The sequence below is a fragment of the Sus scrofa genome, chromosome 1 (assembly GCF_054392235.1).
Source record: "Sus scrofa isolate SSC_HxYL_T2T_F1_AM1 chromosome 1, Sscrofa_HxYL_maternal_Yorkshire_Landrace_v2.0, whole genome shotgun sequence".
Classification (NCBI taxonomy): Eukaryota; Metazoa; Chordata; class Mammalia; order Artiodactyla; family Suidae; genus Sus; species Sus scrofa.
The window spans coordinates 225308618-225885333 of NC_139383.1; the positions used below are offsets into that span (position 1 = coordinate 225308618).

The window sequence follows — 576716 nt, forward strand, 5'->3', positions numbered from 1 at the left end:
TTAAAATTATGCTTCACAGATACTGGATTTTTTTTACAAAGTAAAAGTTGTGGCAACCCTATATCACACACATCTATCATCACCACTCACTTTGTTCTCTGTGTCACATTTTGCTAATTCTTCTAGTATTTCAAACTGTTTCATTATCATTATTATATTTGCTATGGTGATCTGTAATTAGTGATCCTGGATGCTACTATTGCAGAAAGATTTTGATTCTAGGAATGCTCAGATGGAATATAGAATTTTTTTAGCAATAAAGTATGTTTTACTTAAGGTATGTACATTTTTTAAGACCTAATGCTATTGCACACTTAATAGACTACAGTATAGTGTAAACATAACTTTTACGTGCATTGGGAAACCAAAAAATTTGTATGTCTCGCTTTTTGCAGTAGTCTGGAATTGAACCCACAATATCTCTGAGGTCCCCCATGTATAATTAGGAAACATCGCTCTTCTACACCTTTCTTTTAATTCATTTTACAGATTACATTATCATAAATTCTACCTATTTGTAGTAGATTACAGTAGCTATAATTTTCCCTTTCTCTACACACTTCCCCACCACTTTCTTCTGGTCCTTTGCTGACCTAGTGGAAATAAAAATTACAGTGCCTCCTAACTCCAACTCCAATGACTAGCACTTACCAACCCCTCATCACTGTCATCTCAGGTAGCTGCATCAATCAAGTTTGCCAGTCAGAATGCTCATCTCCCTAACTATAATGATTGGCTCAAGAATGAGCATGTGATTGGAACTGATGGATGGGTGCTGGGCAGAAAAGATGTCCTTCCTATTCTACTGCTATGCTATAAAGGTGGTGGTGTGGAGATGCTGTTGATCATATTGCTCACCACATGGGAGAAAACTCAGCAAGACAGGAAATGGCAGGATGATATCATTTGAATCCCTGGATCTGGCTATGCTCACACACTCTTCCACATCTGGACAACTGTGTGAATTTTTTAACATTCTCTGTCTTCTTTAAAATAGACTTAATTTATTTCCCTTAAAATCAAAAGATATCCTTTAAATCAAACATCAATTGTATTTAGAGCAGGAAGAATTTATGAAGTTATAGAACACTGAAGAGCGTTTACCATATTGAATTGAATTTACTCAATCTCATTCTTATTTATTTATAACTGCAAAAGAATCATGTAAACTAGATGTGAGATTACACTGTAGAATACCTAAAGTCTATAGTTAATAAAACTTTTTATCAAATAGCTATATAGTTACCTATGAGGGCTACACAGATTCTGATATTTTATTTTATTTTGACAAATTTCACTGCATGTTTTATTTTATATGCACTGTTCTGGGTGTAAAAGGTAGAAACAAGTAAGAAGCAGTGTGTTTCTATGTGTTTAAAATATCTCCTCTGTTCTTTTTTTTTTTTTTTTGCAATTTCCAAAATTTTGAGCAAAGATTATGACAACTTTCAAATTACTTTCAACAAATTAATAATGATAATAATAATTAACATTTAATTAGGGCTCAAAATGTGCTTGATACATGCCAAACTAAGTACTTACATACATTAGCTTAGTTGGTGTGGTAACCAGTCATCAAGATGGCTTGTAGTGACACTTTCCCCTTTGTATTCATACTTATGTAGCTGTCATACTGAATAGGGTTGAACGATGTAACCAATAGGATATTGGAGAAAAGATGACCCATGACTTCTGAAGCTATGTCAAAAAATACATTGTTCTTTCTCAGATTACTCACTCTGTAGGAAGCTAGCTGTCACATTATGAGGACACTTACCCAGCCCTATGCGGAAATCTACATGGCAGAGAACTAAGACCTCCTGCTAAAGCTAGCACCAACTTATTACCCAAGCAAGTGAATAGATCCTCTAGCCTCAGTCTATCCTCAAGAGTATTGAAGGTCTGGCCAACATCTTGGGTGCAACCTCATGAGAGATCCTGAACCAGAGCATCCAGCTAAGTAGTTCCCCAAATTGTGACCCACAGAAACTATGAAATAGTAAATGTTTGTGTGGTTTTTTTTTTTACTCCACTAAGTTAGGGGAGAATTTGTTATTGCTATCCCCATTTTATAAGTGAACAAATTAACGTTTAGAGAAGCTTTAGAGCTGAAGACCATAAAGAAAACAGTGGAAGCACCTGGATTGGACCTGAAGCCCATTAGATAGCAAAGTCCTATGCTACCTTCTACACAACATATTCTGGAAGGAAGTCAATAAAAGTCAACTTAATTGGCTCCTCACGAAGCAGCCTCTTCATATGCTATCTCTTTCCCACTAACTCTGGACAAGTAAAATGAAAATAGTATGATGCTATCATTTTTATAGTTTGAAAAAAGTTGAATATTGGCAAGTCCATATGTTGAAACCTTACAGAAAATACACTGACAGCAAATGTCTCCATTTCCTGTGATGTCGTATGGAGGCTATGACATATTTTGTTGTTTTTACAAGGTTTTGAGGTAGAAGTAAAGTGTCTCCCATATAACAATACTCAATAAGGCTTAAATTGATAAACACCCAATAGATTAATATCAGAAATAAATATGGATTTTTAAAAAGAGGGTAGAAAGAAAAATGAAATAAACAGAGGAGAGAGAAAAGATTATATGTATGTATATATGCTTATAACAGAGGTGACTATCCTCAAGAGGATCTGCTTCCTTGTCTACTCTCAATCCTCTGCTGCCCTTTCTTTCATTTTGTTTTGTTTTTGTTTTTTGTTTCTTCTTCTTACCTCTGCTATACTCTCAGTCACTTCACTTTCTAAACATTTGCCTTAACAGGTATTAAAAACAAATTGGGGGGAGTTCCTGTCATGACTAAGCAGTAATGAATCCGACTATTATCCATGAGGACACAGGTTTGATCCCTGGCCTTACTCAGTGGGTTAAGGATCCAGCATTGTCTTGAGCTGTGGTGTAGGTTGTAGATACAGCTTGGATCCTACATGGCTGTGTCTGTGGCCCCCAATTCGACCCCTAGCCTGGGAACTACCTCCATAAGCCAGGTATGGCCCTAAAAAGACAAAACAAAACAAATTTCGGAACCCAGCTACCATCCTCATAGTCTCCACACTTTTCTGTTCCAGCCACACATACTAACCTGTTTCAGCTGTCCTCTGCACACACAATGCCTGCCACAGGAGAGCCACTACCCCGCACTACAATGAGAATGTGTCTGTGTGCAAGTGTATGTATTTGTGCCATTGTGCACTGTCTGTGACCTAACATTCTCCATCTAGCTGCATTTTCAACAGCTGAAGTTGATTCTGCCATTACAACTCACCCTTGCCCAGCACAATCTCCCTAGGGTAATTCCTACATTTTTCTTATTTGCAGAGTGTTAAAAGAAGAACCCTGCTTGCTAGAGTAGAACCATGTGAAAGGCACAAAACATGATGCTGAAATCAAAATGAACCAGCAGGACAAACAACAAACAGAAAAAGGCACTGGGACACTGCTGTTCATATGGGAAAACTCCAGGGAAACTTGAAGCACCCAATGGTTCTGCCTAGAGAGCAAGGCAATGTGGTGCCTTCAGAAAGCAGAAATTTCATAGAAATAATGGTCTAAAGTAATGTCTCTAGTTTTTTGAACTACCATACTCCTGAAATAAAAGTAGATGAGAAAAGGAGGAGTAACTCTGAATTGTGTATTCAAAAACATGAATTTGGTTTAAGTTTTACCGACAGCTAGCTGTATAATCTAGGCAATCATTTTTTCTTTTCTCTGAGTCTTATCTTTTTTCCTCTATAAAAGATGGTGGTTTTACTATAAGGTTTCTAAAATCACTTCTGCTTTAACATTTTTTGGTATTAATTAAGAAAGAAGCCATAACTTAATAAAGTTGAAGAAAAGTAGCTCAATATGGAAAAGTTAAAATAATAAAATGGGAGAAATGATTAAAAGTGAGCATATAATGGTCTTTATTTTTACTTTTTTATTAAATTATAGTTGATTTACAACGTTGTGCCAATTTCTGCTATACAGTATAGTGCTAATTTCTGCTGTACAGTCATACGCATATATACATTCTTTTTCTTCATACTATTTCCTATCATGTTATATCACAAAGATTGGATCTAGTTCCCTGTGCTGTACAGTAGGACCTCGTTGCTTATCCATTCTAAATGTAGTAGTTTACATCTACCAAGCTCAAACTCCCCATCTATCCCACTCCCTCCCTCATCCCCCTTGTCAAACACAAGTCTATTGTCTATATCTATGAGTCTGTTTCTGTTTTGTGTATAGATTTATTTATGCCATATTTTTAATTCCACATGTAAGTGATATCATATGGTGTTTGTCTTTCTCTTTCTGACTTACTTTACTTAGTATGAGATTCTCTAGTTGCATCCATGTTGGTAAAGTTGCAGGATATGCAACTTTAATATAGAGAAATCACTTGCATTTCTATAAACTAACAATGAAAGATTAGAGAAATTAGGGAAAAAAATCCCATTTACCATCACATCAAAAAGAATAAGATACCCTATATAAAAAGACAAAAGACCTGTACTCAGAAAACCATAAGATGCTAATGAAAGAAGTCAAAGACAACACAGACAGATGGAAAGATATACCATGCTCTTGGATTGGAAGAATCAGTATTGTCAAAATGGCTATACTACCCAAGGCAATCTACAAATTCAATGCAATCCCTATCAAATTACAAAGGACATACTTCACAGAACCATAAAAAAATATTTTAAAATTTGTATGGAAGCACAAAAGATCCTGAATAGCTAAAGCAATACTGAAGAAAAATGCAACTGGAGGAATCAGGATCCCTGACCTCAGACTGTACTACAAAGCTATAGTCATCAAAACAATATGGTAATGGCACAAAACAGAAATATAGATCAATGGAACAGGACAGAAATCCCAGAAATAAACCCAAGCACCCTATGGTCAACTAATCTATGACAAAGGAGGCAAGAACACACAGTGGAGGAAAGACAGTCTCTTCAAGGAGTGGTGCTGAGAAAACTGGACAACTACAAGTATACATGTAAAAAAATGAAATTAGAACATTCTTTAACATAATACACAAAAACAAATCTGAAATGGATTAAAGATGTAAATGTAAGGCCAGATACTATAAAACTCCTAGAGGAAAACATAGTTAGAATACTCTTTGACATAAATCACAGCAACATCTTGTTTGATCCACTTTCTATAATGACAATAACAAATAAACCAATGGTCTTTATTTTTAATAGAGATAATTTTTAGAAAGTGAAGATTAATTGGACTTAACTTTTGTCAGCATGAGAGGAAGTATATTTTATTTTCTGAGGTTAGTTTTAACAGGGATATCCCTGGCTGTCAAAGTCCAACTTGCAATAGGCAATGGGAAAGAATGTACGTCTCTTCTGAAGACAATTGTCCAAGAGCATATGTACTTATTTCTTCAAACTATTTCAAGCAGAATGAACATATAGGTGGCTTTTCACTGATCCTTTGATTTCATACATTTCATGGACAGACTATTTGACCTAAGAGATTAAATTCTCAAATTTTAGCCTGTATTTTCTTTTTCCAGTATCTATATGCTGTCTGCCTTACTCCTGAAGATCACAATGTTTGAAGACAGGAGACAGATGATCAAAAGACAATGGCAAAATAACATGGTAAGTGCCACAGGAAGTGGTTTGTTGGTATATTTTCTGATGTTTCCTATCATTAGTATGATCATCATCCCTTCCTCTACCACATACACACTAAGGACCAGTGTTCCTATTACAATTGGATGTAGAAGTCAAAGTAATTTTCATCATAGTTAACATAGTTCACCATGTGAAGACTTTATATTAAAAATTTAATAAATGATCTCATTTATCTCTCACAATAACACTTGAAAAAATGAAATATTATTATCTCTATTTTATAGGTAAAGAATCCAAAGGTTAAATAGGTTAAGCATCTTGTCCAAGGTCACACTACTAGTCAGTGGTAGAGGCAAGATATGAAACATGGTGGTCCAATTTCAAAGCCCACTGTGGCTGGCCCACCAGAAAGATACCAATTCTGATTCATACAATCCTCAATCTGGGCCTGAGTTTAGACATTTTTTTTTTTCCTTCTGGAAACAGGATTAAGTTAAGGATCAATAAGCAAAGAAAACTGTAGTTCTTACTTGCAAGGGTGAGGATTGGATTCTGCATTGTGGTGAACACACTCATATGCTGCCCCAGCACAGCTTGACTTCTATACTAATGACTTTCAAACATCTTTGACTGTGACCCACCATAAGGAATATATTTTACATTGCATCCAAGGGCACACCCATAAACACACACACACATATATACACAAACATCTAACAAATAGAACTTCATAGGAAAGTCCTTAATCATATAATGTGTGATATTCTCCATTTTTTTCTATTCCATTCTATCTCATTCTATTTCATTATTGTTAGAGACTCTCCAAATTGACTTCCCAATTACAATTTAGAATAATGCTGCTCTATAGAATTCTTCCAATAGTATGCCTTCTGCCCATCTCCCCTTGTTTTCATCCCAATTTACAATATTTGCAATATGATCATTTTATTCTATTAGAGACACATGTACTTTAGAAATAATTTGAAAACATTTTAATAAAATTTTGTCCCTTCTTAAGAAATAGCAACATTAATTTTTGACAATAATAAATACCTCATTCCCTTATGATGCCAGATAAATAAGTTTGTATAGCTATGAACACAAAAATGATGCTACAAAACTAAATAACCATGATTTAAGTTATAATGTTTATCACATCTAATGGTTATTCACACATACACATAAAATTGAGTTTGTCTGCATCCTATCTCTCTCTCTCATACACACATATATATTATGTATATATATAATTAATTTTATATATATATAAAATTATAGATATCCATGTCTGTATCCTATGAAAAGAATTGGATAGACTTTAACCAAGTTGGAGAAGTAAATTTAGGATTGTCTAGCCTAAAATATAGGCTGTGTTGTTCCTATAAAATTCAGTGTGTAGGGCCCTGGGGGAATGTGTTAAATAAATAAATAGTTATCCTCCTAAGAACTGTCCCTTGGTATAGACAGAGCTCCCATGTTGATGTGTCATGAACAATAAGTTTGAATATAAACCCCAAGTTGAAAATTAACATCTAAGGAACAAATGCCGTAATCATGGGAGTTGGTTTCCTCTTGGAGTTGAGTGTCATATTTGCCCCTTAAGTAGATCTGAAAACCTGATCAAAGAAACACTTGTAGGAGTGGTTCACATTTTTTAGGTCACTCTTATTTTCCATTTCATCTACAACCCTTCATGTCTTAGCTTTATCATAAATGTGTGCCATAAGTTTCTAATTTCCTAGTTGTTATGCTGTAGCTATAATATTCTCTATAGATCACATTCTTTCTCTGAGAGTTTACCTAATTACAGGGGAGCAAGTAATGGCAGGAGAGCAGAAAAGAATAAATTAATATTGGTTGAGCCCCTATGTGCCTCTTCTACATGTGCCATTATGAAGATTCTCCCTTCATAAATTATTTCATTAAATGAATTTAGTTCTCATATATTAATATCCCCATTTTATAAGGAAAACTTAAGAAAATCAAGCCTCTTGCCCAAGATCACATAAAAAATAAGTGAGGCCCACTTAGGACCACACAACATTTCCAAAGTACGCTCAGGTGTATCAACTAAGCATGTACCAAAGAAACTAGGAGTTGCTTGATAACACTAGCTTGGCAAATGCTTGTTTAAATAACATCAAGAACAGAGTGACAGTCATAAAGAACAGACTTGTGATTGCCAAGGGGGAGGGGGAAAGGAGTGGCATGGACTGGGAGTTTGGAGTTAGTAGATGCAAACTATTACATAAGCAATTAGGTCCTACCGTACAACACAGCAAACTATATCCAGTCTTTTGGGATAAACTGTGAGGGAAGATAATATAAGAAAGGGAATCTATCTTTTTATCTATCTATCTGTTTATCTATCTCTTCAGCAGAAATTGGCACAACATTGTAAATCAACTATATATTAATACAATTTAAAAAAAATTAAAAAGATTTCTTTATTACAGGACTCCTCTGAGCCATTAACATGATAAGGCTGATTGTTATTCTCTCACTGTAAGGGCAGTGAGTGTAAAATTTCACTATATTTTTTTTAGAGAGCAATTCTTATTCACTTTGGGAAATAAATATTAACACAAAGTATATTGCCTCCAAAAAGAAAGGATTTGATCGATCTAGAACAGGGCAATGACATGATCACAATCTTCCAGAATATGGTTTAGGCCAGGTGGCTGGTAACACATCAAACATGCCCTGCGATTCTGAGCACAAGTAAGGAGCCTTTATTGATTTTTTCTGGTTGCTTGACAGCCTGAGCCCATGGGTGATGTAGGGCTACAAATCCCATCAAATTCACAGGAACTTTTCGACAGACTGTGCCTGCCTCCTATGTTGCAGTGATATGGTTGAACCCTTCTTGGATTTATACATTGATTATAATCTTGGATAACATGCCATGGCAATTTCTAACTTTCTGGCTGAAGAAAGGGCCCTACTGAGAAAAATAAAAAGCAAAAGACCAATGGAATTTTCTTCTTCTCTTATGCATGTTATCTTTTTGTTTGGTAGTTATTTTTACCAAAGTATAATTTTATTGTATTGTAATAATTTGCTTGAAAAAGCAATTTTTATCATTTTTTGTTGAAATTCCAGTAAAAATTCAAACACTATAAAATATATAAAAATAATAACTTATTTTCTCTTCTGATCCATCATATTTGTCTTTTTCTCCAAAGTCAGTATTGAGACCAATTTCTTGAAATTTTTTCAGATGTTTCCTATGTACATACACACATATATACATGAATGTGTTTATGAGCCTTTTTGTAAAGAGGTACATATATTAAGAATTACTACACATAGTGTTTCTGGCCCTAGTTTTCTGGAGATTTCCTGAATTAAAGTCTTTTTCAGGTAACTTAAGATAGAATGGTCTAATATAATCCATTTCAAGTGAAAAACAAAGTTTGAGTAACTGGATTGGTCTCTAAAACACACACACACACACACACACACACATCTGTATTAACTGATGTACCACACAACCCAAACCCAACCATTCTGTCTGACACCATTCTATGATCTGAGTATTAGTTCTCAGGGAAATACCAAGTGAGCAACGGGAAGAGACATGAATTGGGAGGAGGAGAGAAAAGCAGGGAGTGGTTGGCTTTTACTGTAAGGTTAGTATGAAACCATTTCAGGGTTTGACTTGTGACTAGGTGATTGTGCTAGTTGTTTAACCTACACTGTCCGACACAGTAGCCAAGAGCCACATGCGACTACTGAGTATTTGAAATATGGCCAGACTGACTTGAAATGTGCTATAAGTATAAAATATACACTGGATTTTTCAATTTAGAGGATGCAGAATGAAAAAGAAATGGTAAAATATCTAAAAAATATTTAAATTGGTTATATATTGAAATAGTTTCGAAGAACAGCATTAAATAAAATATGGTAATACAATTAATTTTGTCTGTTTCTTTTTACATTTTTAATGTGGCTACTAGAAAATTTTAAAATACATATGAGACTCACATGATATTTCCACTGGACACCGTGATAGAGCCATGAATCATGTGTGAGTAAGTGCACACTGGAGGTCTTGTCTCTTGGATTTCTCTGAAATTCCATTTGAATTTTTTTATAGAATTACTATGAAGCCTAGGATGACCCAACATTTTTAAGTGGTTATTTTAAAAAATAGTATGGCTGTTATAAATGAACTCTTCTTGTTTGCATACAAGGACTACTGCCTAGTCTGGCAAGCAGTGAGAGATCATGGAAAAATTATAATCTGTGTCATGAGGTAGGAAATCGTGTACTGACCATGGACATGTCATTTAACAGCAACTTTCTCATCTGTTAACCAAGAATCATATCATCTGGCCTATAATCTATCTTGAAGGTATTAAAAATATCACCTGAGAAAGTAAATAAGCATTTAATGAATTATCCAGTACTCTTTGACAGTTGATTAAAAAGGTATATTAAAACAAAGAGCTAAGTATGTTATGGAAAGTTTAAATTTAGAAGCTTTTTAAGAAACCATGTAGTCTAACATACATACATCTCTGCTTCATTTTACCGATGAGGAAACTGAGTTTGGGTTCAACCCAGGTAAGTTAAAACCAATAGTAATTTGTTGGCTAATCATGGATTTAAGATCGCAATCCAGATTTCATTTACTCATTTTTTTTAGTGAGCTCCTAAATGGGCTCTACCCTATCCATTCATTTATTCCATAAATATTTGCTTAGTATCTATTATGGGCCAGGGCTATGAAAGAGTCCAAATATAACTAATAGTTAACATTCATTGATTCCATACTAAGCACTGATCACATTATATAATTTATCACATTTAATCCATCAACCAACCATTGAAACAGGCATTATTAGAGCATAAATACACAGCTCTAGGAGGTTAAGTAACCTTCCCCAGGTCATACAGTAAATAAGAGATAGAGCACAGATTTGACCTCTGTTCACTTCAACTTAAAAGGCTATGCTATCAACCCTGTGTTTCTTACAAAAAGTGGTGAAAAAAATCTGGCAGAGAAAGTAGTTGGGTAGACAATAAACCAAAGCATAGTGTGTCTTTGTTTCCATAACAAGGATATGTACAGAGTTCTCCAGGGGGCCCAGACAAAGGATGGATTGTGTTTCTGCTTCTTCTGGAATCTTTCCCAACCCAGTAAATGGGACTACCACACACCCATTCCATTAACCACTTCATGACTTAAGTTATCCTTGATACCCTCTTTGTTGCTTCTCACATCACCCAAATTGCTTCTCTCTCCAGTATGTGTCCCTGTTCTACTTCGACTTCTCCCCACCTGCACTGTCATCACATTCCTGCCTCCCCACCACACCATCTCCCCATGTCTGGAATATTAAAATGCCTACTAGTCGGCTACAAATCTTCTTGTATCCTCTCTACACAAAACTTCCTCCACCAAGCAACCAGAGCGATCTTTTGAAACTAAATCTGATGTCATTCCCCTGCATCAAACCTTTAAATGATTTCATATACACCTTACAATAAAAGCCTCAGTCTGTACATGGCCAACGAGCCCTTGCTTCTGTCTCCAATTTCCCATTCATGCCACAATCCCTTGCTAGCCTTGCTTTAACCACACTGGCTTCCTTTTAGTTTCTAGACAAGCCAAGCCTTTTCCCTCTGCCATGCTTCTGATGGGGTGGCCTGCTCTTGGCACTTTATGTGCCTGGTTCCTCCTTATCTTCTAGATTCTATTTAAATGATTGCTGGCACCTCTAAGCAGATTTCCACTGTTTTCTATCTTCATAGCACTATCATCTGATTGAAAATACATATTCATTTCTTCAGTGATATGTTTATTCATTCCACTAGGCTGCAAGCTCCATGAAGCGCAAGGATTCTGGTAGTCTAGCTGCCCTCTGAATACTTAACCTTGTGCTTCGCACATAGTAGATGTTTAACAAATGTTTGTAGGATACAGGAATGATAACTCTTATTGAAAGGATGATGAAGGCATACTAAAAATGCAAATCAGTCATTCTCACATCTCTTGGTTTGATAACTATATTTCGTTTCCTCTCATGTTCCTGTTAGAAAAATCACAGGTAGCACATCATGCAGCTTTCTAGAATTGGAAAGGCCAATGTCTGGTGCTTGAAATGTTCAGTTTGGGTGATTTGCCTTATATACAGTCCAGCAGCCATGCATTATGGATGGTTCTCTTAAGTAAAAATTGTCAGAGAAATAAATCAGCAAGAGCTAGAAGCTGGCTGTCTCCATCTAGACACAGCTGTTTTTCTGGCTTTATGCAATTCTAACTCCCTGCCCACCTAATTCAACCAATCATTTTCTGGAGAGAATAGCACAGTAGTTGATATTTAATAAGACACTCAGTTCTCTCCCAGAAACAAAGGGATCTGAGTATCTGAGTTGGTTTTTACTTCCCTGTCATTTACTCCTAATCTGGGACTTACTTCCTTACTGCACTGCCCAAACTCTAGCATGGGAAAACTAGGGCCATTGATTGTTAGTGTATCAAAGCACTATTTTTTTTGGGGGGGGGGCAAACTGGAGGCATTTGAAGGTTCCTAGGCTAGGGGTCTAATCAGAGCTACAGCTGCTGGCCTACACCAGAGCCACAGCATCACCAGATTCAAACCATGTCTGCAACCTACACCACAGTTCATGGCAACGCCAAATCCTTAACCCACTGAGCGAGGCCAGGGATTGAACCCGCAACCTCATGGTTCCTAGTCAGAACCACTGTGCCACAATGGGAACTCTGACACACCTTTTTTTTTAATCTGTTGCCCATTTTGTCAGGATAAGGGGGTGGAGATTGGAGAGAATAGAATGGAAGTTGGCCCTTGTTGAATACTTGTTGGCAACATGAAATACTTTAACATCACTTCTTTTATTTTCAGAAAAAAATCTTGTCAGGGATATATGACTATCACCATTGTTTCCCCACTCTATGTTGAAGTGCAAAGAGTTTAATTAACTTACCTAAAGTTACACAACAGGTCAAAGGCAGAGCTGGTATTTGAAATAACATCTTTCTCTAAAGCCTATTCTCTCTGAAGAGAAGAGAGTAAACTTCAAGTTTATTTAGGGTTTTTCTGGCCAGCTAACACAGTTCAGGTTTTGGTCAAGGAGAAATTGAAATTATGGCCCCAAATAGTATTTCTGGACCATCTGAATAGCACCTGTGAAACATCCCTGCCTCTCTACATCTGGAAATGAAGATAAATCAGGTAAATTTTAATGTGGAAGCTAGTTTGAAAGAAATATGACACATTTTGCCCTTATTTACTCAGAACTTCCTCTCCCTTTGGGTTTTTGGAAAGCACTGATTTGGCAGGGAGCAGTATTTGACAGATAACCCCAGAAAGAAGAGAGCCACAGATGGAGAGTATGAGCATAGAGTAGGGGTGTAGTGGGCTGGTGTGCGATGTTCACATCTGGGTCAAGTTCCACAAGCTGTCCTAAAACACTAGCCTATGGTTTACTGTTTACTACAAACACACTTCAGTTCCAGGGAGATCAAGACAGCTGCTTGGCAGGGCACACCTTCCAAAAACTGCATGATTCCTATGGCTGAGCCGACAGATGCCTGACAGCAGGTAAGAGTGATGGGGGTGACCTTTCCCCACAAGAAGATGACGATGTCTACTCCTGTAGACAGTGGGTATTCAGAACAGAGGATGGATGCTCAAGTCAGGCAGGGTGAGGTTCTACTCATGCCCTGTGTATGGGGATCCTACCCTAGTCACACAATTTCTCTGAGCCCCAATTTCTTCACCTATAAAATAGAAATGCTAGGCATTTCCCACCCTTGTGGGATGGCGAAGGAAAACCACCTGGCATAGAAGATGCAGAAAATCACTTTGCTTTCCTTTCCTTCTATTTTCCTTGAAGTGTTTTTCAAATTTCTTTGATTGAGTCACTCTTTGTGTTGGTTATAGCTCGTCTATAACCTCCCTCCCAATTTTCTGAAAACCCACTTTCAGAAAGGATAGTGTAATAAAAGAGAGAATGTCAGCCTCCACAATTCCAGGGGTTGATTGTGAGACACTGAGGCAGATCACTCCCCAGGTCTCTGAATGGTGGCCTCAATGACATGCCCTTATTTTGCTTTTTCCTTCCTTCCCTCTCCCACTTTCCTCATTCCCTGCCTCTTGATTTCTAGAATTTCCTGCAAAGGCCTTTTCTCAGGTTATAGATTTGGGCAAAAACAAATTAAGAATATTTTTCCACATTCTAATTGATACCATGATATAATCCATGCCTACCATTACACTGAACACCTTCCAGGGATTTGTGTAATTCTCATAAATTTATTGTAATATAGATAAAGGATTTCAATACATCAGTTTTCCCATTGACAAATCTGGGATAATAATAATTCCAACCTCACAGGGGTTTCTGAAGGTTTAAGGAGACATGGCACATCAATGTGCTTAGTATGATGTCTACCACATAAAAGCAATTTAAAAATGTTACCAATTACTGCTTATTACATCATTTTTATTATGAGATTAAGAGTAATGAGGCACATGGGCCTCTATTAACCTTGTTGACTGAAATATCCTTTGGTCTTTCAGCCAGACTTTAGCACCTACTGCTCCCCTCCTTCTCCCTCCCCACTAAACACTATAGACTAAACCACATTTAGACTGTTATAGACACAATATATTAAAACACCAAATGTGTGCCATATCATGTTACTGAGTTTAACTTCACTTTCTTTCAATCCTTTATCCAACTTTTAATTTGCATTTATTTTTGAGAAAAAGAGAAAGTAGAGGGCTGAACAATCTTTGTAGTACTGAACATCAAAAGGATTAGCAGGGGGAAAAATTAAGTGTTGAGAAAGGATTTAAAGAAATATCAGGTACTGAGTGGGTAAAAGATCAAGAAGAGAGGGTTCATCTCAGCTTAATGGATGGCAGTGAAAGAAGGAACAAAAGTAAGACCTAGATAAGAAGATTAAGGAAGAGCCAAAATTGGATAAAAGGAAGGAAATTAAATCAGAAATACAGGAAATCAGAGAAGATTTGTAGGTAACTCAAAATGTCAAAGAGTCCTGAAACAGCCTGTGAAGCTGTGTCTTGAAGAGAACTAAGAAGCAGCCATAATAGTATAGAATACTAGGAATGAAAGGGACTTTAAAGATGATCAAGCCCAACCATTCAATTTTATAAGCAAAGAAACTGAGGTTCAGTGTTGAAAGCACACTGTGTTCCCAAGGCTGCACCATTAGTAAGTTTCTAATGTGGGCTGGAGCCCAGGATTTCTTACTTTTAGCTCAGTGATTGGTTCTACTCTATTATTTCTGATAAAAGACCTTAATGAAAAAGAGTGATTTGATCTAACTGACAAATGAGGCATATGATTAGCAAATTAGATCATCTGAGCATTTAGAAGAATAATCTTTAATAAATCTTGTTATAAAAAAGGTTTACTTGGAATTGTTTATAATCACACAAAAATTGGAAACAATTTAATTATCCAGTTGTAGTAGCATGGTTAAATGATTGTGTTGCAACTATGAAAACAGACTTTTAAAAATAAAGTTTCTAAAGGATTTCAATAACTATAAAACTTTATACAATATTGAAGGGAAAAAAAAATTCAAGATATGCAATGAGAGCAGCAGTATGATCTCAATTATGTATAAAATACAAATAGAGAAAAACTTGGAAGGAACACACTAGAACATATGCTAATAGTGGCCATAATTCTCTCTGTTTTGGTCATAGATGAATTTTATTTTCTTATTGATACTTTTTACCCTACACATTTTCCACAATAAACATTCATTTCTTTACTAATTAGAAAAAGCATTTAACTTTTTTTTTCTTAGAAAGCTTGGTTTGAAATTATACTGCATATGATATTACAATTTGAGATCACATCCTGTTTCTACCTGCAGAATGAGGATGGGATTTTAGTGTTCTTTTATTCCTTCCAAATACTGCAGACCTACCTCACTCATTACGCTGTGCAGAAATTTTGGACACCCTAATCATGCAGCAAGTGATGTAGAGTTTATGTTATCAACATGCATCTATTGTTCACACACTCATTTTTTTCAACTAGTATTTACTGAGTGTCAAGTACATATTGTTCTATGACAGATAATGTCTTTACCCTCAAGAGGTACCTTAACCCAAATGGAGAAGGCAGGTAATGAACAAAAGGACACATTAACTATAAAATATATGATATGATTGACTAGAAATGAAGTGAAAAGCCCTGCACTGCCCTTAATACAGGACAATTCTTTTTATTTTTTATTTTTTTGTCTTTTTAGGACTGCACCCATGGCCTTTGGAAGTTCTAGGCTAGGGGTCGAATCAGAGCTCTAACTGCTGGCCTACACCACAGCCACATGGGATCCGAGCTGCGTCTGTGACCTACACCACAGCTTACAGCAATGCTGGATCCTTAACCCACTGAGTGAGGCCAGGGATTGAACCTGCTCCTCATGTATGCTAGTCAGATTTGTTTCCATGAGCCACAATGGGGAAACCTTAATACAAGACAATTCTGAAGGATCATCCCAGCTCCAGAATTCCTAGTAAGATTGATTGAGGTTTCTCTTACAACTACATCACAGCTCAGCTTCTCTCTCTCCAATCCAGCTTCCCTCACCCTTTCACAGGTATTATTCTTCAGGGCCTTCCCAATCAACTTTATGCACACACACCTGCATGTCAGAATCTTCTGCACAAGGAACATGGCCAAAACCAGCCTCTCCTTGGAGAGAATATAGGATTTGAAATCTGAAAGATGAGGAAAAGACAGCCATGAACAGGGCCAAAATACGAACAAAAGCAAAATCCTTGAAGCGGAGGGGGTGCTTTTGAATTTCAAAGAAAAGAAAGGAAGCCAATATAGCTATCTTGCCCAAATTTATACAGCCAGCAAGCAGAGGAATCAGGATTCAAACCTGAGTTTATCTGACACTGAAGTCTATGTTGTTCTTTCTGCCAAGTTATGAGCTTCCCTCAGATAATATGGATCTTTAGTGTATAAAATATGAGTGTTCTATTTTAAGCATGAAGCATTAGCTCTGCCAATATAATCACTGAGTTGTAAGTTCTTTGAATTGGCTTCTCAGATACCTCTGTGACTTTATTCTTAAAGTATCATTACTGTAAGTATCTTAGTAGTTTAATTATATCCAATTAAATGTTCTTTCGTATTATCTGCATGTATCTGTAGGCAGCATTTGCAAACCATGAACACACCGTTAATTCTCCTGCATACTTTTTGAATACATTTATATGTAGATAATAACTATATTTGATCCTTGCCTTAGTCGGGCTATTAATTTAAAAATTAACCTGAGTTTTATTTTTTCATTTATTCTGGAAAATACATTTCATAAATGTTTTTATGGTACACCTGCAATAATGAAGCAAATTTGTCTTTGGTGCTCCTCAAAAGGTCAGTTATCTGAATTTAGCAAAATGATTGGATAGAACACACTGTATTTTGATCTCTAACAGTCCTCCCTCTGCCTCTGGAGGCTTAGTATACTCCATCTGAATTTACTAATTCATTTGTTCACTTATTCATCAAACACTTCATCTACTGCATAGTACTAATATGATGCATTCTATATATTAGGCACTGTGCTGATCACTTGGAATATATGTACTGTGAAATTCCCTCTTCTTGGCAAATTAAAATTGAATCAGTGGAGGAGGTGAGGACTTATCACAAATGCACATCAGTGAATGCAGTTACAAAGTGAGTGCTTAGAGATCTTAAAACAAAGGAAGCTAACCTGGACCAGAAGGGGAGATAAGAGGCAATGGGGGTTATGTGGGTTGGAGTGAGGTGCATCAACAAATAAGCTTTCTTGGGAAACTGCAATATGAGCTGAGTCCTTAGATGATGGAGGCCAAAATAAGAAGACTCCCTTTGGCTGGAGTGGCTAGGGCATAATCAAGGAGATGAAAGAATTCAATATACCTGAGTTTTGTGAAATGAGCAAAGAGGAAGATGAAGCTGGAGAAGCAAGCAGGAGTAAGAGGATGGGGAATTTCGTACCCATGCTGAGAGTTTTAATTTTTTGCAATAGCAATGGAAAACTATCAAATACCTCAAGAGGCAAATCTCATATTAGATTCTAAATTAGCAAAGGCAAGTAGACCCTTTTCTTGCCCATGAGGGCTCATAGTTCAGTGGAGGATAATTGGTGGTTAAGAAGAAATCATGGTACAATATTATAAGGACTATGATGAAGACAAGTAATGGGTGCAGTGAGTGTGCTATGGAAGCCACCTAACACATATTGGGAGGTCAGGGCAGGCTTCCTGGAGGAAGTACTGCCTGAGTTCAGTGTCAAGGGTACACATCTAAAATTGTTCAGACCCCAATTCCAATCCATGTGGGAAGGGGCAACCCACACCAAGAAGCAACTCTTGGCATATCGGATGGGTGTCCTATAATTCAACTCAGTTCTGATACTATCTAACCAGAGAAAGCATCAGATCCCATAGAATTAAGGACTCAGCCCCACAAGGCTGCCCCTTCCCAAAACATACACATTCAGATGCCAGTCTCAAGCCCAGATTGTTGCCTGCGCTTCTGAAGTTTCCAATGACACTTTCCAATTCAGAATGCCAATTCCAAGTCCAATGCAACCCTAAGTATGATTGATTAAGTCATAGGTCCTTGGTGATTGAACTCTATCTCCAGCCTCTCTCCCTTTCCTCGAGGTGAGGGGGTAGGAAGTAAAAGTTCCAACCTTCTAATCACATAGTTGACACAAGGGGCAACTAGCTCCCTTGCTTAGGTGCTTTCTAAAAGTCACCTCATCAATATAACAAAAGACACCTTTATTCACTCTCAACACCTTGGAAATTCCAAGGATTTTAAGAGCTCTGTACCAGAAGTGGAGACTGAACAAAGAACAAATAGGTCAAAGGGTAGGCCTGTGGTTTTGCTAACTGTGTACACAACTGGACTCTATGGAATCAAAATACCAAAGATATTCACATTTCTTTGCAAAGCCTGGTGCCACTAGGAGACCTCTCCTAAAAGGCAAGTCTTCATTGAGCCCCTACTGTTATGTAAGGTGAAATTGAGTTCAGCATTTGGAAAGACTGACAAATACTAGGCCACAAATATACAACTTTGCTTTTTTTTTTTTATGGCCACACCCACAGCATGTAGACATTCCCGGGGTCAAATCACAGCTGCAGCTGAGGCCTGCACCACAGCCATGGCAATGCCAAAATTTAGCCTCATCTGTGACCTATGCTGCAGCTTGCAGCAACACTGGATCCTTAACCTATTGAACAAATCCAGGGATCAAACCCACAGCCTCATGGAGACAACATCAGGTCCTTACTCCTCAAAACCACCATGGGAACTCCAACACATCTTTGCTTTCATATTGAAGTTTTTCAGAATAATAAGGTATTCTATCTGAGCTAGAGCTAAGTATCATAAACATGTACCAAGTGTGAGTTGGGAATACCTCTCTGCCTAAGTACCTATTTGCCAAGGTAAGCTTGTATGAAACTGAGTTGGGAAAAAGGAATTTCTCCCTACTATCCATGCTCTACTATAGACTTCAGTGCAGCCATAGCACCCTAGAGGCTCAGAAAAGCTGGAAGAGAAGTCCTGAGCCCAGCAAACTAGCTGGAGGGAAGGCAGCACCCAGCAGTGGCAGAAAGGCCATGATTCCCTGAAATTCCTGGCAAGCAGTTTAATGAAATCTAACATGGGCATGAATGGAATTGCCCCTGCACACTTGCAAGCTCTCTCATTGGTTCTCTTAGAAATAACCTGCATAGTCTCCTGGGGGATGTCAGCTTAAGTCCTACAATTATTAAGGTAGGGATGTAAGTAATGCAAATTTGGGCATTAATGTTTGTGTGTCAGCATTGGTACTCAGAAAGTACTGATGTCTAGCAGTTCTCATTGTGGCTCAGTGGTTAACAAATCCGACTAGGAACCATGAGTTTCCTAGTTCAATCCCTGGCCTCGCTCAGCGGGTTAAGGATCTGGCGTTGCTGTGAGCTGTGGTGTAGGTTGCAGATGTGGCTTGGATCCCGCATTGCTGTGGCTGTGGCATAGGTTGGTGGCTACAGCTCTTATTTGACTCCTAGCCTGGGAACCTCCATATGCCGGGGGAGTGGCCCTAGAAATAGCAAAAAGACAAAATAAAAAAATAGAAAGTACTGATGTCTGAAATATTTGATTTATTTTAGATTGGCTTGCACAGAGCAAGGCTCTGAGAAGAGGATACACAGGAAACATAAGGCATCATTGGCTGACTGCTAGATAACTATAGGTAATTTGTGTTATTTCTTTGGGCTTTAGAATTCTCAAATATTAAATGGGGTGGAATGCGGAAATATATTAATGATCCTTAACCCAGCAGGCAAAAGGCTCAGAGCAGAGTGGAGTGCACTTTTCTGAAAGATATCTGCGAAGCATCAGCCTGACAAAATCTGAAGCCTATTCAACCCCTCAGATTCTTTTATTGTATGTGTCCCATTTCCCTGGCTGTGTTTTTGTTGGATTTTCTCTTCCCATCCTGATTCTCATCTCTTTAGCAGTTCAGAACCATGCCTCTTGTGGCAGTACACTGAAAAAAAATTCTTTAAATACTGACTTCACCAGGTCAGGATTCTATTCTAAAAGTTTCAGTGGCTTCTATGACATGTGTGATGTTTCCATAGCTTTAAAAGTATGGATTTACAAGGTGTAATGAGGCTGTTGCAGACACAAGAGAGGAAAACCCAATAGATGTTAGTGACTAAAAAGGGAGAGTAAAAATGAGTCTAATTAATTGAGAAAATGGTGGTGTTATTTACAGAGGAATGTTGAGAAGAAGAGCTAGTTTAGAAGTAAATTACCTCACTACCACAGGGGAAAGAAAGACACACAAAAAGTCACATAAAATAATGTAGCAAATAAAATCAGTATTAGAGATATTTAGAAGTTTCTAAAAACAAAACAAAATCACCAAAAGGAACTACTGAAGCATCCTCAGCAAGAGCAGTCAAAAAAGATACCCAAAGGAGATGATACCCAAAGCAGTGAGTCTCTGAGGATGATTTTAAAATAGTGGTAGGGGTTAACCAGACAAAGAGGAAAGAGCATTAAAAGAGACAAATTCAGAAAATGCAAACGAAGGAGAAAGATCAGGGAGGGACTCTGAGCTCAGGAGAACTGGCCACCTGCCAAGGGATGGACAGTGGCTCTCTTGGGGCTGATGTAATTCTGGGCATTTGAGACAAATGGCTACTTGGATAGGAAAGGGGCATCTTCTTCTGTTCCACAATGTAGTTATCGGAGCTCCTTTAGGAGAAAGCCACTGAAAAGTGTTCCTTTTTTCCTGATGCATCTTACCTTGTAAGGTGTCACTTAACTGCCCCCAAAGCCCTTCCCTCTGAGTCTCAGTAGTTGCTGTTCCACCAGCTGAAGCTGTGAAGGCAGCTTGACACAGACCCATCATTATGTTCTGTTAAGAACAGGGTTTCAATCTGCTATGGGCCTTGAAGTATATTTAACACTTAGATTGTAAATTGAATATTTAGATTGTTTGGAGGAATACTGCCATTTTAAAAGAGTATGTCTTTCAATTCATGAACATGGGCTGTCTTTCCATTTAACTAGGACTTACTTAATTTCTTTTAGTAATGTCTTATAGTTCTCATTGTGTAAGTTTTATACTTCCTTAAATTTATTCCTAGGCATTTTATTATTTCGGATGCTACGGTAAATGGAATCATTTTCTTAATTTCCTTTTTGAATTATTCCTTCTGGTGTTTAGAAACACAACTGATTTTCGTGTGTTGAATTTTGACCCTACACGTTTACTAAATTCATTTATTAGTTTAATAGTTTTGTTGTTGTTGTTGTTGTTGTTGTTTTGTGTGTGTGGCTTCTTTGGGTTTTTCATACATAGAGTCATTTCATCTGAAAATAGAGATTTGTTTTACTTTCTCCTTTCTAATTTGAATGTCTTTTATTTCTTTTTCCTGCATAATTGGTCTTGCTAGGACTTCTACTGGATTGATGAATAGCAGTGGTGAAAGCAGACATGCTTGTCTTATTCTTGATCTTAGTGGAAAAGCTTTCAGTCTCTCATCATTGAGTATGATGTCAATTATGGATTTTTCCTAAATACCCTTTGTCATGTTAAGAAAATTGCCATTTATTCTTAGTTTGCTAGGTACTTTTATCATGAAAGGGTGTTGAATTTTTTTCAAACACGTCCACCATGTCTCCTGATACGATCGTGTGTGTTTTTGTTTTTCCCTTCCTAGTGTATTACATTGGTAGATTTTCTTACATGAACTACACTTGAATTCCCCGGATAAATTTTACTTAATCATGGTAAATAATACCCTTATAATGTATTCTGGATTCGATTTCCTAATATTGTGCTGAGGATTTTTGTATCTCTATTCATTAGGAATATCGGCCTACATTTTTCTATTCATATGGCATATTTGCCTGGCTTTGGTATTTGTTCTGTATTTGGGTCATTTGTTTTGCTCTGAAAACGCCAGTTGTTTTGTAGTTTTTGCAGTTCTCACCTCATTCTTGCCTTTACCTTCCTTGACTATTTGTACATCTGCCTTTATGATGTGCACTTCTTCTCTCCCTCTACACTTGCATCTTATGCACATAATTCTTTGTATATCTTTAACATATTAACTCATCAAAGAGCTTCCTATACAGTAATAGAGATACTTCCCATTTTTCCCTCTTTAGGATCAATCATGACTGCTGTCACTACTTCCTATTTTAGAGCTTATCACTTGTCTCTAAGCTCTATGAGGGCAGAAAAAAAAATATGCTCTTCTCAGCACTGTACATAGCCCCTTGTACAGTAAATAGTGTGTGGTCAACACTAAATAAATATTTCTCCAATAAATAATAATGATAATAGCACTAATTGGGCACCTACATGCTAGAGACTGTTCTAAGCACTTTTTAAGAATTAGCTCATTTTTTTTTTTCCTTCTAGTAACCTGGGAAATAGATATTATAATTTTCCCCATTTGACAGGTACAAAAACTGAGGCATAGAAATGTTAAGTAACTTGTGCAGGGTCACAAAACTAGGAATTGGCAGAGATAGCATTCAAACCTAGGGAGTTTGACTTCAGAGTTATTCTCTTAACCACTGTGCCGTCCTGAGTAGACTAAATAAATGAAGGCAACTCAGGATAAGTGCTGATTCATATATTTACTCTGAAGATTTCATGGTCTGAATTCCTAAATATACTTCAAGGCCCATAGCAGGTTATACCTGCTGTACTCTGTCTCATCACTACAAACACCCATTCTTTTTGTATTTCTCACCTCTACTAATTCTACCCCTAGCATCCAGGCACTCAAATTTTCATTAACTCCTTTCCTCTCCCCACCGACTACCCTTTCCCAAACCTTATCCAGGATTCTGGGAAATCAGTGGTTCCAACCAAGTTCTGGGAAATCAGTGGTTCTAACTGAGTTGACATGTTAGACTGTCCCATCAATCAGCTGCAAAAAAATTTACTATTGCTAATAATAAAATACCAAAGTTTATTAGTAATTTACTTTTTAACTAGTATTTAAAACCGGAAAGTCAAAATCAACTCTGTAAGTCATCACTCTCACTCATATGAAGTCTGATTTTTTTTTTTTTTAATGTTAAAGAAATAGATGGAAGTGAGGTTAGCAAGCTTGGAATTCTGTCTATCATGAAATATGCCCATAGGTCTGAGTTGTTCAGCTGAACTTTATTTATCATGTGCAACACCTGGACAGCAAGGGTAGAGAACTGATTCTGTAGAATGAACCTCTACCACGTCTCTCATATTTCTACCCTTTCCCTTCCATACTCTTTATCATTAGGCCTGGTTTAGATTTAGACTGTTTTGCTATCTAGTTGATCTCCCAGCCTCTTACTTCTATCCTCTGTCCTATCTGCAGTCCATTGTCGACCTTACTGTAGATTGATCCTCCTAGAGCACAGCTCAGATGAGCTATCCCTTCCTTGTTCACTGATAATGTCCTCCCCTAGGTATTGGCAGTACCTATGAGTTGTCCTCACCAGCTTTATCTAGAAGGACACCCCTTCCCTGCTCTGTAGGCCAGATAGACAGGACAATAGTTCCTTCCCTAAACCTTGCAGCCCTGGTCCTGCCTTCAGACCATTCCATTGATATAACCTTCCTCTGCTTTTTAAAAGACTCCTATCTTACAAAAGTCAGCTTGAAAACAAACTCTAAAGTTCCATGTGTACTTAAATGCAAAGATCTCCAAGCTATGCTGTTAAGGCAAAAAGCACTATGCAAAAAATTATATATAATCTGCAAGACAGGGAAAAGAATAAGAATACATGTGTCTGCATTTTTTTTTTTTGATTTGCAGGAATAAACTTTGAAATGACATAAGACTACCTTGTTTAAATGAGGGAGCATAGATAGAGACAATGGGGAGAAGAGGTGAGAGGGAGGTTTTTCAATGGATGCTGTATCAGTCATTCTGATCCATGACAGATATTGCCTTATCAGAAATAAGGGCTAATGCACAGTCATCAAAACTAAAGCAACCCTCTAGGAGGTATTTCTCAACATCCTGCTCTGTGTTCCCAAAGCACATCATAGACAACTTTCTCATAGCATATTTCATATCATGCTTTGGGTTTAAGTCATATGAGCTTCTTTCTTGACCTTTGAAATACATTTTAAAAACTGGAGCAGATATCCTCACTCACTTAGTCATTGTTTTACTCTCCCCTTAGGCCTAGAAAGTGTGCCTTACAAATAGCTGGTGTTTAAGATATTTCTGAACTTGTCCCCCAACCTCAAGGGTCTAAAGGAGAGAAGATCCAGAGGAAGCATCTCTTCACTAGTTCTAGAGAAGAGACTGACTGTGTTTCCCTTCTCAGTATTCAGAAAGGAGAGAGCACTTGATGAAAGATACATGAGTCTTATGATTCACTGACACTTCAGGCTCACAGGTTTTATTAAATCACTCATTTATTCATTCACCTATTCATTCATTCAAGAAACATATGCAGTACCTGATTTATGTCAAGCACTGTGCAAGGCATTCATTGATGAGAGAGATGAGCAATAGGTATACATAAAATAAACTTATTGCTCTTATATATTGTGACCAGTGCCAGAAAAGAAAGAGAGGGTAGTGGTATAGACTAAACTTTTGTTTATGGACTTTCCAAATCCCATCAAAGTGCCTCCCCAAATGTCCAGCATTCCCAGGTGGTGATGATGATGATATTTTGCTTAAGCAGAAATTTATTTCTCACACTTCTGGAGGCTGGGAAGTCCAAGTTCTAGGCACCAGTAAATCCATGGTCTGATGAGGACACTCTGCCTGGTTTGCAGACAGCTGCCTTCTCATTGTTTCTCCACATGGCAGAGACAGAGTGAGCCTTATCAGGGCATGAATTCCATTAGTCGAGGCTTTACCTTCATGACCTAATTATCTCCCAAAGGTTCCCACCTCCTAATAATGTCATATTGGGGGTTAGAATTTCACCATATGAATTTTGAGGAGACACATTCAGTCCGCAACATTTTTTTCTCCTAAATCCATGTCCCTCTCAAAAGCAAAATACATTAATTCCATCCCAACAACCCTCAAAGTCTTAACTTGGTCCAATATCAACTCTAAAGTCCAAAGTCTTAGCTAAATACCATCTAAATCAGATTTAGATACTCAAGGTATGATTCATCCTGAGGCAAAAATATCTCTTTATCTCTGAATCTGTGAAACCAAGCAAGTTATATGCTTCTAAAATACAGTGGTGAGACAGGCATAGGATATGCATTCTCATTCTTAAAAGAGAGAAGCAGAAAAGAAGGAAGGTGTGATGGGCCCCAAGTAAGAATGACCTGTTCTAAGGCAAACAATGAAATCTTAAGGCTCAAGATTCATCCTGTTTGACTCAATGCTCTGCCTTCCAGATCCACTGGGGTGGCAAACCCAGTCTCCATAGCAGGGAGCTGGGGGTGCAGGAGGGGTTGTAGCTGAGTACGCCTGAGGCTCTGGGCAGCTTAAAACATAGGGTTAATTTCCCCTTTTTACAGTGAAAAAACTGAGGCTTGCTTGAGAGTTTTATGACTTGGTCACAAGATTACTCAGTGACAATATCAGAATACAGGTCAGGCAGAAGCAGACAGAGGCTTGTCCTTTTGACCTATCTTAAAGAGGTTATGGAAAAACCCAAGGTTTAAATAAAGGAAGGAAGCCAGAGTTAACAGAACATACTAGTAATTGAGACTTATGGTTCTAACTTTGGTCCTTGTGCATAACTTTGAACACCACCTCCCTTTAGTCTCTTCATCCATAAAGCAGAACCAGCAATATATCAGGCCAAACTGCTTCAAGGATTCTGTGATGGTTAAGGAATAAACTGTAAGGGCCTTAGTGAATACAAAGTCCTGGAAGATGCTAAACAATAAAATATTCCGGAAAGCTGTGAAATTGTGTTTGTTTTTAGCAAACTTGAAACCTATAGAACATACTGTGCAATTTCTCTCTTCGGTAAAGGGAGCAAACATGATGACAACACAGAGAAGTGCATGGATGTTACGTGTAAAATAATAGAAACTTGTTAAAAACAGCTTTTTCCCTCTGGGCCCACGCTTTTTTTAAAGGACATTTAGGGATGGAGGGGAGACCATTATTCTCTTGTCACTGTTGGCCTCAAAGAAGGGGTACTACTTTGTGACCTAATAGTATCTCTCTGCTAGGCACATTCCTCAAGACTGAAAATGACAGTTCCTACCCCCTCCCCCCTGACCCAGGAATCACATCCCAGGTCTCCATGTCCCCGCCACTTTGTGCTGTGCTTTGTGAATCTGAGTGACAGGCCCATGGTTACAAGTGCATTAGGGATACCAAGTCACAATTAAGCCAGGGTCAGAGTGAGAGGGAGAAAGGTTTTAGTATTAAAAGAAGTATAGATATTTTGTGGAAGAGGATGCAACTGCACACACATTTTTAAGGTAAAATGTAAGCTTTCAAAAGAAAAACGAGAATTCTTTTGTGGCAGAGCACTTTGACTGTGTATTCTGACTACCCAGGAATGCCCACTGCAGGAACATTTGGGAGCAGACCCTCTGGAGACAAGAGGAAAAGTAAGAGCCAGGATTGCACACCCCTAACTCTGTTTCCCTCCACCTGGGATGTCCATGCCCCTTCCTGCCTCAGTTGTCACCTGCAGAAAATGAGGGTCATGAAAATATATTCCCCAATAACCTGACAGAGACCGCTTTAAAATCAACTGCAGTAATACACACAAAAATGTTTTTAAGGCATGAAATACTGGACAAGTAATGTTTGCTATTTTTAATTATTATAGTAGATAACAGTGTCTTCATGCCTTACTTAGCACTTAAGCATTTAAATTACAAAATATCTCTTTATACATGTTAGTGCTTCTTAGATTATTTCAGGTGATATTGATATTTTGTACTTTGGGCTTCTATTTCTTTGGTATCTCAAAAATAATACTCTGTGTGTTAGCCAGGGTCCTCCAGAGAAAGAGAACCAATAGAATAGATATAAATACAGAGAAAGATTTATTATGAAGGATTGGCTCCTGTGATTATGAAGTCTGCAAGCTGGAGGCCCGGGAAAGCTTGCAGTGTGTAGTTCCAGTACAAACACCAAGGCCTGAGAACGAGAGGCCAATGGTATTAAGTCCTGGTCCAAGCTCAAGGAATCAAGAGCAGAGAGAACAAATGTCCTAAGGCAGGAGAAGTTGGATGTCCCAGGTCAAGCAGAGAGCACGCGCACCCATCTTCTGCCCTTACCATTCTATTCGGACCCTCAACAAGATGGTTATGTCCACCCATGTTGGTGAGGGTGTTGGTTTGCAAACTCGCCCCATACATAGAGGGCAGGGCAAGGCTGAAGATAGAAGTGGACTGCTCCAGGTTGACAGGTGGAAGTTTTTTTTGTTTGTTTCTTTTTGTCTTTTCTAGGGCCGCACCCATGGCATACGGAGGTTCCTATGCTAGGGGTCTAATTGGAGCTGTAGCCACCGGCCTATGCCAGGGCCACAGCAACAAGGGATCCAAGCCTACATCGCAGCTCACAGAAATGCTGGATCCTTAACCCATTGATCTAGGCCAGGGATCAAACCCTCAACCTTATGGTTCCTAGTTGGATTTGTTAACCACTGCACCACGAGGGGAACTCCAATAGGTGGAAGTTTTAATAAGCAAGGGAATTTGTACATGAGGTTATCTTGGGCAGCTTGCAGGATAAGTAGATCTCTGCACTTGCTCACTAGAATTTTAAAAGTTTATATAGAGTCCTTAACTAGGTCAGTCAGATAAATAGCCAGATGGCATCAACAACACATTTCAAGATGGTGTCTGTGGGGCTTCCAGTGTTGGGGAAGGCAATAGGGAATGAACATTCCAAGGACAGGGAGGGGGTGAGGAGCTGCCCATGACTGTGGTCTAGCTCTTGGGTCAACCTGCTATCCAGACCTCTCAAAGGCCTCCTCCAATAAGCAGTGATTTTATTTATTCAATCTCTTGATTCAAATGCTAGTCTTTTCCAGAAACACCCTCATAGACACACCCAGAGACAATGTCTTACCAGCTATCTGGACATTTGTTAGCCTAACCAAGGTGACATAGAAAAACAACCATCATAGATCACAACAGATTCTTTTTAAATGATTTTAATAGACCCACAATTGAAAGTAGGGCTTCCTATGTGCATGGGGGAAGAGATAAGAGCACCATAAGTGCCCTATATTTTAATATCATAGGATTTGTGGTAGATGTTCAGGTTTCTGTCTGACTGAGAGTTTTTCTACCATTCTCTAGTAATCCATCCAAATTTTCCTTATGAAACCATTCCTTCTTTTTCCATTTCATGTGACTAGATTGGAGTTGCCCACCCCAGCTCAGGCTGGGCCTTGGCCTGAGCCCATTAGCTGCAGTGATTGGTTCAGAAACAGGCAGCTGACCCAGTTTTAGTTTTTTTGTTTGTTTGTTTGTTTTGTTTGTCTTTTTGTCCTTTTTTTAGGGTTGCACCCATGGCACATAGATGTTCCCAGGCTAGGGGTCTAATCTGAGCTGTAGCTGTCAGCCCACACCAGAGCCACAGCAATGCCAGATCTGAGCCATGTCTGAGAACTACACCACAGCTCATGGCAACGCCGGACCCTTAACCCACTGAGCGAGGCCAGGGATCGAACCCGCAACCCCATGGTTCCTAATCAGATTCTTTTCTGCTGCACCACAATGGGAACTCCCCCAATTTTGAACAACGCAAATTAGGCCCAAGATTTCTGTGACACTGTAGGGGAAGAGAAATTCTCCTTCTGTGAAGGTAGGAGAATTATATAGGAAGATAAATCCAAGGTTGGCGCTACTGGCAGCCATTTTGTCACCACAAGGAGAAAGTGCCTGAGTCCAGAGCCATTACAGAAGAATAATGGAAAGAATGAGATCAAATCAGAATATATACCCTGAGCTGTCTGCTTTTAGCCATGATCAATGCATTGGGTTGTTTTAATCTATGAGCCAATTATTTCTCTTTGATTTAGTCTATTTGAATTTGGGCTTTGTCTCTTATACCTAAAAGAATTATGACTAAAGCAACACTTACAGAATTTTTTGATATACCTTGTTGGTTATCAGTCTTCTCTATGAGGCTAAAGACTGTAACAATGGAAGAATCACATCAGTCTCTTGACTTTTAAATCCCCAGTAGCTAACAGAGTGTTTTCCATGCAATAGAAGGTCATTAAATATTGGTTGAGTAAATGTGTGGGGAAAATAAAAGACAGTGGACTGCCAGTACTCAAGAACTTTTGGTTTAGAATTTATTTATTCTCTGGAGTGCAACTGGATTGTTTGTTGGCATTGATTTCCAGGGATATTTTAGCCTGAGGAGTGAGAAGGTTTGAAAGGGTACTTGTTTCCAAAAGGGATCTAATTTATCTTCCTCCTTTCCACTCGTGACCTCTTCTCAACTTCTTTCTACCATATACAATCCTTACCAAATTAAAAAAATAGTCTTATCATTTTCTAATAGCTTGGTACTTTTGAATACATCATAAGGAAGATCAGAAAAAAATTAGAGAAACTTCTTCCCTCTTTTTGGAGACTGCCACATTTCTTCTTCTCTTTAAACTACAATATGGATTTCTCAAATGTCTACTGAAGTTCTATTTGGACTGCAGTGTCTGCACAAGTCTCCGCCATACACTTTCCACCTCACCCTCAAACAAGCCCTACCAACTTGACTCATGCCTTGGGCTACTCTTTCTCTCTCTGAGGCAATTAAGGTTTATTCACTAGAGATTATGACCAATAAGCAAGACAAACTTTAAACTATATCCTTCCTTTCAACTACATTTCAAAGTTTGTTGAATTGGGGAATATTCCTTTATTCATTTGCATTTCTACCTGTGCATCTAAATTCAGACACATTTATTTGGTTCCCAGGAAAACTATAGCAAGAGCAAATTTAGTGTGTAATGGATTGACCATACACCATTTAGGTTTTAAAGAGATGCTTCTAAGACTAACCTATCCAAGAATGCAACATCTTGGTTATTAGTTAAAAATTGAAATCCCAAATACCAGATGAGCGTTATCAGTTAGAATAAGCAAGTAACAATGCATGAGGTCACCCATGATAAGGATTATTCTTGAATTTTGCAATAAAATGATCTTTGGTTTTTGTCCATATCCTTAGTTTTCTAGAAACTGCAGAGTAGGTGTTCAGTAGGTACTTTCTTAAAAAGGCTTGGTTACCATATCGATCACTATAACTATTTAGGCTTAGTCCTGAAAGCTATACATTCCTTTCTTTATTAGCTGTAATCAGCATTCATTCTGAGTGCTATTATACTGCCTTGTAAACAATATTGTTTTGCAACCTTAAAGTCAGTAATTCTGTAGAAATTAAATTGGGTTTACAGTAAATCCATGATTACCATATAATCTGTGGAGTCTAAATAATGATGTACTTAGCTGTAGAACTGCATGTAAAACACAGAGCGATGATTACATGGCTATTTGGGGCCTAGGAAAGAAAGGGACGCCAAATGTTTTGATGGTTGAAGAGCTGAGAAATCTTTTTGTTTTTAATGTCTCATTTTAAATTATGATCTTCAGACATCTCAATACTACTCTAGCTGCTTTAAAAATGGCCTTAAAATCTACTGCTAAATCTTATGCCTTACATCATGTGTTAGGAGCCTATTTTAATAAATTAGGACTTGTTAAAAATAGAAAACCCATCTGATTTAAAGTGACAATAGAAAAAAAATCAAGCAGACTTGCTTTTAGCAAATAATTTGTCTCTGTTTTAAGGGGGTCTTACATGAGAGTGTTTAAGCTTTAAGCAATGTTTTCATATCAAAAATCCTGCTAGTCAAATGAACATTTCATCTGAGGGTTCTTATCTTCTGGTTTGCCTTAAAATCTCAACCATGGTTAGACCTGATATTAATTAATTTCAGTTAAATCAATGCATGTTGCTCTCCTAATAGAGTCCAAGCTCATTGATACTTACAGTCAGTGTGACCCACAGAGATATCTACGCAAGTGATTTGATTGATCAAAGCCACACTATTGCTTCATTTCTGAGTCAAGCCTAAAACTCACGTCCTACCTCTAACCCAGAATCTTACCCATTGCATTAAGCACTGAAGATAAACTAGAGGTGAATTAGTTGTAGACTACAACCTCAAAGAACTCAAAATCTAGTGAAGAATTTGAGACAATTAGAAGAGGCATTACAATAACTCAAGAGCAAGGAAGCAATCAGAGAGGTGGTATTATGTGGTGGTGCGGAAACTGGGGCTGGGATTTCAATAGCTCAGAGCTTAAACCAACTCTTAGCTGTGAATCTTTAGCAAGACACTTACTAATGCTAAGTCTTATTCTTTTTTCTATAAAAAATTAACAAGTACAGTTGTAAGGATGAAGTGTGATGATCTGTTTAAGTTAAACTCTTAGCACAGTGGCTTGTACATGGGAAGAATTTGTGTATGTTAATTATTATGAATTCAGGAAAACAAAATATGGGATTGTTGTAGAGGATAGAAATGGATCACCAAGTTACTGCAAGTGGAAAAGACTGGTAAGAGATGGCACTTGTGAAGCATGATGAAAGATAACTATGGACCTCAGAGGGAAAAAGAGGGAGATAGTGGAATCTTTAGCAGGGTTGGAGTATATAAAGATGGAAAAACAACAAAGGGGAAAAGAGAGGCTCATAGGCAGCACATGCTGAAATTTCATTTGTGCTGAATTCAGATTTAAGGGATAAAAATTATTGCAAGTATTTACTGTGGTCTCACCAGGACCAGGATGTTAGAGAAGTGGGAGGCCCCAATGGTGAGTAGGTAAGTTAGAGCCTTCTACTAGGGAGCCTTGGGTCCCAGATGGAGGGTACTGTATGTTGGGGGATCCCTGAAAACTTTGATCAGCAGAGATGGGAGATAATTGGAACTGAACTTCTAAGAAATTATTCTGGCAGCATTGGGCAAGTTACATTGCACAGGGGAAGAATACTTTGTAGCCAGACTAGAGAAAAGCCTACCATAAGAATAGTTCAACTGATGGAGATAAAGGTTTGAGCTAGGAGATGGTCACAATAACAAAACATAGGACATAATGGAAAGAGACAAGAAATGTGGTTTATTAGCCTTCCAGGGCTGCCATAACAAAGTACCACAAACCAGGGAGCTTAAAACAGCAGTAATTTATTCAGAAGTTCAAAATCAAGGAGTCATTAGAGCCACACTTTCTCTGAAGGTTCTAGAGAAGAATCTTCTTACATTTCCCTCCTGGTTTCTAGTTGTTGTCAGCAGTGCTTGCTGTCCCTTAGCTTGTGGTGTCATTGAAGATACCCGTCACTGGGTTTAGTGCCCTTTCTCCTTTAGTATGAACTCATTTGAGTTAATTACATTAGCAAAGATTCTATCTCCAAACAAGGTCACAGTCACAGGTATAGGGGTTGGGAAATGAACAATTCAACCTACTATAAGCAGGATCCACAAACTTGTGGAAAAGTTTAAGTTTTCCACAACTTAAGTGAAAAGTGCTAAGAGGTGGGGAGCCACAAAGGGATCCCCTCCATCCTCCTGCTTCCAGGATTTTTTCGACTCAAAGGAACAAAAGAGGAAGGTGTCTCTTTGGCCCTTGGATTGGATCAGTTGTGCTCATTGACAAGCCAGCCATGAGCAGCCTTGTGCGGGCTGTCCTTCACTGAGGCTAAAATAATGTGGGCACTCCTTCTCTGACAGCCCCCCATCTCAGCTGAGGGAGGAAAGTTCTCCTAGGCAGAGGTTTAACACCAAGGGAAGGAAGAGGATATGGGTCCAATCAAACTGAATACCAGGTTTACTCCTTTACACACTTGTCTGAGCCTCAGTGCCCTAATCTGCAAAATGGGTATATTGAGTTGATGTAACAATTAAATGTTCTTATCTTGGTGTTTTTGCATACTAAGCATACTCGGTGCTTTTCATATTGAATAATATGAATAATAATGAACTGGTGGCATCACAATGACTATTGCCATTCCTTTGTTTAACAATAGCCATCTTTTGATGATGGTTGCTTCCACTAGACTGCCTCCCAGCCTACTGGAGACTGGACTTTACTCTCCTGCAATGATACATGTGGGGAAGCCTGGCACATTTGGCACTGGCATGCATACTATTCTGAATAATTTTGAAGGCCACAGTCCAAGGGTACAGAAAGATGGCATAGGTCTCTTAGCCTCTAGGGTGCATTATAATTCCAACGTAGTCTCTGTATTTCCCTTTGCTCCAGGAAAGTTTTATAAGTAAAATCTTTAAATTACTGGGCATATTTTTAAATTCATAGATCAAACCCCATTATGAAAAATACTAAAGGACATTTGAAACAATTTCTTATACTGAAATTTTATACTAAATGTTGTTTGAAACCTAAGCTGTGGCTGAGAAATACTTTTCTGAATAGCATTTTATAAAAGCTGTTACTGTATTGGATGGCTGTTCCATAGTGTCACATCAGAGGATCTCATTGCTCCCTCCACCCATCTGGTGTATTTCTCAATGCGATTCACATAAGCACTTACTTATATTTATTTATTTTTTGCCACACCCACAGCATGTAGAAGTTCCTGGGACAGGGATCAAGCCTGTGCCACAACAGTGACCTGAGCCCCTCCAGTGATAATTCAGAATCCTTAACCTGCTGTGCCACAAGGGAAACCCAGCATTTACTTTTAAAGGCCTTCCAGAGACAGTGTTCCTGACACTAGGCAAAGCTCCAGGTAGCTCAGCTGGGTGGGTCGAGCTCCTCAAGGACAGGGGATGCCTATCATTTGTTCTTATACCCCCAGGTCTCTGCCTAGTGCTTGGAGGCTAACCAAAAAAATTTGTGATAAATGAATGAATAACTAAATGCCTAAATGCTGAATTCATTAGCATGAAATTAGAAGGATCCTCAGGAGACTGTGCCCTCTATCTGTTTATTTATAAACATTCACCAAAATGTTTTATAGGTACTTAGTATTAAAGCAAAACTGGGGTCTCACAGGAGCAAAATGAGCTCACTGAATCATCTGAGTACCACCTGCAGGCCCATCAAGATATTGTTTCTAATTGGCATTTCTACAAGTGGTTAATTTTCCCCTATGCCTGACTTGCAAGCACTCAGGTACAAAATGTGTTCTTCTCTTGGAGACCATCTCAATAATCACTTTCCGTCTGAATCTTGGAACCAAAATACCCCACTGATGGGTACAAATGAGGAAGAAATATGTCAGCACACATGGGCACTGGCTCATGGCAATGAAGATTTATTTGATCCAGCCAGCCAAGTGATCAAGAGAATGAAATTCCACGGTAGGTTCCACCAGTGCCTCTTTGTTCAAAAACATGCCTCTGCCCTATCCATATAGAGATCAAAGTTCAAAGGACAATGCATTTGTTAACTCAGATCTTGCTTGAAGATGTTGAACCTGAAAATATTGAGACTTTGGAGCTCAATTTTTGTTCCTAAATGACTTGAAACTTTTGTTTGTTGCTCAGTCGATGTTGCTGGGATTTATTTGGCTGCTGGCTCTGGGTTGCTATTTGAAAAGAGCAGTACCATATGCAGCACATGCATATTCAAGGGTGCAGTTCTTTTTCTAGAGGGAGGGGGGAGTGCCAGGACTCATGGCTCACAATATGAATTTGCATCCCACTTTGCATAAATTTGCATGCAGACTTCATAAGCCTCTAATTTCAAGTATGTAAAATGAAACGAATCAATGCAATCTACTGCAATTGTTTTCCAAGGCATTAATCACATGAACTACATACCAGCTTTCCTTAACCAATTAATTTAATCATACCCAAGGTTAGGAGAGAGAGAGAAGTGGTGAAAAATGGTTGCTAAGCATCTGGGTTAGGGCTGGAAGGATATATACTGGTTCAACCATGCCCCAGTATGTCTTCTTTCCAAGCCCTAAGTCTCCTATGGAAGATTACATTATGGTTTTTCCAGTATTTCATTTTCTGTCCCTTCAGTGAATAGCCTTAAGACATAATCTGAATAATGAAATGTGGGTAGAAATGATCTTTGTCCCCTGGAAGCAGAAGCTTTGTGAGTCAACACATGGTTAAATAGTTCTCATTTTCCCTGCTATGATATAAGCAATGTTCCATATAGAGACATCTCTATTTGCTTAAATCCCAGGGCCACTTTCAGGGTGAATATGAGGGTGTTATAAGCTTCTGATATTTTCAGATCATTTGTTGCTGCAGCATATCCTAGCCTATTCTGACTGATGGTACATTTTCTGAATTATTACAATGAACTATAATTTGACTTCAGAGATTTGTGTCAGTTTTGTGTTCATAAGTACATATGTGCAACATTGGGGTAAAGATAAAAAAAAATGGAAAGATATGGTTCATGTCTTTATAACATGTGAAGCAACTGGGGAAATAATCTATATATTCAAGATTAAATATCACCACAATGATAAATAATACAGTATGTATCATACCCTCCCTATTTGAGCAAAATGGGATAAACTATTTAGATCCTTTTTTTTCCTTTTTCTTTTTGGCTGCACCCCTGTCATGTGAAATTTCCAAGGCCAGGGATGGAAACCTGCAACACATCAGTGACAATGCCAGATCTTTAACCTGCTGAGCCACCAGGGAGCTCCCAGATTTCTTAAGATTGGCAAATCCATAAAAATTTGATCTGTATTTGTGTGACTTGCCATCTTTCTCTTTGCAATACCTTGACATTCTTCATGGTCCATTACAGGAAAAGTCTCAATTAAATGCTAATTTTAATATGCCTCTCCATAGTACCTTTCAATCCACTATTAATTTGAGTGAAAGGACTTGAAACCATAGGAGAGTGCAGAGTGAATTTTCAAAGAATGAAACCTTAAATCCTAAATCTGAGAAACCAGAGCTTTCTGTATTTCCAAAGTGCAAAAATGTATGGTAGAACCTTACATTTTTATAGAAACACAGTTTATAGAAATACAGGATACAACTTTCCTTCCAGCCAACCAAATCTAGAGGCTTTGCTTCCGAACAATGCTGTCCGAAAATTCCAGTATTGAGCAGCCTGACCTGAGGAGTACAGAAAGTCATAGGAAGAAGAAACACAGAAGACTGAAGATTATTTTTATCCCCATGAGGCAAAGATTAGAAATATATATAAGAGAACTACCAACCGAGATGAAGGAATTATAGATCACAAACATTTAGTTTCTTATTCTTTCCCCAGGCACACAGAGCCAAGAAATGGCTGTGCATTTTGTAAACTCTTCTGTACTAAGTACATTATTATTTATGCTCTCTAGATTACATGGTAATCATCCTTGAATTGAATCCAGTATAATCTCTACATAATTAGTGGTTTGAAGGTTGCTTAAGAACTTTAATAGACCTGTAGAAGAATGAATTTTCCCTAAAGGAAGAAAAAATATTTACAGAAATTTTACACTGTGTGAAACATACCCAAGAAAAGAAAATAAACACTTAGAATGCCAAAACATAGGGGAAGCAAAATAGAGAAATGGTGGTCTATCAAAGGAGTGGAGGTTTATTTTGCTTCCCCAATTGCTCAGAAGTTTGCTTGCATCTCTGATGTTTTTTGGGCAAAGAGATCATCCAGCAGTGTGAGACTCTCCTGGCTGTTCTTAGATTAAAGATACCACAAGACCGATTTTTCTTAACTAAATCAATTTCTTGCCCATAGCCAGAAACAGTATGATTAGAAGACTGATTTTGAAAATTGTTTTCTGGGCTCTTTCCCACCTCAGAAGTTTCAGAATCAGTCAGAAGTAGAGCTGAACTTTGAAAACTGGCTTGATTCCTAGAGTAATACACACCTGATAACTCAGCTTTTGTATGAAAACTGGTGTTTGAGTTTGAGGTATTTAAGTCAGTAAAGGGGTAAGGTAGGGACATCATAAAGGACAGTCATTCCAAATAAGTGTTACTTTAAATAAAATCATAGGACTTGTGATAAGATTGTGTTCTACGGCAATCAAGTGGACCTCATCTCCACTCCTGAAAGTATTCCAAGGATTCTTCTAAAATATCCCTTTAAGAAGAAAGAGACATTCCTCTAGCTGTTCTTTAGACCTATCAATTGGCTGAGCCTTAGCCATGCAGTGGTATGAGCAGGGCACCAGGGAACTGTCTTACCTTTTATGGGAGGAAAGAAGAGGTTTGTAGGCGAAGGTCCAATTTGTGATTTGTGATTACCCAGCACTTTCTCTTTGGAGAGGATGAAATACACAGTATCCAATCTCATCCTCTCCCAGGGGTCTCTTCAACTGCATATTTCTATTGGGAAGTCTGGAATTCTGATTGGAGCAGGGCTTTACTCAGATTCAGGGAGGAAAGAGTTAGGAAGAAATGTTGCCCATCTTGAGACTGAGAAAATGCACTGAATTACTCTCTGAATAAGATGCTCCCAGCCTCTTGGGTCAACCTAGCCTTCCTTATTCCTCTGGTGTATAGGAATTTCTCACTATTCTTTATGTCTTTCAAAACTTCACTGTAGCTTTGCAGTCCAGTTGGTGGTAATTTTCCATGGGTTTGAAAGAAAGCTTCAGATGTGACCTATGATCTCAATGTCACCATAATTTAGCCATCCCTAATATGCCCATTCTTCGGAACGCCAACTTTTATTGCTATAATAATTTTCACATTATTTATAAATAATATAGTGCCATAAATACTGACCTTCAGGGCCAGCACAAGATCTTTTTAATCAGGCTTTTGCCTGGTTGAAGTAAGATTCCAACTCTTCATAACATTTTATTGCAGATAGCTATGTTAAATTTTCTAAGAATATCTGGGACATTTAGGGACACAGGTATTATGCAGCCATAGAAGCCACATGGTAGGGCCTAGAAACAGGTAGAATGGAACACCACTGTCACCCTGTTGTATGGCAAGGAAAACCCCTGTCAGAGATATTTTGTACTAAGTTAAGAAAGCTGCATACTGTAAGGTCCTATATCTACAATGAAAATTATTTCTAGGGAGGCATTAATTTGACAAGACCCATGCCACTTTTTTTTTTACCTTATTTTTTTCCCAAGGAAGAGGTGAGGTTATTTATCCATTTACAAAGGAAAACAAGCAAAGAAATGAACTTGAGATTTAAAAACATGGCTAGCTCTGATACTGGGACAAAACTGAAAAACTAAATCATCATTTTTGCAGGAAAATTCTCTATTCAGAAGGTTTTGAAAAGGGAATTGTGCCTCAGTTGGGGTGTCAGCAGGAAACAATTTATACGCAGATGGTTGGGTTGAAGAGATTTTAATGAAGGAACTATTTGCATTCGGAGCCTGCAGGTTAAGGTGACCAACCAGGGAGGCTGAGGCACCCAAAGCTTAACAATAGCACAAAGTCACTACTACTCCTGCATATTGAGGGGCAAAAGAAAGAAACTGTTACCGAAGCCCAGTAAGAGATGGATTTATGGAAAAGGGGTCAATATCTATAGCAATAAACTGGTATAGACATCACCTGACTATAATATCTAATAAGAAGGGAGCAGGAAAGAAATGTCCTAAATTTTCTTTTCTCCCACCCTAAAATCTCCTGTTAGTGCCTTTCACGGGCTAAACCTAAGGAGACAATGAAGTCATGGAAGACTGAATGAGGTATAAGTTCGTGCTCAAAGAGCTCAGAGTAGAGCAGAAAATGAATTGGGGGAGGTAAGAAGGCAAACACAGAAGAGCCACTGTACTGAGACAGCCTATTGTCCACCAAATGTTCTTTCTCTTGTCAAAAAGGATTCCATTTTGGTTTTAGGCAACATTGAGGTCTACACCTGCAAAGTGCAATGGAAAAAAGAGAGCCTATGCTTGTCAAGGGACCAACTATTTGCCAGACCTCCAAGAGTGCATAGTCTTGTCTCATTTGCTTAACATGAAATCACAAAGCTTTTCTTTTTCCTACTAAGTCCCCCTTTTATGACTTTTCCTTATTCCACTATTCTGTTTTGATCCCCTATACTTTCTTATCCAAATATATGCTTTGCCCCCTTATATATCAGATAACATTATAAAAGTATCATCTTGGTCAGATATATTTGTGACAGACACCAACATCTGGAACTAATGACAAGAGATGCCACAAAGTACTATCCTGTTTCTCCAGTGGATGAGAATCCATCATATTCTGGGGTGAAGCATGGTGTACATAGACCAGGCTCACCAGGAAAATGTCACATGGGCCTTCTCTGCCATGCATTTCATCTCTATCAAACGTGACCTGTTCACAAGAGGGAAGAATGAATTAATGAACAGGAAAACTTTCCACAAGCTAGAGGACAAGAGGAGGCTTAGAAGTGGAGGGCTGGTTCAGAAAGCAGACATCTTCCAAAAGGGAGGGAAATGGCATGAACAAAAGTAGGACCCTAACCTGCTCATAAGTATCAGGACATTCTCAGAAAGCTACTTGTTGGTAGCCCATGATGATAAGAGACTCTTCATCTTGGAGGCAGCATAGGACAGAACCCTGCTCTTCATGGAGTTTACAGTAATCTGGACTTCAGTAACCACGTGATTTTCCTCTTTCAAGGCTATGAGATCTTGCACAGTTATTTTACTCTTCTTCAAAAAATGCAGGAAATATGTAACATTTACATGGTATGAGAAGTAAATAGGAAAGAACGCACAAAGCATCAAACAGACAGTAGGTATGTAAAAGGTATTAATTTTCTTTCTCTTCTTTTTAAAGTTTAAAACAATTTTCTCTACTGCCTGATTTTGATATCCTCAAATAGGGACCAAACATACTTTCCTCTAAATCAGAGGGGGAATTAATTTAGACCCTGCATTTCTCATGTTTATGTTTGTCATTTCAAAGTTCTCTTTTGTTGCTAACCCAACACATGTTATAAATATAATTAAAAGGGAAAAATATGCTCACTTAAAAAGGAAGAAAAACAAAGCTCAGGATCTATGTCAGTGAAGGGAAACCTGCTAAGGGGCTTACTTTCTTAGCAAAGAGGGTAAAGAAAGATCTGGGAAGAAGGGAGGAAGCAAAGGGAAGCAGAGATTTATACAAATCTGTAAGCAAGTCATTTTATAAGTCAAAGTGAGGACAAGAATAAAGTGTTATTATGGCAATTTTCAGTCTGTTTTGCTATTTTGATGGCTGTGAAGATGTGGGGAATGGCATCCACTTTCTGAAATGGCATGTATTTATGTACTGGTAAAGAAAGCAGCAGGCAAATCTGGGGAGCCTCAACATTGACAGGGCATTTCTCTGTAGATTAAGGCCTGTGATACAGTTACAGTAGGTGTGGAGCCTTGCGTTAGCGTCTTCCTAACATGGGCAGAGGATCGCCACCGCCTAATTCTGACGGTGGCATGTCCGTTTCCCATGGCTGTTGTAACAAATTACTCAAAACAAATATTTGGAATAATGACCACTTAGTGTCTCAAAATAACACAAATTTATGATCTTAGTTCTGGAGGTGAGAAGTCCAAAATGCGTCAGGAGAACTTTGTTTCATCTGGAGACTTTCGGAAAGTCTCTGTGCTGTTTCCAACTTGTACAGGCTGCCTCCATTCCTGGCCTCATGGCCCTACCTCACTCTGACCTCTGCTCCTCTCATGCCATGATGTTGTCTTACTCTGACCCTCCTGTCTTCCTCTTATTAGGACCTTTGTGATTATAGTAAGCCCATATCGAGAATCCAGGATAAGCTCCTCATCTCAAGATCCTTAATTTGATCACCACCATAAAGTCTGTTTTTCCATGTGAGGTAATTCATGCACAGGTTTCAAGCAGAAGGAAGTAGAAATGTTTGGGGGCTATGATTCAACCTACTATAGGCTATATCTCCAAAGGTTCCTTTATCTGCAAACTTCTCATATGGTGCAGTGATGAGAAGCACAGCACTGGGGTCAGAAGACTTCCTTGGCAAAAATCCTTCCTTGATGCATCACCAGCTCAATGCCCTTGAGGAAGTATCTTTCTGAGGATAATTACAGTAACTACTTCTCAGATTGCCATGAGTATTAAACTAACAAAAGATTTTCACAGGGTCTGGGTCTTAGTGCCCAATTAATGTTGGTATTGTTATTATTATCTTCATAATAAGTATTATTATTAAAATAAAGAGGAATAAAAAAAATCTATGACTCAGAGTCAAGATCAGGGGAAGCCATTTACTTATATACTTTTTAATTGCATGGTTACTTTTGGGACCCAATGAAAGTTTATGATGACTTAGAAATTGAGATGTTAGTTTTGCAAGCCACCAAACTATCCCATTTTCACTGAAATTTCTATAGAAAAATTTATCCATCCATTAAATGGGTTTTTATTGAGGCAATGCAGTTTCTGAGCCTTCAACATAACTTCCTGTTTCATATAAAGATTGTTTATTCTTCCTTTGTTAATAACATTACGGATTTTGGAGAATTTTCTGAGAAAAACATGCAAATCAATCTTCCATGTGTTGATCCACACAGCAAACCTTACGAATCTCTTCTGTTCCAAGGCTTCTCAAAAGACAAACTTATTAATTAGGTAAAGATGGAGAGAGCACAGCCCTTTACCTAAAGGTCCACAGTTTGGCAAAGGCATGTCATATACACACATATGCAATGGACCAGAAGATGCAGAAACAGTTGTCCCTTCAAATTGTCTCTGCCCTCCTGTCTACTTGCCATAAGCTTTACATAGTCTCTAAGACTATGGGGTGAAATCAAAAGCGTCCCGACTTTCTTCTGTGAACTTCATATGCCTACAGCCAAGAAGAGGCAGGCCTGTTAGTTAACTAGAACACTTCCTAGGAAAGCCCCCAGAGTTTCGACTGAAAAGATGGAGGTGGTACTATTCCTTTAATTGAGGAACTTTGATGCTGAAAAAATGCTGAGAACACAGTTGTGAAAGGGTGTAAAATAGTATCAGGCAGCTTGAGATCATTAGTAATTCCCTGAGAGCTCCATCAGATAGGAAAGTTTATACCCTGCTAATCAGATTAATTTCACCTGGGACACATATTCTTGAATAGTTTGAAATTCCCCTTAGCTGTTCTCTTCACTCTCTCAGTCATGGTTGGCCAAACCACAGCTATGGCTTCTGAGGCAGATACTGTGCCCTGTCCTGCTAGATTTCTTGGCTCAAGATGTCCATGCAGGTCATGGGCCTGGTGCACTCTTTGGATATCTGGTTAGGATCAGATTCAGGAAAGAGCAGGGCTACAAGGGCCCTAAGCAACCAGCAGTCCACAATCTTTGTCTATCAGTGAAACTTACAGAGACAGTGGTGGGCCAAAGTGGTATAGACAGTGCACACTAAGAATAGTACTCAGGTTTACGGGTCTGCTGGTCTTGAGTTCAGACTCTTCCTCCTCTCTATGTCATACACCAACAATTAACATTAGCTGAAAGTCCTAGAATGATTGCAGTACACTGATTTTTAATGGTTTGTCATTTGGATCATTCATAGCAATATTTTCACTGGATCAAGATAATGGAAGGTCAAGTAGGCTGCCTCCTGAGCTGACCATCTTCTCTGACCTGAAGGTACTTGGCCTAGAGTTCTGGTTCTCAAATTATTCACCCCAGACTGGCAACATACGCTGGCAACATCAGCATCACTCGGGAACTTGTTAGAAATGCCAATTCTTGGGTTCATTCATACCTAGTAAATTATAAACTCTGGTATGGAATCCAGCCATCTGTATTTTAACAAGCACCCCACCACCTGCCATACACCCCATGTGATTCTGATGAGCATTAAAATCTGACAGCCACTGGCCTTGAGAAAGCAGTGTTTTCTTTTTTTTCTTTTTAGGGCTGTACCCTTGGCATATGGAGGTTCCCAGGCTAGGGGTTGAACTGAGCTATAGCTGCCAGCCTACTCCACAGCCACAGCAACTCAGAATCTGAGCTGCATCTTCGACCTATATCACAGCTCATGGCAACACCGGATCCTTAACCCACTGAGTGAGGCCAGGGAGCGAACCTGCAGCCTCATGGTTCCTAGTCAGAATCATTTCACCTGCACCACAATGGGAATTCCAAGAAAGCAGTGTTTTCATAGGCAGAATTGGAATTAGCCTTGGAAATGGTCAATGAGCATATAGATAGTTACAATATAACCATGTAAAAAAAAGTTATTCCTTTACAATGTGAGCAATTCTTTATCAAGGAACAATTAGAGACAAAAACACAAGTGTATGTGCAAAATATATCTGCGTAAAATGTAGCATTTAGCAAAAGCCTAACTAGATTTCTTTCCTATGACAGGCTTGCTGAGCCACTAGCAGCAGTGGCAAACCACTATGTGGTTTGGAACTTTAAAAAATATATAAAACATTTGGTTTATTAATTTTGAAACTAATTAAGGTACAAAAATATAGTATCCCAAATTGTATAAGACATAGGGATAAAGCAGCCTATAAACACCAGATTGGGGACAAAAGCTGTAAAAATACCAGATATCACATTTTCACACCACCCCCTCTCACTATCAAATCCCCAGCAGGGTACTACAGAAAAATTGCCTGTCAACAGACTGAAATGAATAGTATATGATCGCTGGTACAATTCCCTCGGAATTCAACTTCCACTAAATGCAGAAAAAAAAATCAAGGAAGGAGGTAGAATGGGAACAGAAATGGTTATGTATATTAGAAAAGTCAAAATCTGCAGTTTCCAAAAGGAAGTCATTCAGGGTCCTGTCCTCCATGACAGAAATGCCCTTGATTACAATTCTTAATGTGCAATTTTAGCGACTTCTTAGGTGTGAGGATACAAAGTTGCTGTCCCATCCCCATGACAGGCTCAGGATTAGACTCAGGGAGAATCACCAGGCTTTCTTGGCCTCAACCAGTATCTCCTGGTTTATAATTTACCTCCAAAATGCTCCCTGTAGAGCAGTGTGAAAGCCTCACTGCAAATTACGATGTGTTTATGTCCCTCCTAATTCGCAGCAATGTTATTGTGGCAGACACTGTTGGTTGTCTATCCAATAGCCATTTCCCTTACATTCCTTGCTAAGAAAATGATTTTGCATATATTGTAAGAAAAAATTGAAAAGCTTTTAAGTGGAGCAAAAGACTATAAGATGTCTCCAATTGAAAACTGGGTATTGATTGGAGCTCACTCTCTCAAGGAATCTGTTATTATGTTATTTGTGCTTTTCATTGTCTTCAAGCTATTTTACAATCCTGTAGAGATAGAAATTAACTTATAGAACACTGGTGGTAAAACAAGTATTTCTTGTCTATGGGATGCAAATAAGTTCTGTTCCTTGGAGATTCAGTTGACTTACCCCCTCTACAGTAGAAGAGTCCAGTTTTGCCCTAATTAAATAAATTAAATTCAGAAACTGTGATAATCTTACATATTTGTTTTGGTCTTTGGATTCTCTTTGGAACTGTTTGTAATACATTTTCAGGTTCTGCCCTTAGTTAATGTGTTAAATAAAATCTTTGATACCTGTTCATTTCATATTTTTATGGGAGTCAAGATTAAACCTTTAAGAAGCAATTGTCCTTGAACAATGTATATATCCAAGGAATATGGGCCCCTTCCTAGTTTTAGGAGATAAACCATGATGTATCTGATCTAACCATGATAACAATAATCTTACTCTCCTTTTCTTCTGATCATGTGTTCACATTTTAGTCAATGAGAAATAAGGAAGGAGGTTCTGAGAGAAGGTTATCTTTCTGACAATAAACAAAAGGAGAGGGAAGGCCGGAAGTGGGGAGTGGGAAAAGACCCTTCTCTCTTTTCTTTAGATGTTTTTTTGTGAGAGCAGAATGCTTGGAAGATATAATGGCCATCTTGCAATAGCAGTGAGGGAAAACCAAAGAGGATCTCAGAGAAGCAATCTCTTAGCACTGACATTGTTTATTCAGTCTTTGAAACAATCAATCAACTCATAACTGCTTCCTACAACAGAGCTGCTATATGAGGTCATAATTCCTCAGTGTTTAAGACACTTCAGTTGGTAATTCAGTTACAAGAAACTTAAACATTCTAATAACATAGTTACAGATTCGGAGAAAAAAGTACCCAGGAAAACCGACATGGAGTGAGAGGTTCTATAGAAGGTCATGTATGCAGTGGCAGAGGTGGTGGACAGAAAAAAGTGGTTGCAGTGAGCTGGGCATGTAATGTGGAACAGTATAGTGGGGTGGGATATGAGATGAAGGTAGAAGTGGTGGTGGAAGAATTATAGTGAAGTAGCAATTAATAAAGAAATACCATTTGTCTGTCCATTGTGCCTAAACTACTCATAGTCCCTCTGGTCCCAGTACTCTACTTCAGATCATACAATAGCAAAGCTAGACTAGAATCCAGATCTCCTCTCCCCCATGAGACATTTTCCTCAACTGTAAATGACTATTATATATGCCACATTAGCAATGATCTATGCATAATCATCTTCATCATTCCCATTTACTGAATGTTTATTACATCTGTGCATTTGATAAACATAGAGTCCTGTACATAATATTATTTAAACTGTATACCAACGTCATGATTAGATGTGGTAGATTGTTCAGTTCCAATTTGCTTTTATCTCCCTGTGTCCATGGCCTTGGTTAGTCAACTCTCACCTAATTCTGAGCTTTGCCATTGGGACAATGTGGCTTATATTGGTCAGTGAGATAACTCGGAGTCTTGGAAAGCACTTGAGCATTGAAGTTTACCCTGTCTTGAAGCTTCTGGGAATCTTAAGATTGCCACTATATGAATAATCCCAAATTAGTCTGCTAGGTACATGTGTACATTTTTCTCTGTAACTGTGACCAAAAACCAACACCGACTGAAAGCCAGAACAAATCACCAGTCGTGGGCAATTGTAGACCAACTCGCCCTCAGCCACTCCTCCTGCAGAGTACAGCCACATGCATGAGTTCACTTGAGGCCAAATGAAGAAAAAAAAAAAAAAAAAAAAAACGGGGTTTGGTTGAGCCCAATCCAAATTGTCAAATCTCCGAATTGTGCAATAAAAATCATTTTTAAGCTACTGAGTTGTGGGCCATAAAATTGAATTGGTACACTGAAGTATATAATATTAGCATCCCAGTTTTACAGACAAGGAAAACTAAGACTGAGAAAAATCACCCAAGGCCACACAGCTATCAAGGGTTACATCTAGGATCCAAACTAAAGCCTACATGACTTCACTCCAAGTAATATTTTCTGAGCAAACCATTAATTGCAAGGGATCAGAGATGTACCCCTAAAACTTCCCTATATGTAAAATCTCAACCTTGAATTTATCTTTTTAACCAGTGGTAAGTGTGTATATCACTAGCTTGTCCCACTTATTAAGGAAAAAAGCTTTGTAAATATATTATTCACTGTGAAATGTAGCATTTCCTGTTTTGGTTTTTTTTCCCTTTTCGTCCTGAATATACTTTTTCAGATTTGCAGGGTTGGCCAGGTTTCTAATAAACTAGAATTCTATGAGAAATTCCATATTCCCTATGACTCTGTGATTTCACCATGCTCTTCCAGGTACCTGTGCTCTTGTCTATGATGTTTCCTCTATCTGGAATACTCCCTTCATATCCTCCATGCCCACCCTCCTCACAGAAAAAAAAAGAGAAAATAAAAATGTAAACTCTCATTCTGATTCAGCTCCAGTCCCAGATTCCCTAGCCATGTTACAGCCTATCTTTTGTGTTTTTTATGGCATTTTGTGCAAACTTCTATTACAGTGCTTATATTTACTCTCGCAACTGTCTTCTCTACTCGACACATTTCTTAATAAACCCTTAACATCTAGTATAGAATCTGGAATATAGTAGGTGCTAAATAAATTTTGCTGAATGAATGAAAGAATCAATCAATAAAAAATAAAAATGTTCTCCACCTATTTCTTTAGTTTCGTATGAAATAATTTCTCATCCCCCATCCTCTATTTCAATCAAATTGAATTACTTCTCCCTTTAGACTACCCTGCCTGTGGAAAAAATAGACTAGTTATTCATTCATCAAATACATTCTCTCCTGTTTATTCTCACTATAATACATTTTCCAGCATCTCTTGTAGTCATTTGTGGCCATGTGACTAAATTCCAGTTAAAAGAATATAGGCAGAAGTGATATTCCTCTTCAAGACCTGGCCCACATAACTATCCCAAGCATTTCCTTTTCATTCTCTTTCTCCTTTTATCAGCTCAATGAAGTTGAGCATAGTGACTTTGGAGGTATTAAAGTTGATGGCACCAAAAGATGGAAAGAACCTGGTCAATTAATCACCACTTAGCAGATAATCACCCACTGAACAGCAATGACCCTTTTGGACTTTATGAAAATAAGAATTAAGCTTCTACTCTGTTAAGCCACTGAGATTTTGAGACTTACTTGCTATACCGGCAAATTTTATCTTAATACACTGATGTATATTTGCTCCCTGTAGTCTTTCTATATCAAATATATGTCTGATTATAGTCATCCATTGAGATACTTTATCAATTATTTCTTTCCTGACCCTTCCAGTTGGCATTGTTCTTCCTCAGAAATACTCTGTTTTATCTACACCCTCTCAGACATGTGCCATGGTCTGCTTGTACTACCAATATTTAAGTTACTTTTCTAAGCTTAAAAACACTAAAAGGCATACAACTCCATGGCATGAAGCTTGTCTTATCCGTATGTTTCTCCTACAGCATTCAACATAGAGCTTCACACTGAGCAGACACACAAGATGTTTTATCAGATAAGGAACTGCATTCTCTACACTCACCATGTTTTAGCTATCAAGTACATTCAACTTTATTTTTCTTGGCAAAAAGATTGAATTGCTTTCGTTTTACTTGATTGCCAGGCTTCCCTCTTTTTCTTGCTTTTACTTCTTCCTAGTTCTTTTTCCTAGCCATCCTTTAAATTGCTTCCAGTGCCATGTGAGCTCTCCTGTAGGCTCATGCCCAGAAGGATCCCCACATCCAATAGGCCCCCTGTGGCTCCCTATAATTTTTTGGGTAACACTAACCACAGGGATTTTGATGAGTCTTATAGGAGATAACACAATGATTACATCTTTCTCCCCCAAGCCCCAAATGGTCTGTCATTTTAGAAAAAGTTAAATCATCTATTTCTGGCTGATGAAGTCTAAATTAAGAGTTTTATAAAATAGAAATTCTGAAGGTTAGCTTCATCCACCTCATTTGTGCCACAGAGCCCTAATGGGAGTCATTTGAGGTTGGAAAAGCTAAATGTAATAGGTCCAGGATTTCCTGAATTACACCAAAGACTGTAACATTTAGAAACAGAACTCAGAGCATTAAATCTGCTAGGAGGAGGAAGATTCAAATTCCTTTAAAGGATTTCATTTTTCTTTCTTGCCTTTTTACTCCCTTAAACAGAAATGAATTTAAGAGAATCTATGCCCAGTAGAAATTGGGCTTTGGTTTTCAACAATTTATATATCTAAGGCTTGCAAAAGCTTTCTGATTTTAGGTCATGTTAAAAACAATGAGCAAAAAGAATGAACACTTTTTTTCCATAGAAAATTCCAATTTTGATGTGAAAACTGTTTATCATTTATGTGCCTGCCTCTCTTTAAATCCCCAGTCATACTCTACCAGGGCCTGGGATACCCTGGCATGGGAAACGCTGAGATTAGACAACTGTCCACAGGCCATAAGAAACAAAGGAAGAGTGTAGTCAGACATGGTAAAAAGTGGGTGGCAAGCAAGGCTGAATGCTGATAAAGAGTTCAATAAGTCTCAAGGCAGAAAATATACAGTGGAACTATTTGATAAATGAAAAAAGGAATTCAGAATAGTGATTAGGAAATAGTTCCACGCTTATAGTGGAAAAGTCCCAGAGCCTTCAGCTGAACCATATGCAGCTAAGAAAGGAAAAGAGAAACTAAAATACTGCTGGAGGAATACATTATCTATATCAAAGCGAGAGCAACCTCTGAAGGTTTTTTTTTCAGGGAAAACCAAATTCAGAAATCTTATCCTTTTTCTCTCTCTTGCTTTGTTTCTCTATCAACCCTGCTTTCTTAAATAGCAATCGGTGAAGAAGACACTGCATCAAAAGTGCTGTCACCAGGCTGGATTATAACTCTGCCTTGGCTACTTAATTACCCTCTCGATGATCTTAGCCAATATTTACATCTTCTCTGGGCCTCAGTTCCCCAAGGGGTTAGGTTGGCTGATTTCTAGAGTCTTTCCTGGTTCTCAGGTTCTCTTATTCTTGACTTCAAAGTCTTTTTTCTACCCTGATTTACATTTCTTAGTGTCTCTTTGTCACAGGTGCAGCCCAGATGGATTTCTCAGATTTGCCAGCCCCCAGAATTCATTACCTTAATGGAGGAGGCTTGCTTAAGAGGCAGGAATCAATGAAGACCTACTGCTTGAAGTGGTCTAAATTGGGATGACAGGGATGAGAATTTTAGCTGGTCTGACTGCCCCTTGGTGAAATGAAGCCTCAGAAAGTTTTAGGGTTGCCTTGGTACTGAAAATTTAAGAAGGTTAATACTTTTGTGTGAGACTCAGAGGTGAAGAAATATTTATTGTTTTCAGTAGGCTTATCTCAGAACCAGCTAGATTTGGTGTTTCTATTTGTAAGAAAAGTGCATTTTTGGTCAGGGTGGCACAGGAAGATGTTGGATGCAATCTCTTTAGAGCAGGTTTCACCAGATGGAATTTTCCTGGTTCATTTACCACAGTCCACAGTGAGACTTGAAGCCTTATAGACTCAAAAATGTGATTTGACAATAAACCTAGAGTATAGGTCTCTAAATGGATATTAACCAGATTCCCAGAGATTACTATAAAACCCTGGATGTCAATTTTATTAATTTATAGGAATGCATATATTCTGCCATGTATGTAGCATGACTGGTATATAATTTCCTACCAACTCTTTGGTTGAGATTGCTCGGTAAACAAATAACTATAATAAAGGAGTAAACTTAAGAGGAGTTCAACTAAAAAACTCTTGAGATGCTCTTATCTGGCACAGGAATAGCCTGTCAAAGGGAATATATTAAGTGTTTCTTAAGAGTTTTAATACTTCTGACCTTTCCTAATTGTAAGGGACCCTAGAGACCTATAAATGACTACAGGCTTGGTGAACAAGAGCACAGAAACAAGGCACTTCATACTATTTGTAGTATTTGTAGAAGATCAAATTTTAATTATAGGAGATAAAATCAGTAGTTGTGGTGGTGTACACGTAAGTGGCCAAGTTTAGGATTTATATAACCCTGTATTTAAATTATAAATTAAATATCTCTTACAAAGCAAAAGACTAAAGATACGCAAGAGTGCAAGGGTTAGGGAGGCAGAAGTGGGGGTAAAATTCAGAAGGGGAAGTTCCTAGGAGCCTTATTGGAAGAGTACTCACAAATAACCTAAGGATCTTATTAATATCATCAGTCAGAAGATCTAGGGTGGAGCTGGGTTGCATTTTTCTAACAAGCTGCTGGGTGTTTTTTTTCCTTCCGGTTTTATTGAGATATAATTGATGTACATCACTGTATAAGTTTAAGATATACACCGCAATGATCTGACTTATCATGGAAAGATTACAACAGTAAGTTTAGTGAACACTCATTTATACACACATACACACATAAAAGAAAAAAAATTTCTTTGTGATGAGAACTCCTAGGATTTAACCTCTTAATAACTTATATATATAACATTCAGTGGTGTTGATTATATTTATCATCTTGATATGTTATGTCCCTAGTACTAACTTACCTTATAACTGAATGTTTGTACATTTGGCTGCTTTCATCCAGTTCCCCCTTCCTTTACTTCCAGCCTCTGGTAACCGCAAATCTGATCTTTCTTTCTATGAGTTTGTTAGTTTGGTTGACTGTTTTTTGAAATATAATTGACCTACAACACTATGTTAGTTCCTGGTGCCCAAAAAAGTGATTTGATATTTCTATACACTACAGTAAAATCACCATGATAAAGTCTAGTTACCCTCTGTTGCTGCACAAAGATATTACATTATTATTGACTATATTCCCCATGCTGTACATTTCATACCTATGTTTCATTTATTTTGTAACTGGAAGATTGTACCTTTTAATCTCCCACACCTATTTCTCTCACCCCAGGACCCCACTCCCCTCTGGCAACCACCTGTTTGTTCCCTTTATCTATGATTCTGTTTCTGTTTCATTCATTTTTTTTAGATTCCATGTAAAACTAAAATTATATAGCATTTGTTTTTCTTTGACTTATTTTCACTTAATCTCTAAGTCCACAAATGGCAAAATTTCGTTATTATTATGGCAGAACAATATTTCATTGCATACATATATACCACATTTTTTTGGATGTCTATTTTACCAACGTGGTACCTACATGCTCATATGTGTAGTGGAATCTGTGAAAACTCTAAGAGTTCATTTCTCACAGAAATGTAAAATACATTTCAATCTAGGTTTCTTTTGTTGTCACTGCTGCTTTTTTAAACCATTTTTTAAATTGAAGTATAGTCAGTTTACCATGTTGTGTTAGCTGCTTCAGGTGTACTGCAAAGTAATTTAGTTTATATATATATATATATATATATATATATATATATATATAAAATGTCTATATTTACATATATTATATAATATAAATATATGTATTATATTTATATAATTTATATGATACATTATACAATAATATAATGTATATTATATATGTAAATATATGTAAAGAATATATATATTTACATATATATATTATTTTCCATTATATGTTATTGAAAAACACTGAATATAGTTTCCTGTGCTATGCAGTAGGTCTTTGTTAATTATCTATTTTACACACAGCTGTGTGTACATGTTAATCCCAAACTACTAATTTATCCCTCCCTACTTCTGCTACTCCCTCTGGCAACCATTAGTTTGTTTTCTATGTCTATTAGTCTGTTTTTGTTTTGTGAATAATTTCATTTGAATTACATTTTTAGATTCTATATATACATGATATACTTTGATATTTGTCTTTCGCTGTCTGACTTACTTCACTTAGTATGATAACTCCAGGTCTATCTGTGTCGCTGCAAATGATATTATTTCATTCTTTTTTATGGATGAGTAATATTCCATTGTGTATATATTTGAGAATTTTTTGTTTGTTTCCTGAGGCAAGTTGGTATCACTATAAATTTCCCTTTAGAACTTCTTTTTCTGTAACCCATAGGTTTTGGATTGCTATCTTTTCATTTTCATTTGTCTCTAGGTATTTCATATCATGAGTCTGCCCCTCAAACCAGTCTCATTCTTGTAGAAGATCTTTTCTGGTAGATTTCAGACTTTTTCAACAATGGTTGTTCTGCAGATGTGCTCATATGAGAGGAGGTGAGCTTAGATTCCTTCTACTCTTTGGTTCCTTCTGCTCTCCTCTATCACATCTTCTTTGTTCATTCATCTATTATGGACACTTAGCTTGTTACTATACCTTGGCTATTGTAAATAACACTGCAATTAACATAGGGGTTCAAATATCTTTTCAAATTTGTGTTTTTGTTTCTTTTGGAAAAATATCCAGAGGAGGAATTGCTAGATTATATGGCAGTTCTAGTTTTAACTTTTAAAGAAACCATCATACTGTTTTCCACAGTGGCTACATTACCACCAACAGCGCTCAGGTTCCTTTCTCCACATCCTCAACAGCACTTGATATTTGTTGGCTTTTGAATAACAGAAATTCATACAGATGTATGTGAGATGATAGCTCATTGTGTTTTGATTTTCATTTACATGATGATTAGAAATGTTGATCATCTTTTCACGTGTCTGTTGGTCATCTATTTGTCTTCTTTGTAATGTCTACTGAGGTCCTCTGTCCATTTTAAAATCAAGTTGTTTTTCTGATATGGAATTATATATGTATTTGTATATTTTGGATATTAACCCTTTACCAGCTATATCATTTACATATATCTTCTCTAATTCAGTAGGCAGCCTTTTTGTTTTGTTGATAGCTTGCTTCACTTTGTAAAAGCTTTCTAGTTTGATATAATTCCATATATTTATTTTTGCTTTTGTTTCCATTCCCTAAGGAGGAAACATATCCAAAAAATATTTCTAAGATAACATCAAAAGCATATTTCTTTTGTTTTCTTCCAGGAGTTTTATGGTTTCAAGTCTTTCATATAAGTGAAATCCCTTTTGAGTTTCTTTTTGTAAATGATGTAAACAAAAATAGTCTATTTTGATTCTTTTTCATGTAGCTGTCCAGGTTTCCCAATACCATTAAAGAAGAATCTATTTTCCCCATTGTATATTACTAACTCTTTTGTTGTAAATTAATTGACAATGTAAATGTGGGTTCACTTCTGGGCTCCTATTTTGTTTCATTAATCTTTGTGTTTGCTTTTGTGCTAGTACTATACTATTTTGATTACTGCAGCTTTGTAGCATACTTTGAAATCAAGGAGCATAATACCTCCGGATTTGTTCTTTCATAAGAATACTTTGACTGCTCAAGATCTTTTGTGTTTCCATACAAATTGTTGACTTATTTGTTCTAATTCTGTGAAAAATTTCTTTGGGATTTTGATAGAGATGCATTGAATCTGTAGAGTGCCTTGGGTAGTATGGTCATTTTAACAATATTAATTATTCTAGTCTAGGAGCCTGGTATATCTTTCCATTTGCTCATGTCATCTTTAAATTATCTCATCAGAATACTCATTTTTGGAGTACAGATCTTTTACTCCTTAATTAGATTTATTCCTAGATATTTCATTCTTTTTGATGCAATTGTATATGGGGTTGTTTTCTTATTTTCTATTTCTGATAGTCTGTTGTTAGTGTATACAAAAGCAGATTTATGTATGCTAATTTCTATCTTGTAATTTTAACAAATTCATTAATGAGCTCTAATTGTTTTTTGTTGGAATTTTAAAGATTTTCTATGTAGAATATCATATCATCTTCAAGTAGCAACAGTTTTACTTCTTTACAAATGGGATTCCATTTTTTTCTTATTCTTGTATGATTGCTGTGTCCAGAACTGCCAATACAATGTTAAATAAAAGTGGTGAAAGTGAGCATCCTTGTCTTGTTCCTGATCTTGAAGAAAATCCTTTCAGCTTTCATCAAATAAGTATGATACTGACTGTAGGTTTGTTATAAATGCCTTTTTTCATATTATGTTCCCTTTATACCCACTTTGTACGTAGTTTTTTTAATCATACGTCAAAAGCTTTTTCTGTGTCTGTTTAGATGATCATATGATTTTTAGTCTTATTATGGACAAATATGGAATATTACCCTAGTTGATTTGTTGGTACTGGATCATCTTTGCATCCTAGTGACAGGTATCACTTTATAATGGCATATAGTCTTTTTAATGTATTGCTGAATTCAGTTTGCTAATATTTTTGGGGAGAATTCTGCATCTATGTTCATCAGGGATGTTGCCCTAGAATTTTCTTTTTTTTTGTGATGTCTTTGGTTTTGATATCAGAGTGATGCTGACCTCATAAAATAAGTTCATAAGTGTTACTTCCTCTTCAAATCTCTGGAATAGTTTGAGAAAAAGAGGCATTAAATTTCCTTTACTGTTTGGAGAATTCACTTGTGAAGCCATCTGGTCTTGGACTTGTTGTTGCAAGTTTTTAAAGTACTGATTCAATTTTAGTACTAGTAATTAGTCTGTTCATATTTTATATTTCCTCCTGTTTCAGTCTTAGGAGACTGTACATTTTTAAGAATTTTGTCCATTTCATTGGCATATAATTGTTCATATTAAATTCATGATTGTTTATAATTTTGTGGTGGTGCCATAACACTTTTAATTCCTTTTTTAGGTTTTTTTTTTTTGAGCTATCTCTATTTTCTTCCTTCATGAGTCTAGCTAAAGGCTTTTACATTTTATCTTTTCAAAAAATCAACTCTTACTTTATTTGATCTCATTATTCTTTTAGTCTCTATTTGATTTAATTCTGCTCTGATATCTATTATTCCTTTCCTTTTCTAACTCTAGATTTTATGTGTTCTTTTTCTAATTCTGTTAGGTGTAAAGTTATGTTGTTTAACTGAGGTTTTTCTTGTTTGATTTCCTGAGGTAGGAAACTTCTCTCTTAGAATTGCTTTTTCTGCTTCCCATAGATTTTTGATAATTGTGTTTTCATTTTCATTTATCTTTGTTTTTACATTAACCCACTTGTTGTTTAATAGCACATGGTTTGGCTCCACTTATTTTTGGTTTCTGCATTTTTCCCCTTATAGTTGATTTCTAGTCTCAAAATGTAGTCAGAGAAGATATTTGTTATTTCAGTCTTAAATTTATTGGGTTTTTTTTTTTTTTTTTTTTTTTTTTTTTGTGATCTAGCATGTAATCTGTCCTAAACAATGTACGATGTATACTTGGAAAGACTATATATTCTGCTGCTTTTGGATGAAATAGTTTAAATATATCTGTTAAGCCCATCTAAACTAAAATGCCATTTAAAGCCAGTGTTTCCTTATTAATCTAGATAATTAGTCTGGATAATTCATCTCTTGATATAAATAGGATGTTAAAGCCCCCTACTATTATTGTGCTACTGTCAATTTCTCCTTTTGTGTCTTGTTAATATTTGCTTTACATTTTTAGGTGCTCTTATGTTAGGTGCATACATATTTATAATTTTTTTTTTTTGGTCTTTTTGTCTTTTTTTAGGGCCACACCCATGGCATGTGGAGGTTTCCCAGGCTAGGGGTCTAATCAGAGCTGTAGCTGCTGGCCTATGCCGCAGCCACAGCAATGCCAGATCCAAGCCATGTCTGTGACCTACACCACAGCTCATGGCAATGCCAGATCCTTGACCCGCTGAGCAAAGCCAAGGATCGAACCCGTAACCTCATGGTTCCTAGTTGGATTTGTTTCTGCTACACCATGCTGGGAACTCCACATATTTATAATTCTTATATATTCTTGTTGGATTGATCCCTTGATCATTATGTAATGTCCTTATTTGTCTCTTGTTACAGTCTTTGTTTTAAAGTTCATTTTGTCCAGTATAAGTATTGTTACTCTTGCTTTCTTTTCATTTCTATTTGCATGGAATACGTTTTCTATGTATTCTATCCTCTCACTTTCAGTCTGTTTATGTCTTCAGATGAAAGCAGGAGTCGCCTGTAGACAGAATAGATAACTCTGTTATTTAACCATTTCATCATTCTTTATGTTTTGAATTAAAGTGTTTATTTACAGTTTCAATAAGTCTTGAAAGGAATGTTCTTATTGCCTTTCTTTTTTTTTTTTTTTGCTTTTTAAGGCCACACCCACAGCATATGGATGTTCCAGGCTAGGGGTCAAATCAGAACTATAGCTGCTGACCTACACCACAGTCATAGCAACACAGGATCCGACTCATGTCTGTGGCCTACACCACAGCTCACAGCAGTGCCGGATCCTTGACCCACTGAGCGAGACCATGGGTTGAACCTGCATCCTCATAGATACTAGTTAGATTCATTTCTACTATACCACAAAGGGAACTCTTCTTATTGCCATTTTGTTAATTGCTTGGGGGTTGTTTTTATAATTTTCTTCCTTTCTTCTTTTGCTGTCTTCTCTTGTTATTTGATGACTATATTTAGTGTTATGTTTGTATTCCTTTATATTTTGTGGTGTATCTATTACAGATTTTTGGTTTGTAGTTATCATGAGGTTTAAATATATATATTAACATATATTATAGATATTAATATATGATTGTGAATATATGTATGATTATTTTCACTTTATGAGCTCTTAATTTTGAAAGCATTCTAGCAACTCTGCATTTTGATTCTCCCCCATTTTTAATGTTTTTGATATCATATTTTATATTTTTTTGTTTTGTATATCCCTTAACTACTAAAGTAGATGTAGATTATTTTACTCCTATTGTCTTTTAACATTCATACTAGCTTTATAAGTGGTTGATCTACTACATTTACTGTATATTTGCCTTACCAATGAGATTTTTCCTTTTGTCATTTACATATTATATTTTAAATTGTGGCCTTTTACCCCACTTACAGAAATCACTTTAACATTTCTTATAAAGCCTGGTTAGTAGTGCTGAACTTTTTTAGTTTTTACTTGCTTATAAAAATGTTGATCTATCCTTCATATCTGAATTATAGCTTTGCTGGGTAAAGTAGCCTTGGTTATAGATTTTTTTTCCTTTCAGTAATTTAAATATATCATGCTGCACCCTTCTGACCTGCAACGTTTCTTCCGAAAAGTCAATTGTCAGTCTCATGGGAATGCCCTCATATGTAACTAGTTGCTTTTTTCTTGCTGCTCTGAAGATTCTTTATCTTTAATTTTTGCCATTTCAATTGCAATATGTCTTTGTGTGAATATCTTTGGACCAAAATGTTTACCAGGACCTAGATGTCTATGTTCTTTCCCAGTTTAAGGAAGTTTCAGTGATCATCACTTCAAATAAGTTCTCTGACCATATCTCTCTCTTCTTCTTCTTCTGGGACTCCTCTAATACAAATGGTGGTATACTTAATGTTATCCCAGAGGTCTCTTAAACAGTCCTTATTTTGTTTTTAAATATTTTTTTCCTCTTTTCTGTTCACCTTGGGTTATTTCCCTTACTCTGGTTTCCTGCTTTCTGATCTGTCCATTCCTCTGTATCATCTAATCTACTATTGATTATTCTAGTGAGTTTTTTACTTCAGTTATTGTATTTTTAGCTCTGTTTGGTTCTTCTTTATGTTTTCTTACTCATTTTTAAACTTCTCAGTCTGTTCATCCATCCTTTTCCCTAGTTCATTGAGCATCTTTCTGATCATTACCTTGAACTCTTTACTTGGTTGACTGCTTTTCTCCACTTCACTTTATTCTCTTTCTGGGGCTTTATCTTTTTCCATTTAAAATGTATTCCTTTGTCACATCATTTTGCCTAATTCTCTGTGATTTATGTATATGTAGAAGGTAGGTTGGTTATGTTCCCGATCTTGTAGAAATGGCTTTATGTTGAAAATGTCCTATTGGACATAGCAGCACACTCTCCTCTGGTCATCAGAGGTGTGACCATGTCTTGGGTAGCAAGGAATGTTTTAGAATGATTTCAATTCATCAGAATAGAAATGTCCTCTAGGTGAACTAATTAATTTAACTAATTAAATTAACTAATTCAATGATTCAATGATATTTTAATTCATTTAATAATTAATTTACTGTAATATTTTAATTATAAAAGTGACAGCATATCCATACCTGTGGTATGATGTGATGTTACATTTATATATAAACCATTTAAATTTTAAAAAGTGAGCTGTGGTGCAGTCACCTTAAGAAAAAAAGTATGGAGATTCCTTAAAAAAAAAAAAAGAGCTACTATATGATCCAGGAATCCCAGTTTTGGGCATACATCCAGAGAAAATAAATCTGAAAAGATACATGTACCCCAATGTTCACTGGAGCACTGTTTCCAATAGCCAAGACAAAGAAGTAAGCTAAATGTCCATCAATAGATAAATAGATGAAGAAGCGAGATATATATAGTATACATATGCATATATATACACGTAATATATATAAATGAATACTACTCAGCCATAAAAAAGGATGAAATGAGTCTTTTGCAGCAGCATGGATGGATCTAGAGATTATCATATTAAGTAAGTTAGAAAGAGAAGACAAATACCACATAATATCACTTATGTGTGGAATCTAAAATATGGTAAATGAACTTATTTACAAAACAGAAATAGACTAAAAAACATAGAAAACAAATTTGTGGTTACCAAAGGGGAAAGGAGGTGGGGGGGATAAATTAAGAGTTTGGAAATAGCAGATACACACTACTGTATATAAAATAGCTAAATAGCTAGGCCCTACTGTAGAGCATAGGGAACTATATTCAATATCCTATAATAAACTATAATGGAAGTAATATAAAATATATATATATATGTAAAACTGAGTCACTTAGATATACACCAGAAGCTAACACACCACTGAATTTCAACGTTATGTCAATAGGAAATCCATTAAAAAAATGTAAATGAGCTGTTTTCAAGATAATACAGTAAATAATAGGAGAGGAAAATATAATACAATAGCAAAAATCACAACAGAGTTGCTCAACTGACTTATGGAACATGCAAACTTGGAGATTGAACATATACCCATTATCCAAATCATTCTCATTTTAACACAAAATTTCATATGAACTTCATTATAATGTTGTGAAGTTGATACTCCTGTTGAGAGGAGAAAATTTTCCCCTCTACCCATCTAGAATTCTTGTGGCTAGACTAACAATAAAATTAAAACAAGACAGATTATCAAGAGAAGAAGAAACACAATTTAATTCATGTACACAGAGGTCTCATAGAAACAGACCAAAGCAGGCAGCTTCTATATTTTTAAAACAAACAATAAATTTGTGAGGAATTGACAAGACAAAGAAACCTATGCTTTGCGGACTTAATAAATGAAGAATCTAAACAGGATTTGAGCTTGGGGTAGTAAATTAAAGAAGTAACAAGTTTTGTTTATATAGGCTTCTAGGCCCCACATCTCTCCTCTCAGGATTCTCAGATAAGGGTGTTCTACACCCAGATGCAGGGAGTGCACCTTTCCTACTTTCAGGGAGACAGAAAGAAATGTCCAAGTGTCCTTCTTGCATTGGCAGTTTCATAAGTTAACTCTAATTCAAAATAATCGATATGCTATTAAAGCATATTTTGAGGTGGACTGCCCTGGGCCACAACCCTCTTAATCTCCATTTTAGAGATGGAAACTTTGGTAGAATTCTATGCCAGGGGGATTTGGGAAAATCTCAGGATATAGTCCACCAAATATAATGTATATTCACTGAGACACACATACCCTGCCTCTCTGGACACAGCTGGCTTTGAATACTCCCTTCCCTGTATTTTTATCGTTAATCCCCTTTGCTTTAACTCAGTCATGGTTCAGATGTATTAATACTATCAATAAGAATATTCTCTCTACCCTGGAAATCACTGTACATCTTCAAGATGATTTTCTGTAACTTTGTCCTTATTGACTAAGCATTGGTTTTACCACAGAAAACTCAAGCCATGTTCATATTTTCAGTTTCTTATGAGGCAACTCACTGTAGCATCTATATACTGGATACTTTGGTCCCATTTAAATTGATTGCTTATTTCTACCAGCTTACTGATGGCAGAAATCCAAGCAAACTTTCACAATTGCAATTCTCTCAGTGGATTATAATAATTTATCACAACAATATCCATTATAATGACCACTTTATGTTTTCCCTTTGTAAAAAGTCCTTGTTACCGGGCTAAGACTTTGTACACAATAAGAGAAGATTAGCTCTTAAAAATTGAAGTCATCAATAAGTTTGATCTTATGGGCTTGGAAACCTTGGGGTGACTTAGTTTAATTGGGAAAGAGATTCTGCTGACATAAATCTGAACAAACTTATGAGAGGCAAATCATTAAAATAACCCAAGTGCTTATATCCACAAACAAAAGAATCTGGAGAAAAATAATTTTGCACTAAAGGGTAATAAACATTTGAGAGAACTTAAAAAAATAGAGATGGCAGAAACAACTTGTCCAAAAGATATAATTGGCAAGTGAGCTTAATAAAAAAAAAAAAAGTGGGTAAATCAACTACAAAATAGGAACTATGATAAAAATAAAGATAAAAATAAAAGAGATGATTTTCTTTTTCTCAAGTGCCTATTAATCTTTCTTGTTTGGTGTATAGAATTTGTACTGCAGCTGACTTTCAGCTTACATTACTAAGAGTAAGAAAATGGCACATACATCTCTGGGCAAATATATTTACCCAATGGATTTAATAAGCATGAATATATGGTAATAATAGTATGGTCGAGAGAATAAAAAATGTATTTAACCAGATGACCAGAGAACTTGATTGTAATACCAGTTTTTTCACTAATTGTACTACTGTGTGTGTCATTCAGTATATATGTGTCAATTTTATATATATATATCTTATATGTATGTATTAGTAAATGTGTATGTACATATATACTATATATATCATATTGTGCCTATACACATATATTATATATATAATAGTCTTCTTACCCTGACTATATCAGGTCCCTTTCAGATGCTTAAATAAGACTGACTCTTTTTTAAGTTACTATTATGGACATATTATCACTATCAATACACATACATATTATAGATTATAATATAGAAAATTGGATCCAAAACTGCCTTGGGGTATGTCAAAAGGATTAATTCAGGTAAAGTTTGAAGGAATGATGTTAAAGAGACAGACCAGCCATGGTCTCATGATTCAGACAGGATCATTCCCTTTGGGGTTTAGAAGCCCAGTTTTATAAGTCAGATTTTTTCAGGCTCTTGTGCCTGATTCATGCTAATCAAATAACAAGTTACTTTGTTACAGAGAAATTATGACTTCAGCAGTTTGAAATTTCAAGATCTCAAGAAACCCAGACTACCTGGACTAACACCTTGGTGTACTCCCTTCTACATGAATGCCCAAATCCTCTTGGACTGTTGTGTGTTGAGCTCAGAGCCAGAGTTAAGGGAGCTCAGTGATTTTTAAATCTTTAAGATTTGAAGGCCAGGCATACCCAGTTCTAGGCTGGGTAGATCAAGGTTAAGTGGATGCTTCCACCAGCTGGACAAAACGCTCTTTGGACAGGATTGGCAACAGAGACTTACTCTTTCTCTCTATTGTCCCATTTTCCAGTTTCTATATAGACCATCACCCTTTACTTACCATAGCATCGCCACTGCCAGCTGGCAGAGAGCAATGCTATTACTTAGGTTAACTCTTCCTGAAATTCCAACTTAGTCCACGTGTTCCACAGATGGGGAAACCATGTTAGTCATCCTAGTCTATGAGTCTTCTGAGTAAAATAGTTAGAAGACATCTGAGAAAGAGACTCTTTTGTGTGTGAAACATTACCCCATCATGCATGCTCCTCTCTCTTTACGGGCTCACCTTTTCCTGATCCTTCTCCTAAATTCTGAGAGTAGTTTGAGAAGCTGCCTACGTACTACCCACAGTAAATGGGGACTGAAATAATCTGTTCATCTTTGGTCTCAACCTGTAGTAACTTGAGGAAGTGCACTTTGCAACATTCTTCAGAAATATGCAGTGATGACAGCTCCCAAGGATCTAGGGGGAAACGGGTGGAAATCTGAAGCATCTGCTCACTGTTGCTACTCCCCAGGAGATGCCATAGGGAGCACTTATCTTATATTTGGAGGGTCCTGGCTTATGGAAGATGATGACTGGGTGTGCATAGGCTCCAGGTTTGCCATGAGGCGGGAGGAGCATCCCACAGGATCTATTTGTGAACTGCTCTGTTGATGTCATTCACTGCTGTGCAGAAAACTGGAGGATTCTTAGCACTGTGTAGAACCAAATGGCATTTAAAACACCCTCAGAATCTGTGGTTGGGTAATGAACTTCATCTTTGATTCTAGAGGGTGGTTCTTCATTGGTACTGCTGAGCTAATTCTCTCTTGCTGCCTGGAAAAGCAGAGATGAGACTATGGGGTGCAGAATTCCACATGGGAGGATTCCTACTTCCCCAATAAGGGCAGATTGTGTTGTTATTTTAGAGCTACCCCAACAGTTGGAGGAAAAAAAATGTTAGACCATCCTCATTTTCTCCCAGAAGCATTTTTTGTAGCCACCTATTTGGAAGTTGTCCATGAATCTTCCAACTTTTTCTATCAGAGTATCCTCTCTAGATTCATCTTCTATCATTTTACCCAGTCTTGCTCATCTTCATCATTAACTACACTGTTAATACCGTCTGAAGATCCCACACTATGTTTTTCTAGGTAGAATTTGTCATTGCTTGGTGAAATGTATATACTCTTTTTTTTTTTTTTCCATTATCTAGCTCTTCCAACTACAGACTAAGTTTCATAAGTTCTGGGTCTTAATCTGCTTTATTTCCTGCTGTATTTCAAGCGTTAGAACAGAAACTAGTAAATATCTTGCATTCAACAAATATTTGTTGAACAAACACTGAATGAATCTCACTTTGAGTCTCTAGTATGGTACACAGATCAAGATCAGAAGTCCCTGAACCTGGTATCCATCAGAATCACTAGGAGGAACCTACAAATATATCAGATTCCAGGGGTCTACCTCAGATCTACTAAATCAAATATCAGAGAGAAGCCTCTTCAAGAATTTGTATTTTTAGTAAGCTTGCCAGTATTTCTGATGTGCAGTCAGGCCCGGGAACTAGTGGTCTAGACCACAGTTAAGGGAACACAGGAGGAAACATAAGATAGTGTGGTTAGCATGTAGATGGTAAAGCCAGCCTAGCTGTGACTCTCAACTTTGCCATTTACTTGCTACTATAGAATGCTAAGTTTTCTGAGCCTCTCGACTTCCTCATACTTAAAATGGGTAAATACTAGTAACATAAAATGCCAAAAACTTCAGTTTCCTGGTCATGGAATAATTGGAAAAAAAACAGCTAAGCTTTCCCATGGGGACACTACTTGGGGGTGTAGGTGCAGGAATAGGACTTCAGAATATTAGGACCAGCACCGCTGGGATGTCCTGATACATCAGCCAAGAGCTGGGGTATAAGTTATTCCCAAATCCCTCTGTGTAACAACATGAGAACTATAATGTAATTTCCAAATGGCTTTTCACTGATACCAAAGAGTGAGGCAGCCTATGGATGGCTAGATCTGGGTCTGATTCAGGGACTGACAGCCACAGTTGAGCTATGTGGATGACCCTTCTTATTCCAATACTCATGCTACAGAATAAGATTCCAGCTTCTGCTTTCCCACAGTTGTGTTATTCAAGTTGGAACATAATGCAGGAAAGGAACATTGCTACAAGCTTAATGCACAGTCCCAATATCATTATCTTTCTCTCTAGTTGGACCCTCAGGAAGCATTTCACTTCTATTCTTACTTGATGGAATGTATCTATGGAACCTGCTCAGCAGATTATTGTACGTGTGACACCCTTGTTTAGCCAGTAACAGAAACAGTATTAACTGTAACTAATGCATTTGGTCTTAGTGGATATAACACCAGCATAATTCCATAGCAATCCTCACATTCTCTTCTATTAAAATTCCATTAGATTTCCATGTGTCAAGCGTTAGTACTGTCTTGCAGGTACATATGTTGTAGATAATATTTATTTATTTATTTATATGAATATACTGGGTAAAAAAATAGTTTGCACTGCTTCCTGTTTTTTCCTCATTATTAAACCTGTATGCTAATGTAACAATTTACATTTGTGCAGTAGAATCTGATCTGTGTCTAGTTCACTGACTTTCCTTAGGAACTGTGGTGGGAGAAAAGCCTTTTGAGGAAGGGTAAGTATGTCCTGTCACTCAAATTAGACTCCAGTGGTGCATCAGTTACAGCACAGTCCCGTACTAGCAAATGTATTAACTATATCCTGTGTAGTTTGTCTTGTCTCTCACTGCAGTACAGCTCAACCGCACAGGGGCACCTAAAGATATAATCTGTTTTTTAAAAGTATGTCTAGATGAGAAATTACTAGAGATCAGAAGAATACATTTCCAGTGACCCAATCTGAGTCTAGCAATTAATTAACTATGCATAGAAATGTCACTTAAAGAAAAGTCTTTGTCAATATGCTGAAATTTCTTTTATAGATTTGTGATTAACTTCTAATTATAGACTAATTACCCTCTTAGTTATCATCGAGGATCTGGAGTGTTGACGCAGAATCTATATATGATGCCAAGGAGACAAGTGTGGATGGAATATACTCCTGTGTTGCCTAATGTGCTTCCTTCAACATGTGAACAAAGATAAAAGAAGGAATATGGTCTCCTTGCTACTTCAGGAGCAAAGCTGGCAGCTTGAGAATCCTGATGTGAAAATACAGTGATGGGATTTCTGACAACTAGGAAAATGACTCTGGTGAACTTTCTGATTTTACTTCAAAGGGAAGTCTAGGGTGATTAAGAGAGAGCAAAATGGGCTTTGTTTCTAGATGGAAGTTTTGAGATGACTCACTGAGGCAACTGGCTTGAAAGAGAGTGACTCTAGGTGTGTGCATGTATGTGCAACAGAGACAGAGAAATAGGAACAGAAGAGATCATGTCCATGTGTGTTTGAGAGTTTGTCTGCCAGTCAAAGAGAGAAAAGAATACTTGTTTCCTCAGAAAATGAAATGGATGTTTCAAGAGAACAGAAGACAATGTTATCACTACTGAGGGAAGGATTCAATCATATTTGGTGGCTGCTTTCTAGTTACTTACATGCTACCTTGATAGATCTAATCTCACTGCTCCAGAGATATGCTTCCTTTTCTATTGTAAATAATAGCATCATCTCCTCTGCTCATTGGCCACAAGTTTTATTACCACTATAAACCTGAAAGTCACTTCTTGTTGCATTTAAATCAACTAAAAAGACAAAGTACCCAGCCAGATTGTATTTGACCCCCAAAAGCAAAAACCCTTCAATTCCCTTGGGAGTCACAGTAAAGAACTGAAAATTTCTGGAAAAGGTATTGAGGTAGACAGTCAGTTGCCATCCACGGTAATATAAGTTTCCACAGCCACAGGGTTTTCCAAGGTCTGTTTTGTGTAATACCCAGTGCAGTAATGGTTTGTATTAGATGCTCAATAAATATTTTTGGAACAAATACACTGTCCTGTTTTTGTATATGATATTTCTGCTGAGTTCAGCTTTGCCAGGAACACTTTAACAACAAATTTTTAAAAATTTCTTCCTTCTATCTTCCTCCTGCCACACACACACACACACACACACTCTCTCTCTCTGCTGCTAAAAGAATTATACTCCAGCTTTCTTGTCTAGAACCTACAATCATTTTTCAGCATTTTTGACAGGAAAATATATGAAGTCTTAGAAGGAATGATTATCATAATGATTTATTGAGAAATATCAGAAGGGAGTATCAAAAGAGTCTGATTGAAGAAAGAAACCTGTAGTCTCTTTCTCTGGATGGCCTTTATTTACTCTGTTGAAAATATTGTAAGGTAACATTTTCCTGAATGTAAACCAAAATCTTCTTGATGATGGGAGCAGAGCAATGACTAGTGCTGGGCTACCCAGGGATTTATAACCTTAGGTTAAATATTCTGATATACACCAAATCTTTCATCCTCCCTTTATTTTTATAGAAATTATGAACACACTGGTTGGACATTTTGTAAATCTTCAAGGGAAATGTAGCTGCATAATATATCAGATAACAACATGAAGTCCCCTTAAGTCTTAGGTTAATCTCAGAGCTTCCTTATTTCTCCCTGTTGTTTGTTTACCTGTGTTATTTCTACAGGAAATGAACAGCAGAAAATTTTCCATTATAAAATAAAGGGTGGGAGTACTTAGGGGTATAAAATGATGTTTCTATGAAACAATTAATGATGATAAGCAATGATTCTCTACCTTCATTGTTTAAGAGAGAGAAAGCACAGTCTATTGCAAGCCTGGATGAATGAGCCTTATTACTTATCTCTCTAATGCAGGTAAATTATATAATCCCTAGTGAAGTTTAATAGAAAGATGCTGAATAATTCAAGCCTTTTCCAAGGAGAACCAAATAAAAAGTTGACAAAGTTGTCACACTTCAGATTGCACCTCTGATCTGGACTTCCCTATATCCCTGAGTTGACCACGTCAGCTCACATAGACAAAACTCACAAGAGACATTTATGGGAGGAATTCTAACATCCTCTGGGCTGACACTGGAGCCTCTGCTCTGCACATCTTTTCTCTGATGGCAAGTCACATGGGAAGCCCAGTTACAACCAGAAGGCTGCTTAGTAAGCATAAAGTCAGCTAAAGGGAAGCTAGTTATCTAATTCAAATGAGACAAGAATTTCATGTCTTCTCCTCTTTCCTCAAACCTCCAACTAACACTGGCTGATGACTTTTCCTAATTCATTGAATATGAGCCAGGAAGTGGGAACAACATCATCTTTCTGTCACTGACGCTTACAACCCTTCCCCGCCTATTTACTATCCTTGCTCGGAAGGTCAAGCTCATATGCCTTCATGTTTTCTCAAGAACTTTCCTTCTCTGTTACCCACTCTCTCTAGTGCATCAACACTTAACTTATTCTCACCACGCAGATGTGTTTTAGCATTTTGGATCTTTTACACACAAAAACACTCCATTGTCCACATATCCCCTGCCAGCTTCTGTCCCACTTATTTCCCCCCCATCATGACCGAATTTCTTGAAAAAGTCTCCACACAAATGCTGTCTGCACTTCCCCACATTACACTCACTCCTTAACATATTATAATCTACCTTGTGACCTAGATAAACCTTCATCTGGTCAACATTATCTGTGATTTCCATGTTGGCCAATCCAAAAGACACTCTGTCTTTGTTACACTCAAACCCTCAGCATCATTTGACAGAGATGCTTTTCCCTCCTGCTCTGGCATTCTGGCCTCTTTACTGCAGCCTGCACCATGCACCTGGTTGCCTTTCTCTTTCACTGACTGCTCTTCTATTCCCACAGCTCCCCTTCCTCCTGTACCTGACATTTCAATGTGGCAATTCTCCAGGGCTACAACTCAGATGTTTTCTTGCTCTATTCTTATCTCCAACTGCATAACAAATCATTTGGCTTTAGGTCCATAAGTATTCTAATATTTTTCACATTTATCTCTTTGCCCCAGACCCTTGAACTCCAACTCCAACTGACAGCCCCACTTGGATAATTCCAAGACATCTGAAACTTTAATGCACAAAACATAACTCCAAGTCCCTTTGTCATAAGTATTTCCTCTTCACCTCTATCTTATCCATCTCAATAGGCATAGCACTTCATCCATCCAGATACTCAAGCCAGGAGCTCTCCACCATATTCAATCTACTTATATTCTTTCTATTATATGTCTGAATACATTTGACTTCTACCACCTTCATTCAAGCCTTTATTATCTGGGATATTACAAAGCTTATAACCCAGTCTCCCCATTACAAGTCTCACTCTTCTAAAATCCATTCTCCGAATAACCACAAGCATAGCAGATTTAAACATACATCAGCTTACGTAACTGGCTATCTAAAATTTCTATTTTCTTTCCACTACACACAAAATTCAAATCAAATTCCCTATTGCCTACAAAATACTCTATGAGCTAAACCTTCACTGGCTGCAAACATACCTTACCACATGCTATCACTCAGTACATTCTAACCACACCATCTTCTTTCAATTCCTGGAAATTCTAAGCTTCTATCTTCCTCAAGACTTTGAACACTCTTCCCTTTTCCTGGAATGCCCTCCAGTCATTCTCATTCTTCACAATGCTCCTCCTACTCATTCTTTCAGGTAGTGTCAACTAACATGTCTGGGACCTTCCCTTAACTAACCTACCTAAAGCAACATTCTCCCTTCACCTCACTCACTACACACCCTATTAGTCATCTCAGCCTTTGGTTCACTTCTTTGGTAATGTTTAGCACAATTTGCAATTCTTTTGACATGTTTTTTAAGAGTGTTTACCTATGTTGGTCTGTCTCCCACTGGAATCTAAGTGCACAAGGGAAAGAAATTTCTCTGACCTGTTAACCTCACTGTTACCTCATTTCCTCAGAAAAAAATGTAGAGCACATGCAAAGTTCTCCAAATATATCTCCTGAAGTAATACATATATGTGAATGGCTATCTTTAAATAAAGATTAGTGACATCTCCACATATTCATGACAATAACCATCTTTAGGGAAGGCATTTTCTAAAGAACACAATGGAAAAACCCATGCAGGGAATATAGAGTTCGGACCTCAGGTTCCATTAGAGGAGTCATCCAGGTTTTACAAAAGTGCTTTGAGTTTGTGCCTGGGGGAGACAGGAAGAAGGCATGGAGAGGCATGTTTGGGAAAGTACAGAGAAAATCACAACCCTCTCAAGGGCAGCCCGTAATCTTTTAGCTTAGAAAGACAACCCACAGTTATAGAACATCTGCCTTTTCTCTAAAATCCCTTATTTCTGCCACTGGTTCCTTTATTTCTCCCCTCTCCCTTTTCTCTTTTTTCCATGTAACTCCCAAATTTGTGGCCACAGGAGAAGCAATCACACAGAGGAAACAGAACTGCCAAATTGTTTAGCCACAAGAGATGTAAGAGGCAAGCAGGTTAAGAGAACAAGAATTCAAAAGAAAACCAATCCTAGGCTGCCAAACATTAGATTTCTTTCTTATTTAATTCTGTATTTGCAGAAGGCAGCAAGGCAGAGAGCTGAAGGCATGTGCTGATGTATCCAATCCCTGTGGCTGCTGTAACAAATTACCTCACACTTAAAGCCATGCAGATTAATTTTGAAGGTCAGAAGCCCAAAATGGGTCTCACTGAGTTAAAAATGAGGTTCTGGCAGGGTTGCCTTCCTTCTGGTTATGTCAGGGAAAGATGATTTTTGCCTTTTCCAGGTTCTGTGCACTGCCTGAATTTCTTTTCTTACGGTTGCATCCCTTTGACCTTTGCTTCTACTGTCATCTCCTTCCCTGACTCTGACCCTCTTATCTCCCTCTTACAATGACCCATGTCCTTGCTTGGGTCCACCCAGATAATCCAAGATGAACTCTCTATCTGGAGATCCTTAAGCTAATCACACCTGCAGAGTCCCTTTTGCCATTCACAGGTTGCGGGGACTAGGATATGGACATCTTTGGGGGAATATTATTCATGCCACCACAGCTAGGTTACAACTTTAGTTTTGTCACTCAGATACTACCGTATGCCAAGTAATTACATATTTTTCATTTAATCCTTACAAAATCCCTGAAATAGAGGTACCTTCATCTGTATTTTATATATGAAGCAACAGTAGTTTCCAGTGTGAAGCCACTTGGCCTTATGGTCCTATGTTGGTAATACTGGTATAGCAAAAATACAAACCCCTGTGAGCTTAACTCCAAAGCCCACACATCTGGCTGCTATGTTGAACCAATTTCTGCAGTAACAGGTTTGGGCAAACAGGAAATGCTCAGTAAATGGTGAGCCACTAGTGTTTTTATACCAGTAAGTTCTACCTAACCTCAAACAACTATGGAACTCCTCTGAATTTTTAACTCCTCATAGGATTATATATTCATTCTTTCATTTGGCAAATATTTCAAGGTCTAATTCTCTGCTAGGCACTGTCCTAGAAGTTGAACATTGTTATAAATGCTACTGTGCAGTTAAAATTAAGCAATGCATTGGCTTAAGGTCTAACACATAGAAGATACCACTAAATTCTCATTCCCATCTTTCTTTTTTCCTTTGGGTTATACACTTCCTGAGGTTTCATCTGATTCCCTGATTTTTCTGATTTGTCTGTGTTTCTTTCATTAACATTCTTACAATATAGCACATGGCGCTGATTCTATATAACATTTTCCAGGTAGAATTGGTTTCTATGTGGATTATAATATGAATTACAGTAAGGCAAAGATTGATAGCTCTGTCCTTCTAGTGGGCTGTTGCTGGTTTAATTATAATCTGTAGAAGTCCAAAAACCATGATTTTCAAGAAAAAATTGGACTCTAAAACTGGGATTATATCTTTCCAAAGTGACTTAATCCTGTTTTCTAACATGTGGAAAGAATGTGTATGTATGAATGTGTAGGGGTGGGTGATGGGGTGGAGAATGGGGAGGTGAAGGAATTCCAGAGTCTGGTGAAAAAATACCAAAGTAGGACAAGCTATTCACTAAAGCTTGGCCAAGAGGAAGCTTTGAGAATCACTCATCAATGGACCCATATATACAAAGAAGAGGCAGTCATTGTGTAGACAGACCCACGTGTGGCTTCAAATGTTCTCTGTGGTTTAAGGCAAAGGGCTTTTCATCAGTTTCCTATGATTTATTCTTTGACATATTTTCACTCCCTACTCTTCTTCTGTATCACCATTTTTTTATCTTGCCATATCAAAGTATCCATTCTAAACACTATCATTATAAAAAATAAAATATAAACATTAACATTATAAAAAATAAAATGTAATACAGATATATTGGACCTTTTCTTTTTCCTCAAAAGGAATATCTATGAAACAAAATTTCTCAGGTCAAATTTCTGAAATAAATCCTGGCACTAGGGCCCTGAAGAAGTAACAATCCAGCCTCTGTTTAAGTACCATGCTGCCACTAATGGACCACTGATAACTTGGCACCACTTGTCAGGAACTTGTGGAGTTCCTGCAAATTTAATCTAAAAATCTTCATAATTTAAAGAACTGCTGGGGAAAAAAAAGTTATGAGACAAGCAGAGAAAGTCTTACAGCAGATCAGAGCAGGAGGTTATACTGGGAAGTAGAAACTGAAATTTCTAGTGTTAATAAATACCTTCTCTAAAGATGAAATTTAATGGCAGTGTTTTCAGTTTTAACATTATAGTCATCATTAAATGACTAAGTCTGAATATATGTTACATGACTAAGTCACAAATAAATGCCTTCATGGAAGGGAAGAGAAGCTAGAATATCTAAATAAAATTCCTAACTACCTGGCATTCCTCTTCCTACTCTGTTATACATCTAAATTTTACGTAAATCTCAGTATAATGAAGTAATATAAGGACATGGAGGGATCACTGGACTAGACATTAGAAGAGCTCATTTTTAGTCTGTTTTCTGGCAATAACTAATTGTATGATCTTAGAAAGAATACTTAATCACTGTGGCTCGTTCTTCTCTACTAAATGAGTGGTTTGAACTAGATAAATTTTAAGACTCCTTCATTGTCTAAGGAGTCTTAAAATTTAGAATTTTAATTCTAAAACATTAAAAATGTGTGGCTATTGTGCATTAAGAGTTTTTAACGTGTTTTTTAGACACCTATTCCATAGAATGTTAATAAAGTTACATGGAGAAAAAAACGTTCTGTGGCCCAAACAAAAGTGTGAAATCTAGAGTTCTAGAGTTAAGCAAAGTTAATCAGATTTCTTCACTGCAAGATATTTCTGAGCCATTGATATATACACACACATACACACACATACATATGTACAGTCATTCATTTCATCAACAACAGTTTATTATGGGCCTTCCTTGTATCAGATACTAAAGATACTCTATTGGGTCTTGCCCTCATGGAGCTTATAATCTAGCGGGAAAGATAGACATTTATCACATCATTATACAAATTAAGTATAGAACAATAGTTGTAGTACTGCTCTTGAGAGGTACATAATGCTATAAGTGTACACAGGGGAGCATTCAATCTGGTCAGGGAAGATCAGGAGAGATAATGGTGCTGAGAATTAAAAGATGAGTTTAGGTGAAGAGGAAAAGAGAAGAGATTTCTAGGCAGAAAAGAAGAACATCTTTCAAGGCCCTGTGGTTGCTGGGAACAGGAAAAATCTCTTAAAAATGAAATGTACAGGGCAATGTTTCTTTCATTATTTGCTCTTAAAACACTTTTTCTTTCTTTTTCCCCAAAAAGTGCCTAGTTAAAATCATGTCCCCTGTAACAAACTTTGTATAACACCACTTTAGAGTAATTTAATGCGGCTGGCACAATCTTGGGCTCTGCTTAAGGGATCTTGTTTCTGGAATGCCAGTGGATCCTACTGCACGTGCCCTTGGCATGGGCCTGAAGTATACAGTTTTCCCACATCATTTGTAGGATTCCTTAGTTTTATGATGCAGAGGATAGATGATGAATATACATGTGGATATGTGAAAAGCTTTTTTTGTTTGTTAGTAATTTTAAAGTAAAAATTATATTTAAGGTATACAGCATAATGATCTGATGTACAATATACTTAGTAATATGATAATTACAGTCAATCCAATTAACATATCACATACTTAATGTTTTTTGTGTGTTATGAGAGCACCTGAAACCTACTCTCTTAGCAAATAATCAGTATTATACGAAGTATTATTAACTATAGTAATCATGTTGAATGGCAGATCTCTAGACTTAGTCCTTCTACATAATTGCAACTTTGTATCCTCTGACTAACATCTCTCAATTTCTCACAGCCATCCACGTTTTCCCTTAGCTGGTAACCACTATCCTATTCTCTGTTTCTCTGTAATTGACTTTTTAAAGTTCCATATGTAAGTGAGATCACAGAGATTTTTTTCTTTCTGTCTGACTTATTTTCTTCACTTAATGACTGACAGCTTTATCCATGTTGTTGCAAAAGGCAGGATCTCCTTTTTTAAAGGCTGAATAATATTTATATGTTATATTTTCTTTATCCATCCATCTATCAATAGATATTTAGACTGTCCTCATATCTTGGCTATTGTGAATAATACTGCAGTGAACACAGGAGTACCAATATTCCTTTGAAGTGATGATTTTATCTCCTTTAAGTATATACCCAGAATAGGGATTGCTGGATCATATTGTAGTTGTATTTTTAGATTTTTGAGAAACCTCCATACTGTTTCCCACAGTGGCTGTGCAATTCTCACCAACAGTGTATGAGTGTTCCCTTTTCCCTACGTTCTTGCCAATAGAATTACTATTTCTGCTATTTCTTGCCTTTTTGATAACAGCCATTCTGACAGGTGTGAGGTGCTGTCTCACCATGGTTTTGATTTGCCTTTTCCTGGTGATCAGTGATACTGAACACCTTTTTAATACCTGTTGGCCATTTGTATGTCTTCTTTGAAGAAAAAAATGTCTGTTCAGTTTTTCTTCTCATTTTTAAATCAGGTCATTTGGTGTTTTGCTGCTAATGAATTATATGAATTACTTATATGTTTTGGATACTAATGCCTTATTTGATACATAGCTTACAAATATTTCCTCAGATAAAGGAACAGTCCTTAGGAGGCTGGCTAATGCAAGTGAAGATTTTTACATACTATATGTTTGTGATATAACTAGTGCTTAATTTCTGAAACTATATACAAAAGAGTATACGTGAAGGACGGAGGGATAAGAGACAGTATAGAGAAAAGTCTTATTTCAAAGCCCTTTTTTCTTAAGTACAGGGCAAACAACTTTCATAGAAAGGGAAAAAATGAGATTTTTGACAAAGCCAAGGTTCTCTTTTGAAATGGAGATATTTGCGACAATGAGAAGCCAAATAGTTCCCATGGTACAAGGTTATCATTATTGTGGTGAGCATGGAAATCATATTTCTTTTGTGGGGAGGATAAACTGACACTGGGAATGCTTTTAGTAACCCCCCCCCAAAAAAAAACCTGAAAAAATTACAAACAACCAAAAACCAACTAAGAAACAGCTATAGTGACCTAAAAAGAAGGCTTCATTTCTCTCCTATAAAAAGAAGACCAGGGGTAGGGCAGAGGCTGATTTTGGTCTAGGAACTGACAATGTTTCTGTAACTTTCCTTTCCTTCATGGCCAAAAGTTGATTGACACAGAGCCAATTATTCAATTATCACATCTACATTCAAGATAGAAAAGTGAAAGTTCTCCCAGAGATTATTCCCCTCAAAGTTTCTTGTTAGACTTTATTGTCCAGAACTGGATCTTATCCCCTTCCCCCTAGACTACCCCCTAACTGTTAAGGAAGGCTTTAAAAGTGGGGATAGGACAGTCAAAATTGACTTGGAAAAATCTTAATTCATGATCAGAAGTTAGGCATGTCATTGTTCAACCAGATAGGGTTCCATTAGCAAGGAAAAATAAGAGAGATGGTTGCAGAACATGCAACAGAGTTTAATAGGGAATTCTATTCATTTGATATATGTTCTTTTTTTATATTTAGTAAATATGACTATAACGCAGGTATCCAGATATCTATGGTCCTCAAGTGTCATATTTTCCTTTAATGACCAGTTAGCAATGACTTAAACTTCTATCCTAACCTAATCAAAGAAATCTAGTATTTTCCTTCATTCCATTCCTAAGATTTTCTGAGAATCTCTGGGGGATATGTATGTATTTTACAAATGCATTGTGGCTTATCCCTTAGCCAGCTATCCAGCATTAGACTCCTGCTTTGATTATATACAAGTCCCCCCGATTTTCTCAAAATTTGACCCAGGTCTTTCTTTTTATTGCCTTAGCAGAGTGAAGACCAGGGGGTGACAAGGTTATCCTGAAGGCTCAGGGACAATCAAAAAAGATTTCAATTTGGGGGGAGGGTGGGAGTGGGGAGTCAGTATTTACATGCCCATTATGTCCTTAAAATCTCTAGACCCATTGCTTTCCGAATGGTCATCTCCTGATCTTCACTCTGCTAAGGCAATAAAAAGAAAGACCTGGGTCAAATTTTGAGAAAAAAATCAGGATAAGGATGAAGACCTAGAGCTGAAAGATACGGTTACACAATAGCAGGGGACACCTGCAGATAATCAGAGAAGGAGTCTAATGCTGGATAGCTGGCTAAGGTGATAAGAACAGCCATGATGCATTTATAAAATATGTACACATCCCCCAGAGATTCTCATAAAATCTTAGGAATGGAATGAGGTCAAGGTCAGCGATATAAGCTATTATACATGGAAGAGATAACCAATAAGACCCTAATATATAGTACAGGGAATATAGTTCCCTGTACTAGATTTCTTTGATTAGGTTAGGATTGAAGTTTAGGTCATTGCTAACTGGAGAGTAAAGGAAATATGACACTTGAGGGGTAGATATCTGGATATCTGCATTATAGTCATATTTACTAGATATGAAAAAAAACGAACACGAAGGGAGAGGGTCGGGAGCTTGGGCTTATCAGACACAACCTAGAATATATTTACAAGGAGATCCTGCTGAATAGCATTGAGAACTATGTCTAGATATTCATGTCGCAACAGAAGAAAGGGTGGGGGAAAAAACTGTTACTGCAATGTATACATCTAAGGATAACCTGACCCCCTTGCTGTACAGTGGGAAAAAAAAAAAAAAAGAATGAGAAGGGAGCATTGAATGAAAGCCCATTTGTGAAATACATCTTCAGGGTTACCATGGAGGGCAGGTGTCACTGAATCTTTGGTTTTGGTAAAGAATGTGGGCTTACATTCATAGCAATATGGATGCAACTAGAGGTTATCATACTAAGGGAGGTCAAGGTTAGCAGATATGAGCTCTTATACATGGAAGAGGTAATTGATAAGACCCTACTGTATAGTACAGGGAACTATATTCAATGTCCTAAAATAAACCATAATGAAAAAGAATATAGAATGTGTGTGTGTGTGTGTGTGTGTGTAGCTGAATCACTTTGCTATGCATCAGAAATTATCACAATGTTTTAAATAATTAATACTTCAATAAAAAATTTAATAAAGAATGTGGGCTTAGATTAAGCAGATATTTACAGCTATAATGCTACTAAATGGTAGAGACTATGTTTGAGACAAGATCATTTATTCCAAATCCTTTGTTCTTCTCATGACAGCATTTGCCTCTCTTCCTATATATCATCTTATGTCAAATTAAAAAGTGACAATGGTGAATTGTTGTAAGAATTAGCTCTTCATCACCTGTGCCTGTCACTTATTGAGATCTGTTCAATTTGTGGCTGCTAATGGCAAAAGTACTTTCCCCAACCTCTTTCCCACTGTAGTCAAGCCTGTGATGGATACACTTTAAAGGATCCTGAGAGACTCTTCTCTTTGTGGGGAAAAGTGAGGGAGGAGGAAGATAATGCATGAGGAAGAGGCTCTGGGATTTCATGACCCAAGACCTGCACAGATTATTAAACAGTTTCAAGTGTCTTAACTATGACATGGAGCCTCTAGAGAATAATGGGATCATTGTCACTACTCTCCCAGCAGAGGAAGCTGAATGACTTGAATACTCTCCAGCTTTCAGAGAAAATAAAAGGGGAAGGGAAGCAAATAGTGTTTATTTGCCTGGGCCATTGGTCCTGCCCAGCCATTGTGAATTCTCTAAGGCTTCATTGCTATAGATATGTTTGCACACACATATTTGCTTTGTGGAATAGTCAAGAATTCCTGAACAACTGGCTGAGATGCTCCTGCGAGGAACAGGTCTGCTATGAAGAGCAAGGCACTACTAATTTCTCCTTTTACATTATACTACCTATTGACTGGCTCATTAATTTATTTAAATAAAAGTCATATAAATTTACTAGCTATCAATAGCAGGCATAACAGGCTAGGTTGTGCTGCTATAACAACCATAAATTTCAGTGTTTTATAACAACTAAGGTGTTTTTCTTGCTTTGGCTATGCATCCATTGAAGGTTAGTAAAAGCTTCTGGTCCATGTCATCCTCACTCAGGGACCAAAGATGATGGAGGCACCACCCTCTGGAATTCCATAAGTCAATGAGGTAGGTGGAAGGGGAGGTAGAGAATCATTTGTGTTAAGTTTCATTCCACTTACATCTCCCTGGCCAAAGAAGATCACATGGCCTCAATTAATTTCAAGGTGAAAATGCAATTTTCTTTTGTGCTCAGAAGGAAAGGAAAACAGTTTATCAACAAAAATTAGTAATATCTGTTACAAAATTTATATGCTATTGCCAAAAAGCAGATGATCCATTAATTTGATGCAGTGCACCACAAACTGGAAATGGCCTGAGTTTGCCTATTTACAAATTAAGCTTTTCTGTGGTACCAGTTCAAGTCCTGAGCCTAAAGGCAAACTTTGAAAAGGCCACACTCCGTAAGCCATTGATTCCAGGAAAATTCTTGGAGGCATCCACCACCATTTCTCTGATGCCTAACTTGAGCTAAGACATAGCAGCCATGTAAAAATGTAAAATAACTTTTGAAAACATAATGTGTTTAAGGACACCCCCCAAGTTTTCATCTCAAGCTTATCTCTGAAATGCACTCTATCCTTATCCATTTTCCCCAAATGGAGCTCAGTGATTCAGTGAAGTTCAGGGACAGAATGAGAGTGTTACGTTATTTGGTGATTAAAAAAAAAAAGAAAAAAAAAAACCTTGAAGTTTTATTACTTGTGTGTAATTCAAAAATTTGCAAACCAGAAGAGGTATTTCAGGTTGTTTCATTAAGAAGACTGAATGACTACCATCCACTGGAAATACGCCCCCTTCCTTTCCCTTCAGTCAGTGAGGGGTTTTGGTAGGACTAGAGTTACAGTGAATTAGGAGATAGGATGACCTGGGAAGTGATGGATTCACTCATACTCACACTTTATACTCATGGGTTGAGGAGCATAAATAAATATCTGTGAAGCCAACTGTGCAGAATGGTGGGTGCCAAGTTATTCTTAACCCTAGAAGGTCTCAGGGTTGGCGTCAAGAAGTTCATGAAGTCTTGGCATGAAATGCAAGATTATTGGCATTTGTGTGTGTGTGTGTGTGTGTGTGTGTGTGTGTGTGTATTCTTCTCAGAAGAAGCTTCATAGCTTTCACCAAAATCTCAAAGGAACCGTGAGCCATAAAGCATCAAGAAACCCAGTATGAAGATAAATAAGAAAGAACGTCTATGCTCTCCAGAAACTTAAATGGACCTGTAGGTTTCACATTTCAAAAGGACAAGTGCAGGTTACTTTACATGATGGGTGTATCTCTAAAAGTCAGATATAAATCACAAAAAATTTAAACTGTGATGGTACTTATGTAAACTAAATCCTTCAGTAAAATGACATGGTCGGTCTCTTTTATAAATTGTATGTAAGTTCAAATTTCGTTACGCAGAAATATCTAAGATATTTCAGATAAATTGTACTTCATAGGTAGTATCAAATTACATGTTAAAATTCAAAGGACATAGACACACGCACGTATGTACAGATTGTACACACACACAGATACACACTTCTTTTACATTCCCAAACTAACAATCACAGAAGTCAAGTCAACATGTTCCTTGTATCATATGTCCCTTCTTTTATGACCATGCCATTCCCTTATACCCCTTTTCCCATGGTCCAGGATACTCTGACAATTTTCTCACTACTTCTTTCAATGACAGGAACCTCTTGTCCGACATTATGACATATATAATATCATGCATAAATACAGTTTACTTTCTACATAATAGAGCATAACATAATAAGCATAATTCAAAAATAAATATCCCATCCCTGTTTTCACAGGCATCTTATCCTAGATATAATTTCTCATTTTCCTTTAGAAGTTTAAACATAAAAATCACGGAAGAGCAGGAAAGACATAAGACTTACAGTTAAGAGACCTGTGTCCAATGTCTGGCTGCCGTGCTTGGCTCCACCCTTTAGCTATTCCTTGAGACCAAGTCACTTATCATCTCTGAACTTGTTTCCCCATCTGCAGAATGAGAAAATAGTACCTAAGTAAGTATAAGATTACATAAAGAGTTGATGTTAAAGAAAATGCTGTATGAAAAATAATGCATGAACTTAGCACAGGGGATGGTAAATAGAAAATCCTTAGGTACTTAATAAATATTACTTGAATCTGATAACAGCAAGTGCATTCAACCAAGAGATGGAATATTTACCATTAAGCTGTTTTCCTAGTATTTCCAGTTGGGGTCTAGAAATGAAATGCCTAAAGAGTCTATTTTCAGAATTTTCTAAAACTTCTCTGGGAAAGTTTTAAATAGCTAGGTGGGATATAGAACCAAAATAAGACACAAGTCTTGATCATTTACACCCCATTTGTTGTGAAAAGTAATAGCCTTGTGTGAAAAAAATGTTTCTCATATTGCATTAGAAAAAAAATTGAGCTTGTCAGTTATCTAAAATAACTGAACGACATGCTGAAATATATATAAAAGATTCCCAAAGTCTTTTTTTTCCTAGTGGTTGAGAAATTGAGAGAGCTCTGAAAGTTCCATTATAATTACCATATGATACTGGCATTTCACATGGCCAACCTAATACACAATCATACCAAGTGTATGGTTTCAGAATAGGCATTTATGATTCTGAAGACTATCAAATTAATTGTGATATTGAAAAGACACTACTCCCAGCACTTTCCACAAAATTAGATGAATGTAATTTGCTTCTTCTCCCATGCCTACTGATTCAGTCCTTGATCTCTGCTTTCTTCCTTTCCTTTAACCACTAGAACAATGTGACTCCTATTCTCCAGCATGAGACTATGTGCCTTATTATTCTTCTGAATCAAAAGAGTGTACTGGACCCAATCAACATGGACTCAATGGATATTCTCAGCTGGCTGAAAGTGGGATGTGGAAAAGCTGATGGTGGAAATGCCTGGGTATTGTTAATGGGAATAGCAGAAGATCAAGATGGTAGAGAATTCTTGCAAGTTGGCGATTAATCATGGTTCACTTTTGACTCATTCCTTGGTCTAGACCATTCCTTCTATGTAAGTGCTCTTCCTACCCTCACAACACAGCAATCCTGTTTATTTTTTTTTTTATTTTTTTATTTTTTGTCTTTTGTAGGCTGCACCTGCAGCATATGGAAGTTCCCAGGCTAGGGTTCTAATCAGAGCTACAGCTGCCGGCCTATGCCAGAGCCACAGCAATGCCAGATCCAAGCTGCGTCTGTGACCTACCCCACAGCTCATGGCAAGGCCGGATCCTTAACCCGCTGAGCGAGGCCAGGGATCGAACCTGCAACCTCATGGTTCCTAGATGGATTCGTTTCCACTGCACTACAATGGGAACTCCAATCCTGTTCATTTTTTTAAGGCCCTTAATCTTCCATAACACTCATTAAATGTATATAAGTGTATATATATAATATATATAGTGTGCGTGTATATACACACTCAATCCTTTCTTGTGTTTTTTATATATAATATATATATTATATATACATAAAATCAATATACATATTACCAATTCTTTCCTTTTGTTCCAGTGTCATTTTGTTTACTGTCAATAGTTTACCATTTAGTACTTTGCATTAAACTGGGAACTTCTAGGAGGGCAAAGCCTGCAGCTTCTTCATTTTTGGGTATACAGTACTTGGCACATAGAATCAGTCCGTAAATGTTTATGGAACTGAATTGTATTATCCATCATCTTCAGTCTCACAAGTATAACAGCCTGACAAATATTAGTGACCTCAGATTTAGAAGAATGGTATAATTAATCTATACCCACTGAATAGTGTCTCTGGCAGTCCTACAGTATATAAAAACTAAATGAAAGGAGTGAAAATTTATGAGCAGGAGTTCCCTTTTTGGCTCAGCAGAAACTAATCTGACTAGTATTCATGAGGAGGCAGGTTTGATCCCTGGCCTTACTCAGTGGGTTAAGGATCTGGTGAGGCCGTGAGCTGTGGTGTATGTAGCAGATGTGGCCTGGATCTGGCATTGCTGTGGCTGTGGCACAGGCCTGCAGCTACAGCTCTGATTTGACCCCTAGCCCAGGGAACTTCCATATGCCGCAAGTGAGACCATAAAAAGGAAAAAAAAAAAAAAGACTTTGTGAACAATAAGCAAAACAAACATGAGAGCAAGGTGTAATTACTATCAGAATCACCCTAAACCCATGACAGATATTTTTTAAAGAGTTAAACAGCAGAAGGAGCTATCAACTGACAGAGTCTGGAAAATGATAATCACCCTGTTTAACCTTTAAAGAATACATCTCTTCTCTCAATAAATACCTGGAGGGGATACAAAGAAAGAAGGGAAGAAAATAAAGGAGAATGAAGAAAACTGGTTGAGAAGAAAGGATGCAAAAGAGCTAGAAAAAAAAGGGGGGAAAACTAAGACAAGAAGCAACAGAGGGATGGATAAAGAGAGAAACATATACTCGTGGTGGGTATGGGCTCTGTGTTTGTAAGGCAACATATTTCTTGAACTAACTAAAGAATTTTCAAAATATGAGGGAGACAAAAAGCCATGGCAGGTCATACTGAGGTGAGAATCCTCTGGATTCATTTAGGGTGTGCTTTTACCCGGCTCCCTGTTGAGGTGCGTCTCCTAGAGGGGGACGTTTGGTGACACCATATATTACACCCCCTTTAGGAGATTTCACACTGCCTGCTTAAAGAGAGGGAATTTAGAATGAAGGAGGAAGGATTTATTAGTAATGTTGTAAATAATATACGTTTCCTTTGGCTTGAACAATCCCAGCAGTTTTGTCTCTTGCTCTCCTGTCAGACAGGACTTTCCAAAGTGGGTCTCCAGAGAGCACTTTCAGATGGGATCAGCCATACATCTTTCCCTGAGCACCATTAACTTAGACACAACCACAATGTGGACTGGGAAAAAGTTAAACCTTTTAAAAAATATGCTCTTTTTGGTCAGGCCCAAGAAGGGAAAATATATACATACGTACATATATATTTTAAATCTAATAGCATACTTTCTCTAAGAACTTGAGCTTTACAAACTGAACCTTTGCCCCATCATATTCGTTCACACAGCAGGGCTGGTTTTGTCACCCACACCTGGACCCGCCTGCCTGGGAATCACTCAGCTAATGACACTCTGCTTTGCAGATTTGCTCTGGGAAGGTTCTACTTTCACAGATGAACTTTTTTTACCCCCCTTTGAGATGTTTTTCCTCCACTTCAAGGTCTTGATGGTTGAAAACTTGACATATTTTGAACAGAAATGAAGGGTTAGGAGTGGGGAGTACAGGAGAGAAAAAGAAGGACAAATGGCCAGAGAGCTACAGATGTAAATAAGCACCATGAGTTCACAGGATTTCACAAACATATCACACTCTTGACTGTGCATTGGCTCCATGAAAAGGGAAATCATAGCAGGTAGCATGTACTCAGCGTGGCAGGGGCATCTGTAAGGGGCAAGTGGCAGGTATCTAGGTGAGAGGTGGGAGCTTCCTAAAATAAGGAATAGAAGGAATTAAATGAGTTTGTAAGAGACTCATGAGTTAGGAATGACAAGACTTGGTTAACTACAAATATAGAGGGCAAGGAGATACTCATGGAAATGAATGTCCATGGTTTTGGCAAAATAGGAAGAGTAAATGGCTCCTTCTTTATGTGCTTTACATAATTTTGCCTATTTCCATGTTGTGGCATCATCTTCTATACCTAAATTGCCCTTTTGCAAGTCCATCTCCCCTACTAGACTATAATGTTCTTGCAGGTGAGGAGCATGTTTAACTTACTGCCATATGCCCTAATGCTAAATCTTTGTGAAAAGATGGTATGAATAAGAGAATAAATTAGACATGAGTCACCCTTGGGCTGGATGGACATCATTTCCTTCCTTGGTTTTTTGTTCCCTAGGTCACTTTCCCTGCACTAACTTAGACTTTTGCAGGAATGGAATCCCTAAGGTTAGATTCTGCTTGAAGGGAATTCCTATAATAGGCCACACAAATGAATACAGGCCCAGATGCCTGAGGCCTAAATGAAAAATCAGCCCTCTGGATGAATGGTAACCTTAACTTGAGTGAAGAATACAAGGTCCAAACACGTTCTGCACCTCTCTGAGCCCCTGAGGCCTCTCACCTTCCAGTGTATCGCCAGGAATGAATAAGGCCGGGTATCACAGAGAGCTGCAGGCAAGAAAGAATGATAGAGGTCTAAAGATATGTTTCTATTCTTTCTGTAAAGTAAATCCAATGAGCCTCCTTTCATTATCCTGTGAAAGGACAAAAGCTGTAAGTTTGTGTGTGCATATATTGCCCAAGATGGAATAAAGTAGAAAATTAGTTTCTTTAATTTTCCAGTTCCCTAATTTCCTCCTAATTGTATGACATATATACATTTTTTTTCATATCTCCTTAAAGAGAAAAAAAAAATAGAATGTGAATTTTCTTTGAAAGTTTAAAGCTTGAAATTGTCATACTCAGGGTATATATTTTGTACAGTCTTTATTTTTCACAAGGTAGGAAGGTGCAGCTCAACAGAACCAAAAAATTGCTTCTGTTATATGGGGACTTCAATTTCTAATAACAGTGTAGTAGGAAATAATCATTTCTCCTTGTCCATTGAACAAATTTACTGAGCAGGCAGGATACCAGCCAGTGCTTAAAGTACTTATTCAGTACCAGGACTAGCCAGACAACAAGAGGAAGGCCACAGAAAAGATAAATAGCTAATTACTCTTCTTTTCTCCCACTACCTTCTCCTGCCCCTCACCTCTTTCTTTTATTCCGTTTTATTGCAAACTAACATTTGTTCATGTAATTCTTCTGTACCAGTGCTCTTGACACAAACAGCAAGAGTTACTTTATGAGGATACTTTTTTGGCAAAAGCCCCTCACTCAGAAATGGGGAGCAAACTCTAGATAGTTCTGCAGATTGACACTAACTGCCCACTTCTAAGCATGCTGATTTCCAGGCATCCAGAGACAATTTTAATAAAGTAAAAGAGAGATCACTAAGTGTAACAGGCTCAACATCAACTATGATATTGCTAAGCAGGCACAGAGTCACTGAGTAGTATTTAATATTACCAGACAAGGGTCAATGTAGAGACACCGGGTCAGATAGATACAGGCTCAAATTCACTAGGTCTGTGACCTAGGGCAACAACTTAACCTCCAAGAGGCCCAGGATTATCATTTATAAAAAAGTGGATAACAATAAATAGCTTTAATATATATGGATTATGTGACACAATTATTTGATCCATATTAGGTCTACCATTGGTAATATTAATACTATTATTATCATTGTTATTATTAAATAAAAATTGTCCATTCACAAAAGAGGATTTGCTATCTTCTGCTACTGGCCCATTTTCTCCCATCAGCAGGGATCGATTATTCATCTTGAAATCTTCTTTAAACAGCACTCTCTCCCCAGCCACCTACAGCACTCAAAGCTCTCCTTTGCATACATGGAATTGACAAGAAGACTCAATGTCCTTGTTCACAGATTCCAGAGACTGTATCTTTCTTAGGGAACCTTAAGAAAATTCCCTTTGCACACAGCTCTGTCACCTCTAAATGGCAAAACTCTCTCCCAACAGGGTCACAAACCTGGGCATGGAGTTCGATATGCGGTAGGTACTGAATAAAGGTTAAATTAATTGACTGACTGATTGATTAACTGATTAAATGCCTTTCCTAGAGAATCATTCTCCTACATTAGGGAATTAGGGAATAATTCAGAAAGAAAAGATGTGAGCCCTGGTTAGAGAGTCCCCTGGTATCTACTATATCATTTTACCCACGGTCTCCTTAAAGATCCACTTCATTCCTTATTCTTCTATGTCTATTGCAATTTCAGCCATTCCTATCAGGTGCTATAATGAACAGGATTTTTTTTTAATTATATATTTTTTTAAATTATACTCAATTTACAATGCTGTGCCAATTTCTGCTGTACAGCAAAGTGACCCAGATATATATATAGATGTATATATATATAGATGTATATATATATAGCTACAGATATATATTTTTTCTCATATTATCTTCCATCATGTTCTACCCCAAGAGACTGGATATAGTTCCCTATGCTGTACAGTAGGAACTCACTGATTATCCATTCTAAATGTAATAGTCTGCATCTATTAACCCCCAAATTTCAGTCCATTCCATTCCCTCTCCTACTCCCCTTGTCAACTACAGGTCTCTTCTCCACGTATGTGAGTCTGTTTCTATTTTGCAGATTGGTTCATTCATGCCATATTTTAGACTCTACATAGAAGTGATATCACATGATATTTGTCTTTTTCTTTCTGACCTATTTCACCTAGAATGAGAATATCTAGCTGCATCCATGTTGCTTCAAATAGCATTATTTTGTTTATTTTTTATGGATGAATAGTATTCCATCATACATATGTACCACATCTTCTTAATCCATTCATCTGTTGATGGACATTTAGGTTGTTTCCTTGTCTTGACTACTGCAAATAATGCTGCAATAAACATAGGGAGTGAATGTATCTTTTTGAATTATAGTTTTGTCAAGATATATGCCCAACAAGCTTTTAAGGTTGGCATACTGGAATTATTTTTTTCCATCCAGAGGCTATACTGGAAATTTGTTTAAGCTAACATGTGGTGTCCCATGATTTATGGCCTTATGATGTGAAAAGTCTAGCTCCGCACAAGCTTGATTAACTGAATCACAAAGAATAGAACACATTTGCAACAAACATTTGAACTAACTTAGGCTAGTTCTTTAAAAATTAAGGCAACCGAAATAGTAACATCCATTATTTATATAATTTAACAATCATATTAAGCACTTATCATTTAAGGTGCACTCATGATAAATGGTCCCAAAACGTTGTTGAAGCCACCTGAATAAGAATTTTGGAGTCCTTCACTGACAATTCCTTTCTGTTAAGTTTGGAAACTATTACCTGCCTTGCCTACCTCACAGACTACTTATGAAGATTCCATGAAATAATGATGTGAAAGTCTTTATAAGATGTGAAGTGATACACAAATAGGAGTGGTTCATATGATTCTTACAGTCCTCTCCAAAGCAAGGCTGAGAGGCTTCCAGAGATACATCTCTTTAGCTAGAAGACTTCCTGTGTCAGGTCCTATGTTCTAAGAGCACATGTGGAGACATGCAGTTGACACAATACTGGGCATAAAATATTAAATAAGCAGCACATACTCTTGGCCAGGAAAGGGGAGAGTGTCCAATATTTATCCACAGCAGGTCAGAGTATCATAATATCCATATTTTTTCCCAAAGTAGGGAAGCAGTTTTCAATTTGGAATTTAATTATGAAGTGATTCTTTCCCCCAAAGGGAGTTTAAGTTACAGCATCCTTTGCCATAGTGTGTTGAGAAGGATGTGCTCATACCCAGGGAGAGCAGAAAATTAAGCAGAATATTGAGCAACACGTACTTATTTCTGGTTCAAAGAGGATGGTGGAGCTTTTTCATCTATATCATTGAGTTACTACACTGGACTTGACCCTCTATCACACCAAAATAACTGTAAAACTGAGAAAATTAAAGGAAACAATAGTTTTCAGACACTAGACAACATGCAGGGTAGGACTGCGATCCCTAAGAGAGAGAGGACCATGAGCCTACAAAGCCTTGGGTTTCCTGCCTGGAGGCACTTTGTAAGTGAGGAACAGGGAGGGCTAACTGAGCAGAATACAACCATCTCAATGAGTTGAGGAGAGATCAGAGGCGGTCGAGGCTGAGAGGGCTAGCATTTGAGAGGCAAAATACCAGAGAGAAATGAGATGCAGAGAAAGAGCTCCAGAAACCTGCGTGAAGGTCCCTTTGTTCTGTTGCCCACAACAAAGCCATGTATGTGTAGGCTGACCCCATGCAAGTCAAAAAAATGCTTCCATCAGGAGCTGAAAGCTGAATAATTCCAAGAGTTCACATGAGATGGAAGGTGAGAGAGAGTGTGTGTGTTTGACAGTCAGAGAGAGTGAGAGGGGAGAACAAGCATATGATATCCTGGAGCACATTGATGTATAACAGAAATGGAATCAGAAAAATATCAATAGAATCCAAACCCAAAGAGAGAAAATTGACACCAGAAGATAGACTATTTTCTTGATAAAACATCTACATTAAGCTATAGCTTTAATATATTTATAGTATTTCATTTTTTATTGTTAAAACATAGATTTTTAACTATTGTTAAAATGTAGATTTTTTAATATATTTTACTTAATTTTTTAAATCATTATTTCCCCCAACACAATTTTTTTTTTCCCCACTGGGTACAGCATGGGAACCCAGTTACACATACATGTATATGTGATTTTTTCTCCCATTGTCATGCTCCGTTTTAAGTATCTAGACCTAGTTCTCAGTGCTACACAGCAGGATCTCATTGTTAATCCATTCCAAAAGCAATAGTTTGCATCCATTAACCCCAAGCTCCCAATCCATCCTACACCCCCTCCCTCCCCGCCGGGCAACCACAAGTCTATTCTTCAAGTCCATGATTTTATTTTCTGTGGAAAGGTTCATTTGTGCTATATATTAGATACCAGATATGAGTGATAGCATATGGTATTTGTCTCTTTCTGACTTAATTCACTCAGAATGAGAGTCTCTAGTTCCATTCATGTTGCTGCAAATGGCAGCCTTCCCACTAAAATCACAAGACAGGGATGCCCGCTCTTACCGCTGCTATTCAACATAGAATTGGAAGTCCTAGCCACAGCAATCAGACAAACAAAAGGTATAAAATGCTTCCAAATAGGAAGAGAAGAGATAAAACTGTCACTACAGTATTTCAAAGTGTAGGGTCAGTGATTCTCAAAAAAAAATCTTTGGATGGCTTTATAAAGTTCTAATTTATAAAATCATTGGGTTACTGTTATAAATATAGACTTTATGAAATGGTTCTGACAGCAGCCAGAATTGAGCATCTGGAGTAGGGAAAAGCAAATGAGCATGGAGTTAGTTGATACTGAGTGGCTGTGCATTCGTTCATCTGTATCAGTACTAATACTAACCCTCTACCATTATGAGTCCCTGGCTCTTCCCCAGAACCAACTTAAATATTCGACCAATTCTTCCTCAGGACCTCTTAAATCTTCTTGGAGTTCAAAATGTAATGGATTAAAACAAGACAAAGCAGGGGACTTCTAGGACTTCACACACCTGTTTTTTTGTTTTGTTTTGTTTTTTTCTAAATGAATGTAAGAAGCTGTATTTAGAGACAATCTCTTTTCTTTTGTATAACATTGACAAAACATGTTGCTTTTCAGTGTACAAGTCCTTTTGTAGTGACAGTTTTGTTTTGATCATCATAGCTATCTATTTATTTATTTAGTTAGTTATTATTTTTTGTCTTTTTTAGGGCCGCACCTTCGGCACATGGAGGTTCCCACCTTTTTTGAATATTGCTGCTCATGTCGTAGTTTTTCTATAGATTTTCAACATAATCCCTGGTAAACAGTCATCTTACCAGAGCATTACTTAGTGTATTTTATTTCAGATGGACTATACAGTAAATACATATAATGTATTTAAAAAATGTGGCTAAGTCAATGTCATACTCTAAAGAGATGACAATTCAGTAAGCCCAAGACCACAAACCAGTTGATGCCAGAGAAATAGCCTATTTGCAAAAAGATTATATCAACAAAAAAGATCCAGACCCTTAACTACAGTTTCCTATTTTAGTCAGAATATTATTTGTGGAAAGGATTAAGAAAGGGAAGAGTAAACCTGGTCAGTGTGGCTAGCCTTATGTTTATTAGCAGCCAATATCTCCTAAAGAAATACATGTCTGGTCTCTTTTGGTGTCTGTGAGAACTGCACCTGCCCTAGGTTTCCTTCATTCATTAAACAATTACTGAATTTATACTGTCACCGGATATGATGCCAAGGTATAGGAAAAGAAAAGGAAGGTGTGGATATTTCATTTGCCTTCTTCGCCGTAGCCTCAACATTATCTCTATGCCATATAGTCTTTAAATAATTATCGTCAGATATCCAGGCAAGCAATCAACAAAGATAAATAAAGCCAAATAACTGCAATTGCCATGAATACGAGGACCTAATCAAACTTTTACACAACAGTATCATTTGTACATAGCATAGTTTCTGACATATAATAGGTGCTTATTAAATTTAAATTCCTCACTTTCTCTATCCTCATCCAAGCCAGTAAGTCTGCGTTTTCCATCCATCCATCCATTACTGCATGCTTTCCATAATCCTGGCATTTCACATTTTATATATCCTATCCATGTCAGCTAATGTTCTATCACTTAAATCACTAGAAGATATAACTCTTAGTGTGTTTATTTAAAAATGATTTGTTATAGAAATTTGAGTTACATAACTCAAAGACTGGTTAAGCAGTCCATGTAAGGCTGCTATCTTCAGATCTGATGTTGAATTGAAGCCCACAGGGAATACACTGGGCACATGAAGACAGATATAAGGTGAAGGAGAGCTAGAAGGCACAAGCACAAGCTAAAGCCCATGATAAGGGACTGAAACTTGCTAGTTGCTCTCTCTGATCTTGGTAATATGGGTGTCCTTAAGTAGCTTGAGCCATTCAACACAGATTTAAATATATAACCTGTATCAAGAATTTGGGAAACTGAAGGAGGACAGAGGGGAGGGGGAGCAGTTACAGTCCTGCCGAGATAAGCAATAGTATTTTTGAACTATAAAACAGTATCAATTATAACACTACTTCCCTTCCACCTCTAAAATTTACTCAAGAATCTCTCTTGTGGACCACCCTAAACATACTAGGAAGAGAATTCTACAAGTCGACATTTTATAGAGCTACCATAGCATCCTACTTAATCTCATAATCCTAATAGGTTGGTGTTATTATTTCCATTGTACAGACAGAGACATCGAGATTGGAGAGTTTCTAATCTCATAGTAATGGGCACAGCTGGGATTTAATTGCAAAGTGCCTTTCTCACTTCAGCATTATGTGGGGGTGGGGGAGGGAACAGATGTTAATAGGAAGCAGAGTGGGCGAACCACTCTGTTTCAGGAGACAAAAAAAAATGGGGGAAAGAGCCAATCACTGCTGGGGCAGAGTTAAAGCTAAAAAAAACCCTAGCTAGTGAGGTAGACATGGAAGGCATTTCTAGTAAGACACAGAAGGCTTTAAACAGGGTACTCTATATGAACGTCTACTTTTGAAAAGTAGCATCAAATTGGATGCAGGAATCAAGACAGCCAGAGTCACAATCCAACTGCAGGAGGCACAATTCATTCAAAATACAATGTAACAGTGGTCTCTAGAATTGTGGAATCGATGGTTTTGAGGTCAGCAGGCCTTCTGATAGAAGGTTTAGCTATACATACACTACGGAGAACAGTACAACTTCAAACAAGTTGAGAAAATTTAATGAGTAGCTAGCTAAATGAGGGACTGTCTTTATTTACAGAGTACTTAATCAGTTTTTCCCACCCAAAAGTATATACACACACAGACACTCCATATGCTACTTGAATGTGGGAGAGAAAGTTGAGAATTGAGATGAATGTGCACTTGTTCATACTCTTTGGCTACTGTTACTGCCACTGCTGTCATGCCTGTATTTGGCAAGCTGTCCTGAAGTGAAGTTCTTGATGGTAACTGAACCTTTGTAATAAATCTTATCGCATCTAATTTTGATAGTTGAGACTCTTAATGGCCTATTACCACACCACATACCTGCAGTTATTAGAACTGCCCATTTCATATTCTAAGTAAGAACAGGAAGGAAATATCTGCTGTAAGAGGAAGAGTTGTTCCATTTATAGAAATGATGAATAGCATTAGGAAATGCAGGGTCATTTGTAACAACAGGTGTCAGAAGGTTTGGTGCATGAACAATAGCCTGAGCCTGATAATATCCAGAAGGAAAGGCCAGCATTGTGTCAGTGGTATAGTCAGTCCCAGGAATGCTGCATTATTAAACATTTCTTGCTTCAGGCAAGCGGGCTGTTTATAGTTGTGAGCTCTGGAAGGATCCCTTTTCCACTTTGTTATAGTGAGGCTGGAGGAGCAAAGTGGGAGGGACAAGGTGGATGCCTCATTTCCATCAATACACACCTGCCATACCTGAAATGGATAACCCATTCCACTCAGCTCTCATGAACTTCCATTTGGGATAACCTATTCCACTTAAAAAAATAAATTGCTTTGTAAGAATTTGACCTATCCTTACTTGGAATCTTCCTGAGCTTTATCCTTTTCCTTGAAACTGTTGAGTATAGGAATGCTAAAAAATTTGTCTGAGATCTCAGGGTGAAACATATTTTTGATGCCCCTCCCCCCAAAAAAAGGAACCAAGAGTCTCTCTCTGAAAACCATTCTTCAGATTTACTACCTTATCCTGCAATTTGGTATATCCCTAAACCAGTGCTATTAATGCTTCTGGGAATGTCCTTTGTTTTACTGAGGGAAAAAAAAAAAAAAAAGCTCAGATGTCCAAAGGGGACCAGAATAATCTGTTCTCTCTCAAAACGGATGAACAACTCCACCAACATGAGAATCATTTTAATTTTGTCCTATTGTAACTTATAATGATTAGAGGGGAGAAGGCTCATTAAATACGCTGGATATAAAACGAATTCAATTTCATTGTTCTTAAAGTTGGCCAGCATTTGAACATGTAAATAACTGGAGGAGAGTGCAGTATAAGCAATATCAGGAAACTGGGATGAAGTGTGCAGGAGAGCAGGGCTGGGTTGAACGTTTGCTAATAAAGCTTTCCAACACCAGGTGTGTGCTTGTTACAACACCTCCAAGTTCCTAATTCATTCCACGGCTGGGTTAATGATAATTAAAACAGATAATTGCAGAAAAAATCATCTAGTCCAACCACCTTCTATATGCAGAAACTAATAATTTAGGCCAAGTGACTTAGTCAAAGACAATGAGAGATGTGGGAATCCCAGGCCAGGCCCTTCCCACTCAGTTTGTTTCATCCCCCTGCACTGGGAAACTTAAAAAGCTGGCCATACTTAAGATAAGTATAATTTACTCTTTTCCTTAGGAGTGTTAATTAAGAAATGGAACTTGAGGTAGGCCATTGAACCTATTTTTCTAAAGTCATTTTTCTCCATTTCTGTAATGTTTTTCAGATGCTTAGTATCCTTTTCTACCAGTTTCTGCTTTAAGGGTCTCAAGAGTACACTAGTGATTCAAAGCTGCATTGTCTCTTTTCTCCATTAAATAAATGTCTAACCACTGGCTTTGAGTTTAAAGGACCAGAAGACAATAGCTCAGGCTGCTCAGTGAGATCTCAATATAAATTGCGACATCTGGTTGTACAACAACTGCATTTCACGCAGATAATGTGCTTCTAATCTGTTTGCTGTGCCTAGTCTACATCCTGTTCCTGATTTCCAACCTACAGTTGCTCAGTGTCTCTAGGAGTCATCTAACCTCAAAACAGGATTTTTAAAGAATTTAAATATATAAAAAATGTTATTTCTATTTATATAGAGAGAATAGCAGCTTTATAAAGGTTCAATTGATATTATATAAACTGAATGTATTTTAAAATATAAAATTTGGTAAGTTTTCACAGACTTATGAGCTTATTAAAGCATCAGCATAGTCATGGTAATTATCTTTGAGATTACCACACTAAGTGAAGTAAGTCAGAAAGAAAAGGACAAATTACCTACTAATTATCTAATCTACCTAATCACCTCCCAAAGTCTCCAGCACCATCACAATGGAGGTTAGGGCTTCTACATGAATTTTGGGGAGACACAAACATTCAGTCCATAGCAATACTGAATAGATCCATTTCTCCCAAAAGTTTTTTTGTGCCCTTTTGTTATTCCTTCATCCTGCTCCTCCCCACAATCACAAATTACCCATGGCCCCAAACACCCACTAATCAAGGTTTCTTTCACTACAGATTTCTTTCTATTCCCTCAGGTGACACAAATGAAACCATATAATATGCATTCACTTTTTTTTTGTTTTTTTTTTTTAGGGCTGCACCCATAGCAAGTGGAGGTTCCCAGCCTAGGGGTCAAATCAGAGCTATAGCCACTGGCCCATGCCACAGCCACAGCAACACCAGATCCAAGCTGCATCGGCGACCTATGGCACAGCTCACAGCAGTGCTGGATCCTTAACCCACAGAGCGAGGCCAGGGAATGAACCTGCTTCCTCAAGGACACTAGTCAGGTTTCTACTGAGACATGATGGGAACTCCAACATTCACATTTTTTAAGTCTGGTTTCTTTTATTCAGCATAGTTATATTGAGAATTTTCCAGGTGGTTCTATTTCACTTTTTCACTTTGTTTTGCTGAGTAGTATTCCATTGTATGAGTATCTCCCAATTGTTTATACATGCATTGCTGATGGGCATTTGTCTTTTCTCTAGTTTGATACCATTATAAAAAACCTATTTTGAACAAACATTGTACAAATATTTGTATAGATATATGTGTTTGTTTCTCTTGACTAAATACTTAGGAGTGAGATGGCAGGATAAGAGGGTTAAATGAATGTTTCACTTTTTATAAGACTCTGGATCTCTTTTCCAAAGTAATTGGACTATTTTACAGTCCTGCTGTCAGTGTAGGTGAGTTATAGTTCCTGTCCATCTTGACAGCTCTTGGTATGGTCAGTTTTTTATCTTTTAATGTTACCAATTTTTTTATAGCTTTATTGAGATATCATTGATGTATAAGATAGTTATTTACAACATGTTGATTTGATACACATGCATATTATAAAATGATCACCATAATAAGATTAGTTAACACCTCCATCCTCTCTCACATTTTTTTTTTTTTTTGTGCGGGTGATGATTTTAAAAAGATTCTTTATTTGAAGCTGGTCATTTAACAACTTTCAATGGTATAACACAGAATCGTTAATTATAATCACCATGTTATACATGAGATCCCAGAACTTATTCATCTTATAACTGGAAGTTTATACTTTTTGACCAACATTGTTCCATTACCCCTATTCCCTCTCCCCTGACAACCACCATTTTACAGTTCAGCTTTTTAGATTCCACATAGAAAGAACAGCACACAGTATTTGTCATTCTCTGCCTCACTTATTTCACTTAGCATAATTCCTTCCAGGTTTATCCATGTTGTTACAGAAGGCAAGTTGTTCTTCTTTATATGGCTCAGCAGTATTCCATTGTGTATATATATGTGTGTATATATATATATATATATATATATATATATATATATATATATATATATCACATTTTCTTTTTCCATTTATTTATCCATTGACAAACACTTAGTGTGTTTCCAAGTCTTGACAAGTGTGAATAATGCTGTAATGAACATGGGGAGTAGAGATATTTCTTCAAGACAGTTATTTCATCTTTTTCAGATATATAGTCAGAAGTGAATCTGGATCAGAGGTTAGTTCTATTTTTTATTTTTGAGGAAATTCCACATTGTTTTCCATTGTGAATGTACCCAATTTACACTCCCAACTACAGTGCACAAGGGATCTTCTTTCTCCATATCCTTGCCAATACTTGTTACCTCTTGTCTTTTTGGTGACAACCATTCTAACAGATGTGAAGTGATAACTCATTGTGATTTGTATTCATATACACTTGAAGAGCCGTGATGTTGAGCATTTTTTATGTACCTTTTGTCATTTGTATGTACTTATTGAATAAATGTATATTCAAGTCTTTGTCCATTTTAAAAACCAGATTTTTTCCCTTTTTTTGCTTTTGAATAGTATGAGTTCCTTATATACTTTGGATATTAACCTTTTTAAAAATTTTTAAAAATTTTTTATAATGATTTTTATTTTTTCTGTTATACTGGGTTTACAGTGTTCTGTCAATTTTCTACTGTACAGCAAGGTGACCCAGTTACACATACCTTTTATTAAATAGATGGTTTGCAAATTTTTTCTCCCATTTCATAGATTATTATTATTTGGGGGGCTACATCCATGGCATGTGGGGGTTCCAGGCAAGGGATCGAATCCATGCCACAGTAGTGGCCTGAACCATAGCAATGATAACACAGGATCCTTAACTCACTAAGCCACAAGGAATTCCCATAGACTGCTTATTCATTTATGCTAATTATTTATTTTTCTGTGCAGAAGCTTTTCAGTTTGATGTAGTCTAATTTATTTATTGTTGCTTTTGTTGCTTGTACTTTTGGTGTCATATCCAGAAAATCATTGTCAAAACCAACATCAAGGAGATTTTTCCTCTATGTTTTCTTCTAGGACTTTTACAGTATCAGGTCTCACAATTAAATCTTCAATCCATTTTGAGTTCATTTTTGTGAATGGTGTAAGATAGGGGTCCAACTTCACAATTCTGCATGTGAATATCCAATTTTCCCAACATTATTGATAGAAGAGATTAGCTTCCCCCACTGAGTATTCTTGGCACTCTTTTCAAGTATCAGTTGACCACTTATGTGTGAATTTTTTTCTGGGTTCTTGATTCTGCTCCATTGGTCTATAAGTATGTTTTTTTTTTTTTTTAAATGTCAGAACCATACTGTTTTGATTACTATAGCTTTGTGATAGAGTTTGAAGCCAGGAACTGTGACACCTCCAGGTTTGTTCTTTGTTTTCAGGATTATTCTAGCTATTCAGATTTTTTTGTGATTGCATATGAATCTTATGATTTTTTTTCCTAGTACTATGAAAAATGACAATGAATTATCTATAAGGGTTGCAATGAACCTATAGATAGCTTTGGATACTATGGAAATTTTATAATATTAGTACTTTCTATCCATGAATGCTGGATATCTTTCCATTTATTTACATGTTTTCCAATTACTCATATCCAAGGAATGAATCCCACTTGATCATGGTATATGATATTTCTAATTTGCTGTTTAATTTAGTGTACTAGTATTTTATTGGTAAATTTGCATTTATATTCATCAGGGATATTTGCTGGTAGTTGCTAGTTAGTATTGCAACATAGTAATTTTGAGTTAAGGATCTTAAGTGGGGGGGTTATTTTAGATTATCCAAGTGGTCCCACTATAATCCTAAGTGTCATTATAAGAAGGATGCAGGAAACTTAAGGGTCAGGAGAAGGCCATATGGGGACACCAAAGATTCAAGTGATATGGCCCCAAGCCTAGGAATGCCAGACTCTAGACATTGAAAGATGTAAGAAATAGAAATTTTTTTCCTGGAACTTTGAGAAGAAAGTTACTCTATTGACATCATTGTTGTAGGCCCTTAAGACTTATCTTGAAATTTTGGCCTTTGTAAATATAAGAGAATAAATCTGTACTGTCTTAACCACAAAGTTTGCGGCAATTTATTATAGCAGTAATCAGAATCTAATAGACTGGAGTAGCCACAGATGACAAAACCAAATGTGTTTTCCTTTTCTCTTGGTCGTCAACTTCTGATCTAGTTTGTTAAGTGTAGTTTACAAAGTAGTACCTGCAGGCCTCAAAATACTTTTTTGACAGGTGATTCAATCCCCAAATCTCCATACTAATAATCTCTTGAGATATTTTGCTTTTTTTAAGCACTGTCTGCCACTCCAGACAGTGGCATTGCCATGCCTTTTCTCTCTATCCCCTGTTATAGTCATCCCCACCAAGAAGGGTTTTTTGCCTCTTATTCCCTCCTTTGCCCCAATGTGAGGGCCTATAAGGTGGTGACATCTATTTTTTAGGCCTCTCAGAAATCAAACACTCAAGAAGTGGGCCATGACATCCCTACCTGGCTTTATCACTAATCCACCTCTCCACAGTACTGGCAGCATTGGGACACATCAGCCACACTGGTGTCTTATTGGTCAGCCAATGGAGAGGTGAGTGACAGTCTCCTCTTAAAGCAGATGCCCACTGTAGGAATACTTTTCCTTGCTCATCAACCCCAAATTCCATTTTATTGAGTGAAATGGACCAGCTGTGTGCTTTCTTCCCCTTCCCTTTCCTCATGAACACCATCCCCCTGACTCTCTCAGGCCCCACTTATTGCTCCCATTGTCAAAGATCATCAAACAAGTTTAATTCTGCTCACACCAGGAACTGAGTGGGACTCTCACAGAAGAACCAGGCATTTTTTTTAAACTCAGTCTTGGGGAATTAAACAGCTTTGTTCTCTACAGGGTACCACTTCTAATATAATCTTTTCACTTTTCAGTGTTCTATAAGGAAAGAAAAGATCTCAATCAGTATCTCACATTATCATATTATACTCATATTACTCTAATTTGAGATGCCTTTTAGATGTTTTTTTGGTGTCCCAATTGACTATATGGCTGAGTCAATTAGAGAATGACATGTATGAAATCTGGTCCTTGAGTCTAACAACCTTCATTCCAATGCCCTTTCTGTTACCAAAATATCTCAAAAGCAGCTCTTCTTTGCCATGAGAGGGCCCATGTCAAATAACCTGAAGGCAAACACAATTGTTGTGACTATGTGAAAAAATCCAAATAAAACACAAGGACGTGGCTGATAGGTGATGACGAGTAAGTGGCTACATAGCCTCTATGGTGAACAAAGATTTATCTTTTTTACCTCTCTGTTCACAGGCAATTCTGAAATAGGTGTTTTTATTTGACCTTTCTCAATCCCCTCAGTCACATCATCACATGCTTGCAAACACTTGACAGAACAGAAAGGTCTTATGTGTATCCAATAAGTTAGAAAAGGCATTTGAAATATACACTTCACAACTGCAACTAGCCAGTTCCTATACCCAACAGATGCCCAGTAAATGTTGTTGATCATCTGACTAAGAGTTTAAAGAATCTCTGGAGACTCCTTAGGAAAATAAAACCTGGCCCATGAATCTTCACTTTTATACTGACTAGACTTCTTAGCACAAAGGTTGGCACAAAATAGGCACTTGGGAAATGTTAGTTGTGTTAAATGGAATTGAATCAGGTTATTTATACATCTATGCCTGACCCTATGCCAAAACCCTGATAGGGTGAATTAATGGATTTAAAAAAAAAGGGATGGATGATGTATCTCTAAGTACTGGCTGGAGGAGGAAATAGTGACTTATGCTAAGTGAAGGGTAAAGTGATGAGTTAGGAGAATTATTGACTTTGGAGGCCTTAATGCCTTAAGTGTAACATTGGCTATTTAATCTGAGGTAGAAGATAAGCTTCTATTTGGAAATGAGTCAAGAAACTCTCCCTTTCTGAAGAAACTTGGTACCTTCTTAACCACCAGTAGTGTGTGTGTGTGTGTGTGTGTGTGTGTGTGTGTGTGTGTGTGAATATACATAAATGTACAGCACTGAGGTGATGATGAGTGTCACAATGACTGAGGATTCTAACTTAACACATCCCATAATTTAGACAGATAGCATTGTTTTGACAAGACAAGCTATCCTATGAGCACAGCCAAGTGTAAATGCCAAAGGATAAAGTCGTAGAGTTAACAAGGCATGACTTTCGAGATGACTGTTCTATCAAGACATATGTATGGTCAATATACACACATATGTGTGTAACACATCCAAATATGCACCAAAAACAGAAGAGAAGAAAGAAATGGGCCATAGAGAACAACCTCAGTGCTTGTACTCTTCTGAAGAAATGGACTGTATTCTACTGTAGACAAAATCATTCAGCTATGGTGACAGAAAACTTCCCAGTGGTTTTTTATGCTATACCTTGCCCAAAGCTCCCTGTAAACACTCCTTTGTCTTAAAATGTCTCTAGTGCAAACAGACAACATCCTGGTCTGAAGCCATGCACATCCATTTTGTTCCCATGAAACCCATTGAAGGCTAATAGCTTAATACAGCTCTTGGAATGAGCTAAGCACATTTTTAATCTTTGGCCAGGATTTGACCCTGGGATGACTTTCCTTATATTTCTCAGGCCCTTGTTGCCTTATGCAGCTATCGAACTCCACCTTAACATCTGTTGCAGGTGCATTCTGGGAGCTATTAAAATAGTATTCTTTTTTAATTTTTTTAATTTTTTAAATTTAATTTTATTGGAGTATAGTTGACTTACAATGTTGTATTAGTTTCAGGTGTACAGCAAAATCAGGCATACATACAAATATATTAGTTCCTTTTTCTTATAAAGGTTATTACATACCCTAGAGTAGATTTTTCTATGCTATACAGTATGTTCTCGTTAATCATTCATTCTATACAGTAGTGTGTAAGTTTCATTACTACCCTCCCAATTCTTCCTTCCATCCATGGCAACCGTAAGTTCAGTTTTGAAAACTGCAAGTTTGTATCTGCCCTTCAAACAAGTTCTTTTGTATCATTTTCTTTTTTTTTTCATCTTTTAAAATTATAGTTGATTTATAATGTTGTGCTAATTTCTACTGCACAGCATAGTGACCCAGTCATACATATATATACATTCTTCTCATACTATCTTCCATTATGTTCTATCCCAATAAATTGGATATAGTTTCCTGTGATGTACAGTAGGACCCTGTTGTCCATTTATTCTAAATGTAATAGTTTGCATCTACTAACCCCAGACTCCCAGTCCTTCCCATTCCCTCCCACCTCTCCCTTGGCAGCCACAAGTCTGTTCTCCATGTCTGTGAGTCTATTTCTGTTTTGTAGCTAAGTTCATTTGCACCATATTTTAGATTCTACATGTAAGTGATATCATCTCATATTTGTCTTTCTCTTTCTGACCTCACTTAGATAATGAGTGGATAGAAGAAGGTATTACATGCAAATGGAAATCAAAGGAAAGCTGGACTAACATATCAGACAAAATAGACTTTAAAATAAAAAGGTCAGAAGAGACAAAGAAGGACACTAAATAATGATCAAAGGATCAATCCAAGGAGATATAACAATTGTAAATACAGATGCATCCAGCATAGGGGCACCACAATATATAAGGAAAATTGCTAACAACCATAAAAGGAGAAACTGACAGTAATACAATAATAATGGGGGACTTTAACATCCCACTTACATCAATGGACAGATCATCCAGTCAGAATATCAACAAGGAAACACAGGTCTTAAATGATACCCTAGGCTAGACAGATTTTACTGATATTTATAGAACTTTCCATCTCAAAGCAGCAGAATATACATTCTTCTCAAGTGCACACTGAACATTCTCTAAGACAGATCATGTCTTAGGTTACAGATCAAGCCTTGGTAAGTTTTTAAAAATTGAAATTATTTTAAGCATTCTCTCTACTCACAATGCTATGAAACTAGAAATCAACTACAAGAAAAAAAAAAAACAGCAAAAACACAAACTCCTGGAAGCTAAACAATGTGATACTAAACAACCAATGGATCACTGAAGAAATGAAAGAGGAAATCAAAAGATACTTAGAGACAAATGGCAATGAAGATATGACAATTCAAAACCTATGGGACACAGCAAAAGCAATGCTGAGAAGGAAGTTTATAGCAACACAATCTTATCTCAAGAAACAAGAAATATCTCAAATAAACAAACTAACCTTTCAGAAGGAATGAGACAAAGCCCAAAATTAGTAGAAGGAAAGAAATCATGAAAATCAGGGCAAAAATAAATGAAATAGAGACAAGGAAAACAATAAAAAAAGATCAATAAAACCAAAGGTTTCAACAAAATTGATAAATCTTTAGCCAGACTCATCAAGAATTATTTACATGTTTATAGGTGAAGACAATTTAAGAAATGTTGTTATACAGTCAACTGATATCATCAAAATGTATCAGAAAGTAGGGCAGGGAATTAATGAAGGGGGAGTATATAATAAGTAGAGCCATTTCATAGGTGAATTTTGACTCTCCATTTATTTTAGGTGGATGAGTTTCTGTAAACCAGTAGTAAAAGTCATAATATAGAGAAAGCTTTTTAGCCTAATGAAATTCATTTCCTGATCCTGCAACTTGTCTTTCTTGTGTGATAAATGTACTCTGTTGTACATTATATTATTTATTTCATGACACATAAAAGCAATAACATTATGCAGCATAAGTAAGGAAAGTCTCAATGTTGGACCAGAAAGGGAGTTGTTTTTTGTTTGTTTGTTTTGTCTTTTTGCCATTTCTTGGGCCACTCCTGTGGCATATGGAGGCTCCCAGGTAGGGGTCCAATCAGAGCTGTAGCCACTGGCCTATGCCACAGCAACGCGGGATCTGAGCAGCATCTGCAACCTATGCCACAGCTCACGGCAACACCAGATACTTAACCCACTGAGCAAGGCCAGGGATTGAACCCACAACCTCATGGTTCCTAGTCGGATTCATTAACCACTGAGCCATGACGGGAACTCTAAGAAAGGGAGCTTTGAATGAATGCTTCTTGAGGGAGTCTGGCTAAGCTCTAATATAGCTCTCTTTCTTCTCAATTCAGTGGACTTTCCCCAGCAAAGAAGAAAGGAGGCTACATCTTGGACAAAAATGAAATGGAGCATACTTAAAGTGAGGACTTAAAGACTCCATACCTTTTGACTATTGTGACTTTTATCCCCCAAGATAACTCCTGGTTACCACTGGCCTTAGAAGAGTAAACCAAAACTACAACCTCCTCAAGCTAGCCAAATGAAATTGTGTTCAAAATCTTTACTCATCCAGATGGTCTGCTTGTGAGCTATCAGTCAACCATTTACACAGGGTCTAACTTAACACTTCATGCTTCACCTTCTCAAACCAACCTCTCCCCTGGTAGCAAGTACACTTTTTACTTTCACTAGGTCCAGCTGTGTGGTGAGAGCTTAAATGTATGTTCCATATTTATAGTTATATGTAATACATTAAACAGGGGAATGTGAAAATCTTAAGTGTGTATAATTAACACTAAGCATTTTAAATACTTTAATTATAGTTTTAGTTAAACTGAGCAGTTAATACATCTAGAGTGCATATACAATGAACCTACACATCTAAAATTCAACACCAAATGAATTCCAATTGAAGATGGGAAATAAAAAGTAAAAACCTCAGACAACACAATGATATGAGTTTGTCCACTATCTAATGCCTCTATATTTGTAGCCTGTTTATTAGAGCAAAGAGAAAGAAAACATAATCTTCTGAAGACTTAAGTCCATGTCTATAAAGTGGGTGTTTTGGAAAGCTGTGTTTCTTCTAAAGCTTTCTTCTTTCTCAATACTCTCAACTAGACTCTACTTTTTCTTAGAGTTTGTAGCAACAGAGCCCTGACTGGCCTGCAGTTAGGATAAGAGGGTGTGTGGAGATAGGATAATCGACAATGGTGTTTATCACATAGCACAGATTATTAAGGCTCCTTCAACATACCTAGCAGTCTGCATAAGTGCAACTCATTTAAGTACTATGATGCCTTGCCTCCCCCATGTTCTCCACCATCCTGATACTTGTCATAAAGTGTCCTTCCCTGTAGAGTTGCTTCTTTGCCTAAGGTTACTGAACATAGCTGCCCATCAGATTTACCTGGGAGGCTTGCTAAGAAACAGATTCCCAAACACTGTCTTGGACCCACTGACTCAGGATCTTGAGGCAAGACATACGGAATCTATATTTTTAACCAGTTTTCCAGATGTGATACAATTAGTTCATCTGATCTAGTAGTTGAACACTACTGGTTTAGAAAGCAAACAGGAAATAGAGAGAAAAAAGAAGTAACAGTGCTGAAACACATAGAATAGAGAAGGTCCTAAACCTCATTATACTAATAGAAATAAGTTCATCAGATGCGCTAGTTGTCACCTTGAAAGGTGCGCAGAACACTTCTGTTGAAGGAATTACAGATTCGGATGCCTTCTGGGCAGGCACATAACGTAAAGGAACAAGGCCAGCTGAGTGGAACGCACACGGCTTCCCCAGTCTGTGTTTGATTTCTCACTTTTGATAGAAACATAGGAACAATAAATATCCCAGATGTCTTTTAACTCTTGTATGAGAAAGGCAATGGTGCAAGAATGGTAATAAAGCAATGGTGCCCATGGTCATGGGCACTCAGTTGTAGTGTTCAGAATAACAGGGAGGAGTGGGGACTTAGGCATCTGAAGAGTCCCTGCCACATCTAAAGTGGATAGCATGTATTATATCTAATTCCTTTCAATTTTTATGGAGGTAAAGCTTGTGTAAAAGGAGCCGGAATTAACAAAGGGAAGTTTAAAGTGAGGCTAGGACACATCTTTATCGATTCCTCTGTGGATGGGCATTTAGGTTGCTCCCATGTCTTGTCTACTGTAAATAGTGCAGAAATGAACAAGGCAGTGCATGTATCTTTTCAAGTTATGGTTCTCTCTGGATAGGGGTGCAGGACTGGGATTGCTGGATCATATTGTAGTCCTATTTTGTAGTTTTTTGAGGAAACTTCTTACTGTTTTCCATAGTATTTGTCCAATTTACATTCCCACCAACAGTGTAAGAAGGTTCCCTTTTCTCTGTACCCTCTCCAGCATTTATTATTTGTAGACTTTTTGATGATGTCTACTTTGGCTGGTATGAGGTGGTACCTCAGAATAGTTTTGATTTTCATTTCTCTAGTAATTAGCTATGTTAAGTATCTTTTCATATATTTTTCATTGACAGAGGAATGGATAAAGAAGATGTGGTATATATACACGATGGAATATTAGCCATAAAAATGGAATAATGTCATTCGCAGCAGCATGGATGGACCTAAAGATTATCATGTTAAGTGAAGTTATTCAGACAGTAAAAGATAAGTATCATATGCTATCACTTATATGTGGAATCTAAAAAAATGATGCAACAGTTCCCATTGTGGCTCAGCAGTACCCAACCTGACTAGTATCCATGAGGGATATGGATTTGATTCCTGGCCTCACTAGGTGGGTTAAGGATCAGGCATTGCCATGAGCTGTGGGGTAGGTTGCGGACGTGGTTTGGATCCTGCATTGCTGTGGCTGTGGTTTAGGCTAGTAGCTCTGATTCAACCCCTATTCCTGGGAACTTCCATATGCCACAGGTGCAGCCTTATAAAGACTAATAATAATAATAATAAAATTTTAAAATGATGCAAATTAACTCATTTGCAGAACAGAAACAGATTCATAGACATTGAAAACAAACTTATGGTTATCAAAGGGGACAAGTGGAGGGGTTTTGGATTGTCATGTACACACTGTGCTATGTGGAATGACTGGCCAATGCAAACCTTTTATATAGCACAATGAACTCTACTCAATAGTCTGTGATAATCTATATAGGAAAATACTCTGAAAAAAGAATGGATGTGTGTACATGTATAACTGAATCACACTGTTGTACAGAATAATCACAACATTGTAAATCAACTATATGTCAATAAAACTTTTAAAGATGAAAGAAAGAGGGGAGGAGACAAGATGGCAGAAGAGTAGGGGGATACGCTTGCCCTCTCCCACAAACACAACAAAAAAAGCACATCTACAGGATAAATGACTCACAGAAACAGCAACCAGTTGCTGGCAGAAGAACCTAAACTCCAATAACAGCAAGAAGTTTGTGACATTACTAGGTAAAACAAGAGAAAAGAGGAGAGTGAGAGAAGGTGAATCCGAACTGGATGGGCACTCCTGAAAGGGAACTGAGGAGGAGAAAGAGATCCTGCACCCTGGAAAGTCACCTACTGGGGGAAAGATCAAACGAACCAGAGGAATCTCCAGATGCAAAGAGTGTAGCAGTAAGTTGGAGTACTGAAAAGCAGATCGAGAAACAAACGGACCATCTGAACTATGGCACAGTCACCAAAAATTGAGACGCCTGGGTGGGGGCTGGGCACCGAGCCCTCAGCTCCGGAGGTTAGTCCCCAGGAAAGGGCTGGGGGGGCGGGGCAGAGCGGAGACTGCTTGGGAGGTCTAGAAACCCGTCTGTCAAGTATGATGGGGCAGAGACTGCCTGGGAGATTAGAAAACAAAGCTGTCGCAGAGAAAGGGAACAATACTTTAGGGGCAGGGAAGTGGAAAGCCACATCAGAGGGAACCTGGGAGAAGAGCCTGGTCTGCGCCCGTGCTGGGGAGGGGAGAGAAGAAGGGTGGGTCGCCATAGAATACTTTCCATGCCACAGCAAGCTTACAGGCCTGATAGCTAGCAGAAAGCTGTGCTACCCAGTGCATCCCCTTCCCCCACCCCCACAACCCCGTACACACTCGCCACACCTGGGGCTGCCTGCCATCCAGGAGGGCTGGCCTCAACAATTGCCTGAAGCCTACCACCGCAGGGGCTGTAACTGCACAGGCCTGCTTGCCCTTTGGAGGGGCTACACTTCCGCAGAGCAGCACTAAACACCACCAGCACCCGAGAAAAGGCCTGCAGCCCAGAAAAGCTAGAATAAGCCTAGCCAGGGCGTGAAAAGATCTGCCTAATTCTCGGACGGTCTTTCTGAGTCAGGCTGCCCTGGGGAGGTGCCTCTTGGGTTGGCAGCGGCCCAGCTAGCTTCCAAAGCCCTCAGGGGGTGCTGCACTCTTGCAGAACAGCTGCAAAGGACTGCCAGATCTCTGCAGGACCCCCTGCAGCCCAGAAAAGCTGCAACAAGCTTGGCCAGACTGTGAAAAGATCTGCCTACATTCGCAGGCCGTCCTTCTGAGTTGGGCTGCCCTAGGGAAGAGCCTCTCAGGTTCTCAGTGACCCAAATAGCTGCTCCAGCCCTCGGGGGGTGCTGCATTCCTGAGGAACAGCTGGCCTACACCGCCAACCCTCTGCAAGAACCCCACAGCCTAAAAACACCAGAGCAAGCTCTGTGTGACCAAGTGAAATCTTCTACCATTGTGGTGTGGACCTCCCAGTCCTGTCTGCCCTCAGGAAGTCCTCCTTTGCTTCAAAGAGACCCTGTTAGCCCCATCAACACTCCAGAAAAGCCACACTGTCTCAAAAAAGATTGACCAATAATGCCAGCCCTCAGGAAATATTCCACAGCAGTGACAAGGCAAACACTGCCCGGTCACGAAGAGTACAACTCCCTCAGGAAAAAGAAAACAACAAGCAAGATGAAGAAGCTGAGAAACCACCCCCAGTCAAACCAACAGGAGAACTCACCTAAAACAGTCTACAATGAAACAGATCTCTGCAGTCAGACAGACCTGGAGTTCAAAAGAGAAATACTGAAAATACTGAAGGAATTAAGAGAAGATATGAACAGTAATGCAGATACCCTCAGAAAGGAACTAGAAAATATAAGGAGGAGCCAAGAAAAACCAGAAGATTCATTTGCAGAGATACAAACTGAATTAAGGACAGTAAAAACCAGAATGAATAATGCAGAAGAACGAATCAGTGATATGGAAGATAGAATAATGGAAATCACTCAATCTGGTCAACAGACAGAAAACCAAATCAAAAAACAGGAAAGCAATATAAGAGACCTATGGGATAATATAAAGTGGGCCAATCTATGCATAATAGGAATTCCAGAAGGAGTAGAAAAATATAAGGGAATGGAAAATATATTTGAAGAAATTATCACTGGAAAACTCCCCAAATCTAAAGGATACTGGGTTCAAGATACAGGAAGCACAGAGGGCCCCAAGCAAATTGAACCCAAATAGACCCACAGCAAGACACATCATAATAAAAATGGCAAAAGTTAGTGATAAAGAGAGGATCCTAAAGGCAGCAAGAGAAAAACAGAATGTTACCTACAAGGGAACCGCCATAAGATTATCAGCTGATTTCTCTACAGAAACACTACAGGCCAGGAGGAACAGCAAGAGATATTTAAAGTGCTCAAAGGAAAAAATATGCAACCTAGAATACTCTATCCAGCAAGAATATCATTTAAAATAGAAGGGGAAATAAAAATTTTTTCCAATAAACAAAAACTTAAAGAATACAGCAACACAAAACCCAGGTTAAAGGAAATATTGAAAGGGCTTCTCTAAACCAAAAAGAAAGGAAGGAAAGGGAAGAAAAAAGAAAAAAAAATAAAAAGAGGAAGAACTAGAACTGAGGAAACCACAATCAGAGAGCAGTCACTCAAATAAGCCAGCATACAGATTTAATCATGAACATTCTTCAAACAAAATAAAATTAAAAAGAAAAAAATAAAAAAGAGTCATCAAAACCATAAAATGTGGGCAAGGGATGTTAGGAAGGAAATAACCCTTTTTGTTTGTTTGTATGTGTCTCTTCTTAATTTTAATATAGTAATGAAGTGTTTGTACTTACAGGACCATCAGGCTAAAACACACATTTATGGGAAGGGGTTAGCATACGTAAAAAAACAGGGCAACCACAAGCCAAAACCAAATACTGCATTCGCAAAAAATGAAAAAAAAAAACAAAAAAAAAAACCACTCAAGCAGATAATAACAGGAGACCATCCAAACAAAAAAAAAAAAAAAAAGAAAGGAAGAATGGAGAACCATAGAATCAACTGGAACACGAGGTTCAAAATGGCAGTAAATAATCATCTATCAATTATCAACTTAAATGTCAATGGACTGAATGCCCCAATCAAAAGACACAGAGTGACTGAGTGGATAAAAAGGCAAAAACCTTCAATATGCTGCCTACAAGAAAGTCACCTTAGGACAAAGGATACATATAGATTGAAAGTGAAAGGGTGGGGAAAAATATTTCACACCAATAGACATGACAGTAAAGCAGGAGTTGCAACACTCATATCAGACAAAATAGACTTTAAAACAAAAGACATAAAGAAAGACAAAGAAGGACACTATTTAATGATTAAGGGATCCATCCAAGGAGAGGATGTTACTATCATCAACATATATGCCCCAAATATAGGAGCACCCAGATACATATAACAAATATTAACAGACATAAGGGGAGATATTGATGGGAATACAATCATAGTAGGAGAGCTTAATACCCCCCTCACATCAATGGACAGATCCTCTAGACAGAAAACCAATAAAGCAACAGAGATCCTAAAGGAAACAATAGAAAAGTTAGACTTAATTGATATCTTCAGGACACTACATCCAAAAAAATCATTCTACACATTCTTCTCAAATGCTCATGGAACATTCTCAAGAATCGACCACATATTGGGACACAAAACTAACCTCAATAAATTTAGGAGCATAGAAATTATCTCAAGTATCTTCTCTGATCACAATGCCATGAAATTAGAAATCAACCATGGGAAAAGGAAAGAGAAAAAACCTACTACATGGAGACTAAACAACATGCTACCAAAAAACCAACGGGTCAATGAGGAAATCAAGAAGGAAATTAAAAAATACCTTGAAACAAATGATAATGAAGACACCACCTCTCAAAATCTATGGGATGCTGCGAAAGCAGTGCTCAGAGGGAAATTTATAGCAATACAGGCCTTTCTCAAAAAAGAAGAAAGACCCCAAATTGACAACTTAACCCTCCACCTAAACGAATTAGAAAAAGAAGAACAAAAAAGACCTAAAGTCAGCAGAAGGAAGGAAATTATAAAAATCAAAGAAGAAATCAATAAAATAGAGACTCAAAAAACAATAGAGAAAATTAATAAAACCAAGAGCTGGTTCTTTGAAAAGGTAAACAAAATTGACAAACCCCTGGCCAGACTCACTAAAAAGAGGAAAGAACCCAAATAACCAAAATTAGAAGTGAAAAAGGAGAAATCACAACAGATACTGCAGAAATACAAAAAACCATAAGAGAATACTATGAACAACTATACGGCAACAAGTTTGACAATCTGGAAGAAATGGACAATTTTCTAGAATCTTACAGCCTGCCAAAACTGAATCAAGAAGAAACAGATCAACTGAACAGACCGATCACTAGAAATGAAATTGAAAAGGTCATAAAATCACTCCCTACAAATAAAAGTCCAGGACCAGATGGCTTCACAGGTGAATTCTATCAAACATATAAAGAGGAATTGGTGCCCATCCTCCTTAAACTCTTTCAAAAGGTTGAAGAAGAAGGAATACTCCCAAAGATATTCTATGATGCCACCATCACCCTCATTCCAAAACCAGACAGAGATACCACCAAAAAAGAAAACTATTGGCCAATATCATTGATGAATATAGATGTAAAAATTCTCAACAAAATCTTAGCCAACCGAATCCAACAACATATCAAAAAAATTATACACCATAACCAAGTTGGGTTCATCCCAGGTTCACAAGGATGGTTCAACATACGCAAATCAATCAACGTCATACAATACATTAACAAAAAAAAAAGTCAAAAACCATATGATCATCTCAACAGATGCAGAAAAAGCATTTGACAAAGTCCAACATCCATTCATGATCAAGACCCTCGCCAAAGTGGGTATAGAGGGAACATTCCATTTATGATAAACCACCGCAAATATAATCCTCAATGGGGAAAAACTGAAAGCCTTCTCACTCAAATCTGGAACAAGACAGGGATGCCCACTCTCACCACTGCTCTTCAACATAGTTTTGGAAGTCCTAGCACAGAAATTAGACAAACAAAAGAAATAAAAGGCATCCATATAGGAAGAGAAGAGATCAAACTGTCACTGTATGCAGATGACATGATACTATACATAGAAAACCCTAAGGACTCAACCCCAAAACTACTTGAATTGATTAATAAATTCAGCAAAGTAGCAGGATATAAGATTAACATCTGAAGTCAGTTGCATTTCTGTATACCAGCAATGAAATATTAGAAAAGGAATACAAAAACACGATACCTTTTTAAATTGTACCTCACAAAATCAAATACCTCGGAATACACCTGACCAAGGAGGTAAAGGACCTATATGACGAGAACTATAAAACTTTAATCAAAGAAATCAAAGAAGATGTAAAGAAATGGAAAGATATTCCATGTTCCTGGATTGGGAAAATCAATATTGTAAAAATGGCCATACTACCCAAAGCAATCTACAGATTCAATGCAATCCCTATCCAATTACTCAGGACATTTTTCACAGAACTAGAACAAACAATCCAAACATTTATATGGAACAACAAAAGACCCAGAATCGCCAAAGCAATCCTGAGAAACAAAAACCAAGCAGGAGGCATCACTCTCCCAGACTTCAAGCAATATTACAAAGCCACAGTCATCAAAACAATGTGGTACTGGTATCAAAACAGACAGATGGACCAATGGAACAGAATAGAGAATCCGGAAATAAACCCTGACACCTAGGGTCAATTAATCTTTGACAAGGGAGGCAAGAACATAAAATGGGAAAAAGAAAGTCTATTCAGCAAGCATTGCTGGGAAACCTGGACAGCTGTATGCAAAGCAATGAAACTAGAACACACCCTCACACCATGCACAAAAATAAACTCCAAATGGCTGAAAGACTTAAATGTAAGGCAAGATACCATCAAACTCCTAGAGGAAAACATAGGCAAAACACTCTCTGACACCAACATCATGAATATTTTCTCAGGTCAGTCTCCCAAAGCAATAGAAATTAGAGCAAAAATAAACCCATGGGACCTCATCAAACTGAAAAGCTTTTGCACAGCAAAGGAAACCAAAAAGAAAACAAAAAGACAACTTACAGAATGGGAGAAAATAGTTTCAAATGATGCAACTGACAAGGGCTTAATCTCTAGAATATATAAACAACTTATACAACCCAACAGCAAAAAATCCAACCAATCAATGGAAAAATGGGCAAAAGACCTGAATAGACTGTTCTCCAAGGTAGATGTACAGATGGCCAGCAAACACATGAAAAAATGTTCAACATCCCTGATTATAAGAGAAATGCAAATCAAAACTACCATGAGATACCACCTCACACCAGTCAGAATGGCCACCATTCATAAATCCACAAATAACAAGTGCTGGAGGGGGTGTCAAGAAAAGGGAACCCTCCTGCACTGTTGGTGGGAATGTAAACTGGTACAGCCACTATGGAGAACAGTCTGGAGATACCTTAGAAATCTATACATAGAACTTCCATATGACCCCGCAATCCCACTCTTGGGCATATACATCTGGACAAAACTCTACTTAAAAGAGACACATGCACCCGCATGTTCATTGCAGCCCTCTTCACAATAGCCAGGACATGGAAACAACCCAAATGTCCATCGACAGAGGATTGGATTGGGAAGAGGTGGTATATATACACAATGGAATACTACTCAGCCATAAAAAAGAATGACATCATGCCATTTGCAGCAACATGGATGGAGCTAGAGAATCTCATACTGAGTGAAATGAGCCAGAAAGACAAAGACAAATACCATATGATATCACTTATAACTGGAATCTAATATCCAGCACAAATGAACATCTCCTCAGGAAAGAAAATCATGGACTTGGAGAAGAGACTTGTGGCTGCCTGATGGGAGGGGGAGGGAGTGGGAGGGATCGGGAGCTTGGGCTTATTAGACACAACTTAGAATAGATTTACAAGGAGATCCTGCTGAATAGCATTGAGAACTTTGTCTAGATACTCATGTTGCAACAGAACAAAGGGTGGGGAAAAAATGTAAATGTAATGTATACATGTAAAGATAACTTGATCCCCTTGCTGTACAGTGGGAAAAAAAAATAAAGATGAAAGAAAGAGAGAAAGAAAGAAAGAAAGAAAGAAAGAAAGAAAGAAAGAAAGAAAGAAAGAAAGAAAGAAAGAAAAGAAAGGAAGGAAGGAAGGAAAGAAGGAAAGAAAGAGAGAAAAGGAGGGAGGAAGGGAGGGAGGGGCAGAATGGGGAAGCATTCAGTTTAAGTTGGATCTACCCTAACAGTAAGGAAAGGCTTTCCCTAATGTTTTCTCCATGGCAAAGTAGAGACAAATAACTTAGTGTTTTTACCACATTGAGATTTTGATGAAAGAAACTGGAATTTGGAATCAGGCAAATCCTAAATAGAATCCAGCAATCAAATTATTAAACCCTGTCTGAGCCTTAATGTTTTCATTTTTCGATTGGAGGTAATATCTAATGCGTATGGGTTTTGAGGTTTCTATATGAAAATGCGTAGGAAGGCAGTGAGGACATGTCCTGTTACACAGGGAACACTGGATAAATAACAATTTTTTCTTGAACTTCCCATATTTGGGTCATAGCACACTCCCGTATTATTTTCTTTACATCATTGGCTTATGAATATTTTAGGAAAATGCTTGCTTTATCTCAACCATTTATGCCATTTATAAAACTGAGCCAACTCAGACAGTGTTTCCTTAGGTTTCTTCAGTCTAATATTTCTCCGAGGTATTTTACTTAAGATTTGAATATCAGCCAGGCATTAGGAGATATTCTGCGGTCGTTGGTTTTTTTAAAAGTATTTTTCATTTCAAAGTTGATGATACAGTTTTGCAACAACAAGAATTTATGCTCTTACATTTTCCTTAATATAACCTGGTGGCTATCCGGACTTTCTCGTTTGGCCATTACACACATACTCAGAAGATACACGACATCACTGATATTACAAGGTCTCTAAGATTTATTTTGCCTTTGTATTTCTTTCATGGTATTTTAGAGTTTTTCATAACTTTGTTTTATCCTCTAACAATCAAAAGTAGTAAAACAGAAACTAAATTCTCATATAGAAATAATTTTCCAGTTTGCTAATGTGGGTAAAAACCAGAATACTAGTAGCAAATCCTTGTTTGATTCATTCATTCACAAGCACTAACTGAAGGACTACCATAGCTTAGAAATAGAGCTTGCTGCATTCAAATATGCAGGAAAATGGTAATATAAGGCCCTCAACAAATAAGTAATCTATGACAGCTTCTATTCAGGAATCAATTATATACCTGATGGCTGCATAACCCTCTGTCTGACAATTCTTATGAAGGCACCAATGACCACATCTTGATAATCATTTACACTACTCATGTCTGCTCTGCATGACATACATTCCTTATATTTGGCATCTAAAAAGAAAAGCAAAACAGTATGACATTACCTATAGATTCAATGGTTAATTTTGTATTCCATCATTCTTATCTTCATGAGGTTATCTTCCCTGGTAGCAGTGCTACTAGAATTATATTGGCACGTGTCCAGTGACAACTTTTGCATTTGTTTGTTTGTTTGTTTTTTAGGGCCACACCCCCGGCATATGGAAGTTCCCAGCCTGGGGGTCGAATTGGAGCTGAAGCTGCTGGCCTATGCCACAGCCACAGCATAGCTAGATCCAAGCTTCATCTGGTTACCACTGAGCCACAACAGGAACCCTGCATTTGTTGACATAGTTTTTTATTTGTCATTTACATCTCGTTTCCATTTATATCAGTCCATTTACTTAAATTACATACCCTCTATACTGTGACAGAGATCATTATCTCCTAAAAAAAAATGTACTTTCGATTCATCCTGGGCATATGGCTATACTATATATCCCAGCCTCCACTGGGGCTGAGTATGACCCATGTACCTGAGGTCTAGGCCTGACCTGTAAAAACATCTACAACTGGCCTCTTAAAAGCCTTGCATATACACCACCTCTTTACATCCATGTCTTAGTTATATGCCACAAGATGTCCACAGGGATGCTCAGGATGGTCTTAAAAACCACGTAACTAAAAACACATCAGTGCCACCATATGCCTGGGCCGCTTAATTTCTTCATGGAGGAGAGATGCCCTACTAAATGTATTTCCCTGGACAAAAAAGAGTTTTCTTGCCATTTAAGCCACTTTACTTAGCAATTACTTGTTCCTACAATCTAACCTACCCTAGTTAATATGCCTAATTACACAAATGTCTACATTACCTTGGCCATTTGAAAATCAATTGGTCATCTAAGTGTGCATCTATTTTTCAACTCTATACTATTCATTGATCTATATGAATTCTTACCAGTACCACAATATTGTGTTTACTGTAGCTCTATAGTAAGTTTTGAAATCCATTTGTGCAACTTCTCTAATTTTACTCCTTTTCAGAAAATGTTAAGCTATTTTTTTAATGCCTTCTGAGAATGTACAGAATATCTAGGACAATTTGGGTAAGTCACTATCTTGAAATGAGCCTTTAAATCCATGAAATAGTTATATGTGTGTGTGTGTGTGTAGGTATGTATGCATGAAGCAGGGAGACCAACGTGAGTATGAAGGGAAGATGAGGTTGGACATGTGGACATAGTGAAAAATGTTTTGTGGAGGAGAGTCTTGTATATGAGGTCATAGAGTTCAGATTCCATTCAGTAGGTAATAGGGAGATTTCTGCTTCTTCCTGAGCAGGGGCACAATGTGATAAATATGCTTGGTGGAAAGAGATAACATTAGAGTAGCATGCAGTGTAAATGGAGAAAAGAAGATGCTTGCAGCTTTTTCACTGATTCTTATAGGAGATGACAGGACCAGGCCTGGCATGCTGGCTGGGTGGAGTGTAGAGAGAAACCACAAGGGTTGAGACCTATGGGTAGAATGCTAGCATGATTCCTTTCCTCAGAGCTTCTAAAGGTCAACCCTGCACATCATTCAGGATATATCCCAGAAAATAGCATCATCCCAGTGCTTAAGGCAAGTGGAAGCCAGGATAATTTCAAGAACATTTCTGTGCTTTCTTATAATCATTCTTTTTCTTTTTCTCATGCCAAAGATGCCTCACTTTTCATATGGTGCTTGTTTTTCAGCATAGAGGCCAGAAAATAATTAGGGGGTATGCAGTCTCTGCCATGTGTTTGTCTAATGCTCTTAAAAGGGAACACATTTCAAAGATCCCAGCATTCTTTGTCTCTGCCATACTTCTAGCTCCTGTCTCTCTGGTACTTCAGTTCAAGTTGTATCGGTTCTGCCTTCTTGTAGGAATTTTCAAAGAAAGACACTTCTATCAACACCCTTTTCTCCTGCTAAATGAATATCTAAGATGTTATTTTCTGGCAGCTTATCTGATGGTGCTGAGATCAGAGGCACTGTGATTTTCAGCAATAGGAAGTCTGATCCCAAGATGACATACAGTAGGGCTCCGACTTCAATAGAATCCCCCTGGTGGCACACTGCCAGCTAAGCCAGCCTCATCTGAATCCCTCTCAGCACACTGCCTATACTCCCTCAGCAGTTGTTAACATCAGCAATATTCTCTCTCTCTCTCTCTCTCACACACACACACACACACACAGACTTATATGGATGGGTAGGCTAGAGGGCAAAATGATCTCTTGGAATCCATGGATGGATAATATATACTAATTAACATGGACTGAGTCATTTAGTTTTGCCCTCAATGGGCCATCATTTTTGAAATGCTCACCAATCAAGAGCATAGACACTTCTTCTGGTGAGAGAGAGCTGTGGACCTGGCTAACCTGAGTATTGGCCTTGGTCTGTCACCGCCCTACATTGCCATCATCATCATCATCTTTGCAACAGTTATTTTGCTGCATACACAGGGGTAACCTCAATTTTATCGAGGACTGTTTTTCAATACTACATCATAAGGGAGCCTGCCTATTTAATATGAACCTTCAGGTAGGTCGGTAATGGAGCCACCACTGAAGCAGGGAACCACCATGTATATGAAGGGATGGTGAGGCTGGATAGGCATATATTGATCTATGAAAGAATGTCCTGAACACTGGGCCCTAAATAAAGAGATACAAGAAGGCTATCTGTGATTTGTTAAAGATAATCAACAAAGTAAGGTGGTATCAGAGATAATTTCCATTTCACTTCTGCTCACATTCTCTGATCTACTCATACATCAGAATGGGGAATCTGAATATCAAGTAACCCAAACCACATTACACCTATTGGGCCTGATCAGTAATATTCTCTCTTATGGGAATTTGGAATAGAGATACAGAGATTAAGGAGCTATAAGCTGAAAAGTCCTGTACTCAAAGGAACCACTTCTAATTGACCCTAAAAGCGCCATGGGAAAGCACAAGAAAAGGGGAAAATCCAGGCCACAGAGAAAGCAGTAAACAGATGTGCAGAGAAGGACAAGAGTTAAAAAATCACACAGTAAAACAAGAAGCAGAGATTCTGTGAAGCTTTACCATTCCTCCAAGGACTAGTAATGCCTGGTACAATTGGGTACCACTGGTAACTGTTGGAATAAAGCCCTCTTCACCTGAGCTTCTTCACAAAGAAAAATTCTGCCCCTTAAGAAATAAAATTCCTTAACGAAAGGGGTGGCCTTGAATTTTATTAGTGGACTCTGTGGAAAAAGAGAAAACCATGAGAAACTAGTCCTCCCTTGGTATTATAAACTCCTGAAGAAAAGAATCATATTTAATTACCTATTATATTTTTCCAAATGTTTAACACAATGCATGATGCAGAGTAGTTGCATGATCGATATTTGTGGTTGAGATTAGTTGTTTCTTAGCCACTGAGGTGGGTATAGGGAGGAATGAGGACCAATCAGTTTTAAGTGGCTTACTTCCAGGTTGAAGAAGCTGAGGGAGGTTTTGAAGCCTGGTGAAAACATCCAGCAGGGCAGGATCTGTACCTCTTTTTTCTTTATTCTTCTTCTTTTTTTAAAAAAAAATTAAAGTATAGTTGATTTACAATGTTGTGCCAATTTCTGCTGTACAGCAAAGTGACTCAGTCATACACACACACACACATATATATACATATAATTTTTAATATTATCTTCCATCATCATCTATCCAGGAGACTGGATGTAGTTCCCTGTGCTCTACATAGGATCTCATTGCTTATCCATTCTCAATGTGACCTCTTTCTTTCTTGAAAGAACACCTCCTTTTACATGTTGCTGAGCACAGGGAAGCACTCAGGGAGTAAGTTTGATCTGTGACTGACTTTAGGATGCACACCAGGGGTCAGTTTCTCTCTGGGTGGATTATTTCCTGAAACACTTCAGAAATGGGCCACTGCTCACCACCTCTACTGCTCTACCCTCATCCAAGCCACCATCATACTTGCCCTCCTAGGTATTCACAAGGCTTCTCTCTCCATTTACTCCACTTTCCACTCAATGCCTTCCTCTCTAGAAAGCACTCCCTATTCACACAATCAAACTTATCACCCCATTATTTTATCTCCTTTTACCGTTTTATTTTTCTGCAGTGTACTTATTGCTACCTCATATTCCATATGTTTATCAGTTAAAATAATTGTTTTTCCTAGTAGGATGTATGTTTAATAAGAGCAGAGAGCACTCAGTTTTATTCATTATTATAACCCCAAAACCTAGAATAATGACTGGGACATTATAGGTGCCCAATAAATATTTGCTAAATAAATAAATGGATGAATGAGAGATTTTAAGGAACCAAAAGGTCCCTGAGGAAAGAATCCACATCTAATTTATCTTTGTCATTCTTCCTGCATTGATACAGGACTTTGTACATAGTAGGTGCTCAATAATGTTTATTATTACATGAATTTTAGGCATGCATACTTCATACTATGCATTGCAAATTCAATTGCAAATGAATTGCAAATTCAATGAGCAGAGACCTTGTCACAGTAATGCTTAAGTGCTGGGTCATGTGTATGGCTTTTAAGTTCCATGGAGAACAGTGAATTCTTTATTCCGCTTGAGAATAACAGCTTATATACATCTCCTGGACGCTTCAACAGAAAAGTATTAAATAATTGTAACTGAGAATGGCTCAAAGTACATGCTTCTCTTTTCCATCACCAGATCCAGTTATTCCTTTCCTTTCTAGAACAACATGTATGTGGGAAGCTCCTGACAAACACGGTCACATCATTGTAATCTCATCTTTCTTTCTTGGCATGTGTTGTCCCCAAGGTTTGATGGCTTATAGGCTATTTCACCCACCACCTCCAAACTCCCACCTGAGAGGTGGGAACTTTGTTACTCTCACACCAGAAAAATAAAGGAAGTAATAATTCTTAAAGCATTGCTAGGGCAGAAATTCTCACCTTGACTGCCCATGAGAGTTCCCTGGGAAACTTCTAAAAGTTCCAGTACCTGGGCTGCACCCAGTCCAATTAAACCAAAACCTCGGTGGGCAGAGCCCAGCCTTTGGTATTTTTTAAAGTCCTCTAGGCAATTTCAGTGAGCAGTTGGAGTTGAAAGCCATTGGAGAAACTCCTTCCTCTGGAGGGCTTTTCTAGGATTCAGCAAAACATAGGGCCATTTAATTCAACTTTCACACAGTCTGATGAGGAAACAGAGATTAACTTTCCTGAACAACGATGTGACTGTACCTCTTTTGACTTCCAAGCACAGGCTGCAGTTTTCCCTTGCATTTAATAGGTTTATATTTTTCCATCAAACACATAGGCCCTGTAAACCACAATTATGGCTACAAATAATATACATGCATTATGAGAACTGTACCCTATGGATAATCTCTGTTTTCTTCTCCTTATCTCACACTCCAACTATACCTTTCCTCTCTTTCTTTGAAGCACAGTTTCTAGCTCTCTCTCTGTAAAAATCTGTATCCACATCAAAGACAGGATTATTGGTCTAGCTGGAGATAACAATGGGAAATTCATGAAATTTCTCCTCAGGGTCTTAGAGTAGATACTGTTGAGACCCCACCCCTATTCCTTCAACCCACCTCTGAGAAGGTGGGTTGTAGGTACCATCTGGCATTGATGGTGATATACCCCTGATGCATGCATCCTTCTACTTCTGGCCTCATAAGGTTTTCTGCAGCACCACAAGAGTTTAGGGTATGTTGGCAGTATCAAGGATCCAATGTCTCCAAAGGCAACTTGAACCAATAAATGGTGAATAAACCTTAGTTTCTCAAGCCCTCATTCTGAACCATATTCAACATGATTTCTCAGAATCTCCCCAGTAGGACTGAGTTTCAGTTGCCATAGCAATAGCCCCAATAACCAATGCATTCTTTATTATCTTCTCTCCCTTCCCTGTGTCACTATCCTCACTCTTTCTCTTAGACCTCCAAGGATGACTTACCAATAAACTACCTGGACCCAAGGTCTTACAAGCTTTCTTTGCATTTACTAGCCATGCTGGAATAAAGAAGGTGGAGAGAACTGTGGTCTTTAAATTAGAACATTTTAGGGCCAGATTATATAGATGATCAGCTCCTGAAAGCAGTTAGAACCTCCTCGTGCTTGGAGCTTAGTATGAATTCCATACTCACCATGGACACAGTTCTTCAGAAGTGAGTATCTATTTCTGAGTCAATAGGAATGACAGCGCAGGGCCAATTGCCTACTGTTCTTTGTGACAAAGACCATTTCTTAAGCTATAAAAAATGGTAAATTGGAGTTCCCGTCGTGGCGCAGTGGTTAACGAATCTGACTAGAAACCATGAGGTTGCGGGTTCAATCCCTGTCCTTGCTCAGTGGTTAAGGATCCATTGTTGCTGTGAGCTGTGGTGTAGGTTGCAGACACGGCTCAGATCCCACATTGCTATGGCTCTGGCGTAGGCCAGCGGCTACAGCTCTGATTTGACCCCTAGCCTGGGAATCTCCATATGCTGTGGGAGCGGCCCTAGAAAAGGCAAAAAAACAAAAAAACAAACAAAAACGAACAAACAAACAAAAAAATGGTAAATTGCTAAGCCTTCTCAGTGACAAGGCCGAGGTCCTGCTGTTTACTGAGAGCCTCAGTTAAACAGTACTTTGCAGCTCAGTCTGGTACCTAGAAGCCAGCTCCAGAACAGTCAGTTGTGTAAAAGTCCATGGTGTTTATTTATAATAATTATAAGTTCAAACACAGATGTTTGACATTTATCATATTGAATATCTGAGATATCATCTTATTCCCACATTTTACCCTAATAAAAATCTTTATAATCACATCCTCATTCTAAAAAAAATAATAATTTGGAAAATCTATCTGGTACTGATGAAGATGTGGAGAGATAGGAACTTTCCTACTCTGGTAGGAATATATTCCACTGGAGTAATTTCTGGAGAGCAATTTGGTAATGGCTATAAAAACTGTGCAATCGTTCCTGGATTGAGGGAAGCAATGATACAAAAATTAAATAGAGGGAAGGTAGTGCATTGGAAGGAATGTAGATCTGAGTTAAATATGACTTCATTGTGTGACCCTGAATACATCATTTAGATAATCTCTCTGATCTTCACCTCCTTCATCTCTAAAACAGGAAATGTAATCCCTAGATTCCTCATTAGTTTTGAAGTTTAGAGATAACCCACACAAAGCACTCATGGTAGAGTCTGTCACTTTTAGCAGGACAAGTCAAAGGGGAGGGAATTTTTGTCCTTAAAGAAAAAAAATGTGTGGTGAAACCAAGGCTGGGTAGAATTTAAGAAAATTCTAAAGTTATTACCATTGTTGTTGGAACTTAAAAATCCTGTGGGGAAAGATTTGTGCAGGAGGATGGATATTTTGTATCTGTTTGTGACAGCCCTTATAAATATTTTTATTTTCTGAAATAAAATGATGAAAAAAATCCTACTAATTAGACATAATATACATAAGAATCTATATATCCTAAATTAATATATTATTAATATCTTATATCTTGCTCACCAGAACTTTATGAGTATCCTCATCTGTAGTTTCAATAAAAATGTTTTAAAATTCATTTTGGCCTGTGGCAGAAAAAATACACATCCTAAGACTAGGAATTTTGTTTCTAATGTCTTCTGATTTTTGGTTACTTTGATTATTGTTGCTATTACTTTGTCTAATCCATCATTCAAATATCCAATACCTTTCTGATTTTATGTCATGAATCTCTGACTTCTATATTCTAGAGTTAACAAAATCCTAAAAGTCAAGAGTAACTTGGATGCTTGATATGGGAAAATGTTTGCGCAAACAATATTTATCTACCCTCCCCCAGTACCAACATAGGTCCAGGAATTATTCCAAACTCCCTCTCTCAACATCTAGAGTTATAAATTCTCAATTCAACCCATGTTAATTGCATATCAGAGAAAATTAGAATAGCATTTACTTATAATATGGATTTACAAGCAACTTACCTACCCCCATCATAAATACACACACAGACACACACATACACCAACTTGCTTAACATTGATGGAATGTCACATGTTCTGGTAGACTCTGTACCAGTTAGGGTTCAGACAGGGAGGCAGAAGCATTGTGCTTGCTATGTTTTAAGCAATTTATGAAACCTTTATACAATTATGGGAGTTGCTGGGAAAGGAAAGGTCTAGAAGGGGACGCTGCTGATTTAGAGAAAGTAACTAACCAGCACACCCCCACCCCTCAAAGTTCTAGTGCAGGTAGACAAGATGGGACACTACAGGAAATATGAGAAGCTAAGTATGACTAGTAGCAGAAGTTTTTAAGAGCTGTGATCTTTATGTAGCTATTATTTCTGTAGGTCCACAGCCAAGCATCTGGTGATGTTTGGCTAACAGGCTTAGCAGTTGGAAAGAAGAGTTGGATGCAGAGCAAGAGAGAATGAAGACAAGCTGGGCATCTCCATGCATGTTTGTTCACCCTCCAAATCTTGCACAAACTCCTGCTTTGGCTAACTATAACCTGTAATCATTCAGGAAAGGAGATTCTTGGAAATTCATTGACCAGATTAACCAATCCAAATAAGTCCATATCTTGTCAACTTGTTGGCCATATAAGCCTACTTTAACCACATTTAATTTCCAGATAGAGCCAATAGCAAAATGATGTTTTGCCACACATGATGAAACTATCCTTAATATAAACAATAATGTAAATATAGGCCTTCTCAAAAGAGGATGCACTAAGTTTACTGTCTCCATATCCACCTTTGGATGATCACTCCTCTTCTGAGTCCTTTGATATCTAAACATTAAACACTATGAATACATATTATACTGGAGAATGAGTATTTACACATCAAAGCAAGATCACTTTTAAAATGACTACTAGAGGTCTTTATTTCTGTAACCTGTCAGGCCATCATAACTGGCATTATAACTTCTTTCTTTCATTACCCATCTGTATTCTCTTTGTCCTCTGCAAGTACCTTAGCTGGTCACAGTCCCTTGCCTGATGGCATGTGGCCCAGACATTTGTTCCTTAAAGGTACATGCCATTAGCAGTCTTGCATCTAACAGATTGTTGTAGTATTCCATTGATTTTAACATAAGACATGGAGGAGCACTAAGTAGCATTCAGAGAACCTCTTGCTTTCCAGACATACTCTCCCTTTCTCACATCATGCTGGAGCAGCCCAGTTTCCCCACTGACTGTCAGTATCAATCACCCCCTCCAATACAATTATTCTCTTCTCTGCCTGTAGGTTCACTGGGATGAGGAATTTCAAATGATCAGTAATGGTCTCAACTTCCAGTTTAGCAAATCTTCATGTGCCCTTTGATAAAAATAGTCTTCTATTGTTCATTAAGAATGCTAAATCAGCAGAGCCCAAAGTTGTGGGGACAAGTCTTTTCAGTGGATCATGAGAATTAGAAGGAAAGAGTCATTCCCATTGGTCAGTGATTTAGGGCATATATTCATCCTAAAGAATTTTACACTAGCCCTGAAAAGCAGTGCTACGCATTTGGTGCCATAACTCAGTCTTCAAAAGTATAGTTTATCATCCTTCCAGATGAACTTCTTCAGGATAATGAGGATCATAACAACAATAGTGAATGTGATGGTGAATAATTTCCATGATAAAAAGTAAAACTGTGTGGAAAACTATGACACTGAATAAGACATTTTGGAAATCTATGGGTGGTGGCTTTGGCAGAATCAACAAAGGCAGGAAATACAGATTCATATTCAGAAAATGTGTCTATTTCACTGAGAATAAAATGCTATTCCTTCCATGATGGAAGTGGTCCAAAGTAATAAACCTTTCCACCAAGTGTTTGGCTGATGTCCCTTGGGAGTGGTGACACATTGTGGACTCAGGGGTTGGCCTCTAATGTTGGTAGGTTGGGCACTCAGTAAAGGCTGAAGCCAAACTGGTGTTTGTGAGTAAAAGTCCATGTTGCTGAGCCCATGAATAACTCCCATTTCTGCCACCATAGCTTCTTTCATCATGAACCCACTAGGCAAAAGTGGGGATGTCTGGGAAAAAAGACTGACCAACATCCACAGCATGAGTCACCTTATCCACCTGGTTATTAAGATTAACATCTGTTGGAGATGCTCTTTAGTAAACAACCACATAGGACACAAATATCTTTATACTTCATGCCCATTTTGAAGAGTTTAATCCACATACCAATTCTGGACTTCTTGACACAGTTTTTCAATTGCGTTCTTTCCAAGCTTCTGACTATCAAGTCAAACCATCAGCCACCACCCATGAATCAGTACAGGGCCACAGAATTTGCCACTTTCCCTAGGCAAAATGAATAACCAGATGCACTGCTTTAGAAATGGAAGAGAGGCCATATGCAGCAAATTTACCCTTTCTTTGGGAGGGATATTGATGAGAGACGAATCCAGATGGCCTTGGGGGCTCATCTCCTTCCCTTTTGGGAAGCTTAACATAGAGTTTAGATTCACTCAGGTAGACTACAGGAAATAAGGCTTTTGGCTAATTTCATCATCCCATTCAGCAAGCAAGGTTTTTTCCTGAACCCTGAGTAGGTAGACCCTAGTCTCCAGTATGCATCTTCTTTAGCAAATTCCTAGATCCAGAGATCTCCTGTTTTACTTCTTTTTACTGCAAGAAACCAGACACTCTCTCCCTCCTTAGGCTAAATTACATAATGGAGTGAGTAAGAAGGACTTCCTTTTTTGCACATCTAGCAGCTTTTTGGCTAAAACAAATTTCTGCTGGGCTTTTGGTCAAGGTGCATATGAGGCATCTATGTCCAGCCTGTGATAAGGAGTAATGAGAACTTGAGGGACTGTGTGCACTCTACTACTTCTCTGATTTAAATTTTTCACCAAATAAGTCCTATGTTATATCTGTAACCCATAGTATGGTGATTAATATCCATGACCCCTCACATAGCTGGTATTTTGACATATCCCAGACTACCAGATGCCTAAAAGCTTGACCAAATTGGTAGGCACCTGCACTTTAGTGAGCAATATTTTCTACACTCTGGCACACAGATGTATAGGGAAGTATCTACTTCCTACTTAACAAGTCCAAGAAACATAATGTCGTCAACTTGTCATACCATCTTGATGTCTTTTGGAATGGGAAATCAGAGAAGTTCCTGAGGAAAAAAGTTATAAGAAGGGGATGAATAGTTGTTACAGTTGACATGGAGCAGTGTGTTGCTAACTACCAGCTGAAAGCAAATTTCCTTTGATGTCTCCACTCAGAGTTATTTATCAGGTTACTATACACAAATGCCAGGGGATGTATTGATTAGCCCACTAAAAAAAATCACATCTGTAACAGGTTACAAATGGAGTTCCCTTTCATCTGATTAAGTTTATGACAATCCACTGTCATTCTCTAAGATCTGTCATCTGCACAGTCCACAGAGGCATATTGGATGAGCATGTGGTAGGAATCATCACTTCTGCATCTTTTAAGTCCTCGATAGTGGGAAAAAACTCTTTAATTCATCCAAAAATTCAGTATTGATTTTGGATTACTGATTTAGTAGGAAGAGGAAGCTATAGAGGTTTTCATTTTGCCTTTCCTATCATAAAGGTTCTCAGCCCATAGACTAGGGAACCACTATGGGGATCCTGCTAGGTGCTTAGCTATCTACTTCAACTATGCATTTAATAACCAGAACAATAACTACTGCTTGACATAGTCTACAAGTGTCCCATTTGCCACTCACAACATTTAAATCTGCTCAGATAAGAGTCCAATGCCATATTGCTAACCTTCATGTTATATTTCCCTAGAACTACTTCTAGCAGTACCAATATTTGTCTCAGTTTTCAAAAAGGAGTGATATAGGATAAGAAATTTATTGTAGAAATTAGATTTTACACAATTGGAGGAACTGGAGCTGGAAGTGGAGGACTTAAAGAAGTTACTAACCAGTCTTCTCATTACACGGGCAAGGTAGACAGAGCTTTCAGGGAAATCTGATAAACTAGGCTCATCCAATAACTAAACTGGAACCCCAAGTAGGGGCCACATATGAGGAACATGTAGCTACCACCTCTGTGCATCTATAGCCAAACATATGGTGGTGTGCCTGGGATACTTCTGGTCAACAGAATTGCAAGTTGGGAGGCAGAACTTGACTTGGAGTGAAAGAAAACAAATATAAGCTGGAATTTGCCTGACATTTCTTTGTCTTTTCATCACTATATCTGGCTCTGAATTTCTTCATAAAGTAATGGCTCTGCTGTAGCTCCACTTCTCAAATACCTGCAAGTGCCTCTTTTGACAGCTAGAGCCATAGAAGAGAGAACCTGGAGCCATAGAAGAGAGCCATAGAAAAGAGAACCTGGAAAATGTGGTTCTTGCCTTAACCAAGATGACAATAGAACAACCCAGCATAATAATATTGATACAGAATGAATGAAACATAGTAGAGAAAAGAAGGGGGAGCCAGCAGAGGAGGCTAAGACAGAACAGTCAGGAAGAAGATAGGAGAACCATGACAATGTGGTTTACTAGACACCACATGCAGAAGGTGCCTTAAGAGAAAGGTGTCATCAGTTCTGCCAAGTGTGGATGAAAAGTCAAAATGAATTTTCAAACTGGCCATATGACTTGAGCACATGAAGATTATTGTGGATCTTCAATGGAGTAGAACGTTGATGGTGATGATGAAAGCATGACTGATGTAAAGAGAAAAAAATGAAAATAGGAGAGTGAAAAATTTTTGCAAGGATTTTTGCTATAAAACGTTGTACATAAAAGAGTTATAGTGAAGGAGGTACTCTACATCAAATAAGATTTTAATGTATGTACTTATTAAGATAAGAACTCATAATATCTTGGATGCTGATTAAGTGTATAGAGGAAAAAAATAATGATGCAAGAGAAGGAAAGGATGGGGAATAATTGAAGAAGCAAAGTCATGGAATAGGCAAAAAAAAAATGGAACAAATTACAGATGAAGAAGGGCTGGTTTCTTTGGCATATGGGCAGCTGATCCATTTTGTAAGAGGGAAGGCAGTGTATAAGAGCACAAATACAAGTAGAAAGGTTTATTTGTTGTCTGTGGGAAGATAAAGCCATGCCTTTCTCATTGCTTCTGTTTGCTTAGTGAAATAAAAACCTAGGTCATTAGATAGGAGTGACAAGGGGAGAGAGTATTGAAAGTTTGAGGCAAGAGGTGAAATTGTGAAATGGTTGTCTAGGAGAATGAAATACAAATTGATTCAGGGAAACGGTTGCATGTTTGGCAGCACTGGAGTCTCACTGAAGACTTGTGGGGATAACTGTAAAATTGAGACCAATCACATTGTTTTCCTGTTCTTCTGCAGCCATGTCTGCTATTTGGGTACAGGAAGGGAACTGCCCTTGGGTACAGGAGGAGAAGTCAACTGAGTTGACTTTGTTTTTCCTAGGAATGGAATGCTGCTCACACTAAATTTAGTCCCAATAGGGATTTATGAGTAAGTACCTTACATGGTTATTGAACCAGAAGTAGAAGTTCAGAACTCCAAGTTACTATCTCCATCTCTTTGGGACCATGTGATTCTGCTCTCTGCCTTTTTAAGTACAATTGACTTTATGATTTCTCTTTCTGCCAACAAGATTGTTCTTTCTTTTTCTACATGGGATAGAAAGTGGTCATCCCAGCCCAAGCTAGGTTAACCTACCTCCAAAGCCCAGAAGAGGGTAACTAGAGCCTCTATGTTCCAATTCCAGATTGCTAAGGGGAAAAATCAGATTAGCCTATCTTGGGTCAGCTTTTGGGAGAAAAAGCTTTATGGAGGAAAAGTGGTACAAATTAACTGCCAGTTCCTACTGATCAAGAGAAGTATCTGGTTTGAGTCTGGGAATTTATGGACAATCCAAAATTTTAGTGTTGCCGAAATGGGATACTGAAGTAAGTTTACATTTCCCAGAATTTCTTAGTAATAATTAGAGAACTGATTAGAGGTGGAAGAGACATTGGAAAAGGAAGTTCTGTTTCTTGTGTGTCCTAGTGAATTTTGACCTCATCTAAGTTCAGTTTCAAAAGGTATGTCATAATTGTGGATTGCGAAGCAGAGATGAGGCTTCTTTTAAGAATAGAGCTTGGATTTCCTACTATGGTGCAGTGGGTTAAAGATCTGGTGTTGCTGCAACTGTGGTAGAGGTTGCAGCTGCAGCTCAGATTTGATCCCTGGCCTGGGAACTCTGATATGCCGTGGGTGCAACCAGAAAAAAAAGTAGAGGTGCTTTATTTTAGCAAAGGTTCTAAGACAAACTTAAGGGTCAAAACAGGCTTAAGAATCAACACTACATATTTTAGCTACACACCAATGACCACCTTTTGACATACACAGTGACAAAAGAATATTAGTCTTGAATTTATCTTTTCAGATATAAATGACATAGGAATACTGCCATATTCTGACCTGGAAGAACATATAAGAGGTCACATGGAGCAGTGGAAACCCTAGGATAAAATGAAAGTGTTTGATCTGTCAAGTCCTATCTTTGCCACTAATCAACTGTATGATCTTTCTTAACCCACCTGAGCCTTCTGGAACACTGTATCCTCAGGGTTTCCTCTAGTTTCAAAACTTGTGAGTTGAGTAACTCCCAGAGAGAATGGTCCTGAGAGCATGAGCAATCTCAGTAAGATATGCCCTAAGGACATTCAGTAGGGCTCATGCCTAATTCAGAAGTCTGTTGCATATAGCCATGTACAACAAGCAGAACAACCCAGAGGCTTGGTTGAGGCAGTGAGTGCTTACAGTGTGATTTCTGAATGAACAGTAAATTTAAACTCGGAGAACCCCTGCTGTTAATTTAGATTAATAATAATGGGGCAACCTTGCAAGTTTAGGTTGCAGAAGCTCCTTAAAAATGTAAAGTTCCTTTCTGTTTGCTCACTATCCTACTTTTTATTGAAATATTATGATGAAAATAATAAAAGACTTTCTCCCACCACCTTGAGAATTTTTAGAAACTATGATACTGATGCAAAGCAAGTTGCTGCACTGCTTCACTCAGGCATACAAGATGTGGAATGGGAATGGTAATTGGATCCCAGTACACTAAGAGGATCCCAATACACTAAATGAAGTATCTGCTTACACGACCACTCAGAAATGCTGATGTAAAAACACACCTGGTTGGTTTTCTTTTCAATTTCTTTTTAAAGGTGGTTCCTCAAGATACATGTGAAAATCAGACCATGTGTGCTCTGAAAATATTAATTTACCCTCTAGGCTATAATCATATCCAAAACTATATCTGCCCAGTATCTCTGCTATTATTGAGAATAACCAGGGTAAACAGCTCCATGGGCCTCAAGAATATAACTTCAATTTAAAAAACACTCATTCTTCAGCCCATTCCCTGTCTTAAGTCAAAGCTGGTAAAACTGTTAGGTATCAGAGTTCTCATAGAAAGCTCTAAAACATGTAAAGCACTATTCAAAAGTAATCTCCAACTTATTTAGACATGTGTGGGCAGTAAACCACATCTGGGTTAGAGTCAGAAGGAATTAGACATGCAAGGTGGTAGATATAAGAAAGTCCTATTCCAGGACTGATAAGGACTCTCCCCAAAGGTACATTCCTTGGAAAGTAGCCAAGGTCCTGAGAAGCAAAGAACTGTTAAGTCTTCCAAGAACACTCCATCACAGTGGTAACTCAGGAATGTGCTGAAACTTTGGATGGATGTCCCAATCTGCTCCAGGATCAGGAGAAAGTGAAGCAATAATATAAATATTTGTTACAATGACTTGAGTGAACTGAAAGATGATATATGAATACAGACAGGCCTCATGAAAATCTCAACTGCATATAGAAATAGAGCCACAGAGGATTTCAACATTGCAAGACTGAACCAATAACCACAAACCAAGGTATTGTTTTTCCTGTGTGTTGGTTCAACCATGTACTTGGCCACTTCCATGCATGTGAAGATAATTACCATCTGCTGCCAAGTAGAGGAAGTTCTTTTGTAGCGTTAGGTCAAAGGCAAGAATTTTTGAGATACTGAAAGTGGTTTCAATAAATATTACACTCTGGACAGATAGGAAATCTATTATAATGATGATAATGATAAAACTCAGCAATGTAAACACATAATAATGGGCCTCTTCCATCTCTTCCTTGATGAAAGAACAAGTTTTCACACACATGGAGATGAATATCTAACTCTATGATTGGCTTATTTTCCAGCACAGGGGAAGTATTTAAAGGATTTCTAGACATAAGAGAGTTGGACAGGAAAAGGGAAATGGAGATATATTTTTTTCTCAGTGCAGAGGTTTTTTTTTTTTTGGTGGGGGAGGGGGGTTATTTGTTTGTTTTCATTTTGGCAAAGTTCTGTCCATATAAATATTCCATTGCAGTTCCAATCTCTTTCTGACTGGATGGCCACTCTGCCTGACTACCCACTCTTTAAGGAGGAAGTCATGAGCCCAGAATGATCTAAGACTGCACCCTGAAAAAGGCAGCAGGCAGTTGGATGAGTTACTGTGTCCTATCCCCACCCTGGAATTATCTGAGAATTTCACAGCCAGAACTATGAATCATTTCCTACAGTTCCAAGTCTGCAGTACTTAATCCAGGATAAATCTCTGTTCATTGTATTCTGTTTGTGGTTATTTCACAGCCTCCTGATGAGAGGTTGGTTAAGCTGATCTAATTCTCCAGTTTCCAATGAAAAGAGGTTAGGAAAGGATGACAGCCTGCATCATCCACCACTGGATTCCAAAATTAATAAAATGTGAAGCCAAGTTAGTGGTAACAAGTGTTCATGTCCAACCAGAAACTACTTCATTTCTGCATCCACCAAGCATGTGCTACCATGATGTAAACACTATTATTTGAAACCACATTAATTCCCTCTGGAAAGTTATATTTCATCACCATTTTTGGGTATGGGTGTGCTTCCTTTCCTACATATTAGGAGAACATCTTTACTAAAAATATTTGGGTAAAGCCCACCTCACAGACCTGTGGCATCTCTGATCAACTGTTTTCTTCCAAGATACAGCATTAAATTTCCCAACTCAGATTCTGATGTGACTGCGAGGGCTCTGTCACTGTTCAATAGAGTTCCCACCCATCTTTGCCTCCTTGTTTTTTCTATTTGTGAAACACATAGGCAGGTGTACACACCCACAATGCATCACACTTGACTGTATTCTCCAATTTATTCCTCTTCACAGTCTGTGAGATAGGTGTTATGTTTATCTTTCTATAGATGAAATTCAGTGAGTCGACATGCCACAACCACACAAAGAGCAAGCAGCAGAGCTGCCTTTGAGTTATACTGGTGGTTTTAACCTCTACACTCTCCTAATTGCCTTTTTGAAATATTTTGTGCAGGCTCTTTTTATAGTTGAGAAATTGGGCCACGGTGATAAAACCCTCTTTCTCAAGAGCCCAAAGTTTCTTGAATCCTTGGCTGGAGCTTTCTCTCAATTCAATATTGGTTTCCTCATGCTGTTTAGCTATTGAGGTTCTTGGAAAATAAGTGTGCTATTACCACAAAGTTACAACATATATTACTGAATGCAGTAAAGAGTAATTATGTAAGAGCAGCCATCTGTCTTTATGCTTTATCTACCTCACTTGCACTACCAAAAACGAAAAGGTTCTACTGCAAGAGAAAAAATATGTAACTGTGGACCCATGTCAAGGAGGCCCTGACCAGGTGCTCTGACAGATTTTGTGGAAGAAAGCTGTTCCATTTGTTTCTCCCAACAACCACTGAAATAGAAGTGTTACTTTCTTGAAATAAGACAAAGCATGTTTGTTTGAGGCAGTGGCTAGGGTCTGAATGATGTAGAAGTATTTTTAGAATAAGACACTAGAAATCACTTATGTGGTGAGTCAGCCAAATGGCTGAATAGCACAATGTTTCCTGAGAGGTGAAGTGAGAGACATCGGTCATCTCCCTGCCATCAGAAAGGAACTTTCAGACTTAGGATTCTCCAGTGCCCTATGTGTGTATGTGTGTGTCTGTATCTGTGAGTGTCTGTGTGTTTAAGTTCCAAGAGACAATGGGGTACAGAGAAACAGAGATCAAATATCAACTGAGATGAAGAAAGTGATCTAACATGTGTTTGCCTTCAGGGAATCAAGAGTTTGTGATTCTTTGGGTATTTTTGTTTCACATTTTGGTGCAAAATTCCATAAAAATGGGCAGAGTAGGGTACATGGGGGCATAAGACAAAAATTAACTTTTAGAAATAAGAATGTCTATATTATGGAAGCAATGACTTGTTTCACAATTTGGATAATTTTAATTTTGTTTTAAAGTACATTTAGGAGATGGGATTAAGATGGCAGAATAGAAGGAATGGAGCTAAACTTCTCTCCTAAAAACAACAAAATTCACAACTAAAGGCTGAGAATCTTCACCCAAATGGACTGGAATCTTTCAAAAAGATACCCTACTCCAGAAGACAAAGAAGAGGCCACATCAAGAGGTAGGAGGGGCAACCTACTATATATACAACAATCCCATACCTCCTGGGTGGGAAGCCCCACAGACTGGAAACTAACTGGTTCACAGAGACTCACCTACAGCAGTAAGAGTTCTGAGCTCCACATCAAACCCCCATACATGGGGATCTGGCACTGGGAGAAAGAGCTCCTAGAGCATCTGGCATTGAAGGCCAGTGGGGCTTATGTTCAGGAGCTCCAAGGGGAGTAGGGGAAACAGATACCCAATTCTTAAAAGGTGCACACAGGCTTTCACGTGCACTAGGTCCCAGGGCAAAGCAAAGGCTCCATAGGAATCTGGGTCAAACCTGACTGCAGTTCTTGGAGGACATCCTGGGAAAACAAGGGTGAATGTGGATTGTTGTGGGGGAAGGACATTGGAAGCAAAACACTTGGGAATATTCCACAGCATGCCTTTCTCTGGAGGTGGCCATTTTGGGAAAATCTGGCCCCAACCATCAGCACTCAGAAGCCTCAGGCCAAACAGCAACCCAGGTGGGATCATAGCCCCACCAATGAGTAAATAGGCTGTCTAAAAACCTCCCAGGCATGCAGCCACCTCTAACTTCACCCAGAGACAAACCCCCACCCACCAGAGGGATAGGAATCAGTTCCACCTACCTCCACCTACCTCCACCTACCAGAAGGAAATCAGTCCCTCCCATCAGGAAGCCTACAGCAAGCCCCCACACCAAATTCAGCCACAAGGGGGGCAGACACCAGAAGTAAGAGAGGCTATAACTCTATTATCTGAAAAAAGGTCACCACACCAAAAACCTATAATAATGAAAAGACAGAGAACTATAACTCAGATGACTGAGAAAGAAGACAACCCCAGGAAAACAGCTAAGTGATGAGGAGATTCTCAGCCTCCAGGAAAAAGACTTTAGACAGTTGGTACTGAAGATGATGCAAGACATTGGAAATAAACTGGAGGCTAAGATGGTAATTTACAGGAAACATTGAGCAAAGAGATACAAGATATAAAACTTAAGAAGAGATGCAAAATACAATAACTGAAATAAAAATTTCACTAGAAGCAGCTAACAGCAGAATATAGGACGCAGAATAATGAATAAGCGAGGTGGAGGACAGATTAGTGGAAATCACAGATGCAGAACAGAAAAGAGAAAAAAGATTGAAAACAAATGAAGAGAGCCTCACAGAACCCTGGGACAATGTTAAATGCACCAACATCCATATTATAGGGGTGCCAGAAGGAGAAGAGAGAGAGAAGGGGGCAGAAAAAAATATTCCAAGAGATAATATCTGAAAAATTCCCTAACATGGGAAAGGAACAACTCACTCAAATCCAGGAAGCACAACGAGTACCATATAAAATAAACCCAAGGAGGAATATCCTGAGACGCATATTAATCGAACTGACCAAAATTTAAGACAGAGAAAATATGGAAAGCAGCTTGGGAAAAGAAACAAATAACATACAAGGGAACCCCAATAAGGTTATTGGCAGAGTTTTCAGCAGAAACTCTGCAGGCCAGAAGGGAGTGGCATGATATACTTACTGTGAGGAAAGGAAAAAACCTCCAACCAAGATTACTTTGCCCAGCAAGGCTCTCATTCAGATCTGAAGGAGAAATCAAAACTTTCACAGATAAGCAAAAGCTAAGAGAATTCAGCAACACTAAATCAGCTTTACATGAAATACTACAGGAACTTCTCTAGGCAGAAAAGAAAAGACAGCAACAGGAAACAAAAATTCTACAAATGACAAGGCTCACCAATAAAGGTATTTATACAGTGAAAATATGAAATCATCCATGCACAATTATGCCAACAAAATCAGAAATTGTGAGAAGAGAGGGTACAAATGCAGGACACTGGAGATGAACTTGCAATTAAGAGACCAACAACTTAAAACAATCTCATATAGAGAGTCTTATATAAAATATTCAGAATAACTGCAAACCAAAAGTCTACAACTGATACAAAAACAAATAAAACAAAATAACTCAAATACAACACTAAAGATAGTCATCAAAAAATAAGAGAACAAGAGAAGATGGGAAGAAAAAAGAGCAACAAAAACACATCCAAAGCAATTAATAAAATGGCAATAAGAACATACACATCAATAATTACCTTAAAGGTTAACGAACTAAATGCCCCAACCAAAAGACTTTTGTATCCATTGGCTCAATGGATACAAAAGTAAGACCCATATATATGCTGCCTTCAAGAGACCCATTTCACTTATAGGGAAATATACAAAAAAAGTGAGAGGATGGAAGAAAATATTCCATGCAAACGGGAATCAAAGGAAAGCTGGAGTAGAAATACTCATATTGGACAAAGTAAACTTTAAAATGAAGAATATTTTAAGGGACAAGGAAGGTCACTACCTAATGATCAAAGGATCAACCCAAGAAGAAGATATGACAACTTGAAATATCTATGCACCCAACCTAGGTTCACCACAACTGCTACCAACCTTAAAAGGAGAAATCGACAATAACACAATAATAGTGGGGGACTTTAACACTTCACTTTCATCAATGGACATATCATTCAGACAGAAAGTCAATAATGAAACACAGGCCCTGAATGAAGCATTAGACCAGATGGAGTTCATAGATATTTATAGGACATTACATCCAAGAGCAACAGAATACATATTCTTCTCAAGTGCACATGGAACAATCTCTAAGATTGATCACATCCTGGGCTAAAAATAAAACCTCAGTCACTTTAAGGAAACTGAAATTCTATCAAGCATCTTTTCTGACCACAATGACATACAAATGGAATTTAACAACAAGAAAAAAACTGCAAAAAAAACACAAACACGTGGAGACTAAACAACATGCTACTAGTCAATCAATGGAGCACTGAAGAAATCAAAGAGGAAATTAAAAAATACCTAGAAGCAAATGACAACAAAGATATGACACTCCAAAACCTATGGGATGCAGCAAAAGCTGTTCTAAGAGGAAAGTTTATAACAATACAAGCCCATCTCAGGAAACAAGAAAAGACTCAAATAAATAAGCTAACATTACATCTAAAGCAGGTAGAAAGAGAAGAACAGACAAGAGCTAAATTTAGCATAAGGAAAGAAATCATAAAGATCAGAGCAGAAATCATTGAAATAGAAATGAAGAAAACCATAGAAAAGATCAATGAAATGGAAAGCTGGTTCTTTGAAAAGATCAACAAAATTGATAAACCTTTAGCCAGACTTATAGAGAAAAAAAGAGAGAAGACTCAAATCAACAAAATAAGAAATAAAAAAGGAGAAGTAACAACAGACATCAAGGAAATACAAAGGATCAGAAGAGACTACTATATGCAACTATATACCAATAACACAGAAAACCTAGAAGAAATGAACAAATTCTTAGAAAGGTACAAACAACAAAGACTAAACCAAGATGAAATAGAAAAGATGAACAAACCAATCACAAGTATTAAAATTGAAACTGTGATTTAAAAACTTCCAACAAACAAAAATCCAGGACCAGATTTCACAGGTAAATTCTATCAAATGTTTAGAGAATAGCTAATACATATCCTTCTGAAAATATTCCAAAAAATCACAGAGGAAGGGACACTCCGATTCTATGAGGCCACCATCACCCTGATACCAAAACCAGAAAAAGGTACCACAAAAAAACAAAACTACAGGCCAATTTCACTGGTGAACATTGATGCAAAAAACCTCAACAAAATACTAGCAAACTGCATCCAACAATACATTAAAAGGATTGTACATCATGATAAAGTGGGATTTATCCCAGGGATGCAAGGGTTCTTCAATATCCACAAATCAATCCGTGTGATACACCACATTAACAAACTGAAGAATAAAAACCATATGATCCTCTCAATAGACACAGAAAAAGCCTGTGACAAAATCTAACCCATTTCTGATAAAAACCCTTCCGAAAGTGGGCATAGAGGAAACCTATCTCAATATCACAAAGGCCATATATGACAAACCCAGAGCGAACATCATTCTCAATGGTGAAAAGCTGAAAGAATTCCCACTGAGATGAGGAATAAGACAAAGATGTCTGCTCTTGCCTACTATTCAACATAGTTCTGCAAGTCCTAGCCACAGCAATCAGAGAAGTAAAAGAAATAAAAGGAATCCAAATTGGAAAGGAAGAAGTAAAACTATCGCTATTTGCAGATGACATGACACTATACCTAGAGAATCCTGAAGAATCGACCAGAAAATTGTTACACCTCTCAATGAATTTGGCAAAGTCACAGGATACAAAATTAATGCACAGAAATCGACAGCATTTCTATATACTAACAATGAAAGATCAGAAAGAGAAATTAGGGAAGCACTCCTGTTTACCATCACATCCAAAAGAATAAAATACCCAGGAGTAAACCTCCCTAAAGAGACAAAAGACCCGTACTCTGAAAACTATAAGACCCTGATGAAAGAAATCAAAGATGACACAAATAGATTTAAAGACATACCATGATCGTGGATAGGAAGAGTCAATATTATCAAAATGACTATACTACCTAAGGCAATATACAGATTCAATGCAATCCCTATCAAATTACCAAGGACATTTTTCACAGAACTCAAACAAAATATTTTAAAGTTTGTTTGGAAGCACAAAAGACCCAGAATAGCCAAGGACATCCGGAAAAAGAAAAATGGAGCTGGAGAATTCAGACTTCTGGGCTTCAGACTATACTACCAAGTAACAATCCTGAAAACCATATGGTACTTGCACAAAGACAGAAATACAGATCAGTGGAACAGGATAGAAAGCCCAGAATGAAACACACGCACCTACAGCCAACTAATCTACGACAAAGGAGGCAATAAAATACAGTGGGGAAAAGACGGTCTTTTCAACAAGTGTTGCTAGGAAAACTGGACCGCCACAGGGAAAAGAATGAAATTGGAACATGCCCTAACACCATACGCAAAACTAAACTCAAAATGGATTAAAGATCTAGATATGAGACCAGACACTATAAAACTCTTAGAGGAAAACATAGGCCAAACACTCTCTGATGTAAAAGACAGCAACATCTTCTCAGATCCACCTATCAGAGTACTGACAACAAAAACAAAAATAAACAAATGGGACCTAATCAAATTTCAAAGTTTCTGCACAACAAAGGAAACCCTAAAGAAAACGAAAAGACAACCCACAGAATGGGAGAAAATCTTTGCAAGTGAATCGACTGACAAGGGATTCATCTCCAAAATTTACAAACACCTTCTGCAGCTCCATACCAAAAAAACAAACAACCCCATCCAAAAATGGGCAGAAGATCTAAACAGACAGTTCTCCAAAGAAGACATACAGATGGCTGAGAAACACATGAAAAGATGTTCAACATCACTCATCATTAGAGAAATGCAAATCAAAACCACTCTGAGGTACCACCTGACACCAGCCAGAATGGCCATCATCCAAAAGTCTACAAACAATAAGTGTTGGAGAGGGTGTGGAGGAAAAGGAACACTAGTACACTGTTGGTGGGATTGCAAATTGGTGTAACCACTGTGGAAAGCAGTATGGAGATGCCTCAGAAAACTAAACATAGAACTCCCATTTGATCCAGCAATCCCACTCCTGGGCATCTATCCAGAGACAACCATGACTTGAAAAGACACATGTACTCCGATGTTCATTGCAGCACTATTTACAATAGCCAAGACATGGAAACAACCTAAATGCCCATTGACAGAGGAGTGGATCCAGAAGAGGTGGTACATATACACAATGGAATATTACTCAGCCAGTAAAAGGAATGAAATACCAGCATTTTTAGCAACACGGATGGACCTAGAAATTTTCATGTTAAGTGAAGCCAGCCATACAATGAGACACCAACATCCAATGCTTTCACTGACATGTAGAATCTGAAAAAAGGACAGACTGAACTTTGCAGAACAGATACTGACTCACAGACTTTGAAAAACTTATGGTAACCAAAGGAGACAGTTTGGGGAGTGGGGGGATACACTGGGGGAGTATGATGGAAATATTATAAAACTGGATTGTAATGATCATTGTACAACTATAAATGTAATAAATTCATTGAATAAACAAATTAAAAATGTACTAAAAATAAGTAGAAAATAAAGTGCATTTATAATAAATGTATTATTTCTACAGACCTTATCAACTATTCTCATGTTTTTATGAAGTCTATACTAAAACTACAGACACACAACTAAAGTTCGACCCACCTACCCTCAAGTCCCCACCTCACAATACCACACGTCCCAAGTGTGCTCTATTCTGGCAAGATGGAATTTCTTGCTGATCCTTGAATGCCAAGCCTTTGGCTTCTCTTCTCATGCCATTTCCTCTGCTTTGGGAGCCCTGTATCATTTTTCAGACTACAAAAGTTCTACATGTATTTCAAAGCCCAGCTTAAGTACCACCTTCTCTCAAAGTATACCCTCCCCACCTCCACTGCCCTTGATCTCTACCCCATGCCCTCTCCCATGCTTAAACACATGCATACAGCCCTTGTGCATTAATTATGGATGGCTGTGATGTCTGCCTCTCCAGCTTGTCTCAACCTCTACTCAACATATTTTAAATTCCTCCAGTACAAAGGCTGTGTCTTCTGTCTTCCCAGCCCCACCCCCACTTGTTCCTTGTGCCAGGGAAGAGCAAGTCTTTCAAGTAGATTTGTTGAATGATAACTGACTTAATTGTTTGATTGATTGGATTGAATGAAACAAATTCACATATCTGTTCTGTACAGATGAAATATATTGAGCTAATATAACCCCCTGTCTGAAAGCAGGTCATTGGCAATGCTTCTTGCCAGGTCCTCCACTCTACAGTAATGAGTGAAATCAAGTCAATCACACAAACCTCCACCCTAAAGTTTAACCTCTATGCTGGTTCTTCTCTATTTGCCCCTGTAGGTCCATTCTCTACCCTGTACTGCCCTGTGCTCTAGAGGACTAAACACTAGGAATCACATCACCCAGGCTGTTTCACTCTGCAGCTTTCAGCTAACTGTTCACTAATGGGAAGCACTGGAGGAAACCTAGAGGGCAGGAGAAAAGAGAAGTCAGGGTATTCATTTCCCTCTATAACTCTGCTGGAATACAGTTAAGAAGTAGCTATGATCAATCCTCTGTCTAGGCCCAATGCTGCTGTCAAATACCCTCTTTTTCATGGTATATTAGTGTCCTGTGGCTGCTACAACAAATGACTACAAACTTGGTGGCTTAAACCACAGAAATGTATCATCCTACTGTTCTGTAGGTCAGACATCCAACAAGGTCTCCATGGGCTAAATCAAGATGCTGGCAAGACTAGGTTCCAAACTGGAGGTACAATGGAGAGTCCATTTCCCTACCATCCTCCCTGTCTTTTTTTTTTTTTTTTTTTTTCCTTTGAATAATGCCTCCTTTCCTCTACCTTCAAAGCCAGCAATGTGGCATTTCTCAGACACTGCTTCCTTCATCATATCTCTTTCTGACCTTAGCAGGGAGAGGTTCTCTTCCTTCAAGGACTCATGTGATTAGGTTGAACCTATTAGAATCATTCAGAATAATGTTCCCATCTCAAGGTCTTCAAACTTAATGACATCTGCTAAATCCTTTCTGCCACAAAGGCAGCATATTCATAGGCTCCAGGGATTAGGCACAGCATCTTTGAGGTGCCATTATTTTTTCTACTCTACATCAAGTTAGCTCTACTGTTCCAGTAACCCTCTTCCCTCTATCTTCCTCTTCAAGCCTAGAGGTGGCAATGGCTTTTTGATGTTGCTAATCTCTGAAGCCTCATCATTTGATGCTGGTTCCTCTACCCTACTCTCAGCTCTCCAAACAGTTCATTTTTGTTATTCTTTTCCTTTTTTTTTAGGGCTGCACCCATGACATATGGAAGTTCCCAGGCTAGGGACTAAAACAGAGCTATAGCTACTGGCCCATGCCATAGCCACAGCAATGCAGGATCCAAGCCACATCTTTGACCTACACCACAGCTCAAAGCAATACCAGATCCCCAACCCACTGAGCAAGCCCAGGGATTGAACCCGCATCCTCACGAACACTAGTCACATTTGTTTCTACTGCACCTCCAAACAGTTGATTTATTAAATTTTCTCCACTTAACCCTATGAGCATGACATATGATTCTTGCCAGGACCCTAATACCCTAATGCTCACTCATTCACCATAGAAAACTCTGTGGCTGGAGTCTCACTGCAATTAAAAGGCCACTGATGATCCCATTAACCTGTGATAATCTTTAGCAGAGTCCAAGTTATCAGCTGTCTGGATGAATTAGGACTAGGTTTACCTACCACTTGCTTTCCTTACACATCTCTGTGAGTGAAAATGATGATGAGATGGATTTTCATACTTGGGAGATATGAAGATGTGGTTTTCTCAGCAAAGCTGATACCCAGGTAGCTCCATTACTTAAGGCACTATTTAAACATGAATTCACCTAGGTCCTCCTCCACAACCAAAAGGATGAGGCACCTGAGTTTCTGTTGAAAAATGAATAACATCAAGGCCCTGCTGGGTTGAGAGCAAGACAAGTGAGGTTCATTCCAATATGTTCTTCCTTTCAAAAGATGTGTTTCTCATCCTTTCACCTCTACATTATTGCCTCATGATAAGGAACATCTGCTTTGGCAAGGAAAAAAACTTGCCATAGGTCTTGAACCTAAATTATTTGACATCTCCATGACTCATTGGAGATACCATCCACATGGTGAATGCAATGAGCTATACGAATTTTCACATTCTGTCTAGTGCCCAGTAAGCTCAATAAGTTCCTAGGGGATGTATTAAATCCTGCCTATTTTTCAAGGTCAAGGCCAAATTCTCACCTCAGGAACATTTCCTCAATTTCCCCAGACTTCAAAGATTTCATTTTCCTTTAAGTTTTTGCAAATCTTGAATCTAATATAGTAAATATTTATAACTTATTAACAGTAAAGGACATAGTTTCCTCCAGAGAGGTACCTTCTTCTGCTCCTTTAGCATTTCTCTTTGTGACAAACCTAGTGGTGAGTATAGCATAGATGCTCAGAAAACATTTTTCAATTTATGTTTTTCTAAATAGATTGCTGTCTTGAAGGGTACATCTCTTCTATCTTTCCTCCAGCTGTCCCTGGCTCCATTTGACATTCTGAGCTCAGAGAGAAGGTAGTACAGAACCCATCTATACAAGGAAACAGTCTCTCCTCATTAAACAAAGTCACAAAAATGTCTGTTTTCTAAACAATGGAAAACTGTCCTATTTCTAAATGATATGCCCAATACACTAATAGTGATCTATCAGAAAGAGAAATGATGAAAACAATCTCATTTAAAATTACATCAATTGGAGTTCCTGTCATGGTGCAGCAGAAAAAAATCTGACTAGGAACCATGAAGTTGCAGGTTCAATCCCTGGCCTCACTCAGTGGGTTAAGGATCCAGTGTTACCTTGAGCTGTGGTATAGGTCGCAGAAGCGGCTTCAATCCTTCATTGCTGTGGCTGTGGCATAAGCCAGCAGCTATAGCTCTAATTTGACCCCTAGCCGGGGAAACTCCATGTGCCACAGCTGTGCCCCTAAAAAGCAAAACAAAACAAAACAAAAAAAGAAACAAACAAATAAATAAAATTACAGCAAAAAGAATAAAATACCTAGGAACAAATTTAACAAAGGAGATGAAAGACTTGTACTCTGAAAGCTATAGGACAATGATGAAAGAAATTAAAGACAGCAAGAACAAATGGAAATATATCCTGTGCTCATGGATTGGAAGAATTAATAACATCAAAATGTCCATACTACCTAAAGACATCTACAGATTCAATGCACTTCATATCAAAACACCAACACAACTACTCACAGAACTAAAACAAATAATCCTAAAATCTGTATGGAATCACAAAAGACCCTGAACAGCCAAAGCAATCTTGAGAAAGAACAAAGCTGGAAGTATCACACTCCCTGATTTCAAACAATATTACAAAGCTATAGTATTCAAAACAGACACATAGATCAATGGAACAAAATAGCCCATAAGTAAACTTACACTTATATGGTCAATTCATCTACAACAAAGGAAGGAAAACATACAATGAGAAAAATAAAGCATATTTAATAAACAGTGTTGGGAAAACTGGACACCTTCATGCAAAAGAAACATACTGAACCATTTTCTTATACTACACACAACAGTAAACTCAAAATGTATTATAGACTTAAGTGTAAAACCCCAAACCATAAAACTCTTAGGATAAAAACAGAGGGAGTATGCTATTTAACATTGGTCTTATCAGTATTTTTTTGGATCTGTTTCCTCAGGCAAGGACAACAAAAGCAAAAATAAACAAATGGGAAAAGCTGAAAAGCTTTTGCAATCAAGGAAACTATCAATAAAACAAAAACCTACAGAATGGGAGAACATATGTACCATGATATATCCAATAAGCAGTTACTATCCAAATTATATAAAGAAAGTACACAGATGAATACCAAAAAATAATTTGATTTAAAAATGAGCAGAGGACCTGAATAGATATTTCTCCATATAAGATATACAGTCAAAAGACACATGAAAAGAAGACATTCAAAATCATTAATCATCAGGGAAATGCAAATCAAAATCACAATGTCATCACTTCACACTTGTCAGAATGGCTATTATCAAAAAGACAGAAGATAACAAATGCCAATGAGTATGTGAGAAAAAGGTAACTCTTATGCACTGTTGGTTGGGATTTAAATCAGTACAGCCACTAAGGATACAACATGGGGTTTCCTCAAAAGATTAAAAGTTGAACTACCACAAAATCCAGCATTTCCACTTATGGATATTTACCTGAAGAAAACAAAAACATTAATTTAAAAAGATATGTGCACCCCTATGTAAATTGCATTGCAGCACCATTTACAAGAGCCAAGATATGGATGCAATCTAAATTTCCACTGATATATACATACACACACATATATGTATAGTGGAATAGTAGCCATTAAAAAAAAGAGAACTGTCTTGTCATTTGTGACAATATGGATGAATAATCTAAAGGGTATTATGCTAAGTGAAGTAAGTCAGGAAGAGAAAGTCAAATATTGTATGATCTTATTTACAGGTGGAATCTAAAAAAAATGGAGAAACAAAACAGAAACAGACTTATAGAGAGAGCAAATTGATTGTCAGAGGGGAGGGGCTAAGAAGGTTCGTCAAAATAGGTAAAGATTAAAAAGTACAGACTTATAGGTAGAAAATAAATTGCAGGGATATAATACCCAGCATGAGGGATACAATTAATAATGTTATAATAATTTTGTATGGTGACAATTACTGATCTAACGGTGATCATGTCATAATGTATTTGATTGTCAAATCACTATTTTGTACATCTGAAACTATACTCAGGTAGATGGATGGATGGATAGATGAGTAGATGCATAGGTAGGTAAGTAAGTAGGTAGGTAGATAGAAAGAAAGATAGATGGAGAAAAATAAATGATTTGCCCTAATATCAGACCATATGTCAGGCTATGTACTATAATTTTGACTTTAGGAAAAATGCTAATTTCTATATTCCTTATAGAAATAAGGATAGTGTAGGTTATGCTGCAAGAACAAGTAAGTCCATGATTTCAGGTGCTTAATACAACAAAGGTTAATGTTTCTCTTACATGAAATCTGCTGCAATTTAGGTGACTCTATAGGGCACACATCCTCCATGCAGACCCTTATCAATCCAGGCTGATGCACGATTCTCCACCCTCAAGTTGCACTGTCTGGAACACACCAAAAGAGAATGGTAGAGAGCCTCATGCTAACTATTAGATCTTTAGGTGATACACATCACTTCTGGTTACAAATCAATGATCAAAACAAGGTCACATTGCCCTGTCTAATGGCAAATAGTAGGAGAGATTGTGATTCTATTCATTCGGAAGGAGAGAAGTGAATAAGACAGAGGTGAGCATGGGAAGTTCTACTACATTCCTTAGGATACTTGTCTTTGTCTGACTGCACAATGAATGATGAGTTTACCTCCTCCTAAACTACATATCCCTTGAAGGCAGAGATTCCATCTGATCTATCCCCAATTCAACCTCCCAGTGCTCTCTCTCTAGCACAATCCCTGAAACACTATCCAAACATATTTATCAGTTCATTTTTTTTTTTAATTTACCCAATAGTTACTGAATGCTTACCATGTGCCTGGTATTGTTCTAGGTGATGGTGATATGACCCGGAACAAAATAGATAATGTATCTCCAACCTCATGAAACTTAGATTTTAGTGTTAAAGGAAGAAAAAAATAGACAAAATATATAGTAAGGTGGTTGTTGATGAGTACTCCAAAGAAAAGTAAAGCAATGGAAGAGGTTGTTAAATGCAAAGGTGGCAGGGGTGGGAGGAGTACTGACCAGAGAGTCTTTGGCAGCCTGTGGTAACAGAGATAAACAAGGATAAAGATTTAATGAGATTAGTCTTGATGGTCTCAAGGAGGTAGTAGTGGTGATGCCATGAGTTTTGAGAGCAGGAGGAAGAAGTGGGGCCCTTGCCAGAATAATGAAAAGTTTGGAGGTTCCCTTTTCAACTTCTATACATATAGATGCCAAGTCCAGAAAAGAGCTAGAGTTTCTGACTGTCCTTTTGACTTGCAACCAGAAGCATGGAGACAAACCAGACGGCATTTTAACTGAATCCCAGGCATAAATTTAATTGGTTTTCTCCATCATACTCTTCAGGTATTTTTGGTTTGTTTGTTTTTCTCCTTTTTTTGACTCAAGTAGAAATTCCCAATAGCATCTGTAGTCCATTAAGATGTCCTTTCTTAAGGCTATTACTGCTTCTCTATACTCTCTTCACCCTCAGGTGAAATTTCTGCCTTATGATTTGTTGGACTGAAGACTTTAAAAATCTGTGAATTAAAGACCTCTTTGAAGAATGTTCCTTCTGTGTTGATTTTCTTTTTCACTTTCCTTCATGCTTTTATCCTCTTAACCCCACCCAGATAACCATCTGGACTATGGTATGAATGCAACATAAGATATATCTTTTGTTCAGCTATCTATGGTAAGTGGGTGATCTTTGTTCAGGTGACAGCTAAGAATTTTTCTTTAACAGAATAGATTTTAGAAATTTCCATTATTTTATTAACACCTATAATACCTAAATCCTCCTTGCAATGAGAAAAGGAAAGTAGAGAAGTGGGTGGCCCCAGTTCTGTCTCTGAGCTCTAGGTATTAAAGTTCTATGTATGTTTTTGAGACCAGAACAAGTTTTAGTTAGTGAGTTTTCCAATTATTAGTAAATCATTATCATCAGTTTTATAGTAATTGTCATTTTTATTACTTTATGTAGGCATAGTAATAAGTGCTATGTGTGTATTACATTTACACATACTACATTTTATTATGTAAGAGTGGAGTAGGCACATATTATCCTCATTTTATATATAAGAAGGCTCCTAGAAGCTTATAATTTGTCTAAGTTTATATTGTTAAGAAGCAGTTGTTTTGCTCACTAATGTATCCCAAAGACATGCAGTACAAGCTACTCAGACATTAAATAAGTATATGCATATAAATGTGTGTATAAATAAATAAATAAATAAAATAAACAGAGTATTTGTGTTTAAAATTGATGCTCCTACATCCTAAATCCTCAGAAAATTGGTAGTTCCTACACAAACATGATTATTTTAAACTCTAAACTTCCTATACTTAACACATTTGCCAACAGTGTTCATTCACAATTTAGTCGTAATTGTCCACTTAGTTAACAGTGGATAATACACACAAGGTTCTTGCCATTACTGACTTTACTGCTTAGCAGACAGTAACTTGAGAGCCCACTACAGATTTTTAAAAGGATTTTAAAAATTGATTGCCTTCCATCACCGTGGGCTTGTCTTAGACCAATGGGTTCTCAATCAGGCAGTTTTGTCCCCCAGGAGATATTATACAATGTCTGAAGATATTTTAGGTTGTTAAAACAAGGGAGGAGGTTCTATTAGCATCTAATGGATACAGCCAAGGATGCTGCTAAACATCCATCAAAGAACAAGTCAGCCTCACACAACACGGAATCATCTACCCCAAAGTGTCAGAGTACAGAGGCTGCAGATGCTGCCCTAGACAAACTAGAAATGATGCAGAGGTGGCTCATTTTCCTGATCTATCTTTCAGTATCAACCTCTTCACCCCACCATAACTTCTATGTAGACAGACATATATATATTTCCAGGGCCCTTATGTTCAGCTCTCCTCTGGGAAGCCTTTGTTTAACAAGAACTCATTCTCCAGACCCCTTCAAAAACTCATTTCTCTTTTGATCCTACTGAAAGAGGCTTGCAAGATGATTGACTAACCAATCTCATATATTAAGTACTTTCAACTTAGCTTTGAGCTTAAAATGAATCATACAGGCCAATTACCCACTGAATGGAGGAGGTCTAAAAAAAGTTTAGAATAATATTTTTCTCTCATTTCCCCCCCAGAGTATAATATCTTATTTTCATTGGCCAAACAAAGCGCATCCTCCAACCTTGTCATCTAAAATGAAAGTATCCCAAGGGGCCCACCAGGATAGCAGGTGGATGGTATAATTCAGTCAGAAGATAAGGAAAGAAGTTTAATCTCCCCAAATTGCCAAGAATTTTCCCCTGATTAGGAAATAGAATTCTGAAACTCTGCATAATTTAAAAATATTTCATGTGCTAATGGAAAAGGACTGAGAATAGAAATAAATCTCTGCTATAAATAATCAATGCTATCAAAATGTCATGGTAAAACACTCCTCTGATAGGGACAAAGACAAATCATTTTCTAGGGTTTTATCTGGAGAGCATCAGGCTGTGTGTGCACCAGAATGACTTCTTATTCATTTTGCTTATTTATTAGTTTGAATATCTGTCTCCAACAACTTCTGTTAATGACTATCCAGATTTAAAATGAAATGCTGTATTTGTATATATATGCATATAATATATACCCCATTCATGTGTGCATGCACACACACACACATATAAACTGCAGCAAAATTGCACCAAAGAGACATGGAAAAAATAGTAGCTGTTGATGGGCAATTGAGAGGGTGGTACCACTCTCAAAGTTCTAGTTGATGCTACAATTATTTAATATGTTCATCTTACTAAAAGATTCACTATTATTTAAAAACAACGTTTGTCTTATTCATCTTTCTACTTCATTTGCTCAGCACAGTGGCCAGCATATAGTAAGGGCTCAATCAATACTTATTGCTACCATGAATGACTACATGAGTTCATTCATTTTGATTTATAAATACCAAGTCTCCACATTTCCTGACAGTGTGAGATTAGAAACAGAAAGAAACACACACACACACACACAAAGGAAAAGAATGATGTATGCTAGGAATGTAACATTCCAATAAGAATAATTCGGTAAACTATAATACAACTTAGATTAAATCAGAGGGAAGAACAAGCTGATATAAAATGGAATTATTAGAATAAATTAATGAAAGAAGGAAGGAAGAAATAAATGAATGAGTAAGTGAGTGCATGGCCATTTGTGCTCTTCCAAGTAATCCAAATTTGAGTGCCCATGCTGAGATGCTCCCTTTGGTCCTGGGGTTGTAAAGATGAGTAAAACAAAACCACAGCCTTTACAAGAGGTTGGAGTTGGAGAGTGCTCCTCAGCCTTTGGCTGCACATTTGAATCACCTGGAGAGAATTTTAGGTACTAATACTCAAGTACTTGTCTGCTCCCAGAGCAATTAAACCAGAACCTCTGGGAAGGAGGCCCACTCAAGCATCAATAGTTTCTAAAGCTCCCAAGGTGATCTCAATTACAGTCAAGGCTGAGAACCATGGGTTTCCAGCCTAGCGGAGAAAAGTAATAAAATCAAGTTCATTGAAGAAAGGTCTGTAGAACATACCTTCAGAAAAGGACTGAATGGGAACTAGTATTTATGCAGCATCTACTCTATCCTAAGCAAGGTGCCCTGTGTTTTATTTCTGTCTCATTTCACTCTCATGGCATCCCTAGGAGGTATTATTATTCACAATTTAAACACCAGAAAATTAAGGTATAGATGGTAGAGACAAAATCCTTGCTATAAATGAATTCTCAAGAAACCACAAAAAAGACAGATCCTAAGAAAGAGATATTGTGGGGAAAAGAGGAAGTTCAAATGGAACTCAGGAGACTTGAGTTCATATCTAATTGCTGTCACCGATTGGATGACAGTCGCTTGACTTGTTAAGGTCACTAGAAATGGGAGTAACAAGGTTAAAATCTAGAATCCTATAATTTTAGTGAAAGTACCCTGGAAACAAATTTAATAGCAATGTGGTAGCTGCAATCAAAGAGGGTTAAGAGATGTCACAGATAGAGGTCTGGCCACCAGTCTAGGCTTCAAGAGGTATTAGAATCTGGCTGAGGTTGCCACAGTTTACAGTTAGTCCTTGACTTTCTAAATTCAAAAATATACCTGTGAGGATACTGATTTGGCTCTGATGGTTTGATACATAATGATTCAAGATTAAAGAGTCTGATGTATACACCAGTCTGCCAAAGTATTTCTATATAAAATGAGAAGTGTTTCAATTAATTTTATTCAGGCCAAGGTCACTTGGTATATAAATCAAATCAAAGCAGGTGGTGTGAAAGAATTTTCTTTTTGGTCCCTACAGCATTATTTACTTCTTTTGCCCTGCAAGGACTATGTACCCTTCCCAGAATAGAACAGATAAACACTCTTTTTTTTTTTTGAGATTTCTTATACTACATTCCATCAATTCCATATCTTTCTATTAATATTGTCTTTTTATACTACACTTGCTATTTCAGCTTTCCATTAATCAGCTTCAGCTGTTTCACTATAAAAGCTTTAGTTTATATCTGATTGTGTTACACCTTTAATCATATAATTACAAAGCATCAAGTTACAGGCTCAGCTGTGTTCATAGATTCAAGTTCATTCCACATCAAGTTCTTGAAGGAAACAAAAATAGAACTGAGAGGAGACAAAGGATCCTTGTCCAGGCTCTTCCTCCAATGTCTGTACCACTTTGGGCAAATTATTTAATATTTCTGAGCATGAAGACTCTCTTTGTGAAAAAGGGAGAAAAAGATTACCACTATCTCTTTTTGCCTGTAAAATTTTTAAATAATACATTAATTTAACCGCACCGTAGACACAGAGGAATTTAGTAATATGTTTTTCCCAATTTTCCACCTGATCATCTTGACTGGGTTTGATATACTCAGACAATCTCTAAAACTGAATTACTGCAACAAATCACCAATCTCATTTGCTTTACTTAAATTTTCCTTAATTGCACTTTCAACTTTCTCTTAACATTTTGAAGGTATTTTTCTCTCTCCCTCAGCTTCCAACAACCCTCTGTACAGAGCTCTATAATTTCCCATGATCTTTTAGAACCTCATGTAAACTTGGTGATGTCTCTAAGAAAGAGGCAGACTATGTGGTAGTGTTATTTCCACTTCCCAAATGACAGATAAGTAACACAGTGGGTAGGTGATGGACTCAAGTAGCTTTCTCTTGATTCCAAGTGTTCTCTCCACTGAGCTGTGAGTTTCTTGACTCTCTCCACTTTCACCAATTTGTATGAGGCTCTAGGCAGTCATTCCATCCCCTGGGTTCTACTTTTCCCTTTAAAGCGAAAGCTTAGAAGTTGCTTCTCCGTGACCCTTAGCTTTGGTGAGATGTTTTAGGGCCTAAGAGGGCATAAAAATGGAGAAAGACTGAAAAGCATAAAACAGATCAACTAAAATTAATTAAAGAGTCTCTGAATCAGTCCCACAGGCATAAAGTTTAAGGGGTTAGGGGTCTTTTAATCTAGAAAGAAAGAAGACCAAGCAGCAAACTCATTAACTCTCTTTCTCCACATGCAGGGTTAGGACAAGGGACAGTGAACAGCTGTTCTCAGAACTAAATGTTAGAGACTATGTAACCACAGGGATTTAGATCAGAGCTTTCTTACTGCAAGGATAATTAAGCATGAGAACAGAACTCAAAAAGCAAGTTTCCTGTGTAGTCACTACTCCTGATAAAAGCCTTCATTCTCATAGGCAGGAGAAGGGGCGGGGGGAACACAGGTGATAGAAAGATTTATCTTACCCCCACCTTGGGTGATATAACAGCTTCTTGGGGTAGCAGAGATGAGGGGAGAATAGTTTTGAATGCATACTCAATACTACAGTATTATGTATTTGGAAAAATCAGATGGCTTTATTATTTTCATAGTGTAAACTATAACAGTCAAGTGTATCATGAGCAAGGAGGAATCTTAATGGAGTGGTGATAAGAATCACAGTAATAGTTTGTGTTTATAAAATGAGTGCAGAAGTAGGGAGATTGTTGGAAGAAAAAGGAAGGAAGGAAGGAAAGAGTGAAAGAAAGTGAAAGAAAGGGGGAAGAAGGGAGGAAGAGAATGGAAGCATCTTGGTGGGGTTTGTATTTTGGTTTTGTTTTGTTTTGTTTTGTCTTTTTAGGTCTGCACCCACAGCATATGGAGAGTCCCAGGCTAGGGGTCAAATTGGAGCTACAGCCCCTGGCCTATGCCACAGCCACAGCCACACCAGATCTGAGCCACATCTGCAAACTATACCACAGCTCACAGCATCACCGGATCCTTAACTCACTGAGCAAGGCCAGGGATCGAACCTGCAACCTTATGGTTCCTAGTTAGATTCGTTAACCACTGAGCCATGACGGGAACTCCAAGAATGGAAGCATCTTGATGCCTGCTTACATCCTGTTTCCAATGACAGGTAGAATCAGCTTGGAGGCAGAACACCAGACTAGAAGTCCAGACCTCTTCCCTATTGTGATACATGTAACAAGAGGGGATTGAATAATGGGCCCCCATAGAATAAAGAACAAGTAACAAAGAGGTATCAGGGCTGAGGTTTACTCAGTAAAAGTAAAGCTTAAGTTTCCTTGAGCACAAGAAATAAAGAACACGAGTGTAGAAAGAATTAAAAAGGATAGGAAAAAAAAAACCCTCAGCTTCCTGTCAACACAGGATGTGGTATACCTAACCTCATACAATTTTTTAATCAATATACAAAAGACCACACACTAAGTATTAAATAGAGCTATAATGTATTTATCAATAATAGAACCATGGAAACTGTTCCTTAAAATCTAGTCTTTGCACATATGAAGTACATTTTTGGTCACTTGAAACTGCTATGGACATGCAATTAAGAAATGTTTTTTTCCCAAAATGACCCTGTTTCCACCCCTGTGTGAAGCAGATGCATGGAAAGTTTCAAATTTTAAATTTACTCTGTGTTGAGGTTATCCATGTGCAAAAATAATCTTAAATGATTTTTTCAGCATAAAGCTGAGGGTCAGCTTCTTTTACTTCTTCTTCAGCTGCCCAAGTGTCAGAAACAGCTGAACAGATGTTTCTCTCAACATTCAACAACCAGAAAAACTCACCTTTGGGATGAAATCAAGCATGAACATTTAAAGCCCAAAGGATAATTTTTCAGCAAGTTGCAAGCAAGTGGAACATGTTAGGGAGGCCACTGACTATGAAATCTCAGGAGTGGATCCCTCTTGGCAAAGAAACTGATGGCCAAGCCAGGTTAAGTCACTGTACTTACTCAGAATGTACAACATGTATATGATAAGAAGACATGGCATCTGCTTTCAAGTGGATTGGATCCTAATGAGCAATCAAACAACAATATGAATCAGCAAAGGCCAATTAAATTCTATCTTTTTATCATTTTTTTTTAATTTGGCTGCAAATGAGTGACTTACCTGCCTGGTAGATCCTATTTGGGAAGAAATGCAAGATGCTATCTCTGTGTTGTGTCCAAATTGAAGAATGCTCAAGATACTATAGATTAAGCATGAGTTGAATGCTACTCAAGGTGCTACCTGTGTGTTACATGCAAGTTGAAGGATGCTCAAGGGACCACTTGTACACATGTTGAAGGATGTTGCAATGATTCATTTTACATGTCAACTTGATTGAGACATGGGGTGCTCAGATTTTGGTCACACATTGTTCTGGATATTCTTGTGAGGGCATTTCTGGATGAAATTAACATTTGTATTGGTAAGGTAAAGACTTTTATCCTCTATAATATGGGTGGGCCTCATCTAATTAGTTGAAGGCCTACACAGAAAAAGACTGTCACCCACCCCACCCTCCTCCCAAGTAAGAGAGAATTTGCTAGAAAACTGCCATCAGACTTCATCAGCAACATTGGCTTTTCATGCCTGGTGATCCTTGAACTTGCAAATTGGCTCTCTTCCTGGGTTTCCAGCCTGCTGGCCCACCTGCAGATTGGATCTGAAAGCCTTCATAACCACATGAGCCAAGCTTTTATTATCTATCTATCTATCTACCTATCTCTCTATCTACCTACCTTCCTACTGGTCTATATATATCCTATTGGTTCTGTTTCTCTGAAGAACCCTAATACAGATGCTATGATACTGTGTGTTAAATGTGAGTTGAAGGATGCCTTTCTTGTCTCCCTCTTTTTTTTCTACTGACACCCCACCCCCACTGCTACATGCTGCCTCACAAACTAAGACTTGCCCTGATGCCCAGCCTAGCATGACATCCCCAAAGTCAGCCAATCCTTGGGTTACAAAACAAGGTCAGGACACATCTAACACAGTCTCGAGTATAATACTCATAGATAAAAGAAATAGACAAGTAGTTAAGAGGGCCAGGTTCTAATGCTGCTCTGTGATAATTCAAAATGGATTAAACTTGAGAAAGTTCTACAGTAACCACTGTGGGTTTTAGCTTTGATTAGTAAAATAATGAGGGTGTTTGAAGAAACCATGTATAATTTCTCAGGCAGAATATAAAAAGGGAATTTTAGGGAATGAGAAGCCCTGATTTCCCCCCACTCCACTTTCCCTTCAGGCCTTGTGGTCCTCTAAGACCTCTGTGCTGAATCTGGGGCCTGACAGTATGAAAACCACTATTTTAAATACTCACAAAGAGTAGGTTCTTTTCCAAGTTCTGTGGCTGACTTGCTAGATAACAGACCAAGCCTTACTTGACCAACCTGTGCATTGGTGTCTTCAACAAGGAAACTCAGATGCAGATAGGCTCATGCTGGCCTGCATCCCAGCAATCTTGGAGCAGCCTTGGGAGGCTACATTAGGCTCTACCTACTAAGTGCCTTGAGCTTCCAAGAAAAGAAGGACAAGTTATGGGTAGAGGTGATGGAAGGCTACCTGAGGCCTGACAACCTCACTGATTGAAACACACTGCCCTAATTACTGCAGACAATAGTGCTCCTCTGAAAAGAGTCTGTTTAGACATTACAGTCCAAGGAAGGGCATTTTCAGATAAGAAGGATGATTTAAGAGTCAAGAATATAGTAATTTATTTGAGGGTAGAGAAAAAGAGGTGGAAAAAAATGCCTTTCAAATGATCAGCTCTTCCCCAGGGGATGTTTACTTAATCTTCCCAAACTGAGGAAGGCAGTTTAACTGTTCATGATTTTATTCACTTGACAAGGCAAAACATTGTTGCTTCTTCCCTCTCCCTAACCCTCAATACAATGGACTGCTCAATCTTGACCAAAGCATTCCCCACCCTGAGGCTAGAATGATCTTTCCAAAACACAAATATGGCTACATCACTTCCCCACTTAAAGTACTATAATGGATTTCCATTCTTATGGGCCGTAGAGACTTTTAAGTGTTTGCAACCTGGTTTACTGAAAAGGTGAGCCTAAGGTGGCTCTTGCCTTTGTCTCCAAGTCTCCTTTATTGCCAGCCTTCCTAGCTACTGTCACACAGGAACAGGCTCTCCCACCTCTGGCACTTCTAATTTGTCATATTCTTACTTAGAACAACGTGCCCTTTGCAGACACTCTCTGTATCAGTCTTCAGTGTCCAGCTGAAAACACATTTTTTCAAAGGATACATTTTCTCACACCTGGACTGTGCGATTGCCCTGCCTGTGACTCCATGTGTCCCCTGCTATAACGTTCATCTACTTAGGGTTAACACCTGTTAACTGTCTTTTCAGCCACACTCTTAAGTCCCCTGAGAGAAGGTGTATTATCTGTCTTGTTTTTCATCATAGTAGTTAGAAAGTTCTGAGCACTGGAGAGTTCAATGAATGAGTGAACCCATTTCACTCCAGGAAAGAGAAGCTCGAAAGGGGAAGGGAACACAGAGAAACAATTCCAGAGGAAACTCAAGAGAGTTTTGTCTTCCCTCCCATGGCTTTTTGGGAGAGTAGATTGTACAAAGCTGAGGTTGTTGTGAAGATGTGTAAGCACAGGGAAGGAAGGGCATTATAGGAGTGTTATCCTGAGGGTGAGAAAGAGAAAGACAGAGAGAGGTAAGAAGAGATAAGATGTAAAGGTCATAGGTACTACATTGTCTAGGGCCCTGAGCACAATTTCCAGTAACAGACAGCACTATTATTAATGTTATCTTTCACATATTTAAGACTTGATCTTATTGTAAAAGTTTAGAGAGGTTTTTGCAATGTATATTTTGTTTTAGCTAGTCTCTTGCTCAGCTAAGTCAAGTCAAAAGCAAAGCTATATGCCCAGTTGAACTTACAGGATGGAAAAGTCCTCTACTAAATATACTTGTAGGTCCTATGATGCTTTTGAAGATTCATGGCTCTTATAGGACTGTTCTGCCAGAGGCATGCTTAGGAATCAATAGGAGCAATTCTGACCTTTTTAAGTGAGTGTCTCAAAGACATTCTAATTTACATTTATAGCTGAAAAGATCACTCACTTAAGTTGTCCCGTTTGAGAAAACAGAGAGACTAAATAGAAAAATAGGATTTAGTCCAGGGGTATGAAGGCTGCTGCACTTGAACACAACAGAAAAGAAAAGACACTCAAAGAGAAGGCAGCAGCATCTGAGAGTAAAGGAAAGGCTTCACTCACCAAAGTGCTCAGGAAGCCCTTCTTCCATGTGTTCAAGATGAGTTCCTTTCAAGCTGAGAGTTTCAATTTATTAGTGGGTCATGAATCCAATTTGGAGGGTGGAGAACCACATTATTCTTGTTCTTGTTGATGGTGTTTTATACTTTTAAGGACTTTTCTACATTAAAAAATGTTTAGAAATTAATTCTGTTGCATTTTTACTTTTTCATAGATGCTAAAGGTAATTATTATTTTATAAGTTTTTCAGTTATATCTACTGAGTGTGTCTGTCTAGAGTAGTGATCTAAAATATACTTATTTGGGGGATCAGGATGTGAAGCACTGCGCTTATATGGTTGTGATACAGCATCCTCTACTCTCTGGGATCAGGCTACAAAAGGACTTGGGCTGAAACACAGATGATCTCTTGTATCACATTCCCAGTCAATTTGGATGAAAGCTGATTGTTATTAAAATTTTAGTGCCATGGTCAGAGAGATTAAGAAAAAGGCACCAACTAAGAAAAGATGGTGAAATATCTCAATATCAAGAAACGGAGAGAAGTTAAGTCAAAGAGGCAGAGCAGGGGCAAGTAAGCACTACCAAATTAGCCATCTTGGGTTTAGTCAGCTCTAGTGGAGGTGAGACATTCATGGAAGAATCCTGGAGTGCATGTAGGAATGAGCATGTGGATAGACCTACAAGGTCCTCAGGCTTCTGAGGCAAGCGGATTTCTTTTTTTTTTTTTTTTTTTTACTTAATTTTTTTTTTTTTTTTTTTTTTGGTCTTTTTAGGGCCACACCTGCACCATGGGGAGATTCCCAAGCTAAGGGTTGAATCAGAGCTGCGGCCGCCAGCCTACACCACAGCCATAGCAATGCCAGATTCAAGCTGCGTCTGTGACTTAGACCACAGCTTGTGGCAATGCCAGATCCCTAACCCACTGAGCAAGGCTAGGGATGGAACCTGCATCCTCATGGATGCAAGTCAGATTTGTTTCCACTGAGCCACAGTGGGAACTCCTGGAGCAAGAGGATTTCTTACTGTGCAAAAGAGCTCTGCAGAAATGATGAGACTACCTTTTTTTTTTTTCTTTTTTGTCTTTTTGCCTTTTCTAGGGCCGCTCCTGTGGCATATAGAGGTTCCCAGGCTAGGGGTCGAATTGGAGCTGTAGCCACCAGCCTATGCCAGGGCCACAGCAATGTGGGAGCCAAGACACTTCTGTGACCTACACCACAGCTCACCACAACACCGGATCCTTAACCCACTGAGCAAGGCCAGGGACCGAACCCACAACCTCATGGTTCCTAGTCGGATTCATTAACCACTGTGCCACGACAGGAACTTCGGGACTACCATTTCTATTTAATTACCCTATTCTACAAATTGGATCTAAGCAGAGAAAAAGGCACCCCAGAACATTAAGGTACATGAGCCAGGAGAGTCAAACTGAGTGTAAACATGTCATGGATTAGGCTACAGTATAGAGCAAAAAATTCTTATCTAAGTAAGAACTGGGGAAATGTGGGCCCATTCCTTCCCTATGCTATGGGACTTGTCCAAGCTATGCATTGTAGAAAATGAGTGTTTGGGGATTTGAAAGTAAAAGAGGCTGTCTTCTGGGAGTCCCATGGATATCCTTTCCCAGAAAGTTTATTATAAGGCTTCACAGGAGGTTTTGCATACTCATAAATGTTATTTTTCTCCACAAACTATGACTGTCCCCTCTATCCAGGATAATCTGGCCCACAAGTGGTAAATGGAGAAAATGGAATGCCTGAGAAATGGCTCACAGTGGCAACTATAGGTGGTAAGAAAGGCAGACACACAAGTTATCCAGGCCATGCAATGTCCACCTATGCCATGATCTCACTGGTAAGCTAGATCACCATCAGAAGCTATTTGGATGAGCTTGTTCTCGGAGCAGAGGATTGAGTTGTTGAACTTGATAGATTTTTTTTTTTTTTTTTTTTGCTCAAATTTGGGTGGCCTTAAGTATCTGTCAACAAGAAATAAACCAAACAGAGGTACTAGATAAAAGTTTAAAGACCAGCACCATGGTCTTCTCTGTCCATTTCTCCATCATTTGCTAGTCTCTGCCTTTGCTGTCACTCATTCTCCGTCTTTCTCCCTTTTTCCAATCCCTTCTTCTCTAGAAATTATTTATAAGGACTTCCAAAAACATAAACAACTCGTACACAATTTAAAGAGAACTTTAACAGATGTCTGTGAGTTCATTCCTAAGTACCCAGTGGGTCTGCAACAGTGTATAGAACCATGCTAACATCACATTATCACTGCATATTCATCCTCCTGGAAAAAGCATATCTATTTTCCAGTCAAAAGCATTTCATGTTTTATGTTTTTTGTCTCTTTAAATAACAATTTTATAAAGTTGTTGGGTTTATTTTGTTTTTGTTTGTTTTGTTTTTGTTTTCTATGGCTGCACTCATGGCATATGGAAGTTCCCAGGCTAGGGGTCGAATCAGAGCTACAGCCACTGGCCTACTCTACAGCCACAGCAATGTGGGATCCAAGCTTCATCTGTGACCCTACACCACAGCTCATAGCAATGCAGGATACTTAATCCACTGAGCGAGGCCAGGGATCAAACCTACATCCTCACAGATACTAGTCAGAGTCATTTCTGTTATGCCACAACAGAAACTCCCCTTTATAAAGTTTTTCAAAAAGTTGTCTCTGTGTAATCTGCTTAGATAAAATTACTGTTTATTCTAAGTTGTCACAGACTATTCAATATATTACTGTACACATATATTTGTTACTTTGATAAAGTAATTCTCAGTTTATCTTAATTCAACTAAATTAACTCCCATTTAGCTATATTTTTCCATCTCAATAACAAAAATATACATGATAATAAACAAGCTATTCATTAAAAGTTTTAGCGTAACTAAAGTTCAGATCATAGAAAGCAACTTACAATTTCTACTTCTATTATTCAATTACCATATGTGCAATGTTTTTTTTTAATTTTACATTGAAAAAATTTTTAATTTTGCATTTATTATTCTAAGGAAATTTAAGAGTTTATTATATTTTGGTGATTTCCTTTTCTGAATATCTTTTTTTGTTTTTTCTTTTTACAGCAGCACCTGTGGCATATGGAAGTTTCCAGGCTAGGTGTTGAATTAGTGCTGCAGCTGCCAGCCTATGCTGCAGCCATGGCAACATTAGACCCAAGCCGCATCTATGACCTGTGCTGTACCTTGCACCAATGTGGGATCCTTAACCCACAGAGAGAGGCCAGGGATCGAACCCACATTCTCACAGATATTATGTTGGGCTGTTTACCTGCTGAGCCACAATGGGAACTCTCTCTCTATTTTTAAATTAACTTACACTTCATCAGCCCTTGACTTATATACACTCATTTCAAGATTTTTCCCATTGACTCCTCCACAAGTTCAGAGCAAAAGTCAGCCAGCATTTTGCCTAACCATCTGACATGTGCCACCTTGTGGTCAAAGCAATACCATCAGGCATAAAGGTCACAGGCATAGGCATAAAGATGGTGCCGAAAGAAACCACTGACACTACCATCTCAGTAACCTGTCAGTGTCTAGGAATCCAAAGCTGATTGACTATGCAGGTTTCCTGTGCCTTTCCATAAAATAAGGATAAAACATGAATTTCAGATTGAAAGTATTGGAGATGAAACTCAGGGAAGAAAAAAAAAGCAATGCGCTCTAAGCAATCATCTGATTGACCGATACCAGCAAAACCAACATCTAGTTACTCATTTTAACAAAATGCTCTCTAGGGAAAAAAATCAAATGCTAAAGGTTACAATCATGCAAATTATACAATCCATCATGAAATTGTACTTCTCAAAAACAGTCACTTGATTGATTAAGCTCCAAGGTAAAACTGCGGGCAAAACTCTCTATAGTATAGATGCATAGGGCAGAAAAAGCAAAAAAACAGTCACAGGATTAAAATGCTTCTGAATGGTTTTCAAGACCTATTTTTGTTGTTTTTTTTTAGTCCTTACCCAGCACGAATCTATTCCCTTTTTGGGTTTTTTTTTTTTTTTTTGGTTTTTTGGCTTTTTGGATTTTTAGGGCCTCACCTATTGCATATGGAGGTTCCCAGGCTAGGGGTCAAATTGGAACTGTAGCTGCCAGTCTACACCACAGCCACAGCAATGCTGGATCCTTAACCCACTAATTGAGGCCAGGGATCTAATCCAACTCCTCATGGATGCTAGTCAGGTTCATTAACCGCTGAGCCACGACTGGAACTCCAGCACCAATTCTGGATTCATTCTTCAGTGAATCTCCATTTATTCATTCAGCAACTGTATTTTGAATAACTACCATGTGACAGGCATTCTTCTAGGAACAAAGATAAAACAGGAAACAAGGCAACCGAGAGTTTTTCTCTCTTGAACATTAAATGTCAGTGAAGGTAGACAGCAAAAAAGAACAGTAGATTACAAATTCATAAGTTAATTTTAGATGGTGAAAAATGGTATCAAGTAAACAAAGCTGGTGAAGTTCCCACCATGGTACAGAAGGTTAAAGGATCCAACATTGCTGCAGCTGTGGCTTAGGTTGCACCTGGCCTGGGAACTCCCATATGCCATGGGTGCAGCCATAAAAAAAAGGAGAGAAAAGAAAGCAAATCTGGCTATAATAAGATAGAGAATGATGGTGGAGGTAGAGGAGACAATTTCAGATTAGATGGCCAGGCAAGGCTCTTGGAAGGCATGGTTTTTGAGCTCTGGCCTGAATGTTTCTGTCTCTGATATGAGACAGAAAATAGAATTCCAGGCAAAGTGGACAGCAAACGTGAATGTCCTTAAGTAAAACAGAATATTGTGTGGTTGAAGGATCACAAGGAGGCCATCACTCTGGCTGGAAATTATCATGAGAGGGGAGGGGAGTAGTAAGAGATGAGAGTAAAGTTGTAGGCAAGAAGCAATGGTAAAGAATAGTATTTTATATTAAGGGTAAAATCAAGCCAAGAAACCAAAGGAAAGCTTGACTAAGGGCCTGAAATGGTCTAATACATGTTTTAAGAAAAATTACTTTGGCCATTCGATGACGATCAGATCAAGGTTCCAGGATCAGAAACAGGGACACCAGTACAAAGCTTATTAAATTTGTACAGGTGAAAGGTATTTATGAATGGAAATGGGAGAATAGCAGAGGAGGTGAAAAGAGTCAGGTTCCAGAAGTATTTTTAAGATAGAACCAATAGACTTTGCTCATCAATTGGATTTGGTTGAGGAGAGAAGGAAAGGAGCCAAGGCTAATGTTTTCCATGGGAGAATGGGGGAGGGTAACAACAGTTATATCTAGCCACACAAAGTTTGAAGGACCTGTTAGAAAAGTCCTTCTAATCAAGAACTTCTAAAAACCTGGGGTAGTTCTCACCAACTAACTCCTGAATTTGTACCATGAGCAAAGACTGAATATTAAGAACAATGTTTTGGAGTTCCCACTGTGGCTCAGCAGGTTGAGAATCTGATTAGTATTCATGAGAACGTGGGTTCACTCCCTGGCGTTGCTCAGTGGGTTAAAGGATCTGGCATTGCCTTGAATTGAAGCATAGGTCACAGATGTGGCTTAGATCTGATATTGTTGTGGTTATGGCTGTGGCTGGCAGCTGCAGCTCCAAATCAACCCCTAGCCTGGGAAATTCCATATGTCACAGATGTGCCCTGGGAAAAAAAAAAAAAAAAGGTTGTTTTAACTTCTTTTAATTGCTTCTACTCTACTGCTTTACTAAGGAATCCTGGATTGCATGGAATTATAGGAGTATCCATCTATTCCATGAGTGTTTATTGAGATTGGTACTGAGCTGGGGCTCCTGGAACAAGAGTGAGCCAAGTTTACTCTCTAGTGCAGGAGAGAAAAACAAGTCAAATGATCACACAACTGTACAACTACATTCTGTGATATGAAGGGAGAATACAGCAGCTTCTGATCTCACCTGGAAGGCTGGAAGAGGTGTCTGTGAATAAGGAATGTTTGAGCTGAGATCAAAGTATAAGTCACAGTATAAAAACGCTAAAGGGAGAAAAGCAGAATAGCTTTTCAGGAAGAGGAATAAATTACTGCACAAGTCCTTTGGAGAAACTGGCAAGGACCCATATGAACTGACCCCAAAAGAAAAAAGGAAAATGTGGTGGGACATCAGGAAGGAGAAACAAGCAGGGACCAGAGTATACGTGGCCATAATAAGGAGTTTAAGCTTTATCCTAAGGATAGTGGGCAACAGGAAATAACAAAATCAAATCATGCTTTTAAAAAATTATTCTAGTGGTTTATATGTTTAAGTATACACTTACCTTATAGATAATAATATAGATAGGAGTTCCCATCACGGTGTAGCAGAAATGAATCTGACTAGGAACCACAAGGTTGCAGGTTTGATCCCTGGCCTCACTCAGTGGGTTAAGGGTCCAGTGTTGCCATGAGCTGTGGTGTTTCGCAGATATGGTTCGGATCTGGCATTGCTGTGGCATAAGCCTGGGAACCTCCATATGCCATGGGTGTGGCCCTAAAAAGCAAAGAAGATAGATAGATAATCCGAATGTAATTTTACTCTCAGTTTATGAATCATGATGGTTAATGCAGTTTGAACCACTGAGATTTCACTGTGTTCTCAAAAAAAAAAAAAAAAGATTATTCTGCTACACTATGGATTAGAGGCAAGGCGAGAATCAGGACTTTAGAAACACTATTCCTTAAAACAATATTCCACAACCAATCCCACCCCTCAAAACATACACATACACACAAATCCTGTTCTGTAATTCAAAATAAAAGCAATCATGTAACATGATATAAAATTTAATTTCGTGTTTAAATCACCCAAATGAACATGGGTAGTGATATTAAAATAGCTCTTACCCCTTTTCCCCCCTTTTATATATTTATGTGGATGGAGGAGGAAATGTGTCCTCAACTTGCTGGTACTGTAAGCACATGCTTAGATTACCTGTTGATTAATCCACTTTTAAGTAGAGGGAGGCAGTGGTTCAGGTGAGAGATCCTGGTCCCGTGGATGAGGGTGTTGAGAATGAACAAATTGAGGAGGTAAATAGACATATTTTGGTGATGAATTGCTAATAGAAAGATGAGGGAAGGGAGCAAGGATGACCGCCAGGCTGCTGGTTGAGCAACTAGATGAATAATGCTATTCAATGGACAGGGGACAGTGGAGCAGGACATATTTAAGGAAGATTCTTAGTGATCATCTGGCCCAAGTTGAGGAAATGAATGGCATTGAGTGCTTCTCTGACCCATGGTAGACATAGGTTAACCAGAGGAAGCATTCTTTCCTGCTGAGCCTTAGAGTCAGTACTTCAGACAGTCCTATTTACCGCCACAGATTAAGTACAACCCCCTCATTTAGAAGGTAACTAGGAGACCCAATTTAAAAAATACAGTCCTATAGAAAAGGCATTTTATTGTTGTTGTTTTGTTTTGGTCATGTCTGTGGTCTATGGAAGTTCCTAGGCCAGGGATCAAACTCACACCACAGCAATGACCCAAGCCACTGCAGTGACAATGCCAGATCCTTAACCTGATGTGCCAGAAGGGAACTCCCAGAAAAGACATTCTGAATAAAAGTAGCCTCTTAAATTATTTTTTTACTTAACATTTTAATGAAAACATTTAATATAAATTCTGCCTATCTGCTCTATGCTTAACTATTTTCTTGCTTCTGTATTCACAACCTGGAAAGCAATGGCAAACCATCAGAAAAATAAAGATAAATCCACATTAAATAGAAAGTTATTGCTTGAGCATAAATACCAATTAAAAGATGTTAATAAACAGTTGTATGCTCCCATCTGATGTCCTTAGATCTCCTAGTACTGTGTGCAGTGCTGGAAAGAAAATGAGAAATCATATAGTTCATGATTTTGAAGATGAGGACTGAGCTTCACAGAGGTGACACTCCAGACTCAGGGTCACAAAGCCCGTTAGTGATGAAGGCCAAGCAGAAACCAGTGCTTCCGGATTCCCAGATGGGCGACCTCTCCTGTACCTCACTGTCTCCACAAGAACAGAAACACACTCACAAACCCTAATTGGAAGACAAATAGGAAAACTCAGGAGCACTCAACCAGCCGAACTGGGAGTAAGTATTATCCACCACTGTTCGCAATTCCCTACTACACTATTTTTGCATAAGATATGCCTCTTCCTACTATGCTGCCAGTACTCTAGCCAACACTTCATGTCTAATAACCAACCTAACCAGAAGGTAATAGAATTTGTACTCGTACCTCCTTACCATTTTGTAAAAGGGATCGAAAGTCGTGATAGAATGATGATTAAGGATAAAATTCCATCTAATAAAGTTAAATGTTCATATATCCAGACTTACAAAGAGATAAATTAAGAGAGATTACTCAACACCAGACTTTCTTATAGGTTTGCTTTTAAAAGCGTGCTCCATTAGAACTTTCTAAATATTTATAGATCATTAAGTATTTGACATGAAGATTGGGGGTGGAGAGAACAGAGCCTTAAATTAGAGTGTTAAAATATTCAAATCAGTGATGGAAAGGGATTTTTAAAAATAAAAACTATGGAAATTAAATGGTAAAATAATAGAAAAGACAATCTTGGGCATCAAAATAATTTTATATGAATTGAAAGTGCTGGTTCCTTAGGAGGGAGATAGTATTTGCTTGTCTGATCCTTGCATTTTGTTCATCATAATTCAGTGATTTTAAATATAACAACGTTTCGAAGGAGCTCTGGGATATGTGTCCTAGGAACTTGCTGAAATGGCCATGTTTTTCACTTTGGGAATTTTTTTTTTCATTTTAAAGCTGCACCTGCAGCAATGGAACTTCCCAGGTTAAGTGTTGAATCAGAGCTGCACCTGAGGCCTATGTGACAGCCACGACAACACCAGATTCTAGCCACATATGTGACCTATACTTCAGTTTGTGGTAGGTCCTTAACACCCTGAGTGAGGCCAGGAATCGAACCTGCACCCTCAAGGAGATGATGTCGGGTTCTTAACCCATTGAGCTATAGTGGGAACTCCACACTTAGGAATATTTTTACTTTTGTCCTAACCACTGCAAAATTAGAAGATAATGTTTCAAATACAATTATATTTGACACAGAGATGTGCCAGTTTGATGGTTCCTTTTATTAAGATTTCCTCTCAGGAGTTCCCATTGTGGCTCAGTGGTTAAGGAATCTGACTAGGAACCATGAGGTTGAGGGTTCAGTCCCTGGCCTTGCTCAGTGGGTTAAGGATCTGGCGTTGCCATGAGCTGTGGTGTAGGTTGCAGACGCGCTCGGATCCCACATTGCTGTGGCTCTGGTGTAGGCTGGTGGCTACAGCTCCAATTCGACCCCTAGCCTGGGAACCTCCATATGCCACGGGAGTGGTCCCAGAAATGGCAAAAAGACCAAAAAAAAAAAAAAAAAAAAAAAGATTTCCCCTCAAGTGTTTCATATAGTCACTCTCAGAAACTCACACCCAAAACACTCCTACTCAATAGTGTACTTGGTCTTCAAATTACACTCTGCTTTTGGCTTTGTTGAACTTATACAGGTTTTGGGCAAAAGCAATCAAATTTGAGCTATAATAGAGCTTAGAAAGCTTTCCAATGAAAAGGACAAACAACTAAGCTTGACTTTTTGATGCATGTTGTCTATGATCATTTCTAAACATTTGGAACTAATAGAATGCAGCCCCTTTAAGAAATGAGCAAGAAAAAGTGGATCCTTCTCTAGGTTGGAAGTTCATATTTTGTTGCTTAAGAACAGTGGTTTAGGAATAGTGGCAGTTCATGTTTTGTTGTGAAATAGTTAAAAAACACTTGGAGGAAAGGAAGGGAAAAGAGGTTTGGAAATCCAAATTCGGGGGAAATTGGCTTAGATGGGAGAAAAAGTGAATGTTTGAGGTCATTTAATGCTCAAAGCACATAACAAAACATGGCAACTAAATGCAAAACATGATCTGGGCTATACCCTGATACAAGACAGAGAGAGATAGAGAGAGGAAACTGGAGGAAGCTGGAGAGGAAACAAGAAAAGAAGAGAGTAAAAAAATGTAGGGGGAAATAAAAAAAGGAAGAAAGAGAGACAAATACTACAAAGTACACCTGGGGTAGATAGTTGAAATTTAAATAGCATTATATCAATGTCAGATTCCCTGAACCAATATACTATAATATATCTTTGTTCTTCAAAGATACATGTTGACATTTAATGGTGAAGGGCCAAGATGTCTATAATGTAATTTAAAATGGTTCAGAAAATAATAATGAGGAAATAATAATAAAGACACAATTAAATTGATAAAGCAAATACATACAGCAAAAATCTAAACAATTGATGAGTATAGGTGAAAAGCATCCAAAAGTGCATTGTATTTTTCTTACAATTCTTCTGCAAGCTTGAATTTGTTCAAGATAAAAAAAGTTCACTGAAAAATTCATATAGCAAAGAGATATTAAGGAATTAAATAGCCCTTGTAGTTTAAATATAAATTAAGAGAAGAAAAATCTGAATAAATTCATAGATGTTATTTCTTTCCTCAAATTGTCTGAAATGTTTCTCTAAAGACATAGGAAAAATAATGGTTAGTTAATGCATTCAAACAAAGGTCATATAGATGCTGTTTAAAGATATTGACTTAGGGAGTTCCCGTTGTGGCTCAGTGGTTAACAAATCTGACTAGGAACCATGAGGTGGTGGGTTCAGTCCCTGGCCTTGCTCAATGGGTTAAGGATCTGGTGTTGCCGTGAGCTGTGGTGTAGGTTGCAGATGCGGCTTGGATCCCGCATTGCTGTGGCTCTGGCGCACGCCGGCGGCTACAGCTCTGATTAGACCCCTAGCCTGGGAACCTCCATGTGCCACAGGTGAGGCCCTGGAAAAGGCAAAAAGATAAAAAAAGTAAAAAGAAAAAAAAAGATATTGACTTAGGAGTAAGGGTGTCTAAGTTCAAAATGTGGATCTGCCATTACTTGAGCTTTGGCAAATTATAGAAATACTCCAGGCCTCAGTTTCTTCATTTATAAAACAGGGGTAATAAGTTGGTAAGATTGTTTTAAGAGTCAAATGAAATAATCTCTAGTAAGTGCTTAGAACATACCTGTCACATGGTAAGCATTCACTAAGTGTAAAATATTCTTATTTTAAAATACAAATTAGACAATTGTAGCTAAAAATATGAATAAAATTAGAAAATCAATTTTAAGATAAAGAAGACAAAAAAGAAGACTACCATGACTAAATGTTTATTCCCCCACCCCCACCAAATTCATATGTTGAAACCATACCCTTCAAAGTGATAGCACTAGGATATAGGGCTTAGGGATGTGATTAGGTCACAAGGATGGAGCCCTCATGAAAGGGATTAGTGCCCTTTTAAAAGAGGTCCCAAGAGCTCTCTTTCCCCTTCTGCCATGCAGAACTACAGTGAAAAGACAACTGTCTAGGAAGCTAGTTCTCTCCAGATAGTCATCTGCTGGTGCCTTTGGCTTTGAGTTCCCAGACCTCCAGAACTGTTAGAAATAAATGTTTCTGGTCTATAAGCCATGCAGTTTATGGTATGTTTGCTATAGAAGCTAAAAAGGACTAAAACATAGACTAGAGTTAACATAGATGTTAGAGATATGCTTCAAATTTAGATCTGAGCACCTGAACACCAAATTTGGATCTGAGCACCTGAACACCAAAGCACCTGAACACCAAAGAGGATGCAGACAACAGGATCTAGATAGATAGATAGATAGATAGATAGATAGATAGATAGATAGATAGATAGATAGATAGAGATTTATTATAAAGAATTGGCTCATGTGATTATGGAGACTGAGCAGTGCCAAGATCTGTAGTTCACCAGCCTGAGAACCAGGAGAACCAATGGTGTGAGTTGCTGTCAGAGAACAAATGCAGGAGAAGAATGACCCCAGCCTAAAGACCACCAGGCAGAGAGTGAATTCTCCCTTGCTCAGCCTTTTGTTTTTTTTTCAGCCTTCAATAAACTCAGTGAGGTCCACCCACATAGAGGAGGCCAATCTGTTTTACCATCAAATCAATTCAAAGGTTAATCCCATCCAGAAACATCCTCACAGACACACCTAGAACAATGTTTAACCAAATATTTGGGCACCCCATTGCCCAGTCAAGTTGACACATACAATTAACCATCACAGGATGATTCATAACTATGCCTCAAGGGAGGTAACACTTGTCCTAGCATTAAATTCTAAAAGAATTAATTTAGGAAGCACTGCATATTCTAGAGAAAATGTTCTGAGCTAGATTTCTTCCATAGATAGAATCATGGGTTTGATTTGGCTTTGAAAAAAAGAGTTTTCTGATAAAAGCTAAGGGAATATCATTACAAGAAAATTCAGTAAGATATAATTCTGGAAGCAGCTAAGGTAAAAAGAGTTCCACTGTGTATTATGATGAGAATAACCTGATCCAAGAATAGAACCTGTAGTATCTAGAGGAGGAGGAGAACAGCAGATTCTTTGAATGATGCTTCATTAATCTCTCTTCTTTTAACAGGGCTTTGTGAAAGAGAAAATGGCAGATAATTACAGATTTTACTCTGTGCAAGGCCAGAGGGGAGTGTTTTGTGTTGCTCCGAAAGGTGGATCCTTTTGTTTAAGAGCAGGGTTGTGACTTGCATGACCCTATGAGTATCTCCTTAAATGTTGTGCCCTAGGTGCCTCTCTTGCCTCACCCTAGTCTGGATTCTGTTTAGGAAAAGCAGAAAGTTCAAGAACAAAAACTAATCACATATGTTATTGCCACCATATTTCATATCTGTGACAGCTGTTAGTAGGGGACAAACCATATCCCCCTGACCAATAAAACAAAACAAATTCCATTCAGAGAGTAGATGGGGCAGACAGTGGATCAAGAATACCACCTTCTGTTTAATGATTACATTACAGTAATGATTCATTTCCCAAAGATAGAAGTGCTTTCAAACTACAGATCATTGTTACTTCTTCTTTTTTTTTTTTTTTTTAAATGCTCCAGGCAGGGATTAAACCTGCAGCTCTGCAGCAACCAGAGCCACTGCAGTTGGATTCTTAACCCACTGTGCCATAGCAGAAATTCCCACTGTTATTCCTCTTAACAAGAGCTCAGAAGGCCTAGCACTGTGCTTGCAAAGAGGTGGCATCTCCGTAAACTAAATGGTTGTCAATGTACATACTGTACTTAGAATAACACATTTTAAGCTTCAATGCTTTTAACCCCAAAATCACAAACTGGCAGGGTGATTCTCAAAAGCAACCTTCAAGTGCCAAAAACAGAAAAGGAATCCTACCACCCTTCAACCATGCTATTCCCCATCCAAAGCCCTGGGACAGAGAGGCACTTTGTGGCCACCCTAACTACCATCGTGGCTCACATATTTCATTCAGGGACAACACAGACACAGAGAAAGACGAGCTGAACTATCTGAAAGAGTGATGTCTAGTTGGGGAGGTGCAGGCTACCTGGCACGGTCTCTCTCTCACAAAGGTTTGCATCCAAGACCCACAGGTCCCCCAGATAAGCTGAAGCAGCACTCAGTGGGAAGCAAATTTAAGTCCATGGTTTTGTGGTCCTAATGGAAAAAAAGAACTGTTACAGAAAGGAACTGGGTTTTCACAACTTTGGAAGACAAAGAACTTTTGTCAAAATAGAGCAGCTCAGCCCTCAGTGTGCTCTGGACTGGACTGTAATAAAGATGATCTCTCTAATATCTTATATTTATTCCAGATTGCATTAGGAGAAATTTTCATGGTACCAAGAAATGTGGAATGATCTACTGTCCTCATGTATGTCCTGAGTGGCAGTGAGGAGCTACCAATGTAGAGTTACATTTTCCATAGATTAGCTTTTTAGCTAGAAATTATATGAGAGTGTGTGTGTGTGTGTGTGTCTTTATGTGCTTGTTTGCTTTCATTTATTCAGATCATTTCTAAATATTGCCATATGGTAATTGAGTTGTAATGTTGCAGCCTCTCAGAAAGGAAGATGGAGTATGAAACAGGTCTCTAAACAATTCAACTCAGCCAGCGGTGGCCATAAAGGGGAGGGAAGAGGAGGGAAACATTCTATTTACCATCTCTCCCCTTGGAAAAATGTCGTTTCCGGGGAGGTCAGAATCCCACACTTGAGTGCCAGTCAGAATTAGAACAATCTATTCAAATGTCCTTTATGAGCCTGGAACAACTGTGGAGCTCTGTAGAAATTGTGTGGATCAGCAAGTATTTGGAATAAAACAGCTGTGCCTGGTGGTTGCTTTATTCAGTTAACACCGTTAATGGCCCAAAACAGAAAACAGGAGCCTAGGAAACACCTTCCCTTCCTCCCTGGAAAGCCTCCTCCATCCCTCAACCTTGAAGTGGCCCTTTCTGGCACAGGTTCAGAGAGGGTGAATATGCTGGAGGCACAGGTTTTACTGGGGGGTGAGAAGGCATGGGGGGTTGTTCATGTTTTCCTATCCTTTTGCACTCTCCATACCCTTCTCCTATCCCCTCCCCACTCCAGAAAAATTGGAGAATCCTGTGCTACCATTTGTTTAGGAAAAAGGATGGGCAAAGGAAGAGAAGACACATTATAAAATCCTGCTTGTTTTCTTTCTGGTACTTTCCTTATATCTCACAGTGGGGCCAGTGAGTTCCCCAAAGGCTGATTGGCTTTGTGAATTCCAGTCAGCTTCAAACAAAACAAGCCAAAACCAAACCCAGAGCATTCTACCAGGCAGTGAAATTAACAATCCAAAAACAACAGCTGGGGGGCAAAGGAGGGGCAAGGGGGCTGGGGGAGGCCACTTCTGCTCTGGGAGGATAGTGAAGAGCCTCTTTGTATATATACCAATTATTCTGGATGATAAAATGCTACCTGCAATAAAAGGCATGCTCCAATGGCTTCTGCATGCTAATGAGCTCCTGATCCACATTGCCTGGCCTGGAAGGGGGAAGGCACTTAGAAACATCTTGCCTCACCCAAGCTGATTCCCCTCAGTAGCTGCTAACAAATATTTCAGCTAGAAGACTAAGTAATAATTGCTAACTGGCACCAAAAGACTTAATGAGTCTTCTAGAAACAAACGGGTGCAGTAGACTGTCCTTTGTTTAACAAAGTAGCCAACCCAACCTACTTACCTTCCTTAAGCCAGCAAGTTCCCCTAGGAGGACCCTGCTGGCCTGATTACTGTCTTTAACCACTCCTTCTCACGGCATTTGCAACAAGTCTCACTGAACTGATAGGAGAGTGTGGTGAACATACCTCTAGTTATGTCATTCCTACCAAAAAACAAACAAAAAAAACAAACAAAAAAAACACCACCAAAAGCACTAATTCCCTAGGGGAAGTCAGTCATCTAGACAGGGGTCTGTCAATTCATACAGGAAAACTCCACCCAAGTAAATATAATGGCTATGAAAAGAAAGAGAGCAATAGAATCAGGGATCATCTTTTCTTCTCAGCAAATGTACTTTCAGCAAAAATCAACATCTACCCACTCTTATGCAAACACATGAACCTTGAAACCTGTGGCCTCATCATTTCTCTTGGAAATTAACAGGAAGCATGTTTGGAAAAGCATCCTTGTGCCCTTTCATCTTCTTTCCACAGGACTGTTTCTCTTCTGCCTGTGTGCCTCTCCAACTCTTTCTTTCTTGGACAATGTACTTAGAAGGGAAGAGCACAGACTTTGAAGTATTCTCCTGTCAAGAACTATTTGTTTGCAGGGATCTAAGACCACTTATGTGAAGTAGATCTAAATGATTTAGTGGATTTTTTTAACTGAATAAAGATACATAAAATGAGTATAGCTTTAAAGAGGTGCTAAAATCCATCTGAGAAGATGAGCACATGTTCTACTCAGCATAAATCTCACTCAACTGATCAGTTACCCCAAATCATGCCCCTCCTCCTCCTAAGTTTCCCTTCTTTGCAAGTGAAACTATCACCAACCCAGTTTCCCAAGTTGTAGACCTATTAAACATCCTAGTTTCATACTCCTCACCTTCTACATTGAGTTATTTAGTAGAATACATTCATATATGCATAGCAGGCAGTGCCAACAGCTGATATTCATAGCTCCATTCAAGTTGCTGAGAACCGACTTTAGGTGCTCAGTGTTCTTTGGGGATCTTAGTTTGATCTGCTATAACAGAATACCATGGAGTGATGAGCTTAACACAAACCTTTCTTTTGCACAGTTCTAGAGACTAGAAGTTCAAGATCAGGGTGTCTGCATAGTTGGAACCTTGGTGAAGCCTCTCTTCCTGGTTTACCTCTTTCTGGCTCCCATCACTTTGTATCCTCAGGTGTTGGAAGAGAGATTGCAAGAGAGACTGAGGGAGGAGAAAGGAGGAGAGAGAGATGGAGGGAAGGAAAGAGGGAGAAAGAGAATGCATGTGCGCAACCTCGCTCTTCTAGTAAGGATGCTAATCTTATCATGGAGGCTCCATTTTCATGGCCTAATTACCTCCTAAAGTCCCCACCTCTACTTTGGAGCCAGATAGATGAATTCTGGAGGGACACATATATTTATTCCATAGCAGTGGGAAACTACAAAATAAGAGTAGTCAGTGTTTTACCTTGTCAAAGCCTGTATTCCAGAGCTGCCATACAAAGTACCGCAGACAATGGCTTCAACAACAGAAATTTATCTTCTCACATTTCTGGAGGCTACTGGTCTGAATGCAAAGTGTTGTGGGGGGTTTCTTTCGAAGCCTTATCTCCTTGCCTTGTTGATGGCCATCTTTTCCCTGTATCTCTACATGGTCTTCCCTAAGTGAGTGTGTGTGTCCTGATGTCCTCTTCTTATAAGGATATTAGTCATACTGGATTAGACTCCACCCCAATGACCTCATTTTTAACTTAAGTATCTCTTTTGAGGCTCTTTCTCCAAATATAGTCACAGTCTGAGGTATTGGGGGTTAAGACTTCAACATATGAATTTGAAAGGCATATAATTCAGCCCCAAAAAGCCTTTTCATTTATATCTTTCTTGTTGTTGTTCTCACGGGTCTTCAGGACAATTCTTAGGGATCAGAGCAGGTATTAGTATTGGATTGATGAGAAAACTGGAAGCCAGAGATACTGAATGATGCCCAAATTCATCAGGCTATTGCTAGTCAGAGACCAGACTTGACTCTTCTCTTCCCTCAAACATTATTATAATTTCCACTGTAGAGTAAAATTCTGTGTCCATGATTATATCAACTTTACACAATGGCCTACTTTTCCTTTCAAATGTTTTCTAAGCACCCTCATCATTTTTCTTATCAAAGCTAATTCTGCAGTGTTTTTCAGTCCTTTCCATTAGATGTACATGCACTCTTTCCATCCTCACTCATATCCAATTTTAAATGAAATATAAAGTCAGTATCTTTTTATCTGTTGTTCTGCTTCTGCAGCATAATTGTTGGGACAGCAACTTGTCATCATGATGTGTTACCCACTGAGGAAGCCTACATCCTATATGCCTAATAAACTTATGATGTAGTCCCCCATTAATCCTCCTAGCTCCAGAGGAAGAGGAGGTGACATGCATCGATTTCCATTCCCTAAATGGAAAACATAGAAATTTTAGCAAATTTATCTTAAACTATGTTCTCCAACCAAGGTTTAGGTCTCTTTGGGGGTAAAGTAATTTTATTATGCCTACTTTATAATGGCTTAGGTTTCTTTATTTGGTGTCCCATTTTATACAGGACTGAGGAGGTGACACCGACTATGACTTGGAACAAGAGAAGCTGGATAGTATTCGTTTACCTGGGAAAGACAGATAGTTGGAAAATAGCTGTGAAAAATTCAAATAATAACTGTAACTAACAATAAGCATTATGAATTATTGTGAACTCACTTGAGTTAGGCATTGAAGTGAACTCTTTTATTTCCTTTCTCACTAACCCTAGTTAATACTCTGATAAGGTAGTTTACTGACAATGATGACAGAACATAAGCTTCCTGAAGGCAAGGACTATCTGGTTTTCTTCACCACTTTAGGGACGCTTCTCCTATTGAACACTGTCAGTTTCACTTCTAGCCTCCTGTACAAAATGGGAAATAGTCTGAATAAATCTAGGCCATTGTAAAATACCAAAAATAAAATTACAGTACTTCCAAACATATTGACATTTTGGCTTGGGAACAGAGACTTAGATAAATCCCCTACACCTATCAGTGCCTAACACGTTGTAGGTGCTTGATAATCATTTGTTCATGGTATGAGTAAATGAATGAACACCTACTTTGTACAGGTGAAAAAAGTAAGGCATCACCTATTTCCCTCCCAAAAAGATTTGTCTTAATATGTCAAAATTTCTAGCTTAATTAGTTATCTTATTTCTAATAGCCACATTAAAAACATACTATACGGGTAGCTTGTGTCCCATGAGTATACCGGTGCCATATTTCCCAACAGCATTTGTTCACTTCTGGTCTCTGTATCACATTTTGGTAACTTGCAATATTTCAAACTTCTTTGTTATTTTTGTGTTTGTTATGGTGATTTGTGATCAGTGATTTTTGATGTTCCTATTGTGAAAATGTTACAACTCAAGGAAGGCTGAAATGATGCTTAGTATTTTTTAGCAATAAAATATTTTTAAGTTAAAAAAATACCATACGGGTATATAGCAAGCTTATAAAAAAATTTAAAAACATTCAGGATCCTAATTCTTAAAGAAAGGTGGTTATGGCTGAACTCCACACTGGAAAGAGGCAGCCTACTCATTAAATCTGCTTTCTGTTCAGCCAAGAAGTGTTCTTTTCCAAAGTAAGAACTAATCACTGATCCCTGCACAATTAGTCATGTTTCAGGAATCCTGGGGACAACTTGAGAGTCTCAAAAACATTTGCAAAACTTTCTAGTTTAGCCTAGAACACCTCTGAAAGAAAAAATATCATGGCTGAGTCAAAAGCTACAGCAAGTGAGGTTGTCCTTTTGAGACACCATAGCAAGTGGATTACTGTTTAGCAATTAAATGTAATGAGAAAGAGTTTTAAATTCCCTGAGCACACTGAGGAATAAACATCTCAAGATGGAATAACCTTGCTAAGAAGAGTTAACTGCCAAGCCAGTATCTCTCCATTCACTTCTGTTCTTCAAGATTCTCTAATTCAAGAGTTAATATACAAAATATTTTAACAATTATTACAGCATGAATAATGAGCACTCAGGATGGACTCTGCCCATATACACGACAAACCAAAACAACAGTGTGGCCATTTAGGTGTACGTTAACTGACTATCGGACATCTGGCAGATCTGCTTTCAGCTCCTTGTCTTCTGAAGTCCATTTCTAGGACTATCTCCTGGATCCCCTGATCAGAGAGCTTCTCCTATGGTGATGAGGGAAGACTTCTTACCTGGGAGTCAGAGAGACTGGATTTCAGTCTTAGTTCTATGACCTTAGGAAAATCATTTCATTGTCCTGGGTTCCACTCGCTTCTTTGGTAAAGCAAGGAGATTGAAGTGGTATTTTCCAACAAGAATGCTAGGATCACTGGCAAAGAAAAAGCAGTTGTTTAGGGTGTATGTCTGTCCCATACACGTTAGGAATTTAAACATTCATAGCCTCTGGGCACTAAATGCCAATAGCACTTCCCAGTCATTGTGACACACCAAAATTTCCCACAAATTTCCACTTTGTTTCGGAATAACTGGACTAGATGGTCTCTATGGTCTTTTCCAGTGTTAACCTTTCAATATTTCTTACATGCACAGTAACAATTCTATACAGTGAAGCCTGTTTTACACCAAACTATGGCCTTTGCTTATTCTCCACAAAGACAAGCTTACTTGTGCATCAGGTAAAACATTTTCTAACAGTTTCCTGATGTATATACTAAGGAGACCACAGCATGTAGGTAAATGACTACACTTCAGTGTAAAAATAATCAACAGCCCATCAGAGCAAAAGTGCAACAAATTCATGGTTCTAAACTTTTTGGAAGTGTATCAATAGGGTTCAATTGGAAGAAACAGATACCTGTCTCAATATTTCAAGTAAAATCAGATTCAGTACAGGGAATTAGGTGCTTTAAATATTTTCAATGATATAGAGGAACAAGTTCTACGCTGAGCCTTCAGAAATGATTCCTAGAAAAATATACAGGAAAAAATGGTTCATCAAAGGAGTTGCTATTTTTGCCTCTATCAGAAAGTTGGGAATAAGAAGGCATTTTCAGAAACTATGGGCTTCAAGAACATATTCTCATAACAGTAACAGTGATCCTGTATCAGAAAATCACTGTGTTCACTGCCACTGTCACCATCCTGCCTCTTATCACTCATGAAGCTCTTGGATGATCCATAGAAAGAAAATGCAGAAAACAACATGACTACCAATACACCTGGTACCAGAAAACAACCAAAGCAGCAGGAACATGACTCCTGCCTCACTTCAGCCTTCTGAACAGCTAGAAGAACTGAACTTACTCAATAATATAACCACAGATAAGTTTGTAAGTTTGGAGAATATAGATTTAAGCCACCCAGCCTCTGTGATGCAGGAATATGGGATAGAAAAAGTTTGATATTAACTGCCAATCTGCCATATCCACCACAGATAACATGGGTCTCTTGTCACAAACTTATGAAAACTATGGACTCTCTCTGGGAGAAAAAAAAAAGTACATAATGTACATATAAAATTTTGCATATATTTTCTAAAACTTATTTTTATTTTTTCCACTATGGTTGGTTTACAGTGTTCTTTCAATTTTCTACTGTACAGCAAAGTGACCCAGTCATACATATATATATACATACATACATACACACACATTTATCTTTTTCTCACATTATCCTCCATCATGTTCCCTCACAAGTGACTGTAGCACACAGAAGGATCTCATTGCTTATCCACTCCAAATGCAGTAATTTGCATCTATTAACCCCAGATTCCCAGTCCATCCTACTCCCTCTCCCTCCCCTTGGCAACCACAAGTCTCTTCTCCAAGTCCATGAGTTTCTTTTCTGTGGAAAGGTTCATTTGTGCCATATATTAGATTCCATATATAAGTGATATCATATGGTATTTGTCTTTCTCTTTCTTACTTATTTCACTTGGTATGAGAGTTTCCAGTTCTAGCCATGTTCCTTCAAATAGCATTATTTTGTTCTTTTTATGGCTGAGTAGTATTCCATTGTGTATATATACATCAAATCTTCTTAATCCAGTCATCTGTCAATGGACATTTAGGGTGTTTCCATGTCTTGGCTATTGTGAATAGTGTTGCAATGAACATACAGGTGCATGTATCTTTTTCAGGGAAAGTCTTGTCTGGATATGTGCCTAAGAGTGGGGTTGCTGGGTCATATGGTAGTTCTATATTTAGTTTTCTGAGGTGGTTGTACCAATTTACATTCCTACCAACAGTGCAGGAGGGTCCGCTTTTCTCCACACCCTCTCCAGCATTTGCTATTTGTAGACATAGTAATGATAGCCATCCTGACCTGTGTGAAGTGGTACCCCATTGTAGTTTTGATTTGCCTTTCTCTAATAATCAGTGATGTTGAACATTTTTTCATGTGCCTGTTGGCCATCAAAATTTTGCATATATTTTCATGGTATGTATGGATCTCCCCCAAACCCACCTTGGACCCTAAGGACACTTAAACATTAAAACATTTCCTGATCCTTCACACAATTAACATTTTAGACATTTGGATTCTTTATTGTTGGGAGCTGTCCTGTGCCTTGAAAGAGCTTTAGTAGCATCTCTAGCATCTCTGCCATAAGTCTGCCCCCTTCACTCACCTCCCCTACTGCAGTTGTCACAGCCAAAATGTTTCACATGGCCATGTGTCCTGTTCAAGGCAAAAATTTCCCCCAACTGAGCCCCTATTTAGCTCTAAAGGATCATTATAAATTAAAAATATTTTGAGAGGGCATATTAAATAATAGGTAAAATTCTTATAGTAATATAAATAAGAGCATGAATGACAGCTTCGAAAACAGATCTGGAAAGGGGCTTAATGTTATTATGATGCAAGCAAGGCATAGGACTTACACCCATGATTCCTGTGTGATGGTTAATTTTATGCCTGCCTGATTGGGCAATGCAGTGGCCAGATATTGATGTGTCTGTACGGGTGTTTCTGGATGAGATTAATGTTTGAAGCCATAGAATGAGTAAGAATATCGCCCTCCCTAATTTGGGTGAGCCTCATCCTGTCCAGTGAAGACCTGAATAGAAAGAGCCAAAAGGCTGAATGGATCCTTTTTAATTAATTCCTGTCCTTCTGTATCTATCTTTATGGCTTTTGTTTTAACGTCTATTTGGTCTGATATGAGATTTGTACCTCCTGCCTTCCTGTATTTTACATAAACACATTAATGTATATGCCCAAAATATAGAAGTACTTAGATAATACAACAAATACTAACAGACATAAAAGGAGAAATTGACGGGAATACAATAATAGTAGCAAACTTTAACATCTAGACAGAAAATCAATAAGGCAACAGAGACCCTAAATGACACAATAGAAAAGTTAGACTTAATTGACATTTTCAGGGCATTACATCCAAAAAAAAAAATCAGAATATACATTATTTTCAAATGCAAATGGAACATTCTCAAGGGCTGACCACATACTGAGGCACAAAAACTAACCTCAACAAATTTAACTACACAGAAATTATTGTCAGGGATCTACTCTGACCACAATGGCATAAAACTATAAATCAACCACAGGAAAAGAAATGAGAAAAAAAACTGACTACACAGAGACTAAACAACAATGGATCAAAAGGAAATCAAAAGGGAAATTTAAAAATGCCTCTAGACAAATGATAATGAAACCACAAACATTTAAAATCTATGGGATGCCACAAAAGCAATTCTTAGAGTGAAGTTCATAGCAATACTGGCCTCCCTCAGAAAGAAGAAACATCTCAAATGAACCACTTACACTTTCCACCTAAAGAGTTAGAAAAAAAAAAAAGAACAAATGAAACCTTAAGTCAGCAGAAGGAAGGAAATCATAAAGATCAGAGAGGAAATCAATAAAATAGAGATTTAAAAAGTAAGAGGAAAAAAATCAATAAAACCAAGAGCTGTTTCTTTGAAAAGGTAAACAAAATTGACAAACTTCTGGCCAGACTCACCAAGAAGAAGAGAGAAAGAATTAACATAAAGAAAATGAGAAATGAAAAATGATCAATAGATACTGCAGAAATATAAAAAGCCATAAAAGAACACTATGAACAGTTACATGCCAGCAAATCTGACAACCTTGAAGAAATGGACAACTTTGCAGAGACTTAACAGCATGCCAAAACTTAATCACCAAAAAACAGATCAACTGAACAGGCAGATCGCCAGAAATGAAATTGAATATTTAATACAAACATTCTCTACAAGCAAAAGTCTAGGACCAGATGGCTTCACAGGTGAATTCTACCAAACATATGAAGATGAACTTATGTCCATCCTTCCTAAACTTTTCCAAAAGGTTGAAGAATGAGGAACACTCCCAAAGACATTCTATGATGTCGTCATTACCCTAGTACCAAAATCAGACTACCAAAAAAGAAAATTATAGGCCAGTATCATGATGAATTCATTTTTTTTTGCCTTTTTCTAGGGCCACTCCCATGGCATATGGAGGTTCCCAGGCTAGAGTTCTAATCTGAGCTATAGCTGCCAGCCACAGCCACAGCCACAGCAGTGCGGGATCCAAGTCACGTCTGCGACCTACACCACAGCCCATGGCAATGCCGGATCCTTAACCCACTGAGCAAGGCCAGGGATTGAACCCACAACCTCATGGTTCCTAGGCGGATTCGTTAACCACTGCGCCACAATGGGAACTCCTCTTGATGAATTTAGATGCAAAAATTGTCAATAAAATTTTAGGAAACCAAATCTAACAACATATATAAAAGATCATGTACCATGACCAAGTGGAATTCATTCCAATTTCACAAGGATGGTTCAACATACACAAATCAATTAATGTCATAAACCACATTAACAAAACACAAGTCAAAAACCACATCATCTCAACAGAGAAAGCAGAGAAAGATATGACAAACTCCAAAATCCATTCGTGATAAAAACTCTTAACAAATTGGGTATAGAGAGAACACAACTTAACATAATCAAAGCCAATTATGACAGACCCACAGCTATTATAATACTCAATGGAGAAAAGCTGAAAGCCTTCCACTAAAATCTGGAACAAGACAAGGATGCCCAGTCTCACCACCTTTATTTAAAATAGTATCAGGGGTTCCTCTTGTGGCTCAGCGGTTAGCAAACCCAAATAGCATCCATGAGGATGCAGGTTCAATCCCTGGCCTCGCTCAGTGGGTTAAGGATCCAAAGTTGCCACGAGCTGTGGTACAGGTTGCAGATGCAGCGCCAATCCCACATTGCTGTGGCTCTGGCGTGGACTGGCAGTTACAGCTCCAATTGGACCCCTAGCCTGGGAACCTCCATACACCATGGGTGTGGCCCTAAAAGACCAAAAAAAAAAAAAATAGTGTCAGAATTCCTAGCAACAGCAATCAAACAAAAGAAATAAAATGTATGTAAGTTGGAAGAGAAAAAGTAAAATTGTCACTGTATGCAGATGACATGATACTATATATAGAACACCCTAAAGACTCCACACAAAAACTACTCCAACTGATCAATGAACTCAGCAAAGTATAAGGATACAAGAGTAACATCAAGAAATCAGGTGTGATTCTGTTTACTAACAATGAAATATTAGAAAAGGAATGTAAAAATACAATACTTTTTAAAATCACACACCCCAAAATTAAATACCTAGGAATAAACCTGACCAGGGAAGTGAACAACTTATATGCTGGGAACTATAAAACATTAATCAAGGAAATTAAAGAGAATTCTAAGAAATGGAAAGATATTCCTTGCTCCTAGACTGGAATAACTAATATTGTTTAAATGGCCATACTATCCAAAGCAATCTACAGATTCAGTGCAATCCCTATCAAATTACCTATGACATTTTGCACAGAACTAGAATAAACAATCCAAAAATTTATATGTAACCACGAAAGACCCAGAATTGCCAAAGCAATCCTGAGGAACAAAAACTGAGCAGGAGGCATAACCCTCCCAGACTTTAGGAAATATTACAAATCAAGACAGTGTGGTACTGGTGCCAAAAGAAACATACAGACCAATGGAAGAGAATAGAGAATCCAAAAATAAATCCGGACATCTATGGTCAATTAATCTTCAACAAAGGAGGCAAGATTATAAAGTGGTAAGAAGTCTTTTCAGCAAGTGGTGCTGGGAAAACAGGACAGCTACATGCAAATCAATGAAACTAGAACACACCATCACACCATGCACAAAAATAAACCCAAAATGGCTTAAAGACTTAAATGTAAGGCAAGACACCATCACCATCTTAGAAGAGAACATAGGCAAAACATTCTCTGATATCAATCGTAAAAATAGTCTTCTTACATCAGTATTCCAAGGCAAAAGAAATAAAAACAAAAATAAATCAATGGGACCTAATCAAATTTACCAGCTTTTGCACTGCAAAGGAAACCATACAAAAACCAAGAAGACAACCCGTAGAATGGAAGAAAATAGTTTTTAATAATGCAACCAACAAGGGCTTAATCTCTAAAATATACAAACAACTTAATACAACTCAAGAGCATAAAACCAAAGATCCAATTGAAAAATGGGCAGAAGACCTGAATAGACATTTCTCCAAAGAAGATATATAGATGCCAACAGGCACATGAAAAAATGTTCAATATCACTGATTATTAGAGAAAGGCAAACCAAAACTACAATGGGGTACCACTTCACACAGGTCAGGATGGCTATCACTACTATGTCTACAAATAGCAAATGCTGGAGAGGGTGTGGAGAAAAGCGGACCCTCCTGCACTGTTGGTAGGAATGTAAATTGGTACAACCACCTCAGAAAACTAAATATAGAACTACCATATGACCCAGCAACCCCACTCTTAGGCACATATCCAGACAAGACTTTCCCTGAAAAAGATACATGCACCTGTATGTTCATTGCAACACTATTCACAATAGCCAAGACATGGAAACACCCTAAATGTCCATTGACAGATGACTGGATTAAGAAGATTTGATGTATATATACACAATGGAATACTACTCAGCCATAAAAAGAACAAAATAATGCTATTTGAAGGAACATGGCTAGAACTGGAAACTCTCATACCAAGTGAAATAAGTAAGAAAGAGAAAGACAAATACCATATGATATCACTTATATATGGAATCTAATATATGGCACAAATGAACCTTTCCACAGAAAAGAAACTCATGGACTTGGAGAAGAGACTTGTGGTTGCCAAGGGGAGGGAGAGGGAGTAGGATGGACTGGGAATCTGGGGTTAATAGATGCAAATTACTGCATTTGGAGTGGATAAGCAATGAGATCCTTCTGTGTGCTACAGTCACTTGTGAGGGAACATGATGGAGGATAATGTGAGAAAAAGATAAATGTGTGTGTATGTATGTATGTATATATATATGTATGACTGGGTCACTTTGCTGTACAGTAGAAAATTGAAAGAACACTGTAAACCAACCATAGTGGAAAAAATAAAAGTCATAAAATAAAAATAATAATAAAAATCTTTTTAAAAAGAAAGAACCAAAAGTCTGAGTAAAAGGGAACTTCTCCTGAAGCACTGAGCTGAGGTCTTGGTCTTTTCCAGCCCTCAGATTAACACTGAAACATCAACTTTTCTTGGGTGTACCAAACCTGCTAGCTTTCAGATTGGAACTTTCACCTTCAGCTCTCCCTGTTTTCAGGTCATCATACTCACATTGGTTCTCCTGGATTAACAGTTTTAATGGAAGACCTTGCAACTTGTCAGCCTCCACATTTACATAAGCCAACCAATCCAGAGTATGTGTGTCTACATGTGTGTATACACATATATATACATCTTAATTCATTTTAAATTTGGGACACACATGTGTCTGTGTGTGTATGTGTTTTCTTTCTCTGGAGAACCCTGACTAATACAGCCTAGTTTAACTATTAGCTCTACATTCAATTTGTAACAAATCAGTTAATCTCGCTGAGCTTCAATTTCCCCACCTATAAAATGGGGATGATGGCAACACTTATGTCACAAGATTACTGTTCAACTGAGGCAATGCAAACTAAATAGTACCCTTTTCATATAATTTATAAGAACTATATGTTCTTCAAAGATTTCCCCTCACTTCCTCTTTTTTTTTACCGAACCCACTTGAGTCACTGAGAACAAATATCTACGGCCATGTTTGTTCCCCTACCTCAAAGAGTGGAACCAACTTTACTCTGTTCCACTTTACTGAAGGTTAAGTCTTCTGATGTAATTTTACGAGAATTATTTCTATTTGGTATCATTCTTAAAGATTAATTTATTTCAGTTTGACTCTTCAAACCGTAGCAAGTTTTCATCTTCTGGGATAAGTTTTGTTTTTGAATTGGAGACTATTAAAGAAAACAATTATTGGGAACCAAAATAAAAGTCATTTCTCTGCCAAACCATAAGCACTGAAATTGTTTCTATCAGTGGAAATAGTCCAAGAATTTGAAAAACAAATCTGAGTGAAAACCAACAAAATCAAGTTAGCAATTTCCTTTTTTAGTTTTTTTTAGAGATACCATAAACTAGAAGATGTCTTTTTTTTAGGGAAATTCTCATCTTCCAGAAGGAGCCATTATTTTCACATATCAATGCTTACTGCTAAAAAGAGAAAGCTTAATGGGTGAACATTGTGATAAAAGCAAATGCCCTTCCAAACAGATTTTAAAAGAAAATTACAATTCAGTAAACTCCCTTTCCTCTCTTGTTCTGTTTGCATTTCCATTTTCTACTGTTACTAACTCCAAAAGCCATATTTTTCACTCTGCTTCTCATTCTGTTCATTTTTGCAATATGGATAAGTCTTTTTGGTTCAAGGGACTTTATACTGCAGGAAAGAGGTTCCAGCTTCTAGATTTAAAGTCTAATTTGGAACCCTCCTGTGCCAAATTCATCTACCTCTACAAATACATTATAATGAAACACTGAAGGTATTATTAAGTATCAGTATAATCCACAGCTGTTCAAATGTATCTGGAGGGGCAAGGGTTTTCTCTTAGGTTTGAATTGCCCCAAGACAATAATAAAGATAATTTCCTATTAAAGCAAATGAGTTAATAAAAAAATAATCCCTGAATCTCAAAGAAAGCAACCCACCAGGGAATATTTATCAAAAGCTCTGCATAGAATTATAATAATTACCATAATTGATTCTATCATTGCAAAATCATAAAAATCATAGATTGTTATGACAGCATTCTATAACCTATGTTATATATGGTGTTACTTAATATTCAAGGAATAGATAATAGGTAATGGTACAAATCAGCTTTGAAAAATACTAATCCTCTTTTCATTTTATTGACTATAGTTTTAATTTTTTTTTCATTTTATTAGACTATAGTTGATTTACAGTGTTGTGTCAATTTCTACTGTATAGCATAGGGACCCAGTCATACATATATATAAAGTGTGAGGAAAAGAATGTGTATGTACTTATCCCTTCTTGAAGGGTCATATTGTATGTATCATACTAAATGACTGAGAAATCCTGGAATAGAGAAATTTGACTTTGTTTCCCATTGTTTCATTAGCTAATTTGATTGCAGAACTCCTCTTTCAAAAGACATCCCTTAACATAAGTCAGAACAGAATACTTTGCAGAGCATTGTTTAGAAAATTCTGAAATAAAATCTACCTCCTATATCACCCACCTCCCTTGCAGGACATTTGGTCCATGCCAAAAAGTCCCTGATATCTGGTCCTGTCCAGAATACCCTATGCCAAAAGTTTCTTGAAATGTGGTCCTCTCCAAAACATCCGTGAGCATACTTGGTCCATGCCAAATATCAAGGACCTTTTGGTGTGAACAAAATGGGCAGTTTGAACAGGATAAAATGGTTTTGCAAATATCAAGGACATTTTAGTGCTGACTTCATCCTAGTGAACACATGTGCATGAACACACACATACACAAATGTATAGTTGGTTCTTCAGATTTCTAAAGAGTGAGGGCTTGGGAATAAGAATACCTAGATTTATATTCTGGCTTCATAATTTATGAGCTATGTAATCTGGAGCAAATTATTTGACCTCACTAATCCTTAATCTTCTGTACCATAAATTGAGCATGATAATTGTGACTATTTCATTGAATTAGTGTGATGTTTAGGTGAGGTGGTGACTACATGTCTGACACATAATGAGTTTTCAAAAAATAAATATATACATGAATTATACCAATAAATCTGATGCATTTATTGAAGCATTTCTCCTTCTGCTTTATAAGCTTTCCCTTTAGATAAGGCTGATGTATAAATCCTTTTGGGGAAGACTCTGTGAGTTTTGATGGCAAAACTGAGACAGACAGTTGAATTGGTCCATCTTCAGTTTTAATTATTGCTGCTGTTATAATGTTGCAACTGTGAGCTGGTCCCGTACTCTTTATGAACCTCAGCATTTATGAACTTAATTTTTCAACTGTCTGGCACCTCCCAGTGTTCCATCCCCATCTCAGGTCATCCTTCTTTCTTCTTGTCTACACCAGAATTAATGAAAATCCTGCCCCCAACCAGACTAGCTTAGTTATCCAAATTTTCTTCCCCTATAATAATATTCATCACACTATATTCTAATGTTACTTTTATTCTCAGCCTTACTGGAATGACCGAGTCTGTTTTTCATTCTCTCCCTGATGTTTGTCATAGAATAGAACATACTGGCTGTTTTATGAATAAATGGCTGATTTGGAGATCTTCACTTCAATCTCATCTCCTATTTTGCACATACCACATATGTCTCTCATACATACATCTTGCACAATTATAGCAGGAGAGCTCCTATGCTGTTTGAGAACAAAATTTCCATGAGCTAATGGAAGGAAGCTTAGAATCAAATTTATACTGACTTAAAGAAAATAAGGAAGTATAAAATTTGTTATTACAAAGTTAATACCACCACAAAGGTATGAAGATTTCCATTTTATGAGTGCAATTTAGGGAATTAAAGTAACTTCACCCATCATCACACGAGTAGTAAAAGGCAGAGGTAGGATTCAAATTCTAGGTGTTATAACCTTTATCAATCCCCCTTCAATTTTCACAGCACCATCCTGTCTAACTTAGATATTATTCCAATAAAAAATAAGATACTCAGAAAAATATTCTGAGTCTAAAAACTTCAAAACATATGGAGTGCAGTAGTACCAGTAGATCAATGCCAGACATCATCTTCAGAAAAGTGGGGCCAGTGCTATGTCAAAGAAGCATCCTCACCAGCAGGAGGTCTTACCAGGCATAGGAATTCTGTTCCATGGGTCCCTTTTGGAAGAACCCTTTGAAGGAGTGGGAAAAGCTCAAAATTTGAATCAATTTTAATCATTTCTGTCACTTTAATGTTGTGTGATTGTGGGCTAGTTACCTACCCCTTCTGAACCTAAATGTTTTATCTAAAGTAGGGACAATTCTACCTATTTATCAAAGCTCATGTGAGGATCCAGTGACTTCACAGCTCTGAAGCCCAGTGAATATCCCCTTTCCCCCCTTCTCTTTGACCTGAGGTTCTGATAAGAAAACAGACTTCTTCAAGAATACCTACTTTTCCCTTTGGATAATCTTCCTGGTGATCGATGCTGTCATAGGGACTACCTCTGGTTGTTAGCATCTCGACCCTGGGAAGAGGTGTAAGGTTGATAGAGGAAAGTAGTAAATTCTTCTTCCAGTTTAGCTTTGAACCAATGAATCAGAAATGGCATGGAGCTTTGTGCACAGAGGTCACACTGGAATCCCATGTGCCCTGATGTGGGCTAAAGCCAGGCTATGCTGTCTAAAGGGTCCCCTAGATTGTGAAACTCAACCCTCTTCATCCTCCCCACAAACATGCTGGCATCTGTGGCCTTAGGCAACTACCATTACAGCATTCATCCATCTTTGTGTTGAGAGCTTCCAAGGCCAGCCGAAAACCAAACTCCCTGGCAAGGCTCAACTGAAAGGGAATTAAGTTTAGATCCATAAGTTGGAATTGTGAGGTTTGCTAGAGACTCAAAAAGAGAACAGTTGGGAGCCGCTTTCATTTGATGCTCTTTGCACTGAAGAGATATCTTTGCCATGCAGTACTCCTAAGCAACCTAACAAAGCCTCTGTAAAGGAATCTGGCTCCACACATTGAATGTCTATTGATTTCATCAGTAATCCTTTATAAGGATCAATTAATGGTGAGAAGGAAAGCAAAACTGTCTAAAGAGTGGGGCAACTAAAAAAAGGAATGTTCAGCCCTCCTAAAGTGTGATAAGGATAAGGATGCAAGAGATCCAACCAAGTATGTCACTAAGACAACTAAGGGGTAAAGAGAGGAAAAGAAACACAGGACATTATTGACAAAAAAAAAAAAAAAAAAAAAGATGGTCCATAATAAAAGGGGTGTTTCCTCAGTCCTTCAGGAAAATATATCATACCATTCTCTTCCAATGTCCATGTCTACTTCACTTTTTTAAAAGTTATGGATAACTAATTCCAGGAACTGGCTTTCTTTACACTTTTATTTATTCAAAATGTGTGCTTATATATTTAATTTAATACTCTGTATGAGAGCTGCAGGAAAAAAATTGTGAGCAAAAATAGACACAGTCTGGCTCTCAGAAAGTTCAAATTCTAATTTGGAAGGCAGACATAAATCAAATACTCAACTTCATGAATGTTTGGTTACCAATATGTAAGTGTTCTGAATAAAGAAAACTGGTGGTATGAAGGGAAACTGACCTACACAGGGAAGGGGTGCCAAGAAAGGCTCCCCTATGGAAGTGACTCATGGGCTGATAGCGCAAGTATAAGTAATGAAGCAAAAGTGCATCAGAAGAGGGACATATGAAAAGGATGTCAGGTAACTCACTGAACTGACAGGAAGACTGAAGGAACAAGCTGAGAACATCAGGAATCAAGGGAAGCTGGAGGCAGAAACACCTCTGGATTTATAGCCATGCCTGCTCAGTGATACAGCTACTGAGGACAATAGTTGAATCTCATTGTCCTTTGTCTTCTTGTCACTAAGTCAAGACTCAAATGTGGAATGGGATTACCCTCTTGTCAAAGCTCAGATATACAAGAAGAAAGAGGCTTCTCTTCTACCAACCCACATCATGAAAGTTCCTCAAACTAGAAAAGCAAGTGAAATGCTAGAGAGCTAAAGAGAAAAAGAGTCCAACATCAAGTCAGAATGGAGTAGAGTTATTTCTGAGAATAAGAAAAAGATGCATAGTGGCCCTGTGCATCCCTAATCTCTGAAGATTAGAGAAACTGTGAGGGATAGAGGGGACTAGAAATCTAGGCAGAGTGGTTGTGATTCAGGTCTTTGTAGGCCATATAAGGAAGAGGTCTTTTGCCTTGATGCAATAAGCCATTGATGAATTTACAAGGAGGGCAGAGGTGTATTCGATTGCAATTTGGAAAGAGAATTTGGAGAAGTGTATAAAGAACAGAGGGTGGGGGCACAGGAGTGGATGGAGGTCAGTGTAGTGGATGCTGTTATGTATATCTCAGGTACCCCATCAGGACTGAGGTGGACCCCTTCAACTACAGGAGTGTTAGTTGCTGACAACCCACAGTTAAAACACTCACTGGGAATAACCCTTGATTAAAGGAAGTTGCAATTGGGAGGCTATATTCCTCCCTGGGGAGAGTTGGCATCAGATGCCTGATCAGCACTACCACAAAGGCTTCCATTGGGGGCAGCTCTGATGTGCTATCTGTGCTCTGAAGCTTCCGATGGCATCAGCTGAGACCTTGTTCCAACGACATCACAGATGAACTTCTCCCCCTACCCACTCCTGCAACCCTCACTCAGCACAGCTGGTGACTTCCAGAGCACTTTTCAATAATCCTCTTGCATGCAAATCTTCATCTCAAAGTTTACTTCCTAGGCAACCCAACCCAACTCAGCAGAGCAATCAGACAAATATTGGAAACTGGCAATGAAAAACAGTAGCCTCAACAGTGAATCCTGGGGAGAGAAGTGTAATGATTAAACTGTTCAAGTCCTAAGGGCCCCAGAATAATAATGAGAGAACAGGCCATTTGCAGGGTCAATGAAAGAAATACACTAATCTCTTCTAAGCTTAGATGTTTCCAAATTCCCTAGAGCTTGAATGGAAGAGAGGAACAGTCATTCTTCAGCACACTGGCCCACAACACCATTTCAAACTCTGTCCCCATTCTAATAATCACTAACACTTCTGCTACTATGGGCATCTGTCACAATGTGTGATGTGTTGGGAGCCGGCTGCCTCTGGAGCTCAGATTCTTAAGGCTGGAGCAGCTGTTTCAGCTCAGGGTATCCTGTCTGATTCTTTGTAGCCATGTCACTAAATTTCCAAAAGTCAGCTCACTTTATGGCTTTTTTTCCTTTCTCTCTCTGTTTTTAAAGCTGCTGCCGCCCAAGAACAGGCTGCCAAGAGGCTTGATTCCAAACATAGGGCTTTTAAAAGGTGACAGAGGAGATGATGTCATGTCATCTAAGGTAAAAAGCTCTTTCTTCCCCCAGAGTGGTTTAACTAATAAAATTAATTTGCCTGTTTAAAATTTAAAATAAAGACAAGATGTTTCGATTTTTCAATAAAGAAGTTTGGCAGGAACAAAGGAGTTATTTGCATGCTGATGGGGCTGGTGTGAAGCCAACATGCAGACAGATCTTCCTGATGCCACATGGAAGAGCCGTTGGTTGCATAGGAAGCTGCAGAGTTGCAGCCCTCTGAAAGGGAGAAATGAGGTGGGAGCTTGTGGGAGCTTCGGGCATAGAGCACTCCACCCTCTTGGGCCATTAAGAGAAGTGATTAATTCATAACCATTCTAAAGGGTGTCACATGGGCCTGGCAGTTCCAGTCTCCCAGTAGCTCTCTCCCCATAGCTGAAGCCCAGCTCTCTCTGACATTTGTGGCAACCATCAAACAGATGAACTTTGCAAAGCTTCATGGATTCCTGGCAGCAACCCTATAATGCCCCCATCCATCTCTTGCCTTCTCTTCCCAGCTGACCAGAGATGGACCCAGAATTTTCTCCACAGCCATGATGGCCAGAGCTCAGTCTCAAAATGGCAATTCCATCTTCCCAACTTCTGTTTATACCTTCCAGCCTCCCCACAATCTATTGTTCAAAAGGATGGCTATAACTTTCTGCTAGGTGACATTGACACTGAATTTTAATTCAAAGTCAAAGAATCTTGGAAAACCTCAGAAACTTGTAAGGATTTTCCAAAGGATCTGCCCACCCAACAGCCCATTTTTTACCAGAATGTAATTAATCATTGCAAGTTTATAACATATTCTGCTTTAAAAAGTACTCTCGCATACACTACTGTATTTGACATATATGTTATCAGCCCATTTTGTAGGCAAGTAAACTAATGAATATGAGGAGGATGAAAATATTTTTTTGCAACTCTCCCATTAGAAACCTGGAAACTTTTCTACCCAACCCAATTGAATCTTTACAATAGCCCTGCGAACTAAAACTTTATCAAACAGTATCCCATTTACACATGAGAAAAGGGAGACTTGGCATTTATATAACCACTCCAACTCACAAAAGTGATCTTGGGTTTGTGCTTATACCAGGTGGACTTCATATTTTTTCCCAACACTGGCTTTGAGGAGAGTTTATTTCATTTTCAAGGCAGATGGCTATGTCCATTTGATCCTTTCATTCCTCAGCTGCCCTCCCAAGCTAGAACGTCTAACAAACTCTGCTCTGCAAGCATCTTCCTTTGTGCCCCTGTTTAACATACATACACACAGACACACACAATCCCTTTAATACACCTGGAAAGAAAAGTCACTCATACCACAGTTCTCATCTTCAGTTGGCATTAAAATAGGGAATAGATCCAATACTGTCATCACCATCAGTGCCATCTCCATTACCTTACCATTATCATCATCATCATTATCTTCATCAAGCCCTGTCTTTGGAGCTCCCTCAAGCATTTCTTCTTCCTTATGGGCATTTTTGGAACATGAAGCAGACACGGTCCTTGCTTTTAAGCTGCACTTTGTGGTAATGTTCAGTAGGAATTTAGTCTCTAAGGCTGGTGGAAATTAATGAACATTTAGGATAAGTGACTTAGGGAAATTCAATGGTTGAACCAAAGTAATAGGAATTTGTTTACTAGACAACCCTCATAAATAGCATAAAATGAATATGCTACTTTAAAAAGGAATTAATTAACATTTAACTGCTGTGCATTTTTCTATCCATTAACTAAACATCTCTACAAATGATTTGTGGAATGGATAATTTATTCCTACCCTTTTGGTTTTCATCACTAATGGTGGAAGTGAGAGCAGGAAAATGCTTGATGCATCAGTAAAATAACGATTCAGTCAAGGTTCAGAAGAGTCCTCTAAGAATGTGAACAGTGCAGAACTGGAGATAACCCTTTATTCTCAGACTCTTTCCCCCTGAAGTTCACTTTTCAGGACAGGAGCACTCCCTAGAAATGCTGAGAATCAACTGGTATTCCCAAAAGGGCCAGCCATATCCTCACTACCTGGCAGAGTTCCTTCCATATCATGAACATGTAAAAAATATATGCTGAGTTAATTAGCTAATGATCTAATGTACCTTGATAGAAGGTCTCTTTGCCAACATTATTTCTCATTCCACATTCCAATTACCAGTTTTTTACTCCAAAATCGACCCTGAAATACACTATGGGGCAACAGTATATCACTTCTCCATTTTCAATCTTTTTTTTTATCCCACTAGCATTCTGAAAACCAGACAATTACCCAACATTTCTTCCACCTCCTCAAACCCCCAAAACACTTTTTTCTTTCTCTCCAGTGCTGCTTGCTGTTGGCTTTCTTGTCCTACTGGTTGTGACCTGGCAGACAGGGACACTGCACAGTGGCATCCTTAGCCATTTGCTCAGGAATGCATCCACAGTGGGTGCCCAATGCAGCCATTCCTTTTTTGAACATAATCAAACCTTACCTGGCCTCTGGAAACCTAAGGTGTACCTTAATTTGAGGCATTTGAGAGGCAGTCCTTTCTAGAGGCAGAGAGATGGACTCAGTGAATATGAGATGAACCTCCCCATCAGCTGTGTCCAAGACCCCACATATTCCATCATTAGTGAGGCCAGGGTGAGGGAGAGACAACTCTGCAATTCAGGATCTCAGGCTTCAAGGATGTAAGTGATAACTCTGTGAGCTGAGTTAATGGATCCTATATCTTAGTATGACTTCTATGCATTGTGTGGGCAAATACCAAAATAGGGCCATCCAAGAGGCACTGTGGTTTGGTGGGGAGAAGAGAGGTCTGGAAAGCAGGGCAGGTGAGATAATCAGCACCATTTTCATTACCTTACAAAAAACCATTATTCTGCTTAAAGACAGAAAAATCTGTATTTGGGATGGAAATGTAAAATGGCGTTGTGATGATGGTTGTACAACTATAAATATAATAAAATTCATTGAGTTTAAAAAAAGAAAAGAAAAGAAAGTTCTCTCTGGCCATATTAATTCATTTTCCAGGTTAGGCTTTGCACTGTGTGTCTGTGTGCATGCACGTGTGCAGATTTATGTGGGAAACTTTCTTCTTTTTGCTATACAGTTGATGTGTGCATTTGTCTGGGACTTATTATGTGGCTGAAAATTGAAAGCAGCTGGAAATTCATGGGGCAAAAATGCAGATCTCATTACCAGAAACATTAGAGACATGGCCCATTGGGAGGTAAATTGTACAATGATAAAGTCATAGACTCATGTGGCCTTTAACCCACCACCCCGACCACCCTGTCAGATTTATAATTCTGTCTACTTTTGGCTTCTACCACCACAATATCTCTAGGTTCTTCTCTTGTCATTAAGTCCTCTCTTTGCTCAAATCATAGTCCTCAACCTGCCTAAGAATATAAATGTACCCCCATGTTTCTACAGTGCTCTTCTATCCTAACTACAGAATTTTGTTGTGTAAATGCATCCATTCCTAATACTTACCAGGGTGCACTTTCCAACTTCCATCCCAGACCTTCTCCCAGACTCCAAAATCATTGTGAAAGATGCCAAAACTGTTGCACCTCCTGTGTTTATTGGTCAGTTGGTGGCATCAGCATGCACTCAGTTTCCCAAGATATGGCCTTAGTTTCATCTTCCGTTCCGCCTGTATTCTCACTCTCTGGCTTTTTTATGAATGATGTTCTTGTCTAAAAATGTTTATCGTGTGCCAGGAAACTGCATTAAGCTTTGCAGCCCTGTGAGGAAGGCACTAAAACTACCTTCATTATAAAAAAAATAAGGAATAGATGTCAAGAGTTTCTAGATCTTTCATTAGACACCACAGTTCATAAATGGCAAATCCAAAATTTAAACTCAGGATGCTTGGTTTCAGCATCTCTGTACTTGGACCATTTACTCTGCTATATCTACATACTGATTCTACTGCCCTATCAAGTCAGGCCTCTCAATTAACAGCCATCTCATATGCAAATCAATCAACATCATACACCACGTTAACAAAAGAAAGGTCAAAAACCACATGATCATCTCAATAGATGCAGAAAAAGCATTTGACAAAGTCCAACATCCATTCATGATCAAAACTCTTACCAAAATGTGTATAGAGGGAATATACCTTCACATAATAAAAGCCATTTACAACAAACCCACAGCAAATATGATACTCAATGGAGAAAAGCTGAAAGCCTTCCCACTAAATTCTGGAACAAGACAAGAATGGCCACTCTCAATGCTTTTATTCAACATAGTATTGGAAGTCCTAGCCACAGCAATCAGACAAACAAAAGAAATAAAAGGTATCCAAATTGGAAGAGAAGAGGTAATTGTCACTGTATACAGATGACATGATACTATATATAAAACACCCTAAAGTTTTTTATACTATATAAAAACTAATGATCAACAAATTCATCAAAGTAGCAGGATGTAAGATTAACATTCAGAAATCAGTCACATTTCTGTATACTAACAATGAAATATTAGAAAAGGAATATAAAAATATATCTTTTAAAATTGCACCCCCCCAAAAAATCAAATACCTGGGAATAAACCTGACCAAGGAGGTGAAAGACTTATATGCTGAGAACTATAAAATATTAATCAAGGAAATTAAAGAGGATTCAAAGAAATAGAAAGATATTCCATGCCCCTGGGTTGGAAAAATGGCCATACTACCCAAAGCAATCCATAGATTCAATTCAATCCCTATCCAATTACTCAGGACATTTTTCACAGAACTAGAACAAACAATCCAAAAATTTATATGGAACCACAAAAGACCCAGAATCGCCAAAGCAGTCTGAGGAACAAAAACCAAGCAGGAGGCATAACTCTCCCAGACTTCAGGCAATATTACAAAGCCACAGTCATCAAGACAGTGTGGTACTGGTACAAAAACAGACAGACCAATGGAACAGAATAGAGAACCCAGAAATAAACCCAGACACCTACGGTCAATTAATCTTCAACAAAGGAGGGAAGAATATAAAATGGGAAAAAGATAGTCTTTTCAGCAAGTAGTGCTGGGAAACCTGGACAGCTGCATGCAAATCAATGAAATTAGAACACACCCTCACACTATGCACAAAAATAAACTCAAAATGGCTGAAAGACTTAAACATAAGATAACATCAAACTCTTAGAAGAGAACATAGGCAAAACATCCTCTGACATCAATCGTACAAATATTTTTCTTACTTCGGTATTCCAAGGCAACAGAAATAAAAACAAAAATAAACCAATGGGACCTAATTAAACTGACAAGTTTTTGCACAACAAAGGAAACCATTAAAAAAAAAACGGAGTGGGAGAAAATAGTTTCAAGTGATGCAACTGACAAGGGCTTAATCTCTAAAATATAAAAACAATTTATGCAACTCAGCAGCAAAAAAAGGCAACAGCACAATTGAAAAATGGGAAAAATCCTGAATAGACATTTCTCCAAAGAAGATATATGGATGGTCAACAAGCACATGAAAAAATGCTCAATATCATTGATTATCAGAGAAATGCAAATGAAAACTACAATGAGGTACCACCTCACACTGGTCAGAATGTCCAGTCATTAATAAGCCCACAAATAACAAATGCTGGAGTGGGTATGGAGAAAAGGGAACCCTCCTGCACTGTTGGTGGGAATGTAAATTGGTACAACCACTGTGGAAAGCAGTATGGATGAACCTCAGAAAACTATATCTAGAACTACCACTCTTGGGCATATATTTGGACAAAACTTTCCTTAAAATAGACACATGTACCTGCATGCTCATTGCAGTTCTATTCACAATAGTCAAGACATGGAAACAACCTAAATGTCCATTGATAGATGAATGGATTAAGAAGATGTGGTATATATACACAATGGAATACTAATCCACCATAAAAAAGAATAATGCCATTTGCAGCAACATGGATGGAGCTAGAGACTCTCATACTAAGTGAAGTAAGTCAGAAAGAGAAAGACAAATACCATATGATATCACTTATATCTGGGATCTAATATATGGCACAAATGAACCTTTCCACAGAAAAGAAAATCTTGGACATGGAGATAGACTTATGGTTGCCAAGGGGGAGGGGGAGGGAGTTGGATGGACTCAGAATTTGGGGTTAAGAGATGTAAACTATTGCCTTTGGAATGGATAAACAAGATTCTGCTGTATAGCACTGGGAACTATATCTAGTCACTTATGATGGAGCATGATAATGTGAGGAAAAAAGAATGTATATAGTATGTGTGACTGGATCAGCTTGCTGTACAGGAAAAACTGACAGAATACTGTAAACCAGTTATAATGGAAAATAATAACAACCATGAAAAAAAATTATCTCTATCTTATACCTTCGCATCAGATTTTACTTTCCAAATTACAAACCTCTAATATCTATGATCTAATCTGATCAAAGATCTATCTGGTATCCACTAAAATTCAAATTTCCACACCCTCTAAGGCCTTTGAAAATATACCCCCCCCAGGCCTATCCCCAGTCTTAACCTCCTTCTACTCTTCCCTGCCTCTGTCCCCACCCTCACGTTTTGCTTTTCCTTGATCCCAAAATAATTATTCTTCTAAACAGTGTATATTGAGTATCTAGGGTGAACAATCTTTTTTTTAAATCTTTTAATGATTTTTATTTTTTTCCCATTGTAGCTGGTTTACAGTGTTCTGTCAATTTTCTACTGTAGAGCAAGGTGGGATGGATAGGGTGACCAATCTTTAAAAAAGGCTTTATACACACACACACACACACACACACACATATATATTCACTAATTACCATAGCAGTCTAACAGTGTAAATATTATTCTTACCTACTTCTTGCTAATGAGAACATCTGGGCTCTGGAAAATTAAAACTTGCCTAAGGCTCCTTTGGGCATGAATGGTGAGTCAAAATGTGAACATAGAAATCAAAATTCACATGCTTCTTCCTATTCAACCAATAAACACATTTATGTAAGTGTCCAGATAATTCCTGGAGGTATTCTCTGGATGGCAAACCTACTCTTTGTCATAAATTGTGTTGTACAGTGTCTTCTGGGTACTCAATAATATGTTTTCTGTTCAAAATGAATCACTGATCTGACGGTGAACAAACTGTGGCTCGTCTCCCTTTTTCTTCAGGTGTATCTGCATTCTGACTACCTCTAACAAGGTCTTCAGGGCTGGATCAGTGACTAGGAGAGCTTCATTTCCTCAACCCTACTATTTCTATCTGACTATGACTCTTTTAGTTCTTGGGTCCTTTGTCATTTTTTTAGAAGGATAAGAGGGAGGATTACAAAATAACATAACAAAGTTCAGCTGTCTTATATTTACACCTGAGGGAAAGAAATATATTACTGAATATCGGGCATCAGTAGCTGCCCTTTAGGTGAGAGCTAGACTCAGGATGATCAGATGATATTAACAGTCTGTCTTCTCTTTCAAATAGTTCCATAGCTATGGGAACAGTATTTTGGGTGATGTAGATGATGTGATGTGACAAACTTTTTTTTTTTGTCTTTTTGTCTTTTCTAGGGCCACACCCACGGCTTTTGGAGGTTCCCAGGCTAGGGGTCTAATCGGAGCTGTAGCCGCAATCTATGCCAAAGGTGCAGCAACGCTGAATCCCAGCCATGTCTGTGACCTACACCACAGCTCACAGCAATGCCGGATCCTTAACCTGCTGAGAGAGGCCAGGGGTCAAACCCACAACCTCATGGTTCCTAGACAGATTCGTTCACCACTGAGCCATGACAGGAACTCCGAAAACATTTGTTAATTGTCTGCCATATATCCTAGATTGTATTAGCCTTTACATAGGGTCTCTTAATCTTCTACAATGCTACAGATATCTCTACGTTCCTTTAACAAGAGGACACTGAGGTTGATTTGACCAACAGCTCAGAAGTAGCTGAGACAGAATTTGAATTCACTTCTGAGACTAAAATACTTGATCTTTCCTCTTTGCAACATAACTTCTCTTAGGTATAGGGCTCCCATATCTTACTTCCCCTTTCATTCGCTCTCCCTTCTTTCCAGAGTTCTCCACTCTCATTTCTTTCCTCAGAAAGGATGATAAGATTTTTTTCTAAATCTCCTTGTTCCTCTTCTCCATTTCCCTTTCCTCCTAAGAACACATTTGAGAAATCATTTTTAACAACATCAAATCATTTTTTATTGGTGCTCTGCAAAAATGATAGTGGTGCTATACCAGGCACTCTGAGAGGCTGGTATATTATAGAGGGAAACTGCTCAAATGGCAGCCTCATGCTGTGGTACTGCTCACAACTGCTTCTTAATCTGCAACCCTGGGGCTATGAATGACAACCCATAAAAGTTCTTAGAAAGTTAAAGCTAGGGGGAAAAAAGGTCCAAATCCACATCCATTTATTTAACCAAAATATATTAAATTTATACTGTGTTTCAGACTCAGGACTAGGCACTGGAGTTAAAATGATAATCAAGCCATCACATCTGTTCTCATGGAGCATGTAATCTAGTGTGGAGTGGTAGGGAGAGTAAATTGGTAATTAAAATACAGTGTGTTGAATGCCATGATAGATTAGTACAGATTGTCAGGGGAGAAGAAAGAAAACATCTTAGTCACCAGAGGTTAGTTACCTTGGTCAGGGGCACAATCTCTTAGGATATGGGATCTGAGCTAAAACATGAAAGATACACTCACATTAGCCTGTTATTCTGGATATTTTCCACTTGCCCCTTGTTCTGGGAAACAGACTATCCTAAAACTTAGGGACTTCAAAAAATGAGTTATTTATTATAATCACAAGCCTGCAATTTGGACAAAGTTTAATAGGAAAGACTTCTCTCAGCTCTATGAGGGATGAACCAGGGTAGTTCAACCAAGGGCTAGAGGATTTTCCACCAAGATGGCTCACTAACAAAGGCTGACTATTGATTCCAACAGTCAAATGGGAGCTCCACCAGAGTTCAGAACCAGAAGCCTCAATTCATCTTCCATGGATCTCCCCATGTGCCCTGGGCCTCCATGAAGCATAGAGGTCAGTTTCCCAAGGTAAGCATCCAAGCAGAGAGGCTCAGATAGAAGCTGTATTTCCTATTATGACTTGACCTCAAAAGTCACATAATCTCACTTCCTTTAGTTCATCTCAGTGACACCCAGCTAAAGGCCCACCTAAGGAGATATGACCAGACTCTAGCTCTTGATAAGGGTATGACAGTGTTCTTGAAGAACATGTAAGATAGGATATAGTATTGCAGTCATTTCTGAATAACTTTATAAACCACACTCATCTAAATATACTTACTGCCCATACTTCGCTCTTCTCTCTTACATGGAGAAGCTAAATATACAGACTGCACCAACAATGGTCTCTTTTGTTCTCTGGTTTTCATTTGAGTTTTAAAGGGAGCATCAGCAAGAGACTTCCTCTTGCTGAGAAGGGAAAGAGTGAATTCAGTACACTCATTTTCCCAGCCTTCTGTGAACAAGTTCACCTTGGTTGGCTGTGCCCTTCAACTGAAAGCCTCAGATCCTACCAGGCAAACACTTCCACTTAGCTTTCTTTCCCTGGGTTTTGATACTCCCCCCCAGCTTTTTCTGATTCAGAAATGGTAATTACTCCTGTCTGTTACTAGTGCCGAGGTACTGTACCACTTCCCGTACTTCTCTATACTCTGTGCTATTCCTTGATGTTCCCAATATTTCAAATACATCCATATAAATAATCCCTTCATTACTATGTCTTAAAATTATCTAATTTGAGTATACAATCTGTTTTTGTAGTTTGTTTGTTTTGTAGTTTGTAGTCAGGATCCTGACTAATACACCAAGTAAAGAGCTATCAGGTGAAGGTAATGCAGCAAATTCATAGTTTGACACACATCCTCACACACATTTAGGAATATTAGATAAATTTATAACAAGCCTAAGAGAAGCAAGAAATTTATTTCCATGGACCAATAATAGGAGGAAAATGTAAAGTGGTGATTATAGCAGAAGCCATGGGAGTCCTAAGCTTGAGATGCAAAAAGAGATACTCGGGCACTGGGGTTAAAAATTGTCTAAAATGCAGTGTGGGATTGGGGCCAGACTCCATGAAATCAGGAGATGAAATAAAGTTTTCCTACTCATGAAAAGAAGCTGATAAAATACCACAAATCACCATAGACTCGTGCTATGGATTGTAGGAATCCATGGGTTCAACGAAGTTGGGGAACACTGACAATGCCTCCATTCTGGGTACTAAACCAAGCTACCCGCCACCTCAATACTAGGACCTGCAGTTCCAATACCACCATGGGCTGGCGCCAGGGAACTATTATAAATACTGGTTTTGGTATGGTCATAAGAGGTCAACACAAAAATACTACATAGACAAGAGTGGTGATATAGAGAAATAGACAACAAAACCCAAGTAACATGCAGTTCAAAATGAACCTGAAAAAAACAGAATTTAAAAAGTTATGAATTCAGATAATGAAAAATATAGCAGTTTCCTCTACAACCTGCCCCAAAATTATCTACACAAACACAAAATGACTTTATAAAAAATGTATTTTGAAGGATACCTTGACAAAAAAATTATAATAAATATGCTTAAGATGCTAGATGCTTAAGATTTTTAGATGAAGACTAAAAATCATTAAAATTTTGTAAATGTAAAAGATATAGGTAGATATAAAAGAAATAAGAAACCTTAGAACTAAAAAAATATAGTTATTAACATAAGAATTTCACAGAATAAACTACAGATTGATATAATCAAAGAATTAGTAAGATAGAAAATAGTGGGGACTTCACTCAGACACAGTTCAGTCACAAGGAAATAAAATATGAAAGAGCAACTTATTAATTAGAAGACATGGAAGGGAGTTTTGGAAGCTCTACCATGTACCTATCAGAGTTCCAGAAAGAAAAAATAAAAGAATTGATAAATATACACATATATTTATATATGTATATATGACAATTGCTGAGAATTTTTCAAAACTATAAAACATCTAAGTTCTCAGATGAAAAGGGCTCTTCAAGTGCCCTGAAGCATAAATAAAATAATCTATGTCTTGACCAGAGTGAAATATAGATCATCAAAAGTCAATTTAAGTAACTTTTGAATGACCCTAACTTAAAGGCAGTTTCCTACACATCCTCCTAAAAATTCCTTAAACTCAACAAGGAGCTCAAACAAAATCAAATATAAACCACATCATCAGAATTACTTGGAGAAAAATAATAGCACACATTTCAAATTATCTATAAGTAGAAAAACAATGTCAAATTTCAAAAGTGCTTCCACTATGTGAGCTTATAGGTTCAGAGAGTGAGGCACTGCCTTGGGAATCTCAAGGGAAAGAAGAAGAGGAGTATATAAGACCTACATAAAAGCCAGATAAAAATATAACTCCCATGAATAGAGTGTATACTGAATGCTCAAATACCCAATACAGGTCTGGGGCTTACTAGTTTATAATACCAACAGAAAAGAGGCTTGGAAGTGTGTGAAACCACGGGTTCCATTGATGCCTTTGCAAAACATTTTGGGGGAAGATGGTAAATGGAGAAGAAGGGGTGGACACTTGATGATATGGCATTAAAGGAACATAAAGAAGAAATAAGGAAAAACTTAATGAACCTGCATAAAAGAGAGAAGAAGGAGAGAAAGAAACAAATTATACCAATTCCTCCCCCAACACCTTCATCAACAAAGTTTATCTGCTAAAGAAACTGCACTTCACTCTTCTGGCAGGAATTGTACTCTTCAATGATGAACTCCGTCTCTGAAATATCTTAAAATAGAATAAAAATAGGAACAAAACAAACAAACAACAGCAACTTTCTCAGGCTAACTCTATGTAAAGCCATGGTAAAAAGGAAGTAAAAAGTGAGAATTAAGGCATTTCAGCCTATGCTAAACTCCCATAAGAAAAATAATTAAGAGATAAAAACTTAAATTTTCTCAAATAATCCTCTGGATATATAAAAATATCCAACATCAGGAATTCAAAATTTTAAGAGTAAAAGTGAAAAATAGTAGAAAGAAATTCAATGAACCTCAGAAGAAAATAGTGAAAAAACTCTCAAAAAATATTACAAGGTATCTAAGGAAGAATAGAATCAAATAATTACAAGGGACAATGAACAAAGGCAGGGAAACCAATAAAAGAATAAAAATTATTAAAAAGCAGAAAAAATGGTCAACAAGAAAATTGTTGAGAAAGGAAGAAAATCAATACATGTACAATTGGAGTCACTAAAAGAAATACATGTACCATATATATAGTATACTAGTATATACTAGTATGTATAATATATATATATATATATATATATATATATAACCTGATAAAAATTTCCAGAAATAAGAGAAAAAGGAAATCTACACACTGAAAGCATCTACCATTAACTTGATAAATTGATCTGGAAAGATCAATTTTGAGATGGAATCTAATAAAGTAGAAGACTAAAAACAAAGAAAAATTTCTCAGGACATTCAAGCAAAACTATCAGGTGAAGGTAATGCAGCAAATTCATGGTTTGACACACATCCTCACGCACATTTATCAATATTAGATAAATTTATAACAAGTCTAAGAGAAGCAAGAAATTTGCTCTTTTGTCCTCTGGATTCCATTTGAGTTTGATTAAAAGGAGTATCAGCAGGAGACTTCCTCTTGCTGGGAAGGGAAACAGTGAATTCAGTACATTCATTCTTCCAGCCTTCTGGGAACAAGTTCAGCTTGGTTGGCTGTGCCCTTCAACTGATTGCCTCAGATCCTATAAGGCAACCCCTTCCACTTAGCTTTATATAGTATAAAAGAATTACTATTATTACTAGTTTATAATACCAACAGAAAATAGGCTTGGAAGTGTGTGAAACCACAGCTTCCATTGATGCCTTTGCAAAGCATTTTGGGGGAAGATGATAAATGGAGAAGAAGGGGTGGACACTTGATTAAAGGAACATAAAGAAGTAAGAAGGAAAAACTTAAATTAATGAACAAGTCTAAGAGAAGCAAGAAATTTATTTATTAATGGATGAGGGAATAGGTAAATATTCCGTATTCTGACAAAGTAGAAATGCAACTTAACATGATAGAAAATTAAAATCAATTCATTGATCATTACATAGAAAATAGGTGGAAAAGGATATCATTTAAAACTAGCAAATGAGATAGTAAAAAGTTAAGTAGAAAATAAGAGGAACACAACCACCATAAAAGGTATAAAAATAAAGCTAACATTAAAACAAAAACACAAACCTTTCCAAATATCGAAAGATATTTTTAAAAAGAATGAAGAATGATACACACAGACTGTGTTACAGAAAATAATATGACAGTGTCGAGACCAAACATATCAGTCCTATCAACAAATGTAATTAGGTTTAACTTGGCAATTAAAGAAAATAATTTTAAAATCAGTTCCAAAACAAAGTTCAGCTCTGCATCACACAGTTGATATATCTAAAATAATGTGACTCAAAAAGACTTAAACAGATGGATAGGAAGAAACAGACAAGGCCATTGGAAACTAAAAGAGGGCAGGGCTGCAATCCTAATATCAGACAAAATATAATTCAAGCCAAAACCATAGGAGATACAAAAGAAGTGGACAAAAAGCACAGTAATAATAGGAGACTTTAACATAATTTTTAGTACAAAAACAATTTAAGTTGATAATGTTTATGCCCTGTTTTAAAAGACCCAAAGAATATAACCAATATTGTAGATAGTATAGATCTCCTCAATATAAACCTAACAACTCACTCTGGTAGTAGAAAATATAATTTCTCAATAATACAAGGAACATTTACAATATTTGATCATGTTTCAGTTCATAAAGATAATGCTGGTAAATTTCATAAAGTAGAAATACTGCAAAACTTCTTTCAGACCATAATACAATAAAACTAAAATTTTAGAATGACACCAAAACACCCTTCCACCTGAAAAAAAGAATCCTCAATCAATTTTTGAGTGAAAAAGGAAATACAAATAGAAATTATAAAACTTCAACAAAAATAATAAAAGCATTGCAAATTAGAATTGATGGGATATGTTTGAAGCCATGATAAAAATTCATAGTTTTAAAAATCTTTATCAATGAAATTTTAGAATAAAAGAAATTAAATTTCCAATCCAAAAAGCAAGCAAAATGACAAAGAAAACTAAAAGCACAGGGAAGAAATGATAAAAAGTCAAAGTTAATGAGGTAGAAAACAAACAATAAATTAATAAATAAAACTTCTAGTTCTTTAAAATAAATTGATAAAATAGACAAACTAACAGATAATTCAATTAATTTGAATGGGAAGAATATACAAAAATACAAAATGAGAAACAGCAAGGAATACATATTAGTACAGTGGAAATGTTTTAAATCATGAGCTCAATTTCCAGTCCATGTGCTAAAAAACATTAGAAAACTAAATGAAAAAGATAATTTTCAACTAATATTTAATTTACCAAAGTTTACTCCAATGGTAGCATTAGAAAGTTTAAATGATCATTCTCCTTAGAAGAAATGGTAAAAGTTACAAAAGAGCTTCTAATCAAAAAGCACAATCCAGTTGGTTTCAGGAGAAATTTACTAAACCTTCAGAGCTACCAGATAATCCAAATGATAATCTGTTTAAGAAAATTAAAAATGAAAGAGAACTTCCAAATTCCTTTTATAAAGAAAATTGTTAATTGGTACAACCAATATGGAAAAGAGTATGGAGGTCCCTCAGAAAACTAAATACAGAACTACCACATGAGCCAGCAATCCCACTCCTGGGCATATATACAGACAAAACTTTCATTCAAAAATATGCATGCACCCCTATGTTCATTGCCGCACTATTCACAATAGCCAAGACATGGAAACAACTTAAATGTCCATCAACAGATGAATGGATTAAGAAGAGTTGCATATATACAATGGAACACTACTCAGCCATTAAAAAAGAGCAAAATAATGCCACTTGCAGCAATATGGATGCAACTAGAGAGTCTCATACTAAGTAAATCAGAAAGACAAATACTGTATGATTTCACTTATATATGGAATCTAAGATATGGCACAAATGAACCTATCTAAAATACAGAAACACGCTCACAGACATAGAGAACAGATTTGTGGTTGCCAAGGGGGAGGAGGGAGGAAGTGGGATGGACAGGGAGTTTGGGACTGATAGATGCAAACTATTACATTTAGAATGGATAAGCAATGAGGTCCTATGTACAGCAAAGGAAACCTATATTCAACCTCTTGGGATAGACCTTAGTGGAAGATAGTATGAGAAAAACGAATTATATACACACACACACACACATGACTGGGCTACTATGCTGTACAGCAGAAAGTGACACAACACTGTAACTCAACTATACACTAATAAAAATTTTAAAAATAAAGCAAATGTAATACTTATAATGAAATATGATTTAAAAAATCCACCACCACCAAGAAAGAGAAAATAGACTAATATATCTAATGACTATTGATACAAAAATTTTTAAAAATATGTATTTTCAAGTAAACTCCAATAACACATTGAAAATAGTACACCATGACTAAGCAGAAGATGTGGTATATATACACATGATGGAATACTACTCAGACATAAAAAGAACAAAATAATGCCATTTGCAGCAACGGGGATGGAACTAGAGACTCTCATACTGAGTGAAGTTAAGTCAGAAAGAGAAAGACAAGTACCATATGATATCGCTTATATCTGGAATCTAATATATGGCACAAATGAACCCTTCCACAGAAAAGAAACTCATAGACTTGGAGAATAGACTTGTGGTTGCCAAGGGGGAGGGGGAGGGAGTGGGGTGGATTGGGAGCTTGGGGTTAATAGATCAGACTATTGCCTTTGGAATGGATTAGCAATGAGATCCTGCTGTGTAGCACTGGGAACTATGTCTAGTCACTTATGATGGAGCATGATAATGTGAGAAAAAAGAATGTATGCATGTGTGTGTAACTGGGCCGCCATGCTGTAGAGTAGAAAAAAAAATAATGTATTGGGGAAATTTAAAAAAAAAAAGATTTTTTAAAGGGCCTCCCAAAAAATTTGAACACTCATCACTCCTGCCTAGGAAAAATACTTGAGATTATAAAAAGTGTATATATAGTTTCTTACCACGATAATGGAATATATATACCTCCATCTTAAATCTAGTATCTCATCTAGTAGAGAAACTTTAGAGGTGCAGACAAGGGTTAAGAACAAGGCAAGGAGGACCACTATCTCTGTTACACTTAGCAATGCCTTGGCGATATTAGCCAATACAACTAGGGAATAGAAAACAGTTCAAGGTATATGAGTTGGAAAGTTAGTAAAACTACCTCTATTTGCAGACGACATGAAAAAAAACATTTTCATATATCTGAAAAACCCTAGAGAATGAAAACCAATTCAAACATTTAAAATTATATAGCGAGGTGGTAATTTTTAAATTAATATGCAAAAATCAATAGTCTTCATATGGTAGTTACATACTTAGTTTTATGAGGTATCTCCATACTGTTTTCCGTGGTGGCTGTACCAATTTACATCCCCACCAACAGTGTAAGAGGGGCATTCTCCACACCCTCTCCAGCATTTGTTATTTGAAGACTTGTTAATGATGACCATTCTGACCTGTGTGAGTTAGTACCTAATTATAGTTTTGATTTGTGTTTCTCTAATAATTAATGATATTGAGCATTTTTTTTATATGTATGACTGGGTCACTATGCTGTAGAGCAGTAACTGGCACAACATTATAAACCAGCTAGACTCTAATAAAAATAAAATTTAAAAAATCAATAGCCTTCATATGTACAGATAACAATTTAGTAAAAGATATAATGGAAAAGAAGATTCTATTTATAACAGAAAAAGTAAATAAAGATAAGATAAAGACAAATGTTCAAAACCTATATGAAGAGGACTATTGAAAAAGAAAAAACACTGACAAAAAGTAGATTGGAATAAATAAAAAGATTAGTCAATTTCAAGATGTGACATCTATTGATTGATGACATCCATCCCAGTTGATGGCACATGGAATAGTAATAAACTTTTCCCACAAATCCCTGCCCAAACTGTAGCTTTGTACCCAGATTTTGGTTTCTAAATACCACTCTCTACTAAAAGGAACCATAGCTTGGAGACATAACTGATTCTAAGTCTGGGGCAAGAAAGTACTAGATGGGAATAAATCATATTATTGAACCCTAAAGTAAAGAGCAACTGAAAAAAAGAAGAAAAAAGAAGGAGAAAGAGAAGAAGTTGGAATGTGTCACAAAAACACAAGAATTAGCTTGAAGGAATGCTAACTGACCAAAATTCAAGAAATTTGACCATTGTAATAAAGGACAGTAATAAGTTTTGCCCTACTAAATAAAATACAATCCATCAATACACACTATAGATAAAGAGAATAATAAAAGGGAAAACTCTACCTTGTAATAGCATACTGACATAAAAATAGATAAAAAAAAGGAACAAATTAAGAAAATCATCCTTTTGAAACCACCACTGTAAAAAAAACAACAACAAAAAAAAAAACTGATGCAGGAAAGACTCATCATTAGATGCCAAATTTGGAGAATAGGAGAGTTTGATGGAGAAAGAGTCACTACATCTCAAATTACCCCTCCAGAATTCTTAACTACCAAAGGAAAAATTAGCAACTGTATAGTGAAAAATTAGGCAATACTTAACCAACTGATCAAAATTAACATCTATAAGGTGCAAACAGACAGGATGTCACTTCAGGTGTAATATCCTGAGGATAATATCATGTTTATACAGTATTTCCAAAAATGTAAAACATTGTTTTTATCTATCTTAAGGAAATATCAGAGAAATAAAATTCACAGATGTATAGTCAATATATTTTTTTCAAATAAACCAATGGTATGAAAGACAAAGAAAGACTGAGAAAGTAAGAACAAAAGGCCATGATAACTAAAAGCTATACATGATTCTGAAGTGCATCTTCTAAGAGAGAAACAAAATTTCTAATAAAAACCCCACATGATTAGGAAAATTGACAAAATGAAGTATGACTATAGATTAAAGGTAATATGCAAAAGTTCCTGGATTTGATGGTGTTCAGGATAATGGCAAAAGTCATATCTGATGAGCAGAATATAAGACAGGGTCCCAGTTCTCAAAAATTTCATATTCTAATTAAGATTTTTTTAAAAAGTACATGAAAAAAATTGTAATATCAAAAAAATAGCAATTATCAGAACAGAAAGTAATTACGTGAGTTGTAGTGGCCTGAAATATCTTCACAGGGAAATGAAATATATATATATATACAGCCCCTTCAAGAAAGGATGAATTTGAGGTAAGCAGAAAAGAGAAGGTAAGGCTTTTCTATGTAGAAGTACCATCAATGTGAGCAAGAAAGTGGGAATAAACATAGCTCATAGGATAGATTGTGCAGAAGACTTGGGCAGAAGGTCAGTGATGCAGAAAAGCAGAAAATGATTTGATATGTGGGAGGAAAGCACCAAAAACTTTGAACAAAATGTTAATATATATTAATATAATTAAAAGAAGCTAAATCATACAAATGTGGGTTTTTTAATTATTTTTTTTTTAATTTGGAACTTTCAAATATTTAACCCAAAACTTTTTCTCCTGGGAGTATGTCCTCTCTTATAGGGGAAAAGTCTATCTACTGCTGTCCAAAAGAACTTTCTGTGACAATGAAAACTTTCTGTATCTTCAATGTCCAATACAGTGGCCACACGTGACTAGTGAAAGCTGGTTAGCATGACTAAGGAATTGAATGCTTAATTACATTCACTTCTTTCTTTTTTTAATTGAAGTACAGTTGATTCACAATATTACTTTTAAGTGTATAGCATAATGACTCAATATTTTTCTACATCACACTACATTTAAAGATATCACAAAATATTGGTTATCTTCTCTGTGCTATACGATATACTCTTACACTTTATTTTACACATAATACTTTACCTCTGAATCCCCTACCTCTATCTTTCTCCTCCCCCCTTCCTTCTCCACCCCTGTAACCACTAGCTTGTACTGTATATCTAAGAGTCAGTTTCTGTTTTGTTATATTCATCTGTTTGTTTCATTTTTTAGATTCCATGTGTAAGTGGTAACATACAGTGTTTGTCCTTTGACTTATTTCACTAAGAATTATACCCATGATTTTGCAAATGGCATATCTTCTTTATCTATCTATTCATGTGTTGATGGACACATGTTACTTCCTTATCTTGGCTATTATAAATAATGCTGTTATGAGCATTGAAGTGCATGTATCTTTTTGAATTAGTGTTTTCATTTTCTTCTTATATATTCTGGGGAGTTGAATTGCTGGATCATACAGTAGGGTTTTTTTTAATGATTTTTATTTTTTCCATCATAGCTGGTTTACAGTGTTCTGTCAATTTTCTACTGTACAGCAAGGTGACCCAGTCACACATACATATATACATTCTTTTTCTCACATTATCATGCTCCATCATAAGTGACTAGATATAATTCTCAGTGCTATACAGCAGGATCTCATTGCTTATCCATTCCAAAGGCAACAGTTTGCAACAATTAACTCCATTTATAAATAATTACTTAAATGTCAATGAACTGAAAGCTCCAATAATATGGTATTTTTTTTTTTTTTTGAGGAACCATGCTTTCCATCGTGGCTGTACCAACTTATATCCCCACCAACAGAATATTAGGGTTCCTTCTCCTCCATATATTCACCAACGTTTGTTATAGATTTTTTTGATAATAGCCATTCTGACAGGCGTGGGGTGATATCTCATTGTGGTTTTGATCTGCATTTCTCTGATGACTAGCAATGTTGAGATATTTTCATGTGCTTATAGGCCATTTGTATATCTTTGGGAAAGTTTCTATGCAGGTCTTCTGACCATTTCTTAATCAGGCTGTTTGTTTTTGGATATTGAGTTGCATGAGCTGTTTATGTATTTTTGGATATTAACCTCTATCAGTCGTTCATTGCAAATATTTTCTCCTATTCAATAGGTCATGTATTCGTTTTATCAACAGTTTCCTTTGCTGTGCAAAAGCTTTTAAGTTTAATTAGGTCCTATTTATTTTTACTTCTGTTTCCTTTGCCTTAGGAGACAGGTCCAAAAAAATATTACTATAATTTATGTCCAAGAGTTCTGCCTATGTTTTCTTTTAGGAATTTTATTTTTTCCAGTCTTATATTTAGGTTTATATATTTTATTATATTTATATTTTACAATTTACTTAAGTAGTCTTACATGGCTACTGGTGATCTTACTGAACATCACAGGTATGTACCAAAGCTGTCTCACAGCTGGCATGAATGGTACAGAAGTGTGCCCTCACTCCCCTTTTAACCTCTCACATGTAGATAATGCAGCTGCTTTCTCCTCTAACTCTTATTGTTGTAAAGGCATCAGAGTATTACATAAGGTATGACAGTTCCAGTGAGCTTAGAAAGTAATTAGGTCAGGGTTTCTCATTTCTGAAATGTAAATTTCACCATGAAACATCATGAGGATTGAAGCTTCCTTGAAAACTAGGCAAATATTTGGAATTCCAGTTTCTTTCCTTCAGCTCATCCTTCTGCTTGCTGTAATCAAGTCTGCAGCTATTATGATCAAAAGCTGGAAGCAGCTTTCACAATGGCCTCCCACTAAGGTTTCTACAGGCAGGACATGGAGGGGTCATGATGTTGCAAGCTCTTTCACTGTGATTCAGCCCTTCAACCTCATGGAAGCACAGCAAATTAAGCTGCCTTTCTAAAAATTCAACTTCCAAAATTTTGGCACATTTAGGCTTTTCCTTGGGTATAAAAATCATTCAGGCCCTTATGCTCAAGAATGTACATTTTTGTCTCCTAAAAATAAGTGAGCAGCAGGTGCCATACCAAACAAGTCTTAAATGATTTAAGCTGCAGTTGGGAAGGCTCCATAATGTAATTCATTCCAGTTACTGCTCATTTGGAGCTGGGGGAGCCTTTTGATCTAGCTGCATGAATTTCAGATCATTTCTATTGGACAGTTATAATTTTGTTATCAGTCTTTGCAAGTTGAACTTATTGAACTATAGTCCATTTGGAGTAATGAGCACTCACAAGCACACACACATCCCTATCAAAGGTCAACATCACTCAATGCTGCTAAGAATAGGTAGTATGCAATATTTAAGGGTTACTTCTCATTCCTTTGCAGCATTCCTTATGACATTTTATGCCCTGGCTCTATTTTATCACTGCTAGGAAAATGCCATAAATAATTGGCTAGGGATGGGCAATGGAATATGCACAGCCTCTCTTCTGATTACAAAATAATGTCAAGGATTTTGTACAAAAGGCACAGCAATCTTCTTCCTGGGTTTTAGATAAAGTCAAAATTCCAAATGTTTTGTTCAGTTGTTCCCATGAAAACATATCATAAATTCCCATGCTGTTTACAAATCAACGTAACTACATCTGAAATATATTTATATCTCCAAAAAAAGTGGAGGGAGGAGGTAAACAAGACAGACAATACAGGCCAAACAAAATTTATAATTATTCTTGAAAATGCCCATGTTAGTTCAGATCATGTATGTATATAACTCTCTATATAATATCAACATACAAATGACAAATAAAAGGGCATGGAAACAGGAAGAGGACATTAAGTAGGAAAGGTCAGTTGTCACCACCTAGGGAAGGCTGAAGATCTAGACCTTTGGTCTTTGAGAACCCCTCCAGTCCTCATGGGATGGGGACAAGTAACACTAGCAAAAGGGACCCAGAAGGGACATTTTGTTAATGAGCAAAAATCCCATGTGAACTTGCCATGAATGAGAAAGGCAGGGTATGGAGACCAGAAGAATGTCATGGGGTTAAGACAACATGGAATAATGCCTTTCTTTCTTTGTAAAACCGATCCTATGTAGGCGATATTAAACCAGTTTATTTCCAGTTTCAAGTTTATCTCCTCTCAAAATTCCTTTCTCTCTGCCCCACATCTGAAGTGACCAGCTCTCTCAAGAGTTTATGTGAATATTTCAATTCCAAAATGATTTAAAATAATTTCATGATTTATTATAATATAATCATTTTAAATCTCACTAGGTATATAAACAAAAAATACGTAGTTTCATCATTGTCCTCCTCCAAAATAAGAATGCCCAGTGTTGGAAAACAGTTGTTTTTCAAAGATTGCACATGTGAAGATTAATGATGGCCTTGCTGGGGTGGCTCAGTTGTGCCTTTTCCAGTGTGCCATTCCCCAATTGCAAAGTTGACCACTCGGACCATTCCTGTTGTCTTCAAGTCCATGGAAAATTAATGCCATAGAAAACTGGACAAAGGATATACAAACCAGTCAAAATCTAGTCAACATCATTTGAGGTTAAGGAACTGAAAATCACTGTTCAGCTGTAGTGGATTGCCCTGCTTGCCCAATTCTTCACTATTCCCAGGACCCTCATCCTTTGACACTTGACTTTCCAGTTTCTACCACTAAAGAGGCAGAGGATATTTCTCCAACTCCCTGACCTCGGGTTGAGACAATGAACTGCTTTGGCCAAGAGAAGAAGGAGGCAGTGACAGTGTGTCTGTTTCAAGCCTACACATTAAGAAGATTGTATGTTTCTATTTGTCCTCTTATGCCTCCAGTTATTGCCATGAGGAGAACATCCTCCAGTTTGAATGAAGGTCCTAAGCTTGTGAAGAGCCATTTGGGACAGAACTTCATCAGCCACTGAAGACTAGATACTTACAGACAGTAGGGTACCAAGGTAATCCCAAGCTAGATCTGTCAGAACCAAGTAAAATTGCTGATATATGGGCAGTTCTTGGTGATTTCTGTTTTAAGCCACTCTGTTTCTTTGTTTTACCATTAGAGTGTGTGTGTGTGTGTGTGTGTGTGTGTGTGTGTGTGTGTGTGTGTGTGTGTGGAAGACACCTAAGATCTACTCTCGAAGCAAAACTCAAGTATACCCTAAAGTATTATTACAATATTATGCATTATAGTAGGAGGTGGGGGAAAAGAGGAGATGTTGGTCAAAGGGTACAAACTTTCAAAAACAAGCCACCATGTTTTGAAGTACTCTGTTACACAGGATTATTGTTGTAATAGAAACTAATATAAGCCTTCATAGGACTCTCACAATCAGAACTATTTTAGGCACTGCATGTAAGTGGGAAACAAGTCTCTACCACCCTTGGAAATCTCCTCTCCTTTACCCTGCACCATCTTCCCACCAAGATGATTCCATTCCCTCTCCTCTCGATCAAGTGTTAGAATCTTATTTTCCCCTACCTATGCTTCAACTCAAGTGCCATTCCCCAATATAAATCTGATCTTCCTCTACCTGTATTTGATACCTTACCTACTTTCCCTAAGCTTTAGCTATCATTTCATAAGTGGGGCTAATTATAACAAGATTTACTATTAAGTCAGATAGTGCATGAAAAGTGCCTAGATAGTAGTAGGAACTCAAGAAAAAAAAAAAGAGTAACTACTACTATTATCCTAACTCTTTAGAAATCACTCTCCTTATAATGATCTGCCCTGAAACCCAGAGATAAGAAAATCTCTTTTGATAAGATCATCCAAAAGTCATTAAGATAAAATAATTGCTAACTCTTCTCAACATTTTAATATACAGGACTTAATGTAAGACTTGAAAAAAATCTTTTCAACATATATTTGCTTGTTGTAAGCAGTTTTGAAGATTGGAGAATTTTAAAATCACCTTTAAAATGTTCTAATATCTTCTGAGATATTCCACTCTTTTTCATTGCTATTCAATTTATTCAAATTAAAAAAATATAAATAAAAACAGTTCACCCACCCATCCCCCCTATTGTCTCCTCTCTTCTGGCAATAACCAATCTTCTCTCTATATCTATGAGCCTAAGTTTTTTTTGTTTGATTTAGATTCCATATATAAGAAAGATCATATGATATTTGTCTTTCTCTGATTTATTTCACTCAGTCTAATGCCCCTGAGGTCCATTTCTGTTATCACAAAAGCAAGATTTCAATCAGCTGAATAATATTCTGTTTTACGTTTATACACTACAATTTCTTCATCCATTCATACAAACTATTCTGCTCTTGACTAGCCTGAAATTTTGAGACTCACAATGGTCAATTAACGTGTTAGTTATTCATTGACCCAATATTTAAGGAGTACCTACAGTACACCAAGCTCCATGCTAGTTTTTATGTGAGATTAAAATACATAATATACTTTCTCCTCACGAAATTATAAAATGTTGTAAGTTGGTGCATTGACACAGTAAGAACTGAGTTGGCAACTGTTAAGTAAATTGTGAGTGAAACTGATTTTAACTAGAGTAGAAACTAAGATGGAAAAGAGATGAAATACTTGAATTGGCAAAAATGTAAGGAGAGGTCAACGAAGAACCATTCATAGAGATAAGGGAAGGGTACCTAGAAACCACAAGGACAGTAACATTAACAGTGGGGCATAATCACTTCCACAGGTCTGACAGGGTGAAAGCACCAAGCATTTACCTAGGCCAGGTGACACATAGAGAGCTGTCTGACAGGAGCTGAGGTTTGATGAAGGAATCTAGCCAGAGACAGGGCAAAGGAAACTGTTGGCATTATCTATGTTTGTTAACCTCCCAAAAACAGAAAGCCAAGTACAGAGTAGGTCTGAAAGAGTAGACATCATATATATCCAGCATACCAGGTCCCAGCAACCAACAGCCAAAAAAATTCTCTTAGCTTACTGACAGAAACAAGCTGGTGAATATAATGGCAGCACTTATTAGTAAAAATTTACTTCTCCCAAGTTCCCCTGTGCATTTGGAATATGAATTATGTCAAAATAGCCCCTGGAAATACTCTGCTACAAACTCAGAGGACATTGGAAAAGATGAACCTTGGATCAGATTGTAGGAGGCCGAAAAGTGAACTATGAATAAGCAATTCTGGGCGCTTTCCATACCTTTTGTCCCAGGGAAGGACATAGATAATGGTTCTCAAATGATCTCCTCACTAGCCCCCTGTTTGTTTATGGTCAAAAGATTCTTCCAAAAACACCCCATAAAAGAAAGAAAATGGAGATGATGAGAGATTATTTTCTTATTAAACCACTATGTGAATTTTTAAACATTGTCAGACTGTGCTATTTTCATGCTAGTAAAAATAGTTGGCAGAAGATATTTTTCATGACCCTATTGTACTAAAACTGGTGGAAGGTGAAGTTCACTGCTTCCAGCAGGACCTTACACTTCCTGTCAACTGTGGGCAGTAGTGCCATTTGGAAATAACAATCACCTTCTTCGGGTTCAACATAGCTCTGAAGAGGTAGCGATATTTTGGCATTTTCAGTTCCTTGCTTCGAAAATGCACTAACCTATATGCATACATAGTTGCTTTCCAATTCAAAATGATGCTTTTGTTTTGAATTCAAATAAGTTTTCCATCCTTGTCTGCAACCTCCAAATGATTTCATTGCCATTATTCTTTTAGCATCATCTGTGGTTGAGAATGCAAACTAAATTTCATAGCATCTCTGATTCTCTGAAGGCTTTATTTATACTAGCATAATAGGGATTGATTGTACCATAGGATAAACAACCTTCAGTTTATGTAGGAATGTTTTTAGCATCCCATTTTCCATTCGCATATGTTCTCAATAAGTAACTCATCAAACAAGTCTTATTTTCTGTGCTTTTCAATGCTCGCCTTAGGGCCTATTCTTTTTCCTGATATTGCAAGGTAGTAGCAAATAATGTCATAGCTAAGATTTCAAAGGCACAACATTATAACCCCCTCATCTCTATTCACATAATGAAAATCTATATTGCAGCCTTAGTTTTCCAAGGGACTATCTTGTAATCAAGTGATATGCTTCTTAGAAATTCATTTTCTGCTTTTCCTCTGTTTATATCTGAGTCATCATCTTGAAAAATTTTGATGGCATCTAGTCCTTTATAGCATAAATATCAACCTCCCTCATATGTATGCACAACACAAATATTTACTGAGCACCATCTCTGTGACAAGTACTGTTACAGGCTCAGAGGATATGTTCAGTACTATTAACGCTGGACTTCTTGCCTTTCTCCAACATTTAACCGCTTTTCAATCCCTTGACTTTCCCTGTGTTGCATATCAGAGCACACTTCCAATCACTTCTCCCCTGTTTTCCTGAAAATTCCTTCTCCTCCTTTAGGACCCTCCTCAGTAACACTTTCTGTGGGCATCCTCCTCAATGCCCTCTGGCTGAGTTCATCACTGCTCTCTCTGATCCCCCAGAGTAGAGTTCTCCCATCTTTGCTACAGCCCTTGTTAAATTGTCTGGGATTGTAGGTCCGTCTCTCTCCTCCCTTAATCTAGGAGCTCCAGGAGAAAAAAGTTGAAATTTTGTTTATCCTATGCACCTAGCATAGTGTTCATACTCAAAGACTTGCTGAATAAATGAATAAATAAATGGACTCGACAAGTAGAGAACAAAGTACTGGTTGAAACTCAGAAGAAATTCTCTTAGGCACAACTAAGAAATTATTCAGCTGAGGATCTAATGTGCAACATGATGAATACAATTGATAACAACGTATTGCATAATTGAAATTTATGAATAGACCAGAACTGAAATGCTCTCACCAAAAACAAAACAAAATAAAAAACAGTTGTTAGTATGTGAGGTGATGGATCTGTTCATTAACTTGATGGAGAGAATCCTTTCACAGTGTATACATATATTAAATCACAATGTACATTTTAAATATCTTATAATTTTGTCAATTATACATCAATTAAGAAATTCATTTATTTCCTTGGAAAGGTTCCTTGATGGAACACTTAACGTGGGAAAAAAGAATGTATATGTATATGTGTAACTGGGTCACCATGCTGTACAGCAGAAAAAAATATGTATATAAATAAGTGATTAAAAATTTTTTTTTAAATTCATTCATTCATTCAAAAAATAAAAGAATTATTCAGTTGGAACTAAAAGCCATCACTGCAGCCACTAGATATCTGGAGACTTTTCAGCACCAGGTGGCAGGATGACTGGCTATGTCTGGAGGGAATTACAAACCCTGGCATGCACATTATTTGTTCCATATCCATTCTGTCCTGAGAACAGTCAATCAAAGTAGCTATGTCTCTAGGAAACTGCTCTGCAGAGCAGGTAAACCTTAAAGACTGGAACAAGTTGTAGGCACTCAGTGAGTCTTAACTTGTATACCTATGTGCCCTGGATCATTGTCTCCCCAACCAAACTATAGACTTCTCTAAGAAAAATTATTATGTCTTGAATATCTCTATTTCCCTTCCCATAACACTGTGTCTCACACAGGACTGAACCCTCAGCTAATACATAATAGAACTCTTTTAAGGAAGTAAATATTTCTGGAAAAAAGAGGAGGAGGAGATTGCGTTAGGGAATATCATCTACTATAACAAATACATTCCAAAACACCAGTATCTTATCACAGAATTTTATTTCTTACTGTGTAATAGTCCAATAGGGTTTGCTACTCAGCACACATTTTTCCTCAAGGTGATGGCCCAAAGACACTGGCTTGATTTCGTGCTACAGAGCCTATAGCATCTTCTTCATCCATCTGGTAGAAAAGGAAAGAAAAACTGGAGGCACACCCACTGCCTTAAAAGCCTTGGCCCAGAATGGCACACAATACTACCATTCTCACCCCATGGTAAAACTGGTCACATGGCCACACACAGAAGCAGGTAGCTGGGAGAGGGAGTTCTGGCTAGGCAGCCTCTTCCTTATAACAGTGCTGGACACTAGGGGAGGGAACCCCAATTTTGGTGTGTAATCAAGCTTTCCTGACTCAGAATTTTTTACTGAAGAAAAGGAAATAAAGAGATATACTTCTATGAAATTAATCCCATTTCTCCAAAAATGAAGCTTATTTTGACCATAAAATACAACCACCTGATGGAGTTCCCATGGTAGTGCAGTGGTAATAAACCTAGCTAGTATCCATGAGGATGCGGGTTCGATCCCTGACTCACTCAGTGGGTTAAGGATCCGGCATTGCTATGAGCTATGCTGTAGGTCACAGACACGGCTTGGATCCTGCATTGCTGTGGTTGTGGCATAGGCCAGCAGCTATAGCTCCAATTAGTCCCCTAACCTGGGAATTCCATATGCCATGGGTACGCCCCCCCAAAAAAAACAAAATACAACCACCTGACTCATCCAGCATTTCTATACAAGCCAGTTTGTCTTCTACAGCTGCTGCTTAACTTCTGAGAATCTCTATAAAGTGTCAGAGTTTTGATTTGAGAGTTCAGAGATCATCCTCTTTTCTTAAGGGTTATTCCAGAGAAAGTACTGCATTTCCCATACTGTGTTCTGCAAAACACTGGCATACTCATATGCAAATATTTCCTAGCAATTGAGTTTGGGAAACCCAGCATACTCTACTTCCTTTCCTCTGGAAGTTTCATAATGTATATTAACACAATGATTCTGAGAAATCCTAGAGTTCAAATCCTTTGAACAATCCTTTGTTCAAACTTTCCCCCAACTTATTTAATATTACTATAATTATAAAAGGTTTATATTTTGAAGAACATCTATTTACTCCAGTTGTTGTATAAGAGGACAAAATAATAAAAATAAGAATTAGCATTTATTAAAACCTCTCATATATCAGATATTGCTCTATCTGGTTAAATGGGAGCCCTCTATGAAAAGAACCATTTCTCCATTTAAAGATAAAGAATATTAGGCTTAAAGAGGTTAATTATCAAAATTCCATGATTAAATAAAATCAATCTGTGTCACTGAAACAAATGATCAAGAGATCATGTACTTCTGTCCTTTTAGAGATGCATCTATGAAAATAACACAAATCAGGTACAAGTCAGGGGCATAGTGGGGATTAAACCAAAGATTTTCAAGGTCAGCCCAGCAAAACTCCAAAAGAAATTCCTTATAAATTTTCTAACCAGGTGTTACTATTACATTTCTAACTCAGCTTTAGTGACATGTAGATTCAGTAGTAAGAGTGGGGCAGCGGTGGGTGGGTGGTGGGGGGGGGGGACGAGGAAGATCCAGGGCCTTGAATATAGAATTTACCACAGAAAAAAAATTGTTCTTCTGGAAACATTAAGTTCCAGTTCCCAAGAAGTGCTGGGACTATATGAGACCTAAGTTTCTACCAACAGCCTTGCTAGGTAATGGTAACACCTCATTAAGTTGTACAGCCCACTCTTAAAATACTTAGCCATTCACTTGGGAAACCCAAAGAGTAGACATTTTGTTCCCATTTACCACCCCTGTCTCCTAGAAATGCCTGGATTTCCTGAAATTATGACTGTGTCAATTCCATAATTGCACTCCTTTTGGGAATGAAATGGTTTAGAGGATCAGAAAAGGTCCTTTGATCAGGAATTAAGAGATCTCGATTCCAGCCTCCATTCTACCAGTACATCTACATAACTGAACAAGTCTTATGTCAACCACAACTATTATTAGCTTTTATGTCTGTTCTTACATACATCTGCCAGATGCTATGGTAAGTAAGGATTCTTCAATTAGGATCTCATTCAACTGTGATTTCCCTTTAAAGTGGGCATTTATCATCATCATTTTAAAAGTAGGAAAACAAGTTTGCAGAGATCAAATAACTTGCATAAAGTCACACAGACAGTGGGTGAAATTTGGCTCTATGATTCTATGAGCCACATGTATGGATTCCAATATGCATGGTTTTAATCAGTTGCCCCACACCTCTTTCTCTTGAGGCTTCTCTATTTATTAGTTGATGGATCTTTACTAGTTCTCTATTTATTAGTTGAGGGATCTTTACTAGTCATTTATTCCCATTTAAAACTTCTGTGATCTAAAACAAAGTAAAACAAAACAAACAAGAAAACCACTTTGAAAATGTTTACTTCCTTCTAGGAACAAGAGAAAATTTCTTTCTTTTTTTTTTTTTTTTTTTTTTTTTTTGTCTTTTTGCTATTTCTTTGGGCTGCTTCTGCGGCATATGGAGGTTCCCAGGCTAGGGGTCTAATCGGAGCTGTAGCCACCGGCCTACGTCAGAGCCACAGCAACGCAGGATCCGAGCCGCGTCTGCAACCTACACCACAGCTCACAGCAACGCCGGATCGTTAACCCACTGAGCAAGGGCAGGGACCGAGCAAGGGCAGGGACCGAACCCGCAACCTCATGGTTCCTAGTCGGGTTCGTTAACCACTGCGCCACAACGGGAACTCCAAGAACAAGAGAAAATTTCTGACAGCTGCTACTAACTGGTTATTAGTAGCTTTCTGAATTTTGACAGGAAATACTAGATATTAACTATTATTACATAGAATATCAGTTATTAACTATCTATATGAAGAAAAGTTTGTGGATCAATAAAGTAAATAATATCATATTGTCATTTTTCCAAAACTTTTAACTCAATAACAGCGGTACATACCATAGTGTCTAATGAATCTAATGAAGTTTAATTTTTCAAGGCCCTGAGGGACCTTAGGAATTTTGTACCAATAATTTTTGTATTTTTTTTTCTTAAAGAGGTTCCTCCAATTGTGTAAGTTTTAGGACTAACAAAACCCAGATACATCACCATTTATAACTCTATGGGTGATCTACTTTGGGTGTAAATCCAGGCTCTATCTCTTAATAACTGTGTAACAATGAATGTGTTACTTAACTTCTTTGTCTCCATTTTCTCTTTTGAAACATGAGAGTTATAAAAGAGTTTGGATTATTAGATTATTGTGTGTATTAAATAACTGATTGCAATGAAGCACCTAGAACAGAGCATAAGAAATGATCAAAAAAGTAAGTTATTATGTACTTATGTATTACTTTAATAGCATATGTGGATACTGAGAGTATAAATTATATTGCAGTAAAATTTGATGAGCCGCAATACCTGTCCCGAAACACTACTTTGCCTAACTTGGGTGCCAGCATTACCAATCATCATTTAAAGACTGGTTTCACTCATACTCTGAGTCAAACTACCTAGTAGGTACTCAGCATTGATAGAGATTGAACTGTATCAAATAATTTGAATCTAGCTCCTGATCTTTGACAAGGGCTACTTTGGGTTCTTCATTTTCCTAATTAATTCTTGAACTACTTTTCCTCAATGCTGAGTTCTTCATCATTTGAATTATAAATCCACCTATCTTTATTGCCCCAAAGTGCATTAGACATGTTTTATTTTTGTTTCTTTTTCTGTTTAACTGGCAGCATGATAAGTTACTTGCTCAAAACTTTCTAACTGGAAATGATATTTTATGATAATTTCATCTAATTTTTACCGTATTTCTGGGATACAGTCCAGGTAAGCATTGCTACTCCATTTTACACTCAAAGAACTGAATTTCAAAGTAGTGAAACAGTTTGTCCAAGATAAAGGGTGTATGAATAGGAAAGAGGAAAAACCAGAATTTCCCTTAACAAGACTTGAGGTTTACATTGAGTAAACATTTCAAAGCTCCAGTTCCTTAGTAAGATAATGATTTTTATTTTATTTTTCAAACCTGGGTTCTCATTAGAGACTTCTATATTAAAGGGGATTAGACACTTTCTTTTCTCTACAAAATATATCCAACATTTGAGAATAGAAAAGATGTCAATGAATGTATATAGCACTCATCCCATGATTGTTATTAACAATCTCAGGCATCAAAACCTCTGGGAAATTTCACACTTAATAAGCACCACTGCCAGAGCCAGCCTTATGTTTGTGTAGATATAATGGAAATTGTCTTGTCAACATCATTTGTGGAATTGAGGAAAAGCGACCAAGAGAGCTTCTCTCCATAATTGTGCCATGCTAGAGAGTCTGCCATTATTTCTTTTGGATTAAGACATTGCTGACCCAAGTAAACTTAGTTTTTAGATGCAAAAATGCCTGAAATTATCAACTGTTTAAATGCTACCAAAAATAGTCACAGAAGTTTGCAAATTGGAACTATAAGAAGGAGACATACCAACAAAGAAAGGTTGTGGGATTTGAGTTAACAGATCTAAATTTTAATCCTAATTAGTGTATTTTTCTACTCTAGCAAGCTGCTTCTCAGCTTAACACACTAATTTCTTAAAAGGCACTACTTAGTGCTATTTCATTCAGACTAGTATTCCTGGATCTTTTAACCTTCATAGTTCTTATGTTTTTTGTTTTTTTTTTAACTCCTTAATCAATTTCATTAGTGGTCTTAAAGAAGAAGTAAATAGAAGATTGAAGAAATATTTAGATGCTATCTTTAGGAGGTGGAAGAAACACCACTTAGGACAAATAAATAAGGCAGATTATTTGCCAAAGATATATTGAGATAATTTAGGAGGGAAATGCAAAATATTTTCCTAGGAAGTAATAATCAGTGACTAGAAGAAGCAAAAAAACTTGGTCATAAAATCAAGGTGCACAGGCTAGGAAAATAAAAGGCTATTTGCCATCACCACTAACTAAAGAAGCCACAAAACTCTTCTATGTCTGGAAGAATTTAGTATTATATAATGTTATCCCAGGAATTAGTGGTTTGAGAAAAGCTACTATTAATAGGAAGAGTGCCTTTCAGCCTAAGAGCCAAGAACACATCGTCACAGAGTTTGAGGTAGTAGAAGTAGTATTGACACTTGTAATTGTCATAGTGATATAACAGCTGCTAATAATAATGACAACAACTGTAATAATAACAGTAATAAAACCGGTTTGATTAGCACTTTATCATTTTAAATTCATGTTCACATACACGGGTTCATTTGATCCTCAAAAGGACTTGGTGAGGTAAACAAAGACAATTTAAAATTCCCACTTTGAGAGAAAAATAGAAGTTAAGGTGCGGAAGTAATATTTACAAGGTTATTTAATTCATAAATCCAGGACCACTATAGACTTTTAGAACTTGACTGCCCCTTGAAAGTATCTAGTTTCATTTTACATATTAAGAAACTAAGGCTTGGAGAAGAAAAGTGATTTTCTCTAGGAACATACACTTCATTAGCTGCAAAGCAAGTACTTGAACCCAAAGCTTAGTGCATAGATCTTTTCACCAAAATCTGTTACTTCCTGGATGGTCTTAAAAGGAAAAAGAAAAAAAAAAAGATTAAATGAATTGCAGGAAGAATTCAAGGGTGGCTTTGATGTTAGATGAGAAAGAAAGATTTTCACTAAGATATTTACTGTAATAGTGACACTTGCGATGTAATAAATGAATGCAGATTTGAACACCTCTGAATCAAAAAGATATAGATCAAATAAGTAGAGGAGCGAAAATGACGCCAGCAATGTGGGCATTGATTTATGAAGAGTCCAGAAGATTAAATGTGCTAAATATGCATGACTTGGCTAATGACTGAGGAAAGACAAAGAAGTCTATAAATATTTGAAGGGCATAAATGCTATAGAGGAAGCAAAAATATTTTAAAAGCAAAGGGAAAAAAGCCAGCACTCTTAGATTAATGGAATTCAATGAAGAAAAGAAAACGTGAAACATATGGAAATATTTTAGTATAAAATTTATTATCTTCTAGATTTGTCTCCTAAGATCAGAGGTGGAATTTGTCCCTTGGGATATTTAAAATCTGACTGGACCCAAAGTACCTAAACCTAAGACTCAAGAAGCTATGTTCCACAGATACATAAGGGCTGGTGCACACGCCCTCGCAGATCTTTTCCATCTCTCATTTTGTCATCCTGGAACCATACAACGTGGCCTTGAATTTCATTCATTTTGAAGTTAAGGCTTTTGGAAACTGGTGTAGTAAGAAGAGAGGACTTTCTGAGCGCTTATAAGTCTTATCTTCAATGCAAGGCCCTAGAGATGAGTTTGCCAGCTCAGTCAAATAAGAATAGATACAAACTGACATTATAAAATTGCTTCCCAAATAATTGAGCTTCATGAGGGAAGTTCACTCAATACTACTCACCTACCTGCTCCTGCATGAAGAATCCAGAAGGACTAGCTCTTACATCAGCAAAGAGCATCTAAGAGGCTGAGGCCAAGTCATATCACTATCATTATCTCCTCATAGCTGGTATTTTACGATGTTGCCTGGATTGCTAGGCTGGGTTCCAAGTTCATAGCATTGCCATTCCCACCAGTATCTGAGATGCCTGCCTGGCCAGAACCTACCTTATCTTATTCTCAAGGCCTATACCCTTCTGGATCCCAATCCTGTGAACGGCTATCACCCTACCTTGCCTCCTGGTGCCTATGTGCTTTGATACTGAAATGCAACTGGGTAATATTGTGGTAATAAAAATAATACAACTGATAACTGACAATATTGCTAATGGAAGAGAAAAAAAATTTAAGTGTACTGAAGTCCCCACTTGTGCTAAGGTTCAAAGACTTCCATTGCCTTGACTAGAGCTTTGGCTCTGGCTGCCTGCTTGTGCTTCCCTTCCCTGGGATAGTGTCTATAATGCTCGCCGTCTATACCTATGAAGCACCATATCTGTCACAGAGTGATTGTTCAATAAATATTTGTTGCATGAATAAATGAATGCATGAACTCTAGGCTGCTTGGTTGTCTTTGTATTTCCAGATCTTAGGGGTCTATTTCATGGCCCCAAATCCCTACTCACTGGAGGGATCCTGACTGGGCCACATGGAATATTGACACACAACTGCCTTTATATAGCATGGTTTCCCAGAAATCCTCCGTGGTTAAGGCCTACTTACTATATTGGAATTATGTAGATAATGGTACTAGCTTTCATTAAACCCTAGACTGTCTCATTATTTTAGACAACATGCTTTGGGTGTGTGGTCACCTCAAAGGTACTCTGTGGGTTAATGCTCCAGAGCTGGTTTCTCCAAGTTCTTCTCCTCCCCTCAGTACTGCTGGAATGTCCCCTTTCTCCCAGCTGAACCCATGTCACTTATGAAAATTAACACTTTGTCTTTTTAAATCCTTTTTTCGAAACCCATTCATTCTTCCCCAAACAAAAAGGATTACTTAGATTTTGAGTCAGAATTCTGGCTGCCATCACATCTTAGACTATTCATTAACTACGTGCCTTACGGAAAACCACCGAAAATCATTACGGCTGTAGTCGGAAGCCAATGTGCCAAGATAATGAAAAACAACTCTGCAGTTCCCCATGCTCTGTTAGTTGTGTTTGTCATAAATGAGTTGTGAAGATTCAGAGTGAATGATCCATATCATATTGAACTATCCTTTTTTTATCACTGACAATTGAAGGTGACTGAGAAGCAGGGCCAGTGTCAGACTGAATCTAATTGGAAACCTCTCATTAATGTCTGATGTTGACTTGTATTACTTGATGAAATTAGGACCACATTGGGATGGATTTTATTATACAGAATGAGCTGGTGGAGCTCTCTTCCATTTCAACCCAGTCTGAATTTTGTGGCAGAAGGGGCCTAGCAGAGCAGGAATTGTGAGTAAGGTAGATCTGGACACAAACAAAGCAAAAACAGTAATGTAGTAAAGGAAATTGAAACCATATGGACTTTCATGTCACATATGTTTGAGAAGTTCATAGATACTGCTGCAGAACCAGAGGATGAGGGAAGCTCTGAGAAATCACCCTGGCCCCAGGATTCCAGGCACAACTGCCCCTAACCCAGCCCAGGTAAATGAGCACTCACCTTGCATGTAAAGGTCATGAAATGGAGAAGAATCGCCACATCCCCTCTTTACTCTTTGCCAGCCTTTGGTAGCCTTGGAATGCACCCTTGGAAGCTCTTTTTAAAGTTTTGAGTTTTCAGCTGAAGTTTTATTTCCAAGAGAAAAAGTATTTGGATCAAGGAATGGGGATTGTACTCTAGCTATATTCCCACTTCCCTGACCCTTACTATTTCTGGAGGAGCTAAGACAAGTCAGGGATGGATGAGGAGAGATGAAAAATCTGAGTAAAATACTGAGTAGAATGCTCCAGACACAGGGAAGAAAAATTTGAGACACTCCAACAAAAAAACAAGCAACCAAACTTGCTTTGAATAAACAAAAACATGGCCAATACTCACAGCATGCTTTTTATTAAGTATATGTTGAAGCCATAGAGGGTAGTTTTGTAATCTGATTTTTGGAAACCCACAGGCAAAGCCAATTTAGGTTTGTTTTTCTGTTCTGTTTCTTTTTTTACATAGTTCTGTCAGCTATTAGTAAACTAATAGTGATTATAGTGACCTACATTCTGAATGGACTAGTTGAGCACTTGACAAATTTCAAAATGCCTTCAAAACTCTTAATAACAACCAGGAAGTTTAGAAATTTCATCTAGAAACATCACAAACTAGTACCTCTAGATGTATTTATTTTATCTAAAAGCCCATTGTCTTAGAAATATGGCTTTTTAGAATACACATTTACTCAGAAATACACACAGCTCTCTTCAGTTTCAGAAAATGAAGCAATGGCTAATTTAAGCTATTTTGATGTCTAGTTGGTGCCCAGATTTTTTATGATCTTTGATTTTTCTGACACTGAGATACTATGATCCAACTGGATTTAAGAGAGAGAGGGGGCTTATTCTTGACAAAATTGTGATCTCCTAAAGTTAGTACTCTGGGCCTCCCCCATCCTCTTTCCATATTTTCTTCCTGTCCTTTTCATCCCTCCTCACTCAGTGTCAGTCACCAGTCCCTCCCCCAGACTACAGCAGGGCATAAGAACATTTTTCCATCTGAAGTCTTTTGGATGTTTCCTGCGTCCATCCTCAAACCACATTTATCTTGTATTCTGGGGGAAGAATTAAACATTTAAAAAATTGTCTCCAAGATATTAATGACTCTATCACATTTAACACACTGCCCATCCTAGGAACATTTTGGAAGTAAACAGAACCGCTAATTCATAGTTCTAGGTCTTTTCTTACCTGTATGGAACTTTTTTCTTCAAGTGGCAATCAACTCAGTGTCATGACATTTATTATATCTCATCCATCACCTCCTGGGTTTCAGCAAATCACACTGTTAAAGCCCTGCAAGCCTCAGTTGTATGTCACCATTTTTCAGGTCAGGAAATGGAACCCTAGAGAGTTGAACTGATTCTCAGGTCACTTAGAGAGTCAACAAATGAACTGGCCCTACTGTTCAAATCCTGGCTCCTAATCCAGTGCTCTTTCCACCCCAGGACATTGCTAACTACACTCTATATTCTTTCAGATCACTAATATTTCACTTAATACTACCAGGAGACTTTCTCTCAGACATAGGAAGGTCTCCTGGCTAAAAATAATGGGAAAAAGGATACTGTCATGTTAACACAAAATAAATTCTATTATGTCTATATTCCAGAATGTCTAAGTTATAAGTGATAGGTGTTCCTTGTATTGCTCTAAGGAAAATTCAATGCTAGGATAATTTATGAAATATTCTATTCCATAAAAATATACCTAAACATTGTGCTCATGCTAATATACTTTTGCAATTCTAAAACTACCACTAGCCTCTCTGCAAAAGATGTCTTTATAGCAGAAGGAAGAAAAGCTGGAAAGTTATTGATGGGTAGTTGATATAAAATGCAAAGAAATTACAGAGTAAGCAAAGCAAGCAAGATCCCATCTCAGAATCAAAAATTATATGAGAAAAATTTCCTGTAAAATAGAAGTGATGAGGGGACCCTCAGGAGAATGCTCTTTTAAAGGGTTTACTCACACACTGTGCTTAGTTGATACCAAACATCTGGCCTGAGAGACAACCATTCAGTCAATCAACCAGATGTTTAGTCTACCTTCTGCCAAACATCTGGGAGATTGATGGGATCATTTCCTTTTCATTAGGGAGCTTGGCCACAGTGACCTGGAGGTGTAATTACAGCATGAGAACACAGCATGAGGATGACAGAGATCTTGACCCACCAGGATACCCAGCATGGGACATTTTTCAGGTCTGTGCAGGTCACTTCAACATCACTTTAGTTTGAGATTTGTTAGCTGTTTGTTGTTCTGAAGAACTTTGATGCCAGGACATTTTTTTTTATTCCCTACGTTATAAAAAGAAAAGGCTCTGAATTGAGAAAGAACACCTTATTGACATTCAAGGACAGGAGGTCATTGGCTGAAAGCTACACTGGTTTCCTCCCAAATTATCATTAAGTGACCTTCCTCAGCTGTTTCAGCTGCTATGGGGGGAAATGTGCCGACATTTTTTTGGCTTTGGCCTGGGGATTCATAATGAGTATAGAAGTTGGCTCCATTATAAGACATAATCCATCTGACAAAGGGAAATCATTTAATAGGCACTCTCTTAATTATAATAATTTGGAAAAGGAAAAAGTTAAGGAAAACAGCAGAACGCAAAATAAGGTCATTTAATGAGGATTTTTGTCTTTGGACTCCCTTATGGTAGACCGCCACCCCCAAGGGTTGGAGAGGAAAATAAACATTTACTAATATTTTCCTCATCAATTCTAATCAAAGGCAAAGAGAGAAAATAAGGAAGAGGAGGATGGAGACAAATAAAAAAAGGAAGAGGTAAAGACTTTGTTGTCTTGTATATTGAGGAATGGCAAGACATTTGTAATTTATTACATTATTCTCTAGAATTTCTTCTATGGGTGGGGGAAGGAAGGAGTCACAAGGAACACTGCAGGGTCTGATCTAGGAATCTTCATAAATCTAGAGTCACAATTCTGCTGATAAGACGGGCAGTCTCCTTGTGAGGCTAAGGGTGGAATACTACATCAGTTTGTCTTCCTTGCTTACAATAATACAAGGGTAATGCTTTACAGGTGTCCAGAACATGGTACTTTTCAAAGTGCTTTCATACATATGACTTCTTTTGATCCCTTCAGTTTAAAGTGCAAGATTCAATTTGAAGGAAACAGAAGAATGATAATAATAAAATATATACTCTCTGCCCATTACTTTTCAAACACTTTGCTAAGTGCTTTCACATGGCATCATATTCAGCCTATACAAAATAGGGCATATGTATTTTTACTTCTAATTTAATTGAAGAGAACATTGGGTTCAGAGAGGCCAAGTAATTTGCCCAAAGTCACCCAGTCAGTGAAAGGCAGAGTTGAAATTGAAACAAACCCTCTTCCCAAAGCTCATGCTTTATTACACTATGTTATGACTATAATTAGTACTTTAAATTTGCCAAGACAAAATAAAGCATAAAACCTTCACCATAGCACTCATAAGCCAGGATGTAATTCAATATATTTGATAACATGAAATAATTATATATATAGCATCTACATTTGAAACCTTCTTGGAAGCAACCTACTCAACATTAGATCATCTCTGGAGAGTATGAGTAAAACTGAAAAGGGCCAATTTACTAACATTTATTGAGTCCGTCATTGAAAATCTACAGAACAATCACTTCTTACTTAGTAATGTATACTGTGCTAAGAATGAAAAAGAAATGCAAGACATGATCCTTGCCTTTAAGAAATATGTGGTTTGATTTAAAAGACTAATAACCTGTATACAATAACAGTAGTATTTAAGTTAATGTTTGAACTTTACAAATTGATATAAGAAACCACTATAAGCAAAATAAGTTGGAATATAATTTCTAAATTGTATGTCAATAGATCAAGTAGTGCATGAGTGAGACTTAAGGAGGAGGAATTTTTTTTTTCTTTTTAGTTCCAGCTAATTTGCCAATGTCCTGGCAAATTGAAGGATAAAATTGAAGATACTCAGTTACAGGTCATATTCTAGGGCCCATAGCTAATCATTTCAAAGCAATTCTATAAGGTTAGTGTTATTACCCTCATTTTACATATGAGGAAGCTGAGGTAAAGACAAAATTCAAAACAAGGTCTTTTGGATTCCAAAGATTGGACTTTCTCATAAACCCAGAAAGATATAGAACTTTAAAAGATAAATGAATAAAACGAAGTGTACTTTGGGTGAAGATTTCAGAAAGTCTGAGAAGTGAGACATGTTTGTTACACAGCAGATTTAGCTGGCTTAGAATAAAAGCCTATACGTTGGGAAACTAGTATGGGCTACTTAGGCTGGAGCCAAATACTGGAGGACCTTGAAAGAAAAACAAAGTAGTATGCTCTAGGAAATATGGAAACTAGTCTCAGTTTTTGAGCAGGTTTTTATTTGACTAGATGGGTGATAGTCTACAAAATGGATTGCACTGTGGAAATACATGAGCAAAAGAAAACAGTTTTTGTTTCAAGGCTACTGTAATTATAATCTCTCCTTAATAATGAGGGTGATCTACTCAAAACAGACCTCTGCCCATATGTAATGCATAGCTCAGCCCAGCTGTACAATGGCCAAACCTGAGGAGGGAGGTTTGGAGGAGCCTAACCACTTGGAGCAATTGATTGATATTTTTAAGTCAGCTTTACGAGGCATAGCTTATATACAGGATAAGATATCCCTTTTAGGTATAGAGTTTTATTAGTTTAAATGTACTCACTTATGAAAATGTAAACAGTCTGGGTTTATTTTTTGATTTTTCTAAATCTAAATCTTAAGTGAGGATTTGAATCTCTACATCCAGGCAGTCACTTTCTAAGCACCAATGAGCATGTCCAATGACCTCATGATTTTGATTACTGAATCAAAATCTCCCCCTGAAGTTTTAATTTTCATTCTATTCTTTTCTGAACTACTCGAAGACCCATTACAGTTGTCTCTCAGGGGTAATTCCACTTCCCTTAAATGTTCTTTAATCTCAGTCTTGCTCTGAAGCCAATCATGAATGTCTCCAATGCTCAATTACAGGAATATCCTGAAACCCAGCACTTCCTTTCATTGGAAACTTACATGACCCAGACTAAAACCATTCACATCCCATTCATAACACCTCTCCCCATGCATTTAACATAACCACTCACTCCTTTCAAAATACTTTCTTTACCTGTCCCTGGGTACAACACTGTTTTCAGATTCCTTGGCTGGTTTCTCTTCATCTTCCTGATCTTTATAGGTTGAAATACTCCAGGATTTAGGTCTCAACTTCCTTCTCTTTTTATCTATAATCATTTCTGAGGTCATCTCATTCAGTTCTGTGGCTCAAAATACTATCTACACATGGAATACTCCCAAATGTGTAGTTCCAGAACTTATCCCTACCTTGAACTGCAGACAAATATATACAACTGCGCTGCTCAACATTTTCACTTGGATGTCTAAAAATTATCACAAACAACATGCCTGAGATCATACTTTTAATACCACCCTCCCATATGCTCTTTGCCCTTCATAAGAGATAGCAGTTCCATGTTACAAGATGTTCTGGCTCAACCCCTAGAAATCATATATGACTCTACTTTTCTACATGCCACATCCAATCCATCAACAAATCCTATTAAATCTACTTTCACAATAGACCCAAGACCCTTGTTGCTTTAATATTTTTGCATTCACTTTTCCCTTTGCCTGGAATGGTCTTCCCCAAGATACATGTATGGCTCATTCCCTCAATTCTTTCAGGTCTTTATTCCAATATCACCTCTTCAGAGAGGTCTTTCCTGACTAACTTATGTTCAGTAGTTCCATCTCCAAACTGTGACTCTGTATCCTTCTTTATTCTTCTTTCTAGTGCTTATGCCCACCTAATACAGAGGGGCTAATGATGTCCTTTCTATATCCTTGATCATATTTTTGGCCATCCCCAGAGGTCATCACAGATACTTCCTTTATAGATTATAGCTTTCTTTGTCTCTCGGACTAATGGTCATATTGCTTTCCTCTAGCAATGAAAACATGTTTAGCCTATGTGCAAGGCAAACCATAAATGTTGAGAAGTTAACAACTTAGTAGCCAAGAAGGGAAAAATGTTTGTGGATAAATATCCCAAGATTTTATCCCTCATGAGAAAAACTCTGAATAGCTTTCTGCACAGACTTTCAGAGGATCTTCAGTGGGATCCAGCCCATTACCCACAATGGTAACCCACTCATCAGTGCACTTTTTACTGACTTTCCTTCCTTCTCTATCTTACTTCACTATGCCCTCTTTATGCTTCCTGAGGATACCTCTTAAATAAAATACTTACACCCAAATGCTTGTCTAAGGGTCTGATTTTGAGGGAACCAGCACAGAAATGTATTTTACACACTGATTTGTTTAGCATCTCTATGCCCCACTCAGTGTAATTTCATGAGAACAGTAAAGTTGTTTTGTTCAAAATTGTATCCCCAGCATCTATGGGCCTGTCATATAAGAAGTACTCAATCATTCTTTGTTAATGAACATGGATGAATGAACACTATCTCTATTTGCATTGCTTCCCCTGTTTTTTGTTGATTTGTTTGTTTTGCCAGTGGGATACAGCATCATGGGTTGGAAGATCTGTGTTGTCATCCTGGTAGGTAACACACAACAGAAGATAAGCAATGTTTGGGGAGAAAAAAAAAGAGGAGGAGGAGAAGTATACATTCTTTCTCACATGCCTTTCAGGGATCCCTAGGGCAGCCTCAGATAATCAATATCCAAATCTGGAGTAAACTTATTGAAAGGAGGGTCACTAATTTTGAACTCATCAAAGGGCTCCGAGACCAGGGTCTCAATAGGCTTTGTAACTGGGACACAGTAGCAGGACCACCTGGGGAGGGAGAGTTTGACAAATGTCTTTTCCTCTTCAAATGCTTTCCCTCTTTAGTCACTGGTTTTCACCTGCATCTGAAGCACAAGGGTTGCTTTTGAATGACAGGCATAATCTGTTGGTCACTAGACTGAGAAGAAAGGTAGGAAGCCAGTGGATGTGGTTTTGTTTGTTTGTTTGTTTTAGCACAATGGATGTCTATTTATTTGGGATGAATTCATCACTCCAAGAACATAAGAAGGGCCCTATCAAAGTAACGAAAATTCAAAGATTCACTGGTACATTCCAGAGGCAGAAGTCCTTACTGAGAAAACAATAGGTAACCATATTAGGACAGCCTCTATGGGGTCTCTATAGATCCCATTAGTATATGTTTAGCATTAAGTGCATGGTTGGCATTCCTATTCAAAAGAGTATGGAAAGTCCTAAGCAGAGCAATTTGGTAAGAAAAAGAAACAAAAGTAATTTATCCTGCTTGCAGATGACACAATATTATATGTAGAAAACCCTGAAGATTCAACCAAAAAACTTTTAGAATAGATGAACTCAGAGAAGTTTCAGGACAAAAAAAATCAACATTTAAAAAGGTTTATCTTTATATACTGCAATGAACCATCTGAAAGAGAAATAAAGAAGACAATCCCATTGTCAATAGCATTGGAAATAATAACATACTTAACCAATTAGATGAAAGATATCTACTTTGAAAATTCTACGACATTGATGAAAGAAACTGAGAGAGATCAAGAGGGTGATCTCACCTTCCATTATGAAAACATCAAAAAAGCATCTATACGTGGAGAAATTCTCACTGAGAGCAAACCGGAGACTGAAAAAAAAGACACTTCTACAAACAAGATTATACAAAAGATCAGAGTCAGGTGAAAGGGAGAAGAAGTGATCAGGTTGGTACCCATACCCCTAGGAGGGCATACAAATGAGGAGGGGAATATAATGGGCTCAGAGTTTCCGGCTAGGAAGTAAAGGGTTCAAATCACATACTAGGCACCCCAGCCCTGGGGTCTGACAACAGGAAGATGAGTCCCCTTAGCTGGTTTGAAAACTAGTGGGACTCACAAGGGGGTTATAAAAAGCCTAAACTCTACTTATATAATATGTACATGCTTGCTTACTTTCAGGAATAAGACAGAGGAAGCAGACTGAAATTGCCCAGGGCTCTGGTTGGCGTCCTATAACCATCACAGCACATGTCCCAGCCCTTTTCCTCCAGCATAGCTCCCTACTAGGGTGAAGGCTGCCTTTGCTGACACTCATAGAAGCAGCATATGAGGAGCTGTCTTGAGTATGACTGGTATACTGGGACCATCTAGAATATGTGCCCCGTCTGGCCCCTCTTGCTTTAGCACTGCTCTCTTCCCAAATAAAAGTGCCATTGTCAGGAGCAGGGAGAACACACACTGAACAAAGTACGGAACCAATATAGACCCAGCCCCCCATTCTATCCAAAAATAACAGAATACACATTATTTTCAAGTATACTTCAGACATTCTATCCTAGCACAGGATAGATCATGTTCTGGGCTACAGAAGGTCTCAACAAATTTAAGAGGACAGAAATTATATCAAACATTTTTTTAACATAATGGTGTAAAACTAGAAATCAATTTCAGGAACTTAAACAGCAAAAACAAAAACACATGGAGACTAAACAACATATTAAAAACAATGGGTTAATGAAGAGATCAAAGAGGAAATCAAAAATATGTCAAGATAAATGAAAATAAAATTTCAACTTTCCAAAATCTATAGGATTCAGCAAAAGTAGTACTAAGAGGGAAATATATAGCAATAAAAAAAAAATAAGAAAAATCTCGAACAACCTAAAACAACCTAACCTACTATCTAAAGAAATTAGAAAAAGTACATACAGGGCCCAAAGACAGCAAAACGGAGGAAATAATAAAGATTAGAGAGTAAATAAATAATAAAAAATTTAAAAAGGAAATTAAAAAATCAAGAAAATCAAGTGTTGGTTTTTTGAAAAGATACACAAAATTAATATGTCTTTAGCCAGGCTCATTAAGGACCCAAATAACAAAATGAGAAATGAAAGAGGACCAACTACTGGGATATGACAGAGACAAAAAGAGAGCGAGAGGGAGCAAGAGGAGGGAATACTATGAAAAGTTATATGCCAGCAAATTGGACAATCTAGAAGAAGTGGATAAATTTCTAAAAACATAAAATATTCTAAGCTTAAATCAGGAAGAAATAGACAACATGAACAGACAAACCACTAGCAAAAAAAAAAAAAAAAAAAAAAAAAAACCTTCCCAGAAAACACAAGTACAGGACTAAATGGCCTCACAGGAGAATTCTACCAGTTGTTTAAAGATAGTTAACAGTTCCTCCCAAACTATTCCAAAAAGCTGAAGCGGAGGGAATACTCTCAATTTATTCTACAAAACCATCATTATCCTGATACAGAAACAAGACAAAGACACTATGAAAAGAAAATCAGAGGCCAATATATCTGATAAATATAGATGCAAAAATCCTTGCAAAATGTCAGCAAACTGAATTAAACAATATATGTAAAGGATCATGCACCATGATCAAGTGTGATTTATTCTAGTAATACAAGGATAGTTCAATATCTGCAAATCAATCAATATGATATACCACATTAGCAAAAGGAAGGAAAAAAATCCCATGATAATGTCAATAGATGTAGAAAAAGCACTTGACCAAATTTAACATCTACTCATGATAAAAACCCTCAACAACGTTAATAAACATAACATAGTAAAGGCCATTTATGACAAATCCACAGGTAATATCATACTTAATGGTGAAAAGATGAAAGGTTTTCTTCTCAAATCAGGAAAAAGGACAAGGATGCCTACTCTCCTAATTTCTACTTAACATACTATTCAAAGTCCTAGTCACAGGAATAAGGCAATAAAAAGAAGTAAAAGGCATCCAAATTGGAAGAGAAGAAGTAAAATAGCACTACTTGCAGATGACATTACACAATCCAGGTAAAGTCCTCAAGTCTTCATTAAAAACAAAACAAAACAAAACAAAAAAAACTGTTAGGGAGTGGCTCAGTGAGTTACAAACCTGACTAGTACCCATGATGATGTGCGTTCATTCCCTGGCCTTGTTCAGTGGGTAAAGGATCTGGCATTGTTGTGAGCTGTGGTATAGGTCACAGACATGGCTCTGATCCCACACTGTGGTACAGGCTAGCAGCTGCAGCTCAGATTTGGCCTCTAGCCTGGGAACTTCCATATACCACAGGTATATTCCTAAAAAACAAAAGACAAAAAGTTAAATTAAAATTTAAAAAAAACTATTAGAATAAGTGAATTCAGTAAAGTTGCAGAGATATAAGATTAATAAAAGAAATTTATTGCTTTTCTATATATTAATAATGAACTGCTATGAATGAAAAGAAAACAATCCAATTTAAAATCACATGAAAAAAAACAGAAAAAAAAAAACCCTAGAAATAAACTTAACCAAGGAGGTGAAATACATATACTATGAAAACTATAACGCAAGGAAAGAAATGGAAAGATATCTGTGTTCACAAATCAGAAGAATTAATATTAAAATGGCTATACTACCAAAAGCAATCTAGAGATTTATGAACACAATCCCTATCAAAATACACATGGCATTATTCACAAGACTAGAAAAAAATAATCCTAAAATTTATATGGAACTGAAAAAGACTCAATTTTCAAAATAATATTCAGAAAACAAAAGCAAACTGGAGGTATCAAGCTTCCAGACTTCAGACTATACTTAAAAGCTACAGTAATCAAAACAGTATGGTATGGACACTTAGGGCAATAGATCAAAAGTGAAAGCCTATAAATAAACCCATGCACTTATGGTCAATCAATCTATGACAAAGGAGGGTAGAATACACAATAAGGAAAGCACAATATCATTAATAAATGGTGCTGAGAAAGCTGGGCAGCTACATGTAAAATAATGAAATTAGAACATTTCCTCATACCATGTACAAAAATAAATTCAAAATGGATTAAAGACCAAAATATAAGACTAGAAGCCATAAAACTCCTAGATAAAAACATAGGCATAACACTCTTGACATAAATCATACCATTTTTTTTTGGATTTACCTCCTAGGCAAAGACAACATAAGAAAAAATAAATAAATAGGACATAAACTTAAGAGCTCTTGCATCACAAAGGAAACCATTGACTAAACAAAAATACAACCTACTGAATGGGAGAAAATATTTGCAAATGATATGACTGACTGAGGGTTAATATATAAAATATACAATCAGCTCATATAATTCAATATCAAGTATACAATTAAAATTGGCAAAAGACTTGAATACACATTTTTCTGAAGAAGACATATAGATGGCCAACAGGTACATGAAAAGATCTCCACATTGCTAATAACATTAATGCAAATCAAAACTGCAGCAATTTATCACCTCACATCTATCGGAATAACTATCATCAAAAAGACCACACATAACAATTATTGGCAAGGATGTGGTGAAAAGGAAACTCTCTGCATATCATTGGTGGGAATATAAATTGGTACAAGCACTATGGAAAACAGTAACAAAGTTCCTTAACTAAAATTGCAACTGCCAAATGATTCCACAATTCCACTTCTTGGAATGTATCTGAAGAAGATAAAAATAGTAGTTAAAAAAGATATGCACATCAATGTTCATAACAGCATTATTTACATAGTCAAGATATGGAAGAAACCTAAATGTCCATCAAGAGATGAATGAATAAAGAAGATGTGAGATATATAAGGGGGTATTACTCAGCCATAAAAAAGAATGAAATTTTGCCATTTGTAATAATGTGGCTGGACCTAGAAGGTATTACACTCAATGAAATAAGTCATACAGAGGAAGACAAATACCATGTGTTATCACTTACATGTGCAATCTATAAAATGAAATAAACAAATGAATATAACAAAAGAGACTTAGGGATACAGAGAACAAACTAGTGGTTACCATTGGGAAAAGAAGGGGGAGGGAGATAGGGTAGGGGATAAAAGGTACAAACTACTATGTGTAAAATAAATAAGCTACAAGGATATATTGTACAGCACAGATAATATAGCCAATATTTTATAATAACTTTAAATGGATTATAATATATAAAATATTGGATCATTATGTTGTACACTTGAAACTAATACTGTAAGTCAATTATTCTTTAATTTAAAAACAAATTCAAGATTATACAAATAAATGGAAAAACGTCTCATCTTCATGGGTTGGAAGAATTAATACAATTAAAATGTCCATACTACCCAAAGTAACCTACAGATTCAATGCAGTCCCTATCAAGATTCCAATGGCATTTTTCAGAGAAATAAGGAAAACAATCCTGAAATTCATAGGAACTTCAAAAGACCTTCAATAGCCAGAGCAATACTGGTACAGAACAAAGCTGGAGGTTTCACACTTTCTGATTTAAAATTTATCACAGAACTATAGTAATCCAAAGAGTATGGTATTGGCATAAAAACAGACATACAGACCAATGGAAAATAAATGAGAACCCAGAAATGAAACCACATGTATTCAGTAAACTAGTATTTCATACGGAGCCAAGACTATCCAATGTGGAAAGAATAGTATCTTTAATAAATAGCATTGGAAAAAACCTAAATAATCATATGCAAAAGAATGGAGTTGGATCCCTATATTACACCATTCACAAGCATTCACTCAAAATAGATTAAAATACTTAAATATGTAAAACCTATCATCACAAAACTCCTTGAAGAAAATATAGGAGAAAATCTCCTTGACACTGGTGTTAAGAATGATTTTTGGGATAAGAAACCAAAAGCACAAGTAACAAAAGAAAAATTAGCAAGCAGCACTACATGGAACTAAAAAAGCTTCTGCACAGCAAAGGAAACAACAAAATGAAAAAGGACCTACAGAATGAGAGAAAATATTTGCAAGCCACTTATCTGATAAGGGACCGATATCCAAAATTTATAAAGAAGTCATAAACACAATTGCAAAAATAAACATGCAATCCAATTTAAAAATGGGCAAAGGACTTAGGCATTTTTCTAAAGACAAAACACAGATAGTAAGGACATGAAAAGGTACTTGACACCAGCAACCATAAGGCAAATCCAAGTCAAAACCACAGAAACATCACCTCACTTTTGTTAGAATGGCTATTATCAAAAAAGACAAGAGATAAAAAGTGTTGTTGGCAAGGATGCAGAGAAAAGGAACACTTATACACTGTTGGTGGGAACATAAGTTGGCATAATCCCTACTGAGAATAACATGGAGGTCCTCAAAACATGGAAATAGAACTACCAAATATTTAGCAAGTCCACTTCTGAGTATACATATAAAAGAAATGAAATTATTATTTCTAAGAGATATCTGCACCTCCGTGTTTATTGCAGCATTATTACAATAGTCAAAGTATGGAAACAAATAAGTGCACATGCATACATGCACACGCACACACACACACACGCACACACACACACACACGCACACACACACACACACAGAGCAATATTATTCAGCCATGAGAAAGAGGAATTCCTGCCATTCACAACAACACTGATGAATGTCTTGAGTTCATTACACTAAGTAAAATACAACAGAGACAAATACTGAGTGAAATCGCTTATAGGTGGAAACTTAAAAAACTAAACTCATAGAAACAAAGTAGATTTGTGATTACTAGCATTTGGGGCAGGGTGGGGAATAGGGAGATGTTATTCAAAAGATATAAACTTTGAGTAATTTGGTACCTAGTATGTATCAAGCTGACAAGTACCAGCTCTACATGTATTGCTTTTTTAGACCTTCTAATAGTAATTCGAAATTAGTTATAAGTGTTATTCATATGTTATTTGAGAATTACAGGGATTAAGATACTTGTTCAAAGTCACACAGTAACTGCAGTATTTTCACTTCACCCACACTGGTCAAGAAATTCAGGTCGCCAAACACCCTTTCTAATGATATGAGGCATGTGCCACTCAAAGCAGATCATATTGCTTTTTGATGCAGCTATTTTGGCTAAACCATTTTTGTATGCCACTGCTCAATAATCAAGTGCATCAAACTGGCATCGTGGATGGATGTGCATGTACAAAAGCTGGAGAATTGTCTTAGCTTGTACTGGGGATATGATCACGGAAAACGAGATGGAGAAGAGCTCATGCCTGGGCAAGGGGAAAATTGATGGTGTGAAAAAGACCACTACAAAGATACCACCAAAATATGAACAAAGATTGCCCTCCTGGGAAAATAAACATTAATAGTGGGCAGCTAACCCTGTTGACTGTAACAGACGACAAAGCCATGCCTGCAATAGTCTGAGCTTACAGATCCTGGAGGAAGTTGCCTCACCTGTACAAAATATTACTAGGATATACTAAAAAAGGAAGCCAGAAATCTTTGATGGGGGCGAATCCAGTCTGAATGAGAGTGACATTCTAAAGCTTTCTTCCTCCTTCCCTCAATTCCACAGCCTTATTCCAGTTTCTCACCTCACATACCCTTCGCCTTAGGTAAATCCTTATTGGCACCTGGCAGTTCAGTGCCACAGAATTAACTGGGCCATGCACTACCCTTCGCAGTGGCAAGAAAACAGAGCTTGGAGCAGATCTTCAGTTCAAATCAAAACAGTTACCCTCACAAGGAAGGAAGCTTTTATCCCTCTGAATTTCAGTTTCCTCACCTAAGAAAAGAGGAGATTTCTAAGGGAATTACATGAGATAACATCAGAAAGTCAACCAGCACACATGCTGAATGAATAGTATCAGTTTTTGCATTTATAATAGTGAATGTTGCTTTACTTCTGATTCTGAAGTTTCATAAAAGTTTAATTGCTGAGCTGAGCTGTCTGAATGAGATGAAGAGGGCTAATAAAGACGGCAAGGCCTCTCCCAGTCTTTCCTTCTTCTCATCATTTCTGAATCCAGAGAATCCAAAGCTAGAGAAAAGCAACAAGGACAGCAACGGGAGCAGACATGCAATCATGTAGCAACACCTTAGAGGCCAGCGTAGGAGGCTCAGGCTTTGGCTAGGTCTACTACGCAACTCCTTGTTCTGCCACATCACAGCCTTGATGTCAGATGAAGGCCAAGGCACATCCATAAAGGGGATGTTGCCTTACCACTGACCTGGATTTTATTCAAATATCTTGGCTTCTCTAGGGCACCTAACCAGGAAAGAGCCTTGAGAAGCCACAGGCCCTTGAGGACTTTAAGCCTGCCATGTGGATGAGGTGGAGGTGGTAGGACAGGGAAGTTGATGGCAGTAAAGATGGTTCCTGACCCCAGAAAGATTAAGGTAGGAGAAAGTACTGCAAAAAAAATTCACAAAATGGATTAAATCACCAGCCCTCTAATTTACAAGCTGGCTTAAATCTCAGGAGCCGTGATATTTCTATCTATAAAATGGGATGACTATGCTGCATGTCTACAGTTCCTTGTAATTCTATAATTCTGTGAGTTTTAAGCAGAAGGCATGATGAAACTTTTAAAAAATGAAAGAATATACCAGTTTATAAATAGTTATGTGGGCCCCACAGGGTTCCCTATGATGTATTAGAATATACATACTTGAAGAAAGAAATTGCCTTCATCTTCATTTTATAATAGATGATTGAATAGTCTACAATATCCAAAGATAGCATGAAGCCTGGACAAGGACTCAGAAGACCTGACTCAGAAACCTGGATCCCATTTCTCCAACTCTGCATCTTCCGGCAAGTCACCTAGCCTCTTTTTATATCACCATCCCTTTTTGCCGACTCCTCAGTGTTTGGGTAGTTATAAAATATCAATCATGAAAGTGAACATTCTTGTAATCTTTCTCTTTTTTTTTTTTTTGGTCCTTTTTTGCCTTTTCTAGGGCCGCTCCCTCAGCATATGGAGGTTCCCAGGCTAGGGGTCTAATTGGAGCTGTAGCCACAGACCTATGCCACAGCCACAGCCACGCGGGATCTGAGCCGCGTCTGTGACCTTACACCACAGCTCATGGCAATGCCAGATCCTTAACCCACTGAGCGAGGCCAGGGATCAAACCTGCAACCTCATGGTTCCTAGTCAGATTCGTTTCTGCTGCACCATGACGGGAACTCCCTATTTTGTAATCTCTATAGCCCTATACAAGTGCAAGATGTCACTATGATCATTATCATTCTTTCACTGTTGTAGGTTATTCACCAAAGTACCCTACATTTTTTCTACCAAACCTAAATTATAAAATGTGCTTGATACCATTTCATTTTATTTATTTATTTTTTAAATAACATAGTGGTCAAAATTCAGTTTCTCTCAGGCTTGGATGATTTCCTGGGTCCTGAAGCTGCTTGTCTAAACACGGCAGATAAACAAGGCATAATTCTGGGGAGAGAGTGGCAGTCAGTCACTAGCCAGGGACTAGAAGGCTGTTGAGATAGCAAAGGAATCAGCAGAATTCCCATTTGATTTGGGCCTTGTTTAGAGGTGCTCTGTGGCTCAAGTCTCCTAAAAGGATCTTGTCTCAGTAAGATTCAAACAAAAGGAATCTCATGGTTTTGTCAATGAACAATAGATATTCTTCCAAAGGTGGTAAAGTCCCCAGGCAACACCATCAAAAACTCAGCCATATCACCTTCTATTCCCAGTGAAGAAGCCAAGATGGAGCTCAGAAGCTGAAGAAGTCTTCTTAAGGGAATGTTGAGCATCAATAGCCTTAAAGTACTGACCTATGTATATTGCTCTGAGGCTGCCTAGTGTCTTTTTATTATGGCGATCCACTCTCCCTGACCACAGGGTCCCATTAACTAAACTACTTTCACACAGGCTAGAAGGTAGGCCTGACCAGTCAAGCAATCAGGTTATGGCTGTGGTGCAGGCTAGTTCACCCAGGTCAAAAGCATGATCCTGAACCTAAACCAAGTCTATACATACACTAAATCCACAAGCCAGTGACTAGAAGCCAGATTCCTAAAGCCATAAAGGAAATTCAACAACTAGCCAAGTAAAACACACAAGCCAAATTCAAGAGCCGAGAAGATAAATCCAGGAGCTGAAGTGCCAAACTAATAAGGTATTCAAAGCCAGCTGAGGCCAGTAGCTGGCTGGAAAGTTTAGATCATAGGCAATGAAGTTTTATCAGAAAGAGCAGCCAAGACAGCAGGAGGAGTCATTTTGAAGCTGCCATGGGTTTAGCTGCCCCAGGCTTTCTTTCATTCAGTCCCTACATTCATGAATGAAGATGACGTTAAAGAAACTAGCAGGGAGTGTTACATGACCAGCTCCACTTTCTTCTCTTCTTCCCCCAGCCAAAACCAACTATTTCGACACTGGAAGGAAATGCATGGGAAGTGTTGCCAGAGGGGGTTGAAAGGATTTTGTCTCTTCTATCTACTTCTCAAAATGTTCTCTCACAGATATATATTATTTTTCATAATGAGTGACATATATAGTGCATTTTATAAACATAGAAAGAAACACTGACAATTAAAGCCTCTTTCTGCTATTAGGTAGATCACAGTAGATAGTGCTATAAAGTCTTTTAGGAAGAAATGATGTGCTCAATTCCAGTGTCCCATGTCTCTTTTGACAAAAACACACAATGACCTGTTTCCCAATACCAGTGATTCAAGCTCCTATAGGAGGCTGCAGGACCACTAGCCTTAAGTAAGTGGAATTTGGGTTAATTTCAAATTATAGCCCAAGGGTAGGTTCATCACCAGCTACATATACTCCTTTTCTCTTGGGTCCATGGAGTATCCTTGATGCTTGAGATTGAGGAAGAAAGGGAGAAAAGAGAGTCAAGGATGTGGTATCATTGCATGTCCAACCCAACTAAGCATCCATGAGATTCTTGTTTCTCTTGACTGAGAGAAGGCATCTTTTCCTAACCAACCCAAAGTGTAGCTTAAGAACAAATGGAGAAGAGCCTGGAGAGCCATTCCTTCATTTAATATCTTCTGTCAACTCAATGTATATGATCAATTCTGTTTTATAATGCTTGTTTGGAACAAATTTGTTCCAGTGTGATTTATATAACTGGTAACAATTTGCACATAACACAAATTTCACATTTGCTTATGTGTGAATTTATGTGTGAGTAACATGAGGTGAAGCAGAAAATGGTACCTAGCTGAACCAAGCATAGAAATACACAAACACATGCATGTCTCAAACATCTGCTCACTCCCTCCGTTCACCATGTGTGCTATGACCCTCATCCATACCCATCTGATGCTACAACTTTCAGATCACACTCCACTGCCACTTTGAAGTAACTCACAAGCTCCAACTCCTCTAAAGCCTGATTCCATAAGCAAACTCTTTTCAAGGTAAAGTGTCATAGTTGTTGTAGTATTTATATACATCTTTATTATTTAACTGTGTATAAAACTGTGCTACCATTTGAATTTGGCTCTTCTCTTTTTTTTTTATGTGTTGCTGTTGAAGTTTTTGATCATATCCCTAGTCCCATTTCTCTACGAAGTCCCTGTGGTTTTCCTTGCATGATTTTGCATTGCACAGTGATTTTTTTAGGAATGCATATGTCATGTTATAGAACTGACTATATAAGGCTTTCCTAGGCACCATGGTGAAAGCAGATATAATCCAGGCAGGGAGACTATGCAGAACTCCTCAGGAGTTACTTAGGAAATGCATGCTTTTCTGAACCTCAAATCCCAGGAAAAATCTGTTGAGAGATTGAAGAAATGGAAGGATTTTAATTTTCCTGTGAGAATTAAAACTTATCAGTCAACTTGAAGACATTACTGGCTTCAAGGAATCCATTAACACATGGAATCAAAAGTCAAGACTGGCATTTCCAGAAACCGGAAGAGGTATACATGGGAGAGAAATGGTTGAGATCTAATCTGTTGGTCTTGCTTGTAGCTGTTGACCATGTTGTCAGCATGTGTGTATGTCGCTCTCTAGCTGCTTGCATAAAAATCAATGCTAGTATGTTTAATATTTCTTAAGCATGAGTTATGCTTACATGAAAATAAATATTCTTAAGTTTACATAAGTCCTATATATATGAGTGGTGTTCAAAGAAATAACAAGCTCTGAAAGAAAAATAAGTTCTTAATTGGCAATTCATTCTTCGTCCTTGTTAGGAAACACCCATACTGTTATTAAAACACTATATGGGGTGAACATTACAAGTTAATTATGTTACCAGTGTTTTCTAGTATTTGAGTATTTATTGTAGGGTATATTTTTTGCTAAGTGCTACTAAAACACCTCTTATTTTCTTAATTATCTATTAGATACTCTTAATAACAAGTAAATAGTATTAGGAATATTGGATATACTTTAAGACTAACTTATGATTTCAGGCATACCTGAAAATACCTATGAATCCTGAGGATTAACATTTATCTAGAATTTAGAAATGTTAAGCACAGTCATGACCTTGCCAAAATAAGGTTCAAGTTCTAGGAAGCCTAAATTGCATGTTCCTTGGAGATACAGTGCCTTGAAAACTGAGGCCTAATGATCCCCAGAACCATATGCCATATCCTGCAACTATTCTCATGATTTTCTTGGCCAGTTAAAAGACATTTGGAGTTATAATTCAGGATCAGTTTATTAAAAATTTATTTTATATATATATGCATGAGTGGTAATAGGGTATCGATAGGAAATTTCTGTGCTTTCTCTTCAATTTTGCTGTGAATCTCAAAGTCAAGTCTATTAAAAAAACCCCACAATATCAGGATTGAGATTTAACACACACATATATATATAATATGCACACATACACACACATGTGCATGTGCTCACACACATGCACACAAAAGACCAATATCATACAAGCTCCCTTGGTCTTTTTTTAAAAAGTAGCTTCCCTTGGCCCATAAGTCCTAGCCCCAGTGCCAATGATGGATGGAGGTTCCCATTTCTCACTCACAAACACACACCCAGCTCTTTGTCCATACCCCTTAATTTCTGAGGAAGAAAGCATTCCTCAGCAAGGCCCTTTCGAGGTTCGCAAAGGCTCAGCTGCCATAAATCAAACATTGGTGGCATTAGTGGAGTCAAGGAATAGTGCTGCAGGTAACATTTCCCTGACCTTGCTGAGAGAAAGTCAAGTTTAGAGTTTAATGGAATGAAATCTCTTCACGGTGAACACGGGTAAGGCAGATGGAGCAGTTCTGCTTTGAAGTGAATTTTAACTGGCCTGCGAGAAGATTTAAGCTCTATTCACCAAATCCAGAGGCAGAAGGAGCCTTCATTCTTCACCTGGAGGGATAGCCAAGGGAAAGCTGTTTTCTAAGCCTAGAGCTCTGTGCAAAGCTGACTAAAGCTGGGACATCTTAAAGGCATTGAAAGAAAATGAAGCAACAAATGAACAGTGAATTCAAGAAGAATCAAAATCACTGTCTAGTGGGTAGTGTTTTCCCTCCACAGTGAAAGTGAAACCCATTGCTGGCAATGGACTGAGAACAGGGTTATGTGTCTGTCTTTGGCACTCTGCATTCAAAACTGACTTCTCTCAAACCTTCGGATGAATTAAGTTGCGGGTGGATGGAACGACGGTATAGCCATTCATACCATGCCATTTTTTGGAGAGACCTTTCAAAATACTCCAGTAGATTCAATAAGCCCGTAGAGTTGAATTTGAATGTCACAATTCCTATCAGATATCTTTCCTTCTTTTTTGTTTTTTAACCAACAATTTTGGTCCTGGATTATTAAGAATTAGTGAGGTATAAGGGAAGAGGTGTCTTCTAGAAAAGGAATTTTATTTTTTCACCCTTTCTTCTGACTATCAGGAAAACAGTAAAAAGAACTTGGAGGAGGACAAAGAACTTATCTAAAGCCTTGGACACTATCATCGGTGAAGAAAGGAGGCCCAGTCTTCTCGATGGTCTATCCTTCTCACATTTACTGGGCAGGTACTAAGGGTTTACAGGGCTTATAAAATAAAGATTAGTAAAGTTAAAATCTTTACCTAGGGAAGACTTGCTCCAAATTTTGATTCCATCCTTTAGTTATGCTCCTGATCTATGAACCCTATACAGATTGGGTTCCACTATTGAACTCTGTGTGTGGGTAGGCGGTCCTATCTGCCTCTACCCCCCCTTTTTTTTTGTCTTTTTTGTCTTTATAAAGCTGCACCTGTGGCATATGGAGGCTCCCAGGCTAGGGGTCTAATCGGAGCTGCTGCTGCTGGCCTACGCCAGTGCCACAGCAACGCCAGATCCGAGCTGCATCTATGACCTACACCACAGCTCACGGCAACGCCAGATCCTTAACCCACTGAGCGAGGCCAGGGAGCGAACCTGCAACCCCATGGTTCCTAATCAGATTTGTTTGTGCTGCGCCATGATGGGAACTCCCTGCCTTTATCTTTTAAGAAAGAGTCCCTGCCCTTGTGGTTGCCAAGGGGCAGGCAAGGGAGTGGGATGGACTGGGAGTGGGGTTAGTAGATCCAAACTATTACACTGAGAATGGATAAGCAATGAGATCCTACCATATAGCATAGGGAACTGTATTCAGTCTCTTGTGACAGAACATGATGAAAGATAATAGAGAAAAAGAATGTGTGTGTGTATACATGTGACTGGTTTACTTTTTTATACAACAGAAACTGGCACAACATTGTAAATCAACTATAATTTTTAAAAATTAAAAAAAAAGAATCCCTGCCCTGACTAATGATTCTCAGTGACTTTTGCAGATTAATTTCCTCTTGGAATTCTCTTGACTAACTACATGTTATTTCTTTGTTATCATATATCCCTACAGAAAAAGTTTCTATCAATCCTGAAGAAGTCACCAGCCCTTCTTGGAATTCCCTCTAAATTTTTTCATACTAAAATATTATTGACAGTATTGATTTTACTAAAGATCTCCTAAGGGAAACAGAGAAGGACTATCATATCACTCATTCTATACTCTGCTCTACACAACAATAAAATTCCAACTGAATAACTTCTTCTCTCCCTCTTTCTTGGGTCTTTCTCTTCTGCTGATTTTGCCTGACTCCTCTCACCTCTCCTACCTGTATTTTAAAAGTCCCTTCCCAGCTGTTCTCTTTGTGACTCAGTAGTAATGAATCCGACTAGTACCCATGAGGCCTTGCTCAGGGGGTTAAGGATGCAGCATTGCCATGAGCTGTGGTGTAGGTGGCAAATGTGGCTCGGATCTGGCATTGCTGTGGCTGTGGCATAGGCCAGCAGCTACAGCTCCACTTTGACTCCTAGCCTGGGAACTCCCATATGCCATAAGTGTGGCCCTAAAAAGCAATAAAATAAATAAAGTAATAAAATAACATAAACTGAAATAAAACAGTCCTCTCTTCCTTCTGTGTGTGGGGAACATGTTTACCACTAGGACTTGCCTCTACCCTAGAGCACACTTCCCAACACTTCTTTTTGACATTAATGATCTTTCCCCAGAAAGGTATTATCATATTGCTGCTAAAAAGATAAAAATGTCTTCATGTTACTACTGATTTATTCCCTGCCCTATACAAATTGGTGATTCTTACTGTAAAAAGAAAAAAGATGAAAACCCAAGTCAGCAATTTGAGGCCCAGAGCTGTGTCTAGAAACTTGTAATTCTCTACTCATGGAACTTATCTCAGTTTCTCAAATCATAAAATTGTGAACTACAGCAAGAGAAAATACACCTAGACTAAAGGAAAAAATGGCACATCCGATGTCTACCATAATAAAAAATAATATTTAACAATAAAAAGCTCAACCGTGTGATTTATGAAATGGAGGCCTCACTAGGACTTTTTAACTCTAGACCCTAGGGCTTGACCATATATTTTGCTTTAGGTTTGGATTTAGTTCACAACAAATGTATATGGCTACTAAATCTTTTGGAAAGTTTTTGTTTATTTTTTCTCTTAAATGAAGCCTATAGGGCTGGATATATAGAGTGAAAACTGACTGGCCAGCAGTAGTATTTTCTTCCTGCAGCAGTATTACTTTAATTTCCCTTTGTGTAGTTCACCTCTTTTCCCACTTTCTGACACTGCTGTATTGAAAGGGTTTGACAAATGTAAACCCTGACTGATCAGAGACAATTTGCATAGCCCAACCCCTTAACCACAGGGATTGGTTCAGAGATTATCATATAATCTACCAGATCCAGTGAGACATTTGCTGGGGTTTCTGGAAAAAAAGAAACACTCTTTTTCTTCCTCTGGCCTTCGCAGAATGAGAGTGTTTACTCCAGGCACTTCAGTACTATAAGGGGAGCCAAAGGTCTGGATGAAGGCAATACCTAGAAGAAGCAGAGTTGCCAAATGTCTGCTGGCCACATGATTTGAACCCTGAATTGAGCCACTCCTGAAGCCAGAATTCCCCAGATTTTTAAGCTACATGAACCAAAACATTCATTTTTTTTCTCTTAAACTGCTTTGAGTTTCTCTTGCTTACAACATAAAACAATCCCTATAAATACAGTGTAGGTCTGCAGCACCTAAGAATCTATTTAGTATTCATATTCTCATTCACTTATTTTCTAAGCATTTACAGAGTGCCTATTAAGTACCAGGCACTGGAAATTTAAAAATTAGTATTATCTAGACCACAACCCTCAAGAAGGACAAGGTAGAGATATGAGCATACACAGTAGAATGCAATATGGGTGACAGGAGTGTGCTATGGAGTCCAGAGGATGAAGACACTAAATAAGCAAAAGAGGGCTGTTAAAGAAGTTTGTCAGGCAAGGAATGGGCATTCTAGGAGAAGCAAATTGCATGTGTGAAGGCCCACTGGTATGTAGCAGGACAGCTTTTCTGAGAAATCACCAGGAGTCTGTTGTGGCTTGCATATGGTTATCAAGCTAAATTGGAGAGAGATACGGCTTGAAAGGAGGGTGAGGATCCAATCAGGAAGAGCTTTGTACATCTACTCATCAGGGAATGTATGGTCAGACAGGGATTTTAGAAAGATACGGACAGCATCCACAAGTGGCAGCACGAGTGGGCTTCCTTTGTCTAATCCCTCAAAGCTGCCTGACTCCTGGGGCTCCTCACGTGAGCCAGACTTCCCCTGGTAAGTAGGCCTCTCCTGCTTTCCCCATCTGTTGCCAAGAGGGATTATAAGGCTGATGCTGACAGTCTCCTGTGCTATTGTGCACTTCAGATATTCATCTGTGCTCTGGGAAAATGTCTTGAAATTCTCCATGAAGAGTGAAGACAGAAAGGTCAACAATTATGCAAGATGAATAATGGGCTTGGAGCAATCAGGCCACACAGCTGCTGCAGTGCATTCTCTGAAACCCGCCTGCCAGGTGTCCACATCCCTGCCCAGTGGCCCAGGCCAGGCATCTGCATCCAAGCTAACTAGTATTCCTAGACAGCTGGGGGGGATCCCGAATGAGAGCAGACAAACTGAAAAGGCTACAGCACTGAGTGTGGAGGACAGTCTTCTTGAGGCTTATTCTGTAGCTCAGTGAATGACCTTCTTTCAGAGGCAAGGGGTTAAAAAAGGGGGCAAGAATCAAAAATTCCAGTCAGGGGCCAGTGAAGCTTCAGTGCACAGTCACATGTGCCAGTGGTGTCCAGGGGGACACCACTTAGCAAGGCTTTCTCTGGAAATACCAGCCAATGGGAAAGCAGTGTTAAGATCCTACTATGTGTAACATGATGGAGGAATATAAGAGTGATTACACTAGGTGCCCAGAAAATAGCCAATCAGTTTCTGTGTGCCAAGTGGAGGCTGACAAACCTGAATGCTTTAGTAACAGAGGAAGGAGATGGAGCATGTGTAAAACACTCCAGCTGATGAGGAAACTGAGGACCAGAAGTCAACAATCCAACGTAGGAAGAGAAAGGAATGGAACCCAGATCAGCCCAGTTCTAACACTTCACCTCTTTCCACTTAGTCACAGAAAGCAGGGAGGCACAGAGACTCTTGAGAAGGTCAACCTCAGCTCTCTGACCAGAATTTCTGGACTTGTGCCAAAGCCTACATACAAGAAAGGGTCCAAATTACTGTATAATTTTTACTAAAAAAAAAAAATGGGGGCTGGGGGAATAGGATTTTTTTTTCTTATCAAAAACAATAACAACAACAACAAAAAACCACTTGGAGTTCCCACTGTAGCTCAGTGGAAATGAACCCGACTAGTATCCATGAGGATGCAGGTGTGATTCCTGGCCTTACTTGGTGGTTTAGAGATCCTGTGTGGCCATTAGCTGCAGTGTAGGTCACAGACACTACTTAGATAATGTGTTGCTGTGGCTCTGGAGTAAGCCAGTAGCTGCAGCTCCAATTCAACCCCTAGACTAGGAATTTCCATATGCTCCTGGTGCAGCCCCAGAAAGGAAAAAAAAAATCATTTTCTACAATTGGTGATGTAAATTCCACACGAATTTTTGTGAGAAAAAGTGGGTCTTTTTGTTATGCCATAAGGATTCTAAGGGCCTTTCTTTAGAGCTACTGTGATGGCAATTTTTGAGAGTGTACATATGGCAACTAGAGGGAGAAACCCCTAGAAAAGTAGGTAGCTCTTTCTGTACAGCTACTCTCGCTGGGTTCTGGTTGGTTTTTATTTTTTTTTGTCCCATCAGTCACAGAAGGAGTAATGGGTTCCACTGCTCCCAACCCCAGGGAACTTCCACCCCCAGGGAACTGCATCATTTCAGTTTCCCTGAATCCTGTCCACACTTTTCAAACAGTCCCTTTCATGACTGACTTCATAGGGGTGTGACCTGTTCAGTCACAAAGGGCCCTGTGCTTCAAAGGACTCTATATGTGATTTAATACTCTTGAAATTCTTAATACTTTTTAATACTTTTTAAACAAAGGACCCACATTTTCATTTTTCCCTGAGCACCACAAACTATGTAGCTGTTACTGGTCTTTTTATCAACCTCTTTTCAAGTGTGCCATCTGTACTCTGCTAGGAACCTGACCTGTATATCTTCCCACTCAGAGAGAAGGATGTCCCCAGCATTACTGATGTTCTCAGATGGAGGCAAGGCTTTTTCCTAATGGTCCCCAAGGGAAAGATAGAGGTGTTCTTATGGGGTGAATTTGCTCCTGAGGCAGGAACTGGCAGCAAGCTGAGGCCTGAGCCAAGGACTCAGGAGACAGAGTCCTGGAACCACAACACATTAGCTCTGTGACCCTCAGCATTCAGTCACCCTCTCTGATATCCTCATCTGGGTAACACGCTGCCTAACTCAAAGTTGAAAGGCTTGGAGTTCTATTGTGACACAGTGGAAATGAATCAAACTAGTATCCATGACAAGGCAGGTTCAGTCCCTGGCCTTGCTCAGTGGGTTGGGGATCCAGCATTGCCATGAGCTGTGGTATGAAGTCACAGACTCAGCTTGGATCCCGCATTGCTTTGGTTGTGACATAGGCCAGCAGCTATAGCTCCAATTCAACTCCTACCCCTAGCCTGGGAACTTCCACGTGCCATGGGTATGGCCCTAAAAGGCCAAAAAAAAAAAAAAAGGTTTGACATGTGTTTATCTTTAGTAATTGACAGAATGGGTCATAAATATTTGTTAACTAAAAATGAATTTTACTTGTGAGTAAACATCTGCATTTAGTTTCAAAATAGATCATGGACTTGGAGGGATATGAGATAAAGGCAGTAACCCATCCATTGGTCTTTTGGTCCCAGTGATTCTGGAAATCAAGGTCACTCCCTGTAGTAAGTGAGAGTCAGGTGGAAGAGAAGGTTTAGGGGGTAGCAGGTGTTCCAGTTCCAAAGCTCACGCCTCTGAAAGAACCCCAGGCTAGAAGGATCATTGAATGGAAAACAGGATGAACATCCTAAGAGCAAGAGCTTCCTTCCTTCTTTTCCCCTTTGGTAAGAAATGGTAAGCACCACAACAAAATGATTCAGGCTGAACCTGAATCATAACTAAGGAAAAATTAGTTCATTGTAATCCAGTTCTGCACTGATCTGGCCCACCCTTGGTCATGGAGTAGGACCACTTTGGGCCTTGGTGAATCACCGGGTTTTGTTTCCCAAGCATTTGATAATAATAGCATTTTATTGTGTGCTTCCTATGTACTGGCACAGTGCTAGGGGCTTTTATTATATTGTCTAGACCAGGAATCTGCAGATAACTTCTTAAAGGGCTAAAAGTGAATAGTTTAGGATTTGCAGACCAGATGGTCTTTGCCCCAACCACGCAACTCTGGAATTGTTGCACAAAAGCAATACATAATGAACAATACATAAATGAATGAGTCTATCTATGTTCCAGTAAAAACCTTATTGACAAAAACAGAGGGCTACTGTAGTTTGCTAAGCCTTTGTTCAGTGTTGTGGTTTTCAAACTAGAGCCTCTATCAGAATCCTCAGGAAGGTTCCTAAAGCAAAGTGCTGGGTGCCAACCTGAGAGTTTCTAATCCAGGAGGTCTGGGGTTGGGCAGATAATTTGCATTTCTCACAAGTTCCCAGGCAATGTTGATGATGCTGGTCCAGGAGCCATACTTTCAGAACCACCAGTCTAGACAGTCAAGTATACATTTAATAGCCCAGCTCAGAAGCCAAGCAGCCTGTTTGAATCCTGCTTCATCCATAATAACCTTAGGTAACTTGGGTTTCTTTATATTTCCAGACCTGATCTGTAAGATTAGGGCACTAATAGCACCTATTCCACAGGGTTGTCCTGAGTTAAATGAATTAATGCACGTGAAGGGCTTTCAACAGTGCCTGATACATGGTCAGCTCTCAAAAAATCTTAGCTAATATTACCACACTTTATTCTCCCAACAACCCGATCAGGTAGATCTGCTGGCTGATGTATAGGTGATGTAGCTGGGGGCATGAGGGGTTGAACACATCACCCACTGTACACAACTGGGAAATGGCAAACTGGGAATCAAACCCAGAGCCCAGGATGAGAAGTGATGGCTTTACCTTTTACACTGTTCTCTCCAGAGAGCAATTGGAGCAAGGCATTGCCACATGAGGCTAACAGGAATATAAGCCCTGCAGAGGTGGGACCTTGTTAGCCTGGATCCCCGCTGTATCCACAAGTCTTCATCTGGAACTCAAATGGGAAGAAAGCTCTCTGACACTCCCTCCTGTGCTTCCTCAGGCCACACTGGTATCAAAGACCAGGGCAGTCCTCTGTCTCCATCTAGCTTTGATCAGTCTTTTTTATGAGAACCCCCTGAGCTCCAAGTGACCACCCAGAGCCAAGTCAGGAGGTCTTATGACAACATTTACTGGCAATGGGCTAGAGGTTTTATGTACGTTTTCTTATTTAATCTTCAGTATAACTTCATATGGTAAATACGATTATTATTCCAATTTAACAAATGAGGAAACCAGGGCTTAACAGCACTTTACCTAAGCACACAGTAGTGAGGATGCCAAGGAGCAAATAGATTTGAGTGCTTCCAAAGTTATCGTTCTTTCCACTCACATGATCTTGCCTCCTTGGAAGGTATGAAATGTAAAAAAAAAAAAAAAAAAAAAAAAAAAAAGGGTTAAAGAAAGGAAGCACTAATGGTTAGTATTTAGGGCAAAGGACTTGAAATGTCCAAAATGTAGTTTTATCTCTTTGGCAATTTTGGTCAATTTGTCTGAAAAATATGAATAAGCATAAATGAATCTACCCCATTCAGGTGAAGTATTCTTACCAATTTGAAACAGAGAAAGAAAAAAAAACTAAGCAAGAATTGCTTTCATGTGGGTAGCTTTTAAGAGAAGGAGACTTTTATGAAGAAAGGCAGAGCTGAAGTAGCTTTGACCCCTTCTCCTTAAAAGTGAAAAGGAAGAATAATCAAATGCACAGTGAAAATTTAACAGCAAACAAGCTTCAAGATGACATTTGGGCTGTGTGGTTTTCTTCCGGCTGTGCAACAATAAACGCCTGTTCAGCTTGCTTTTCCCAAAGCCAGAGAAAGGTCTCTTAGCTAAAATGTCACAATGCATCTTATTTTCCATTTTCAGTATGTGTTCCAAGGGGAGACTGACACTCATCCTGCCCTTGTGCACCACTTTGAAAATAACAAAAGCAAAGCACAAAGAAAAAAAAAAAGGTAGGAAGGAAGAGGACAGTTTGGAGCTGGCTCAAGCTCTCTGACTTCTGTTCTGCAGAGGGTGCAGGATTTGGGTAGGGAAGACGTGGAGGAGACCGAAGGATGGCTATGACATCATCTCCAAATGAACATTCCTGAGAAATCATAGCAAAGACTTTTCACATACTTTACACAGCCAAGTGATGCTCTGGAAAATGACTGTTGGAATTACATTTAGAAATTAGAATATTTTTATCAGCCAGTTCAGTGGTTATTTTCAAAGGTCTTTGGTCCAATGAACAGCCATCATTTGGTGACCTGGAGGTTTGAGCTCTGCCTCAAAGAAAGACATGACCTTCATCCTTTCTAAAACTGACAGTTCTATGTGAACTTTTAAGGACACACATACTCTGACCCTTGCTGACATCTCCAGGCTTCTTTATCACTACTCATGCCCTGTTCTGTGTTCTACTGTTGATTTTGTGGTTTCATTATCACCAACAGAGGATCCACTCATGTGGTGCCTTATTCCTAGAAACCCTTTAAACACCCCCAATACTTTAACTCCTATTCATGTATAATTTTTGTGAATCTGAGCTATGTTGTCTAATCTCAGATGTATTTGGGGTCAGAGGAACATAATCCAGAACCAAAACATATTTTCAAAACTACCCAAGTCTTCACTGATAACAACAAACCCTAATACTATTATCTGCTTCCAATCAAATTATTACCATCAGCAGTCAGCTGGTCAACTCTTGCACTAACTTCCATTGTTTTAATCCATTCACCACACTGCCACTGGAGTCATCTTTCTAAGCACAATCTCCTCTTCCATCCATCTCCACTTTGAGTATTATTGCCTGCCTACACTAAACAAATTTCAGTCTCCAAACATATCATCAATGTCCATATGCCAATGCTTTTGCCTTTGTCATTTTCTTGAGTTGGATTTCTGTCATCCTATATCAGCCTGTCCAAAACAAACCCTATATCATATTTCAGTAAAAATACCACCTCCTATACTCCAAAAAAAATTTAAAAACGCTCCTCCTTTGTAAGTATTTCAACATCAGGCATTGTTTCTTTTTCCTCTCTTCTCTCTGCTATACCCTCTTAGAGGAATTGCAGTATAATTTATATTACTGTTACATATTTATCTGTCCCCTCTTCCACTAGAGGAAGAATTCCTTGAAGTCAAGGGTTTTTCTTACTCATCTTTGAGTTCAGAGCAAAATTGTTTGGATCATAGGAGTTCATTATGTATTTGCTGAATTTAAATTCATATAACATTTTAGTATTTACATAGTATTCTCATATTTACTCATCACTCACTCCAACAGATTTACAAGGTATATAATATTATCCCAAACTTAAGATGTGAAAAACTGAGGCTCACAAAGTGGCTGCTACAGAGTGGCACAGCTTATAGATGGGTGATCTAGACTTGAAGCCAAATCTCTAAATCCTTTTGCAGTTCTGAACTTCTATGATTCTATAATTCTATTCAAAATTGTATACCAGAAAGGAGAGGAGAATGATTATTTCATTACAATTCCACAGAGAAAAAATGGCTGGCAAATGCTCTTCCCTTATTTGCAAGGCTGTATTATGCCCCATTGAAAATGAATGTTATAAACATTAGCTTCAGCAGTGTAACATAACAGCAGCTTCTTTTATTATCCTTGTTTAAACATTTGGGTAGTAAACAGGTACACCTCCAACATATGTTCTCAGTCAAACATACATCCTCTATGCAAATTTTATGGAATTATCTCTAACGGTGTTATTTATTCTAAAAGCAGAAGATGCTAACACGCAGAAAATAATAAACAATTTTGGACTATGGAAAAAAACTTAATTATGTAGGTCAAAAGAATTCTTACCAGATAACCACAAAGGCTTAGTAGCATTTAAAAATCATTTTATAAAAATGGAGAAGAACTGATTACCGTAAAACTATTTTATACAAAGTACCCCAAAGAGCAGAGATCTTTTCCTATGGCTTCATAGTGCTAGAATTAACACAATAAAGGACATATCCAAGAGAAGAACATGTGCTTCTTTTATAATCTTCAAGTTTTCATTTGAAATGCATCTCTGCCACTCACCTTCTGGGTAACCTAGGACAAGTTATTTCAGCTTTCTAAGTCTCTCAGTCTCACCTGTGAAATGGGCATAATAATATTAACCCCACTTGAATGTTCATTAGAAGATCAACTGATAAAACCTAGACAAGAAAACTTGGACTATCATATCTACTAACTCATTAATATAGTAAGAATACATATTATTCTTACACTAGTTGCACAAAGATATAAATCTCTCCTGAACATGAGTTTCCAGAGGAAACTATAGAGAAGATAGAGAAAATTCAGAGGATATATTCATCCTTTATTTCTATTCTAGCCTAATTCCCTCCCTGAAATATCCTTCTACTTTTAACTTTTTCACCTCATAACAATAGTCCTAGTATATCCATGCAGCCCCCACCTGATATATGAAGAACAGAGATTCAAGTTAAGCAGAAAGAGGGGGAGCAGGAGGTGGATTCCAAAGGACAAAAATCACATATAAATATCAAGAGATAGTCTTTCTTCCCTTTCCCTCTTTTCAATTCTTCCTATTCAACTTAATTTGGATCCCACTGAATCAACGTTTTCAACTGGAGGTGATTTTGTCTTCCAAAGGCACGTGGCAATGCTTGGAGACATAACTGGTTGTCCCACTGCAGGGATGCAACTGGTATCTGGTAGATTGAGGTCAGAGATGGTGTTTATCATCCAATGTGTGTAGGCAGTCCCCCACAACAAAGAATCATCTGATCCAACATGTCAGAAGTGCCAAGGCTGAAAGACTTTGAACTGAACAATGATAAAACCAGACATGGATAAAAGTAAAAGGCCCTATCAATCTGAACAATATATAGTGAGTTTTGTTCTAGGTGTAAAACCCTTTACTAGGTCTTGGAAAAGGTGAGCCAAGAGATTTAGAAACAATTCAAAAACACTTAAAAGAAAGCATAATTTGACAGTTTGGGGTTGACATTTATGTGGAAAATTCTTTCATTGTTGGAACACTTCATTTCCCTAGAATTCGATGCACAGGAATCCTTTTGCAATAGGATACTTTCACAGTTTATGTCAGAAGTAGATTGTAAAAACTGAGAGTTTGGGGGAGTAATTAAAAGAAGTCTTTATATGCAAATTACCAGCTTCACTTAGCTAGAAGCTATCTCTGGGTAGAGTTGCCTAGAAGGGGAAATTTTAACTGTTTCAAACATTAATTGGAAAGTTAGCTACTTCTCTAACTGACAAATAAAAGGCCAAGTTTAGTTTGAGATTGTTGTTTTTGTGGATGGATTTGTGGGATTTCTTTCTCTATACCCAAAATGCAATGCTGCAATATGATGCTTTCTCTCCCTTTTTTTGACTTCTATCACATTAAAAAAAAAAAAAAAGAGTTAGTGGAAGTGCTAGAGAGGGGCCTTGCTAAAAAGCAGGTGGTGAATCTTTATTTCCCTTGGAAAGTTCTTTCTGCAGGAAGAGGTTAGGAAATATTTCAATCCCATGCCATGTCTCTTATATTCTCCAATCTCTCCTGGCTTCACAACACAGCATCAAGGTGACAAATATGGAACCAGCACGACTAATATCTAATAATCTTGGTTGGAGGGGAATTTTGGATTTAAGGGATAGAGTATTAGGATTTGGTTAGAACTCAGAACCAACCAAGAGTGAAGGTTCATGTTTTTAAAATGCCCATGGTTATTTTCAGAAATCTGTTATCAAACGAGTTGGGTATAGCTGGTCATAAAGCATACTCCAGATTCATGTTAGGATAGTTTTGGACATGAGCATCCAATGACCTACATTATTTATAATGGACACAAAGAGGCAAGCATCAGTGCCTACTGGACCTTCTTAGCCAAGCACAGCCCATTAATGAGGAAGGACTAATGGGATCCAGTTATAGGGGCTGCAAAAGTATGGCAGATGGATACATAGGTCTGAGCAAATATTAGTAGAATGAATTTGAAGTTGAAATGGTGTATAAGTAAGAGGCAATCAATGTTCAACAATGGGACAGGAAACTTGTACTATATGAAGAGAGAACCTTGGGAGGGCAGTGAAGATCTCTCCTGTTGCAGTAACGTCGGCCAGACCAACTCGTTCTCTGGACACTAAGAACTAGCGGAGGAGGAAAGGGACTATGAGGCCGTGATAGAACCCTGTGATATTAAAGGGTGAGTGAGACCATATCTAGAAGACAAGAATTAGATACTTGGACCCAGAGGCCAGAAAAACAGGGTTAGTGGGCCAGGTATTTTATTCAGTGATTTAACAAATATATATTCTTAGTACTGAAGAATACAGTCAGACTCATAGAGGATTTTACAGAGCTCTATATCTTAGAGCCTTCCTCATTAATAGGAAGAGGTACAATAGACAAATAGTATAAAGGAGCCTAGCAGTGAAGCACTGTCTATTCATGACAGGCAGAAGCTCTCTCACATTCCCTGCACAACTATAATGTAAAACCCATGTCATAATCTTATGTCACTTATAATTACTACATTATACTAATTTAAAACACTAAGGCTCAGAGACATGAAACACATGTTTTTGTAGATAAAGACAGACCCTCAAAGTCTATTCTGCCTTCCCTCTGTATTGACCTGGCCCCAGAAAGTTCCCTGCATGCAAAAGCACCAGGGAAGCCTGGTGGCAGATGGTAGGGATTTACCCAAGGGACTTTATTTGGGCACAGGATTCTAGTACTTATGCATGCATAGGGAAGGGCCAACTCCTGCCTTTCAAAGAACTATGACATTAAGAAAAGAATCAAGAGCCATTCAAGAAAGAGGGAACAAGGCAGTGAGTCTGGGGAGGGGGAAGCCTACAGAAAAACAAGAATGAAGCTAACACATTGGCCTCCCATTCTGCATCTCATGTCCCACATGAGAATGTGATTTGTCTTTGGTTGCCGGATAATTCATAGGACACACAGTTTGTGTGAATTTCAGACCAACAATGAAAAATTTTTTAATATTAGTAATTTTTAAATATATATATTCTTTGCAATATTATAATACTAAATACTGAAAAATAGAAAACACTAAATAATCACATGCATTTTCCTTAAAGTTTCCACCATTACAATTTAATAATTACAGAAAAGACACTTGATAAAACTCCATATGTATTCTTAATGATTAAAAAATAAAAAAATAGCAGAAAATAACCTACTATTGGTAGAATAGCAATGGGAGTCCTTAGCATAATAAGCATGATGAATAAGAATCTGAAAAAGTTAGCTTCTGTTTGGAATTACCATGGAGGGGTCTTTTCTGGAACTTGTGATAGAGCAAAAGAGTGGGTCTCCTCCTTGATTAAATTGAATGACACCCTTTCCTACTGAAACCATAAACTTTGATGGTTTGGCTGCAGTATATTACAAATTGTGTAGATTTTTGTAGGCTGCCCAGCTGACAATCATATGTAATGTTCTTTCTAGGAGTAAATGTTTTCCAAAATCCATGCAATGAACTTACAGATGAAGTTTGACAATGCGATTTGTTCTTAATTGGGGTGTTCTACACAGAGCAGCACAACTGGGCACGTGTGCCGCTGTCCATCATCCTCTCAGGCCCACCTCCCCTCACTCAGCCCACTCTGGTCTTGCTCTTCTTTCAGTCCCAAATCACAAGCTCCCTCCTGCCTTTGAGCATTTATCCAGGCTTTCCTTCTCTGGCTCCTGGCATGGCTACTTCTTCTTTAAACCCCTTCAAACAGGCCTTTCTTAATAATTGAATTGTCTAAATATTACCTCCTTAAGGACCCTGAAAATCAATTTCACTTTTATGAATTTATATTGATTCTTTGTTCCCCACTAGAATAAAATTCTCAAGGGCAAGGATTATCTTTTTTTTGCTCTTCCACTTTACATTTGGAAGATACCACAGTGCTTGACACAAAATAGGTTTTTAAAGAACAAATCATATGTGTAAAATAAATACATGAATGAATAATCTGAATGAGTTAGTAAGTGAATGAATAAATGCTTATGTCATTACCCTACAAACCATGCTTTATTCCTCCATTACAATTAAGGCAAGATCTTTTGCCTACTCATGTTAGCATATCATAATTTCATTCAGGCATGCATCGATTTACCTATTCCTTTAGTCTTTCATTCAATTGAGAGCCCCTCATGTATCAGGCACTGTGTAGATTCTGTTCTTTTGAATTGTGACAAACCAAGTTCAACTCCAAGTCAAGTCAGGGAACATGTAACATGATGGCAAACATCACAGGCTATCATAGGTCAACAATGTATTTTATATAAATCAATTCTCTTCCCACATGCACTTCACAAGGCCCAAGTTTGTTAATAGGAACTTTTGCCTCCAGCACCTTGCGCTTCCTGCTTCTAATTTGAAATCCTTTTAGAAGACAGGAAATTGCAATAAAAGACAAGGTAGAAATGTACAAACCAGAGGAGGAGACGTCTGATGAGAGATGGAGAGTGAACAGGAGGCAAAGTTGATATTAGCTGTGCAGACATTTCCTGGGGCAAGTATCAAATTGGCCACCTTCCTCAAACACTTCTCTGCCGTCACAGAGCCTGGCTTTACTTGTTCTTCCTTCATGTGTTAGGTTCATGGTGACCACTGAATGTATTGCCTCTAGCCTAATTTGAAGATGTAATTTGTGCTTCTGTTTTCCCCAGCTTTTACAAACCTGCTAGAGCACAAGTGCCCCTTCTTGGAAAGATTGTTAATGACTTAACTTTAACCCATTATCTACTGCTTTCACCACCTGAAAATAGAGCTTACTTCTTTCCCAGTAGTCTACCTCTTGGAAAAATCTTTTAGAATAAGCAAGACTGTCTTTTTACTCTGCCTGGGTCCTTATAGCTTCTAGTAGATGATTCAGAGCAGAAGTGAAAAAAAAGGAAATTATGGAAAAGCAAGAGAGAGGGAAAAAAATAAAGAATTGCTGTCAAGGTTGCCAGTATATTTTTGGTGCAGGACTGCCCTAGGTGAAATTATTATAATTTACCAATTTGCAGAGATAAAAAATACCCCACTGTGAAAACCACAGTATTCACAGTAGTGTGTGGCACCAATGTGCTGCACCATATGATAAAGCAAATTGAGATCAGGCATTTGCAAGACCATTTCATGGTGGGGGAAAAATCATGTGAAGAGTTATAATATGGTTAATGGCATTGCAAGGCTGATCTCACTAATTTTACAATTCTCTTTTACGCATAGGTTATCATACTAATTAGCTACATCTGGAGTATTTGTCATTTTAATAGAGTGATTTCACATTTCCCTTTGCTCTAGTTCTGCAGCCTCCAACCTGATGTTCAGAGGTTCCAATACATCTTTGCACATTGAATGCTCTGGGTGATTTGAAACAAATCACCTTGGGAGGGGAAACCTTTGAGGATGGCATGGTGGAAAGAACGGAGGTGTGGAAATCACATGTCAATAATAATGGTTCCCCCTTCAAACCCCAAGCCCGCATGCCTTGCGATGACACCGCAGCTTTGATACAAAGAACCCTTTGGCCCACGTGGTCTCCTGGCAATGCACACCAGTAGGGGTGGGGTGGAGCCTGCAACTGGTGCCGAACAGCACTAGGAGCAGCAAGTCGGGTGGGAATGCTCTTGCGCCCTTCGACCTGCGCCCACCGGCTCCTCACCCAACCAGCCAGGATTGGGGATGCGCACCGAGCCCAGCTTCCGGGAGCCAGCTACATGACATACAGCTCTGGGCAAACAAGAAAATGCTTTTGCCATTTTAAATGCCTCTGGCTGAACTGCACACAGACACTTCTTTAAAATGAAACTAGAGGGGATGGGATTAAGATGGTGGAATAGAAGGACTGGAGCTAAACTTCTCTCCTAAAAACAACAAAATTCACAACTAAAGGCTGAGCAGTCTTCACACAAATGGACCTGAAACCTTAAAAAAAGATATCCTACTCCAGAAGAAAAAGCGGAGGCCACATCAAGAGGTAGGAGGGGTGATTTCAAGATATAAACAACCCCATACCTCTGGGTGGGAAGCCCCACAGACTGGAAACTAACTGGTTCACAGAGACTCACCTACGGCAGTGGGAGTTCTGAGCCCCATATCAAACACCCATGCATGGGTATCTGGCACTGGGAGAAAGAGCCCCTGGAGCATCTGGCATGGGGCTTGTGTGCAGGAGCTCCACCAGGAGTAGGGGAAATGGAGACACCATTCTTAAAAGGTGCACACAGACTTTCACGTGCACTAGGTCCCAGGGCAAAACAAAGGCTCCACAGGAATCTGGGTCAAACCTGACTGCAGTTCTTGGAGGACATACTGGGAAAACAGGGATGAATGTGGCTTGTTGTGGGGGAAAGACATTGGAAGCAAAACACTTGGGAATATTCAGCAGCCATGCCTTTCTCTGGAGGTGGCCATTTTGGAAAAATCTGGCCCCACCCATCAGCACTCAGAAGCCTCAGGCCAAACAATAATCCAGGCCCAACCATCAGTAAAAATGCTGTCTAAAAACCTCCCAGGCACACAGCCACCTCTAACTTCACCCAGAGACAAAGCCCCACCCACCAGAGAGATAGGAATCAGCTCCACCTACCTCCACCTACCTCCACCTACCAGAAGGAAATCAGTCCCTCCCATCAGGAAGCCTACAGCAAGCTCCCATACCAACTTCAGCCACAAGGGCAGCAGACACCAGAAGTAGAGAGGCTATAACTCTATTATCTGCAAAAAGGTCATCACACCAAAAACCTATAATAATGAAAAGACAGAAAACTATAACTCAGATGACCGAGAAAGAAGACAACCCCAGGAAAACTGCTAAGTGATGAGGAGATTCTCAGCCTCCAGGAAAAAGATTTTAGACTGTCTGGGATGCTGAAGATGATGCAAGACATTGGAAATAAACTGGAGGCTAAGATGGTAATTTACAGGAAACACTGAGCAAAGAGATACAAGATATAAAACTTAAGAAGAGATGCAAAATACAATAACTGAAATAAAAATTTCACTAGAAGCAGCTAACAGCAGAATATAGGAGGCAGAAGAATGAATAAGCAAGGTGGAGGACAGATTAGTGGAAATCACAGATGCAGAAGAGAAAAGAGAAAAAAGATTGAAAACAAATGAAGACAGCCTCAGAGAACCCTGGGACAATGTTAAATGCACCAACATCCATATTATAGGAGTGCCAGAAGGAGAAGAGAGAGAGAAAGGGGCAGAAAAAATATTCCAAGAGATAATAGCCAAAAGCTTCCCTCACATGGGGAAGGAATCACTCACTCAAATCCAGGAAGCACAACGAGTACCATATAAAATAAACCCAAGGAGGAATACACTGAGACACATAGTAATCAAACTGACCAATATTGAAGACAAAGAGAAAATATGGAAAGCAGCTCGGGAAAAGAAACAAATAACATACAAGGGAATCCCAATAAGGTTATTGGCAGATTTTTCAGCAGAAACTCTGCAGGCCAGAAGGGAGTGGCATGATATACTTACTGTGAGGAAAGGAAAAAACCTCCAACCAAGATTACTTTGCCCAGCAAGGCTCTCATTCAGATCTGAAGGAGAAATCAAAACCTTCACAGATAAGCAAAAGCTAAGAGAATTCAGCAACACTAAACCAGCCTTACAACAAATACTACAGGAACTTCACTTCACTAGGCAGAAAAGAAAAGACAGCAACAGGAAACAAAAATGCCACAAATGACAAGGCTCACCAATAAAGGTATATATACAGTAAACATACGAAATCATCCATGCACAATTATACCACCATAATCAGAAATCATGACAAGAGGTGGGTACAAATGCAGGACCCTGGAGACAAACTTGCAATTAAGACACCAATAACTTAAAACAATCTCATATACATATAGACTCTTACATCAAGACTTCAGAATAGCTGCAAACCAAAAACCTACAATTGATACACAAAGAAAAATCAACTCAAATACAACACTAAAGATAGTCATCAAACCACAAAAGGAGACAACAAGAAAAGAAGGGAAGAAAAAAGAGCAACCGAAACAAATCCAAAGCAATCAATAAAATGGCAATAAGACCAGAGATATCAATAGTTACCTTAAATGTTAATGGACTAAACGCCCCAACCAAAAGACATAGACTGGCTGAATGGATACAAAAACAAGATCCATATATGTGCTGTCTTCAAGAGACCCACTTCACTTCTAGGAACACATACAATTGAAAGTGAGAGGATAGAAGAAAATATTCCATGCAAATGGGGATCAAAAGAAAGCTGGAGTACCAATACTCATATCAGACAAAATAGACTTTAAAATGAAGAATATTTTAAGGGACAAAGAAGGACATTACATAATGATCAAAGGATCAGTCCAAGAAGAAGATATAACAATTTCAAATATCTACACACCCAACATAGGTTCACCACAATATATAAGGCAATTGCTAACAACCTTAAAAGGAGAAATCGAAAATAACACAATCATAGTCAGGGCCTTTAGAATCCCACTTACAGCAATGGACAGATCAACCAGACAGGAAATCAATAAGGAAACACAGGCCCTGAATGATGCATTAATCCAGATGGACTTCATAGATATTTATAGGACATTCCATCCAAAAGCAACAGAATACACATTCTTCTCAAGTGCACATGGAGCATTCTCTAAGATTGATCACATCCTGGGCTACAAGTCCAACCTTGGTAACTTTAAGAAAATTGAAATCATATCAAGCATCTTTTTCCAAAAACAACCCTATACGACTGGAAATCAACAACAAGAAAAAAAACTGCAAAAAACACAAACACGTGGAGACGAAATAACATGCCTCTAAACAACCAATGAAGCAGTGAAGAAATCAAGAGGAAATTTAAAAATACCTTGAAGAAAATGACAATGAATATACAACACTCCAAAACCTATGGGATGCAGCAAAAGCCATTCTAAGAGGAAAGTTTATAGCAATACAAGCCCACCTCAGGAAACAAGAAAAAGCTCAAATAAACAAGCTAACTTTACATCTAAAGCAGCTCAAGTGAGAAAAACAAAGAAGACCTAAAGTTCTTTCCTAGAAGGAAAGAAATCATAAAGATCAGAGTAGAAATCAATGAACTTGAAACAAAGAAAACCATAGTAAAGATCAATGCAACGAAAAGATTGTTCTTTAAAAAGATCAACAAAATTGATAAACCCTTAGCCAGGCTTATCAAGAAAAAAAGAGAGAGGACTCAAATCAATTAAATTAGAAATGAAAAAGGAGACGTAACATCAGATATAAGAGAAATACAAAGGATCATAAGAGACTACTATATGCAACTATATGCCAACAAAATGGAAAACCCAGAAGAAATGGACAAATTCTTAGAAAAGTACAATCTTCCAAGACTAAACCAAGATGAAATAGAAAAGATGAATGGACCCGTCACAAGAACTGAAATTGAAACTGTCATTAAAGTACTTCTAACAAACAAAAGTCCAGGATGAGATGGTTTTACAGGTAAATATTATCAAACATTTAGAGAAGAGATAACACCTCTCCTCCTGTAAAAATTCAAAAAAACTGCAGAGGAAAGGATTCTCCCAAAGTCATTCTGAGGCCGCCATCACCCTGATACCAAAACCAGACAAAGGTACCACAAAAAAACAAAACTACAGGCCAATTTCACTGGTGAATATTGATGCAAATATCTTAAACAAAACACTAGCAAACCGCATCCAACAATACATTAAAAGGATTGTACATCATGATCAAGTGGGATTTATCTCAAGGATACAAGGATTATTCAATATCCCCAAATAAAACATTGTGATACACCACATTAACAAACTGAAGAATAAAAACCATATGATCCTCTCAATAGACACGGAAAAAGCCTGTGACAAAATCCAACACCCATTTCTGATAAAAACCCTTCAGAAAGTGGGCATAATGGGAACCTACCTCAACATCATAAAGGCCATATATGACAAACCCACAGCGAACATCATTCTCAATGGTGAAAAGCTGAAAGAATTCCCGCTGAGATCCTTGATATAGAAGTATGTCTATAGAAGTATGTCAAGACAAGTATGTCCACTCTCGCCACTACTCTTCAACATAGTTCTGCAAGTCCTAGCCACAGCAATCAGAGAAGTAAAAGAAATAAAAGGAATCCAAATTGGAAAGGAAGAAGCAAAACTATCACTATTTGCAGATGACAGGATACTATACCTAGAGAATCCTAAAGACTCTACCAGAAAACTTTTAGAGCTCATCCACAAATTTGGCAAAGTCGCAGGATACAAAATCAATACACAGAAGTCAACAGCATTTCTGTACACTAACAATGAAAGAGCAGCAAAGGAAATTAGGGAAGCAATCCTGTTTACCATCACATCCAAAAGAATAAAATACCTGGGAGTAAACCTACCTAATGAGACAAAAGACCTATACTCTGAAAACTACAAGCCACTGATGAAAGAAGTCAAAGATGACACAAATAGATGGAAAGATATACCATGCTCGTGGATTGGAAGAGTCAATATTATCAAAATGACTATACTACCTAAGGCAATCTACAGATTCAATGCAATCCCTATCAAATTACCAAGGACATTTTTCAAAGAACTCGAACAAAATATTGTAAAGTTTGTTTGGAAGCACAACAGACCCAGACTAGCCAAAGACATCCTGAACAAGAAAAATGGAGCTGGAGGCATCAGGCTCCCGGACTTCAGGCTATACTACAAAGCAACAATCATCAAAACTGCATGGTACTGGCACAAAGACAGAAATAGAGATCAGTGGAACAGGAGAGAAAGCCCAGAATGAAACCCACGCACCTACAGCCAACTCATCTATGACAAAGGAGGCAAGAGTATACAATGGAGAGAGGACCGCTTGTTCAACAAGTGTTGCTGGGAAAACTGGACAGCCACATGGAAAAGAATGAAATGAGAACACGCCCTAACACCATACACAAAAATAAACTCCAAATGGATTCAATACCTAGATAGAAGCCCAGACACTATCAAACTCCTAGAGGAAAACATAGGCCAAACACTCTCTGACATAAACAACAGCAACATCTTCTCAGATCCACCTCTTAGAGTATTGACGACAAAAACAAAAATAAACAAATGGGGCCTAATCAAATGTCAAAGTCTCTGCACAGCAAAGGAAACCCTAAACAACACAAAAAGACAACCCACAGAATGGGAGAAAATCTTTGCAAGTGAATCAACTGACAAGGGATTCATCTCCAAAATTTATGAACACTTTCTGCAGCTCCACACCAAAAACACAAACAAGCCTATCCAAAAATGGGCAGAAGATCTAAACAGACAGTTCTCCAAAGAAGACATGCAGATGGCCGAGAAACACGTGAAAAGATGTTCAACATCACTCACCATTAGGGAAATGCACATCAAAACCACTCTGAGGTACCACCTGACACCAGCCAGAATGGCCATCATCCAAAAGTCTACAAACAATAAGTGTTGGAGAGGGTATGGAGGAAAAGGAACACTAGTACACTGTTGGTGGGATTGTAAATTGGTGCAACCACTGTGGAAAGCAGTATGGAGATGCCTCTGAAAACTAAACATAGAACTCCCATTTGATCCAGCAATCCCACTCCTGGGCATCTATCCAGAGAAAACCACGACTCGCAAAGCCACATGTACTCCGATGTTCATTCCAGCACTATTTACAATAGCCAAGACATGGAAACAACCTAAATGCCCATTGACAGAGGAGTGGATCCAGAAGAGGTGGTACATATACACAATGGCATATTACTCAGCCATTAAAAAGAACGAAATACTAGCATTTTTTGCAACATGGACGGACCTAGAAACTATCATGCTAAGTGAAGCCAGCCGTACAATGAGACACCAACAACCAATGCTTTCACTGACATGTGGAATCTGAAAAAAGGACAGACTGAACTTCTTTGCAGAACAGGTGCTGACTCATAGACATTGAAAAACTTATGGTCTCTGGAGGAGACAGTTTGTGTGGTAGGGGATGTGCTGGCTTATGGAATGGAAATCCTGTGAAATCAGGTTATTATGATCATTATACAACTACAGATGTGATAAATTCATTGAGTAATAAAAAATAAAATAAAAAATAACACTAACTAAATAAATAAAATCAAACTAGATTTAAAAAATTACAATGGCATTGTAGATGTTGGAAATTTACATCATCTCTCTGTACATGTTTCATTAAAAGTGGATAGAAGCTACCATTGCAGGATTGAAATAATCTCCCACATGCCTAACACGTAATTCAATAAATGGTCAATTTTTAGTAGTAATAAAGCACAATTCATTTTTTCCTATTCTTTTAATGGTTGCAAGGTTCATGAAAGTAGACCTAGTAGGAAACAGTAGACAATTCAAAGATGAGGGTAAGAGATGTTGCTAATAATAACTTCATATCCCAGAAGTTTTAAAACATTCTTTTCCTTTCTACTCCTCTTGCGTAAATCAGACGTTGTGGAAATAATGTCAATGCAGTGGAAAATGATGCTTCTCAAGTTATAACAGAGGAGATCAAAAATTAACATACTCAGATATAGAAACTTAGGTGGGAAAGTAATAACCACTGAACTTGGTTTAAAATCCAAGACATGTTTCAATATTTTAGCATGGCCTGAATCCTTGATGAGGAACTAGATCCAGGACTTGCCTGTAATCACAGGTACATGTAGTTGATGTCCATTATGGAAGTGGGAGAGGTTAGAATGCCAGCGTGTGGAAGTGTATTGTAATCTGTCCAGAGTTCTAATCATGTCAAGAATTATTGTTATTATGTTGTTGCCATTGTTGTTATTGTTAAACTATAGGTGGAATCTGGGAAATCTGCCAATAGTAACAATGATTATTATTCCTCAAGTACTAACAAAGGCAGAAAAGAACCCTGCAAAAATGTGTTTCACTTACATAAAACTCATGGCAATTACAGTTACAACCATCTGGAAAGCTTATTATTTATTCTTAATATTTTTCTCCAGAAATTAATACCAGCATGTAATCTGAAAATATGACATAATAAAATATGAGCTGAACTAAATTCTTAGCAATGTTTGCTTAGGAGAAGTTTGAAACTTTCTGGTATCTCATCCTAAGAAACTCCAACTGTATCAGCACAGGGAGAATAACCAAAAGTTGTCATTCCCATTTTGGTTTTTGGTGTTTCCATCAGATCCTTATTTTCCTTTCTGGGAAAAGTGGTTAGTTGAGGGCCCTTTCCTCAAACCATTCAATACCTACCTCCTTGCACCAAGACAATGAACAAAGTTTTAGAAACATGATGTAGAAACATGCAGTGAACCCCAAATGGGGTATTCTAGGCTACAAGAGTAGCCTACATTCTAAATACAATGACAGTAACCGCTAGACGCACAAATCCCTCTTGCTTCTGCCTCCCATATTTGAATGCTTCACACGTCCTGGAAGGAATCTTATTCTACTCAGACATTTGAATAGACTCCTAATACTAGAACATTCTTTCTCCCCTTTCTTCAATCAAATAATTCTTCTAACCCTGCATGTTTGAGCGGATTAGCAATTCCTTAAAAAAACAAAACAAACCAAAACAAAAAACCCACTTCCCTAACCACTCCCTCCCACCATTGACTCCACAACCAAGGCTGGTTTTGGTGTTTCTCCTGTGTGCTTCCTTAACAACTATGGGAAAGAATTTTGATGACCCACCTCTCCTTCTAGAACACAAATTGCTGACAGCAAGGCCTGAGTCTGCTTCCCTGTTTTGTTCTCAGCACCTTGCCTATAGCAGACACTCAATAAATACTGGCTGAATTAATGAGTTCTAGGAATCCCATCTTGATTCCTCAAGAGTACAAAGTAAATTGTTCATCATGCAGCTAATTTCAAAGGGGTAGGCTACATAAATGGATAATTTTCCCTTACGTTATATAAAACTTATCCATCATCATGTTATCATGATGTTTCTTTGCTGTGTAGACATTGCTCTGACATTATCTTTTTATGATTTACTTTCTGGTCAAAGCAGGAACAACCAAGATATGAGGGCAGGACTGTGCTGGCTCTTCCATTAACCTTGGTGGCTCAGAAGACACTCCCTAAGCCTCAGCCTGCTCTGTCACTGTCAACCTTCCAGGAAGGAAGATAAATGAAGAAATGCAAAGGCCCAAAGTGAGTCTGTGGGGCCATGCATACATAGGATTGCTGTGGGGATGGACATGAAGTATTTTTGCAGCTAAATGTTGTTGGCCTTCAACATCACAACCTCTACACATCTCTTCATCAATTCCCCTGAAGCATTCACATGTTTCCATTGTTCCCCTATATATCTGAGGGACAGTACAGTTCTCTGTTTAGGTTTTACAACCTTGTTCACAAACTCCTACTAACCAAACCCATTAGGTCAGTATCTTTTGAACCCAAATTCTGCTACTCCCCAAGTGAGCCAATTAAAGAGCCCACCTGCTGTAGATTGTGTTGCCTCCCAGAATATGATCACATAAGGCTTCTTTAAAGAGTGGGAAAAATGATGAATGGCAAAAACACATGTTTATACTTAAACCTGTTAGGCGCAAGAGCTTTCAACTCTTGGGTAAGAGAGTTTCAGAGGGGTAATATGTGCGTCTGCTGCCTGTAAGAATGATTGTCTGTCAAGTGGTTTTGCAGACTTCACAGATTCCCCCAAGGGGAGTAGGGAAAAGCAGAGGGATTGTAACTTGGAAACCAGAACAAGTTGAGGATTCATTCTCACCTTATGACATCTGCAGTTTGGGAAATAAGGCTGAAGAATGATCTCATTCACTTGAAGCTTGAGACTCACACCTCCTCCCCTACCCCTCTGCCTATTATTTGTCTATTTTTAAAGGCAAAACGTACTTCAAAAAACTCAGGTGATGCTCACAAAAGCCTAAGTCCTTGGTTCAATGACTAGATCTCCAGACAGGAGAGTCGGAGCTTTAGTGTTGCTTTTCTGTGTCATCCAGAGTATGCAAGAACAAAGTTAATAGCCATTTGATAATTTCATCTGGGGTTTATCTCAGCTACTTTGGGCCTTGCCTCAGGTCTCAGAGAGTAGGCACTTTACTTTGGTCGGGCACCAAGGCAGAGGGCACTCAGTCTCTTTTAACCAAGCCCCATAATCCTAAGTGGGTGATCACTTAACAGGTGCTTCTTACAGGAAATTCATCTCAGTATTTTACGTAAAATTTGTATTTTGTATAAGCACTCAAGAATTACAACTGAGACAAATCTTTATGAGAAAAAAACACAATAGCTTTACTAATGAAAAATACCAGCATGAGGAACATTATAAGATTTAACAAACCTTCAGTTAGATCTACTCCCCCCCCCAATACTTACTTTTGAAGGAAGCTTGGAGTCTCTCCTTATAAAGAGACAAGTATAGATTACGGGGAAAAAAAAAAGCATTAGAAAATTCTAAATAGGAGGTTAAATAAAAGAGGACAGAGAGAGAGAGACAATGCTTTCTAGTCCCTAACTCTTGCATTTTCCCAGATCTTCAGCTCAAAGTCCCGTTCAGACCGCCAAATGAGGTCTGAGATAGGTCTCATTTGTTTGTTTGCTTGTTTGTTTTTCAATCAAGAAAGCAGAGGGAGTGAGGATGGGATCGACTAGTTCATCTTTAAGGCGGAGGTTCCCAACCACTATGCCATGGCACCCTGGTATGTCTCAAACAAATTACAAGCATGCCATGAAACCCAGACATGTTCCTTGAATAACAAAGGCCTCTAAACTAAGCATTTATAGCAATGAACACCCTTCTGTTTATTCCAAGGTACTATAAAAGTATTTTGATTTTATATATTTGCCATGATGTGAAAACTGTTAGAAACACTGGTCTAAAGTCTTTGCCAACTCTGTTAATCAATTATTTCCTTGAGAGACTTATTTTGGTAAAACGTTAACATATCTCTTATGAGAAACAGACAGGGGAGCTCAATACAATAGAAGGAGAAATAAGGTCTCCCATGTAACTCTCAGAAAAGGTCCCTGTTGGGTAGGTGTCATGCCCTTAGAGCCCAAATGAACTAAGAAGCCCATGTTCAGCAGAGGGAGATGTTGGATTACAGAGGGAAGAGATCATTTGGATAGAGAACCATGTGGGTACTTATATTTTCCTCTGACCCAAGCATCAGGGAATTCGGTTTCCTTGAAAAAAATAAGAGCTGTAGGAAATGAAGGAATGAGTCCAAATTAAAAGAGTTGAAAATGCTAGAAACACTGCAGGAAACTGAGAATTAGAGAGCACCTTATTCCTAGTAGAAGAACTATAACATGGGTGGGGAAAAGGCTCTTCCTACCATAAACCAAGGGAATTCCTGGAGCAAAGTTGTGAAGATGGGAGAAGTGACATCAAGATGACAAAAGCAGGTGTAAAGAGTTGGGAGGCTCACATATGCACCAGAGAGAAGAGGTAAATTCAACAATTTTGGAGGTGTTCAGATCAGCATTGGCCATAACAACACAAATAAAAAATCCAAAAGCAAAGAAAATATTGACTGCAATTACTATATGGAATTTTTTCAACCTCCTTTTGTTAATTATTTGTAATCTTATCTAATTTGTACTCATTTTGAGAAACCTGAGGAAAATAGAAATGTGTAAACAACAAAAAAAAATGTATCCTTAATACTACACACAGAGATAATCACTCATATTTCACAGATCAACTAAAATCTATTTAGCCATTTCCCTATGGTTAGACATTTAGGCTCTTTCAATTTTTTAATTATATAAGTTATAGAACTTCAACAAACATATGTTCCTTTATCTATGATCACTAGGAATTAAACCTTTGTTCCTAACCCCATTTATTTCTTTAGGATGGATTATTTTCTGAGATTATCTGGTTAAAAAGAGTATGAATATTTCAAGATCTTTAATGCATACAAACAAATAAAATGCTTTCTAGAAATGTACCAATTCCTACTAACACAAAACTCTTTTTAAGGTCCCTGATTAGTACTGATTATAACCTCTCCTATACTTCGCCAAACTTGTGTGATATCACCTTGTAGTTTTAATTTTTATTTCAGGTTGAATATTTTATTCCATGTTAATTGCAAGCCAAAGAATCTTTTTTTTTTCTTTTTCTTCTTCTTTTTTTTTTTTTTTTCTTTTTAAGGCCTCACCTACAGCATATAGAAGTTCCCTGGGCTAGGGGTCAAATCAGAGCTGTAGCTGCAGGCCTATGCCACAGCAACACCAGATCCAAGCCACATCTGTGAGTTACACCACAGCTTTCAGTAATGCCAGATTCTTAATCCACTGAGCAAGGCCAGGGATTGAACCCTCATCCTTGCATCCTCACGGATGCTAATGGGTTCTTAATCCACTGAGCCACAAGGGGAATTCCAGCCAGCAATAGAATCTTAATGACAGAAAATAAATGAACACTGACCTGTATACTCTACTCCAGGAAGAGGGTGTAGGAGAGAGGTTGGGGAAGGGAGAGCTTGGATTTAGTGGTCAGCAAACTATAGCCCAAGGCCCAAATTCAGTCTGCTGCCCACTGCTGTACAAGCTTAGGGTGTCTCTTATATTTTTAAATGCTTAAAAAAATGCTAAAAGAAGAATATTGTTAGGTGACATGGGACTATATGAAATTCAAATTTCAGTGTCCATAAATAAAGTTTTATTGGAGCATATCCATGCTCATTATTTATGTATTGTCTATAACCGCTTTCACACAGCAACAGCCGAGTTGAGTAGCTGTGACAGATACAGTCTGGCCTACAAAGCCTAAAATATTTACCATCTGGCCCTTTACAGAAAAAGTTTGCTGACCCCTGCTTTAGGCAATCACCACCACCACCACCCCCTCCCCCGCCTGCTGGGAGGTATAGCAATGTTCAGTTTAGGAAGAAGTGGTTGGGTTGCTCAGGGTTCTTTAGTATCAATATCAGTTCCTCTAAGGTATCCATACTCTTCCCCTTTTAGGAGCATGGGATTCCAAGGGGATGGCAGGGAGCAGAGGTGAGCAGAGTTCAACTATTTAGGGAGGGAAATAAAAGAGCAGGACTATGTTGTTCTTTCTAGGTAGTTTCAAAGCACAGAATTTGAAACTCATTATGAGTCAATGTATTACTTGCTTGCCTTGTTAACAGAATGTGCTCAAATTGAATTCAAATCATGTCTTGCTAGAAACTCACACACACACATATACACTATACATAATTCACACACATATATATATATATTGCTCACTCTCTTCTAAATAATAATAATTTTAGAAGAGAGCAAAACAAATCCAAAATTCACTTAGGAGAAGAGAGAAGGATGTAGAAAAGTCCTCGTCTAAGCATAAGCAAATTTAGAATTTGAGGTACAGTCTGCCATTAGCTTGCCGCAGAACCCTGGGCAAATCATTTGACGTATCTAAGAAATGGGTTGGAGAAAAGTACATGCTTCCTCCAGCTCTGACATTCGCTGGTTTGGGTTAGTCTAATTCAGTGCTTCCTGAAGCAGCAGCATAATCATTACATGATGTTAGAAATGCAAATGCTTGGGGCTGCCATAGGCCTACACAATCAGGAAATCCAGGGTGACCCAGCATTCTGTCTTAAGAAGGCTTCCAGATGATTCCAATGCATGCTAAAGTTTGAGAATCATTGATGTAAAAGTGCGTTTCACTCTTAAAGAAAATTTTCCAATTCTAAAAAGAGCCTTTATGTTGGATTTTAAAATTTCACGTTTACATTTGAAAACACTGTCCTCACAAAAAATTCCTCCCTGTAACTCATATTTCTCCTCCTATGACAAGTATTGGTTTACTTGAAAACCGCACTAATATTGCGTCAAGTAAGATCATCAAAGTACCTGCATAGAGACCAGGAGCTAGAGTAAGGGAAAAGGGAAGAAAGGATCCATAGACCAATTCACACACTTGGTGCAGGTACCACCATAAGAACTAGAGCCTGCAATCAGCCCACCCAAGCAGAGGCAAGCCCTCTTGGTAATGGTAGAGTGGAAGGAATCTGTTATTCTGGGTGGTAATTTATATTCAGCTATAAAAAGTCATTCTTAACAGTCATAAGAACCTTGTACCTTGCTATGGGTTTGAACTTGAGAGTTGGTGAAAGCATTTGTGTAAACTTAACTTCAAATATACATACTTAACTTCTGCTTAACTTCAAATATACATACAATCCTATCAGTTGACATTGAGAAAATGCACTGTATATATCAGAAACCTAGATACTTGGGTTTAAATGCTACCTGGCCAAAGACCGGCAATGTGACCCGAAGAAAAATCAATTAATGTATCAAAACCTCAGTGATCTCATTTTGAAAATGAGAACAATACTAGCTATTGTACTCACCTCATAGTGTTCTGGAGAAGATCAAGTTTACAATGGGATGCAAAAGTCCTTGTGCTCTATCAAAATGCCAATTATTTTTATTCATTAATGCATAATAGCACTCAGAAAATACTGCTTAATCAGTTAAGATTATGTTCAACTGAATGTAAGAGAAACTCAACCAGGATGACTTAAACTAGATAGGAATTTTATTTTTTCATTAAACAAGTCCAGAGGCAGGCAGCTCAAGGCTATTATCATTGCTTGAGGAATTCAGAAGGAGCCTGGCTCCTTCTAGCTTCCTTTTCCACTATCTTTAACATTTGACTTTCATCCTCGTAGTTGCAAAATGGTTACTCCACTTACATACAGGTATCTGGGTTCCAAACAGGAAGCAGTTTTTGCTTGCTAAATCTGTACCTTTACATCATAAAAGCAGTAGCTTTCTTGGAAGCTCCATCTATTAGAAAGCATATGCAATTAGAATATTAATGAAGACAGTAAGCAAAATGAGAAAGTAGTACAGATAAAAATAGATATTAAATTTCTAGTAGTAAAGTGATACAATTAACACAGACCTTTTAAATGAGGAGAGGAAGGAAGGTGGTTTCATAATGTCAGAATGGATGAGGCTCCTGAATGATCTCGGCAAGAGTTAAATACACAAAAGCCAGAAGACCTGCACAGGTCTGTGCTGGTTTATGGACACCTGAAAAACTTGTATTTCATCCCCTAGAGTGAGATAAAGGCTGTGCCCTCAAGAAAAGGGGCTAAGAAGGGCATCTAGAATGACTGCTGAATGGGCAATCAAGAGCCTTTGCCATCTCTTGTAGATCTTCATACCCTTCTGTTTTATTCTCTCAGTGTCATTAGCTTGGCTCTTGGTGACTATTTTACTACTGATTTGGTTTCCATTTTTTGTCCAATTATTGAACAATCTAAGAAATTTTCTTTTAACATAGGAATCCATACCATTTGTGTTGTTGAATCCAAAACAATGTATGTTGGGTTTCCTCCACCTTATTTTGTGCTTCCTATTTACTTCTTTTATCTTTACATCCCTCATATTGGAATGATAAAGGGTTATATATTCCTCTTCTTCCTCTCTCAATTGTTATCAAAGTAGACATTCTATCTTTATTTTTATGAGCTATCCTTCATTTTTTACCCTGTAAATTTGACTCAGTAATAATTAAAACTAACCATTCTCTTGTTTCCTCATTTTGAGTACCTAAAATGCTTTAAATAACTAAAATGCTTTCATTCAAATAACCCTTTTTTCTATCTTATTATTATTGGGTATTTTGCTTTCATCTCTTTTTTTTTTTTTTAACAAACCCACACACTAAATGAGTATCTCCTACAAGGTTTGCATCTTTAGGAGTTCCAGTTGTGGCTCAGTGGTTAACGAATCCGACTAGGAACCATGAGGTTGCGGGTTTGATCCCTGGGTTAAGGATCTGGCGTTACTGCAAGCTGCGGTGTAGGTCCCAGACGTGGCTTGGATCCCGAGTTGCTGTGGCTGTGGTGTAGGCCAGCAGCTACAGCTCCAATTAGATCCCTAGCCTGGGAACCCCAGCCCGAGAATCTCCATATGCCGCGCCTCTACAGTGAATACTTAGATTTATTCATATATTTCTAGTTGTCTTGTTTACTCTTGCTTCCCATTCCTTCCTTTTGGGTTCATTGCTGTGGTTTTTTTTTTTTTTTTTTTTTTTTTTTTTTTTTTTTTTTTTTTTTGCCAAAGAGCATTTTTTAATAATTCCCTATGAAAGTCTATGATTAGTAAAGTTAATTCTTTCTCCAAAAATGTCTTTATTTTACCTTCACTTTTAAATGAGACATAGAGTTTTCCTTAGAACCTGGAAGATATTATCCAGTTGTGTTCTGCCATCCATCACCACTGTTAGGAAGTATACCAATCTAGCTGTTATTCCTGTTAGAGAAAATTCCATTTTCCTTTGATTGAGTGTAAGATTTTTCTCCTTGAGGTTCCCTAGTTGCGCAAAATTTGTCTAGGTTTTTATTTATCCTGTTCAGAACTTACGATGCTCTGTCAGTGAGAGGATTCAATTCTTTTTTCCAAATACGGAAAATGTCTGATATTTTAGTTTTTAAATTTTTTTATTGCTCAAATGAATTTATCACATCTGTAGTTGTATAATGATCATAATAACCTGATTTCACAGGATTTCCATTCCATAAGCCAGCACATCCCCCCACCACCCAAACTGTCTCCTCCAGAGACCATAAGTTTTTCAATGTCTATGAGTCAGCACCTGTTCTGCAAAGAAGTTCAGTCTGTCCTTTTTTCAGATTCCACATGTCAGTGAAAGCATTGGTTGTTGGTGTCTCATTGTACGGCTGGCTTCACTTAGCATGATAGTTTCTAGGTCCGTCCATGTTGCAAAAAATGCTAGTATTTCGTTCTTTTTAATGGCTGAGTAATATGCCATTGTGTATATGTACCACCTCTTCTGGATCCACTCCTCTGTCAATGGGCATTTAGGTTGTTTCCATGTCTTGGCTATTGTAAATAGTGCTGGAATGAACATCGGAGTACATGTGGCTTTGCGAGTCGTGGTTTTCTCTGGATAGATGCCCAGGAGTGGGATTGCTGGATCAAATGGGAGTTCTATGTTTAGTTTTCAGAGGCATCTCCATACTGCTTTCCACAGTGGTTGCACCAATTTACAATCCCACCAACAGTGTACTAGTGTTCCTTTTCCTCCATACCCTCTCCAACACTTATTGTTTGTAGACTTTTGGATGATGGCCATTCTGGCTGGTGTCAGGTGGTACCTCAGAGTGGTTTTGATGTGCATTTCCCTAATGGTGAGTGATGTTGAACATCTTTTCACGTGTTTCTCGGCCATCTGCATGTCTTCTTTGGAGAACTGTCTGTTTAGATCTTCTGCCCATTTTTGGATAGGCTTGTTTGTGTTTTTGGTGTGGAGCTGCAGAAAGTGTTCATAAATTTTGGAGATGAATCCCTTGTCAGTTGATTCACTTGCAAAGATTTTCTCCCATTCTGTGGGTTGTCTTTTTGTGTTGTTTAGGGTTTCCTTTGCTGTGCAGAGACTTTGACGTTTGATTAGGCCCCATTTGTTTATTTTTGTTTTTGTCGTCAATACTCTAAGAGGTGGATCTGAGAAGATGTTGCTGTTGTTTATGTCAGAGAGTGTTTGGCCTATGTTTTCCTCTAGGAGTTTGATAGTGTCTGGGCTTCTATCTAGGTATTGAATCCATTTGGAGTTTATTTTTGTGTATGGTGTTAGGGCGTGTTCTCATTTCATTCTTTTCCATGTGGCTGTCCAGTTTTCCCAGCAACACTTGTTGAACAAGCGGTCCTCTCTCCATTGTATACTCTTGCCTCCTTTGTCATAGATGAGTTGGCTGTAGGTGCGTGGGTTTCATTCTGGGCTTTCTCTCCTGTTCCACTGATCTCTATTTCTGTCTTTGTGCCAGTACCATGCAGTTTTGATGATTGTTGCTTTGTAGTATAGCCTGAAGTCCGGGAGCCTGATGCCTCCAGCTCCATTTTTCTTGTTCAGGATGTCTTTGGCTAGTCTGGGTCTGTTGTGCTTCCAAACAAACTTTACAATATTTTGTTCGAGTTCTTTGAAAAATGTCCTTGGTAATTTGATAGGGATTGCATTGAATCTGTAGATTGCCTTAGGTAGTATAGTCATTTTGATAATATTGACTCTTCCAATCCACGAGCATGGTATATCTTTCCATCTATTTGTGTCATCTTTGACTTCTTTCATCAGTGGCTTGTAGTTTTCAGAGTATAGGTCTTTTGTCTCATTAGGTAGGTTTACTCCCAGGTATTTTATTCTTTTGGATGTGATGGTAAACAGGATTGCTTCCCTAATTTCCTTTGCTGCTCTTTCATTGTTAGTGTACAGAAATGCTGTTGACTTCTGTGTATTGATTTTGTATCCTGCGACTTTGCCAAATTTGTGGATGAGCTCTAAAAGTTTTCTGGTAGAGTCTTTAGGATTCTCTAGGTATAGTATCCTGTCATCTGCAAATAGTGATAGTTTTGCTTCTTCCTTTCCAATTTGGATTCCTTTTATTTCTTTTACTTCTCTGATTGCTGTGGCTAGGACTTGCAGAACTATGTTGAAGAGTAGTGGCGAGAGTGGACATACTTGTCTTGACATACTTCTATAGACATACTTCTATATCAAGGATCTCAGCGGGAATTCTTTCAGCTTTTCACCATTGAGAATGATGTTCGCTGTGGGTTTGTCATATATGGCCTTTATGATGTTGAGGTAGGTTCCCATTATGCCCACTTTCTGAAGGGTTTTTATCAGAAATGGGTGTTGGATTTTGTCACAGGCTTTTTCCGTGTCTATTGAGAGGATCATATGGTTTTTATTCTTCAGTTTGTTACTGTGTATCACACTGATGGATGGTAAAATGTCTTTTAGACTCTTGTCTTTTAGAATGTTTCTTCTTTATTCTCTCTATTCCATCCTATTAGAACTCACATTAGGAGCACTTAAGACTTTCTTCCACTCTTCTCCCTATCTTTCAGCTGCTTTTTCATATTTTCTGTTTCTGAGATTTCTATCATGGGCAATTTCCTCATGTTGATCTTCCAGTCCCCTCAATCTTTCTTCAGTTTTAAGCCACTATTTAACTCACCAACTTAATTTTTAATTTTAAATACTATTTTTTATTACTACAATTTATCCTCTTTTTTTTTTAGGTCCACACCTCCAGCATACAGAAGTTTCCAGGCCAATTTGGTGTTGAAATGGAGCTGCAGCTACTGGCCTATGTCACAGCCACAGGCCTACCCATTTACTAAATATTCTGTTATTTTGCAGACCCTTTTTTATTATGGTTTCTAAATTTCCTTTTATTTAATCTGTTCTAAATGAAGACTAACATAAGTCTTTTTTATTTTTTTATTTTATTTTTATTTTTTGCTTTATAGGGCCTCACCCAAGGCATATGGAAGTTCCCAGGCTAGGGGTCCAATCAGAGCTACAGCTTCTAGCCCACACCACAGCCACAGCCACAGCAACACAGGACCTGAGCCCTGTCTGTGACCCACACTGCAGCTCATGGCAACACCAGATCCCCAACTTACTGAGTGAGGCCAGGGATCAAACCCACATCATTGTGGATACTAGTCAGATTCATTTCTTCTGCATCACAACAGAAACTCCCATATAGTCTTTTTAAATATGTTTTTATTATTTTCCTTTTGTTAGAATATTGAATTTCCTATTTCTTGCTATTTTTGAGTTCACAGATTTGTAATTCTTTATTGTAAACTCAATTTTACTAAGGAGTGTTGATTTTTGGGAGTCCTATGTACCCTGTACTTTTAGTGTGTTTCACGGAACCATTCTCCTTTCTTTCTACCAGGATCCCTACATAATCTGGATATATAAACATCCAGATATTTTGGTTACTCAGGCTAGAAGCCTGGAATTTTAATTTTCCCTGGATGATGGTTTTGATAAAATAAAGTCCCTGGAAAGAATCAGCCCAGCAAATACCCTCTTCTCCAGACTTTTGTTAGATAGTTTTTGATGCTCTGGTCCTTATATAGAGGATACAAATTTATGTTTTTGTCTAGACCAAAATCATCTTTCTCAAGCGGATATTCCCCATCATTAGAACCTCTATTTATACCTGCTTTACTTGCCATTCCAGTTTTAACTTCCCCCTTACATTTTTTTTTTTTTTTTGCCTTTATGTCTTTTTAGGGCCACACCCACAGCATATGGATGTTCCCAGGCTAGGGGTCTAATCAGAGCTACAGGTGCTGGCCTACACCATAGCCACAGCAAAGCCAGATCCGAGCCACATCTATGACCTACATCACACCTCACGGCAATGCTGGAGCCTTAACCCACTGAGCAAGGTCAGGGATCGAACCTGCAACCTCACGGTTCCTAGTTGGATTTGTTTCTGCTGTACCATGACGGGAACTCCTCTCTTCCTTTCTTAATGGGAAAAATAATTACAAATGATACAACTACCCAGGGCTTAATCTCCAAAATATACAAAAAAACTCATACAACTCAACAACAAAACAACAAACAACCCACTGAAAATTGGCAGAAGACCTAAAGAGACATTTCTCCAAAGAAGACATATGGATGGCCAATAGGCACATGAAAAAAATGCTCAACATCACTAATTATTAGAGAAATCCAAACCAAAACTACAACAAGGTACTACCTCAAACAGGTCAAACAACCATCATTAACAAGTTTACAAATAACAAATGCTGGAGAAGGTGTGGAAAAAAGCAGATCCGCCTTTACTGTTGGTGGGAATAGTAAGTTGGTACAACCACTATAGAAAACAGTATGGAGGTACCGCAGAAAATTAAATATAGAACTACCATATGATCCAGTGATCCCAGTCCTGGGCATGTATCTGGAAAAAACTCTAATTCAAAAAGAAACATGCACCCCTATGTTTATTGCAGCACTATTCTAAACATCTAAGACATGGAAACAACCTAAATGTCCACAAAAGAATATATTAAGATATATGCACAATGGAATGCTACTCAGACATAAAAAAAGAACAAAATAATGCCATCTACAGCAACATGGATAGAACTAGAGACTCACATAATAAGTGAAGTAAGTCAGAAAGAGAAAAATACCATATGACATCACTTATATGTCATATGGCATAAATGAACCTATTTACAGAAACAAAATAAACTTAGGGATAGGGAGAACACACTAGTGGTTGCCAAGGGAGAGGGGGAGGGAGTGGGATGGACTGGGAGTTTGGGGTTAGTAGATGCAAACTCTTGCATTTGGACTGGATAAGCAATGAGGTCCTGCTGTATAGCACAGGAAAGCATATCCAATCACTTGTGATGAAACATGACGGAAATTAATATGAGAAAAAGAATGTGTCACTTTTTGCTGTACACTTTGATGTACAGCAGAAATTGATAGCAGGGTAAATCAACAGTAAAAAAAAGAAAAGAAAAAAGTTACATTTGAAAAAGTAGAATTTCAATTCAGGATTCTAAGTAAAAGAGCAAAACTTTTTTTTTCTTAAGACTTGTTGTGGAGTTACTGCTGTGACTAGTGGTAATGAACCTGACTAGTGTCCATGAGGATCTGGGTTTAATTCCTGGCTCTGCTCACTGGAATAAAGGATCCAGTGTTGTCATGAGCTGTGGTATATAGGTCACAGATGTGGCTTGGGTCTGGTGTTGCTGTGGCTGTGGCAAAGGTGAGCAGCCACAGCTTCTATTCAACCCCTAGCCTGGGAACTTCTGTATGCCCTGGGTGTGGCACTTAAAAGAAAAAGACTTGCATCATACTCACACAGCATGCAGAAGTTGCCAGCAATGACAATGCCTTAACCTGCCAAGCCACCGGGGAACTCCCAGCATTGTTTGTTGAACTAATTTTAAAATCAAGTCTGTTTTTAGCACATGCTTCTCTTCTTCAGCCTAATTTGCAGTCAGTGAGATGTTCAGCTCTTCTCAATTTGTTCCTGGGTTTCCAAATTAATCACCAGCAAACTTCCCTCAATCCAATCTTGCTCCAATCCCTCAGTTTTTCATTTTTGCTTTTGTAGCATATCAAAGTTCCTGGACGAGGGATCAAATCCAAGCCACGGCTACAGCAATGCTGCATCCTTAACCCACTGAGCCACAGTGAGAACTCTTTCACTGTTGTTCTTGATCTCACTTTCAAACTCCCTTGCATGTGCCCGCACGTGCGTACACACAGACACACACACACACACACACACACACACACCAGGCACACTAGCTATAGTTCTCATCTTAAGTAGTAATTAAGGCTGTAAGTAGTCTCAAGGAAGAGATTTTTCCGCTCTCTCTCATCACATTATATCCCTCATGGCTTAAGCCATTTCTGATGCTGCTTTCAGATACTAAATGCCACTACCTCTATCTCAGCCACCTCTCAACACCATCCTATTCCCTTGTGTTGATGATACTATAAATGGTGCTGTAACTCCTAATCAGCTGCTGGATCCAAATTCTCATATCTCCATCAAAGTCAGAGCTCTTATGTTCCAAGTGGAAAGAGACTTAACCTCTGATATGATACAGATAATTTGGTTTGGCTGCTCAGTGACTCCAGTCCTTTAGGTGCATTCAACAGTATCTTTGATCCTGCAGGTTGGGTATTTCCTCTGTCATGCAATTTCTGCCATATTCTCCAGTAATTGGCCTATTGGCCTGGGGAAAACTAATTGACAACATCATTAGCTTCCCTCTTTTGATTCTAGTGTATTTAGAGGTAAGGTGACCATATTACTTAACTTCCAAACTGAGATACTTCTAACATGAAAGGGAGCACTGTTGTAATTATACCAGGATGACAAGCCTAAGTCAGAATTGTAGAATGTACTGAGCAGACTTTCAGGTCGTTTGCACATAGAAACCCTAGTCGCTTGTCTTGACCTCCTAAAATTCTACATATGCGTGCGTGTGCGCGCACACACACACACACAAAAATTAATTCTCAGCATGACCATAACTCTGTAAGAGAAGTGAGGTTTCTACTTGTATTTTAGGGCAGGTTGTTTAGTGAGCCTAAGTGCTATACAAACAAATGAGACACAAGTTAATAGGGGGAAAATAGAAACAGGAAGGGATAAGAACAAAGAGAAACCACAGGCCCTCCAGTTACAGAGCAGCAGTTTAGTCCTCCTCTAGTACAACAGCTTTGGCTGAATTGTGCTGTGCCAATTTGCCACTGACCTAGACTGAGATGTTATGAAAAAGAGCCATATGAGATACTTTACTGCACTTACTGTCATTACGTTTTTAAGATCATAGCTCATTACTTTACCCAGTTGCCTCTTTATAAGAGCTCAGAGGAGAAATTTGTCAATATTTTGTCTCAGTACCAAAACTTATGTCTATCCCACACGATTCCTTATATTGTATGTATTTTATGGGCCTAGAATCATGTGTTAATTTATCTTCTTTTTTTAGGAAACTAAGAAGTTCAGAATGAAATTTTTGACCTCTAGAAATTAGCATACAGTATGCAAATAGTGCATATCAATTTTTCTTTATATATTTTTCTGCTTTTGTTTTCCCTCTAACCTGCTTTCCTCGTGGTTTATATTTGACTTCACCTTTAAAGTCACTTCAAATGGAATGGGAATCTCATCCAGATCTTTGCCAATAAATATACCTCTCTTTTCTTTTTAAACTGTTTTTATTTTGATGACTAAAGGGATATAAACTCTATTAAAGCAGTACTGTGTTTAAAGATGCACATGTAAGCACAGATTTGAAAAGAACTTCTCACTTTGTGAGTGAGAACATGGAAGAAAAAAATTCAGGTGTATGTGTCAGCAGGCTTAACTCAAATAGCTCTTCGTATCAAAGATTCTTCATTAAAAAATCTCACTTGACTAATTTTACTTTCAAATGCCATGAACACTGTCACAAATCATTTCGAGTTTCTAGAAGTAAGAATCTGTTATGAGGAACATGCTATAATGATTTGGACACCATCCTGACATTTTATTCCCTTGGTATAGGATTTCTGACAAGCTATGCTTAATGGGGGGAAAAAAGTTTGTAATAAAGCTGAACATTGCAATAATTGACTACAGTGTAAATAGAATTTCCCAATGCATTCTATTTCCACCATCTTTATTTTTCTTTTTCTAAAAATTGTTTATTGGCCATTAGATCCAAATGTAGAGCATGGCCTTTATTACCTTACAGGAAGATATTTCAAGATGTGCTATATAAATCCCCTGCTGTCCCTCTGCTTCCCCTCGCCAGCAGCTCAGTCATCTGGATGATAAATAAGCTCATGCTGGTGTTAGAGTTTAACTGGCAATGAATTTCACTTTATTGCAATATTTATGAAAGCTTTTTAAAATGTGGTTAAGTGAAAGCCTTCTTGTGGGCTGCAATCAATATTTCTTAACATGAGGCAGAGAATCCCAATCTTCAGGGTTTCACTCCATTCATGAGATCTGCACTGCATTCTTGACAAAGGATCCCCATTAGTAGTCAGAAAGCCTTTTCAGATTAAGAATACTTTTTACAGCTTTTGTATTATTATAATTAAGCTGAGATCTTTGGGTTGTTTTTTTTTTTTTTTTCTTATTTTTCGTCTAAAAAAATTTTCTCTTTGGCTAGAAAGGAATATGTAGCCAGGGAATTTAGGCCACAAAACCTAAGTCACAATAATTGCTATTTCCAGGCTACAGCACTGTGTTTTCTATTAAGCCTGTAGAGCAATTAGCAATGTTTTGTAACAGCTGTGAGAATTGTTGCTTGACCTCCTCTGATTACCATTCTGACACTTTTAAGAACAAATTGGTAAACAAGTGTTGGCTTCACAGGCCCTTTCAGAATTTCTAAGAGAGGAGGTGGTCTATGGGGAAGGAGTCTTTGAAAGAACTGGGCTCAGAGGTGGCCCAGGTTGGAAAACAAATGATCCAAGAAAAATGTTGTCCTGTTAGTAGGAGAGGACAGCTGATTTCCTTGGGCTGAGACTTAAAGGCAGAGCACATGTCAACATTTGACAGACCTGAAAGGATACCAGCCAGGCAGGTCAAAGTTGGGGAAAAGAAAGCCTTCTTATTCCTAGAAATAAACTGAGAGAGTAATTTCTAAACAGAGGAAGAGGGAACATGAGCCAGCTCTAACGAGTTTCAATCATCTAACTGAAATTTCAGTCTCTGTAAGGAGCCTTTTAGGTGACCCTTCTGCATCACCCAAGTGGACTTCCGGCTCCAACACGGGCCTGCAAGGAAGGTTCCAAGTACAGTATAGTGGCAATGTGCTAGGGATGACTACAGCTGGGTGAGCCAGCCAGAACTGGGGCTGAGTCCCAGCCTACCAGTGACCTGCCCTAACATGTCAACTTCTCTAAGCTTTAAATTCTTATTTATAAAATGTGATCATTTCTTTTTTCAAATACCAGCTGGAGAATCTTACCTGGAAAAGAAAAAATTTAGTGTATTAGACAAGAGGTCTGCAAACTAAAGCCCAAGGGTCAAAATCAACCTACAATCTACTTTTGTAAATAAAGTTTTATTGGAACACAGTCATGTCCATTAGTTACAGACTATGCTGCTTTCACATTGCAAAGGCAGAGTTCAATGTGTGGGGCAAATAACTGCATGGTCTGTAAAGGCAAAACTAATTACAGATAAAGTTTGGACTAGACCATGTAGGATCTCCATCTACAAGGCAAATTTGACAAGCAAAATCTATGGGGTGATTATATCAGAAGTATCCAACACAATTTATAGTGCTTATCACTCAGCTATAAGATGTACCACATATCATTTGTACTTGTAAATGTATTTAAAATTATAAATTCTGCAAACTACCTCATTTACTAAATTAGAGCAAGTTCAAAAAGACTGATACAAAAGTGTTATACGCAGTCTTATTCTAACATTTTTTTTGAGAGAACAAGAAAAGGAGGGAACTCAGAACTAGTGCCCTACATTCAGCCACACCCTAGCTATGTAGCTTCTCACTCCACAGATAGCTTAAATATCAGAATTCTTTCTACTGCAAGTAGGAGAATGCCCAGATAAAAGTGAATTAAGTGATAAAGATATATATCATCCCACTTGACAGGAATTTCCTAAGTGGATGATTCTAGGATTGGATCAAACACACCAAAGGGGTAGATGCAATTTATGTGACTCTCTGAAACATCTCAACCTGTCTGATGACACCTGCGCATCTTTATCTACACATGTTCAAAGAAGGAAGGAGGCATCTGGCAGAAATTGTTTTGCTACTCATGAGTTTTTAATGAAAAAATATTTTTTCAGAAATCTGTAAAGATTTTTCTTGGCCTTATTGGTCAAAACAGCATCACATGCCCAATCCCTAGACCAACACTAACACAAGGAAAGATGACCGCTAAAACTTGATTAAACCCTCCATGGTTCATTCCCGGATAAAGAGTATACTGATGACATAACAAGGGAGAGAGAGCCAGAAATGACTGCTGCATAAACAATTAATAGTGTGTCCCATATATAGCAGCTGAATAAATGATGTAAATCCTGTTAGGATTATGAAAGAAATCTCACAAACATTTGGAAAGTACGTTTTTCTAGGAACACAGCAAATTCTTTTCAAAGGTCTCAAAACCCAAGTCACTCTGGATCACCAGTCACTGAAATGCATTAGAGCTATGTTGCCCAAAGTGTATTCCCTGGAACAATAGTCCCTATAGTAAAATATTCTATGGTCAAATGGGTTTGGGAAATATCACACACCATATCATCACAACACAAATTTCTATAATACAAATTAGCATAGTCCAGCCTCTGTATAACCATGTGCAATGCTGTGATAGGAAAAATATACCCTTGTTCCTCAGTATCCACAGAGGACTGGTTCCAGGAGCCTTCAGGAAACCAAAACCACAAATGCTCAAGTTAATAAAATGGTGAAGTACAATGAATACAGTCATCCCCCTGTAATCATAGATGTGAAACCCAAGAATATGGAGGGCCAACTGTACATTTATTGTTAAAAAATCTGCATATAAGTGGGCCGACACAATTCAAACTAGTGTTGTTCAAGGAACGACTTTATATTTGGTCTTTCAGATGACCAAATATATATTCCTTACATATGTTTAATCTTTTTTTTCCTTAAATTTTTTGACTTGTTTATTTTTAATTTTTTAATTTCCTCAATACATTATTTTTTTTCTACTGTATAGCATGGTGACCCAGTTATACATACATATATACATTCTTTATTCTCACATTATCATGCTCCATCATAAGTGACTACACATAGTTCCCAATGCTACACAGTAGGATCTCATTGTTAATCCATTCCAAAGGCAATAGTCTGAATCTATTAACCTCAATACATCCCACTCCCTCCCCCTCCCCTATGGAGAACAGTATGGAGGTACCTTAGAAAACTATACATAGAACTACCACATGACCCAGAAATCCCACTCTTGGGCATATATCCAGAAAAAACTTTTCTTAAAAAAGACACATGCACCTGCATGTTCATTGCAGCACAACTCACAATAGCCAAGACATGGATACAACCCAAATATCCATCGACAGATGATTGTATTAGGAAGATATGTTTAATCTTGATCTATCATTCCTGGCTTACAGCTCCCAAAATCTTCAGAATTTCCTGATCAATAAGAACAATGGGCTATTACTAGGTCTCTTGTCCTCAGTTTCCAAAAACACTCCAGGGAAGGTGACTTTAAAACCCCACCTAAGAATGGGGGCTGGAACCAAGCATATGATTAGAGGGTTGGAACTTTCAGTTCCACCCCTCCATTTGAGAAGAAGGGGAGAGAGACTTTAGATGTTGAATCAGTCACCACTGGCCAATCATGAATATATAATTAAGCCTCCATAAAAACCCCAAAGGACAGGTTTTCTGCCCTTTCCTGAAGACCTTCCACAATAGGATTACCTCATTTAATCCTTAAAGAAACCTGTGAGGTAGGTGCTTTTATCTCCATTTTAGATATAAATTAACTGAGGTTTGTAGAGCACCTATGTAGCTTATCAGTATCACTGGGTATGGATTCTAAAATAGATCTGTTGGACCCTATGGCTATTCTCTGAGCCATTATGGCAGAAACCATAAGTTTTCATGATAAAACTATCCTCCTCTTCCTCCATAATGCCTTGACTTTATCTGAGACCTTGCCTAGACTATAATCCCCTTTCTCCTTTACAAATGTACACTAGATAGCTGGGTTGTCTCAAGTAGAATGTGAGCAGAACTCATGTGTGGCCCTTCTGGGCTTGGGATTCTAAGTGAGCAGGTGGTTCACCATTCTCTTCCTCCCTTTCCATCATGTGGGTGCAGACAATGACTAAGTCCCAGGAGATGGAAGAGTCACAGGATGGATGGAGTCTGGGTCTCTAAGTGGCCAAAAGAAGAACTCTTTGCTTCCCCAAGCACCCACTTTTGAATGTTCCATAAGCAAGAAATTAGTTTCTCCTCTGTCAATTCATGATTGGGTCTTATGTGTTATAGCCATAAAGACTTTAATCTACTGTGCACTCATTTTGCTTTCTTGTAGTAATTGCTATTGGCCAAATAACCAACCTTTGTAACTGAACTTAAACCCCTTTGTTAAAGAATCAGAAATACCAAAGCAATCCTGAGGAACAGAAACCAAGCAGGAGGCATAACTTTCCTGGACTTCAGGCAACATAACAAAGCCACAGTAATCAAGACAGTCAGTGTGGTACTGGTACCAAAACAGACAGACAGACCAATGGAACAGAATGGAGAACCCAGAAATAACCTCAGACAACTATGGTCAATTAATCTTCCACAAAGGAGGCAAGAACATAAAATGGGGAAAAGACAGTCTTTTCAGCAAGCATTGCTGGGAAACCTGGACAGCCGCATGTAAATCAGTGAAACTGGAACACACCCTCACACCATGCACAAAAATAAACTCAAATTGGCTTAAAGACTTAAATATAAGACAAGACACCATCAAATTCCTAGAAGAGAACATAGGCAAAACATTCTCTGATATCAAACTTACAAATATTTTCTCAGGTCAGTCTCCCAAAGCAACAGAAATAAAAACAAAAATAAACTAATGGGACCTAATCAAACTGACAAGTTTTTGCACAGCAAAAGAAACCATAAAAAAAAGACAACTTACAGAATGGAAGAAAATAGTTCTAAATGATGCAACTGACAAGGGCTTAATCTCTAAAATATACAAATGATTTATACAACTCAATAGCAAAAAAGCCAACAACCCAATTGAAAAAATGGGCAAAAGACCTAAATAGACATTTCTCCCAAGAAGATAAACAGATGGCCAACAAGCACATGAAAAAACTGCTCAACATCCCCGATTATTAGATAAATGCAAATCAAAACTACCACGAGATACCACCTCACACCAGTCAGAATGGCCATCATTAATGAGTCCACAAATAACAAATGCTGGAGGGGCTGTGCAGAAAAGGGAACCCTCTTGAACTCTTGGTACAACCACTATGGAAAACAGTACGGAGGTATCTTATAAATCTATACATAGAACTATCATATGACCCAGCAACCCCACTCTTGGGCATACATCCAGACAAAACTTTCCTTGAAAAAGACACATGCACCCGCATGTTCACTGCAGCCCTAGTCACAATAATCAAGACATGGAAACAACCTAAAGGTCCATCGACAGGTGAATGGATTAAGAACATATGGTGTATTTACACAATGGAATACACTCAGCCATAAAAAAGAACAAAATAATGCCATCTGCAGCAACATGGATGGAACTAGAGACTCTCATACTAAGTGAAGTAAGTCAGAAAAAGAAAGACAAATGCCATATGATATTACTTATATCTGGAATCTAATATATGGCACAAATGAAACGTTCCACAGAAAAGAAAATCATGGACATGAAGAACAGAATTGTTGTTGCCAAGGGAGAGGGGGAGGGAGTGGGGTGGATTAGGAGCTTGGGGTTAATAGATGAAAACTATTGCCTTTGGAATGGATAAGCAATGAGATCCTGCTGTATAGCATGGAGAACTATATCCAGTCACTTATGATGGAGCATGATAATATGAGAAAAAAAGGAACATATACATACATGTGTGACCAGGTCAACTTGCTGTACAGTAGAAAACTGACAGAACAATGTAAACCAGCTATAATGGAAAAAATGAAAATCATTATTAAAAAAAAAAAACAACCTTTGTTACATTTTCATCTAGGAAGGCTGTTAAGTTCCTAGTGCTTCTCTTTTGCCTTTTCCACATTTCCTTCCAAGTTTTTGCAGTCTATTTTCTTTTCCTTTTCTTGAGTCCAGTATTTTATACCATCATTCTCCTCTTTCCTTCTACTTATTTCTACTTAGCTTCTACTTGGCTTCAACACATTCCCAAGAATCATCCTTTCCTTAGTAGAGTCTGCTTGATGTCTTTATGGCATGAGACTCAAATATCCACAGAATATATGACAACTGTGTGACAATGGTATCTTTATGTTGTTCCCCAATGCCCAATGACAACATTTAAAAGCCTTACAATAGCAGTAATCAGGGAAGAATATATGTGGGAGAAAAACGAGCAAGAGGTGAAAAAAAATATAGTCAAAATATAATCTCTCCCCATGAGTAACTTTATAGTCTGGAAAGAATGTAGTAAAGACTGCCAGATTATGTGCTTAGGGCTTCCACAAAAAGGTAGAGGAACTACTAAAAGACATACAGAGAGCAAAGAAGTTCAGAAAGGAGGAAATAAGGCTTGAAACCTCATTTCTGGTTCCACTGAATTAGGATAAATTTATGGTGTATATATGGAGTACCTTCAACATTAAAAAAGAAAGATGCATGCTTTAGAAAATCCATTGCGTGTTTACAGAAACCAGTCTATCATCATGGCCTTGGTCCTTCTCCTATGACAGAGGAGGACAATTCATGGAAAGGTCATCATTATTGGAAGGCTCTGTGCCTTCAGAACTCAGAAGTTCTATATGGAAGCTCAACTCAGAGCAGCACGTAAGGGCACTATATGGTACATCCACTCTGGGTGAGAATAAATGCAGTCTTTCCATGCATTTTAGATGGAAGAAATTCAGCATAATTTAATTTTCTTTTAAAACAGTGGTGATTGCCCTATGGTTTAATATTGTGAAGACTTCTGGGACTATACTTAGATACAAACAACTTTGCTCTTAGGCTTAATGTTTCCACCTTACTGTGTCTTTTGAGTTCTGGTGTCTGTTTGGATCCCTTTTTCTGCTGGGCCAGCAGTTGTCATTCCTATCTATCAGTTTTTGATAAGGCTAATTCTATTAAGTCCATGGCTCAAGTTAAAATTTGTTTCTCCTATAATTACGTCAACTGTGAAGAGACATAGAGCATGGCTCCAGGGGCCTGTCCTAGGAAAATAGACATGCGAAGTTGAGAGGAGGAAGGGCCAGTTGGGCCGGGAAACCCTTATAAGTGCCTCCCATAAATAAACCAACCAAACTGAAGGGAGGAGAGAGCATTTGCAATGGCCCTAAAACCATCATCATCATCATCATCATCATCTCTACTTCCTTACCTATCTACTGTTACTAATGATAAGTAACATGATATAGTGAGCTCCCAATATGTGTAGACATTCACCTTAGGTTTCAATCCTGGCTCTGTTCTGGTCATCATTGGCAACTCTCTTACTTATCAGGGCATTGGCGTCTTTGTTTGGAAACCAATGATAATAATACACACTCCATAAGGTATGAGCTAGGGATGAGGGTTAAATGAGGTAACATACGTAAAAGTGCTCATACATAGTTGGTGCTCAGTTTCAGCTGGGAGGATCCCTTCTCCTGCTGGATGTAATCATGGTGAAACTGGCTCATGTGCCTGGCTGAAGAGTGGCTATACACACCGTTCAAGATCAAGCACACTCCCCTCGTGACAGTCTGAGACCTCTGTGAGAAACTAAAAATGAAAAATAGTAGAAGCCAAGACTTTCTAATAAGAATTCCTGGAAGAAGAGGATGTCTGTCCTTTACTTACTCATACCTGGCTCCAGAGTGCTCTTCTGGTGTCTGCCCTTGACAAAATCGAGTTGCTCAACTCTGCCTTATAGTTTGGATTTACCCAGCCTTCTTGGCACAAATATCCCCTTTCTTCCTGCATTAACCATGGAGGTGTGTATAAGAGGCAGTTATGCTTGCAAACAGAAGGTAACGACAGAGACACTATGCTGTTCTTCATGAAGGAATGCTAATCCTAATATAGAGGCACAGACTATGAATTTATCTTCTTTACCCACTCCTCCTGGCCAAGAAAGAAGAACTAGTTTCTACCATCATGTTAAGGACTGTGGACCCAGAGAAAATACTAAACAATCACAAATGATGCACAAATCTTCCAGAGAACCACTCAGAGAACCTCCCAGAAATGCTAAGGACTTACTTACTTACTTACTTACTTATTTATTTATTTATTTATTTATTTATTGCAGAAACAAACTAGAAGTGCCACCCAGGAATAGAGCTTCAGTTAGAAGGGTCACACTGCAAGGGTGACAAGTAATAAAGACCCAGGATATAGGTCCCAGCACAGCCAGGCCAGGGTAAGGTTCTTCTCACTTTCATCCACTAAAACCTGCCCATGAAGCTTGTTTTTAACAAGCAGGCCCCATGAGTCAAAATGCCAGTAGATACTGTGGCCTGCACTCCCTGGAAATCCAAACCAGGAAAACACAAGATCAAGCTACAAGAGGAAATCTGAGGTTCAAGGGTGCAAACTAGGAATCCAATGAAGCCAAATGAAATGTAAAAAGAGACTTGAAATTAAAATATCCCTTGCTTTAAGCAAGAGATATGCAAAAGGAATGGAGTCACAAAGAAACTGGTTGAAACAAAATCATTTCTAATGCATGAAAGCAGCTAGTTCTTTGTAGTAAGCCCAGGGTGACTCCTCCTTTCAAATCAAGGTGTTTTTGCAAAGAGCAAATAATACCTAGCTAAACTTTTCAATTTTCTTCTGTCCACTAATTTTAAGCCTTATTCACTTTTAGGCAGCTAGAATAAAGAAATATATATATAGTCCAATAAAAGAAAAACAAAACAAACAAACAAAAAAACCCACAAAGTAGGTGGGGAGACTGTTCTCTGGAGTGGCTACTCTGCTCAAACAATAAAATAGGCTGAAAAGAAATAAAAGATATACACCCAAGCCACTTTTATAAACATTTTTATTTTCATCCATTTTCATTCCTTCCCATTTTTCTATGAAAAAGCATCCTCATCTCTTTGCCAGTTGTAAACCTTTTCCCCATGCTCTTGACCAATCTCCCTTTTTTTCTCCTTTACAACTTTGCACCAGAGTTGAACCCTCTCTCTCTGCCTCTCTCTCACACATTCTATTTTTCTCTATATTGTCACCCCCCACCTCCCCAAACACACAGTGCATGGATAAAATGAAAGAAAATGTTATATTCCTATTCTTTCTGGTAACAGAGTATGTCTTATTATCAGGTAACTCAAATCTGGAGAGGAGATAGTCCTTTAGCATACTAAGGCACAGATCCTTACAAGCAAGGGATTAGTCTCTCCATTGCTAAAAGTCTGATTTTGTTGTAGGTGCTTTGCCTAGAGGCAGGGCCAGCTACATAATGTGTAGGATCCAGTGAAAAATGAAAATGTCGCACACAGTTGTGCACCATTAAAAGCAGTAAAATGTAAAAAATTTTACTTTCTTCAGTTTTTATTCTGATCTATCACAGTAGGATTTATTTGTTATATAATGTTATCACATTTACTTGCTGGGAGTATGGACCCTCATAGATTCCTAGCCAGGATCCCTGTCCTATGAATCAGTGCACAACTCACCAAGTGTTGGGTTCCCCTCCTACCAGCCAGTGAACTGACCTTCTTACACTGCAGGCAAAGATGCCAATATCCCCTTCCCCCAGGTCTACTTCTCCAACCCATGCCATATGGGCTACCCCAAATAGACTGCATCCTCCATGCCAAGGGACACTCGGTACCCAGTCAAGGGGTGTCCAGGAGGCTCACCCTACTAAGTTACATGCCATACTGCCATGGCATTGCATACACCAGAGTCCCATGTTCCCTGAGCCCATGCCCCCTGACTAGGTGAGTATGGGAAGCAGCAATGGCAGCCAGGCAGTTATGGGTAAGCAAAGAATGGGTAGATCTGGAGTACTAGGAGGCAGCAAGAGCAGTCAGCCAAACACCCGTCCCCCCCCAAAAAAAAAAAAGCCGAAACAAAACAAGGAGACCTAGCATGAGCTGAGTATAGTATGCTCCACTGTCTCTTAGACGTCACTTATAAAACACATATTCAAAAATAAAAAATTATTAAGAATTTCAAGACAGTGAAAACAGAACATTCAACTCCAAGCTTTAGGACCTTCTATGCACATAGTCTTATGTGAAAAGTCATTGAAACTGGCCCTTCCTGGAGGCCAACTACTGTCACAATTTTGCCCCATCCCTTCAACCACCCTTATAATAGGCAAACACCTCTTAATAACTCCAGATCATTTTTGCTCCTATTCAATCCACACTCCCCTTTTTCAATAGATTGAGCTTTCTGAAATACAAGTCTGGCTATGTCATTCCTCTCCAAAATTCTTCAATGATTTGCCCTCATCCTCAGGATAAAACTGTAGGAGGGTTGCAGGAAAAAAAAAATCCCCTATTTTAGGCAGAAAGAGTTTTAATTAATGGAATTAGGAATTTAGAATGGCTGAAAGAGTGGGTTCTAGGCCAGGTCTCCAGGAAAGGTTCCCAGAGATACAACAGAATTTGGCCACCAAAGGTACTGCTGCCATAGCCACAGATAAGAATAAGGGTAGTCGAGAGGCTACCACTCAAACTGCTGATTTCAATATATATTGCATTTGTGCTCTCAGGATGAGGAAATTTCTGCCACAATAGCAGCCTCTCAATATCCACTAAGGGCTAGAGATTAGACACTTGGAAAATGCAATATCTTTACCACCATGCTTGCAAACAGATAGGGGCACTACCTCACTTCTGCTTTCCAAATCTTATGGGAGGACATCTGCCTGATGGAGTCTGTCTACTGCTAGGGATTTGGGGAAGCTATATTTTTATGTTTTCAAATTGTGGAGTAGAGAAAGGCTCACTAGGAGGAGGATAGAATTAAATAAAGCTACTCCTCTTATGTACCAAAAATGTCAACCTAATTTTCTAGTCTTCTCTTTCATTCTCCCCATTGTTCATTCCATGAATCCTTTAGATTAGCCATCTTATGACTTTCATTTCTCCTAGAAGCCTAAACACTTTAGAACCTCTGTATATTTGCTTACAACAGCCACGGAATGCCCTTTCCTTCATTTTCAGACTCTGCAAATACCACTCATTCTTCAAGATCCATTTTAAATACTACATCCTCTGAAATGTTCAAAGTAATTTCTTCCTTTTCTCTGAATCCTTTAACCATTTATTGTGTACCACTGTCACTAAGTCTATTCCCTTTGTGTTTTAGTGTTGGTGTGATAACACTAGACTTAGAGGTCCAAAATGACAAAAACTACCTTGTTCTTTAATATCTGTCCCACCTAGCCCAGGGGCTAAAACATACAGAACAAACCTGTTGAGCAGAACTAGAATTCTTTCAAATCAGACATGCTCATAAGGTGAAGTAGACCCATCTATACTAATAAATTTACAAACAGGTTATGAATGCCGAATCCGTTAGAGCAGAATGAAGTAATTACAGAGCTGAAAAGATAGTTGGTATCTCATAATAAGGGGATAATATAAAGCATAAAACCTCTCTCTTGCTCTCTTTTCTCAGAGGACTCTAGAATGTGGAACTCATCAAGCTTAAGTACCAAACAGGAGCAAGTCAAGTGCCTAGCCTGTTATTTATATATCTCCCTCTTGTGGTAATTAGAGAGACTTCGTTGTCTCTTACAGTAGTTATAATTAGAATTTAATAAAAACAAGACACACTTCATTAAAAAAAAAACTGCAACATTCATGTGGTTTGAAGTATATTCATCCAACAAGTTTCAGTTTTATGTGTCTCCTTAAGGTCTAAGTCTTGAACAATGTGGACAAGAAGAGTATGTATAAAACATTCCAAAGGGTCCTTTCCCCTCAGTGGGAAATGACTACAAGGATAATGTTGTTTTGGTAAGGTCAAGTCCACCATACTCCATGAAGCCATACCCAATCACCTCTGTCAGTTCAGAGGCCAAATTTTTTAATTTTTCTAAGGTTCTCATTCAAAAAATATTTATTGAGTGTCTGTTCATTACACTTTCCAGGATAGAAATGCAATAAACCAAGATCCTAATCCATAGGGGTTTACTGTCTAGCAGAGGTGATAAGCCATGTACCTGATAACTGTAATATAAGGAAGAGAAGAGATAAAGGGCCCAATTCAGTGATTCTTAAAATAGGTAAGAGATTTATAAGTGAAAGATTTTTCAGGGACTTCCTGTTGTGGCTTAGTAGTAACAAACCTAATGAAGATGCGTGAGGATGCATATTTGAATCCCTGGCCTCACTCAGAAGGTTCCAGGGTGGCTTTGTGGAGGAAGTTACAAGTTTAGTACTTCATAGTTCAGAGATAAAGGGGTGTGACCTCTAAGAGTTATAGAGACCAGGCAGGTGATGCAAATAAATGAAGCATTCTGTGTCAAGTTGATTTCCAGGAGCAATGGAAACTGGGGCTAGCTGGAAAGCTCTTGTTCCTTTCCACATGGAACAGCCATCTCCTAGCTCTAGCCAGTTGTTCCACACAAGAGAACAAGACTGGTGCTGCTGTACCTTCCATTTTTTCAGGAGCTATAACAAATGTGGAGCTTTGTGTCTAATTGACAGTTAATTCAGAGCAGTTTAAAGCCCTGTGTACCTCCACACTGCTTAGGCAAAACCAAACAGGCACGTGGGTTACATTAGGCTTCTAGGCTGTGGGCCATTACTTGAGCCCACACTCCTCCAGATTCCATGCTAGTAGCTGGAGCACAGACAACAGTTTTCCTGCCTGCAGAGTGTGTACAGTCCAGAGGATAATGATAAGAAAATAGTCAATAACTGTCTCATATAACAGCACTGTAAGAGCAAAAAGCAGAGGACAATCACTTCTGAGGGGATCACGGAATGCTTCAGAGAGGAAGGGAGGTGCAGGTTAAGTCTGGAAGAATAAGGGAGCATTTTCCAGATGGGCAGCTGGGAAGAAACAAACAAAAGGAACAGCATTTGCAAAGGCTAAGAAATATGAATGTGTCTTTTGTCATAAAGATGATAAACGCCCTTAGGGCAATATACATCTTTTTACCCCTTTAGTGCATTTTTTTTTTAATTATCCCACTGTACAGCAAGGGGGTCAGGTTATCCTTACATGTATACATTACAATTATATTTTTCCCCCACCCTTTCTTCTGTTGCAACATGAGTATCTAGACAAAGTTCTCAATGCTATTCAGCAGGATCTCCTTGTAAAACTATTCTAAGTTGTGTCTGATAAGCCCAAACTCCCGATCCCTCCCACTCCCTCCCCCTCCCATCAGGCAGCCACAAGTCTCTTCTCCAAGTCCATGATTTTCTTTTCTGAGGAGATGTTCATTTGTGCTGGATATTAGATTCAAGTTATAAGTGACATCATATGGTATTTGTCTTTGTCTTTCTGACTCATTTCACTCAGGATGAGATTCTCTAGTTCCATCCATGTTGCTGCAAATGGCATGATGTCATTCTTTTCAATGGCTGAGTAGTATTCCATTGTGTATATATACCACCTCTTCCCAATCCAATCATCTGTCGATGGACATTTGGGTTGTTTCCATGTCCTGGCTATTGTGAATAGGGCTGCAATGAACATGCAGGTGTATGTGTTTCTTTTAAGTAGAGTTTTGTCCGGATAGATGCCCAAGAGTGGGATTGCGGGGTCATATGGAAGTTCTATGTATACATAGAACTGTTGGTATCTCCCAACTGTTCTCCATAGTGGCTGTACCAGTTTACATTCCCACCAGCAGTGCAGGAGGGTTCCCTTTTCTCCACAGCCCCTCCAGCACTTGTTATTTGTGGATTTATGAATGGTGGCCATTCTGACTGGTGTGAGGTGATATCTCATGGAAGTTTTGATTTGCATTTCTCTTATAATCAGCGATGTTGAGCATTTTTTCATGTGTTTGTTGGCCATCTGTATATCTTCTTTGGAGAAATGTCTATTCAGGTCTTTTGCCCATTTTTCCATTGATTGATTGGTTTTTTTGCTGTTGGGTTGTATAAGTTGTTTATATATTCTAGAGATTAAGCCCTTGTCAGTTGCATCATTTGAAACTATTTTCTCCCATTCTGTAAGTTGTCTTTTTGTTTTCTTTTGGGTTTCCTTTGCTGTGCAAAAGCTTTTCAGTTTGACTAGGTCCCATGGGTTTATTTTTGCTCTAATTTCTATTGCTTTGGGAGACTGACCTGAGAAAATATTCATGATGTTGATGTCAGAGAGTGTTTTGCCTATGTTTTCTTCTAGGCGTTTGATGGTGTCCTGTCGTATATTTAAGTCTTTCAGCCATTTGGAGTTTATGTTTGTGCATGGTGTGAGGGTGTGTTCTAGTTTCATTGCTTTGCATGCAGCTGTCCAGGTTTCCCAGCAATGCTTGCTGAATAGACTTTCCTTTTCCCATTTGATGTTCTTGCCTCCCTTGTCAAAGATTAATTGACCATAGGTGTCAGGGTTAATTTCCAGATTCTCTATTCTGTTCCATTGGTCTGTCACACTGTTTTGATGACTGTGGCTTTGTAGTATTTCTTGAAGTCTGGGAGAGTTATATGCCTCCTGCTTGGTTTTTGTTTCTCAGGATTTCTTTGGCGATTCTGGGTCTTTTGTGGTTCCATATAAATGTTTGGATTGTTTGTTCTAGTTCTGTGAAAAATGTCATGGGTAATTTGATAGGGATTGCATGGAATCTGTAGATTGCTTTGGGTAGTATGGCCATTTTTACAATATTGATTTTCCCAATCCAGGAACATGGAATATCTTTCCATTTCTTTACATCTTCTTTGATTTCTTTGATTAACGTTTTATAGTTCTCGGCATATAGGTCCTTTACCTCCTTCGTCAGGTGTATTCCGAGGTATTTGATTTTGTGAGGTGCAATTTTAAAAGGTATCATATTTTTGTATTCTTTTTCTAATATTTCATTGCTGGTGTACAGAAATGCAACTGACTTCTGAATGTTAATCTTATATCCTGCCACTTTGCTGAATTTATTAATCAGTTCAAGGAGTTTTGGGGTTGAGTCCTTAGGGTCATCTGCATACAGTGACATTTTTATCTCTTCTCTTCCTATATGGATGCTTTTATTTCTTTTGTTTGTCTAATTGCTGTGGCTAGGACTTCCAAAACTATGTTGAAGAGCAGTGGTGAGAGTGGGCATCCCTGTCTTGTTCCAGATTTGAGTGAGAAGGCTTTCAGTTTTTCCCCATTGAGGATTATATTTGCTGTGGGTTTATCATAAGTGGCTTTGATTATATTCGGGAATGTTCCCTCTATACCCACTTTGGCGAGGGTCTTGATCATGAATGGATGTTGGACTTTGTCAAATGCTTTTTCTGCGTCTATTGAGATGATCATATGATTTTTGACTTTTTTTTTGTTAATGTGGTGTATGATGCTGATTGATTTGCGTATGTTGAACCATCCTTGTGAACCTGGGATGAACCCAACCTGGTCATGGTGTATAATTTTTTTGGTATGTTGTTGGATTCGGTTGGCTAAGATTTTGTTGAGAATTTGTGCACTTATATTCATCAATGATATTGGGCGATAGTTTTCGTTTTTGGTGGTATCTCTGTCTGGTTTTGGAATTAGGGTGATGGTGGTATCATAGAATGTCTTTGGGAGTATTCCTTCTTCTTCAACCTTTTGAAGGTCTTTATATGTTTTATAAAATTCACCTGTGAAGCCATCTGGTCCTGGACTTTTATTTGTAGGGAGTGATTTTATGACCTCTTCAACTTCATTTCTAGTGATCGGTCTGTTCAGTTGGTCTGTTTCTGCTTGATTCAGTTTTGGCAGGCTGTAAGATTCTAGAAAATTGTCCATTTCTTCCAGATTGTCAAACTTGTTGCCATACAGTTGTTCATAGTATTCTCTTGTGGTTTTTTGTATTTCTGCTGTATCCGTTGTGATTTCTCCTTTTTCATTTATAATTTTGGTTATTTGGGTTCTTTCTGTCCTCTTCTTAGTGAGTCTGGCCAGGAGTTTGTCAATTTTGTTGACCTTTCCAAAGAACCAGCTCTTGGTTTTATTAATTTTCTCTATTGTTTTTTGAGTCTCTACTTTATTGATTTCTTCTTTGATCTTTATAATTTCCTTCTTTCTGCTGACTTTAGGACTTTTTTGTTTTTTTTCTAATTCGTTTAGGTGGAGGGTTAGGTTGTCAATTTGGGATCTTTCTTCTTTTTTGAGAAAGGCCTGGATTGCTATAAATTTCCCTCTGAGCACTGCTTTTGGAGCATCCCATAGATTTTGAGAGGTTGTGTCTTCATTATCATTTGTTTCAAGGTAGTTTTTAATTTCCTTCTTGATTTCCTCATTGACCCATTGGTTTTTTAGTAGCATGTTGTTTAGTCTCCATGGAGTAGGTTTTTTCTCTTTGCTTTTCCCATGGTTGGTTTCTAATTTCATGGCATTGTGGTCAGAGAAGATACTTGAGATAATTTCTATGCTCCTAAATTTATTGAGATTAGCTTTGTGTCCCAATATGTGGTCGATTCTTGAGAATGTTCCATGAGCATTTGAGAAGAATGTGTATTCTGCTTTTTTTGGATGTAGTGTCCTGAAGATATCAATTAAGTCTAACTTTTCCATTGTTTCCCTTAGGATCTCTGTTGCTTTATTGGTTTTCTGTCTAGAGGATCTCTCCATTGATGTGAGGGGGGTATTTAGGTATCCTACTATGATTGTATTCCCATCAATATCTCCCTTTATGTCTGTTAATATTTGTTGTATGTATCTGGGTGCTCCTGTATGTGGGGCATATATGTTGATGATAGTAACATCCTCTCCTTGGATGGATCCCTTAATCATTAAGGAGTGTCCTTCTTTGTCTTTCTTTATGTCTTTTGTTTTAAAGTCTATTTTGTCTGATATGAGTGTTGCGACTCCTGCTTTTCTGTCATGTCTATTGGCGTGAAGTATTTTTCCCCACCCTTTCACTTTCAATCTATATGTATCCTTTGTCCTAAGGTGAGTTTCTTGTAGGCAGCATATTGAAGGTTTTTGCCTTTTTATCCACTCAGCCACTCTGTCTTTTGATTGGGGCATTCAGCCCATTGACATTTAAGGTGATAATTGATAGATGATTATTTATTGCCATTTGAACCACGTGTTACAGTTGATTCTATGGTTCTCCATTCTTCCTTTCTTTTTTTTTTTTTTTTGGTTGGATGGTCTCCTGTTATTATCTGCTTGAGTGGTTTGGTTTTTTTTTTTTCATTTTTTGCGAATGCAATAATTGGTTTTGGCTTGTGGTTTCCCTGTTTTTTAAGTATGCTAACCCCTTCCCATAATTGTGTGTTTTAGCCTGATGGTCCTTAAGTTCAAACACTTCATTACTATATAAAATTATGAAGAGAAACATACAAACAAACAAACAAAAAGGGTTATTTCCTTCCTAACATCCTTGCCCACATTTTATGGTTTTGATGACTCTTTTTTATTTTTTTCTTTTTAATTTTATTTTGTTTGAAGCATGTTCATGATTAAATCTGTATGCTGGCTTCTTTGAGTGACTGCTCTCTGATTGCGGTTTCCTCAGTCCTAGTTCTTCCTCTTCTTCTTTTTTTTTTTTTTCTTTTCTTTTTTCTTCCCTTTCCTTCCTTTCTTTTTCGTTTAGAGAAGCCCTTTCAATATTTCCTTTAACCTGGGTTTTGTGTTGCTGTATTCTTTAAGTTTTTGTTTGTTGGGAAAAATTTTTATTTCCCCTTCTATTTTAAATGATATTCTTGCTGGATAGAGTATTCTAGGTTGCATATTTTTTCCTTTGAGCACTTTAAATATCTCTTTCCATTCCCTCCTGGCCTGTAGTGTTTCTGTAGAGAAATCAGCTGATAATCTTATGGGGGTTCCTTTGTAGATAACAATCTGTTTTTCTCTTGCTGCCTTTAGGATCCTCTCTTTATCACTAACTTTTGCCATTTTTATTATGATGTGTCTTGCTGTGGGTCTGTTTGGGTTCAGTTTGTTTGGGGCCCTCTGTGCTTCTTGTATCTTGAATCCAGTATCCTTTAGATTTGGGAAGTTTCCATCGATAAATTCTTCAAATATATTTTCCATCCCCTTATCTTTTTCTACTCCTTCTGGTATTCCTATTATGCGTAGATTGGCCTGCTTTATATTATCCCATAGGTCTCTTATATTGCTTTCCTGTTTTTTGATTCGGTTTTCTGTCTGTTGACCAGATTGAGTGATTTCCATTATTCTATCTTCCATATCACTGATTCGTTCTTCTGCATTATTCATTCTGGTTTTTACTGCCCCTAGTTCAGTTTGCATCTCTGCAAATGAATGTTCTAGTTTTTCTTGGCTCCTCCTTATATTTTCTAGTTCCTTTCTGAGGGTATCTGCATTACTGTTCATATCTTCTCTTAATTCCTCCAGTATTTTCACTATTTCTCTTTTGAACTCTAGGTCTGTCTGACTGCAGAGATCTGTTTCATTGTTGACTGTTTTAGGTGAGTTCTCCTGTTGGTTTGACTGGGGGTGGTTTCTCAGCTTCTTCATCTTGCTTGTTGTTTTCTTTTTCCTGAGGGAGTTGTACTCTCCATTATCGGGCAGTGTTTGCCTTGTCACTGCCGTGGAATATTTCCTGAGGGCTGGCGTTGTTGGTCAATCTTTTTTGAGGCAGTGTGGCTTTTATGGAGTGTTGATGGAGCTAACGGTGTTTCTTTGAAGCAAAGGAGGACGTCCTGAGGGCAGACAGGACTGGGAGGTCCACACCACGATGCTAGCAGATTTCACTTGGTCATGCAGAGCTTGCTCTGGTGTTTTTAGGCTGTGGGGTTCTTGCAGGGGGTTGGCGGTGTTGGGCAGCTGTTCCTCAGGAATGCAGCACCCCCTGGGGGCTGGAGCAGCTATCCGGGTCACTGAGAACCTAAGAGGCTCTTCCCTAGGGCAGCCCAACTCAGAGGGCCAGCCTGCGAATGTAGGCGGACCTTGTCACAGTTTGGCCAAGCTTGTTGCAGCTTTTCTGGGCTGCAGGGGGTCCTCCAGGGCGCTGGTGGTGCTGAGCAGCTATTCCACGGGAGTGGGGCACCCCCTGGGGGCTTGGGCGGGTAGCAGGGCCATTGGAAACCCAAGAGGCTCCTCCCTGGGGCAGCCTGACTCAGAAAAACCATCCGAGAATTAGGCAGATGTATTCACGGCCTGGCTAGGCTTGTTCTAGCTTTTCTGGGCTGCAGGCCTTTTCTAGGGGGCTGGTGGTGTTTGGTGCTGCTCTGCGGAAGTGTAGCCCCTCCAAAGGGCAAGCAGGCCTGTGCAGGGACAGCCCCTGCGGTGGTAGGCTTCAGGCAATGTTGAGGCCAGCCCTCCTGGATGGCAGGCAGCCCCAGCTTCCGCGAGAGCGTAGGGGGTGGGGGGGGAGGGGATGCACTGGGAAGCACAGCTTTCAGCTAGCTAGCGGGCCTGTAAGCTTGCTGTGGCATGGGGGGTATTCTATGGGGACCCACCCCTTCTTCTCTCCCCTCCCCAGCACAGGCACGGACCAGGCTCTTCTCCCAGGTTCCCTCTGATGTGGCTTTCCACTTCCCCGTCCCTGGAGTATTGCTCCCTTTCTCTGCGACAGCTTTGTTTTCTAGTCTCCCAGGCAGTCTCTGCCCCGTCAAATGGTTTCTAGACCTCCCAAGCAGTTTCTTCTCCACCCCGCCCCCCCAGCCCGTTCTCCCGGACTAACTTCTGGAGCCGAGGTCTCGGTGCCCAGCCCCCACCCAGGTGTCCCCCGGCCCTTTCTTGGGGACTAACCTTCGGAGGCGAGGTCTCAGTGCCCAGCCCCCACCCAGGCGTCCCCCGGCCCTTTCTCAGGGACTAACCTCTGGAGCGGAGGTCTCGGTGCCCAGACCCCACCCAGGAGTCTCAATTTTTGGTGACTGTGCCCGTAGTTCAGATGGTCCATTGGGTTCTTGATCGGCTTTTCCGTACTCCAACTTACTGCTACACTCTTCTCTGCATCTGGAGATTCCTCCGGTTCGTTTGATCTTTCCCCCGGTAGGTGACTTTCCAGGGTGCGGGATCCCTTTCTCCTCCACAGTTCCCTTTCGGGAGCGCCGGTCCCACTCGGATTCACCTTCTCTCACTCTCCTCTTTTCTCCCGTTCTGCCCAGTAATGTCACGAACTTCTTGCCATTATTGGAGTTTAGGTTCCTCTGCCAGCGATTGGTTGCTGTTCTGTGCGAGTCATTTATTCTGTAGATGTGCTTTTTTTGTTGTGTTTGTGTGAGAGGGTAAGCGTGTCCCCCTACTCCTCTGCCATCTTGTCCTCTCCCTTTAGTGCATTTTATCGAAAGCCACACATAGAAGATTCTCCATAAAGAGTTCTTGACAAATTTCAAGGCTTGCAAATATGAGTTACATTAATGTTAAATAGGTCTCCCTGGTGAGAGAGTGATCTATAGCAATTATCAAAATCTCAACCCCCCCAAGCCTTTGATTCATGCCAATGTATCATCATGTAACAAGGTCCTTAGACTAGGAAGAAGAGGAAATTTAAAAATCATGAAATTCTCTTTCCAAACTACACATAACTAATTTTCAATAGCTCACAGGTTGATGATCTAGTAATGACAAATTCATATTCTTGGCAATTCTCTCTTGTGCTCCTCTTTTATTTCTTTCATCTTATTCTCTGATCCTATTGCTTCTACCAGACAGTTAGGAGCCAGACATTTAGCTCATCCACTTTGTTGCACATTCATAACTTTCAGGTAAGAGCTAAAAGAGGACTTATCAAACCCATTGGAGATTTCTGCACTTTCTGAGAATTTTGTCCATTATATTCTTCCAGTTCCCCATTACTGTGGATGAACTGAGTCAGGTCAACATTTCAGAGTCCAAGAGGATGGATGCTTCAGACTGCCCTGTCAATAATGATATGTAGTCATAACTCCCTTCACCACAGAAGCCAGGACTCCTAAGCCAAAACCCAATTTCTGCACTTAGGCTATGGACATCTCTACTAGTCCCCATGAGGACCGATACAGCTGAACACTTTCTAAGAGGAATGGATGTGATTTCAAACTATGTTTGTCTGCAAGAAACAGAGTTCAGAAATTCATATTATTTTGTGTGATGGGAAAGAAATGGAAACAGAAAAATACATTGTCGTACAATGTGCTATAGAGAAATGGTGAGGAAGAATGTAAAAGCAGAAGAGGTGAAAAAAAATTTCTACCTTACTTTTCCAAAAGCTGTTAGTCTATCAGGGTTAAGGGAACAAAAGAAAAAAATTTTCTTTCCCAAACTATCTATTTTTTTTTTTTTTGGCTCATAAATCTTACCCAGGGAAAATATTTTTCTCTCTTTCTATTCCCTCTCCAACCCCCAATTTATATAGTCCTCTGCAATTTCCCTCAACATCATTTACTAAATATATCATAATATGCTCTTTCCCTGAGGCCACCATTTCAAGAGACACCTTCCCAATTCCAGTGTGGGAATTTCTCAAATAAATCACCCCATTTAGACTTCCTTCCCTCAATATATACAGTGCTAGGAACACATTGGTGAAGGTTATAAAAGCCAAATTTCTACTTTGAAATGTCAACATATTTGGAGTATAGGCTTTAGTGCAGAATGACTCCTCAGGGTAAAGTCAATCACCTCTTTGGTTGGTTGAAATTCCAGAACTATTCTACAAATATTTTTGTTAAAATAATAACCCCGCCCTTCCCCCCCGCCCCCCGAGTCAAAGCTGTGCCAAGCACTCTTTCTCTTCATGTGGTTCGGGGAGAAAATTCAACCCACACATTTTTGTCTTACTTAACCCAGATCTTTACAAGTTTTAGGGACTGCTTGTCCCACAAATAAAACCTTTGGCTATCTGTGTAAATATAAATCAATACAAAAGAATGAGAACTTCTTTGCAACTCAAATCCTCACAGTTGAGCCAAGGTTATGTTGTGAAACTCGCATCTCCTTATTTCTACTTGTTTCTGTCTAGGCCAGGAGTTTGCAGACTATAGCCTGTGGGACAAATCTTACCAATGGTCTGCTTTATAGAACCTATGAACTGAGAGAATGAATTTTATATTTTTAGAGAACTATAAAAAAATTTTTAATTAAAAAGCACACAAAGAAGTATATGTAACTTTGACATGTACCTGGCCCACAAGCTTGAAATATATACCATCTGGACCTTTACAGAATAAAACACACCAACCCGCAATCTAGACAGATAAACATCTCTCAGTTGCTTGGTTCCTTGTCAAATATCCTTGTCAAATAAAGTTAACATGAATCTTTTTCTTTTTTTCTTTTTAACAGCTTCACCTGCAGTAATATGGAAGTTCCTGGGCTATGGGCTTTATTGGAACCGCAGGTGCCAGCCTATTGCACAGCCACAGCAACACGAGATCTGAGCCACATCTGCAACCTACACTGCAGTTTGTGGTAACACAATAAACTTAACCCACTGAGTGAGGCCAGGGGGATTGAACCTGCATCCTCATAGGTACTATGTCATGTTCTTAACCAACTGAGACAAAATGGGAAGTCCATGTGTCTTTATTTAAATAAACTATAGTCAAAATAGATGGTAATATGGAGGAAAGCTGCTTTATATTTGGTTCCATGCTATATTTCAGATATTCTCTTAATTTGGGTTCATCCATAAGCATATCACAAGACAAAGATTCATGTGCAAGAGGGTTATTTGAGATGATCCCAGGAAACAATGAGGGGTGAGGACAGGACAAGGAAGTAGCCAATACAGGTTGCGTTATCATGCAAGTTTCCTATGGTGGGTAAATGAAGTTCCAACCTGCAACCAGGCGAGCTCCAGCTAGTGTGGGACAGGCATCTCAGAGTTATTACACATGTGAGGTGAGGGCACAGACACATAAGTTCTCACCAGCCTTAACTGAGAGCTACTTCTAGAAAGTGGTAATTCTCCAGAAATTCCAGCTTTGAACATAGCAGCAGAGTGGCCTCCACTCATCAGAGGAAGCCTTTAAGGCAAAGTCATATATAGATGATAGTGCTTTGAAAAGATGAGTGGCTGCTGACAACATCTGCTACATTCCATCCCTTGCACGCCCCACATTTTAAATCAACTCCTTACTGTCACTGTATCTCCAAGGTAGCCACAATTTCTTTTTCTTTCCATTTTTATTAAGATATAATTGATACACACTATGTACATTTAGGATGAACAACATATTGATTGGGTATATCTATATACTGTAAAATGATGACTACCATAGGATTAGCTAATATTTGCATCCAGTTTCTGAAATAAAACTTACAATAGGAGGGTTACAGGGAGAAACAAAAGTGTTTACTTCCACAAGTGATGTCTTCATCTGTCTCCTCTACCACCTGTGAAACTCCTCCTCACCCTAAGGTAGCACTTTTGTTGGATTGGATTGCTTTCGTGCCCAAGAATCTAGGCTGCTGGTAAAAAAAAAAAAAAAAAAAAAAAAAAAAAAAAACCTGGCAGGATGAGATTACTAGAATTGCTTGCCAATTCACAATAAACACTGGGCTTGAATACACCTACAGGTAATCCAATGAATCACTTGAGTTCCAGACTCACTCCCTTCTGTCCTTACTACATGGCAGGAATTTTTTCTTTGCATGATAATCAAGGCCATCCATTACTGATAGTGTATTGTGGCATGGTATGGGGTAGTGTAACGTACTATAGTGGGTTAAAGAGCTTTCATGAATAGAATTAATGCTTTTATAGCAGAGAGCCCATAGAGCTCACTAGCTTATCCACCATGTGAGGACAAAGCAAGTAGTCACCAGCTATGAATTAGAAAGAGGGACCTTTCTTGACCACACTAGTGCCATGATCTCAGACTTTGAGCCTCCAGAATTGTGAGCAATAAATTCTTTTGTAAGATACCCAATTTGTGATAGCTTGAAATAGCAACCCAAAGAGCTAAGACAGAGGGAAAAACCCACACCTCGAATATGTACCAATACAAGGAAAATTAATTTCTGTCCTCTCCAGGTAGAAGGGGTCGAGGATAATCTACTTGCCAACAAGTGCTTAACAAATTTACTCAAAAAATTGTACCATAAAGAGGGCTCAGCATTGATCTCCACGACTGATATTTTGGAAAATCTGCAGCAGTAGATGGATCAGCTTTGGTGAAAGGGAGCTTGTGTTTTTGGGCCTATGCACAGCCTCCATCCCTGCCACCATGGACACTTTAGTCACGAGTCTATTGTGAAAGTACTGGTAGGCCACAAGGATAAAACTTCCCTGACCTCTGTTAGATGAGTCATCTATTCCACCTGGTTGTTAAGTGCAACCTCTGTGATGGGTGCTTTCTGGTGGGCATCCGTGTGAGACAAAAACCTGCCTGCTTTGTGCTCACTCCCATGGGACTAACTACATGCCTCTTTTCTACAGCTCTTTGCTTTCAATCTCCCAACCTTTCTCTTTCCAGGCTCCTGATTAACTGGCAAACCCACTATTTCCCAGGAACTTATATATACCTTTTATCAGGCTACTTTTTGCTGTCCACCAGGTTGATGGTCAAGTATACAGCTCAAATGTCTCCTGAGAAAATTTTCCCTCACCCCTGTCTTCTAGGGCCATTCCTGAATGTGGCAGTAGTGCAACTATAGTCCATACTGAACCAACCTATTTTTGGTCCAGTTGTGGATACTTTCTTCCTCTATAAATTAGTTATTGTGAATTTCCTGAGGCTATAAGCATGAATTAAAAAAGAGACATTAGTACAACAGAAGTAGGTGACATGGGCCACCTGTTCACTCAGCTGTGTCCTCTGGACATGCTCAGGCCTGATCCTGAATGTATAATCTCCATCATATAATAGATTACCGCTGTGTTCTCCTGACTTTATTACTTAATAGGTCTGACAATATCCAACCTATCATGAGTAGCTCCAATCACATAATTAGGAGATGATCCATGAGGCTGAGGAGCATGCCAGGAACTGCCTCTCGAACAATGAATACTTTTCTGCTGCAGATGGCATGGCTTTTTTCCAGGGGTCTGTGCTATGACTCGCCTACTGGGGCTTGCCAGAGGCCTTGTCACAGATACCTCTAATAATTGAGGATCTGCTGGGTCTTGGGGCTTAGTCAGCTGTACTGGACGTGGACTGAAAACTGATACCACTGTTGAGACCTCATTCTCTTTGCATTCCATTCAAAACCAGTAGCCACTTGGAGAAAAGACTTGTGGCTGCCTGATGGGAAGGGGAGGGAGTGGGAGGGATCGGGAGCTTGGGCTTATCAGACACAACTTAGAATAGATTTACAAGGAGATCCTGCTGAATAGCATTGAGAACTTTGTCTAGATAATCATGTTGCAACAGAACAAAGGGTGGGGAAAAAAATGTAATTGTAATGTTTACATGTAAGGATAACTTGATCCCCTTGCTGTACAGTGGGAAAATAAAAAATAAATAAATAAATAAAAATAAAAGTAAAAAAACCAGTAGCCTCATAAGTCACATGAGAAATGAGTTGTAACAACTTTTCCAAATGTGGTCTGCACTGTCTCTAAAATCTGACTAAGTCCATGATTATCTCTCAGAGGTAGGAGATACATCTGACAGGTTGAGGTTATCTCCCACCCGACTATCTGCATGAGTCTTACCAGAGCAACCAGAATACTCACTACCTTTTGATTCCCAAATCCAATTAATGTGGTATTCTAGTAATAAAACAAATGATACTATAATATTAAAATATCAACAATGATATGCCCCCAATTTAACATAAATTTGCCTTACCCAATTCTTAAGGAGTAATTTTAGAGTCCAAAAATGAAAATTCCATATAAGTTATAGCTTCAAATAATTAAAGTTTCAAGTTATTATCCTTCCCTTATGAGTTAAAAGTTCTAAGAAAGTAAAGTCCAAATTCATTCTCTCCAGTTTCCTTTTTTGGTCAGTTGAGTCTTGGAGTTCTTGAGATCTGGGTGGAGTTAGCTGTCCTCCAATGGCAATAGCTCAATAGTCTCTCACCAGGATGGACATAGTTTCTCCAGGACCTCCAAAGTTAAATTAGACCAGTGCTAAATCTCTCCTGTGCCTTAATCCTTAAAGTTCAATTAGGCCATGCACTGGCCTTGTCTGACCACATTTAGAAAACAAGCCAGTGCCCAAAGTCATAGAGCCTGCTGGACAGGAGCAGCACCAAGATGCAAATCCTAGGCATGCTGCCCCCCAGAGCCTGTCATCCTACCTACTGTGACCTCCTCGCTGGTTTCACTCTTGCCAAGATAAGGGTTACTCTATGCCAGGGCTCAAGAATGTGTGATCTATGAGCTCAAGCTCATTTGGACTTTAAATTCATCAGGAGGTTAATTCTGGTGCTATTTATTTGGCACTATATATTTAGCCATGTCTTAAGGGAAAATACATTGTATTTTCCCTCAGACGATAAGGCACTTTTCTTTGAACAGCAGCAACTACTGTCACCAGATGTTATTTGAGGAAGCTTTTCTCTCCCATCTGGTATATTTAAAGCATTCTCATTTCCATTTCTTCTTTGAAGCCCGACCCTGGCACCCCAGGATTTGATGGAGTGTAGACTATATCAAGTGACATAGCATCTACCTTCTCATGTGAACAATCATTTTTAGCATTTAACTACACTGACTTTTTAATCTGACCCATAATAAATGATATCTGAGACCTAAGAAAAAAACTCCTGGGTAATGTTTTTCCCTTCATTTGTAATTAATTTACCCAGGGTCAACATGGAACAAAATGGTGTTTGATGAATTTTGAGCCTGAATACAAACCACATCAACCCAAGTAGCTTACTCTCATTACTCTCCTCAGGCCTAAATTCAGAATGGAAGCAGGGCAGACAGTCTAGTGCTATTTCTCTAAACAAAGACCCTGACAGTTTGAAGCCAAATTCCTTGGTATTCAAAAGCATATACAGAATTCAGCTGACTTTCCTTTACAAATAGCAAATATTATTCTGCTTTCAGTGCCCAAAAGGTCTGTATTTGGAAACATGCTTCTCTATATATTCTAACATCAGTTTCAGTTATACCTGTACAGCTCATATTTAAGCAATACCAGTACTCTAAGGCTACCCAAGCCTGTGAAAAACATCCCCCCACATAGGCAGCTGCATAGAGGAAGTATGACATTCCTCGTAGGGGAAGTTTGCTGCAAAAAAGAAAAGGCTGGGATATGCATGTCCAGTTTCTCTACCTAAAATGGCCAGTCAATATAAATTCATCCCACTAAGTGAGAAGTCAGTGAGGGGGTTGGAGAGAGTCCAGTAGGGCTGCCAAGAGTGGAGATTCCTCCACATGGAAAGAAAGTCTATGATTAGGAAATAAACATTTCCTCCCGAAAAGGACTAGAAAAATTCCTGGAAAGAAAAGTTGAAAATACAGTTTTGCTGTTGCTTGAAGATTTAAAGACCATGACATGAAAAAAAAAAGTCCCTGTGCTCAAGAGAAAACATGAAGAAGAAACACATGGATTAGGTTAGGTTAGTATCTATGGGAAGTAATAGCATATCTTGTCTCTAAATCACATACACACATAAACCCTACCCCAATAGCTGTTATAAATTCAACCATAACTTCAGGGTAGTCAAGGGAATGAAAAGAAATAAAAGAACAACAATTGGGTCTCCCTCCTTTGTTCAAAATAGGTGAGTTCTAGAAACCAGAACTAATGAAGAATAGCTTCTATCAATGAATCCTAAGATGACATTCATGACCAAACATATTTCATCAATGTGTGAGAATTACCAAGTTCCCTATCTTCTCATAGCCCCTTTGTCACATGGCAAAGGGAAGGTACTAATGCCCTCTCTATCTGCCTTACAAGACCAAGTGAAACTCAAAAGGAAATAAGGAAGGGCTTTGTAAAGTGTAGAATGAGCCACACGTGTGCATAGACATTCCTTTTCCTGCACAAGGGAATCTTATGGTTTCTTCTTTGGCTGCTTGGTGATTAGATGGCTGCTTGGTTTCAGTCTGTGCTTGCCCATCTATCTGACTAGAATCCCCAATTCATTTCTAAATACAAAGCCTTTTGACCATCCCAATTCCCCGCAGGGGATCCTAAACTAGACTTTTCAAATAGTCTGTCTCTTTTTCTCTTTTCTTAAGGCAGGTGAAAATTAGTTTATCTGTCTAGGTGGCTTTTTAACATAGTACTGGCTCTTGCCTTCCAACTATCGTTTGGAGCCATTTCCATCTTCCCATTTGTCCCCTTACTTCAAGTGTGAAGGCAATAAAAATAACAAAGGTAACCACAATTTACTCATCCAGACATTGTTTTAAACACTCCATATAAATTACCTCATCTAGGAGTTCCTGTTGTGGAGCAGCGGAAACAAATCCAATTAGGAACCATGAGGTTGCAGGTTCGATCCCTGGCCTCGCTCAGTGGGTTAAGGATCCAGCGTTGCCGTGAGCTGTGATGTAGTGGCTTGGATCTGGCATTCTGTGGCTCTGGTGTAGGCCGGCAGCTATAGCTTCAATTAGATCCCTAGCCTGGGAGCCTCCATATGCCGCAGGTGTGGCCCCAAAAAGACCAAAAAAAAAAAAAAAGTTACCTCATCTAATCCTCATGAGAGTTCTAAGGGGGGGTAAAATCTCTATCTTGTGGAAGAGGAAAGTGTTGCAAGTTATCCACAATGAGTAACTTGCCTACTCCACTACCCCACCATACACAAATTTACCAAGATTTATGGTAGGTCTGCAGAGACCTGGCAAAGAGTCACCAGTACTTCTCTTGTAGAATACTTTCTTAAACCCAGATCTTATGAGCTAAATCTACATGGCCATCTGACCTGCTTCCTTATTTGGACATTAAGCCTTATAGTGAGCCCACATTGTAAGAATTATCTTCCTCGCGTTATACAGGGCAAATGCTATTTTAACACCTGGCTGCTGTTTGAGCCAATAGCTCTTAGATGACAGCAGAATTCCTCTTGAAGACAAAATTATGCTCTTGGAGGGGAGGCTGTGTTTATGAAATGTATAGCTACAGTGTTGTCTAGAAGAAAAATGAGAGAAAGGAATAAACGCCCTTGTTCTTTCTGGTCTTTGCTCACAAATTTTCATTAAATGAGAAAATCTTGGACCTTGGAGATCATTTAGTATAATCCTTTAATTTCGTATACAAGGAAACTGGGACCTAGAGATATTAGGGTGACTCTCCCAAGGTCAGAGCCAGTGAATGACAGGGATTGTTTTATTACACCAAAATCTCCCCCATTCAACAACCTTCGCTGTGTACTGTGGTACGTACTGTGGGGACCCAAGAATAAGGGAAACACATTCCATAATTTCCAGGAATAAATTAAGAATTTATGTAGCTATAATCAAAAGTATGGTAAAATATGTGCCAACTCACCAAAAAAAAAAAAAAAAAAAAAAGGTAAATACTACTATGAGTCTCAAAAGTTAAGACCTCAGTTTAATTGTATACAGAGATATTCCATGGACAAAGAGGCATTTAAGACTAGAAAATTAGGTGCATTATTATATTATTTTTACATCTAAGCAATGGAAAACTGGAAAACCGTACTCAAACAGGCTTTTAATTAGGAATATATATGTTCATCAACAAAATTCATAAGCAGGCTGCTCAGTAAGTTGGCTCAGTGACTCCATGATATCTTCTGTTCAATAATATTTCTATTCCACTTCCCTCACAGTGATTTTCTAAGTCTGGTTCCCCTTATGACTAAAAGATGATTTTAGTAACAATTGAGGCTATAAGCTTCCTTGTTCAGAGAGGAAAATAAGTACCTTTGCCCTCATCATGGGTCAAAATTATTTCTTTTCTTTCTTATTGAGCTAATGGGGGTCACACCACATCCACTCTGGTCACTTCCACCTCAGTCCCTGAACCAATTACCATCTATTTTATGCCTCCTCTATTACAGATACTTTCCCACTGCTGTACAATAGGATAAACAGGTGTTAGAGAGTCAGTGATATTGTTACCTCTTAAATAGGATTTCACAAGACAAAGTAGGAAGTGGGACAATCCCAGTAGAGGGGAGAACAAGAACAAAGGCATAGAGGGATGGAGGCTCAAAGCATGAGTATGTGAGTCTGCCTGGAGCCTAGAATATACACAGGGAGACACACAGGGAGAGTGGAAGAAAAAACTGTAATGATAGGTTTGGTCCACATGATCAAGGGATTTAAGCATCAAGGTAAATTAATTTATTCATTAGTCAACTGGGAGTTATTGAAAGTTTTTTTAACAAGGGAAAATAATCAGAAAATTACTTTTAAAAGGTATATCTAAAAATTATTCTCAGAGTGGTTTGGAGTGAAAAGAGATCAGTTAGGCGATGATGTATTATACCAGATTAAATGCACTGAAGCCCTAAATTTGTCAGGGTTATAAGAGGAGGATATAACTCAATAATAGAAACCTTGAGAAAGTAGAGTCTTGGGGACTTTTTGAGCAATTGGATATAAGGAGAACATAAAGGCAAAGTTGAAAATAACTCAGAATCTGAGAAGAGTGGGAGTTGGTCAGAAGGTGTTGAGGAGCAAGATAATGAGTTCCATTTCAAAATGCTAAGGCATTATATGGAAGCTTCTGTAAGAGGTTAGGATTCAGGTCTGAGAGTTGGGAGAGAGGAAAGAATTGCCTCTATGGGAGCTTGCCAGGGAGAGAGCAAGAGGGGAGAGGGAGATGAGCAGAGGCCAAAGGCAAACCTCAGGTGGTATCTGCATCCTATGAACAAACATGGATTTGAAGCTAAAAAAGATGACTGAGAGGATGGAGGAGTAGGACAACCAGAATAACAGGAGCTATTGGCAAGCATTCCAAGGCACGGCTGGAGGTGTGCTGCACGAAGGTTAAGGATGAGAGGGAGAAAAAGTCTATTCCATGGGGTGATTTGAGGGCATATGGTGACATTTCAGGGAGATTTTTTGTTGTTGTTTTTTAGCAAAAAGAAAATGATAGAAAAGGTAAATTAACTTGGTAATTAGAAAAGTTGACGTTACTTCCTATGAATTGTTACAATTTCTAGCACTCTTGTCTCTGTCTTTACATATCTCATATTTGTCCTTGAATACCTCAAGAGATGTGACCATACTTTAAGACCCTTTGGTCCCCCCTTTGTAACTCAGAGACGGTGTTCCAGGCTTGCAAGGGAATGGGAAACAAAAGAAGACATTTGATTAGACAGAGCAAACAAAAAGAGGGCCAGTTGAGAGGAAATTTGGAAATGCAGATGACTGTAAAAATAGCATACAGGTGAAGGTGTCAACTTTTGTAAGAAGGAGGAACACTCAAAGGAGAAGAGAAAGAAAATTTTAGAGATAGGAAAGGGATATCAGGGGGCTTCCTCTGGGCAGCCTTATTTTCTAAGGTTGTAAGGGAAGACATGGGGCTGGAAGGAAGCAAAGGGAATGAGGTGGTGGTATCCAGAAGATGTCAGAATTCAGGTCAGAGTGGGCCTTTTCTGCTCTCCCACCATTGGCTAGACCCACTGTACACATCTCTGTCTTTTCATCTTTCCTCTCTTTGTTATATTTTTATTGCTCTCCACAGAGTCACCTTCACATCCCTTCAATGCTCCTAACACCCAACCTCTTGTTACCCTCCACAGGTGAAGTCCGTGGGTTGGAGAGGCAGGCCTCTCTCAGGTACGTTAGCCTGTAGATTTCCATTTTGACAAAAACAGTGGCCTTTCACCATGGTTATGGATGGGATTTTGTGCCACCCCATTCTGTGATGAAGCCCTCACCCCCAATACGATAGAATTGAGAAATGGAGCCTTTAAGTGGTAAGTAGGGTTAATTAAGGTCTTAAGTATGATGCCCTAGTCCAATGAGAAGGAAGAGGTGTGAGTGAGTGTGCTCTCTCTCCACACACATATTTAGGAAAAGGCCATGTGGGAGCACACAAAGGAGGTGGCCATCTGCAAGCCTGGAAAGAGCTCTCACCAGAAACTGAATTTCTCAGCACTGTGACATTGGCCTTCTTGCCTTCAGAACCATGAGAAAATAAGTTTAATTGTTTAATACCAGTCTGTGGTATTTGTTCTGGCAGCCTAAGCTGACTAATACAATCACCAGTAAAGTGACAAGGTTTATTTACCAGTCTCAGAAAATGCCCCAGATCTGCCCCTGGGCCTTAACAAACTCAGAGGTATTGGATCCATAACTTAACTTCTCTGAGCTTCAGGTACAGCATCCAGAGAATGAAAACAATGAATTAAACCATCTCAGAGGTTCTTTCTATGATTATGAGACACAGTTTCAGGGTTGGAAGGTTGATTAGCATTGCCAAGCCTCCAAATGGAGACCACATCACCTCCATTACCAGAGGGAGAAGATGCTCAGGGAATTGGCCTGGAGAACATTTTAAATACTTTTCTAGTGCAGAGTATTTTGCACTGATAGATGTTTATAAGGTTGGAGGCAGTGCAAAGGCATGAAAAGGCATGGCAGGAAAAAAGTGTCATTCAAGGGAAACACCATTGATTTTTAAAAAGTGAATTGCAGCCTGCTCCTCCCCTTTCCTTTGTAAGCTGTGATTAGGCTATACTCTGCTTGAGTTGACAGTAATGACACCTTAACTCAAAACTATGAACTCTGAAGAGTGTGTTTCAAAGTACTTCACCAGCTTGTAGAAGACAGTCCTTTCCTAGCAGGGTGTTCTGTCAGCCCCCTCTGCCAGGCCACTCCTCCACAGTTCCTTTACCAGTAGGAATTCTTTTTAGGACAGAGAAACAAGTGAGAGAGCTCTCAAGAAGCTTAGCGCCACTGACACGAAAGCAAGCGTGATCCTAGAAAAGGAGAAAAAAGAAGAGAATTCCCCTGTACTGAAGGTCTAAGGTGTGCCAGATTTATATTCTTTTATTTTTCCTATTTATTTCCCCAATAAAATTTTTTTCTACTGTACATCATGGTGACCCAGTTACACTTATATGAACACATTCTATTTTCTCACATTATCATGCTCCATCATAAGTGACTAGACAGAGTTCCCAGTGCTACCACAGCAGGATCTCATTGCTAATCCATTCCAAAGGCAATAGTTTGCATCTATTAACCCCAAGCTCCCCAACCACCCCACTCCTTCCCCTCCCCCTTGACAACCACAAGTCTATTCTCCAAGTCCATGATTTTATTTTCTGTGGAAAGATTCATTTGTGCCGTATATTAGATTCCATATAAGCGATATCATATAGTATTTGTCTTTCTCTTTCTGACTTACTTCACTCAGGATGAGAGTCTCTAGTTCCATCCACATTGCTGCAAATGGCATTATTTTGTTCTTTTTTATGCCTGAGTAGTATTCCATTGTGTATATATACCACCTCTTCCTAATCCAGTCATCTGTCAATGGACCTTTGGGTTGTTTCCAAGTCTTGGCTATTGTGAATAGTGCTGCAGTGAACATGCAGGTGCATGTGTCTTTTTTAAGGAGAGTTTTGTCCAGATAGATGCCCAAGAGTGGTATTGCTGGGTCATATGATAGTTCTATGTATAGATTTCTAAGATACCTCCATACTGTTCTACATTGTGGTTGTACCAGCTTACATTCCCACCAACAGTGCAGGAGGGTTCCCTTTTCTGCACAGCCCCTCCAGCATTTGTTATTTGTGGACTTATGAATGATGGTGATTCTGACTGGTGTGACATGGTATCTCATGGTAGTTTTGATGTGCATTTCTCTAATAATCAAGGATGGTGAGCATTTTTTCATGTGCTTGTTGGCTATAGGTATATCTTCCTTGGAGAAATGTCTATTCAAGTCTTTTGCCCATTTTTCAATTGGGTTATTGGCTTTTTTGCTGTTGAGTTGTATAAGTTGCTTCTATATTCTAGAGATTAAGCCCTTGTCAGTTGCATCATTTGAAACTATTTTTTTCCCATTCTGGAAGTTGTCTTTTCATTTTCTTTTTGGTTTCCTTTGCTATGCAAAAGCTTGTCAGTTCAATTACGTCCCATTGGTTTATTTCTGCTTTTATTTCTGTTGTTTTGGGAGACAACCTGAGAAAATATTCATAAGGTTGATGTCAGAGAATGTTTTGCCTATGTTCTCTTCCAGGAGTTTGATGGTACCTTGTCTTATATTTAAGTCTTTAAGCCATTTTGAGTTTATATTCATGCCTGGTGTGAGGCTGTGTTCGAACTTCATTGATTTGCATGTGACTTTCCACATTTCCCAGCAATACTTGCTGAACAGACTGTCTTTTCCCCATTTTATGTTCTTGCCTCCTTTGTGGAAGATTAATTGACCATAGGTGTCTGGATTTATTTCTGGGTTCTCCATTCTGTTGCATTGGTCTGTCTGTCTGTTTTGATACCAGTGCCACACTGTCTTGATTACTATGGATTTGAAATATTACCTGAAGTCTGGGAGAGAGATTCCTCCTGCTTAGGTTTTAGCAATTCTTAATCTTTTGTGGTTCCATAAAAATTTTTGGATTGTTTGTTCTAGTTCTGTGAAAAATGTGATGGGTAATTTGATAGGGATTGCATTGAATCTATAGATTGCTTTGGGTAGTATGGCCATTTTTACAATATTAATTTTTCCAATCCATGAACATGAAATATCTTTCCATTTCTTTACATCTTCTTTAATTTCCTTGATTCATGTTTTATAGTTCTCGGCATATAAGTCCTTTACCTCCTTGGTCAGGTGTACTCCCAGGTATTTGATTTTTTGGGGTGTAATTTTAAAAGGTATTGTGTTTTTTTATTCCTTTTCTAATATTTCATTGTTAGTATTCAGAAATGCAACTGATTTCTGAATGTTAATCTTATATCCTGCTACTTTGCTGAATTTGTTAATCAGTTCAAGTAGTTTTTGGGTTGAATCCTTAGGGTTCTCTTAGGGTTCTCTATATATAGTATCATGTCATCTGCATACAGTGACAGTTTTACCTCTTCTCTTCCTATTTGGATGTCTTTTATTTCTTTTGTTTGTCTGATTGCTAGGCTAGGACTTCCAGTACTATGTTTAATAACAGTGGTGGTAGTGGGCAAACTTGCCTTGTTCCAGAATTTAGTGGGAAGGCTTTGAGCTTTTCTCCATTGAGTATTATATTTGCTGGGGTTTGTCATAAATGTCTTTAATTATGCTAAGGTATGTTCCCTCTATACCCACTTTGGTAAGAATTTTGATCATGAATGGCTGATTTATTTTCACTTGAGTTGACCCACTGTAATCTCATCTCTTACAAATGACCACTAAAACATCTTACAAGTTAACCTATTCCTAGGTTTCCCCCTTTACCAGGCTTTTGCTGTTTAGATTCATTTTAACCCAATAACCAATGTGAAAGAGGAAAGTTGAAGCTGCCATTTTGTAAGGAGCAAACGAACTCATGATGAACAAAATAGTGACACAATCAGGAGTCAGAGCAGCCACTGCCCCTGGCCAATCCCTCTCTCCTAGAGATTAAGAGCAGTAAGGCATGGGAGGAGTAGTGACAGAGTTACTAGGATAGAGAAATAAAAAATGCAAATTTTTTGGATTTCCCTTCATGGTGCAGCAGAAACGAATCTGACTAGGAACCATGAGGTTGCAGGTTTGGTCCCTGGCCTCGCTCAGTGGGTTATGGATCTGGTGTTGCCATGAGCTGTGGTGTGGGTTGCAGACACGGCTCAGATCTGGCACTGCTATGGCTGTGTAGGCCGGAGGCTGCAGCTCCAATTGGCCCCCTAGCCTGGGAACATACATGTGCTGTGGGTGTGGCCCTAAAAAGAGAAAAGACAGAAAAAAAATGCAAATTTTAAAGGCTGCAATACTGTACTAAGCATCAATGGTCTTCTATTTAATTATGGATTTTCCCAAAACTCATATAATACCACCCTCTCTGTACACTCATCCTTTCTTAGATGTTCCAGGTTACCCAGGATTGAATGTGAATCAAATTTATGTACAGTTAAAAATATTTCCTACATTTTCATATAACTTCCAAGTTGCCAAAGTAGGTTCAAGTGCTTTGTCTCATTTCAATCACATGACTGTATGATAAAGTTTAGTGTCCTATTTTAAAGATGAGGGAAATGAAACAGTGAAAAGTTCAGTGGTTTAGTCTAAATTATCAACCCATAAAATATTAATAAAAACTTTTCAGAAGGAGCACAACTGTATATAAATTTTCAACTTGATAATATTTTAAGTAAATTTTTACTGGTTTAACTCACAAAAAGAAAAAACCATAAACATATACTTCAAGGAATTTTCACAGAATAAACACACTAGTGTAGCCAGCATACTTTTTAAGAAACAAAATATTACCAGCATTTCAGAAGTCCCCCTCATTCCCCTTTCAGTCACCACTTATAGGAATCAAACTAAGAAAATACTCAAGAAAAGGGACTATTGCTTATGAACTGAAATGTTCATTGCAAAGTTATTTAATATAGCGAAAAATTAAAACAATTCCAAATGTTCAGTTCTTGAATGATGATTAAATAAATCAAAATATAGCCTCCAACTAAAATATATAAAGTACAAAGAACGTAGTTTTCACCCTAACAAGAATGAACCAGATAAGCTATAAATGCATGGCTTTTTAAAATCCATCGAGTGGGAGTTCCCATCATTGCGCAGTGGTTAACAAATCTGACTAGAAACTATAAGGTTGCAGGTTCAATCCCTGGCCTTGCTCAGTGGGTTGAGGATCCGGCGTTGCCGTGAGCTGTGGTGTAGGTTGCAGACGTGGCTTGGATCCCGAGTTGCTGAGGCTCTGGCATAGGCTGGTGGCTACGGCTCTGATTAGACCTCTAGCCTGGGAATCTCCATGTGCCACGGAAGCAGCCCCAGAAAAGGCAAAAAACAAAAAAAAATAAATAAATAAAAATAAAAAATAAAATAAATAAAAAATAAAACCCATCGAGTGCCAAAAATTGGGAGGAAAAGTTAAATTAATTAAATTCCAGGAAGTGATAGTCTTTTTTAGAAATCTTTTCTGCTTTCACCTTTGGCAGAGAGTCAGAAGGAAGAGGAAGCCATCTTAGATAGGAATGAGGAAACACGAGTTGTACTTTTGACAAACTTAATGGCTATATGTGAGCTACCATGAGAAATTAAAATCCTGAGGACAAAGGCCCACAGAGTAAGTCTATACCCACTTACCAACTCTTTCTCAAAGTCAAAGGCTTGACCGATGGCTGAGGGCAGGAAAGTAGAGATGAGATAAATCCTCTATGAGGCATGTGGGACATTTCTTAAGTCCAAGGTAATGGCTTACTGAAGTCTACAGACAGGCAGGAAAGCTAAGAGAAATCCTTCAAGATGTTCCAGAAAGCAATACAGGACTTTACCTGGTACAGTGAAGCTGTCTTCCTAAAGTTAGGGACAGGAAAGGAAAAAGAGAAAGATTACCCAGAGTCTGGAATGCCAGGAATGGGACTGAAGAGCAAAGAGAATTCTCTAACGACCCCTAAATCTGCCATCTAGGTACTAATGTATGGAAATCAATCACAGTTCAGTAACTGAGTGACTGTCTTCTAAAGCAGAGAGAATTCTCTAGATTCTCACAGAAATTCATACCAAGATCTAATCATGGGAAAGTCATAACCCTGCTATCGAAACATTTGATGTCAATAGGAATTGAGTTTCAAATTGCCATAAAACCCAGATCCTGCTCCTAAGAGCAACCCTGTCCCTTTCTGCCATGTGAGGACACAATGAGACGTCTGAAATCTGGAAGAGGGCCCTCACTCAAGACCAGGCTAGCACCTTGATCTTGAACATCCAACCTCCAGAAGTGTAAGAAATAAGTTTGAGTTATTTATAAACTACCCAGACTATAATACTTTGTTTTAGCAGCCTGAACAGGCTAAGACAAGCCCTGGTTCTTATACCAGGGACATAGCACCTAGTGGTGGTAGTTGTGGGTGTTACTACTTTTGGATAAAGTCATAGATGTGAGGAAATGCGTAGGTGCAGAGAAGGGATCATAAATAATGACAAATAGTAGAGGAAAAGGGGAAAGTTCCAAATCATAGCGCCCATTGAAGGCCTGGGGAAATAGAGTTTGGGGCCTTATTTGGTAGGTAATGAAGATACTTGGAGGGTTTTCATAAGGATCAGAGCAGTGCTTCAGAAGAAGTAATCTATAACTTTTATATTATTGTGCAAATCAGTTTGGCTGCTTCTTATATAAGATCTAGAATCCAAAGCCAACATAGGTAATACAAACCTGTGAAGCAAGCTGGGTGATGCCTGTGCAAACTTAAAATGAAACATCCCACCCAAGAGAGGATGGCCCCCACCTAACTCCAAGGTCATTGTTTTCACGTGAGACACTGGGATATGTGGTCAGAGTGCTTTGATTTTCAAGAAAAATGTGACATCTCCTACTTGTACACATATCTTTAAGTATCATTAGTGGACCAAACATACTGATGGGAGTGGTCTATGTTTGAGATCTCTGGACTGCCTCCTCTTACCTTTTATTTACTTTTGCATAACCAAGGTCCAGGAAAAGGATGTTTTGTTGTTTTGGCTGTTGGTGTTTTCCCAAAATGATAAAGACATCTGCTGTCAAAGGTGAATTCAAATCTATACCTCTAGAGAAGCAGAAAAAAATGCTGAAACCTTTGAAGAGCAGTTTTTCCTACTTCTAGCCATCATTTAAAGATAATATTGGACTTTAGGCTCAACCACAAAACCCTGTTATAAATTTCAACATTTCACCCTCTGTAACATCATTTTGTGCTCAGAATATGGAGTCTTTTATTATTTAACTCTATAGGATCATTTTCTTGAGGTTTTTAGGAAAGATTAATTCTCAACTGACTTTCAAAATTCTCAAGAATTTCAGAAAATAGTCATGTGTATCAAGTTTTTGTCTCCCTCATGCCCAAGATGTAATAGAACAGAGCTAGCATTCACTGAGTGCCAAACAGAAGAAAGTAAAAAAAATAAAGATGAGAACAGAAATAACTGGGGAATCAGAAAACAATAGAAATCTTAACAAAACCAAGAGTTAGTTCTTAAAAAAAAGAAAAAAAAATGACAAACCATTAGCTAGATTAAACAAACAAAACAAAACAGAGGCCAAATAAATAAAATTTTAAATGAAAAGGGGAATTTTACAACTTTAACACAGAAATTTTACAACTTTAATACAAAGAATTATAAGAGACTACTAAAAGCAACTATATGTCAACAAATTAGATAACAGAGAAGAAATGAATAACTCCTGGGAGTTCCTGTTGTGGCTCAATGGGTTAAGAACCCAACTAGTATCCATTAGGATGGACCCTCTCAGTGGGTTAAGGGTCTGGCATTGCTGCAAGCTTTAGCATATGTCACAGATTTGGCTCATATCTGTCATTGCTCATTGCTGTGGCACAGGCAGGCAGCTGTAGCTCTGATTTGACCCCTAGTTGGCACCCACAGGTGTGGCCCTAAAAAAAAAGTAAGTAAGAAAAAGAAAAGAAAAGAAAAAAATGAGTAATTCCTAGAAACATACAACCTAAAATAATTAAAATGAAAGAAATAGAAAATAAGAACAGACCAATAACATGTAAGAAATTAAATCACTTGTCAACCCCCCCCCCAAAAAAAAGTAAAGCTAGGACCCGATGCTTTCACTGGTGAATTCTACCAAACATCTATAGAAGAATTAATCCCAATCCTTTTCAAAATCTTTCAAAAAGTTGAAGATGAAGAAATACTCCCAAATTCATCTTATGAAACTATCACAACCCATACCAATGTCAGATAATTGCACTACAAGAAAACTACAAGCCAATACTCCTAATGAATATAGACGCAGAAGTTCTCATCAAAAATATTAGTAAATCAAATTCAATAGCACATTAAAAGGGTCATATGCCATGAACAGTGGGATTCATCCCTGTGAAGCAAGAGTGGTACAATACATGCAAATCAATAAATATGACATGTAACATTAATAGAATAAAAGATAAAGATCATATGATCATCTTAATAGATGAAGAAAAAGCATTTTGACAAAATTCAACTGCCATTCATGATTAGAACTTTCAACAGGAGTTCCTGTCGTGGCGCAGTGGTTAACGAATCCGACTAGGAACCATGAGGTTGCGGGTTCGGTCCCTGCCCTTGCTCAGTGGGTTAACGATCTGGCGTTGCCCTGAGCTGTGGTGTAGGTTGCAGACGCGGCTCGGATCCCGCGTTGCTGTGGCTCTGGCGTAGGCCAGTGGCTACAGCTCTGATTCAACCCCTGGCCTGGGAACCTCCATATGCCGCGGGAGCGGCCCAAGAAATAGCAACAACAACAACAAAAGACAAAAGACAAAAAGACAAAAAAAAAACAAAAAAACAAAAAAAAGAACTTTCAACAAATTAGGTATGGGAGGAATATATTTCAACATAGTAAAGCTTATATATGACACACCCTCAGCCAATATCATACTCAATGATGAAATGTTGAAAGCATTTCCTCTAAGATCAGGAACAAGACAAGGATGCTCACTCTCACTATTACTATTCAACATAGTACTGGAAATCTAACCAGAATAATCATGCAAGAAAAAAAAATAAACATCATTTGAATAAAAAAGGAAAAGTAAAATTATCTATGTTTGTAGATGACATGATATTATATATAGAAAATCCTAAAAAACACCAAAAAACCTGTTAGAACTTATAAACAAATTTGAAGTTAGAGTACAGAATCAACATACAAAATTGTTTGCATTTGTATATGCCAACATAAAATCATCTGAAAAAGAAATAAAGAAAACAATCCATCTATGGTAGACTCAAAAACAATAAAAAATTAATAAATTTAACTAAAGTAGTAATAGAGCTGTGGACTAAAAACTATGAGACATTAATGAAAGAAACTGAAGGAGACATAAGTATTTGGAAATCTATCTCATGTTCACAGATTGGAAGAATAAACATTTTTAAAATGTCCATACTACCCAAAGCATACAATGCAATTTCTATCAAGATTTCAATAGCATTTTTTATAGAAATAGGGAAAAAAAAAGATGCTAAATTTCATATGGAGCCAGAAAAGACCCTAAACAGCCAAAGCAATATTTAGGAAGAAGAACAAAGCTGGAGGCATTACACATTCTAATTTCAAACAATATTACAAAGCTATAGTAATCAAAACAGTATGGTACTGGCATTAAAAACTGGCAGATCAATGGAAATAAAAAGAGAGCCCAGAAAAAAATTCATGGATGTATAATCAATTAATTTATAACAAAAGATCCAAGAATATACAATGGGGAAAGGACTCTTCCATAAATTATTTTAGAAAAACTGGACAGCCACATGCCAAAGGATAAAACTAAACCACTACCTTATATCATACATACAATTAAATGAAAATGAATTATAGACTTAAATGTAAGACCTGAAATCATAAAATTCCCAGAAGGAAACTTAGACAGTAAGCTGACATCAGGCTTGGCATTTTTTTTGGATTTGACAACGAAAGCAAAAACAAACAAGTGGGGCTACATCAAACTAAAAAGCTTCTGCACAGCAAAAGAAATTGTCAACAAAATGAAAAAGCAACATACCAAATGGGCGAAAATATTTGCAAATCACATATTTGCTAAGAGGTTGATATCCTAAATATATAAAGAACTCATACAATTCCATGGCAAAAACAAACCAAAAAAATAAATAAATAAATAAATAAATAATTCAATTAAAAAGAGGGCAGAGGACCTAAATAGACATTTTTTCCAAAGAATATATTCAAATGGCCAAAAAGTACATGAAAAAGTGCCCAACATCACTAGACATAAGGGAAATGTAAATAAAACCACAGTGAGATCACTTCACACCTGTTAGAATGGCTATATCCAAAAGACAAAGAATAACAATGGCTGGCAAGGATGTAGATGAAAGGGAATCCTTGTACTCCTTAATGGAAATGTATATTGATACAAATGCTCTTAAAAAATGGTACAGAGACCCTCAAAAATGAAAACTGGAACCACCATATGATTGAGTAATTCCATTCTGGGTAAATATCCAAAGAAAATAAAATCACAACCTCAAAAAGATATATGCACCCCCATGTACACTATGGTATTAGTTACAATAGCCAAGACATGGAAACAACCTCAGTGCTCAACCACAGATAAATGAATAAAGAAAATGTGGCACATGAAATGATACCCATTAAAAGATGATATTTTGCTATTTGCAACAACATAATGAACCTAGAGTGCTATGCTTATTGAAATAAGTTAAAGACAAATACACTATGTAATCACTTACATGTGGAGTTTCAAAAATAAGACTAATGAAGAGTTCCTGTTGTTGCTCAACAGGTTAAGAACCTAATTTTCATATTATCCATGAGAATGTAGGTTTGATTCCTGGCCTTTCTCAGTGGATTAAGGATCCAGTGTTGCCACAAGTTGCAACATAGATTGCAGACGTACCTTGGATCTGGCGTTGCTGTGGCTGTGGCATAGGACTTCAGCTGCAGCTCTGATTCAACCCCTAGCCCAAGAACTTCCATGTTCTGCAGGTGTAGACTTAAAAAGAAAGGAAAAAAAGATAAATGAATGTGTTTAACAAAACAGAAACAGACTCACAGATATAGAGAACAAATAAATGGTTACCAGTGGAGAAAGAGTGGGGAATGAGAAGGGGAAGTGATAGGGATATGAGATTAAGGGACATGAACTACTATGTATAAAATAAGTGAGCAACAAGGATATATTGTACAGTACAGGGTAATATAACCATTATTTTTTAATAACTTTAAATGGATTCTAATCCATAAAAATAATGAATCACTATATTGTACTCAAGAAAACAATATAACATTGTAAATCAACTATATTTCAATTTAAAAAGAAAATATTATATTATATTATACACACACACATATACTCATATAATGAATTATTATTCAGCTATGAAAAAGAAGGAAATCATGCCATTTATAACAGCATGGATGAAACTTGAAGGTATTATGCTATGTGAAGTAAATCAGAGACAAATACTGTTTAGGGGAAATCTAAAAAAGCCAAACTCATAGAAACAAAGAGTAGAATGGCAGAACTAGGGAGATGTTGGTTAAGGGTACAAAATTACAAAATAAGTTAGTTATAGGAATGTAATATATAACATGATGATTATAGTTATAACACTGTATTATACCCCAATGTTTACAGCAGCACTATTTATAATAGCCAAGACATGGAAGCAACCTAAATACATAATATGTACTCACATATATACATATACATAATGGAATATTACACAGCCACAAAAAAGAATGAAATAATGCCATCTGCAACATGAATGGACCAAGAGATTATCATGCTAAAGTAGTCAAAGAAAGAAAGATATCATATGATATCACCTACAAGCATAATCTTAAAAAATAATACAAATGGAGTTGCTGTTGTGGCTTAGCTGTAATGAACCTGACTAGCACACATAAGGACATGGGTTCAAACCTGGCCTCGTTCAGTGGGTTGAGGATTTGGCATTGCCACAAGCTGCAGTGTAAGTTGCAGATGCAACTTGGATCCCACACTGCTGTGGCTGTTGTGTAGGCCAGCAGCTGCAACAGCTCCAATTTGACCCCTAGCCTGGGAATTTCCATATGTCACAGTTGAGGCCCTAATAAAAAACAAAAAACAAAAAAACAAATGAACTTAGCTATAAAACAAAAAAAAGTAAATTCACAGGCATAGGAAACAATTTTACGGTTATGGTTACCAAAGGGGAAAGGAGGGAGAGATAAATTGGGAATTTGGGATTATCAGATACACACTACTATATATAAAATAGATGACCAACACAGGCAACTGTATTTAACATATTATAACAGTATATAATGGGAAAGAATCTGAAAAAGTATGTATGTACATACAGATAACTGAGTTACTTTGCTGTACACTTAAATCATTTTAAATAAATTATACCTTGATAAAACTTGCTAAGAAAATATATTTACGTTTTTAACCACAAACAAAAAATGTTTAACTACATGAGGTAATTAATGTGTTAGTTAACCTTATAGTGGGGTAATTGTTTCATACTGTATACATATATCAAGTCATCACATTATAAACTTACACAATATTATACGTTAGCTATATCTCAATAAATCTAGGGGTAAAAGGACACAGGCTGCATAGACTACAATCCAGTAACTGGATCTTATGAATTAAAGCATAAATATTCGAAGAATAGGAAACAGACCCATAATTCTGAAACAAAGGCTACCTTACTTCATATGATCCAAGTCTAGATGGAAGAAAGAAACAGAACTCCTACTCCTGTTGAGAATTAATTGTTCACTTCCCAAGAAGCATAAAGATGTGAGTAAGAGTGAAAAATTTTCAAATAATAATAATAATCAAGGGGGAAAAAAAGCTCTGCCTCTTTTTGTTTCTATTATGTAGATCTGTAGGAAAAATTCTCTACTGAGATCATTTTAATTCTCTTGAGGAAATTTAGAGCTATAATTCTATTATATCTCAAGAGGCTTTAGGATATCATACCATCTTAAATACACACATAATCACGCACTGTTACATCATGTATATGGAAGACAACAAAAGCAGGAGACAGGATGTCAAGGGTAAAAATTCACCTCCCGCTCCCAGTGTGAAGGATCTAGGACCCTATAAAAAGTAATGTGCTGTGTTCTGACTGTTCACTCCATGAGTCTGAACTCCAGCCATCCACTTTCAATGATGTAGTCGAAAATGAAAGGCAGGGACTCAGATAAAGCACTAATTCCAGCAAGAGATGGCTACTCTGATGTTGTAGCCCAGTATTCCTGGTACCAGTCCTTATGCCATCTCAGTGGTCCAAGATCTCAATGGAGGACAGTACGTGTGATGACTGACCCCTTGGGGTCATGCAGAGATCAGAAACATTCCATCAGCCCTTTCTACCTAACTGCATTTAGTTTTCCCTCTGCAATACCCATAGTAATCATTCTGGTTAACTACCAATGGTTAAAAAGAGAATTGTAGTTGAATGATGAGGTTGTATAATGTGCTCTTAGATCACTAAAAATACATTTTCTAACAGGTCAGCTCCAGCTATAACACAAAGGGCTACAGGGAAGTATAGCAATTACTTGGTTCCAAGACTGAAAAAATAATCAAGACCCTGCAGCACTGCCTTTGGAATTGCAGAGCAGGGGCAGTCAGTTAATGCTTGAAAACCTTTAACTCATTGAACAGGAATCAGATCTTGATCCACCAGGGTCTTGGGCATTAGAAATTCTCTAGCTCATACAACAGAAATACAAAGGATCATAAGAGACTACTATAAGCAACTATATGCCAATAAAATGCACAATCTAGAAGAAATGGACAAATTCTTACAAAGATACAACCTTCCAGGATTGAAACAGGAAGAAATAGAAAATATGAATAAACCAACCAGAAGGACAGAAACTGAAACTGTGACTTTAAAACTACCCCCCCCCAAAAAAAAAAACTGTCCAGGACCAGATGGCTTCACAGGAGAATTTTATTAAACATTCAGAGCATAGTTAACACCTTTTCTTCTAAAACTATTCCAAAAAGTTGCAGAGGACAGAATACCCACAAACTCATCCAATGATGTCATCATCACCCTAATACCAAAACTAGACAAAGATTTCACAAAAAAAGAAAATTACATGCTAATATAACCTATGAACATATATGCATAAATCCTAACAAAATATTAGCAAACTGAATTCAGAAATATATTAAAAAGATCATACACCATGATCAAGTGAGATTTATCCCAGGGATGCAATAATCTTTCAATATCTGAAAATCAGTGGTGTTAACAATATACCACATTAACAAACTGAAGTATAAAACCATTTGATCATCTCAACACCCATTTCTGATTAAAACTCTGCAGAAAATGGGCATGGAGGGAAGCTACCTCAACATAATAAAGACCGCATATGACAAACCCACAACTAACATCATTTCAATGGTGAAAGGCTGAAACAATTTCCATTAAGATCAGGGAGAAGACAAGTACGTCCACTCTCACTACTGTTATTCAACTTAGTTTTGGCAGTACTAGCCATGGCAATCAGAGAAGAAATAAAAGGAATCCAAATTGGAAAAAAGTAAGTAAAACTATCAATGCTTGCTATTGACATGATACTACCATACACAGAAAATCCTAAAGATACTACCAGAAAATTGTTAGAGCTTACTAATGAATTTGGGGAAATTGCAGGATACAAAATTAATACAGAGAAATCAATTTCATTTCTATAAACTAATAATGAAAGACCATAGAGAAATTAGAGAGATAATCCCATTTATCATTTCATCAAAAAGAATAAAATACCTAGGAATAAACCTACCTAAAAAGACAAAAGAGGAGTTCCTGTCATGGCTCAGAGTAACGAATCTGACTAGCATCCATGAGGATGCAGGTTCAATCCCTGGCCTTGCTCAATGGGTTAAGGATCTGGCATTGCCATGAGCTGTGGAGTAGATTGCAGATGCAGCTCGGATATGGGGTTGCTGTGGCCCTGGTGTAGGCCAGCAGCTACAGTTCCAATTCAATCCCTAGCCTGAGAACCTCCATATGCCATGGGTGTGGCCCTAAAAAAGACAAAAAAAAAAAAAAAAAAAGAAGAGAGAGAGAGAGACAAAGACCTGTACTCTGAAAACTGTAAGATGCTAATGAAAGAAAGCAAAGATGATAAAAATGGATGGAAAGATATACCATGCTCTTTTGTTGGAAGAAGCAATATTTTTAAAATGACTAAGCCAACCAAGGCAATCTATAGATTTAATGCAATCCCTATCAAATTACCAAGGACATTCTTCAGACCTAGAACAAAATATTTAAAAATTTGTATGGAAACACAAAAGACCTGAATAACCAAAGCAATCTTGGGGAAAAATAAACGGAACTAGAGGAATCAGGCCCCCTGGTTTCAGATTATACTACAAATGTACAGTTATCAACATAGTATGGTACTGACACAAAAACAGAAATCTAGATCAGTGGAACAGGAGAGAAATCCCAGAAATAAACCCAACCACATGTTGGGTTCCTATGACAAAGGAACCAAGAACATACAATGAAGGAAAGACAGTCTCTTCAATAAGCGGTGCTGGGAAAACTGGACAGCTACATGTAAAAGAATAAAATTAGAATATTCTCTAACAACACACACAAAAATAAACTCAAAATATATTAAAGACCTAAATATAAGGCTAGGTATGATAAAACTCTTAGAGGAAAACATAGGCAAAACACTCTCTGACATAAACTACAGCAATATATTTTCAGATCTACTTCTTAGAATTAAAAAATAAACAAAAATAAATGAATGGAACCTAAGCAAACTTAAGAGATTTTGCACAGCAAAGGAAACCATAAACAAAATGAAAAGATAACCCAGAGAATGGAAGAAAATTTTTGCAAACAAAGCAACTGACAAGGGACTAATCTCCAAAATATGCAAACATCTCATAAGCTTTACAGTAAAAAAAAAAAAAAAAAAAAAAAGACCCAATCAAAACATTGCAGAAAATCTAAATACACATTTCTCCAAAGAAGAAAGACAGATAGCCAAAAAAAAATCACATGAACAGAAGATCATTCTCTCTAATTATTAGAGAAATGCAAATCAAAACTGTAATGAGGTATCACCTCACATCTGTCAGAATGGCCATCATCAAAATGTCTACTAACGATAAATGCTGGAGAGGGTATGAAGAAAATGGAACCCTCCTACAGTGTTAGTGGGAATGTAAACTGGTGCCACCACTATGGAGGACAATACCGAGGCACTTTAAAAAACTAAATATAGAACTACCATGCAATCCAGCAATCCCACTCCTGGGCATATATCCAGAGAAAACCACAATTCCAAAAGATACTTGCACCCCAGTGTTCACTGCTGGATTATTTACAACACCCAAGATGTGGAAGAAACCTAGATGTCCATCAACAGAGGACTGGATAAATAAGATGTGGTACATATATACACATATTATTTAGCCATAACAATGAACAAAATAATGCCATTTGCAGCAATGGATGGACCTAGAGAATATTATACTGAATGAAGTCAGTCAGACAAATATCATATGCTATCACCTATATGAAAAATCTATTAAAAATGATACAAAATAACTTATTTATAGAACAGAAGGAAACAGATTTCAAAACCAATCTTATGATCACCACAGGGGAAACTATAGGAGGGAGGGAGGAATTAGGAAAATGGGAATAACATATACACACTACTGTAAATAATAGATAATTAACAAGAACCTCACATCTGTCAGAATGGCCATCATCAAAATGGAAAATCTACTTAATAGTTTTTAAAAACCTATATAGGAAAGAATATATATATGTATATACTGATTCACTTTGCTGTGCATGTGAAACTAATACAACATTGTAAGCCAACTGTAATCCGATAATTTTTTTTAAAAGTGCTCTAGCTCTAGTGTGTCAGGCAGCAAAGGACCAGACATGTGGAGGGAGGCTGAAAGACTTTCACCCCTGTCCACCCACTTAAGGATTAGTCAACATACATTTACTGAATACCCACTAGTGTCAGGCACTATGATGGATCTAAAAATAAAGACAACATATTTTCAATGAGCTGATAGTATAATAGAGGAAATAAAGCAAATTTACGAGGATTATCATGTAAAGGAGGACATATTTTACATCTTAGGAGAAGTACAAATTGAGAGGTCTTAAACAGAATTTTCATCCACAGAAAGGAAAGGAAGGTGTTCCAGGCAGAGGGCATAACTGAGGCATAGGTGGGAAAGCACAGGACCTGTTCAGACAAGTTTGGAGCCCAGTGGGTGGGGCTAAAGGTGTTTAGTAAAGCTTGAATTCCCCTAAATGCAGACCTGAGACAATAATTTGGGTTCATATAGCTTATGTGGGAGTGATTCCAAGAAACTGAAGATACTCAGTATGAAATCAGCAGGGCAAGGAGGTGAATTAAAGGTGCCACTACGGCCAAATGAAACATGATCCCCCTAGACACCAACTGAAAGACGGGTGCAGAACACAGTTCAGAATTGCCCTCCCAAGGGACAAGGGAACTGGGGTTGTTACCCACCAACTCCCATCCATCAATGATCAAAGGCTACTGCTTCAGGGAAGCTAACTCCACAGCATTTCCCACTGAGCAGGCTCCAGCAGCTAATGAAAGCCCTCAGGCAAGGAGACTCAGGGACTTGAGGCAAGAAGGCTTTCTAGTGTTCAGAGAAGGGTCTACTAGAGCTGCTGGTGACTTCTGGGGTGAACAACTGATGGCATCTGCTACAGGAATAAAACTAGACCACCAAATTACGAGGCAACTTCAAAGACCTTGTATTCCACTCATTTGAATTCAAATGTTAAGTATTTGGGGGTCCTAAGCACTATGAAAGAAAAAAATACAAATTAAGTACGGTTCCTCCCTCAATGGGTATAGTCCTTAAGTAATGAGTCTGGAGTTTATCAAACAGTGAGTAGCCCCTAAAGATTTATGGGGAGCTGAGTAATCTGATCAGACCATCAGCCTCATTCAGGGCCATAGATTGGCAAAAAAGAGATATTTGAAGTGAGAAAGCCATTTAATTAAGGCCTGAGCTAGAATGGTGGTACTAGAGAATGAAAAGATGGAGGGAGGGAGGGAGAGAGAGAGAGAGTGTGTGTGTGTGTTTGTGTGTGTGTGTGTAAGAAGCGCAGACTTAAGTAAAATTTACAGGACCAAGACAAGGCTGCTGATTGGATATAAAAGATGAAACTGGATATAAAAGGTGAAGAAGGAATCAGAAAATTCCAGATTTTTAGCCTTGGGGAAATACTAGCAGCATACACAGGAACAAAGAAATTAGAAGAGTGGAAGGCATGGAGAAAAAAATGTTCATTTTTTTCTATATTTAACTCTCTCTCACTACCCCCTGTCTCACTAAGCATTCCAGTCACTTCCTCCAGATCTGGGCTGTGACTACTGGCAGTTTATAAACTGTTACAGCCATTTCCAGGCCTTCTGGGCCCACAGAAGCAGAGCTGGGGGTCTAAGCCACATGCACTGTTATCAGCTCCCAATAAACAGCAGGCTTGAAAAGAAAAGAAAAGGAAAAAAAAACTGGATAATCTTTCTTCCCACCAAAGCAAAAGCCCATCCTCACCAGTGTTGGTCTGGGCAGAACTAGTAAGCTTTCTCCCCAAAGGTTAAGACTTAAGCAAGAAAGAACACCTGGCTTTAATGACCTGGCCAATGGGAGCCTTCCTTCAAAGTGGTACCACAGCCAGCTCCCCCCACGCGTATCTATCAACATGAAAATACATCAATCCCTGCTTCTATCTGAACCACAAATGCAGCTTAGGAATTGAGGAGATCCCCCACTCCTGTCTGAGGTCTCTTTCTGCTGTTTGCTTGTTTGTTTGTTTGTTTGGTGTAAAAGGGGAGGTAGTGAGCTACCATGCCCCAGGGTTTGGTCAGAAACTCCACCAAGTCGCCAGTGGTGTAGGGGCATGGATTCACAGTGACTGTGCTCAGTCAAGGAGGGGGTGAGCCCAGGGGATTGTGTGCCAGCTACAGGATCTCCTTGGGAAACCAGAGTCACCATGCAGGGCACTGGACACCTGGGATTCCCACCAGAGAGGAGCCGAGGAGGGGAGGCTCTAAGGCCCAACCCCAATAACGCAATAACTGTCAACATGATTTAGAAGTTGGGAGTGAAGAGAACACACTGGTAAATGAGATTGGGTGAGAGGGCTTTAGATTGAGGGAATAGGATAGGTTGATGGGACTCCCTCTTTGGGTGCCAGGGGATGAGTCCCCTACTTAGGGCTCCCTGTCATAGAGCAAACTGGCCAAACTCAATTTCCATCTGTACTTTCTCCATAGCCTGCTTAAATTCCTGTTGGGACAGTTGTGATCAGAGCTAAGAGTGCCACCTACAGACATTTTAGTGCCAAATATTTATTAGAAAATCTGAAAAAATCATTCACAATCAGTTGTGCAAGAACCTAAGTATATCTGGAAGTATCACTGGTAAATAAGGGGGGGTGTCTGTGTGTATGAGAGAAAGAGAGAGTAAGAGAGAGAGAGAGAGAGAGAGAGAGAGAGAGAGAGAGTGTGTTGGGGCAACAGATTAGGAAAAAAAACTTTAAAAATTACTGTGATTCTGGGCCTGAGTTGACTGGAAGGAAGCTCACAACATCAACAGCCATGGGGAGATTTGGAAGAGGGCTTTAGGAGAGAGCCCTAAACTCATCCCTTCCCCTCTCCCACCCTCACCCCCTAGTGAATTCAAGTCCCTAGTGGGACTCATTCTCACCTCTTTCTGCCTGCATTTCAGACACTTCCTTGAGGTCTGGACTCTGAGCTCCTTAAAATTTGTGATAGGTATTTATACAACTGCTGCCTCCACGTTTCTTACTGATTTACTGAGACTTCCAGGAGTTAAGTGACATGGTGACTGGTCCCCTTCCCCACTTATCACTAGTGGCACTGTCCTCACCACTGCTGTCCCATCTCCACCACTAATTTCCTCAAAATGTGGGATACATGAAATTTGGCTTTTTTTTTTTTAAAGAATACTGCAAGCAAATCTTAAAACATCAAGGTCTTAGTATGTGGCTTTTTTCCTCCAGATATTTTAAAGAGTTAGCTTTTAACACAGAGGAATAAATCTCTAATGTCAGGACTTTGAAGTGGCAGAGAAGCTCTTTTGGAGCATGAATTCTCCTATAAATCCTCAAATTACAACATATAAAACATGCCTATGTATGTTTCACTTTATCACAAATAGTAAAATTAACACTTTCCCTTTTATGAAGTATAATTAGAACACTAGGCAGAATTGAGTGCAAAAGTCAGCTCTGCCCCCTCCAAGCTGTGTGACCTTGGGCCAGGCATTGAGCTGATGGAAGCCTCAGTATCCTCATCCATAAAATGAGAAGGAAAAAAAAAAAAAACTCCCTCACAGTGAGTTTCGGATTTAAATGTTATAAAACCCTTAACATAAATCCTGTGACTTACACATAGTAAGTGTTCAATAAACAGGAGTTTTCCTCTCTTGTTTCTGCTCCTTCCAGTTCCAACCAGAATGATGATCACCTTGGATTAAGGTCAATTTCTAAGTCATCTTATTTAGTGGATTTCACTGTATTCCAGGTAGCCTCTTCTAACATACCTCAGGTCATATTTCCCCTTATTAACAGAAGGTCATTACATTAATTAAACACCATTTCATGCTTGTCAGTGATATCTTAATTTAAAGCCAAGCTCTCCCCATTTCATGGCTTCTTGTAAAACAAACCAGAGGAATCATCCTCCTCGGATCATAGAGCCTCAGTTCAGCAGTACCACTTTTTCTTAATGAAAAGTACCAAGACAGGGTATAGGAGCAGAAATGTTTGCCAGAAACTCTAAAACGCACAAGAGGGGCTAAAGGGGAAGTGAGTTATCATCATGCTGATTCTTTTTCTCTTTTATTTCTCCTGGGAAGAGAGTTCATTTTCCTGGCTCCCAATACAATGACACCCTGGTGGACACATGTATATTTTTAGAAGCGCTGTATTATTGTTGCTCTAGTGCATGCGCTGCTTTTAATCATCCAAGTCATGCCTGGGTGATGGGTCTAACACAATAGGGAGGCAACGACTAGACAAATAAGCCATTTCCTGAAATGTGCTGGAACATAATCAAACAGGGGGATTATCCCAAATTCCATCACTGTGTGCAATACTTATCTTCTTGAGTCAGGAATGAGGGGACATTCCTCAGTTTATTTCCCACTGAACTGATCCTTTGTTTCCCTCCCACCCCTTTCAAAATCTAAATTAGAGTGATTTCCTCCCTCAATGAAATCAGAGCCACTCATCTTGGTTTATCTAGATTTGAGGGATGACGTGGGAGACGAGAGAAAGGGTGAGAACATTCATGTTCTATCCTCGGAAGCTGACTCACAGACCAAGCAGGTAAAACCAAGGTAGGGGTGAGAGGAGGAATTGTCTAAATCACCCTCTCCTGACTCAAAGCTGAAGCTCATTTTTCTGATCACACAAGGGTAACTGCAAATCACAAAGTGTAACCCTCATGGCTCTCAGTAAAGGCCCTTACCTTCTGCCTTTTGTGGGTGGATGTGGGCAAAGGAAATTAGGGTAGAAGCACCAAAGCTGATGTAAAGGAGCAGAAGAAGAGGTCCGATTAGAGAATCACGGCCCAGAATGGAGGCACACTGCTTTTATAGCCATGAGCCTGTGGCGTTGCTGCAGCCAACACAAGGCACCAGTAACATATTCTTGCTATCTCTAGATATGGCCAGTGGGGGACAGGAAGGAAAAGGAGGAATTTTATAGCTTTCTCATGCAATCTGGGGCTCACAAAAAGTTTGAGACTAAAACTAAACCACTCTGAGATCAACAACAACCTCATAGGTCAACCACAAACTGGTAGTTAGTTTCCAGCCTGGGTTCTAAATACTCATTTGTTGAGTACTAAGCATGTATTACCCTGTGGAAATAGTATTCCTCGCTATGGTTAGTACCAGGCTCAGGCTTGAGAAGCAGGATCAGCAGCAAGACTACCCTGCTCTCTAAGTGGGATGCTCCCTGCACCCACAGGACCAACCCACAACACACAAGGGATTCCACAGTCCCGATACACAAAGGAGTCTTCCTGGAAGCAGGTGTACTTGACCATGAGTCATTTTAAACATAACTCATAGTATATGTAGTGGAAGGCCGAATTCACATGAACCTTTAAAATAAAACCCAGATGTGCACAAAAACTGTAAATGGCTGTTAACTCGGTGATTATATCAATTTGCATTGTTTTAGTTGCTTTTTTTCAACAAGCATGTGCACAATTCTTTGGGAAAAAATACTTTTTTTCAAATCAAAAAAGCATAGGCTCTTTAAGAAATATCTCACTGGGCAAATCCAGGCTATGTCCTCAGACACAGCTGATTGACTGATGCTCCTCCAACACTGAGGTCTTTCCATGGGCAAGCCAGAGAAAGAATGAATTGCAGAGATTCCCTCGGCTGAACCTGAAACTCAGAAGACCTCTGTCTAAGGCTCAGTTTCATCACAATACCATGTGATACTGAGAATTCTATTTCTACTAATTTCTTATTCATCTAATAAGTATTTATAGAGCACTGAGTATGTGCTAAAGTATAAACTAAGGATGTTCCTCATCTGTAAAATAGGGTTGGATATCAGCATACAGTATTATTAAAGTCAGTATTAATAAAGTACTCTATGCAAAAGTGTTCTGTAACTATAGTTCTATACAAATAGATACTGTGTGCCTCCAGGCTCATTATGGATTAAGGATTTCCTGGATTAAACTTTGAGTTTAGGCATTATTTGTAGCATTGTTTCCACGCAGGACACAATATGTTGGAGTCTCACGGAGGCATCTCCCTCTCCCAACTCTTCTTCCTCCTCTGACAACTCTGCCTCCTCTCCCAGATGACCTGTGGGGTTGGCCAGCCACAGACAGAGGAAGCCACATTACGAATAATTTTCTCTTCCCCATTTCAGGCTCAACAGCCACTGATCAACTTTTAGGATCAAAAAGAGAAAATATTGGTTCAAAGGACCCTTCTGATCCTCTAGGGCCCTGTGATGAATCTATTAGTCCTCCCACTGATCCCAGACCAAGTCTTCACTTGTGAAGGACATTTAAAAGGCACTACACAAGCAGTTCTGGAGAAAAGAGAGGAAGCTAAATCAGAGGGTAATGGCAATTTTTTTCCACTAAAGTGTGTCAGTGCCCGGAGTCCTCCACACAGGTCTACCCCACAGGCTAGATGAAGAGAGTACAGGCTTCCTCCAAGAGCTCAGCTTTGGGGTCTGAATTTTCCAAGTGCACAAGAAAGGCCACCCTGCAAGGAACATGAAAGGGGGAAAAGAAGTGATCAAAGTAAACAACCCTCAGACTAAGGAAAACTGCATCCCAAGGAAAATTTTTTCAGAAACTGGAGACTAGAACCTCTGAAAGGGTCTGTTATAAAGGATGGCAATGTCACCCATGTATCTGGTTCAACCTCACCACCAGGAAGCGCTGACTGCAGACAATCTCCCCTTAGGTCAGAGAGAATCACAGAACCTTTGGATTATTTTGGCTTTAGACAAGTTGTGGGCTAATTGAAAAACGCTTTGATGAAAGCATCTAGAAGCAAAGGAATCAACATCATGGCTGCTAGGTTCATTCGAAAGAGAGTTAAGAGACTACTTCCTGACCATACCTGCCCATGACCACAGACACAGACATTTTTCAAATGAACATTCATGGATTAAGCACCAGCTCTGTATGAAGCATGGGGAAGATGCTCTGGGAACTGAAATGAGGCTAGATAACCCCAAGCTCTGATTGCTCACTATCTATTGGGAAAGCAAATACCTATACAAAGAGCTTTGCATTTAGGTTGTTTCCATGTCTTGGCTATTGTGAATAGGGCTGCAACGAACATGCGGGTGTATATGTCTTTTTTAAGGAAAGTTTTGTCCGGATACATGCCCAAGAGTGGGATTGCTGGGTCATATGGAAGTTCTAGATATAGTTTTCTAAGGTACCTCCATACTGTTTTCCATAGCGGTTGTACCAATTTACGTTCCCACCAACAGTGCAGGAGGGTTCCCTTTTCTCCACACCTCCTCCAGCATTTGTTATTTGTGGACTTATTAATGATAGCCATTCTGACTGGTGTGAGGTGGTACCTCATAGTAGTTTTGATTTGCTTGTCTGGTCACTTGTGATGGAGCATGATGATATGAGAAAAAAGAATGTATACATGTATGTGTGGCTAGGTCACCTTGCTTTGCAGTGGAAAACTGACAACACTGTAAACCAGCTATAGTGGAAAAAATAAAAATCAAAACAAACAAAAAAAGAGCTTTGCAGAAGGGAGTGTATGCTAAGTGTTATCAAATCATGCTATGGCCATGTAGAGGAGACATTCATTCTGAAAAATGTTCTGAGAGAGCAACTTGAAAGAGAGATATGTCAAGATGATAAAATGAAAAAAGTAACATATGTACATGGAATTGCTGAGGTTAGTCATTTGGTAACTAAAACAGTAATAATTGGTCAGAACCGAGCCATAAAGAAAAAACAAGAAAGAGGGAAGGAGAGAAGGAGGGAAGAAAATAAATGAAAGAAACATGTACTAATTATTTGCACCATCCTTATATTTTAAGAACTGCCACAGTTTCCTTTACGTTACCAGCTAATTTAGACAGGGAGTTTATTTGATGCTGTTGGTTGCCTCTCTAACATTAATCCTTCAAGTAGCCTTTAGCTTTAAGACAGGCTGGCCCCATCCTGATCCAAAGGGCTGGGTTGTGATTAGTCCAGCCTTTTGTGGCAGCCTCACCCTCTCTCTCCCTGCCAATAGTTTGCTCAGGAATGAGTGTGTGAAACAATTCTGGCCAATGACACAGCAGGGCTTGAAGTTTCTCTTTTCTTCAAAAGGCACCCAAAAAAAGGCTCTTTTTCTTCTATATCTGGATACTGTTTTGTCTGGATGTGGTGCCTGTGGCTGTGGGCAGGGTGGGAGATGGAAGGAGGCTGACTGCTAATGATTGCATCACTGAACTAACCAGCTCTGAAATTCCTGTCACCTTACTTCATGCTGAGTGAGAAAACCAATGTCCTCACCACTTCAGCCAGCTGCCCCCCCCCCTTTCTATTACTTGGAGGCACAAGGGAACCCTGATAATAGGGAGGTGCCACATTTTTGTTCTGCTGTGGCTGGGAAATAGGCACAGACATGGACTCTAAGAGATGGATCATTGCCATTGGGTTTCCCGCAGGATAAATGTAGTAAAGCCTTCCTATAAAACTCACAGAAGCCAGAGTCCCCTATGCCCCTCTCTCTGCAGGCTCTTCACATAGTTTGTCTCCCGGGTCAGGGCTCTAGTGGGCTCTCAAACTGCATTCAGCTGGTTCTGAGATTAGACAAGAAGGAGCCACCATATGGGAGAATTTAGAGGAAAAGGGGGGTTTTGAGGTGTGACCAGTATTATCATAAAGGTTAATAAAACACTGTGCCCAAAACACTAATCTTTGCCAGCCATGGCTCCTCCCTGCACATGACATAAAAACACCTGGAATATCTTACACTCACCCAGCACTTCCTATTTCAGAAGCACTTGGAAACATGATTTCACATATATTTAATCCTGAAAAAAACATCATGAGGTACATAGAGCAGGTATTTCTACCTCCATTTAATAGATAAGCAACCTAATAAATAAGCTTTGAAAAGCTACACAGTTGATACTGATGGGCCTCAGACTTTGACTTTCAATCCCTAAAGAGACCAGAAACCTAAGAATATTAATATTGCAGTTCCCGTCATGGCATGACTAGGAACCATGAGGTTGCAGGTTCGATCCCTGGCCTTGCTCAGTGGGTTAAGGATCTGGTGTTGCCATGAGCTGTGGTGTAGGTTGCAGACGCAGCTCAGATCCCGTGTTGCTGTGGCTCTGGTGTAGGCCAGTGGCTACAGCTCCGATTAGACCCCTAGCCTGGAAACCTCCATATGCCACGGGAGTGGCCATAGAAAAGACAAAAAGACAAAAAAAAAAAAAAGAATATTAATATGAATATATTTACATATGTATATTTATATGACTAAATAAAAACATTATTTTACAATTATAGTTATTATTAAATTATATATAATTGAAAATAAATATAAATCACAAAGGATTCAAGCCACAGGGAGCTTTTATATGTTAGGAGAGAGAGGGTAGATGCATGCAAACAAAACATGAGAGATACAGAAAAAAAAATCTTTGAGGTCAATTTTGAGGGAAAAGATTTACTCTCAGATCTTCTGATTTGCAATGCAAGGAATTTTTACCACACTGTTCTCAGTAAGCTTTATGTGTGTGTGTGTGCGCGCGCGCGCACGCACGTGTATGTGTGTATATATTCAGCATCTGGGATGTAGGAGGTGCCCCTTGGCCTAAGTCTAAAAGGATAAGCAAAAGTGAGAAAGGGAAGCTGGGAGGCAGAGAGAAAAGCCAGAGCAGAAAGAACAGTCTATGCTGCTAGGACTAAAGTGCATGACTCAGTTTAGTGGAGGGGAATTTCAAGTGGTTTCATATCATTGGAGTACTGGACACAGCCAGTGCCAAAGACAAAGCACAGAAGAAAAGCACAAAAAAAAACCCCACTGTCTGTCATATCTTCCTGACCTCCAAGGCCTTTGAAAGCCAGACTGAGAAGCATGGGTTCTCTTTCATAAATCGAAGGTCTTCAAATTGTTTCTACCTATATAACCACTGAAATAATGACATGCATAATATTTACAACTTACTTTGAATTGCATTGCAAAGAGAAGATGGATTGATGAATGCATAGATGGATGGCCAGATATGTGATGAAGCAAATATATTTAAAGTTTTATAAAATATAAGTGGTGTACATATGGGCATTCACAGTATCATTCTTTACCTTCTCTTTACATATTTAATTTTTTTTCATAATAAGAATGTTAGGAGAGAAAAAACTATGAAACTATGTAATCCCTTACAAATCTTTAAGTTTTTCTATTTTAGGTTTACTTTTTTATATAAAAAGATACAGAACACATTAAACATTTTATAAACTGAAATAAGTTGAGTATTGGTCATTTATGAAACATTATATGATTTGATAGATTTTTTTGGCTGCAACCACAGCATGCAGAAGTTCCTGGGCCAAGGATCAAATCTGCTCCACAGTAGCCAGAGCCACAGCAGTGTCGATGCTGGGTCCTTAACCCACTGAGCCACCAGGGAACCCCTTGCTAAATTTTTAAAAACACTGTTGATTAAACACACTGAATCTGAAAGAAGTCATATAAAATATTTATCCTTGGTGTTTTAAAATTATCTTGAAAAATGTGACAGTCCTTGGAGCATTCCAGTTACATTCAAAAGAATTGGCATCATTAACCTTTTACTGTTTCAGCTGTTCTAAATTTAGACCAAATCCAACACCAGGCAAATTCAATCTACACTTTTAATGGAAAGATGGGATAAACAGGAAGCTCAGTGGAATCGAGGTATAGTGGTGAACCATTAAACAAGTTCTAAAAACCACTATTTCTATTTCTCCCATCTTTGATATTCAGAAGTTTTTACATTTGAGGGCAATGCACCAAATGAGGATTTAGGTTGGGTGAAAAGCCAACCTTTCTTTTGTAAGAGGTAGGTGAATCTTGTGATTGCAGGCTCATTTGGACAGCAAAGACCTGGAAATTAATTTCTTAAAATTCATCCATGTACATGTAGCCCTTGGAGAGTTTTAGTGTAGCCCAGTTTGAGAATATTCTCTAAGTGAGACATCATTTCCTGTAAGATATTCTGTGAAAAGACAGGATCAGCTGGCCCAGGGATGAGTGTGGAAGACAGACCAACAGGGCTCCCAAGCGGGAAGCTCAGGGATACCAGTTAGGAAACCATTGCAGTCATTTGGATCTGATGCAGGAGAGAAGTAGGGAAAGAATTTGAGAAAGACTTTTAAAAGGCAATGTTCAGCTGGACTGATGACTGCCCAGATGCAGGGAGAAAAGGAAAGAGAAAGTCAAGAGTGAATATTTGCCCCATAATGGTAAGGAATAAATATAGTCTAGAGAAATTTGATGTGTGTAGCCTTCTGAGGATAACACATGTTATAACATTATAAACTTTTCTGCAACATTTTATTATTTCAGCTTTTTTTCAGTTAGGCTAAAATGTGACGTAGATACTGTCCCTCAGGGTTGTGGCCTCAGCAGTTCCATCTCAAGGGACTTCACATCCAAGAGCTGACTGAGTCATGGGGGTGCTGGCCTGGCCCCAAGCCACAGTCAGGGCAACTGAAAGAATATGGACTAAGAATTAGGGAGAGCAGAGTCGAGGTCTGCCTCTGCCTCTCTTCCTTCCTGTGTGACTTCAAACAAATCACTTAGCCTCTCTGACCTTCACTTACATCATCCGGAAAGCAGAAGATGTCAACAAGGTGATATGCAAAGTCCCTTGCCTCCCTAACCTTATTATCAGGCTCAAATATCTATTGACTTTGGACAGGCCAACTCCATAAGAGAAGTGAGAGAGTAAAGAAGTTGAGTGAAGAATTTGACAGATCATGAAGATGAATTAGCTGCAGGGAGAGTCAATAGGTGTAAACTGCTATAGGCTTGGGGGCTTTCTGCAGCCCCTAGTCAGCACCTGGAGGAAGAAGGTGCTAATGATACTATGGGGACCAAACTGCTGATAGTTATTAAGCAGCAGGCAATGGAAAATCCAAATTTACACTAATGTAATCTGAACCAGTGCCAGTATCAGCCCAATGAAGGTCCTTGGGGGTGGTTGACAGCACTCTGAGAAGCTGAAAATGATGGCTAATAATAAAGCATGAATTCAAACTAATATATGTATTCTCATTTATTTCTTTTTTAAAAAAAGACCCCATTCTATGAGCAAATGCTTCTTTCCAACTAAAAAAAAAAAAAAATGTGTTATTTCCAATAGTGCACAAAGAGATGGGCCTATCTTCTTTTTAAGCAAGGAAAGAATGACAGAGCATTGGTAAAGGTCTTTCGCATTCTCTACCCGAGCTCATATTGTGACCCAAGAGGAGTTACTGAGACAAAGTAAAAGGAAGGCTAGGTTAGGAAATGGAAGGAAACAGAGGCACAGAGCCAGCAAACTGAGGCTAGGATCCCAGATATCTGAAGAATGGTTCAATAAGGATTGTCCCTCTTGATAAAGAATCCGTGAATCCAGGGTAAAAGCCAAGCAAACCAATCTCCTGACTTCCCAGGGGTAGGCAAAGCACTCTTATTTTTCAAGATCTGTGATCTCACTTTAACAAGTCCTGTGACTTTCTGCCAATTACATTTCCAACCAGATACCGCACATGAATTTGCTTGGGAAACAGACAAGTACGAGATTATTCTAAGTGCATTTTGTTACTGTTATTCCCTTTTGCCCCACATGGAATACTTTGGGCCAGTATGGACACCATTCCTCACACCCCACATTCCACTGTCCACTTGAAATGTTTCCTCCTCCCTACCCAAAACCACCTGCCTAAACCAAATTCATCCTTCTACTCTCACTGTGTCTTTGACATCATCAGGACTGGCTCCATTTTTATGTACCTATTACTCTTAAAAACCATGATTATAATTTTGAATGACTTTCCTTTTTATTTTTATTCTTAACAAAAGAAAATTGTTTACATTCTTATAGCTGAGGGACATCTCCTACCCTTTGTTTCAAAACCCTCTCTAATTCAAAGGACAGCTGGAGACACTTGCAGACACTCTTAACACCTTGGTTAAGGATGACTTGGTAAATTGTTTCCCAGGATTCAGAAATGCAGAATGTCCCTCTCATCCTTCTCCCAGCTGTGGCAGTCCAGGAGACAGAAGGGATTTTCTTGCCCTGCTGCCATGCCTAGTGTGGCCCTCGCCTCCTAGCTTTTCCTGACTCTCAGAGAAAGTCTTTCAGGGGCTCCTCCTGTAATGGCCATGGGAGGCAGAGCTAGACTCCAGTGTGTTGGCGGCGGGAGGTGAAATAACATGAAGAAGAGGAAAGAGATGGTGCCTGAGAGTGAGGAGACTAAGACCCGTGCCCACTGTGGGATGAGAGTGCGTGAGTCCTGTAGGATGGTGACAGCCTGCAAGGCAGCTAGAAATGTTCCTGTGAATTAAGGCACACATTGATAAGAGGAGAGATCATAGTTTGAAAACCACAAAAATGGAAAAGTACAAGAGATCAAAACTCAAGCATCAGGAAATGAAGCATAGCCACCAGAAAAACCAGGAACTAGAACACGCCTAATCCTCAGCCATCTCTAATGAAGTCACCTTCAAAGCACCACAGTTTGATGGAGTGGGGGTTATTGAGGGCAGATTTCCCAGAATTTTAGATCTCTCAATGAGTTCATCTAAAGACATGTGTCCTTTTCATTGATTTAAATGTATAAACATAATCCTATGTCAGCAATGTCTCCAAAGTATGTGTGGGGGAAAAAACACAGCCCATCTATTGTAACAGATACTCTCCTGGATATGACTCATGTAAAGCCAGATACTTACATAATTTGTAACAACTTAGTAGCTAACACATATATGAAGCCACCTTCAACAACCCATGAAGTTACTCTGTGCAGGGCACTGTTGTAAGTCACTTACAAATATTAACTCCTTTAACACTCATACTCTTTATTATCCCCATTTTACAAATAAAGAATCTAAGACAAAAGCAACTAAGTATTTTTCCTAAGGTCACCCAGCTTCTAAATGGTGGGGCTGAGATTTGAACTCAGCATGTCTGGCACCTCAGTCAATGACCTTAGCTGTTTATTTATTCCCCCACCCCACCTGCCTTTTAAGCTAGAGAGATGACAGCAACAACAGAAGTTTATCCACTTCACCCCCAACCATATCTTTCTGTCTAGAGCCTAGGCCCCTTGCTCTTCCCAGACTGGAACTCCTTCAGCAGCCCTATTGTCCACCCTCAGAAAGCAAAATCTGAACAAAGATATATTTAAAGGTTTGTTGGTATAGTACAGATAAATGATCTAGAACATTCTTTCTAGAACTCTCTTCTTCTGTGTCTTTTTCCAACCCTATTGTTACTGCTGATAGAAGTTGTCTTACTAATGATGAAAGAACACATGGCTCCTTCCTTCCCTTTGGCCACCAGCTGGAGCAGCTTCCCTCCCCATCCCCATCCACCCAAGGATACAGCCTATGAGCAGTGCCTCCACCCCATGGACCTGATGCCTGGACCAACACAATCTTTTAGCATCTCGGAAAAGTAAAGATCCCCTTCCCAGTTGACACCCTGAAAACTCAGCATCTGTTGTTGATCTGCTGACCAGGCAAAAGTAAAAATGTCCAAGTTTTCCAAAACTCCCTCAATTTCAAATGCTTTGTTGCATATATACCTTGGGAGATGAGGGAATCTACGAACTTGTTTCTAAATTTGGACTTAATTTTCCTAAATAGAAATTAGGAAAATGCCATTTTTCCTAATGTTTTATAATCAACAGAACAACCCTTCCAGACTCCAGGAGGGTAATGCCTCCCCTTCACCACTGTGAATTTTCTGGATTTCCACACACTGACAGCTTCTTTCACTGTCACTTTGTCAGCTTTTCCTCCTCATATTTACAAGTTTTCTTCCTTTCTTCTTTCCTTCCTCCCTCCCTCCTTCCCAACTAGAGGCAGCCAGAGCTGACCAGTGTCCTCTTGGGTAACTCCCCCTTGCCTTAGTATATAATGCCTCACTTCAGGTGTGTGAGAATAGCCACCGAGTCTGTCATTTACTCTGTTTAAACATGAAATAGACTGTATTGAATGGGGGGGTAAAAATATGCTTTTGAAAAAGGAGTCAGTGGAGGCCCATATTTACAGGACATTTATTGCTGCCACTTTATGGGGAAAATTAGTCTTTTATGCTTTCAGTAATGATTCCCCAGGCCCTCTTTTCAAATGGCATGCTCATAAATTCCTTGTTTTTACAGCAGGGCAAAAATGTGCTAAAGTATGCTCTTCCTCACTTACCAGCATCAGCTGGTAGAGGATGGAGAGGCATCCTGGCAAGATGGTAACATGCTGGTCAGGGCCAAAGTCCAGCAGGCCGCTCAACCCTCTCTGGCCACTTCTTCTAGGGGTGGGGGCGGTGCTATGTAACTGAGGGAGCCCATCTGGAGGGCGCATATTTCTTAGCAACACAGCTGGCTCTTTAAAGAAAAGAAAGCCCAGGCACTGGGCAGGGAAAACCTGCTCTGACTCTCTGGGGCTTTGCTAGGATTGAATGATGCTAACCAGATGCTGTTTGGAGAGGGTCCCCTCATGCAGGGCATCTGGCCTCAGTTACATCCTGTCTCCAAATGTGCCAGAAAGAACTGCTTCAAAATCTGGAGAAGGTTCTATGGATTGTGTTGTCCTCCTAAGATGGGTTGTGCAGGACCAGAGGACTTCTTGGTCCATATTCAGTGGCCTGCGGCTCTTTTTCCACCTGGTTCATCACCACTGTCTAAGAAATTGCTACCACTTCACCCTGACTTAGTCATTTTAGAGTCCCTAAAACCTGACTCAAAGATATCAGCAAGGGAAAATAAAAACAAGATCACTTTATGCTTAAAAAGAAATCAATTCCATTTACTTAAAAGCGGAGGGGGGGGCAATGTTCAGTGGGAAGCTACTTAATTCTTACTTATGTCAACCCATGCTTTCAAGCTAATGTACTTCATACTAATGCTACAGATGTGGCAGGTGGTATTGCCTAAGAACCAGCTCATTTCAGAGAATATTCAAGTCACAGGACAGTCTTGCTAAACTGTAGATGTGGATTCAGCAAGTACGGGATGAGATGAAAAATTCTGCATTTCTGGAGTTCCCGTCGTGGCGCAGTGGTTGATGAATCCGACCAGGAACCATGAGGTTGCGGGTTCGGTCCCTGCCCTTGCTCAGTGGGTTAACGATCCGGCGTTGCCATGAGCTGTGGTGTAGGTTGCAGACGCGGCTCGGATCCCGTGTTGCTGTGGCTCTGGTGTAGGCCAGTGGCTACAGCTCCGATTCGACCCCTAGCCTGGGAACCTCCATATGCCGTGGGAGCGGCCCAAGAAATAGCAAAAAAAAGACAAAAAAAAAAATTCTGCATTTCTGGGAGTTGCCATTGTGACACAGCAGAAATGAATCTAACTAGTATCCACGAGGATGCAGGTTCAATCCCTGGCCTTGCTCAGTAGGTTGGGGATCCGCCATGCCATGAACTCTGGTGTAGGTGGAAGATGTGGCTCGGATCCCTTGTTGCTGTGGCTGTGGTGTAGGCTGGCAGCTGTAGCTCCACTTCAACCCCTAGTCTGGGAACTTCCTTATGCCACTGGTGCAGCCCTAAACAGTAAAAAAAAAAAAAAAAAAAAAAAAAAAAAAAAAAAATCTGCATTCTTTATGAGGTCCCAGAAGCAGCCCAGACTCCTAGATCAGGAATCCCACTTTGAATAGTGAGATCTTAGGTCAAGTGGTTCGGCTTTGGAATTAGACATATTCAATTATTCAAACTGGAATTCAGTTACTTATAAACTACCCTCCAAACACGAGGCAAATTCTTCAAGTTCTGAGCCTCTGTTCTTTCATGTAAAAAATATTAATATTTGTCCATCCTTCTTCCCATAGTTGAGGCAAGTTTCAAGTGAAAATATACATGAAGGGGCTCTGGCAGCTCTGAAATGTTTATACAAATGTTAGTTATTATTATTGACTCCTTTCAACAGTACAGTTTTATATACTGAGTTACTCCCAGATTTTTGCCCTATGATGGAAAGGAATGTCTTTTGCAACATTTTTCAGAGACAGAATATTTGAGGAAGAAATTCCAAAAATCTGTTTTTCTTCTTTGCCTCCTCAAAGGCCTCTAAGAAAACAGCCTGAGACAAATCACCTGTTCTGTTTTTAGAGAATTCTGGGGAGGGAGGTTCTACTACATTTCTTGGTAGACTGTTTAACCACAAGTAGAAGGGAGCATTTCTTGGTTAATTGCTGGGTCTACATGATCCCTAGTACTGGTTGTTAATTATCAGTTATATCTTGGATTTGGTACTGAGTAAACTTCATGGTAGGTAGACAGTTTGCATTTTTTTCTAATCTCATTCAATACACGCTGTTCAATTAGGTAGAAAAAGCATGAGCTTTGGGGCCATGTATATCAAGTTTAAATCTAGAGTCTACTGCTTATAACTGCAATACCTTAAACAAATTGGTTGACTTGAGTCTCAACTTGCTCATCTATAAAATGGGACTTACGTGTTCATACCACATAATATTCTGGGGAGTATCTGAATAAATAATATGTAAAGTTCCTGCAATGTAAAAGATGGCCAGTATATATTAGATTTCCCCCCTTTGTTCTGATTATATACCAGAAGACAAAGAAAAAATTATTGTCTTATAAACATATGAAAAATTAGCCAATGTATAAAATACTTTATATGTAACCAGAACATCAATAAGCATTTTACAAAGATTATCTCACATAGGCTTTTTACTGGTATTATTCCTTTGTTAGAGATGAGAAATATGGGTTACAGAAAAGTATCTTGGTCCATCCCTTCAGCTGGTGGCAACATCAGGATACAGGGTCCAAAGGAAGCTAACTCTAAGACACTTACCCTGATTTATACACCCCCGACTCCCATCCTTTCCCTGAAACTAACCCTTCACAAGGAGGCTGATCACAATTCACTGTCAGCCTTCTCTTCCTCCCACTCTTAGGACAGCTCTTATGTTACTGTCTGGCATGCAAGCTGTCACAAAGACCTTACATTTTGGAGTTGATCCGAGTGCTGTCTGCCATTAGTACAGCTTTGTGGAAGAGCCACAGGCCAAGAGACACTGCAGCAGGGCAAACAAAACAACAGCTCTGGCAAGCTGTGAAATGACCACTATATCAATGTCACCTTGCATCCATCTATAAATATTGCATTAAATATACATATAGTGATATATGTACTGCATGTGTGCTTTTTAAGTGAATAGATGGAGGATCACATGGAAAGAAAACTTTTAACTACAGTAGTCCTTCAGTATCTGTGAGGAATTTGTTCCATCCAAATTCATGGATGCTCAAGTCTCATATATAAAATGGTAAAGTACAATGAATTCAGTTGGCCCTCTGTGTCCCCAGGTTCCACATCTATGGTTTCAACTAATCACGGATCAAATATCAGCATGAACTTCCAATCTGCCCATTAATTGAATCTGTGGATGCAAAACCCGCAGATACGCAAGGCAGAACGTGTGGTCCTTAAAAATACAACGACCAGGCTCAGGCCATTTTAAGGTTATGAGATTTGTGCTTAAATAATGAATCTCAGAAGTCCTTAGATCTTCCTCTCTCCTGAAAGGATGACTTCACTCTAACTTTTCTCAAGTGACAACTAAGAAGAAGAAAAGTGAAATTCAGTTTGGAACAAAGGTAAATTGTTACCCATTACATGGATGGAGAAACTGCTGGAAATATAGATTGATTTGACATCATACATGTCTCAAAACTATGTGAGGTGAAACACAGGGACTAGTGGAAAGGTGCACAGACACAGAACTCCAATTCCTGACTGTTAATGAATTGGTGATTGATTGCTTGATTGAGGACACTAACATTTATTGAGAGTTGACCATGCATCATGTACCGGATTAGGTACTTAACATATTTTGATTATATCCTTCATAAAATGTTATGAACAGGAGTTCCTATTGACTCAAAGATAACGGACCTCATGAGTATCCATTAGGATGCGGGTTTGATCTCTGGACTCCCTCAGTGGGTTAAAGGATCCAACATTGGTGTGAGCTGTGGTGTAGGTTGCAGACTTGGCTCAGATCCCATGTTGCTGTGGCTATGGCACAGACCAGCAGCTGCAGCTCTGATTAAACCCCTAACCTTGGAACTTTCATATGCCATGAGTGCAGCCCTAAAAAGACAAAAAGTTATGAGCTAAATTTTATTATTATCCCAATTTACAGATTAAGAAACCAAGTGTCAGAGCAATTAGCATACTTGCTCAAGATGTAGCTAATAAGGTCATCTATCTCTGACTGATTCTAAAGGCTGAGCTGTAAGTCATTCTGTGACAACTGCCCTTAGACTTTCTATTTATTTTTCTCTTTTCTTAAGCTTATGTAATACTATAACACTAACGTATGCATGTATGCATGTACATAGACATACACAACCCAGATAATCTTCAGTCATTGACTCAGGCTCAAAATAATACATTGTCTTTTTAGCTTTCTCTCACTCCTGTCCTGTCCTAGAGGTGGTATGTGATTACTTTTTACTACCCCATCAACTCCCAAACTCAAGAAATGCACAAGTAGGGAAGCACAAATTGAATGAAGGAATTGCTTGAACCAGTTCTGAGATTGCTACTTTTATGACCTTGACACATTAAAGCTAAATCCAATATATCCCATTCACAGTCAACCTAGAGAACCTCCGCACCTCACTCATCTTTATGTTAATTCTCCACTTTTTGTCATTTACCCCACTCCTCAATAATATGACTCCTTCTATACTGTGACTCACTGTGGAATAAACAATGCTGGTCTGGGACTTAAGAATACCTGAAATAAAGACTTTGCCCTACCATAATGATGCCACCTGTGTGAATATGAGCAGTTCACTCACACTTTCCGGATCTCAGTGTCTTCATCTCTAAAATGGGGAGATAAATTCCACACTAGCTAATGGCAAAGGATGATACCTAAAATCTAGAGAAATAGAAGCTATGGAAAGGCTCTGAAAACTCTAAGGGCCATACAGTAATAAGAGTACCTTGGATTTATTAAAACTTTATTATGTGCCAGGTACTACACTAAGACAAAGGAATGAAATTTCTTATTTAATCTTCCCAAAGTTCCTGTGAGGCAGAAATAACTATAGCCAAGGCAGTTGAAGGCCAGAGAACTCAAGTAACCTGTCCAGAACCACACAGCTAGAAAACTGGAATGCAAGTCCACATTCCTTATACTGCACAATACATTTTTTGGGAATAACTACTTCAATCCTGAAAAAAAAAAGGAGAGAAGGGAAAGGTAGGGAAGGGAAGGCAAGATATTGTGGGGGTGTGTCTCCATTTTTACTGCCTAGCGTTTGTCCTGAAGTAAGTCCAGTTCATATAGAGCTTAGGGGCTTGCACTATGCAGTGGTTTCTCAATCTTCCACGCCCCTTGGAGCCATGTGGGGAGCTATAAATAATAGTGACCAATGAGTTCCTCCCCGGAGATTCTCATTTAGTTGATTTAGGGGGACTCCTGGGCATCCAGCTTTTTAAAAGCTCCCAGGTGATTCCAAAGTGCAACCAGCATGGTAAACTACTGCCCAACACCATCAGAGCCCTACCAAGAAAGAAGATCCCCTCATGATCAGATCTGGCCTCTGAGTATGCCTTTCCCAAGTGGGGAGCAAGGAGGAGGGTGTGGTGAGGGAAGGAATAAGGCTGAGAATTGATGGAATTCAATATTCATTGCTGCATTCTGAATGGCAACTTTGCTGGCAGATACATTACTAGCCATGTCCCAGCCATAAAACATAGAGCTCTCATTTCCTCAGCAGCCTTATATACTCTGAGTGCTTTTCAGCATTATTAACCTCCATGATCAAAATAGATAGGGAGGCTGAAAGCCAGGGAAAACCTCTTTACATCTTGTGAATTGCAAAGCCACGCAGTGAGAAAGAAGTTGGCCTGCGTGCAAGCATTCTTGCTTGAATCAGATGAACCCAGAGCCTGGACAACTTCACTTGGTGTACATAATAGGTTCAGAAGAGCTGTGGATTTAGAAAAATAAATGTACCATAATTAGAGTCATGGCCATTAGTATAACAGCATGCCTATTTGAACAGTGTTCCATATAAATGAGACTGTCTCAGATACTCTTAGGCTCACATCTATGCAAAAGCCAGGATGTGTAGAAGAAACATGGCTCATTCAGGGCTGCCCAGCATCTAAACTCCCCTCCTATTTGGGCGGATGACAGATAAGACAGGAAACAGAGCTCACTTCCTGCTGGGAAAGTTGAGGAAAGGCAGCACCTCTCTCCTCCCAGGAGGCCAAGGTGTAGCCATGGGACTTGGCATAGCCAATCAGATGCACCCACCCCATGCTGTCAGACTCCATGAAAAGAAATGTATGTAATCAGTCAGAGATATTTTCATGTTGGCAATATTATATTAGAGGATCCAGAATCAGGGAAGCAATCCAGCAGCATGATGAATGTCCACTGATTATGGCATCAGCAGCAATGGAGAGTCCCTAGCTGTGCCCCATAGCCACACCTTGCGTCCCTTTATTATTATCTGACCTGTTGTCTAAACTTCCTGGATTCCATGAGATACCCAGTTCCTTCCCAAGAAATTCCTTTTTTCCTTAATTTAACAAGAGTGAGCTTTCATTGTTTCTAACCAAAATCTGTATTGGTACAGGGTAATACAAGGATCTAATTACTAATCCTATAACTACAGAGTTATCCACTTAAAGAAGTTGCCCTAAACCCTACAGATGTTTATAACATGGCAATGTCTAGATGCAAACCCTTCTCCAGCTCCTATTCCCTCACCTGAAAAATTCAGCTCTGTGCAGGTTTACTCCTGTATCCTTTTCCCCCATTGTAAGACTTGTAGATACAATACACATGAATGATGAGTCACGTTAAGTGACGACTAACAGTTAATTTCCTTATCTGAAGAACGGGAATAAAAAGTGTGTACAGCTCACTCAGAGGTTGTAAGAGCAGCTAAGCAGCATGAAGCAAGCTGTTGAAGTTCCAAAATTTACTATTCTGCTTTTGACTAATTGATGATCATAAACTCTTTATCATTTTTTGTCTTTGGATGCAGTATTTAAGTGTACCACATCCAAAATTATCTCTAAACATTTTTGTCTGACATCTTTTCTGCGGGTGGGGAGATAAAGTGTTTTGATCTGAAAGATCTTTTCTTGGTAACTGAATTGAGGGTGGGATAGGAAAAGAAAGGCAAACCACATTCTTCAGCCTTCTGCTGTACTATATAAGTGTGTCAAGCTGCATTTCAGATTAGGAGTCCATGGAAAAGGTTATGATAGATCAGCCAAGGTGTTCATGTAAATGTCAGCAGAAGGGTCAAATAGGGAATATGCATTACCACCTAAACCAGTAGTTTTCAAGTTAGGGACCATCTATTCTGTGCCTGATGATCTCTCACTCCCAGAGGACTTATGGTCTCTACTCATCCTCCACATGGAACAAATGGCTCCTGACTTAAAAGGAAAAGTGGGACAGTTGAAAAAAAATGGAGGGTTTGGAATCAGACCTAGATGTGAAGACTGTGTTTACTGCTGTGAGCTCTATTATGATCTTGGGCCAGTTCCTTAGCCCTCCCAAGTCTTAGTTTCTTCTTCTGTAAAATGCATACATAAAATGATATAGAATGCCTAGCACAGTGCTTGACATATAGTTACTGAAAAGCGTTGACCCCCATCTAGATAGGGTAATTGAGGAGGCTTCAGGAATACCAACATGTATTCATTAATACAAGACACATTTATTGTCTGTTCATCATGCACTAGATTTTACAGTTAGATATAGAGATATACACACATATAGATACACATACACACACACACACACAGGTAAATAAAATCTAGAACTTCACCTCAGAAAACACCTGATGGTTGACACATTGGCTAGAGTTTATAATCATTAGAAATATATCTGATACATGGAGCTCCTGTCGTGGTGCAGCGGAACTGAATCCAACTAGAAACAATGAGGTTGCAGGTTCTATTGCCATGAGCTGTGGTGTAGGTCATAGACATGGCTCGGATGTGGCGTTGCTGTGGCTCTGGTGTAGGCTGGCAGCTACAGCTCCTATTAAACATCTAGCCTGGGAACCTCCCATATGCCATGAATGCAGCCCTAAAAAAAAAAAAAGAAAGAAAGAAAGGAAGAAAAGAAATATATCTGATACAAATCCTGCTTTTCCCTATCTCCTCATGGGAAAAAAAAAAAAATCTTTATACATGCCCCCCACCCCCCAAAAAAATCCCCACTCAAATTTCTCTCCTAAAAATACAATAATGGCTATTTTTCTATTTGCTCTTCAAGATTCAGCCCAATGATCCTTTTCTCTGTAACACCTCTCCTTATACACTCTTACCCTCAGCTAGGAGTATTCTACTAAGTGTTTAACAACTGGTTCTCTGCAGGGGGAAAAGCCCTAATTTTTTTAAATATATATTTTTTGTCTTTTTAGGGACGCACCAGCGGGATATAATGTTCCCAGGCTAGGGGTCTAATCGGAGCTGTTGCTTCCAGCCTACACCAGAGCCACAGCAACGCGGGATCCAAGCCACATCTGCAACATACACCACAGCTCACGGCAATGCCGGATCCTTAACCCACTGAGGGAGGCCAGGGATCAAACCCGCACCCTCATGGTTCCTAGTCAGATTCGTTTCCACTGCGCCACGATGGGAACTCCAGAAAAACCCTGATTTGTAGTATTGGCTAATTCATGGAGTGTAAATACTCCCACCATGGCTGATTTTAAGCTACCAACACAACATCACTGAATATAGTTGGGAAGAGATAAGCATAGTCATCAAAACTTAAGAGCTGGTGACAACATACGACAGTGGTCTCATGTAAAATCAACCATTCTTTCAGTTGTTCTCTGCTATTCTTGGCACCATCCTACCTAATGCAGTCATTTGGTTTCTATGTCTGTCCCACCTAATTCCAATAAACTGTAAGCTTCTTGATGGCAGGAAATTTATTAGTACTTTATTGTTATAGCTCCAGCCCTTGACACACTTGAGTGAGTGATGTCACAGGAAGTTTTCTGTCCTCTTTGGCACTCCTGTGCTCTTGGAGATATAACGAACTGGTCTTATTAAGTTCATGAGGTTTGTCCTCAACTTCCCTAACTCCTCTTTAGATTCTCAGTGTCCTTTCTCTCTCTACCACTTTCCATTTCGAAGCACACAACCAGGAAAAATTCTAGTAGCAGTCATTTACACCTCAAAATGAATTCACTGTCTGGTTTTCACAAGCATGCAATGCCTCAGCTCTCTCTGGGTGATGATTCATTGACCTTAATTAAGGTAATTTCAATGAGAGTAAGCACAAGTAAAAATTTGATGGCAGCTACTTACTTTGTATATATGCTATAGAACTTTCTCTCATGAAAATGATATTTCAATATTTTCAAATAGTCTCAGGTATGAAAATCTTGTGACTTTTTAAAATCCATTGTGTTTTAACCTAAACTAAGATACACTGACCATTCATTAAATTCACCTGTGTGTCCATATAAGTCCAGCAAGTCACCAATTCAACCACTCTTTTTTTTTTTTTTTAAAGGTTTGGTATCTACCAACTACACAAGGGTCCTAAAACTCTTATTTTTAACCATCTCATCCAAAAACCAAAATTGTTCTCAAGCATATACCATTTCATGTAAGAACTGTGTTGCTAACAATGATAAAAGCCAAATCAGACATTAAGTGCTAAGAGATATCATTTTTAAAGGAACATTGGTAATAATAAAAACAAAGCTGTTTAATATTCCAACTTCTTACTATAAGCCTGTCACTAAACAAACTGGGAAATGTACTCCTTTACAACTTTCTATTGAGCAAGGAAACCACTGATGATATAAAAAATTGCTACTTAAATTTCTCTATAACTTTGAGGGTTTTTTTGTTTTTTTGTTTTTTTGCTTTGTATTTTTTTGGGGGTTGGGGGGGATGTCCCTGAAGTAATGCTAAATTTCAGAGGTCTGGTGCAAGTAGACTGAGAGCACATAAGCTTTTGGGTATTTATGGAGGCTGTATTTGCACACTCTACTCCACCTAGCAAGAGCCAGGCCAAGCCTTAGGAAGCATTCATTTAAGGCATGACATGAAATAATATCCACATGAATGGATTATCTCATCTTCAATCACATTTGTTTCAGTATTTATTTAATTAAAAACACGACTATATTTATAATGGCAGCCTGTGCCTTCCAAGATCCATAGCTTTATTTCCTTCTGGAAGCACTCATTGAAGAGGAACTTTAAGTACTTCTCTTCATAGCCAAATATATCCTATTTTCATTAGAGTTTACTGAGCACATAGACATTTACCATAACCTTATTGATAATTGCACTTGATTAACCACAAACTGAAATAGAAGGAGGATTGAATGCTTTTTATTAATTAACATAGTCAAGTCAAGGAAAACAGCCTACATGAGGGATAGCTTGTATAAAAATAATTGACTCATTAATCTTAACCATATGAACATGTTCGCATTAGCAAGGTCAGTTGCTAGAAAGGATTCAAACCGGAATAGCACATTCACGCAAGTATGATTTTGCAGTTATTTCATTTGGACTAGCATGGAATTCCGTAGAACAGTGAAGGTTTTTGGAAGGACACAGTCACAGAAAAGGCAAAAGTTTCATAATGACGATCTTGGCTTCACCTTTTCAAGTCGTTGGAGCTTTCTGGGGGAAAGCCACATTCCATTTTTTATTCTAACACATAGGTAGCCTTTGCACCCCAAAAGCAACCCCCTTGGTGCACGCTTCTTCATGCTGCCATGCTCTAGATATAACCACCAAGCTCACCTCAACAGCAACAGAATAGTGTGTGCCAGGGGCTGTGAGCCAGGCAGACATTGCATCCTGGGGACTATAACTAGTCAGGAAGGGGATTTGGGGGGGTATGGGAGCACTTAAGCCTGGAAAGCACTCGTTTAAAATAATAACCAAAGGAAGTACTTCTTCACACAGCAGGTGGTAAACATGTGGAACTTGTTACTCACAAAGAGTTGAACCAGCCAAGAAATGTAAATAGATTCAAGAAGGGTTTGGAAAAATTGCAGATGCCCGATCTCTTACCAGTTGTGGAAGGGAGGTCAAGGTGTCTGGATGCATTCCTGACTTTTGAAGTTGCAGAGGCAGCTGCCACAGTCCTTTACAAAACACCACTGGTTCCAACCTGTTCAAAAGAAATATTTAGTAGAGGGAGCCATTAGATTGACCCAATATGGCACGTCTTTTGCTCTTATGTTCTTAAGGGTAGGAGCCCTTTGACAGAGGTATCAGGCAATCTGGCCTCTTGCATTTAGCCTGGCTTCTTAGAAGCTGTGTGATTCCAGAAAAGTATCAAAAACCACAAACTCATCTATGAAGTGAACTTGATTATATCCCTCCCCACCCCACATCATAACAACACAACAATAGTGTTATTGTGAGAATCAAGTGAGAAAATGTTTTCTAAACTGTCAAGTGCTGTGCCAGTGTAAAGGCAGCACTTTTTTATAATCCAAATAATCCTGGATGTTTCATGGGAAAATCCTAGGAGTGACACCCAAAAGAAACAAAAATTAATCTGAAAAATTTTAGAGGATTGCGACATAGAGGATTGTGGCATAACTTACGTCTAAAGGATTCTCTTTACCCTTTCACCACCCCACAATCTACTCATTACCAGAGCTGCTCCAAATCTGCTCTCACCACTTACACGAAGCTCCAGACTTCCTCTCCTTGTGCCTGTTCAAACTCTCCTTTCAAGCTTGATTTAGAAAACCAGTTTAGTTTCTCTTCCCATCACTCATTATCTCCATCCACCCAACAAAATCCAGGATCAGAACAACAGAAGGCTGTCTATATGTATAATGGAATCATTTTGTTGTATAGCAGACATGATCACAATGTTGTGAATCAACTATCTTTAATAGAACTTTAAAATTAAAAAACAATTTAAAAAAATAAGGATGTTATACCTGGGAATAGGTATATGTTCACTTTTTTGCCCTTTAAAATTACACCCAGCCTTAGAATGCAGTGATAGGGCATATTATAAATTTTCAGTGCTTCATGTGAGAGGCGTGTCCTATTGGATTGTATTTAGAATGCAAATATCCCAAATCCACAAACGTTCTCTCAAGTGCCTGCTGGCCTGCAGACCCTGAGGTAGTGGCAGGGTCAGGAAAATCCATGTTGCCTTAGAAAGACTGCAGTCTTCGGGGATCACCAAAGCTGACACTCCTCAATCTCGCTATCATGTTTGTGCCCCCACAGTAACTTGCTCCCATAGAGTTGCTTATCCAGCAACTCTGACCTTCCTCTGATCACAGTAAAGTGAGTATTCTAATTCAGTGGTCTGGGACTAAAAAGAATCAGTACTTGAGTCTTAGTCTTGACCTTGGACAATCACTTCTCCTCCATGGACTACTATTTTCTTAACTATAAAACAGAGATTTAAAATGAACCTACCACCCATTAGGACCAAATGACAAAATGCATGTAAAGTGCATGAGGGCTGGGCCTGGCACAGAGGAAGTACACAATGAATGACAAATGGGACTCTCACAGATCCTCTGTTCTTCCACATAGATCTGTAGGTGCCACAGAAACTGGGAGTATGCCTGGTGGCATGAAAACACCAGCTGCTGTAATTGCACAGTATCAGCTCCGGAGATATGGGAGCTAACTAACTACCCAGCGAACAACCAAATAGTTGACTCATTCTCCCAGCGTTCCACCTCAGCTGGCTGTTCAAGACACTGGAAAACTGCTTTTGCTCCAGAGGAGAGCATGCCTGGCTTCTCCCCTGGAGGCACTGTGGCAGGTGGCATTTGTCTTGTCTTCCACAAACTGTTGTTCCCTTCAAGGATCATTGCTTATCTCCGCCACATATTATTTTCTTAATATTCTGGCATGGTCTCCCTCTGATTGTTACAGGCTCCCATGTAAGCAGATCGCTATGGGCCTATTAAATACTGTATTTGCTTAACTGCCAAAGAGTCGCTGTGTAAACATGCTGTGAAAAGGGATATTTTCAATGAGCAGCGTTAGTGGCAAGTGCTTAGAGAGTCTCAGTACTTTGTGAGAAGCAAAGCCCATGACTCTCTTGCTCATTTCCCCCACATTGCAGGGAGGGTGGAAAAATGTCACCACAGATACCCACCAGGGGACCCTTTTACCCAAACTACAAAAGGCATAGGTCTTCCAGAAACTAAGTTTTCATCTTCATTATCTGAATAACTCAGGAATTATCATTTACTTTTCTTCAAGAGAAAAATAATTATTCCCATTGTAGTCAGTATTGCAAAATATTTCATGAAACCAAAGCCCATTTTTCTTTTCAGGAGCAATCAGATGGCATGGAAGGAAACAGCAGGGGTGAGTGGGGATTAATTTCAGTATCTCACAGCCATTTATATTGATTTTTCCTAAGTTTGTACAAAAGAAAAGATTTCCCAGCTGAGCTGAGATCAAAAGTGGCGCATTTAACAGGATCTTAAGGATCCAGAAGGCCATCTTGTTTAAATACCTTTAAGAATCTACAATATGAGTCTTTAAACCTTGGGTCTACAAGAGGGCAAACAGTTTATCCAGAGAGGTGGGGTAGAAGGGAAAGCTTTCTTAAAAGCAGCACTAGGGAGCCCCATAAGACATTTCAGGGAATCAATGTACAATTCCTAGAACAAACAAGACATGACCTACCAGTCTCTCCCACCCACTTTGCTGCAAAACTTCACAGCCACTGAGAAATGGAGCACTGTGAACATGGAGCGCTAGGCATCATGGGGGAGCCCAGTCACCTAAACTCATGGAGAGCTGTTCCATTTTTAGAGGTTGGATTGTCAGATAAGACAATTTGTGAGTGCCAGGAAAACAATGAGAACAATTTTAATTTTATTTATCTTAACACCTGCTGCCACATCATGGGAAAACCCCATGATTCCTGGATCAAGAAATTGCACCAACATCAAAGGATCATAGAGGAAACAGAGAAGAGGATGTGACCTGTGAGAAGAGGTCTAAGTCATTACATTTCCACAAGCATTCACTGACTTCATACTATGTATGATACAGTGTATTTATTAGGTACTTAGAGGCAGAAGAATACAAAGAAGAAATGGCATTAAGACTGGCAGGAAAAGAGCACAATTAGGGAGGAAGAAACTGAGACCTATGGAAGATATTGTTAACGAATTTGTTAAAAGAGGTATTTAAAAAGTCTTGGTGTACCGCTAGAAAAGTTCATGGAGGGGGACAAAATTCAAGTTGGGTTTTAAAGGAAAATTTAGAAGAAGGAGAAAATGGCAGAGGTGATTTTGCAGTTTTTATACTGGTTGGCTGAGTAGACAGTGATACCATTGACCAGGATAAAGCAACACAGGGGAGCAAGTTTGGGAGGAAAATAATTTCAATCTGAGACGAATACAAGCCACCTTTCTTCATCCACATGATTATATTCAAGGGCTATTTGGACATTCAGTTCTGGATCTTGACAACCCTGGTCTGCACCTTCTCAGATGTTGTGTGTGTGTGAAGACCAAAACTATGGTGTACAGAATTGTTGCCTGGGCCCACCTGATGTAGGTGACTTGGACACTTCTGTTTCGTGTACACCAAGCATTACATGGCCATAGCCTTTAGTCACTGTCCTCTGATGTCATGATTTAACCTGGGACAATTTCACATGAAAGACCATGTCTCACATTCCAGAATTGTGGTAGGAACAACGATCAACATAATTTTTACATTGTATTGGCTTCTCTAATAAGGCCTGAAAACAACTGAGAAGGTAATTGCAGCACCACTTTCTAAAAGGCCAGTCTGCTCCGAGTCTGTCTGCTGAGTCTTGAGAGAGCAGGGAGTCTTTGCCATGGTTTCAGTGAACAGGGCACCGTAAAGTCTTCTTAGTGCCCTGTATTACAAAGAAGAAACACCCAACAGATGGGCCAGAGCTCAAGTTTTACAACAGCTTTGTGGGATTAAAAACTACAAAGGTCCCTTCCAGGACTGAGGATCCTCCAGGAACCACAGCAATTCCTGGAGGCTTTGATGAATCCAGCCAAAGATGGGAAGAGCCTCCAAAAAGATCGGGTCTCAGCAAGTGAGGATAAGTGAGAAACATGAACATGTTCTTTACATTATAAAATACTATTCAATGGAAGGCATTATTGCTCTTCAAATGCCCAAAGTAGTCTCCCCATTAGAAACTGCTCTCAGGTTCACACCTTCACAAGGTGGATAGGAGCTAATGCATACCTGCCTCAGGTTTTATGTCTTTTTAAAGAAATTTCTGGCATGCATGAGCAGGTGGAATCGTGCCTGGGTAAGGAGACAGTGTGTGTGCATGCAGGCATGTGGTAACATGTAAAGGACAGTTGATGAATCCACCTTGATTGAGAGCATCATGTGGCTACTAGTGAAGCTAGTCATGGAGGAGACACAGGCAGAAAAATAGGCAGGACCTGTTGTGCCCAGGTGCACATCACAATGCAGTCTCCCTTTTGTATTTATTTTTTAATGATGCAACACACACATACAGACCTAGAACAAGAGCTACTATAGATGTAAAATAATTGTGAATATATTTATATGATAATTATATAATAATTTTTCTATTCTGCTTCTAGTCTTTTGATCAGAGTCTTAAAATTCTTATCCTCGATTCATTTGCCATGTGATTTTAAGGGTGCAGGGGATGGTGTGTGGGGATGAATACCCCTATATGCTTATGTAAGACAGAAATTTGTGTCTACATTTTCCTAATGACTCAGATTTCACACTCTTCATTTTGCCTTTAGGATACTAGGTGCTTTGTAAGTAGTACTTCCCTTTTTGAAGTCCTTTTCCTGCTGGTCATACTTTCACAGGGAAATTGATGGAGAAGGTCCGTGGATAGTTATGTGCTTCCTATCAACACAAGGACCCTAAAGGCAAAATGAGGAATGTGAAACTTACAGCCATTAGGGAAGTAAAGGATACAACTCTATCTCTCTTACACACACACTATATATACATTCACCCCCCACCCCTGCCCACTCGCAATCAAAGTAGTTTAGGATGAGAATTCCAGGACCCTTATCAGAAGACCTGAAACAGAATGAAAAAACTAGGTCGCCCTGCTGCTTCCAGCACTCCCCGGAGAGCTTCGTGCCTTCTGACAGCAAGTGTGTCTGCTTCTATTTCTGTTCTTCCTCCAGGAGGCCCCTCAGGGCTTGGCTGCTCTGTTCCAAGAGTACACAACCCAGGGCGCTCTGGCAACTTGCTCCAGTTTCTATATTAGACTCAGCATTTGTGTATTGAGGTGCTTTCTCCCAAATCCATTTGCCATCATTAAGAGGCCTGATCTTTGCAGCCAGAAGGATCTGCCACCCTGCCTTCCTGCCAAGACCCATCCATTCAATATTTACACTGAAAAAAAAATGAGAATTACAAAATTTGCAAGCTTTAGAATGAATTACATATCCATAAAAGGAAAAGGGCATTGACCTTTCTTTTCATACAGCCTCTTGAGTTTGAGAAGTTTTCTCCAAGCTTAGGGCGTTGCAATAAAGCCAAACAGTTTTTCCCGTCCCTCTGAAGAAAAACAGACCTTCTGCCTTAAAATAAGAGACACCCCTTGGCTAAAGAGGGGTCATTTACCTTCATGGAGGGAACATCTGATCTCATGTGTTATTCTGCACTTAGGCTTTGTTCCAATCTAATTTCATACCAGTCAGCCTTCCTGTCCATCAACAAACAGTGTATCAGGGTGGGAAGGCAAGGGGCATTGCTGCTTATCTCAGAGTTGCTAGGCTGGACAGGCACAGGGAAAGGATGGCAGCAAAATAGCTGATAGAGCAGGAGCAAAGGGGAAACCCTGTAAGGCCTGGCAGTCCCGCTTCCAACAAACTGTCCATGGAAACAGTCATACATGGAGTAAAAGCAGCATTCAAGGGGCCCAGCAGATGATTTCAAGTTTAAATATTCACTAAACAAACATTCACGGAAAAAGACGTCAGAACCACAGTGAGTCAAAAAGATCAAATCCATCTACCTACCCATCCATTCAATCTTCCTTCCTTCCTTCTTGTCACAAATGAGTAAAAAGGAAGAGTCGAGCTGATGTCAGGGAAGAATTTGTGTTCCACCCATAAGCTCAACATATCAGAGAAACAACTTTGGAGCTGCACTTTACTTTTGTTGCTGTCGTTTAATCCTACATCTGAGATCAGAATCTATGAGACCAAAGCAGAAAGCAAAGTCTGTGAATTCTCTGGGTTCCTGTCCTAAAGTTTGCCTCTCAGAAGGCTAAGGGGCAATCGTCCAGTTTCCATGTCATATGCCAGGCTCCTTGGGACTTCCCAATAAAAGCAAAACAATGATTTCTTAAGCCTCTGAAGGTGGTGAGAGTGGGATCTGGATGGATCTGACCAGTCTGGCACATCTGCTGTTTTGCTGCCACATGTCTCTTTCACGGGAAAATTCCTTTGATCCTTATGGCAAACCTGGGAAACATGTAATATGATGGTTTTCAATCCCATCTTGTGTAACAGGAAAGGGAGGCCATGAGAAATTAAGATTTTTTTTTTCCCATGAATCGGCAGAAATGACAAAACCTGGATCCCTTGGAACTGAAACCTGTGCTTCGTGCCCAACACCCATTCCCAGTAGGGAACGCCCTCTTGGAGGATGAAGGACAGCACTGAATACTGTGCAGAAAATCCAATTTAAATTGATTACGTGTCTGAAGAGCTATACGCCTGCCTGATAGTAATTTGCCTTCTCTTCTGTATTCTCTAAGCAATAATTTATGGGCCTCAGAAAGCTGACTTACACAACTGAGCAACTAAAAATCCTGCAATTAATTTTACACTTGTGCCATGCTTCCTGCACTTACACTCTTGTCTGGTTCTGATTTTCTCCATCCTGTTCCAAAACTGGGACTTGTTCAAAACCAGGCAGCTTCTTTGTAGGTTCTACACAGCTTCCCATTTTCAACCACCTTCAGAGGCATAAGAAATGATTGTTCCATTATTGCGGCAAGTCCCAGGGAGGCTGGCACATAGTCTGACAAGATTGAAACTTGACAGCTGCCCCCCACCCCTCCAAAAAGCAAAATTTAGGGCAGAATCCCAGAGAGTTTACAGACTTTGCTTCCTGCCCTTGCTTCACAGATTCTGCTCCCGGATATAAAGATTAAGAAATGGCAGAAATTCCAGCGTTCTGAAAATATACTGTCAACCGGGATGACAGAAAACAGATGCGTGGAGCTCGGTTTTTTACGGTGTCTGGTGGAGGAGTTGAAGATTTTAACAGGGATGGGAGAGAGAAGTAGGGGTGGAAGAAATAGAGGTAAAGGCCAGGAACCAGCTGCCTTGAAATCTTGGTTTGGAAGCAAGATTTCAAGAATTGTGGTGATGTCATATGCCTTTGTCCCTGTGAAAAAGCAGTAAAATTTAACAGTCGAAGAAAAAGAGTATACATGATATTATTTTTCACTGACACCAGACAGACTGTACTGGTGTGCTTATAACTGACTTGGATTTGAGAAAACCTGAATTTTTACCTTGTTATTATTGCTCGAGACAGATATGAGGAAATCAGAGTTCAAATGCTAAAGTTTTCTGTCTAAAAGGATAAAGGAAGAAGTGCTTTTTTTTTTTTTTTTTTTTTGGTCGCAGCATGTCAAAGTTCCTAGGCCAGGGTTGAACCCATGCCACAGCACTGACAACACCAGATCCTTAACTGCTATGGCACCAGGGAACTCCTGTCATTTTTGTGTGTTTGTTTTGGCCACACCTGCAGCACGTACAGGTTTTTGGAGCAGGGATCAAACTTGTGCCACAGCAATGACCAGGGCCACAGCAGTGACAATGCTAGTAACCTACTGGACCACAAGGAAAGTATTTATTTTTAAAACACAAATCCACCTAGGCCTTAACTGTCTGAGTTTAATGTAACAGTTATAGTGACAATGCCAACTCAAGTGTCATAGAATCCTGACCCCACTTGTCACTATAGGACCACAGTTCTTCATAAAATAATTCCTCATTATTTCTTGTATTTTGGGGAGTCTCCAAAGAAGGTCTTGCATGTGCTCACAAACTGGTCCATGCTTCCCAGGCACCTCTATTGCCCCCACATCCACCACCAGTGCCCTCGAGGCGCCAACCTTGGTCTGAGGAGACTGAGGGAAAAGATAACGCTCACCCCTTGACCTTGTGAAACCCACTCAGAAGAGCCTAAACACTTCTGCTCCTCTGCTTTTGGTGTTTTCAGGGGAATAACGTTGCCATATTTTACCCGCATCCCTTTATCTTCATTGAAGCAGAAATGCATTCCTGGGATTGGGCCAGAAAGAGATAGATTTGAGTGGCAACCTTCAGTGTGTACCCAGAGCATCCCCTTCCTCTGACAACCAAGGCTTCATTATACCAAAGTCAAGCTCGCCATTACCAGTGCCCCTTTCTCAAGAAGTTCCTCAGTACCTTAAAAAGACAGACTCCTAGCAAATGCACCCCACATTTACTAGGCATTCATTCCTTCAATAAAACTTACTGAATGCCAACTATGTACCAAAAACAATTGAATCCCAACTTCCTAAGGCGCTGGTTCTCTTTAGACTCCATAGAAATCCTAGGTATATTCTCTTCTTCCAAAATGTAAGAATCTGCCAACAGTCACCGGCAACTACAGGGATATATTTCCAATGGTATCACCATCTGAATGCATGTGCTATTAATCATCCCACACTCACACACCTCTTTTCTAAAGAAGTACTCACAAATCCACAGGCATAGCTATACTTAGAAAGCTGCTATAGGCTTTTGGGGAAGTAAAACTATTATGCCAACAAAAGACTCCTCCATATCAATAAAGAAGAGAGAGCAGGCATTATTATTAAAGAATAGGCATTATCAGATTTACACACATGTAAGACAGCATAAAAGTGACTACAAAGTCTGGATAGAATTTCACACAAATTTATACAGTGAAGTGGAACAAAAGAACAATCCCAATTTCTCTTATCTCCTTGAGAGATAAATGGTTATACCTTGTAACTGTCTCCTGTACACCTCGGGTGGGAATGCTTTCTGAGGTATGTATTTACAGTTCCGAAGGCAGAAGGCCCATGATTTTGCACCATAAAATCAAAAGGTCCAGTTTCTTACTGAACCCATTATGTTTTCAAGGAGCCACTCTAAAAAAGGGGGAGTGGGGAGATAGGCACCTGTCTCCTTCAAGAAAATTCATCTTTTTATCCTTAGGAGGCTTGAGGGTACCTATTATAAAAAGGACTCACATTTCTAAGTGGGAAATCATGGGACTTATACAGGAATTGGTGTGGTTCTATGTAGGATATTTTACAGAAGATATTTGTAAAATAGCATCCTCTCATATTTTTAAGTTTCCTAAAGAAGAGCACATTTGCATTCAAAACTCATTTCAGGAGTTCCCATCATGGCTCGAATCTGACTAGGAACCATGAGGTTGCAGGTTCGATCCCTGGCCTTCCTCAGTGGGTTAGGATCCGGCATTGTCATGAGCTGTGGTGTAGATCACAGACATGCCTCGGATCCCATGTTGCTGTGGCTCTGACGTAGGCCGGCAGCTACAGCTCCGATTAGACACCTAGCCTGGGAACCTCCGTGTGCCGCGGGAGTGGCCCTAGAAAATGGCAAGAAGTCCAAAAAAAAAAAAAAAAAAAACACTCATTTCATCTGCAGGTTACTCCCTGTCACCAAACAAAAAGCAAATCTCAATGGGAAATGATGGTTGGAAACAGAAATAGGGACTATGAGCCTTAACAAGCCAAGAAAGACAAGGAATGATCAAAAGAGACTGGATAACTATACTGTACAGCAGAAATTGACACAACACTGTAAATCAGCTATACTCTAATAAAAATAAAATAAAAAATTTAAAAAGATGGTTTATCAAATACTGAATACAAAATCACCAGTTTCCTAAGCTTATCAAGACTCAAATCCATTCAGTGTGTTCCTATGTCTATCTGTGTCCCCACATACTCGGGCACAGGACACATGTATTTATCTCAAACAAATACATTTTTATCCCTTGAAACTAACATTTTAAGGGAGCATAATTTATTAAGGTGGTAATGTTTTTGCTTTTCATTTTTGTCTACATTTTTCTGTTCTCCAAGAATGAGAAGAAATAAGCATTCTATGTAAATCTGGTCTCAGTATTTTCCTTTAGTCACCTCTCTCCTCACATTATTCCATTGGTAGGGATCAAGGCAGAGTTGGCCTGAAAACAACTTATTTTTCAGGATTTTGTATAAATCTCTACCTACCTAGCTGCCTGAATCAACCATAAAGTGCACAGTGTAATTATGGGCGTGGTGGGGTTGAGGGGAATAGAAGCTTCTTAACTCCAAACAAGAGGTTGGATGCTGCCTTTTGAGGGGGAAACAGACCCCTACTAAAGCCAAGTTTTCCACGATGCACCCCAAATTAGCACTGGAGCCAGAAGCAAGGCCAACTTCACGGCATCCACAAAATTGCATCAGTGCAAGGTATTTGGTTCTGTTTTAATTTGTGGTCTTGGCTATCACCGGAAATAACACTTTAGTGGATTTCAACCCTCATTTTGACTCCTCCATTACAACTGAGCTTAACAGGAAGTCTGCCCTGGTTTCCAGAGGAATGAGTAGGCATCTCAGCCCAGCACCCCACAGACTGGACTATCTCAAACCTTCTGACTTGTGTTTTATTCTATTTTCAAAAGACAAGCCCTCCAGTTCCAGCTGTAAGAATTATCAGCTAAAGGCAAGCTGTGCTGGCTGATGAGCATGGCTCTGCGAGGTTCCCTCTAACCTCGGGTAACACTGGCTGAGCAGAAAACGGTCACCTGGAGACATTTTCCCCCTGTGTTGAAGTGGAAGCCAGAGGGAAGGTTTCTATATCAATAACATTTATTGGAATATTTTTTTAAATGCAAAACTTTCAGGCATTGAATTCGTATTAGGAAATGAATTCTAATATCTGGCGAAGCATTCCCTTCACTTTCCGTTAGTAAAATTCCTTTCTGGAAATCAGAGCAGAAGGATCTGCAGCAGGCAGTATGCACCAGGGTCATTTCTAGACATCAACTTTTGCTTACTGAGGCATACTGTACGTGGTAGCTTGAAAGAGAGGACGCATTCTTTAATAAAAATTGTGCAAACCCAAACTCATCGCTAAAAATAATTCTCTAAAATCATCTAAATCAGCCAATGATCATTTAAATTTTTCTAACATTTGATATTCTGTTTGAAGAGGACATGATTATCTGTTATATCTGGGTGTTACAATAGAAGGCAATTTTTTTCAACATTTTGTGTATTTTCATTAAAACAAAACAATGCATGTATTTGTGAGGAGTGTTTTGCTTTGTTTTTTACATTGTAGATGCCTGGGGTGTTTTATTTTTTTTTAATCTTACTCTGGCTAGCTTTCCCAAAGCTCACTGCCTCAAGCTGTCTTTCAGGTCTTAGGAGTCACCTGACACCAGCCAGATTTTTGATGCACCCAGTTGTGGCACATACAGCAGCTTTATTGCCTCTTCTGGCTGTAATTTAAGAGAGACCTCAAATCTGTTGAATCAGATACCCAGGGGCAACTTGGAAAGGAAGAGGCTCACTGGGTTTATTACACTCGCTGGAAAGAGGGGAGAATGACTGAGCACAGTCAGGATGCACCAAGGGCGACACTTTTATATGGGGATCGGCAATTTAATTTGTCTTTGTGTTTTATGAATTGCAGGCAGAGATGTATTTGCAGGGAAATACATGGGCATTTTTGAAAGCGATTAATTAAGCATGCAATTTATATGAAAACAATTTACTGCAGGACATTATCAGGGCACCCAAAATGCACATGCAATTTCTTTGCCTTCTAATTTGTGGACATAATTTATTTTGATTGTGCAATTAGGAAGGGAGACCTTTATTAATTTCTGTGCAAGTCTAAAGAACCAAGACAAATTTAGCAGTGAAAGAGTCAGCCTTAATGGAAAAGAGGAAGGTGTGGCCTTGGGCTCTGGCTTTGTGGATAAGTTTTCTGAATCCAAAGCCATGGAATTACATTTATTTCTGCTCTAGACTTCCTTCAACAGGCCATTTCACCACTCTGAGCTTCAGCTTTTCCTTTTGCAAAATAGAACTGAAAAAAATCCTCCTCCTGGATTGGCATTTAATGACAAGTTGGAGGAGCCTGTCATAGTTCAGTTTGCCCCCATAATGGCAGCCTGCCCCATGCCTGGCCTTCTCGCTGTACAGCCTCATCCCTCCCCAGGGCTTGCCTTCAAAGTAAATGCAGTTTCACTGCCTGCAGCAGGTTAACCACAGTGTCCTCACCACTGACTCTAAGCCCACAGAACCAAGGAGTGAAGGCAGACAATAGCCTGTAACAGAGTTTTGTATTTTTGAGAAGCAAACTGCCAGTGTGGCAAGGGATCCCATGACCCCACTGGCTCAGTCCTAAAACACATCAATAAATTTGTCCAAATTATCAAAATTCCACTAACCATTTTTATTTTTTTAATTTTTTTTTGTTTGTTTTTTAGGGCCACACTTGCAGCATTTGCAGATTCCCAGGCAAGGGGTCAACTCAGAGCTACAGCCTCAAGCCTACCCCACAGCTGAAGCAATGCAGGATCCAAGCCACATCCGTGAACTACACCATAGCTCACGACAACGCTGGATTGTTAACCTGCTGATTGAAGCCAGGGATCGAACCCACAACCTCATGGTTCCTAGTCAGATTATTTCCCACTGCACCACAATGGAACTCCTCCACTAGCTATTTTTAAATCATAAAGCCCCTAAAGAAGTAGGTGTTTTGTAGGAAATTAGGAAGATCTATCAAATCATCAACAGAAAGGTTTTTGGAGACCTGCCAGCAGCATGAAGAAAGTGCTCATTGGACCCTGGTCCCAACACTTTTCTCACCCACTGAACAGAAAAAAAAGAGGAAGTGGATGAAAGAAATCAAATGCTCTACATAGAATGCTAGACTTTCTTCCTATGTTATGTCATAGCCGGGGCCATAGCAGCCCCCTAAAATATGTATATTTATTCCCATTTGGCAGATGGGACTCAGAAATGTTAAGTAGAGCTCAGAAAGGTTAAGTGGAACCCAGTCCCAATTGCCTAGAGAGTCCATGCTTTTTCCACTGGAGGTGTGGGCTCCCCTAAGAATGCAGAGAGGTGGAGCCACCTGATCCTTTCCCTCCTGGGAGACTTCCCTTTGGCTTCTAAGCCTTAAAAAGACATTTTAGCCATGTTATGAATTCCAAATGGCACTTAGCCTGTGTGTGCTGAAAATCGCCACTTTCACCCTTTACTGTCAATCTTCAACCTTTCCTTAGTTTCTGATAAACCACTACCTTCAATTTCAATAGCACTTGATTGTTTTCTAAGCACATTCACAATAGTTATTTATCTATGTAACCTGAACTTTACCAGAGTTGGGCTCAGAAGATAACATTACATTTTTTTCTTTCACAGACAAATTAACTGCCACTGAATTAGCAAATTAGCAGAAAATCTAAGCTTTCTACACTCACATCAAGAAGTTCTCTCCTAGGTAGTGATTAGAATACTACCTAAGTATGCTTACTAGGTCCACAGATACATACCTAAGTATGCTTACTAGGTCCACAGATTCAGTCTGGATTTTCTTGCTTTAAGAGTGAGGTTGATGGTACTAGAAAGGGAAAGAAATGTTTCATTCACTACCAGTGTTGATGCTATTACCAAATATAGAAGCGCCAAAATTTAGAGGGAAACAAAAGTTTTGTTCATGGGAATAGACACTAGAAAAACCTGGGAATTTAAAGCAAAGCCTGTTTGCTTATACTGTTGCTAGTGAGCCACTGCATCATCACTCAAACCAAGGGAGTTCCCATAGCTGATGATGCATCCCCTACAATAGTTCCTCAAATCCCACTGCCAGGTTCAACTGAAGATGTCTCCACCCAACCCCAACCTAGAGTTCCAACTGTTAGGTTCCTAGATCTTTGACCTCACCTATTTTTCCCCCAGTGCAGACCACATCCTGGAGCAGAGTTTCTAGCATCAATCAAGGACTATACTGAGAAGTTCACTCACCAACAGTATTGGCCCTGGTGCTGACTTTTTGGGTCACTTATTCACACACCTCCCTCAGAGCTCCTGCTGATCTTTCTGGAGCTCTGTTCTAGATGGGCTTTACTCTAGTCCATCAGAACTTCAAAGTCTCCTTGGGAACTTTGTAAACTTGAAGAAAGATACTGAGTAGAATAGGATTTTTCCAATTATCTAAATACCTTAAAGGGCTCACTGGTGGCGTCTTCCCAGAACTAGGTGAGTTTGCCCAAAAATGAGGAAATTTCTATCCTAGAGAGAGAAAACCACTTAGAACTCTAAAATTATGGTTATACAAGTGCTGGAGGGGCTGTGGAGAAAAGGGAACCCTCCTGCACTGCTGGTGGGAATGTAAACTGGTACAGCCACTATGGAGAACAGTTTGCAGATACCTTAGAAATCTATACATAGAACTACCATATCACCCCACAATCCCACTCTTGGGCATCTATCCGGACAAAACTCTACTTAAAAGAGACACATGCACCCGCATGTTCATTGCAGCCCTATTCACAATAGCCAAGACATGGAAACAACCAAAATGTCCATCGACAGAGGATTGGATTAGGAAGATGTGGTATATATACACAATGGAATACTACTCAGCCATAAAAAAGAATGACATCATGCCATTTGCAGCAACATGGATGGAACTAGAGAATCTCATACTGAGTGAAATGAGTCAGAAAGACAAAGACAAATGCCATATGCTATCACTTATAACTGGAATCTAATATCCAGCACAAATGAACATCTCCTCAGAAAAGAAAATCATAGACTTGGAGAAAAGACTTGTGGCTGCCTGATGGGAGGGGGAGGGAGAGGGGGGGATCGGGAGCTTGGGCTTATCAGACACAATTTAGAATAGATTTACAAGGAGATCCTGCAGAATAGCATTGATAACTTTGTACTTAATACTTTGTAACAACCCATAAGAGCAAAGAATCTGAAAAAGAAATATATATATATATGAATCGTTGTGCTGTACACTTGAAACATGACATTATAAATCAACTATATTTCATTTTTTTCAAAAAGACCAGAAAAAAAAAAGAAAGAAAAAGAAAACAGAGTTGTATTTTAGTTCCCACGAGTCAAACCCACCCATGCAAGACTGACTGAAGAGACCTATGACAGGACAGGTGGAGGATGGCAGGTCTATTTTGCTGGTGAATTTCTGGAGTTTTTGTTGATGCTGTCAGCATTTTGGTCATGGTGGAAACAAGTTGGTTCTGGAGTGATGAAAGTGACCAAAGTATCCTGACTGTAGCAGAAAAGCCTGGCTCTGACTTTGGTGGTGGCAGCAGCCCCCTCTCCAGGCCAGTTCTGCAGTGTGGCTCTGAAGAGCAAGTTCAGCCAAGATGCTATTCTCTCAGCCTCCAATGATCCTCTAACACCCCTGCAAAACTGCATTTCTGCTGAAGCTTGCTAAAGAAGAATGTGTTGTCTAAAAACTCTGACTAAAGCAGCACTTACACCTTCTCATCCAGGAATTATGCAAGGGAAGAGTGATTGTTTGGTAAAGACCAACCTGTAGAACTCATGTAGGACAGTCCTACACAGCTGCTGCCTGAGGGAGCTCTCCAGGAGGTGATTAAACTGCCAGCAATGACGATGACAGTAAGAGAAATTTCCTAAGGGCACACCAATGCATGGGTCAGCAACCCAGGTTGGCATGTTGCACACTTTTCCACAGCTGAGAAACTGAAGCTGGTCAACTGAACTGAAGAAAGGTCAAGTGAATTGTGTAAGAAAAGACAGCTAAGTCAGCACAGAAACCAGTCTTCATTTTAAAAAGTCATTAACCTTCCAAAACCCACTATTTTCCCCCTGTAACACTCTAGAATAGAGTGTGGACTGGGACCCAAGACTTTCCAGGCTCCTAAGGATCTCTCTTTCCACAAAGAGAAAAATCATCTACTTTAAAAGATACCCACTATTATTTAATGACCTCTCCCCAAAACAGCTCTAGATATGTTTTGGTATCCATCCAAGATATTTTTTATGAGCAGGTTTATTTAATCTAAAAGAATAAAGATTGATTTTCCTATTATTCATTCTAGTGGTTTTATGTGTTTCAATTGTAAACAATTCTAAGAGGCAGTTCTAAGTAATGAAAAGGTAAGTGTCATCTACTTAAGGACTGAAGCATTCAGATGTCAAAGAATTATTGTTGCTGTTGTTAAGCAATACAGTACTTGAGGTTTTCTTTAGCATTTGTTTCAAGGAAAATGACACTGAAAAGGAGTCACTAATTAGGAAACTGAAAAGAGGTCCAGGAATCAACCAGAACTTGCCCAGAAGCACCTGCTCCCATGATGGGTGCAGATTCCCAAGCTGGGTGTCTCCACTTTTATTGCCTTCACTTTGTGAGAAGGAAATAAGGAAATAATACAAAAGAAAACCTGGCCCAGGTCAAATAAGATATCTCAGGGAAATAAAACCAACCATTCTATGAGCACAATCATTTTGACAGGAGTCCTCAAAGTAGGTCAGCTATTTCTTACAGTCTAAGAATCTGGAAATCCAGGAATATAAGTACAAAAAAAAGAGAGGGACATAAAATTTGTTGCATTAGTATACTCCCTTGATTCTGAAGGATCATTGATTATCAGATGCTTCTTTGGTTTATTAACCCCTTCTCAGACAAAAATGAAGAAACATTATTTCAAATGACACATTGTTTTAAAAAACTTAAAAAAAAACCTCTCATAACGGAAAAAATAAAAATCATTATAGAGATTAAAAAAAAAAAACTCTCTTAGATGCAAGCCAAATAACAGTGACTGAGAAAGGATAAATTCTTTTCTATTAATTAAGCCTCAATAGATCACAAGTAACTAATTCAAGCATTAAACCGAAGGAGGATTTTATTCTAAGGATATACAGAGGTGTTTCACTGAATCAAAAGCAAGAACACAATCAGATCTTAATAAGAGACAGAAGCCATCAACTGGAAAGTTGGAGAATTTTCAAAAGCACCCTTTCTGCATTTCTTGTCTCTGCCCCCTTCTACACAGCTTCTTTACTCACATCTCAAAAAACAGGCTTCTTTCTTTCTCATCTGTGTAGTAGTATTTGGACATCACTCTAGAGTTGACTTCCCTAAATTCAAATTCCCCCATTCCCAGGAAGATATTCTGAATGTTCACCTTGAGTCCAGTGTCCTCCATGTCTTGAAGGGAGAGCAGTAGGGGGAAGTTGGGTCATACAAGAAGCTATGATGCCAGGAAGCCACCCACATGAATGTGAGGAGGCCAAGCAGCAAAATTCTCGGGAAGGGGAGAGTGGCTTGCATGCTGGGCAGTCTGTCCCTCAAGCCCATCTCTGGAAATACCAACTCTAAGTTCAGAGCTTCTTTCTGAACTCGGCAGCTCACACACCCCAGATGGACAGCTTGGGACACAAACAAATGACTGTAACTTTAGGGCACTTACTGAGGGAGGGGTGCTGCTCACAGTGGCATTAAGTCTCCAACATAATGCTTGGATGTTATCCATCCCTCTAAGCACATATCCTGTGAATGAATGCTGCCATTTCTAAGACCAACCTCCATACAGTTTTACTCTTTCAAATACGTATAAACCATGACACAGAAGCTTTTGCTTTATTACTAAAAGATTTTGAGATTTTGCCAGTAAAGACTCAGGTGCCTGAATATAATGCAAATTAAAATCATAGCCTCGGAGTTCCCGTCGTGGCGCAGTGGTTAACGAATCCGACTAGGAACCATGAGGTTGCGGGTTCGATCCCTGCCCTTGCTCAGTGGGTTAACGATCCGGCGTTGCCGTGCGCTGTGGTGTAGGTTGCAGACGCGGCTCGGATCCTGCGTTGCTGTGCCTCTGGCGTAGGCCGGTGGCTACAGCTCCGATTGGACCCCTAGCCTGGGAACCTCCATATGCCGCGGGAGCGGCCCAAGAAATAGCAACAACAACAACAAAAGACAAAAAAAAAAAAAAAAAAAAAAAAAAAAAAAAAAAAAAATAAAATCATAGCCTCCAAAGCCCAGTGGTTAGTACTTTGCCCCAGAACACTGCATGCATTTCAAAATCATCACCTGGCCCGATCCCTGTGTCATGTGATCAGGCACCCAGATTGGAGTTTTTACATTTGTGACCTTACCCATAAAGACCAAAAAACAAAACAAACAAAAATCTGTGACTATCTGAAAAAAGGACACAGTGAACTTCTTTGCAGAACAGATACTGACTCACAGAATTTGAAAAACTTATGGATTCCAAATGAGACAAGTTGCGGGGTAGAGGGATGCACTAAGGGTTTGGAATAGAAATGCTATAAAATTTGGTTCTGATGATCATTGTATGACTATTAATGTAATAAAATTGATTAATTAATAAAGAATAACTAAAATATAGAAAAAGTAAAAAAAAAAGGGGTAGTTGTTGATTGGTATGTACTTATTGCCATTTTAAACCTTGTTTTCCAATTGATTTTGTAGTTCTTTGTTCATTCTTCTTTTTGTTTTTCCTTTGGTGGTTTGATGGTTTTCTTTTGTTTTATGCTTAAGTTCCTTTCTTATTAAATGTTAAATAAAAACATCTGTCCTCAAAATTGATTACCTTCACTTCATGCACATTTTATTTACTTATTTTTTTCTCTTTAATTAATTTCTTTAATTTATTTTGCCAAATACTAGTCAATATTCATTTAAAATTTTTTCTTCACAGGCTACCAACAATAAAGCTTTTATTTAAAATTTTTTTTTAAAAATCTGTGATTAACACAGGGCCTGTGAAGATTAGTCATTTTCAACAGAGTAAAAACCACTTAACTTTAAAATCCCTGGCAGATTTTTGACATGTAATGTGTTTTTATTATTAGGAGGAGATTGAGTTTTCTGATAGGCTTGATTATCTTTATCATCCTAGAAACTTTTTTCTTTCTTTCCTTAAGATATTAAGATAACTGGAGGGATACTGATAATGTTGGAATCAGGTTAGGAGTAAATCAGGAGGTATGCATTCATCTTGAAAGAATCTTTCTCACTGACCTGACCCCACATGCCTGGCCTTCTCCAAAAGCCATTTTGAGAAAGGAGCAGTGGTTGCATTAGGCTGCCCAGAAGTTCTCACTGCCTCTAACCTTTGTCAGAGAAGTCCTTCAACTGAAAGCCTTTACCCCATACTTGGATCTTTATGCTCTGCCTTAGAAAAGGAATCAGTACATGTACTCAGCCATTAAAAAAGAGCAAATTAATGTCAACTGCAGCAACATGGATCCAACTAGAGATTCTCATACTAAGTGAAGTCAGAAAGAGTAAAACAGGGAATTCCCATCATGGCTCAGCAGAAACAAATCTGACTAGTATCCTTAAGCACACGGGTTCAATCCCTGACCTCACTCAGTGGGTTAAGGATCTGGCATTGCTGCGAGCTGCAATGTAGGCTGCAGACATGGCTCGGGTCTGGCATTGCTGTGGCTATGCTGTAGGCTGGCAGCTGCAGCTCCAATTCAACCCCTAGCTTGAGAACCGCCATATGCTGTGGGTACAGCCCTAAAAAAACAAGAAAGAAAGAAAAGAGAAAGACAAACACTGTACGATATCACTTATATGTAAAATCTAAAATATGGCATAAATGAACCTATCCACAAAACAAACAGATTCACAGACTTAGAGAACAGACTCATGGTTACCAAGGGAGAGGGAAGAGGGAGTGGGATGGACTGGGAGTTCGGGGTGAGCAGATATAAACTATTACATTTAGAGTGGATTACCAATGAGACTCTACTGTATAGCATAGGGAACTATATCCAGTATCTTGGAATAGAATATGATGGAAGATAATATGAGGAAAAGAATGTATATATAAATGTGTGTGTACGTGTGTGTATGTATGTGACTGGGTCACATTGCTGTATGGCAGAAATTGGCACAACGTCGTAGCACTGTACATCAACTATACTTCCATAAGAAGTAAGTGTTTTAAAAGGAAATAAAAGGGAAAGGAATTAGAGTTTCCTTGAGTCACCCACAGTCCTAATTTCTACAATAGGAAAGATAAAAATCCATGATGTTGATATTTGCCCTTTGAACAGAGGCCTTTCTATAGAAATTGGTGGTGGCAATAACTACTGCTGTTGGAGAGGAAAAGATGGGATGGAGAGAGTCTGTAATATGGACACTCTCTGTAACTAAAGCGATCAAAATGAGAGTAGGGAAAACGAAGAAGGGTGAATAGTAGAGGTCTAGAAATGAAACTGTGTATATAGTACATCTTGGTTTGTGAAGAAAGAACCAGATTTCTGTAATATCTCAACGACAGTTGGTTTCCCTTGTGGTATTTTCCTCCTTCAAGGTTAAAATTCCATGGTCAAGAGGTACACTTTCTCAGCTAATACCAGGATTGGAAGGGTGTGTGTCACCAGCTACCGTTTCAAAAGTGGCCCCACAGAGTGGCATCTTAGTGAGTTTTCTAGAATCCATTGCTCAGAGCTGGACTCAGATTGACTGAATTCTATGTCTCATGTCTGAAACAAGAATACTGGTTTATTTACAGTGAAATAAATCACCAAGAGACCAATACATTCAACCCACTGATTTTGGCATTCTCTTCCTGTAAGTACACTACCTAGACTACCAAGCCATAAATAACAAAGTAATTTGGTGAACATAAAAACAAAAAAAGGTGAGTTAGCTTTATAAGGTGGATGTCTAATAGCATCAGGCTGAAATTATATAATGTATTTATCTCTACAGTAGGAAGATCATTAGACCAGATTCATCAACTCCTTGGGTAGGAGCTCACTCTCTCAGGTACTCTCTCTCTATCTCCCCCAAAATGATTTAATGTTTAACTCTCAGATTTTTGAAGGATTTCTTTCCTAACTACAGAAACTTAAAACAATATCCATTCAGTCTACTTTGGGCATTTAAGACACTTGGTGTCTTCCTTTTCAGGCTTCTAATGCTTGGTGCTCTGTAGCTAAGGGCCAAAGAAAATTAACATCACCATCCTTTCCCAAACCTTTGGGATGAAATATGTTCTGATGATCTCACATACTTATTTGTGAATCCTTTAGTTTCTCTTGAAGTTCACAGGGAGTTGGTGCAATGACCAAAGTGGGATAATTGAAAGGACTTATATGTAAAAGGCATTTGCAACAGTAGAGACATGGACAAATTTTGTCCTGGAAATGTAATGCATGAGGGTGGTATAACAATGATTGGAAAGGGACAGATTCAGGGTTTAAGAAGATCAAGAGGAAAGAAAAGGATGATAGAGGCAGGATTCTAGATAGCTCAACATTCATGCATTCTGTTTTCAAACTCACATTGTATAGATGGATGGACATACGGATGGATGGATGAATGATAGAAAATAAGTAGACATATATACATAATGCTAATATATTTCCATGCCAAACTAGAATATTCATAATTTTTTTCCAAATTATCTCTCAGACAGTAGTTCCATTTCAGCAGCCTTACTGTATTTGTATGAACAGCACCATTTTAGTAATTTTTACATCTTTGTATGTTTCCATATGAATTTATAAATAAGGGCAAACAAATATGATAGAGCTGACACTAGCAATAAAATCATAGGTCTCATACATTTAATTCAGTTGAAACAAAGAGGGAATTCATCAAGTATGCCAATAGCAGAAAATCATTAACCTCAACTGAATTCTTACCAGCCCTAAGCCAGCTGATTGTTCAGACACAAAGGAAAATAACCCAAAAAGTACATTGAAATAATACTGGAAATGTAATACTGAAGATTATATACAAAAGAAAAGATGCAAGCAGGAAGTTTAAAGTTATTTTGCTCTTTAAGACTGAAATTTTTTTAAAAGATCTGTCTAGTGTTCAACTTTCATATATTTCCACTTCTTGCACATTTTCAAGTATATATTAAATCTTAAATATAAATTTTAAGCATTGTCATTGTTCGGAAAAAACAAATTAGTGAAATACCTAGAGGCCTTGAGAATGGCTTTCTGTTAAAGGAAAAGGCTGGAGTACAGGTAAACCATGTCAAAACTTTCTGTTACATACTGCTGGCAGAGCCCTGCCTGCAATGAGGAAAGTGAAGGGAAATCTCTGTGAGAGAAGATATTTCCCCCTTAGCAACGGTGAGCTGATTGCATTAATAAAGGTTATACACAGACTCTGCTATCACAGTAGCCAGATTGTGCTGTCTCTCTGGAGATGCGCTCACACCAGGAAACTCAAGTCAAACTGCAAGCCTCTTCTTAAGAGCTAGTGTTCTAGCCATGTCTCGCTGATTAATGAGTACCTTGGCATCAGAATCTGAAAGTTGAAAGATAATGAGAGTAGAACTCCTAGAACCAGCATCACCATCTGTCTGAAGACTACTTTTACACTTCCCTTATACTATATATCCAAATCCCAAAATTACCACATCTCAAACTTTGTTCACTTAAGAAAAAGCATAGCATCATGATGAATAGTAGCAGTCACGGACAAAAGAGAATTGTAGGACATTAAGGTACACAGAAATGAGACCAAATAGAAATCAGGTGTCCCCAGATTCCATGTAACCTTCTGCTTCAGTCTGCATGACTTTTGAAAAGAGGCGTAATTCAAATGTTATGTTTTATGTCACTTAGTGCATGGGTATCACAACCCATGTTATAGCCACCTAACATCTGAAGATGATGTTACCAAGTGTTGGAGAACATATGGAGAAATGGGAGATCTTTTATACAGCAAATGGGAGTATAAATTAACAGAAACACAGGACAGTAGTTTGACAGTATTTATGAAATATCCTTAAGTAGTAAAAATGAATAAACTAGACCTAAATCTCTAACTCTGCATATTTCTCAGATATTTAATGTTGAGTGGAGAAAGAAAATTTCACAAAGCTATATGTAACACCACCTATCTGAAGTTAAAGACAGGTGGAACACAGTATGCACAAATAACACAAGTAGATGACTAAGGAAGAAAAGAATATTGGCTGCCTTCAGTATGGTATTTATCTAGTGGCAGAAAAGGAGAGAAATGAGACTGTAGAAGGGTCAAAGTTGCCACTGATCATGTGATGTTTTGCTGCTTAAAAAACACTCTTATGCAAATATGGAAAATGTTAAGATTTGTTAAACTGAGTTATGGCAGATTGAGAACACACATTTACTTTCATTCCTTCCCTAACCCCACTAAAATGATAATAAATATAGTTTTAAAGCATAAAGCTAAAAGGAGAAAGAGAATGGGAAGGAGACAACAGAAACAAATTGTGGAAGCTGGGAAGCAGATGGGATTTCTTACTTCAAAGAACTGAGAAAAGGGAATCCTACGCTGACAGTGGGGAAGCAAAAAAACAACTCAATTTTCTCTGCAGGCTCCCTAAAAAGTGCAGAAACCGGCAATATGAAGTACTGGGAGTACAGGTGAAAGTGGAGCTAAAATAGGATGATGGGTTTGAAGTCTGTTTCAGTTAGAGCCTCTCATTCCTGACCTTCTCTGAGTAGCTTCTCTGACTGTTCTTCTTACCCGAGAACACTAAGTTGATTCCTTAAGGAAGACCCTTCAGCTGGGAGAATCTAGCATAGGAGAATTCATACAGAGAACACGGCAAAGAGAATTTTGATTTGTTGAATCTTGAAACCCACACTCTTCCCTCACTTGGTTCCTAGAACAAAAGTAGTAAGTCTATTACTCTCCAGGCAAGATATTGACTATCCCAAGAGATGACTGACTGGTTAGTTGGTTTTTACTACACTTTATAAATGTTAAACCTGTTCTTACTTCATGGACTGTACAAAAAGAGACCACAGGGATATAGTTTGCTGACTTTAGTCTACTCAACAGCAAAAGTGGCAGCCAAGTGAAAGAGGAACAATACATTCAAAAGTTTGGGGAAATTATTTCCAAATCACAACTCAATACTCAGCCAAACTATGAAGCTATCAGGAGAAAGACATATTTTGTCATGCAGGGTCTCTAAAAATTGTCCTTTTATGTACTATTTTTCAGGATACCACAAGGGCATGGGTGCCACCAAAAAAAAAAAATTTAAAAAGAGGAAATGCCATTACAAAATCTGGAATCAATAGGAGAAATATGAAGGAAATCCATAGTATGGTAATGAAGATAGATGCCAGAAAAGAATCCACTCCAGATTAAGAGAACATTCAGGTCTCCTAAAGAAATTTCTTGCACACCTCACACCATTCTGAATGGCCATGATTAATAAGTCTACAAATAGTAAATGCTGGAGGGGGTGTGGAGAAAAGGGAACCCTCCTGCACTGTTGGTGAGAATGTAAGCTGGTACAACCACTATGGAGAACAGTACGGAGATACCTTGTGATCCAGCAATCCCACTCTTGGGTGTATATCTGGACAACACTTTCCTTGAAAAAGACACATGCACCCGCATGTTCATTGCAGCCCTATTCACAATAGCCAAGACATGGAAACAACCCAAATATTCATCAACAGACAATTGGATTAGGAAGATGTGGTACATATACACAATGGAATACTACTCAGCCATAAAAAAAAGAATGAAATAATGCCATTTGCAGCAACATGGATGGAACTAGAGACTCTCATCTTGAGTGAAGTAAGTCAGAAAGAAAAATACCATATGATATCACTTATATCTGGAATCTAATATATGGCACAAATGAACCTCTCCACAGAAAAGAAACCCATGGACTTGGAGAATAAACTTGTGGTTGCCAAGGGGGAGGGAGTGGGATGGATGTGGGGCTTTGGGTTAATAGATGCGGACTATTTCCTTTGGAATGGATTAGCAATGAGATCCTGCTGTGTAGCACTGGGACTATGTCTAGTCACTGACAATGGAACATGATAACGTGAGAAAAAAGAATGTATACGTGTGTGTAACTGGGTCACCATGCTGCACAGTAAAAAATTGACAGAACACTGTAAACGAGCATTAATGGGAAAAAAATAAAAATTATAAAAAAAGAAATTTCTTGCAAAAGATAGAAGTAATAGAATGCCTATACAACCCAATATATTGATTTTAAAGTGACCTTGCTTTGTAGTCTACACACTTTCTTTGTGACTGAGGAGAAAGTATATGTACAATTGGGTATTTAACAATCTCACTTTAGACCAAGAGAATATTCATAGTGATAAGTTGAGACCCCATCCACTGGAGACTCTAGGCAGCCTTTCTAGTTCACTTTATAGAAAAAGTGCCTCACACTACACGCCATGGACAGGAAATCACAATCCTTATGAGTGAAATGTTTCTTCCTGTCTCATGTACTGGTTAAAACTCTCTGCTGTTCAAAAATGAAAGACACTTTGCGAATGATCACCTTTACCTCTACACAAGTCCTCTTTCACACTTCTTAGATGGAAAGCTAAACTTGTACACTACATTTATTAGAACAATAATCAGGCTAATAATCAGATTATCTCCTACATCTACTCTCCATTCTTAAAAAGAAAAACTTACTGTTAAATTTTCCTAGAAAGAATATACAGTGTTTAGGGCTTTAGCCCAAGTAATATTTTCATAATAACCCCCGCAAGAGTCAAGACTTCTCATGAGCTACTCTAAAAATAAACCGTTTCTCTGCTAAACTGAAGTTCACCCTAAACTCCTGATTTCTTCTTCACCCTAAATTCCTGTTTCATGCATTTATATTCCTTGAGTTTCCTACAGTCTCTTCTTGAAAAACTGTAAAGCAACTTCTCTGTTTCAACAAATTTCTCAATTTCTCCTCCAGCTCCCTCTTCTGGACCCCAAAAGTCACAGAATTTTTTTAGCTCCTCTTTTTTCTCCTTTCACCTGTTTTCATTGTTCTCTCCCTTTTTCTCCTCACTTTGTCCTTCCTTTCTCCCATTTTAATTGTCTTTCAGCCTATCCTTCCCATTCCTCTCCTTCAAAGCCTTCTTCCCATGAGCTGGCCAAGGGTGTACAATCTATTCTTCCTGAGCTGTCCATATTATTTTTCTTTCTTTGGTAAATTCTGTAAGGTTTGATAATTTCTTCACTGTCTTTCTCTGTTTTTCATACCCTCATCCCTTTCTTCTCTTTCCCCCTTCTTCACCATCTACTCAGTCAGCTATAATTGACCCTGTGGCAATTAATTCTCCTCCTCCATGAATCAGTCTGGAAGGAATTACTCATTCATGGGTAAAGTCTCTCGGCCATCATGACAAACCAATGTTATTACTATCATCACCCAATTTTAGAGATGAGGAAATTAAAGCACAGAGAGGCTAAATAACTTTTCCAAGCTCATAAAGCTAGTAAGAGCCAGGATGCAAGCCGAAGTTTATCTAACTCCAAAACCTATGTTCATTCACCTGCATCATGCTGCTCTTGGCATGAAACAGGGCCTTGGCCTCATTGTGGTTTAATAGTATCACTTATAACTAATCCTCAAGGATTTCAGTTTAAGATGCATCTAAATTCAAAACACCTGTGTTTCCCTAGAATAATAAGCACAGAGGTTTCTGCAGGATATTAAACATATGTTGGGGGAGATCATGTTGTGTTCCTCAAGGTAAAGAGCATAATTATAATTATACACATATCCAAGGAGAGAACCAGATCTTTACTCGTTGACTTTTTCATGCCCATACAGAAACCTATTAAAGTTCCTATAAATTACTATATGGAAATAAACAAAATATTTGTCTTAAGAAAGGGACATTTTTAAAAAGATTCAATTCAGGAAATAATAAGAATGCATCACTAATGAAGATAACATGGAGACACTTATGCAGCAAGGGTGAATGAAGGAGTAAATCTAAGAAACTCCACCACAAAGTGGCCATTGACATTGAGGCCAAGAGGCACAGAGGAAGTGAACAGAGTAGTAATATGGCTCCAGGGGAGGGGCCCTAGTATAACCAGAGCATATGAAAGGCTGTTCTTCCTGACCAAATTGAGTCAGCTCAAGAAAGAAAAGGACCCCCTATAAACATGGCCAGTCAGGGACCTAGAAGCACAGCGAGGACAAAAACATGTGAAGATGATAAAATGCTCACTTGCCCAAGAAGTAGACTCTACCAATGACACTTTATCCAGGATTTGGGGGAAATCATGACAGAAATTATTGAAAGTCTCTGGTTTGAAATTAATTCTATATGAACAGTTATAATAAAATAAGTTTTAAATAAAAAAAAGAATTTAAGAGATTATCTCAGTCAATCCTCTATGTTTATGATATCACACATGCAATATTATAAAGAAAATAAAAGAAAAACAGATTTGGCATCAGAAGACCTAGATAAAATAAAAACTTAAATAAGTGAATAAAGAGTGAATTACTATATATTAAAGTATTTTCATCATCATTGTTATCTTGTAATCTTCATTGGACCATGAAGTACAAAGGGAAAATATTAGTGTCCTAATTTTGCTGGTAGCAGAAATAAAGCTTAAAGAGATTAAGTAAACTATATACACAAGCAAGTGTTAGAGAAATGAAACTGTGACTCAGAAGTTTTCGTATTTCAGTTGTGATATATTTTGCTATTTTTTTTTTCCTTTCAGATGTATTAGTACAATAAGAAAGAGCTTGAGAAAAAGTTAAAACTGAAAGAGTTCACCTAAAACACAGAAACCAAGACCATTGTCCTTTTTAAAAGTGAAGCTAATAGAATAATCAGATACTATCTTTAAGTTTATAAGCCTAATTTTAAAAGGATTAAACTACTTTCCTGGGAAATTATTTTCCCTGAGAAGCTTCTACTCTCCAACTGCTTTTTATTTATTTATTGCCTGAAGAGTTTAAATAAAGATAATAAATTGCATGATCAATAGAAACAACAAAGTTGCTTTGCTTAAAGCTGATAACAGAGCATATAGATTTTCCATGAATAATTGAAAAGGTCTGACAAAGAGGTTTAAACTCTTCAGTCTCTGCCCCTCTCTTGCTCTGCTTTGCTTACAGAGCTAATTCCTAAGTCTTCACATGGAAACGAATTAAATCCATCCAACTCAACCACTACCATATCCAGGAGGGCTTATTTATTGCCTGCAGATGGGGAGCCACGGGACAGTTAAGTGCACTCAGGAAGGAGGCAGCAGCTCACAACTTCCTCAAGTAATCCATAAGCCAAGGGGATGGGAGCCTGGAAGTTGCTCCTTAACCAAGACCCAGGGCTAAAGACAAAAGTACGTACAGATAGGCAATTTTTTGTTGCAAATTACAGTAATTTCATCATCATCAAACCTGCTGTTCTCAGGGAGGATCAGATAGCTTCCCGTAAGATAAGTTTTGAGGCTTATTTTGTTGTTTGGTGTTATTTGTTCCGTACATTTTTTTTTTACTATTGTGGTAAAATGCTTAACATGAGTTCTACCCTCTTAACAAACTGTTATGTGCATAATCCAGCATTATTAACTATAGACACAGTACTGTGCACAGATCTCTAAAATTTATTCATTTTGAATAACTGAAACTTTATACCTGTTGAAAAGCCACTCCCCAGATCTCCCTCCCTCCAGGCCCTGGCAATCACCATTCAATTCTCTGTTTCTATGAGTGTAACCATTTTAGACGCCTGGTATAAATGGAATCATGTGGTATTTATCCTTCTGTGACTAGCTTATTTCATGTAGCTTATATCTATCAACAGATGAACAGAAGAAGAAAATGTGCTATATTCCCACAATGGAATATTATTCAGCTTTGAAAAAGAAGGAAATCCTAACACATGCAAAAACATGGATCAACCTGGAGGATATTGTGCTAAGTGAAAGATGCACTTCCAGTACAAGGACACATCTCACATGCTCATTCCATTAACAATGAGCCTAGAGAAAGCTTCTCTATGTATATGGCTTGAGTCCTCAAGATTTTAACAGAAAAATTTGTGTCAACTCAAGGCTGCCAAAGCTCAGTATCCTGTTTAAGAAGCCAAAATATGGTCATTTTGGTAACCACATTCTAGGCCCTAGGGGCATCTTCTCTTCCCCTCTTCTCATTTTCCCCAACAGTAGAAGAAAAAGCAATGAAAAGACATGTGTCATAGTTCCATTTCTGTTAAGGGCTGGACTTAGGGAAGTTGTCTCTATTGTTCCAGCACCCAGCCCAGGGTATGGCACATAGTAATGCTCAAAAAGTGTTTCTTGAGCAAAGGAATAAATGAATTTAGTCTCAAGGGATCTTCATATCCTTATTAGTAAATAAAAATGTTATAAAACATCCCTTCAAAAATCTCCCAGATGCTAAGGTGTCAGTAGCACTGTATTTTTAGGCCAGCTTTTGGGATAATATAACTATGTTAAATAAGAGTTCCTCTTCTGAAATGATCGAATAAACTCACAGACTGACCTTTACACAGTAAGGATTATGTAAAGCCTTGGCAGAGTGAATAAAAGAAGGAAGATTTTTGAGATGAGTCAAATTTGAAAGAAGGGACCAAGACAGGGTGAGTTTTCCACTTTTTAGTTTTATACTAAATGTAGATCACAGTATGGCACATAGAGAAAAAAACCCCAACAGGAAACCCTCCATCCTTCTGTACTGAAGAACCAGAAGGCAGAGTGTGAGGGATCAGAGCCACCAGAAAGTGAAAGGTACATAGTGAAGGAGAATCTCAGAAAGAAAAGACACATAATGAAAATTGGGATACCATAAATTTTGAGTATCAACTCTGGCCATATCTCTAGGTGACCCCTCAACCATCCATACTTGTGAAGCTTGCAGTTAAGTCTAAGAGAACTGAATTGATATTTAAGTTGCTACAAATGCAGGACCGAAAGAGTTTGCCATCTGAGTCAAGCAAAATTAATTTCCTACTAACACAGAAACATCAATTATTTGGAGGAATGTAATAGAATCTAGAATTTCCAGGAGTTCTCATCATGGCTCAGTGGTTAATGAATCTGACTAGGAACGATTAGGTTGCGTGTTCGATCCTTGGCCTTGCTCAGTGGGTTGGGGATCCGGCATTGCTGTGAGCTGTGGTGTGGGTCACAGATGCGGCTGGGATCCCAAGTTGCTATGGCTCTGGCGTAGGCCGGCGGCTACAGCTCTGACTCGACCCCTAGCCTGGAATCTCCATATGCTGTGGGAGCAGCCCTAGAAAATGGCAAAGGCCAAAAAAAACAAAAACACTAGAATTTCCACAATACAATATTCCAAAAATAACCAGGGAAAAATGACACAGTACATATGGGGAACAATCATTCAAATGACTGCCAATGTCTCATCAGAAACTAGGAAGCCATAAAACAAGTAAAACCTATTAATTATTGAAACACTAAAACCTGTTAACTCAGAATTATATACAGAGTGAAAATAGCCTTCAAGAACTAAGGTTAAATAATGACATTTTTAGAAAAAAAGCTAAGAGGATTAGTCATTGCCAAATCTACATTGCAAGAAATAAAACAAAAAATATTTCTTAAAGTTGAATGAAAATGATACCAGAAGGATAACTGGATCTTTAAGAAAGAATAGAAAGCAAAAATAAAGTGAATACATGGAAATATAAGAAAAAAAATTCTATTGATTTTTTTTAAATATATATGATTGAAGCAAAAATTACAATATGGTTTTTTGATGCTTAAAATATATATTCAGATATACTAGGTGTGGCAACTAAAGCATAAAGAATAGTGGGAAATGAATAAACGGATTTATAGTGTCCACAATTTCTGCATTTTATGTAAAACAGTACAATATTAATTCTAAATGTACTATGAAATTTTAAGACTATGTATACTGTACCATAGAACAATCACTAAAAATAATGCAAGGAATCACATTTAAAAATCTAGTGAATAAATTTAAGTCTAAAATATTCAAATAATTTAAAAGAAGGACTTAATATTAAATAATTTAAAAGAAGGAATTAAATTTAAGATGATTTGCAGAATTATCTTAAACAACATAACCAACATAAGGGATGAAAATAACACCAGACATAAAATGGTAGAACTAATCCAACAATATTATTCATTATATCAAATGCTAAAAGAGTTAAAAGGCCTCTTTTAACTCTTTTATTCATTATATCAAATGCTAAAAGAGTTAAAAGGCCTCTATGGTTAAATACTATACTTAAAAAGATTTTTTGAACTGATTAAAAAAAACAGCTAAATGCTCTCTGTAAGATAAATGCTATAACATACATACAATTTAATATTAATTGACTATAAAAAAACAATGAAATTTTGTCATATGAAGCAACATGGATGGACTTGGAGGGCATTATGCTCAGTGAAATAAGCCAAACAGAGGAAGACACTATATGATATCATTTCTATATAGAATCTACAAAGCAAACCAATCTGGTGAATATGACAAAAAAGAAGCAGACTCACAGATACATAGAAAACAAACTAGTGGTTACCAGTAAAAAAAGGGAAGGAGTGGACAAGATAGGGGTGGGGGATTAAGGGATACAAACATTTTATACAAAGATATTTTATATAAAAGTATAAAATAAGATACAATGATATAGTGTACAACATGGGGAATATAGAAAATATTTTACAATAACTGTAATTGGAGTATAACTTTAAAAATTGTTAATCACTATACCGTACACCTATAACATAATATTGTATATCAACTATACTTCAGGTTTCTTAAAATGAAAAAGATAAGCACTAGAAATAGACAAAGATAGGTGAAAATAAATTAAATAATTATGCCATACAAACAATAATAGAAAGTTAAAATAAATTTCAAAATAGAGAATGGCAGGAAAAAAAATGGGACATTTCATAATAATAAAAGACTAAATTTATTCAAAAGGGCATAATAATTAGTAACATGTACATACTTCATAACAGTGACTCTATATACATGAAGTAAAAATTAATAGAATTAAAGAAATAGATGATTCCATAATAATTTTTAAAATCCCTTTTTATAAATCTAAAATGCATGGACAAAGATATCAGTAAAAATACACAAAATCTGAAAAATATTACTAAACAATCTTACCTAATTGATACTATAGATCTATATACCCACTTAAGAATCCACATTATTTTCAAATACATATGTTATGTTCACCAATAGAGCCTATGCTAGATTGTGCAACAGATCTCATTAAATTTTTTTTTTTTTTTTCCCACTGTACAGCAAGGGGGTCAGGTTATCCTTAGATGTATACATTGCAGTTACAGTTCAGATCTCACTAAATTTAAGATGATTTGAAGAATTATCTCAACACAATGGAGTTAAATTATAAATCAATAAAAATGAATATCTGGGAAAAACCCAAATATTTAGAAATTTAAAATGCACTTTTAGGTAATCTATGGATCAAAGGGGAAAAAACATCCCATAGTGAGAATTGCTTCCAAATCTGTAATAATGAAAATATAATATTAAGATGTGAAATGCAGTTGATGTAGGGTGAGAAGAAAAATTAAACTTAGGAGTTCCCGTCGTGGCTCAGTGGTTAACAAATCTGACCAGGAAACATGAGGTTGTGGGTTTGATCCCTGGCCTCAATTAGTGGGTTGAGGATCCAGCATTGCCGTGAGCTGTGGTATGGGTTGCAGATGTGGCTTGGATCCCCAGTTGCCGAAGCTCTGGCGTAGGCCAGTGGCTATGGCTCCAACTGAACCCCTAGCCTGGGAACCTCCATATGCCATGGGAGCAAACCAAGAAATAGCAAAAAAAAAAAAAAAAAAAAAGGAAAAAAAGAAAAATTAAACTTAAACACATATTAGAAAATATGTAAGACCTAAGATCCTAAGTCTCCAGCTCAAGAAACTAGAAAAACAGTAAAATAAAACCAATACAACCAAAACTATAGAAATAAATTATATAGATATCATGCAAAAAATAGCAAAATCGACAAAGTCCAAAAGTTGTTTTTTAAAAGATCAATAAAATTAATAAAGACATCACTAAATTAATTAAGAAAACAAGACAAAACCCAAATCATGAAAATTAAGATGGAAACAAGGTTATCAGTACAGACCCTATAGTTAAGTTATTAAAATACTATGATCAACTTTATGCCAATAAGTTTAACAATTTAGTTAAAGTGGACAAAATCCTTGAAAAATAACATGATACAAAATGAGACAAAGTCATCTTAATCACCCTATTAAAGAAATTTAATTCTTCATGGAAAACTCTCCTACCAAGAAAACACAGATTATTTCACTGGTAAATTCTGTCCAACATTTAAAGGAAAAATAACTCCACTATTACTATGACCCTTTACAACAAAGCAAAGGAGGAAGCACTTCCAAACTCTTATTTTTTTTTTTTGTCTTTTTGTCTTTTTCTAGGGCTAGACCTGTGGCATATGGAGGTTCCCAAGCTAGGGGTCCAATCAGAGCTGTAGCTGCAGTCCTACACCAGAGCCACAGCAACACGGGATCTGAGCCACGTCTGCAATCTACACCACAGCTCACGGCAATGCTGTATCCTTAAGCCACTCAGCAAGGCCAAGAATCGAACCTGCAACCTCATGGTTCCTAGTCAGATTCGTTAACCACTGAGCCACGACAGGAACTCCCCAAGTTCATTTTTGATGTTAATTAAAAATGTATTAGTTTATTAATTAGCATAACCTTAATATCACCGTCTGAAAAAGATATTATAAAATATTATGGTACAGTATCCCTTATGCATAAAATCCTATAAACAATTAGCATGACTATATATTTCATATGTATATAATTTCATGTAGTGTTTGTCCCAGGAATGCAAAGATAAAATATTTGAAAAGCAATCAATTTAATTTACCGTACTAGCAGGATAAAGGAGAAAAACCATGTAACCCATTTCAAAATATGCAGCAAAAGGATATGACAATATTCAATATCCAATAACAATTTTTTTTAACTCTCACAACTTGGGAATATAAGAGAACTTCCTCAATTTGACAAAGGATACCTATAAAAAGCACAGCTAATGTACACTTAGTACAAAAAAAGTTGAATAGTTTCCCCTTAATACTGGAAAAAAGGAAGGATACATATTCTTAACCACTTTCATTCAAAATTTTAAAGTCCTAGGAAGGAGTAAGACAAGAAAAATAAATAAGAGCAATAGAGATTATAATGGAGAACAACTGTCTCCATTCACAGATGACATAATTGCTAATGCATAAAATCTTAAGGAATCTGTATAAACAACTTACTTTAATAAGTAAATTGGTACTATTAAAAAATAAATTGTATTTTAAATGTGGCAGCAAAAAAAAAAAAAAAAAAAAAGAGTTCCTATCATGGCACAGTGAAAACGAATCCAACTAGGAACCATGAGGTTGAGGGTTCGATCCCTGGCCTCACTCAGAGGGTTAAGGATCCAGCGTTGCCATAAGCTGTGGTGTAGGTCACAGACACAGGCTCAGGTCCTGCGTTACCCTGGCTGTGGTGTAAGCTCCCATTGGACATCTAGCCTGGGAACCTCCATATGTCACAGGTGCAGCCCTAAAAAGCAAAAAAAAAAAAAACGGCAGCAAATGATTTTTAAACAATTACATTTAAAATACCAGACAAGGAGTTCCTGTTGTGGCACAGTGGTTAACGAATCCGACTAGGAACTATGAGGTTGCGGGTTCGGTCCCTGCCCTTGCTCAGTGGGTTAACGATCTGGCGTTGCCCTGAGCTGTGGTGTAGGTTGCAGACGCGGCTCGGATCCCGCGTTGCTGTGGCTCTGGCGTAGGCCGGTGGCTACAGCTCCGACTCGACCCCTAGCCTGGGAACCTCCATATGCCGCGGGAGTGGCCCAAGAAATAGCAACAACAATAACAACAAAGACAAAAAGACCAAAAAAAATAAAATAAAATAAAATAAAATAAAATACCAGACAAAACAGGATACATACTTAGGAATAAATTTAATGAAAATTGTACAAGGATCTTCTTTGAAAATTGCAGAATGTTGCTGAGAAATTAAAGAAGGCCTACATAATTAAAGATATATACAACATATATAGATTTAAAGACTCAATATTGTTAGGTGTCAGCTCTTCCAAATATGATCCATGGACTGTAGTCCCAATCAAAACTCCCTAAATTTTTTAGTGAAATTGAAAAGCTGATATTAAAGTTAAACAATTTGTTTTGTCTTTTCAGGGCTGCACCCATAGCACAGCCCAGGCTAGAGCTAATCACAGCCGGCCTACACCACAGCCACAGCAATGCCAGATCAGAGCCAATCTGAGTCCTACACCAGAGCTCACGACATCACAGGATGCTTAGCCCACTGAGCGAGGCCAGGGGTCAAACCTGTGTCAGATTCGTTTCCACTGAGCCAATACAGGAACTCCTAAAATTAAGCAATTTTAAAAGAGAAGAGTAAATATAGGGAATTCAGTAGCAGATTTTAACTAACAGAAATTCAGACTGGGTGATATTGTATAAGGATGGACATACAGATCATAGAAGGGAATAAATACCAACACTTATATGGCCAATTGATTTTTTTACAAAGATTTCAGGGCAATACAATGAAGAAAAGAAAGTATATTCAAAAAATAATCCTGGAGCAATAGATATCCATTTAGGAAAAAATAAATACCAACACTCACTCTATTACATACATAAAAATTAAGCTGAAGTGGATCTTAGGCTTAAATGTAAAAGCTAACACTATAATACTTCCAAAAGAAAACATTGAAAAAAAACCTTTGTAATCTCAGGGTGAGCACAAAGATTTCTTAAATATAATGTAAAACACATGAATAATAAAATATTGATAACTTGGACTTCATCATAAATAAAAAATGTTTGCTTCCTGAAAGACAGACACAGTTTAAAAAAAAAGAAAAAGCAAGTAACACAATGAAAGAAATTATTCACAAAACATTTCTGACAAAAGATTTCTATCCAGACTATAAATAATTCGTGTATCTAAATAATAAGAAGACAACCCAATAAGAGATGAGGCAAAAGATAAGAAAAGAAGCTTCACCACAGAAGATATATGAAGAACAATAAACCCATAAAAATATGCTAATCATCATTATTCATCAAGGAAATGCAAATTAAAACTACAAAGAGAAAGAGAACAGACTTGTGGTTGCCATCGGGGAAGGAAGGAGGGAAAAGGAAGGACCAGGAATTTGGAGTTAGTAGATGCAAATTATTACATATAGAATGGATAAACAACATCTGTGTTGCACAGGGAACTATATCCAATCTCCTGGGATAAACCATGGTGGAAAAGAATATAAAAAAGAATATATATGCACACACACACACACATATATATCTGAGTTTCTTTACTATAAGCAGAAACAGACACATTGTAAATCAGTCACACTTCGATTTTAATTTTTTTTTGGCCTTTTTAGGGCCACACCTGCAGCATATGGAGGTTCCCAGGCCAGGGGTCTAATTGGAGCTGTAGCTGCCAGGCACAGCCACAGCCACAGCCGCAGGAATGCTGGATCCCAGCTGCATCTGCAACCTACACCATAGCTCATGGCAATGCCGGATCCTTAACCACCTGAGCAAGGCCAGTGATTGAACCCATGTACTCACGGATGCTAGTCAGGTTTACTAACTATTGAGCCATGACGGGAACTCCTGATTTTAAATTTAAAAAAAAAATAAAGGGAATATTGCAGATTTAAAAAAATAAACTACTAAGAGAGATCACTGCATGCTCATTTGAGTGACTAATAATAAAGACCCAACAATTCCAAGTGCTGGAGAGGATACAACTATAAGCATACTCATTGTTCAAAACTCATCAAATGAATAAAATAAAAACTTTTGGATGACAATATCCCTAAACTTTGTGTTGGACATCAATGTCTCTTCAAGGAGATAAAACCCAAAGTCTCTGGCAAAAACAAGAATTACCAGACCCTTATCATCGCTCTACCCATCACCTTGCAATGCCCCCTCCTCCACCTGCATCAACCTGGCCTAGGTTCTACCCACTACTAGGAAAGGTAAGTGGCCCACTCCTCAGCCCACCACTATAGAGGCATTATACACACCCAACCAACGAGCAAGTGTATCAGCAGGTTAGCAGGTGTATCCTGAGACCAATCCTCTCCCTGAGCTATAAAAACAGACATGACCACATGCCCTGGGTCAACTCTTTCTGATTGTCAGGAAGTTGTCCCCACTGTGCTAGCAGTGTCTCTTATTTCAATAAATTCTTCTTTCTCTTCACCTCGCTATGCAGGAAAATTATCTTTTCCAACCTGCATGCACAGACCACGACATTTTGGTGGCCTGTGTGGGGACTTACTGGGGGTCTCTCACCTTTTCCATTCTCTTTCTTTTCTGGAACCCTCTGTGAACAAGCAAGTAGCTGTGGAAGCAACTAAGGAACTCTGGCCAAGGGTACACTCTGGTGTGTTCCTAAGTCCCCACTGCTCACTATTCTTTAGTAATTGCCATCTGAACAGGTGAAGGTTCCTCTTTTCTTTTTCCTCCCATCTAGGGACAAAGCCAACTTATATGGGCATGAGACAGGAGACCTAAGAGCAATTGGCATACTCCTAAAGCTTGAAAAATCCCATGAGAGGGTAACAGTATCACAGAATGGACCAGGCTATTAGAGTATCTGCCCCATCAAGACAACTTCTGTGCAATGTGATACACTTAGTAGTTAAACCAAAACATGACAGTTTGGAGTATCCCCCTTTACACCCTCTTCAAGAGGTAAAGCCATCTTGGAACAACCCTTACATTTTTTTTCCAACACTAAATAGTCCCCTGATGTAGTAAAAGCCTTATGTCCTAAATAGAACATTAGATACTTGACATCTCATTCTGAAATTAACTCCATTTGAAATGCCAGAGTTTGAAAATATATACCAAAAGACTCTCAAATGATTAGTACATTACTTGTATCTGAACAGTTCATCTTCTGGATCATCTAAGGCAATCAGACAATCTCCCGAAAAACTTACTACTAATGTGTGGCAGATACGCATGGAGAGTGCACTACTCGAATCTCCCTTCAGGAGAGAACCTGCTGTTAGATTGGTAGTAGGCTGACAGCATGCAATGTAAGGTTCATGCCAATCTCATGCTCTCCCTAAGTTGCTCTGCATCAATAATTGTATACAATGAGATTACAAAAACCAGCCATTCTGGGCCAACTTAGGACTCCTCTGATGGGAAGTCTTTGATTTTGGACTCCTTATTGATCACGCAGAGAATTTCTCAGAAACACAGGGAAGTCTGGCTCTTCCTGGACAATTCTCCTTCCTTTTACAGGTGTCAGGCCTGCATCATGACCTGAGATTCTCCTCACCTATGCTTACCTCCTCTCCACATCACACTTCACAGGCATTTTGCCCAATAAATTTCATGTACTTCTAATTCGTTCTTGCCACCTTCTTCTTGGAAGACCCCAAGTAAGACACTTCAGCAACTGCTAAGATTCATCAATACCAATGATCTTCCTCCCTTCCTACAGAAGGAAAAATCCAGTTTCCTCGAAGCCCCATGGGACATTAATATTACTCCATTCCTTCTTTAATGTTAGCATATCCCACATCCTGTCTAGAGAGGTAAAAGCAATTAACTGAAATCACTATCTTTCTAAGACATTTACCCTTACTTTGCCTCTGGTTGTCAAAGGATAATGTCATTAAAGCTCCTTGAGTTTATTTACACCCTGTGAATCTGTCTCTTTCCAGTTTATATATCAGCCAAGATTCTTAGTTGCAAACCACAAACCCTACCTACTATATATAGAAATTTGTTTGAACAATTTATATAGTTCAAGTAATTGCCAACAGGCTGAAAACTTTCAAGGCTCTATAGCCAGGAATAACACCTCAAAGTATGGACCACGGTAACTCTTATAAATGACAAAAAGCAAAACACTATTGGGAACAGATATCACAGTTTGGACTGATCTTTTCAGTGATTTGGCACTGGGATTTGCTGCAAGAATAGATAACACTAGTGGCTCTAGATATGTATGTAATGGACCTCCAGTTCTGGCACCAGTACCCAATTGAACAACCACTCAAAATCTATGGGATGCCACAAAAGCAGTGTTTAGGGGGAAGTTCATAACAATACAGGCCTTCCCCCCAAAAAGAAGAAAAACCTCAAATCAACAACTTAACCTACCACCTCAAAGAATTAGAACAAAACCTAAGCAGAAGGAAGAAAATCATAAAGATCAGAGAGGAAGTCAGTAAAAGAAATTCAAAAAACAATAGAAAAAGTCAATAAAACCAAGAGATGGTTCTTTGAAAGGGTAAACAAAATTGACAAACCTCTGGCCAGACTCACCAAGAAGAGGACAGAAAGAAGTCAAATAATCAAAATAAGAAATGAAAAAGGAGAAATCTCAATGGATTCTGCAGAAATACAAAAAAACACAAGAAAATATTATGAACAATTATATGTCAACAAATTTGACAACCTAGAAGAAATGGACAACTTTCTAGAGACCTACAGCCCACTAAAAATGAATCAGGAAGAAAGAGATCAATAGAACAGACCAATCACTAGAAATGAAATTGAATATGTAATTAAAAAACACTCCGTACCCTACAAGCAAAGCTCCAGGAACAGAGGGCTTCACAGGTGAATTCTACCAAACATACAAAGAACTTGTACCTATCCTTCTTAAGCTTTTCCAAAAGTCTGAAGAAGGAATGATCCCAAAGACACTCTATGAGGCCACCATCACCCTAATACCAAAACCAGACAAAGATACTACCAAAAAAGAAAATTATAGGCCAATATATTTCATGAATACAAACAAAAATTATCAAAAAAAATTTTGGCTAACTGAATGCAGCAACATAAAAAAATAGGCAAAACATTCTATGACATCAACCATACAAGTTTTTCTTAGGTCAGTCTCCCAATGCAATAAAAATAAACAAGTGGGACATAACCAAACTTACAAACTTTTTCCCAGCAAAGGAAACTATACCAAAAAAAAGACAACATAGAATGGGAGAAAATAGTTGCGAACAATGCAACCAACAAGGGCTTAATCTCCAAAATATAAATACAACTTGTACAACTCAACAGCAAAAAAACTAACAACCCAATTGAAAAATGGGCAGAATGCCTGAGTATACATTTCTCCAAAGAAGACATACAGATGGCCAACAGACACGTGAAAAAATGCTCAACATCACTAATTATTAGAGAAATGCAAACCAAAACTGCAATAAGGTACCACTTCAGAATAGCCATCATTAGTAAGTCTACAAATAACAAATGCTGAAGAGGGTGTAGAGAAAAGGGAACCCTCCTGCACTGTTGGTGGGAATGTAAATTGGTACAACCACTATGGAAAACAGTATGGAGGTACCTCAGAAAACTAAATATAGAGCTACCATATGATCCAGCAATCACACTTCTGGGCATCTATCTGGACAAAACTTCCATTGAAAAAGATACATACATCCTTATGTTCACTGAAGCACGATCGACAATAGCTAAGACATGGAAACAACTTCAATGTCCATTGACAGATGAATAGATTAAGAAGATGTGGTACATTACACAATGGAATACTACTCAGCTATAAAAAAGAACATAATAATGCCACTAGCATAAACATGGATGGAACTAGAGACTCTCATTCTAAGTTAAATAAGTCGGAAAGAGAAAGACAAATACCATATGATATTGCTTCCATCTGGAATCTAATATATCACACAAATGAACCTATCTACAGAAAAGAAAAAAACTCATGGACTTGGAGAACAGACTTGTGGTTGCTGAGGGGGAGAGAGTGGGATTGCTGGGAGTTCTGGGAGTTAGAAGATGCAAACTATGGCATTTGGAATGGATAAAAATGGGATCTTTCTGTATAGCACAGGTGCCTATATCTAATCACTTGTGATGGAACATGATGGTGGATAATGTGAGAAAAAGAATGTATATATATGTATAACTGGGTCACTTTGCTGTACAGAAGAAAATGACAGAACATTGTAATCAAATATAATAAAAACATTTTTTTGGTCTTTTTAGGGCCATACCTGTGGCATATGGCATTGGAGCTGTAGCTGCTGGCCTATGCCACAGCAACATGGGATCTGAGCTGTGTGTGCAACCTACATCACAGCTCACAGCCATGCTGGATGTGAAACCCACTGAGTGAAGCCAGGGGTCAAACCCACATCCTTATGGATAATAATCAGGTTCATTACCACTGAGCCACAACGGCAACTCCAAAAATTTTTTTAAATAGGAAAAAGTCAATAAACCAAGAGCTGTTTCTTTGAAAGGGTAAACAAAATCACAATCCTTTGACTGAGCTTACAAAGAAGACAGAGAGGATACAAATAATCAAAATAAAAAATGAAAGGAGAGAAATAACAACTGATACCATAGAAATACAAAAAATCTTAAGAGGATACTAAGAACAATTATATGCCAAAAAATTGGACAACCTAGAAGGAATGGCAAGTTTCTAGAAACATAGAGCCCACCAAAAATGAATCAAGAATAGATAACCTGAACAGATAACTACTAAAAGTGAAGAGAATCTATAATTAAAGAAAAAAAAAACTCTCTGCAAACAAAATTCCAGGACCAGATAACTTCCATGGGATTATACCAAACATATAAAGAATTTATACAAATCCTTCTCAAACTCTTCCACAAGACTGAAGAGGAAGGAACATCCCAAAGGCATTCTATGAAGCCACCATCACCCTGATACCAAAACCAGAAAAAGAGACTATCAAAATAGAAATTTATAGGCCAATATCTTTTATGAATAAAGATGCAGAAATTCTCCATGAAATATTGTGAGCCAAATACAACATAAAACAGATCACAAAACACTCAAGTTGGATTTATCCCAGGATCACAAGGATGGTTCAATATATGCAAATCAATCAATGTGATATATTACATCAAAAAAAAAAACAAAAACCACATGATCAGTCACCAGATGCACAAAAGAATTTGATAAAATTCAATACATATTACTAATAAAAACTCTTGCCACAATGGGTACAAAAGGGAACATAATAAGAGCTATTTATGAAAAACTCACAGACAACATAATACAGAACAGTGAAAACTTGAAAGTCTTCTTGCAAGTATCTGGAACAAGACAAGGATGCCCACTCTCACTATTTTGATCCAACATAGTATTACAAGGCAAAGCCACAGCAATCAGACATGAAGAAGAAAAGTATCCAAACTGGAATGAAAGAAGTAAAATTATCAGAAGCTGGGGTTAAGATGGCAGAATAGAAGGACTGGCGCTAAACTTCTCTCCTAAAAACAACAAAATTCACAACTAAAGACTGAGCAATCTTCAACAAAATGGACCGGAAACCTTAAAAAAAGATATCCTACTCAAGAAGAAAAAGAGGAGGACACATCAAGAGGTAGGAGGGGTGATTTTGAGATACAAACAACCCCATACCTCCCGGGTGGGAAGCTCTGCAGACTGGAAACTAACTGGTTCACAGAGACTCACCTACAGGAGTGAGTTCTGAGCCCCACATCAAACTCTCACATGAGGGGATCTAGCAATAGGGGAAAGACCCCCTAGAGCATCTGGTATTGAAGGCCAGTGGAACTTGTGTGCAGGAACTCCATGGGACTGGGGCAAAAGGAGACCCCATGCTTAAAAGGCACACACAGATTTTCACGTGCACTGGGTCCCAGGGCAAAGCAAAGTCTCAATAGGAATCTGGGTCAAACCTGACTACAGTTCTTGGAGGAAATCCTGGGAAAACAGGGGTGAATGTGGCTTGTTGTGAGGGAAGGACTTTGAAAGCAGAGCTCTTGGGAATATTCAGCAGCCATGCCTTTCTCTGGAGGTGGCCATTTTGGGAAAATCTGGCCCCACCTATCAGTCAGCCCTGAGAAGCCCCAGAGCAAACAACAATCCAGGTGGGATCACAGACCCACCCCACAGTAAACAGGCTAACTGAAGACCCCTCAGGCACACAGCTGCCTCTAATCTCATCCAGAGACTAAGCCCCACCCACCAGAGGGATTAGAATCGGCTCCACCTACCAGTGGGCAGGCATCAGTCCCTCCCATCAGGAAGCCTAAAGCAAGCCCCCATACTGACTTCAGCCACATGGGGGGCAGACACCAGAAGTAAAAGAGGCTACAATTCTATTATCTAGAAAAAGGTCACCACATCAAAAACCTATAAAAATGAAAAGACAGAGAACTATAACTCAGATGAGGGAGAAAGGAAAAACCCCAGAGAATCAGCTAAGTGAGGAGGAGATTCTCAGCCTCCAGGAAAAAGACTTTAGACTGTTGATGCTGAAGATAATGCAAGACATTGGAAATAAACTGCAGGCAAAGATGGATAACTTACAGGAAACACTGACCAAAGAGATACAAGATATAAAACTTAAACAAGAAGAGATGCAAAATACAATAACTGAAATAAAAAATTCGCTAGAAGCAGCCAACAGCAGAATATAGGAAGCAGAAGAACGAATGAGCAAGGTGGAGGACGGATTAGTGGAAATTATGGATGCAGAACAGAAAAGAGAAAAAAGACGGAAAAGGAATGAAGAGAGTCTCAGAGAACTCTGGGACAACGTTAAACGCACCAACATCCATATTATAAGGGTGCCAGAAGGAGAAGAGAGAGAGAGAAGGAGACAGAAAAAATATTCCAAGAGACAATAGCCAAAAGCTTCCCTCACATGGGGAAGGAATCACTCACTCAAATCCAGGAAGCACAACGAGTACCATATAAAATAAACCCAAGGAGGAACACCCCAAGACACATATTAATCAAATGGAGCAAAATTAAAGGCAAGGAGAAAATCTTTAAAGCAGCTAGGGAAATGAAACAAATAACATACAAAGGAACCCCAGTAAGGTTATCGGCAGATTTTTCAACAGAAACTCTGCAGGCCAGAAGGGAGCGGCATGATATACTTACTGTGAGGAAAGGAGAAAACCTCCATCCAAGATTACTCTACCCCAGCAAGGCTCTCATTCAGATCTGAAGGAGAAATCAAAACCTTCTCAGATAAGCAAAAACTGAGAGAATTCAGCAACACTAAACCAGCCTTACAACAAATACTAAAGGAACTTCTCTAGGCAGAAAAGAACAAGAGAAGAAGGAAAGAAAAAAGAGCAGCAAAAACAAATCCAAAGCAATTAATATAATGGCAATAAGAACAGACATATCAATAGTTACCTTAAGTGTTAATGGACTAAACGCCCCAACCAAAAGACATAGACTGGCTGAATGGATACAAAACCAAGATCCATATATATGCTGTCTTCAAGAGACCCACTTCACTTCTAGGGACACATACAAATTGAAAGTGAAAGGATGGAAGAAAATATTTCATGCAAACGGGGATCAAAAGAAAGCTGGAGTAGCAATACTCATATCAGACAAAATAGACTTTAAAATGAAGAATATTTTAAGGGACAAAGAAGGACATTACATAATGATCAAAGAATCAATCCAAGAAGAGGATATAAAAATTTAAAATATCTACACACCCAACATAGGTTCACCACAATTTATAAGGCAACTGCTAACAACCTTAAAAGGGAAATTGACAATAACACAATCATAGTGGGGGACTTTAACACCTCACTTACAGCAATGGACAGATCAACCACACAGAAAATCATCAAAGAAACACAGGCCCTGAATGCTGCATTAAATCAGATGGACTTCATAGATATTTATAGGACATTTCATCCAAAAGCAACAGAATACACATTCTCCTCAAGTGCACATGGAACATTCTCTAAGATTGATCATTTCCTGGGCTACAAATCCAAACTCAGTAACTTTAAGAAAATTGAAATCATATCAAGCATCTTTTTCGACCACAAAGCTATATGCCTGAAAATCAACAAGAAAAAAACTGCAAAAAACACAAACACGTGGAGACTAAACAACATGCTACTAAAATATCAAAGAGGAAATTAAAAAATACCTAGCAGCAAATGACAACGAAGATATGACACTCCAAAATCTATGGGATGCAGCAAAAGCCATTCTAAGAGGAAAGTTTATAGCAATACAAGCCCACCTCAGGAAACAAGAAAAAGCTCAAATAAACAAGCTAACTTCACATCTAAAGCAGCTCAAGAGAGAAGAACAGACAAGACCTAAAGTTAGTAGAAGAAAAGAAATCATAAAGATCAGAGCAGAAATCAATGAAATAGAAACAAGGAAAAAGATAGAAAAGATCAATGAAATGAAAAGCTGGTTCTTTGGAAAGATCAACAAAATTGATAAACCTTAGCCAGGCTTATCAAGAAAAAAAGAGAGAGGACTCAAATCAATAAAATTCAAAGTGAAAAAGGAGAGGTAACAATGGACATCACAGAAATACAAAGGATCATAAGAGACTACTATATGCAACTATATGCCAATAAAATGGAAAACCCAGAAGAAAAGGACAAATTCTTAGAAAAGTACAATCTTCTAAGACTAAACCAAGATGACATACAAAAGATGAATGGACCTATCACAAGAAATGGAATTGAAACTGTGATTTAAAAACTTCCAACAGGAGTTCCCGTCGTGGCGCAGTGGTTAACGAATCCGACTAGGAACCATGAGGTTGCGGGTTCAGTCCCTGCCCTTGCTCAGTGGGTTAATGATCCGGCGTTGCCGTGAGCTGTGGTGTAGGTTGCAGATGCGGCTCGGATCCCACGTTGCTGTGGCTCTGGCGTAGGCCGGTGGCTACAGCTCCAATTCAACCCCTAGCCTGGGAACCTCCATATGCCGCGGGAGCGGCCCAAGAAATAGCAACAACAACAAAAGACAAAAGACAAAAAAAAAATAAAAATAAAAAAATAAAAACTTCCAACAAAAGTCCAGAACCAGATGGCTTCACAGGCGAATTCTTCCAAACATTTAGAGAGGAGCTAACATCTCTCCTCCTGAAACTATTTCAAAAAATTGCAGAGGAAGGGATTCTCCTAAACTCATTCTATGAGGGCACCATCACCCTGATACCAAAACCAGACAAAGACACCATAAAAAAAAGAAAACTACAGGCCTATTTCACTGATGAACATCGATGCAAAAATCCTCAACAAAATACTAGCAAACCACATCCAACAATACATTAAAAAGACTGTACATCTCAATCAAGTGGGATTTATCCCAGGGATGCAAGCATTCTTCAATATCTACAAATCCATCAGTGTGATACACATTAACAAACTGAAGAATAAAAACCATATGATCCTCTCAATAGAGGCAGAAAAAGCCTGTGACAAAATCCAACACCCGTTTCTGAAAAAAACCCTTCAGAAAGTGGGCATAGTGGGAACCTCCCTCAACGTCATAAAGGCCATATATCGCAAACCCACAGCTAAAATCATTCTCAATGGTGAAAAGCTGAAAGAATTCACGCTCTCGCCACTACTCTTCAACATAGTTTTGGAAGTACTAGCCACGGCAATCAGAGAAGTAAAAGAAATAAAAGGAATCCAAATTGGAAAGGAAGAAGTAAAACTATCACTACTTGTAGATGACAGGATACTATACTTAGAGAATCCTAAAGACTCTACCAGGAAACTTTTAGAGCTAATCCACAAATTTGGCAAAGTCATAGGATACAAAATTAATACACAGAAATTGACAGCATTTCTGTACACTAACAATGAAAAAGCAGAAAAAGAAATTAGGGAAGGAATCCCATTTACCATTGCATCCAGAAGAATAAAATACCAAGGAGTAAACCTCCCTAAAGAGACAAAAGACCTGTACTCTGAAAACTATAAGACACTGATGAAAGAAATCAAAGATGACACAAATAGATGCAAAGATATACCATGCTTATGGATTGGAAGAGTTAATATCAAAATGACTATACTACCTAAGGCAATCTACAGATTCAATGCAATCCCTATCAAATTACCAAGGACATTTTTCAAAGAACTCGAGCAAAATATTTTAAAGTTTGTTTGGAAGCACAAAAGACCCAGAATAGCCAGAGAGCCTGAAAAAGAAAAATGGAGCTGGAGGCATCAGGCTTCCGGACTTAAGACTATACTACAAAGCAACAATCATCAAAACTGCATGGTACTGGCACAAAGACAGAAGTATAGATCAGTGGAACAGGATAGAAAGCCCAGAATGAAACCCACGCACCTACAGCCAACTCATCTATGACAAAGGAGGCAAGAGTATACAATGGAGAAAGGACCGCTTGTTCAATAAGTGGTGCTGGGAAAACTGGACAGCCACATGGAAAAGAATGAAATGAGAACACTCCCTAACACCATACACAAAAATAAACTCCAAATGGATTCAAGACCTAGATAGAAGCCCAGACACTATCAAACTCCTAGAGGAAAACATAGGCCAAACACTCTCTGACATAAACAACAGCAACATCTTCTCAGATCCACCTCTTAGAGTATTGACGACAAAAACAAAAATAAACAAATGGGACTCAATCTGTAAGAAGACTTACAGATTGCCAAAAAACACATGGAAAGATGTTCAACATCACTCACCATTAGGGAAATGCAAATCAAAAAGACTATGAGGTACCACCTTACATCAGCCAGAATGGCCATCATCCAAAAGTCTACAAACAATTCCTGGAGAGGGTGTGGAGATAAAGGAACCCTAGTACACTGTTGGTGGGATTGTAAATTGGTGCAACCACTGTGGAAAGCAGTATGGAGATGCCTCAGAAAACTAAACATAGAACTCCCATTTGATCCAGCAATCCCGCTCCTGGGCATCTACCCAGAGAAAACCATGACTTGCAAAGACACATGTACTCCAATGTTCATTGCAGCACTATTTGCAGTAGCCAAGACATGAAACAACCTAAATGCCCATTGACAGAGGAGTGGATCCAGAAGAGGTGGTACATATACACAATGGAATATTACTCAGCCATTAAAATGAATGATTTACCAGCATTTTATGCAACATGGATGGACCTAGAAATTATCATATTAAGTGAAGTCAGCCATACAAAAAGACACCAACATCCAATACTTTCACTGACATGTGGAATCTGAAAAAAAAGACAGACTGAATGTCTTTGCAGAACAGATGCTGACTCACAGACATTGAAAAATTTATGGTCTCTGGAGGAGACAGATTGTGGAGTGAGGGGATGTGCTTGGGTTATAGGATGGAAATCCTGTGAAATTGGATTGTTATGATCATTATACAACTACAGATGTGATAAATTCATTTGAGTAATAAAAAAGGTAAAATTTTCATTATATGCAGGTGGCGTGATACTCTATATATAAAACTCTAAAGATTCCACACAAAAATTGATAGATTTGATAAATGAATTCAGCAAGGTGGCAGGAAATAAGATTAACATACAGAAATCAGTTGCATTTCTTTACATAAATAATGAAATATTAGAAAGAGAAAGTTACAAAAAATTCCTTTTTAAAATCACATCTAAAAATAAAATACTTAGCAATAAACTCAACCTATAAAGTTAAAGTCATATATGCTAACAAGTATAAAACATAAAGAAATTTAAGAGGATTCAAAGAAATGCAAAGATATCCCCTGCTCTTGGATTAGAAGAAAAAATATTGTTAAAATGACTACACTAACCAAATTAGTTAATGTAATCCCTATCAAATTATCCATGACATTTTTCACAGAACTAAAATACATAATCCTAAAATTATTATGGAACTACAAATGGCCTTTAATTGCCAAAGCAATGCTGAGGAATAAGAATTAAGCTGGAGGCATAACCCTCTGAAGCACTGTCCATATTACAAAAGTAAAGTAATCACAACAGCATGGTCTTGAAACAAAAACAGGCATATGGGATCAGTGGAACATAACAGAACAGAGAGTCCAGAAATAGACCTACACCCCCATGTTCAATTAATCTTTGACAGAGGAGGCATGAATACATGATGGAGAAAACACAGTCTCTTCAGCAAGTTGTGTTGGAAAAGTTGGAAAACCACATATAGGTCAATGAAGTTACAATACACCCTCACACCATATACAAAAATAAACTCAAAATGGCTTAAAGACAAGGCCATAAAACTCCTAGAATATAGACAAAACATTCTCTGACATATATTGTAGCAATGTTTTCTTAGGTTAGTCTCTCAGACAATATAAATAAAAGCAAAAATAAACAAATGGAAGCTAATCAAACTTATAATCTTTTGCAGAACAAAGGAAACCATAAATTAAATGAAAAAAACAATCTAGGGACTGGGAGAAAATATTTGCAAATGATGCAACCGACAAGGGCTTAATTTCCAATATACACAAACATCTTGTACAACTCAGTAACAACAACAACAAATAAAACCCAGTCGAAAAATGGGCAGAAGATCTAAAGAGACATTTCTCCTAAGAAGATATATAGATGGCCAATAAGCACATGAAAAGATACTCAACATTGCTAATTATTAGAGAAATGCAAATCAAAACCACAATGAGTTATCACTTCACACTAGTTAGAATGACCATCATCAAAAATTCTACAGATAAGAAATGCTGGAGAGGGCGTGGAGAAAAGAGAACCCTCCTGTACCATTGGTGGAAGTGTAACCAGATGCAACCACTGTGGAGGACAGTATAGAGGTTCGTTTAAAAACTAACAATAGTGTTACCATACAATCCAGCAGTCTCATTCTTGGGAATCTATCCAGAGTAAATTATAATTAAAAAAGATGTATGCACCCCAATATTCTCATGTTCATAGTGGCACAAATTTCAACAGCTTAAGACAGGGAAGCAACCTAAATGTCCATCAACAGATGAATGGGTAAAGACAACCTGAGATACGTATATATCATACAATGGAATATTATTTATCCATAAAAGAGAATGAAATATGCCATTTGCAGCAACATGGATGGACCTAGATATTATCATACTAAGCAAGCCAGACAGGGAAACAAAAATACTATATGATAGCACTTACATATGGAATCTAAAATATGCTACAAATAAACTCATTTATAAAACAGAAATGTATAAAACACAAATTTATGGTTACATGGAACTTATTCAATATCTTATAATTGTACATGGAAAAAATATGAAAAAGAATATAAATAACTTAATCATTTTGCTGTACACCAAAAACAAACACAACACTGCAAATCAACTATGCTTCAATAAAATACATAAATTCACGCATACATATAAAGTTTTTGGTATTTCAATTGATGGATTCTAAGCTCATATGCCAAAATTTTACCTTCAAAAGAGATGAACACTTTTATACAAGATAGAGCCTAAAGCTAAGAAAGCACTCTCATATCAGATATTCAAAAGTATAACAAACTACTTATACAGAAGGAAAAACTTGCTCCTCACTCCATCCCTGGAAGTGGATAATTAGTCTATAATAAACAAATAGCTTGCTGCACATCACCACACTCTCTGTGAACAACTAGAAAATCTGGTGGCAGAGGGATAAACACTTTCTTTTAAGTCACCATAAAACTACAAAATCAATTCAGACAAAGGGAATTAAAGAGACAAAGGTTTGGCAGAGGAGTGAGTCCAACATTTGATACCAGTTTTCCCTTTAAGGTATTTGTCAATTTGAAAGCTACATTTGAGAGGCTGTGGAGTTGAGCCACTTCATGGAGCTAAGGACATAGAAAATTGGAGTTCAGGATGTACCAAAAAGGGTGGGGTAGTAAAACTTAAGTTTTTATTTGGTATCCCTGGGTGTATACCCTTGAACTAAAAATAAACCAAAAATAAAATAACACTCATAAGACCAAAGCCCAGATTTGGATCAGCTCATTCCCTGATTATATGAAGGTGATTTGCCCCTATTTTAATTGCTATTGGAAGCAAAAGTAATTATTCTTTTTTCCAGAAATATAGCATTATTGAGCTTCAAATTATCTCTACAATTTTTATTCATAATGACTAACATTAATCAAAAATAGGCATTCTTCCTACTTCAAAGTAAGTTTGGATGACTAGCAAAGAGCTGCAAAAACAGCTAATGTTTATCAAGCATTTACCCTATACCAGATGCCATGCTATATGCTTTATGTGAGTAATCTCATTTATTCTTTAGTATATTTCCACATTATAGATCCTATTCTAATCCTGATTAGAGAAACCTGAGGCTTAGGACATGGCACATAGCAAGTGGAGGAGCCTGAGTCCAAACATAGGTCTGACTGACTCTGAAGTATGTGACCTTGACTACTGCATTCTAACAATTAGAACTGTCCAGTAATGAAAAGGGCCACCCTGACAGGTAATGAGTGAGTTCCTGTTTTGAGTAGGTGTTTAATCAGGCACTGGACAAAGGGTAATCTTAAAAATCTGCTCTACAGCTCAACTTTGACATCAGTGACAATTTTCTACTTGTCTAAATAACTTATTAGTCATCGATATCATCATCACCTCTAATTAGCACATACTATGTGTCAGAGTTTTACTGAGGAGTTTTACTTACATTAACTCATTTATTCACAACAACCCTATGAAATAGGTATCATCTTCCCCATTTTAGAGGGGAGGAAACAGGAAAAGTGACTTGTGACAACATCATCCAGCTAATAAACTGAGATTACAACTCAGGTATCTAGCTCTAGTTCATTTTCTTAGCATCACATTCTATGGTCTCAGTATTTGACAGGTGGTACTCTTTTAAAAATTATTTTATTTTCAGAGGTATAATAAATATTTGCTGTAAAAAAAAGTCAAACATATAACACAAGTTGAAAGTCCCCCAAATTCCATATCCCAGAGTTTACTGTTACCCTCATTAATTACATATTTACATATGTTTATGTGTTATACTATGTATAATGCTTACGTGTTTAGTGTGTGTTTTTACCTCTAACAATGTATGACTCTTCAAAGCTCTACTTCATGCTTTTGAATGACTATACTCTATGATTATAAGCATGGACTATACTATATGGCACATTTTTAAAAACATGTACAAGTTTTCTTCTGCTGGATGTTTAAATTTTTCCTACAATAAACAAATCTACAAAGAAAAAATAATATATATAAAACTCTAGCTGGATATACATGGGTATATATAGCAACTAATAGTTCCATCAGTGGTATACTGGGAGAGCTAATCTCCCCATAGTTTTGACCCAAATGGGTTTACATGGCCTGTATTTTTCATTTCCACAAACACAGGAGGTTGAAAATGCTAATTCATTTTTTGAATTTGTTAATTCTGTATGAGATTAGGAATCATAAGGAGTTCTTTCTGTGGCTCAGCAGAAACGAACCCCACTAGTATCCATGAGGATGGGGGTTCAATCCCCTCGCTCAGTGGGTTAAGGATCTGATGTTGCTGTGGCTGTGGTATAGGCCAGCAGCTGCAGCTCCATTTTGACCCATAGCCTGGGAACTTCCATATGCCATGGGTATAGCCCTTTAAAAAAAAAAATCCTGTTTTGTGTTTATTGGACATTTGCATTTCTCTTCTTTGAACTGTCCCTTCATGTTTTTTTAGGGCTGCAACCGTGTCTTTTGTAACAGTGATCATGACCGCTCCCTTCTCTGAAACTTTCTCCTTCCATGAGCTCCTACCTATTTTTGCCAGACTCTAATTTTCTAAAGACTCTTTGCGAGTCTTCCTAGTTTCTCCCTCTGCATGACCCTTAGATGAAGCAATAATAATAATTACAATAATTAACATTTCACAGACACTTACTATGTGCCATACATTAAATAAAGTCTTTAAAATAGAAAAAAAAAAAAAAACTAAGCATAGCAGTAGACATTATATCAACACAGCAAAAAAAGAAAGAAAACTAAAAAAAAAAAAAAAAAAAAAAAAAGAGTTCCCGTCGTGGTGCAGTGGTTAACGAATCCGACTAGGAACCATGACGTTGCCGGTTCCATCCCTGCCCTTGCTCAGTGAGTTAACGATCTGGTGTTGCCATGAGCTGTGGTGTAGGTTGCTGACGCGGCTCGGATCCTGCGATGCTGTGGCTCTGGCGTAGGCTGGCGGCTACAGCTCCGATTCAACCCCTAGCCTGGGAACCTCCATATGCCACAGGAGCGGCCCAAGAAATGGCAAAAAGACAAAAAAAAAAAAAAAAAGAAAAAGAAAACTGACAACAGGAAAGCCACAAAACAGAGCCAGTGGGATGAATGGAAAACAGTTATAGGATAGATTTACACCCAAATGTATTAGTAATTACATTAAGTGGAAACAAACCCTTAGATTAAGGGTTAAAGATTGAAGAGGATTAAAAAAAAAAAAGAGAGAGAGCAAACTATATGCTACTTATAGGAGCCACTTTTAAGCCAATTTATTGAGGTATGAATGACATGTAAAAAGCTGTAAATACTTAATGTATTCAACTCAGTAAGACTGGAGGTAAGTATACAGCCATGAAACCATCATGACCATCAAGGCATAGACTTACTCATCTCCCATAAAAGACTTAACTAGCAGGATATAGAAAAGTTCAAAGCAAAAAGAAGCAATAATAAGACCTGGTGTTGCTATGCTAACATCAGACAAAGTGATCTTTAAAATAAAGTACTAATAGGCAAATAACATTTCAAGTTATAATATGCACACTTCACTAGAAAGGTGTAAAACTTGATCCAAATATTAAACATATATATACATTTTTTTCCAATGAAACAATTACAGATAATTCAAAAAAATCACTTATAGATCCTTTTCTACCTAAGAAAGCTGGATATTCTCCCAAGTTCCATTCTGCTTACAGTACAATCTAGAGCCTGTACTGAGTTCACCCAAGCTCCCTATAAGAGCCCATTATCTTGAATATGCCTGAAGACATAGAAAATGCAATGAAGACTTGAATTTTACCTAGTAGGACTATTCTCGGTAGTCAATGATACTATAATTCGGAAACCATTTTGTATTTTATAGGATAGAGAAAATTAGAAAATATACTGATGTCTTAGGATCCAGGGTATTTACTTGAAGGAGAAGAGATGAAAAGAAATACAAAATAGGGGCTAGAAAAGTTCTATTTGATTTTGAATTTGAGCTATCAACAAAAAGTTTCCTAACTGTATGTCCCAAAGGCCTTAGAACAAATGAATCTCAAAAGAAATGAGGCACAATTAGTGCTTGGTTCCTACACTATTCTCTAATAAAATCACCAGGACTTCTAAGAGAAATGGCTGTTTCAAGGTCTGAGACGGGAAAAACACAAGATGATCCTGGAACACTTTGTACCAAAAAGCAAGCCCATGCTTAAAATTGATGAACCCAGAAGCCACAGAAACAGCCACTTGTTATATTTGATCATCAAAGAAAAAAAAAGGAAAAACAAACATCACAATGATGGTAATAAAACACATCAAAGAAATGTAATCCCATCATGCTATTGAAAACAAACTGGAGAGAGAAGAGGGGAAAAAATTCTCTCTGCAGAAAAATGCCAGCTAACAATTGTAGAAGAAATAATAGAACATGATATTTCCAGAAACCCAATATTAAAGTTGATTTGGGTAAAATTATCAATAAATGCTAAAGCAAATGGAATGTAAGTTTACTGGAGAACAAAGTATTAACAAAATACTACTCAAGGTAATTTCCTATCTCATAGATCACATACTCATTATGAAAAAAAAATGAATCTCTACAATGGAAAGCTATGAATGCCACAACCTTAATTAAGTGGACAAGTTTGGCATCTGCAGGAGTGGAACACACCCTGACATCGCAGGTCTGCTGATGCAGTGGGAACTATACATCACCATTGTGATGCTGCTTCCAGAAATACTAACCTGAATCTAATTGTGAAGAACTAGCTAAAGAAACCAAAATATTGGATCCCCTACAGGACCACAACCATGACTCTTTAGAAGGAATCAATGTCATTTAAAAACAAAGAGAACAGGAGTTCCTCTAGTAGCTCAGTGGTTAAAGAACCCAACTAGTATCCATAAGGATGTGGGTTCAATCTCTAGCCTCACTCAGTGGGTTAAGGATCCAGCATTGCTCTAGCTATGGTGTCGGGGGAAGATGCGGCTTGGATCCTGTGTTGCTGTGGCGTAGGCTGGCAGCTGTAGCTCTGATTCCACCCCTAGCCTGGGAACCTCCATATGCCATGGGTGTGGCCCTAAAAAGACAAAAAAGAAAAAAAGAGAGAGAGAACACAACACCTGGAACTCAAACGTTGGTCACAGAAATGCAAACTTGCACAACTTCTCTGGGAAAACAGTTTGGCAGTTCCTTATAAAGATAAATGTATACTTAACCACACCATGCAGAAATCCTACCCCTAGGTATTTACTCAAGAGAAATGAAAACCTATGCTCATATGAAAACTTACCCTAGATATTTATTGTGGCTTTATCGTTAATCATCCATAAAGGAAAACAACCCCAAGTTTCTTTCCAGTGGCTAATGGATAAACAAATCATAGTACATCCATACAGTGAAATAACACTCAGCCATAAAAGTGAGCAAGTGACTCCATTAGTCATGCAACACCATGAGTGAATCTCAGATGCCTTACGCTACATACAAGAAGCCAGACTCTAAAAACTCCATACTTTATGATTCCATTTGTATAATATTCTGGAAAAAAAACATTAATCTATTTTTGTCCCTATAATTTGGCCATCAGGGACTAGGAGTAGGAAAAGGGTTGACAGCAAAGAGAAATGATGGAATTTTGGAGAATGATGAAACTATGCTCTGCCTAGAACGTGGTGGTAGTAACACAATGTATGGCTTTGTCAAAACTCATAGAACTGTACACTATAGAGAGTGAAATTTTAAAGTATTTGTATAGTTATTGAGTTAGATCTCAATAACCTTGATTTTAAAAAAAGGAAAAAGAAACCCACCAGAGGAAGGTAATGAGACTCTCCTAAACTAAAAAGATTAAAAAGACTTAAATGCCAAATGCTATGCATGAACTTTGATTAGATCGTGAAGTGGACACGGGATCAGATACAAAAAGCATTTTAGGGACAACTGGGGAAACTTGAGCTTGGAGTCTGTTAATAATATTATCAAATTCATTGTTTCTCGGCTGTAGCAATAGGCCTAAAGTTGCATAGAAACTAGTTCTGTTCTTGGGAGGTACATGCTGACATATTTAGGGGTAACTTGTAATGACTGCAATTTTCTTTTGGATACTTTGTCAAGAAAGAAATGAGAGTGTATATCCAGAAAAGAAGGTGGAGTGGGGAGGTCTTTCCTGCAGACTTGAAGGATTTCAAAATAAAAATAAATTATTTTTGCTCAACCCCAACAGTGCTCCACTACAACCCCCATCTCCAGACTCTGTGCTGGATGCACTGGCTTTGCTGACCTGTCCCCATTCCCCTCCAGGTCTTCCCTTTCAGAAGTTCTACCCTTGGCAGCTCTTTATTTCTTTTTCTCTGATCATGCCTTTTGGCTGCCTGGAAAGCATTTGTTTCCGAGGCTGTTGATCTCTGCCATTGCCCTCCTCTTACCTCTCCCTTGAGCTGAAGCCTGACCTGTACAGCTTTACTATTTTTAACTATAATCTATATTCTCCAAGTATCTTTAACAGAGTCAAATGGTATCTAGGGCTCTCTGAGACCATTCCCCTCCTCTTTAAAAAGCTTCCCACTCAGCCCTCAGCCCTCCACCCTCCGCCCTCCCTTGTGAACTGCAAGTCCAAGCACCATCTTTTCTTCCTTTAACTCACAGCCCGACTGCTTAGCCAGCTGAGTCAGGGAGGATTTTGCATCTAACACCTCATAAATTTCCCATCCTTAGATTGCCCTCCCCCTTACTCCTTCTCACCTACAATTTAGCTGTGAATTCCTCTCCTCATCTCTTCTCATTCCCAGGCTCACAGATACACCAAATGTGACCCTTTCTCACTGGGGCATCTCGGCAGACATGGTGTAAATTAACAGGTGACTCTTCGATAGATCAAATAGGGCCAGAGGAATGTTTACATAGCCTGGGCACATATAGCCTGGACTGGCCTAATACAGGGATGGGCAAATCTTTTCTACAGAGGAGCTTCCGTAGCACTCAGAAAATACCATCTCAATTTTTCTTTAAAGAGTGAAAGCAAGGAGCATAACCTTCTCTTTTCAGTAAATTCTTCCCTCCTGTCACCCCAAAATACATCAATTACAATTGTTAAGCCAATTTTCTTAATGAAATGATTTGCTGAGAAGTGCCCATTAGGAGTGAGTATGAGCTGTTTTCCATGATTTCCAAGCAACACAGCGCAATGAACTTGGCCAGATTGTCTGGCAGGTTGGGTACCTAGCACCTCCTGTGCCTTGCTCATCACTATTATGAAGCTGATGACTCTCAGTTATTCTAAATCACTCCCTAATAAGATCCTAATATGAACCTCCTGGCAACTGGCAGCTCACTGGTTTTCTTCTTTTCTTCTCATAAATATTCCTCTACCAGATTTTTATTTAGATTTTCATCTGGATACTTTCAAATGGGTTTGATCCCACTTAGTAAATAACTTTGGGAGAGCTGCTGTTAAAGAAGTAGGAATATAATTTGTGTGATCTTGCAGATAGACCAACAACACTTCACTGCAGCCTCTCTGCTTTCTCTACAATAACGCCCAACATCTTTGTCAACAGAGCAATTGGACACATTGCCAGTCAAATAAATTAACATTTCCATCCTGAAATTTTGATCTGAGAAGGATAAATTGGTAAAATACTAATACCAGGTGAGATGGGGTTCAACACATTCATTATCAAAGAAACATAAATTTAGAACAATTACTATTTTTAGCCGTTGCAACTGCAAATCCTTTTATAAGGGGAAATATCCTGTCAGCACAAAGGTGGGGGTGTGAGAATCCCTGCCCAAGCATGACAGCAGTGATAGGAAGGCAGAGCAGCTAGCTGCAGAGTCTAAGTACTTACATCACCTTACCCTCTATTCTTTAAGACAAAATTTAAATACATCATAACATAAGATGGACAATTAAAATTCAAGTTCTCGCAGAAGAGTAATATGGGAAATTTGTATGGCATCGCATTAAGCGAAGAAGTCATACACAAAACTGGGTATGCACTATGATCCCAATTTATTTTGAAATGTGAGTACAGAGATACAGGGGCATTTCGTGTGTGTTGAACTGCATGGCATGGGAAGATTCCCTGTTTTTACACACTGAGCTAAATTGGCTTCAACTGCGAACTTCCTGCCCTGTGAAAAAGTAAAACCCTTTCTAAATTTTCTAAAGGGTGGTAGATATTCAGTCACCTCAATTCCAGGATCCTCCTTTATTCCATCCTGCATCAACCCAGAGTTGAGGTTGTTAGCCCAGTTCCTTCCTTCTTCAATATTCACCAAGAAAAAGAAAAGCACAAAGAGCCTTCAAGAGTACAACAGAATCCAGTATTTGGAAGGAAGATGGAGAGTTTCATTTAGCAATATCTAAACCACTTCAAACTGAACATTAGCCATTCCTAATTTTTAAAATATCTCACCGCAGGGAAACTGCCGCTAGCCATTTACCTATTAGATCACCCAGCTTCACATAAATGGGCATTCCTTTCCTCACCCTCCCATTTCTCTCCACAGCTCCTCCTTTAAAAGTAGTAAATTCCATCATTTTCCCATGCCAGCCACTTAACTCTCTTTTGCAGCTGAAGTCCTAGACAACCGTGCTCTCTGAGTCCTGCCTCTTATCCCAGGCTGCTTATTAAGGTATTTTCACAAATAAAGGTGGTTCCCACTCTTATGAGTAACCCTGATGTATCAGCTATTAAAATAGTGGTTCTCAATCCTGGCTACTCATTAGAATTTCTGAGAAGTGTTGCTTTTTGCTTCTTTAAAATAAGTATTACACCCTGGACCTCTCTGAAAGGTCTGATGGTATGATTTTGAGATAAGATTTGTTTTTTAATATCCCAGTGATTCTAATGTGCAGATTTTAAATATATGGTGCCAAAATAGAGACATTCACACTGTTACACATTGAACATGTACATTTGATTCTACAGTGTGTGTTTTTTCACAACCTGATTTTTTTGTCTTTTTTTGTCTTTTTTTTTTTTTTTTTTTTAGGGGCACACCCACAGCATATGCAAGTTCCCAGGCTAGGAGTTGAATTGGAGCTGTAGCTGCAGGCCAATGCCACAGCAACGCAGGATCTGAGCCACCATCTGTGACCTACACCACAGCTCATGGCAACACCAGATCCTTAACCAACAGAGCAAGGCCAGGGATAAAACCCAATTCCTCATGGATACTAGTCGGGTTTGTCACCGCTGAGCCACAATGTGAACTCCCACACAACCTAATTTGTTTTAAATTAGGATGCATTTAGGACTTCCTGATGTGGCTCAATGGAAATGAATATGACTAGCATCCATGAGGGTGCAGATTTGATCCCTGGCCTCGATCAGTAGGCTAAGGATCTGGCATTGCTGTGAGCTATGGTGTAGGTGGCAGACACGGCTCGGATCCTGTGTTGCTGAGGCTACGGCATAGGCCAGTGGCTATAGTTCCAGTTTGATCCCTATCCTGGGAACCTCCATATGCCGTGGTTGCGGACCTAAAAAGACAATAAATAAATAAATAAGGATGCATTTAATATTTTATATCAAAAAGAACTTACACACTGCCAAATAGATTAAGTTGTGACGTACTTGTCATTTCTAGCAATGCATATGGGAACAGTGCCCAGTCTCTCCAAATGTATCATGCAATCTTTAAAGCTGGCAGAGTTTGGTGTGACTGATTCATGCATTATGAAGGACTACTATTTGAGCACCAAAAATTCATGAGTAAAAGCATCTGGCTGAATTTCAAGAGAAACTTGTGATGTATAATTTAATAAAAAAAATAAGTAGAAGTTTAATCAAATAGGAAATGCAGATAAATTCTATTATTTTTAGACATACTTCGACATAACACTAGATTAGAGAATGTTCCAGGGTCAAGCAAGATTAGAAGCGCCCATGATGGGAACCAGCACATAATAGGGATGACCTGGACAGCTACAGTTGGCCAAAAGCAATTTTGAATTAACTTTAGAGTTGATATAAGGAAACATAGCCTCAAATTTTGTAAGGAAAAAAAAAGGCAACTAACTGCCATTTTTTTTTAGTAAAAAAAGAAATGTATCTTTACCTTTGATTTTCTCAAAATACAATAACTAAACCAATATTGCATTTCATAATAGATAGTATCTTGGAATTGAAGAACTACACCACGCAGAGATATTCATAAACCCCCCCAAAAATACAACAAAACACATCAAAACGTTAGTAGTCATTGTTAAGGAATAGACTTACAGATAATATTTACTTTCTTCTACTTACTTTCCAAATTTTCTAATGAATATAGATACATCTCATAACCAGGAAAAGCAAAGAATGTTATTAAAACAAATCTATTAGCATAGGCATATAATTTTCTATCTGTGACATCCACAAAAACATTCAAAGATCAAAAATATAAATATCAAAATAAAAGAGATCAGAAAGCCAAAAATTAGATTTTGGAGGACTTAAATTATAGGCCTTTTAACCACAACATTTTTTTCCATTTTTCAATTTAAGTCTAAAATGTAAAAGACTGTTAAGACTTTCTCCATACCATTTTTTCCCACCTCAAACAATCTTTAATTAAACCCAGAGCCCAGTTTACTGGAATGATGTTAAATGTGCCAGAAAAAAGAAGCTAAGAAGCTGTCCACCTTCTCCCTTTCCAGCATTTCTCATCTGAATGGCATGCTGTGAAACACACACTTAAATTGATTGGTATTAATGCATGCACACAGGTTCCAAAATGTCAGCAAGATGCATTTGCTTTCAAGTTATATTAATTCTGCTGATTACAAAGAGCTGGGTAAATAAATCTTAGTTACATGCGAAATATGTTTTAAGGTCCTTTCATATATATGCTTAGATTTTCCTTCTCTATAGCCTCATTTGCCTTTATTTATGCTTCTTTGAGCAAAACTGTACACCAGGCACTGTTCTAGGCCCTGGGAAAACACTAATGAACAAGACAGGAGATCCCAGCCCTTGATCAGTTTACATGCTAGTAGGGTTAGAAGACTAGCAAGAAGAGGGTGCTTTAGCTTAGATGATCAGGACTTCTCCAAAGAAGTCATATTTCCAGAGACTAGAATGCTGATAAGGGGATAACTCTGCAAAGATCTGAAGAGCATTCAGACCAAGGAAAGAGCAGGAGCATCTATCACAGGTGTAATGAACTTGGTGTAGGCACCAAACACAGGGACAATCAGCTTGAATAGAACAGGGCAGGGGAGGGGCGAGTGGTAGGAGGTGAAATCAGAGAAACGAATGGGAGCCAGATCATGGAGGACTGCGCAGGCCACAGGTTAGAGCTGAATTTTATTCTATTTGTTACATGAATGATTTGGAATGCTATAATGTGATTTATGATTCTTTTAAAAATGTCTAACGTAGAACACAGAGATATACACCAAACCTCCCCAGATCTGTTCATGCCTTCAGAAATAAAGAGGAAACAAGAACATTTTAGAACAGAATGAGATTACCTGGGATCCAGGTCTATCTCCTCCATCTAGCAGCCCCATTATCTCCATCAAGATACTTAATCCTCTGGCCTCAGTTTCCTCATCTGTAAAATGGAACTGAAGTATACATTGAAAGGGGATATAAATGAGATGAAAGATTTGAAGATACCCTTAGAGTTGATGGTGAGGATATCAAGTCCCCTCTCTCTCTCCTTCTTATAAGATACAGAGAAGAGGGATTCTGGGCAATGGGCACACACAAGGCACATTATAATTGCCAATGGAGGAAGTGAAGCAGTGTGAATGGGGTTTTGTTTTAGGTTGGGTTTCTCCAAGACAAGCTCTGAGAGAAGAATGTGAGTGTGTCTGGGAGATGACCCTAAGAAGCATTGTTTAGGGAGGAGAGAAATGAGAGGAGAGAAGGAAGCAGATAGAGTGTTATCACAGCCACTCTGGGCACATGGGGGTTCAGTCACACTGGGGAACTCTGGAAGACAACATAGAAGACACCCTGGAAGGTTCCGCCCACTGAGGAGGAAGGGATCTTGGCAATTAATCTTCAAGTCCCTCAGTCCCCAGGGCTAACTCCCTCACACTTCCAACCTGTCCCTGACTTGGGCTGAGAAGACTCCCATGGCCAGAGAAGGCCCTAAGCAAAGATGTACAGACCCTTCCAGCAGAAGCCAAAGCGAGGCATGCACAGGAGCGGCGGGCGAGAAGTGAATGTGGCTGGAGCACTGACATCTTCCAGACCCTCGTCTCTTCCCCAAGACATTGTGAGGCACCTGGGATGTGAAAGTCCTGCTCTCATAGCCAGAGCTCAGATGATTTTCTCTGCCTGATAAGCCCTAGGCATACTGTGTGTCATGATGCCCACTGCCTATACACACTACATGCTCCCTGAAAATGTCTTACGAAAAGGAAGGCTTTGGGAACTGCATTCCCATGCACACCTGCAGGATAACTCAAGTCCTGGCCTCCTCTTGGATCAAGTGTGTGGTTTTTAGACATAAAACAGGCTGAACCCATTAGGACTTCCAGCCTCTATGGGAATTTTCCTTCAACAGCCTTCCTGTATTAGAAAAAGTTTAAAAACAATATGCTTTGAGAATAACCAGGATTCACTAAGTTTAGTCATTGAGCAGGATTTATTATTTTCCCAGTATCAAAATGACAAGATCAAGAGCCAGCATTTATTGAGAGAATTTGCCATGTGTGAGGAAAGGGAAGCACACACCTAATTTTGTATAAATGGACCTCTGTACAAATGATAAGTATGAACTGACCTAATGTAATCAAATAAAGTATGATAGCACCAGATACCATCTAACAGGACTGTGCTAGATTTGAAATGACATAACATAACCCATGGAGGAGCATTTCTAATATCTTTGGATTAATAATACTAGCCTTCATTTATTAAGCATTTATTATAAATAAAGCACAATACTCAACTTTTTGGCATTTTTGCCATCTTTAAACCTCACAACAGCATGAGAGATTTGTATTACAGGACACATTTAAGATATATAAAGACATTAAGACAAATTGGTAAAAGCTGGCATTGACTCTACACTCTTAAATTCCCAAAATTATAACTTGCCGCAAATGCCTTTAAAAAAAGATCTTTCTGAATGTCTGCCTCACCACCTATGGAAGTACGTATTTGGGAACAAATAAAGCATCCCTAAGCCATGTCTTATCAATGGATCCCAGCTCAGGGGAGCCTGGAGTAATGTCTTCTGTTGATCATCTGAGGTCCTCTTTCTTTTATGTGCAAGCAGAAACTCATTCTCACTCTTGGAAATTGTGTTTTGTTTCTAAAAATGACTTCATAAAGAATATCATTTAAGGAGTTCCCGTCGTGGCGCAGTGGTTAATGAATCTGACTAGGAACCACAAGGGTTCGGTCCCTGGCCTTGCTCAGTGGGTTAAGGAACCAGCGATGCCGTGAGCTGTGGTGTAGCTTGCAGACGTGGCTCGGATCCTGTGTTGCCGTGGCTCTGGTGTAGGCCGGTGGCTACAGCTCCGATTAGACCCCTAGCCTGGGAACATCCATATGCTTCGGGAGTGGCCCTAAAAAAAGCAAAAAGACAAAAAAAAAAAAAGTGTATCATTTAATATTCCTATAACTTTATATTCTTAAAACTGAATAAAACATAAGGCCAAATCTCATTTCAAATTAAAATCAGTCTCAATTCTTCCTCCCCTCAATTGATTTCATAAGAATATAAGATATTGCCTAATGGCAGAAAACCCAAGATAGCATTGATTTGCTCCCTCATTTTCACAGAATAAAACAAATAAACAAAAAGAATCTTTTAAGTACTTTCTTTCATGTACCTTTCAAAGAGAATTCTCTAAATTTGGTTCTCTATGGATTGGTTCAAAATTAACTGCCTCTCATTTTCCTTCCCTGGGGGAAATTGTGTGAAAAAATAACCACAATTGACACCCCCACATTTTTCAGTTTGCTAGTGAAGACGAAAAAAGGACTTTTTTTTTAAAAAGTGGAGCAAGATGCTGAGTAATGAATTCTCTTCTTTTACAAATCTAACTATTCTCTAAGTGAAACATTTGTTTCTAGAGAAAGCTAAGCATGTCAGATCAGTTCTACCTGTTGGCCCCTTCCCAACATCTCTCTTACCTCTTCTTTCTCTTCATCACCCTCCAAAACCAGAGGACTTCCTTGTACCATCACCTATTACCAAAGCCAAAAACTCCCACACTCATTCTGTCAATACACACAACTCTACCACACATGCCATCAGTCCAGTGGCTCTGACAGGTGAGTGACAGATAGATATCCCATGGCATTAATTATCTACCACTTCAGGTAAAAGTATTCCAAAACTCTGCAGCTACTGGTAGACAAGTTCCCACTAGATCCTTTGTGTTTCTTACGAGCAGAGGCACTGACAGTTTGGGGTCCAGATTATTTTTTCCAGGATATTTTAGAGTAATTAACTGTGCAAGATGGAGACAGTATCCCTCTGGGGAAGAGGCCAGAATTGCTTGCCCTCCAGTGTAATAAAGATAATGTCTCCTCCAAGGTAAAGTTTGAGTAGATCTTCTTGAAATATGCTTATAAAAGACTGAGGTTTCCTGTGCTGATGTTTCCTCAGCTATGAAGCAAATCCGCTGTGTATGTAGCATCCACCCACACCCATCCCTGCAACAGCTTCATAGAACTTGGAGGGCAAGAGGAAACTATGCAGATGTGATCTCCCACTGACTGCAGTGCTAGAAATAATGCAAGTCTTTTTAATCTCTGACTCAGCAGTCCTATGACTTCTACTATTGTCAAAAGATAGCCTAATTTAGCTCACAGGTAGGGTAAGATCTTATATCCTCGATTTTTAACTACACTTTCAAACAACAAGCATTTAGTTCCTCAGTTCTTGAGAGTTAGGAATCTGGAATTGGCTTACCTTGGTAACTCTCATTCATGGTCTATCTCAGATTGTTATGAAGATATTGGCTGAAGCCACAATCATGCGAAGGGGTGATTGGAACTGGGAAATACAATGTCAAGAAGGCTTACTCATATGGCTGTTGGCCAGAGGCCTCAGTTCCTCACCACAGTGGCTTATCCAAAGAGCTTTTGGAGGATCCTTAGAACATGGCAGCTGGTTTCCCCAGAGAGAAAATGATCCAAGAGAGAATAAATGTGATCAAATGGAAGATGAAGACTCTTTATAATCTAATCTCAGAAGAAACACACCACCACTTCTGCTATATCCTGCTGGCAACACAGCTCTACCCCAGCACATTTCAGGAGAGAACTGCATAAGGGTGTGGCTATCATAAGCCAGGGCCACTAGGGCCATCTTGAAGGCTGTCTACTATACACATGCTGTCAAGTGAGCAACTCATTCTCGCACAAAGAATCTGGCTGGCATTACCAGGTGCTTTCAGGCCAGGGGAAGGTAGAACTGATGAACGAATGGCTCAGTAATAAGACAGGGTAAGATCTTGAAATTTGGAACTGGCTCCAGAACAGATTATTTCAGCAATGAGATAAACTTCTGGAGAGAGCCTCGCAAAAACTAAGGCAATCAAGTACCCTTTCCCTATGAAGGGCAGTGGAACACATAGGGTGGTATTTTCATCATCTTTCTGAAATAATTGATTCACTCAATTCAACCTCTAGGAAAATAAGGACTCACCATTGCTAACTATCTGCCTTCTTTCCTTCTGGAGAAAGCAGTAATATTTTTTTCCTTTGTCACTCTTCTCCCAGCAACCCTGCCATTTTCCCATTTGGCTAGCCCATGAGGTTAAGGGGAAATTTTTCTTTTTTTCTTCATGAGGGTTTGACAGTTACCCAACATAAGCACTAGCGTACTACTTCAGAGAGGAACATTCGCTATTTCTGATTCCGGCCAAAAAAAAAAAAATCCAACCATGAAAAATCTGTGCAATGAGGACATTTGAAAAGGAAAAAGGAAGAGCACAAGATGTAAAGGGTGGGGGTGGGGAGTGTGCATGTGTATGTGTACATGCAACAAAGTTCTAATTAGGAGCCAGGGAAAAAAGTAAGCAATATGCCATGCAATTTTAATTCATATTTCTCTTGTTCTAAACTGTGGAGGAGGACAGTGCATGAGAAGAAAAGTGAGGAAGTTTTTAACTTATTAATGCTGATGGAAACTAGAAAGTACTACCACATAGTATTAAAATGTTTGCCTGGAAAACATGTTGTGTGTAGGTATGGTGTGTAGGAATGACACAAAAAGGCTCTAGGGACTTTTATAAATAAAAAGCAATGGTATTCATTCAGTAAAAGAAAACAAACACTTTTGAGCATCCTCTGTATGCCAGACTCTGCTAATTTCATTCACATTTAATCTTAATTCAGAACAGCCCTCTAAGGCAGACATAATCACCCCATTTCACAGGTGAGGAAAAAATGTGATTTGGAAAGAATGTGACTTGCCTTATGTGACACAGTTAGTGACAGACGGAGATTCAGTAGTACATGCTCTTGTATATCTCACTAGCTCTCTGACAAAATAGGGACATCTGCTACTTAAAACAGTGAAAAGGAAAGATGCCCAAGTCTGAAATCTTTATTGAAAGCCTTAGTATTTCCATAATTTAGGCAAGACAGAATACGTGAAATAAGAGTCAAGATAATTTACAGCTCATCCTAAAAAGCAGCAAAGTGCACATCAGTTTACATGACCTCTTTGTCATCAATGAAGGATCCCATGGTGTTTCTCCTTTAACAGCAGCTCTAGTACCTTTGAGTTCTTCAAATATGCATCATGGAAAGGAAGCTCCAAATCTCCAAGAAGACCCAAGACACATTGGCCAGGACTCTGCTTCCTGGATTCTTCTCTGGAGGATTGATGCCAATCAAGCACATCCATCCTTGATGGGGCTTGCTGTCACAAGATATTGACATCAAAACAATCCACAGAGCATTAGCCAGCATTCTTACCTCTGTGGGCATGCCAGATGATTGCCCAGAGAAACACTAATGAGACTTCAATTTCACTATTAGTCACAGAGATAATACTGGGGAAGAAAATCAGCAACAATGAACTAGATAAGGACATATAGTACCCAGGGCCATCCCTTGCAAAACATCTATGATCAGCTAAGAGTCAAGCCATCAATGATCAGCTGAGTCTGTGGCTTTTACTAAGTCTTCCCAGAGTCCTGATAAAATGTTCAAAGACCACTTGCTTTCAGAGGCACATTAAACATGGTTCACTTGGCAAACTCATGGCCGTGGGTAGAAAAGTATCTTTTACTCAAGTAACAATATTTCAGTTGTTACCAAAAAGAAAAGACTTGGTTCAGAAACATCAGAGCACACATGCAGCTGAAAATGAGAAAGAAGAGGCACCATGCATGACGCTGTTTTAATGGAAATCATTTGAAAATGCTAAAATTCTTTTCTCTAAGACTTTTCTGAAAGAGAAAATAAAATGATAAACTCCAGTTCTTCAAATACAATGCAAAGTGTGCAATGCACAGCACATAGGTAGAGTGAATTATTTTTCCTTGGGAGAACATGTTACAATAGAAAAAAGCATGGAATATGGAGTCAGACAAACCTGGGTTTGTGTTTTAGTGCAATACTATTAAGTTGTGCTACCTAGGAAATTTACATAAAGCCTTTAAGTCTCCTTCTTCATTAGTACAATAAGAATGATAATGCATACTTCTAGGCTTTGGTAACAGTTACCTATGAGATAACATAGGTAAACTATCCAACAGAGAGTCAGGTGTATGCTGGGTCCTCTGTAAATTACGACAATGAATTCCTTCATTTTCCAAGTCATTATGCGTAACACTTTGGACTACATTTTCAAGAAAGAACCTTTAGGATTCTGAAACCACAAGCAAACTAAGTTTCCAAAGAACCACATCTTTCAAATTGAATTGGGTAAGCCATCGAGTATTTAACAGGGTGCTGGTCTTGAAAAGAATAGAATATTTAATTTGGTTTAGTTCCCCTGGCATTTGCAGGTAAAAACCACCACAAATTAATTAGCATGTCTTCATTTGCTTGAGGATGATTAATAATACTCAGGGAAAACAGGTTTTACATAATTCATCAGTCTGACACAGCCCAACACCTCTGGAGTTCCAAGAACTTCCAATCCCAGCTGGTCTGTGACACTTCAAAACTAGCTACAAACTGGGGCTGTTCTCACAGACTGTATTAGCTGTTGTTCTGAAGTGAGGAGAGAGAAATCTAATCGCAACTTCAAGGCTACTTTCTTTACAAGTTGCGGGGCAAGGGTATAAAAAAATTCTCTCTATGTGGAACAGTTTTGACTTGGTCTCCCGTCTGTCACTTGGTTCACCAAATAGACTGAGCATCTATTACATTCAGGCACTATTATAAGTCCCTCCTTTTTTCCTTCACAGCATTAGTTTAATGTGAGCCCGCAGATAGTGAAACTGTTTTAATGTAAGTAGAATCTGTAAGTGTTGAGTCTTTTTCATACCATCAAAAATGTCCTTACCCGAAGTACACTGAGTTTTCTATGAATGCACACATGGGAAAAGATGTGATGTGAGGCACTAGGAGCATGAATCATCAACATACAACCAGGAGGCAAAAGGCAAGTTTGCTCAGTGTTTCTGAATCCAAAACTGGGATGCCTATGGATACAGTTTGTCCATTATCTACCAATGACTTTAGAAGTAAATGAGAAGAGGAATCCCAAGAGAGTTTTAAAAATAATAACTGTCTTAAATTATTTGGAAGAGGGTCTGGGGGAAGAAATGTGAATTTTAAAAAAGAAAATTATGTGTATGTGTGTATATACATACGAACAATTATTCATATTTCTAGGTGTATATATTTATTTGTTTGTTCATTTCTAGGTCTGAGTAGAATTTGAATGGAACCAAATGATGTAATATAATTAGGGGTCAGATGTCTGTCTGCCAAATTCATGACAGAGGCCTTCTGTTCTGTGTGAAAGGTGGAACAATATGAACTATATAACCTCTAAGATCCATTCAAAGCTAAGATTCTATAAATATAACTAATTTGAATTAGACAAGTAATTACATTTCTTCATGAACACCTACCTTCAAATTGCCTGTGTTCTCTCTCAGTTCCAGGTATTAATCTGGCATTATCAAGCTGAGCATTTGTGTCACTACGAGTTAGAATTCTTTGCAGGATGACAAGTCATATAGAAGGGTTTCCTAGCTAGGATCATCTAATGCCACCTCAGATGAGACCCTCTTGATTGCAATGTTAGAAGCCACTCAAGCTATTTTTAATCTAAGAGAATCAATGGATGCATATTGAAGTGTTTCATAGTTTTTCAATGTGGAAGGACCTAGAGAAGCAGCAGAAACTGAGACCAGGACAAACAGGAATCTAAGCAGTGCCCTTTCTCTGTCTTTAATCTTGGACTTTCCAAGAAACAGCTTCATTTTTATTTGTTTTTGTAGAATGGGTTTCTCTAACTTCAAGTCCAATGGCAAGAAATGCCATGCCCCCAGAATTGACGACATGCCAGGTTTAGCATTGGTCTGGTCAAGGGTCTGGTTGGTCCAAGATGAGTCAGGTAACTACCTTTGATCCTATCAGTTCTGGTCAAGGAGGTGGGTGGGGTTAGGTACTACAAGCACAGTTGCTGAGGCCTCATGCCTGAGGAAGGTGAGAAATGACTTGAGAAAGAAGGTAGATCTCAAAAATGGAAATACTGGGAAGCTGGAGAAAATCCTAAAAGAAGTCCATTACAAGTATATTCCACCAAAACAATAAACTATTTCAAGGTCTTGATCATTTTTAATTCAATCAGGTAAGTAGTACAGATTGCTCTTGCTTCAATTTGTATCTTACATCTAAAAGAACTATATCAGAGCTTACAGATGCATCAACTTTCTTTTTTTAAAGTGACATCCAGAGCATGTTGTCTTTCTTGATTTAAGACTTCAAATCACAAATAATCAATAGCTGCCCTGAGGAAATCATAGGGCTATTTTAAAAACCAGAATACTATACAGAACACTATAATTCTCCTGTGTCTTATAGCTCTAGGAAAAAACAAGTTATCGTCTTAAAAGAACCATCTAGAGTTGTTTCTTCTTCTACAAGGGGAACTTGGTTTAATAACTTCATTTCACGAGATGGGGTAGGCTCCTCTGGAAAGAATGGAAGTAGTTATTTTTTATTTTCAAAACTCACCCAGAAAAAATGTTGCATATATAGTTTTCCACTGTCTGGCTTTGAGAAAATGTGACTTTATCTACACTAAGTGTTACCTTGATGTCTTTCCAGTGGCTGAAGCCTGAAGTGGATGGGTTGGGGGGTGCACAGGAGACAGTTTAGTCAGGCTAACAGACAATTAAAATTTTCAACCCAAACAAAAATAAGAGATAATAATTAAAAATTAAGTGAGGAGTTCCCATCGTGGTGCAGTGGTTAACGAATCCGACTGGGAACCACGAGGTTGCGGGTTCGATCCCTGCCCTTGCTCAGTGGGTTAACGATCCAGCGTTGCCGTGAGCTGTGGTGTAGGTTGCAGATGTGGCTTGGATCCAGCGTTGCTGTGGCTCTGGCGTAGGCCGGCAGCTACAGCTCCAATTCAACCCCTAGCCTGGGAACTTCCATATGCCGCGGGAGTGGCCCAATAAATAGCAAAAAGATCAAAAAAAATTAAATGAGATACGATTCTTTTCTATTGAATTAACAATCTGCTTTCAAATAGGTGAACAGACACCTATTTCCAAAGAGGTGAAAAGATCAACAGACACTCCATTAAAGAACAAATAGAGATGGCAAATAAAAATGTGAAAAGATACTCAACATCATTAGTCATTACATAAATGCATTTAAAACTACGATAAAATACCACTCAATGCCTATTAGAATGGTTAAGTTTTTAAGCAAAATTGATAATATTAAGTTCTCTCAAGGATGTAGAGTGCTAGAAATCTCATTCTTTTTTGGTGGAAATGCAAAATATGTACCCGTTTTGGAAAAATGTTTTGAAGTTTCTTATAGAGTGAATAAACACTTAGCATACAACTCAGTCATCCCATGGTTAGGTATTGATCTCAGTGAAATAAATTTTATGTTTATCTGAAAACCTGTACACAGGTAGCTTTATTCATAATTGCCCAAAACTAGAAACAATGCAAATATCCCCTTAGTAGGAAGTGGATAAACAAACTTTTTTTGAAGGTAGAACAGAATACTTAGCAATAAAAAATAAATTACTAAGACATACAACAACACAGATGAATCTCATATTTAATATTAAGTGAAAGAACGTTCCAAAGTTAACTGAAAGAAGCCGTATGACAAAGACTTTGGTGTCTTTGACTGCTTCCATGCATTTGTAGGATCAAAAGTGAAACTCTTCCTCTGGCTCAACTGTGCTCACCTCCAGAGCCCTCCCTAGGAAATGAGAGCCCTTTTGGGCTTGATGGATTTGCCACAGAAATGGAAAGAGCATCCCTTGGGCACTGCCAAGACTGAAGGCTCACTCGGTGATGCTAAACTTACCACTTAAATGAGAGGGAAAACCTGCCTCTTATTTTCTCTGCCAAGTAACTTTTCCCCCAGTCTATACTTGAAGTCAAGTATCCCTAAAGTCCAAACAGCTGGATAGGATGCAGGACTGTGACGACTCATATTGCTCTTCATGGTCCCAGAGGGAACCATTCCCCAGCGCCTGGAGAGGGGAAGGCCAGCCCATCAGTCATCCTCGAGGTGACATATATGGGCTCTATTAATATCACAAGAAGCTTCCCTTCAGCATTCACCTCTTAAGAGTCCATTTCAATCCCAATAAATATTCACACCTGACACCTTCCATATGCCACCTTGGCTAAAACGGAACTAATGAGCGCTTAGGAGATGATGTTTTTAAATGATGCACTGCATAGGCGCCTATACAAATCTCTGCTTTACTGCAGCAACCAGAGGTTAGTATGAAAGGGACTGCCATTTGCTTCTCCAATTTGTAACACCATTCATTACTCTTGTCAAGTTTTTTCAATCTGCCTTGACACTTACACAGAAGCAGCACAAAGCTACAGTGCAGGGATGTGGCAAATGAGGACTTGGGGTAAACCCACATGCTCCAGAATTATTGGTTCCTATTTCATCAAGAAAGGGGTAGCTCAGAAACCAGACTCTACACCTCCATGGTCCTTGTTTAAATCATTGCCAGGTGTGCAGGCACCGGATGGAGGAAACAAAGCCAGAAGCCTTTTTGAAAATTTCATTGAAGAGTGTGGGAGTTCCTGTTGTGGCGCAGTGGTTAACGAATCCGACTAGGAACCATGAGGTTGCGGGTTCGGTCCCTGCCCTTGCTCAGTGGGTTAACGATCCGGCATTGCCGTGAGCTGTGGTGTAGGTTTGCAGACGCGGCTCGGATCCCGCATTGCTGTGGCTCTGGCGTAGGCTGGCAGCTACAGCTCCGATTCAACCCCTAGCCTGGGAACTTCCATATGCCACGGGAGCAGCCCAAAGGAATAGCAAAAAGACAAAAAAAAAAAAAAAAAAAAAGAAGAAGAAGAAGAGTGTAACCATGAACTATCCCTCTGAAAGTCAGACAAGTCCCAGCCTTTCCATCTGGGTCCCTCTGGCTGTGCTAAACTAGCCTCACTGTAATCAAATGTACGTTCCAGCCCGCAGCCAGCCACAGTGTGTCAGTCCTGACATCAGAATCCTCTCGCCTTCTGACCTACAAGGATGCTGTGAGCAGTAATTAACATCCATTAAGCAGCTAGTCATCCTTACTCAGCTGCTTTCTGTCAAGTTCTAAGCAGACAGTGGCCTACCCCATGACCCAGGGCACCTCATCAGACCATTTCCCCCTCTGAGGAAGGAGGTGACCTCAGCTCCAGTTGTCCACAATGCAAAGGCTATGGGCACTGAAGGGCCCCTTGCCACCAGAAACAGTGTCCTCAAGACAGAGCTGAGCCCCTCTCAGAGGTGTAGGGGGCTGGGAAGGCCAGGAGGAAATGACTGTTGTTTGGTGGAAGGTTTCAGGGTTCAGAACAGTTAGACCAATGCAGACAGCTCTGATGGATGCAAACAGTGCCGGAACATTCTTAATGTAAGCCTAGCCAGAGCACGAACAATGCTCTATAGTGACTTTCTCCCACTTTCCAAATAGCCAGCCCTATACTGAAGCTATAAATTCATGAGGCCCTGACTGGGACTACTGAATACCAAAACAGCTGATATAATCTGAGGAGAAACTAACATTTCTTAACTTCTATGTGGCGCCAAGTTCTTTAATTACATCCATACCATAATACCTGACATGGGATAGGTGCCAGAAAATCTGGAATTTAAGACTTGTCAAATGAATGGGGTGAATGAATTCTCATTTCACTTTCACAATACTTCCAATTAACAAGTGACACATGGGGAAACTAAGGCCCATAGAAGCTATAAACTGTCTCATAATCACAAAGCTATTTAAGACAGGAAGAGCTGAAATAAAAATAGGTTTTTCTGACCCTTTAGGATCCATGCTCATTCCTGACTCTGGTAGTTTCTCTTGTTAATACTGATGTTAGCTGGTTGATATCATCCGCGATTAAGAAACCAAGGGTTGGTCTCTGCACCCAGACTGTTTGGGTCAAAATCCACACAGAATCCTCTTCCCAGCTCTTTTCTACCAAACATAGTATTCCCTGAACATGTAATTAATTGTCGATGGGAGAGGAAAAATACCCCAAAGTCCTTGCTGGGGACACTTTCATCCATCACCTCTAGGTCTCCAGAGGGACCAATTCATATGACCCTCCCCGCACCAGAGAATAACATTCACAAACTTTTATGGATCCTCTTCCTTCCCTTCATTCACACCTTCCCAGAGGAGAATGTATTTGTCCACTGCAGGACCCAATCCATCAAGTTACATCCAAGTGGAGAAGAAGCCAAAATGGAAAAGCACCTTTACCTTCTCTTTTACATGGCCTCCTGCATGCAGCAGGAAGAATGTTCAGCACTCTTCAAGGTTTCCTAGAAGTGGTAAGCCCCCAAAAGTCCTCCACGGCCTCCTTGCCCTCCCTGAAGCTCTTCCCTGTGTGAGCACCAGGTTTGGGAGGTGGGCAGTGGCCTCCCTATGGTGACCATCCAGAGCTGTCACAGCCTGCTCAGCAGATCAACTCCAGAGAAGCAGCTTCCATCTCTGCCTTGGCCAGGGGTTGCCTCTGCATTCTCCAGCCCAGCTTTACAACAAAGGGGCCCTCATTAATAAAGCTAAGGCTCTGATCTGGCTTCTCTATCAATTCTCTAGGACTTACTTAAGGCCTAGGGTCAAGGTTAGGGGTTGGATACAAGGACTTATCTCCCCTCCCCCATCTGGGATTCTGGTCAACAGATATTGCAGAGGAAGCCTTGACCATTAGATCTACAGGCTGAGTATCAGCCCAAAATATTTAACCCTATCTCTCTCCCTGTATTGTCTCTTTTTCTTGGCAGGGGCAGGTTCTAGGTTCCTTGTTTTGGTTTATTATAGATTGAAAGACACCATCAAATACCTTGCAATCCTTGCTTGGCCATTCAGACTTAGAAATGGATTACTAAAAGATGATTGGAAATATGGTCTATGTGCATGAGACTTGTCAACTTATGACTCGTACCACAGGATGAACATCTTATAAACTGGGTCCTGTATTTGGTGGGACCTCAAGCCTCACCTTATCTCCCTGCCTGTAATTATAACTATAGGTGGGATTTCTGGAATCTCTTTTGGAAATAGAGGGGTGAGCATGTTTTTATGATTCAGTGTGTGTGTTTTCCTTAATTCCCTCCTATTTTCAGCTCTGTTTCATCATGACCACCCTGACACTCTGTACCTTCTACTCAGAAAAGTGACACCCTGGCTGTATCAGGAGAAAAGGTATCAGGGGGTCAGACCACTCTGTACTCAGGCTTTCCGCCAATGCCCCTGGCTTCAGCTTTATACCTCACCCCTCCACCCAGGTCCTGGGACTTTCCAAAGTCCTGAAAGGCCAATGATCTCCTCTCCCATCTGATACTAAATAAGTGCCATCTCCACTTTGTTCAGTCAGGTACCATGTTCTCTCCACATTCTGGCTTCCTAAAACACATGGAAAATTTTCTTATCCAGTTGTCCCTTCGGGTCTTCTATGTGGGTCTGGAACTCTTATGCATCTAGAAGGGTTTCTGTGGGGCTTGGTGAGCAGCAGGAAAGTAGTTACTCAGTCACCCTTCCAGGCTTCTCTTTCATGGGTACCACTTCCAGTGTGGAGAGAACGAGAACAAATATTGAAGGCAACAGGGAGCTCTGGAATGTGGCTCCTCTCTGTTATGATTACCCACATCCAGAACTCTCAGAGCAGGAGAAGACTGCCCCAGTGATTCTCCTTCAGTGCCTGGTGAGAACCTTGGCTTTCCTGTAGGATGGACACACCATCACTCACACCCCTTCATGAAGCACCCCCAACATGGTTAAACCAACCTTAGACTCTTTCAAGTCGTCCCCAAAGACTCTGCCAAGGGGACTGGGACTCCTCAGGCTAGAGGAACCCAACATTCCAGAATTCCTGCAGTGGGTAATTCACACAGGGATACCTGGCTGTGGCCTTGTTTCCCTTTGAGATTCCTTGCCTGTGTCTTGCCTTTAATTCTGAGCCCACTCAGTAACCTCCAGGAAGGAAACCAAAGATCCTTTTAAGGAGCCAATACAGGACCCAAATTTGAAAGAGGCCACAGATCTTTGATGGGAAAGGAATATGGTTAACATGTTGGCAGGAATGAGGGGCAGGCAACCAACTACAAGTTCAGCTTGTGGGAAGAGGGAACATTCCTGAGTGACAGACAGGCAGCAGGAAGCTCTGTGGTGCAGCTCTTTCTAATTAATCATAACAGCACAGGACTGGACAGGGAGGTTGAAAAAGGGACTCAGAAGAGCTATTTTAAAGTGTATGTTTTAGAAACTTTGAAAAGAATTTTTTTCTCTTTCCTTCCTCTCACTTTTCTACCTCTTCGTTCTCCTCTTTTCTCACTTTTGCTGTCTTCCGCTTTCATTCTCCCTTTCCAACATTTTTTTCCCTTTCTTCTCCTCGTTTAAAACTTGACATGATTATTTGGCACCTGATAAAGATCTTCCACACCAAGCTCAAGCCCTCAGAGAATATTCTCCACACAGCCATTTCTAGACCCTGGAAATTAGAATCTACAAAAGAAATGCTGACAAAAGGCTTAAGTAGGGCAGCCCTGCACAGCCCCAGCTTCATTTAATCAGCTTTCCCAAAGCTGAGCCCAGAAAACAGGATAAACTCTGTCACAAAGCTTTTCACTCATCTTTAACACACCTATTCTCATCAACCTATTCATAATGAGCAGTAAAGCCCACCACAAAACCCCAGACCGGGGGAGGGGGGGGCAGCATTTTATTTCACCAAAAAAAAAGCTCTCCGCATTAATGCCTTTTGCTTTCTGTCATAGGCTCCTTGGAAAAGTCATTCTTCTCTCCTTGGGAGAGAAACAAGCCAAATGATTTGTGAGAGCTAAGATTTAGTGGGTCCTTCGTGGGGCCCAGCAGTTTACATGCATTATCTCATTTAATCCTCAGGGCAACTAAAGGGGGCTATCAGATTATTAACCTCTTTCACATATAAGGAATGGAAAATGGAAAGGGCTTCTCACCGAGCTTTTGCCAGAGCACACAGTGAGTATGTGGTGGAGTCAGGGTTGAATCTGAACGTTCCGACTCCCAGGTACACGGGAACCACTATCCTGAACTTGTTTTCTAAGTAGAGAATTCCAAGATAGCTTCTATTCCAAGTTCTCACTGGGTTCTATCTTTTTTTAATTGGGTCAAACCAAATCAAGCATATTCAGGGTACAGAGGACATAGAACGTTGAAAAAACTCCAGTGTATTCTTTTTACAGAGCTCGGCACCCTGCCCCACACAGACCCGGCTATGTGATTGAAAGAACAAGCTATGCTCTGTCTTGGCTCCCCTTTAGCTCACCCAGGGCTGAACTGCAAAATCCATTCCTGCTTGAGAAAGAACAGAGCTTGGGATATGCATTTGGAAGTCATCAACAGAGAGATGACATTAGAAACCAAGCGAAGAGATGCAGTTGCCCAATAGCAGCGGCAGGAAGGGCAGCCTTGGGGGGATAACTTAGGAGGATGGCATAAAATTGGAACTATGCAAAAAAAGATGAGGAAGTAGCAGCAGGAGACGGGAGAAATTAAATCAACTTTTGAAAGCGGTATCTGACATTGTGGGACAGAGAATGAGAGCATCACTTGTTAAGGCAGTTGGCCCCAAATAAATTGCCTTTTCAGAACCCCACGAGTGTATATATTCATGTGTATGGGTTTGTGTATCTGTGTGTGTTCAAACCCTTCATCCACCCACCCCCTATTTCTCACCTTCCTCTACACACTTGTAATCCACCAGCAGGATAGACTGATCAAAGAAGAAAACTGGTCATACTCGTCTGTTCCTCAACACCACTTCTGTTTGTCTGACTTCCTTTTCCGAACAGCCACACCCCAGAGAATTCCAAGCATGAGAGTTGTGACATGACAGCATCACAAAAATGACACCTCATCACATCCCCCCACCCCCATGCATTGCAGCACCTAACCACCTCCCTCTCCTTCCTGACCACCCATCTCGACCACCCATCCCTACAACTCCACCCAGAAATACTCATATTTTAAAGAGTTGGGGGGGAGGGGGGACGGTAAGGGTTGGATTTTTTGTCTTCAAAGAAGGACAAAACAAAAGCTCTAGCAGAGTAGGTGGGGGGAAGCCCCAAAGAAAGTGATTAATATCACTGCTGCTAATTTTCCACAAGCACTTGTCGGCACAGCAGTGAGCCCACTCAGACAGTGCCAAAAGTAATCTTGAAATTCTCCAGCATCTCACTCCAGCCATAAAACACAGATTTATGTGGTGCAGCCCATAATAGAAGATGGAATAAAATCATTCTAGATGACTAAATCGCAATGTTTCTAGTCGGGGAGCTTAATAACTGAAGTCTTTATCCCTCCAGGGACTGTTCAGCCATTTGTTTTCATTTCTCTGACATTCTGTCAGAGTCACATAATCAGAAGTGCTGCCCTGCTTCGTGGTCTGGGCCTTAGAGATCAGTATGCTTCACAATGGGGTCAGGAGACCTCTCCTGCTCTGTCACCCCTCACTCCGAGACCTGAAGCAAGTTGCCCCATAAAACACACCATGACCTCCTTACAACTCAGCCAGGGATCTCCTCCAGACTTATCACATCCCACCTTCTCTTTCTTCCTAGTTTCTCTGCTCCATCTGGTCTTTGTCTAGGTCCCTGAACTTCCATTAGCCCAGTTGGTGCCCTATATTGGCTACTACTACAACAGGAAACCTAAATTACTTTTTAAATTGTATTTTGAATAGGTTTCATCAATGATTATCACCTGAAGTAGCTTTGGTTTATTTTGAGGGTTTGAGGTTTTTTGGTTTTTTTGTTTGTTTTTTGGTTGGTTGGTTTGTTTTTGGTCCTCTCTCTGCTACATGTGGACTAGCTTCTTTTTCCCCCCTTTTGTTCTATACCTTCTTCCATTTTTTCCTTCCCATGTCTTTTTCCTCTCCCTTCTTCTTCTCCTTTCTAGCCCTGGACCTGGATCTCTCTGACATCCTTTAACAGGCACTGCTTACTTGCCTGATAACACTCAAGGATAAAAAGGATACTCATCCTTCTGCACACAGTGTCAGTTCAAGGGTGTGTCAAGTCACCCAGGAACAGTTGCAAAACAGTTTGAAGCAGTTTACATCTATAGCACAAGTATATAGGGAAATAAAATGGTGACACATACAGCTGCACCAAGTGATACATTTGAGAGTGCAATATGGACATATGTGGGGAAAAAAATGGTGAAAACTTTTGGAAGCATTTTTTCTGCATGAAGATTAGTCTTCTTGTTCTCAAAGCAAAAAATAGATTGTAAAACCCCACTAAAATAACCATGAGGAAAAAAAAAACAAACAAAACAGTTCTTATTAAGAATCAGGCAACATCTGAGGGCAATGTGCCCAAGTTTCAACACCAACTAGGAACACGGTTATAAAAATGAACAGAAAAAAACCACACCTGGGGACACCCAGCTACTGAGGATGCCTCCACAAAGCTTAAACCTAATACAAATACATCCAGCACATTTCTCCAGAGGTCTTGTATCAGTAATGGAACTCAAATAAAACCTCCAATCTAACATCTATCTGTGTCAGAGGTGAACTGGTATGAGATCAGGAATAACCCAAATGTATTATGTTAAAAAAAATTTAAGAAGTTTTTAATTTCACCACCATAAACATTATTCTCTGACTGCTCACATATAGTATAACATATTTACTCCACTATGGAGTACTACTCAGCCATAAAAAGAATGAAATAATGCCATTTGCAGGCAACATGGATGCAACTAGAGATTCTTACACTAAGTGAAGTCAGAAAGTGAAAAACAAATACCATATACTATCACTTATATGTGGAATCTGAAATATGGCACAAATGAACCTATCTACAAAATATAAAGAGACTCATGGACATAGAGAACAGACTTGTGGTTACCAAGGGGGAAGGGGAAAGAAGTGGGATGGATGGGAAGTTTGGAATTGGTTGATGCAAGCTATTACATTTAGAGTGGATAAACAATGAGGTCCTACTCTGCAGCACAGGGAACTATATCCAATCTCTTGTGATAGAATATGATGGAAGATAATCTAAGAATGTGTATGTGTGTGTTTATGTATATGTATGATATAAATAACTGGGTCATTTTGCTATACAGCAGAAATTGACACAACATTGTTAAGTCAACTATAATTTTTTTAAATACCCTAAAAAAATTTACTTCACTAATAAGACATACTATTGCAAAGGGAACTTAAACCCCACCCCCAGAGATAAGACTTCCTTAGCCAGAGCAGCTGGGGGTGGGGTGAGGGGGGCAGGGGTGCTTCTGAATTACTGTGCTAGATTCCTCAAGATATTTCCTGGGGGCTGAAACAGATAAAGTCTCGAGGAGCCACACTCTATGCTTCTGATTCTGAAACAGCCCCAAGTAGAGGGCTGTGGAGACAGTGGATAGGGCATCCTCCATCAGCCAGGTCCTAGAGGGAGCAGATGGTAGTTAGGGGTGGGGCTGGAGGGGGCGTTGTGCCAAGAAACAAGCAGAGGCTAGGGAGACCGCTGAGATCTGGAGTCCCAGCAAATAAGGAAAAAGGTGTCACTTTAGTAACATTGATTAACTATTTCCTTTGGTGGAGAAATGATAATTAACACAAAATCATAGGTATTCAATGTGTATGTGTATATACATATGTGTAGTATATATAGTAGCTTAGTGTTGAGCATATTTTAATGAATACATATTCATTAAAAACTATTCATATATGTTTACATAGCTTTTTCAAGTATTGCTAAGAAGTACCTGAACTGGTTGGGCCAAACTGACACTTTGTCAAGATTCTGGTACACCAAGTTGGTAACACCCTCTTTGGTATATGGTTTCTGACCTAAGGCTCCTAAAACCCTTGAGATTTCCTGAGTGATAGGTGTGTCGTTCATTATTCATAAGAGGCTTCCTTGACCCTACCTTTATGCTAGTGTGAATACTCACAGAGAAGGGGCTTAGATAGCCTCAAGATGGGGTTGGAACCTGCAAGCCTACTCCAAGGAAGTTCCCAGACTAGAGATTGGGTTCACTCATAGGACCAATAATTTAATCCTGCTCAGGCTACCAAAACAACCTACCATAGACTGGCTGGTGTAAAAAATAGTTTATTTCTCACAGTTCTAGAGGCTAGAAACCCAAGGTCAAGGTACTAACTGATTTGGTTACTCCTGAAGGACCTTCTTCTGCTTACAGAGGTTCCCCCTTTTACATCATGACAAGGCCATTCCTTAGTGCATGCACATACTGGAAATCTCTCTCTCTCCCTCTTCTTTCAAGGCCACTAATCCCATCAGGAGGGCCCCATCCTCATGATATAATCTAACCCTAATTATGCCCCATCTCCAAGTATCATAACATTAGGGCCTAGGGTTTCCATATATGAGTTTGGAGGTATTCACACTTTCATTCTATACACCTACAGAATGAAACTTTATATAAAAGCTCTGACACAGTAAGGTTCAGGAAGTTTTCAGGTTGTTGAACACAACCATGTGCAGGGAGAGTGGTGTACCTGGAGAGAGACTGGAACACTATGCCCTGAATTCCCCAGACCTTGCCAAACTATTTTTCTCTTCTCCTGACTATTCATCTGACTCTTTTATAATAAATTCGTATTTTATAATAAACAAGTAGTCATCCATGCAGTGCTTTCCTGAATTCTGTGAGTCATTCTAGTCAATTATTGAACCTGAGGGATAGTCATGAGAACCCCCACATTTGTAGTTCTCCAGGCCAGAAGTGCAGGTGGACTTGCAGCTGTCATCCAAGGTGAGAGCAGTCTGACGAGACTGAACCCTTAACCTGTGAGATCTAATGCTAACTCCAGCTAGTGTCAGAACTGAATGAAATTGTAGAACACCCAGTTGGTGTGGGATAATTGATGTTAAACAATAAGAGAATAATGTCTTTGCTTTCCAACTGCCCAATAAAGTAGGCAAAATTCTAAGATGATTCCCGTCGCTGGTATGCATGCCTTATATACTCTCCTCCCCTTAGTGTGAGCAGGACCTGTGAATGTGACAGGACTTGACTTCTGTGATTAGGTTAGTTTACAGGGCTAGAGTGAAAGGAGTTTTGAAATCCAGTTAAGGTCCTCACCAGTGGACTAAGAGTTAATCAAAAGGAAGATTATCCTGGATAGGCCTGGTGTATAAAGTAAATCCTTTGAAAAATTGTTTCTTTGTGTTTTTTTGTTTTTTTTTTTTTTTTTTTTTGCTTTTTGGGGCCACACCTACAGCATATGGAAGCTCCTAGGCTAGGGGTTGAATCAGAGCTACAGCTGCTGACCTATGCACTGCCACAGCAACTCGGGATCCAAGCTGCGTCTGTGACCTACACCGCAGCTCACGGTAACACCAGATCCTTAAACCACTGAGCAAGACCAAGGATTGAACCTGCATCCTCCTGGATACTAGTCAGTTTCCTTACCACTGAGCCACAACAGTAACTCCAAAAAAGGGTCTTTAAATTACAGAGGAAATCAGAGGTTCTCCTACTGACTTGAAGCCATAAGTTGCCACATTGTGAGAAGGACTTTGAGAAGATTTTGTGGCAAGGAACGAAGTGGCCCCTGGGAGCTGAGAGAAGACCTCAGGGGATAGTCAGCAATTGAATGGGGATGTCATTTCTACAACCACAAGGAAGTGAACTCTGTCAACAACCTGACACAGTTCCAAAGAGGCCTCTGAGCTCTAGAAAGCAGCACAATCCAACTAATACTTTGCTTGCAGCCTTGCCAAACGGGGTAACCAAATAAGATTTGCCCAAACTCCTGACTAATGGAAACTGTGAGGTAATAAATACATGTTGTTTTAACCTGATACATTGGTGATAATGTGTTATACAGTAATAGAAAACAAAGACAATCACATATATACACACTGATCCTTGTATTACTCTCCTACTTTGTGCTTACAATGCTGCCCAAGCTTTCCACCACAGCCTCTTCAAGAGGAAGCATAACCAAAGTTTGACAGGTATTCAGCAAGATGTTTTGCACATATGATTGGTAACTTTGTTTCTGAATTGATATCATACTGTCATGGTTTACAGGAGAGCATTAACAAAATACTACATGGTTTATTTCAGCCCTTCAACACATTCTACTTTTAAAACAAATGTTCTTTGTTATATGATTTAGTATGGTAAAAAAATCACTTCTGAGACAGGAAATAAATTCCGTATATGTATATCCGCTGAAGACACAGAGGAATTTGGAATTTTCTAATTTTCTGAGATTTTTAGACTCTACCAATAGATAATAAAATAGCAATTGAGTCAGCTGAAAATGTTTTTCCCAAATGTAATTCTAACTTCTCTGTTCAAGAGTGAAATTAGCAGATTTTACATATAACTGCAATTTAATAGGTAGTTCAAAACTAGTGGTTGCCAATAGGAAGAGGGGAGGGGCAAGATGGGGTGGAGGAACAAACTACTATGTACAAAATGAATACGCTACAAAGATATAATATACAAGACAGGGAATATAGCCAATGCTTTATAGTAACTATAAATGCAGTATACTGTTTAAAAACTATGAGTTACTATTATAAACCTAAAACTTGTATAATATTGTAAATCAAGTACAGCTCAATACTTTTTTAAAAAATAGGTAGATCAACAGACTCAAACATGAAAGGGGAGGTCAGAACTATACCAGAAGCAACAGTTTAACTATAAATTATGTTGCCCCTTACTCTTTCTGACCCCTCTCCCAGCCCCCTCCCCGCCACTAGCTGGTTTAAGAACCAACTGGCTGGTTATGTTTGTGTCCCTCTCCCCTCATTCACAACCCTGTTATGTTTCCATCATTCTTTTCAAGTATGACATTTAAATAACAGGGAAGGTTCACACCTCTCACAAGTTTGCTAAAATAAAATGAAGGTAAAGAGTATGAAATTATTTTCCAATGAGAAAAGACTTCTATAAATGCAACAAATACTTGTTTCTTCAGGAATAAGCATTTTATAGAGTAATAGAAGCTCAGCATTAGAGACCTCATAGAATTCTGAAAAATACCCAAATGGATATTTCAATCTCTTCTCCAACACCCTCCATTTACTCATTCATCGAAAAGGTATGAAACACCAACCACCATCTAGGTACTAAGGAAGGTCCTTGCCAGTGGTCTCCAGTGACAAGGAATTCACTATGTTCTGAGGAACTTACTCCATTTGGTGTAGTCCTAATTGTCAGAAACAGCTCTCTTGTGGTAGCAGCTCAGTGTCCTTATCAGTAGCTACTTTGGAGAGTGAAAAGTGCCAAGGGGTAGTTGCCCACTAGCCGGGAGATACAATTTACATATCTGAAGCGGTGGTGAACAACGCAGGGCAGTGTGTTCATGGCCTGGGGACTACTTAAATGTACTCAGGAAGGCTGAAAGAAACAATGAAGTCTTCTCAGAGGAGGTAGAACCTAAACAAAGCCTAAATGTCAGCCAGAACTTGAGGAGTGGGAAGGCAATCCTAGACAAGAAGAACAAAAGGAATAAAGGCATGGAAGACAATCATGAGAAAGGCTATGTGTTTGACAATAGCAGAGTGTCCCCAAGCTTGACAAAGGAGTTTGAAATTGGTATGGTTGGAACCAGGAAGCCTCTGAAGGTCACTGAAGATTGTAAGTTTCAGCCTCACAAGAGGATGTTTTAACTGAACAGAAAATGAGTGTTCCTCATCCAAAAGAAGAAAATAGAGACAGAACAGTATAGAGCTAAAGAGGACTTTAGGCAAAAGGCCATTTCCAGAGAATAAAGAAGTAAAACAAGAACAAAGCCTCCGGTTGTTGAGTCAACTGTTACTTGTTTTACAAACTTGTCTGAGAAAACTGCCAGAAGCAAGTGGCCTTCCGGTCACCTGTACCTTTGTGCAATGTGGCTTTCTAAGGTTTCTGTAAAATTATTTGTTCTCTGCATTTTGCCAAGAGGAGCAGAGTCTTTTTAAGAGCCTTGTAACTCAAGAAGCAGAATCCCTCTGCTACAGATAACGCAAATCAATGAAATCTTTCCAGTAATATTTAAGGTTTATCTGAACTTGACTTTCTGAATATGCCTTATAGTGAGGTTTCTTTTTTTTTTTTTTTTTTGGTCTTTTTTGCCTTTGCTAGGGCCGCTCTCACGGCATATGAAGGTTCCCAGGCAAGGGGTCTAATCGGAGCTGTCGCCGCCGGCCTATGCCGGAGCCACAGCAATGCAGGATCTGAGCCCTACACCACAGCTCACGGCAATGCCAGATCCTTAACCCACTGAGCAAGGCCAGGGATCGAACCCGCAACCTCATGGTTCCTAGTTGGATTCATTAACCACTGCGCCACGACGGGAACTTTGTGAGGTTTCTTTAAGTTGGGTTTAGGGCCATTTTCATGCTCCACCAATACCCCATTCAGGGGGGTACATGTATGTTAGGTCTGGGTGAAATCAATGAAGATAGTTCTCTTGTATCCCACAATAGCAGATGAAAAACATTTCACAGAAGGTTCTGGTGTCCAGTTTTAAAAGCTGCCAAGTCAGGGAAGCCACCTCAACCCAGGCCAGCACTTACCTCCAATTTGTTTAATCTTAGTGAGATGGGTGTTGTGATAAGAGACTGATCAGAGGTTGGGAGTTCCCCTTGTGGCTCAGAAGGTTAAGAATCCAACTAATATACATGAGGATACAGGTTCAGTCCCTTGGCTCACTCAGTGGGTTAAGGATTTGGCCTTGCTGCAAGCTGCAGTGTAGGTTAAAGATGCAGCTTGGACCTGGCATTGCTGTGGCTGTGGTGTAGGCCAGCAGCTCTGCAGCTCTAATTCAACCCCTAGCATGGGAACTTCCCTATGTTGCATGTGCAGCCCTTAAAAAAAAAAAAAAAAAATTTGATCGGAGGGTTTTACTGCTCTTTTATTCCCTAGAGAATACAGAGCCAAACAATAGCACAGCCCCTGCTCTGCTTTGTCCCTGAAGTTTGTGCTCTTCATTTATCCAGACGGGCCTGGACCCCAAGTCGTGAGCAGCTCATTTGACTTTGGGCAGAGCTGAAGGAGGGGCACACAGTCATTACAGCGAAGCCTCCCCCTTTGGGAACACACACAGAGGAAGGTGTGTGTTGCCCCTTCTGACTGCTTCCTCAATGACTAAGAGTCAGTAGGTCACCTCATCCTAACTCCTTTTCTCCAGGAGGTAGGTTTAAAGGTGACATCCTATCACCACTGTCTTAGCTCATCTGAGGCATGAGGGGCATGTTTATACTTTAAATAGAAATAGAAAAGCAAGCAGGCAAACACAATTTTGAAACAACAAATGAGCTCTAACAAAGATTTTCAGACCTTATACATTCTCTTCATTTTAAAAAAAAAAATCCATGGCTTTCCTCCCGGGAGGGAATCCTTGCTGGATATTGCTTTAAAGCAGAAATCAATAGTCAGTCTGCTAATCCTGTAGGTTGCCATGAGAAACGAAAGGCATTATGTGGCAAAGCACAGCACCTCAGCATGTTTCCTAGGGTCATCCTTAGACTTGTTACAGTCACCATATCTGTATTTCCTACATAAGTTACTTTCTCTCTCTTTTTCCACAATTTAAGTAATTATTGTGTGTGTGTGTGTGTTCTATTATGTAGAATAATGTGTGTGAAACAAAGAAATGGAATATGCAATCCCCATCCTCAAATGTACAAGAGGCATATAATTGTGCAGATGAAGGCAGGTATGGGTGAGTAGAGGATGGAAAAGATGCATTAGGAAGACTGGTGGCTACACCTCCTTTCAACAGAGTCCAAGGTTCCTGGCAAGAGGAGAGGGTAACTCTGGGGGAGAGCAGTGGAGCAGGAGTATCAGTCAAAAGTAAATAATGATCTTTAGAACCTGCTTTGGATCATCCACCATCTCAGGTGATGTCATAACTACCCAATGCAGCAGCAATTCTTCAATTTCACATTCAAGGAATCCAGCCATGGATCTCATACCATTGATCTCAAGATATCTCAAATTAGACATATCATAAGTATTTCCCAGTGCAGACCTTCCCAATAGAAATAGAAGTCATAAGAGCACTTAATAGTAGCTTTAGGTGTTCTAACGGCTCTATTTAAATGTTTGAAAAGGACAGATGAAATTAATATTGTTTTATTTAATCCAATATATCCAAAATATTTTCATTTCTACATGCAATCAACATTTTAAAGAAAGTACTAATTAGACTATTTTATATTCTTTTCTCTATACTTAGTCTTCCCCATCTGGTGTTTATTTAATAGTCACATCTCAGTTTGGACCATCCACATGCCAAGTGCTCAACAAACGCATGGGACAGTGAGCAGGACAACTCTTAGTGTATATTGTGAGAGAAGTGAGCATAACTGATTTGAGAGAGAAATAGTAATACCAACCACAACAGGAAGTATCACAGTGGTTTAATGTTTTTGTTTGTTTTTTGTCTTTTTAGGGCTGCACCCAAAGTATATGGAGGTTCCCAGGCTAGGGATCAAATTGGAGCTTTAGCCACTGGCCTATGCCACAGCCACAACCATTCTAGATCTGAGCCACGTCTGTGACCTACACCACAGTGCATGGCAACACCGGATCCTTAACCCCCTAAGCAAGGCCAGGGATCGAACCTGCATCTTCATGGTTACTAGACAGATTTGTTTCCACAGAGCCATGACAAGAACTCCTATTTTCTAATACTTGTTTTCGTCCTTGTAACAATAAAAGGACAACTTCTATATACAGAGCTTAATTGTAGGCCATCCACAGACACCAAGTACTATGAAGAATCATGACCTTCAGAGTCCTAGTTACTCCTTTTAACACAATGTCCCTTGGCAACACTGGCCACATTAATTAGCTGATGGCCTAAGCGCTTCCTGCCCTTCTTTCAAATTTTCCAGATTAAAAATGTCAATTAAATTAAATGTCTCCTTCTCCTCTCAGACTCATTCAACATCCATGCCCAGGCTGAAAGCTTCCTTTCTGACCAAAAATTGTCTTCAACCCTTGGCTAACACTTTGAACTTCTTAAACAAAGATGAAAAGGAGAGAAAGACAGACTTCCTGATCAATTTCCATTCTTGTATCCTTTAAAAAAATAAATCTCATAGCCTGTGACCTGGCAGGTTCAGTCACTAACACCCAGGAAACTTGGAACTTAGAACTATGCTTAAATAACATCTCTCCCAGCTTGGGTGATGCTCCTAAGAGAGTTTAATCTTCGCTTAAGTCATTCTATTTAAATATCGCTTTCAAGGAAACACAATCTGAAACCAGGGTTGGGTTGGGGTTTTCTATTAATTCTCACCCAGAATAAAGCTATTCTGCATCCCATCAAACTCATCCCCAGATCGTTCACTCACACTACACAGTAATAATTCTACCTCAGTGCTATCTTCCAACTTGATCAAGTATCAGAGCTCTTGAAAATCATGCTGTTTTTGGAATATCATTTAAAAATTAACATGTAGGAGTTCCTGTCGTGGCTCAGTGGTTAACAAATCCGACTAGGAACCATGAGGTTGCCGGTTCTATCCCTGGCCTCTCTCAGTGGGTTAAGGATTAGGCATTTTCATGAGTTGTGGTGTAGGTTGAAGATGCAGCTCAGATACCACGTTGCTGTGGCTCTGGCGAAGGCCAGCGGCTACAGCTCTGATTAGACCCCTAGCCTGGGAAACTCCATATGCCCTGGCTGTGGCCCTAGAAAATACAAAAACAAAAAAAAAATACAAAATAAAAATTAACATATAAAAGCTAAAAAAAATTTTTTTTTGGTCCTTTTAGGGCTGCACCCACAACATATGGCGGTTTCAAGGCTAGGGGTGTAATCAGAACTGTTGCTGCCAGTCTATGCCAGAACCAAAGCAACACAAGATCTGAGCCGCATCTTCAACCTACACCACAGCTCACGGCAATGCCAGATCCTTAACCCATTGAGTGAGGCCAGGTATCGAACCCACAACCTAGTCAGATTCATTTCTACTGCACCATGACGGGAACTCTAAAAGCAAAAATTTTAAAAATAAAATAAAATTATACAATCTATATTAAATCAGATACCATCTTAGATTCTAGTATATACCATCCAGAGTATATGCCGAGTATGAAAAGAGTTGAAACAAGAAAATTTTACAATTGATAATATCCTATCCTTTAATTTAACATTTTACTAGAGTCAATGAAAATGGCCAAATCCAGAGCAGCAGAACCATCTGAGAATAAGATTTTTCTTGGAACTTTAACTTGCAAACTAATAAGTTATAGAGTCAGCCATTTTTTATGGGCTTTACCATTTAACAGGGTCTAAGACTTTATGTACTTCGGTATAGAAGGGATGCCAAATCTTAGTCACTAGCAGAGGACAGTTTTTGGACTTGTAGTCTGTGGTAACTCCCAGAACCCCAGCATAATAAATTAGAGGTACACTGATCAAAAGTCAATGCCACAGTTCCTAGAACAAATCCTTCATTTTATATCAAGTTTGTTCCACTGATCATGGTTGAGAATATGGCAGGAGTGGGAGGAGGGGAGGTGGAGAACATGTAAGATCAATACACCAGTGTGGTTGAGACTTGAGAAACAATGGTTCCATGTATTTAAATAGGTCCTGGGAATGCAGTCCTTGTTCTCAAGACAACCTCAACAAAACCACTGCCTGCTTCTGCCAGAAGCCTTTACATCATATTCCCTGCCTACAGCCAGAAGTGCAGATGGGAAGGTGGTTGACCACAGCTGATTCTTTCAACATTTTATTATAAAAAATGTCAAACACTTACCAAATAGAATACTAGAATGAACTCCATGTACTCATAGCCTATCTTTAGCAATTGTTGATATATGGCCAAGCTTGTCAATCTATATCCTCACTCACTTCCCCCACACATGCACAGTATTATTTTGAAAAAAATCCCAGATATTATTTCAAATGTATTTCATCATATATCTAAAAAATATGGGGCTTAAAAAAATAGAAACATAGGAATTCCCCTCGTGGCACAGTGGAAATGAATCTGATTAGTAACCAGGAGGATGCGGGTTTGATCCCTAGCCTCACTCAGTGGGTTAAGGATCCAGCATTGCGCTGGGCTGTGGTGTAGGTTTCAGACAGACACACTTAGATCCCAAGCTGCTGTGGCTTTGTTGTAGGTTGGCAGTTGTAGTCTGGGAACTTCCATATGCCACAGTTATGGTCATAAAAAGCAAAACACACAAATGAAAAAAACCCTAATACCATTATCATATTTGGAAAATACTGATTACTTTGTATCAAATAATTAACGTTGAAATGTTTCCTACTATATCATAACATTTAGTAGAGGGGTTGTTTAAATCAGAAGCTTAAAAAGTTCATATATTTTGTTCCTCTGACCCAATATTTCTTATAAACTGGAATGCTTGATTATATTTAGATTCAACTGGGTGGGGGGGGGCAAGAAGACTTCAGAGGTGGTACAGTGTACTTCCCACTGCATCACTTCAGGAGGTACACAATGCCTGGTGTTAATATCGATCAATGTGTTCAGGTGTTCTCAGCCTGATTCATCCATTACAAAGTTCCCTATCAGCTTTTCAACTAATGGTCTTAGCAGGCATTGATGTTAATTACTTAGATCAATTATCTCATTAAGGACTGAAACGCTGTTATTTTAAATCTATCATTCTTCATTCATTAACTGGAATTTTTGTATAAAGAAAATCTTTCATCAAATGTTTGCTTGCTCCAAGGTACAGATTATAAGGGAAAACCCTAGTTAAAGAGTGAATTATTTGTTCTTATTTACCTATTTTTTGTAATAATAGATTGGTTCCCTAGCATTTCTCAAAGGTGACTGATCATTTTTATATTATTATAAATGATGCCTATCAATATATTTCATGTATCTCAATCCATTCACAGATATGTTCTTGTTAATTCTCAAAAATGTTCCATCTTTGGCCAGTGGGAGTCCTTTAAATTGGCTCCTGAATCTTTTTAACACAATCCTCAAAGTCTTTGATGGTTTTCTTGTTTTCAAAGAATTTCCAAGCTCACCTTGTACATTTATTCTCCCAAACATGGAATTTATTATTTCACCACAAATCCTAGGGTTTTTGTTGTTGTTTCTTTCTTGTCAAAAAGGTTATGTTTTACCTCTCCCTACCTCTCACTACTTCTTATTCCACCAGGGAACCCTGGCTAAGAAACAAAGAAGTTTTACAAAGAAGAGACCTCAAGGGGGAAGGAGGGAAGGATTGGGAGTCTGGGATTAGCAGGGGCAAACTATTATAAAAAAGCTGGATAAAGACCAAAGTCCTACTGTATGGCACAAGGAACTATATTTAATAGCCTGTGATAAAGTGTAATGAAGAAGAATATAAAAAAGAATATATTCATTTATAACTGAGTCACTTTGCTGTACAGCACAAATGAATACAACATTGTGAATCAACTATACTTCTATCAGATTGAAAAAGAGAGAGCAAGAGACATCAAGTGCCAGTCAGCAGCTCTTTAGTGATAGCAGGTAGGTAGGTTGGACACTAAAGAGTTTATGTCCAGAAAAATACAATTCCATAGAAATCCTAGCTCCAAAGCTAGGAGGCAGCTACCTTGTACCACCCCAAGGATGCTGTCAACCCTGAAGCTAGCAGAGGAGAATGAAAGGCATTACATCCTTGATGACAAAGTTGAGTGAATGAATCAACCAACTGGAAAGTCACCTTACCTCCAGGCCTTCTAATGTGAGGATAAAAAAACTTCCTTCTTGTTTGGTTCCATCTGAGACAACATTTTCAGTTACTTAAGACCAAGTCCCACATCCTTTGGGGCGGGGGGGTCCTTCCACCTGTTTCCAAGTGAGTCTAACTTCAGTTTGATTCTCGGCTGCCACCTGACTCAGACTCACTCCTGGCTCTGGCCAAATGTCTCACTTCTTTCACTGATGGTCACTGCCTAGAAAGCCTCTCTCCCCACAGCTCTAAAGCAGTAGCATTACAGAGAGTAAGTAGCAAACTTACAATGAAAGTTTGGGCTCAAGAGAGAACAGTTATAACATATGCAGAAGCAACATTAATTAAACGTCAGCCATCATGGTTCCAAGGAATTTCTTGGCCTTTCTCTGCACAGGCAATTTGTCCATAATTACTTTCCTTCAAGAATCCTACCCTCCCACCATATTACTGAACCCCTCACCCTCTCCTAGCCCTACTTTTTCTTCCAAGCCCTTTTACTATTTCAAGGTACCAGAGGAAAAAACTCCCAATTTCCTGTTATTTTACTCTGCAAAGCAGTTTCCTCATCTCTGCTCTAACTGCAATTCCAGGGATGTCCAAAGGTTTTCAACAACAAACAGGCTCCTCAAGGCATTTTCCTAAACAAAAGAGTAATTCTATCTCTGAAAGAGGAAAGAATTCCACCTCCCTCTAGAGTCAAGCTGCTCAAATTCAGTGAACTTTTGAAATATCATTTATTTTCTTACTATTGATATTTAAAATAGGAATAAAGTTACCTAGCTTGTAGCTTTGCTAGAAAGTTTTATCAGTGGGTGAGGTTAGAAAAGTTAGTTAACCTCTTTGCCTTACTCTTATCTGTGAAACGAAGATAAATAATAATACCTTCCTCATAGCTCACAAGGTCATTGCCGAGCGATTAAATGAATTAACATATGCAAAGCACCAGGTACACTGTAAGAATTCAACAACTGGTAGTAGCTGCTGCTGCTTCTGTTGCTAATTTACCAGCCGTCTTTGATGTAAAATGGTTGTTGGGACAGGAAGCCACGAGAAACATAAGAGCCCTACAAATAGGGTTATGGTGAGGACTGAATGATCTGCATAACCTAAAACAGCATCTGGGGTACAGTGACTGGTAAAGGCAGGCTCTTCATGCTGAGAAGATAGTACTTCTCCATGTAAAGTATCCACATACACGGTCGATCCATAATGTGAGATCCTATCCTTTCACCTCTCAGGGAGGTCATGAATGATGTTAGAGATGGGAGATTGGGGCAGCTGGTGTTTATAAAATAATCCTAGCAAGAGGCTGATTTTGATTCCCACAGAAGATATCATTTGTTATTGTTGTAACCCTTATTACTAGTAGAAGGTGGCAGTAATGCAGAGTGACAGCAGAGCAGCTACATATGCCAAGTACTGGGTTCCTCTTCTGTGGGGAAGCAGAGATGGACCTGGTCCAGCCTCTACTCACTGCAGCAAGCAAGGATGAAAAGCCCCTCATCTCAGAGCCCACTCTCATCCCCCAAAGTCCCTACCTCGCTTGTCAGTGGGGCTCAGGCCAGCCTCTGGGAGAGTGTGCTGGGGATAAGCTCTCTCCCCATTGCTTCCAGCCACTGCAGTGAGAGAGTCAGCAGGAAGTCTACAACACAGGGCCCCTGGGCAGGACCGCCTTCCACTGCTAAGGGTGAGGGAATCAGCCAACAGACCACCAGCCTTTCCCTCAGCTCCTTCCCCAGAGAGACTCCCCAGCAGCCGGAGGAATTAAGAATCAACGTGGAAGAAAACCAGAAAACATAACTGAGCCCTGAGCCCAGACATCAAACTTTACCAAAGATGTGGGTCCAGGTGACCAAAGGTGTTAGAATCTCTCAGGAGCAGTGACTGGGCCACAGGGGAACGGAAGCAGAGAAAGACGTCATCATCTTCCCTTCCCACAGACGCACTGCGAGAGAGCTCACGGCCTTTCCACCAAGACTGGAAAATTCAAACCCGTTAAGAGCAAGCAGACAGCAGCATCACGTGCACGCTGGCGTGACCCTGGGCAGCAATGGAAATCAGCTGGGTACTCACATTAGGCTACCTATCTCACCTGGTGAGTCAGGGCCAAGCCAGGCCCCAGGCCCAAGGTGCACGGGGCAGGGTATCCCAGTAACAGCTGGAGGATTCGAGCTTACCTATAATAGTAGAAAATAAGCCATCAGGAACCTGGGGCAACTAAAACACTGAGAATAGAAGAAAACCTCTGGAGCACCTGCTCAGAAACCCAGAGGCTCATTTCTTAGAAACAAAAACCTTATCAAGTTAGTTTGCTTCAGGAGTTTCTCAGGTGTTCTGCCAAAAATAGACCTGGGGCAGGGGAGAGGAAAGCCTGATGCAAGGATCCTGGCTACTCCAAGGACTGACCATTATTTGATAATAGAAGCCTCTTAAGAAAGAAGATAATTAAATGCGCCTGCACTAAAATGATTACATGGCTATTATCTGCCCACTCAGAGAAAGTGAGAACCGCAAAGTCAGAAACATGGCAAGCAGCAGGCTTCATTGTCTTCTGTAAGAAATGGCTTTTGTTTGGCTCAGTGCTCCATCAAAACTGCTAAGTGTTAATGTACCCTGTATAATCTATCTGGCTAGCTAACTAGTTTAATCCATCACACACCATGTGAAAGAATAAAAGCAGGTTGGTCATGACAAGTTAATAGTAGAGGCAAGAAATAAAATGGAGAAACATACTTTGATTGATGATACAGAACTATTAGGTGCTACTATAGAGGGATTCTGTCTGGTTTTATATAGTGACCAATCAAAGAAAAATAGATCTAGTAATTGAAAACTCTAAATATGTCTCCTCAATTAAAAACTTAAAAGGCCAGGGGATGTATTGCATTCCGATTAAACAATAAAAAGTAAATTACAACCAACTCTCAAATATATACAAGTGGATCCACCATAGCAAATCAATTTCAGCTCCTTAATGGCTTGATTATATGTTCTGCTGGCTCAATCCCCCTTGTTATCAAAATCTCTATCTACACTTTTTTGGAGGGCACACCCACAGTATGCAGAAGTTCCTGGGACAGGATAGAACCCACACCACAGCCGTGACAATGCCAGATCCTTAACCTGCTGAGCCACCAGGGAACTCCAATCTATGCTTTCTTAGACCTGAATGAAGGAGATGCCTTTGCAGTAGGAGCATTTAAAATCAAACATCTCCTTTACCTGCAGAGACTATGGGAGAGTGAGAGTCACCAATCTTAGAAGATCTAGAGGCATCTACATAGTCTGCTATCTTGCTATAGTCAGATATATATTATATTATTACAGGAAAAAATAATGTCATCCATCTCCAAGACGGTAAGGGAAAATTAGGAAGTCTCACAGAGGCAAGATAGGAAACCAACATGGCTGTTCAGAACTTCTCATTAACCACTACAGTGGAGATTTTTAGGGTCAACTAAACCTAATAACTAAAACTGGAGCCTTCTTGGTCTGTTTAGTAGCTGTAGAGCACAAACAATCAGGATCCTTATAAATAAATCTTCACATTAAAACACCTGGTTTTCTAGGAAATTATTCCAGCAAGACTCACACAATACTTGCATTATATATCTCTCAAGAAGTATGAAAAGACCTCAAACCTTGGTAGCTTCTAAGACAAGGAATTAAGTGGATGAGACAGGAATGGACTTTATTATACACTTTTCAACCATTTGAATTTTGAACATGTGACCATATCACCTACTCAAACACAAATAAATTACATATTTAGCCCCATTAATCTTTGCTCCCAGCTTCCACCCCTTGTTTCCTATCAATTTAGTCATTCTGCCTTCGCTGTGTGTATACACACTCTGACCCCCCGATTTTTCTACCATAATCTTCATTTCTGTCTTGTCAGTCAGCATCAGGAGTAACTTTTCATTTTTTTATTTTTTAAATTTTATTGGAATATAAATGTTGTATTAGTTTCAGGTGAGGAATCATGTCTCATTAAAGAATGTCTTCATTAACATTCTCCTCTACCTCTAGGTCCCAGACCCAATGATTTAATACCAAATTATCTACCTGTGCCTTTAGTTACCTCCACCTGAAGGTCTAGAACTATATGCATTCCTCAGCCAAGCACCAGCTTAGCAGTATCTTTATATTACTGACCTTCATGGTATAACCTATGTACTCTCTGTAAAATACAGATGCTCTCGTCTCATGGCTTTAGACCCTACATTAACCCTTTGGAGCTGCAAACTGGGGTTTATCCCTTGGATTCTCACAGTCCACCCCAAAGTTCCTGGGATCATCCAGTCCATAGGGAAGTTATTTTGATCAAACCCCAAGCAAGCAGCAAACTGTGGAGTGTGAGAGTTCACTCCTGCTGTGCCTCCCACAGCTACAGGATGTCACAGAGGAAGACCAGTCCTGCCAAGTCTATTAGTTCTTTGTGTACTACTTGGGGAGGCCCGGTGCTCCCAAGCTCTACTCATTTATTCACTCCCAGATTAGGACACCTTACTAGAGGCCTCCCAAATCTGTCACGTGCTACATTGGCTCTTCTCATGCCTCAGGCTTCCCTCGGAGAAGTCCTCTTTGAGCCCCAGGCCTCTTCTGCCATTGGACCAACCATTCAGTTTCCTTAACACGTATCTCAGGAAGCAGGAGTTGAAGACTCCTCCCCCAAAGGCTCTGGACTCATACACACTCTCCCCAGTGGTCAGCTCTGTATACCTGGAAGTCCAAATGAAGCCACAAAAGGTCTTCTGCCCTCCTTGAACAAGCACTATGTACTCACCCTCAGTTTGCAATAACTAACAGGCCTCATGCAAACAACCCTTCCCTGAACAAAGTCAAATCCAAGGTGAATGTGCTATCTCTGTCCCTAGACATATCAAAGGCTGGCATAAGCCACACCTCTCACTCAACCCCAACTTACCCTCTGCTTAAACAGGCATCCCTTTTCAAAAACAAATGCAGTTTACAACATCTAACTAATGATGTCTCAGCCTATGACTTGATCACAGAGTGTCACTGACAGTACTGAATCAGACTCTCCTTTTCACAAATTATGAGGAATATCAAGAATGTGCCAGTATACCTGGATGATCTTCATATAAAAGTGATTTCAATCATTCACTAGTGAGGGTAGTAGACTAGAAATAGCTTGGGTTTTGGCATCAGATAGATCTATGTTTGGAAAGCCGTCTTTGTAATTCATAGCTACAACCTCAAGCTTCTTAATCCATGTGAGCTCCAGTTTTCTCATCTGTAAAATAGGGATTGTTCTGAGAATTAAATGATTCAAAGCATGTGGACAGCCTACTAGGACATCACATTACTTCTTTTCCCTGAAAACCTACAGTGACAAGGCCTTTGTAATAATTCCTAAATTGGATTATATTAAAGTGATTTCACCCATTTGAAATAACTATATACTTCAAGGCACAATGTGAGGGCTATAGGAGATTCAGAGACATGACCGAGGACTCAGCAGCAAACCTACTGGCTGGCTGACCCACCTCCTGACCACCTTCCCCCATTAGAACCAAAAGAGTTAGATACTCATTTTACCTACTCACTTCACCAGCCTTTGTTGCAATTGAGAGTGGCCAGATAGATCATGGCTCTGGCCAAGGAAATAGTAAATGAAAAGCCCACTGACAGGTTTCTGAGAAACAAAAGGGAAAGAAACAGCTGCTGCTTCCTTCCTCTTCTTTCTGCCCTTAACTAAGTCTTAATGACTGGTGGGACTGCAGGCCTCTTGCAACCATGAGTTAACAAGCATGAAGAAAAAGACCAAGAAAACTGCAACAAGAATCACCCTGATATAATTAACATAAAATGAAACCCAGCAGCTGCTTTCCTCTGGCTTTATTATTTTCTGAAATAATTCAACCCCTATTTGTTTCAGCCCCTTAGTAAACTTCTGCTACTAGTAGTAAACACCATTCTGAATGTTACAGATGTTGCCCTCAAGAAATCCAAATTCTAGTGATAGAAATAAGATATGTTTTCAAATTTCTAAAATACAAAATGTGAGTTATGAGTGCGATTTGACAGAACACAATAAATTCTATAAATGTCACAACCGTGATTATCCAAATAGTTTAGGGAATGTTGGTAGAGGTATTGTATATTTAAATGTAGTACTTTATTTCATAGTCAGCATTCTAAAACATAAATACATTACTACATATAGCTGAGCTCTTCAAGAACTACAAATGAAAGACACATTGCCTGGAAAATATCCAATTTTATATACACTTATCTTTTACAGATATATGAAAACCATAAAGCAAAAGGATTTAGAAGCATTGTAGAGAATCTGACAATGCCTAAGGTTATAAAAAGGCAAATTCCAAATACTGCACAACATGCATTTGGTTTGCTATTTTCCCAAGGATTTCATTGTTAAACACTGCATACATATGACAAGGTTTCATACTTGCCTAATACTATAGATAGAGCAAATATAAAAACTGGAGAGGCTGCAGATATCTTCACTTTCTCAATTTTTTCATTACTTTTATGTTAGGTTTAAGTGAAAAATTGAATGTATGGCATATTTTGCATACACTGTACCAGCAGAGAGCTAAGAGTATTTTAGTTACTTTGTTTCTGCAATATGTGTACCATTAACATAGTGTCTGAAATATAGACATGTCCTGTTCAGTGATTTACTATATAATTCTTAGAACAATGAAAAATACTAACACTAGTCTCATGTTTTAAAACATTTCAATTCAATTTGCATGCAAAATTGGCACTGCATTATCATCAGAGACCTCACTAGGCCCCTAGGTGACTAATTGGGGAAGGATATGTATTATAATAAAAAGAGTTTTCTTGAGTTTTCTTCAAAAGACTGAAGTTCAAGATCTGGCTCAGGAAACAGCTAGCTGTACAACTTCTGGATTGTCATTAACCTCTCTGAGGACCAGTTTTTTCATTGATAAAGTACTGGGAGTAACACCCATATGACAGTCATTAGAAGGTCAAATTAGAAGAGTCCACCCATGGCAAAGGAGGTTAAGGATCTGGGATTGTCACTGCAGCAGCTTGGGTCACTGCTGTGGCATGGGTTCAGTCACTGGCCCAGGAACTTCAGCATGCTGCAGGCACAGCCAAAAAAACAAAGATAAAATAAGAAAAATGATGGTGACTACACCTTCTCCACTATAAAGTGCTTTGCAGATGGAGGGTATGAAATCTTCCAGCTCCACTGAATAAGGGCAGTCCTGAGAAGTATGCTAAGTAGTATGTACTTTTACTTAGTCTAAAAATTATTAGATCTTAGTCTTTTCCAGGAAAATTTGTGCTCCTCTTTTAAAGGAAATTTCAAAAACATAGTAGGAGGTAGGAAATTGTATATTTTTATTTATGCATTTATTCAACTAACATTTATTGAGTGCTGATGATGACAATAGCACAATAGAAAGTCCAAGAAAACCCATGGCTCTTTACTGATGTCAGGAAGCCCAAAGGCCTCATAGCATCTGTAACCATACAAACATGTGATTGTAATACACTATGATGCATATTAATGATTTTTTTTCTATTACAGTTGGCGTACAGTGTTCTGTCAATTTCTACTGTACAGCAAAATGACCCAGTCACAAACAAATATAATTCTTTTTTGCACATTATCCTCCATCAAGTTCCATCATAAGTGACTAGATATAATTCCCTGTGCTATACAGTAGGATCTCATTGCTTATCCACTCCTGATGCAATAATTTGCATCTGTTAACCCCAGACTCCTAGTCCATCCCACTCCCTCCCCCTCCCCTCGGCAAACACAAGTCTGTTCTCCAAGTCCATGAGTTCCTTTTCTATGGAAAAGTTCATTTGTACAGTATATTAGATTCCAGATATGAGTGATACCATATGGTATTTGTCTTTCACTATGAGGCATATTAATAATCAAAGGTGTCTTATGCATGGCGTAGGGGGTTGGGGCAGGAGAAATTGGGTCTACACTCAGATCTGCAATATAAAAACAGTTGTAAGGAAGATGGCCTGGTAAGAAACCCACTTGTAAAGAAGAAAGTGAAAGCGCCTTCCATGAGTCTTCCGGAATGTTGTAGAGCAAGCATTGAGTCATAAATCACCCCAAATTCATCAACTCTGGTGTATCATCAAAGAAGAAAGACTTCTAATGGGGCTGATATTTTACAAGCACAGAGAGGGTCATGAATTCCAATTTCTCTTTGACCTTCATAGAGACAATCTGAATATTTTCTTTGTGGATGATTGAAGAAACCAAATTAGCCCCATTCTTGTCAGAGTCCTTCCTCTTATGTGCTGCAGATGAAAGTATAAGAAGTGAAGATGGGATTAGGATGGCAGAATAGAAGGACTGGAGCTAAACTTCTCTCCTAAAAACAACAAAATTCACAACTAAAGACTGAGCATTCTTCACCCAAATGGACCAGAAACCTTAAAAAAAGATATCCTACTCCAGAAGAGAGAGAGGAGGACACATCAAGAGGTAGGAGGGGTGAAATCACGATATAACCAACCCCACACCTCCTGGGTAGGAAGCTCCACAGACTGGAAACTAACTGGTTCACAGAGACTCACCTACAGGAGTGAAAGTTCTGAGCCCGACATCTAACTCTCACATGAGGGGATCTGGAACAGGGAGAAAGAGCCCCTGGAGCATCTGACTTGAAGGCCTGTGGGGCTTGTGTGCAGGAACTCCACAGGACTGGGGCAAAAGGAGACCCCATGCTTAAAAGGCACACACAGACTTTCACGTGCACTGGGTCCCAGGGCAAAGCAAAGTCTCAATAGGAATCTGGGTCAAACCTGACTGCAGTTCTTGGAGGAAATCCTGGGAATACAGGGGTGATTGTGGCTTCTTCTGAGGGAAGGACTTTGAAAGCAGAGCTCTTGGGAATATTCAGCAGCCATGCCTTTCTCTGGAGGTGGCCATTTTGGGAAAATCTGGCCCCACCTATCAGTCAGCCCTGAGAAGCCCCAGAGCAAACAACAATCCAGGTGGGATCACAGCTCCACCCCACAGTCAACAGGCTATCTAAAGACCCCTCAGGCACACAGCTGCCTCTAATCTCATCCAGAGACTAAGCCCCACCCACCAGAGGGATTAGAATCTGCTCCACCTACCAGTGTGAGGCATCAGCCCCTCCCATCAGGAAGCCTAAAGCAAGCCCCCAAAATGACTTCAGCCACATGGGGGGCAGACACCAGAAGTAAGAGAGGCTACAATTCTATTATCTAGAAAAAGGTCACCACATCAAAAACCTATAAAAAAGAAAAGACAGGAGTTCCTGTCGTGGCGCAGTGGTTAACAAATCCGACTAGGAACCATGAGGTTGCAGGTTCGGTCCCTGCCCTTGCTCAGTGGGTTAACGATCCGGCGTTGCCGTGAGCTGTGGTGTAGGTTGCAGACGCGGCTCGGATCCTGCGTTGCTGTGCCTCTGGTGTAGGCCAGTGGCTACAGCTCCGATTCGACCCCTAGCCTGGGAACCTCCATATGCCGTGGGAGTGGCCCAAAGAAATAGCAAAAAAAAAGACAAAAAGAAAAAAGGAAAGGCAGAGAACTATAACTCAGATGAGGGAGAAAGGAAAAACCCCAGAGAATCAGCTAAGTGAGGAGGAGATTCTCAGCCTCCAGGAAAAAGACTTTAGACTGTTGATGCTGAAGATGATGCAAGACATTGGAAATAAACTGCAGGCAAAGATGGATAACTTACAGGAAACACTGACCAAAGAGATACAAGATATAAAACTTAAACAAGAAGAGATGCAAAATACAATAACTGAAATAAAAAATTCGCTAGAAGCAGCCAACAGCAGAATATAGGAAGCAGAAGAACGAATGAGCAAGGTGGAGGACAGATTAGTGGAAATTATGGATGCAGAACAGAAAAGAGAAAAAAGACGGAAAAGGAATGAAGAGAGTCTCAGAGAACTCTGGGACAACGTTAAACGCACCAACATCCATGTTATAAGGGTGCCAGAAGAAGAGAGAGAGAGGAGGCAGAAAAAATATTCCAAGAGACAATAGCCAAAAGCTTCCCTCACATGGGGAAGGAATCACTCACTCAAATCCAGGAAGCACAACGAGTACCATATAAAATAAACCCAAGGAGGAACACCCCAAGACACATATTAATCAAATGGACCAAAATTAAAGGCAAAGAGAAAATCTTTAAAGCAGCTAGGGAAATGAAACAAATAACATACAAAGGAACCCCAGTAAGGTTATCGGCAGATTTTTCAACAGAAACTCTGCAGGCCAGAAGGGAGTGGCATGATATACTTACTGTGAGGAAAGGAGAAAACCTCCATCCAAGATTACTCTACCCCAGCAAGGCTCTCATTCAGATCTGAAGGAGAAATCAAAACCTTCTCAGATAAGCAAAAACTGAGAGAATTCAGCAACACTAAACCAGCCTTACAACAAATACTAAAGGAACTTCTCTAGGCAGAAAAGAACAAGAGAAGAAGGAAAGAAAAAAGAGCAGCAAAAACAAATCCAAAGCAGTTAATAAAATGGCAATAAGAACAGACATATCAATAGTTACCTTAAGTGTTAATGGACTAAACGCCCCAACGAAAAGACATAGACTGGCTGAATGGATACAAAACCAAGATCCATATATATGCTGTCTTCAAGAGACCCACTTCACTTCTAGGGACACATACAAATTGAAAGTGAAAGGATGGAAGAAAATATTTCATGCAAACGGGGATCAAAAGAAAGCTGGAGTAGCAATACTCATATCAGACAAAATAGACTTTAAAAAGAAGAATATTTTAAGGGACAAAGAAGAGCATTACATAATGATCAAAGAATCAATCCAAGAAGAGGATATAAAAATTTAAAATATCTACACACCCAACATAGGTTCTCCACAATTTATAAGGCAACTGCTAACAACCTTAAAAGGGAAATTGACAATAACACAATCATAGTGGGGGACTTTAACACCTCACTTACAGCAATGGACAGATCAACCACACAGAAAATCATCAAAGAAACACAGGCCCTGAATGCTGCATTAAATCAGATGGACTTCATAGATATTTATAGGACATTTCATCCAAAAGCAACAGAATACACATTCTCCTCAAGTGCACATGGAACATTCTCTAAGACTGATCACATCCTGGGCTACAAATCCAAACTCAGTAACTTTAAGAAAACTGAAATCATATCAACCATCATTTCCGACCACAACACTATATGACTGGAAATCAACAACAAGAAAAAAACTGCAAAAAACACAAACACGTGGAGACTAAACAACATGCTACTAAGAAATCAAAGAGGAAATTTAAAAATACCTAGCAGCAAATGACAACGAAGATATGACACTCCAAAACCTATGGGATGCAGCAAAAGCCATTCTAAGAGGAAAGTTTATAGCAATACAAGCCCACCTCAGGAAACAAGAAAAAGCTCAAATAAACAAGCTAACTTCACATCTAAAGCAGCTTGAGAAAGAACAGACAAGACATAAAGTTAGGAGAAGGAAAGAAATCATCAAGATCAGAACAGAAATCAATGAAATACAAGCAAAGAAATCCATAGAAAAGATCAATGAAAAGCTGGTTCTTTGGAAAGATCAACAAAATTGATAAACCCCTAGCCAGACTTATCAAGCAAAAAAGAGAGAAGACTCAAATCAATAAAATTAGAAAAGAAAAAGGAGGAGAAACAATGGACATCACAGAAATACAAAGGATCATAAGAGACTACTATATGCAACTCTATGTCAATAAAATGGAAAACCTAGAAGAAATGGACAAATTCTTAGAAAAGTACAATCTTCTAAGACTAAACCAAGATGACATAGACAAGATGAATGGACCCATCACAAGAACTGAAATTGAAACTGTGATTTAAAAACTTCCAACAAACAAAAATCCAGGACCAGAAGGCTTCACAGGCGAATTCTACCAAACATTTGGAGAAGAGATAACACCATCATCCTGAAACAATTTCAAAAACTTGCAGAGGTAGGGATACTCCCAAACTCATTCTATGAGGCCACCATCACCTTGATACCAAAACCATACAAAGACACCACAGAAAAAGAAAACTACAGGCCAATTTCACTGATGAACATCAATGCAAAAATCCTCAACAAAATACTAGCAAACCGCATCCAACAATACATTAAAAGGATTATACATCATGATCAAGTGGGATTTATCCCAGGGATGCAAGCATTCTTCAATATCCACAAATCCATCAGTGTGATACACCACATTAACAAACTGAAGAATAAAAACCATATGATCCTCTCAATAGACACAGAAAAAGCCTGTGACAAAATCTAACCCATTTCTGATAAAAACCCTTCAGAAAGTGGGCATAGAGGGAACCTACATCAATATCATAAAGGCCATATGTGACAAACCCACAGCAAACATCATTCTAAATGGTGAAAAGCTGAAAGAATTCCCGCTGAGATCAGGAACACGACAAGGATGTCCGCTCTCGCCAATAATATTCAACATAGTTCTGGAAGTCCTAGCCACAGCAATCAGAGAAGTAAAAGAAATAAAAGGAATCCAAATTGGAAAGGAAGAAGTAAAACTATAGCTATTTGCAGATGACATGATACTATACATAGAGAATCCTAAAGATTCTACCAGAAAACTCTTAGAGCTCATCCACGAATTTGGCAAAGTCGCAGGATACAAAATCAATACACAGAAATTGACAGCATTTCTATACACTAACAATGAAAGTGCAGAAAAGGAAATTAGGGAAGCAATCCTGTTTACCACTGCATCCAAAAGAATAAAATACCTAGGAGTAAACCTACCTAAAGAGAAAAAAGACCTGTACTCTAAAAATATAAGACACTGAGGAAAGAAGTCAAAGATGACACAAATAGATGGAAAGATATACCATGCTCGTGGATTGGAAGAGTCGATATTATCAAAATGACTATACTACCTAAGGCAATCTACAGATTCAATGCAATCCCTATCAAATTACCAAGGATATTTTTCATTTTGAACAAAATATTTTAAAGTTTGTTTGGAAGCACAAAAGACCCAGACTAGCCAAAGACATCCTGAACAAGAAAAATGGAGCTGGAGGAATCAGGCTCCCTGTCTTCAGACTATACTACAAAGCAACAATCATCAAAACTGCATGGTACTGGCACAAAGACAGAAATAGAGATCAGTGGAACAGGAGAGAAAGCCCAGAATGAAACCCACGCACCTACAGCCAACTCATCTATGACAAAGGAGGCAAGAGTATACAATGGAAAAAAGACAGCCCCTTTTGTAAGTGGTGCTTGGAAAACTGGACAGACCCATTGAAAAAGAATGAAATTAGAATACTCTCTAATATCATATACAAAAATAAACTCCAAATGGATTCAAGACCTAGATAGAAGACCAGACACTATCAAACTCTTAGAGGAAAACATAGGCCAAACACTCTCTGACATAAACAACAGCAACATCTTCTCAGATCCACCTCTTAGAGTATTGACAATAAAAACAAAAATAAAAAAATGGGACCTAATCAAACTTAAAAGTTTCTGCACAGCAAGGGAAACCCTAAACAAAAAGAAAAGACAACCCACAGAATGGGAGAAAATCTTTGCAAGTCAATCGACTGACAAGGGATTCATCTCCAAAATTTATAAACACCTTTTGCAGCTCCATACCAAAAAAAAAACAATCAACCCCATCCAAAAATGGGCAGAAGATCTAAACAGACAGTTCTCCAAAGAAGACATACAGATGGCCAAGAAACACGTGAAAAGATGTTCAACATCACTCATTATTAGAGAAATGCACATCAAAACCACTCAAGTACCACCCTACACCAGCCAGAATGGCCATCATCCAAAAGTCTACAAACAATAAGTGTTGGGGAGGGTGTGGAGAAAAAGGAACCCTAGTACATTGTTGGTGGGCTTATAAATTGGTGCGACCACTGTGGAAAGTAGTATGGAGATTCCTCAGAAAACCAAATATAGAACTCCCATTTGATCCAGCAATCCCGCTCCTGGGCATCTATCCAGATAAAACCATGCTTTGCAGACACATGTACTCCGATGTTCACTGCAGCACTATTTGCAGTAGCCAAGACATGAAACAACCTAAATGTCCATCCACAGAGGAGTGGATCCAGAAGAGGTGGTACATATACACAACAGAATATTACTCAGCCATTAAAAAGAATGAAATACTGGCATTCTTAGCAACATGGATGGACCTAGAAACTGTCATACTAAGTGAAGTCAGCCATACAAAGAGACACTGACATCAAATGCGTTCACTGACATGTGGAATTTGAAAAAAGGACAGACTGAACATCTTTGCAGAACAGATGCTGACTCACAGACATTGAAAAATTTATGGTCTCTGGAGGAGACAGTTGGGGGCGTGGGGGGATGTGCTTCGGCTGTGGGGTGGAAATCCTATGAAATCAGGTTGTTATGATCATTATACAACTACAGATGTGATAAATTCATTTGAGTAATTAAAAAATAAATTTAAAAAATAATAATAATCAAAGGTGATCTTCAAATGAGGTTTCCACTGAGGCTCAGCAATAACGAACATGACCAGTATCCATGAGGATACAGGTTCAATCCCTGCCCTTGCTCAGTGGGTTAAAGGATCAGGTGTTGTCGTGAGCTTCAGTGTAGGTCACAGACGTGGCTTGGATCTGGCCCTGCTGTGGCTGTGGCAAAGACCAGCAGCTGCAGCTCTGATTCAACCACTAGCCTGGGAACTTTCGTATACCACACCTGTGGCCCTAAAAAGAAATTTTTAAAAAGGTGATCTTCAAAAAAAAGTGAAAGGGCCACCTTGAATGTCTTAATTACAAACAGAGAGATTAGAGCGGGAAGCAGAGAAGAAGAAATCTTTTGGGTGAAGGCAAATTTCCTGTGTCACAGTTTGCTTGGAATCTGCCCTTCAAGCAAGTCTCCAGAAGTTAATTTCAAGAGCTCCTTTGGAGCTTCTCAGATAGGGCGTGCTCTTGGTTGGCTGACTCCCTAATGGAGATGAAATCTCTTTAAAAGAGAACCCACATGGTGTATTGCAATAAAATCCTTACCCTGTTTTGGGGATTGTGATAATTCAGTGGTTCCTTTGACCTGAACTCAGGATTGAATAGCACCATGGTCTTCCCAATCCAGAGTTGAAATCCTTCTCCTCAACACAGCTACATCTTGCTAACTGGAAAAGAGCTACCCAGCAATTATAAACTAGCAGTACCATAAGATTTTTTCAGAAATCCAAGCAGATTGCATTTACTCAATATACACTTTCTGAGGGCCTGTTAGACACCAGGCATTAGGAACACAGATCTAGCTGGGTGGTAGTCCTGGCCTTCAAAGTCCTTACAACCTAGAAGTGGTGACAGCCACATGATTAAATCACCCCAATAAAGCATTTAAGGTGCCATAAAACAATGTGCAGCAGAGGCATGAATGATATACAGTTGGGATATCTTAGACGTTCGGGGAAGGATTGAGGGGGGGGGTCAGTGTTGAAATACAAGTGGATGTTTCCCAGATGGGACAAAGGGGAAGGTTATTCTGGGTACCAGTATAAACAAAAGCACCAAGGTGTGAAAAAACCTGGCATGTTCCATGAATGACACTCATTTTTTCCATAGCTGGAGTATCAGGCTATGAGGGGATACAAGGTGAGAGCTGACATCAAGGTAAACTTAAACTAAGAAAGCCCTAACCTGCCAGGCTAAGGAGTTTGGAGTCAGTGGGAATCTACTGAAATATTGAAATCTGGTTTTAAGATGAGATGACCACTAAGAAGGGTAGCAGGCCTTTGGTCTGCTAAAGGATGGATACTGACTGCTGGCTTCAGAAGAACAGGAGAAAACCTCCAAGCTACTCATCACTCTCATTGCATCTAACACCTAAGACTCAGAGACCCTATCTAAAAAGCAAAATTGAGATGCCCAATTGATTAGGTTCCCAAGTCCTGAAGAGATGGCTTTTAAAGTGCTTACCTATCCAAGAAACAGGCAAAGGTAAAGCATCTTCCCAGCTATTCTCTAATCTGGGAACTTCTCATGGGAACTGACAAGAATTCAATGCAATCAATCAGGAGTCCAATGAAAAAGTCTCTGCCACTGAGTTTCTACTGAGAATTCAGTCATCTCTTATTTCTTTGAGGACACCAGAGACTGTGACAAGCGGTTTTTAAGTTATCAGCCTCACCATAAAGAAAGAACCATTTGCAAAAACAGCTCTCAGCAAGGAAGCAGTCCTTGTTTTCAAGGATAATCTTTCACCAAATCTCTCTAAGAGTAAAGCCCCTCCTAACCATGCACCAAAAGTTCCAGGGCAAATAGATGAGAGGGTGCAACTTTAGGCTAGGACTCAGTATGATACATTCTTCTGCCAAGTGGCTTGCAGAAATGCTATGGAAGTGGCCAACATTGAATCAGACAGCAGAATCTGCTGCTTTGTGGTGTCTGGTGGCCCCTAGTGGAGACTCAAGTCTCCTCCCTCATCCGACCCCCCCCCCAACTCAGCCCACCTCCAAAGGGAACTAACAGCTGGTCAGGTATAAGGGCATTTTATTAGCAGTTGTACTAATAGGTGGGGCTCTTTACTTCACCAATAAATGAGATACTCACCACACTCAAGTGTATGCAATACTTTCTATAAAGACATGAATTGTTTTAGGCCACAAACTGCAATAAACAAATAAAGGTACCTTTCCTTAGTTATATTTTTCAGTCTCAAATCCCCCCTTCTTCACAAGAGAAACTTCATCTTAGGGTAAGCTCAGACAAAAAGAAGGATTTTCTTTATATGGCTTTGTCCAAATATTTTGGTCCACATCCCACTGAGTTATGTGGGGCTCCTTTGATGAGAAGGGGGGAATCTTATTCTCAATCACCATCACCTCTCCAGAGGGCCCTCCCCTAGGATGAATGTGCATTAGCCCCTGTCCTGGTCACCTGCATCTCTCTGCCCTGGCATTCCTGGAGGTGTCACAGCTCCCTACATGATCACCACACCCAAGTCCTTATTGGTCCATTGGTCCTCTCAGATATGCAAGAGGCCTTCTCTAAGGTAGCATGCAGTCAGAGGAGTGCTTTGGGGCATTCTCTCACACCACACTGGGGCCATCTCAGTTCCTCGTTGCTGAGAGGCATGGCATGTGCCAAGCTGGATGGGACAAGAGAATTAAGAAGTCAGCATTTTCCTGGGATTCACCTGAGAAGCAAGACATAGATCCAGTCTATCCAAGGACCCCCCACTGAAATGTGATGCCTCATTTCCCAGAATCCAAATACCCAGCTCTAGACAACTCTGCTGCCTCATGCCCAGGAGTTTTTCCCGCAATCTAAACATGAGGATGAAGTTGGCTTGCCTCCCCAGTCTCTTCCTTTTGACAAAAACACTAAAGCTTCCCCTCACCTCCACCTCTCATGCCCCTTATTTCTGTCACAAGTTTCAAAAAGCCAAACACTGCTTCTTTGGTCTTTAAGGGTCACACCTGTCGGTGTTCTAAAGTTGGGTCAGCCACTGCCTGAACAAAAAAGGACCAAAGGTCATATGGATTAGCTGAGGAAAAAACACAGGAGTTAATATATTCCAATAATAAGCCATCCCACACTGGTTTCCAACATGGAACTGGAGAAATGGGATGGTTTGGACCTGCTCCCTCCCAGGACAGGGTCCATCGCAGCTTCTTTCCTTCTTCCTGTGTGTGTGTGCGTGTGTCCTCTTTTCCTCAGAAGTCCCAGGATTCTTCGGAGGAGATGCACATATACCACCTCTTATTTATCCTACCAAACAGGGCAAGTATGACAGTGCGAACAACTGGCCTGAAGATGCCTGTGGTGAAGGGTCAATTGAGTCAGTTCAGCTCTAGATCCTACAGGGGAAAAGAAAACCTTCTGTCATTTTTCTTTTTCTAACCCAGACAAAATGTAGTCTCCATGTGGCCCACACAGATCACTAGAATTCTGCAAGTAGGTCTCAGCCTCAGAAGTTACTTTGTACTGAGGACATCAGGGAAGTCTCTACGCAGAAATTGACATTTGACCTTGGTCTTAAGGGAGGAAGGGCCAGATGGAGGGAATTTCTGGGGGGAAAAATCAGTGTTAATAAAGGCCCAGTGTTGGGGACACACATAGGGAACAAAGGAAATGGAGAAGTTAAGATGACCCCAAGTTTCTATTCCTGGATTTACAGACAGATGGTGAAGCTCTGAACACAACTGAGGCTTCTCAATTAGCATTTATCTTTGGCAGCCATGTGTTATATTTTTCTGTATGCATTCTGCCTTCTTGAAAACAGAGATCACTTTTTACTCATTCATTTATTCATGTAGCTTCCTTGCAATCTTAAAGAAAATAACCAACATACACTGTAATACCTGAAAATGTGCCATGGAAGATAGCCTCTATCCTATTCACTGGCTTTCCTCCATTTAGGAGAATGTTGCTCAAATTGCATATTGCTATGTTTTTCTCAAACAATTTCTTAAGCTTTGTAGATCATAGAAAATCTATGCTGTTTCTTCACTACATATTTTAAACTATCATCTGGGTGAAATTAAAACATTTTAACATCATGAGCATTTTACAATTTAACCTTCAAGATATGATGGTAAACCTTCAAAATATTCTTCTTCAGAATCCTTGGACTCATTTGGTATTTACCTTGTCAACAAGGTAGTTTTTCCTACCATGAAAAAAATGGGACTCCACCTGTTGTACATAGATCCTAATAGGTTATTTGCCTCCACCTGGAAACAGAGGGCTCTCTAACTGCCAAAGCGTGTCCTGATTCTATTTTTTGATAGTCACAAGACACACAAGAGAGAAGCAAATAAAAATGCCCTTTACTTTTGTCTGAAACCCTACACTACCCTCAGTTTTTATCATCATATCAGAAAATTCCCTCTGGCTGAGCCAACTATAGTTCAGCACAGCAAGTTGCATTGACACACATCCCCTTCAGAAGCCCTCTCTTCCCATCTTCCCTCCATGATAGGATAAATGTCCATTACCCAAAAGGCTAGTTTCCTGCAGGAAATACAGCCCTGGGTTTTATCCTCCTGCTCCTGACTCCCAATTGCACGTACCATCAATCAAATCCAACACAAGAGTATCAAGAACCAGCGCAAATGATGTGCAGAGTAATTACCAAGAATAGAGTGAAAGAGCACATTAATTTCTGGAGAGTTTTGAAATCCTAGCCTATGGACAGCTGAAGAAACCATTTGGAAGCATGCACCTGACTGTGTGCTTACTTGAGAGAATCTGAAAAATTCTTGTTATCCTCAGGAGGTATAAAAAACCATCTATCAGTTTCAACACTGACTATGTGCCTGCATGAAATTTTAAAATCCAGTCCTTAATTTTTTTCTACAAGGTTTCTTTGCCTTTGCTCATTCTCTCTCAATCTTCTCTTTCCCAAAAACCAGAGAGAAACACCATGTGAGGCTCATCCTCTTAAAAGCCAGATGAGCCCAATTCCATTCAAAATCTCCACAGTCTTTTGGCTTGGACTAAACCATTCATTTCCACCTGACAAAGAAGTTTTTTCTCTTTGAATAGCCTTAAACCATTCATGCCCAGGCCTATTCAAGTCAGTGAAACCCAAGATTAAGAAGGACTAGAGAGGTAAAAGGTAGCAAACAGGTCAGCTTTTGTTTCCTAAGGATTTTTAGCACCTCTTCACTCAACTTAGAATTGCAGAAGTTTTAAAGCTGTAAGAGATTGGAGCACTGTGTAGCCCCATCCTGAGAAGTTTCATCCCCTTCAGGGACCGCTCCCAGACCCAGAAAGCTCAGACACAAGAAGGTTGCTGGGCAGATGAGCCACCTGCATTGAATTAGTTCTTAGGCAGCTCATTTGATCCCTGGGTACTTTGATTTCTGGCTACCTCAATTCCAAACATATTTCTCCCATTTCCTCTGCAGCCTACCATCTCTAGCTCCACATGCTATTAGTACTAACTTGCTGGCTCTCAGTTTTTCAGCTCCATTTCCTAGATACTAATGAGCATTTTGCTATGGATGCATCCTCTCGGTGGACTCCTAACCTGCCAGGAAGCCCATGTTCATTCATCCTGAAACCTTCCACATCCTTGACTCAAGGGAGCCCAGCATCATGCTCTGGCTTCTAGAAAATCCAACCCTTTGTTGCATAAATGAAGACATTGAAGCTAAAGGTCACATTGATGACCAAGTAAGGTGTGAACCCAGAAATCTGGCTCCAAATGTGGGCTCGTTCTTCTACATACATTTTAGAATTAATAAAATTACCGCTTCATCTTCATTTGACTTCATCTACTGGTCATCACCCTCATCTTCTTGGCCTCCAAACTCTGGGCTCTTTTTTCCTAGCATTAACAAGCTCAGAGCATCCTCCTTATCCCATCCCCCCTGCATCACCTGGAACTCAGATCTGATGCCTGAGACAGCCATCCTAGATCCTGAGGATAAGAGACCCACCTGAGAGACCACAGAGTGATCATCTAGAAGGAGCCTGATCCCTGATAACATCAAGGAATCACCAAACTGGACTTCCTATTCCCAAACTTCTTTCCTGGAAGAGATAAATTTAAAATATATATTTTCATTTTTTTATTCTAAATGCAACAACATAGTCCCAGTTCAAACAGGGCCCATACATCAAAGAATAAAAGAGCAAAAAGCTCAAAGGTGCTTAGGTCTCGGATGCTATCATGAAGCTGCCATATCTGCCCTCATCTTACTTTACTTAGAAAAATAAAGCTTTGAATTATTTAGGGCTTCATGGAAGAGGTGAGGATGGAGCTGAAGTTTCCATAGGAGGAGAAGCTTGTCTCCTTGGGCTGCTCCTTGAGCAAGTGGGAAATCTCTTTTCTTCCTAAGGGGTTGGGCCACCAAGGTCAAGGCCGTGTAATTCACTGGCCTTCCTCCTCCCACAGACAGGACAATTGCCTGAGCTGTCATCCAACACCAGCTTCTTCAAAGAGCCTCTGAAAATGTCCCCAAGTCTCAAGCCCAAAGCCCAAGTATGATGCAATGGTTTCTTCTATGTGCTCTCTGCAAGAAGGGACAGGGGATGACCTAGGGCAGAAGTAGAACTCCCTGGGCCTAACCCAGTGATTTACTGGAACCAACCTGGAACTGTTAAAGCAAAACACAAACACAATTCAGGCTCCATTCTCCCAACTTCTCACATAGCGCTGGGCCTTTTCACTGTTTACAGTTCAGTCATCTGTGAGTATCTTTGTGAAACTAGTTAAAGCCTTTTATGAGACCCTAAACTTCTAGTTACACTAATTTCCCCCTCACATGAATTAGGACTTGAGTCAACAAAACGCAGACTCCTGGAGGAGGGAGGGAGATTGTGCCTGGTTAAATGGTGCGTGTAACAAGGTCTGCCCACAAATTTTTCCCTTCCCATCCCTGGGCGTGCAGGCAGCACCGAAGCCCATATAATGGACTCTTTATGTGGTACTTGGTTAGAAAAACGTATTGACAAAGAATCACAGACAAATCATAGCCGTGACCTTTAGCGCTCAAACAAGATTTTCCTTGGGAGTGATTTAATTACCCATGCAGCTCACTGGCTGTACACATGAGTGGCCTTTCTGCCTTTCCAAAGGCCATGGCTGGGCCAGTCTGGTTTGCCTTTTCTGTGAATGTTTGGGCAAGCACTGCTCCTATAACGAGGCTCCATTGTGCCATACAAGGATAAACAGCGCATGGTATCCAGCTGGACTCAGTGAGCTTGAAAGATTGCTTCCCAAGCACCTGCTGCCCAAGCCGACTTTGGATCTGACAGTGCCCCTGGCCTGGACTCATCATTCTGATGCAGTGGCACAGACATCCGTGCCAAGACTTGTGTGCCCACAGCAACAGGGCTGGGCATAAAAATGGGGCCCTGGGGCTAGAATATGAGGCCATATATGTTGGTCTTTGCCCTTCTCAATCCCTTCATGCCTCTCCTGCCCTTCTTTTACTCTGAGCTCTGAAGGAGGTCCCTTCAGTGCTCTGAGTGCCAGGAAAACAGAAGCCAGAAACAAAAGACCACATATATTAGGATTACATTTATAAGGGAGACCCAGAATAAGTGAGGGATAGAAAGCCAATTCCTGGTTGCCAGGAGCTGGAGGAAAGGGAGAATTGGGAGTGATTGCTTAACCAGTACAGGGTTTCCATTTGGGGTGATGAAAAAGTTCTAGAACTAGATAATGGTAATTGTTGCACATCACTATGAGGTTACTAAATGATACAGAATTATGAACTTCAACATAGTTAGAATTTTATGTTATGCATATTTTACCACTATATTTTTTAATGCAACTGAAGGACTGTACTAGAGGAAGAAAAAAGATGGTTATATGAACTATTGAGGCCCCAGAGGACAGAACTAATACCAGCTTCCTGGAGGCAGATTTCAGCTCATCATGTAAGTAGAGAGGTCAGTACTGCTGAGAGCATACCAACAGTGAGCCAGGCATGCCTCAATCCTCATTTCCTCAAAGGCCACAACTCAGCGTGTGTGTGTTGGGGGGGGGGGCATTATCCATATTTTACATTTGAGGAAAGGATGGCCTCCAGTAGCTACAACTATTTTTCCAAGGACACAGAGCTAATAAGAGTTAGAGGTAGGTTTTGAATTCAGGTTTTTCTACTGTAAAATCCACACCCATTTTGATACACTGATAACCTTGCCACTTTTCCAGCAAATACCCCTAATGTCCCCCAGGATGAGTGAAATTGTGCATTAGGATGAATGAGCACAACCCAAAAGGTCTGCTGAGTGTAAGCTTTGTGTTTTAACTTACAAATTCACGGAAATTGGACATGCTTGCTCTATTATCATATATGAGATTTGTTCTTAAATATTAAAATAAGTTATTGTCTAAATCTTCTAGCAAAAGTATCATTCTGGAAAGATGGTTCTTGTTTATCCTAGAGCCTTCCAACCCCCTTCACATATCTCAGGGGTCTGCTTACTGCAATTTGAGAAGGTAACACTAAACTGTCTGCTTTCCAAAACGGAAAGTGGGAGCAGAAGGAGGGAGGGAGGGGTTCTCCACACTGGAATGTTCGTGCCCTGGGAAGGATGCTGTAAGAAATCACACTGGGAGAGGATGAGTTTGGATCTCAGTGACTTCCTCTACTTAGTCATAGATCCATTTTAAGAAGCTATTAACAACTTTCTGTATAAACAATTGCCAGGAGTTCCCATTGTGGCTCAGTGGGTTAAGAACACAACATAATGTCTGTGAGTATGAGGGTTCCATTCCGGGCCTCACTCAGTGGGTTAAGGATCTGACATTGCTGTAAGTTGTGGCATAGTTCGAAGATATGGCTCAGATCTGGCATTGCTGTGGCTGTGAAATGGGCCCCAGTGGCAGCCCTGACTTGACCCCTAGAACCAGGAACTTCCAAAACTGCATGTACAGCCCTAAAAAGAAAATTTTTTAAAAAATAAATTTCATTTAAAAAATAAAAAATTGCCAACTGTAAAGTTGGCGTATTACTTTAGGGGGTTTGTAAATCCCCTAAAGTCTAGACCTTAAATAAGGCATCCCTGGAATACATGGTCTTAAAAAAGAAACAAACCTGTGATTCCTTTAATCCTAACAGTCTATGATCTTGTTCTGAACTGTATTTAATTCAATCATCAGCATTATCAAAATGAACCCAGTCTGTGGCCCACTCCCTTACCACTTTGAGTGACAAAATTTATCAGCTAATGTTATAAACAAATTCAAGCTGATGTGATAATGAGTTGCTATGTATCTGTCCTTCCTCTCTTCTCCCAGATAACACTTGGATTTGGCTTTTTGGGATGTTGCAACTTCAGCTGCTTATGGAAAGATGGAAAGCAAGAGGATCTTGTAATTTATTCTTGAATCCCTCCAGTTGGGTAGCTATTTACCTGATATGTGCATAAAGGCAGAACTGGTATCCAGCTAAAAGGCATTTTTGGTTGAGAGACTCAACAAAGCATGGCAGTAGCATTACTGTTATATACAAGAGTGGACTTTGTCATTGCCTGCTTCTCTCAGGAGAGCCTGGGGAAATTAACTTGAATGATTTTAAATAATGAGTGGGACTGGGATAGGAAAAGAAATTTCGGAGACTTCAAGAGCGTGAAAAGACTACCAAACTGACAGCCAAGAAAACTCTGTTCAGCACTGTCCCTGACTCGGCTAATAAAATAGGACAAGGCAGTCTTCCTTTTTAAGCCTTACTTATCTATACTTATCTTCCTCTTCTCATCTAGAGTACAATCTATACAGGGTAGGTATATTTAGTCATAAACATTGGTAACAAGTGACAGAAATCAAACTCAGACAAACTTCAGTAAGAAATGACTATATTGGCTCTGTTATGACAGCAGCGAAACAGCTCAAGGATAGAAGTCGCATTTTTGACTTTGAAAAGGAGCCCAGAACTGCTGTCTGGGGGGGGGGGGTCTCTAAGAAACAACCCTCTTCCAGCTGAATGGAGGATGAACAATGTGGTAGAAGAGGTCAGCTGCAGCAGTGAAGACAGCAGGATAAAGCACAGAGTTTTATGATGAAGTTGCACAGCCAGAACTTTGGCCAAAGGCATCCAGAGCAAAGACAATCAGAAGAAGATAATGTCAGCTGATTTCAGAAGAAGAGGAACTGTTATACACTACCCTATACAAATGAAGAATGACACATTGATGAGCAGATGAAAATGACAAAGAGGATGAGGGAATGGACCAGGAGAGTGATAATCTGGATTTTTCTCATAGCAGCCTCAGAAGGATCAACCCACCATCAGCAACAATGTCCCCTGGACTAGCCAGTCACCATCTTTGTCCCCATTAGACCCAAAGACAACAAAAGAGAGCCCACTAGTCAAGAAGAGTTGGTAAATCACATGCTCAGGAAAATCTACTGTGAATTACAGTGCCTAGTCATTTTCAAAGTTCAACCCAGTCGGTGACAAAAATATTAGGATACATCATTACACAAGGCCTCTCCTGTCAAACATAGTTTAACATCCCCAAAGATGGGAAGGGGGAGTTAAAGGTTTTTCAAAGTTATCTAGATTATTCAGAGTAATTTTTCAGAGTAACCAAACCAATCATGGGAGACACTATTGGTTGCCTCACTTCTTTCTTGTTGGTAAATCTTGATTTTGTTCAGACGTTTGCCTTTGTGTGTGCTCATAGAAAGGAGAGAACCACATTGGACTTAATTCAACTATGGTAAGTCCAGTTCCCTGGCCATGTGTCTCAGTGCTGGTCTCTAAGGTGGGAAGGGGCTTGGAAAAGGGTTTTCCCTTCTAATAAAGAGAATCACTAGAGGACAGTCCCTCCATCATTCAGATTCTGTGTCTACCTGAGATGCCTAGAACTGAGGTAGCTGCCTGGTAAACAAGAGAATAGAGGCCTAAGGATGAGGTTAATGGGCTAAGAATAACATACTAAAAGATATGAGGAGCCTGGGTTCTAAATGACATTTGTGAGACTAGAGAATCATTCTGGAACTGTTTGTGTAGTAATAATAAAGTCATATTTTTATTAGCCTTGTTATAATCATTCTAATTAATAAAAGCAAAATACTGAACCAGATTTCTAGCTTTCTCCCTTTCCTCCCTATAATTATTCTCTGTATGGTGGCCGAAAGAGTCCTTTTTAAATTCAAATTTAATATTGTCACCCTCTTATTTAAAACTCTCCAAAGCCTTCCCTCAGCTTCTGCAACAAAATCTCATCTCCTGGCCAAGGACTGTAAGCATTACACAGTCTCCAATCTCATCTTATTTCATTTTCTCCTTCTTTTATTTTTTTCTACCATCACTTACATATTTTTTTACTTTTAACACACTAAGCTTTTCCTCATGGGGGGTTTTGTTCAACTGTATCCTCTCTTGAGACTTCTTGTTCTCCAAATATCCATGTGGTCAGTTCTTTCCTGTCCTTCAGACATCAGCTCAAGCATCACCTCCTCTGTGAAGCTTTCCCTGAGCACTCAAGCAACAGTAGTTATCCTTCCCACCTGGAGTCAGGCGTTATCACATCACCTTCTCATTTTCCTTAGAGCACTTATCGCCATTTGCAGTTCTTGTAATTATTTATTTGCTTGCCAATCTGTTGTCTATTTTCTCTCCCTAGTATGAAAAGATCAAGAAAACAAGGACTTACCTGTCGTGTTCACAATAATCTCCTCCAACCTTAGAAATGTATATGAAACATCATAAATTCTCAAACATCATCATAATAATTGGAAAGAAGGAAGGAAGGAAGGAAAAAAACACTGTAACAACCAGAGACTCAGGGACTGAAATTAGGGATTCAACTGTGCTGAAATTACTCGTCTCACTCTTCTCAGCTTGATGTCTCTCCAGACTACAAAAAGGATGGGAGCAGCAGCCCCAGAGTCACTTCCTCTCAACTTGTCTTCTCCAACAGACAGATGTCCCCTCTCCTAATGCCTATTCACTACTCCCAAGAAAGAATTTTGATGGGCCCTGTTTGGATCATTAATCTAATTATTAACCAATCACTATATCCAAAAAATATGGTATTTTGATTGGTCAGAACCTGAATTACAGTCCATAGCCAGAGTTACTGTATCATGATTTGACAGCTCACATGATTTACAGGGAATGGTAGGTGGGTGGTACAGGAAAAGATGCAGAGGGGATGATACAGAAGAAAAGAAGAAGAAAAGGAGTTCTCATAAAAAGGGTGGCGAGGAGATTCCTAGACAAACCAACTCAATAGATGTTCCTTATAGAAAATAAACAATTACTTCATATTAAGGCATTCCCAAAATGTTTTCCTAGTTTTCCAGATTTAAAACACACTGATCTCAGAGTTCCCATGGTGGCTCAGAAGTAATGAATCTAACTAGTATCCATGAGGACGTGGGTTCCATCCCTAGCCTCACTCAATGGGTTAAGGATCCGTCATTGCCATGAGCTGTGGTATAAGTTGCAGACATGGCTCAGATCTGGTGTTGCTGTGGCACAGGCCAGCAGCTACAGCTCTGTATTGACCCTTAGCCTGGGAACCTCCATATGCCATGGGTGTGGCCCTAAAAAGACAAAACAAAAAAAACAAAACAACAAAAAAAAACACTGATCTCTAATTTACTATATCAGGATGATGCCTTGCATAAACAAACAGAGTAGCAAAAGAGGAAACTGGAGTCTATATGTTCATATGTGGCTTCATGCCAGGGAGGTGAGGAAGAGTAGAATTTATCTGTCCACTTTGTTTTGAAAGCCTCTCTTACTAACTATTGCACCAAAGTAATGATTTTCTACCACTCCACGCTCTGCTCTACTGTTTCTCCAAAGTTCTTTTACCCTCAGGAAAAAATTGCTGCCTTCTTGCATAAACGCAGCTGCTATCGGCTCTGTTCAGATGAAGATCCAACCACAGGAGCAGCCACCGCGGTCCACACACAAGTACACAGTCAGACTGGCACTATAAAGGCACAACAGAGGAAGACCTGCCCTGGTAGGGAGAGGCCCATTATCTATGTTGCCATATAAAGGGAAAGTAACCTTACAAGGGGAAAAACATGTTCTTGGCTCTTTGTTGGTATATTTTTGAGGGATAATTATATTCATGGGGTTTCTTTCCCCATGAACCTATTAAGGTTTGTTTACAAAAATATTGAGCATGCATTTCACATCAACATAAATAATTCCCCCCTATCTTTGTCCTCCAAATTTTGCAGTTAATTAAACTAATTTGTCTGTTTTTCTGAGTTGGAAACTCTAACTGTCATCCTTTCCAATCACTACTTATTTAAATTTCATCCTTGGCCAGTTTCATGATAATGTTTATCTGCTCCAGAGGATTTGAAATGAGAGTAACACACAGGGATTCCATTTAAATTCTTTCTTGAAGCTGAAAAAAGCCAAGAATCAACTGGCCAGTTAGATAACACAATTTCCCTTGTAGGATATTTGCTTAAGATAGCTGGGAGCTAATTTAATTCCAGAGTTGCTTATTTACAGGTTTCTGTGAGGGATTCCCTGCAGTTAACAGTGAATTGGGTAGAAAGATTCTAAAGAAGCATTCTTTGACACTGTTCTTAAAATAAATTAAGCATGTTGTTTTTAAGGAAAATGAAAATCTGGACAATTTGCTGTCAACATTCCACTCTGGCCAGCTGCCAACTAGGAAGACATTCTAAGACCATTTAGACCCATGGTTTGGTATTTCATTAATTTAGAAAGAAATGACTCCTTGACTTGACTCCTTTAAACTGTTAGCTTCAAGCCCTCAAACAGCTTTATGTTTATCCTACACAGGCTTGGATTGCCATGGAGGGCAGAAAAGAACCATCCATAAGACTTAAGGGAAGTAGGACTGTTCTTCTGTATTGTTTTGCCCTGTCAAGTCCCTGAATATGCCTCCACGGTAGGACTGAATTGATGCAGATCTCTTGTCTTCAGCTGTCTCAAGTTTCCCCTCTCAATAGACTCCAACCTCCCAAACCCCAACTCACCCAATTCCCTCAACCCTCCCCACCATTCCCACTCCAGTCCAGATACACTGATGCTTTTCAGTTTCTCCAACAGGTTTCCCCTTCTCTTCCACTCTTCACCAGATCTACTCCAGCTGATCTTTCAGGTCGCAACCCAAAGCCACTTTTCTGGAGCCACCCTTCCCTGCAATGGCGCTCCAGTCTATACCAGCTTCTACATCAGCTTCCACTGTACTTCCTTCAGACATCTTACTTCTTTATACTGCTTGGCATGGTTCTGATCAGTCCATTATCTGCACAGTATTTGCTTAAAAAAAGCCTCTTTCCCCACCAAGTTATAAGCTCCACAAATGGCAAGAACTGGGTTGACACTGTTCAATGCTATATAACAACTCTGAGCACAGTTACTGGCACATAGGGGGTATTAAATACTTGTGATTTGATAACAAGTTGAAAGATGCTGGGTAATTTTCTCAAACTCTGTGAACGGTCACTTCCACACCAAGGATTACATGAACCTGTAATTCTGTGTGACACAGAAGTGTTAGAACTGTAACAATAAACCAAATTAATACTGGAATTAGGAGTAAAAGAAGTTGACCCAGTGAGAAGGAGAAAAGGGTAAGAGGGGAATAGACTAATCAGCATTAGCAGCTGCCATTGCCTGGCACTGAATTAGGTACTTTTGAAAAGCTTATCTCAATCTACTATCACAACAGTCCTTCAGCTTCACTCATCAGTCTTCCCATTATTCAGATTAGAAAACTGAGGTAACACAGATAGAAAGCAAGAGGGTCTGCTTGAATCAAAAACTTGACTTTTTGCCATATACTATAAATTATGTCTGCACTTTTAGTTTTTTTTTTAAAAAAAAAAAAAGGTAAAAAGACTGAAAAGAAAAAGGAGTAGGAAGATGTCTGGTTCATTTGCTTTCTCCCCCATCTCTGAACTCAGCCTGTTTTTTTCATATTACAGAGATCCCACACCCACTGCCCCTAAACTCTTACACATACACATGCACAAAAAACATCACAGACCTGCCTGGGAGTGGCTTGTTTCTCAAATTCTTGGTGATAACCTTCATGGTTGATTAGGAGTGGCTTTAATCAGAAATTTTGGCCCTCTCTCTGCACCATTACCCCTTCTCCATTTTTATCTTGGGTCCCCTTCTCAGCTCTGCATGATTTGACACTCATCTCCATGTCTGTTAAGCCATTATCCCCATTTCATGTTCTTAACAGAACTGCATTTTTAATAAATTGTAACAATCGGCTTCAGTTAAATTAGAGGATAGGCCTCATATTTTATTTCCTATAAAGCCATTTCTGTCCCCACCTCCTGGAGGAGAGGTGGACATGATGTTCTCTCCCAGGCAAAAATAATTCAACCCCAAACAAGATATCCCAGAAAAGCAGACAGCATTCAGTGCCACTGAAACAAGCTGAGTGCAGCCAGCAGCTACAGCAAGGCAGAGGTAAATGCCCTTTGATGGAGAAGCCAGAGGTCAGGCCTTCTCCAATTGCCCATAGTCCCTCCAGCCTGTGGCTTTAGGATCTCATGCTAGGAGTTCCCTGGTGGCTTAGCAGGTTAAGAATCTGGCATTGTCATTGCTGTGGTTCAGGTCACTGCTGTGGCACAGGTTATAGCCCTAGCCCAGGAATTTCCACTTGTCATAGGCATAGCCAAAAAAAAAAAAAAAAAAAAAAAAAAAAAATCTCATGCTAGAGATTTTTCACGTTTACTTGTTTTTTGGGTTGTTTGGGTATATCTATTCTCTGAAAATTCTACCCAAGGAGCAAGGTGATTTTGCTGAAGTTTCCAAGGCCAGTCATTTAGGATGAGGCATGTGGACCCCCATCGTGGACTCAGGAGTAAGAGCAGCTCAAGTTGAGTCTCACTTCTCCTCTGGCTGCTCTCTGGGAGCTGATGGAGAACCGGGCTCAGAATGACCACAGGCTTTCCAAAAGGGAGATCTCCAACATGTCCAACACTGAAAAAAATCTCTCACCAAGTTTACCAAAATTGTGACAAACACTAAGTATTTCTATGAAACTCTGTTAATATCGCAGGTAATACAATGTCATGGATTCAAAAAATAGATGCTGAGTTTCCAACTCTGGTAAAAAATGGCTGAGGGGCTTCTATCAGACCTAAAAGCATTAGCATCTCCAGAAGCAGGGAGAAATTAGAGGAGCATTGACACTTGGAAGAAAGGGCTGGCCCTGGATATGTACTGTCTTTCACATTGTCTGCTGCTGGCACAGCTCAATAAGGACCACTTAGGGTGCTGAATCTGGGCTATTACAGCTTCTGAAAGTAAAAGGCTTCAAGTGGGAATATGAGAAGGCTGGGGAGGACTCTGTGGCTAGATCCCAAATCATCTTAATACTTATTCACTCACTTGTCTGGCTCCTGGGCTGGGAGAACTTGAAAGAACCATGCAAATACCTACACATGGCTCGGTTTTCTCACAGCATTAAGACCTCAGGGTAATTGGCCTTCTTACATGAAGACTTGGGTTCTAAGCATAAAACCCACACCTTTAATAAGATGGAAGCTGCATCACTTTTTTATAACTTAACTCGAAATGCACACAAGTGTCTCTTTCACGGCATTGTATTGCATTGTATTGCTTACAAGGGAATCACAAGCCTCTGTGAATTCAAGGGAAGGGGAATTCAACTTCACTCTTAATAGGGTGTTAAAAATTTCCAGAAGAGCAGGTGAGATAAGAGATTCTGTTATGACCATCTTTGGAAAATGCAATATGTCACAAAAATCAATGACCTAAGATTTTACCTTAAAAGACTGAAAAGGAAAAGAAATAAACCCAAAGTAAGTAGAAGGAAGAAAATAACAAAGATAGGAATAGAAGTAAATAAAAAGAAACAAGAAAATAAAGCCAAAATACGATTGTTTAGAAAACAATAACAAAATTGATAAATCCCTAACTTGACAAATTAAGAGAAAAAGAGAGAAAACACAAATTATTTGTATCAGGAATGAAGATAAAGGAGTGTATATCATCACTGATCCTACATACATTCAAAAGACATAAGGGAATATTATGAACAACATAAAGGAAAATTTTTTATGACTTAGATGAAAGTACAAATTCCTCAAGAAATATAACTTACCAAACTAATACAAATTGAAATAAGAATATGAATAGTCCCATATCTATCTGTTAAAGAAATTGAGTCTATTATCAAAAACCCTCCCACAAAGAAATCTCCAGGCCCATATTACTTTACTGATGAATTCTATCAAAGATCTATAATTAACTAATATGAATAGTAACACAAACCCATTCAGACAATAATAAGAGATTGCTTCCAAACTCATTTTCTGAGGCTTTGACAACCTTCATACAAAGTTTGATGAGGAAATTACAAGAAAGGAGGGAAAATTACAAAATAATAGCCCTTATGAACATAAACAAAAAAAAAAAACCCTCAGCGACACATTAGTAAATCAAATACAGCAATAAATAAAATGGAATATAACGTGATCAACTGGAGCTTATTCCAGATATGTAAGTTTGGTAATACTGGAAAATCAATGTGATTTATCATATTGACTTATGAAGGGAAAAAAATTATCATTTCAATTGACACACAAAAGCATGTGACAAAATTCAAGACCCATTAAGCTACAATCTCTCAGCAAGTCAGAAATAGAAGAGAACTACCTCAGCATGTAAAGAGTATCTAAGAAAAAAATTACCATTACAACCAATGATAGAATATTAACACTTTCCCCATAAAAATCAAGGAAAAGGCATTTTTATTATTTCTCCTCATTATTGTACTGAAGGTCCTAACTAGTACAGTAAGGCAAGAAAACAGAAAGACATAAAGATCAGAAAGGATTAAGTAAAAATGTCTCTAATCACAGGAGACATTTTACTTGGAAAATCCTAAGGAATCTACAAGGCAAGAACTACTAAGAGAATTAGTAGTTAGAACTATTAAGAGAATTTTGCAAAGTCAACATACAAAAACCAATTGTGTTTTTATATATTGGTAGCCAAAAAACTGGAAAATAAAATTACTTTAAATTCTATCTACAATATCTTCAAAAGACATAAAATACTTAGGAATAAATGTATCAAAATATGTACAAGACAAATATGTACAAATTCTGAAAAAACTATGGAGGAAGACTTTACTATAATAGAAAATTTGGAAGTATTTAGAAATAATGTCGAAAAACATATCGGGTGCATGAATTGGAAGACAATATTTTATGATGCCGTTTTTTTCCCAAATCCCAGTAAATATGCCATAGCCTCTTTTTTTGTTGTTGTTGTTGTTTTCTTTTCTTTTTCTTTTTGCGATTTCTTGGGCCGATCCCACGCATATGGAGGTTCCCAGGCTAGAGGTCGAAGAGGAGCTGTAGCCACCGGCCTACACCAGAGCCACAGCAATGCGGGATCCAAGATGCGTCTGCAACCTACACCACAGCTCATGGCAACGCAGGATCCTTAACCCACTGAGCAAGGCCAGGGATAGAACCTGCAACCTCATGGTTCCTAGTCGGATTCATTAACCTCTGAGCCATGATGGGAACTCCTAGCCTCTTTTTTTTTGTAGAAATTAGTAAGCTGATTACAAAATTTATATGGAAATGCCACATACCAAAAATAGTCAAGACAATCTTGAAAAAGGGGAACAACTTTAGAGGATTTACATTAACCAACTTCAAGATTTACTGTAACGCTATAGTAATCAAGACAGTGAGAGAGAGGACAAGATGGCGGAGGAGTAGGGGGACACGCTCGCCCTCTCCCACAAACACAACAAAAAAAGCACATCTACAGAAGAAATGACTCGCACAGAACAACAACCAATCGCTGGCAGAGGAACCTAAACTCCAATAACGGCAAGAAATTCGTGACATTATTGGGCAGAACGGGAGAAAAGAGGAGAGTGAGAGAAGGTGAATCCGAGCGGGACGGGCGCTCCCGAAAGGGAACTGCGGAGGAGAAAGGGATCCCGCACCCTGGAAAGTCTCCTACCGGGGGAAAGATCAAACGAACCGGAGGAATCTCCAGATGCAGAGAAGAGTGTAGCAGTAAGTCGGAGTACGGAAAAACGATCAAGAACCCAACGGACCATCTGAACTACGGGCACAGTCACCAAAAATTGAGACGCCTGGGTGGGGGCTGGGCACCGAATCCTCAGCTCCAGAGGTTAGTCCCCGGGAAAGGGCCGGGGGACGCCTGGGTGGGGGCTGGGCACCGAGACCTCAGCTCTGAAGGTTGGTCCCCGAGAGGGGGCCGGGGGACGCCTGGGTTGGGGCTGGGCACCGAGACCTCGCCTCCGAAGGTTAGTCCCCAAGAAAGGGCCGGGGGACGCCTGGGGGGGGGGGGGCTGGGCACCGAGACCTCGGCTCCAGAGATTAGTCCCCGGGCTAGGGGGGCGGGGAAGAGCGGAAACTGCTTGGGAGGTCTCTAAACCATTTGACGGGGCAGAGACTGCCTGGGAGACTAGAAAACAAAGCTGTCGCAGAGGAAGGGAGCAATACTCTAGGGGCGGGGAAGTGGAAAGCCGCCTCAGAGGGAACCTGGGAGAAGAGCCTGGTCTGCGCCCGTGCTGGGGAGGGGAGAGAAGAAGGGGTGGGTCCCCATAGAATACCCCCCACGCCACAACAAGCTTACAGGCCCGCTAGCTAGCAGAAAGCTGTGCTTCCCAGTGCATTCCCTCCCCCCACCCCCGCCACCCCCTACGCTCTCGCCAAACCTGGGGCTGCCTGCCATCCAGGAGGGCTGGCCTCAACAATTGCCTGAAGCCTACCACCGCAGGGGCTCTCCCTGCACAGGCCTGCTTGCCCTTTGGAGGGGCTACACTTCCACAGAGCAGCACCAAACACCACCAGCCCCCTAGAAAAGGCCTGCAGCCCAGAAAAGCTAGAACAAGCCTAGCCAGGCCGTGAATAGATCGACCTAATTCTCCGACGGTTTTTCTGAGACGGGCTCCCCCGGGGAGGAGCCTCTTGAGTCTCCAAGGGCCTTGCTACACGCCCAAGACCCCAGGGGGTGCTAAGACCTAGTGGACCAGCTCCATAGGACTGCCAGCTCCAGGCAGGACCCCCTGCAGCCCAGAAAAGCTGCAACAAGCCTGGCCGAATTGGGAAAAGATCTCAGACGGTCTTTCGGAGTCGGGCTGTCCTGGGGAGGAGCCTCTTGAGTCTCCAAGGGCCCTGCTACCCGCCCAAGACCCCAGGGGGTGCTGAGACCTAGTGGACCAGCTGCATAGGACTGCCAGCTCCAGGCAGGACCCCCTGCAGCCCAGAAAAGCTGCAACAAGCCTGGCCGAATCGGGAAAAGATCTCAGACGGTCTTTCTGAGTCGGGCTGTCCTGGGGAGGAGCCTCTTGAGCCTCCAAGGGCCCTGCTACCCGCCCAAGACCCCAGGGGGTGCTGAGACCTAGTGGACCAGCTGCATAGGACTGCCAGCTCCAGGCAGGACCCCCTGCAGCCCAGAAAAGCTGCAACAAGCCTGGCCGAATCGGGAAAAGATCTCAAACGGTCTTTCTGAATCGGGCTGCCCTGGGGAGGAGCCTCTTGAGCCTCCAAGGGCCCTGCTACCCTCCCAAGACCCCAAGGGGTGCTGAGACCTAGTGGACCAGCTGCATAGGACTGCCAGCTCCAGGCAGGACCCCCTGCAGCCCAGAAAAGCTGCAACAAGCCTGGCCGAATTGGGAAAAGATCTCAGACGGTCTTTCTGAGTCAGGCTGTCCTGGGGAGGAGCCTCTTGAGCCTCCAAGGGCCCTGCTACCCGCCCAAGACCCCAGGGGGTGCTGAGACCTAGTGGACCAGCTGCATAGGACTGCCAGCTCCAGGCAGGACCCCCTGCAGCCCAGAAAAGCTGCAACAAGCCTGGCCGACTTGGGAAAAGATCTCAGACGGTCTTTCTGAGTCGGGCTGTTCTGGGGAGGAGCCTAGTGAGTCTCCAAAGGCCCTGCTACCCGCCCAAGACCCCAAGGGGTGCTGAGACCTAGTGGACCAGCTGCATAGGACTGCCAGCTCCAGGCAGGACCCCCTGCAGCCCAGAAAAGCTGCAACAAGCCTGGCCGACTTGGGAAAAGATCTCAGACGGTCTTTCTGAGTCGGGCTGCCCTGGGGAGGAACCTCTTGAGTCTCCAAGGGCCCTGCTACCCGCCCAAGACCCCAGGGGGTGCTGAGAACCAAGTGAAATCTGCTACCATCGTGGGGTGGACCTCCCAGTCCTGTCTGCCCTCAGGAAGTCCTCCTTTGCTTCAAAGAAACACTGTTAGTCCCATCAACACTCCAGAAAAGCCACACTGCCTCAAAAAAAGATTGACCAACAACGACAGCCCTCAGGAAATATTCCAGGGCAGTGACAAGGCAAACACTACCCGATAACGGAGAGTACAACTCCATCAGGAGAAAGAAGACAACAAGCAAGATGAAGAAGCTGAGAAACCACCCCCAGTCAAACCAACAGGAGAACTCACCTAAAACAGTCAACAATGAAACTGATCTCTGCAGTCTGACAGACCTGGAGTTCAAAAGAGAAATAGTGAAAATACTGAAGGAATTAAGAGAAGATATGAACAGCAATGCAGATACCCTCAGAAAGGAGCTAGAAAATATAAGGAGGAGCCAAGAAAAACTAGAACATTCATTTGCAGAGATGCAAACTGAACTAGGGGCAGTAAAAACCAGAATGAATAATGCAGAAGAACGAATCAGTGATATGGAAGATAAAATAATGGAAATCACTCAATCTGGTCAACAGACAGAAAACCGAATCAAAAAACTGGAAAGCAATATAAGAGACCTATGGGATAATATAAAACGGGCCAATCTACGCATAATAGGAATTCCAGAAGGAGTAGAAAAAGATAAAGGAATGGAAAATATATTTGAAGAAATTATCGCTGGAAACTTCCCAAATCTAAAGGATACTGGATTCAAGATACAAGAAGCACAGAGGGCCCCAAACAAACTGAACCCAAACAGACCCACACCAAGACACATCATAATAAAAATGGCAAAAGTTAGTGATAAAGAGAGGATCCTAAAGGCAGCAAGAGAAAAACAGAATGTTACCTACAAGGGAACCCCCATAAGAATATCAGCTGATTTCTCTACAGAAACACTACAGGCCAGGAGGGAATGGCAAGAGATATTTAAAGTGCTCAAAGGAAAAAATATGCAACCTAGAATACTTTATCCAGCAAGAATATCATTTAATATAGAAGGGGAAATAAAAATTTTTCCCAACAAACAAAAACTTAAAGAATACAGCAACACAAAACCCAGGTTAAAGGAAATATTGAAAGGGCTTCTCTAAACCAAAAAGAAAGGAAGGAAAGGGAAGAAAAAAGAAAAGAAAAAAAAAAAAGAAGAAGAAGAAGAAGAGGAAGAACTAGGACTGAGGAAGATACAATCAGAGAGCAGTCACTCAAATAAGCCAGCATACAGATTTAATCATGAACATGCTTCAAACAAAATAAAATTAAAAGGAAAAAAATAAAAGAGTCATCAAAACCATAAAATGTGGGCAAGGGATGTTAGGAGGTAAATAATCCTTTTTGTTTGTATGTATGTCTCTCTTCTTAATTTTAATATAATAATGAAGTGTTTGAACTTACAGGACCATCAGGCTAAAACACACAATTATGGGAAGGGGTTAGCATACTTAAAAAACAGGGCAACCACAAGCCAAAACCAAATATTGCATTTGCAAAAAATGAAAAAAAAAAAATACACTCAAGCAGATAATAACAGGAGACCATCCAACCAAAAAAAAAAAAAAAAAAAAAAGAAGAATGGAGAACCATAGAATCAACTGGAACACGAGGATCATCAAATGGCAATAAATAATCATCTATCAATTATCACCTTAAATGTCAATGGACTGAATGCCCCAATCAAAAGACACAGAATGGCTGAGTGGATAAAACGGCAAAAACCTTCAATATGCTGCCTACAAGAAACTCACCTTAGGACAAAAGATACATATAGATTGAAAGTGAAAGGCTGGGGAAAAGTATTTCACGCCAATAGACATGACAGAAAAGCAGGAGTCGCAACGCTCACATCAGACAAAATAGACTTTAAAACAAAAGACATAAAGAAAGACAAAGAAGGACACTCCTTAATGATTAAGGGATCCATCCAAGGAGAGGATGTTACTATCATCAACATATATGCCCCACATACAGGAGCACCCAGATACATACAACAAATATTAACAGACATAAAGGGAGATATTGATGAGAATACAATCATAGTAGGAGACCTAAATACCCCCCTCACATCGATGGACAGATCCTCTAGACAGAAAACCAATAAAGCAACAGAGATCCTAAAGGAAACAATAGAAAAGTTAGACTTCATTGATATCTTCAGGACACTACATCCAAAAAAATCAGAATACACATTCTTCTCAAATGCTCATGGAACATTCTCAAGAATCGACCACATATTGGGACATAAAGCGAATCTCAATAAATTTAGGAGCATAGAAATTATCTCAAGTATCTTCTCTGACCACAATGCCATGAAATTAGAAATCAACCATGGGAAAAGCAAAGAGAAAAAACCTACTCCATGGAGACTAAACAACATGCTACTAAAAAACCAATGGGTCAATGAGGAAATCAAGAAGGAAATTAAAAACTATCTTGAAACAAATGATAATGAAGACACAACCTCTCAAAATCTATGGGATGCTGCGAAAGCAGTGCTCAGAGGGAAATTTATAGCAATCCAGGCCTTTCTCAAAAAAGAAGAAAGATCCCAAATTGACAACTTAACCCTCCACCTAAATGAATTAGAAAAAGAAGAACAAAGAAGTCCTAAAGTCAGCAGAAGGAAGGAAATTGTAAAGATCAAAGAAGAAATCAATAAAATAGAGACTCAAAAAACAATAGAGAAAATTAATAAAACCAAGAGCTGGTTCTTTGAAAAGGTGAACAAAATTGATAAACCCCTGGCCAGACTCACTAAAAAGAGGAGAGAAAGAACCCAAATCACCAAAATTATAAATGAAAAAGGAGAAATCACAACGGATACAGCAGAAATACAAAAAACCATAAGAGAATACTATGAACAACTATATGGCAATAAGTTTGACAATCTGGAAGAAATGGACAATTTTCTAGAATCTTACAGCCTGCCAAAACTGAATCAAGCAGAAACAGACCAACTGAACAGACCAATCACTAGAAATGAAATTGAAGAGGTCATAAAATCACTCCCTACAAATAAAAGCCCAGGACCAGATGGCTTCACAGGTGAATTCTATCAAACATATAAAGAGGAATTGGTGCCCATCCTCCTTAAACTCTTTCAAAAGGTTGAAGAAGAAGGAATACTCCCAAAGACATTCTATGAGGCCACCATAACCCTCATTCCAAAACCAGGCAGAGATACCACCAAAAAAGAAAACTATCACCCAATATCATTGATGAATATAGATGCAAAAATTCTCAACAAAATCTTAGCCAACCGAATCCAACAACATATCAAAAAAATTATACACCATGACCAGGTAGGGTTCATCCCAGGTTCACAAGGATGGTTCAACATACGCAAATCAATCAACATCATACACCACATTAACAAAAAAAAAGTCAAAAATCATATGATCATCTCAATAGATGCAGAAAAAGCATTTGACAAAGTTCAACATCCATTCATGATCAAGACCCTCGCCAAAGTGGGTATAGAGGGAACATTCCTGAATATAATCAAAGCCATTTATGATAAACCCACAGCAAATATAATCCTCAATGGGGAAAAACTGAAAGCCTTCTCACTCCAATCTGGAACAAGACAGGGATGCCCACTCTCACCACTGCTCTTCAACATAGTTTTGGAAGTCTTAGCCACAGCAATTAGACAAACAAAAGAAATCAAAGGCATCCATATAGGAAGAGAAGAGATCAAACTGTCACTGTATGCAGATGACATGATTCTATACCTAGAAAACCCTAAGGACTCAACCCCAAAACTCCTTGAACTGATTAATAAATTCAGCAAAGTGGCAGGATATAAGATTAACATTCAGAAGTCAGTTGCATTTCTGTATACCAGCAATGAAGCATTAGAAAAGGAATACAAAAATACGATACCTTTTAAAATTGTACCTCACAAAATCAAATACCTCGGAATACACCTAACCAAAGAGGTAAAGGACCTATACGCCGAGAACTATAAAACCTTAATCAAAGAAATCAAAGAAGATGTAAAAAAATGGAAAGATATTCCATGTTCCTGGATTGGAAAAATCAATATTGTGAAAATGGCCATCCTACCCAAAGCAATCTACAGATTCAATGCAATCCCTATCAAATTACCCATGACATTTTTCACAGAACTAGAACAAACAATCCAAACATTTATATGGAACCACAAAAGACCCAGAATCGCCAAAGCAATCCTGAGAAACAAAAACCAAGCAGGAGGCATAACTCTCCCAGACTTCAAGAAATACTACAAAGCCACAGTCATCAAAACAGTGTGGTACTGGTATCAAAACAGACAGACAGACCAATGGAACAGAATAGAGAATCTGGAAATTAACCCTGACACCTATGGTCAATTAATCTTTGACAAGGGAGGCAAGAACATCAAATGGGAAAAGGAAAGTCTATTCAGCAAGCATTGCTGGGAAACCTGGACAGCTGTATGCAAAGCAATGAAACTAGAACACACCCTCACACCATGCACAAAAATAAACTCCAAATGGCTGAAAGACTTAAATATACGACAGGACACCATCAAACTCCTAGAAGAAAACATAGGCAAAACACTCTCTGACATCAACATCATGAATATTTTCTCAGGTCAGTCTCCCAAAGCAATAGAAACTAGAGCAAAAATAAACCCATGGGACCTCATCAAACTGAAAAGCTTTTGCACAGCAAAGGAAACCCAAAAGAAAACAAAAAGACAACTTACAGAATGGGAGAAAATAGTTTCAAATGATGCAACTGACAAGGGCTTAATCTCTAGAATATACAAGCAACTTATACAACTCAACAGCAAAAAAAACCAATCAATCAATGGAAAAATGGGCAAAAGACCTGAATAGACATTTCTCCAAGGAAGATATACAGATGGCCAACAAACACATGAAAAAATGCTCAACATCGCTGATTATAAGAGAAATGCAAATCAAAACTACCATGAGATACCACCTCACACCAGTCAGAATGGCCATCATTAATAAATCCACAAATAACAAGTGCTGGAGGGGCTGTGGAGAAAAGGGAACCCTCCTGCACTGTTGGTGGGAATGTAAACTGGTACAGCCACTATGGAGAACAGTTTGGAGATACCTTAGAAATCTATACATAGAACTTCCATATGACCCTGCAATCCCACTCTTGGGCATCTATCCGGACAAAGCTCTACTTAAAAGAGACACATGCACCCGCATGTTCATTGCAGCACTATTCACAATAGCCAGGACATGGAAACAATCCAAATGTCCATCGACAGAGGATTGGATTCGGAAGATGTGGTATATATACACGATGGAATACTACTCAGCCATAAAAAAGGATGACATCATGCCATTTGCAGCAACATGGATGGAACTAGAGAATCTCATACTGAGTGAAATGAGCCAGAAAGACAAAGACAAATACCATATGACATCACTTATAACTGGAATCTAATATCCAGCACAAATGAACATCTCCTCAGAAAAGAAAATCAATCATGGACTTGGAGAAGAGACTTGTGGTTGCCTGATGGGAGGGGGAGGGAGTGGGAGGGATCGGGAGCTTGGGCTTATCAGTCACAACGTAGAATAGATTTACAAGGAGATCCCGCTGAATAGCATTGAGAACTATGTCTAGATACTCATGTTGCAACAGAAGAAATGGTGGGGGAAAAACTGTAATTGTAATGTATACATGTAAGGATAACCTGACCCCCTTGCTGTACAGTGGGAAAATAAAATTTAATAAAAAAAAAAAAAAACTAAGAAAAGGTAAAAAAAAAAAAAAAAAAAAGACAGTGTAGTATTGGCAAACAGATTAAAGAAATATGGGCGCTTTAATGTCCATCGACAGATAATTGGATTTGGAAGATGTGGTATATATACACAATGGAATACTACTCGGCCATAAAAAAGAATGACATCATGCCATTTGCAGCAGCATGGATGGAACTAGAGAATCTCATCCTGAGTGAAATGAGCCAGAAAGACAAAGACAAATACCATATGATATCACTTATAACTGGAATCTAATATCCAGCACAAATGAACATCTCCTCAGAAAAGAAAATCATGGATTTGGAGAAGAGACTTGTGGCTGCCTGATGGGAGGGAGAGGGAGTGGGAGGGATCGGGAGCTTGAGCTTATCAGACACAACTTAGAATAGATTTACAAGGAGATCCTACTGAATAGCATTGAGAACTTTGTCTAGATACTCATGTTGCAACAGAAGAAAGGGTGGGGGAAAAATGTAATGTATACATGTAAGTATAACCTGACCCCCTTGCTGTACAGTGGGAAAATAAAAAAAATTATATAAAAAAATATATAGGCACTTTAAAACTATTCGATTTCCAATCAAAGCAATCAATGTGGAAAGAAAGTCTTTTTTTTTTTTTTTTTTTTGACCTTTTTAGGGCCATACTAGCAGCATATGGAGGTTCCCAGGCTACGGGTCGAATCAGAGCTGTAACTGCTGGCCTACACCACAGCCACAGCAACGCAGGATACAAACCTCATCTGCAACCTACACCACAGCTCATGACAACACCAGATCCTTTACCCACTGAGCAAGGCCAGGATCTTGTGTCTTCATGGATACTGGTTGGTTTCGTTAACTGCTGAGCCACAGTGGGAAAGACTTTTTAATAAATGGTTCTAGAAGAACTAAATATCCTTACTGGGGAAAAATGTAATAACCTCAACCCCTTCTATCTACCATCCATAAAAATTAACTTCGAGTGGATTATAGATCCAAATACAGAAGTTAAAACTATAAATTTTCTATAAGAAAATAGGAGAATATCTTCATGAGTTGTGGACAAAGATTTCTTAGGACACAGAAAGTAACAACCGCTATAAAAACATGAATAAATTAAAGGACATCAAAAATTTAAATATCTGCTCTTTAAATTTAACAAAATGAAAATGAATAGACAAGCCCCAGACTTGAAAAAAAAAATTCAAAGCAAATGTCTACCACAGGATCTGTATCCAGAATATATAAAGTACACCTAATTAAAAACAAAACAATTTTTAAAGAGGGAGAAGGGCATAAGAAATAATAATTAAAATAATTAAATGCAATTGGGAACCTAGACAGAATCCTGGAACAGAAAAAGGATATTAATAACAAAGCATATACTTGAAGAAAGTCTATAGTGTAGTTAACTTTATTGTGCCAATGTTAATTTCCCAGTTTCAATAATTATATTAGAGTTCTGTGTGATATTAGTATTAGAAGAAGTTAGATGAGGCATAAACTGGAATTCTGCATTATTTTTGCAACTTTTCTATAAGTCTAAAATTAGTTCAAAATAAAAAAGTTTTTTTTTAATGGGTAAAGGATGTGAAGAGACAATTCACAAAATAAGTTATGTAAATGGCCAAGAGCACATGAAAAATTCTCAAGTAATTAGTTATTAGAGAAACACAAGTTAAAATCCAATTCCACTTCAGCCAATTAGAATAGCTAAATTCAAAGAGACTAATAAGACCGAGTAGTGTCAAGGAGGCAGAGCAACTGTAAACACTTATACATGTTGGTGGGAGCATAAAATGGTTCAACTACTTGAGGGAAAGGTCTGCAGCTTTTTTATAAAACTAAACATACACCTATCTTATCACCCAGTAAATTAACTCCTCCATATCTATTCCCCAAAACAAAAGTATAGGTCCACAAAAAGATGTGTATTAGAATGTTCGCAGCAAATGTTTATTTATAATAGCCCCAAAGTAAAAATGTTCCAGATGCCCACCAACAGGAGAACACTAAACAATCTATTGTATTCATACTATGTAATACTACTCATAAATTAAAACCTACAGACCTACAAATTACATTCAACAACATAAAAGAATCTCAAAAATGTTATTCTCAGTGAAAGAAGTCTTACATTAAAAAATAAATAACATCAACCCATTTACATAAAGTTTTAAAGCAGGCAAAACTGATGTATAGCAGGGGGAAAAATTAGCATAGTGGTCTTCCCTGGGGCTCTGAGAGGTGATCTTTGATTGGGAAAGGACAGGAAGAATTTTCTGGGTGATAACTTTCCATATTTTTATGGGGACCTAGGTTACAGAGGTGTATGCATTTGTGTTGGTTCACAAACTGGCCCCCAGACACAGAAGGCAAAGAGACACATAAGACAAAGTCAGACTGTTCCAGGAGGTGGCAGTTCTAAAAAGCAAAGGAATTCACCTATAAGGCTTGCCTAGGGTGCTGCAAGATGAGTAGATCTCTGCACCTGCCTGCCAGAATTTTAAAAGTTTATTGAGAGGCCTTACTGGGTTCAGGCACATATACTGTACAAATGGTCACAATGACACTTTACCTTCTCAAAGCTATGTCCTTGAAAACGGCTCCTATTGTGGGAACAGTGGGCAGAGCGCACATTCCAAGGATATAGGGGAGGGGGTGAGGAGCCTTCCACTGCACCAGGTTGAGCTCTTAGGTCAACCTATCGTCACACCCCTCAGGTCCTTTTGATGACCCCTCCAACAATTTGTCAAAGCTTATCAAATGGTATGCTTAAATTTTGTATATTTCACTATAGGTGAATCTTACCTCAAAAAAAAAACTATTAAAAAATACTGAATTCTAGTTAAAGATAGGCATGCTGAAGTTTAAGAGTGAAGTATACTGACTCCTTCCACTTACTCTGAAATGCATTTTTAGATGAACTGGTGAATGGATAGAGGGAGAGGTAGATAAGCGACAAAACAAATACAAAAATGTTCTTTTTAAATCTAGATTGTGAACACACGGATGCTCAATATACAGTTCTTTCATTTTTCTGAATGTTTAAGATGTTTCAATGTTGGGACAAAAAGATAAAGGCAGTTTTTTGTTTTTTGTTTTTTTGTTTTTTTGAGCCATGCACAAGGCATGCAAAAGTTCCTGGACCAGGGAATAAACTCAAACCACAGCAGTGGTAACACCAGATCTTTAACTTGCTTGGCCACCAGGTTTTATTTTTAAATGTGAATACATTTTATACTGCAGGTAGTGGGGTACAACCATTTTCAAGCTGAGTTATAAAGAACTACTTCTTTGCATGCTGTGAGTGTATCAGCATTACCTCATTTATAGAAGTAACTAAACTACATAGACATTCTTCTATACTCTTGCATTATTCCAAGGACATGGAATGGACTATCTCAGTCTTCACAGCAACCAACCCCACTACTAACCCATATGACAACATATTGCAAATTAGAAAAAGGCATTCTTTCCTTGAGACACTTCTGTCAGCCAGAAAATTGCCATTTCAACTCCACACATCTACAGTGAGTCCAAGGTGAATGATGGCCCTAGGATTGAGTATTACATGGCTTACACAACAGTTACTAGTGAATGAGGCAAGAGTCCTGTGAAGTACTGTCCCCAGGGTTAATATTTAACCAATCCCACAGGTACAGCAGTATCAGTTATTTAACATATTGAAATATATACTTGTCATAAAACTCAAGACTTGAGCTTCTCAATATGTCTGCAATCACCCTGATCATGTAGCCCTCTGGACTCCCCAAATTCAGCAACTAAAAGATTAGCAGAGCAGAAGGCCCCAGATCTCCACTCCAGGATCATAGCCAAAGTCTATTGTGATTGGTCTAATTGGTCAGTACCTGTGAAGATGATTCAAGTTTAACAGTATGCCTTAATATCCTGAATTTACTGCTCAAGAAACTGAGGCACACAAAGATAAAGTAACTTACAAGAGATTTTTCAAAACCAATCAGCTATAGAAACAAAATTTGACCTCAGGAATCTGACCTCAGACTTGGCCACCTTATTCTATGGACTCAATATCAAAATTCTCCATGGGAGTTTACTCCAAATTGTCCTCCTGACCCACATTGATCAGCCTTATGACCAGCTCCAAGGACTGCCCTAAAGTAGATTGGCCTCTGGGTGAGTCTAAGTAGAAGAAAGTCCCCTGAGAGATGCTAAGTGAAGAGTCTCCCTCACCAGGACCAGGCGGAAACAGTGGAACATGATAACCACCCTGAGTCTGGGTGCACCGATGCCACATCACCACTCACATCATCTCTCAGACCAAAGAGGACAAGAATACATGTTTGCTGATTCCAACTTAACTCGGAGTAGATGTGGCAATGTCCAGGTGACTTGGGTACAAATGGCTACTAACAGTGTTTGAAAACCTTGTGGCTTATCTCCAAAGAACTCTGGGATCTCAAATGAAAGAGATTCCAGTGACACTTCATGAGCTTTTTCCTGGGAGTGGGTGCATCTAGTAAGCCCTACCCTAGCTCTTCCTCACATTAATTAGAACCAGATCTGATCCCATAGGAGAATGTAAGTTGTCACTGCTTTCTTAGAAATGGCACATTGAGCTGCAGGTGATAATTGACACAGAATAACCAACACAAGAGTTTTTTATCTTTTTCAAAACAAGACTAGATTAGTTTTTAGGACAGCATTTGTAGTGGCTACTGTTCCTATCATCTCAGCATTCAGTTTCCCTTTCTTATAATAGCAGGCCACACAGATGGTCTTGGGATTCTGGCTGGACCAATCAGAATCCTTCCTTGGGATCTTTACCTTCTCTGATTATAAAGCCATAAGGATATCATTTCAACGCTTATATAGATCTTATTTCAGTTTTTCCCAATGATCCATTGCTGCGCTCTGAGTTAAAGAAAGCAACAAGTGAAGTTCCCATTGTGGCTCAGTGGGTTAAGAACCCAGTGTAGTAACTGTATGGATGCAGGTTGAATCCCTGGCCTCGCTCAGTGGGTTAAAGATCGGGTGTTGCCACAAGCTTCAGTGTAGGCTGCAGGTGCAGCTCAGATCTTGTTGCTGTGGCTGTGGCAAAGCCCTTAGAAACAGCTATGATGTGACACTTAGCCCAGGAACTTCTATATGCCACAGGTTTAGCTGTGGAAGGAAAGGAAAGGAAAGGAAAGGAAGGGAAGGGAAGGAAAGGGAAGGGAAGGGAAGGGAAGGGAAGGGAAGGGAAGGGAAGGGAAGGGAAGGGAAGGGAAGGGAAGGGAAGGAAAGGGAAGGAGAGGAGAGGAGAGGAGAGGAGAGGAGAGGAGAGGAGAGGAGAGGAAAGGAAAGGAAAGGAGTGGAGCATGGCCGAGAGATGCAAAGGCAGAAACACAGGAAAACAGAGAGAGAGCCCCGAGAGCCTTATTTCCTTATTCCACATAACCCTCCCCTTCCCACAATTTGGTTCTGAGAGCCTATACAACCCATTTTGGCTTAAACTAAGTTGAGTCACTTTCATTCAAAGAGCTCTGGCTGATAATAGTGACATCACACTCCTACAGACATTCAGAAGCAATCCAGGAATGCTAGACAGTTGGGGGGATTGATTCCTGGTAGCATTTAAACAAGAATCAGGCCTGGAAGGATGATAGCATTTAGGTAAGTAGATTGATGAGGTGAGAACAATCCACATCAACTTGAGTAATAGCACCACAACTGTAACACAAATAAAAATTCAACAGCTACCACAATTCCTGGTGAATAGAAAATTCTGAAAAAAAAAAAATGCTTGTAAGAATAATAAGTGAACAAAGGCACGAGTATAGTATGGAGGTAGGAGTACCTACACAAAGCTATGACGAGATGTACACACACACATACACACATCCCAGAAAACTGGTAGGGCTGTGAAAAATACAGGAAAATAATCTACATGAAAGACAACACAGGCTATTAGTTTGTGAGGGGTTTTTTTGTTGGGGGGGATAATGTATAAATAATTTTCTCATCAACATGGAAAATAAAGCTTAGGCATGCCATCTTATAGGGAAATATAGCTCTCCTATGTCTGAGTAATCTCTACCTTCACTCTCAATCATTGTTATTATGATGCCTATGAATAAATGGATAATTTAATGTAAAATTAGGAAGTAGTAGAAGGTTTTGAGCAGAGGGGGAACATAAAGAAAAAATATATTTAATGAAGGGTCACCTGCTCCGGAGGGTTGGTAGGTTAGTTAGCATGAGTGGATGTATGTCAGATATTAGTTAGGAGGTGGTTGGAATAGTAATCCAGACCTGTTAGTGATGTGACCAGAGAGGAAAGAATACATACAGGAAATACTGAAGAAAAAAAAAAAAAAAGACCAGTGTTATTGATTGATTTGGGTATGAAGGATAAATGAGAAGGCAGTGGGCAAGCTCTTGAGCCCTTAGAGCTACAAGTTTCCACCTAAAATGTCACGCTTTTGTCCCAGTTGTGTCTTCCAGATAAGAGAAATGGCAAATAACATTCTATTCTGAAATTCTCCAGAAGTCAGCCACTCTGAACCATGGTGCTGGAACAACTGTCACTGTGAAGACCTTGTGTGGTCTGGTACTCAAAAAAGGGATGGAAAGCTGAGAATTACTGCTCAGAGCTCCTTTGTGTTCCCCACAACCCGGCAGTAATTTATCATGTGTGCCCAGCTGCCAGCTGGGCTGTTTGTTTTCCATATAAATCTCCTATCTCCCACACTGGACCAGAGTCTTGAAAAACTCCCTTTTGTGGAGCAAAATATGTTCATGCCCAATTCACTGACAGAATAAAACAGTAAAATGCCAAGTCACTATAGGAGAAATACTTACCTTCTCTCAAACAATGCCACCCCCCATTTGACCCCTCCAGCACTATTCTCTATGCACATTCAGTCCGGGTTGCTGACTGTGGCAAAAAAGCATGTGACATTTTTGCTCTTCTCTTTCCTATATCCTGAAAGTCAGGGGAGAGGACAAGAGTTCCAGTGACATATTTGACCATGAGACGCCATTGGCAATGGCAACTACATGCTAACAAGATTGGTAAAGAGCCCAAGCGGCTAAAGACAGTGCCATTGTCATAGCAACTTGGGGCCACCTACCAGTGGATCTACTATCAGACATTTCAGCTCATGGAATCTGCCTCTGTTGAGAGGGCCACTGCATGGATATGGAAACTAGGTCTTAGAGAGGTTTAAGCAATATATCCAAAGTCTTACCACCTTTCAGTGTCTTGCACCCATTTTTTGACTGCTCAATGCCTTCTGCATTAAAAGGACTTGATTAAAAGGTTCTCAAGGTAGCTTTCCATAGCAGAACACCAGGGATCAATTTCAATTCAGTTTTCTTCCATCACCATGCCATGAGTTCCCTCTACAGGGGTTTTACTACCACACCCAGCTGCTCTTCTACCCTGTGAGAAAGAAATTTATAAACCATACCACCAAGAGATGTGACATTATGAAATGAATTATGGCTATAAAGTTCTGTGACTAAGCTTTAAAAACCAGGGTGGGGAGTTCCCGTTGTGGCTCAGTGGTTAACGAATTCGGCTAGGAACCACGAGGTTGCAGTTCAATCCCTGGCTTTGCTCAGTGGGTTAAGGATCCGACGTTGCTGTAAGCTGTGGTGTAGGTCACAGACGTGGCTTGGATCCTGTGTTGGTTGCTGTGGCTCTGGTGAAGGCCGGTGGCTACAGCTCTGATTAGACCCCTAGCCTGGGAACCTCCATATGCCACGGGTGCGGCCCTAGAAAATACCAAAAAAAAAAAAAACCCAGGGTGGAACTACTACATCCACATCAGAAAAATGGGAATGCTGGGTGGTCTCCCTGGAAGGGAGATACACACACCCAGTGATCCACACAAAAACAAAGACAGCAGCATAAAATCCAAATATCAGATGCTGAGATCTTCAACCTTGCTAAGGGAATACCTCCATTTTTAAGCCTTTATTTTGTTATTTTATATAGGGCATTCTCTGATCTTGGCTGTGGTTATAAAACAATTATTAAAAAAGCTTACATTTGTATTTATTTCACATTTCATACTTATCCCTGACCCCATGTTTTTCTCTCCCCCAAATGTTTCATTACAAAAAAAAAAAAAAAAAAAAAAAAAACTGCTGGAAATGTACACGTTAAAAAAGGAGAGGGAGAGGGAAAAGAAAGAGGAGGAGGAGAGAAGAAAGGAAAATGTATGGAAAGAAAAAGGTACAGCCTTTGAAAACTAAAAGCTGTTTGAGACTGAAGATCAAGGTAAATGTGAGCTGGAAGAAATAATATTGGGCCCAGAATGAAATGTACCCCCGAAAAGTAGTTGGCCTAAGTTTCTTGTGCTGCTATAAATGTGCTCTAGAAGCTTTTAGAAGTTTTCAGAATGCAGGGTGCTCTTGAAGGGGCCTAAGTAATACCTGCCTCCCCAGTACCAGCCCCTCTAAGGGATTTTACTTCCCTGGGTCAAAGGATGGCAATTCCTTAAGGGCAAAAACAAGTTTAGCAGTTGCTAGACATCACCTGAGGGGAAGTTCTAAGGTTCCTATGGAAGCACTATCTGGGGTAAAACTGCCTAATGGGTAGATTGATGTGAGGAAAAACAAACCAATTCAGCGTGTGACCTTAAGATTGTTTTTCATCCTTGCTGGTTTATTCATAAAACATTTTTGGAGTCTCTCTGGTGTTGCAAGGCACTGTGCCTGGTACTATGGTACCACTGCGAAAAGGGCCAAAGCCATCCTCAGTCCTCTGAGGTATTAAAACTTTACCAATTTCTACATCTTGCAGAATAGAAATTTTATCTTGCCCTATGGATGACATAATTTTAAGCATTTCCTCTACATACATTTAGAACCACATCAGACAGGGTTATAATTTTTGCTTCAATAGTCAAACATAATTTAAAAGACTCAAGAGTGGAAGGCAGCTGAGAGGGGCTTTGCATACTCATCACCACCCCAGGTTCCTTCACTTTTATCTGCTAAAATGACATATTTTTGAAATACGTAATTTCTGTGTGTGAACCTGTCATTGGAAAAAAATGATAAGGAAAACTATTATTTTAAACAGGCGTTCAGAGGCTTGTCAAAGTGAGAAAGTGAAGACCCAGCCCTGGGGCCTGATTCAGCAGGGTCTCTGTCCCTTACCTCATCCCCTCACTGCTTTAAAGATTATCCAGATGTGGGGAAAGGGCTGTGGTACACAGACCCACCCAGCCTGCAGGAAAGGCAAGAGACAAATAGCTTCCATTTCATAAAAAATAGAAAAGAGAAGTTTGAGGGTGGCTAAACCCTGAGTTCAGAAGTGAGGGAGCTGTCTCAGACCCTGAATCATTTGTTGGAGAATAGCTGTCACTGGTCCCCAGGAACCTGACCTCTTCCTGATGAAGTCTGGGGATACAGAATCTGCTCTCTATCTCTTCCATAGAATTTTTTTAATTAAAATACAGTTGATTTACAATGTTGTGCCAATTTCTGGTGTACAGCAAAGTAAACCAGTCGTATACACACACACATATATACATTCTTTTTCTAATATTATCTTCTATCATGGTCTACCCAAGAGACTGGATAGAGTTCCCTGTGCTGTACAGTAGGACCTCATCACTTATCCATTCCAAATGTAATAGTTTGTGTCTACCAATCCCCAACTCCCCATCCCTCCCACTCCCCACATCCTCCCCTTTGGTGAGTCTGTTTCTGCTTGGTAGATAGGTTCATTTGTGCCTTATTTTAGATTCCACATGTAAGTAATATCATATGGTATTTCTCTTTCTGACAATATGAGAATCTCTATTTACATCTGTGTTGCTGCAAATGGCATTATTTCATTCTTTTTATGGCTATGTAGTATTGCATTGTGTTTATGTACCACATCTTCTTAATTCATTCATCTGTCGATAGACAGTTAGGTTGCTTCCATGTCTTGGCTATTGTGAACAGTGCTGTACTGAACACAGGGGTGTACGTATCTTTCAGGATTGTAGCTTTGTCCAGATATATGCGGGATTGGAACTGCTGGATCATACGGTAGTTCTACATTTAGTTATCTGAGGATTTTTCATAGAATTCGTGAAAATGAGTAGCAACCCAGAATCTTGTCCTTTCTCTACCCTTCTAAATACTCTGCAACAATAGGGAAGCACAGGACTGCAGCTGTGCGGGTGTGGAGGTGGGGGAGCTGTCAGGATGATGGCTCTGGCTTGGTTCACTTTCCATCCCCAAGAGGATAGTGACCACCAATGACCTCTCTTTGCCATTTCAATGCCAATGAGCCTTCAAGCAGCCCTCTGTGAGTGAGGCTGGGCTCTAGTCCTACTCCCATTGATGCCAAGAAGATCAAGGAATTTACCATACTTGCAAAGCTAACAAGTTAGCCTGCCACAGTTTCAGATGTGGGCAGAAGACATAAGATTCAAGAATTAGAGATTAGGAGTTCCCATCGTGGCGCAGTGGTTGACAAGTCTGACTAGGAACCACAAGGTTGAGGGTTCGGCCCCTGGCCTTGCTCAGTGGGTTGGGGATCCGGCATTGCCGTGAGCTGTGGTGTGGGTTGCAGACACAGCTCAGATCCCATGTTGCTGTGGCTCTGGCGTAGGCTGGCAGCTACGGCTCCAATTAGACCCCTAGCCTGGGAAACTCCATATGCCACGGGAGCAGCCCAAGAAATGACAAAAAGACCAAAAAAAAAAAAAAAAAGAATTAGAGATTAAAAAACCCCATCACTTACTGTACAGCAAGCAGCATGTGCTCCATGCTTGCATCCTCTCCCCAAACCACGAGTTTCAGGAGGGAGATGCAGTGTACCCCAGTAACATACTATGCATACAGTGAGTTTCCATTACCACTAAGGAGCTCCAGTCTTAGGAAACACCCAGTCTTATAAGGCAGCTGCTAGCAAGCCTGACCAGTCTTTGCCCAGAAGGGGACATTTTTTATTATAGTGGGCAGGCAACAACTCTGCCCTCTGCCACAGAGGGAGATGCTTTTTCTGTCTCCAAAGGTGTTTGCTATACAAATATCATTGAAAAGATAGTCCAGAGCAAAAGCTGTTACAAAACATACAGAAATGTGAAGGACCCATGAAGAATGCTCTCCCATCACTCCTTTGCATACTCTCTCATGACATGTTACTTTGCCTTCTAATCTTAATTTCACTTTGAAAGCAAAACTCACTGTGATTATATGATGAATGCCTGTCTGTCCACAAAACTGTAAGGTCATGAAAGTTGTGACACTTGCTATTTTCATTCCACCAAGCCCAACTCCTAGTAAGCGTCTGGCACAGTGGAGGTACCCAACAGATCAATGAAGAGCCTCATGAGGGGCCACTGGCAAAATGCAAAATGGCCAGTTTGATGTTTGCTTGTGACATGAAGCTGGAGGGGCTTAAAGTGTGGATATGAAGTTTGCATCACTACCTGGAAGTCTGCACAATCCTGGCTTTCTTCCTTGCTTTTTGGTGTTCTCTCCCTCAGTGTATCAAAGCACAAAGCAATCTTTTTTGAGGGTTATACAGGAAACTTCTTCATCTCCAATTTGAGAAAATCATCATCTAATTAAGCAATTTAGATTAAATATGCTAATACAGAAGATCTTTTTTTAAAAAGAATTACAAAGGGACTTCAAGAGGATAATTACAAATGGGAAATGTCGAATCTGAATAAAATTTCTATTTTCTTTAATTACTAGGAAACTCCCATCCTAAGAAGAGCCTGAGACCATCTATGTTTAAGTATTACATTCCATAAGGGTCTCTCCAGGCATCAGGGAAAATGTGATTAAGTTATTGGTGAGGCATTATCCCCATTTCTTATCCAGGAGCTTCTGATCTGCAAAGCATAATCAAAACTATTCAATGGGACCTAATTCTGAACTAGGGTCCCTGAGGAGACTGGCTCAAACCCCCTACCCCTGACCAGTGCAGTCAGCAACACAGGTGCCCTGCTTTTTCTAAGCTGAACAAGTCCCAGTCTTCTGAGCACATAAAAAAGGGAAGCCACTTGTTTAGATCTCAGATTGCTGCTCAATTCAAGAAACTTGCAATCTTTACTTGCAGCAAAGAGCTTCTTAACAATAATTCATTGAGTGAGTTACTCAAGGTGATAAAGTGTGGATATCACTAATTTAAATTAGCAGTTCACTAGAGTTTATGAAGCACTAATTCAGCATTCTAAGAAGTCTGACTGCCATGCAATACTTTAAAAAGTCACAAAATTTCTCCAGCTAAATCAGTGAGGAGGATGCTCTGGAATCAGGCATCATAATTGTTGCTTTGAGGTGGTAATAGAGTATGGTTAAGAGAAGGTTCTGGAGTAAGCTTACCTGGATTTGAAATCTGGTCTCCCCTGTCCTAACTGTGTGACCTTGAGAAGCAACTTGACTTCTGCCTGTGTCTTCATTTCCTCATGTACAAAGTGGGAGGAATAATAGTACCCACCTTGGGGGTTTGGGGGGAAACAAAGGATATAACTCATGCAAAATGCTCAGCATAGTGACCAGTGGTGATGCTCAATAAAAGAAATTATAAGTTGATGACTGTTTAGTTGCTGCTCTTATCATACCCATTCTTATTTCAGTCACCTTACTTATTAGGTGTTATACTGTCCATACTTTTGTTGGGAAATTGCTCCATTGTTTTGTTTTTAAACACTTGCTGTGTTATTCATCTTGGTCCTGGTCATTTGTTCTACCAAGTTCTCTTTGAAATAGGCATAGGGAAAGGGTGGGGTAGAGGGACTCAGGAGGCCACTACCCCAAGGCTGCCACCCCTGTCCATTCGCCACACACACACAGCACCAACCTGCCTGCGGTCCCCTCGTGTGGCCCTAGAGAACATCCCAGGACAAGAGGCAGAGATGTGACAAGCCAGCAGCTTGTACTCACAATACACCCCCACACACACCCCTTAGGACATGGAACCAAGTGCCAGGCAGATGTCGGCACCAGGGGGAACCAGAGGAAGGCCCTGATAAAGGCCAGAGGAATCAGTAGGACTTTGGCTGCACAGAGATTCTGAAAATGCATTCCTTTTTACTATTGTGCAGGAAGATTCCCTGACATGGCTTTTCTTTAATTCCATTGTCATTCAAACCACCAGCTGAAAACTTAGGCTAGGAAAGGGAAAAGTCCTTAGCTTTCCTCCCTATCTTTTCTCCTGCAGGTTCTCCTTTGCAGGTGAGTACTCCTGAACACATGGTGAGCTGTAGACCCCAGAGGTGTCCAGTCAGAAAAACCTGTTTTCAGTACAAACTGTGCTACTCTGTAGTCATGCCATTGAAGGCAAGTCACTTTACCTTCCCAAGCCTCCATTTCCCCATCTGTGAAATAGGAATAATAAGGCCTGACTCTACAGATTGTCATGGGGATTCAATAGCACGATGCATGTGAAGTGTTAGCCAACACTTTGCTGGCATATTGCAAATGCGATTTTGATGTGCACACATATACAATACTCATGCTCACTCAATAATCTTTTCATTTTCAAACCCAAACTGCTTCATTCAAACTCATGCCCATCCTGAGGTTGTGTTCCAGATGCGCAAGGTCCTAGAGAAAGCAGGCAAAACCGTATATTAGACCCCACAGAACCACATCTCTCTCTCTCACACAGAGCCAGGTGGAGGTGATAAGGCTGACTGTGTGACCAGCAGACTAGAGCTAGTGTACCCAGGTGCTGAGCAGTCCTTCCTGAGAGAACCGGGAAGGCTGCACCTTGTCCTGGTATTGTCCCCTACCACGAGCACTTGCATAACTCTTCTTTAGAAATGCCTTCCTAGCATAGGGTATGTTTCTTGAATATTATCAATGGTGGGAAAACTTTATCCTTTGGGGGTACTCTTTTTTAGATTTTTTTAATATGAGATAATTGTAGATTTATACATCATCGTCAAGAAATAATGCCGAGCTATCCTGTCTACATTTACCCAGTTTCCCCTCTATGGTGACTCCTCACAAATCATAGTACAACATCACAACCAGGGTCCTGGCATGGATAGAATAAGGACAGAAAGCATTTCCAGCACCACAATGATAGCAGCTCAAGTTGCCCTTTTATAGCCACCTCCACCTCTCTCCCACTCCATTCTCTCCTTAACCTCTGGCAACCATTAATCTGTCCTCTATTTCTACAATTCTATCATTTCAAGAGGGTTATACATGAGAGCATGTAGTATGCAACCTTTAAGAACAGTTTTTCTCACTCGACAAAATTCCCTAGAGAATTTATCCAAGTTGCTGCATGCCTCAACAGTACATTCTTTTTACTGCTGAGTAATATTCTATTACAAAGACATACTTCCTCTTATTTAACCATTCAGCTACTGAAGGATATTTGGGTTATTTTTAGATACTGGCTATTATGAATACAGCTACCACTAACATTTATGTAATATTTTTGTGTAAACATACATTATAATTTCTCTGGGATAAATGTGCAAAAGTGCCATTGTTACATTATTTGGTGGTTATATATTTAATTGTGTTAAAAACTGCTAAACATTTTTTCCAGGATGGCCATTCCATTTTACCTTCCCACCAACAATGTATCAGTGATTCATGTTCTCTGCATCCTCACCAGTGACTATTTTTTATTTCAGCCATTATGATAGATATGTAGTAATATCGCACAGTGGTTTTAATTTGCATTTCCCTAATGGCTAATGATCTTGAATATCTCTTCACATGTTTATTGCCATCTGTATATCTTCTTCACTGAAATATCTGTCCATGTATTTTGCTCATTTTCTAAATGGATTGTCTGGGGATTTTTTTTTACCGCATATAATTTTTTTATTAAGTAATTTGACCTAAGTGTTGTGAATACCTTAAGTGGTTTCTCTGAGTAGTACCATTTTGTACTTCACCAAACACAAAAATATACATATACACACATACAAATTCATACACACAACCAAAAATGTGTGCATAAATCAATAAGCCTTCTTTCCTTGTAAGGCTCTTAAATGGGTTTGGAACAGTTGCCAAATTATACACTGCCAAGGTTCCTAACCTGCTGTAATCATGGATCTCTCTGTGAATCTGATGACTATAAAAGACCCTCTCTCCACAAAAACACACACATACAGAATTTTACTTCCAACTTTATGGGATTTCTGGGGGATTCTGAAGCCACCAATTAACTCCAGGTTAAGAAAACCCAATTTAGCAAAATGTCTAAGTGGTTGGCTGGAAGTGACTTTGAAGAACTCCACACTCACTTGGAAATTATAGCTTCAGAGGAGGATTAAAATGTGCCACCGTGGATGTCAATCTCCTTGAGTCTGAATCACGTTGAGCTCATTACTTAGATGCCGGGGCCCACCTTCAGATCCGACCCAATAAATCTGTCTGTCAGGAGAGCCCACAGTTCACAGGCTTAAACTGGAAAGGCCAGCTGGAGTCAACAACCTCGGTATCCCCCCTCCCTCACCAATAGACAAAATGCCTATTTTTTCTTAAAGGACTCAGGGAAGGAGATTATACAATCCCAGGAGTGTAATTCCCTTTGCAATGAAAAAGGAATTTCCCCTTTAGACTCTGACCTAAACACACTCTGGAGTCTCTCATCTCCTTTTCTTGGGACAAATGCATCTTTAAAGTGCCACCAAGGAAAGTTTCCAATCCATAAGGCTGTTATGGTGGCAACTCTCCAGGCTTCTCTATCCTGAACCAAATCCCTGAAGAGTGCTTTCAACTTTCCCCATACTGTTGCCTTTTCAAAGTGAGCGTTTTGTTTTCTCTGTGTTATATCCTATCCTGTAAAATCCCACCTGTTGATAAAAACACCATGCCTGATAACTCTTAGGTTACCTGCACAGATCAGTGGGTGTGCTGCTTACCTGCAGAGATTAGTGGAGTATGCTGCCTACCTGCACAGATGAGTGGAGTGTGCTGTTTACTGAACAGATCAGTGAGATGTGCTGTCTATGTGTACAAATCAATGGAGTGTGATAGTTTACCTGCCCAGAGCAGTGGCGTACACTGGTTTGCCTTCAGAGATGAGCAGGTGCCCTGGTTTTGCCTGACAGAGCAATGGGGTACACTGGCTTTGCATCGATAGCCATTAGTGAGCTCTAAAGGCCAAATCCCAGCTGGTCTCAAATTCCAGCTCTGCCCTTAACCAGCTGAGCATCCTTGGGTATGTTTCTTTTTTTTATAAATATAATTTGTTTTCCATTATAGCTGGTTTCCAGTGTTCTGTCAATTTTCTACTGTACAGCATGGTGACCCAGTTACACATACATGTATACATTCTTTTTTATCCCATCATCATGCTCCATAAGTGACCATAGTTTCCACTGCTGCACAGCAGGATCTCATTGCAATAGTCTGTATCTATTAACCCCAAGCACCCTATCCATCCCACTCCCTCCCCCTCCCCCTTGGCAACCACAAGTCGATTCTCCAAGTCCATGATTTCCTTTTCTGTTGAAAGTTTCATTTGTGCCATATATTAGATTCCACATATAAGTGATATCATATGGTATTTGTCTTTCTTTTTCTGACTTACTTCACTCAGTATGAGAGTCTCTAGTTCCATACATGTTGCTGCAAATGGCATTATGTCATTCTTTTTTATGGCTGAGTAGTATTCCATTGTGTATATATACCACATCTTCCTAATCCAATCATCTGTCGATGAACATTTGGGTTGTTTCCATGTCTTGGCTATTGTGAATAGTGCTGCAATGAACATGCGGGTGCATGTGTCTTTTTCAAGGAAGGTTTTGTTTCTTAACCTTTCTGAATTCCCCTTTCCTTATGTGTAAAATAAGAACAATAAAAATCACCACCACCCTCACACTGAAGGTGAGAAGATTGTATGAGGCAGTACATGCATGGTTCCTGGCATAAAAGGGACACTTGCTATTAACTCCCTTCCTTTTCATGGGTATTGACTTAATGGTATCTTTCCCCCAGAGGGAGGTTGCCCTAAGCTCTGGGTGGACTAACCTGCCTTGGCATCTCTCTCCACAAGGATATCCTTTGTCTCCCTCACTCCTTCCTACTTCCCTGAGTAGCAGGTGCCAGCAATGCAACCATAGACCATCCTCTCCCATGGTGGTGAGTCCCATACTGCCACAGCACAAATCAGGTGGGACTCTTGGCAATGTGGCCTCTCAGCCTTCTGCTGATGAAGTCCCCAGCAGGAGAGAGAACACAGGCTCAGAGCTGGGCAACAAGGTGGCATACTTACAGCTTAATCATGTTGCTCCTCCCAGTTGGCAACACTTGCTGGCCCTTTGGCCCAAAGGGAGTTATTTCCTCTGACAACGACTAAAGTAGAATCTTGAAACAAAGGAACCAGACTGTCCCAGAAAGCAGAGATGACTCACATACAAAGATCCCCCAGGGACCCTAGCAATCTCCAGCCACAGGCCCCCATTTGTGTGTCATGTGCTGCTCCAGCAATACTCTCCTTGACCTAAACACAGAATTAAGGTTTCTTCTCCTCACCTCATGGGCAGAGCTCTTTAGCTGGGTACAAAGACTCATTTACACTCACCCGTAACATCCTTAACATGTCTCAAATGTCTCACCCTCAGGGACATCCTTAACATGTCCCTGAGGGTGACCTGAGGGCTTCAAGGCTTGGACTGCTGTGCCTGCCTGCTGGAGTTGAACCTAGCTCTGCCCCTTTCTAGCTGGGAAAATTTTGGAAAGATACTTAACTTTCCTGTACCTCTGTTTCCCCATCTAGAAAGTGGAAATGATAGTAATACCTACCTCACTGGGTTGTAGTCAGGATAAAGTGGCTAATATGGGGAAGCACTTAGAACAGATCCAGTGTCTGATAAAGCACTGTATGCAGAGTAGGTTACTACTCTTACAGTATTTATGACCAGGAACTTGATGGCCATAGGAGGGGCCTCTGATGACAATATCAAGACCTGGACCAGGCTCTCTGCAGCCTCGACACCACTCCCTGTGCTACTGCAGCTGCTCCTTCAGGTCCATCTTATTCCAGGCCAGGCATTCTTAAGACCCCAGGAAAATTATCTCCTCTCCCTACCCACCTAATCCAAGGTATCTATCTTCCTTCAGTAAGCCTAGAGCTTAGGGGCAGAATCATTCTGTAGAGCCAGCAAGCCCTTATGTACACCATGCTCCAGAGTGAGTCAAAGACCCAAAGGTGGTAACAGTTCTCTGTGCTTAGATCCGCTGAACATTCTGGGTCTTGCTTTGGTATTTTCCCAGGAACTAGGACTGGTTTAATCTCTTACCATTAGTAGCTGCCCACTCGAGGCATCTCTCTGTTTGCAGCTACTCGCCCTCCATCTGGCTATAATGGAGAGCAATGAAGAGAGTAAGAGTGCAGAGCTTCAGACACTGATTGTGGTGTTTCTTCCATGTGCCTGTTTGCTTCTCTGTAAAACGCATATAAATAATAGTTCCTGGTCATTAGAAAAAGTAAAGGAAACATTATATGTAAACATTGCAGGTAAAGCATAGTGCCTGGCACACAGGTGGCTATGTTGAAAATGGTTGGCTCTTTTGTCTCCTTTCATCCATTCTTTTTCAGTCCCATCTGCATTTCTGTAGCATGAAAGCTCCTGGATTTTGAGGCCAATATGAGGTAGGATCAATCATCCTCCATATCCACTCAACCAACACACACACACACAAACACACCATGCCCAGAATAGCCTGTAGAGGCTGGATGACTCCGTGGAGAGATGATGCTGAAGACGGTGTTCAGGGAACACAGCACTCCTCTTTCTTCTGCTCTTGACTGTTTAGAGCTGGTGTTTCTGGAGCTGTGGAGGAGGAGGGGTTCCTGGCTGAACGAGCTCTCATGATAGGGTCTATATCTCACATCCCCCTCGAAGGAGTCCACAGTGCACTGTGACTTAGATCAGCTGTTGTTTTCCAATTGCTTCAGTGCCCACCTGCTGTCTAAGCTAATTTAATAGCCTCCACAGCACTGGGGAGCCGGATTTTTGGATGTTCATGGGAGTGAGGAGGAGGCTGAGAGACAAGCCAAGTGAGGAAAGTCAGCACAAGATACAGCCATACATCCAGGGGTTACATAAAATAAGCACATAGATTACAAACTCTGGAGGTTCTTTTGCTAACATCTGATTAGCAAGCATGCCCCTGTAGGGAAACTGTGCCTTTCCAGGTTCTCCTTTAAAGCAATCCATGACATTAGTCAGAGAACTCAATATGCTTCTTTCTGTGGGATTGTGGCCAGAGCTCTGTGTTCCTGACTGGGAATTGAAGGGTGTGGGGGATGTGTGTGTGTGTTTTGTATGTGCACACGCTCCTGTTGGGTGGAGGATTGGTGATGGCAGTAGGAATAAAAGATGCATAAAAAACAGTAATTCTCTTTTCTAAGTCATTCAGCATCCTCCAGCACTAGTACCCCTTTTGCACACCTGCCCACAGAGATATTTATTACATGAGTATCTAGGAGCCTATTTTGGGGATATAGAACAGATGATGTGAAGGAAATTTTAAATGGCTAGTCTGGCCATGAAAAATCTTTCCTGCCACTTAAGTGAGATTCATGTTCATTCCAATTGTCTTCCTTGGGGAAAATATGCGTCAGGCTTCGGCTCTATTTTATATTTCCCTGTGACTTTTCTAAAGTCCTTTAGACACATGTATGTTAAGCTTGGTTTTCCTATTGTCAGCCAGTGCATCCCAGTCGGTATCCTATTCTTCCTTCCAAGTGAAGAAACCTTAAATCTAATGCTTCTATTCAGCTATTTTCTCCTCCCTGGATTCCAAGTCAGTGGCTGTCTCTCTCCCCCTTTGGGCCACTTGCTGGCCTGGCTTATTTGACTCTTTCTTCTCTATGTGCTTCATCTCACCAGTCAGACTGTGAGTTCACAAGAGGCAAAGGCCATGTCCCGAATCACTCCCATTTCTCTCACAGCATCAGCACAGGCCAAGATGCTGAAGAGATGTTCAATGAATCCAGCATCCATGAATCCAATGAAATAATCAGTTTCTGTTACTCTTGTTCTGATGCTCTTATTTCCACAAATACCACTAACAATCCTTTGTATTAGGGGCCAGGAAATATATTTCTCATCTTGACACAGCACCCCTTCTTTCCAAGATACCTCAGTGACCCAATCCACTCAGTCATCCCAATCAGAAACCAAGCATCACCCCTGAGGCCTCCTGAAAACTCAGAATAGTCTAGGTTATGCTGTCCATCCTGGGTCAGTACAGGGCTGATATATATTTTATTCATCACATCAGAGTTAGCCACAGGTCCTCACCTAACTGCAAGGGGACAGAGGAATATAGGGACCAGATAGAATCTTGAGTGACCACCATTTGCTCAATATATCTGTCATATCTCTCTCCACCCAGACTCCCATCATCGATACCTACCCTCTCTATCTTGCCCATTTTTAGGAAATATGCCATTTCTTCCCACCCTCAAGTCTCTTTCTATCGCTACTTTATATGTTGTGAAAAGAAACCAGTTGGAACACTCGATAATCTTCCTGGAAATCCCCTTCACCAAACCTACCAGTTCATTAAATATATTTTCTATTTTTCACATGATTGCTGGCATCAGTGTTACTAAACTTTTCAATACTGCACACTATGAGTTGGTTGCCTTTTCTTCATCCTCTAATATCAACTCCCTGCCCATCCTTCAAGCCTTTACTAGTAGTCTCTTTGAGACCTTTCAAGACTCTGCTAGTCTCAAAAGCAAGGTCATATGTGTGATATGGAATAAAGAATTGAGTACAGGTTGGATCTTACACACTGTGGGAGAAAGTAGTGAAGTACAAGTCTAGGAGGGGATGGCTGGATGATCAGAAAAAAGTCACTATGAGGGACCCCAAAAAGAAGCTGGCAAAGAAGTCTGTGGAGGGTTGTTGGCTCTATATCTGGGGTGGGTCTTAAGTAGCTATAGGTCTGTAGGGCCAGTAGTCAGAAAAGCTGGATATGAAGTGGGTAGAGATGGTAAAACTGGAATCCATAAGAACAAACCTGAACCCACTAGACAAACTAAATCTACATGTTTCTCTCATCACCTCTACCTCAAAGACTCAATTCTGTCACCACAAAGATGCACATACATCTGGTTCAGATGGCTAAAGGACAAGATTCTGCAGGAGCTGAAAGATCTGCAAGCTCAGTTGTTGCCCCATGCCAGCAAGGTGAGCAGCAGATCAGTGACAACATGCATGAGCTGCAGCTGCACCTGGTGCCTGGCCTGGCCCTCCAGAGCACACTTGCTGCAGCTTTAATTTTACCTTGCAAATGTCATGCAGATTTCTCTTGTGGTCAACCCTAACCCACAACCATGTCAGGAAGGAAATCTGAGAACCATACTTCCAGTTTAGCTGAACTAACAAAGAATGAAGTTATCACAAAGGCTCTTAGCTCATGGTTCCTGTCTTAAAGAAAACACTTAATGTGTAAAGTATCCATCTGTATTCCCACCTGGTCCAAAGCTTAACACATAGCTATGCCTTGTTCCCTAAAACATTTCCCCCAACTCAAATTATGTCTTTCTCTTCATGAAGAGATAAGAATCTTCTACACCACTCTAATATTTGATTCATTTTCCTCTCCATGGGACAGTTTATTGCTTAGAACTTAAGCTATCTACACACTACTTCCTCCAGAAAACAGCTGCATTAAAATTCATTCAAACTTAGCAGTAAGAAGAAAGACATCTCATGGCGCACCATGTTCAATGGACCCTGAGTGAGAGGGCAGGATCCAAGCTTGAACACCTCCTCTTCATTAGCACTTCAGTTCCCGCATTCTGCTCTGAGTGCCCCCAGCTGACCCTCCTCAAATAAGGGGAGCTGAGTGATAAGGTGATAATAAGGAGAAAATGTCCTGCCCTGTTCTGGATCTGGCTGGTTCAAAGCAGGACCACAGGGATGAGACTGTACCTGGCTGTTTTGAGAACTTTCCTCATTTGGGAAACAGCATGATGAAAATTCATCATCATAATGAAGAAGAGGAGGCTGCAACAGGAACAAGCACAGGTATGGGCATAGGTAAAAATGTGCTGGCCTGAGCTCATGAGATAAATTCATTCTTGTTATGGTAAGTCTTTATTTTAGAATAGTTACAAGCCTTCTAACATTGTTTTCTGCTACTTAACAACACTGGCTATATGACTGTATTAGGAAGGAAAGAATAAGAAGAGGGGGGAGGTGGGGGGAGGAGGTGGGGAGGAGGTGGGGAGGAGGTGGGGAAGGGGAAGACCAGAATTCTCCTAAGGAGATCAGAAATCTTTTCATACCATAAGCCATAAAGAGGCCCAGTTTCATATTATTTATTTCAGCTCTGTTCAAACTTATTTTTCAGGACAAAGTTCACAACTGCTCCTTTGACAACACTGATTCTCCAAGGCATGTAGAGTGTCTTCAATATGCAAACAACTTCCTAGGCCTCAGGCCCAAGGCTTGAGAGGAAAGCAACACATGAGGAAAAAACTTGCTTTTTCCAAGGTGGCTCCCTGTCACAATATAGGGGATCTGATAGTGAAAAAGAGGGGAGAATGAAGCTTTGGCAGACAAATAGCAGTCTCTGATACAGCCCTTAGGAAGACTTTCAGAAGGACTCTCTAGTTCTTTCAAATGGGAGAGGACTTCCTCTTCATTGATAGTACATCTAGGCCAGTTTCTGGTCCTATTAAACCATTCTGTCTCCCAAAATATTCATTGGCCCCTTCTTGTTACTCTCTTTCTCTCCCTCCTTCCTACTGACCTCTACCCCAAACTTTCCCTCCTTTACTTGCAAGGTCTTTATTCCTTATTTGGCTTCTCAGGAATCATATGGGATGGAAACATCCCATGAATCATGACCCCATTTTTAGATGAGGAAACCAAGACCAGAGAAGCCAGGAACCAGGACTTTGGACCCTTAAGACCTCTGTTCTTCCAACTCTTCTGAAGGGATCCCCAATCCACTACTGAGTGTACATATGAAGGTACATGTTAGAGAAAGGGCACACCTTCCTTGTGCCCAGAGTTTAGCAATGAACTGTAGCTCCAATATGTGTTGGACATAGTATTCCTCCAACATTATAAATGCATGTGTCTCTAGGTTATAAGTTCACTACTTAAGAGTTATGTTCTCATGGACTTTCGGTAAGAACAGCCCAATCTTGAAGCTCCAGAAAAATTCCAGGATATCTCCAAAAGGAACTATGTTTTTTTCCCCTGTTTTGTCAAATAGTACATCTACAGTGATCCTTCACTAGTTAATTAATTTATTCACTGACTCTGTTGGCATTTACCATATCCAAGTTTCAATATTTAGTGATACAAGAAGAAACAGAATGTATAGTAAGACATGGCCTTGTCCTCAAGGAATTACAGTTGGAAAGATATATAAACAGACGAACTAATTCTTACACAAGTCATGAAAGAATAAGGGCTCAATGTCAAAGATGTCATATGATGAAGCAAATACTTCTGCAGGGGGTCATTAGAAAAGTCTTCACTAAAGAAATGGAATCTGAATGGAGTTTTGAATGATGGGTAAAATTCTGGTAGTCAAAGATGTAGGATAGATTCCTGCAAGCAGGGGCAAAGTCATAAACAATGACCTGAGTTTCAAAGAAAAAAAAGCAAACATTGCCATCTGGTAGTGGCATTAGAGTATTGGGAATATAGCTGGGAAGTAGAGCCATAATGTGGGAAGCCTTGAACGCTAGAGACCAAGGTCTGGAATTTTTCGCACAGACATCAGGAAACCATTAAGGATTTCTGAATAGATGATGAAGCTATCAGAGCAGTGTAAAAGCCAAGAAGATAGAAATAGAAACCAACATGATTCCTACAGAAGTGTGGCCCTCTTAATTATAGCAACTGTATAATGAGGTTGTGATGGTTAATTTTATGAGTCAACTTGACTGGACTAATGAATGCCCAAAAAGCTGGTAAAATGTTATTTCTGGGTGTGTATGTGAATGTTTCCTGAACAGATTAGCATTTGAATTAGTAGATTACTTAATCTACTAAAACCATCACTTTCACCAGTGAGTGGACATCATCCAGTCAGTTGAGGGCCTGAATAAAACCAAAAGGCAGAGGAAGGGTGAATTTGGTCTTTACTTGAGCTGGACATCCATATTCTTTTGCCCTTACCTCTTGGGTCCTAGCCTTCAGACTTCAGTGAAACTTACATAATCAGCTTCCCTGATTCTCAGGCCTTTGGGTTTGTACCAGAATTCCACCACTGGCCTTCCTGAGCCTTCATCCTGCATACAGCAGATCATGGGACTTCTCAGTCTCCATAATCATGTTAGCCAATTTTTTTTTAATTTTTTTATTGTTATTTCCCAAAGGCAATTTTTTTTCTACTGTACAGCATGGTGATCCAGTTACACATACATGTATACATTCTTTTTTCCCCCATTATCATGCTCCATTACAAGTGATTAGACATAGTTCCCAGTGTTACACAGCAGGATCTCATTGCTAATCCATTCCAAAAGCAATAGTCTGTATCTATTAACCCCAAGCACTCTATCCATCCTACTCCCTCCCCCTCCCCCTTGGCAACCACAGGTCTATTCTCCAAGTCCATGCTTTTCTTTGCTGTGGAAAGGTTCATTTGTGCCTTATATTAGATTCAAGATATAAGTGATATCATGTGGTATTTGTCTTCCTCCTTCTGACTTACTTCACTCAGTATGAGAGTCTCTAGTTCCATACATGTTGCTGCAAATGGCATTATGTCGTTCTTTTTTTATGGCTGAGTAAAATTCCATAGTGTATATATACCACCTTCCTAATCCACTTGTCTGTCGATGGACATTTGGGTATTTTCCATGTCTTGGCTATTGTGAATAGTGCTGCAATGAATATGCGGGTGTATGTGTATTTTTCAAGGAAAGTTTTGTCTGGATATATGCCCAAGAGTGGGATTGCTGGGTCACATGGTAGTTCTACATATAGTTTTCTAAGGTACCTACATACTGTTCTCCATAGTGGTTGTACCAGCTTACATTTCCACCAACAGTGCAGGAGGGTTCCCTTTTCTCTACACCCCCTCCAGCATTTGTTATTTGTGGACTTACTAGTGATAGCCATTCTGATTGATGTGAGGTGGTATCTCGTGGTAGCTTTGATTTGCATTTCTCTATTAATCAGGGATGTTGAGCATTTTTTCATGTGCTTGTTGGCCATCTGTACATCTATCTCTTTCTATACATTCACATAAATCCTATTGGTCCTGTTTCTCTGGAGAACTCTGACTAATAAAAGTTGTAAATGGAGAATAACTGTAAAATACAGCAATGCTGAAAGTGCTACCTAGAAGAAGCCAGATGGTCAAGCAGACATGCCCCTGATGGCATTTACCTTGGAAAATCTACCATTATCCAGCATCCAGGGCCTGACACTCTCTGCTTTGCAGACTCAGAAACTTGAATCTCATCAATGTCTAAGAGTGGGCTAGATTCAAGAAAGCCAAAATGCCATTTCTTAATTCCCAGTAGGAAGCAGAAGTGCTCACTCAAGGAGACCAGGTTTTCAGTTGCAAACAATAAAAGCAACACTAGCTAGCTGAAGTAAAAAGGAAAATCTTATAAATATTATGAAACTCACATAGTTTCCAGAAACTCATATGGTGAATCAAGCCCAGAAACTCTATAGCCAAGAAGAAAACCTAAATGCCAATACTGGACCCCTTATAGGTCTGTCCCATATGCAGCACCACAGCTGCCCTGGTGAACACAAAGCATGAGACACTGAGCGTGGTATGCCCACCCCTGAATTTTACTGCTAAAGCTACTACAACTGCTACAACTATTCCTGAAAGCCCAATCACATCCTGCCATTCCCTCTGGAAAGGTGGATTCTGAATGTGATCTTCTTCATGTGGTCCATTTCCTTGGTGGAACCTGGTTCACATGCCTGGCCTTCACCTCAACAATGGCTTAGAATACAAGTTTTTTTGCCTCTACTGTTGGAAGGTGCAAATATCAATGAGAAAAATCACCAAAATGTACAATAAGAATCCAAAAGATGTAGGGTAGTCATGATTATGACAAATATCCACTGCACAGCATGACCTGGACACAGATTTATCCTGTCATATCATCCAAGGGTATGTGTCCAACATGAAGGGAGAGAAAAGGAAGCTATATATATGTGACTTGAAATTTTCCTCTAGCTCTAATTTTTCGGCTCTAATAACCTGTTGGATTCAATGCTACAATCTGTTCCTTCGATGATGTATACTGGCATGCACTGGTTTGCCCCGTACCACCCACCCCCCGCACAGTGCTATGAGAAGGGACATAATCTTTCCTTTGTCATCCTTCTTCTATGACATCATTTTCTCTTCCTTTCTTTTTTCCCTCCCAAGTCTGGCTGCCAGGCCATGTCTGTTCTTTTATATTCCTTTTGCAATCCACAGAGCTAGTATAATCTTTCAGAACTTGGCCCGAAGAGGAGAAAGAGCATTTTTCTTATTAGCATATACATCTCCTGGGCAAAGGACTTGAAATCACCTTCTGCATGCCAAAATAAGTCCAACTTTGACACCTGCTCTCCCAAAGCACCAGTAATAACCCCAACTCCCTGCAAAAGCTATAACTTTAATAAAAAACAGGTCACACATCAGACATCAGTATTGCCAGAACATGCAAACACACACGTACACTCTATCACCAATAACTCATAAAAGTAAATGAAACTCCAATAGGATCCTCCCACCAGTTTCTCCAAGGAATTCCCTGGGGAGAGGGGAGGGGCGTATCTAAATGCCCTCAGTAGCCCAGATGCAATGTGCAGTGTTTTTTGGTTGTCATGGATATTCTCCTGAGCCACAGTGAGTAACTGGGACATACAGTCTTTATCTCATTACTAAACACAGTCAGAGGTTAAGTGATGAGGAGGTAGTAGAAAAAGGTGCACACAAACTTGGGTTCCAGTCCTGGTTTATCTTTTACTAGCTGTGTAAACTTAGTTACTTTTTTCTACTGGTCTCAGTTTCCTACTCTGTAAAATGGACATAAGATTCCTACCTCACAGAACTGTTGTTAGAATTTAAATAAAGAAATGTATGCAGTGCATTTCAGATTGTAGCAAGCAAAGGGTTCTATTAGCTCAGAGTTGAAAACCAACGGAGTTCCTTTGTCCATCTGTGAGTTCATTTCTAACAAATAGAAAAGCCACTTTCTTATCATTTGGATCGTGGAAGCTTTCAAATTCTGCTAAACAGAATGATTAGCCTGCAAAGACAGGTAATGGCTCACAGAGGAAAAAAGTAGAGCTGCCTCTTAGGAACCCTGTGTGTAGCTAGACCCCATCTCAGTCCTTCTCAACCCACTCATTGCCTCACCCACCTCTCCTTACCCAGACACTTCCTTCCTCATCACAAGCAGTCTGGTAGGTGGGGGGAGGGGTAATTACCCCTCTCTCTCTGCAGAAATAGTAACTACACTTAGGCATTGCCCTGTAGAAAGTGAAACTGCATGGCCGGGAGAGTTCCATTATTATTCCACCCCCTAATGAGAGATATTGTTTGCAGGCAGATGAAATTAAATTGTAAGCTCTACTGACTTCAACAACGGGTGCCATTTGGGCAAACCCAAAGGGGGGCATTGAATTGTCAAAAAATTTAACTCTTCCTGACACTAACGGCACTGGGCAATAGCCTCCCACCAGTTCTGCTGCCAGAAATGTCACCCCTGGAGGTCCATTCCACTGGGTTCTTGCCCTGAAATCCTTTTTTAAAAAACGTGAATCCTCAGGGAGAGGAAACAGACCACTCAGTCATGCTAAGGTGTTAGTATAGAGCTTGAGTCTCAGTCTGGCTGAGTTTCTTGGCCAAGTTTCCTCATCTGGAAAATGGAGGAATGTTGAGAATTATAGCTGCCTCCTAGGATTTGGGGAAGATGAACTGAGAACTTAGGGGGAATACACTTAGCATAGGACCTCACATCACGAGTGTTTCACAATTCATTCATCATTTACAGAATCATTATTGAGCTTCCTCTCTGGCAAACACTCATGTGCTTAGAAAAACACAGTGCCCCAGAATTTGCCCTTGAAGAACCTGCATCAGTAGCTCTGGGCTAGGCTGGGAATATGCATTCTTAACACCCCTCCCAGTAGCTTGCAGAGGCAGGTCAGATCATTATCCTCAGAACTCATCCACCTTCACCATGAGGCCAATGCCTGGGTCTACCTAACAGGAGTTCAATTTCTCCTAACAGGAAGGGCCTGAGGTGGGGAGAACCATTGAGTGGAGGAAGGGGTGAATACTAGAGAAGTTGGGGGGAAAATTCTGCTAACAGCTTTGTAGTTTTGCCTCCTCTGGCAAAGAAAGAGATGGAGGAGGAGAACACTGAGGGTTGATAATGGTAAGGAACCACCACAGGAACAAGTAGTAGTCTCTACAGAAGAGAATGTGCTTTTTTTTAAAAAAAAAAAAAAAGCGGTGGTGATCTCACACACCAGCCACCTGCCCTGAAATTCCTTTAAAGCAACTCAGCTCTAGTGCCATTCACCAGGTGATGAATTGCAGGCATCAGCACTTCTGTGGTACCTTCTTGCCAGAGCCTCAAAGCCCTCTTCAAACACAAATCTGTTCAGCCACATACTCTCTCTGAGAGATCTGGAAAAGGGATAGCAGGATCACTTCCCTCCTTACCTCAAGGGCAGCCTCTTAGGCTGTGGGAGGCAGAAGGTAGGAGGCGGAGGCTGTTTAACAGTTACTTAACCAGGCATCTTGACAGCTCAGAGGAGAAGGAGCCACTTGGGATTAGACATTTCTGGGACACAGTCTGAGGCATGGAATTATAGAAATACCTGGATATCCATCTCTGTGTTTAGGGCTTTAGCTTGTTCCTTATTTAGCTGAACAGTGTCTGTGATCTGACCACGAGAGTGCCTACCCAATGTCTCTCTCACTTCCTCCTTGTAACAGAACCTCAATTTCTGTCTGGGATGAAACAGCCCCAGGTGATGGACCATAATTTATTATGCCAAATTAGCCATCTTCTTCTCTTTTTCCCCAGCCTCCCTGCAGTTAGGAGTGACCATATAACTCGAGTTTGACCAATAAGATGGAAAGAGAAATCTGCTGGGAACATAATTGTTAGAATTCACTAGGGGTAACAAATTAACTCTCTCCTGGTGACCTAACACCACAAAGATTTATTTTTCTCTGACGTTAATAATTCTTACACAGTTGGTGGAGAAATTGCTCCTCACTCACAGGGGAACCCAGGCTGATGAAGTCACCATCCTGTTAGAATGAAACAGTCTGAAACTGTGGTCTCCGAGGTCACCATGAGGTTGGAGGTGAGGACACTAGGTCTCAAAAGCCTATGCTGGGAAAGGACACACCCCACTTTGTCACAGACTATTGGTCACACATGGTCACATGGCACCAGCCTGAGGGAGGCCTGAAAGTACAGGGTTCCACATAGAGCATTTGGTGACTATGCTACAGAGGTGACTTCATGACAAAGACAACCTGGAGTGATACTTCACATACTTTACAAATGGTCATCTGGAATGACTCATTTGAAGCTCAAAGTGCCTAATGGTGCTAGCATTCATGTCAGCTCAGCACCTGTCTATCTACAAAATACCCTACAGCAGTGTGGATAATACTGAGAACTACGGGAAGAATGGTACCAATGATCAGCCCACCCAAGATGGCTGTTCTCTTCCTCTCTGTATATCCTCTGCCCGACCAGCACCTGGGCAGCCTATTCACATAACTGACCTTTCTACACACGTGCCCCCACCCCAGCTAGTGACTGTTCTAACATTAACTCAGAACACCTGAGATCATCCCGATGCACAAAGGCTCATTCTAGGGAGCTTAGGATGTCATCTTCCTACATGCCACTGCCAACAGCCCCGTGATAGGCAGTGCTAATTCCTCCCTGCAGGCTGAAAACATCTACATGGCCCAGAGCCCCCTGGAGGCCATGCTCCCAAAGAAGGTGAGAACTCTCAGGTCTTTAGAAACATTTATGTGGGAGTCTCCCTTGTGGCTCTGCGACAGTGAACCCAACTAGCATCCATGAGGACACAGGTTTGATCCCTGGCCTCACTCAGTGGGTTAAGGATCCAGCCTTGCTGTGAGCTGTGGTGTAGGTAGCAGATTCTGCTCAGATCCTGAGTTGCTCTGGCATAGGCTGGTGGCTAAGCAATTCCGATTGGACCCCTAGCTGGGAACCTCCATATGCTGTGGGTGAGGCCCTAAAAGACAAAACTACAAAAAAGAAAGAAAGAAAAACAAAGAAAGAAAAAGAAATACCTACATGGGACCGAGTCCGCACAAGAAGGAGGCTGACAGATTTGGTGGCCTGGGTGAGGGTCCCCTCCCCCTCCCTCCCTGCTGGCTCAAGGCAGTTGGTGTGCCTCAGCCATGAGGCCCTCCACCTCTGCCAGGGTTTGGGTGGATGTCCCGGTGCCCCCCACTCACTCACTCCTCAGTGTTGTGGACTCCAGGAGCCAACTCCAGGTTCATGCCAGAATCACCTCAGGCCAAATAGTGTTCTCCTTGCAGTAGTGGTCAGTCAGCACCTACATTCTCTGTAGTCTTCGAGATTCCCGCAACCCAGAGAGATTAGGCACATGCTTCTGTCCCGGGTTTTTTGCTTCTCTGTAAGGAACAAGGTCCCTCATAAACATGTTTCTGCTTTAATAAAAGAAAAAAAAAATCTCCACCGTGATTACTTATGAGAGGGGCAGCAAGGAACATGCTCTCTGGCAACCAATGAGCCACACTGACATCAGTTCCACCTGTAACTGGGAGCCACCCTACCCCGCCCCCAGCGAAGCCCTTCCCTTTCCACCCCCAGCGAAGCCTACCACCTTGTTCTGCCTGTGGTCCCACTGGCCCCACTCTGTGCGGTGGCGCTAGAGAAACTTGCTTCAGACCTGTAAGTTTCCCCATCCACAAAACCACTGATTGCCGAATCCCGGCTCTTTCTTGGGTACTGAAGCTGGGCGAGCACTGGCCTCACAGGCCTGCAACTGGCAGACCAGCCAGGAAACCTAGGAAAGTGCCCGTGAGCTCTGAGATGTCAGGAAATGACGGGAATGGGGGCCAGAAACCTGCTGGGGTAATCCAGGGGTTGCTTCCACTAATGTGGAACCCCGTGGTGGCTGAGAGGGTGTGAAAAACTCACAGACACCCCTAAGGCTGTTGTGGAGATACTGGGTACTATTACCGTGGGAAAAAAGTAGTGGCTACAGCTGTGGAATGGCCATTGCTTTTTTTTTTTTTGTAATTGAAGTGTAGTGATTAACAATATTGTGTTAGTTTCTGGTGTGCAGCAAAGTGATTCAGTTTTATATATATATTGTGTTTATTACAAATAAACATAATATATTGAATATATGTATTCAGTTGAATATATTTTCTTGTGCTATGCAGTAGGACCTTGTTGTTTATCTATTTTATATATAATAATTTGTATCTGCTAATCCCAAATTCCTAATTTTTTCCTCCCCACCTCCTTTCCCCATGTGATAACTGTAAAAGTATTTTCTATGTCTAAGAGTCTGTTTCTGTTTTGTAAATAAGTTCACTTGTATCATATTTTAGATTTTGCATATAAGCACTATCATATGATATTATGTCTTTCTCTGACTTACTTCACTTAGTATGATAACCTCTAGATCCACCCATGTTGTGGCAAATGGCATGATTTCATTCTCTTTCATGGCTGAGTAGTATTTCACTGTATATAAATACTACATCTTCTTTATCCATTCATCTGTTGATGGGCATTTAGATTGTTTCCATGTCTGGCTATTATAAATACTGCTGCTATGAACATTGGGGTACATGTTTTTTTGAATTATAGTTTTCTCCAGATATATACCCAGGAGTGGGATCATATGGTAACTCTATTTTTAGTGTTTTGCGGAACCTCAATACTGTTCCCCATAGTTGCTACAACAATTTACAAACCCACCAGCAATGTAGGAGGGTTTGCTTTTCTCCACACACTCTCCAGCATTTATTATTTGTAAACTTTTTGATGATAGTCATTCTGAGCAGTGTGAGATGATACCTCACTGTATTTCTTATTGCACTTCTCTGATAATTAGCAATGATGAACATCTTGCATGTGCTTAATGGCCATCTATATGTCTTCTTTGGAGAAATGTCTGTGTAGATCTTCTCATTTTTTTATTGAATTATTTGGATTTTTTTGTTATTGAGTTGTATGAGCTGTTTGTATATTTTAGAAATTAAGCATATATCTGTTGCATTGTTTGCAAATATTTTCTCCCATCCCATCTGTTGTTTTTTTGTTTTGCTTATGGTTTCCTTTGTTGTACAAAAGCTTATAGGTTTGATTAGGTCCCATTTGTTTCTTTTTTGTTTTCATTTCTGTTGCCTTGGGAGACTGACCTAAGAAAACATTGGTACAATTTTTGTCTGAGAATGTTTTGCTTATGTACTCTCCTAGGAGTCTTATGGTGTCCTGTTTTATATTTAAATCTTTAAGCCATTTTGAGTTTATTTTTGAGTATGGTGTGAAGGTGCATTCTAACCTCACAGATTGATGAGTAGCTCTCCAACTTTCCCAATACCACTTGCCAAAGAGACTGTCTTTAATCCATTATATATTCTTGATTACTTTGTCACAGATTAGTTGACTTTGGGTATGTGGGTTTATTTCTGGACTCTGTATTCTGTTCCATTGATCTGTATGTCTGTTTTTGTGCCAATACCATGTTGTTTTGATTACTGTAGCTCTGTAGTGTTGTCTGAAGTGTGAGAGGGTTATGCCTCCTGATTTGTTCTTTCTCCTCAGTATTCTTCGGCAATTTTTTTTTGTTGTTGCATATAAATTTTTGGATTTGTTCAAGTTCTGTGAAAAATGTCATGGGATCCCTATTAACATTTGCTAGGGATCACATTAAATCTGCAGATTTCCTTGAGTAGCACTGGCTGTTGCTTTTCATACTAAGAAAGGCCACAGAGACTGAGCTATCAGTTGAGGTAAAGGTTAACTTGACTGCTGATTCCTCTTCTTCTGAAAGTGAGGTATGGGAATGTGAGAGAATGATATTATTTTCTAGTAAACAAACTGAACTGGCTATTTATATATAGAAAAAAAAATCCCTGAAAATGCTAAGATGGGACTCTAAAGGAAGTTAGCTTTCTAGAAGAAATCAGTGTTTTTCTTCTAGTGCCTTTGAGATGTAAATGAATGAGCTAACTGGGTCCTCAGAAACATTAATTCCTTGAGAGCTTGTTTGGAGGTTCTAGCAGGGGAATGCAGCTACTCATATACCCTTGACCGACTGAAGAATGGTCCTCCTCTATCAGGGATGGTCGTCCTCTTTGACTGAGCACACAGCTTCCGGAGGGACACACATGGAGCAGTGAGGGAGGAAGGGGCCACCCGCCTAGCCACCCAGATCAGCTGAATCAACCCTGGCGATCAGTGGGGTAACATGTCACGGCCAGATCGTCCTCACATCCAGAAACTTTAATTCCTAGAGTGAAAGAAGGAAAAAAGGAGGCCTTTTAAACTGTATCAGGAAAACTATGAGATCTTTGTGTCTATTTAGATATATGTATGTCTATGTGTACCTTAAGAGGTATCTCTGCTTCCAAATGGCATTGACAAGATTTGCTTGTGGATGAGGTTGTTTAATTGGTTTTAAAGAAATTAAGTGCATATATAGTCTCAGAAATATAGAAGAAAATGTTCTGAATGAATTTCATGTTTGTGTAATCTGGGAACTATTTAGTTCTAAATTGATATCTGGTATTGATGCTTAAGTTTATCAGTTAAATATAATACTTGTATGCACTGAGGTTTACTAGAGATCAACCTTATTGTTTCTGTTGCACATTTGTTGGCAAGGAAAATAACTTGATGTGATGAAACTTCAATGTAAGAATTTTCAGGTAAACTCCATAGGAATAGTTATGTTTTGGAAATGTCTATCTAAAATAGTATCTCCAGATTTTGGCAACTTGAAACTAAACTAAGTTAAATGAAGAGAAATCATTGACCGTCTGGGTCATTTCAAACAGGATAAAACATTGGAACATTAATTGCCAGGTGGGTCTAAATTTATCTACTTTTGCTTCTTAGGAGATGAAAACTAAAGCACAAGTTTTCCAATCAGGAAATGCTTGTATGACAGTTCACAATTGCTTACTTCTTGGTTTTTGCCAGAAATTAAGGTTTTTAAAGGTTAAGATTAAAATCAGTCATAATCCTAGTTATCGTAACCAAGTTTCTTTATTAATTACATTGTGATCAGGTGTTTAATCATGGCTTTTTAAGTTGTTTGTTATTTATAGACAGTTTTTTTGACAAGATCAGGTCTCTGATAAATTTTAGATAGTATTGCTGAACTGGATAAGAAATTAAAGAATCTCATGGAAAACCTGATGGCTTCATGAAAAGTTAAAAAAAAGGATTGGTTGTTGAGGGAACTGGTAAATATGGGGTTTTGGGGGGGTTTTTTTGTTTGTTTGTTTGTCTTTTTGCCTTTTCTAGGACCGCTCCCGCGGCACATGGAGATTCCCAGTCTAGGGGTCTAATCAGAGCTGTAGCCACTGGCCTATGCCAGAGCCACAGCAACCAACACGGGATCCGAGCCGCGTCTGCAATGCTGGATCCTTAACCCACTGAGAAAGGCCAGGGATTGAACCAGCAACCTCATGGTTCCTAGTTGGATTCATTAACCACTGAGCCACGACAGGAACTCCAGTAAATATGGTTATAATTGTTATGAGTTTTGTCTGGAATGTTACTGGTTTTGATCTCTTTTCCAGATATAGGGGATCCCTTACCCTCAAGTTAGTTATGACTTAGAACAATTTGGTAAACTACATCTATGGGAGAATTGAAACACTTTTCTTTTATCTCCACCTGGTCCCTCCAGAAATTGAAGACTTGGGTTCCAGGCAGCCTTATCACGTAAATAGGAAAGACTATCTCCTGGCAAGTGCAGGAATTTGATATTTGGGGGACGTCTAGGAGAGAGAACTCCACTGAGACAGTGCCTAATGATAGGCCTTTGCCATGGCTTTCCTGGCATTGAGAGGCATTTTGTGAATTCAGTCTGAGACTCCTTCTGAGGAGTTCTATCACAGCCAGTTTGGAAGAGCCTGTGGGGGCAATTGACCAGACTTATTTTGCAAACAAATTAGCTGTGTTTGTTGGAAATTAGGGTAATTTTAGAGAGAAAAAAGTTATGTTTTGGTGGATATTAATTTCTGGTTCTACTAATTGAGGTCTATATTTATGAAGGTTATTGAGTTAGTCATACTTCTGTCCTGATGTTCAGAATGGAAAGAAAATTATCTAGTGAAGTTGTCATGGAGTATAACTACTCATGGTGTAACACAGCTTGCTTTAGGTCTGCTGCTAAAAGCAATGTACAATATTTGTAACAATTCTGTGTATGTGATAAAATGTAGAGCCTACAGAATGTTTCCCCATTAACACATCTCTGAGCTCGTCACAATATCTGATCAATTTTCCCCTGTCGTGGATAACTAGGCAAACATAAAGGAGGGACACAGCCACATGGAAAAGAATGAAATTAGAACACTCCCTAACACCATACACAAAAATAAACTCCAAATGGATTCAAGACCTAGATAGAAGACCAGACACTATAAAACCCTTAGAGGAAAACATAGGCCAAACACTCTCTGACATAAATGACAGCAACATCTCCTCAGATCTGCCTCTTAGAGTATTGACAATAAAAACAAAAGTAAACAAATGGGACCTAATCAAACTTCAAAGTTTCTGCACAGCAAGGGAAACCCTAAACAAAAAGAAAAGACAACCCACAGAATGGGATAAAATATTGGCAAGTGAATTGACTGACAAGGGATTCATCTGCAAAATTTATAAACACCTTTTGCAGCTCCATACCAAAAAAACAAACAACCCCATCCAAAAATGGGCAGAAGATCTAAACAGACAGTTCTCCAAAGAAGACATACAGATGGCCAAGAAACACATGGAAAGATGTTCAACATCACTGACTATTAGGGAAATGCAAATCAAAACCACTCTGAGGTACCACCTTACACCAGCCAGAATGGCCATCATCCAAAAGTCTACAAACAATAAGTGTTGGAGAGGGTGTGGAGAAAAAGGAACCCTAGTACACTGTTGGTGGGATTGTAAATTGGTGCAACCACTGTGGAAAGTAGTAGGGAGATTCCTCAGAAAACTAAAGATAGAACTACCATTTCATCCAGCAATCCCACTCCTGGGCATCTATCCAGAGAAAACCATGACTTGCAAAGACACATGTGCTATGATGTTCACTGCAGCACTATTTACAATAGCCAAGACATGAAACAACCTAAATGTCCATCCACAGAGGAGTGGATCCAGAAGAGGTGGTACATATACACAATGGAATATTACTCAGCCATTATAATGAATGAAATACCATCATTTTTAGCAACATGGATGGACCTAGAAACTATCATACTAAGTGAAGTCAGCCATACAATGAGACACCAACATCCAATACTTTCACTGACATGTAGAATCTGAAGAAAGGACAGACTGAACTTCTTTGCAGAACAGATGCTGACTCACAGACATTGAAAAACTTTTGGTCTCTGGAGGAGACAGTTTGTGGCGTGAGGGGATGTGCTTGGGTTATAGGATGGAAATCCTGTGAAATTGGATTGTTATGATCATTATATAACTACAGATGTGATAAATTCATTTGAGTAATAAAAAAAATTAAAAAAATAAATAAAATAAAATAAACAAAACAACAATAACAACAACAACAAAAACATAAAGGAGGGACATGAGCTAGACCCAGGACAAGCAGAATTCCCCCTTTAAGAGACATACACTTTGGTTTATCAAAATATTTGCAATCCAAAGAGGAAATGATGAAAAATCTTCAGATGTGGAGGTATGGGGAAGTCATTCTGGCTTAGACATGGTTTAACCTTAAAATGTTACTGACTGAGTGACCTATTTTGCAGCCTATTAAACATGCATTCTACATCTGCTTTGGCCATTGTAGAGAGGAATGTATTTGAATGTCAAAATGGAGTAGCTGTGATTCAGACATCCAAGACAAAACTAGATGGCTATTGTAGGTGTGATTGTGGATACATTCCTATAATACTGAAAATTTGAGTTTTCTGAACTGTATTGCAGACCAGGACAAAAACCACAGCCAAGTGTGGTATTATCTCAGAATGTGGCTGCTGCTTGTATTTTGCTTAATGATTTTGATCTTCCCTGTGTTATGCCTGATGCCTTACATTTCATACCTAACCTGAGTGAGAGAAATCTATTCAAGGACTGGGAAACAACACTGGCCTCACTGTGAAATGAGTCTAATTGCTCGGTCTACAGTGAGTTGACATTGTTGCTCTTCTCTGGACTTCATGAAAAATAGACCTGGCTATTTTAAAAATACACCCACTATGTGGGGACTAATGATGATGGGGGAAAAGACTCTCATCATCTTCCTGTCTCACACGCCAATACATCAGAAGGATCCCCATCAGTAAATATTACTATACAACTGACTGCCCGTGTGCACCTCTGGGCTATGCTGTGTGGAATGTGATAGTCTAGCTTTTGGACACACGTGTCCAAATAGTGGGATTAACTGTTTGTTTCTTTGTTTGTTTGTTTGGAAAGACCTCATGGGTCCCCCACAAAGGCACTCAACATAGTATGGGGTGGCAGACCTGTACTGTGACTGCTGACTCCTGGCCAGGCCACCACAATGTTTCTGTTACAGCCAGAGCCTTCCCTTTCCCATGGGGGTGGCTCTGGGTTTGTGATAAATGGGAGTGGTCTCAACTTCCTTATAACTGGACATGCTGCTGCCACTGACTCCCTCTCCATTGACCCAATAAGTTCATGGCTCTAAAATTTGCTCACATCCTAGCGAATGAATGTTCTTAGCATTCTAGGTGTCTTACTCTTGATTCTCTTTAGCTGGTGGTGTCTGTATTGTATTTGTGGTATCTGCTTGCAGTGCCCTTCTACATACCTGACCCCAGTGATATCTCAGAAGAGGGAAGGACCAAGACAGTAAGGGTCATGCAGGGTGTGAAGGGTGGAGTGTATGGTTAGGCCACTCAAGATGGCTGTTCTCTTGCTCTCTCTGCTTTCTCTGCTTGACCAGTGCCTGCTTCACCTACGCTCTACCCACATGATTAAGCTTCCTACATACTTTCCCTGATTCCAGATGGTATTGTTCTAACCTTTAGATCAGAACATCTCCACCATGATAGCTTATCAGAGGGGCAGTGAGGGGCATGCCCATCTGCTAGTTTCCCTGGTAACTGGTGAGCCAACCTGAGGCCAGTTCCCCCTGTAACTTGTAGGGTGTCACTCCAGGACCTTGCTTCAGACGTGTAAGATCCCTTTAACCATTAAATCATTAATGTTTCTGTCCCTGGATTCAGGCTCTTTCTTCTGTCTTGAAGCTGGGCAAGTGCAGGTCTGGCAGGCCTGTGTGGTGCAGCCCAACATGGCACCATCAGAAATGGGTTCGTTACTTCTTTACTCAACAAGAAAGGCATATCATTTCCATGCCTGCCTCTCTGCTGGGCTCAGGAGGCTCAGAGCAAGTAACATGGAGTCTGTTCTTCCTTGAAGATCCTCTGGGATTATGAAGAAATCATGAAAGACTTTGAAAATCAGCATGCTGACATTATACCTTCTAAGTAAACATTGGTTATTAATTCCATCTATCCACAGAATAACCTCTGAAACCAGAGTCCTGTTCAATAAGAATTCTGGGGGAAAAAATGGAATCAATGGCAACTTCAGAGGCTATTTAAAGGAATTTAAGTCTTTGATGAAAAAGGACAATTAAAGCAAAAAAAAAAATCCCTATGGATTTTGTCATCATTGAATGCCCAGTTATTTGGAATCATAAAACATGGAGAAAACCTGCTTTAAATAAAGCTTGTAAAGTTCACCTCCTTCATGGGAACATCTCCCTTTTGGCCATATCCTCCTCCAAACCTCAAAGGTGCCCCCCTACCCTGTGTGGGCTCCTGCCAATCATCCCAATCACTGATGGGTCATCCCTAATCTGAGCTGTAAATTGATATGTCAGGAGTGTGAAGAACAATTAACCACTTGAGTGTTTCATAATTTCAGAAGTCCCTTGAGATGAAATGTATGCAAATGATAGTGTCTTTTATTGGTCTGATAACCATTCTTTAATTCCAATTTAAAAGAGGAGGGATTTCTAGACATTATAATGCATTTGATCCAACAAAATATTCAAACTAACTTTATATCACTTGGGTGGTAATTTATCTTCTCTGCCTGGGGCAGAAAGAGTTTTCAGTGCAGTAGTAATGAATGTATGCTGTTTCTCCCAAGTCACTTTCTTTCAATTGGGGTACTAACATTCAAAGCTGTATAGTCATTTCAGCATGGATTTGGCTCTGGGCATGGAGCCCTTAAAGGACCCTAAGTTTGAAGGTTGCTACTCCCCCCCACCAGCTGTTGTTGGGGGCAAGAAGTCACAGTTTACTCGAATGGAAGCCGTTTCTTGAAGTCAGTAATATGCAGTGAGAAAGAGAGGAATAAGAGAGAAGAGGGATGGGAATCAAAGGATGAGTTAGTGGGATAGATGACGGGGAAGCTAAAGAGAAAGAGAGCAGTGTGTTAACTGGCCACATTTGTACTTTCAGATGATGCGGGTCCTCCCTTATTAAAGCTACCATCGAGGTGTTTTCCATTTCTCATCACATCTCCCTGGGTACCTCTGCTTTTCCCAGATTTGCTTTCTACCACACTGCCTCCTAGAAATTCAGACTCTGCCAAAGCCCAATGAGAAAAGGCAAGAGTCCTGTGGGACCTGGTGAGATAATGCCTGTTTTATTCGAATAAGGAGGAAACTGTGTTAATAAACGCCTGTGACATTTAATGATATGGCTTTCATTTTGAACACATCATTGCTCGATATTGAATCCATCCGTTTTGATCATAAACACCAGGACCACGGAACTCTTGCTTTCACCCATAAATAAATAAATAATAGGGACTTACTTTGCACACTGAGAAAGAGGGAGGATTGCAACTCCCCTGCATGCGTTTGCATCTTATGAACTCTATTCAGCCGCATGGCCTCCCATTCATCTCTCTGGAAATCCAATTTCCCTCTTGCAGGTTCGTCTGCCAGTTTTCTAATTTTCACATCAAACTGCATATTACTCATTGTCAGGCTGGTTGTTCTGGAAGAATCGTTAGAGACTTAAGCCCTTTACCAGTATTTCAGTCCAGCCACAGACAGTTGCCAGGCATCACATTTTCCAAAAGAGTGCTGCTACCCCCCAAGAACTCAAAATTTCAAACCTGCATTTCTAGGCCCAGGGCAGGGCCAGTGAGAATAATACTTTCTCAAATATAAATCCAGATTCTTTAAAACAGCAAAATTGTCCTTCCCAGCATAGGCAGGAATGCGTGATTCATTTCTCCATCCCTAGCATTTAACACACAATAGGCCAATAAATCATTGATTAAAAAAAACGAATAAACAATTAAATGAATGGTATATTTTTATGTGTGCACACACTTCTGCAAGATTACATAGATATGTTTTATATGTTATGCATATACCAAATAAAACTTTATTGCCTCTAGTACAAATTAATTTTTATTTAGCCTGTTTATGCTAATCAAAGATGTGCATCTATTTTAAAAGGATCACCAGTTATGCCTTAAATGGTAGACTTCATTGTGTATGAAGTATATCCATAATAAGTTCCCAGCCTCAGATCTTTCCCAGATCTGCAGCTTCCAAGTCTGTGCATTTAACTCCAATGTCCTTGTTCATCCCCACATTTACAAATTTTTAGGATGATGGAGGATATAACATATATTTTCTCTTTAGGACTGGGGTCCATCATGGAAAGTGGTCTTTTAGGTTCATTGCAGCCAGAAAGTCAAGAGTTGTAGCTGAAATTCTATCTCCCTGGGGGTCATCTGGATACCTCATGGTCTCTAAATGTGTGACATAGCCCCCATATTCAAAGGAGAGGTAGGCAGCTGTGGAACCCTGCCCGCCTTTCCAAAAGCCACATTTCATGGACATTTTCCAAGTTCCTAGAAATTACCCCCAGGATGTTCTAGAGTGCTCCGCTCTGCCCCAGGTGTAAGCTCTAAAGAGCCAGAGAAAATGTAGCCTTTTCCTTATAGTTTTCTGGGAGATAAACTCTAAAGAAAGTGCTTTATTCCTTCATAGAATCAAACCTCAAAAACCTAAGGTTCCTAGCAAGTGAATGTACCTCCTGACTCTGGATGCTGTACTGGAGGAGAAAAAAAATGGTGCAAAGGCCATCACTGAAATATGGATGGTGGAGTAGATCAAAGTATTGCATTAATATTAACCTTACTAAAGTTGAAGTTTACTTGGTTATGAAAAGAGACAATCTCAATTCTTAGAAAGCCTATACATGTACATGAAACATTCAGAAGTACAGAGCTTAAATGTTTGCACCTTAGCCTCAAATGAGTAAAAATGTTGTATATAATACATATGAAACACAAAATATAAATACATAGAGTTAGTGCAAATATAAAGCAAATGCTGTAAAATGTTAACAATTGGGAATCTGGTAAAAGGTGTATGATATTCTTTGTATTATTCTTATTCCTACACTTTTCTGAAATTTGAAATTATTTCTAAGTTAAAAGTTTTAATGTTTTAAGTGCACTAGCATAGGTGAAATCAGGCTGGACACTTTAAACATGACCAGGCTGGGGCCTAGGCCTAGGGATCATAAAGGAGAAATAAACATTCCACCAAAGTAGGAATCTGCAAACTTTGTAGAGAACTAGATAGTAAATATCTCAGCTTCTGTGGGCCAGATTTTATTACACTTAAACTCTGCATTATGGTGGTAAAGCAGCCATAGACAGTATATGAATATATGGACATGACTGTATTTCAATAAAACTTTACTTATAAGAATAGACAGTGGGCTAGATTTGACTCAGGGCTCATAATTTGCTGACTCCAGAAATAGATAATTGGGCATATGGGATCTGGCTTATTCCCATTCCTTTGAGGCCCCCAGAGGGAAGCGTCCCTGCCTGGCTCCCTGTGGCAGGCTCCATCTTTAACCCCTGCCACTCTGGAGGACCCTCACCACTGTCTGTTCATGGTGATTGACATCAGTAATCTCTACTCCCTTCAGGAGAAGTCACGGAGTGAAGCCCTCTCATCCGCAGGCTACCACAGAACAACAAGGAAAATGCAGATGATAACCTCCACATTCATGCAGGAGACAGACAGGAATATCATTACTCATGCCAGTCTGGAAAGGAAGGAGGGAAAGTTGCCCCTCCATATACACACCAGGGAAGGCTGCTCATCAGAAATCACAATCCAAAACTGTACAGTGAGTGTATCACTTTATTTAGAGAAAAAGAAGTTTCTACTTGGGTCCATTGTCCTATCGCAAATGATCGATCACGTGAGACAGGTACCACATTAGGACATGGAGAGTAAGAGCTACAGTGAGAGACGTGCAGGGATGGAGACACGGAAAGGGACAGAAGAACTTGAATACAGTTAAAATTCCATTTGCTGCTGCATCTGTTGTCACTGGATTGTTACCCTGGAGTCCTCCTGCTGTTCCCCTCGGTGCTGTCACAGTCATCTGGCTTCTGCCCCATTTCATTCCACTTTCTGTGCTGTGTTAAAGGTTCTCATGGAGAAGACAGTGCACCTGCCCCACCACAAGCTGTCAGAGCACCCAGAGAGAGACAAAGATGCTGCTAGAGCTCAGCCAAATCCCATTACTGATGCAGAGCCACCACCCACCCCTAGCCCAGCTGTCTGTCCTGTCCCAGAATACTTCTTCAAGCTAATGGAGCCTGCCCAGGGCTCCAGGATCACTGGCTTCTTGGGAGGCAATTTTATTTGGATGGTAATGAACCTCCAGGCAATGTTAAAAACAAAAAGCAAACAAACAAAAGGCTGGCATATCTAGTGTGGCTGGCTTCCACCTTCCTGCTTCTACTTTTAGAAGAAAGGAGAAGTAGGAAGGTAGAAGTTAGATACTGGGCACTTCTGTCTGATCAAGTCTCCTCATTCTTTCTTACCTTTGTCTTTAGGATTCCATGTAGAATTGACAGAGCACATACCATGGGCCTGGCAGACACAAGTGACTGGGACAGATAGAGCCCTACCCCATGGAGCTTGTTAAAGCACAGCTGATTTCAGGGCCTCACCCCAGAGTTTCTTATTCCAGGGGTATAGGGGGCCTGAAAATCTGTATTTCTAACAATGGTCCAAGTGATGCTCATGCTGCTCATGCTGATGGCCAGACTTTGAGGACCATCACATTATGGTACGATTAGCATCATAAAAGTGAACGTATACGGTGTGAAGGGAGCATGTAAAGGAAGATCCTACCCAGACTCAGGTCGGGGAAGGCTTAAGTGGGAATAAGCCAGGTGAAATGTGTTCCAGGCAGAGAGAAAAGCACATGCAAAGGAATGACAGCAAGAGTGGAGTGTCTGTGGAAGGCTGAAATCAGATCAAGAGGGGCTATGCTGGGAACAGTACTAAGGAAACACTATCTTATTCTATTAGGATTTACCAAAATATCTGGAGAAAGCACATTGTAAAAGCAGGAAAAGTAAACGTCATTCCTGTATAAACCTAGAGGTCTCCTTGCAAGGAACAAACAGAACAAAACAGAAACCTTAGACTGTGGGGATTGTGCTTTTTTCACTCCTGAGATTCAAAATGTGGTACCTAATTCTCCTCTCTTTGAAAATGAGCCAGACTAATGTCTCACTTCTAACATAAGAAAGTGATGCTATGTGATTTTTGAGGTTAGGTCATAAAAAATATAGCTTTTTCCTGGGTTTGTCTTTTTCTTGAATAACTCACTCACTCTAAGGAAAGTCAGCTGCCACATTGTACAGACACTCAAGCAGCCTGTGGAGAGGCTCCCATGGAGGAGAAACTGAGGCCTCCCACCAACAACCACCCCCAGCCTGCTAGCCATGTGAGTGGTCACCTTGGAAGTGATCCTCTAGCTCTAGTCAAAACTTCAGATACAGCAGCCCTGGTTGACAGCTTGACTGCAACTTCACAAGAGATCCAGGTCAGAACTAAGATACTCCCACATTCCTGACCCGTTAATCTGTGGAAATAACCAGTGTTTTATTGCTATGTTAAGTCACTAAGTTTTGGAGTAGCACACAGCAATAGATAACTAATACAGTTAAGATTTGTAGTTGTATCAAAAACATCAAGACTCTAAAAATAAATCTAACAAAACATATCTAAGAATTCTACAGGAAAATTATAAATCATTATTAGAGATATTAAAGCAAACCTAAATGATTGGTGAGACTGATTTTGGAGAGACAACAGTATATGATGGCTTGAAGCAAGATCTTAATTCTCTGCTCAGGAATTAAACCTGGGTGGCCTGGGTGAAAAAAACAGGAATCCTACCTGCTAAACCTGCTAGAGGCTAGAAGTAGAATTGTCCTGATTCTTGCCCCTGTTGAAAGCAAGAGTGTTTCAAGGAGACAAAGACTGTAAAAACAGGTATAAAGTTTATTGTTAGAAACAGAGTACAACATGTGGGAAAGCACAGAAATACAGAGTATTAGTCTCTTTATCTAATGCAGAAGTAAAGCAGTAACACACACCCAAAGGAGTGATGGTGTGATGCAGGCATCCCCCTCATTGAGGAGCAAACCAGAGAGGTGATTTAAATTGCTTATATGGGACAGTTCTTCCAGGTCGTTGTCTTCCTTTGGCCAATTATCTTGTTTTATTTTCCACACCTGAACAGATCTAGGGCCATCCCCTGATCCCATGCACATCTTTTGGCCAAGATGGATTCCAAAGCAAAGCATGGTGGGAAGGTTATCTAGACTTATTATGGCCTGGCACCCCCTCCTTTTCTGCCCCAGAGGGGTTTCTCTGCACTTGTGTAGTTGGGTTCTTCCTGATCCTGAGGATAGGGAGTACATGACCTCTTTGTTCTTCTGTCCAAGGAGAAGAGAAGAGGGCTCAGCCCCTCTTTTGATTCTGTCATCACTATTGTTAACAAGTTCACAGACAACAAGTACCACGTATTTTCCTTGCGCCTGTTGTTATTTTTATTTTGAAGTATAGATAGGTGGCTGGTTGTAAATGTTTGTCCTGGAGCCCACCTGTCTTCTGCCTCAGGAAGTATAAATCTGAGGAAGTATAAATCTGAGGCTGGTTGCAGTTGTCTGTCCTAGAGCCCATATATCTCCTGCCTCTAGACCTGTACGCATTCTTAAGTACAAAGACAGCATTGTCAAGATGTTGATTCTCCTCAAGTTGGTCTATAGATATAATATAGTTGTTCTAGTCAGAAGCCCAGAACGGTTGCTCATGGAGCCTGATAAGCTGATTGTAATGTTTATATGAGAGAATAATGTCTAAGAGTAATCAGAATCTTTTTGAAATAGAAAACCAAAGAAAAGAGCCTCATGCTAGCAGATATTCAGACTGAATAGGTACCTGACTTAAAGCCAGTTTAATTTGAGGGCATCTGAATTCTTCTGCCAGGAATTCCCAACTTTTTCTATAGGACATGAATCTGGGAGGCTCTAGCCTTTGTAACTGGCAATAGCCATTTGATGACTCTGAGGAGAGAAACTGATTAAGAATGCCCCCCACAGAGGAGAATGTGAGCCCAAATATGTGGGAGAGGTCATTTAGAACTGCTCCTAAAGTCAGTTCTACATCTTGGATTTCTGTTATAGAAACAAACAAACAAAAAAATTCCCTTTTGGCTTAAACAAGTTTGGATAGTCTTCCAATCACTGCAACAGGAAAGATTCTGACTGATGGTCACCCACTTATCAGACAGCCTGAAATTCCACCATTAGAGACGCATTGCTTAGCATATCTACCTCTTCATACTTTCATCTAGTGTACAGATCAGCAGACTATTGTCTGTGGATCACATCTGGCCCACTATCTATTTTCTTTTAAACAGTTTTATTGGAACACAGTCATGTTCATTCACTTACATACTGCCTATGACTGCTTTGTGCTTAAAATGGCAGAGATAAGCACCTGTGACAGAGATCATATGACCAGCATACTGACTATCTGGCTCTTTATAGAAATAAAAATCATTATAAGTGAAAAAAAAATAGAAAATATATGTAGACCCCAGTCTAAAGAGTCTCTCAAATGTCCTGCTCAATACAGTGTTTTAGAGTCGTCCTGCCTGTTTAAATTTAGTCGGCCCAGTCCTGCATTCTGAAAAGCTGGAGAACTATAGAGTGGAAAAAATCAGTTGCAGAGAGTGTTGCTCATACTCAGCCTCTGCTCACCGGATGCCAAATAGAAACACGGAGACTAAGGAGGAAAAATAGCTTTATTGTTTTGCCAGACAAAGGAGAATCACAGCAGGCTAATGCCTTAAAGACTGTGCCCCACTTAGGAGAGATTGGGAGGTGGTTTTACAGTTTTGGGAGTGAAAAACAGTGCTGCAGATAAGGATCAGGGTAGAGGCAAGCTTGCATTATTTTCAGAGGTGTTGTTCATTGGTCTGGTGGTCTTCTTTCTGGAATAAAGATTGCTTCATTAACATCTTTAATTTGTTGGGGGTTTTAGTTCTGCCAAAGAACTCAAAGATATTGTTATCTATATTCCTTGAGGAGGGACCAGGACCCTACCCCAAACTGCACTATTGTTCCCTGACTGCTCCTCTCCCCTCTCTGCATCCCCTCCCTTACCTGATTAGCAACTGTTTGAACCTGTTCATTGGAAATCAGGGAAGGTCATGGAGGCTGAAATTTATTTCCTAAAAATAAGAAGTGGGGGACACAGAAAGGCTTGTGTGCCCAGGAGCCCCACAGGGTCCTGCTCAGTTCCAAGAGTGACTGTAGAAACATTTCTTGTAATCTTTTAAAATGAGTGCGCATTAGTGAAGGCTAATTCAACAGTCGTCCTTCCTTTCAGGTTGGACTTCCTTAGACAAGAGCCTCCAAACTATGTCCCAGGATTCCTGTTCATCCCCTGCTGCTTGGCCACACCAACCCCAATCTATTCCTAATTAGCAGCAACTGCTCATTTTCCCCAAGTCTAAAGATTCTGGGGCAATGAAGGTCGCTCACAGGATTGAGAAAGCAATTTGTCAGCTTTAGTGTCTATCCCACTGGGAATTGCCCAGAGCTGGGGAGAAGGCTGCACAAAATATGACCCAGGAATGACCAGACAGAACTTAAAGATCAAATAGTTCATCCTATTTGTCTGATGTAGAACCTCTTGGAGGAAGCCAGTTTCCTGGGTGGGTGAGAGACTGGGGTGCCCACATCAGTCTATCTCCCCAGTATATAGATGGCAGGGACAGATGAAAAGCCAATAGCTAAAGATTTTGCTTTGTTTTTCTAAAGCTGAGTCAGCCCTGCACCCCACCCCAATCCAGGCATTCTACCCCGCCTCCACCCACCTCCAGCATGTAACACAGCCTTAAAATCTGACAATAGAAGGGAATTTCATGTCTTCAAGGTAGGCTTTTATGCATAGAAAAGGATATTTATAAGTTACTTTAAAAAATATTAAATTTATTGAAGTTAATTAAACCTAATTCTTCCTTAAGCTTTTATGTTCAACTTACAAACATCATTTTTTTTTTTGTCTTTTTTTGCCTTTTCTAGGGCCACTCCCAAGGCATATGGAGGTTCCCAGGCTAGAGGTCTAATCAGAGCTGTAGCCACCAGCCTACACCAGAGCCACAGCAACTCAGGATCCGAGCCGCGTCTGCAACCCATACCACAGCTCACAGCAATGCTGGATCTTTAATCCACTGAGCAAGGCCAGGGACCAAGCCCGAAACCTCATGGTTCCTAGTCAGATTCATTAACCACTGCGCCACGAAGGGAACTCCCAAACATCATTTTTATATATAATTTCAGCAAATCTGACAATCACCATTAGGAGCCTTTGGTTCAACGTGGTCCTTTTTACAAAATTAATTAAACATTCAACAGTTTAAATAATATTTATAAATTTAATATATTCTATTTTGTTAAAGAATTTTTTATTTTTGTTCAAGTAACTCATGCACATTATATCATAAATAGTACAAAAAGGCTTATAACAAAAAAAAGATGGTTTCTTTGCCCCACTGTTCCCACTGCCCTTTCTCCACTTTTTCCAGAAACAGCTACTCTTGACTCTTCATCCATTCTTTCAGAATATACCCTTCTCTGCATGTCTAAGTAATATGTGTCTCCTGCTAACTTTGGGCAGCTCAATTTGACTCATTTCTCCTGACCTTTAATATCAGAGGAGGATTACACTCTCTCAGGCCACCTTCTTCTTTGCTTCTCCAGACCATCGTCTCTCCACAGTTACATCAGGATCTGGGGTTGAAGCAATTCTCAGTGGTCACATTATTTGTCTATATAAATTGTATTCTAAGCATGAAAATTGTATGGCACTATGATTCTCCTTTATTTCTTACTTTGTTTTCCATAAAGGTAGCAATTGCTTGGTTTTTAAAAATTTGCCTAGGGTTTTCTTTGTCCATTTGCTAATTCATCCCACAATTTCCCACAAATCTTTCAGTACAATATTTCATTAAGTTTTATCATGCCAGAATCTAACACTGCCATTTTTCCCCTTGGAGATTGCCCTTCTACCTGGGCTGGTCTAGGCCTGCCGTATACTGTCTCCTGTGACTTTTCTTTACTGTCCCCCCCACCCCCAGGAATTCCCTTTGTCTTCTCATGCGTAAGATCCCTATTTCCCTCCTTTCTGGTTTATTCCCCTGTTTTGTTGGAACACATCCTCCAGGAGTTTAGCTGATTCAGAAGGAGGTTATGATGGCCAATGATGTAGTGATGACAGGCTGTCTCCCTCTGGAGTCTCACTGCTACACTCTCAGCATGGCCCCCGAAACAATCAGTTTCCTCAGTGCCTGTCTCACCATAGCAATGCACTGGAATGGTGGACGTTTTACAAGTTTATTAAAGCTGAAGTACATTTTCAGAGAGGGAGAGAGGAGGCATGTGCACACAGGTTAAAAAAGAGCTCCCATTCCAAAGGAATAGATTAGCAATGAGATCCTGCTGTGTAGTACTGGGAACTATGTCTAGTCACTTATGATGGAGCATGATAATGTGAGAAAATAGAATGTGTACATATATGTACAACTGGGTCACCATGCTGTACAGTAGAAAAAAAAATAATGTACTGGGGAAATATAAATAAATAAATAAGAGGACGAAGGGCAAAAAAAAAAAAAAAAAAAAAAAAGAGGGCCCAACTCACTCTGCAATACCCCACTCACTCTTTTTATACCCCAGAGTGTGGACCTGAGTGGAGACCCAATTTGATCTTCTGATTGGTCCTGGGCAGGATACCTTATTTGCATGGGAAACGGGTTATATAGAGGCGAGGTGAGGAATGGGCCACTTTCCTTCTCTAGCAGGGAGTGAGCAGCCCAGGCTGGTCAAGGTGGAGGAAGGGACATTGCAATGAGTCATGGCCAGAGGCTTTGGGGTTTAATCTCCTTGAAGGGGACCTGAATCCTGTAATAGCCCCTACCTGGGACTCTGACACCTTCACTACCATTCTGGAGGCTTCCTCCACCAGTGTCCTGTGCTACACCCCAGTTTTCTTATCCCTTTATAATTTATATAACACTTGAGAATAATATCTTCCTATTTAAATCCCAATTTTTCTTAAATATCCAACATTCTAACATAGAGCTGAGTAACCTAGTTTCTCACCCTAAATCAAAATGTAGGAACTCAACATTTCCAGTTGTTTCCTGATGGGGCAGACTAATTCCCTTCTTTTGATGATACACATCCTTCACTAGCTTCGCAAGCATGTGTGCCTAGGAGCTAAATGTTTTGGTGTTTCTGTTCCTGAAAATAGCTTCTTCTCCCCTCCCATTTGATTGTGGTTTGTCTGGACAGAAAATTCTAAATTGGAAATTATTGTTCCGCCAAATTTTGAAGTCATTGTTCAGTATCTTCTAGTTTTCATTACGGCTATTACAAAGTTTCACCCCACTTCAAATATTAATTCTTTGAGAAATTTGTAAAATTTTGTAAATTTGTAAAATTAATTCTTTGAGACTTTGTAAAAATTTTTTCTGGCAGCTATCTTCACAGTCCTGATATTCTACCAATGCTGTGGCTCGATAAGGATTATTTTCACCTATGATGCTGGGAATTTGATGTGCCCTTTTCATATAGAAATTCCTGTCTTATAGATGTGGAAATTTTTCGTAATTATTTCTTTGATGATTAAGTTTTTTCTCCCTTTGTTTCTATTTCTTTTTTTAGAACTCCCATTGTTTGGATGTTGCTTATCTGAAATTTGCCTCTTATTACTTTTTTCCCATCCTTTTTTTCCATCTCTATTATTTTGCTCATTATCTAGAGTAATTTGTCACCTTTATTTGCTAACTCTTTGGATTTCTTTCATTTGTGCTGTCATGCTTTCATTTCCAAGAACTCTATTTTATTCCCTGAATGTTCCTTTCATCCCACTTTGTTCTTATTTCATGATGCAAATATCTGCTTATTTTTTGTCTTTTTTTGTCTTTTGTCTTTTTTTTTTTTTTTTTTTTTTTGTTGTTGTTGTTGTTACTGTTGCTATTTCTTGGGCCGCTCCTGCGGCATATGGAGGTTCCCAGGCTAGGGGTTGAATCGGAGCTGTAGCCACCGGCCTACGCCAGAGCCACAGCAACGCGGGATCCGAGCCACGTCTGCAACCTACACCACAGCTCATGGCAACGCCGGATCGTTAACCCACTGAGCAAGGGCAGGGATCGAACCCGCAACCTCATGGTTCCTAGTCGGATTCGTTAACCACTGCGCCACGACGGGAACTCCCAATATCTGCTTATTTTTAATTATTGTAACAGCCATGATTTTTTTTTAAGTTTCCTTCCCTCATGTAGTCTCTGCTCCCACTCGCTGGTTTGTCTGGCCTGACCTCTGTCTTCCATATTAGAGCCTTTTCTGAGAGGTCTGGCAAACCTTGCTTTTCTGCTCATGCATAAAAGTGAAAGAGCAAATTGGAAGGCCTAAAGACATAGGACAAGATTTCATCAGCTTTGAGCTTCACTTGGATGGGTCTAGCTGGGCCATTAATGAGGAATCCCTGATGCCACTCTCTAGGTCTTTGCTCTTGCCTGGTGTGATTTCCCAGAGTACACTCTTCCAGTTTCCTGACTGATGAATAGAGGCTTAGCTGTCAGGGATTCTTGGAAGTGAATGGGAAAGAAAGATGGGGGTGGTGGTTGGGGAATTAGGGGTGTTGTGAGGGGTCTCAGCACTTAGCATATCATGTGCATACATTCATTTCCTGTCATTTCTTCAGTACATCATCACAGTATCACCTGAGGCTTGGTGTCCTCCAGTCTGGAGCTCCCTGATTCTGCTCAGAAAAGAAACCTCCACATCAACCTCTGCAAAGGATGGGGAGAGGCAGTCACCTAGAGGGTTGCAGTGGAGGATGAGATCTAGGTTCAGCTACTTTTAACCAAGGCTCCCCTTTTGGCCACCACCCCACCTCTCTCCCCAGTTTCTGCTCAGAGTCTTTTGAGAGTTCTGTGGGTTTAGATCAGGATATTCTTGGCATTCTCCACGTCATGCCTAAGATTCAGGTTTTTTGCATCTGCTAAGTAAATTAACAGTCATCCATCTGCTTTTTAGTTTCCAGAATTTATTTCCATTGTCTCTTTGCCATTTAGCCTCATCCTTTTGGACTTCTATCCTTTAAAAAAATATCCCTTTGCTATTGTTTTAGTGGCATTTCAAGAAAGAAGTTAGGTGTGTGTTGAATCCACCATCATTACCATCATATAGCCTTTTCAAGCACACCAATTGTGTGACTTAGCTTATAAAACTATTTAACCTTCATAGAGTTACCAATTAAATTCATAAATTCAGTGACTCTTAATTTTTACATGTCCCAATACTATTTATAAAGTAACTTCAACTTAAAATCATAAATTTAAATAAATTAACTGAAGCATACATAGGAAATTAGAATTACTAGACATGCCTTTATTTTAATAGGTTAAATTATTTTTTAGTTTTAGAAATAACAAAATATTCACATATCCCTTAATGCAAAAATAATATATATTTACTTTTCTTTAAAAATTCTGTTAATTATATATCTGAGGTTAAAAGATGCTAATTATATAATCCCAAACAATTTGGGGATTACCTTCCCAAATATGTTTGGAGTTGCCATCCCTTCTTGCTGTGATTTATGAACTACAGAAGAGGTTCCTTATGGGATGATGACTGAATTTTTGCCACAACACTGATGGGACACTTAGATTCTGATGTATCTATGGCAGGGGCTATTTCTCAATTCTTTCATCTCTTCAGCAAATTTGCTAGGTCTACTCAAGCTTCTGTATTCATTACATTTTGCATTTCTTTAGCTTTTAAAAGATTTGAATTGTTTTTATGTGTATCCCTGAAAATCTTTGAATTGGAGAGAATTCTACAGTCTTTCATCTTCTCCCAATTAGGGGTAAGCTTCTTTTAGGAAACAAATGAACTCCAATTACCCTCTTGATCTCTTCTTTGATTACAGCTTCTAAGGTTATTCTATGGACATAATTAAAGGCAAAAACTAACAGCTAAGGCAGAAACCAAGTTTCAATATAAAGCAAAGTATCTGAGGATATTTGATCTCTGCCACATACTTTCACATATAATCCCTAGGGGCTCTATTACTAAATGTAAAATGTGCTTGGCCAGGCTGTAGCCCACTGGGGTTTCCCCTTCCCCCCAAGAATGTGGGAATACATGAAGGGAGGTAAATGTGCCTAACTGTAGGTCTGTGACTCAACAGAGACCAAATGTGCTCAAGGAGCCAAACACAAGAAAAATGGAAACTACCTCTTACATCCTCTTCATTTGAGCCTCAAAGGAGCTCAGTGGAAAATAGCTTTATAGATGGCCAAAGGTGGTCAGAAAAGAGCAAGCCTGCCAAGACTGATTTTGAACACTAAGAATGTGCTAGTGATGGTTGCTGGAAGACTGAAACCCCAGGGGAACACTGACACCACCTTTTCTACTTACTGGGGGAAAAAAAAATCTGGCAAAACTAGCTTCAGTCTTTCTACTACAAGTCAGTTTATAGAGTTGCTCAAAGTTATGACTATGTAACTATCAAACCCACAAATGTTTACTCTGAGGACAGTTGATCCCCGGTAATTGTGTTTGTGTCTACTTATGTCCACTCCTCTTAACAACCCAGCAACTGCCTCAAAGCCTTTAATACATATCTTCTCCCTTTATGCTTTTTGCATTCTCATAATTTTGGTTTATCCCAATTTCAGCTGGTTAATGATCCCTCTTGGCTTGTGAGATGTGTACTTTCAGGCTTAGATCTTCTCCATTTCAAATTCCTGAGGGCAAAAATCCCACTGCCCCTGCTCTTTCATATTGGAGCACAGTTTCTAGCACCATACCATCTTTTTGGCCAGCCAATGTTTTACCTGCCTTTGAGTCAGATCCCTATTCCTGGTCCAGTCAGCTGCCACAAATGTAGAAGCATTAATACTGAGTTAAACACAGTGCTGAAGTAGGGTGGAAGGAGGTATGGACATGATAGACACCAACACTGGACATTTCTGGTATACCTGGCTTAGAGGCCTAGGCAGGACAAACTTAATTTTCTTGCCCTCTTTCCTTTTCATCAATAAGAACATTCAAAAGACTGAGAGATGGGGCTTTAGGGAGCATCTCTAGATGAACCAGAAACAAAACTTTCTTTATCTTTAATTACATATGCCCAGGGAGGAATATTTGTGATTCATGACTTGGAAAGAGATATCTTTTGTATTTGAAAGCACTTGGCTAATTAGAAATTTTGGCCTATAACCATTTTTGTATTTCTTCTTGCTACTCTTAAGAGTTTTGGACATTTTCTAAGAGAATAGCTCTAGAAATTCTATAGGAATGAGTATGGGCCAGAGGACAAAGGGAGGGATCCGACTTAAGTCTTGTTCTAGTTTTAATGAGGAAGGGAAGCCAGTCTTTAAGGTTTGACTCTAAATTAATTTAACTGAGCTTCCCCATGGGTAAGGTAGCAGGATTCAGGCCAGCAGTGTTGCCAGAGTTAACAAGTGAGCCATTGGCTGGAACATTCTCTGATAAGCTCTCCAGAAAGTCAGCAGGTGGGCAATGAAATTCATCACTGATAATAGATAGGAACATGAGCTTTCAACAAGACAAATACCACCATAAATCTATTCACAGCTCATCTTCTCTCTGCTGTTGGAGCTAAAGGGTGGCACGATGAGATTAGAACCTGTGCCCCCAAGTCTCTGGGCCAAGGTAACGTGGTCTGTGCTCACCAGTCAGAAAGAACTTTCCAGATTCCAAGCAAGATGAAGAAAAGACAAATTTATTGAGGTGAGAGATGCTGGTAACACAATGGGCCACTTCCTGATGATCAGGGAGAGCCAATGCAAAGTGCATAGTTGTATCTGTTTTTTTAGCCCAGGGAGAGGACAGGTCTCAGGATACACCTGCTGACCTGCTGATGGGTTGGTAAAAAATGGGGTCTACAGATACACCTGCTGGTTGATCAGGGGTGTATATTGCCCCATAGGGAGAGGTGAGGAGTGGGCCACATACCTTTCCTAGTAGGGGGCAGGGAGGTGTAGGTCAGGTTGCTCAAAGAGGGGGAAGGGCATTACAATGAGACTGCTGGGGCCAATGATGAGGGTCTGGTAATTCTTGTCTTGGCCAGAGGCTTTGTGTGCCATCTCTTTGAAGGGGCCTTGAAACCCAACACAAAATAAAGAAGTTCTCCTGGCTCTGGCATTTGACCCAGAGTGGGCATAAGGTCTTCCAGTGGGCTCCTCTGGAGCTTGTCTTCCCTCTAGCAGACACTGGAGTGCCTGTGATTTGCTCCCAATGCCTCAGTCATCCTTTCCCCTGGGCTTCCACTATTCCCAGGCCCAGGGAAGAATAGAGGGTAGTATCCCTCCCTTGTCTTCCAGCCCCTGCAGCCCATCTGACTGCTATTATCCACAAGAAGATAGATACAGGTCTAGAAGTCCTAAAAGATTTAAAATCCTATTAATGATGAGTCTCATTGAGGTGCACGTGGCACTGACCCAGCTTCTCCATTAACTGATCACACTGTGCTGCCTTGGGCATCAGTCCAGTTTAATGACTCCCTTCCACCAGCCATCAGGGAAGGACACCTGGGGTTAAACATAGACCCATTAGTCCCTCCAGGCTTCAGGGCTCTGGTTTACATCTCAGTGATCTCCTCCCCCGAAAAGACTGATAAAAACAAAAATAATTAAGAGGAAAAAGGAATACTATTTACTACAGACTTCCTTTCAGGCAGTAGCTATGCCAAGCTTTGACATACATATTTTATTTAATTCTCACATCTGCCCACTGATATAGACAGTATCTCCATTTTAAAGAGACACACGGAGATGGTAATAAGTTTGCCCAAGGTTACACAACAATTAAAGAGTACAGCCAGAATTCAATCTCAGATTTATCTGACTCCAAAATACCTTCATCTTTGTAAAAATAATATATTCTTATTAAAATGTCCATACCCTGAGGAAAGGATAAAGAAGGCAGTGAAAAATCACACAGAATTCTGTTGCTCAGATAGAATTACTATCAACATTTGGTGTATTTCTTCTTAGGCCTTTTTCCTCTATGCATTCACATAGATACATATTTACACCAAGTAGGTGTTAGTTCATACATCAAATAATTTTTGAGCATTTGCTGTGTTGTAGGTCCTATTCTAGATGCTGGGGTACTCCAAGTCCCCATTCCATTACAGTGGGGGAATCAGAAAACAAACAAATGAATAAGTTTATGCTCTAATTTGTGCTAGCAGGTATGCCCTACTCAGCTATGCAGATTGTGCACTGCAGACCTCTGGAAGAGCCAGTCACATTGCAGCTGAGGTGAATGACCTCCTCGAGAGCTGATGCAACTTCTACACCATACATAATGGATACTGATAGGAGACTAAAAGCAACATAAAAAGGAATATTATGTTTTGAATAAGAAGTCAGAAAATACATCTTCAATTAAGCAATATTTGAGAGTTACCCTCAGAAAGAGGGAGAACAAGCACAACAGGAATCTGAGAGAAGAGACCTTGAAGCAGGGGAATAGCAAATGGGCAGATTCCAAATCAGGAATGTTCTAGGCACAGTCAAGGAATATCAGAGAGGTTGGTATAGATAGATAGTAGTGATCAAGAGGAAAAGGGTGGGAGATACAGTCAGAAAGGTAGAGGGGGCCAGATCACAGGGTCCCGCGGGCATAGCAAGGACTTCGGATTTTATTCTGTGTGGTAAAAGCCACTGGAGACTTGTAGGCAGAGGTGAATGTCCTAAAAGAGCGAGTGGGCTTGCTATGTAGGGAAAGGAAAAGAGGAGGCAATGTGATCAGGTCAGACTAGAAAAATAATAATGTTGGTAGCTTAGAGGAGATGAGAGCTGTGGAGTGATGAGAAGTCGTCAGATTCAGGAAATGTTCTAACGTGTTGCTGGCATTGAGAGCAGGTCTCAGGTAATTACCATCAGAATTTGCCAATTTTTTGCTGTGAAATGTGAGAGAAACCTAGGAATCGAAATGACCTGAGCAGATAGAAGGATGCTTTATGGGTTGAACATCATGGGAGGAGCAGGTCCCAGGGAAACCACCGTTTCCACTTGGGGGATTTAGGTTTCAGATGCCTATGAAGCCTGTAAGCAGAGCTGTGTTGAGACTGAAAGTATTGTTTTGAAATTTACAGTATCTAGTTAGTGTTTAAAATCATGGACCTGGATGAGGTCACCTAGAGAGAGTATAGAAAAGAGGTTCAGGAACTGAACTGTGGAACAAAGCAACCAAAAGGCTACATTAAAAAGTAAGGCAAATTAGAGGAAACTGCAAAATCATCTAAGAAAGAACCACCAGGGAGGTAAGGGGAAAACCAGGAGGGTTTAATGTCCCAGAAGCTAAATAAAGGAAATATTATGATCAAATGGAACAAGGCTGCTAAAAGGTTAAATAAAATGAGGAGAGGAAATTGAGCATTTGATTGACGAAGTAGAGCCAAATTTGGCATGGATGACTTCACAAGAGTTGTTTGGGTGGGGCTGTAGGAACAAAAATATGATCAAGGTGAATTTAAGAAAGAATGAGTGAGGAGTTCCTGCTGTTTGCCCAGTGGTAATGAAACTGACTAGTATCCATAAGGATGCAGGTTCGATCCCTGGCTTCACTCAATGGGTTAAAGTTCTAGCATTGCCATGAGCTGGGGTGTAGGTTGCAGACATAGCTGATATCTGGATTTGCTGTTGCTATGACATAGGCTGGCAGCTGCAGCTCCAGTTCCTAGCCTGGGAACTTCCATATGCCATGGTGCGACCCAAAAAAAAAGGAAGGAAGGGAAAAGGGAAGAAAGATCAAAAAAAGCGAAGGGGATGTAGAAGCAAAACATTTATGTTCTACAAGTTTTGCTTTGAAGGGAAGCAGGGAGATGATTGGTGACAACTGGTAGGAGATGACAGAGTGAAGAAGGTTTTGATATTTTGTTTTAGTGTTTTGGATAAGTGAGTGAAGTGAGGGTACTTATCAAGAGGAGAAGGGGACATGATAATGATGGAAGGAGGGGAGACCTACTGGACCCATACCCTAGAGGAGAAAATGAATATTTTATACACAAGTAGAGCAATGGGCTTTTCCTAGGGATAATGAACTTTCATTACTTTTATTACTTCTTAGGGATGATTACTTTTATTACTTATAATAGAAGGCAACATATATAAATTTACTTGTAATAAAAGGAAACATATAGAAATTTATAGTGGGTTCATTCTATACATGCTGTCTTAAAAATCCTTTTGATTGACTATATTTTAATGAGGTTACTGCATAAATAAATAAGATGACTGCATAATGAATGAGATCACTACCTCACAGTATTTCAGGGCCTTCCTCTTCCATAGTTTATTTATCAATCCCCTCTTGTTAGACATTTAGGTTGTTTCCAATTTTTCGCTGTTATAGACAATGACAAGCTCTTAATATCCAACACCCTGACCATGTACTTCCTCTGTGTGCTTCATCCTGAGCCAGTTCTCAACAGGGGGCTGCCGCTGCCCAGGCTCAACTCCCCTCTAAGACTGGAAGTTTGCTATACATTAAAGATCCAGAGCATGAATGGAAGAATCACTTGGTCTCCTGCTTATCGTTTTGCTTCATGACCCAGAGGGCTGTGCCCATTCTCTGGCAAACAGGGCACAGGAGAGTTAAAACAGACACTGCTTCTGCTCCCTCTGAAACTCACACATGCTACAAAATTTGCAGAGTGCCATAGAGCCATAGCCTCCAGCCCCAGAAATTTGAAAAACATTTTAGACCTAGTTATGTTAAATGTTTTCTTTTAAGAAACAAAGATTTAGAGATGGAAAAAGCAAAGGCACAGAAAACTGAATTGCTTGCACTAAGTGAAAAAAAAAAAAAAAAGACCAAAAAAAAAAAAAAAAGAGTTCCCGTCATGGCGCAGTGGAAATGAATCTGATGAGGAACCATGAGGTTGCGGGTTCAATTCCTGGCCTCGCTCAGTGGGTTAAGGATCTGACGTTGCCATGAGCTGTGGTATAGGTCACAGGCACAGCTTGAATCCCTAGTTTCGGTGGCTCTGGCGTAGGCCGGCAGCAACAGCTCTAATTGGACCCCTAGCCTGGGAACCTCCATATGCCATGGGTACGACCCTAAAAAGACAAAAAAAAAAAAAAAAAAAGGCAAACTGAGAATCCCACCTGGGTCTGTCTAACCCTAAGTACCTTCTTTCCTCCCTTTCCATTGTGCTGTCTGTGTCACAAAGCTCTGCCACCAACACTAACCCAGCTTTTACAAGCTCTGTGAAGCTACACAAGCCCTTTCTTCTCCCCCAATATACCTTGAAGTTTCATGTCTCCTTTTATTTCCTTTTGTCCTTCCTATGTTCAAATGACCTGCCCTTGGCTCCATGTGCTAGGATTCTACCCACTCTTCAAAGCCCAGCTCAGATGCCATCTCCTCCAGGAAGCTTTGCCCAGAATTCCTAGAATGCTTTATCTGCCCTGTCCTGTGACCCTTAACAACATCTTGCTTGAAGACCATTTTATATACATATATATGTATGTATGTATACACACACACACACACACACACACACACACACACATATCTTCTTCCACATACTCCTAGAGAAAAGGGATCAAATCTAACTCGTTTAAGGAGCTCTTTCAGCACCTGGCCCAGTACCTGGCACAAAGTAGGGTAGGCCCTTAAAGGTTTGAAGTGTGGGTGGATAGATGGATGGGTAAAAGAATTCCCTAGCTATCTCTGGCTTAAAAACTATTTTAATGAATGTATTTTGTTCTATTTAAACTCTAGTACCTGTCCTTACTGACATGGTTATGTAGCACTACTCCTAAATGCCTTGAAATTCTCCTTTCAATGTCCTTTTTCCACTCCTGTTGCTGGTAGTAACCCAGTTCTTCAAACCACCTCCATCCTCTTCCTTTAAAGTTCTTACTCTAGTTTCCCATAATTATGTCATTCAAATATTCTTAGCTGAGAAGCCAGTTAATAGATACTTAAAATATAGTCTTTGCAACAGGTAGCTGCATTTTAATAGGACATTCCAAAAAGCAGAAAGTATATAGATTTCTAGTAATGAAATTTTAGACGCTGTAAGAGATGGGGAGAAAGCCTATGCAACTGCCTATTCTGTGACTTAAGACTGGCCTGGTGGCCAGACTTCCTTCAAGGCAGTAGAAATTATCATGAGACATCCACATCACTGCCTCCCAGCCTGACCCTTACCCAGAGCTGTGAGCAGACCATCCCACCACTAATGTCTCCACTGTTAGATACCCTTGGATGCACCAGCAGGCATCAACTTAAGAGCTACAGAGGCCACAGCCCCAAGGAGCAGTCCCCTTTACTTGCTATAAAATTAAAATAAAACAATACCTACTTCATTCAGTGGAGGTAAGAAGTGCAAGGTACCCAGTACAGTGCCTTGACTCACAGTGTGAGTTCCAATAATGTTAGCAGTTGTTAAGATTATAGGCTGGCTGCTCAAGACATGAGACATGGTATTAAGGTAATGGACAGAAGGAGAGAAAAGTCAAATTCTCAGCACACATATCCCACCACTACCAGCCTGCTTTTGAATCCACAGCCCTGCCATTGTCCCTGAGAGCTGGTAGCCCCAGCCACTGGATGCCTGCTGCTCTCTGGCCTGGCATTCCAGATCCTCCAAAGCATGTCCTGGATTTGCTTTAAATCTTCATCATTTTCAGCTTCCTTCAAATAGCTGACACTCTGGCCATACCTGACCACACCCCCCACTGCTATCTTTCCTGTCCCTGAGTCCTTGGCTCTCTTTGCCACCAGTTTTGACATCTTCTGTATCATACAAGCCTCAAATCCTAAAGCCTCTGTGACCTCCAAAGTAGAATAAAACGTGTCTTCCTCTTGGTTTCCACAGCACTCTTAAGTGAATCCAGAAGGCTCTCTATTTTCTCAGATCTTCCTTTGAAATGCAAACACATCAAAGACATAACTTTTCTGCCAAGTTTAGAATACTCTGAGTATAATAATATACTGTAAGGGGACACAGGACACAATTAAACCAGCTCTGCTTAGTCATCAGGCCCAGAACACCTTGGGCCTTGTGCTTCATTCCCAAAACAGTAGGCTCAAGCCTTCAATGGCTAGTTCCCAATTACCTGGGGCTTTTCTTGTCTTTCTCCAGTCCCTGGGGAAACAGAACTCTTTCCGTCTAAACCTTAGATCAATTCCTCTCCTGGCAGCCTTAAGATAGCCTTGCTATCCCCAAAGCTACAGGATGCTCTTCTCACTTTCCTGTTTTACTTTGCTGGCTTTAAAACTGCTCCCAATATCTGCTTCATTTGCTGTTCGCACTAGTCTCCATGTTTCTCAGATTTTCCTTAACATAGTCTTTTGTCTCTGATACTTAGTCGGCACCATAGCTAGACATTCTTCGGTACTTCTCTGATCAAGCCCCACATCCAGGCTACTAGCTCTCAAGTTAACCCCTGCCAAGCTCCCTGCCTTAGGCTTTTGTCACAGGAAGCCCCAGGCAACTCATCCTTACACTTCCTGCAGTGGCAGCATTATTGAGCACCTTGTCTGTCACCTGCATCACTGAACGTCTCCCATAAAAGCCCCACATGAGATGTGTCTTTGAGAATTTACTGCTAAGAAAAGCTCTTCCACCTCCCCTGAGGAACTTTCCAAAATTCTCTCTGATCATAAGGATTATGAAACAGTTCATGCCCCAGTTTGGGCTTTTAGCTGCCAAGAGCTTGGCAGAAGATTTGAGGCCCAGCTAAAGGAGCTTGGCTCTCTGTGCAATTCCAGGGCTCCTTCCTCTAGGGTTACCTCTTGATGTCCAGAAAGTTCAACCTGTTCTGTTTGAGTCTTTTGATTATCTCTACTTTGAGCATCCTTGGGTGCAGGTTCCATCTGCTCCCCTCTCTGTCACCGTCAGGTCTTCAGCTTCCCCAAAACAAAGTCTTCCCATCCCCGCCACCTCCTTGTTCCTGGACCTTTTTATCTTGAGTTCTGTTCTTACGGAAGGCAGCATTAGAATTTATGGAGTTCTAGTATTTAAGTTGGGAATAAAAAGAATTATAAAGTTATTTGTTTCCCCCCCTTTTAAAGAAAAATAGGTTTTATTTTTATTAAATGTATACTTGATCATAATTTAGAAACAGTGGTTCTCTATGTCTTGTTAAAAAGCAAAGCAAAAGTAGCATACCTCTACCTCACTACTTCCTTCTCCCAGAAGCAATTCTTTTCACCGCTTTTAGTTGATTCTTTTGCTATTACTTTATATAATTTGCTTATAGATTACTTCTGCTATTGATATTATTTTCTATTATTTCTTTGTTTTTTTGTTTTTTTGGGGTTTTTTGTTTGTTTGTTTTGTTTTTTAGGGCCGCACCTGTGGCATATGGAGGTTCCCAGGCTAGAAGTCTAATTGGAGCTACAGCTGCCAGCCTACACCACAACCACAGCAACACCAGATCTGAGCCACATTTGCAACCTACACCACAGCTCACGGAAACGCCAGATCCTTAACCCACTGAGTGAGGCCAGGGATCGAACCCAAAACCTCATGGTTCCTAGTTGGATTTGTTGCCACGACGGGAACTCCCTTTCTTTGGTTTTTAAGTTTGGGGTATTTAATGACTTCCCAATGAGGAAGATGAGGATTTAAATCTCTTTTGCTACCACCATCACCAGCTCTCACACACACCATTTCTTATCTACCTCCATTCCCGGTAAGTCATATGGTAATTTTAGTTAGAACAATTTCACTTACTTTATTATGACTCTATAAGAACTATAGTTGAGCCATGTAGTATACTTGTGTTACCCTTCCTCTCCAGCACTTTGTTTTACCTGAACTTAATATTTGTATTGTTTGTTTTTTCATTTCCTTGCTTTTTATGCTCTTGGCACTAAGTCAATCCAGATCTTCCCTCCAGTTGTGTATCTCTTTCCTCAAAACCTACAAGCACATTAAGAATGCTATTGTTATCTTTTGGTGAAATCTCTCCCAGAGCCTTTTGACTTACTCAAGTCTGGACTGGTTGATCTCTAGATATGCTACACAGTGGTAGTAGAAATTCATAATAGCAGAGAGAGGGAACTGTTATCCAAACCTGGTAAGAGCTGTAGCCATGGGAGAAGGGTTACCCAACAGATGTTAGGGTCTTAGGTAGAATACAGCCTTTGTCCAACTGAAGCCCAGCAAGGAGAAAGCCTGTGGAATAAATATTACCTTCCCAGTATCTTCCTCCTGATCTCCTGCCAGCATCTCTGTTGGTCAAGTCTAATTGTAAATCAACAGCAATGGAGCTCAGGTTGTGTAGGCTGTAGAAGTTAGTCTCTTGTGGAATAGAGAGGATAGAGAATAAATTGAAGAAGCAAACTAGAAGTACTAGCAAACCATGTCTTTTTCTTTTTGGTTAACTCTATTATTTCTGTAGAACCCATTCAGCAGTAAATTTATGAGAAAAGGTAATAAGAAATAAATTATTTACTTTTTACTTTGAAATGTACCTTTCTATCTCAAACCAAGTTGATAGTTTGGTTGGATAAATAATTCAAGATTAGAAATAATTTTTCTCAGAGTTCTTGCTGTGGATCAGCAGCATCTCTGCAGTACTGGGATGCAGGTTTGATCCCTAGCCTGGCATAGTGGGTTAAGGGATCAGCGTTGCCACAGCTGCCATGTAGGCTACTAACTGTGGCTCTGATTTGATCCCTGGCCCGGGAATTCCATATGCCATGGTGCAGCCAAAAAAAAAAAAGAAAAGAAAAGAAATGATAAATGATTTTCCTCTTCATTTTCTTGTCCTCTAGATTTTATTATTGCTGTTAAAACATTTTCTACCAGTCTCATGGTTCATTGTTTGTATAAAATGTTGAAGGTTCAACTCCTATTTTTTGTATCCACAATTCTAAAATTCCAAAATGATGATTTGTGTATGTGTCTTTTTTTCAATACCAAGCGCTGGGTACTCAGTCTGTCCTTACAATTTAAAATCCCTGTCCTTAAGTTTTAAGAAATTTTCTTGAATTATTTTCCTAGTGATTTTTTCACCTCTGTTTTCTCTTTCAGGAACTCCATATGTCTTGGTGCTTAACCTCCAGGACTAGTCTTTTATTTTTTTGTCTTTCCTTTTATCTTTTGTATTGCTCTTTTTTTTTTTTAAAGATTTACTTAAACTTAGACCAATTTTCAAAAGCTCTTTTAGGTTCATTGCATATTCCTTTTTGTAGCATCTTATTTCTTGTTTGCCTGAGGCTATTAGTTGTAGGTTTTGTAGGGGCAGAGTTGTTTATTTTTAAGTTTCTCTAAGTAGAGTCAGTTTTCTCCAACAGAGTTTTCTTGTTTGTTTTTTTTTTTTGTTTTGTTTTTTTTGTCTCTGTGTTTTATATCAGATGTTCTGCTTGTCCCTCACCAAAAGAAAAAAAAAAAAAAAAGATATTTGAATGCTTAGTGCACAAGGGAAGGGATTGGCAACACTGAGCTTTCCTGTTTGGTAAAATGTCTTGGTCATTTTGAGGGGTGGGGAATCTCTAATGTCAGAATCCTGAGATCTCTTCTCTTGGGCTAGTTAGATTCCATTCTTCTGTAGAATATAAGCTTAGTTTCCAGCATATTGGAAACTAAGGGAAGGAAAAAAGAGGAGGAGTCTCAGTCAGTTTGTGAACTTCTGTTTAATTCCCTTGTTTCCAACATGGTTCTGCTCTCAGTTGTACCTTTCATTCTCTAGCCTATAGTTCTCTGTCTTACATTTTCCATAAATTACAGTTCCAGTCTTTCCTTTGTGCAGAAGAGGGGCAGTCTCCTGATGCAAGGAACTGGAAAAGGGTCTCCTTAATCTTCGAGTAATTCTCCTATTTTCAGTTCCACCTTCACTGTCATTTCTTCATGAACCTGGAATCACCAATTTCTGAGTCTTTGAGGGGAATATAGGGGTGTTCATTGCATTGTCTCTTAATTTTTACTTAAAATTTTAAGTTTTTCTCTTTTCATGCTTACCCTCATCCCTACTTTTAGATGTATATGGAATCACTAATTCTTGAGTTTTGTGGGAACAGAATGGGTTAAGTCACATTGCTTCTTGGCCTTGCCCCACTGCCAGCTTATTACTCAGCTTTTCAAGTCTACCAAATCTTAGGCTGTCCTTTGGCTTTCTAGCTTCTATTTTTTGAATATCATTTTCTCTCTCATTTCTTTGTCATTATAGTTTTATGCCATTAAAAATTTTAATGTAATCTTATTAAGCTTTAGGGTCAGGACAAAGGTAGATGCAAGTGTTTATTTCTCCCATTTTCATCTTGGAGTCAGCAATTGCTTCTTGATGGTGGGATCAAAGAAGTGTAAAGAGTTTAAATAAACTTGTTTTGCTTGGTGCATTTTTTTTTTTTTTTTGTACATCGGGCAGAATCAGAGGAGGCATTCACATAGGGTTATATTTGTTTCATAGGATTTATTACAAATTTATCAAGAGAATACAAAAACCATTACCCCCATAGAGCTTTATATCATACATTTGAATTCTGTTTTCTAGTTCTCAAAGCTCTGCCATATATTCATCTGCTTTGGTCTTTGAAACAACTCTAGGAAGTACCTGGGGTAGATGTTACTATCCCCCTCTGAGAGCTGAGGAAAGTGAAGCTCATAGGGGTTAAATGACTTACCCAGAATAGTAACTCATGTCTTGGAATATCAAAATGCTGATACTTTTCCTTCGGTCCATATTTTTACCAAGTGGCAGTATTTCTGTTTGTATAACTTACTCAGAGTGGCATTCAACCCAATAGGATTGGATCCATTTCCCATAAAGTGTCCAGATTGACCCTTGATGGTCTCCACTGGGACCATCTGTGATGGGTTAAAGAATTATAAGATTCCTGGACCCCAATTTCAAGAGATTATGATTTGTATTAAGGTCTGGAGTGTGAACCAAGTATCTATTTTTAAATAGCTCCCTAGATGATACTGGCATGTAGACTGATGGAGAACCACTGCCCTAAATGGCCTGGAAGTGGTCTGGAGGGGTCCCCCAGGCTTCAAGGCATGGATAATCAATTGCCAGCTTCCAGAATGTAATAATTTAGCCATACAGACAGCAGCCATCCCAGGCTACCACAGTCAAAGCTAATAGCTTCTTCCTTTCCACGCCTCCTCATGGCCTTCAGCAGACCTCACATTTGCCCTCATTACCTGGCCTGCCCACTCACAGAATGGAGACTCCCTTGCCAGCTCCCTCCACTGCTCCATTTCAGCTTGTGAGACTTCAGGGACTCAACTTCCTGAAAAAATTAAATTGAAAAACTTCCTCCTGATAACTTAGGACCTCTTATGAAACTCAGCTCTCTTACAGGCCAGAGGGAAAGAATAATAAAGAGTCTGCTTGTCATCTGATTGGCGGCCCCAGAAATTTATTCCCAGCTCTCAGGTGGCCTCCTGGCTGGAAAATAGAAAATCCAAATGGCTTCAGGTCAGAGAGGGAGCATCTTGGCATCAAAATGCAGGTATACATATGAATACACAGTAGTACACAGGAGAAGAGGCCTCTTTCCTAGACCCTCAAGGTCCCTGAGCTGAAGAAGTTTAAAGAATGGCAAGGAGAAAGAAGGGAGCTGTATAACAGGGGTCTCAGCACTCTATTTACCACTGAGAGAAAGAGAAGACTAAACTTATTGGCAAGCCAGCAAGAGCTCACCATGCACATCTTGTGTGGGAGACTGTACCCTTCTGGGAAAGAACTGCCCTAGGAAGGAGTTGGGTACATGAACATGTAAACAAGAAACTCAGCCCTTGGAGGGGAGGGATGATTTTAACTATGGTGTTAATTCCTTACAGTTGACCCAGATGGGCATTTCTCAGAGTACCTTTCAGTTCCAAAGCCCTCTTTTAAGGGGTTCCTTCTACATAGGTCATTCTGTTGGTAGCACAACACCTAAACCCTTAGCTCAGCAGATGGCCTAAAGGAACCTGACCCAGAGGTAGTTAAGAGAAGCTACAGGAGAGTAAGAACTGATCTGGAACATGAGCCGTCAAACAGAACAAGGGCAATTAAGTCAATCTGATTCTTTGAGAAATGTATTTAATTTACTCAGCAAATATTCACGGAGGACCAAATATGCAGATGCTTTATTTTTTTTAATGTTATTTAACAAATGCTTCTATTGAACACATGTTGTGCCAGACACTAATATAAGGGCTTTACAAGTACTAATTTATTTAATTCTTATGACAACCCAACTAGCTGTTCTCATGATGCACATTTTGAAGGTTTAAAAAAAAGTAGGGCACAGAATTCCTAAGTAACTTGCTCACCGGCTGCACATTTATTAACCAGTAGAGCCACTCTTTTAGGTACTAGAGATATATTAATAAACAAGAGAGACCAAAATCCATGTCCTCATCAAATTTATTTTCAACCGATGATTTTGGTTTGGACATTTGGAGAGAATGGTGGTGTTGGGAGCAGAAGCTGACAGAAATCACAGGGTGAAGGCCAGCAGCAAAGGCCACATGGCAGCAGAGGAAAGGAAGCATGAGGGAGACGGTTAACAGAAAAAGTTGAAGATCAGTGAACTGAAAGTGAGGATAAATAGGTCCCAATAAAAACATCCTTGTTGCCAGTCACGTTCATTTCCATGAGGCCAGATTCTTCCTAGAGCCTTATGAAGCCCAGCTACATGGCTGAATTTTGCATCCTCTTATCCCTGCATAAGACTACCAGGACTAAAATAATCAGAATGAATTTTTGTTCTTCACATCCTTAAAAGCCTCCGACAGTCAGCCCTATGGAGTCCTAATCCTCATGAAAGCAAGGAGTCCAAGAAACAAAACCCAAGTGGCAGCATGCACAAAAACAGCCTCCTTGAGAGGTTAAGAGCTTGAAGTTGCACTATGTGGGAACAGGTACAACTGTACAAAGAGGGACTGAGTGGGAGATGACAATCGTTCACTGCTTCAGAGAAATGCAGGGCTGGTTCAAGCTGTCAGTGGGAGTCAACCTCAGTTAAGAGTGGTAGTGGCAGTCCTGGCCCTGCGATCCCCAACTTCAGCTAGCAGTGGGGCCACCAGCACACCACTGCATCGTTGGCATTACCACAATGCTATTGTTACAGTGGGCAGATAGCTAGGTACATGTGAGCAGAAAAAGGGGGGGCCATGTGCCAGATGGCAAAAAATTATGCATCATGTAAACACTGGGGTCCATTGGCAAAGAAAAGCAGGAACATCCAGACTGACAAAATAGCCACACATTTTGAGAGTGCTAAGTGCTCTGAAGGCACACAAAGAAAGGTGGAAAAAGGCACATATATCAGGGTCTGAATGTGACCTGTTGCTCATAATGCCCTCATTATTATTATCGATGCAGATAGGAAGTACGCATCATGCACCGATGCCATGACACTTCTGATCAGGAGTAAATGAAGACAAAAATCCCTCCTTCCTTTGGGAAGGTGGATCTGGAATGAAAATCAGGAAATACGACCCTCCAAACCCCTCCTTCCCAATGAATATTCCATCTCTTCATACGTATGCCACTCATAACCAGTGTGCCAAAGAAACACAGAGCATCAGCTGCTCTCTTGTCTGTGTGTCTCTCTTTAAGAGGAGTATTTCTCACTTAAATAAATCCTCACTCTACTTTCTCAATTTCCATCTTGTTTCTGAATTCCTTCTGTGACAAGACAAGAACATTTTGGCAGGAACACCATCCTCCAAGTTGCTTTCTGGGTACGATGGGGAACGGCTTCAGTATTCTCAGCAGGTACAGAAGCAAGGCCATCTCCATAGTCTAAAGGCAGGGACAGCTAAGGAACTGACAATCCTAAAGTCACATTGGAAAAGAAAAAGAGTAAAATGAATGTCACCATGTGTAAACCAAGGGGGTTTATTTAGGAGCACATCTGAGGGGCCCCTTGGAGATTCTCACAAATAATTGGGGAGCACTTGATAGGAGACTAGAACATTGCAATAACATCTTATAATAATAACTGCTTTTAAATTTTCACTGAGCACCCATTTCAACCTTTAAGCTGATTAGACTGAGGGTAAATGAATAATTCTTATTTTTATTTTAAATTTTCCTTTGTTTCACCTCAGACCTCTTCTGCACAGGGAAGGCGATGTTTACTAAGGCTGTGCCAAATCCCGTTGATCCTCATTCTCACCTCAGCTGTTACTCAGGAAGCCACATTCCAACATTGAGTCCATACTGATGCTGGCAGGGAACACTCAGCAGGAACCTTCAGCAGTTCTGGTGCATGTAAGAAGGATTTCCTGGCAAGCACTGGCTCACTGGAATGTGCCCTAATAGGCAGAAGGTTCAGCGGTAGCTGTAGAATCATAAGCATTTCAGAGCTGGAAAGGTCCATGGGGATGGCTTAATACCCTCACATCACAGATGGGGGATCTGATGAGAATTTATTATGTGACCCTCCACAGGAATTTCCCATTGCCTTGCCCTTCTCCCATATCAAGACTTATCAGCTTCTGCTGCTTTCCCCAAGAAGCATGCCAACCCTTCCAGCCCCCTACGCAAAGTGGCCTTCTTGTCTCATCTCTCTCCTCCTGTTGAATAGGGTACTACTTGGAAAGCTCCTTAACACCCAGTGTAAGTTATGGTATGTCTTCAACTCATCAAGGTCTATGTAGTTGTAGGACTGAAGATCAAGACGAAGATGATAAGGATGGTGATGACGACACAAAAGAACCATAGTATTAATACCAGTAGCTACTCCCACTTTTTGCAGGGCAGTATGCCAAATTCCTTCTATACATTCTCTGACTGAACATTTACCATCACTCCTAAGAAATGGATGTTATTATTCCCATTATACTGATGGAAAAACAGGTTCAAATGTCAAGAGATATATGCCAAGTCACAAAGTTAAGTGGTAGAGGGAAGCTTTGTACTCAGACCATCCCTCCCTTACCTTTCCTTAGATGCTGCTTAATAACCTCTTAGCTCTGAAGGGAAGAGAGTTCAGGTGTGCTGGACATTGAACTGGAAGAGTCTTTCTATCTTCATTCTCTCTGACTGTTTCCACTGGCCAGTTCCCTTTGCCCCCTACCTTCTTGGAGGTCCCAAGCATTTTCTATTGCATGGGAAAAAACCTAGCAAGTCAGAGTTCTTCTAAATTCTCAAGATATTAGTGTCTTATTCAGTGAGAGGAGAAAACAAAGAGGCAGAGGAGGCCTGGAGAGTCAGTCTTGAGGAAAATCAAGTCAACCGCATTTCCCATCCTATTCATTTTCTAACCTATTGAAATGGGATTCTAATTGCATAAAACAACTAATTTTGTTCATTAAGGTTCAATTAAATTCATCTGAAACTGAGGATAATGTCATTGTTGTTGAACAGCCATATTAAAGATGAAACATAATCTCTCTTGACTCCATTTCTTTTGACAAAATAAAGTTCAGCTACTAATGAGCTTGCAATATAAAGTCCCTTTTATAAATGGCAACAAAGGGTGCAAATTTATGAACAACAGTTTTTATTATCATCATCAACGGCCATTTCCTTTGTTACCAAAATATACAGAAGTGATTATGGGGCCCTTTTTTCTCATTACAGCTTTGATTTGGGGGGCAGGAGGGAAGCGTGGGATAAATAGCTTCATAATCATATCACAGTGAAGTCACACACTGAGAGCCCACAGGGGGTGGCCTCAAAGCCTTGATTCAGGGCATTGTAGGAACTAAACAGACATCTCAATTTCCAGCTTTGCAGGCTTCAGTCTCTCCCCTAGAGTACACATCTCTATTTCAGGGCAAACAAGAAACGCTTCTCCCCTACATGGCCTATCCTGTGCCTTTTTGTAGTTTCAAGGAGGAATTGGTTTGCTCTGTAGAGTCAGGGAAGCAAGCAACAACCTATTTACGTGGCACAAGTCTGTCTTGGCGAATTAGCCTTTCCACCCTCTGGTGACACCTGGCCCTTTCCATGAGTAGCCACCAGAATGGCACGATGCCACCTTTTCCTTCCTCAGGGCCCTGCTGTGTTCACAGTGAACCTCAGCTGGCAGAGTGCCTTCCCCTAGTAGGCAGCACTGTGACTTTCAAGCCTGCTGGTGTTAATTCAGTGCCCAAAACAAAGACAAATGCCATCAGTCCTGAGCCTCCTGAGAGCACACAGCTCAGTGGCATTCAACCAAGCAAGTTGCCAGCATTCAGCCAGGTTCATTGAGGGCCTGTGGTATGTGGAGGATCACAGGGAATGTGGAGACGAACAAGGCCGTCTTGTTCTTGTTCAAGTAGTGAGTACTATCCAGCAAACAGTGGGTACAAAGAGGGCCACGGTCCCTTATCCCAAAATCCCTGGGGCTTTTTGTTTTGTGTCGGTTCAGAATTTTTAGGATTTTGATAAGGCAAATTTCTTTATCATATATTTCCTAACACCTGAGATGAATTTTCTATGGTGTTATGTTCAAATATTTATACTAAATGAGTTAAAGAATGTAAATAGCCTCAAATTCAAGTTAAGTCAAATTTGCTTCTAAATGGCATATGAATTAGAAAAATCTGGGAGCAAAAGAACACCCACCCAGGAGAGAGCATCCCCAGGAAGAAAAGGGAAGAGGACCAGATCTTCCATGATATCCCATGAAGGGAACAAGGTGCAAGGAACCTAGAGAAGTAACCTCCATTGGAACCCATGGGACTCCTGCTGGCAGGGTGTCAGAGGCAGGGATTTGTCTTTCTCCAAAGAGCTGTTGCAGAAGGACTGTGCTCCAATGTTCCTGGTGGTTAAAGACCATACTCCCTCACAGTTTCCTGGTCTTGACCTTCAAGAGCAGCTCTGTGACTAGGGCATGCCTTCCCCCATTGTGGTTGCCTTCCATGGAAAAGACTCATTACAAGCAGCACCACAGTCACAAACTTGGCAAATCAAGAAGGGTCAGGTATCCATTTGGCCAAGAGTATCATCTTTTCAAATGGGTTAGTATATTCAATAACATGTTGGGAGCATTCCTCATACTCAAGAATATATTTTCTGAAAACATTTTCCTTGTGCTTCTTAGTCTCCAGGAGATACAGCAGAAACAAGCTGAACATTTTTTTTTTATCAATGCTGTGATGTATGAAGACAGAATGAACACTGTTCAATCAAAGCTAAATGTTTGATTCTGAATTAGATAGTGGTACTGACTGCACAGCCTTGTGAATAGACTAAAAACCACTGGGTTGTACATTTTAAAATGGTGAATTTTATGCCATATGGATTATCAAATTAAAAAAAAAAACTAAATTGTTAAAACAAGTTAACTCAGTGAAGCAACTTTCAGCTCCACTCTATTCCCAAGACCACACCCTAAACCTTATCAATACTTGAGTCTGAACTGCAGAATCTCACACAAATATCCTTCCCTCCCTCTGACCACTGAAAGCCTTCTGTCCTCCTCCCTCCTACTATATCTGTTTAGCAATTGTCTTAGTTTCCTGTGGATACTGCAACATGCTACCACAGGTTTAATGGTTTAAAACAATATAAATGTATTTTTTTCCCATGCCTTTGGCATGGGAAATTTCTCCTGCCTTGGAATCAAACCCTCATCACAGCAGGGACCCAAGCCACAGCAGTGACAACGCTTGATCCTTCACCTGCTGTGTCACAAGGGAAGTCCAACAACAGCATAAATGCATTTTATTTCCTTGTCTTTTTATTTATTTATTTGCTTTTTAGGTCCTCACATGCAACATATGGAAGTTCTCAGGCTAGGGGTTGAAACGGAGCTGCAGCTTCCGGCCTACACCACAGCCACAGCAATGCCAGATCCAAGGTGTGTCTGCAACCTACACCACAGCTCATTGCAAAGCCAGATACCTAACCCACTGAGCAAGGCCAGGGATCAAACCCTGGACACTAGTTGGGTTTGTAACCCACTGAGCCACAATGGGAACTCCCATCAATGTATTTTCTTAATGTTCTGGAGGCCAGAAATCTAAAATCAGTTTCACTAGGCTAAAGTCCAGGTTTCAGCAGAACCGTTTCCTTACAGAGGCTTTAGAGGAGACTGTTTCCTTGCCTTTCCACCTTCCAAAAGCCACCTGCATCCCTTGGCTTCTGGCCTCTGCCTCTGTCTTCAAAGCTGATCACTCCACTCACTGCTTCTATGGCATGTCTCCTTCTATGTCTCTAAACTTCCTGCTCCCTTTTGTAAGGACCCTTGTAATTACATTGGATCCATCCAGATAATCCAGGATAATCTTTCCATCTCAAGATCCCTAATTTAGTAACAAAGTCCCTTTTGCTGTGTAAGGTAACATAGTCACAGGTTCTAGGAATTAGGCTGTAGACATCTAAGCAATGGGAGGCAATGATCAATCTTTCATAGCCATCCATTTCCTGGATCCCTCTCATTTCTCCCAGCCAATCCCCACTAAACATTGTCTACCTTTCTTATTCAACCCAGACTCATGTGTAGAAGGAAATTATTCACCCTCTAGCATCTCATGTTCTCTTACAACTTTTTCCATATACCAAACCCACCTGGAAAGCCCCTTCCAGAAATAATTCTGTAATATACCTTCTCTGCTCTTATAATCAGCTTTTGGTCCCCATGAATGAAATCTCCCTTACATAATCTCATTCTTATATAAGGCCAACCATTCCACCTCTGGTCTCAATCCCCTTCCTTCCCTTCAAGGTTCTTCCAACAATTGTTCTCTTTAGATCTCTAATATTTAACTTTCAACTAGACCTTTGCTCTTAGCAATAAATTATTTTCCCCCATCTAAAAGAAAAAGTAAACTTTTTGTTCTTGATAAGGTAGACTAGACTGTTCTTCCCGCTCCTTCCTGGCTAAGTATAATTTTAAAAATGGACATAATATAACAAGCAATCATAAGAGGACTGTGAAATGTTGAAAGAGGCAATCAGACAAGCTAAACACCTCAGGATTTAGGAACTATACAATGGTCAGTTTTTGTTTTATCTCTCATATATTTTGAATTTGGAAGTGGAAAAGCCTGTGAGCTGAAACCACCAACAGACACACACAAAAATAAAGCCCCAAGAAAATCCTACTGTCTCCAGTTAACAGACCCAGAAAGGAGCAGAGCAGCAGAACAAAAAACTTTTTGGGTGTTTCTATTGTAGTTCAGTGGTAACAAACCCGATTAGGATCCATGAGGATGCAGGTTCAATCCCCGGCCTTGCTCAGTGGCTTAAGGATCTGGTGTTGCCCTAAAAAGATGAAAAAAAAAAAAAAAAAAAAAAAAGAAGACAAAACAAAACAAAACAAAAACCTTTTTGGTGATACTATGTCCCAAACATAATGAATGGTTCCTATCTGTACAGCCTCAATGGAGACCAGGTGGAGACTTTGGATTTCTGACCCTCACTTGGTGGCACCTATACCACCTCCACCATAGTATTTATGGAGACAGGGGGAGTCTGGACTTCCTGAATTAGCAGATGAAGGTCCTGGGTTGCATTTTCCTACCTACCAGCCTGCAGAAAACTGAGCGAGATCCAACAGTGGGAGGCAGCTTTCCACACTTTCCCAGCTAGAGAATGGAAGGAAGCTCTTGGAGAGCATAGAGTTAGACAAAAGAATTCTTCAAACCTGCATAAGAACTTGGTGACCAAATCACACATGGAACTGACCTACATTAAATCACCAAAAAGTGAGAACAAACTAAAGTGTGGAATAGCACCCAGGATTACAGTGTGGCCTCTGGGTACCATGCAAATGAAGCAGATCACAAAAACACTGTAAGTTCTCTGGAAACTAAATTATTATTTGAACCACAGTTCACAGTAGTAGGCCAGAACCTGAGCACTCACCCAAAACAGGGTGATGACCTGCTAAAAGGAAATATTTAGAATAGAATACAAAGTCTTCTATAACATAATATCCAAAATGTCCATGTTATAATTGAATCACTTGTCATACCAAGAACCAGGAAAATTATAACTTGGAAAGACTTATCAACAAACACCAATAGCAAGATGAGTTAGATATTGGAATTATCTGACAAAGATTTTAAAGTATCTATTTGGGAAAATGCCTCAATAAACAATTATGAACATTCTTGAAACAAATGAAAAAATAGAAAATTTCAGCAAAGAAACAGAAGATATAAAAAGAGCCAAAGAAGAATTATAGAACTGACAAATAATAATTATAGAACTGAAAAATTGTGGAACTAAAAATAATTATAGAACTATAAAAATATATAACTGAAGAATTATAGAACTAAAAAATAAAAATATTTATTTTACACAATGAGCTGAATTATACCTTGAAGATAACAGAGCAGAGAATCAGTGAACTTGAGGAGAGAACAATAGAATTTACCTGATATGAACAAAGAGAAAATAGAGCTAAAAGATCATTGGTAACCTAAATGATTAAAAGACATTTCTGTCATTGAAGTCCCAGAAGGAGGAAAGGAAGTGTGTGGAGTTAAAAAAATATTCCAAGAAATAATGGTTGAAAATTTCCCCACTTTGGTGAAAGGCCAAGAAGTTGAACAACCCCCAAACAAGATAAACCCAAGGAAATCAAAGCCAAGGCACAATTTCAAACATCTGAAACTAAAGACAACAAATATCTTGAAAGGAGAAATGGGGGACAGAAACCAGAAAGAGGCGAGAGAAGCATGATGTGTGTCCAACAGGGAACTCCAATTTGGTTTTTTTTATTTTTGGTTATTTTATTGAGGTATAGTTCATTTACAATGTTGTGTTAGTTTCTGATGTACAAAGTGATTCAGTTACACATATATATTATTTTCCATTATGGCTTGTTATAAAATATTAACTGTATTTCCCTGTGCTATATAATAGGTCCCTGTTCTTTATCTGTTTTACATGTAGTAGTTCATATCTGCTAAGCTGAAACTCCCAATTTATCCTTCTTCCCCCTTTTCCCCTTTGGTAACCACAAGTTTGTTTTTATGTCTGTGAGTCTTTTTCTGTTTTATAAATAAGTACACTTGTATCATATTTTAGATTCCACATATAAATGATATATATTTGTCTTTCTCTGACTTCACTTAGTATCATAATCTCTAGGTTCATCCATGTTGCTACAAATGGCATTATTTCAACTCTTTTATAACTAAGTAGTATTCCATTTTATATATCATTGTGGTTTTGATTTGAATTTCTCTCATAATTACCAACGTTGAGCATCTCTTTATGTGCCAATTGGCCATCTGTGTGTCTTCTTTGGAGGAACGTTTGTTTAGGTGTTCTGCCCGTTTTTGATTGGATTGCTTATTTTTCTGTTATTCAGTTGTATGAGCTATTTTTATATTTTGGAAATTAAGCCCTTGACAGTCACATTGTTGGCAAAAATTTCTTCCAGTCCATTGGTTGTCTTTTCACTTTGTTTATGGTTTCATTTGCTTTGCAAAAGCTTGTAATTTTGATTAGCTCCTATTTGTTTCTTTTTGCTTTTGTTTCTATTGCCTTGGGAAACTGACTTATAAAAACACTGCTATGATTTATGTCTGAGAATGTTTTGCCTTTAATCTCTTCTAGGAGTTTTATGATATCATGCTTTATATTTAAGTCTTTAAGCCATTTCATGTTTATTTTTGTGAATGGTGTGAGGGGGTGTTCTAATTTTATTGATTTATATATAGCTACCCAGTTTTCCCAAAACCACTTGCTGAAGAGACTGCCTTATATCCATTGTATATTCTTGCCTGTTTCATTATGTACTGTTGCCTGCTTCAAAGATTAGTAGACCATAGATGCATGGGTATATTTCTTGGCTCTGTATTCTTTTCCATTGATCCATATATCTGTTTTTTTGTTGTTGTTGTTTTTTGGTTTTTTTTGTTTTGTTTTGTTTTTGTTTTTTGTTTTTTTTTTTTTGTCTTTTGTCTTTTTGTCTGTTGTTGTTGTTGTTGCTGTTGTTGCTATTTCTTGGGCCGCTCCCGCGGCATATGGAGGTTCCCAGGCTAGGGGTTGAATCGGAGCTGTAGCCACCGGCCTACGCCAGAGCCACAGCAACACGGGATCCGAGCCACGTCTGCGACCTACACCACAGCTCACGGCAACACCGGATCGTTAACCCACTGAGCAAGGGCAGGGACCGAACCCGCAACCTCATGGTTCCTAGTCGGATTCGTTAACCACTGCGCCACAACGGGAACTCCCATATATCTGTTTTTATACAAATACCATGCTCTTTTTGATTACTGTAGCTTTGTAGTATTGCCTGAAGTCCTAGAGAGTTATGCCTTCTGCTTTGTTCTTTTTCTTCAGTATTGCTTTGGTAATTCTGGGTCTTTTGTGGTTCCATACAAGTTTTAGGATTCTTGTTCTGGTTCTGAGAAATATGCCATGGATAATTTGATAGGGATCACATTAAATATGTAGATTTATTTTTGTAGTATAGCCATTTTAACAATACTAATTCTTCCAATCCAAGAGCATGGGATAGCTGTCCATTTATTTAAGTCATTTTCAATTTTCTTTATTAATGTTCTGTTGTTCTCAGTGTATAAGTCTTTAACCTACTTGGTAAGGTTTATTCCTAAGTATTTTTATGTGATTTTTAAAGGGATTTTTTGTTGTTGTTGTTGTTGTTGTTGTTGTTACTTTCCCTCTCTGATATTTCATAGTTAGTGTAAAGAAATGCAACAGATTTCTGTATTTTAATCTTCTATGCTGCTACCTTGCTGTGAATTTATCAGTTCTAGTAGTTTTGATGTGGAGTACTTACGGTTTTTTATATATAGTATCATGTCATTTGAATGTAATTTTACCTGTTCTCTTCCAATTTGGATACCTTCTCTCTCTCTCTCTTTCTTTTTCTTTCTTTCTTTCTTTCTTTCTTTCTTTCTTTCTTTCTTTCTTTCTTTTTCTTTCTTTCTTTCTTTCTTCTTTTCTTTTTTCTTTCTTTTTTTTTTTTTTTGTCTGATTGCTGTGTCTAGGACTTCCAATACTATGATGAATAGAAGTGATGAGAGTTGGAATCCTTCTCTTGTTCCAGATTTTAGTGGGAAGGCTTCCAGCTTTTCACTACTGAGTATTGTGTTGTCTATGGGTTTGTCATAAATAGCTTTTATTATGTTAAGATATGTTCCCTCTATCCCACTTTAGTAAAAAACTTTTTTATCATGATTGGATGTTGTATTTTATCAAATGCTTTTTCTGCATCTATTGAACTGATCATGTGGTTTTTGTCTTTTGTTGATATGATATATCACATTGATTGGTTTGCATATGTTGAACCATCCTTGTGATCCTAGGATGAATCCAACTTGATCATGGTATATGATCTTTCTTATGTGTCCTTGGATTTGGTTTGCTAATAATTTTTGCTGAGAATTTTTACATCTGTATACATCAAAGATACTGACCTGTAATTTTCTCTTTCAGCAGTGTCTGGTTTTGGTATCAGGGTGATAATGGCATCATAGAATGACTTTGAGATTGTTTTCCTCTCTTCAAGCTTTTGGAAGAGCTTGAGAAGGATTGGTATAAGTTCCTAGCATATTTGGTAGAATTCTCCATTGAAGCTATCTGGTCCTAGCCTTTTGTTTATGGGGGAGTTTTTTAATTTATTTTTATTTTTTTAACTCAGTGAATTTTGTTATAGTTGTATAACAATCATCACAACCCAACTTTACAGCATGTCCATCCCAAAGCCCCAGCTCATCCTCCCCCCGCCACCAACCTGTCTCCTTTGGAAACCATAAGTTTTTCAAAGTCTGTGAGTCAGTATCTATTGGGCAAAGAAGTTCATTGTATCCTTTTTTTAGATTCTACATATAGGCGATATCATATGACGTTTATTTCTCACTGTCTAACTTTACTTAGCATGATAATTTCTATGTCCATCCAGGTTGCTATGAATGCCATTATTTCACTCCTTTTTATGGCTGAGTAATATTCTATTGTGTGTATGTGCCACTTCTTCTTTATCCACTCTTCTGTTGATGGACATTCAGGTTGCTTCCATGTCTTGACTATTATATAGAGTGCTGCTATGAACATTGAAACATATGTATATTTTTGAGTCACGGTTTTTTCTGGATATATGCCCAGGAGTGGGATGGCTGGATCAAATGGTAATTCTATTTTTAGTTTTTTGAGGAATCTCCATACCATTTTCCATATGGTTGCACAAATTTACATTCCCCAAAACAGTGTAAGAGGGTTCCTTTTTTCTCCATACCCTCTCCAGCTTTTGTTGTTTGTAGATTCTTTGATGATGGCCATTCTGGCTGGTATAAGGTCATACCTCATAGTGGTTTTGATTTGAATTTCTGTAATAATTAGTGATGTTTAACATCTTTTCATGTGTTTTTTTTGGCCATCTGTATGTCTTCCTTGGAGAACTGCCTGTTTAGATCTTCTGCCCATTTTTTAATGGGGTTGTTCATTTTTTTTGGTATTGAGCTGCAGGAGGTGTTTATATATTTTGAAAATTAATCCCTTGTCAGTCATTTCATTTGAAATCTTTTCTCCCATTCTGTCGGTTGTCTTTGCACTTTGTTTAAGGTTTCCTTTGCTATGCAAAAACTTTGAAGTTTAATTAAGTCCGATTTCTTTATTTTTGTTTTTATTGTGATTACTCTAAAAGGTGGATCTGAGAAGATGTTGCTATCATTTATGTCAGAGAGTGGCCTATGTTTTCCTCTAAGAGTTTTATAGTATCTGGTCTTGTATTTAGGTCATTAAATACATGTTGAGTTTATTTTTGTGTATGGTGTTAGAAAGTGTTCTACTTTCATTTGTTTACATGTAGCTGTCCAGTTTTCCTAGCACCACTTATTGAAGGGACTATCTTTTCTCCATTGTATATTCTTGCCTCCTTTGTCATAGATTAGTTGACTGTAGGTGAGTGGGTTTATTTCTGGACTTTCTATCCTGTTCCACTGATCTATATTTCTGTTTTTGTGCCAGTACCATACTGTTTTGATGATTGTAGCTTTGTATTGTGGTCTGAAGTCAGGGAGCCTGATTCCTCCAGCACCATGTTTTGTTTCTCAGGAGGGCTTTGGTTATTCTGGGTCTTTTGTGCCTCCAAACAAACTATAAAATATTTTGTTCAAGTTCTGTGAAAGATGCCTTGGGGGAGTTCCCATCGTGGTTCAGGGGTTAACAAATCAGACTAGGAACCATGAGGTTGCAGGTTCGATCCCTGGCCTCACTCAGTGGGTTAAGGATCTGGCGTTGCCGTGACCTGTGGTGTAGGTCACAGACACGGCTCAGATCCCGTGTTGCTGTGGCTGTGGTGTAGGCCAGCAGCTGAAGCTCTGATTCGACCCCTAGACTGGGAACCTTCATATGCCGGGAGTATGGCCCTAAAAAGACACACACACACACACACACACAAAAAAAAAAAAAAAAAAAAAAAAGCTTTGGTAATCTTATAGGGATTACATTGAATCTGTAGATTGCATTGGGTAGTGTAGTCATTTTGACAATATTGATTCTTCCAATCCAAGAGCATGGTATATATTTCCATCTGTTTGTGTCATCTTTAATTTCTTTCATCAGGGTCTTATTATAGTTTTCAGAGTACAAATCTTTTGACTCATTAGGTAGGTTTACTCCTAGATATTTTATTCTTTTTTGATGTGATGGTAAATGGGATTGTTTCCCTAATTTCTCTTTCTGATCTTTTGTTGTTAGTATATAGACATGCAGTTTATTTCTCTGTATAACTTTTGTATCCTGCAACTTTACCAAATTAATTGATGAGCTCTAAAGGTTTCTGGTAGTCTTTAGGATTCTCTAGGAATAGTATCATGTCATCTGCAAACAGTGCTAGTTTTACTTCTTCCTTTCCGATTTGGATTCCTTTTATTTCTTTTTCTTCTCTGATTGCTGTGGCTAGGCCTCCCAAAACTATCTTGAATGGTAGTGGCAAGAGTCAACATCCTTATATTGTTCCTGATCTTAGCAGGAATTCCTTGAGCTTTTCACTATTGAGAATGATTTTAGCTGTGTGTTTGTAATATATGGCCTTTTTAATGTTGAGGTGGGTTCCCACTATGCCCACTTTCTGGAGGTTTTTTTTTTTTTTATCAGAAAAGGTGGATTGGATTTTGTCAAAAGCCTTTTCTGCATCTATTAAGAAGATCATATAGTTTTTATTTTTCAGTTTATTAATGTAGTATATCACACTGACTGATTTGTGGATGTTGAAAAATCCTTGCATCCCTAGGATAAATCCTTCTTGATCATGGTGTAAAATCCTTTTAATGTATTGCTAGATTTGATTTGCTAAGATTTTGTTGAAGATTTTTGCGTCTATGTTCATCAGTGATATTGGCCTGTAAATATTTTTTTGTGGTATCTTTGGCTGTGGTATCAGGCTGATGGTGGCATCATAAAGTGAGTTTGGGAGTGTTCCTTCCTCTGAAATTTTTTTAAATATTTTCTGAAGGATAGGTGTTAGCACTTTTCTAAATATTTGATAGAATTTGCCTATGAAGACATCTGGTCTTAGAATTTTATTTGTTGAAAGGTTTTATTTCTTTTATTTTTTTATTTTATTTTTTTTTCCACTGTACAGCATTGGGATCAAGTTACCCTTACACGTATACATTTTTTCCCCCACCCTTTCTTCTGTTGCAATATGAGTATCTAGACATAGTTCTCAATGCTACTCAGTAGGATCTCCTTGTAAATGTATTCCAAGTTGTATCCAATAACCCCAAGCTCCTGATCCCTCCCACACTCCTTCTCCCAGTGGGCAGCCACAAGTCTATTCTCCAAGTCCATGATTTTCTATTCTGTGGAGATGTTCATTTGTGCTGTATTTTAGATTCCCGTTATAAGTGACATCATATCGTATTCATCTTTGTCTTTCTGACACATTTCACTCAGTATGAGAGTCTCTACTTCCATCCATGTTGCTGCAAATGGCATTATGTCATTCTTTTTTATGGCTGAGTAGTATTCCATTGTGTATATATACCACATCTTCCTAATCCAATCCTCTGTCGATGGACATTTGGGTTGTTTCCATGTCCTGGCTATTGTGAATAGTGCTGCAATGAACCTGCAGGTGCATGTGTCTCTTTTAAGTAGAGTTTTGTCTGGATATATGCCCAAGAGTGGGATTGCAGGATCATGTGGAAGTACTGTGTATAGGTTTCTTTTTTTTTTTTAATTACTCAAATGAATTTATCACATCCGTAGTTGTATAATGATCATACAATCTGATTTCAGAGGATTTCCATCCCACAGACCAAGCACATCCCCACACATCCCAAACTGTCTCCTCCAGTAGTTGTATAATGATCATAACAATCAGATTTCACAGAATTTCCATCTCACAGACCAAGCACATCCCCCCACATCCCAAACTCCAGAGACCATAAGTTTTTCAATGTCTGTGAGTCAGCATCTACTCTCCAAAGAAGTTCAGTCTGTCCTTTCTTCAGATTCCACATGTCAGTGAAAGCATTTGATGTTTGTGTCTCATTGGATGCCTGACTTCACTTAACACGACACTCTCTAGGTCCATCAATGTTGCTAAAAATTCCGGTATTTCATTCTTTTTAATGGTTGAGTAATATTCCATTGTGTATATGTACCGCCTCTTCTTCATCCACTCTTCTGTGGATGAACATTTAGGTTGTTGCCATGTTTTGGCTATTGTAAATAGTGCTGCAATGAACATCAGGGTACATGTGTCTTTGCCAGTCATGGTTTTCTCTGGGTAGATGCCCAGGAGTGGGATTGCTGGAACAAATGGTAGTTCTATGTTTAGTTTTCAGAAGTTGTTTATAAATTTTGGAGATTAATCCCTTGTCCGTTGATTCACTTGCAAAGATTTTCTCCCATTCTGTGGGTTGTCTTTTCATTTTGTTTAGGGTTTCCATTGCTGTGCAGAAACTTTTAAGTTTGATTAGGTCCCATTTTTTTATTTTTGTTTTTATTGTCAATACTCTAAGAGGCAGATCTGAGAAGATGTTGCTGTTGTTTATGTCAGAGAGTATTTAGCCTAAGAGTTCCTCTAAGAGTTTCATAGTGTCTGGTCTTCTATCTAGGTCTTGAATCCATTTGGAGTTTTTGTGTATGGTGTTAGGGAGTGTTCTCATTTCATTCTTTTCCATGTGGCTGTCCAGTTTTCCCAGCACCACTTATTGAAGGGGCTGTCTTTTCTCCACTGTATATTCTTGCCTCCTTTGTCATAGATGAGTTGGCTGTAGGTATGTGGGTTTCATTCTGGGCTTTCTATCCTGTTCCACTGATCTATACTTCTTCTTTTTGCCAGTACCATGAAGTTTTGATGATTGTTGCTTTGTAGTATAGTCTGAAGTCCAGGAGCCTGATGCCCCCAGCTCCATTTTTCTTGTTCAGGATGTCTTTGGCTATTCTGGGTCTTTTGTGCTTCCAAACAAACTTTAAAATATTTTGTTCAAGTTCTGTGAATAATATCCTTAGTAACTTGATAGGGATTGCATTGAATCTGTAGATTGGCCTTAGGTAGTATAGTCATTTTGATAATATTAACTCTTCCAATCCACGAGCATGGTATATCTTTTCATCTATTTGTGTCATCTTTGATTTCTTTCATCACTGTCTTATACTTTTCAGAGTTATAGGTCTTTTGTCTCTTTAGGTAGGTTTACTCCTTGGTATTTTATTCTTTTGGATGCAGTGGTAAACGGGATTGCTTCCCTAATTTCATTTTCTGCTCTTTCACTGTTAGTGTATAGAAATGCGGTTGATTTATGTGTATTAATTTTGTGTCCTGCGACTTTGCCAAATTTGTGTATGAGCTCCAATAGTTTTCTGGTAGAGTCTTTAGGATTCTCTAGGTATGGTATCATGTCATCTGCAAATAGTGATAGTTTCACTTCTTCCTTTCCAATTTGGATTCCTTTTATTTCTTTTACTTCTCTGATTGCTGTGGCTAGGACTTCTAAAACTATGTTGAATAGTAGTGGTGAGAGCGGACATCCTTGCCGTGTTCCTGATCTCAGTGGAATTTTTTCAGCTTTTCACCATTGAGAATGATGTTTGCTGTGGGTTTGTCATATATGGCCTTTATGATATTGAGATAGGTTCCCTCTATGCCCACTTTCTGAAGGGTTTTTATCAGAAATGGGTTAGATTTTGTCACAGGCTTTTTCTGTGTCTATTGAGAGGATCATATGGTTTTTATTCTTCAGTTTGTTACTGTGGTGTATCACACTGATGGATTTGTGGATATTGAAGAATGCTTACATCCCTGGGATAAATCCCACTTGATCGTGATGTATAATCCTTTTAATGTATTGTTGGATGCGGTTTGCTAGTATTTTGTTGAGAATTTTTGAATCAATGTTCATCAGTGAAATTGGCCTGTAGTTTTCTTTTTTTGTGGTGTCTTTGTGTGGTTTTGGTATCAAGGTGATGGTGGCCTCATAGAATGAGTTTGGGAGTATCCCTTCCTCTGCAAGTTTTTGGAATAGTTTCAGAAGGATAGGTGTTAGCTCTTCTCTAAGTGTTTGACAGAATTTTCCTGTGAAGCCATCTGGTCCTGGACTTTTGTTTGTTGGAAGTTTTTCAATCACAGTTTCAATTTCAGTTCTTGTGATGGGTCCATTCATCTTGTCTATGTCATCTTGGTTTAGTCTTGGAAGATTGTACTTTTCTAAGAATTTGTCCATTTCTTCTAGGTTTTCCATTTTATTGGCATAGAGTTGCATATAGTAGTCTCTTATGATCCTTTGTATTTCTGTGATGTCCATTGTTTCTCCTCCTTTTTCTTTTCTAATTTTATTGATTTGAGTCTTCTCTCTTTTTCGCTTGATAAGTCTGGCTAGGGGTTTATCCATTTTGTTGATCTTTTCAAAGAACCAGCTTTTCATTTCATTGATCTTTTCTATGGTTTTCTTTGCTTGTATTTCATTGATTTCTGCTCTGATCTTTATGATTTCTTTCCTTCTCCTAACTTTATGTCTTGTCTGTTCTTTCTCAAGCTGCTTTAGGTGTAAAATTAGCTTGTTTATTTGAGCTTCTTCTTGTTTCCTGAGGTGGGCTTGTATTGCTATAAACTTTCCTCTTAGAACAGCTTTTGCTGCATCCCATAGGTTTTGGAGTGTCATATTTTCGTTGTCATTTGCTGCTAGGTATTTTTTGATTTCCTCCTTGATTTATTCAGTGAGTCATTGATTGTTTAGAGGCATGTTGTTTAGCCTCAACGTGTTTGTGTTTTTTGCAGTTTTTTTCTTGTTGTTGATTTCCAGTCATATAGCGTTGTGGTCGGAAAAGATGCTTGATATCATTTCAATTTTCTTAAAGTTACTGAGGTTGGATTTATAGCCCAGGATTTGACCAATCGTAGAGGATGTTCCATGTGCACTTGAGGAGAATGTGTATTCTGTTGCTTTTGGATGAAGTGTCCTATTAATATCTATGAAGTCCATCTGGTCTAATGCATCATTCAGGGCCTGTGCTTCCTTATAGATTTTTTTGTCTGGTTGATCTGTCCATTGCTGTAAGTGAGGTGTTAAAGTCCCCCACTATGATTGTGTTATTGTCGATTTCTCCTTTTAAGGTTGTTAGCTGTTGCCTTATATGTGGTAGTGAACCTATGTTGGGTGTGTAGATATTTAAAATTGCTATATCCTCTTCTTGGATTGATCCTTTGATCATTATGTAATGTCCTTCTTTTTCCCTTAAAATATTCTTCTTTTTAAAGTCTATTTTGTCTGATATGAGTATTGCTACTCCAGCTTTCTTTTGATCCCCATTTCCATGAAATATTTTCTTCCATCCTTTCACTTTCAATTTGTATGTGTCCCTAGAAGTGAAGTGGGTCTCTTGAAGACAGCATATATATGGATCTTGGTTTTGTATCCCTTCACCCAGTCTATGGCTTTTGGTTGGGGCGTTTAGTCCATTAACATTTAAGGTAACTATTGATATGTCTGTTCTTATTGCCATTTTATTAACTGCTTTGGATTTGTTTTTGCTGCTCTTTTTTCTTTCCTTCTTCTCTTGTTCTTTTCTGCCTAGAGAAGTTCCTTTAGTATTTGTTGTAAGGCTGGTTTAGTGTTGCTGAATTCTCTCAGCTTTTGCTTATCTGTGAAGGTTTTGACTTCTCCTTCAGATCTGAATGAGAGCCTTGCTGGGGTAGAGTAATCTTGGATGGAGGTTTTTTCCTTTCCTCACAGTAAGTATATCATGCCACTCCCTTCTGGCCTGCAGAGTTTCTGCTGAAAAAATCTCCTGATAACCTTATTGGGGTTCCCTTGTATGTTATTTGTTTCTTTTCCCTAGCTGCTTTCAGGATTTTCTCTTTGTCTTTAATTTTGGTCAGTTTGATTATTATGTGTCTCGGTGTGTTCCTCCTTGGGTTTATTTTATATGGTACTCGTTGTGCTTCCTGGATTTGGGAGAGTGGTTCCTTTCCCATGTTAGGGAAATTTTCAGCTAGTATCTCTTGGAATATTTTTTCTGTCCCCTTCTCTCTCTCTTCTCCTTCTGGCACCCCTATAATACGGATGGTGGTGCGTTTAACATTTTCCCAGAGTTCTCTGAGACTCTCTTCATTTGTTTTCAATCTTTTTTCTCTTTTCTGTTCTGCATCCATAATTTCTTCTAATCTGTCCTCCACCTCGCTTATTCGTTCTTCTGCCTCCTGGTTGCTGTTAGCTGCTTCTAGTGAGTTTTTTATTTCAGTTATTGTATTTTACATCTCTTCTTGTTTAAGTTTTATATCTTGTATCTCTTTGCTCAGTGTTTCCTATAAGGTATCCATCTTTGCCTCCAGTTTATTTCCAATGTCTTGCATCATCTTCAGCATCCCGGACAGTCTAAAGTCTTTTTCCTGGAGGCTGAGAATCTCCTCCTTGCTTAGCTGATTCTCTGGGGTTTTTCCTTTCTCCCTCATCTGAGTTATAGTTCTCTGTCTTTTCATTTTTATAGGTTTTTGGTGTGATAACCTTTTTAAAGTTAATAGAGTTGTAGTCTATCTTACTTCTGGTGTCTGCCCCCCTTGTGGCTGAAGTCGGTATGGGGGGCTTGCTGTAGGCTTCCTGATGTGAGTGGCTGATGCCTGCCCACTGGTAGGTGGAGCCGATTCTTACCCCTCTGGTGTGTGGGGCTTAGTCTCTGGATGGGATTAGAGGCAGCTGTGTGCCTGAGGGGTCTTTAGATAGCCTGTTTACTGAGGGGTGGGTCTGTGATCCCACCTGGATTGTTGTTTGCCCTGGGGCTTCTCAGGGCTGACTGATGGGTAGGGCCAGATTTTCCCAAAATGGCGACCTCCAGAGAAAGGCATGGCTGCTGAGTATTCCTGAGAGCATTGCATTCAATGTCCTTCCCTCACAACAAGCCACATTCACCCCTGTTT

General features: G+C 39.0%; 1 long non-coding RNA gene across 4 annotated transcripts; it reads right to left on the reverse strand.

The window, feature by feature from the left end:
- Nucleotides 1-245: 245 nt before the first annotated feature.
- LOC110255532 (uncharacterized) lies at nt 246-450475 on the reverse strand. 4 transcript variants are annotated; one of them, XR_014822317.1, is made up of 10 exons: nt 450334-450475; nt 357429-357528; nt 173439-173575; nt 142867-142971; nt 117729-117919; nt 116108-116341; nt 115865-116025; nt 112674-112793; nt 79035-79137; nt 246-1031 (listed from the first exon to the last, which is right to left on the reverse strand). It is a non-coding gene; the product is annotated as an uncharacterized LOC110255532 (long non-coding RNA). The 4 variants fall into 4 exon arrangements; XR_014822321.1 differs by lacking the exons at nt 246-1031; nt 79035-79137; nt 112674-112793; ... (3 more) ...; nt 142867-142971; nt 173439-173575 and adding exons at nt 312502-315875; nt 320186-320220; nt 320301-320395; nt 321505-321624; XR_002336045.2 differs by lacking the exons at nt 246-1031; nt 112674-112793; nt 115865-116025; ... (1 more) ...; nt 117729-117919; nt 142867-142971.
- Nucleotides 450476-576716: the final 126241 nt, after the last annotated feature.